The 511,815-nt window shown below is 43.9% G+C and overlaps 10 protein-coding genes and 2 non-coding genes across 35 annotated transcripts; 6 read left to right on the top strand and 6 right to left on the bottom strand.

Annotated features, from left to right (window-relative positions):
* Positions 1 to 3,495: 3,495 nt before the first annotated feature.
* Positions 3,496 to 26,497, top strand: Mapkapk5 (MAPK activated protein kinase 5). Of its 4 annotated transcripts, XM_038345396.2 has the most exons (15): positions 3,553 to 4,095; positions 4,742 to 4,836; positions 8,600 to 8,673; positions 9,754 to 9,829; positions 10,510 to 10,607; positions 11,789 to 11,897; positions 13,155 to 13,244; positions 14,704 to 14,799; positions 19,116 to 19,196; positions 20,810 to 20,997; positions 22,714 to 22,834; positions 23,758 to 23,888; positions 24,103 to 24,224; positions 24,728 to 24,832; positions 26,312 to 26,497. In XM_038345396.2, the coding sequence occupies exons 5-15, from the start codon at positions 10,522 to 10,524 to the stop codon at positions 26,404 to 26,406; spliced, it is 1,224 nt and encodes a 407-aa protein (XP_038201324.1). In that variant the 5' UTR covers positions 3,553 to 4,095; positions 4,742 to 4,836; positions 8,600 to 8,673; positions 9,754 to 9,829; positions 10,510 to 10,521; the 3' UTR covers positions 26,407 to 26,497. The 4 variants fall into 4 exon arrangements, with proteins under 4 accessions (XP_038201325.1, XP_038201323.1, XP_038201322.1 ...); XM_038345395.2 differs by lacking the exon at positions 4,742 to 4,836 and having other exon boundaries at positions 3,505 to 4,095; positions 24,103 to 24,218; XM_038345394.2 differs by lacking the exon at positions 4,742 to 4,836 and having other exon boundaries at positions 3,550 to 4,095.
* Positions 26,498 to 30,778: 4,281 nt separating this feature from the next.
* LOC119825603 (disintegrin and metalloproteinase domain-containing protein 1a-like) lies at positions 30,779 to 33,362 on the top strand. The gene has a single exon (XM_038346586.1). It carries the CDS (start codon positions 30,779 to 30,781, stop codon positions 33,179 to 33,181), a length of 2,403 nt encoding a protein of 800 aa, XP_038202514.1. The 3' UTR covers positions 33,182 to 33,362.
* Positions 33,363 to 56,831: 23,469 nt separating this feature from the next.
* Positions 56,832 to 60,963, top strand: LOC121677329 (disintegrin and metalloproteinase domain-containing protein 1b-like). Its single transcript, XM_042055835.1, has 3 exons — positions 56,832 to 56,867; positions 57,099 to 57,245; positions 58,558 to 60,963. The coding sequence occupies exons 1-3, from the start codon at positions 56,832 to 56,834 to the stop codon at positions 60,961 to 60,963; spliced, it is 2,589 nt and encodes an 862-aa protein (XP_041911769.1).
* Positions 60,964 to 61,374: 411 nt separating this feature from the next.
* On the bottom strand, positions 61,375 to 122,026 carry Tmem116 (transmembrane protein 116). Of its 11 annotated transcripts, XM_038346337.1 has the most exons (13): positions 121,803 to 121,987; positions 109,265 to 109,357; positions 108,222 to 108,268; positions 107,285 to 107,348; positions 104,822 to 104,953; positions 79,032 to 79,136; positions 72,780 to 72,829; positions 70,773 to 70,856; positions 68,352 to 68,490; positions 66,769 to 66,913; positions 66,267 to 66,340; positions 65,420 to 65,665; positions 61,375 to 61,634 (listed from the first exon to the last, which is right to left on the bottom strand). In XM_038346337.1, exons 1-12 carry the CDS (start codon positions 121,899 to 121,901, stop codon positions 65,459 to 65,461), a joined length of 1,239 nt encoding a protein of 412 aa, XP_038202265.1. In that variant the 5' UTR covers positions 121,902 to 121,987; the 3' UTR covers positions 61,375 to 61,634; positions 65,420 to 65,458. The 11 variants fall into 11 exon arrangements, with proteins under 11 accessions (XP_038202265.1, XP_038202270.1, XP_038202264.1 ...); XM_038346342.1 differs by lacking the exons at positions 61,375 to 61,634; positions 109,265 to 109,357 and adding an exon at positions 107,003 to 107,072 and having other exon boundaries at positions 65,181 to 65,665; positions 121,939 to 122,026; XM_038346336.1 differs by lacking the exon at positions 61,375 to 61,634 and having other exon boundaries at positions 65,181 to 65,665.
* Positions 122,027 to 122,087: 61 nt separating this feature from the next.
* On the top strand, positions 122,088 to 128,809 carry Erp29 (endoplasmic reticulum protein 29). Its single transcript, XM_038344824.1, has 3 exons — positions 122,088 to 122,348; positions 126,274 to 126,412; positions 128,051 to 128,809. The coding sequence occupies exons 1-3, from the start codon at positions 122,205 to 122,207 to the stop codon at positions 128,548 to 128,550; spliced, it is 783 nt and encodes a 260-aa protein (XP_038200752.1). The 5' UTR covers positions 122,088 to 122,204; the 3' UTR covers positions 128,551 to 128,809.
* Positions 128,810 to 133,615: 4,806 nt separating this feature from the next.
* On the bottom strand, positions 133,616 to 184,670 carry Naa25 (N-alpha-acetyltransferase 25, NatB auxiliary subunit). Its single transcript, XM_038344823.1, has 24 exons — positions 184,575 to 184,670; positions 175,250 to 175,335; positions 173,301 to 173,439; positions 170,725 to 170,843; positions 166,228 to 166,302; positions 164,689 to 164,796; positions 164,343 to 164,421; positions 162,556 to 162,667; positions 161,859 to 161,948; positions 159,439 to 159,608; positions 158,229 to 158,341; positions 156,839 to 157,046; positions 155,689 to 155,778; positions 154,176 to 154,356; positions 153,571 to 153,670; positions 149,668 to 149,819; positions 148,784 to 148,909; positions 144,836 to 145,079; positions 144,065 to 144,188; positions 142,872 to 142,937; positions 140,977 to 141,074; positions 139,498 to 139,608; positions 135,917 to 136,063; positions 133,616 to 134,018 (listed from the first exon to the last, which is right to left on the bottom strand). Exons 1-24 carry the CDS (start codon positions 184,630 to 184,632, stop codon positions 133,896 to 133,898), a joined length of 2,919 nt encoding a protein of 972 aa, XP_038200751.1. The 5' UTR covers positions 184,633 to 184,670; the 3' UTR covers positions 133,616 to 133,895.
* Positions 184,671 to 197,510: 12,840 nt separating this feature from the next.
* Positions 197,511 to 213,414, top strand: Trafd1 (TRAF-type zinc finger domain containing 1). Of its 2 annotated transcripts, none has more exons than XM_038345398.1 (12): positions 197,511 to 197,606; positions 198,984 to 199,041; positions 204,822 to 204,957; positions 205,035 to 205,088; positions 205,610 to 206,015; positions 206,560 to 206,766; positions 209,208 to 209,284; positions 209,845 to 210,075; positions 210,850 to 210,970; positions 211,479 to 211,812; positions 212,501 to 212,573; positions 212,737 to 213,414. In XM_038345398.1, the coding sequence occupies exons 2-12, from the start codon at positions 198,995 to 198,997 to the stop codon at positions 212,788 to 212,790; spliced, it is 1,740 nt and encodes a 579-aa protein (XP_038201326.1). In that variant the 5' UTR covers positions 197,511 to 197,606; positions 198,984 to 198,994; the 3' UTR covers positions 212,791 to 213,414. The 2 variants fall into 2 exon arrangements, with proteins under 2 accessions (XP_038201326.1, XP_038201327.1); XM_038345399.1 differs by lacking the exon at positions 197,511 to 197,606 and adding an exon at positions 197,680 to 197,817.
* A 3,499-nt stretch (positions 213,415 to 216,913) lies between these two features.
* Hectd4 (HECT domain E3 ubiquitin protein ligase 4) lies at positions 216,914 to 405,584 on the bottom strand. Of its 9 annotated transcripts, none has more exons than XM_038345151.2 (76): positions 405,198 to 405,584; positions 366,615 to 367,132; positions 361,778 to 361,867; positions 360,611 to 360,741; positions 355,604 to 355,712; positions 353,809 to 353,947; positions 346,467 to 346,637; positions 335,872 to 336,064; positions 332,092 to 332,250; positions 328,146 to 328,259; positions 326,928 to 327,068; positions 320,197 to 320,429; positions 319,701 to 319,846; positions 317,512 to 317,582; positions 315,543 to 315,648; positions 314,440 to 314,560; positions 313,821 to 313,949; positions 311,716 to 311,840; positions 309,347 to 309,500; positions 308,808 to 308,908; positions 307,363 to 307,561; positions 304,806 to 304,952; positions 303,715 to 303,819; positions 302,800 to 302,963; positions 302,034 to 302,267; positions 300,924 to 301,116; positions 300,632 to 300,736; positions 299,688 to 299,776; positions 299,201 to 299,376; positions 294,854 to 294,989; positions 294,602 to 294,758; positions 294,347 to 294,513; positions 290,285 to 290,431; positions 289,130 to 289,314; positions 283,467 to 283,620; positions 281,969 to 282,249; positions 281,586 to 281,775; positions 280,042 to 280,123; positions 278,301 to 278,503; positions 277,205 to 277,340; positions 275,850 to 276,032; positions 275,248 to 275,412; positions 274,816 to 274,985; positions 273,354 to 273,469; positions 272,122 to 272,225; positions 269,377 to 269,538; positions 269,109 to 269,257; positions 268,424 to 268,503; positions 267,967 to 268,130; positions 266,130 to 266,367; positions 264,992 to 265,128; positions 264,447 to 264,573; positions 262,689 to 262,826; positions 257,053 to 257,189; positions 254,648 to 254,808; positions 251,284 to 251,465; positions 249,509 to 249,714; positions 249,111 to 249,241; positions 248,662 to 248,867; positions 246,775 to 246,954; positions 240,897 to 242,203; positions 240,043 to 240,250; positions 236,186 to 236,409; positions 235,941 to 236,092; positions 234,344 to 234,450; positions 233,560 to 233,683; positions 231,154 to 231,344; positions 229,797 to 229,943; positions 228,994 to 229,113; positions 228,363 to 228,518; positions 226,512 to 226,615; positions 226,081 to 226,302; positions 221,897 to 222,060; positions 221,220 to 221,418; positions 220,864 to 221,086; positions 216,914 to 219,072 (listed from the first exon to the last, which is right to left on the bottom strand). In XM_038345151.2, exons 1-76 carry the CDS (start codon positions 405,378 to 405,380, stop codon positions 218,936 to 218,938), a joined length of 13,305 nt encoding a protein of 4,434 aa, XP_038201079.1. In that variant the 5' UTR covers positions 405,381 to 405,584; the 3' UTR covers positions 216,914 to 218,935. The 9 variants fall into 9 exon arrangements, with proteins under 9 accessions (XP_038201079.1, XP_038201080.1, XP_038201081.1 ...); XM_038345152.2 differs by having other exon boundaries at positions 221,220 to 221,415; XM_038345153.2 differs by having other exon boundaries at positions 234,344 to 234,447.
* LOC119825858 lies at positions 232,053 to 232,213 on the bottom strand. Its single transcript, XR_005287319.1, has one exon. It is a non-coding gene; the product is annotated as a U1 spliceosomal RNA (small nuclear RNA).
* A 12,967-nt stretch (positions 405,585 to 418,551) lies between the features above and the next one.
* Positions 418,552 to 423,524, bottom strand: Rpl6 (ribosomal protein L6). The gene is made up of 7 exons (XM_038345248.2): positions 423,453 to 423,524; positions 422,422 to 422,670; positions 422,237 to 422,338; positions 420,986 to 421,129; positions 420,478 to 420,526; positions 419,096 to 419,280; positions 418,552 to 418,738 (listed from the first exon to the last, which is right to left on the bottom strand). The coding sequence occupies exons 2-7, from the start codon at positions 422,668 to 422,670 to the stop codon at positions 418,586 to 418,588; spliced, it is 882 nt and encodes a 293-aa protein (XP_038201176.1). The 5' UTR covers positions 423,453 to 423,524; the 3' UTR covers positions 418,552 to 418,585.
* Positions 422,880 to 423,013, bottom strand: LOC119825824. The gene has a single exon (XR_005287291.1). It is a non-coding gene; the product is annotated as a small nucleolar RNA SNORA42/SNORA80 family (small nucleolar RNA).
* Positions 423,525 to 434,257: 10,733 nt separating the features above from the next.
* Ptpn11 (protein tyrosine phosphatase non-receptor type 11) lies at positions 434,258 to 503,016 on the top strand. 2 transcript variants are annotated; one of them, XM_038345283.1, is made up of 16 exons: positions 434,258 to 434,467; positions 456,627 to 456,749; positions 460,092 to 460,286; positions 462,969 to 463,161; positions 464,643 to 464,759; positions 467,027 to 467,140; positions 476,620 to 476,716; positions 479,126 to 479,205; positions 479,307 to 479,465; positions 481,864 to 481,995; positions 486,331 to 486,485; positions 487,339 to 487,406; positions 487,867 to 488,018; positions 495,880 to 495,992; positions 498,588 to 498,680; positions 499,265 to 503,016. In XM_038345283.1, the coding sequence occupies exons 1-15, from the start codon at positions 434,454 to 434,456 to the stop codon at positions 498,655 to 498,657; spliced, it is 1,782 nt and encodes a 593-aa protein (XP_038201211.1). In that variant the 5' UTR covers positions 434,258 to 434,453; the 3' UTR covers positions 498,658 to 498,680; positions 499,265 to 503,016. The 2 variants fall into 2 exon arrangements, with proteins under 2 accessions (XP_038201211.1, XP_038201210.1); XM_038345282.1 differs by having other exon boundaries at positions 486,319 to 486,485.
* The last annotated feature ends 8,799 nt before the right edge of the window (positions 503,017 to 511,815 follow it).

Below are 511,815 nucleotides of genomic sequence, written 5' to 3'. Positions count from 1 at the left end.
GGAGCATGGGGACATTGGAGGAGGATTGATGGGGGAAGGGTAGAGGCAGGGAGGGGAGCAGAGAAAAATGTTGTGAAAAGACCCTCGTTTTCAAGGGTGGTAGTTCCCCCAACTCAATAAACCGAACCAATAGATGCAATCAGCAAGAGGTTTCTTTATTGATTACACAGGCGTCTGTGGGTGCATCAGTAGGGCTCGCCAACTGATCACATGAATCAAACTTTTTATTCAGCTTTTATGGGTTTTTCTTTTTACAGGTTACATGGGGGGGCATAGTAACAGTAATTCTATTGGTGGGGTCATCTTGGGGCCAGTCCCGTTTGTCTGTTCCCAGGTTTCTTGCAAGGCATACTTCATCAATTTGACAGCTGTGATAAGGTAGCCTAGGGGGGCTTAGTCCGGTCAGCTAATCTTTTGACCAGATGTAGCCCATAAATATCCTGCTGTGGTGCCAGTTGTCCATAAGGGAGACAGTATCTGACCCAAAATGTCACCTATCTCTGTCTCCTAAAGGTTAGCTCAGCTTACATCTGTCGTTTATCAGAACTCAGGACTGGCCAGGACACCATTCTCAATTTATAGGGGGATGTTCTGGTCTTGTAAATGAAACAGTCAGTCGTAAAATGACCTAAGCTTCCCAAACATCTGAGAAAACAGCTCCCTGTGAGTGAATGATCTGCTGTGATCCTTGATCTGCTGGGAAAGCTGCTGATGGTCTGTTCTCATTCTCGCAGACTTGTAACTACATATATTTTCCTCATTTTTGGAATATATATATATATATATATATATATATATATATCTTGGACTCTTCAGTAGAGCTCAATAAATACCAATAAAATAAAAAAATAAAAAAAGATACTTTTTTATTTTGCTCATTACATGTGGTCAGTCTAAAGTCTGAGGGATGCCTCTGGGTGGTTCGATTTAATCTGTTTTTACCTTGGTTCCACACCTACCATGGGTTCCAAACTGTCCCTTCCAAAGGACACACCCTTAGCCTGCCTGCCGGTTAATATAAAGAGCTCCATTTGGAAGACCTCAGGAGGCCACACTTACTGCACCTCTTGGTTTCTCAATACATAATACACACTGAGCAAAGGCCACTGCTGGCCCAAATTCAAATTTTCCTACTTTTTTTTGTTGTTATGAAAGACCTGGATAAAACCAGGTCTCCCCAAAGAAAGCCCTGGATAAATCCAGGTTCCCCTCCTCACCCCCAGCAGGAAAACAGCCAAAAATCTAAGCAGGGAGAGAAAAATCAGGAATCTAGGATTAGCTGGTTCAACTAGCTGAAGATAAAGTTAGATTGTAATCTTGAGAATAATCTTGAGAAAGGAACTAGCTGATTATGACTTTGGGAGTGGTCTTGAGAGGCAGGGAGTTGCCCTCTTGTGATCATCACTGGTATTCTCGGAATTTTCTACACCCTCCCTGCCCCTTTCCGATCACTGGGCAATGGTTTCTTCCCTTAAAAGCCCCTTCTCCCGGTCACTCGGGGTCGAACTCTTCCCCTGCGTGCGTTATGAGTCTCTGCCCCAGTGCACTGGTTCCCGTCTCATCTCACCATTAAACCTCGTGTGATTGCAGCAAGGACGGTCTCTCATGAGTTACTGGGAGGGTCGTATTATCCCGAGACTTGAGTGGGAGTCTCCCCACACTGGGGGTCTTTCAGTTGCTGTTCAAGAGAGGGTTTCTTTGTGTAGCCCTGGCTTGTAACACCTGTGTCTGCGTTTCTCTCACACCACTGTACCCTACGCGAGCTGGGCAAGGGCCTGGAGATCGAAGGAACACACAAGAGGCCTGGGTCATTTGAAAGATCAGTGGAATGCCTTTATTCAAATTTATGGAAAACCTTAAATACCTAGCTGCTGCACAATGGAATACCCCCCAGGCAGGTGAGAAATTACCCCGTGTCCAAGGTGGAGTAAACAATGGCCCTATAGCTAACCACCAGGGGCACAGTGGGAGCACAGGAACAAACAGGAAACGCTGGCTGGCCAGAGACTGTCCTCAGAATGAACCCCAGGAGCAGGGGTGGATCCATGGGCCCTACACTGGCTGTCCTGGAACTCACCTTGTAGACCAGGCTGGCCTGGAACTCACAGAGATCCACCTGCCTCTGCCTCCCAAGTGCTGGGATTAAAGGCGTGAGCCACCACGCTCGATCTGGAGGAAACTTTTGATTTTAATATCTAAATTGACTTAGGTAACTTCATAAAATAAAACGGATGGTGGATTGAGGCTTCTCCCCCACATTTCTTGCATTCTTTTTTTTTTTTTTTTTTAAAAAAAAAAACATTTACAGATGGTTGTGAGCCACCATGTGGTTGCTGGGAACTGAACTCAGGACCTTTGGAAGAGCAGGCTATGTTCTTAACCTCTGAGCCATCTCTCCAGCCCCCCACTCCTTGCCTTCTTAAGACTCTCACTAAAAAGGTTTGAAACCATCTTTTCCTCTGGCAGACCATTTTCAACTTTCTGGAGTCTGCCCCCTGCTGTGCGAAACAATAAACACAGTCCTGACCACCCAAGGTCAGGCTCCCCATCTCTTTTCTGCCTCCTGACTGTCCCTTTGAATGGCCTCAGACATTTTATAGAACATGTACTAGATTCCTGGTCTAACTCTCGTGGCTCCTGGTTTCATTTTATTAACTAATGATTTCATGCAAAGCATCTCCAGAGGCAGTTCATATGTCTTCTATCAAAAGAGCGGCGGGGTTGGCGTGGGGGGTAAGGAATTTCTTCAGCAAACCTCCTTCCCAGTCTTTGAGACAAGCGTCTCCATGTAACCTGGCCTGGAAGTCGGAGATCCACCTGCCTCTGATGAATTAATGGCATTTGCCACCAGGCCTGGCTTCTAGCAACCTGAGCCACCAAAATAGTACAGTTAACAACCCTCCACGATTGGGTACTCCTTGCTTTCCCTAAATTTACTCTTGGGAAGCACATACTCCCATTTCTATGTCTTTTAACTCTCTCACATGTAAATAATCTTTAATAAAACTTTCCACTCCGCTTCATAAACTGACTTGTCCTAACACTCGCAGCGTGGAAGGCACGAACTCGTTTGGCCCCGAGAAGTCTAGGCGAACTCCGCGGGATATCGAGGTGACAGCAGGCAGCTGCATCTCTGAGCCGTCACAGGTGACAGGACAAGAACAATCCAGTGGTTCCCACATAGCGAGGTAAGTCCCAAGTTCCCGTTCCGCTCCCTAGCCAGCCTCCACGGCCCTCTCCACGAACTTTATCCAGCACACGCGTACAACACGCACCCCACTGCTCCCCTGTCCTGACTGGCCACCGTACCGTCTTACGTCATTACCACAGCGCCACCACGGCGGAAGGCCCGGGGTCCTCTGCTGCGTGCGGCGCACCCCGGGGATGACCCGGCGGACGCCTGCACATCAGCCGCGCGTCCCCGGAGAGCCTCGGAAAGCCCAGAGGACGCCGGCGAGGCGTGCGTGGGGCTCGAGGGTCGCGGAGCTGGGCAGCAGCATGGATGGCGTGAGACTGCAGAGGGTTCGGCGCGGCCGTGCGGCCGGCAAGGCTGCCCGGCGCGGGCGTCCCGGCGATGTGTGGCGCTGAAGCGGCAGTGGGAGCGGCGGCGGCGGCGGGCTTGGCTTTGGCTTCGCGGCGGTGCGGGCGGCGGCGGTGGCGGGGCAAGCCTCTCCTCAGGAACTGGCGAGCCCGGGCCTAAGCGGCGGCCCCGTAAAACCCCCGCACGGCGCAACAGGCCGGGCTCCTCCTCGTTTCGCCCTGCCCCGGGAGCCTGCCTCCCCGGCCGGGGATGAGGCCGGGAAGCGGCTGCGCGGGGCCCAGCACAAAGGCTTGTCCCCAGGGGCCACCGCCGCTGCCGCCGCCGCCGCCCCCACCAGCCTAGAGCCGCCTGTGGAAGCCGAGCCGGCTCCCGGGCCCTCATCCCCTCCGGTCCCCAGTGGCGGGCACTATCCGTGTCCCCGAGGCCCAGGAACCCGCGCTCCAAGTCCTTTGCTTCCTCGGCTGCCAGGGGATCAGACAGCCGCGCAGCCTCCGCCGCTCCGGACTGTGGGAGCCCTGCGGAGCATGTCAGAGGATATGGAGAAAGCCATCAAGGTAAGAGAGAGACGCCACCCACTTCTTCCCAGCTTTGTCCTGTGATTTCCCCGCAGCCCCAGCCTCGGATAATCAAGAGAACTTGGACGGGAGTTAGTGGTTTAAGTCACTAGAATCTAGTGAATCCGGGTTTCGGCCTCCCCCGGATCCTTGGACCGTGTTGAGTTGTGGAGAGTGGGGTGTCCAACTCTCTTCAACTTCCTTGGCTGAGATAGTTTCTGTTCAGCTAGAACGAAGGTGAGTAGAGTGGGGATACTTGATATGTGTGGAACTAGTAGGACTTCTATAGGACTCTGAGGTTTCCATCGCCCCCAAGTGCCTCCATTTGCTTCTCGGTGTTCCTCTGTGACACTTGGCAGTGGCTCTAATGGACCTCTCCTGATAGGTCTGAAACAAGCCTGTTTGAGAGCTTGAGCTTCAGGAGTGGGTTCGTCTTCATTCAAAACCTGTTCTTCGGATTTTCCCTCCTTATCTGTGTGTTCATTTCCTGCCGTTCTCTTGCCTGCTCTCCTAGAAATCAAGATTTTATTCCTGAGGAGCCAGCAGCATCCTATGTGCTAAAATGACCCCAAATGGGACTGGGAGTGTAGCCGGGTTGGTAGAGTACCTTACTTACCATGCATGAATTCCTGGGTTTGATCCCTAGAACCCCAGAAAACTGGCACAGTGGTGCAAGTCTTGTCATCCCAGCGCACAGGAGGATCAGAACTCAGAACCAGTGCCATTCCAAGGTTTTGGTGGGTAAGGGCACCTGAGCTCAGGCCTGATGCCCTGAGTAATCTATCTATCTATCTTTCTTTCTTTCTTTCTTTCTTTCTTTCTTTCTTTCTTTCTTTCCCTTTTCTTTTTCTTTTTTTTCCTTCTCTCTCCTTTTCCCTCCCTCCCTCCGTCCATCTGTCCCTCCCTTCCTCCTTCCTTTCTTCCCTCCTTCCCTCTTTCCTTTCTTTCTTTTTTGAGACTGGGTTTCTCTGAGTAGCCCTGGCTGTTCTGGAACTTGCTCTGTAGACCAGCAGAGCTCATCTGCTTCTGCTTCCCAAGTGCTGGGATTAAAGGTGTGTACCACCTCTGCCTTTGGAGAACTGGCTCTTGTAGGTTGTCTTCTGGTCTCAGAGGACACACATGCACACACACAAAATGAAATAATAATAAGTTTAGGGTTGTCTTTGGCCATGTAGCCTGGAGCTACAAACTCTGTGTATAAATAAATAAGTACATAAATTAGAATGACCCAAGTAAAATGACTGTTTTTCTTTGGTTTTTCAAGATAGGGTTTATCTGTGTTGCTCTGGCTGTCCTAGAACTTGCTCTATAAATCAGGCTGGCCTTGAACTCACAGACATCCGCACACCTCTGCCTTTGAGTAGATATTAAAGTTCTATGCTACCCAGGATTTATCCCTACTGCTTGTACTGGCTTTTTGGGTACCCATTCTCTTTGGATGGATACTTTGCTCAGCCTAGATATAATAGGGAGGACCTTGGACCTTCCCCCAAGCAATGTTCTTTACCCTCTGAAAAATGGATGGGGTGGTGGTGGGGAGGTGAAGGGAATAGGAGGAGGGGAGGGAGGGAGATCTGGGATTGGTATGTAAAAAAAATTAGTATGTTAAAAGAAATAAAAAAAAAAAAAAGACCTGTGCCAGCACTGCCCGGCCAGAATAGACTTTCATTTGTTTGTTTAGATTTTTCTATTTGGAGCGACAGCTTTGTTATGGCTGACGCTGGTTATGGTTTATTCTCCATTGCTTCTGTTCCACCACTGGCGGTATTTACAGTCACTGGTTATGGTGGCCGTGGTTGGCCCGGCAGCACAGTGAGATGTCATATTAAAAACAGAAACAAAACAAAAAAGAGATGGAAAGAGTTCTTAGTTTGACTCAGTATCAATATTATTATCTTTTAGTCTTTGAATGTATCAAAAAATTTAAAAACATTTTAAATGTGTGCTTGTGTATGTCAGTGTGTGTGTATGTGTGTGTGTGTGTGTGTGTGTGTGTATGCAAGTGTGCACATGAAATTTGGTTCTCCTATCATTTGGGTTCCAGGGATTCAGCTTAGGCTTGGTGGCAAGAGCCTTTCCTGCTGAGCTCTCTTTAGGCATATTAAAAAAATAAATAAATAAAATAAAAAGTAAAACACAACTTTTTCTGGGGAGGTCTGGAAAGATAGTTTAGTGATTAAGAACATGTACTACTTTTGTAGAAGACTCCAGTTTGGTTCCTAGCAGCCACACTGGGTGGCCCACAACCACTCATAACAGTCTGTAACTCTAGTTCCAAGGGATCTGACAACCTCCTCTGGTTCCAGGGCACTTATACACGTATGCAGGTACCCACACATAAAAACAAACAAACAAACAAAAACAGGCAGGGTGTGGTGAAACATACCTTAATCCAAGCACTTGGAAGGCAGAGGCTAGTGAACTCTGAATTCAAGGTCAGCCTTTATTACACTTAGTAATAAAGGCTCTTGTCTTACTTAAAACAGTCTCTGGGGAAATGTCTCAGCAGTTAAGAGCACTGACTGCTCTTCAGAAAGACCTGGGTACATTATTCACAGCACCTACATGACAGCTCACAACTGTCTGTAACTCCAGTTCTAGGGGATGACATCTATCTCACACAGACCTGAATGCTGGCAAAATAATACATATAAAATAAAAATAAAATTGATTCAAAACAAAATAAACTATTAAATCTATGCAGAGCCTATCTATTTGTGTACAGTACTCAGAGATAGTTGCTATTATGTTTTCTCTTCTCGCATTCAGTGATAATTTCCTGGGTTTTATATAGCTAGTGATTTTTGTTGAAAGTCGGACACTTGGTAACATTGTAACAACTCTGGACTCTGATCCCTTCCCCAGCTTGTTACATTTGTAGCTGCCTAGAATTAAGGTAGAATTTCTCTTTGTCTGCTCAGGGATGCAGGTCTTTGTTTTTCAGCCTGTGTGTGGTTCTGCTTAGTTAGCTATGTCAGCCTGATGTGGGCAGAAACTGCAGTGTTTTTGAACTCCTGAGACCTGCGCCTCCTGCCACTCTACCCTGTGGTTTCGAGTCCTTTCAGAGTGGAGCTGACTGCAAAAGTCACTGAGGCTGTGTGTTCCCTTGCTCAGTCTCCCCGTCCATTAACCAGAGTGTTGTGGAGCTCACTTCAGCCTTATTCTATGGCTCTGTGTAGTGGTTTGCCCTCTAAGCCTACATATTCTGCACTCCTGGCCAGGACCATTGTCTTGGAGCTTAACACAGCTGTCCCTTGTCACCCACATTTTCCTGCTCTTGCCTGCACAGCCCAGCATTTTCTCCCCTGACCAGGAGAGCAGCAGCACCTGCTTACTTTCCATAGCTCCATGCTGGGAGCAAGCAACACACTGACTGCTTTGGGCAGGGAGGCCAGAGGCTAGGAACTGCAGGAGCCAGACTGCATGCTGCTTTGACCTCACTCTAGTGGGTTAGAAAAGACAGTTCTCTGTGTAGCTTACACTCCTCTGAAATAATTAGTTTTGACAACTGACAGAATCTGACTGTGCAGCTCTGGCTGGCCTGGAACTCAATGTAGGACCAGGCTGACCTGCCTCTGCCTCCAGGTGCTGGAGGTAAAGGTGAGAGCAGTTTTGTTGTTTTTGCTTTGACAATTTTGTCTAGCTGTAAACATGTTTATGGAAAGCAGTTGCCTGCCTTTCACACTGTATGAGAATCTGAGCTCCAGAGAGTGTTGATGGTCTACCCAAATAAAGATGAGTGGAGGATAAAACTAGAACATGTCATCTGCTCCATCCCAGACCAGTTGTACTAGAATCTCAAGTGAGGGGCCTGGTTATTGGGTTTTGAATTTAAATATTCTCAGGTGGTTGTGGTTACTGAGGATCAGCAGTCTGGAGTGGGTCTGTCTGCAAGTGCCTTTTTTCCTTCTGTAAAAGCAGGTGTCTGAACTCCAGGCTTTAATGTATAGTCCTTTCAGCTTTCTGTCAAGTAGACTCTCACCTTCACATGGTGGAAGATTAGACCTGATATCCACTCTCCTAACCGCACAAGTTGGGCAGTTTGCTCAAGGATGTAAACCTCTACAGATACCTGACACAGTTTTCTGGGATCTCAGAAGTACACTATTGTTGTAGTGAAGATGCGCAGGTTACTGTGCTGTGTGTGTGATGTGCATGAGCATGGAGGTGCAGTGCTGGGAGGGATACAGGCCTCATATGCTAAGTATTCTGCACCCATCGAAAGTCCTAACTTTGTAGTACTTTGACATCCTCCATAAAGCATCATTTGTCTACTTAAATAGACCATGTAGGCGGATTGCACAGTTTCCTTTTATTCTGGAGCCTGTACGATTAGGAGGTAGTGATTGGGAGGTAGCGGCAATCACATAGGCAAGTGCGATTATAAAGCCCATGATGGCTTAGGATGTGAGGTGCTGGACCATGGCTGTCCAACCTCTCCTCAATTATCTAGCTTAACAGTGGAATCCTTTCTTCCCCCGCCCCCTTTTCTTCTTTTTAATAGGAAACCTCCATTTTAGAAGAATATAGTATCAACTGGACTCAGAAGCTGGGAGCAGGAATTAGTGGTCCAGTTAGGTAAGACACCCACGTGGAGAACAGGGTGCATTGCTCTGGGAGGAGACACACAAGTTGAGCCCCGAGCTACAGGCATCAGATGTACTTTGAGAATTAGCCTGAGTTTAAATCGAGTTTCTGTTTGGTTTGGATTTGTAGTGTCTTGCTTAGTGTATATAAAGAACATGGACCATTGAGCTATACCTCCAGCTCCTAGTAGAGGATATTTATTTGATTATGTTTTTTACATTTTTATGAGTGAACGTGTGTGCATGCCGTGTGCACATGTATGCCATAGCACATGTGGAGGTCGAAGGATGACTTTCAGGAGTTGGTTCTCCTTTCTTCTATGTGGGTCCTGACCCCTTAGTAAAGGCTTCTTATTAGTTTTTTTTGCATCTAGACCCAGCTAGGTAGCAAGGCCACATGGTCTATAGTATTATAGGTTGGTTTTAAGATGTCAAGTTATTTGGGCCAGTAAGATGGGCTGTTGGGTAGAGGAGTTTGCTTACAGTTCTGATGGCCTGGATTCAGTCTCTGGGACCAACAATAATACTGGAAGGAGAGAACTGATCCCTGCAGGTTCCCCATGTTCTCCACATGTACACACACATGTACATACCACATGTACACACCCACACACTAAGAATTTTAAAGTGCAACTAAAAATGTAAAAGGTGGGGCAGGAGAGATGGTCAGAGCACCGGCTGCTCTTACAGAGGATCTGGGTTTGATTTCTAGTATCCATGAAGTAGCTTACAGCCATCTATAACTCCTGTTCCAGGGGATCTGATGCCCTCTTCTGACCTTCACAGGGGCCTGGTGGTGAACAGACTTACATGCAGGCAAAATATTCATACAAAACAAAAAACAAAAAACCAAAGATATGACATTTTTAACAAATGTAAAAGAAGCCTGGGTCTCTCAGAGAGGCTGTCATTTCTGTATCTGGGCTGAGACCCAAGAGACCCTTGCCACCTGCTGCTCTAGGGCAAGTTGTCTTTTTTTGTATTTGTGTGAGACAGAGTCTATATAGGCCATGCTGTCCTGGTATTTGCTATGTAGATCCTAACTGCCACCATGATTCCCCTCTACACCTAGAGTCTGTGTGAAGAAATCGTCTCAAGAACGATTTGCACTGAAAATCCTTCTCGATCGTCCAAAAGCTAGAAATGAGGTATGTTCCTTTATTACTTTGACTTGCTTACATACACACACGCACACGCACACACGCACACTCACACACAGGGAGGAGTGAGGGAGAGTGTGCAGATGTCTTGGTGCTATAGTTATAGGCAGTGTGAGCCACTCAGCTTGGGTACTGGAAACTAAATTTGGAAGTACAGGAAGCACTTGCAACTACTTGGCCACCTCTCCAGCCCATTTAGATGTTTTTAGGGCCTAAGAATATGTACATGTTTACAACTAAGGCAGGCGACTTCTTGGAAAATACAGAGATGCATAAAACATCTATATCCCTACTGCACTTCTGTTCTCTGTTCACATTCTCATTGTCAAGTGTTCTGTATCAGCATGGAATGCTAGCTAGCATACAGCCTTTTCCCCTTCCAGCCACCTCAAATTCTTTTTAAAATGAGTAGCAGTAATCTTGAAATTAAGTGAGTAAAAAGAGGGTGTAGACAGCAAATATGTCGGTGAAGTTTTATTTGTGGCGAGAACACGGGGGAGACGGTCTGCCTAGGGCGGCACTGGGTGTTTTGTATTAGGCGAGGTAGTAAGGGTTTGACAGAAGTAGATATCCTTTGGACTTAGTGTGGCTAGCTTTTGATGGACATTTGGGGGAAACGATGGCATTCATTTCCTTCGCACACAGACATGTCCTGTGTTCTCTTTAAGGTGCGTCTGCACATGATGTGTGCCACACACCCCAATATAGTGCAGATTATTGAAGTCTTTGCTAACAGTGTACAGTTTCCTCACGAGTCCAGTCCCAGGTAAGACTAAACAGGGCTGTCACCTCTGGCTATGTGGAGGCCTTGTTGTAGCAGAATCATCCTCTTCTATGTCCTCTTCCCATTTCCTTCCCACTTCCTCTCTCCTTTTCCTGCCTCTTTCTCTTTGTGTTTAAAAACTTGGAGACAGTTGTGAAAGTGAAATTATGTAATGAATGCCCAAGTTCTCATTACTGAGTTTTACCAGCTGCCTGTGGGAAATCTTGTTTCATCTGCTACCTCTCCTCCATCATTGTTTTGATATTTTCTCTTTAAAAAAAAACTTTTAAGGGTTGGGGATTATAAGTTAGTGGTAGAGTGTTTGCCAAGCTTACCCAAGGCCCTGGATTCAATCTCTAGCACTGGTATGTGTGCTTATGCGTATGCGTGTGCATGTGTGTATGGGTGTGCGCGTGTGTTAAAAGCAAAATAAAACAATATAGAGCCAGGTATAGTGTTGCATGCCTTTAATCTAGCACTGAGAAGCAGGAACATCATACATTCCAGTCTAGCCTGGTCCACATAGTAAGGCAGTTTATAAATAAATTGTAATTGAAGTAGATTCTATTCCAAATCGATGGGAGGGGCCCAGATGTTCTTCTAGGTTAAGGCCCCATTGCTTGAAGGAAGAAACCCTCATTATTCTTTCAGCTGCACATTTGGGAAGTGTCTTAGGTGAAGACCAGGTTGTGAACCCTGTCATTGCAGTGTGGTAGGTGTCAAGCAAGGAGCCTCTTCCTTGCATTCTGAACCTTACAAAGCAGCAGTAGTGTAAGTGCAGCCTGGGAGGCAGCGTCTCACACAGGCTGTGGGAAGTGGGCGTTGTAGAGCTGGTGAAAGAGATGGAGTATTGAAAGCCAGTGGGAAGTTGATTGTTTCTCACAAGTAGTGCTCTGTTGTTGAAAGCATTTGGATGAAAGCAGAAGCATTTATATGAAGGAATAGGAACCAAAATTCACATTTTGTTTTTTCTTTCTTTTTTTTTTGTTGAGAATGAGGATCATTGCACTTAATTAGTGACTAAATAACCCTGAATATAGAAAGTGGTTTACATATTTTGTTGATGAGTTCACTTCATGTCAGTTTTTTGATGCTTCCAGGTTTTTTTTTCCTTTCCTTTGTTTTTTTTTTAATAATGTTAACTTTTTTTTTTTTAACTTAACAAATCAAATGCTTTCAAACAGGGCTCGACTCTTAATTGTAATGGAGATGATGGAAGGGGGCGAGCTATTTCACAGGATCAGCCAGCACCGGCACTTTACAGAGAAGCAAGCCAGCCAAGTAACAAAGCAGGCAAGTCAACGGAGGGGTGGGGGTTTGGGGCACTGACACTCTGGCTAAGCAGTCCAATTGCGCCAGGGAAGAAAGCTGAAAGAAAAGCTCTGTTTGACCTCTCATTGCCTGCTTTGTTATAATCAGAAAGACCGCCTTCACAGGGGAAGCACAGCCGCTTTTCTACTTTGGGAGGGAAGACTGTATTCTTAATTGCTTGTCATATGTGTCCCAGGGCTGCTGTGAGAGTTTCCTCCACTGACTGTCTGAGGACAGCTGTGCACAGGTAGACCCTTTAGTATAAACTTGTTCTCAGGCATTCATACCTGAGATGTTTCTTGCACAAATCATCGATCATTTCTGCAGATTACAATGCTATTCTTGGATTTTTATGATACTGAATGATTCTTAGTCATAGCCTATCTATTTTATTGTATAAATTTATGGCCCATTTGATACCCTGATTCCAACTAGCACTGAACACTCATAGAGGTGACACACTGAACCTCAGGCTTGTCTTCAGAATAAGCAAACAGACCGTAGACCAGCATATGGCACAGCAGTTAGCTTTGTGAGAAAGCACTTAAACATTTTTCACCCTTAGTTTTCAAGTCTTTCAGTGCCTCCTTTCCTGTTGACTACGTGGCAATCAGTATTTGAAATGCTGAGAAGAATCACTGAGTTGAGGAACCACAGAATCTCTGGTTTAACTTTCAAATTACACCATTCATTTATCAGATATTGAGACAAAAGAATGTGATCTGATCATTCATTTGTTTAAAAAAAAAAAACCAAAACGGTTGCAGTCTACAGGGACAGATGCATGGTCATTTAAGTAAGATGTACAAATTGCAACATTAGGTAGAACATCAAGGCTGGAAGGCAGTGCCTGTCACTCAGCTCCCTGGAGTGCAGTTGTCTCCCAGACGCAGTCCTGTCGCCCACTGGGCCAGCTCCTGCCTCCTGGAGATGCTGCCGGTGGGTTCCCCTGTGGCGTCTGTCACAGCACAGGTAAAGGGACGGTGGGCATCTTACAGGATGGATCCACTGCTGTATTCTGACAAAGGATCATTTGCAGTCATGTTTGTTTAGTAAATATAGGTTATAGTTAAAATAAGGCTAATTCATTTCTGTTTCTTGGTGTCCTGAGTCTTAGCTTCTGTTTAGAAAGCAACACTGGCCACAGTTGTAATTGACTTAACTCCTGAAGTTTCACACGAGGTGTGTGAGAGATGGTGCTTTTCTAAGAAGTGTCTGGTCCACTGTGCCCTTTTCCAGATAGCCCTGGCTCTACAGCACTGTCATTTGCTAAACATTGCGCACAGAGACCTCAAGCCTGAAAATCTGCTTTTCAAGGATAACTCTTTGGTGAGAAAACTTGCTTTTCCTCGTTTGATGCTGTAACTTTGGTTTGTTGTTGTTGCTGTTTGTTTTGTTTCTCTCTCTCCCTCTCCCTTGAGTGCAGTTGTCTCCCAGACGCAGCCTCTCTCTCAGGTAGAGTCTGTGTATTCCAGGCTGGTCTTGAACTTCCTGTGTAGCTGAAGATGACCTTGAACTTCTGATCCTCCTGCCTCTGCCTCCTCAGTGTTGGGATTCCAGGTATGCATCTCCACACTTGGTTTATGTAACTGGGGGTTGAACGCAGGACTCTGTGCATAGTAGGCAAGCACTGCCAACTGAGGTCTATCCCTCCTCTTGATACAGAGATCAGGCTGCCCTGGAACTCATGGAGACTAGGTTGGCTGAAAACTCAAAAGTTCTGTCTTTGCTGCCCCGAGTTCACGTGCAGGAGATTTTAGGCCACAGTGCTTCTAGCACTTTAGTTTCCCCCACTTGTTTCCATGTTAGGGCTCAGAAAAGTTGCGACACCTATGGCATTGGTGATTTGGATGTGGGACTTAGGAATCTGGATGATATTTGGAGTGCCTTTGGGGAGAGGCAGGAAGTGACATGCTTTTTTTTTTTTTAAAGATTTTATTTATTTATTATATATACAATATTCTGACTGCATGTGTGCCTGCAGGCCAGAAGAGGGCGCCTGACCTCATTACGGATGGTTGTGAGCCACCATGTGGTTGCTGGGAATTAAACTCAGGTCCTCTGGAAGAACAGTCAGTGCTCTTAACCGCTGAGCCATCTCTCCAGCCCAGTGACGTGCTTTTTTATATTACCTTGGAAGTTAAGTTTGATTTGCTGTCAGCTCTGTTGTGTTTTTCCCCGTGTTCTTATTCCCTGCCCTATATTCTACCAGTCCCTTGCTCTAGTTGCTGTGACGCTCATGGCTAATGTTCAGAATGAAGCAGTGCTCTGGGTTGATGAGGGAGGGCCAGTAGGGCTAAGACACTGCGGGCAAAGCTCACAGCTGTGAATCAAGGCTGACTTTCTTCTGTATTACTTTTAGATTACTGATTGACTGCTTTTTATATGTATGAGTGTTTTGCTGCAGGCTCATGCAGTGCCTGTGAAAGCCACACTGGGACTGGAGTTAACAGGTGATTGTGAGCTGCCACATGGGTGCTGGGACCCAAAGCCAGGCATTCAGCAAGAGTAGGAAGTGCTCATAAATTCTGGGCCCTCTGTAGCTCCTTTGTACTAAGATCCATATCCCCTTCATAGGCTCAAGTCTCAGCTAGAAACTGACAAGAGCCTCATGTCTATGTTGTCCCCCCCGCCCCCAAATCTATCTGTCTGTCTATGGTTTTATCCTGGAGACAGGCTGGCCTCAGTGTCCACAGTGTTGGAATTGCAGGCATGAGCAACCCCACCTGGCTTCCCTAAGTGTTTACTGACAACCACGAAGAACTGACCCCAGTTTGTTTTCTTTCAGGATGCGCCTGTGAAATTATGTGACTTTGGATTTGCTAAAGTTGACCAAGGGGATTTGATGACACCCCAGTTTACCCCTTATTATGTAGCACCTCAGGTAAGCATGTTTTCTTTCTTATGGTGTATTGTCAAATTGCCTGTAGACTCTTGTTCTACTTTTTCTTTTCTTTTTTTTTTTTTAAGATTTAACTATATGTATGAGAGTATATTTTGTTGTTTCTTTTTTCTTTCTTTCTTTCTTTTTTTTTTTTTTTTTTTTTTTTTTGAGACAGGGTTTCTTTTCATCTTTGGTGCCTGTCCTGGAACTTGGTCTATAGATCAGGCTGGCCTCGAACTCACTGAGATCCACCTGCCTCTTCCTCCTGAGTGCAAGGATTAAAGGTGTGCACCACTTTCACCTGGCATGAGTGTATTTTTGTATAAGAATGTTACCGTAGGTGCTCATGCAGGCCCTGAGAGGGTGTTGGACTTCCTGGAACTGGAGTTACAGGTAATTGTGGATATTGGGAATGGAATGGATCCTCTGTAAGAGCAACACATACTTGTAGTTGCTGAGCCATCTCTGCAGTTCCAACTCTTGTTCCTTCTGTTCTAGGCTTTATCAAGATGGGGAGCAGGAACTCAATTTCAGAAACCTATACATTGCTTCATTTGGTGTACAATTTTGCTTTTAAAATCATTTTTTAGACTCTACGTAAAATATTTCCCTCACAAGCCTGAGGAACTGAGTTTGAGTCTCTAGAGCCTGTATAAGGCTGATATATTTATAATCCCATGTTCTGTGTGAGGTGTGCATTTATAGTCCCGTGCTCTGTGTGAGGCAGGAGTTGGAGACAGGAAAGTCCCCGGAAGCTCATATGCCAGCTAACCTGGATGTACGCAGTGGAGAAGCAAGAAACTTTGCCTCAAACATGGTGGAAAGAAAGGACCTATCTCCATGTGAGGTCATCTTCTGACCTCCATGCATGTGTGTCATAGCATGCACAAACCTATACTGACACAAAAACATGTAATTATATGTTCATACGTACACACAATGGGCTGTGCCTTACTGATCCCATCATGCATCTGTAGTGCTGTTACCCGAAATTGCATTCAGTATATTCAGTCTGCTGTGCATCATAGTGTATGCTTAAACTAGCTTGCTTGTTTGTTTTTTGGTTGTTTTTTTTCTATACAGCATAATCTTTTTTTTTTCAAAGATTTATTTATTCATTTATTATGTATACAGTGTTCTGTCTGCATGTGCATCTGCAGGCCAGTAGAGGGCACCAGATCTCATTACAGATGGTTGTGAGCCACCATGTGGTTGCTGGGAATTGAACTCAGAACCTCTGGAAGGACAGCCAATGCTCTTAACCGCTGAGCCATCTCTCCAGCCCCCCAGCATAATCTTTATAAGGGACAGAAGACCACATTGTATTCAGTTTAGTAGAGCCCGGGTTCAGGTGCTCTTGCTCACAATCCTTAGTAGAGACACTTCAGGCTTTGCCACTTAGCACATTCTCCAGGGCCTGGCTACCTCATCAGCACTCAGAGACACATTCTTCTCTTGGCCAAAAGTGTACAGGGCCCAGAGCTTGGGCTGTACTTCTGAACATTCGTGGATTAGAAGGGGTATGCCTTCTTCAGCTCCACATAATGGAGATGGGTGAAATCCCTGACACCCTGGCTGCCCAGTGAACACTGACTGGTTGAAATGAATGTAAATATCATTCAGTCTCAGCTTTGTGCTGATGAAGGGAAGAAAAACCACATATAGGAAAGGGTCGTAATGCATTGTATAGTTAGTTGTTCTTCCTCTACCTTATTCTCTCTCTCTCTCTCTCCCCCCCTCTCCCTCTCTCTCCCTCTCTCTGTCTCTCCCCCTATCCCTTTCTCTCTCTTTCCCTCTCCCCCCTCCCTCTCCCTCTGTGTGTGTGTGTGTGTGTGTTTTGTAGTTGTTGGTTGTTTTGGGAGTTTGTTTGTTTGACACAGGTCCCGCTTCTCTCTCCCAGGTGCTGGAATTAAAGACATACATCACCATGACTGTTGCTGCCTTCTTTTTTTTTCTCTCTTGCTCCTTCCTTCCTTTCTTTTTCTTTTTTTTTTGGGGGGTGGTTTTTGGAAATAGGGTTTCTCTGTGTAGCCTTGGCTGTCTTGGAACTCATTCTGTAGACCAGGCTGAACTCAAACTCACAGAGATCCACCTGCCTTTGCCTCCTGAGTGCTGGGATTAAAGGCATGCGCCACCACTGCCCAGTTGCTGCTGCTTTTTTAAGACAAGGGTCTTACTATGTGGCACAGGGTGACCTCGAACTCTTGATCCTCCTGCCTCTCTTTCTAGTGTACTGGGATTACAGGCATACACTATAATGCCCAGCTAAAAACATTTAGGGGATGAGGTGATGCTCAGTTCATGAAGTGTTTACTGGGCTAGAAGGACCTGAGTGTGATCTCTAGTGCTCATGTAAAAGCTGGGTCCATACCAACCAGGCGTTAGAGCACATACTTGCAGTTCCTGTACTGGGGAGGCAGACAGGAGGGTCCTGAGCTTGTTCTTCACTTCTTTGAGAGAGAGCTTTGTTCATCAATAAGGTGGAAAACAATGAAAACACCCACAGTTGATTTCTCCACCTACACACACGCACCTTCACACATGGACAGATACACACACATATACCTACATATACACTGTTTGTGTTTTGTGACATGATTCATGTATCCTGGGCTTTCCTGAAACTGCTTATGTTGCTGACTGACCTTGAACTCATCCTCCTCCTGATTCTACTGCCTCTATTCCCTATACGCTCATCTTTTAAAAAAAAAGTCATTATGCCAGATATTGGTGGTGCATGCTTTTAATCCTAGCACTTGGGAGGCAGAGGTAGCCAGATATCTGTGAGTTCAGGGCCAGCCTGGTCTACAGAGTGAGTTCTAGGACAGGAACAAAAGCTACGGAGAAACCCTGTCTCGAAAAACAAAACAAAACAAGTCATTGCAAGGATTTTATGTGGGTTTAGGTTTTATACCTATTTTATAAAACCCATTTGAGTAAATTTTTACATATATATTAGCTATAGATGCCAGCTCAGCTCTTAGCATTTGAATTTACACTTGGTCCAGGACATTTGTTCTGAAGTCTTTTATGTTGTGTTGGAGTCAGAAACAGCAGTTGAACATGTGTGTGTGAGGTTACGTGCAGGCTGAGTTCTAGTCATGCCAGTGCTCCATGGTGTTCTTTAGAACAGCTCTCAACATTGGCTGAGTGTCAGGCGCCGTAGTGGGTTGATGTTAAGTTCTCTGGCCTTGAATTGCCCTGTGGTCTTCGGGACCTCTTGATTTCCTCCATAAAAGCCTGAGATCTGACTGTGGTTGTTGGAGAGCTGTCATGGTCTACCATCACTGACCTCTAAACAACACTGGTGATTACTATCTCTTTTGCTTCTGAGAAAGCCTCATACATACACACACACAGCTACACAAATATATATTTTGCATATAATTTGTATAAATATATACACATATATTTGTATATCTCAAGGGTGTCTCAACCTTGTAATCCTTCATTCTGGACCATACCCCTTTGAACATGCCTGATCTCAAATTCCATCTGCCTTCCCTAGCCACTGGGAATTATAGGCATTTTCTGTGATGCCTAGCTTCCATTTCTTTGAATGATATTTTTGTTTGCTATTACTTGTATAGTTTTCATTGTTCAGGTTATTTTTTATACTTTTGTAGACTTATTCTTAGCATTTAGTACTTTTATGCTGTTATAAATAGCATTTTATTTTTAAGTTTAATTAATTTACTTTAATTACTTACTAATTTATTTATTTGTTATTTTTGGTTTTTTGGCCTGGAACTTGCTCTGTAGACCAGACTGGCCTGGAAGTCACAGAGATCTGCCTGCCTCTGCCTCCCAAGTGCTGAGATTAAAGGTGTGCACCACCACTGCCTGGCAACTGGACACACCTTTAATTTACAGGTAAATTACTAGTTGTGAGAAAGAAGCTTGGAAGTGTTTTGGTTTTTGAGGCAGGGTATCACTGTGTCCTGAAACTCACTGTGTAGATGAGGATATCCTTGGGACTAAAGTATGTGCCAACATGCCTGGCTGAAAGTTATAATGATGCTTTTTGAAGTTTTTGTTTGTTGGTTGGTTTGGATTTTTGAGACAGGCTTTCTCTGTAGCTTTGGAGCCTGTTCTGGAACTAGCTCTTGTAGTCCAGGCTGGCCTCAAACTCACAGAGATCCGCCTGTCTCTGCCTCCTGAGTGCTGGGATTAAAGGCGTGCGCCACCACCGCCCAGCCTGATATTACTTTTGATTGTTGATTGTCAGTTCATTTTTAGCCTTCTTGTTGGTTCTGAGCTGTGGGACACTGGTGATGTGATTCTAACAAGCTGTCTCATTGATTTGCCTTTGACAGGTACTAGAAGCACAGAGGAGGCACCAGAAGGAGAAGTCTGGCATCATACCTACCTCGCCAACGCCCTACACTTATAACAAGGTAAGGGGGCAAGTAGTCTCCTTCACGCCGTGGACTTCGTGACTCTGGGAGGTGTTGTGATGCAGCAGCAGCTGGCACACAGGACCCCAAGTGTCTGCTTTGATGAGATCATGAAGGAAGCTCTCACTTGTTTAGTGCGTGTGGCAGGAGCCAGAGCTGTAGCCCCGCACAGTCACTGACGACAGTGAGGTGCTGTACGGTTAACTTTCATTTTAGGAGGAAAGGCCATTTTTGAAAAACTGAAACTCAAGAGCACTGTGGTCATTTATGTATGGCACTATGCCTTGGTGCTTCATAAAATAACAGCTTGATTAAAACAGTTGCCTAATTTGAACAGGGTCTTCTGTGCAGAGCAAGTGCTTGGTTCCTTGGAGCTGTTTTTAACTACAGCCACATACCAGACATGGCTCTGTGGAGCTCATGAGACCAGCGCTTCTTGAATGGGTTGCTGAGTAGATTTTTAAAAGTGTGCTTTTTGGGCACTTGAAACTAGCTACGGGTGACAGGGGAGTCTAGGATAACTGCTGTGGATCCACACACTCCAGCTTTGTGGCTTCATATAGGCCACTAAGCTGCACTCTGAGCAGGAGCTTTCAGGACTAGAGTTTGCAGTCCACTAGCCTAGCCAGAAAACGACAGGTTCAGTGAGATACCTTTCTCAAGGGAATAATGCCAAACAGGATGGAGAAGGACCCTGGGTATCCTCTGGTTTCACATGCATAAGGCATAGGCATGCGCATCCTCCTACAGTTGCATACAAGCATGCTTTATACAGACTTCAGCAAAGCGCTGATGCTGAATGCTTGCTGGCAGATCCCTTGACCTGTACATTTTGCCTGATGGAGCTTGCATGGTGTGTGACTGCAGGACAGGACAGGACAGGTGACTGCAGACCCAGATCCACCCGAGCCAGTGCAGAGCGCTGACAGTGGCCCCAAACTGACTGCCTGTGCAGCCTTCCACCAAGAGGCTTTCCAGAGTCATTTTAGAAATAAATTTGGCTCCTAGGATTGTTACAGCCTCCATATCTCTGAAGAGTAAGTAGTGAGGAATTCAAGGAAATGTGAAACATGCCTTCAGATCTCATACCTGACTACTGAGTGTTAAGAGAGAAACTTCTCATTTGGGCTTTTTATTTGGCTGGAGAACTTTCTCTGCTTTCTCATTGCTTACCATTGTCTCATTTGCATAGTATTTTTTTTTCAATTCAAATAGAAATTCCTTATGAGACTAGAGTAGAACACAGTTGTCATGTGTGACTAACAGCAAATGCTTTTAGGCCTCCAAATTTTGTGACACTGCTTTGGCTTATGCGCATGCGCCTTAGCCGCTGTGGTCAGCACTCTCCTGCCCCGTCTGGATTGAACACAGTACATGGTCCAGTGTGAGCTGGCTTTTAGCTCTCTGCTTCTCTGCTCTAGGCTGTCTCATGTGCATGTGATACATGCAATGTTGGCTCTCAGAGACATCAAGAGACGCTTAGTCTTCTAATATGTCCTCAGCTGCCACTGGCCTTAGTTATATTAGCTTGTATATGTTGCGTCTGCATACAACTGGACTGTAGTTGGAGGCTCTTCTCTGATTGGAGTGATTCCTTTCTATTTTGCTTTCAGAGCTGTGACTTGTGGTCCCTAGGGGTGATCATCTATGTGATGCTATGTGGATATCCTCCTTTTTATTCCAAACACCACAGTCGGACTATCCCAAAGGATATGCGGAGAAAGATCATGACAGGAAGTTTTGAGTTTCCAGAAGAAGAGTGGAGCCAGATCTCAGAGATGGCCAAAGATGTTGTGAGGAAGTGAGTCCCTGGGCTGCTAAAAGGGTGGTTAGGGAGCCCTGGGGGGATGTTCCATGGGGCTTAGTGCTCTCTCTGGCCTACTCAGCACTGCACATATGACACGTGTGTACAGATAACATGCAGGCAGACACTCAAATATAACATAAAAATAAATATTGAAAAGAATTAGGTGGGCAGCAATTGGTGGCTCATGCCTTTTATTCCCAGCACTCAGGAGGCAGAGACAGGAGGATTTCTGTGAGTTCAAGGCCAGCCTGGTCTACCAATTGAGTTCCAGAACAGCCAGGGCTACATAAACACTGTCTTGGAAAACCAAACAGAAGAAAAGAATACTACGGGTAGTGACAGGTGCACGAGAAGGAGCAGTGCAGGCCGCGGTAGCAGAGCTGAGCTAAACTTACGAGTACTTTTCCTGCTACCCGTGTGGAAAATGCAGTTCTACCCACCTGATCGGTTTCTTCATGGGTTAAGAGAAAGGGATGCATGAAAGGGGACATGCTTGAGGATTGTCCTACTGAAAACAGTCTCTTCCAAAAGTGAGCTTGTGCCAGGCATGCTGATGCCTGCATGTAAGACCAACACTTGGAAGCCTGAGGCAGAAGAATCATGAATTCAGTGCCAACCTGGCCTATGTAGACCATGTAGTGGTTTAGGGAGTCTGCTGCAAAGAGGGACTAGTTCCTAAAATGCATAAAGGACTTTTTATGATGTTGAAGGCAGGGTTTGACTTCTCACCTGTCTTATATGCTGCTTTCCTGCTGTATGCCCAGCTTTGTAGTAAACCTTGGTGTCTTCTTGATGGCTCTCTGCCTCTTGTGTGTGTAGGCATACATGCATGTAGAGGTCAGAGGTCAGTCTTTAGTGTCATTTTTCAGGCCTTCATCCATATTTTTGACAAGGAATGTAAGCTTGTCCTGACTCAGACATGGGAATGAGGACTATGTAGTTAGAAGAGGTGATAATGCTGCAGAGAGCCCAGGGCTGTGCTAGGTGTTGTGTTGTATTAGCTTGGATGAGTGGGAGGTCATGAAGTATGACCTAACACGGGAGAGAGTGCTGGGTGATGGTCTGTTGGAGTTGTTGACTATCTCTAAATAAAGAAAGGTCCAGGTCCAATGTCTACCAATGATGGGATCTCCTTTTATCTTAGATAATAGCCTGTTGTTTCAAAACTGCATGGCCCTCGGCTAATTTACAGCCACTGCCAGCCAAAAGTAGTTGAAGCATTGTCCTGGAGACCTCAGAGTGGGGATTAAATACAGCAGGATGTATAGGCATGTTGGTTTATCTACTGAGTCTTGTGATATGGACTGTCTGAAGGGTGGTTTTTTGGGGGGGGTTGTTTGTTTGTTTTTTGGAGACAGGGTTTCTCTGTGTGGCTTTGGAGACTGTCCTGGCTGGCCTTGAACTCACAGAGATCCACCTGCCTCTGCCTCTCTAGTGCTGGGATTAAAGGCATGCACCACCACACCTGGTTTTGAAGTATTTTTGAATAAAACTTCTGGTGTTCCTTTCAATCTGTTGCCCAGGAGAGTAAACCATAGCAAGTACATGGGACTAGAATCCCATCCTGCCTTGCTGCTAGCTGTCCCAGGCCTGCAGGAGTTGATAGAAAGTCAAAAGAAAACAAGGTTATTTGGAGTCCAGCCCAAGAACTTCCTTTGTTTCTTTTGAGGATATCTATGCATGTTGTGTGTTGGTATGTTTTCTCTACAGGCTCCTAAAGGTCAAACCGGAGGAAAGACTCACCATTGAGGGAGTGCTGGACCATCCCTGGCTCAACTCCACAGAGGCCCTGGATAATGTCCTGCCCTCTGCTCAGCTGATGATGGATAAGGTTCTGAGTGATACTTATTTTGTTGTCTGAAAAGACAGTGTGAGAAAGGGCTGACTGAATATAGGACTTAAAGGGAAATGGGAAAGCTGTTTTCTCCTATTTCCTGAAATTAGGAGGACAGGCCCCAAGAACTGCCCTTTGCACTTGCTGTGTGGGTTTGATGGCACAGGACATAAAAGGTCCTTTCCCCCAAAGTGTTCATGTCAGGTCGCTGGGAAGGCAAGCAAATGAAATTGAGTATTTTAGAAACAGACCTTCCATGCTGTGGGAATTCAGAAATTGGCATCTCTGAGGGTGTGTGCTGCCTAGGATGAAGGCAAAGAGCCTCACATTTACTGGCTGCCTTCTGTCTTGAGGAACATTAAAATTTATTGTATTTATCTGTGTGTGCCACCATGTGCATCCAGGTGCCTCTGGAGGCCAGAAGAGAGCGTGAGATCTTGAGCTGCAGCCATAGGTTGTTGTGAGCCACCTGCTGTGAGTGCCGGGAACTGAACTTGAGTCCTCTGTAAGAACGTGTGTTTATAACTGCTGAGCCATCTCTCTAGCACCATTAGTACTTCTTACTGAAGAAGGCTAGCTGGTAGGTGGTCTATGTGTGGTCTGCTGGTCCCTGCTGATCCAGGGGGAGGGAGAATCCTCTGCCTGATTAAAAAAAAAAAAATTATATGGATCTCCTTTGTCTTAAATTGGCTTTTAAGTTGTCAAGTAACAAATGTGGAAACAAGCAGACAAAGCCAGGCACAGCAGCACAAGCACTCCTGGCACACACTCAGGAGCTTAGGTTGACAAATCACATGAATTCGAGAGTTCAAGATGAACTTGGGCAACAAAGCAAAAAACAAAACAAAACAAAACAAAAAAAAAACCATTTTTTTAAAATCCAGAAGGTCAGGGTAACTGATGATAGAATTTACGTGCAGGCAGTGGTTGCAGGAATCCAGCAGGCTCATGCTGAGCAGCTGGCCAACATGAGGATCCAAGACCTCAAAGTTAGCCTCAAGCCCCTACACTCCGTGAACAACCCCATCCTGAGAAAGAGGAAGTTACTTGGGTAAGTGAGCTTATTTCTTTGATCTTCTGTATGGTAGGCATGGTTGAGGCTGGGAACTCAGCCAGGGGTCTGCTCTCGTTCTGCAGAGGTAGACAGTGTAAGTGGCCTCAGAAGCTGGACATACTCTTTATTAGTTGCTTTTTTCAGGTATCTTGAGTTTGGAGCTGGGTTCTGAGGTCTTACCTTGCTATTATCTTTCCCCACACTTGTAAAGCACCAAGCCAAAGGATGGTATTTATATACACGACCATGAGAATGGAGCTGAGGATTCAAATGTTGCCTTGGAAAAGCTTCGAGATGTCATTGCCCAGTGTATCCTCCCCCAGGCTGGTAAAGGTCATGCCACTTACTAATGTTCTGCATGTGTGTGTTTGTGTGTCTGAACACACATAGGTGTGTTTGGTTGGTTGGTTGGTTGGTTTTTCGAGACAGGGTTTCTCTGTAGCTTTGGAGCCAGTCCTAAACCAAACTAGCCTTGAACTCACAGAGATCCACCTATCTCTGCCTCCGGAGGGCTGGGATTAAGGGTTGTGCCACCACTCCCTGACTTTCTGGAGGTAGAGGAGGGCTAGATGTTTTTGTTCAGAAACGTCTCTCGCATTTCTCTGACTCCCAACACAGCCTTGGGTTGTCAGCACGTGTGTGAAGATACACACTTAGAAGAGCTCAGAGACAAAGGGTCAGCCTGGCACACCAGGACCCACAGGAAACCAGCAGATTATACATCAAATTTGTGTCTTACTTTTCTCACCTAGTTGGGCATCATGCCCTTCCATTTATGACACTAAAACCCATGATGCTACATAAAATTGAAACTTCCTCTCCACTCTTGCCCATAGGAGAGAATGAAGACGAGAGACTGAATGAAGTAATGCAGGAAGCCTGGAAGTACAACCGCGAGTGCAAGCTCCTGAGGGACGCTCTGCAGAGCTTCAGCTGGAACGGTAAGCAGCCCCCGGCATTTAGACACAGACAGGCTCTCTGAGGCCAGAGCCAGGTGAGGAGGATGTGTGAAGAGAAGGGGCTCTGGGGGGCAGGCTCTCCTTTACCTGCCCAGGCAGATCTGGTGTCTGCTCTGCATTTGTTTTCCAAAGTGCAAGTGCATTGTGTGTTATAAAATGAATACTGGAGAGCTCTGTCAAATATTTCTTGAGGAGGGAAAAAAAAAGACAAAAACGAAAGCAGAGTCTTACCACACATTCCTGGGCTGTTCACTAGGTGATCAAGGAACAGCAGCACACAGTTGGGGAATACCAGAAAGTTCCCCTAACTGGCTGTTAAGCTCAGAGTCATTTGACCGAGGAGAAAGGTTGGCAGGTCTGCCACTGGGCAAACTTCTTCCCAGTAAAACAAGGTGGAAAGGAGAGGTGCCTTTTTCCTACTCGGCTCAGCTCTCGGCAGCTTGTGGTGACATCACCACTCCAGCTGAGAAGACTGTCAAGAGCTGCCACAGTGTCGTAGGAAAGGGAGGCATGTGCTTTGACTCTGTTCCTCTGCCTGTGTCCTCAGTGGGCCTGGCCGCTCCACACCTGAAGAGAGTCCCTTCACAGGGGATTGGTTCTAAGACAGTGACCTGTACAGAGTGTGCGCTGGGTGCCAGCAGCAGCCCAGGAGAACTGCGGTGCTCTCCATCCAGCCTCTAGTCAAAGGCTATTCCAACCCTGATGCTTAGTTCTATAGGCTGTGTGTGTAGGGGGGTTGTTTTGATTTTATGTGTATGGATGTGTACATTCGCGCTAGTGTCTGCACAATTCACAAGGGGAAGTCAGAGTGCCTGGAGCTGGAGTTATGGGTGATGGTGAAGCCACATGTGGGTGCTGGAAACTGAACCTGTGTCCTCTGCAAGAACAGCAAGTGCTCTTAACCTCCTGCCCCAAGTTTTGTATTTTATGTAAACAAAATCAGACAGGTCTATGTTCTTTTGTCTCTGGCTTCTTTTTTGTTAGTATTGTTTTTGTGTGTCCACTCACCACTGAGTGGACATTTCATTTGTTTGGAGGTTCTAATAAACAAGGAAAGGGTTGTTGGGAACACTCTTCTATGTCCTGATGAACAGCTTGGCTTTGTTTGTTTTGTTTTTCAAAACAGGGTTTCTCTGTGTAACAGCCCTGGCTGTTCTGGAACTTGTTCTGTAGAACTCACAGAAATCTGTCTGCCTCTGCCTTCCCAAGTGCTGGGATTAAAGGCGTGCACCACCCCACCCAGCTTCTAGGTGGTTTTCTATGCTTGGGTATGAGTGCCTTGTTGGATGTCATCAGTGATCTCTGGTTTTGTGGCATGTGAAACTGCTCGCTTGCTGCTTGAAAGCAGAGGCTTCGAGCTGCTTTTGAACAGTGAACTCTGGCTGGTGAGGTTGTTTGTGCATGCTGGCTCTGGCCATATGTGGAGTTGGAAAACTGACCTCATTCTTTCTTGAGTTTCAGGTCGTGGATTCACAGATAAAGTAGACCGACTGAAGCTGGCAGAGGTTGTGAAGCAAGTGATTGAAGAGCAGACTATTCCCCATGAGCCCCAATAGTAAAACTTCAAACTGTTTTAACAATTTGGAAAATTATTCCTTAATGTAAAAAGTAATTTTTATGTAAATTAATAAATCATAATTTCATTTCCTTGTTGCTTACTGTTGCTGTTTGGATTTAGTGTCAGAGTTTCCTAACAGTTAACTGTTTTCCTTTAAGACAAAAAACTCAGTTCCTATACTATTGACATAGGATAGTTGAGTCTTTAAGACGACACTGTCAAGAAAGATGGGTATAGTTACAATAAAGTATTAGCAACCGTTTGTCAGAGGCAGGTAGAGGAGCTGCGCCAGGCTCTGCTCAGTAACTGTTGCTTCAAGCACCGTGGAGCCTTGCTCCATTTGCTTTGACTGTTGCTCCCTGGTCTTAGGTAGATTAGTTCTAGTGCTGACCTGTTTCTATGAATCAAGTATTTCCATCTTCCTGCTGTGGCTCCCAGGATGTATACTCCTTGGTTTGGAGCAACTCACAGCAGGAGAGTGGAGTTGTGGCCTTTGCATTTCTTGTCTCAGACCCCAGAAAAAAACAGCTATTTCCTTTCTGTCGCACCTGACCAGGGTGTTTGTTGGGTGCGTCCCTCCAGCTTACTGGGACTCCTCATGGTTTTAAGTGGAGTTTTCCTTCCCCGTCCCTGGCACTCATTCTGTCCTCTGTCTCTGTCACAGCTTCACTGCCTCCCCTGCTCCCCTGGCCTCTCTCTGGCATGATTTTACTGAAAAACGTCAGAGGATCCAATTTTGTTTGGTTGTTTTTCTCTTGTGGCTTTCCATAAGTAGTTGTTCTGCCTAGATTTACTTGCATCCTCCTGGCTGTGTTTATTTTCTTCAGTATCCTTTGATCTCAGGTGGCATAATTATACAGCTTTGGTTTGTTACTTATTGTGTATGTAGGCACAGCCAGCCCCTCAGGCAGTGGTTGGTTTTAGAGCTGTCTGTGGTGGCGACCTTCACTGGCTCAGAAGAGCTCACAGGCAGGACGAGTCTTCTGTCTCAGTTGTTCAGTTTTGTTTCGTCCTCTTCAGTCAAAGTGGATTTCATGGAATTTGTTACTTTCTAGTTCCTGAGTGTTGTCAACTGTTCTCGGGGGCTTTGTGATAAAAATCACAGTGTCCTCAGAGCCTGCCGTGGGAGGAAAGGCTCAGTGCTCTTGGGTGAGCAGAGGTGCTGTGGTGAGAAGTGGGGGTGCTGTCAAGAATAGCAAGACCTCGGGGCTAGGCAACAGAGAAAAGCCATTTTAAGCAAAATTTCTGGCCAGAAAGATGTAGCTGAGAATTGACATAGGGGCCTGTTCTCCAGTGAACCTGTTCTAGATCAGCGGGGAGACTGCTTGCTCTCCAGCACACCTGTCCTGGGGCAGGAATCCAGTGTGCCCGTGGGGGTAGAAGTGGTTGCTCTTGTCTTTAGAGGAACTTGTTGGCACACCAACTCTGCCATTCATCTTAGAAATTTACCAACTGGTTATCTTCTCAAAGCTTAGGGTGTTTTCCCCCTTCAGTGTGGTGAACTGGAGACATGATTGGAAAGGACAGACCAGTGTTACAGCAGCTTCAGGCTGAACTCACCTTGTGCGGTAATGAAATCCGTACCTATGTTTGTCCAAATGAGAACCACATTGGATGTCTGTAAAAACCATGAAGATGCCCCTGCTGTCACTCAAAAGTAGGTCCAACCCTGTACAAAATTCTCCCAAACACTCGGCATCAGAGCTGAGTTTTCTTTGTATATTCTTAGGCCAATAGTAAATTATGTTTTAACATGAGTCAGTCTTGCTAATAATACAAATCTACACCTAGCTGGAAGTTAAACTTTATTTTCCTGGTAATTTACTGCCTGCCTACTACTGATGTCTTTGGAAACAATAGCTCCTGCCAGGCGATGGGCTGTTGTCTCCAGTTTGCTACATGGCCACTGAGCCTGCTCATTAAGGCCATTGCTTGTCACTCAGATGGAGAGTGTCTTCCCCCAGTTACTTCTGCTCACTGGACAGAAGTGTCTCTCTGGCTCACAAAGTGTGGCCTTAGGAACATGCTTCTCTGAGATGTGTTCATTTACTTATTTTGGGTTTTTCAAGACAAGGTTTCTCTATGTAACGGTCTAAGCTATCCTAGAACTCACTTTGTAGACCAGGCTGACCTAGAACTAATAGTTATTTGCCTGCCTCTGCCTTGTGAATGTTGGGATTATAGGTGCGCACCACCACTACCCAGCAGAAATTTTTTGAAACAGCTACTGGCTGAATGATGTCACCATAAGGATTCCTTTTATTTTAAAGGGTTATTTTTTTTAAGATTTATTTATTATGTATACAGTTTTTTGCTTGTATATATTGTATATTCTGCCTGCAGGTAAGAAGAGGGCACCAGATCTCATTATAGATGGTTATGAGTGGTTGCTGGGAATTGAACTCACAGGACTTCTGTAAGAACAGCCAGTGCTCTTAACCTCTGAGCTATCTCTCCAGCCAGATTGTTATGTTCTTTATACATTTGAGAATGAACACGTTGAAAGAATAGACTATCATTGCTAAAGAAGTCAAAAGATTTTATTCAGATCTTGTGCATCAGATGTGTATATTGTATGTATTGTATGTATGTATGTATATATGTATGTATGTGTATATTGTATATATTGTATTGTATGTATGTATTGTATGTGTATATTGTATGTATGTGTATATTGAAGAAAACGTGTTTCAATTTGAGAACTGGAAAATTGGATATTTAATTATAATTTCATATTTTTAAATTTAAAAAGACTGTTCCATTATTGATCCTTGGTTTACCTTTGAGCTACCCTAACCTTTCTTATGTTTGTTAGTTATGCACAGGGAAGCAGTGAAGGACTTTGGCATTTCCAGGACAGTACTCTGAAGAGGCTTTGAGTCCCATAGTCGAGAAGACAGTCCACACAGCTGAGGACCCACTTACTTTCCTGTCAGTTCTCAGACGCATACATAGAGCTAGTGCGGCTCCCTGCTGGAGCCTGAGGCCACCTGACAGGAGCCAAGCATCCCTGGCCAATTACATGCTCAGCTGTTTTTTTGTTTTTGTTTTTGTTTTGTTCAGACAAGGTCTTGGTTTGTATTCTTGGTGCCATGCCTTTACTCCCAGCACTCAGGCAGAGGCAGGCGGATCTCTGTGAGTTCGAGGCCAGCCTGGTCTACAAGAGCTAGTTCCAGGACAGGCGCCAAAGCTGCAGAGAAACCCTGTCTCAAAAAACAACAACAACAACAAAAAAAAAAAAACCCCAACTCATGCAGAGACCAGGCTGGCCTTAAACTTGTGATCTTCCTGTCTCTGCTTCTTAAGTGTTGAGATTATTGGAGTGCACCACCTTGCTGAAGAAACAAGCAGGGCATTTCTCCATTTCCAAGTGTTACATAGTTATTCCTTGTATGTTTTATGTTGTAAATATCTGACTTCTAATTTAAAATTATTTTTATGCCATGTAGAAGATGTAGTTTTATTCTAATCTTAGAATATGCAGGAGAAATGGGGGCAGGAACGGTATACATAGCTTCTGTTTTCTTCTAAACATATAGTGTTAAATATACCAAGAGCATTAACATGAAAGTAAAGCCTGGAATTGGCGGGTAGTCAGAGACAAGTGTGGGAATCTAAGGTTCTCCAGAGCTGGCCTCCATTCTCGTTGTTGTTGGAACCAGTGTCACCAGTCTGTTTGCCATCTTATTTCTACGGTGAGGTCACTGGGGTATTAGCTTAGGTTCCGGCTCTAATGTACCTTTGTGGTAAACATCGAACACTTAATGCCTTAGAAGTACTCCATAGAGAAGGAGCGTGTTTGATGTAGATATAAAATGTCAGAACTCACTGGGTACACAGAAAAGATGAGGGGAAGTAGAACACCCAAATACTGTTCCCTTGAATGAAAGGAGTAAAGGAGGACCAGCCCTGAGTAAGCATGATCACCATGAGAATGAAAACAGAGACAGGACAGCAGAGAACTCTGCATTGTTCAGAGAACCCCGAGAAGCTTTGTCCCCTCCCCCACAGCATTACCAGAATGTTGGGCCCAAAAGAAGGAGCAGGTTAACAGATGTGTCCACAGCCTGGGGAGGAGAAAGATGATCTGACTTAGAGAACTGGCTGAGTCACTGCTCTATAGGGCTCACCTCCATGAACGACAAAGGAACGTAAGCAACACGAAGGAGTCCCTGTGCTGTCCAGAACCACGGAGGCCCAAGAGAGAAGGAAACAGAGAGACAGCCTGAAGGCTGCAGGATTCAAGATGGACAGAACCCCATGAGGGACAAGCACAGATGTGGATTGCTAAATCAGTGAGAAACCTGCCTATTAGGAAGGGCTGCTGCTGATGGACATAGATCCTACAGTATCAACGGTTTCTTTGGGCCATGTCAGTGGCAGCATCAGTGAGAGGGATTGCCTCCGTTCTGTCTTCTCAGATAACACAAGTGGCCTTAGAGACAGCTAAGATAACATCCCACATTTGGGCTGCCCATCAGCTGAACTTGGCTGTGAGACTAGTGCCAGGACACCCGTCTGTCAAAGCAGGGCTCCTGGTGCTGTTAATTTTTCTTCCAAGTACGTTCTGTGACATAGGATCCGTATATTACTCTTCCTATGAAACGGTCATCCCCAAGAGACTGCCAGTCAAGGGGAGTGAAGATCCCAGAGGAAGGGTGTCCTACATGCTGTTGATGCAGGGCCGGCAGCAGCTGCTTCACCTGGAGGTAAAGGGAGACCACTCTGTGAGGAACTTCCCAGTCTACAGTTACCACAATGGCGTCCTGGGGCAAGAAATGCCTCTTCTCTCACAGGACTGCCACTATGAAGGTTACATGGAAGGGGTGCCAGGCTCCTTTGCCTCTGTCAACATCTGCTCAGGCCTCAGGGGCATCCTGATCAAGGAGGAAACATCCTACAGCATCGAGCCTATGCTCTCCTCCAAAGGGTTCGAACACATCCTGTACACTGTGGCACATCAGTCTCGAGTCTCCTGCAATGTCATTCCCAGAGACAGCCCAGGGGACACTAGCCAGCAACAGAGGAGCAGGAAACCCGATGACCTGCAGGAACTCTCTGACTTGTGGTCACATACCAAGTATGTGGAGATGTTTGTTGTGGTCAACCATCAGCGGTTCCAGATGTGGGGCAGCAACGTCACCGAGACGGTCCGGGCAGTAGTGGACATCATTGCTCTGGCCAACAGCTTCACTAGGGGACTAAACACAGAGGTGGTGCTGGTGGGCATGGAAGTCTGGACAGAGGGAGACCTGATAGAGGCCCCGGTGGACCTGCAGGCTACACTGAGGAATTTCAATCGCTGGAGACGGGAGGAGCTTCTAGGCCGTGTCAGACATGATGTGGCACACTTGATTGTCGGGCATCACCCAGGAGAGAACGAGGGCCAGGCGTTTCTCGATGGCGCCTGTTCTGGTGGGTTTGCAGCAGCTGTGGAGGCCTTCCATCATGAAGATGTCCTGCTGTTTGCGGCACTCGTGGCCCACGAGCTGGGGCACAACCTGGGAATCCAGCACGACCACCCAGCCTGTGCCTGTGACCCTAAGCACTTTTGCCTCATGCACGAGGATATCGCCAAGGACAGTGGCTTCAGCAACTGCAGCTCTAACGACTTCTACCGTTTCCTCCATGACCACAGAGGGGCCTGCCTGCTTGACAAGCCTTGGCACCAAAGCCGCAAGCGCAGAGCTGCCCGTTGTGGAAACGGTGTGGTGGAGGAGTCAGAGGAGTGTGACTGTGGTTCTGCTTGTGATAGTCACCCATGCTGTGAGCCAACGTGTACACTGAAGGACGGTGCAGAGTGCAGTGATGGGCTCTGCTGCTCCAATTGTAACTTCAGAAAGAAAGGGGCCTTGTGTCGTCCTGTTGAGGATGTGTGTGACCTCCCCGAGTTCTGTGATGGCCGTTCCCAAGAATGCCCTGTAAACAGCTACAAGCAGGATGGCACGCTATGTGATAGGATTTATTACTGCTCTGGGGGTTGGTGTAGGAATCCTGATAAGCAATGCACAAAGATATATGGGTATCCTGCAAGATCTGCCCCGGATGACTGTTATATTTTAATGAACACCAAAGGGAACCGGTTTGGAAACTGTGGCCATCCCAGCACAGCTAACTCAGGATACGAAGCGTGTTCTGATGAGGATATATTTTGTGGCAAACTGGTATGTACTGATGTTAGTTACTTGCCACAAGTCAGACCCCTCCACACACTCCTCCAGGTCCCCTATGGGGATGACTGGTGCTGGAGCATGGACGCCTATAACACTACTGATGTTCCAGATTTTGGAGATGTGCAGGGTGGTACTTACTGTGCCCCAAACAAAGTCTGCCTGGAGTCCTTCTGCACTGATCACATGGTGCTCCAGTATGACTGTGAACCAGAGGAAATGTGTCACGGAAAAGGAGTGTGCAACAATCTCAGGCACTGTCATTGTGATGATGGTTTTGCTCCTCCTGACTGCAGCAGCCCAGGAAATGGGGGGAGTGTGGACAGTGGGCCTGTTGGTAAGCCGGATGATCGAAACTTGAGTTTATTTGTATTTTTCGGACAGGAGAAGCCTAAGATGGATGATGATGAAGATGTAAACATGGAAGTGGTGCTGCTTGTGGTCCCTATATTTCTTGTCCTTTTACTGTGTTGTCTAATGCTGATCGCCTACCTGTGGTCTGAAGTACTAGAAGTCGTATCTCCAGAGAGTTCATCACTGTCTTCAACAGAATCTTCAGAAGCCCATCAGGGGGCTCCACCCTCTTCCATGAGGTATTATTGAAGATCTTCTCATGGATCGCTGCTATCCACGTCTTTTATCTTCAGGGCAATTCTGACTGACTGGTTTTCAGGGCATCTGCATCTGCACTGTTCAGTGTAATGTGTTATCTGTACTTGTGTTGCTCACCTCAGTAACAACTGCAATTACATCATGAGTGCTTTCATGGGAACTGAATGTTATAACTTGCCCTGTCAGCTACTGTTGATAAAGTAGAGGTGGTTTTAAATAAATATAAATAATAAGGTCTTTTCCCCCTTCAGACTAGTCATCCTCATACTTCGGGATCTTCAGCTTTAAGGCTTTTTGGACAAGGCCAGACCTCAGGTGCCTAGTAAGTGCTTGGCACGGTAGTCGGCCTCAGCACAATCTGAGCTCATAATAGCAACATTTAATTTTTCTATTTGATTTCTCAGTTTTTCTATTGAATTTGATTTTTAAAAGATTAGCTGTGTAGTAGTGGAGCACACCTTTAATCCCAGCACTTGGGAGGAAGAGGCAGGTGGATCTCTGTGAGTTTGCGGCCACCCTGGTCTACAAAATGAGTTCCAGAACAGCTAGGGCTACACACAGAAACTCTGTCTCGAAAAACAAAACAAAACAATGCCTGCATATGAGTATGTGTGCAAGTTGTGTGCCTAGTACCCAAGGAGGCCAGAAGAAGATAGTGTTGGTTCCTGTGGAACTGGAGTCAGACAGTGTGAGCTGTCATGTAAGTATTAGGGTCCTCTGCAAGGCCAGCAGGTTCTGTAACTCCTGGCATCTAATGTCCTGTGACATCTGACGACACTCGGCCGGTCTTCAGTATGGAGGTGGTCTCCTCTTAGACAGAGCCAGCAGAAAAGCTCAGCTCATTCCTATGACATGACAGTCACTGCTGTCATCTCCCCAGCTCCCAGGAAACAGGCATGAAGAGCAAGCAGTGAGTACTGCACACTCAAGTTTAACCCAGCAGCCACATTCAATGTCCCACAAGCCTTCACATGAGTGAAAAGGAAGAACAATGGGGTCTGTAAGTGTCCACACCATCCCTTCTTTCTCACACAGAACCTCGTGCACAGTGCAGTCAGTATGCAGCTATCTAGACTATCCGCTATAAACCAATAGTATTCTTGCCTAGCACATGCAGTGCCCTAGGTTCAGTCCTCAATCAACTATGGTATCTCTTGACTGTAACCTCAGCACTAGGAGGCTGAAGCAGAAGAATTGCCATAAATGCAAGCCCAGCCTGGACTATAGAATAAAATCCTTATAATAAACGTTTCTAATTCATTGTGTAGTTCTAGAATTACATCAAGTCTTGCTTTGTTTTGTAAGTGTAAGATGCTGGCCCTCAGGATGACAGCAGTTAGATGCTAGAATCTAGGTCCTAGCAGCCATATTCAACCTGGGGGGTCATGTGACCCTGTCACATGTTATATATTCTGCATATCAGATATTTACATTATGATTCATGAAGTAGCAACAAAATAATTTTAAGGTGACCTTGTTCTTCAGGCCACACCCTCTGCCTGAGCCATCATGCGATGAGCTGGCACAGAAGAAAGCTATGGGGTTGTGTCCGTGGGACAACCCAGCAGTCTTTGGAGGCCACATTTCCCCTTTCCCAACTGTCCCTAGCTCACCACCTCTCCATTCCTTTCCTCAGCTCTTGTCAGAGCAGTGGTGACACCAGAGCAGGTGGGTTTGGAGAGGAGGGGCCTGCTATGTGCAGCATCAGTGCTGGAGCGGGAGGTGGGCTGGGGGCTAGGGCAGGCCAGCTGTGCTTGCCAAGGGGATGTTAGAGTTAGGACACCCCAACTCTCCAGACAGCAGGAGACAGTCCTGTCATAGCTATGAGCTATGCTAGAATCTGGTCTCAGGGTCTCTGTCTCTCCCTCTGTCTGTCTGTCTCTCTGTCTCCCTCACCCCTACCTCCCTCTCAGAATATAAAATAATGTCTTCGCTATTATACTTTCATGCAAACACTGTTGCACAGCCCCTCACTGCCTTGTCAAGTCTGTGTGAATCCCCAAGTGCCTCCGAGGTTCAGATCGGTGGCCTCTGACTAATATATAATTTTACTGCTGAGATCCAGTCCACCTGCACATGCTATCAGCTACACATCCAGAATGTGGTGTCTTTTCAGCACCCCGGGCCTTCCAGTGCTGGATAGCTCAGCATCAGCACCCACGGGCAGTTGCAGAGGACATGAATTGATCACTGCGTCTGCCTTGTAGTCTGCACCCAGCATTCAGTGTGGCTCTTAAATGGAAATGAGATCACCAATGAACTTTTTGATGTCACTGATGGATCCATAAAGAGGCCTAGATTGCCTGTGTGACCTGCCATGTGCTTGTCTGCTTCAGTGGAGTGACCTGGCTTAGGGGAAGCCATATAAGCCCATGGGGGAGCTTTTTTCATGACTTTTTAAAAAAATGTTAATGGGTGTTTTGCCTGCATATCTGTGCATCACATCTGCCTGATGTCTGCAGAGGCCAGAAGAGGGGGTTAGATTCCTTGGAATTGGGGTTAAAAACAGTTGTGAGCCACCCTGTGGGTGCTGAGAATTGAACCTGGATCCTCTGCAAGAGCAATCAGTGCTCTTAACCACCCAGCCATCTTTCTAGCCCTCAATGACAACTTTTTAATTTTTTTGTTTGTTTCTTGAAACAAGGTCTCTTATGCAGCCCCAGCTGTTCTGAAACTCACCACTAATAGACCAGGCTGGCCTCGAATTCTTAGAAATCCACCTGCCTCTGGTCTCCTAAGTGCCAGGACTAAAGGTGTGCACCACCATGCCAGGCTTGCTTTTTGAGACAATGTTTCATGTAACCTAGGATCACCTTGGACTTGGAATAGAGATGAGACTGGCCTAGAACTTCTGACTCATCTCTTGAATGCTGGGAATACAGATGTGCACCACCACCCAGTTAAATAAGTGTTCTTAAAGATGTCTATCCTCTGCACGCCTTTAATCCCACTGCACTCAGGAGGCAAAGGCAGGCAGATCTCTGTGAGTTTGAGGCCACCTTGGTCTTCGGAGGGAGTTCCAGGACAGCCAAAAACCAACAACAAAGGGTGCCTATAAACATTAGTCTTCAGAGAGATGTAGAGAAAATCACATATCTCAAAAAGTAAGGCTGATAACCAATACTGAGAATTAGAAATACTCATAATGTTTGCAGAGTATGGGGTATCAGGTTGAAATAGTTTATCACAGTCTAGTAAGCTTTACACTTTGCCTATCTCACAAGCTAGGATTTCCCTCCCAGATATATGTATCTTCCAGAGACCATGTACATTTGTAATATCCATAACATTGCTTATAGTATTGCCCAGACTAGAAGGAGTCGCCAGGGAGTGAGTTGTAAGGGACTACTATAGAGAGATATTAGCACAGAGGGAGGACAGAAATGAGCCAGGGTTTCATGTGGTAACAGGATGACAACTTAGAATGTGAATAAAAGAAGCTAAATGTAGAGTTTAATTACATGTACTTGTATAAAATCCAGAACGGCAAATGAAATGATGTTCTAATTATATATCTAGAAAGCAAAATTACCAATGTGGAAAAAAACTATACAAAGAGCATGGTTGTGTATAGGTTCATGGTTGTGAAGGTTCAGACATTCAGATGTGTATGGGTATGGTTCTGAAGACCTTACAATGGTAATTATTGAGTGAAACTGGTGGCTATATAGTTCTATCTTATTCCTTCCCTCAAATCTACACATCTTCAAAATGTGCTGTACCATTTGGGAAACACTAAGGCAGAAGACTGCCCAAACCAGCACCCTGCAGATTGAGGACCACTGCTGTCATGGCTAGCACCCTTGGGTCCCATCTGCTTTCTTTTTTTTTTTTTTTTTTTTTTTTCGAGACAGGGTTTCTCTGTGGCTTTGGAGCCTGTCCTGGAACTAGCTCTTGTAGACCAGGCTGGTCTCGAACTCACAGAGATCCGCCTGCCTCTGCCTCCCGAGTGCTGGGATTAAAGGCGTGCGCCACCACCGCCCGGCTCCCATCTGCTTTCTTATTTGAACTTCTCTAACCCACAGCCTTGAGACCTCAGCTACGAGAAAGTGAAGCCAGGCTTCACACACTTCCATCCTTCCTCATTGGTCCCTAAGGAAGTCCCAGGTACATCCTGCAGCTCTAGGGCTGTGGCTACTTGTGGTGCCAGCCTCTGAAGAACCTGTTTCACCAAGGGAACTAAGGGAATCTCTCCAACCTGACATTAGGACTGTGGCTGCTGATGCCACTTGTCATACAACATGCCCAATGTTACCTGTGCTTGTCCTCAAGGTGGTACCAAGTACATCCTGCTACTGTAGTGCCATTTGCATATAGCTTGTGTACACTAGGGAAGGGCTTCCTGAGACTAACTGCTCATGCAAAAAATTCCAATCCCAGCCTAGCTTGTCTCTCAGGATAAGAAGGTTCCAATCTGCATCCTGTAGCCTCAGGATCATGAATACCAATGACACAAGCCTTAGTCACCTCAGTACTGTTCTGTGTAACTGAGGCACATTGCTGTCTATGTCTTACAGCTCCAAGACTTCAATTACTAAGGTTATATGCTTCAATACTACATGCACTCAGAGGACAGGAGAGATTTTCACAGATTTGAGACCCAGACTTTGGTACCAAAACTCTAAGTATGTAAGATTTTCCCTTGGGAACAGCCAGCAGCTTTAGCACTACAACCCCAATCTTGGGCTTCTGCCAAATTAGGTAGCTGCCTTGAAATCCAATCAGGCTTTTACTGTTCTATGCAGCAGCAATAAGCCTCACATCTTCATCATCATTGGCAGCACATTTGGGGAGAAAACTGGGAATTCTTTAAAGGGGGAACTTAGTTAAAATGGAGTTTTCCCCCACATAAAATTGGGAACACAATTTGACAGAGAAAGTTATGTCTTTGAAGCTGGGCGGTGGTGGTGCACACCTTTAATCCCAGCACTCGGGAGGCAGAGGCAGGTGGATCTCTGTGAGTTCAAGGCCAGCCTGGTCTACAAGAGCTAGATCTAAGACAGGCTCCAAAGCCACAGAGAAACCCTGTCGAAAGAAAGAAAGAAAGAAAGAAAGAAAGAAAGAAAGAAAGAAAGAAAGAAAGAGAAAAAAGAAAGAAAGAGAGAGAGAGAAAGAGAGAGAGAGAGAGAAAGAAAGAAAGAAAGAAAGAAAGAGAGAGAAAGAAAGAAAGAAAGAAGAGAGAGGGAGAGAGAGAGAGAGAGAGAGAGAGAGAGAGAGAGAGAGAGAGAGAGAGAGAGAAAGAAAAGAGAAAAGTTAGGTCTTTGTATGATTATATAATGTATAATTTAAAAATGGAACATCTACATGAAGAGAGATAATCAACTTAACCAGGAGTGTTGATTATCATTTTGATAATCCTTGTTGTTGTTTTGATAATTCTTTGTTTATCTCTTAAAAAGTTGTTTGGTTCGACTGCCAAGATACAAGCCTTAGAAAAACTTTATAAAACAGATCATAGAGATATTCAGATCCAAGACAGGAATTTAATGGAGAACCAATTTCAGCATTGCATTATAAGGTTAGGAAGGAAAAGCCTAAGGTTTTCAAACAACCAACTTTAACATATTCAGTAACCTTACAGGAATTGCCAAATGATAAAGGTTCTATAAGAGCTGATTGGACTCTTATGGCAATGTTAGATTTAAGGAGTTTCAAGGAAACAATAGTCTCATATGATATGCATTCACCTTTTGTGAAGCAAATATTAAACTCATGGTCACTTTGTAATAAAATTATCCCTAAAGACTGGATAGATTTGATTAAAGCTGTTTTAGAACCTAGCCCATAATTACAAAGGAGTACCTGGTTCAAAGAAGAGGCTAAGATTATTGAACAACAGAGTAAAGCTAGAGGTAGGAAAACCTCCCAAAATCAAATTCTTGGAGAAGGAAACTTTGCTACTGTAGAAAGGCAATCCCTATATGATGACCATGCCCTGGCTTTATGCCATGTAGCAACTTTGAATGCTTGTGACAGAATTGGAGAAATAGGAAAGAAAATTGAGTATTTACTAAAGTTATACAAGGCCCAAAGGAAGCCTTCATGGATTTCTTAAAAAGATTGACTTCAGCAGTAAATAGAATGATACCAGATTCAGAAGCAAGATAAATAATTGAATCTCTGGCTTTTGAAAATGCTAATTCTCTATGCAAAAGTATAATTTGGCCTTTAAAGACAAGGACAATATCCTTGGAGGAATGAATCTGAGATACAATCAGTATTGATTTTCATGACCATGATGATGCTTAGACAGGAGAAGGGATTTCCAGAGGTTTGAGGAAAAACTGAAATGTTAAGAGTCATAATTGAGACAAGCAAAGTCACCTTAAAAGGGATTGTAGACAGGGTGTTCCTATAGACAATGTTTTTTTCTAAGCATAATTCAAACAGAATGCCTCTTCCCTCTGGATTATGCAGAAGGTGTGGCAAAGGCAGGCATTGGACTTATGAATGTAGGTCAACAACAGACAGGCAAGATAGCCCTTTGCTACTGGGAAACTCTTTGAGGGGCCTCTCGCGGGCCCCCATGCCAAATTTGGTTCAGTCATTTCCTGTAACCGTGGAGGAAATTCCTTCCCAGAACAATTAAGGAACCTAATGCTTATAATAAGAAACCATACTGCTCTGGATTATAGAACAGATATAGACGAGAGAACAAAAAATTCAGAAGAAACCATAAAGCAAGTATTTTGGCAAACTTCTATAAATGAACAAAGACCAAAATTAAAACTATGAATAAATGACATTGTCATTGAAGATCTTGTAGACACATGTGTAGATGTAACAATAATTTCACCAGAATCTTGGCATCCAAATTGGCCTCTTCAGGATGTAAATCTTCAGTTTTTAGGGACTAGAACTTAATCTCAGGTAAAACAGAGCATGAGATGGGTCGAATGTATAGGGATGGAAGGACAGAGAGAAAAATTAAAGCCATATATGGCTAACATATCAATGAATCTGTGGGGAAGTGATTTGTTACAGCAATGGAACACTCAGATTAATATTCCCCCAATATTAGAAACAAAGCATACATTAATATATGTTTCTGGGGAAAATATTAGGTATTATAAAGAACAATCACCAACCAATCAGGTTGTACAAGGAACAGGGTACAACAACTATTGATCTTCCAAAGGCACCAACAACACTACCTTTAAAATGGTTGACAGACAAACCTCTATGGGTTAAGCAATGGCCATTAACAATAAAGAAACTGCAGGCCTTAGAACAGCTGACACCGAAGCAACTAAATGCTCAGCATATTTAAAAATCAACCAGCCCTTAAAATTCTTATGTATTTGTTATTAACAAGAAATTTGGAAAATGGAGACTAGTAACAGATTAAGAGCTGTTAATAAGGCGATTCAGCCAATGGGTTTTATACAGTCTGCCATTCCTTTGCCTTCTCTGTTACTTAAGGGATGGCCTCTTCTAGTTATTTAAAAGATTGTTTCTTCACTATGTAGTGATGGAGGCTGCATGTTTGTTTCCTGGTCACCTAGACCCGAAATAATCACACAAAAACTGTATTATTACAACAACTGCTTGACCTGTTAGTTCACACTTCTTATTGGCTAGCTCTTATATCTTAAATTAACCCATTTCTACTAATCTGTGTATCATCATATGGTTGTTGCCTACTGGTAATGTGGTGTCCAGCATGTCTCCTGTGGCGGCTACATAGCTTCCCTTTTACTCCACCAATTTTCTCCAAGCATTCAGCTTAGTTTTCCCCACATAGCTCTATTATGCCCTGCCACAGGACAAAGTAGCTTTTTTTTAACAAATGGTAATAAAATATATTCACAGCACACTGAAGGGAATCCACATAAACTATACCTTTACAAGAAAAAGGCAGAAAAATTTGCCTTCACAGTGCCTACTTATAATAATTCTCAACCTGCTAAGAGATATCAACAGAATATTCTCCCACAGGGAAGGTTAAATAGCCCTACCTTGTGCCAATATTTTGTAGAGCAGTTATTGGAAATGATACATAACAATTTCCTCAATCTATAGTTTACCATTACATGGATGACATTTTATTATCTGATTCAAACATTGATACTTTAGAAAGAATGTGTAGTGATGAGACGAGCAGGCCTGCTTTTCATCCCGCCCAGCTCCCACATAGCTAGCTTAGCCCCGGAAATAACAACACACAAACTGTATTCATTTAAACACTGCCTGGCCCATTTTTCAGCCTCTTATTAGCTAATTCTCACATCTTGCTTTAACCCATATTTAGTAATATGTGTAGCACCACAATGTGGTGGTTTACTGGGAAAGATTCAGCATGTATGACCTGGTGGCTGGCTCCACGGTGTCTGTCTCAGAGAGGAGAGGCATGGTGTCTGCCTAACTTCCCTTCTTCCCAGCATTCTGTTTTGTTTATTCCACTTATCTAAATCCTGCCCTATCAAAAAGCCAAGGCAGTTTCTTTATTAACCAGTGAGAGTCCTCCATCAAGAATGTTTGAAGAAGTAAAGAAAATTTTGCTTTGTTGGGGATTATAAATTGCTCTTGAGAAAATACAAAGATTTTATTAATTATTTAGGTTATAAAATAGGCTTACAAAAAGTTAGACCCCAAAAGGTAGATAGCGTTTAGAAGAGATCAATTGAAGACTCTCAATGGCTTTCAAAGATTGCTAGGAGACATTCCCATCTACAGTGCACTTATATGAGTCCACCAAAGAAGGACAGGCCTTTTTTTTGGTTTTTCAAGACAGGGTTTCTCTGTAGTTTTGGAGCCTGTCCTGGAACTAGCTCTTGTAGACCAGGCTGGCCTTGAACTCACAGAGAGCCACCTGCCTCTGCCCCCTGAGTACTAGGATTAAAGGCATGCACCACTACCACCTGGCAGAGGGACAGGACTTTTTATGAACGGAGCACCACTAACAAACATTTGACAAACTCAAGCAAAGCCTGCTTTCGGCCCCCACTTTGGGCCTGCCTGACATGACCACGCCCTTCCACCTATTCATGGATGAGCAAAAAGGAATAGCTAAAGACATTTTGACACAACTTCTGGGTCTCTGGAAACGACCAGTGGCCTATTTGTCAAAAAAGTTAGATCTGGTGGCAGCTGGGTGGCCCCCTGCCTCTGCATAATAGTGACTGTAGCCCTATTAATAAAAGATGCTGACAAATTGACTTTAGGACAAATCTCACCACAACCACCCCCCACTCTCTAGAGGGAGTTCTCAAGCAGCCTCCTGGCAGGTGGTTAAGTAATGCCAGAATGACCCATTATCAGACTCTGCTGCTCAACACTGCCAGAATAATGTTTTGGGTGCCCGCAACCCTCAATCTGACCACCCTACTACCCAACCCAGACCTGGAAGCATCCTTGCATGACTGCTCCACGATCCTGGCTCAGGTACACTGTCTTTGACCTGATCTGAGGTCTGCCTGATGCACCAATGGGAGCAGCTTTGTGCAGAATGGACAGAGGTATAGTGCAGTCACTGTCTAGGGCTGAACCAGTGCCCACTGGCATCTCTGCTCAAAGAGCAGAATTAGTGGCCCTAACAAAGGTCCTGGAACTGGGACAGGGATGGAAGGTTATCATATACACTGATAGCTGCTATGTATTTGCTGTCACCCATATACATGGGTGAAGGGGGCTGTTGACAGAGGAGAGAAAGACTATCAAAAATAAAGAAGAAGCTGGGCAGTGGTGGCACACACTTTTGATCCCAGCACTTGGGAGGCAGAGGCAGGTGGATCTCTGTGAGTTCAAGGCCAGCCTGGTCTACAAGAACAAGTTCCAGGACAGGCCCCAAAGCTACAGAGAAACCGTGTCTCGAAAAAAAGAAGAAATTCTGGTCCTTCTCAAAGCCTTATGGAAACCCAAGAAAGTGGTCATAATACATTATCTGGGACACCAAACGGATGATGGGCCTGTCCTCAGGGGCAACAATTTAGCAGACAAAACTGCCTTGGAGAGAGCGGTACAGACTAGCCCAATCCTGGTTCTAGTCCTGGTAGACCCAAGACTCCTGGTTTTACCTGAGATTCCCAAATACACCCAGGAAGACCAGGCCTGAATAAAATCCTTCCCCGTGGTGCAATGCCTGGGGGGACTGGTGGTGAACAGTGGACCTGAACATTTGGGGCACAAGCTGTTCCAAAAGATCTACCGCTCCTCTCACACAGGGACCCACAGAATGCAAGATATGTTATGGCAAACTGAAGTTGAAATTAAAGATGGACATCAGAAGGTTATGGACATAGTCTCTAAATGCAAAGCCTGCCAACTTACCAATGCTGTTACAAACCCCAGGAATCATAGGACCCAACTCAGAGGGAAACAGCCTGGCACGTACTGGAAGGTAGATTTTTCTGAAATTAAACCCACCAAGTATTTATATAAATATTTATTAGTATTTATAGATACTTTCTCAGGCTGGACAGAAGCATTCCCTACCAAACATGAGGCAGCACAGGTGGTGGCAAAAAAGCTCCTGGAAAGTGTCCTGCACAGGTACAGGTTTCCTTCTATGTTGTGTCCCAGGTGAGTCAGAATTTAGCCCCTGTCCTGGAGAGTGATTGGAAATTGCATTGTGCTTATAGACCCTAGAGTTCAGTACAGGTATAACTTATGAACAGAACTCTGAAAGAGACCCTTACCAAATTAGCCCTGGAAATTAGCATAAACTGGGTGGCCTTGTCCCCCTTTTTCTTGGTCAGAATTAGAAACTCTCCCTACCAAATGAGATTGACTTCCTTTAAGATTATGTTTGGCGCTATTTGGCCTCGGCAGCAGAAGCAAGACAATGAAAGGAACATCATCCTTTGGAAAGCGTCATCCTTTGGAAAGCGTTGCAACAAGACGCGCACACGTTGTGCCGCCGCTGTGGCTCTAAGGCCTACCACCTTCAGAAGTCTCCCTGTGGCATATGTGGCCACTCTGCCAAGCGCAAGAGAAAGTATAACTGGAGTGCCAAGGCTAAGAGATGAAACACTACCGGGACCGGGCGGAGGAGGCACCTAAAGATTGTCGACCAAAGATTAAGACAAGGATTCCGTGAAGGGACAACCCCTAAACCCAAGAGGGCAGCTGTTGCAGCATCCAGTTCATCTTGAGGATTTCAATCTGTCATAAAATAAATGTTCTGGTTTCCAAAATTTAAAAAAAAGTTATGTTTGGCATCCCACCCCGTCATTCCCAGCCTACAGACAGACCTTCTGTTGGAGCTGGAGGACCAAGAGCTCCTTGACACTGTACGAGGAGTCCAATGGGCACACACGCATGTGTGGCCAAAACTTAGGCCTTTATGAGTCTGGTGTCCCTCCTGAACCCCACAGTTTCCAGCCAGAGGACTGGGTCTACATCAAAAGACATCGCCAAAGAATGCTAGAACCCAGATGGAAGGGGCCCCTTATCATCCTGTTGACTACACCTACTGCCATTAAGGTTGACAGTGTAACATCCTGGATACATTAAACCCACACCAAACAGGCTGATCTGTTCGCGCCCGAGGACTACAGAGAAGGACAGACAGCTTCCAGAGACTCAGCCAACCCACTCAAGCTCAAAATAAGGCAAGGATCCAGACAACGGGAATGATAGTCTTAGCAATCCTACTAACTGTATATACTGACCCCATCAAAGGAGCCTCAAATCCACACGACCCCCTGAATTTGACCTGGCAACTTATTAGTCTTCAGGGCAGGGAAGTGCTAGCCCAGTTGTCTCAGATGGCCCCATTGGGTACTTGGTTCCCCAGTCTCACTACAGACCTCTGCCAGATGTATCGCTGAGATCCAGATTCATTTTGCTATACTCTCATGTACTACTCTGCTTGAGATTTGCAGACCACTGAAAAGCACTTCTATGTGTGACCAGAACATGCGGTTGGTAGAACTTGGAAAGACTGCCTAAAATGTGGGAAACCAGATGTCTACTACTGTGCCAGCTGGTCTTGTGTGTCCACAGGACACTTACGGTGGGACCCCCGATTTAAAATGGATTCCATTGCCCTAAAGTGCTTCCCCCACTGGCATGTAATGAAAGCCAGCAGACAAAGAAGGCTGCAGAGAGCACTGGTACAAATCTGTGTATATAACTTCCACCCTTGTGGGACAACAGAAGGGAGGCAACTGGACCACAGGGAAAATGTGGGGAATTGGGCGTCACAACAGAGGTGGTTTTTCTGGATGGTCATCTGACCCAGGAGCTTCATTCACCATAAGGTTGCTTGTTGCAGCCCCTAAAGCCAGCACAGCAGTGGGCCCTAATCATGCTATCAAAGTTATTAAGAGGTCACCCCAGCCAAAAGAAACTAAGAAACCCAAGCCCACCCCATCCAAAAGAACAACCCCAAGTACCACTCCCACAGGCTCAATGGCAGACTTGATCCCAACAACTCCTGAGACGAGTAAGGGATATCCATTAATAGATCTCCTACAGAGATCTTTCCTAGTCCTAAACTCAACCAAGCCAGACATAACCACCTCCTGTTGGCTACGCTATGACACTGCATCCCCTTATTATGAAGGCATTGCTGTAGCGGGGAATTAAGCCTTAGTGACGGGGCACAATCAGTTCTGCACAGGTATAGTACCCAAACAACAACAGGCACTATGTAGTCAGACCCTAGCTTCTCCAACCTCCCAAGGATTCTTATACCCTCACAATGATACTTGGTGGGCATGCTCCTCTGGATTAACACCATGTGTGCGCACTGAAGTCCTCAAATACCACAAGGAATTCTGTATCATGGTTCTGTATCATGGTGCGATTAGTCCCCAGGCTGACCTATCACACTGAGGAGGAACTATTTAACAAATTAGAAACCCCATTCTTAGAGTGGGTTAAAAGAGAGCTGATGACCACTCTCACCTTAAAATGTTTTATTGGGGGCCAGCCTGGCTGGACTGGGAATGGGGACAGCTGCTCTAGTTACCCAGAACCAACATTACTCTGGCCTATGTACCACCACAGTATAGACACAGAGCAGTTAGAAAACTCTGTTCCCACCTGCAGCAGTCCCTAGCATCATTGGCAGAGGTTATTCTGAAAAACAGAAGGGGTTCAGACCTGATTTTTCTTCAGCAAGGAGAGCTCTGCACCACCTTAGGGGAAGAATGTTGCTTTTATACAGATCATTCGGGAATGGTAAAGGAATTGATGTTCAAAGTCAAGGGAGGGGCTACCAAAGCATAAAAGGGAGCAGAAGCCAACCAAGGATGGTTTGAATCTGACTGACTCCCTCATCTCCACCTTACTGGGTCCTAACTTCATACTAACTCTACTCATATTGAACAGGCTAGCACAATTTATAAAAGACAGACTTGGAGCTTTTTAGCTAATGGTTGCCAGGTCTAGCTACCAACCAATGGCAACAACTGCTATGGGAAAGGCCTTGTCTGAGAAGACTCCTCCACCTGCTGTATCTGTGGTCTGAGCTAAAGCTTGTAATCAATAAATACTCCTGTATGTTTGTGCCAGATACTGGCTCTGTGGTAGTCTTGTTTGGGGGTTTTGTGACATGGGCACTATAGTGGCAAAAGTAAGCCAATGGGCAGAAAATGCCCTTGCCTCAACTGCTGACAGTATGCAGTCCTAATTAGACAAGCAGGACACAAAAAAGAGTGACTATAAAACCTTGCCAAGATAAGGTAAGGCAGTTCTTCAAAAATCATGTTTCACAAAAGTCTGTCAAATATTTGAGGCCTTTAGGTTGAAGATGGATGCCCCAACGTCACAGAGGAATGTTGGGTGATCCAGGCAGCAAGCTGTTTCTGTTATTTCTCACATTTTTGGGGAATCACTTCCTTGTACTTCCTGCTTACTCAGTTAATATTATTTCCTTCTTGGGTCTCTGAGAGAGTTGAAGACTAGACAGTTATAATTTTCCTTGTTTACAAGACTCAGAAAAAAATTCACACACACTCATACACAAACACACACACAGGAAGACAGAATAAAAAGCTGGAGGGTGGTGGTGCGAGCCTTTAATCCCAGCAACCAGCAGGTGTCTTTTGAGTTCAAGGCCAGCCTGGTCTACAGAGTGAGTGGATAACCAGGGCTTCACATGGAGACCCCATCTTGAAAAACCAATTTAAAAAAAAAGAAAAAAGAAATTCACTAAAGAAATATAAAGTATATGAAGTTGAGAGATATCAAAGCATAGGTTTGGATGGTAATGCAAGTTATGATAGGAAGCAAATTAGTTATAAGACTTTGGACTCACCAAGAAAGGATAGATATGGAGTATTTTTAACTGAATTTGTCAAATGCAAATGGACTAGACATTGTTGATGTACCTATTGCCTGAATATATTATATTGTATATAGTTATTGTACTTATTGTATATAGTTTTTCTTATATTATAGCCTTCATTTTTATTTTAGACAAAAAAGGGGAAATATAGTAGCACTTTATTTATGTTTTTATAAAGCTTGCCTAAATATCAGAGTGTAGAGCTAAGACACTAGGGTCTAGGAAGTGGTGGCACACACCTTTAATCCCAGGACTCAAGGCCACCCTGGGCTATGCGAGATTGAGTCTGTCTAAAAGAAAAATAGAATTCACACAAAGGTGCTCCCAGTACTTGGTAGTCACATGCCTTTAATCCCAACAGCACTAGGGAGGTGGAGACAGGAGGGATATGGCTGGGCAGAGAGAGGAATATAAAGCAGGAGGAGACAAGGGCTCTTTGCAGTTTGAGGTTTGGTGGAGAGCATTGCAGTCTGCAGTCACACTGAAGACAGGACTGCCCCTTCATTTGTCTGAACCTTGGTAGAGGTAAGAACTCTCCAGTGGCTTGGCTGCTTTGCTTTGCTTTTCTGATCTTCAACTTGAACCCCAATATCTGTCTCTGGGTTTTTGTTAGTTGTGGTCCACCTGACAATGACCAAATCTGAAGAACCTCAGTCAACACTGTGGAAGTCAAAGCCCCTGACACCGTCTACCTCATCGTTACATCACACACACACCAGTGTAGGGCATGATTACAAGAAAGGAACTACGATACCTCTTACAGGAGTAACACTGCTCCAGAAAAATACCAGTTTGAAAGAGATTTAGCAAATTCATGGAGGATAATTCAAAATAACAATCCTAAGGAAACTTAGATACAGGAGAATACAGGCAGATGATGTAAAGAAACAAGAAAAGCAAGTGAGGATGTAAACATTATTAATGACGTAACAGTCCAATGTCAAAATCATAATATAGCATCCTAAACAGTAGGGTGAAACCACACATAAGAGAGCTGCCTGCCCTGCAGCCAACTGTTCAGCAAAAACCACAGTCTAGCAAGATCTGCCAACAAAACTACCATGCCCTTATGGAAACTCTTTAGATGGAAAGACAGCTTATTCAATAAAGAGGCTGCTCCTACTGAGGACCCAGGTTCAGATCCCAGTACCTGCATATACATAAACACTCATGTATATAAAATGAAAATGAGTCTTAAAAAGTCACCACGCCCTGCATAAATACCCTTCAGAACTGTGAAAGAGGAAGGTTTTCACAGGTGAGCAGAAGCTGAGGAAACTCATCCCTGGTTGGTCACTCCTATAAAAATCTGTAAAGTAACAGCCATGAAGCTCAACACTTGACAAAAAGATCATCAGCACAGAAAACTCACAAGCACTAGAGGCATGACTCAGTTTGAACAGTGCTTGCCTAGGGTTCAATCCCAGCCCCATACAATTTAGACATGGTAGTACATGCACATCTATAATCCCAGCTTTTGCCAGGAGGTATTGGTGCTCACCTTTAATCCCAGCACTCGGGAGGCAGAGGCAGGTGGATCTCTGTGAGTTCGAGGCCAGCCTGGTCTACAAGAGCTAGTTCCAGGACAGGCTCCAAAGCTACAGAGAAACCCTGTCTCGAAAAAAAAAGAAAGAAAAGAAAAAAAAGAATCCCAGCCTTTTGGCTATAAAAGAGGGAGTATCAGAAATTCAAGGTTGTCCTTGGCTACATAGTTTGAGGCCAGACTAAATTCATATAGGAAATATAGGAATTATAAATACATATGTGCCTATTATGGAACCACTCAACAACAAAGAAACATCTGTTTAACTACATTGTAGGAAAAATGTCCTGGAAGACACTACAGAATAATTCCTCCAACATCAAACGGGCATACATTATTTCTAATGGCATATGGAACATTCTCTAAGATAAATGTTAGATTAAAAATCAAGTCTCAGGGGCTGTTGAGTTGGTTTAGTTGTTAAGTATGCACATCACACTCATAAAGGACCCGAGTTCACTACGCAGCACCCAAGTCAAGGCAGCTCACAACTGCTTGTAATTGCTCTTCCAGGGACACAGACACCCTTCTGGCCTCTGTGGACATGTGCACTCACAGACACATACACACACAGACATAATTAAAACATTTTAAAATCAAGTCTCAAGAAATCATTTTACTTGTTTGTTTTTGGAGACAGGGTTTCTCTGTGTAGCCTTGGCTGTCCTGGTACTCACTCTGAAGACCTTGAACTCAGAGAGCTGTTTCCCTCAGCTTCCCAAGTGCTGGGATTAAAATCATGTGCAACCATCACCATCAAGTTTCAAGAAATCTTAAAAAGCGAATGAGATGGCCCAATGAGTAAAAAGCCTTGTCACACAAGCCTGAAGACCCGAGTCTGATCCACAGAACGCACATTAGAAAACTAGATGTACTGGCTACGTCTGTAAGATGGGTGGTAGCGACTCAGAAGCAGAGCCAGCTGGCTTGGGGCAGTCAGCAAGATAGGAAAAAACAGGGACCATGCCTCAACCAGTTGAAAGGAAAGAACCTCAAATAAAAGAAAAATACTTTTAAAAGTTTTAAAAATCTGAAATCATTGCCAGGTGATGGTAGCACACGCCTTTAATCCCAGTACTCAGGAGGCAGAGGCAGGCGGAGGCAGGCGGATCTCTGTGAGCTCAAGGGCAGGCTGGTCACAGAGTGAGTTCCAGGACAACCAGTGCTACACAGAGAAACCCTGTCTTGAAGAGCCAAAGCATGCTAGGCAGTGGTGGCTGATGCCCTTAATCCCAGCACTTAGGAGGCAGAGGCAGGTGGACCTCTGTGAGTTTAAGACCATTCTGCTCTACAAAGTGAGTTCCTAGGACAGGCTCCAAAGCTACAGAGAAACCGTCTTAAAAAACAAAACAAAAAACAAAAAAGAAAAGCCAAACTATACTCATCATGCTCCTCAGATGCTGAAAGGGCAAACTGCAAATCAACAAAATGGACGGCACACGAGCACCTGGGACAGCAAGATGCACCTAAGGGCCAGCTAAGTAAAGAAATCAAGATAGTTTATAAAAAAACCAAATGCAAGACAGCACTGTTGGACCCTGGAGTCCAACTACTAGGAGGAGTCGCCCCAAGAGACCATCTCTCACACCACAGTTGATGTAAAAGCATGAGGATTTTATTATTTCTGTCGTGACAGGGTCTTTCAGCATTCGAGAAGCCAGAAAGACCCCAAATGGCTGGTACAGGCTATTTTAAAAAAAAAAGGCCATAGAAACAAGGGGAGTGTCTGGGAGTTGTTCTTTAACTATTATGATTGGCTTGTTCAAAAGGGCTACTACCAATAATTGGCTGGAGAGCGGTTGTCAGATCAGATGAGGTAAGGGGGAACATCTGAGGGTCACTTTGACCCTTTCCCAGGGACTGAGTCAAAACACCAGGAACTGAGTCAACACCTAAGGGTTATCTTGCCCCTATTCCAAAAACTGAGTTCTATTTGGAGAACATTCACAAGGACTCAGGGAGATGGAAAGTTCCCAACATTTCAGTACGTGCGTGTATCGTTGTTAGATTCCCAGCGAGGGGGTGGGGAAGCACTAAGGCACTGAGACTGAGAGGGCCCAGAATTGTCTTAAAGTTTTATAGCACCACATATGGGAATCTACAGCTAAAACAAGGCAATGCTGAGAAGGTAGCCTACAGCAATCAATTCCCACATAAAGAGGGTTCTAACCTTAACAGCTCCTACACTCGGATTTGGAAAAGCAAAAAGAAGCCAAACCCAAAACTGGTAGAAGGAATAATAGAGATCAGAACATAATAAGTTAAGATCAGAAGAAAACAATGTAAAAGAGAAATGGGAGGAAGGGCTGGGTTTCTGAACATGTAAAGGGCCTGACAAAGCATTAGTTTTTTATAACGGACACCATGGAACTGCAGGAGCGCATCCTGGCCTTGTGCACTGGTGTGGCCCAACAGCAAGTGGCACTTGAACCTCTCTACTTCTGTGATTGGAAGAAAGATGAGGGCTTCTAAAGACCTGCATGTCCGGAGAGCTAAGGGGCAAGAGCTCACAGTTATTCCTTCTGTGGAGCAGCCTAAAGGTGTGCCCTGATGATCACCACTGACATGGATGAAGGAAAGAGGCCCTTGAGTTTCCCATGGCCTAGCTTTGCTTGCATCTCAGCACCTAGAAACCATACTTCATTTCCATGAGTAGGTTCTCCACTGACTCCCAGGACTCTGGTGTCTGGTGCTATCTAGAAGACACAATCCATCTTCTGAGAGCAGCATTCTGCAAGGGCTCCAAATACCCAGCATTGACTCTGCTTCCCACAACACACTGGCCACAGGACTCCTAGGTGTGTGCACGTCCTAGACCCAGCTTAGGCCTCTACTTTCCACCACCACCTCCGTCTCCTCATCCTGGCTGTACAGATAGATCACTTGGCATCCCTGTGGCCACCCACCACTTCCATGTCCTTTCTGACCTTCTGGTCCCATCCATGTTCACTTCCCAAGGCAGTTACAGACCCATGTTTCATCCCCTTAACCCAAATTATCTTAAATGTTTTTCATTGCTGTGCCAGAGCCCCACATGATGCAGCTGTTTCCCTGCTCTCTGGACCCCTGTGGGTCTCCTATGTACTCACACTCTTCTATGATTCATAACTTACCCTAGGTGGGAGGAAAGGACCAAAGGCAATGAGGGTCACTGCTGCTGCCCGCAAGCCTGCCACTGGGGCCCATCCTGAGTCCTCCCAAGCACTGCAGCAGCGTATGAGGAGCCAGGCAAAAGCTGTGACTTGCAGCCCTCTCTGCATATCTGAATCCTTCTGATGTGAACCACATGGCCACTTCACCGTCTTCCTTTCACAAACACTGAAGAGAAGGCTTGCTCTGCACCTGTCCCTGAGTGCTAAAGGAGGCATCACTCTCAGATTAGCCTGAGAACAGAGGGGTCCTAATGTGGTGTACATATACATGCAGGCAAAATGCTCATCCAGATAAAAATTTTAAAATCTAAAAAATGATCTATAAATGTAATGCAATTTCTAAAAAAAGTCATTGACTTTCCTTCTAAAGTACAAAAATTTACAAAATTCATATAGATTGGCACACACTGAGAAAAATGTGTCCCACACAAATAAACAAGAAAAAACATAGGATATCCAAAACCAATACTGAACCAAAGCAATAACAGAAAAGTACATTATTCAACTGTCATAGTAATCAAAGTAGCAGACTAGGAATGTAGCTCAGTTGGCAGAATGGTTACTTAGCATGCAGGAAGCTCTAGGTTCAATCCTACAATAGAATAACAACCTCTCTTTAGGAATGCTGGCTATGAAGTTCCCAGAGACCCCAAACCATACAGGTCATGCTATTGCTATGGGTTACCACCAGGACCAGAGAATAAGACCCTATAACAGAAGACACCACACATCTTGGTTTCGTGATAGAGAAAAACTATGCTCCAGTTTAGCTAGAGACTTCCTTTCTAACTACAGTTGTAAGCTGCTCTGCAGGCAGCTGCAGGACTGTTGTGTCTTGGATGCAATGTCCCTCTCTAGTTTGGGTATTTGAACCTTGTATTCTAGTTGATGGCTGGACTCGCCGGAGGAAGTATGCCACTGGAGGCAGGGTTTGATGTTTATTATTATCATTATTATTATTATTATTATTATTTTGTTGTTGTTGAGACAGACAGGGTCTCTATGGGTAACAGCCCTGGCTGTCCTGGCACTTGCTCTGTAGAGCAGGCTGGCCTCAAACTTACAGAGATCTGCCTGCCTCTGCCTCCTGAGAGCTGGGATTAAAGGTGTGCACCACCACCTAGCTTGGCTTTGATGTTTTAAAAGACTCCTGCCATTTCTAATTTGCTCCCTCTCTTTTTTTCCTGCTTATAGTTTGAGATGCGAGTCCTCAGTTTTTTATGTTGCCATGCTGGCAGCATTTCCCCATTGTCACGTGATGGCTAGTACTACAATCTCCAAATAAACCCTTCCTTCTGTAAATTGCCTCAATCATGGAGTTTTATCATAGTAACTAAAACAAAGAGAAAGTCAGCAGTCTGCTCCCCAGCTTCAGACTGTTCCCGGCGTAGTAACAACTCAACAAGCTCCCTGGTACAACAGCGGCAGAACTCTTTGGGGTAACCAGCTGATGTGGGATTAGATCTGATGCATGCCCTGAAGGAGTAAGATCATGCCAGTTCTGTGGACCTGGTCAAAAGCCATTGGATGGGGAGGTCACAGGACCTAAGGACACCTCTTATACTTAATTTTATTAAATGGACATGTTGTAAACTGTCTGACAAACTTGTTTACACTCATAGGCTCATGCTGTCCTCAGCCTTGATCAAAGCAGCTGCTCTCTGCAGCATGGTGACAGCAGGAGAGACACTGTCAGGGTGCTGAGGATTGATGGGTGCTGGTGTCACTCCCTCCAGGGGTCCTAGCATATCACAGAAGGGCCTGAAAGAATGGAAGAGCCCAAATGGACGGCAATAACATGGTTGAAGTGCTCAGAACTCAAACTAGCTGCAGTTACCCAAAGAGAGTTTGACCAAGTGTGAGCTAGTTAACATTCAATTATAGATGGGGGAGGTACTTATGTGGCCCATCCCACTCAGAGAAGCTCATGACTGTGGGAGGAGAGGAAGCCATTGTCTTCAGTGATGCAGTCACTGGTGAGTTCCCTACGCTCCAGTGGATAGCATTTCATGCGTGCTCACGTGACAGGCCCTGCTTAAACCTAGTGGGTCTGAGTCACAAAACAAATACAAAACAATAAGACATGAACTGGGGATGAGGACCTGATGGAGGAAGGACTGGCAGGGTAGGAAGAGGGAAAGAGGATGGAGGGTGAGTGTGACCAGAATATTATATTCATACATAAAGCTGTCAAAGAATTAGTTGAAAAGCTAACAAAGAAAACTGGGTGTGGTGATGTGTGTCTGATTCCAGCTCTTAGGTTGTGAAGAAAAAAAGATAATCCTGAGCTACAAGAGACCTGGTTTCAATAAAAGGGTGTGTGTGTGGCTGGAGAGATGGCTCAGAGGTTAAGAGCACTGGTTGTTCTTCCAGAGGTCCTGAGTTCAATTCACAGCAACCACATGGTGGCTCACACCATGTAATGAGATCTGGTGCCCTCTTCTGGCCTGGAGGTATACATGCATACAAAACACTGTATAGACAATAAATAAATAAATCTTGGGGCTGGAGAGATGGCTCAGAGGTTAAGAGCATTGCCTGCTCTTCCAAAGGTCCTGAGTTCAATTCCCAGCAACCACATGGTGGCTCATAACCATCTGTAGTGAGATCTGGTGCCCCCTACTGGTCTTCAGACATACACACAGACAGAATATTGTATACATAATAAATAAGTAAATAAATAAAATTTAAAATAAATAAATAAATAAATAAATCTTTAAAAAAAGGCAAGGAACCAGTATAAAAATAGATACAGAGACAAATTAAATGGACAGAGAAGCACACACAAAGTTAACACACATGGTTAAGACACCACAAGATTCCTTCTTTGAGGCTTTGTTATGGTAAGCACATTACAAAGAACAGCAGGCTGACCAGTCATAAAAATACTGCTTTCAGGCCACCAGCATGACATCTGACAAAGGTGCCAAGAACAACCAGCAGAAAAGACAGTCCCATCAATAAACACTGCTGGCAAAATTGGATAAACTTATGTGAGATAATTATGCTGAATTATACCCTCTCAACATATGTAGAAATCAACTCAAAATGAGCCAAAAAAGACTAAATAGGGCCTGATGTGTGGCTCAGGCGGCACAGTGCTCACCTAGCATGCATGCACGAAGCTCAAGGTTTGATCTCTGGCACCAAATAAACTGGTTGTGGTGGTGCACACCCATGACCCTAACACTTGGAAGACAGAGGTACAAAGACTACAAGCTCCTAGTAGATTATAGGCCGGTCTGGGATACAGGAGTTCCTGTGAAGAAAGAAAAAGAAAGAGAGGGAGAATGGAAGAAAAAGAAGGGCAAGGTGAAATGTAAAGCCTGAAACCTGCCAGGTTACTGGTGGCGCACACCTTTAATCCCACTCGGGAGGCAGAGGCAGGCAGATCTCTGTGAGTTCCAGGCCAGCCTGGTCTACAGAGTGAGTTCCAGGACAAATTCCAAAGCTACAGAGAAACCCTGTCTCAAAAAACAAAAACAAAAACAAAACAACAACAACAGAATCCCTGAAACACAGCAGCGGGACGACATAGGGAAACACTTCAAGGCATTGGCATGGAGCGGCAGGTCTCGGCCAGTGGGTCAGGAACCCTTTGGGGGGGTCAAATTATCCTTTCACAGGGTTGCATTTTATCCTCAGTAAAATTACAAAATTACAGTTATGAAGTACCAATGAAATAATTTTATGGTTGGGGTCACCACAACATGAGGAACTGTATTAAAGGGTCACAGCATTCAGAAGGTTGAGAACCACTGCTCTAGACAATGATTTCTTTCCTAAGAATTCTTTCCAAAGACTTGGGCAAGTAAAAATAGAGTAAGTGTCTATCAAACTACAGAGGCAAGACAAAGACTGTGGAACCTGAAAAAAAGACCTGTAAACCATTCATCTGATAAGGGCTTAAATTTTGAAAACATATGATCATACAACGTTGAACACTAAAATCAAATTAATACAAATTTTACAATGGGTTAAGGAATCCAAGAGACACTTCTCCAGAGAACACACAGTTGTGTGTGTAGCTCTGAGGCAGTGTTTGCACAGCACATACAAAACATACATTTGATTTCCAGTATGAAGAATCTGGAGGAGTAAAAGAAGGAGCTAGGGCACATGGTAATGGGCCAGAGACGGTAGTGCCTGAAACCCCATCACTTGAAACACAAGCAGGGGGCCAGGGAGCTTTTTTTCCTCTTTCTTTCTTTCTCTTTCTTTCTTTCTTTCTTTCTTTCTTTCTTTCTTTCTTTCTTTCTTTCTTTCTTTCTTTCTTTCCTTTTCTTCCTTCCTTCTTTTTTTCCTTCCTTCCCTCCCTTCCTTCTGCCTTTCTTTTCTTTTTCTTTTTTTGTTGCTTTTCAAGACAGGGTTTCTCTGTGTAGCCCTGGCTGTCTTGGAACTCACTTACTCTGTAGAGCAAACTGGCCCCAACTTACAGGGATGCACCAGTCTGTGCCTCCTGAGGGCTGGGATTAAAGGAATGTGCCACCACCCCTGACTGAAGCAAGGGGATTTCTAATTGGAAGACACCCTGGGCTACAATGGTTATTTCCACACTAACCTGTGATTCATCCTGAGATATCTCAAAAGATAAACATTCTACCCAACAAAACCTTCAATCACCAACAAATGTATGAAACAGTGCCCAACCACAGTGGTTACTGAGGCGTTAGAAATCAAATCAGGAGACCAAAACCAAACACTCATGCAATGGGAAGGGAATTTGTACACCTTGTTGAAGGGGATGTGAATAGCACCGCTATTACAGAAAACCCTATGTAGAGTCCTCACAATACACAAGGATAGGATCTATAAGATCTAGCAACTCCACAATTGGTTGTATTTCTGAAGGTGGACAATTATACCAGAGATATACAGCCAGCTTACTCACTTGCTATAATGTAGAGGGAACTGGAGGTCACACCAAATGAAGTAAGTCAGACAGCAAGAGAAATAACGTGTGTTAATCCTCTGCAGAAACTGAAACGTTTAATCTTGCTAAAGAGCAGAGTGAGTGGTGGTCACCTGAGGCTGGGTGATCACCTGAGGCTGGGTGGTGGTCACCTGAGGCTGGGTGGTGGTCACCTGAGGCTGGGTGGAGGAAAGGGAGTAGAAAACAGTTCTGTAAGATTCACAAACACAGAGAATTGCTTCTAGGTTTAGTTCCAGTTTTTGGCAGCACTGTGGGTAAACTGTTAAAACAATGTAATACTCTTCAAAGTTAGTCAAGAAGTATGATATCCCCAACATATAATGGCAATTAATACTTGAAGAGCTAGAAATACTCCCCACTTTAATTATTGTGCATTGTTTACACACACAGAATTAATGCAATGCATCCCCCAGGGATACACAAATATATCTTGTGAGAACTTAATGTGTGTCTGCACGCATACCTGCGTGAGTTTATGGGACTCTTGTGCATGGAGGCCAGAAGAAAGGCTCACACAGGTAATCCCATCAAATGTCAGGACTAGGAGGAAGATTAAGAGTTTCAGGATAGCTGGGGCTACACAGCAAAACCCTGCCACATAAACAAAGAAACACATACAATCCACACATAACCCTAGAGGATCAATGTGTCAGGTGACTATCAAGAGGGGGACGCCTTAGAGATGCCAGCCACTGTGGACACAAACACACATATGGGGAGGGTACCCAGCCATCATCCACAGCATCTGAGAAGCCAAATCTAGAGACAGAGTGACTAGTGTCTTCCCCACAGGCTGAAACACAGTTTAGGGAGTTAGCTCACTGGCCTGATCTAACAGCCTGGTCTCCCCTCTCTGAGTGCGTTAGGATGCTCCTGTCTATTGAACAAGGGCTTTAGAGGTCAGGACACAAATAACAGAGTGTGTGCACCTAAGGTACCTCCAGGATACCTGATCTGGAACATCTGGGGTTAGCTGAGCAACTGACAACAGGAAGAGTGGGAGAGCCGTGGGGGAGGGGTGTTCTATATGGCCCTGCTGAGTGAGCCGTGGAGATGTTATATCCTCTTTCAAGGTGGTCTCACGTTATAGAGTTCAGAGTCTGTCACCGTACATCCTCTCCATCTTGTCAAAGGAACTGATCGATGGAGCACTAGAGCTGACTCTGAAAGAAGCCACCAATAATGGAGGCGATCTGAAAGGGCACAGAGGTCAGAGACACCAGGACGAGACCCAGTTAGCAAGCTAAGTTCACAGAGGTGGGAAGTAACCACTACTTAGCTACCCAGTATAGCTAGGAGGGTAATACCAGGGGCTCAGTGTCGGGGAGAGTGGCTGCCACCACTGCTGCTTAATACACAGGCCCATAGCATCAAAATATTCAGGAGGGCCATGGTAGACAGGGTCACAGTGATACACTCAGCCTCCTCTTTCACTTCCAAGGAAACCCTATGTGGCTCTGTATAAAGGTTGCAGGAGCACTTTAGACTTGGGCTTCCCAGAAGGAGAGGCTAAGGCTGGGGCAAATGTCAGAACATTCGTGTGTCAGGCTGGTGGCCATGTTGCTCCTGGTGCTGTTAATTTTTCTTCCAAGTACGTTCTGTGACATAGGATCCGTATATTACTCTTCCTATGAAACGGTCATCCCCAAGAGACTGCCAGTCAAGGGGAGTGAAGATCCCAGAGGAAGGGTGTCCTACATGCTGTTGATGCAGGGCCGGCAGCAGCTGCTTCACCTGGAGGTAAAGGGAGACCACTCTGTGAGGAACTTCCCAGTCTACAGTTACCACAATGGCGTCCTGGGGCAAGAAATGCCTCTTCTCTCACAGGACTGCCACTATGAAGGTTACATGGAAGGGGTGCCAGGCTCCTTTGCCTCTGTCAACATCTGCTCAGGCCTCAGGGGCATCCTGATCAAGGAGGAAACATCCTACAGCATCGAGCCTATGCTCTCCTCCAAAGGGTTCGAACACATCCTGTACACTGTGGCACATCAGTCTCGAGTCTCCTGCAATGTCATTCCCAGAGACAGCCCAGGGGACACTAGCCAGCAACAGAGGAGCAGGAAACCCGATGACCTGCAGGAACTCTCTGACTTGTGGTCACATACCAAGTATGTGGAGATGTTTGTTGTGGTCAACCATCAGCGGTTCCAGATGTGGGGCAGCAACGTCACCGAGACGGTCCGGGCAGTAGTGGACATCATTGCTCTGGCCAACAGCTTCACTAGGGGACTAAACACAGAGGTGGTGCTGGTGGGCATGGAAGTCTGGACAGAGGGAGACCTGATAGAGGCCCCGGTGGACCTGCAGGCTACACTGAGGAATTTCAATCGCTGGAGACGGGAGGAGCTTCTAGGCCGTGTCAGACATGATGTGGCACACTTGATTGTCGGGCATCACCCAGGAGAGAACGAGGGCCAGGCGTTTCTCGATGGCGCCTGTTCTGGTGGGTTTGCAGCAGCTGTGGAGGCCTTCCATCATGAAGATGTCCTGCTGTTTGCGGCACTCGTGGCCCACGAGCTGGGGCACAACCTGGGAATCCAGCACGACCACCCAGCCTGTGCCTGTGACCCTAAGCACTTTTGCCTCATGCACGAGGATATCGCCAAGGACAGTGGCTTCAGCAACTGCAGCTCTAACGACTTCTACCGTTTCCTCCATGACCACAGAGGGGCCTGCCTGCTTGACAAGCCTTGGCACCAAAGCCGCAAGAGCAGAGATGTCAGTTGTGGAAACGGTGTGGTGGAGGAGTCAGAGGAGTGTGACTGTGGTAACAGCTGTGCCAGTAACCAATGTTGTGATGAAAACTGTAAATTTAAGCAGGGTGCAGAGTGTAATAATGAACTTTGCTGTTTTCAATGTAAATTTAAAAAGAAGGGACAGGTTTGTCGTCCTGCTGATGGAATTTGTGATCTCGAAGAATACTGTAATGGGACCTCTGCAGTGTGTCCTGAGAACAGGGTAGTGAGAGATGGCTCTGTATGTCATGAAGTTTACTTCTGCTTTGAGGGTCAGTGCCTGGACCCTAGCTCTCAATGCTCACGTATTTTTGGGTATGGTGCAAAATCTGCCTCTGATGAATGCTACAGTTCCCTAAACAGCAGAGGGAACCGATTTGGAAATTGTGGGCCTTCTTCTGAGTCTCCAGGAACATATATTAATTGTTCAGATCAAAACAGTCTATGTGGGAAACTTATATGTACAGAATTACGCTTCTTACCACCAATCAAACACAAACACACACTGATCCAAGTCCCTCACAAAGTGAACTGGTGCTGGAGCATGGATGCTCCTGGTGATGAAACAGACATCCCTGACAAAGGCTATGTGAAGAACCTGACCAACTGTGGCTCATATAAGGTGTGTCAGAATTTCATCTGTGAAGACAACGACACGTTCTCCACCTACCCTTCCTGCAGTAAGGAACTGTGTAGTGAACATGGAGTTTGCAATGATTTAGGGCACTGCCATTGTTCATATGGCTTTGCACCCCCTGACTGCAGACATAAAGGAACTGGAGGCAGTGTGGACAGTGGTCCCACTCCCGAACTGTCAGATGAAAATCCTTCAGAAGCTGAGAGTCAAAAACCTGAAGATGAAGGTAAAGACTTGGTACTTAACTTAAAACTGATAGTTCTTTCTGCTATTTTGATACTCACAATACTCTTTATAATTGTATGCATCATGATTGCGTACAGTAAGTCAGAGACTCCTTATGAAAGAGAGCCTTCAGAGTTAGAAAAGGTTCCAGAAGAGGCTGAGGAAGGGGAAGAGAAGGAAGAGGAAGAGGAAGAAGAAGAAGAAGAAGAAGAAGAAGAAGAAGAAAAAGAAGAAGAGGAAGAAGAGGAAGAAGAGGAAGAGGAGGAGAAAGAAACAGAAGAGGAAGAAGAGGATGAGGGAGAGGAATAACTAGGGGAACATAAAGCCAACAGCCAAGCCTCTTGCAGCCCTGAGAATGAGAGGCTCAGTAAAGCAAAGGCTGCACAAACTGCCAGCTGTGATCCCTCCCCGGGACTCCAGGGCCTACGGATACACTTGCAAGCGAGGCAGGAGGCTCTGTCCTTACCATTTGGTTGATGGGTGTTTCCATAGTCAGTATTTCAGTACTCTAGTTTTCATGTTTCATTTGAACTTGTCACATGTATCTTTGGACATCAGGTTCTTGTATCTTTGGGCTAATTCTTTTGGTCACCAGAAGCTGTATTTTAGGACATGCTTTCTTCCACATTGATTGTCTGGTGCTCCTGAATTTATCACCATCTCCAGGATTTTTATTCCAAGTAACAACTACCTATTATGTAAGGGTAATTTCCACAAGATTCAGTGTTCTGGCTTGCCCAAAAATATATTCAAGGGATGAGTCTTTAAATAAAACTCTTAACATTAGATATGCCTTCGGGTTCCTTGTAATGTATTTATTACGTTCAGTTCTGTAGCTGTGTGGTAAAGGCTGTACCTCATAAGGAAGAAGGCCTAACTTTGAATCTTGAGTTAAGAAGTCAGCATTACAGACATGAGCGACATCTCTAGGACAAAGAGTGCTTGCTGTACAGTCATGAAGTTCAGATTCCCGCACTCACCTGACAAGAGACAAGACAGGTATCTTGTACATGCCCATAATCCAAACTGGCAAGATCAGGAGGTTCACTGGAGTTAGATGGTTTCTAGCCCAGAGAATGCAAGCTCTAGGTTTAGGGAAAGAATAGACCAAGAATAGACCAAAGGAATAGGCCAAGAATCATAGAGGAGGACACTGAACACCTCTTCTACCCTGTATGCAGATGCGTAGGCACCCCCATCTGCACATACATGAGCACTAAACAATAAACAAACAATCACATATTGAAGAGGAAGCAGCAGCAGGCAGCACTAAGTAAGTATTGATGGTGCTGTTTGCCATAGTACCAGCTTTCTTCAGAAGGCTTAGCAAGGAGACTGAAAGTGTAAGGCCAGCCTGGGTTACTTAGCAAGACTTATCCGAAAAACAAAATGAAGCTGAACAGAATTACTTTATGTTCTGACTGTAGAAAGGACAGCCTTTCTCATAAGTCATCCTGCCATGTGTTTGCAGCATCATGAGGAAGAAGTTCAGTAATTGACGTGTTGATGCCACTATAGGACCACACTCCCCAACAGAGTGGCCACACCCTGCCACCTCCTCCCTGCCTTCTCTGGGCGCCTCTGGCCAGCCAAGTCCCCAGCACTTTCCTTAGTTTCCTAAAGCCAATTCCAGATTCTAGATGTGTCTTCAGACTTGAGAGGAACAAAGGGAAGGTACAGTGTGGAACAGATGCTGCAGACAGTGATGCTCGTGCCCAGGGGTCATGTTGTCCTTGGGGGTCCAGGAGCAGACCCGTCTCTCCTTGGCCTGACCTCACATCTTTTCTCATCCCATTAGTCAAATTGAACTACCTTGCTTGGAGTTCAGTTGAAAAAAATAAATAAAAGAAGGTAACCCCAAATTGATACAATTCTGTATTTGATGAAAACAAAGTGTTACTTTTGTTTGTTTTTGATATAGTGTTTCGCACATGTAGCCAAGGGACTGACTTCCAACTACATAGCCCAGGTCAGCCTCAACCTCAAAGTAATCTTTCTAACTCAGCCTCTGGAGTCCTGAGATTACAGGTGTAAGATATCACATGGAGATAAAAGTGTTACTTTTATTTGAAAAGGAAAATGGCTTACTGTTTCTCCAGATTTCTTCTGAAATGGAATTTTGTCATTATGATTAAGTGGAGAACAGCTTAGTCAAGTGTTTTTTCAAAGGGGAAAAACAGTTCTTTTTCCACCAATAGAAAAGAAGTAAAAATAAGCTTTAACCCTCCTTTGAGAGCCAGCTTCAAAATTCCCATATCATACCAATCATGCCTTCCCTGTGTGTGGGGAAAGGAGTCTTCCACTTCTCTATCCCATAAGCACATGCCCTGCACCATCTAGCATGTTATTCTAGAAGATGTCACCACTTTTGCAGGGGAAGCACTCCAACACCAGCCTTGATTCTGGGTCTTTGAAGTTTATGGACATAATGAAAGGATGAACTGTAATTAGAGGCATTTCAAAGGCTTATTTGTTTAATCAGAGCTACAGGCAAAAATTGTTTTTAAATATGAGAAAATCTTTTTTGTGATTTCACTTCATATGAAGGCAAATCTCAACTTCACTTTCTTAGAATGGTGTAAAGACAGGATTTATAGACTTGACTCAGATTACAGCTGAACTGTTTTTAATGTGGATAGGTAAAATCCATACTTGAGGTTGTTATGATGTTTACCATCATAAAAAAAAGGATTTTAAGCTGGGTGGTCGTGGTGCATGCCTTTAATCCCAACACTTGGGAGGCAGACACAGGCAGGTCTCAGTGAGTTCAAGGCCATCCTGGTTTATAAAGTGAGTTCTAGGACAGCCAAGGCTACACAAAGAAACCCTGTCTTTAAAAAAAAAAAAGAAAAGAAGGAAAGAAAAGAAAGGATTTTAATGTCACAAAAGTTGGGAAGACAATGAGGGAAAAAGAATGTGGTTTAAGAATGCTGGAAGGCAACCTCATCTGGAGGGACATGGCCTAGGAAGTGTGCTCAGATGCCAACCGTGAGCATGCCTTGTTAAGCCTGCACTGAGAATGCACACTCTTACAACGCTGGTCTCACCTCTGTGAATTCGTTGGATTCTGGATGCTCCTTCCTTTAACAAAAGATGTCTTCATTTCTCTTGCTCACCATGCCCTGTCTTCCCTTCTGTATTGGCTATAGGTCTCAGAACCCTTGTTCTGCAAATCTCTGTGAACCTATTTCCACATTTTACAAATCCTTTCCATGTTCATATAAATATATATTTGAGGACCATATTTTATAAATAAGCCTATTATTTTTTCTAAAGTGGGCAACTCACTAAGCCTTACATAGCAATGATTTTTTTTCTTGTTTTGTTTTTTGAGACAGGGTTTCTTTGTAGCTTTGGAGCCTGTCCTGAAACTAGCTCTTGTAGACCAGGCTGGTCTCAAACTCAGAGAGACCTGCCTGTCTATGCCTCCTGAGTGCTGAATTAAAGGCTTGTGCCACCACTGCCCAGATGATGTTTTTCTTAAATTATTCTTTATTACTAGAGTTCCAAGGCATATTAGTATATCCATAGTTATTTACACCATGTTCTTATAAATAGATATGCATTCTGTTTTGACTTTAACTATTATAGACTGAATGCAGACAAAACCCTCAAGTCAAGGCAAAGGGCTTTCTTTTGGGTTCTGTCAGCTAGTACATTTCCCACCACTCCCTGTGGCAGAATTTTTGACCTGGGTGTGCTCAGGAAACTCACTTTAGGTCACTTCTGTTCATTATATAAGGCTGTTTCTTCTGACCTAAATCCTGGAGACCTTCTGATCTCACTGTTACCTGGAAACACCACCAGTATTTCTGTGAAAGAAGTGCTCGGGAACTGTCTAGATACTGGGCTGACAGCCAATGTTGTGGAGAAAGCAGAAAGCTGCCTTGAGCTTGGTAGGGCTCAAGGAATATGATGTTGGGAACACTAAGAATACTAGGGCTGGCTGAGCTGTGGTGACTACTGCCTTACTACTGTCCTGGGAGCCATGGCTCTAACTATGGGACCTCTGTGGTTTTCATAGCAACTGTGACCAATTCCTCTCACCATGTATAGGACATACAATTCTGCCACCATAGCTCTACTGGTCACTAAGGAAGCTTTGCTTAGTCATAAATATTTCAGATGGATACAGCCACCAAATCTACTTATATTTTTAGATAAAGTTTTAAAAAATCAAGCTGGGCGGTGGTGGCTCATGCCTTTAATCCCAGTACTCAGGAGGCAGAGGCAGGCAGATCTCTGAGTTCGAGGCCAGCCTGGTCTACAAGAGCTAGTTCCAGGACAGGCTCCAAAGCCACAGGTGTTGAAAACAAAAAAAAAGTTTAAAAAATTCTATATAAAATTGTTGAAAAAACACTAAAATCCTACAAATGAGGTATATGGCCGAGAATTCTGGCTGTGTGGGCATTCCCAGGTCTCCATGCAGCCTCACTGCAACAGCCCCAACTGCACACCTGCAACTTGTTGCACGGCTTCCTACTTCCCTTGTTTTTGTGGAGCAGAATTTGCAAATGACACACATATATGTGAACCTGAAATTTATTTTTTTCTTGAAGAGATGTAAATAAATCTAGTATTTGAAAAAGTAATGAATCTCTTAGATAGAAAGTAGCTATATCTCCCTGAATGAGCAACTGGAGAGATCCTTCCTAATTCACCCAGAATTGTTACTGACCATAGCTTACATTCCCTTTTAGTTCTTCAGTCTGGGGTATGCCAGAAAAGATGGAGTGTTCCCTGCAGACCTGCAGAATCCACTCACATGAAACATTCACTTCCGGGATGTTCCAGTTCCATAGTTTCAAAGAATAGTGGAAGAGCTGGAAGCAAAAGCAAGAGAAAACTCCAGTGGGTCTAGGTTCCTGTTATAGAGTCTCTTCTGTGAGCACAGCAATGGAGTCTGAGTATCTGCATCACGGCGAGGTTCACGCTTTAGCTGCTGGAACTTGCACTGTGTCCAGCCATATATGATGCAGTTGATCAGACCCTGGGATGCTGCTGTGAGAGCCTGGAAGAGAGAAGAATGGTGGAGCTCAACCCTCTGTGCAGCGTCGTCACTGGAGCTGCTGCACTGTGCACGAGCTCATCTAAACTCTTCACACTGCGTCCTGCTGCGGACAGCTGAAGGCTGTCACACTTTTTAGTATTTATATGAGGACAAGAAAATGGCTTCAACTGCCAACTGTTCTAAAAAGTTTTCTTCTGATAATGGAGGAAAGAGGAAAAGCAAAAAATTCCTCTCCTGTTTTCACTCACTACACACAGGTAATTTGTGCCATGTGATTCACTCTGGATGGGAGAGCATCACCATCAGTGCCTCACAAGAATGTATACCCTGGGAGAGCTTATTCTACCAACCATATCTTCAATATATCAAAACAAAGTTGCCCAGAGATAAATGTGCTCCAAACTATACCCAGAAACACTTAGACTAGCCTTTCAGGAAATGGTTATATTCTTCATTAGTAACCATAAACATTAGATGTTCTCTTTTGCAATGCACAAATGAATATACTGAAGGAAAAAACCTGTGTGCCCTCTAAATGGCAGTGTGAGAGAACCAGGCACAAAGGTGCAAGACAAAAGATTCTGGCTTTGGAAGAGGTTACCTGGAGCACAGAGAAAGCCATGTGCAGGGAGGTGTCCTGTGGTTTGGTCAGCTCTATGATCAACAGTGCGGCAGCTGCAAATACACAATGTGTGAACTGCTGTCAGCTCTCAGTGCACACGCCTGCACATCCCATCAACAGAAGCTACAGGGAACTGAAGATCAGCACTGAGATTAACCAGTTATGTAAACCACTGAGACTTTGGCCTTGATTTCTGGTCTGTACTGATTAAAACTTGCAAATTAATGCCAGGTGGACTCGTACAGGTCTTTAATCCTAGCATTGAGACAGAGACTGTAGGTGTACCTCTGGTGAGTTTGAGGCCATTGCCACTGGGGTCTACATAATGAGACCTTGTCTCAAAAAATAAAGCAATAAGTAAATAAATAAAATTTACATACTGGTTAGGAATATACAGTCATGATTTTAGTGAGATCATTTTGTTTGATGAAACCCATACCCACTTCCTTCACCTCCCAATTCCTTTTACTAAGATACCAACCTGGGCCCCAGGAGCATACAAAGGCCACCGGGAAGAAGCGCACTCGCTGGCCCACAATGTAAATCACTGTCCACTGCTCACTCTCCAGAAAGCCTGTCGATTTCACAAGCTTCTTATACAATGACTGGGCATGGATGAGCAAGACCTAAACATGAGTGTAGCTGTGAGTAAGTAGGCCTGTGGCTTAGTCAAATTTCCCAACATCTTCGAAGGCTCACTCTGCAAGGAGTTCCTGCCAGGAAAAGTCACTCTCCTTCTTTACCATGAGAACAGACTTTGGAGAATTACCCAGTGGGAATTTTCATGTAGACAAACAGATACTAACCAAACTTTTAATTATGTTCAGTGTGTGAACATCATCAACCTCTGGCTTTCCCAACCTTAAACAAATCACAATATATATGGGAAGGCGTGTTGTTTTCTTGTAGAGGTGGGAATCAAATCCACAGACTTGTATATAATAGGCAAGCATTGTACTCATAACTTGCATTCCCATCCAGGAAGTTAAAGTGAGTTCTAACTAGTCCATCTCTTAAAATATCTTATTAGTGATTCTTTGAGACTATGTTTTATACTTCATGCCCTGAAGTTTATCAGTACAAAGGCTAATACTAAATTCTCAACTCTGAGTAAAAAGGAGTTTTAAAAAAATCTCTTCTCGCTCGGCAGTAGCAGCGCACGCCTTTAATCCCAGCACTCAGGAGGCAGAGGCAGGCAGATCTCTGTGAGTTCGAGGCCAACCTGGTCTACAAGAGCTAGTTCCAGGTCAGGCTCCAAAGCCACAGAGAAACCCTGTCTTGAAAAACCAAAAGAGAGAGGGGGGAGAGACAGACAGAGAGAGAGAGAGAGAGAGAGAGAGAGAGAGAGAGAGAGAGAGAGAGAGAATCTCTTCTCAGTCAACCAATGGTGGCGCACACCTTTAACTTGGAGATAGAGGCGGGAGGATCTCTGAGTCTGAGGCCAGCCTGGTCTACAGAGTGAGTTCCAGGACAGCCAGGACTAAAGAAATTGTCTCTGAGGTTAAAAAAAAAAAAGAAAGAAAAGAAAGAAAAAAGAAAAACCCGTGCTTTCATTATCTGGGAAATTAAATCAAAGCACAGGTTCTATGTCACAGAATGTCACTTACATAAAGGATACATCCATGTTGTGTGATCTTTCTACTCTGGGTCCTCATGGGAATCAAAGAAACACATTAATTCTAGAGTGAACATGATTGTCACCTAACTAATATAAGCTTTTTTTTTCCTGCTTATCATATGATTTGGGGAAGTCTAAAAAACAAGGGCAGTAATTACACTGTCAACAAATCCTTGTCACTTCCTTTCTTCCTTTTTTTTTGGAGAAAGAATTTCATACACAGCCCAGACTGGCTATATGAAGCTAAGGATGACTTTGAACTTCTGATTCCCATGCTCTCACGCACTCTAGGGAAGTGTTCTACTAGCTGAACTACACCCTCACAGCCACGGTCACTTCCCTGGTGCTGGACCATGGGAAAGGCCTCTTGTAGTGTTCCAGTCTTGGAACACGGCCTATCTCTCTCTGTCCATCCTTGAAGCAGTAACAAACAGGTGGTACCATACCATGATGAGGAGGAGGCTGAAGAAAAAGCTGGCCAGGAAAACAGTGACACCATAAAAATAGAGCATACTGCAGACAGATGTGTTGGTGGAAGGCAGGGGTTCGATCATGGCTGACGGAGGCGAGTGCATTAGGAGACACCTGGGAAGAGATGATGTGACAAAGACAAGAGAAACAAAACCAAACCTGAATGTCTCAGTGAGGTCACTACTGCTGTGATAAACACATGACCATAAGCAAGCAGGGGATGAAAGGCTTTATTTGGTCTACTCTTCCACATCTTAGTCCATCACTAAAGTAAGTCAGGGCAGCAACCTGGAGGCAGAGCTGATGCAGAGGCCATGGAAAGGTGCTGCTTACCAGCTTGTTCCTCATGGCTTGCTCAGCCTGATTTGTTATAGAACCACAGACCACCAGCTCAGGGGTGGCACCACTCACAATTGACTAGTCCCCCCAACATCAATAACTAATGAAGAAAATGTCCTATAGGCTTGCCTGCAGCCCAATCTTATGGGGGCCCTTTCTCAATTGAGGCTCCCTCCAATCTGAGGCCATTAGCTTGTGTCAGGATGACAGGAAACTACCCAGCACAGTGAGTAACGGGCTCTTACCTATCACTATAACACCCTGTTCCTTCCCACAAATAAAATACCTTGAGTCACTCTAGACTGTCTATTTCCTTGTGTTTCTTCAGCCTGACTACATCATATTATAATATCTAGAAACCATTTCCAAAACAAGCAATTTTTTTGAGACAGGGTCTGATGTAGTCCAGGCTAGCCTCAAACTAGTAAGTAGTTCAGGTTGGCCTCGAAACTCTGACCTCCTGTCTCCATCTCCTATGTGCTGAGGTCAGGTGTGCACCACCACACACACTATATGCAGCTCTGGGGATCCAACTCAAGACTTTGTGTAAGTTCAGCAAACATTCTACTGCCTGAGCTAGCTACATCCACAAGTAAAAGAAACAGTTATGGCTAAAGAAGCTCCATTTTATGCTAGGTAACCATTTTGGTACCCACCAGTTGTCTGTTGATGACTCCAGTCCCTGGAAGATAAGTTCCCAGTATAAGAAGGAACCAAATTGAAGCCATTTTGAATAAAAATTTCATCTTGAAAAGCAAACTGAAATAAAGTTTAAGTTCCCAAGACCTCCCTGGGTAACTGACATCACTAGCATCCTGGCTGGCAAGGTGAGACAGGAATGGTGGGCATGCTGCCCCGCTACAGTTGAGTAGAACAACCAGTGAGAGCAGGCAATGGACCCCAGAGCAGTGTCCCTAGGAAAGTCCCTAATCTTTCATCCAGGGTGGCGGAAATACAAGTGCAACTCGGTACAGACATTTGTGGTTTCTCTGTTTAAATACTTGATCACATAGCAGAGACAGTGCAAAAAAAATCAATCGTGTCACAAGGACATGTGCTCAACTATATTCACAGCAGCTTTGTTTGTCATAGCCAGAACCTGGAAACAACCTAAATGCCCCTCGACCAAAGAATGGATAAGGAAAATGTACATTTACACAATGGAGTACTAACACAGCAGAAAAAATAACGACAGCTTGAATTTTGCAGGAAAATGGATGGAGCTAGAAAACATTATTTTGAGTGAGGTAACCCAGACACAGAAAGACAATTATCACATGTACTCACTCATAGGTGGTTTCTAAACATAAAGCAAAGAAAACAAACCACAATCCCAGAGAACTTAGACAACAATGTGGACACTAAGAGAGACTTACATAGATCTAATCTACATGGGAAGTAGAAAGTAGAAAAAGACAAGATCTCCTGAGTAAATTGGGAGCGTGGGGACCTTGGGGGAGGGTTGAAGGGGGAAGGGGAGAGGCAGGGAGGGGAACAGATAAAAATGTAGAGCTCAATAAATATCAATGAAAAAACAAAATTAAAAACAATATTTGCTGAAATGAATGCTCAGTGACACAGTCAGCTCCCAGGTCTGTACTGTTGGATCTTGCTTTGCATGAGTTATTGTGTATTTTGGGTTGTTTGGGTCTTCTTGGACCCTACCAGTACCCCTAACTCAGTGATACCTACCCAAAAATGTACAGTCATTGCTTTTGTTGTTGTTGTTTCTGTAACTTACTTATGCAGACACGCAAAGATTGTTCTGAGGTGCTTTAACCACTTAACTTGGCAGAACAAAACATTTTTATTTGCTTACATAGATATTGAAGGTCTTCATGTGGTTTCCTCTTTAATCATCTTTCCCATAGCCCTCCTGCATAGCAACCTAAAATTTGCTTCAGAGATTGTTCACCCTGCTAGCAATTAAACAATACATATTTTAATTATAATGGTATTGAATCTATGGTCTTTTCCCAGAAGTCATAAACACCAAAACAAAACATCTTGGCTAGAAAGTATGCAGAACATAAAAACCCGAGTTAGTCCTTCCTTACCTGTGGCTCTGGCTAAAGTTGTGGAAACATTCATACACATTGCCCAGACAAAATACAGGTGTCATCAACAGCAGAGGTATCAGGCTGAGAGGAGAAAATGTATTATGCAATTATCCAGAAATGTTCATTCCCTTCTCCCTTTTGTAAAATAGTCTCCTCCTCTGACTAGATTACCCCGCCAATTCCCCATACCTGACCTACATGAAGAAAAACATCTCAAATACCATAGCTATCCTTATTTTCTATTTCCCAAAGAACTTCATTGTAAAGTGGACTTTATATCTAACTTGACCTCTTAATAGTTTCTTGAGAATCTTTGGAATTATAGCCAGATAAAAATCTGCTAGGTCAGGCAGTGGTGGCACACACTACTTGGGAGGCAGAGGCAGGCAGATCTCAGTGAATTCAAAGCCAGTCTGAGTTAATTCCAGGACAGCCAGGACTGTTTCACAGAGAAACCCTGTCTCCAAACCCAAAAGGAAACAAGAAAGAAAGGGAGGGAAGGTGGGAGGGAGGTAGGAAGAAATCTAAGGGATGGCAAGGTGGTTAGGTAGTTGGCTCACTAAGTGTTTTCTATGAGAGCATGAGAATCTCAGTTTGATCTCCACCACCCGTGAAAACTCAGGGCATGGTAGTGCACCTGTATGCCTGGGCTAGTGATGGGGCAGGGACAGACGGATCCCTGGCGCTCACTGGCTAGCTAGTGTAGTCAACTGGTGAACTCCACGTTCAGTGAGAGACACTGTCTCAAAAAACAAGGAGCAAAGTGAAGACTAAGATTCCCAACACCTGCTTCCATGTACGCATACTCCCCACATGCAAATACACATAAAATCTAAGTGGGAGTAAAGAAAACAAATCAGAATCTAAGCGATGTTGGGTGTGGTGGTGTAGGCTTGTAATCTTAGCATGTAGGAAATTGAGGCAGGAGGATCTTGATTTTGAGGCCAGTCTGAGCTACTTAGCAAAACTTTGTCACAAAAAAGCAAAACTAAACAAAATTTACATGAAAAAATCTACATGAAAGAAAACAATGGAACTGCCATGAGGTGGTGGTGCACACCTTCAATCCTAGCACTCAGGAGGCAAGAAGTAGGATCTCTGTGAGTTTGAGAGGCCGCCTGGTCTACAGATTGAGTTCCAGGAGAGCCAGGGCTACACAGAGAAACCGTCTCGAAAAACAAACAAACAAAACTATAGTAGACCAGCTCTGCATGGTCTACTTCACTCTGCAGTGGCCAGATTAATTCCTGTCCTTACCTTTCCTGTGTGCTTACTCTTTAAACAGACAATTGTTTATCCACTTAAAATACAGCCACTGACCTAGAAGGGACTTGGGAGCAAAGTTATAAAGTCTAAAACCAATGTGACCATTTCTTTGTGTGGATCTGGATTCTTTCTGGACTAGGATTCTCACACAAAGGAGGACTGATCTTGAGAGGGGCTCAGCAGGTAAAGCTAGAGGACTGGAGTGGGGTACAGTGGGATGCCCAGGACCCACATAAAAAACTGATAGCTCTTGAGGTCAGCCTGTTTTCCAGCACACTGGAAACAGAGATGTGAATCACCAGGATAAGATAGCTTGATCCAACGAGCAGGTATGCTGACAAGCTTTCTTGGTGTATAAGAGAGAGTGATAAATGAAAGGAGCTGACATCAAGTTTCCTTCACATGCAAGCATAGAAGTATTCACCCGAAACATAAGCATATATATATATATATATATACACACATACATAATATATATATATATACATACATACTCACATATATACAAATGCAAGAAAGAGGTTCGTTCAAAGCCACAAAGAATTGGTGTTATAGAGTTGGAGCTAAAACCCAGCTCTCTAATATCAAACTAGGGAAAGGAAGAAAGTAATCAATAATTATGTTTGTTGCTTCCTATCATTTAATGCTCTATAAAGACACAGGAGTGACAGTGGAAATGAAGAGTAACAGGGCATTTGTTCCTCTGTCACCTTACCAGGAAGAAAAAAAAAATCTTACCTTGACAAGATGAACACTATGTGACTACTTTGACAAGTATGACTCATCACCTATGAAAAGACAAGAAGTGAAAAATGTCAGGACCAGCGCCAATCACCAGTAAACACACACACACTTCCAGTAGCCCTGCTGCTTTGTCAGTCATATTGTTTATAGAATCCATCAAAGTCAGTTCCTTTAGTATAGATAAAACACTGTCATGTTTTATCTCTATTACTATGCTAAAGAGAAACAACAACAATAATAAGCCCAGAAGACTACAGAAAGTAATTTAATCCAAAGCTTGAGTGCTGAAACAAATTCTTTTAGGAATGAAGGCATATTTGAAATCGTAGGATGTTTTATTCTTTTAGCCCAGAAAGGCACGGATGAATGAAGCCATGTGTAAGTTGGCCAGCACAAAGTATTAATAGGATAGTATGGACATGAGAGAGTCAGAGGAGCCCTTGGATATAAGACTATGCTAGAGTACGGAACATTTAAAATCTGGAGACTTAGGAGACAGTTCAGTAGATAAAGTGGTTTTTGAGCAAGCATAGGAACCTAAGTTCAGACCCTAGCACCCACACAAGAAACCATAAGCAGTACTTGTCTGCAACCCTAACACTGTAGAGGAGGCAAGGGAAGACAGACAGACCCTAGGGGCTTCACAGACTAGCACAAATGGCAAATACCAGGTTCAGTAAGAAATATCTCAAAAACAAAAAAGGTGGAGAACGTTAAGTGGTGGTGGCACGCACCTTTAATTCCAGCACTCAGGAGGCAGAGGCAGGCCGGATCTCTTTGAGTTCAAGGCCAGCCTTGTCTACAGAGCAAGTTCCAGGATAATCAAGACTGTTTTTTTTGGGTTTTTGTTTGTTTGTTTGTTTGTTTTTTGGTTTCTTGAGACGGTTTCTCTGTGGCTTTGGAGCCTGGCCTGGAACTAGCTCTTGTAGACCAGGCTGGTCTCGAACTCACAGAGATCCGTCTGCCTCTGCCTCCCGAGAGCTGGGATTAAAGGTGTGCGCCACCACCGCCCTGCTTAGTCAAGACTGTTATATAGAGAAACCTTGTCTTGAAAAACAAAACAAAACAAAAAAGGTGAAGATCAACAGAGGAAAGCAGCTGGTATTGACTACTGATCTCTACACACTGATGCACAGGCACACACACTACACATACACCACACACAGAGTATGCTGCATTACATAGGGTGATGGAATATGTATTTATCATAGATAAGTCTTGGGTTCAAATCCATAACACTCCCAGACAGACAGATGAATACTCCCCACTTGCATCAGAGACTAAACAATTTGCAGCAGCATAACTGCTATCATCATAAGCATAACTTGGTATCATGATGGAAACTTCATGGCCTATGGCTTTGCTTTTCACAATTGGCCAGTGGAGCCCCAACTCAAGCCCTGGGCTTTGAGTGAAGTCATGGGCAAAGCTCTGGGAGCTGCTGTGCTTTGAGGCACTTATCACCCAAAAAGAAGAAAGCAAACTCCCAGCTCTTTGCTTCCCTACAAACAAGCATAGAAAGGGGTAAGTAGCCACAGGCCCTTCCTAACTGGAGAGATCATGCAAGGTTAAGGTGCAGAAGACACCTATGCCTGTGGAATGCCCAGAGTGGGCAAGATAAAATAGCAGCAGAGTGGAGTTTTTGTTGTACACAGCAGCTACTATCCGCACATAGCTACTTACACTAAAACTAAATAAAATGAAAATGTCAATTCCTGTCAGGCATGATGGCATATGCCTCCAAGACCAGAATTTGAAAGGCAGAGGCAGTAGGATGGCTGCAAGTTAGAAGCCAGCCTAAAGTACATGGCAAGTTCTAATACTGCCCCAGCCAGGGCTACAGAGTAAGAGACTCTGGTTCAAAGCCTGAGTTCCCCCATTTCAGTTCCTTCATTTTGCAGTTACATTTCAAGCGCTCAGTGGCCACTTGTGGCTAGTAGCTACTGATACAAACATACTTGTTACCAGTTGTGGTGGTATACTCTGTTAGTCCCAGAGAGAGGGAGGACAGTGGCAAGCAGCTCCCTGTGAGTTCAAGGCCAGGCTGGTCTATATAGTAAAATCCTGCCTCCAAGAAGTTTCACTGAATGCTTTTGTAGAGACTGTAGTATCTTGTTTGTGATGCTGCTTATGGGTACTTTTCATGTTTCATTTTCATTTATTTTTTTACCCTGTTTTCTGGGAAGTGAGGACCAGAGAAAAAAAGAGAGAACATTATTTGTTCCTACCCTTTCTTACCAGTGACTGTCTTAAACAAAGCTAAAAAAAAAGGAAAATCCGGGTGGTGGTGGTGCGTGCCTTCAGTCCTAGCAGAGGCAGGTGGATCTCTGTGAGTTCAAGGCCATCCTAGTGTACAAGAGCGAGTTCTAGGACAGTCTCCAGAGCTACAGAGAAAGAAAAAAAGAAAGAAGGAAAGAAAGAAAGAAAGAAAGAAAGAAAGAAAGAAAGAAAGAAAGAAAGAAAGAAGGAAAGGGAGAAAGGGAAAGAAAGAAAAAGAAAGAAAGAAAGAAAGAAAGAAAGAAAGAAGGAAGGAAGGAAGGAAGGAAGGAAGGAAGGAAAGAAAGAAAGAAAGAAAGGGAGGAAGGGAAAGAAAGAAAGAAAGAAAGAAAGAAAGAAAGAAAGAAAGAAAGAAAGAAAGAGAGAGAGAAAGGGAAAGAAAGATGACATTTTCATGATCACAGGATTTTGGTGTTGAAGAGGCAGCATGGATTATAGAGATTAATACTGAACTTTATGATGAAAACTTGATGCCTAACTGTCTCGGCTACATAATGAGCTGTGGGCCAGCATGGGCTACATAGCAAGAGCCTTTTCAACAAACAAAACATGAGAGATGATGTACCCATGGCTATAAATCAGACAGTGACCCAGCCAGGCAGTAGTGGCATGCTCCTTTAATTCCAGCACTCGGGAGGCAGAGGTGGGTGGACCTCTGTGAGTTCAAGGATAGCCTGGTCTACAAGAGTGAATTCCAGGACAGGTTCCAAAGTTATACAGAGAAACCTTGTCTAAAAAAAAAAAACAAAAAAACCCCAAAAACAACAACAACAACAAGAAAAACAGACAAGTGACCCAGAACAATGCATATACATCATTTTGTGAAAACAAAATATATAGAAATTAGAAGCAACCTTCTAAAATTAATATCCACCATAAATATTGAACTCAATATTTGAATATTAGTTGATAATGAATAATGTTTGTGGGACTAGGGAGATTGCTCAGTGAATAAGAACATTGACTACTCTTCCAGAGGACCCTGGTTCAATTTCCAGCACCCACATGGCAGCTCCCAACTGTAACTCCAGTTCCAGGGGATCAACACCCTCGTACAGTTAGACATGCAGGCAAAACACCAATGTACATGAAATACAAAAAAGTAAAGAATGATGATGTTTGTTATCTGGGTCAGTTGGAGACAGTGACTTCATCCCTTGTAAAGTTCTATTTAAGATCTTATAACATTCCTACCCTGCCTCCTTAGGTGATACTTTTGTGCTATTAGATAAGAATATAGCACAGAAGACTTAGAAAGCCCTAATGGAGGGACAGACAGACACAGGGCCAGAGTTACAAGACAGCCTTAGGCAGGCACAAATTCAGACTCATACAACAGACAGGACAAAAGACACAGAAATCATGAAGTAGAGAATTCAAATCTGGACTCACTCTTGTTTTAAATGACTCTAAAGGGAAGTGCTTTTGTTTCTACCCTTAATGCAACACTGACGCATTACTGATGACTCTGAGTCACTGACACTAACACATTTAATCCACATGCTCTTTCACTTACTCAAACAACAAATAGTTACTGGGCTACTCCCTGTATTCACTGAGAAGCAATCTGCAGGTCCTAGAAAAGGGTGGAGCAGCTTTCCAGATTGTTTATCATGCTCTTAGCAGAATTTTACTTTAAAAAAACATAAAGTGATAAATATTACAGAAGTTAAGGTTAGAATATTTAGGACAATGTGTAAGATGAAAGCGGGCCTGCGCTTTGTAGTACAGTTGGTGGAATGTTTCCTAGCACTCTAGAGGGCCTGGGTCTAATCCCAGCACCACATAAACCGGGTTTAGTGGGTCCACACCTGGAATCCCAGCACTTAGGAAGTAGAAGAAAGAAGATCAGAAGTTCAAGATCATCCTCGATTATGTAATCTGAGGCAGCCTGGGCTACATGGGACCCTTTTTCAAAAGCAAACCAACAACAATAACAAAAATATTAAGTCTAATGTGGTGGTGCACGCTTTTAACCCCAGTACTCGGGAGGCAGAGGCAGGTGGATCTTTTGAGTTCAAAGCCAACCTGGTCTACAGAGTAAATTCCAGGACAGCCAGGGCTATACAGAGAAATCCTGTCTCAGAAAAAAAATAAAACAAAACAAACGAAAAATGTTTAGAAAACAAAATAAAGACTGAGAAATCACTAATATATTACCCATCAGAATCAGTGATGTTCTCAAAGCATCAGAAACATGAAACTCACTAGTCTATTGAGCACACATACATAATCTCAGCACTTGGGAGGTACAGGCACAAGGGCCAGAAGTTGAAAGCCAGCTGCAGCTGGTTCAAAGCCAGCCTAAGTGCCTAAGCTACATGGGACACAGTCTCAAAAAGAAAAAAGAACTAGAGTAAAAAAGTAAGACACTCGGAGACTGGAGAGAGGGCTCAGAGGGTAGAGCACTGGCTGCTCTTCCAGAGGTCCTGAGTTCAATTCCGAGCAACCACATGGTGGCTCACAACCATCTGTAATGAGATCTGGTGCCCTCTTCTGCCCTGCAGTGATACATGCAGACAGAACACTGTATACATAATAAACAAACAAATCTTTAAAAAAAAATAAGACACTCAATTTACTACACAATGAAGTGCTACTTATTCAGCAGTAAAAAGAATGAGTGGTTTGCACATGTGAAAACAATGACCTTTAAAAGCACTGTGCTGCTCTTTGCTTTCTTCGTCCTTTGGTCTCCTTCCCGCTCCTTGTACTCACTCTCCTATTCATGTTCAGTCTACTACTTTCCCTGCTCTGGACTCTTCCAGTTGTCTTTGGCTGTTTTCTCTCTCATATCTATAATAAAATCTTTCCCTTCAACTATAGTAAAAATCATAGCATAAAAATAAAAGCACTGTTATAAATAAAAGCAAACATATATACATGTACACACATACAGTATTACTGTTATATGAAGTATCCTGAAAAGCAGGTCTATAGAAAGGCACATACAGCCAGGCGGTGGTGGCGCACGCCTTTAATCCCAGCACTCGGGAGGCAGAAACAGGAGGATCTCTGTGAGTTTGAGGCCAGCTTGGTCTACAAAGCGAGTTCCAGGAATAAAGAAGAAAGGCACATATATTTGAATGCATAGAGCAGAGAATGTAAAGGACTTAATGGCAAATAGCACGAGAGATACCATTGGGGAAAGAAAACATCCTGAAATGGATATGCTGATTGCACAACTTGACAGATTACTAAAATGTGGATCCAAATACTCAGAACAGATGGTCTGTGTGCTGTGTGGAATACACACACACACACACACACACACACACACACACACACACACACTAAGAACCCAGAAACACCGTAGGTTTGGCATTCTCTCTTTTACTGTAATGCTGTGCAGTGAAAAGTGTTCTCTGGATGCTTCCTGGCTTCTGACTGTCACATAAGCATCCTTTTGCCCTTCTGCAAAACAATAGCTCCCACTCACACATACTGAAGCACAGCAGAGAACATTCTCCCTTGACACCTGTCACTCTAAAACTCATGTCAGCAGACACAGAACCTTCCCTAACTCTTCTTCATGACCTGTATTTTACTAACAGTGATGGGTGACACGGAGCCAAAGCTTTCCGTTTGGCTGAATCAAGCTAAGCAAGAATGGCAGTAGCATCAACAATATTCCTACATTAAAAACATCTTGTGTGACAGGGCAGTGATGACATATGCCTTTAATCGCAGCACTCAGGAGGCAGAGACAGGCAGATCTCTGTGAGTTCAAGACCAGCCTGATCTACAGAGCGAGTTCCACAACAGCCAGCGCTACACTGAGAAACCCTGAATTGAAAAACAAAATAGCAACCAACCAACCAAACCTTTTATGTGTCAAGAGAGGAGAGGAAGTGATAAAAACAGATGGAAACTATGAGAACATTATTCCCATCAGCTTCCACACACACACTTGGTCAGTGTTAAGAGCTTGCATGGCTTACTGAGAACCTCCAGGAGTTCTCTGCTTACCTGTGCACTTGTGCTCCGTCCACTCTGGCTGTCTTTCATCCTCAGCTCTGTGTACAGATACCAGATGTAACTGACGGTGCAGAAGAGTGAGGCGATGAATAGTATCTAGGTGAAAGTCAAGACAGCCCATCAAATCTGTCCCATTCCCATTTCCTTAAATTTACTCCATTATTCTCAAGATGCAATCTAGCTTACCTAAACCACCCATCTTCATTTTACCCTTTGGACTGTTCAGAACCACAGATATCCACCTCCTCTACCTAACTGATCCACTTTTCTGAATATTTTTCTATTATATTTTGAATTTATCATCATCATCATCATGGCATGTGTGTGTGTGCATCACAGCTCACATGTGGTCAGAGGACAGCTGTGGGTTAGGCTCTCTCCCTCACCTTGACTTGGGTTCTCGGGATGGAACTACTCAGGTCACCAGGTTTATGTGGAAAATGCTTTCACCTTCTGAACCATTTCATGGGCTCTGTGCTCTTTTTGAAACCAAAAAGGTAGTTAGAATTTCAACTTTCAATAATAGTTATTATTCCTTTTTTCATTACTGTAACAAAAGATTAGAGGCAGGTTACTTTTGAGAAAAAGGGTATTGGCTCAAAGTTCTGGAGGTACAGGGTTTAGGAGTCTCGTCTTGTGATGCGGTCTTGATGTTAGAATCCTGGGGTGGTGTTGATTACCTCAGCAGAAGAAGAACATGTATGCTCATCTGTACCTGTGTGTCTTTCATGATAAAGGCCCCAGGACCAGCTCATGTGCTTTAATAGTCTTACAGTTCTCACCATCACCTGAAGATCCCCTACTAAACAGAAGAGTAAGTCTCCAGCCTTTCAATGCCATACTTATGAATGTATGTATGTAACATGGAAAAGTCAGTATCTATGCGTGTGTTCACACATACATATCTGCAAGATTTGAGTAATTAAAACTCTACACAAATTTGATGTGGACAGAATGTATTCAAGACACAGAAATGGCCTATGTTATTTTAACTAAACCTTTCATTCAAAACTTGGACTATACAGACAAGATCATTTTAAAAAGAAAAAAAGGGACCTCAGGTATCCCATGTTGGACTTGAACTTGCTATGTAATTAAAAATGGACCTTTATTTGGTTTTCTTGAGGAAGGGTATCTCTATGTAGTTCTGGCTGTCCTAGAGCTCACTATATAGACCAGGTAGGCCTCTTGATTTCACACAGATCCTCCTGCCTCTGCCTCTTAAGAGCTGAGATTAAAGATGTGTGCCACCACATCTTTAATGATCTTCAAAAATAATCTTAAAACTCTTGATTCTCTTGGCTCCACCTCTCAGGTTTATAGAGTGTTGTGACTGAAGCCAGGGCGTCAGACATACAAAAGCAAGTGTTCTATCAACTGATGCATCCCCAGCACTGATGTTTAAAAGAGCTTTCAGAGAAGCAGGTGCTAGACGTGCTCAGCAGGGAAAGTATTTACTGCCAACCCTGGTACTGGAGGTGAATTTGATCTACAGGACCCATAAAGCAGAGAGAATAGATTCTTGAAATTGTTCTATGACCTCCACACACACACACACACCATGGCACATAAACCCACATAGGTAAAATAAGCAAATAAATATAATGATATTTAGGGGAAAAAAGTGCTTATGGGAACTGGAGAGATGGCTTAGTAGTTAAAAGCAGTTGCTGCTTTTGTAGAGGGCTTTGTGTTTCAGGGAGCCTCTTGTTCGTCCCGGCCACCCAGAACCAAAATAATCACACAGAAACTGTATTAATTAAATCACTGATTGGCCCATTAGCTCTAGCTTCTTATTTCCTAACTCTTACATATTAATTTCTATTAATCTGTGTATTGACACATGGCTGTGGCTTACTGGCTAAAGTTCTGACCAGCAACTGTCTCCAGTGGCTCCATGTTGTCTCTCTGACTCCACCATTCTTTCTCCCAGCATTCAGTCCAGTCCTCCCCACCTACCTAAGTTCTGCCCTATCAACAGGCCAAGGAAGTTTCTTTATTCATTAATCACAGCACACAGAAGGGACTACCACATCACTTCCCCTTTTTCTGTTTAAATAAAAAAAGGCTTTAACTTTAACATAGTAAAATTACATATATCAAAACAGTTATCAAGCAAGAATTACAGTTATAATATTTATATCTACTTTATCTGTTATCATAACTAAGGAAAACTATAACTACAAATTCTTCAACTCCATCAAAGACTCCAGAAAGATATAATATTACCTAAGTAAACCGGAAGTACATTGTAAGCAACTTCCAAACTCTAGAATTGACAGAGACATCTCGCTGCCTGGACAGTCACCCAAAGTTCTTCTGTACCATTGGGGCATCCATCTTCAGCCTACAGGCCTATAGTATCCAGCAGACTTTTTCACAAAGCAGGAAATTTCAAAGACAATTCCACCTATACTGGCAGTTTGTTTGTCACATTTTTCTGTGTCCTGCAGAATACCTAGCAGACTCTTTTATGAAACAGGAACCCCGAAGGATCATCTCACCTTTAGACAAATTTAGCAGTCATTTCTCTGTGGGTCTTGCATGTACAATTAAGCAGTCCAGGCAAGAGAAGTTTCTTGCCCAAATGGCTAAGGAGCCTCTTCAATGCCCATCTTCCTCTTGAAGTAATTGATGCTGCCAGGAGCAGATGTGTCTCATTGTCATGAAAAGTCCTAATTTATTAAAACATTTTAAATACCATATTCTGAAGGTCTCTGAATTATTTGAAGAATACCTATCTAACTGAAATGCATCTCTGTACATCTAGAAAATCTAACTAACATGAATATAAGCTTGACTATTATAGATGATTATCTATTAACTCATATTACTTAATTATACCTTACATTTGAAAATGAGCTACACAAACACAATACCTTAATCAAGAACAGAAATACATATACATATAACAAAATTGACTTTAAATTCATATTAATAAACCAAGATTCATACCAATTCACGTTACTCATATCTATATCATATCCCCCTTTAACATAAACAAACATTTATAGACAATATTTGGGAATATGGGCATAGTTTTGTCTCTCCAAACTGCTTCTTGCTGTTTTTTAGGCGAAGGAATTTTTTGAGGGCATTTTTGAGGTGTTCACGGCAACCTTTTAGGGCATCTTATTCCATCAAACCATATTAGCCTGGAATGAATCCACAGGTTCTCATCCTCTGTGGAAACAAAAGAAAAACCTCTTTTCCAAAGCACCATATCCTCAGACCCAAATTCTTAAGTCAAGGTACCTTTATAATATACATGCTGGTTTAGCTTAGCAGCCCATACAATGAAATGTCTCTCTGTACTTGGCTCCTTCACAGTCAAAACTTTCAAAGAAAACACAATAATATACATAATCCAGACTCTCTGTATGTAGTCCATCTTTACGTGGCTTATTTTTCTTTACTCCCTTTAATCTATGACTGTCTGTTCTCTGTCTCTGTCTCTCTTTCTGGTTTTTCGAGACAGGCTTTCTCTGAAGCTTTGGATCCTGTCCTGGAGCTAGCTCTTGGAGACCAGCTGGTTTCGCACCCAGAGAGATCCACCTGCCTCTGCCTCCCAAGTGCTGGGATTAAAGGTGTGCGCCACCACCACCCGGCTTGTACTTGGTCTCTTTAAAGACTTTTTTTAAGGTACCTGAAGGGACAGCTGTGGGTGCTGGGAACCAAGCTCTTATATTTTTGGTTGTGAGTCTAGCCTTTAATGGCTGAGCCATCCCTCCAAGTCTAAAAACTTTTTTTAAAAACAGTTTACTTCTTTTCCAACTCTCTAGACTCTTTTTCTTTTCTCTCCCAAACCTATGTACATTTATCTAACACAGTGACCCATTTATACATCCTTTTTATCTGGATTTGTCTTTATTGCATATCTATAATTATTTACTGTCCAGGAGTGCTTTTTAAAATGCTAAGCACTTCTTAAAGCTTAAGCTGCGCCATTATTATGATATATACGGACAGTACTTCCTGCTTGCTCAGCACAGTTGCTCAGCACAGTCAAGCATGGTGGAGCTGCTCACCACCTCTGAGAGAAATGCACAGTGCCCCATTTCTAGGCACACAGCCTGTCCATGCCATCATTAAGCAAGCTGCAGCAGTCTGCTCACAAGCCCCACTCAAATGCTCCATCTCCCGAAAGAGCCAGAAGTGGCGCTGGCAGCAAAGCCCAGAAAGCCGGCATTTTAAAATGGCTGTGGCTTTTTTCCTGCTATGGCTGAATCAGGAAAATCTCTCTTAAAGGAGCTGCAGCACACTGCCAGCAAACAGCAAGAAGCTGTGTTAAACTCTGTATTTTTGTGTCTAGAATTCCTTTTCAAACTCCCTCAGGTTTTAAGTGGATTTAGCTGGCCATGTGAGCTTTGGTTCAGTTCCCAGCACCCGCAGCAGACTACTCAAAATTGCCTGTAGCTCCAGCTCTAAGGAGATCTGATTCCTCTTCTGGATTGCATAAGCACCCTCATTCATATGTACATACACACATATACATAAATAAAATAAAATAGTTTTCCTTTAAAGGAACCAAAGAGATAACTCATACAATAAAAAAGAAACCACATAATATCATGTAAGGGATGAATTCCTATTCCTACACAGTTAAGGTAACAGGATTTACTCTTCATCCTCATGTAAGCAAAAGCTGGAGCTGGGCAGACAGCTCACTGGATGAAACACTTACCACACCAATGAGGGAAATTCAAATCCCCAGCACCCACAGATAAAAGCCAGGCATAGGCCAGCAAGATGGTTCAGCAGACAGAGGCACTGGTTGCCAAACTTGAAAATCTGAGTTCAATCCTTGAATCCTTAGGATTCTCCCTCCTTCTCTCTCTCTCTCTCTCGCTCTCTCTCTCTCTCTCTCTCTCTCATACACACACTATATATATATAATTGTGCATATATATTTATACAATATGTTCATAATTATATAAAGATATTTATAATTGTATAAATATAAGTATTTTATATGCACAGTTATATATTACATATGAATATATTGTGCATATGTTTATAATTATATATAAATTATTTTATATATATACACAAAAAAGAAGTCAGGCTCTGCTGCATGTGTTTGTGCTTCCAACACTGGAGGGCAAGGACAGGTGAATCCTAGAACCTATTGTCCAGTCTGCCTATTCAAAGTGATGAGCTTCAGAAAAAATGAGAAACCCTGTCTCATGAAATATGGCATAAAGTTATAAAGAAAGACAGCCATCATCTTCTTCTAGCCTCCACATACATGAGCATGAATGCATGCACATCCCATATGTGCATATGAACACACACACACACACGTGCGCACACAGATGTAATTAACCTAAGTGATTTTTGGGAAACAGTATTTTGTCCATATATTAAAAGGCAAAAAGGGACTGGAGAGATGGCTCAGTGGTTAAGAGCACTGACTGCTCTTCCAGAGGACCCAGGTTCAATTCCCAGCACCCAGATGGCAGCTCACATCTGTCTGTAATTCCAGTTCCAAGGAATCTGACACCTTCACACCAATACACATAAAATAAATTTCTTTTTTTAAAAAAGGCAAAAAGAACTGTAACAACACAAAAAGACAATTACTATATAGAGAGCTTAGAGAGCCAGACCCGAGTGTGGTCTAGAGGAGTGGTTGGTGGGGGCAAGGGGGAAGGGAGTATCTGTCCTCCAATTCACTTTGGAGAGTGATGGGATGGGCTGCACAGGATTTGGGTGATTGTAATGTCTAAAATTAATTGGGGGTAGTGTGTACTTGGGGTCTATCCTTATGAAAAGGTTAGTTGATGACAACCAAAAGAAGGGATGAAAATAGAGTTCTATTGCAGTAGGATGGTGCTATTTGATGAGTCAAACCCACAGAAATAAAGGTTAAAATGTATCCCCCACCACCAAAAAAAAGAGATAAACTTAATATACTATAAACATGCTGTGTCTTTCATTATTTTCTTAGTTTCTTTAAAAACACATTATAAGCCAGGTTGTGGTGGCACACACCTTTTTTCAAAAAATTTCTTTCTTTCTTTCTTTCTTTCTTTCTTTCTTTCTTTCTTTCTTTCTTTCTTTCTTTCTTCCTTCCTTCCTTTCTTTATTTATTTTGTGTACAATATTCTGTCTGTGTGTGTGCCTGCAGGCCAGAAGAGGGCACCTCATTACAGATGGTTGTGAGCCACCATGTGGTTGCTGGGAATTGAACTCAGGATCTTTGGAAGAGCAGGCAATGCTCTTAACCTCTGAGCCATCTCTCCAGCCCGTGGCACACACCTTTAATTCCAGCACTTGGGGACCAGAACTCACTCTGTAGACCAGGCTGGCTTCAAACTCACAGAGATCTACCTACCTCTGCCCAGTTACCACTTTTTAAAAAAAATGTCTGTGGTTATATTTTGTTTGTGCTATAACAAATAAAGCTTGCCTGAAGATCAAAGCGAAGAACTAAGCCATAGGGCCGGGCAGTGGTGGCACATACCTTTAATCCTAGCACTACAGAGGTTATGGCTGGGAGGAGAGGGGAGCACATACAGCATTCAGTCTGAGGATTCATGGAGACAGAATCTTGTCCACTTTGGTCTGAGGATTCGGTAGAGATAAAAGGTCTCTCCTTTACTTCTCTGATCTTTCAGCATCTATCCCAATATCTGACTCAGGGTTTTTATTATTTAGAACAATTGGAATTCATGCTACACATGTCTACAGTAAAATGTGCAATATGCTCTAGTCAACTGTTTTTCCCTTCTGCTGACCTAGAGAATGTTTTCTGTGATAAAAAAATAAATAAACAACAAAACAGACTGCCAAAGGTTACCAGGCGTCATGCCTGTTACCCCAGCACTTGGAAAGACAGGACAATCATGAGTTTAAAGTCATCCTAGGCTGTACCGTGAGGAAACACTGCACACACTTAGAGATTAACAAAGGAAACAGCCTTCACAATAGTACATAACCACTGTTCTGCTGGAACCTCCTGCTCATTCCTGCTAGATCCCTCCCTCCCTCTCTCTTTCTCTTTAAATCCCACCCTCTCAGAGAAACTGCAAGAAAGAAAAGGTGCCAAAAACACAGTTCCACATTCTTGATGGTTAGGGCAGCTCCTCCCCTAAAGTTGCCAGCAGTCCAAGTTCCCGCCCAAGCATTCCAGCTTTTGACCAGACTTGGGCACAAACCTCTCACCTACAGGCCATATAAGCTCCCTGTTTTAGTTCTGGCATGTAACTTCTGCCTTGATTTCTAGAGTTGCTTTGCTCAAATAAACCTGTTCTTTTACTTTTTCAGTTCGGCTTAATCTGGCTTACTGCGTGGATGGGGAAACCTTTATCAGGGTATGGAAAACCCATTAACTACTAGTTTTGGCTAACACACAAGGAGAAACAATCTCAGACAGAGAACTGTGCCATCCTACACAGGCCTAAGGGTTATAGCTCCACATACACCTTACCCTTAAATCTCTTACAGGTCTTGGCCTCAGATCACACTTTGAACAATTTAAACAAAGACAGTAGACTCCAAGTCAGGCCACTTAAGCAGATGTGAGACTTACACAGCAAAGATATTGTCAGGGTTACTTAAGTATACCAAGAAGTGTTGTTCTTTTCAAATAGTTATTACCCAGGGTCATCTTGCCTGCAGGAACTATGCTTCTCCTGTTAAAGACTTAATGACAATAATAACCTTGCACTGGCCCTCTGAGCTGCCTATTGGAAGCCTGTTCTTTGTTATAAAAGGGCCTAATGGGATGGCTGTAAATCAGGGCTATTTCCTTTTGTTACAGAAATGGTACCTAATCAGAGGTCAACCTTGGTAAATAAACATTAGCAGAAACTTTCTCAAGTTCAGTGAGAGAACTAGTCTCAAAAGAATGGAGTGGAGAAGACATGAAGACACTGGATGCCCCTTTCTATATATACACACTCTCCCAATAGTACACACACACACACACACACACACGCGCACACATGAGCATGCATGCACACACACCACACACACACTCACACACGCCATGATTGTGCACACATAAACTTACACTCATGCATGCACACTTATGCAAACACACACACCACACACATAGGCAAACACACATCCAAAAGTGGGAAGAGGATGAGGAGGAAAATAAACAGGATGAAGAAGAAGACAGGTAAGCCAATATGGTGGTTTATGCCTGTAATCCCAGCACTTGAGAGGTTGAGGCAGGAGGATTACTGTGAGTGCAAAAAATCACCTTCCTGGACCTGGAGGGAGTTGGGAGGACCTTGGACTCAACATAGTGTAGAGAACCCTGATGGCTCTTTGGCCTGGAGAGGGAGGGAGTGGGGGTATGGGTGGAGGGGAGGGGAGGGAAGGGGGAGGAGGAGGGGAGGAGATGGCAATTTTTAATAAAAAATAAATAAACTGGAAAAAATTACCTGGGATAAATACTGAGTTTCATTCTAACTTGTGTTAGAGTGAGAAAATATAAAGAATAGGTAATTTCACCTAAGGCCAGTAGAGGGAGCCAGGATATCATGAAACAGATTCCTGAATAGACTCAGGCACAATAAACCATTTTCTTTCATGTTCTTATAAATAAAAGGAGAGGAATCTGATCAGGCTTGGGGGGAAAATTATTGATTAATTTTAAAAAATTAAAAACTTAGCTGGGCGGCGGTGATGCACACCTTTAATCCCAGCACTTGGGAGGCAGTGGCAGGCAGATCTCTGAGTTCGAGGTCAGCCAGGAGAAACCCTATTTTGAAAAAAAAAAATAATAAAGTTAAAAACCTAAAAAAAAATCTTCTAAAAGTCTGAAAGGCAGTGTCATATTGTATACTATTAACATTATTGTAGTTAATCTTTTTCTTGTTTTGGTTGTTGCTGCTGTTTGTTTATTTGAAACAGTGTTTCTTGGACTCAAGTGAGATTCTCCTGACTTTGCCTGAGTGCTGAGATTAAAGGCATGTGACACCCCTCCCACCCCCAGCAATGTTTACATTTTCGACATCAAAGAGAAGTAATACAACTCTATTATTCTACTTTGTCTTTTCTTAAGAGACTCAGAAATCATCAAACCCATCATCTCTATTCTTCTGAATCAGGCAAGTGCCCATTTAATTACTATCACTTGGGGAAGGAAAGCAGGAGAGCCTCCTGCTCAAATCTGCATTTGGACTTTAAGTCCTTCAAGTTAAACAGAGTGTAGGCTAACATTTCTCTGGATCTTATAAGAAAAGTAAAGCTGGGCTGGAGAGATGGCTCAGAGGTTAAGAGCACTGACTGCTCTTCCCAAGGTCCTGAGTTCAATTCCCAGCAACCACATGGTGGCTCACAACCATCTGTAATGGAGTCTGGTGCCCTCTTCTGGGCTGCAGGCATACAGACAGACAGAATATTGTATTCATAATAAATAAATATTTAAAAATAAGAGTAAAGCTTTTTATTTCTTTTCATTTTATGTGCACTGGTGTTTCGCCCACACCCATGTCACTTTGAGCTGCATCCACAGACAGTTGTGAGCTGACAGTTAGGTGCCGGGAACTGAACCTGGTCCCCTGAAAGAACAGCCAGGTCCCAACCACTGAGCCATTTCTACAGTCCCAGTAAAGCTTTTTAAATGGCTCTTAAAAAGGCTCATTAAGCGGCAGATGCTACTTTCCACTTACTATTAAATAAATGAACATGTTAGACTAAGGTGATGAGGGATGAGCTATTACCCATATCTTCCTCCACAACCAATACAGTATGTCCAAACAGCAAATCCCAGAGTCTTGGTTTTCTTTATCTTTTGTTGGTTTTGTTTTTGAGGCAGGGTCTCCTGTCACTTAGGCTGGCCTTACGATCACTATATGGGTGAGCATGACCTTGAACTATTACTCCTCCTGCCTCTACCTCCACAGTGCTGGCTACATAAAGGACCCATAAAACCCAGTTCATAACCCTGATATTCAGTCAGAACTAAAAGATCTGAAATGTCATGTTGGTGGCACAGACCTGAAATCCTCGCCCCTGAAAGCTGAGACGGAGGACTGCCACACCTTTGAGGCTAGTCTGAGTCTCACAGTAAGTTCCATGTCAGCAAGGTAATGAGGTCCTGTCAAACAAATCTTGATATTCTTACTAGCTTATTTACAAGATGAATGCACCTAAAATTAATTCTTAGTAAAAATAAATAAATAAAAAGGTCAAGGTTATTATAGGGAATAGTTTCCAATTAAGAATAAATTTATTCTTAAATTTTTGTTAGTTATTTCAATAATCTGAGTATCATGTTTTCAATATTGAAAAGATTATTTGTAACCCTTGATATTTAAACAATTGGAGGATCAAACAGTCATGTTACCCAATGATCATGTTACCTAACCCCTCACAGGTAGAGGGCATAAGGTCCTTATATTCACAATCACTGGAGAAATTAGGAATGTTAAACACACAGGGTTATCTTCTCAATAGAGGCAATGGATACCTGATTTCCACCCAGAAGGCTGGATCTGGATGTAGTTCATAGTTTGGTGACCCCTGCTGATTGTAGGGCCAGGTCACATCTGAATCCCCCCCAGACTATTATGTTTATCCCAGACTCTTCTTAGACCTTTCTTTATCTTGAGCATTGTTTCAAGTCAATAAAAACCAATCTATATGGGAGATGTCACTTATACTTTATAACAACTTAGGTAACATCTATGTTTTCTGTAGGACCAGGCCCCTCCCAACTCCCAGTCTTTCTCCTAGACCCTTATCTTGAGCATTGCTGTGGTGATTTGAACATAACTGGCCTCCATAATCTCATAAGGAATGGCACTCAGGAGGTGTGGATTTGTTGGAATGGGTATGCCCTTGTTAGAGGAAGTGTGTCATTGTGAGGGTGGGCTTTGGGTTTCCTATGCTCAGGATACTGCCCAGTGTCTCCGTTGACTTCCTGTTGCCCACAAGATGTAGGGCTCTCAGCTACTAGCACCATGTCTGCCTGCAGGCTGTCACATCTCACCATGGTGATAACGGACTGAACCTCTGAAACTGTGAGCAAATCACCCAAATTAAATGAATTCCTTTATAAAAATTGCCATGGTTAAAAGGAGAGATGGCTCAGCAGTTGAAAGCATTGGCTGCTCTTCAAGAGAACTGAGGTTCAATTCCCAGTACACACATGGCAGCTCAGAAGTATCTCTAAAACCAGTATCCAACACCCTCACATAGAAATACACGCAGGCAAAACGTTAACAAAATAAAATAAAAACAGATAAATAAAAAAAAAGAGTTGCCATGGCCACGGTGTTTCTTCACAACAATAAAAACCCTAAGTTTCTGAGTCAGAGAACCTGTCTTTTAAGAGGTCATATGGACTCTGTAAAAGAATTTCAGTGTAAATATGTCTTAAGCTTAGTTGAACACATAGGATTGAGTTAATTATCATTAGAAAACTTTTTTTCAAGATGGTGCCATGCTTAAACATGGCTGAAATAAACTGCCCGGGATGAGGCTGCAGACGTTTGAAGCAGCACTGTTACTGGGGCATGCTGAAGAGGATTACCTTCTTGCCTGTCAGGGAGCAGCACTCTGCTGGCCCTGCTATTTGCAGAGACCTGCACACAAACTATTCTAAATTATAGGGCTTAGAGTTAGGAGAGGTAAGCCCAAGGGGTCAGACAGGCGCTAGAACAAGCAAAGATCATTAACTCTTCAGCTTTTGTCTAACGTCACTGCTACCCTAAAAATCTATCATTTCTCCTCTTGTAAGTAAGAAAACTATGACTCAGAGATTTTAGGATGACTATAAAGTGCATGGCTACTTGTCATCATGAAGTTTTTTTTTTTCCTTTTTTGGTTTTTTGAGACAGGGTTTCCCTGTAGTTTCTAGAGCCTGTCCTGGAACTAGCTCTTATAGACCACACTGGCCTCGAACTCACAGAGATCCGCCTGCCTCTGCCTCCCGAGTGCTGGGATTAAAGGCGTGTGCCACTACCGCCCGGCATGAAGATTTAAAAAAAAAAACAAAAACTTAATTTCTGCTGTTTTGAGATGGGGCTTCTCCATGTAGCTATAGCTGTCCTGGACCTCACTCTGTAGACCAGGGTGGCCTCAACCTCAGAGGCTGCCTGCATCTGCCTCTCCAGGCTATGTAGCTGAAGACTCTAAACCTTAACTGTAACCAACAAAGATTATGTCATCTGCAACCCAAACTGACATCATCTCTACAGTATGTGACAGGCATGCTCTTTCAGGAAACAGAAACTGGACATTTCAGTCCAGTATACCCAAGAATAAAGGCACGCTGGAAGGCATTTCTAATGTTCCCTGCTCTTGTTTCTAACGGCAGCTGTTTCTGCTAAACAGAAATCTGAGCAGAGCAGCACTCTGAGGCCCTTTGGGAAAAGGCACAGAATTTGTTCCTGACTCCAGCTTGAACAAGCAGGCAGCTATCTAGTGAGAACCCTTCAGTATTACAGACCATAAAACAGAGGAGACGCTGCAGGTAAGGACAAGGACTCACGCATATGTGACTTTGGCACGATAAAACCTGTTTACTGATTGGCTAGGCTGACAAAAGAAATAACCCTTTAAAAACCCCAAATATTCTATTAAGCAAAAACAAAGATTATTACTGATGGCTTGGTTATCTGAGCCACTTTGCTTCCTGGTAAGATCTGGAACAGAAGCCCAGGTCTGAGTAAATGTTAACTTCTTCTATTGCAGCTCGGGTGAAGTGGCCTCAGGTGCTCCAGCTTGGCCAACCATGTTCCCTAACAGCTCTGAGCCCCTACAGCCTCCAGTACGGGAATCAAGTTCAGGAACAGCAGTCACATGATTGAGCTATGCAAACACAAGATGAACAAGTATATTTATTTTTCTTTTTTCTTTCCTTTATTTTTTTATAAAAAGAAAACAAACTATCTTTTTTTCATTTACATACCAATCCAAGTTCCCACTCCCTCTCCTCTTCCCATTTCCTCCACATACCCTTCCACCCCACCCCCATCCAATCACAAAGAGGGTAAGGCACATTGCTTTGTGGAAGGCCCAAAACCCTCCCTACTATATCTAGGCTGAGCAAGGTATCCATCCAAAGAGAATAGGTACTCGAAAAGCCAGTACAAGCAGTAGGGATAAATCCTGGTGCTGCTGCCAGTGGCCCCTCAGTCTGTCCCAGCCATGCAACTGACAACCACATTCAGAAGGACTAGTTGGGTCCTATGCTTGTTCCTTCCCAGTTTGGCTGGTGTTGATGAGCTCCAATTAGCTCAGGCAAACTGTTTCAGTGCATGTACACATCATGGTCTTGACCTCTTTGCTCATGTTTTCACTCCTCCCACTCTTCAGTTGGACTTTGGGAGCTTAGCCCAGTGCTCTGATACAGGTCTCAACCCTTGTTCATCCAGGCAGAGAAAAAAAAACCAAGGAAGAAACTTCTTGAAGCTTCAGCAGCCTAGCCCAAGAACAACATTCATTGGCTGATAATGAAGCCAGTCTAAAAACACACAGAAAGGCGTCCACAATAATGGTTTCTGATAGGGCTAAGTTTACAATTTATCTTTTAGAGATTTATTTTTACTTTTTGTGTATATGTGTTTTTTGCCTTCACTCTGTATGCACCACATTTGTGCTTGATCCCTGAGAAGCCAAAACAGAGTGTCAACCCCCCTGGAGCAGGAGTTACAGGTTTAGAGTCACCACGTGTTGAGAATGGAACCTGGTCCTCTGCAAGAATAAGTGCTCTTCCCACTGAGCTGTCTCTCCAGCATCAAGAACTACTATCTTTTTTTTAAAGGGTTTATTTATTCATTATGCGTACAGTGTCCTGCTGCCTATGAATCTGGATGTAGAACTCTCAGCTACTTCTCCAGCACCATGTCTGCCTGCACACCACCATGTCCTGCCATGCTGATAATGGACTGAACCTCTAAACTGTGAGCCACCCCAGTTGAACACTTTCTTTTAGAGGTATTCTTGTTGTCTCTTCACAGCAATGGGCAAAAATGGAAGGAGAAAGGAAAGGAAGAAATCCAGGTAAATGCAACATTATATCTCCCTGGCATTATGAGAACAAGCTGTCTTCGAGCTCACGTTGCTAATGCAACCATGTTCTTTTAAGAAACCTATCAAGGTAGAAAAGACCCAACTCCTGAATATGGTTCTCTGACTTCTACATATACACCACTGCATATGCATATGAGAGCATTGCACACATGCACACACACATAGAACATGATCTAGAAATATTATAAAAAATGAAGACCAGAAGGTGGATTGTGGATGGAAAGCAGAGATGGAGAAGTGAACTGTCCAAAAGTTCACCGTCTCATCAAGTGTGTGCCTTGATGTAATAAGTAATGTTGTTAACTTGTTGGATGTAGAATCATATAGGAGCTGGTGAGGTGTACTTATCTGAGTGGGGAAGACTCATCCTGCATGTGTGTGTCACTGTCCCATGGGCAGGGATGAAAGAAGGAGGGGAAGGGAGAAAGCCAGTATTGAGTAGCAGCATTGTCCCACCCTGACATGGTGTCATCTAGATCATGTTCCTGCTGCCATCACATTCTGCATGAATGTATGGAGCCAATGTTGCACATCAGGACTGTTTATAATGAGCTAGTGTGGGCCACAGCACAATTATAACTTATAGCAATGGATAATTCAGATGTCAACCCACCTGAGAAATTACTCTCAGATGGAGGAACCCTGCCTGGTAAAGCCAGCAGGGCCACTGACTCAGAAAACTGTTGCTTTCATCTGTAATTTTGCTTTTGCAATAACAGCTGTGATATCTCCCCATTACCATACATTTTCATATAATATGTACATGTAGACCTAGGACAGAGAGGGCCTGAGGAAACAAGCTCCATCAGGAGCAGAAGAAATAAGCAAATCCAGTCCCGGGAACCAACCCAGTCCCAGAACACTGGCAGATCAGGACAGAGACAGCAACCAGATCTAGAGTCAGTGATCTCCACAAGAACAGGTCCAACTCCAAGCCAGGGACTTCTGCAGGAGGAGATCCAGACCAGGATTTACAGAAACAGATCAAAGCCAGCGGCCTAGGCCAAAGTAGGCTAGAGACAGCAAACTCCAAGGGAGCAGACCAAGTAAAGGAACACTGAGCAATCTCCAGGAACAGGAGTAACCAATGGGGTAACTAGAACGGTGACCCTGACTGTACTATGAGGAACAACCATCTGAGCTTTGGGATCACTGGCACCTAGAAGATTATTCAACAGAATCTCAGACAGCCCCAACCACACCTATTAGAGGAAAAGATGAGTAGAAAAGGTAAGATCACATGCTACACCACAAAGAGCAACACAATACCAGTAAAACCTAAAGACCCTACAACAGCAAGACCTGAACAACCAAATATGGATGAACCAGAAGAAAATGACCTAAAAAATAACTTCAAGAGAATGTTTAAAATTATTAAAGATGAAATGAGAAATTCCCTTAAAGAAATTGAGGAAAAGACAAACAAAAAATTGGAAGACATCAACAAATCACTTAAAGAACACCAAGAAAAAGAAATCAATCATATAAAAGAAACTATCCAGGACTGGAAAACTGAAATAGAAACAATAAAGAAAACACAAGCCGAAGGAATTACAGAAACAGAAATCATGAAAAAAAGATCAGGAACCAGAAACACAAGCATGAACAGCAGAATACAATAAATGGAAGAGAGAATCTCAAGTGCTGAAGATACAATAAAGAAAACAGACTCATCAGTTAAAGAAAACATTAAATCTAACAAAAGCTTAACCCAAAACATCTATGAAATATGTGACACCATGAAAAGTCCAAATCTTAGAATAGGTATAGAAGAAGAAGTTCAACTCAAAGGCACAGAAAATTGATTTAACAAAATCATAGAAGAAAACTTTCCCTACCTAAATAAAGATATGTCTATGAAGATAAGAGAAGCTTACAGAACATCAAATAGACTAGCTGCAAAAAAAGTCCTCTCACCACATAATAATGAAAACACTAAACATACAGAGTAAAGAAAGAATATTAAGAGCTGCAAAGGAAAAAGGCCAAGTAACATATAAAGGTAGACCTATCAGAATTATACCCGACTTCTCATTGGAGACAATGAAAGCTAAAAGGTCATGGTCAAGCATTACACAGACATTAAGAGACCACAGATGCCAGCAAAACTGTCAATCACCATAGAAGGACAAAACAAGATATTCCATGACAAATCTAGATTTCACTAATACCTAGCAACAAACCCAGCCCTACACAAAATACTGGAAGGAAAACTCCAACCCAAGGAAGACGGCTACACCAATAAAAACACAGACAATTGATGATCTCATAACAGCAAACCTCAAAGAAGAAAAAATGCACAAATTAACATCACTGACAATGAAAACTAAATTAACAGGAGATAGCAATCAGTGGTCATTAATATCCCTTAATGTAAATGGACTCAACTCACCTATAAAAAGCCACAGGCTAACAGATTGGATATGAAAACAGAATCCATCCTTCTTCTGCATACAAGAAACACATCCCAATCTCAAAGACAGACATCGTCTCAGAAAAAATATACCAATCAAATGGACCCAAGAAACAAGTGGGTGTAGCTATCTTAATATCTAACGAAATAGACTTCAAGCTAAAATCAGTCAAAAGAGACAAAGAAGGTCATTTCATATTAGTCACAGGAAAAATCCATCAAGAGGAAATTTCAATACTAAACATCTATGCCCCAAGTACAAGGGCACCCTCATATGTCAAAGAAACACTTCTAAAGCTTGAATCATACATTAAACCTAATAGTGGGAGACTTCAACACTCCCCTCTCACCACTGGACAGGTCAATAAGACAAAAAATGAACAGAGAAATAAGAGAACTAGCCAATGTTATGACTCGAATGGCCTTAACAGACATCTATAAAATATTCCATCCAATCAGAAAAGAATATACCTTCTCAGCACCTCATGGAACCTTCTCAAAAATTGACCATACTCGGTAACAAAACAAACCTCAACAAATACAAAAAAATTGGAATAACCCAATGTACCTTATCAGATCACCATGCTTTAAAACTAGAAGTCAACAGCAATACCAATTCCAGAAAACCCACAAACACATGGAAATTAAACAATGCTCACCTGAATCATTAATGGGTCAAGGAAGAAAGGGGGAAATTAAAGACTTCCTAAAAGTCAATGAAAATGACCACACAACATACCCAAATTTATGGGACACAATAAAAGCCATGTTAAGAGGCAAGTTCATAGCACTAAACACCTACATAAAGAAGCTGGAAAATCCCACACAAGTGAATTAACAGAACATTTGAAAACTTTAGAACAAAAAGAAGCAAGCTCACCTAAGAGAACTAGATGGCAGGAAATAATCAAATTGAGGGCTGAAATCAACAAAATAGAAACAAAGAAAACAATACATAGAATCAATGAGACAAAGAGTTGGTTCTTCGAGAAAATCAACAAAATAGACAAACCTTTATCCAAACTAACCAAAAGGCAGAGAGAGAATATCCAAATTAACAAAATCAGAAATGAAAGGGGGGACATAACAGACACGGAGGAAATACAGAGAATCATCAGGTCACATTTTGAAAACCTGTCCTCCACAAAATTGGAAAACTTAAAGGAAATGGACAACTTTCTGGATAAATATCACTTACCAAAATTAAATCAAGACCAGATAAGCAAATTACACAGACCTATAACTGCTGAAGAAATAGAAACAGTCATCAAAAGTCTCCCAACCAAAAAAAGCCCAGGACCAGATGGTTTCATCTCAAAATTCTACAAGACTTCCAAAGAACTAATAACAATACTCCTCAAATTATTCCACACAATAGAAACAGAAGGAACATTGCCGAATTCTTTTTATGAGGCTACAATTACCCTGATGCCCAAACCACAGAAAGACATCACTAAGAAAGAGAACTACAGAGCAGTCTCACTCGTGAACACTGATGTAAAATACTGGCAGATCCAAGAGCTCATCGGAACCATCGTCCACCATGATCACGTCGGCTTCATCCCCACCACATAATCAAGCTGAAAAATAAAAACCACACACATGATCATCTCATTAGATGCCGAAAAAGCTTTCGACAAAATACAACATCCCTTCATGATAAAGGTCTTGGAGAGAGCAGGGATACAAGGAACATATCTAAGCATAATTAAGGCAATATACAGCAAGCCAACAGCCAACATCAAACTAAATGGAGAGAAACTCCCAGTGATTCCACTGAAATCAGGAACAAGACAAGTTTGTCCACTCTCTCCATATCTATTCAATATACTTCTTGAGGTCCTAGCTGAGCAATAAGACACCAAAGAGAGATCAAGGGGATACAAATTGGAAAAGAAAAAGTCAAACTCTCACTGTTTGCTGATGATATGATAGTTTACAGAAGTGATCCCAAAAATTCTACCAAGGAAATTCTACAACTCGTAAACACTTTCAGCAATGTATCAGGATACTAACTTAACTCAAAAAAAAATCAGTAGCCCTCCTGTACACAGATGATAAAAAGGCTGGGGAAGCTAGGTGGTAGTGGCACACGTCTTTAATCCCATCAATCGGGAGGCAGAGGCAGGCAGATCTTTGTGAGTTTGAGACCAGCCTGGTCTACAAGAGCTAGTTCCAGGACAGGCTCCTAAGCTACTGAGAAACCCTGTCTCAAAAAAATCAAAAAAGGGGGGTGGCTGGGGAAGAAATCAGAGACTCAACACCCTTCACAATAGCCACAAATAGCATAAAATATCTCAGAGTAACTCTAACCAAACAAGTAGAAGACTTGTATGACAAGAACTTTAAATCTTTGAAGACAGAAATTAAAGAAGACACCAGAAATTGGAAAGATAACCCAAGCCCTTGGGTAGGCAGAATTAACATAGTAAAAATGGCAGTCTTACCAAAAGCAATCTACAGATTCAATGCAATACCCATCAAAATCCCAGAAAAATTCTTCAAAGACCTTGAAAGAACGGTACTCAACTTCATATGGAAAAGCAAAAAACCCAGGATAGCCAAAACAATCCTGGGCAATAAAATAACTTCTGGAGGCATCACAATCCCTGACTTCAAACTCTACTACAGAGCTACAATTCAAATAAATTAATACAATTAATAAATGGGACTCCTGAAACTGAAAAGCTTCTATAAAGAAAAGGATATGGTCAACAAGACAAAATGACAGCCTACAGAATGGGAAAAGATCTTCACTAACCCCACATCAAACAGAGGGGTTTGATCTCCAAAATATACAAAGAACTCAAGAAATTGGTCACAGAGAACTCTCAACAGAGGAATCTAAAACGGCTGAAAGACACTTAAAGAAATGTTCAACATCTTTAGTCATCAGAGAAATGCAAATCAAAACAACTCTGAGATTCTATCTTACACCTGTAAGAATGGCCAAGATCAAAAACACTGATGACAACTTATGCTGGAGAGGTTGTGGGGAAAATGGAACACTTCTGCATTGCTGGTGGGAATGCAAACTGGTACAACCCCTTTGAATGTCAGTGTGGATATTTCTCAGAAAATTAGGAACCAACCTTCCTCAAGACCCAGTAATACCACTTTTGGGTATATATCCAAAGGATGCTCAACCGTGCCACAAGGACATGTGCTCAACTATGTTCATAGCAGCTTTGTCTGTCATAGCCAAAACCTGGAAACAACCTAAATGCCCCTTGATCAAAGAATGGATAAGGAAAATGTGGTACATTTACACAATGGAGTACTACACAGCAGAAAAAAATAACAACATCTTGAATTTTGCAGGAAAGTGGATGGAACTAGAAAACATTATTTTGAGTGCGGTAACCCAGATACAGAAAGACAATTATCACATGTACTCACTCATAGGTGGTTTTTAAAACATAAAGCAAAGAAAACAAACCACAATCCCAGAGAACTTAGACAACAATGCGGACACTAAGAGAGACTTACATAGATCTAATCTACATGGGAAGCAGAAAGTAGAAAATGATAAGATCTCCTGAGTAAATTGGGAGTATGGGGACTTTGGGGGAGGATTGAAGGGGGAAGGGAAGAGGCAGGGAGGGGAGCAAAGAAACATGTAAAGCTCAATAAGTATCAATTAAAAATGTATAAAAAAGAATTTTTAAAAAATGGTTGACAGACAAACCTCTATGGGTTAAACAATGACCTTTAACAATAGAGAAAATGCAGAGTTTAAAATAGCTGGTGGAGGAGCAACTAGATGCTCAGCATACTGAAGAATCAACTAGCTCTTGGAATTAGCCCATATTTGGTATTAAAAAGAAACCTGGAAAATGGAGAATGGTAACAGATCTAAGAGATGTTAATAAGGTGATTTAGCCAATGGGCTCTCTACAGTCTGGCATTACTTTGCCTTCTCTATTGCCTAAAGGATGGCCCTTATATTAACTGATTTAAAAGACTGCTTATTCACTATACCTTTACAAAATAAGACAAAAATTTGCCTTCACAGTGCCTACTTGTAATAATTCTCAGCTTGCTAAATGATATCAATGGGAGGTTCTCCCACAGGGAATGTTAAATAGCCCCACCCTGTGCCAATATTTTGTAAGTCAGTCATTTGAAATGATATGTAAGCAATTTTCTGAATCTATAGTTTACCATTACATGAATGCCATTTTGATAACTGATTAAAATGTAAATACTACATAAAGAATGTTTGAAGAAGTAAAAACAATTTGCCTTGCTGGGGATTACAAATTGCTTTTGAAAAATACCAAGAAGAGATTCTATTCAATATGTAGACTATAAAATAGGTTTATAAAAAATTAGACTCTGAAAGGTGAAAATTAGGAGAGATTGACTGCAGACTCTTAATGACTTCGAAACATTGCTAAGAGACATTTCACATCTACAGTGCACTATTGGGATAGATCTTAATGACCTGATTAATTTAAACAAAACCTTAGATGGTGACAATGTCTTAAAGAGACCCAGAGAATTATCAACTGAAGTTCAGAGAGAGAACTGATTTTGATCAAAGAGAAATTACAGAAAGCACATGTGGATCATGTGAAACCAAATCTTAACTGCATTCTGGTCATATTACCCTCCAAACATTCTCTTATATGAATTTTAATGCAAAGGAAAGATATTATCTTAGAAGGATCCTTTTACCACATAAACCAAGTGAAACTTATAAAGGTATTTAGAAAATGTCTGAGTTAAATATAAAAGGAAAATTGAGACTTTGTCAATTAACAGGAATAGACCTAACAGAAATCATAGTACCTTTTACTAGTGATGAAATTGACAAATTATGGGAAGAAAGTGAACACTGACAGAGAGCTTGTAGTAACTTTTTGGGAGACATCGACAACAACTATCCCAAGAGTGAGAGAATTTGACTTATTAAGAGAACTAATTGGACCCTTTCTCACATTTTACAGGACACACCAATAACTGGAGCCCCTACATTCTATACTAATGCAAATAAATCAGGAAAGGCAGGTTACAAATCAGAAAATTTAAGTAAAGTGGAAAAAGGCCCTTATGATTCTGTCCAAAAGTCAGAATTATATGCTATTCTCATGGTACTAAGGGATTTTAAAGAATCTCTCAACATAGTTACTGATATGCAATATGAAGAAAGAGTTGTTTAGCATATTGAGACTGCTGAATTTATACCAGGTGATACAGAATTGACTGCATTTCATTCAGGTACAAGATATAATCAGGAATAGGCATCAATCTATATACGTAACACACATCTGATCCCATAGGGGTCTGCCAGGTACTCTAGCACAAGGTAATGCAGAAATCAATCAATTATTGATTGGAAATGTGATGAAGGCCTCAGAATTTCATAAAAACATCATGTCAATAGCAAAGTTTTGTTTTTTTTTTAAAAAGACTTCTCCGTCACATGGAAACAAGACAAGGAAATTATAACAAAATGTCCTAGTTGTTCTTTATACAACCAGATACCATTACTTGCAGGAAGTAACCCAAAGGGTATTCAGAGAAATAAACTCTGACAGATGGATGCATTCCATTTTGTAGAATTTGGAAAATTAAAATATGTACACTACACCACTGATACCAATTTAGGTTTTCAATGGGCAACTGCTTTGAGTTTGGAAAAGGCTGATTCGGTAATCACATATTTGCTAGAAGTTATGGTCATCATGAGTATACCTGTACAAATAAAGACAGACAATGCTCCAGCATATGTCTTTAAGAAAATGAAACATTTTTTTGCTCATTATATTATAAAGCATATTACAGCTATAGCACATAATACTACAGAGTAGGCAGTTTTAGAAAGACCAAATCAAACTCTAAAGGACATGTCAAACAGAAAAGGATGATAAAGACCCCAGAAATAGATTGTATAATGCTTTGTTACCTTTGAATTTTCTTTCTTTTTTTAGATTTATTTATTTATTTATATATTTATTTATTTATACAGTATCCTGCCTGTAGGCCAGAAGAGGGCACCAGATCTCATTATAGGTGGTTGTGAGCCACCATGTGGTTGCTGGGAATTGAACTCAGGACCTCTGGAAGAACAATCAGTGCTCTTACCCACTGAGCCATCTCTCCAGCCCCCCCTTTGAATTTTCTAACTGCTAATGAGAAAGGAACAACAGCTGCGGAGAGACATTGGATAGTAGTGAAAACTATGGAATTAAATAATCTGATATACTTGAAAGATGTATTGACCTCAGAATGGAAACCAGGACATGTGTATGTTGGCGAAGGGATTTTACTTTAGTTTCTCTAGTAGAAAAAAAGTTATTGATACCACCAAACGTAAACATTTGAACAAGAGATACTGCTTACATAGAAGAGATGATAGTTCATCAAACATCTTGGCCTTTCAGTCTGTACTATCCTTTAAAACTAGCAAATGGTTTTCATTTTATCAGATATAACTTGCTGAAAGAGAATCTCCCCAAAGTTAGGGTTGGGGAAGGGTTTTGTTTCTGTCTTTTCAGGAGAATAAAAGTATCCAGCTAAGGAATCTGAAGACTACTGGACAAACCAGACATCTGAAGAAAAGGTACAAATCATCGAGAAAAAAATGTTTCAAGAAAAAGAGTAAATTGGCCTATTGGTATATCACATTTCCAACAGGATAAAACTTTGTAAATCTTCCCAAATGTTTGTTTCTGCTCTTCTCTACAAACATATAATACAAATGGTCTTTTTGTAGTCCCAATCTAGTTAAAGATTAAAGCTGGCTTTGGAGTTGGATTGTGGCTCTCCCCTTCTCCAAAACCATGTATGCTTATTAAAGTGAAACCTAAAATCTCCATCTCATATCAGAAGAGCCACCTGATATGGGACAGAAGAAAAGCAAAATTTTAAGGACTATTTTATTGCTACTAATTTCATAATCCTTTGGTTTTATATTGACTCTTTAACAGCTTTTCTTAAGATATAAGATTATATATACATACATATATACATATATATATATTTGTTATGACATTAATGGTCATATAGAATACTACCTAATTCTAGAAGAAGATTTCATCTACCTTCCTGTACATGATTATTTCGGGCTTCAGTCTCTATCAGTTTTCTGCAGTGAAGCATGAGCATGCCTAACCATGACCTTTGACTTCTCTAGGAGTATGTTAACACCACTAAGCTGAAAAACACCACCATCAGCTTTTGGAATACAAACTGGTCAGAACAATTTCAAGGTGGCTAGCTAAAATGATTGAGATTAACTGACTATTCTAGCCAGGACTAGGCAAGTCCTGCACTTTCCCATTATGCAGAGACTGGAGAACAAATAATAAAGCTACCTCTCTTAGAGTTTTACAATTAACCAAAAATTTTCAGGATCCCCTAAAGATGCTGTCACCCCCAGACAGCAGGAAGTAAATTTAAGAATATGGTACCACATTCCCAAGAGGTGGGGTGGGTGTTTTTGGTCATTCATTGGGTTATGAATATTTGTCATTGTTTAGGGGGGTTGGTTACCAGTTGTTACTGTTTTTATTGTTTATGGTCAGGAGGAAATTTGAACAAAGGAGATTAGATGCAGAGTTCATGTTTTGAAAAGAAAAACAGGATAAAGATATGATAGAATAAAAGGGTAGAATCTACTTTGAAAAGAAAAAATGGGTAATAAAGATAAGATAAAAAGATGGATTACTGAATCTACTTTTAGAAAGCAACTACTAGTTTTAAATGTTTTATATTGGATTGAACTTGATATACTGATTACTAATTTTGTATATTGATAGAAATTTGAGATTAATTTTGTTAAAACAGACTGCACATATGCTTCTAACTCAAGGTATTATACCTATACAGCCCATTTAACAATGTAATGCAATTTTCTAGTCCTTGGAAGTTATTATTACCAACTATTTAGGATAATAAGAAATGCAGGTTAGTAATTAGTCACCTGTTACAATCAAACTTATAGTCATATTAAGTATGCTTTCAGGGTCAAACAAAGATATATATTAAATAGACAGGTCATCTTCAAACATTTCACAGATCTACAGAATATGGCATTTAAAATATTTTAATAACACTGATTATTTTTTCTTTTTTTAAGACAATGAGACATGTCTGCTCCTGGCAGCACCAATCTACTTCAGAGAAGATGATGGATATCGAAGAAACTCCACATGGAGTTTACTTTCTTTGTGGCAAAAATAAGCCACTGGGCAAGAAAATGTCCTTTCCTCAATTGCTGACAGTATGCTATCCTAATGGGACAAGCAGAACACAAAAGAGAGTGACTGCCAAACCTTGCCCAGACAAGCTGGTCCTTCAAAAACCCTGTTTCATAGAAAAGTCTGTCAGATATTCTAGGCCTGTAGGCCAAAGATGGATGTCCCATCATTGCAGAGAAACACTGGGTGACTGTTCAGGCAGCCAGATGTTTCTGTCATTTCTCACATTTTTTAGAAGTCACTTGCTTACACTTCCTGCTTACTCAATTAATATTATTTCCTTCTTGGGTCTCTGAGGGAGTAGAAGACTAGATAGTTAAAGCTTTAATTGTTTACGAGTCTCAGAAAAGAAATTCGCTAAAGAAATATAAAGTATATAAAATTGAGAGATATCAAAAGATAATTTGGGATGGTAATGCAAGTTGTGATACAAAGTAAATTAGGTACAAGATTTTGGACTCACCAAGATAGGATAGATATGGAGTATTTTCTCTGAATTTGTCAAATGCCATTGTTAATGTATTTATTGCCTGTATATATTGTATACAAATATTGTACCTACTGTATATAGTTTTTCTTATATTAGTTATAGCCTTCTTATTGTATAGAAAAAGTGGATATACAGTTGATATTTTGTTTATGTTCTTTTATAAATAGAGCTTGGATGAAGACCAGAATGTAAAACTAAGACACTAGAGCCAGGCAATGGTGGCGCACACATTTAATCACAGGATTTGAGAGACAGAGGCAGATGAACCTCTGTGATTTCAAAGCTACCCTGAGCTACACAAGAACAATGCAGAAACAGATCCAGGTGGTGGTGGCTCACACCTTTAATCCCAGTATTAGGGAGTCACATGCCTTTAATTCCAGCACTAGAGAGGAATATAAGGCAGGATGAGGCAGAAACTCGCTCTCTTTTCAGTTAGATTTCTTAGAGGTAGGAGCTATCTACCTCTCTTTGGCTTGGCTGCTTTGCTTTTTCTGATCTTTGGGTTGAACCCCAATCATCTTTCTCTGGGTTTTTATTATTTGTGATACATATCAAAGTGTAACAGTGGATGATGTGTCTGTATTTCCATAATAGATCATCTCTGATCTGAATGGCACTTATCTGAATCCACCATCCTTGCACAGTTTTGGTGGAGTCTAAGAATGCTCACCTCCCCGATAGTCTGTAGGTTATAGCAGATGCTGTCCTTGTGGGGTGCTGAAGTTCCATAGAGAAGTGCTTTTATAAGCCAGCAAATTCCCAGGAGCAGGTCAGAAAAGCTCAGATAAAGGAGTAGTTTTATCTGTCAAAAAATCACAAAATCTTAATTCAGTAAGTGATGTAGTTAGGAAAAAAAAATATAAGTTACCTTTACATTTTATGCTTTTAGTTGAAAATTGGTATCATTCTGCCAGGGCCTCTGCAACTGTTTGACTATTGATAATGTAAAGAAAGATTCCCGACAGGAAGGGATCTCTAACCAGATCTTCAAAGTCCTGGAGTAAGAGTTTGTGAATAGCTCAGCACTCTCACTCAGAGGGACACTCCTTCCTCAGCCATAGGGGCCAAAGTTAGAATGGAGAGATGAAAGATTTACAGTAGAGCTGTAACAAAAGCACTATGGATGCACAGCTGTCGTATTCTAAAGTTAGATAATGATGTCATGAGCTACACGTTTATGTAGTTGAGGACTTAAAAGTGAGAGAAATCCAGTATGATAGATATACTTTCTTCTGCCTTCTGACTATATTGATGAAGTCTCCATATTTTCTTGGTTTTGTATGTATCTGTGTGAGTGTGGCATGTATCACATGTGCTCCTGTGCATGGGCATGAAGACAGAAGAGGAGGGCTGCTCTACCACTCTCCATGTTGTTCTTCTGAGACAGGGTCTTCCACTGAATCCATGAAAGACTGATAGCCAACAACTCCAGTGGTCCTCGTCTCCACCTACACAGCATTGTGCACAGGCATGCACATGGCCAAGCACACCCTTTACCTGAGTGCTAGGATCTGAACTCAGGGCTTCATTCTTGCATGTTCTCTTATTCACTGAGCCCCTGACTGCTTATGTTTTGGTATCTTTGTGCCTCCATGGTCCCAATTAGTTTTTTTTACCACTCTATTTTATTATTTAGTTAATTTTTGAGACAGGGTCTCACTCTGTAGACCAGGCTGGCTTCCACCTGCCTCTGCCTCCTGAGTGCGGGGATTAAAGGCGTGCACCACCACATCCAGTTCTTTTCTGATTGTTCTACAGAAAAAAATATGTTTATTGAGATACACCAGAGAAAATCTAAGAAATATGTAGTAATCATGGATGTAAGATACTATAAAATGGCAGTTCTCTCTAAATGGATGTATAAATTAAATGCATCTTATTCCACTGATTTCCCCGTGGAACTTAACAAGCTGACTTAAAATCTGAAAAATGTATTAACCAAGTATGGCAGAACAGGCTGGTGATCATGGTGCTCAGCAGACAGAGGCAGAGAACCAAGAATTTGAAGCTACCTGGACTACAACAAGACTACTTGGGATTCATAACAAGATTATCAAAGAAATATTTAGGGTTTAAAGCACTGAGAGAATATACCTAGACTATAAAAAGTATTGTATTTGCTTACTTCGGAGAGACTTGGTCTTCTGAAAAGCCTGGCTCTGCTACTTGGTGTGTAACTTAATCTTGGGCCTCTGCAGTTTCCTCAAGTGTTAAATGTGCCAAAAACCACAATCTTCATGGTTTTCCAGATCCAGCAGCTCTCCAGCATACACATTAAACCACACTGTGGCTAATTCTGAGCCATTCAGTCTGATTACAGCAATAATTTCTCCCTGTCCTTTAAAGTCTTTATTGAGCTGGCAAGTAGACCACTCTTGCTAGCACTTCATGAGTGCAGGTGGGGGGAGGGGGAGGCACCAGTGCACATGTTGGCATGTATGTGTCTTATTAGTGAGATGGAGTCTCACTGTGTCCAGCAGGAAGGTCTTAAACTTTTGGTGTGATTATTTTTATAAAGGATATATTTTTTTCCAAAATGAAACTATAATTGCTGAGGAGGATGGGACCAGCAAACAACTATGTTTCAAGCAAACAAGACTTGGAACTGCCTCTTGGCCACTCCAGTGTTCTCACAAGTCATGATCAGAAAGCTCACCTAACCTGGCCGTGGTGGTGCACACCTTTAATCCCAGCACTGGGGAGGTAGAAGCAGGTGGCTCTGAGTTTGAGGACAGCCTGATTTATAGAGTGAGTTCCAGAACATGTAGGGCTATATAGAGAGACCCTATCTTGAAAAAAAATAAGGAAAAAAAGAATCATAAAAAAGGAAAAGAAAAAGAAAGTTGCTCACCTGGAAGGAGGGCCTTACCACACTTAGCATCAAGACAGGCCGCCAGGCTTCAGACAGCAGCTTCCTTAACCTTAACAATTCACAGTACAAAGAGGGTCAAACTTACCTCTAGAAACTGAAGGCTACAGCTTACAGTCCTGCCCAGAGGACTGCCCATCTATTATAATTAGGAACGTATTAGTAAATCATAGAATTCTTCCACTGTGCACAGTTGGTGCTTTCCTGGCACTTACTTTAGAGGCTAAATCACCAGCAGTTCAAACTTAATGGAAAGACACTCACCTCTGCAGACATCTGTGGGTTCTGGAACACAGCATAAGTGATAAGCGAACTTGAACCTATAACACTGAGAGACACAGACAATTTTGCTATTACAATACAGTGATAAGATTCTGGTTTTATTATTTATTTGCATAACTGATATAAAATATACCACACATATTTTTAAATTTAGAGTATTTCATGAATTTTCATGCCCTCCTTGTCTAGAGGCATGCCAATATTTTCATTATCATTCCAATTTCTCTCACTATGTAGCCTCTGATGGCCTGGAACCCACTCTGTACACCAGGCTGGCCTCAACTTCACAGTGATCCTCCCTGCCTCAGTCCCCTAAGTGCTGGGATTAGATGTGAGCAGCCATGTTCACTTTCCTCACAGCATTTAACACATGCAGTGCTGAGGTGTGTGCTGGTGCTGGTCTGCACCAGTCCTGCTGACAGGCTGCCCACTCATTCAGATGAGTGCCTCCCTCTTTCTTGTTACTCGAATTCTTGCTTCCACTGGGAATGGGGGTAGGTGTGGTGACCCAGCAGAGGAGGGCGGCCAGAGGTCAATGTCAGTGTCTTCCTCTATCACTCTCCACCTTATTTTTTGAGACATGCTCTCTCACTGAACCTGGAGCTCCCAGATTCTGCTGGACCAGCTAGCCAGCAGCCCCCCAAGAACTTCTGTCTCTTGTCTCTCACGTCTGAGACAACAGGTAGGTAACAACACAGCTGGCTTTTCATGAGAGTGCTGGGGATTCCAACTCAGCTTCTCATGCTTAGGAAGCAAGAACTTTATTTACTAAGCCATCTTCCTAGCCCCTGGACCTTTTACTAGTGAGAAAATATCAACATAGGAAAGAATTTCTAACTAAAAAGTCAAATGTTTTGCACAGCTCTCTAGTCTGCCAATGCAATTTCAAGTCATGTGATATGAGACTCAAAAAACATACCTCAGAGTAGCTGTGACAAACTGTATCCACTGTATTACAGGAAAAAACTAAACAAGAGAGAGAGGAGAGAGAGAGAGAGAAAGAGAGAGGTCAATATCCTACATTTAATGTTCAACCTGACTTCCGTTCCAGTGTTTATTAACCACTCCAGGTCTGGGAAAGAGTGAAATCTGAGCAGACCTGTGGGAAGGCAGGACCTTGTTGCTCCCAACCCAACTCCTTATAAAACAGTAAAATTTTAAAAGAAACAGAGCAATGAACAGGAAGTGACTGACTGAGAAAGCAAAGTTGAGAAAACTACAAGAACAAGATGACAGAGAGAGAGGGAAGGCTAACGTCTAAGGGAGACAAACAGATGGCAGGAAGAGAATGCTGGCTGAAGCTGACTGACAAAGTTAAAGAGAGACCAGGAGGAAATGATGACGAGGGAAAAGGTTATTAGTATGGAGAGAGCCACTATGAATAAGACATGGAGCAGACTGGAAGAAAGGAGCAAAAAGCCGGGGAGGACAACCAGTTTTGACCTTACAGGGTCCCATCTGCCTTCCAGACGGCCAGTCTCCAGTGGAAGGTCCATAAGGGCTTCTGGCCCTTCTCAGCCAGGCTCCAAACAAGTAGCTCCACCCCGTCTCGGCCGGTCTCCACCCCATCTAATCCTGCCCTGAACCTTAAGGGCAGGAGGTGGAAGGGCCAAGGAGAAGGACAAAAAAAGAAAAAGCAGGTGACAGAAGAAACCAGGTTGTAAGAAACATTAGAAATTTTAAGAAGGAGCAAGAAGCAGGAGCAATACAAAGCAGAGAGAGTATATTTCATAGTAAAAAGATAAAATTTCAAAAAAGAAATAGAATAGGAAAAAAGAAAAAAGGGGAAAAAATGGAGTAAAACAGAGGCCTGTTAAAACATACCATTTAGGGACAGAATGACGAAAAAGGTGGCACACTTGATTAACAAAGTTTTAGTAATAGTGAAAATCAAGAAGAGAATATTTTTTTTTTCTTGGAGACAGGATCTCTCTATATAAAACTGGCTGTCACTGAACTCACTCTAAAGAGTAGGCTGTCCTCGAACTCACAGAGATCCTCCTGTCTGTGCCTCTTGAGTGCTGGGATTAAAGGTGTGTGCCACCGCCACCACCACTGTCCAGTGAGAGAAGACATTGTATTTGTTATATTCAATATTAACCTATTAAATACTATTTTATATCACGCCATTTACTTAGCATGTGTAATCAATTCTGTATAAATCAATGTGTTATAGGAGACACAAAGATAAAAAAATCTAGAACTTTCCAGGAGCTTATAACACAGTGGGGAAATGTTTGAGCACCAAGAAAGTCTGAACAGGGCAACGATATATAGAACAGCACGTGGACAGTATTTGGGAGGATTCTGACAGAGTCTGGGGGAGAGAAATCACAAGAACGCTCACTGCTTTAACTATATTTTCATGTGCTCAGCAAACATCTCTTGTGTCTAAGGGCTGGGGACTGAGCCTAAAGCCTGCCAAATGTCACACAAGCATGTTGTCCACTGAGCTACATCCTAGCTCCTGCATATTGTAACAAACACTTGCATGGCTGAAACTATTTAAATATATGGTGTTCATATTAGAGTGAGTATATTCTACCATGGAAAACCAGACATTTTCAGTGGAAGATTTCACAGAATAACTTGTCTTAAACAAGTAAAGATTGGTAGTGAAGAGTCTTGGGAACATTTGGAGGTCTTTGATCATGTCTCCCTATTGCGGGTGAAGAGACTAATGGCAGTGTCACCGAGTGATAAGAAAATGCTCTTGGACAAAAGACTCTTCTGTTCCTCAAGACAAATCTCAGATTGTTCAGAGAACTTTTCCCTTTGGCATATTGCTAAAGCATCTATGCCACCTTCCTGCACACAAGCCTGTGTGCCTGTGTGTGCTTCTATGTGTGCATGAACACTTTCTCCTTGGAGTTCCTTTGTAAATAGAACTATGCCTTCTTTTGCTACAAGGCCAACCCAAACTCAATGATATCAGTCATATTTAGTTTTTGCCTCTGTATTTAAGTTCTGCTGTTGATTTGTGTTTATCTTCATGTGTGGTTCTGAGACTGAACCCAGGAGTTAGTACATGACAGACAGCTGCCCCACCCAAGCCCCATTCTTTTTTCTAAAAAGCTCTATAACAAGTTCAGGTGCATGTATGTTTAATGACCATGATGGGTACTGCATGTTACATACATAGCAGGAAGTCACTAAACTAACAAGTATCCATGATGTTTTGTTGCTGTTGGTGTTTTGTCCTTGTTTTGAAATAGGATCTCATTGTGACTGCAGTCCTGCCTTGCCTGAATTTGCTATGTAGCCTAGGATGACCTTGAATTTGTAACAATCCTGCCTCCAGAGTGCTGAAACTACACATTTGAGCCACAATACCTAGCCTGAAAGCTTTACAGTGGTAATGATGGCCAACTTTTAAGTGATTTCTATGTATAAACATCTATGCTATGGTAATTTGAATGTAACTGGTTCCCATAATCTTATAGAATGCAGAATGTGGTGGTTTGAAAGAAAATGGTCCCCCAAGGTAGTAGTACTATTAGGAGGTTTGGCCTTGCTGAAGTAGTTGTGGCCTTGCTGGAGGAAGTGTGTCACTGTGGGGGTGGGCTTTGAGTTCTCCTATGCTCAAGCTACTCCTAGTGTCACAGACAACTTCCTGATGCCTTCTGATCAAGATGTAGCTAGCACGTCTGCCTGCATGCTCCATGTCCTGCCACTATCATAATAGATGAAACCTCTGAACTGTGAGTCAGCACCTCAATTAAATGTTTCCTTTATAGAAACTGTGGTCATGGTGTCTCTTCACAGCAACAGAAGCCCTAACAAACACGTATGTTAACATTTTAGTCCTTTCCACACTTTTTTGTTTTTGTTTTTCAAGACAAGGTTTCTCTGTATAGTTCTGGCTTTCCTGAAACTCACTCTGTAAACCAGGCTGGCCTTGAACTTACAGAGATCTGCCTGTTTCTGTCTTCTGAGTGCTGGGATTAAAGGTATGTGTTACCACTGCCCAGGGAGGTATTTAAATAAGTCATTCCAGGCTAACATGTTCTTTTTGGACAGAATAACTATACCGAGTGTATCTGGGATTTGGGCAGAGTAGCCTGTGAGAAATTTCATGATATAAAAATAACAACCTTTGCCAGGCATGGTGACATACACCTTAAACCCAGCACTCTGGAGGCAAAGGCAGGCAGGTATCTGTGAGTTCAAAGCTAGCCTGGTATACACAGTGAGTTCCAGAACAGCCAGGGCTACGTATAAAGACCCTGTCTCAAAAAACACTTTAAACTAAATTATATTACAATTAAGGACGTTTCTTGCGCAAATAAACTCTGGCCAGCATCTACATTCATGCTCTTCAGTAACACTGGTGAGAAGTTGAATTCTTCAGCCACCTCCTTTCCACAGGCTAAAGCAGGCTTGTTTCCAAGAGCTTCTACCACTAGTGAAAACGGCGTGATCTGTTTGTGTCCTTGACATGGTGTATAGACAAGTCAGTCTCTAGGCCTGGTTATAGCTTAGTGCTTTCCTAGAAGACATCAGCCTAACCAGGATCCATTCAATTTGGTCAGCCCATGATTTGTGATTCTTGTAGAATTCACTGGGGTCACATGAATCTTTACAGTATGGAGATTCTGGGTACAACTGACCTGTGGGCAAAACTAAAGTATCTATCTGTGTGCATTTTCACTTCCTGGTTCTGAATCAGATAAATGAGGCCCAGGCAGTGAACATGACTCTCATCCTTGCCAGTAGATATATTATTTTGCATCAGGACCCTTCCCACAGTCACTTTCAGAACTTCAACAAGTAGAAACCTTCAAAAGACAAAACAAACCACCACTGTCTTAGTTAGGTTTCTATTGTCTTTTTTTTTTTTTTTTTTTTTTTGATTTTTCGAGACAGGGTTCTCTGTGGCTTTGGAGCCTGTCCTGGAACTAACTCTTGTAGACCAGGCTGGCCTCGAACTCACAGAGATCCACCTGTTTCTGCCTTCTGAGTGCTGGGATTAAAGGCATGCACCACCACTGCCTGGCTAGGTTTCTATTGTCATAATGGTGGGAAGCATGGCGGCACTCAGGCATATATGGTTCTAGAGAGGGAGCTTAGATTTCTACATCTGGATCCCAAGGCATCAGGAAGACACTAAAACATACTCCCTCCAACAATGCCACACCACCTAATAATGCTACTCCCTATGAGCCCATGGGGTCTATTTTTATTCAAAACACCACCAATAAAAACTCAAACATTAGCAATGACTGCAATTATTCCCATTTCAAACTCATTTGTTTCCACAGTCACATAGCTACTAAGAAAGTCCAAGGAAAAAACACTGCAAAACCCAAACTTCAGTAGAACCACAAAACTACATCCACAACCTCCCCAGAAAATAAAACCTTATACCATTATGGGACTCCACCGTCTGCATTTGGACTTAGTTATTACAGCATCCATTAGCATGGCCCCTCCTTTTAACCTCCATAGAATAGCCAGGGTGAGCCTTTAGATTTTCCACATCAGGGCAACATTCAAAGCAGTTACAGCAATTACTTTTTTTTTTTTTTTTTTTTTTGGTTTTTCGAGACAGGGTTTCCCTGTAGTTTCTAGAGCCTGTCCTGGAACTAGCTCTTGTAGACCAGGCTGGCCTTGAACTCAGAGATCCACCTGCCTCTGCCTCCCGAGTGCTGGGATTAAAGGCGTGCGCCACCACCGCCCGGCAGCAATTACTTTTGCAATGCAAGTCATAATAAAGGTGTCAATATACCACCTCCAACCAATCTACTTCCTTCTCTTCTTCAAAAATCTAATTCTATCAGAGTATAGTGGTACATGTCATTAATTTCAGAACTTGGGAGATAGAGAAAGGCAGATCTCTGGGTTCTCTGTGAGTTTGAGCCAGCCTGGTCTACATAATGAGTTCTAAGGATATCCAGAGGTACACAATGAGACTCTGTCCCGTGGGGGGAAAAAATCTACTTTTTTTTTTTTGTTGTTTTTCGAGACAAGGTTTCTCTGTAGCTTTGGAGCCTGTCCTGGAACTAGCTCTTGTAGACCAGGCTGGCCTCGAACTCACAGAGATCCGCAGTGCACTTTTATAGCTAAGGAGGCTCAGTAAGTAAAGAGCACACTGCACAAGTCTTAATAACCAATATTCAGACTCCCAGAACCCACCTAAATGCCAGGTGTGCATGTCAGCTTGCCTATAGTTCCAGCATATGGACACAGGGAATCCTCAGAGCAAACTGGTTAACAAGATTGGCCTTATCAACGAGCCCTAGGTTAGAGTGAGAGACCCTGCTTCAGTGAATAGGATAGAGATGGAAAATGACTGCTGATGTCAACATCAGGCCTCTGCATGCACACCCACATGTGCCACATAAATATGAATACACCCCTCTCTCTCTCTCTCTCTCTCTCTCTCTCTCTCTCTCTCTCTCTCTCTCTCTCTCTCTCTCTCTCTCTCTGTCTCTCTCTCTCTCTCTCTCTCTCTCTCACCCCCCCCACACACAGACACAGACACACACTTATGAAAATGGAAAAAATGTTAAGCCTTCCATACTAACCACAACCAGAAAAGCACTTTTGGATAGCCATTCTAATGGGGCATACCCAGAGTATTCATATACTCAGAAATGAGCAATCTCAAAAATGTCAATGTTTTGCTGGGCAGTGGTGGTGCATACCATTAATCCCAGCACTTGGGAGGCAAAGGCAGGATGAAAAGCAGGCCCATAGCTCCTCACTACATCTATATATCTATGTTCAAATTTCCTGCCTGGCTTTACTTTGCTAAGCCATTGACCAAAACAGTTTCTTATTAACCACTGGTAATAAAACTTATTCATAGTATACAGAGGGGAAATCCCCCATCATCTCACCTTTTCTGTCTAAATAAAAAGGGATGTTTTAACTTTAACATAGTAAAATTACATATAACAAAATAGGTATCAAGCAAGAATTACAGTTATAATATTTCTTTGTGAATCTAAAGTTTCATATCTAATTTATCTTTTATCATAACTAAGGAAAACTATAACTATCTTCACTCTTCAAAGACCCCAGAAGGATATAATATTACCTAGGTAAATAGGAGGTGCACTGTAAGCAACTTCCAAAACTCAAGAACTAGCCGGGCGGTGGTGGCGCACGCCTTTTAATCCCAGCACTCGGGAGGCAGAGGCAGGCAGATCTCTGTGAGTTCGAGACCAGTCTGGTCTACAAGAGCTAGTTCCAGGACAGGCTCTAAAGCTGCAGAGAAACCCTGTCTTGAAAAACCAAAAAAAAAAAAAAAAAAACCCTCAAGAACTGACAGAGACATCTTGCTGCCTGGACAGTCACTCAAAGTTCTTCTGTAACACTGGGACATCCATCTTCAACCTGCAGGCCTATAATACCTGATAGACTTTCCAGTGAAGAAGGAAATTTGAAGATTTGTTTCACTTTGTACTGGCAAAGTTTGTCAGTTGCTTTCTTCTGTGTCCTTCAGAATGTCTGGCAGCTTCTTCGGTAAAGCAGGAACCCTGAAGGATCATCACATCTTTTGGAAAATTCAGTAGTCATTTTTCTGTGGGTCCTGCATGTTTAATTCATACAGCATACCATCAAGTAGTCCAGGCAAGAGCAGTTTCTTGCCCAATTGGCTAGCCTTGTCACACTGAAGGCAAATTCCATAACGAGTTTCTTCAATGTCCATCAACCTCTCTGAATCGGTTGTGCCAGAAGCAGATATGTCTCACTACTGAGAAGTCTAAGTTCTTAAAACATTTTAAATGCCATATTTGTAGGTCTTTGAAGTGTTGAAGATTATCTAACTTAAATATATCTCTATGTATCTAAAAAATCTAACTATCATGACTAAAAGTTTGGTTATTATAGGATGACCACCTGGTAATCTGTATTTCTTAACTATACATTACATTTTTTTAAATGAGCTGCATAAACACAATACCTTAAACAAGAGCAGAAATATATATATAGAGAGAGAGCATAACAAATATATATATATATATATATATATATACAGAGCATAACAAAATCGACCTTAAATTTCTATCAATAGACCAAGATCCATACCAATGCAAAGTATTCGTATCTATATCATATTCCCTTTTAAATGAAAACATTTATAAACAATAATTTTTGGAATTTGGGGATAGTTTTCTACAAACATAGCTTTCTCCTGTTGTTTGGTGGACAAAGTATTTTTAGGGCTCACGGAAACCTTTTGGGGAGATCTTGCTTCATTAAACCACATTAGACTAGAAGGAATCTACAGGTTCTAATCTGTAGAAACAAAAGCAGAACCTCTTTTCCAAAGCAACATATCCTTAGACCCAAATATTGAAGTCAAGATACCTTTATGTTGGTTTAACGTAGCAGCCCCCAGAATCAAATGTCTCTCTGTAGTCAAAAAATTCAAAAAAAACACGATATACATAATCCAGACTCTGTATATAGTCCATCTTTACATGGCTTATTTTTCTTTACTCCTTTAATCTATGACTGCCTGTACTCTTTTATATTACTTTTACTATCTCTCTAAAGACTTTCTTTTATGTTTAAAAACTGTTTCTTTTTATAACTGTCTATATTCTTTTTCTTCTCTCTCCCAAGCCCATGTACATTTTTTAAACACACTATGACCCATTCAGAGGTTTATTTTTGTCTGAATCTGTCTTTATTGAGTGTCTAATCATTTTCTGACCAAGAGCACCTTTTTTTTTTCTAAATGTTAAGTGGGCATGACTAGGACCAACTCCATGCCTCTGCCTGTTGCCTCTGCCCTGTCCAACATGGCAGAGGCATGTTCGCCTCCTCTGGGCTATGCTCACCACACCAGCTCTAGGGACACAGCAGGTCTATATTGCCATTAAGCAACTAGTAGCAGGCTCCTTACAACCCCACTTAAATGCAGGACCTCCTGAAAGAGCCAGAGTTCATGCTGTCAGCATGAGCCAGGAACCCCGCTCTTAAAGAAGCCACACAAGTTTTGGTGCTAATGCTGAATCAGGAAGCCTTTTCTTAAAGGGATTGTACCTCTGCTTGCTTCTAGCAAATAGAGCCCACCCAAGAAGATGCTGCTACCAAGAAGCCACACTTAGCTCTCGTTTTTTTTTGTTGTTGTTGTTGGTCTAGAAGTCCTCTTTTTTTTTCTTAAGCTTCTTTGAGGTCTTATGTGGATCCATGCCTGAGATGGTGGGTGACATTTTGTAATAAAACTTATTCATAGCATACAGAAGGAAATCCCATATCAGATCTCTGAATTTGAGCTCAGCTTGGTGTACAGAGTTCCAGGACAGCCAAGACTGTTACATGGAGAAACTCTATCTCGAACCCCTCCCCCGCCCCAAAAAAGAAAACAGAAAAAAGGTAAATGTTTTATAAAGAGTCTTCAATTTTTTTTTTCTTTCTTCCTCAAAGAGATGGGGTTTCTCTGTGTAGCTGTAGCTGACTTACAGAGCCGTGGCGTTGAACTTACGGAGATCCACTTCTCTCTCCCTCCTTCCCTTCCTCCCTACAGAATTCTCATCCTAGGGTTGGGGGAAGTCTTAAACAATGTCTTACCCCTTCCTCATAAGGTCCAAATGACAAAGTTTGATTCCATCAAAGTCTACCCTGGCTAACTAAGGAGTTTATTAGGGTTACTTACAAAGCATGAATGAAGGGTTAAAAGCAGGAGCCTTGGTGACCCTAAAATAGCCACACTGGGAGGTCTGTACCCAGCATGGATGAAAAATAGCCCACAGCTGCATGGATAGTGCTTCCTTCCTAGTCCTTCAGAGCCTGAATACTCTACCTCCTCCCTAAATCATGCACAGTTAGGGCAGAATTGCATATAGTCAGTTGGGAGGAGTGGCTGGATTCTCAGATGAGGGTTCTTTAGCCCTCTCATCCCTCCTAGGAGGGAATGTTAACAGTCAACAAGCTTAGCTGTGATGATCTTTTGGAAATGGGCACATCTGATCTGAAGATGGTGGCAGTTAGGCGTGGAAGATAACCCTATATAATATACACATTGAGTTCTTTTTCTCCAATTTACCAAACATTAGATCCTGCTATCTTATGACATACATTTATTAGATATATACAATAATTGTAGTGCTAAATTCTTTTTTGTTGTTGTTTTTTTGTTTTGTTTTTTGAGACAGGGTCTCTGTGTGTAGCTTTAGAGCCTGTCCTGGCTCTGTAGACCAGGCTGATCTTGAACTCGCAGAGATCCACCTGCCTTTGCCTCCTGAGTACTGGGATTTAATGGTGTGAGCCACCAACACCTGGCTCCAAAGTCTCTTAATGGTAGGTATATGTCTTTTTTTCACTATCACGAGCTTATTATGCCAGAAAGAAACATATCTGTGTCTTTTCACATCAGAATTTATTGACTAACAATCCATTCACAAAGTTATTTGTTAGATTTGCTGCAACTTACCAAGTAATCCTGAATTCAAGTGTGTGGATCCTAGCAGTCATAGGTCCTTTTATTCCAGAATTAGTTACTGCCATTAACTCTTAGCTCATACATTACCCTGTCATATGTTTACACAGATTACAGAATGGCCATAAGAGAGTAACATGTTGCAGAGTTCTGAGAGGCTGTCCTGAAGTCGAACTGGTACAATCTTAATTCAAATCCTGCAGGGGCCATAAAAAGAGTCATACTAGGCACAGGTTCAGGGTTGTCAACACAGGCCCAGGTGTCTGGCCATTTCAAATGCTGAAGTGGAGAGAGCATCATAAGATGAAGAAGCTGGAGGCTTTCACTTTAGCCAGTGTCTTACATGAGGCTCACGACAAGTGCTGGGTCAAATGGAGGAACTCTATACAGTTCCCTGTAAGGGTGTATCTGGTGCAACATATGTAGAGTTCATACATAGAGTCTCGGCTTTGATTTGATATAGTCACAGGCAGTGCTGTTTATTCACACAAATCAAATAATTTGTCAGTTGGTAGAAGCTGGTGCCCTGACAGACAACAGTATTGACTTGTGTGAACACAACATAGAGTCATTTTTCCTTGGCACTTAGCTTCAAAATATGGTCTATGTGTTGCACAGCCTGAGATCAGCAACTGTACACAACAGAGTAAGCCAGGGCAGGCTCAGATGGCTCTTATTTATACTTAAATCTATTGGTTTAATCAAAGTCTTACAAATTCCTTTTCCCCCCTGAAACAGGGTTTCTCTGTGTAGTCCTAGCTGTCCTGGAATTCACTCTGTAGACCAGGCTGGCCTTGAACTCACAGAGATCTGCCTGCCTCTGCCTCCTGAGTGCTGGGATTAAAGGTGCGTGCCATCACAGCAGCCACAACCCAGAATTCGATCCTGCGAAAAAATCTTTTTGTTCGGAACAGGATTTCACAGTGTGGCCCTGGCTGGCCTAAAACTTGCTTTAGAGACCAGGTTGATCTTGAACTCACAGAGATCTTTCTGCTTCTGCCTTCTGAGTACTAGGAGATTAAAGGGGTGTGCCACCATGCCCAAGCTTTCTGCAAAAGCTTCTTGATTTCACTTTTCTTCAAGAACACACTTGGGGGGGGGGGAGTGGAACATTAAAGTGTGCACATGCCCTACTACTCAGCTACCATCCAGACCCAACTAACTTATTCTGTTTTTCTAAAAAAGTAGTTTTTAGTTGTTTGAGAATTTCACATAACATGTTTTGATGATATTTACCCTCCTTGTCCAACTCTTTCTAGATTCATACCCCATTTCTTTCCTACCCAACTTTGTAAAACTAAGTAGACCAGGCTGGTTTCCCATTCAAAGAGATCCACCTGTCCCAGCCAGAGCGCTGTAGCTATTAAGCCTGTCCTGGAACTAGCTCTTGTAGACCAGGCCTGCCTCTGCCTCCCAAGTGCTGGGATTAAAGGTGTGCGCCTCCACTGCCCGGTTTGTAATCTCTTTTTCTTAAAGGAACATCAGGCCCCATGGGTTGGGGCCCACCTGTATAATTTCATTTAGCTTTAATTATTTCTGTAATTATTATAATAACTACCTCTCCAAATGCAATCAGACTGCACATGAGGCACACAACTTAATCCATGACTAAGACACTGCTTAGTCCAAACTCTTCCTGAGATTTTCTCCAGTCTCCATTGCTCTCCTTCCCAGGATGATTAAGCCAGAAGATTAGGGTTAAAGGTGTGTCCTCCATGCCCAGTTTTCCCTCCATGCTTGGGTGATATTTTCACACACAAATCTGACAACATTCCAGTTAAAATCTCTGGTGGCTCTAAACCCTTTAGATTAATTAGTGAGTCTTTATTTTGCTTCCTAGTTTGCCATTTCACAGATTCCTGGCCACTGACTGGTCACTGCTTAACCAATGCTTCCTCCTTTTCAAGGTCATGCTCTAAATCATCTCCGGGATACGATTCTGACACTTCTAAGCAGGATTGACTTTTAATACAGGATATTTTAAGGTGTACAAATACCTTTGCAGTGATTAGGAAAGAGATGAAATAGGATTAAAGATTTTAATATGGACTGGGGAGATGGCAGCCCTGGAAACCTCACACAGAATTCAAGATGTGTAAGCGAGGAAGACATAGGTCTTTCTTAGGACACAGCAACGTCCAAATATGTTTCCTGGGGAGAGTTTTCATTGGTAGGCTTAGAGTAAGTAGGCATGAATCCCAGCAAGTCACACTGTGACTGGGCCTTCAGTATGTAATACCTGCACTGCCTGTGGATGGCCAGTCAAATGGAGGGCAGCTAGCTGTCTTTTGCAGGGGTGGGCATTGGGCAGCAAGTGTACAACACCATACTGAAAACCAGAACTATAATAGACTACTGAGTGGCTGGAAAGATGGTTCAGGGGGGGTAAGAGCATTAGCTGCTCTTCCAGAGGACCTGGGTTCGATTACCAGCACCCACATAGCAGCTCACAAGTGTCTGTAACTCCAGTCCCAGGGGATATGATGGCCTTTTCTGGCGTCCTCGGTATATACATGGTACTCACATAGTACATTGACAAATACACAAACAAAAATCCATACACATAAAAATAAGTAACTGGAGATCAAGAGTGGGAGAGGAAGACGGACTACTGAAAGAGGGCTGCAGCGCTGGCTCAGCGGTGAAGAGCACTTGGCTGGTGTGGGTCCATGGTCTATATTCTGTCAATTAGATTGTAAATAAATGCTGATTGGCCAGTAGCCAGGCAGGAATTATAGGCGGGACAACCAGACAGGAAGTAGAGGCAGGTCAAGGAGAACAGAATGCTGGAAAGAAGGAAGCCTATTCCTCCGCAGTCCTGACCTGACCACAGAAGAAGCAAGATGTGACTTCCTCACTGAATAAGATACTGAGCCACATGGCTAACAAAGATAAGAATAATGGGCTAATAATGGGCTATATAAGTTATAAGAGTTAATAAGAAGCCTGAGCTAATGGGTCAATCAGTTTATAACTAATGTAGACCTCTGTGTGATTTCTTTGGGACTTAACAATTGTGGGAACTCCTAGAAGACCAGGGCTTAATTCCCAGCATCCACATGGAGGCTTAAAACCATACCTAACTGTGGTTTCACAACCAACACACCCTTTTGGCCTTCTCTGGCACCAGACACATACACAGTACATATACATACAGTCAAATAGAACATTCATGTGCATAAAATAAACAAAACTTTTTAGTAGTGACTACTGAACCCTATTTCAAGCATGAGAAAGTTCAATTTATGGTCAACACAGATGCCAAGCAACATACAATTGTAAAGACTTATTACATTAGCTAGGTGTGGTGATGCACACAGTATGTGGGAGGCCACGGTAGGAGGATTCTCAACTGGTATTCAGCACAGGCTACACAGAGACCTTGCCTCAAAAATGGGGGTACAGCTGGTAATATGGTTCATTCCTCATACTTAAGCACTTGCTGAGCTGAATTCCCAGGAATATATGGGGTGTGTGTGTGTGTGTGTGTGTGTGTGTGTGAATGTCCATGTATATATGTAGAGGCCAGTGGCCAACCTCTCTGTCTTCCTCAATGATACAACCATCTTTTTTGAAAAGCTCTCTTAATCTGGAACTCACTGATTCAACTAGGCTTGATTTGGGAACCTTCCTGTCTCTGCCTACCCAGTACTGCAAAGTGTGCCACAGCTTTTTTGTTTTGCTTTGTTTTTTAAAACAGGATCTCACTAGGTTTACTGTGGATGGCCTAGAACTCGGCACGTGGCCCAGGCTGACCTTGAATTCAGGTTCACCAGCCTTGGTCTCAGGAGTGGTGTGATTGAAGATGCGCGCCAACACACCAGGCCCAGATCCGGCTTTTTCCTTGAGTGCTGAGGATGGAACTTTGGGGAGGTGGGGCATAAGATAGCCACTCAAAACAATTGCTTGTTTTCTCACTATACATCCAAGCCCGCTCTTCCCACACCTGACCACAAGCAGGATACCAAGAGGCCTTTCCCAGAGCTTCCGGGGTAGGGAAGGCCACAGCACCTAAGTACCCCGTGGGCCTGACCAGGGTTGCAGCCTAAGGGGCCTGCGGCCTACACGGGGAGGACAACTACCAGAGGCAGACAGGTGACTAACCAAGAGAGACGGCGGGTCCCAACAGACAGCATGACGCCCCAGCACAGGCAAGGTGTGGAAAGCCGCCTCATCTTCTTCCAAGGCGACAGAAGGCAGCATGGGAATTGTTGAAGCTTCGCTTCGCGCCTCTCCTCACCTGAGAAGAGCCAGCCTACCTAGGCTCACGTCATTTTCTCTCCCGTCACGTGACCGCGTCCATGCGCTTCGCGGGCCACGCATGCGCAGCTGTCTCGTTGCCCCGCCCCTCAAGCGGCCCATCCCTTCCACCCTAAGGGAGCTCTAGCCGCCTGGAGTGGCCACGTGTGCGCCTGCGCGCTCTGAGACCGCCCTCCAAGTGACGTGAGAGACCCCTCGGAGCGCTTCGGCCGCGTCTCTCATCTCCGGCTCCCGTAATCTGCTGTGATGGCTGCCGCGGTCCCTGGCGCCGTTTCCCTCTCCCCACTGCTGTCTATTCTCCTGGGCCTGTTGCTCCTCTCTGCTCCTCATGGCGGCAGCGGCCTGCACACGAAGGGCGCCCTTCCCTTGGACACAGTCACTTTCTACAAGGTAATGAGGACTGGGGGAGTCGTGCGCAGGTGCAGCTAGACTCCCGTGAGCGCGTGCGCTCATGAGGACGTTGGTCCCCGAGGGGTGGCAAGCAGGCACTCTATAGGGACCATCCCTAGATATCTCATCATCCTACAGGCCCAATGTTGGCAGAATAGGGGCGCACGCTAATCACTCGGCACCCTTGCCTTTGCTTTGCTACCTCCTTCTACAAAAGAGCTATGCTGTCAAGGGAACTAAATGTTCCTTCCCTTTATAGGGAAAAGACAATGCCGGAAAGATCCAATCCACGAGTCCCAAGTGGAAGATCGAAGGGCGGGGCGAGGTCGACGCTCTTCGGCTCCTTGATGGGTGGGGGTGGCGAAGAAAATTAAGCACGTTAACATGCAAGTGTGCTCCCCCTCTTCTCTGACTGAGGATGGATGCCTGCTTGACAATGTGCAAACCATATGATAGAACGCGGACCTCTACAAAGTGCAAGGGTTAAAAAGGTGCACTTCTGACACCTGTAGAAAGCATGTTCCGGCAGAGAAAGAAATGAACAAAAACCAGGTCAAAGCACGGAAGAAGCGCCACTAGCCCTAGGGTTTTGTTTGTTTGTTTGTTTTCCCCAAAATGTGGTATACAGGTCTGGGTAAATGGATGGTGGCAGTGTTGGCGGCTGAATGCAGTGGACTGTGTGGACCCAACCTTTTCCTCTCGCATCTGTCCCAGCCCCCAGCAGTTCTCACTTCCTCTACTGGACAATCTAAGTATGGAGAGTAGTCATTTTCTTATTTTGTTTTCATAGTGAGGAACTGAAAATCAAAAGGGAACTAAATGAGCCTGTCTCGAGTGTTTGGACACGTCCGTTTTGGACAGGGTTGCTGTTTGAAAAGGATCCTGCACATGTAGCCCATTCAATGTTGTCCTTTGGAATTAAAAAAAAAAATGTCTGCCATATTATTAATCACCTATTCAACCCTATATAGCAATCTACTCTCGATACAGCAGTCCAAGTGTGGATAAGGCATTTAGGACGTCAGTGTTTACCATCTTTACCAACCGCCTCCTGCTCTCACCACTGGAACCCCAATGGCCCCTGACTACACCTTGAGATCCCCTTCTTACCTCTCACTTCCTAGCCATTTGCTCCCTTGTCCAATCTCTCCAGCCAGCTCTCAGCTGTTAGGACTTCGGCACTGTTCCTTGTGACTGGAACACTCCTTGCCCAGTCTTTGAAACATGTTACTTCACATTACTCTGTCTTAGATTAAATATTACCCCCTTGGGGCCTTGCCTTGCTTTCTTGGGCCCCCAGGCTTAAATTCATTCCTGTTGCTGTCACTATTTTTTTAAAACTTGTCAGTTTCAAATCTCCCATAGAATATTACAAGCATATGAAGTAGCTGATCTGTTTCTCTGGCTCTCTACACCAGATTATTCATTGAGCATCTAATATGACAGTGGATCTGGTATGTTGTGTTCACATCAATGAACAGATGCCTCCTCTATTGCTTCCAAATTTTTGCCAGGATTCTTGTTACATGTTTTGCCTTTCAGTGATTTCCAACTAGAATGGGTTTTCTTCAGTGTTATTTTTGACCATCACTAAAAGGATGAGAGCCCCTATGCTGTTCATTGCTGTGTCATTTAGAATGATGTCTGGGACATGATGGGCTTTTAACAGCTTCTTATATAGTGAACAAATAAATAAAGTCAGCCAGGCAAAGGTGTTAACACAGAGAACTGATGATGCAGAAGCAGAAAGGTCATGAGTTCAAGGCCAGTATAGGTAACTTGATGAGATCTTGTTTTAAAAATCCCAGTGGAGGGGCCATAAGATGACTCAGCACGAAGGCACTTCCACCAAGCCTTACCACTAGAGTTGGGAAAGAAGAGAACTGACTCCCACACACATAACAGCACTACTGCATGCTAAAAGCTAAATCTCCTTTTTACTCCAGTGTCCAGCCACCCTATGATTACTGGTATTCAGTATTCTAAATGAGGTCCCTGGTAGGGAGCCTGTGTTGTGCTTTTGAAACACTGCGATCCGGCTTCTACTCACCTTGACTCACAGCCACGAAGCATCAGCTCCCCAAGCCTGTGAGAGCTCTCTTCGGAACATTTTTCAGTGTGTCTGCCATAAGTCAAACACTGGGACTCAAGGAGTGTACAAGAACAGGGACATGGTCCTTATCCTTAGAAATCCAAGTGGGAAGGACAGAAAATGAGCAAATAATAAAGTTTCAGAGTGCGATGGGAGAGGGTTAAGGAAATGAAGTAATAGGAGATTGGATCTTCCTCTTCACTAGAAGGGGACATTTAAACTGAACCTGGAATGACAGAGCCAGATGAAGAGGCTTCTAGGCAGCAGAGTGGGGCTCGTGTTGAGCAGAAACAAGGGCAGCTGGGCCACGGGGATATGAGCCGATTTATATTTTCAGTCTTTCCTGCTGCTGGGCCCTTGGAGCTCTGACTTTTTAGTGTCAGTGACCTGTTCCCGATGGCTTCTGTCTTTGATGTCCCTAGGCAGTTTTAATATTCTTAAATAGGTAAAACAAAGTGAATGTTAAAAATAATAAGGCCTTTTCACCACCAGTGATTGCCTGCGATGAAAACATGACAGTTGGGACTGCGTGAAAGCTGATGGAGGAGGTTGGGGGCTTAGTGCTTAAGAACAAATACTGCTCCCGCACCCATGTCAGGAGCTTGCAGCTGTCAGTCATCCTTTTCTGGCCTTCTCGGGTACCTGTGCTCAGATGCACATAGCCACACAAACATAACTAAAAATAATAAAAGCAAGTTGTTTTTTAATTTGAAGATGGGTAGGCAGTATTATTGACCAAAGGTAATTAGAGAAAATGTATACCTTGAAAGAAGCCACCAAAAGGAAGTCTTGGGCTCATCAGTAAGTTAAATGTAGACTGACCATTATCATTCCCTAAGCTCCATTCCTAGTAAACCAAAGGAATGGAATTTTGTGTGTTCAAACATAACATGTATGTGAACATTTAGGGCAGTACTGTCTACGGTGACCAAAAGTGAGCAACAACTTGTCTGTCAGCTGATGTGTGGTTTACTTGGAGGGAAAAATGTCCAAAGTACTAAGCTAGGATATGGTGATGTATGCCTGTACCCTCAGCATTTGGGAAGCTAAGACAGGAGGATCAGTGTGAGCCAGCCTGGGCTACATAGACGCTGTCTCCAGAATAAGGGGAAAAATAAAAGGCATGATATACTGGCATGTGCTAGAACAAGTTTTAAAAACATGGTAGGCAGCCAGGCTTTTATTCCCAGCACTCAGGAGGCAGAGACAGACAGATCTTTGTGAGTTTGAGGCCAGCCTGGTTTACAGAGTTCCAAGACAGCCAGGTCTTGGAACCAAACCAAAACCAAACCAAAAACAAACAAACAAAAAAACCCACTGAGAGACACTTTATTAACTTTACCACAATTAAAATTCTGGCTTTGACAGTCTAAGACATGTAGCTGAAGGGAATGCTGGTCTAAGGAGATGGCATTGACTCAAGTCTGGCCTCTTCATCAACCTTCTACCTGACCTGAAATTGCTCAGTTCAGTTCAAACTCTGGCCTCTATGGCCAAAGCATCCTGAGTGTTTGGTGTTTACTGACAAAGACCCCCTGAGATGTCAGGACAGCAGTGGATGCTAAGGTTTCCTTGGCATTGTTCAAAAACACAGGAAGGGAAGGCCTCAGCTGTTTATGCACTATTCTTTTGTGGGTGCGAACACATGCACACCTAGTGTGATACCCACAAAGGGATCATATTCTAATCTTTAGGGGAATCAGTGAATTCACACAGCTTGTCTCCTGTGTAGGCTCGTTTCCACTCTGTTTCTTGAACAGGGGTCCCTTGGGAAGGGGAATTAGCCCTAAAAGTCCCTGAACACCCGACTTGCTCAGCTCTATGCGCCCTCAGGTCATCCCCAAAAGCAAGTTTGTCTTGGTGAAGTTCGACACCCAGTACCCCTACGGTGAGAAGCAGGACGAATTCAAACGGCTGGCTGAGAATTCGGCCTCCAGCGATGATCTTTTGGTGGCAGAGGTGGGGATCTCAGGTATGGACAAGTCCAGGATGACTGGGGAGGGGCCTGGGATGAAGGAAGGTGGGGCTCATTTCCCTGGTGGGTGGGGGAGTAATGCCCCTGAGCCATTCACTTGGAGAAATTGGTTGTGCAGTCTGTCAGGACCTAGTGCTGGCAGCAAGCTTAAGGGAGCAGGTGCTGCCCATGGAACCAGAGATGATCCTATAGCTGCCTGAAGGAACAACCCCTCTTCCCAAACCTTCACCTCTCTGACTTCCCTTAAGAACTGAACACCTCCTGAAATGAGCCAGTGCCAGCACTAATCGATGGGCAGTCTCTAAGGCCATGGTCACCAGCATCTAGTGGTTATAGTCCAGAGGTCTGTAGGCACTGAATCTCAGCCCTATCTTAAATGTGGTATCATCACCTTAGTTGGGAAGACCCGCACTTCCACCTGGGAGGCCCTAGGGAATTTCCTGCAGTCTGGTAGCAGTAGAGCTGACTAGAACACTTCTCCAGGGCAATTAGTGGTGAGTTTACTCAATTTCCAGTCAGTTCCCTCAGAGCTTGGTGAATAATAACTGCAGCAGAGCCAGCTTTCATCCTGTATCTACTATGTGCCAGGCCACTTTGCTGCTTTCCACAAGTTCTGTCCTGATACCTCTCTGAAAGAAGTACTATGTAACTATCACCTGTGTCTCAGACCAGTGGACTGGTGCGCAAGACTTAATGATGCAGTTAAATGCCAGACCTAGGGGGCTGGAGAGGTGGCTCAGCAATTAAAGAGTACTGACTGCTCATCCAGAGTACCTGGATTCAATTTCAGGCACCCACATGGCAGCTCCCAACTGTCTGTAATTCAGCTCCAAGTGATTTGACACCTGAGATCTGTGTGTGTGTGTGTATATATATATATATATATAGTCAAAAGACCCATGCACATAAAGGAAAAATAAGTCTTTTTAAAGACTAGGAGGAGCTCCTGGCAGCCATCACCACCTTTTAGCCTTGGAGACCGCTATGCCCATTGGCAGTGTCAGAGCTACCACATAGTGAGCACTTGATTCCTCCACATGACGTTTTTCCTCACTGGTCTTCCAGTTTTGGTGAGGCAGGGTCTGCATTCACTAAATGCTCTCCTTTTCTATAATGCTGCAGTCAGGGTGGCTGTATGTAGCTCATGAACTCCCAGGTTCAGTCCCTGCCCAGATCTTTGTCCTCTACCCCCAGATCTTCATGTAGCTGATCCCAGTTGTGTTCATAGTGTGGATCATAGGCTTCCTCACCCCCAAACTGTGCTATCACCCTATTTTTGTTAAGATACAAGTTATTTTATTAAGATACTTGTAAAGATACTGTGAATGCAGCGTCAGAGCATGACATCTGAACTGTGGCTAGGCCCTCACACACATAACAGGTTCTAGCAGATAGTGGATACAATATTCAGATCACTGTTTGCCCAAAAACAAAAATAAAACCCCCCAAAATAAGAGTCAGTGAATGACACAGTAAAGCTACAAAGCTAAGGCGTGTTGGGAAAAAAATTAGACACAGGACTCTGGTGAAACTTCACATTAGACTATGTACAGCCAATCTTTTAATTTCTCCGTCTGCTCAGCAGGCCCAGTGGCAATGTTCTGCTAGTTCCTCATGTTTGCTTTCTATCCACAGACTACGGTGATAAGCTGAACATGGAGCTGAGTGAGAAATACAAGCTGGACAAAGAGAAATACCCAGTCTTCTACCTCTTTCGGGATGGGGACTTTGAGAACCCTGTCCCATACAGTGGGGCAATTAAGGTTGGCGCTATCCAGCGCTGGCTAAAGGGTCAGGGGGTCTACCTGGGCATGCCTGGTTGCCTGCCTGCCTACGATGCCCTGGCCAGTGAGTTCATCAAGGCTTCCAGCATAGAGGCCCGCCAGGCCATCTTGAAAAAGGGGCAGGATGGCCTCTCAGGTGTGAAGGAGACAGAGAAGAAGTGGGCCAGCCAGTACCTGAAGATCATGGGGAAAATCTTGGACCAAGGTGAAGACTTCCCAGACTCAGAAATGACTCGGATCAGCAAGCTGATTGAGAACAAGATGAGCGACAGCAAGAAAGAAGAGCTGCACAAGAGCTTAAACATCCTGACTGCCTTCCGGAAGAAGGGGGCTGACAAGGAGGAGCTGTGACAGGGTTTGCTGGGGTGGGGAAAGGGAGGGCCATCTGCTGGCTGTGAGGCCCCTGTGGAGTACAGGTTGTGGAACAAAGCAGTCCTGAGCCAGAAACCTGAACCCTGAGTATGTATGGACATTCATGTTGCTGAGATCATACTTAGGACATCCCTAGAAGCCAGTGTGTGGAGAGCCTGTCAAGGCTGGTGAGCTGCCCCTGCAGAGGAATTGGTGCTACAGAGTTAATGCTGAACAAATAAAAGTCTTGTTTTGGTTAGATGGTTTTCTTTTCAGATTGCACATTTTTGGCCTATAAATTGAGTCTCGGCTATTATGGATTTCTATCAGGAACTCTTCCCTGCACAAGGCATTACCCTCTGGAGAATCATGAATGGTGAGGTAGAGGATGCTGTCTGCCCTCTGACTTTATGCCCTCTATAATCTATCATGCTTTCTTTATATAGAGCAAGTTCTTAGTTGTACTAATGCATTCTTTTTGGAATTTATACAATCAAAGCCATCTGTGGTGACACACATCTGTAATCTGAGCACTGAGTAGAGGTACAAGGATCACCTTCAGCTATATAATGAATTTGAGGACCGGCCTGGGGTACATGAGACTATTAAAAAAAAAAAAAAAGTACACAACCAGATGAACAATCACTCCAATTCGAAGATTTAAATGATAAATTACTTTGAACAATATCACTTGCTGTAAGTTACTCAGTCAACACTAAATTTTTATGGTTTGGGCTTTTGAGTCAGGGTTTCTTTGTCTTACAGCTCTGGCCTTGAACTCAGACAGTTCTGCCTGCCCCTGCCTCCTGAATGCTGGGATTACAGGTGTGCGCCACCACTGTCTGGCAAAACCAGCTTTTAATAAACAAACTGTGGAAACAAACTGACTCCACTCCACCCAGTGTTCAGGTGGATCAAGCAAAACATCAAGCTGCTTTAGACTTGGGTGTGAACCAACCCCACACCCTAAGTGCCCTTGCTCACAGTGCATAGCTGACATTCTCAGCAATGAATGTGAGATCTAAAGGATCTAGTATTTTTTATTTTCAATGATTTTTCTAATTTTATATTTCTGAGTGCTTGCCTGCATGTATATATGTGCACAATGTGCACGCAATGACCTCAAAGGCCAGAAGAGGGTGTTGGGTTTTCTGGAACTAAAATGGTAGATGGTTGTGACTATCTTTATAGGTTCTGGGAACCAAGCACAGGTCTCTGAGGGCTCTTAACTAATGAGCAAGCCATCTCTCTAACTGCTAATATCATTTTTATCAAAATCCTTTCTAATCTCCTTGGGTGCTTCTGAAATACTTGCCTGAGGTGTTCTAGTTTATGCCCTTATCTAGGCCAGGCCAACTCCAAAAGAGAAAATATTAGCCATTTTATAGAAAGCAGAGCACTCGGTCTCTTCAGCCTTTGTGAAAGAAGTGGGACAGTGGCAGTCTACCCTGGGTCCTCCCAGGATGGACTCAGCAGCTTGATTGCTATGGTTTCTAACCTTAGGAGCTCTGGAGGGGGACTAAATTGCCATGTCTATTTCAAGTTGAATCTGCTTAAGAGATATGCCACAGAAATGCAGTCTCCCCTCATACTGCCAGATGACTCCTTCCAGCAACACTGGCCCAGGGCAGTAAGCATGCTCTAATGATGGTTACCTAAGAGTCTGGTGTCTTAGGGTTGGTCACACAGCTGCATTCTGTTTCTGTTTATGGGAATTAATTCTTCAATAATCTGATGCAGTAAACAATAGATCCAACATAACAAACTTTATTCTAAAGAACCTGCACATTTTCTCAAATAGTGTCAAGAGGAACTTTAATTAAGGAGCATTTCTTAGTAATGAATGCCATTAAAAAGGGTGGAGTGAGACAACACAAGAATGTCCATGGGTGTATAGAGAAGCACTGTCTCACAAAGAATCTAGCTTTTAACTCTTATGCATGTCCCTGGCATCTACAGAATCTACAAGTTGTACCCCTCAAGCATGAACTACAATGGCAAGCCCAAAATAATGTTGTGTGATTACAGGACTCGCTCTGTACTCAGCACTGTAAGGTTAGCATCAATCAGTAATAGCATCTGCAAAGTTGAATCATGTTGGAAAAGAGGTTCAGCAAGCATTCTTTTTGTTAAAGAAAAAATATTCAGATAAAGTTAATTCCTCCCTGAAGAAACAGGCAAGACCTGCTAAGGGCATCCGTTATCAGGAATAAGAGGAAATAAAACAGCCCCTGCTTACACTGCATGGTTAGTGTGCCTTTGAGCAAGCAGCATCTCCAGACAGCCTGAAGCAGCCTGAAGCCTTCCAGTGACTGTCCTAGGTGGGTGGGGCCATTGCACTCTGACTCATTCAGGTCTCCAGACACACTGATAACAAACAACTTCCATCACACAAGATGGATCTTCTACACCACACATAGCCTCCAACTAGGACTTAAGAGTCTCAGTCACTAACAGATGTAGCACACCAGCTCAAGACGCACCTGTTAGCTAATAAATGGAATTGTGTAAGGCATTATTGTTAAGCCACAAAGATTAGTTTTGACCTTTTGGTTTTTGTTTATTTTCATTTGTTTGTTTTTAAGACAGTGTCTTGTAGCTGCACAAAGTTTTAACCTGGTCCTCCTGCCTCCAGCCCGGGCTAGCCCATAGTCGGGATAACATTCAGCACTAAATCGAGATGAGGTACACTTGCTTAGGAATCTCTAATCTTTTTAAGACTGAACAAAAATGAACCAGGCAAAAGTGCCAACTAAAAATAAAAACATTTATGTAAATTAACCTGTACAGTTAAAGCCAATTTGCTGCCTTCACTTAATTCTCAAGAGCAGATTTCCCACACCAATAAATCACATCAAAAAGTAGGAAGAGTTTCAACAAGCCTGCAGATAAGTTGAACCCTTTTTATATTGAAAAAGTTGAAAGACAAATACAGATTGAACGTGGTGATTGCAAAATATAATGCAATTTTGAACAATTAAAATTATGAAAATATACAAAATCGATGGCAGCACACCTAGATTTGTGTACACTCTCCATTATGTGGAGACACTACAGGACTCTCAGTCCACATCGGAGAAGTAACTTGAACCCAACGCCTGCTTTGGAAAGTCTTGACTTAGGATCTCAGTAGTATAAAAAGCAGTGATTTTTCAGTCTGTAAACAGTAGTCGTGGTTATTTTTTGTTGTTGTTTTTGTTTTTTAAATATCAATTTACCACACAAAAACAAAACAGAACAAAACCCATATAAACCAGAACAGCAGCAGCAACGGGTTCACTGAGCATTCTCCTCAGGTTATTAAGACATACAACTGTGGGGAGAGGGTGCTTTTTACTCAGTAAGAATATATATATATATACTTTAACTGTACACAATTTATAGGCATGACAACTTCCAAAAGAACAAACTGATAAAAGATATTGGCCATTTCTTCATAATTTCATTCTTTTTACAATTATCTCCAAATGTAAGAATTTGATCTAATTGAAATGCTACATTTAGTAGGAAAATCAGCAAGTAACAAAGGAAGCACAGCTCCAACTTGACATTATTGTCAGTAAAACCAGTGGAGATCCCAGATGTCCCGGGCAGAAGACTGCATAGACCACTAGAGGGAAGAGCTATGTCCTGAGAACCAGAGCCAGTGTGCAGTCCATACCTAACTGATCATGGTCAGCTGACAGAGCTGTTTTAAAGAGCATCTATATCTACAGACATACAACAATTTGAATATCCCAAGAAACATTATTTCAGGAGCAACACTACAGGCAAAAGCCCACCCAGCCCATAAGACACAGGCCACAGCTACAGAAAATGACCACATGTTGATGTTCAAGGAGTCGGAATCAGAGTCTTCATCTTACTCAGCAGGCCCTTTCTTTTGGGATGGAGCATGTGATATTATAGCAAGTTATAAAAATGTTCTGGTGTTACTATGTGGTCTAGGCTTTCCAGCACATTTTACAAGTAAGAAAGTGGTTTCTACAGATTCCCTTAGACGTTTAAACTATTATTACCCACTATGCTGATTTGTGTAAGAATGTCAAGATAAATGATAAAATGCAAACCTCACACCCAAGATTTTGCCAGCTCTCCTTAGCTGGAGCAGTGAGGGGGAAAGACCAATACTCAGCAGATCCATTTCTTCACCTTAGAGTTAACTGACAAGTCAAGTGACAGGCAATGAGAACAGAGAGGGTGATTCAAACACCAGCAGTTACTAAAGGAGTCGTTAAGAGCTCAGCACAACATACAAGAGCAGTCTTCATCCTCTCAGAGCAGCCTCTCAAGCTGCAGGCTTGGGGACCAGACCTCCAACCTCCAGGTGAACAAAGGAAATAAATCCTGGTACATTTGCCAAGTGTCAAAGTAGACTGATATCAGGCCCATGGAAACACTTACCTTTTATCAAGCTAAAACTTAAAACCTAGGCTAAATCCATAGCACACAACTTCTTCCGTCCCAAACTCCCCACTTGCAAACACTAAAGTAGTAAATCTTTGTTTTGTAGCACCTTTATGCCTATGTATATATCTCTGTGTGTGACTCATGAATCGGCTGCAGAATGGGACTCCAAACAACGGAAACAAGTATCAGACAAGACAGCTTGGCCCACACAAGTCCTGAACATTGCTCTTTAAACAGCTCTTCCCACTTTTCCCAGAGGCCCAGTGGACAAGTCTCAGCAGCTGAGGAAGTGCGAGGTGGACTGTACTCAGGCTAAGCTCTCCCAGGAGCGGGGCTAGGGACGTTTTGGCTCTCAGGACTATGAAGCCAAAACTGAGCACCTGTGGTCATGTGTGGTGCCCTGCAGCAGCATGTTCTAACATTACATCTCAGCTGACCCTCTGTGAATCCACCCTGGTTCTGTGGAAGCCTCATATGGAACCTGCTACCACGGAAAGAGTCCTGCTTTTATGTCTGTTCCTGCATCTGCTTTTTGCCTCCTGTGACTCAGGACCAAATCCAAACTCCCACTGCATAACAGAGAGAATTTGAGGTCAATGCTTTGTACTTATTTCTATTGCTGCTTGTATAGAAACCCCACCAAAAACATTTCTGGTGATGGAAAGGAAGTAGGGTTCTCTTGTTGCTGTCCTGTATACATGAACAGGTATAAAGAGTGGTAAACCCAGATGTGGGTCCTGCTTCTGGTTTATATACAATAATTTATAATCAGTTGTATATATTTAATACCTCAAAAATTAATTCACGATCAAAGTCCTTCATGCATGTGAGGAAGATCTGGATGAAAACAATGGCCAGCAGATGTTGCTGTTGCTGGGGAAGGTGGTGTGTCATCTTCTGCTGTAGCGTCTTCAGTGCCCGTGGTTCATACTTTCTTAAATTTTTAGTTTCTTTGTGGTCTCAAGTCTTTTTCTCAGCAGCTCCCCAATTTCCAGAAGTGAGTGCAGGTAACTGCTCTGCACTTTCCCCTGCACAGTCTTTGAAAATTTTCTTTCTTCCTACAACAGAAACCATAACTCGTGTTACTCAAAATCATTCACTTGGTTTCTAGTGACCTCACCCAGAACACCAGGTCATTTTCAGTTCACAAAATGTAAAGAAGGGGAAAGCCATTTCGGGCATTAGGTGACTCATATGGACATGTAACCCAGGCTGGTATGACAAATGTATGTCCCTGGCCAACAAACATGGTATTCTGAGTAGCTGTAGCTCAGACACAGTACTGTTAGTATTTTATGACAAGCTGGGCAAGGGATAAAATCCAAAACTTTTGTCTTCAGATGAAGTAGAACTGTATCACTAATCTGACATCACAGCCACTCTGAACAGCACCTACTTTATACCAACTCCTTCTTTACCTATTAGAATACTGGCGAGGCCATCCCTGTCCCATCCATTGTGCTCCATCTCATCTCCCCGGCTCCCCTAATGAATCCCACCCTGGATGGTAGTCCACAGCTCGTGACAGTCCCCAGGTTTGAGAGACAAAAATGTACTGCAGTAGGGAATACCAGAAAGTGGGTTTGCTCCAACACAAAGAGGGCCAGGAAGTTGGGAGGGCTATATGAGGGTGAAGCCCAGAGTCTCAACAAAAACCAGATACAAACCTCCTGATGAACAATGCTATATATAATGTTTTTTGTTCAAGACAATGCATACAAATGTTTTGTTTTGTTTTTTTGAGATTTAAGAGCACTGGCTGCTTTTTATAGAGGACCTATGTTCAGTTCCCAGCACCGTCATGGTGGCTCAAAACCATCTCTAACTCCAGTTCCAGAGCATACAGAATGACTCAGACACCAGGTCCACAGATGTACATACAGGCAAAATACCCAAACATTAAATGGAGATATGTTTTTAAAAGTTAAACAAACAAAACACTAAAAGATGAAGACCATCCCAGGCATGGCATTTCACCCCTAAGACCCTCACACTAGGAATGCTGGAGCAGGATAGTACACAGTAAAGCTGTGCTCTACAAAGGGAAAACCAGACAGACACACGCTGGTATCCACGCAGACTAGCCCAGTAAACTCTGTGGATCTTGACTAGTTAAAGGAGGCCATAACTGGCCAACTACTGCTGTGCTCCATCCCATCAGGCAGGTGTTCCTCTCTATTTAGGTAAAGGGAAACTTCCTCAGAGTACTATACAATGAGGGGCAATGTCTAGCCTGTGATCACTCTCTGTGACCAGGCTAAGCTACAAGAGGAAAAGGAAAAGGGGGATTCCACAATACTGATCCACACATTGTTCCTTATTTGGAGGCAAGCGAATTAGCAGCCCATTGTGCCATACCACCCCTTCCCACAGCTTGTCTCCTATCTCTCTCCCTGCTTAGTAAAAAATTGCTAATCTTCAAATGTCTCCATAAGACTTTCCAAATTTCATTTCAATGTGAAGGATTCTAGGATTTTGTGAGACATCCTTACTCCCCTTGACAGAGTCTTAACCCTTCCTTCCTGGCCTGGAAAACACTGTAGATAATACTGGACTGTAGTAATCCTCCCGCTCCAGTCCTGAGTGCCAGATATGTGCATCACTATGCCCGGCCTCCCTGAATGCTAGGCAAGTGCTCTCTACCAACTAAGCCACATCCCCAGCCCTCAGTATTAGTCCTTTTAGGAAAGGAACAGCCACAAAAAATTGGGGTGAGGGACGGAAGAGGAGAAAATACCTATCACCTTAATGTAATTTCTCAACAATGTAATTTTAAAAACCACCACCACCACCACCAGCACCACCAGCACCAGCACCAGCACCACCACCAAGCGACATCCAAAGTACCTTGTTGTTCTGTCTTACAAAGAGAGAATGAGGAACTGAACATTAACTAGCCCTCCTGCTAACGTTTCAAAATGTACAGAAAGCATGCTGCTTGCCAATCATCTCTTACCGGAGAGATAGAAGTATCTTCTAATGTGAGTTCCTCAAGTTTAAGTGCAATTAGATTTGTTTCAAGTCCTTTAATATGATCCACAACATTGGAAATTAAAGTCTGAAGTCCAGTAACATAGTCTTGGAAACTGGTGAACACTGGAGGCTGGGGTGAAGATGATTAAAAAGTGTTACAATCTCTCTGAGCAGTTGTGTTTCCAGCACAGTTAGCTACCTTCCACCACCCAGTGTTTGATGCTGTGACTACAGGTATGGAACAATGGGATAGTAACCAATTAGCTGCTAAAACACAGCCTTTGAAAGGAAAGAAAATACTGGTGGTTAACCTAAGAAATATTTAGGTTTAGGCTTTTTTCTTTCTGAAACGAATTTTTATTTCCTATTCTCCAGTATAGCTGGAGAAGAACTAGTAGAAAGTATGTTAGTTGTTTATGACTTCTGAGGGTAAGAAATGTAAAAGAACAGTACAGGATGGAGAGGGGAAACAAGGCTTTATTTTCAGGACTAGGCAGGCAGCTCAGTGGGTAAAAAACTTACAAGGGTAGGATCCAGCAACCACATAAATGCTGGCCGTAATCCTAGCACTGTGGAGGCAGAGACAGGCACAAACTGGCTATCTAGACTAACCAAACTGGTGTGTTCTGGGTTTGAGTGAAAGACCCTGCCTATATATGTAATGTGGAGGAGAGCAACCAAGGATGGTATCTGACTCAACGTCTACCTCTTGCTTACATACTTGCATACTCACATGCACATATGCCATATATACATATGAATGGAAAACCAAAGCAAAACATTTTATTTTCCTTTCCTTCTTTACATATGAAATTTCTAATATTAATGGAAGATAGGAGAATAATATTCTGGATTTCTATTTTGTTTCTCTTTCTCCCCCTCCCCCTTTTTTTTAAAATAAGATCTCGCTATGTAGCCCCGGCTACCCTAGAATGAGTAAAAGAAAGGAGAAAAAGAGAGCCAGGCATGGTGGCTCATACCTGTAATATTAGCACCCCTGAGGTGGAGACAGAAAAATCAGGAGTTCAAATTGTCTTAATTACATATGCAATTCAAAGCCAGATCCTGATGCAACAAAAATAAGTACCAGAAAAAAGCTTAAGTAGCAATTTGTTTAAACATGAAAAGGCCTTTTTAGCATGACACGTAGCTAGAAACCATTAAAAAGACTATCCTCTCCACTCTCCAAAAACAGAAACCATTCACTGAATAAAAAAGACAGAGGGCTGGAGAGATGACTCATAAACCAAGAGCACAAGGTGCTCTTGCAGAGGACCCAGGTTAGAGATTTCTAGTGGCTCTCAACTCTAGTTAACTAGACTCTGTGGGGACCAGGTATCAAGTGGTGTACAGATAATACATGCAGACAAAACAACCACACACTGAAAAAAACCTTTTTTAGAATCACTTGTAAAAATAACAAACTGGAAAACTTGTGCCCCTATAATAAAGTTGACACTAACAGTGTTATGAAGAAAGAGCTGTTCTCTAAAGACACCATACAGACTTGAGAACACACAAACCATATGGCCAGTGCTGGGGGCAGGGTTATAAGGACACACTCGGTTCACTTTGGATCTAAGTCTAGATTCTAATAATAGCTCTACTTATAGTCAAGATATTATAAACCAACTACATATTCATCAAAAAATAAACTGTAGCTTATTAAATATGATGGAGAAATGACCAAAAAAAGAGATAAATCTATACTTATTGACATAAAGATAGCCTAATATCCTAATCAAATACAAAAACAAAACAGTCAAGTTACAGATTTTTATTTTTATTTATTCATTTTTTTATTTTGTGTACAATATTCTGTCTGCATGTATGCCTGCAGGCCAGAAGAGGGCACCAGACCTCATTACAGATGGTTGTGAGCCACCATGTGGTTGCTGGGAATTGAACTCAGGACCTTTGGAAGAGCAGGCAATGCTCTTAACCTCTGAGCCATCTCTCCAGCCCCCAGATTTTTATTTTTAAAAGTCTCATACAGCACAGCCTCTAACTCTCTATGTAGCAAAGAATGGCCTTGAATTCTTTCTTGCCCTCTCTGCCCCCACCTGCTGACTGCTATGCTCAATCCCGACCGTCTGCATAGCATGATCCTGACTTGCATTATCACTAACTTGTCGGCCGTGTTGTCACACAACTGAGAATATGGGTGATCTCTAGTCATATCTTCATGGGTTACTGTAATAATCAGAAAAACATCAATCCAGGTTTAGTGTCTCACACCTTTAATCCCAACACTTAGGAGGCGGAGGCAGACAAACCACTTTGAGTTTGAGGCCAGCCTGGCCCATACAGTGAATTCAAGGAAAGCCAGGGCTATGGAGAGACCCTGCCACAAACAAACAAACAAATGAGTTTGAGAACGAATACACAAATAAAAACAACACACCTCAAAAGTCATAAGGCTACTGGATGTATTCTAGGATTGTACATGATTATGGGGTTTACTTTATATGGGGTTTGTTTGGGGTCTTCTATGTAGCTTTGGCTGCTACTAACTCTATGTAAACTAAACGGACCTCAGACTTGCTGGGGAAATCCTGATTTCAAGCATGTGCTGGCACAACAGTTCTGTAGGATGCCTGTGTGTGTACAGACATGAGTATGTGAGCTACATGTCTGGGTGTCCATGGACGCCAGAAGATGCTGTCTGATGCCCTAGAGCTAGACATAAAGAGGTTGTAAGCCATTTGGCGTAGGTGCTGAGAATCAAATTCAGGTTCTGTGGAAGCGCGGCAAGCTCTCCTAACCATTGAGCCAGCTCCCAAGCCCCAGATCTATTTTTTAATCACAAAAGGAAAGAACCATCTCTGCAATGAACCAGGGAGACACTTCCTTCATCCAATACTAAAATCTCAAAAACGGGACACAAACATTTAATGATTTAATGAACTAAAAAGGCAGTGCTCATGTCTAACCTAAATTTCTGCATGTATCTAAGAAAATACTAAGTCTCAATAGTATGAATGTTGCCACACACATGCATTGATTCTTCAAACACAGACAAAAGAATAAGCACTATTCAGATTCAAGGAAGGTAGAGAGATAGCAACTAACAGCAGCATCACAGGAATCCAGCACTTTGAAAAGGAATAGCAAGGTCATAGTTGGGAAGAATGGGCACTCTCAACTCTCAAGCCTTCGAAGAACATGCATAGGTTTGCTTTGAGCACCTTGGGTACACAGCTCAGTGTCCTGAGCTTGTCGTATTCTTTCAGATGGATCAACTGACAAAACAGCAAAGGTGGACAAAGACCAGGAAGTGGTGACCTAGAGAAGGACCTTCACGGAGACATTAGCCTGTCCCTGTTACTGTGAGGATGTAACTGGGGAAAGAGCTCTCAGGAGGCTGAGGCAGGAAAGACTGTCTCAAAACCAACAAACACTTATAGTCCCAAGTACTGGGAAGACTGATAATCCAAAGTCAAGACAAGGTTAGGCAACAGAGTAAGGTCCTTTCAGAAAAGGCTTGGGAGAAAAGATGCCTCCAGAGCCCTGAACTCGCACAGCATGCAGACAAAGGGGAAGGAAAGGCAGCAGAGTTATTACCATGATGATGCTGGTCTCTTTTTTCTTCTTTTTCTTTTTCTGTATATTTAATTTGTATGGTCGCAGGACACTCTCACAGTAACTGGATACCCAAAGGATGATAGAGATTGTCTGAAAGAGGAAATGTGCAAATTAGTCAGTATGGATTACACTGAAGTATGGAAACAGCAGCTAGAGACAGACATGGCAACTGACAATTCTACAGAAGACCACCAGACACCATGGAGATGAGAAAAGCCAACCAGGACTGAAAACTGTGCCTGTGAGCCAGAATGAACCTTTCTTCTTTTGAAGATGTGCCCTAATGCTGCCTAGCCTCCTTATCCTTCCTGCCAGTTCTCATCTGCTAGAGTCCATTGCACTTTTGCTAAGTGTGAAGTCTACATACTCCCCATGACATGGGACCCAAGGACTCTACACAAGCAGTCACTGGGACTCAACAGCAAACCTGGGAGTCCTCAGCTGGAAACACAGCCTTGAGCATTCAGTTAGCTTCTGGTCCACAGTGTGGGACCATGTGTGCTCAGTAACCACTCAGCACTGGCTGAGCAGCTCCTAGGCTCCCACCAGTCACCAGAGCAGAGAGTACAGCCTTCAGGAAGCTGCAGGCCACAGGAAAAAGAAGGGAGAGATGGATTAAAAAAAATGGGTACTGGATTCAGGAACACTCTACAGTTAAAAGTGCTGGCTGTCTTGCAGAAGACCAGGGATCAATGCCCAGCACCCACAAGGCAGTTCATCACTGCCTGTGACTCCAGTTCCAAGGGATTCCATGTCCGCTGCAGGTACCTGTGCACAAGGTACACATAAACTCATGCAGGCACACACATATACACATAAACAACAACAACAACAAAAAAAAGAATCTGGTTAAAAATAAGAGTTTTGCTTCCAGGTATGTTGGCATGTGTCTATGACTCTAGCACTTGGGAAGTTGAAGCAAGAGGACTCAGAGTTTGAGATCAAGGTCAGTCTTGAACTAATACCCAGTTTCAAAAAAGCAAAATGGGGCCAGGCGGTGGTGGCGCACGCCTTTAATCCCAGCACTTGGGAGGCAGAGGCAGGCGGATCTCTGTGAGTTCGAGGCCAGCCTGGTCTACAAGAGCTAGTTCCAGGACAGGCTCTAAAACTACAATGAAACCCTGTCTCAAAAAAAAAAAAAAAAAAAAAAAAAAAAAAAAAAAAAAGCAAATGGGAAGAAAGTTATATTTTATCAACCTCCAGACTCCAGAATGTTAGGTAATTAGTACAACAGCTGGCGGAATGAACTAAAGTAAAGAGCCAGAGGAAATGGGACAAAAATGACTTTGGGGGAGTCTCAGAGAAGACTGCCACTCAGAAGCTGTCCCTAAGCACAAGCAATGAACCAGTTTAGAAAATAATGTGAAACTGTTTCTAGTGTCCCAAACAATCAAGTGAGAAAGGGTAAGCGGCAGGTGTAAAGCCCTGCCTATGCCCCTCAGGAAGACGGAGACACACCTCGACAAAGAAGACCAGATTCTCTAGGACAGCAGGCTGTGTCTTCACATTGCCATCTTTAACTTCTAAGAGTTCGCCTTTACATGTGCTGAAGACACCTGAGGGAGGAAAAGGTTTTCTGCTTTTATTCTCCTTAACTTGCCATACATTTAGACACATAATGCAGAATCTGAAAATAAGTGGTATAAAAACCGAAGCTAGACATGGTGCCACACCTTTGATCTCATCATGGGAGGAAAAGGTATAAAGCCAGACTCATACATACCAAGTTCCAAGCTGCCCTATCCAAACTGCCCAAAGCTAGAAAGACCCTCTCTCAAAAATCAAAAACAAAAATAAAAAATAAAAGCTACAATGGAATGGGAGTGTAGCCAGCTTACCTGGCCTACTCGAGGTCCCAGAATCCATCCCTAGTACCACCACCACCAAAACAAATAAACAAACAAATAAAAAACTCCCCCACCCCCAAAAAACAAAAACAAATAAAGCACCCAAACAAAAAGTCCCAATGCATATGAAAAAAATGTCTTAACGATGACTTGTTCTGGGCTGGAGAGATGGCTCAGTGGTTGAGAGCACTGGCTGCTCTTCCAGAGGTCCTGAGTTCAATTCCCAGCAACCACATGGTGGCTCACAACCTCTGTAATGAGATCTGGCACTCTTCTCTGGTGTGTGGGCTTACATGGAGGCAGAATGTTGTATACAAAATAAATAAATAAATAAATCTTTTAAAAAGAAAAAAAAATGACTTATTCTGTAGTCTCCAAAATATAAAAAGTAGTCTTAAAAATGATACATGCTAGGCATCTAGCCATCAGCTAAGAGATGTGGAATATAGGTTACCATAATGTGAAAACTCAGTGAATGGTTTGGAAGAACATCCTGACCTGAAAGGGTAAGCATCCTGAAAAGGAGAGCATCTACATGGGGCTGGAGAGATTAATAAAGTGCTTGGATCACTCAGCAACCATATGAAAGTGAGGCACAGTAGTGCGCGCACATAAGAGTCTCTGGGGCTCACTGGCAGCTAGTCTAGCCAAATTTGTAAGCTCAAGTAAGTGGCCTTGCCTCAGAGAGCAAGGTAGAGCATGTTAAGATGGATACTCAACTTTTAACCCCCACACACCCAGACACCATTAACACACATAAGTCACCCTTAAATCTTTATCATCAATAGTCTGGTCAACCGGGTCTAGGAAAGACCATATGCACTTGCAACCCAACTTCTAACAGTTTTCAAGTACTTCTGCTGTAAATTTAACTTTAAGGCATGGTACTGTTGCATGCCTGTAATCCCAGCACTCACAAAGGGAAAACGCAAGAGGATCACAAAGCCAAAACCATCCTGAACTGCACAGTGAGTGTGAGACAAGACTGGAATATACGTGATGACCATCTCAAACACTTAAAAACAAACAACTCTTAGTTTTAAATAGTGAAAATTTAGTTTTTAAGGTTCCAAAAATATGAGCCGGGCAGTGGTAGCACAAGCCTTTAATCCCAGCACTTGGGAGGCAGAGGCAGGCGGATCTCCGTGAGTTCGAGGCCAGCCTGATCTACAAGAGCTAGTTCCAGGACAGCTAGAACTGTTAAACAGAGAAACTCTGTCTTGAAAAAACAAAACAAAACAAAACAAAAAAGATTCCAAAAATATGTCAGGCAGTGGTGGTGCATGCCTTTAATCCCAGCAGAGGCAGGTGAATCTTTGAGTTCAGTCTGGTCTCAGAGTGAGTTCCAGGACAGCCAGGGCTACACAGAGAAACCTCAACTCAAAAAAAAAATTTTAAAAAAAAGCTTATTATTTCCAAATCTTTCCATGTGTTTATATTATTTTTAAACACTGAGCTACTTTCAGACATGCAGGACCAATTCAGGAATCTGCAGTCAGAACTTACCTTTCAATAGTTCTAGTAAAGCTGCAAGACTATTTTCTATTCGTTCCTGTATATCCAGTGTACCCTCTAAAATTGAAAAACAAACAACAATCAACATTCGTTTTTGTAGAAAGATAAAGAAGCAGATTGGGCATGACTGCACATAGCTGTGATCTCAGCACCCAAGACACTGAGGCAGCAGAACTGAGTTCAAGGCCAGCCAACAAGCCATGCTGAAAACACCAGTGGGCTGGAAAAGGTATTTGTTATCAAGCTTCAGGACCTGAATCTGACTCCTGAGACCCACATGGTAGGAGAAAATGGACTCATAGGAGTTGTCCTGTGACCTCTCAGTGAACGCTGCAGAACAGCCATATATGCACACTCACACACAATAAACAAAGAAAACTGCAATAGCTGGTCTGGAGAGAGGGCTTAGGGCTGAGAGTAGTCCACACAATCTCTTACAGAGAACCTGAGTTCAGTTCCTGGCACTCATTTCAGGAGGCTCCCAACAGCTGTAACTCCAACTCCAGAGAAACTGATAACTCTGGTTTCTACAGGCACCTGCCATAATGTACATACCCCAACACACATAATTAAAAGCTGGGGCTGAAAAGATGATTCAGTAGTCAAGAGTACTGGCTGCTCTTGCAGAGCCAGGTTCAATCCCCAGCATGCACTTAGTGACTCACAACTGTTACTTCAGTTTCAGGAAATCTGACAAGCCCCTCCTCCCCCAACACACACTTCTGGTGTCTGAGGGCACGAGACACACATATGATGCATAGAAATGCACACAAGCAAAACACCCATATGCATAATATAATAAAATAAAAAAATTAAAGTAATAAGAATTCTAAAAAGCAATAGCAAACTCAGTATCAACAACCAAGTCATGGTAAGGGCCTTTTCCTCCTGAAAACAACATGCATGTAAGACAGACATGGCCAAGGGGCTGGCAGAACAGTGAAGGGAAGAGGGTCAATGATTGTTCCTCTAAGAACTATCTCAGGCTCTCTAGTAGGACTGGTCAGTTGTGTCCCAAACACTGAAGATCTATCAGCTCTGAAGGAAGCCTAAGGGTGGGACTCAGCCTATGGTTATTTTTGATCCTCCATAAATTTAGAATCTCAGTAACATTTCAATATTTATTCACTTATTATAATTTTTAATGATAAAGGTCTAATAAACACATGCCTGTGCACACTTACCTAAACCACTGGTATCAAGCTCATAGACATCATTGACAAGATGAAAGGAGCGGACGAGGCACTGACAGCAGCCAGAACTGAAGAACCTGCCCATCCTGGTGGGGACAGGCCCAAGGAAAGGATACTGGAAAAAGAGGGAAAATTATACCCTTAATTCACAAAAAGTGTGAAAACAGAACTTGTTTGGATAAAACGTAATAAAAATTCACTAATAAGAAAACTAGTAACCAACTCCCACAATTAACAGCAAAAGGGCCATGTGTATTAGTGGAGCACGGTGGTGTGTGCCTGTAGTCCCAACACTGAGGCAGGAAGACTTGAAATTAAAGGCCACCTGGAACTATACACCAAAACCCCATCTCAAAAAAAGAAAAACAAAAAAACTTCAAAATGTTATTTTGCTTTTCCTGACTGATGAGTCTAGACAGAGCAAAATCCTGAAATGGCTCAAGACCATCAAATTCTTCTTTCTCACAGTGCCACAAATTAGAACAAAATGTGTTCTTCATTATGCACTAAAAGACAGTTGCCATGGGGCTGGAGAGATGACTCAGTGGTTAAGAGCACTGCCTGTTCTTCCAAAGGTCCTGAGTTCAATTCCCAGCAACCACATGGTGGCTCACAACCATCTGTAATGAGTTCTAGTGCCCTATTCTGGCCTGCAGACACACAGACAGAATATTGTATACATAATAAATAAATATTTAAGAAAAAAAAAAGACAGTTGCCAAAATAATTATTGAGCCTCTGACAGCAAATACTTGTTGATACCTGAATTTCCTTCTCAATAAACTGCTTCCCCGTCTCCACGGCCACTTCTAGCTGTTGGAGGAGCAAACGAAGAATGTCAATCCGGGAGGATACACCGTTCTCCGAGGTCTTCTCTGAGTTCTTTGGCTCCACAGGGTGGGGAAGATTTGGAAGTCCACTGATCAGTCTCAACGTTAAGGTGCGAATTCTTAACCACATGGTCTCCTCCTCCAAGGAGAGTTTCTTATGCTCTTCAGAAACATTCCTTAAACAAAAACATCCCCAGACCATCCATTTTACTCAGCCTGTTGCCTTCAAAACTTTTGAGCATTTGCTTTCACCCATCAAGAAACCTCAGTATAGTTTCTGCCTCAGGCCAAACATCTTATTGCTGCCTGCTCCACCAGGTAAGCTGGCCACGGCAACCTTACCAACAGGCCATCTCTCCACTCGGAGTATCTGTTCTGATTAAAACACTAGTGACACAAAAAAGCTGAAATGCCAGAAAAATAAGTTGGTAATAAAGAACCCAGCTACCCAAACACTCAAGAGTTTACAAACTCACACAAACCCCTTCAGGCTTCTCTATACTATATAAGCATATAAACTGTACTGGGGCTCAATTTGTTGGCATAGAACATCGTTACCATTTGCAAGTTGCATTCCAAATAGCACCAAAAAATTACACATATGCAAACATATATATTATACATGTATTTGGTGCATATTTTAAATATATATATATATATGTGTATATATATATATACATATATATATATATATATGAGAGGCAGGGTCTCGCTATAAAAATACACCTGTCTGTCTTCCTATGTGCTGGGATTAAAAGCATAGACGGCCAACCCAACTGATTTGTACTACTTTTGTACTGTATTTATTTAATGGCAGAGGACCTATTTGCAAGAATAGCATCCAGCTGATGCCTGACAGCTTGTACTCCAATCATCACTTAACAAGAGTAGCTCCAGTGGCCAGACTATAAGAACACACCACTTGTGTATGGTGAACATCTTTTCTGCTGGAAGCCTGGAACCTTGGAGCATGTTGAACAGTGTATGATGTAGCCAGCTGCTAAAAACCTTTGACACTGAGCATCCAGCTGCCCTAAGCAGAAACAGCACAAACTATGTGATGGCACCGTTTCTGTCCTAGATGATGCTCCCCCACCCCCTCAGTGGAGGGAGGAGAATCAGTGTCCCAGGTTGGGCCTATCCTACCATGTAGCTTTTGCTGGGATGAACCCTAGTGCTGCAGTATAGCAACTACACAGTCTTTCTGCCAGTTTACTCGGTGAGTCGTGGCAACCTACAAATCAGTATTCAAAGCCCTCTCACACAGGGCTTACATGCCTATGCACTAGCTTCCTACTGCAGACCCTAAAGTAAATATGCTGCATTTTTTTTTTTTTTTTTTTTTGGTTTTTCGAGACAGGGTTTCCCTGTAGTTTCTAGAGCCTGTCCTGGAACTAGCTCTTGTAGACCAGGCTGGCCTCGAACTCAGAGATCCGCCTGCCTCTGCCTCCCGAGTGCTGGGATTAAAGGCGTGCACCACCACCGCCCGGCAATATGCTGCATTTTAAGTAATGAAATAGATTACCAATTCCGTATAAATTTTACATGTCAATTAAAAAAAGACAATAACCATGTTCCCACACAGCCATACTGACCACAGATGTTCATCCCTAGAAAAAAAGTCCTAGCTGTAGTAAGCCTCACCTAAGTAGTTCCTAGTTACTGATTTTGCTCACTATGAACTCTTTATAAAGGAGGTCACTAAAAATGAAGAAATGTGTACTTAATATTTAATTTTTTTGAGTTAGGGTCTCTTACAGCCAAACTTGATATATAGTCAAAGATAACCTTGCACTTCTGATCCTTCTACATCCCTGCCTCTCAAGTGCTAGGATCCAACAGTATGCCACCACATCAGGATCTATGCCTTACTATCGTCTAGTGAATCCCATTCCAACCTCTTCAGAACTTTTGTGGGCACAACTCCTTATATTCCTTTAAAAAAAAAAAAAAAAAAAAAAACTTTTATTTTCCATGCCTATACTGGAGAGGGCAGTGTGTTCCCTGTACTACTACAACCACCCTTTATATTATGTCTTCTTGGACTGTCACCCTTTGAGCTGCCTTGCTTATCTTATGCCCCAGCTCCAATTCCAGGGCCCAATGTGGTAGGCACATTGTGTTTGTGGAATTGAGAGCACTGCCTGTGGCTTCTGTCACTATTTACCCTTCCTCTTTACATACTTTATGCATGCACATGGAGGCCAGAAAATGGTTTTCTTCTTCCACCAGGAAGGTCCCAAGAATTGAACTCAGGTTGATGGCAAGTCACTTTAACCACCGAGCTATCTTGCTGGCCCCCTAGCCCCTCTAAAGACAGGACATAAAGGCTAACAATCTGAAGTACGCTCAAGAGTATGGCAAATGTAACTCTTCTGCTGGCTGAGAAGTTGCTTTTCAAAGAATCACAGGATGGTCTTGTGACTATCTCACTGATATAGGGCTTCATGTAGCACAGGCCTAGAACATGCTGTGTAGCTGGGGATGACCTTGAACTCCTGATTCACCTACCTCTTAAGAGCTGGAATCATAGGTGTACACCAGCAAGCCAGGCTCTCAGGAAGATTTTAAACCAAACTGATGGTTATTCAGCAGATAAACTGGACCCAGAGAGTTTACTGTCCAGGCCACAATTAGTCACAAAGGGAGCACAGTTCTCACCCCACTGCTCTGGACTACCAACAATTTTTGGCACACCAAAACACAGGACGTTCATTTGACCTCTTCACAGGGATATAACCAGAGAGATACTGAGAAGCCATCTGAGAGAGGTAACAGGACATGAAGCCTGGCAGAATTAAGTTAGGGGACAGCAAAGGTGACAGTAAATAGACACTATGGTACATTCACTAATCCTTCTCTGTCTGGGGTTCTCCCTTTTTCCACTCACTATTGCCAGTGAGAAACTCGAGTGCCCAAGTACACACCAGAAGTCTGCATCTTCACCTTCACCTCAGTAGCCACAAGTCCAGAGTAAGCTGTCAGCTCTAAAACGTACATGGGAAATAGGCAGAGCAGAGGGCTGGCTCAACTACATGTTGCTGAGTGGGCAGAGGGCAGCACATGACTTTTCCTTCAGTTTTTTGACTTGCCAGGGCTATTCATGTTTGCATGTGGCTTAGAACAGAACACCAATTAAGTATTTTTAAATTATTTTTTTCCTGAAACAAAATCATACTGTGGCCAGGTGGTGGTGGCGCACGCCTTTAATCCCAGCACTCGGGAGGCAGAGGCAGGAGGCCAGCCTGGTCTACAAGAGCTAGTTCCAGGACAGGCTCTAGAAACTACAGGGAAACCCTGTCTCGAAAAACAAACAAACAAATAAATAAATAAATAATAAAAATAAATCATACTGTGTAGCCCTGACTGTCCTAAAACTGATTGACCTCAGAGTTCTGCCTACCTCTGCCTCCAGGTGTAAACAACCACACCTGGCTAATAAACACTGATATGATTACAACCTTTTGTACTGTTAAAAAGAAATGAGTAATTCTGTATACAAATACCACATACATGCACAAACACATGCACGTGTGCATGTGCGCACAGACACACCCCTGTCAATGTGCCATAACCCTTTAGAACCTAAGGGAGATTACAAGCCTCTATAAAGTGCTAGGAAAAGCCAGTATCACATAAAAATATTTTCTACCTTCCTCTCAGATGACTAGGGAACTGCATCCTGTACCTTGAATCACCTGGAAGTCATACATGTCATGGACAGACCTGAACTTAGCAGGCCCAGCACTGGGGTGGGATGTGCTGTACACTTGTGCTCTACAATGAACATGTTCCAACAATAAACATGTATATTTGTGTAAAAGAAATTTTTAAAAAGTTTTAGATGCACACTGACTCTTCAGAGCTGAGCTCCTCATACCTGTCCTTTGGATCCCAACTAAAGAAAACATCCAAGTCTCTGTTGTCTCGCAAATCTTCCCATGGAACATCATCTTCCTCTGGCCTCAGGTTCATCGATTTGATACTTTCTGCCAAGCTAGTTGATCTGTAATACAGAAAGTTTGCTTTGACTGTACCTGTGCGTATGTGCATGCATGTGTTATATGTTGCACATGCAAGAAGACTGCATGACTGTGTATGCCTGGGAGGTCAGAGGTTTACATCAGATGTCCTGCTCTGTTTGTCTCTATTTTGTTTTGGAAGATAGATATCTCACCAAACCTGAACTTCACTGATTGCCTGGCTGGCCAGTGAATCTCAAGGATCCTTCTGCCAGCACTGGGCCTCCTGGCTGGGATTACAGGCATGCACGGCCATGCTAGACTTTTTACTTGGGTGTTGGGGATCAGAACTCCAGAACTATCTATCTCCCCAGCCCTAAGGTCTTATTTCTATAACAATTTAATTATGACAACATTAGCTAGGACTTTCTTTTACTGGAAAGAGAGAAAGGTTTTACATTAGAAAACAAGGTCATATATAAGGTCAAATAGAACTGAGACAAGTTATGACAGCAAGCAAAAGCTTTTTGGAGTTGGCAGCAGAATACAGTGGACAAGCACCTGCCCTGTTCCTGAAGCCTATCTAGAGAAGGGGCCTCGAAAGCACTATAGAGAGGAAGAGGGGGCTGCTCTACTGGATCTGAGATAGTCTCAGCCCTCCAGCATTCTCCATGACAGGGTCAAGGCTCTGTGTCTCCATTTGCAGCTTGTTCTCTTCTCATCCTCCATTTACCCTTAACTCAGCTACTGACAACTAAGATCTGGCCCCTTGGTCCCACTTGGCCTCTCATCACATACTTACATGTTTGCTTCAAGAAGAAGGTCTAAGAGCATCCGTTCAGTGCGCACTTGTGCAAAGTGGAGAGAATTATTCAGCCTGTTCCTAAACGCGATAAACTCTGGAATCTTCTCAAATGCACCGTATTTATAAGCTTGAATAATGTATTCTGAGGTCTGAGAAGGAAAGACACCACCTTGGTATAAATACTCCACAGGTCAGGCAATGTAAGCAAAGCTTGCCAGCCAACTAAATAGTCAAACTACAACAAAGGCTCTGGTCCAGGCTCAGAAGGTCTGGCCACACAGCACAGTCCCAGCCATGAATGAATAACTTCTGCAGATGAGTCAAATGTCTCCTCCACTACACTGCTAGCCTGAGGCGGCTACAGCCATCTCCAGCCAAGTCTTAGCACTCGTGTCATTCATGACAGCAGGACTTGGAGGGTGTTCTATCACAACAGCCAAAAATTTGGCAAATGCCATTCTGGAATGGAGCTTATGTATCCTACAATCCTAACACAAACTATGCTCTGTAGAAAGCATTCAAAGATGCCATAACTATACAGGCATACCCCATGGGCCCCAAATGAAACCCTCTCCTTCAGAAAGAGACTGCTCCTTGGGTGGTTCTTTCTCAATATGGTACCAGACACAAGGCAGATAAGCTTCTCAGAAGGACAGAAGACACCAAACAACGAGACCCATCAACAGGAATGCCATCTACTCTGAGGAAGATGTCAAGAACCAAGTTTCCTGAGCACACAAAACTGCTAGAAATCACCGTACACAACTGAGGGAAGGAAGCGCTCATACGTGTATTTTAGTTACAGATTAAAATCATCAGATGAAATGCTGCAGAACAGAGGCAAGACAAAGAACTCTTCATTAAGTACTGGTGCAACAGAAGCAAATCTCAGGAAGAACATTTCACAAAGTGGGTCGAAGCCACCAGGATCAGAAAAGAGATCAGCCCTGTGGGCCAAGGAAGTGTTTAGCTCAATGCTGATGTCTGCCCCAAGACACTTTCTGGAAAGCCAGTCTTTTGCCTAGCCTTAGTTTGTTTGCTCGGCCCCCATTTCCACTATGCCTGAGTAATTTGCCCGGTAGGAAAATAGGCCAATAGTCAACAACATACCCTCTGATACACAGCCTCGCAGGGTTCATTTCAGGCCGTGGGGTTGCACCACGGGCGCTAATTCAACTGCTTTCGATGCGGCTTTTAAACCCCCAGGGGACACCTCGGCCAGCTGTTTGCCTGCAGTATCTGGAGAGATTAAAGACGGACGGACACAAGAAAATTAAAAAGATTACGTGTGATCCTGTGGGTTTAGGACTACCTGCCAGCTTGACTGAGGACAACAGTATGCCCCATCAAGAGGCCCACACTTATCACATTCTTCTCTCCTACAGTCCCCAACTTAGAAGACACAGCAGAGTTGGCTGCTGACCCTTGAAATGGGAACCTACAGCTTGACAACACTTCCAACTACTCAGGATAGAAATAGGACTTGGGGTGGTTCTAGACAGAATGTAGTTCCAACATGAGACCCAGCCTTCCCTCAGTGGGAGCCTCAGTGTCTTAAGTGGCCCATGGAACTTTACTTGTGAAAAAAAGACAACAGCTTTTCAAAGAGAGAAACAAGGGGCAACCAGAAGATAAGTACAGTATGTATAACAAGCCAGGAACAGCTGCAGTCTGTCCATCTGCCTGAGATAGTCCTTAAACGCCACAGTAAAGTGACTCTGCAGAGCTAGCCAAGGCCCAGGGAGTAGCACCAGGAGGTTGAGAGCATCACTGATGAGGCCTGTGCCTCGTGGAATGCACTCAAACCAGAAGCCACAGGCACACCAAAGACTACTGACCGAAGTGTGCATCCATACCTACTCCCATTCATTTGTGCACCAATGAGGCTAATTAGATGCCGAAAGGACCCCTGAAATGAACCCGAGTTGCTGTGATAATTAGTAAAATACATGGATACCAGACCTTTAAAAATGACCTTTATAAATACCTAAATCAGAGACTTCAAAAAGAACTTTAAAAAGATTTTGATTATTTTTATTTCTGTGATATGTGTTTGAGCAGATCCCCTGGACCTAGAGTTACAAATGGTCGCGATCTGCCTGATGTAGACTCAGGCCCACTGCAAGTCCAGCAAGTTCTTCACCACTGTGCCATGTCTCTGTCACCAAGAAGAAAACTTTTAAAACCATGAACATTTAAGTGACTTTTGACAATGAGGAAACCTAACACTGATTCCCAAATAAGATGACAACAGACAGACATCCAAAGATAATTTTCATTCCACAGCACAAAGCCCCTGTACAACAGTGGGTTTGCTATTGAAGAAGTGCTAAGTTAAAGAACTAATTAGAAATGAAATACCTTAGCCGCCTAAGAGAAAAAGCACTTGGGACATTCCCAAAACCAAAGAATGAAAGCTGCAAAACATGGCGTTAGGGTTTTGCAGAGAGATAACAGGTGCAGGGTTCCATTTCCTTACTGGGGACACAGGCACCTCTGCCTCGGGTCATTATAGATGGGTTTCTTTAGAATGGTTAAAAGTGGCACTGGTATAAACTCAAGGAGGGGACTGTTAATCCCTGATCAATAAGATGCTAACAATTTATCAGACTCAATATCATGCACATTTAGCTGCATAAATCAGCTATTCAATGATTCATAATCAACTATTAGCAAAACACTGACCCCTCTGAGAACAGGCAAGAAGATAGAGAGGAGTTTAGAGCCAGCCTCACTTACACTGCAAGGCCCTGTCTCAAATTTTAAGTCTTCAGTAAATGAAATGTCTTTAACCTCTTCCTTATAAATATAGAAAGAAGAGATAAAATAATGAGACGTGAGGAAACAGTTTTCAAAAACTGTAAATTCCTCCAAAAAAAGAGGCGGGTAATCACAGATTCACTCAACTGATAGTTACAGCGGGCATTTAACCCAGTGTCTGAGACAAGGTTTCTGCTTCTATGCCAAGCTGGCACCTTGGAAGCAACAGGCTTAGATACAGATACCCTCTTTTCTCTCATCAGGAAGAAAGTCTGCACAGATACCAATCCCTTCCGTTGATGGTGAGGGCTGAGACAGAGGGGTTAGCCTTCTCCGGGATTGGAGTTGCCCTCTGCTACAGCACACCTACAACTCAAAGCACACATTACTCAGAAGCGCCTTTACCCTGCTTCTCTAGTCTCCAAAACACCTCTCAAGAAACAAGTGAAAGACAGGAGTGACTTTAAAGCAAAGGACTCAAGAGTATTGCCAAGATAAATCTCAGATGGTGACTTCCTCAAAAATCTCAATATCAAGAGACCAGAAAAATGGAAAGCTACAGGCTGAGGCTGGCATGGCCAAACTCCAGGAAGTAAGGCTTAGCCACCACACAGGAAGGACAGCAGCAGGGGCCACTCTAACAACACACCTTCTCTGAATACAAGCTCCCGGACAGTTTTGCAAACCATCAACTGAGAGCACCTGGATGCCCTGAGACCTTCTTTAACCCAATGAGCGCAAGTGAGCAGCAGGGTGAGTGCATGTAGTCCACCCTCACCTCCAGGGCAGCTCTAACTCACTGGTCCTTAAATGTAGTAGGGGTGGCTGTTGGTTGGTATCTCTTGCTTCTAATCTTAAAAAGTCTCTGAATAGCATTTGAAACAAAGCAGGCAGACAAAAGACTTCTTAGTCTGTTAATGCCCAGTTAGAAATGTAAACTTCCAAGGATTCAATTATATGCATGCACACTGAACAAATGCAAATAGCTATACATATGATCTAGGATGATTAAACTCAGCTTAAGGGCACCTGCCAGCAACAGAGCAAGGTGTCATGTGATATGCATGTTGTGACCCTAGGGAATGCACTCTGAACCATGTCAATAAGCAGTAAATTACAACACCAATGGGTTTCACTTACATCTTTCTGGTTGGAGTGGAAAAACCTGAGTGCGAAGTTACAGGACTGGGAGGCAGCAGCGTACTGACCCAAGGATGCAGCGTATCGGGTCAGAAGATAGCTAGGTAGGAAGGAAAGAAAAAAACATGTCACAGTTACCTCCTTCTACTGTCAAAATATTAAGTGCCAAGAAAGAGCAGGGCATAAAAGAAATCAAACAAAAAACACTGCCAGTGGAATGATCTAGTTCACAGGATCAAATTAAAAGAAAATGAACCGAATTCTTTCTTTACAACTGACAATAAGAGAAACATAAAGCTGGTCAGAGAACATGATGTTCTCTTCCTAAATGTGTACAGAAAATGCTCATTAGTAATTGCATAGCATAGCCTAAACTCAAACTCAAAGGGATACTTTGGGTCAGTGCCAACAGCAGGGAGAAGTAGTAACTTCAAAATATAGTGTGCATGATTGAAGCTGTAAACTCTGTAATGCCTGGAGATAGAAGTCCCTCGTGCTTTGCAGAGGGTCACAGTAGTGACTGGTGTCTAGAGTGCTGTTTTGTTATCACCTATAAGTGAGCTTTCTAGGCTGTCTGCATAGTATTCAGAGTATATACTACCAACCCAATGGTGTCGTGCTGGATATGCTTAGCATCAAGGCTGGAGTAAAGATCCACCACTGGCTCAAATGCACCCAGCATGCAGTAGATTCGAACAAGCAGCAATTTGAACTGAGCATTGGATGGGCTATGGGTTAAGCCTTCTTCTAGCAGAGTCAGGGCCTGCCACACAGCAGTCTCCTCACCTAGAATCAAAACACATCATTTATCCACTCGTCTTTAGAGAACCTGCCGAAATCAATCACCTGCCTTGACTAGTCTTTGAATAATTTTGGATGCATACAAATTTTAGATGCAGACCTGCAATCAAAACAGGGAATTCCCTTGATTACAAATAGTTATATCAGTAATTAAATACAGTTGTGCAAGAAGCTAGGGAGGGAAATCATGGAACCTCACAGAATCTTAGATTATGAGAAGAGAGGGACTTTGAAGAATCTGCTAGCTGCCCCCACCCCTGCAGCATTGTCCCAAGACCCTACAAGATGTCATTTTTATTCCATACACAATCCTACTAAAAATATTACATTAGAGGGGGATGGAGAGATGGCTCAGTGGTTAAGAGCACTGACTGCTCTTCTAGAGGTCCTGAGTTCAATTCCCAGCAACCACATGGCGGCTCACAACCATCTGTAATGAGATCTGGCACCCTCCTCTGGCATGCAGGCATACATGGAGGCAGAATGTTATATATATAATAAATAAATAAATATTACATTTGATACTGTAAAAAAACAAAACAAAAAATTGCTATTAGGACCAGAGAGATGGCTCAGCAAATAAAAGTGCTTGCTGCCAAAGCCTGCAGCTGAGATCAATCCCTAGGTCCTGTAGGGTAGAAAGAGACTCTGGCAAGTTGTCTTCTGACACATGACCCATGGAACATTTGTGTCCACATGTCACACATAAACACACGGAATTTATTTAAAAAAATAAAGAAGCTTATGTGGTGGAATACACCTTTAATCCTAGCACATGAGAGGCAGAAGCAGGCGGCTCTCAGCTCTAGGGACAGTCTGGTCTATATATTGAGTTCCAGGCCCTGTCTCAAAAAAACGAGAGAGAGAGAGAGAGAGAGAGAGAGAGAGAGAGAGAGAGAGAGAGAGAGAGAGAGATCTTTTGTGTGTGTGGTTTTTGGAGACAGGCTTTAGCCCTGGCTGTCCTAGAACTGACTTTGTAGACCAAGTTGGCCTCAAACTCACTTGCCTCTGCCTCACAAATGCTGGGATTAAAAGCATGCACCGCTGCCGCCACCACCATTTGGCAGAAAAATCATTTTTTAAACATTGGTAAATAAAAAGGGGTTTTGTGTTCTGTGGGTTTGCCCATCTGCCTTTAAATCAGTGTGGTTATATCTTAACTCTAGTTTTAAATCAGAGTGATCGTTCATTATGCATATAAATTTAGAAACCAATGAGACAGCTGATGAGTTGGGCCCAAGGTTCAGTGGTAAGAGTTTTCACGGTGTGGCCTCCATCTCCAGCAAACTCCCGTGGAGGTGACACCGGTGTCCTTACCTGATTCTCTCCATATATCAGTGAGCACATGGACAGCGAGGAGGCAGTAATAATCAGAGAACTGCAACTCTGTCTTCAAACAAGAGCGCCCTAGGGAAAGGATTAAAAAAAACACCTATTTTTAATAATTACTCATAAAGTGCTGCAACAGGAGACTTTTGTTTACTTTTTAAGGAAGAAAAATGATAGGCAGAAAAAGAGGAAAAGAAAAAAAAGTAAGAATAGGATGAGTAAGCTGGGCAGTGGTGGTGCACGTCTTTAATTCTGCTCAGGATGTAGAGGCAGACAATCTCTGGAGTTTGAGGCTGACCTGGTCTGGTCTACAGAGTAAGTTCCAAGACAGCTAGGGCTAGACAGAGAAACCCTGCCTCGAAAAACAACACAAAAACAAATAAAAAAAAAAAAAAATAGGGCCTGTACTGAAGAAAAATATAAGCCATAAAAACGGGATGTAGCATGAACATAAACACTTGCTTAGCTAGCATGCTTGAGCAACTGGCTTCAATCCCTGGCACCACAAAAGGGGGGCAAGAAAAAAATGGATGTATAGAAGAAGGGAGGTGAGAACACAAACCAAATGGCTTACAAGTCACACTCAGCTGGAACAGAACATTCCAGGGGAGAAGGTGCATATACCAGTCTTTGCAAAGGGAAAGATCTAAGAAGTCTGAGGTGAAGAAAAGAACCAGAGCTTCAGCCTAACTAATGCTATATCAACCCTCCTACCAAATGCTTCTTAAAGCACAGTGGTGCTCAAGCGACACCTCTACTAAGTAGCTTACAGCCAGCCAGTCAGAGTCCCTGCTTCTGCACTGAACATTACCTTACAATGCACACTACACTACTCTGCTTCCTGCAGCGTTAGGAAGACATAAGGCCACAGCTCCCAAACACAAAAATCCTCACAAATCATACAACTTATATAAGAACCATGGAATAGTCCGGCTGCTCAGGAGGAGCAGACAACACCTGTTAGCCTAACTAGGTTTCTGAGAATTACTCAGATTGGGGGAGCATTTAATAAAATGCCCAGTATGTGCACTAGAGGAGTGTGCTCTAGGTACTTTACATACTGACTTCTCGGTCTTAGCAGAACTGGCAGCGGGGTGGAGAGGACACGGGAAACACACACATCTGAATGGCTACTCACCAAACTCCAGTCCATGTTGGTACCTTAACATCAACTCTCTGACCACACCCAGCTTCTGGTTCTTATCCATGATGTGGTACAAGCCAAGGAGCCTTGTCAGCTGCACGACACACAGATGCTGCTGCAGGGCACGGATGTCACCTGGTAGGGCAAGTTTGTCCTCTGTTGGTGTTGACAAGGGAACAACTCCAAGAAGCTGATTAATAAACTGCAGAGAGGAAGAACAAAGGCCACACAATGTAGATGTGTTTGGGACACCTGAGATGTTCTCTAGAATTCCTGTACCAGCTAATTCTACCCCCACCCCCCACGGCTATTGTCTAACTTCTAGCTCACACAGAACAGGTATGGTGCTGCACGCCTAGATCATGCAAACACCACAAGAACAGCTCCACTTAGACAAGAATGAAGAGTCTTTCAGAACTCAATTGAGACTAATGGATCCTTATTAGCTAGGGAGCTGGGATTAAAGGCATGTACCACACGTGTGTCCTAGATGAGTCACCTAAGTCTGTCAAAGTACTAAGTCCTGGTGGAGTGAAGATACAGTCATTCCACTGTGCTCGGTCCACTTCACTCCTCATGGGCACAGAAGGCTTTGTGGTAGGCCACGTGGCAGCAGCCCTGGCAAATAAGACTTCCTGTCATTAGCTTTGCCACAGGGTTACTAGTAAGCCAGTCGATGGCAGATACGGGTTTATTCATGCCTTTATCTCTGCACATAGTGTCCTATCCTACCTCAGTCACATTGCTCCCCAGTAGATAAAGGACTCCAACTGCCTATGACCAAGGTCAGCTCTGGAAGATGTACCAAATACTTCTGAGTATGAAACAGTCTAGGGAAGTGGTTCTCAACCCCTTTGGGGGTCGCATATCACATATATACTGACGATTCATAACAGTAGCAAAATTGCAGTTATGAAGTAGCAATGAAATAATTTTATGTATGGGAGTCACCACAACATGAGGAACTGTATTAAAAGGTCACTGTGTTAGAAGGTTGAAAACCACTGGTCTAGGGAAATCCTATGTATGGCTCTCCAATGTGTAAAGTCAGCAAGATGTACATGCCACACAAGTGCCAGAGTAGCTTGACTTGAGACTGCTCAGCCTCTAGATGAGATCAGTCAGGTGTAATGGCTCACACCTGATCCCAATGTTTGACGATAGAGGAAGGAAGACCTTAGGCCACGTGATCCTTTGCAGAAAAATTAAGATCCTATTGACAGGTGAGAAACCTGAGCCAGGTGAGATGCCCAAGTGTGATTTTCCACTGGTTCTAGACCTCACCAAGCACTGTGGCTGCAAGGCAGTTACCATATTGCCTTTCCTGTACTAGTATACATGCACAGATACGCTGGACACTAACAGAACTCTGAGAGACACGTACTTGTGTGCATTGGGTAGCAGGCAAGAGGTCAACAAACACCTTCAGGTCTGTGAAGCAACATGGCTTATCCCCAAATTTCTTGAAATACTGGAACATTAACTCTTCTGGGTCACCTTCAAGAGAGGACACTACATTACTCATTACTCACAGACTGGTCTGTTTCCTTCAAATTAACTTTGCCTGAAGCCAGTCACAGTGGCACACACCTTTAAGACCAGCACTCTCTGTCTCAAAATATAAAAGACAAAGCATAATAAAAGATAAAAAAGAAATAAGAGTTAAGTATGGTGTTGCTAGGCGGTGGTGGCACACACCTTTAATCCCAGCATTCAGGAGGCAAAGGCAGAAGAATCTCTGTGAGTTTGAGGACAGCCTGGTCTATACAGCGAATTCCAAGATAGCCAGGTATACACAGAGAAACTTGGTCCCAAAAAAACAAGAATTATGTATGGTGGGCACACCTGTAATCCCAGCATTTGGGAGGCTGAGGCAGGAGGGTCACTTTAAGGTTATTCTCAATTATACAGCAAGCTCCAGGCCACCCTTCCCACATTCAAAAATAAATAAATAAATAAATAAATGAAAGGTAGGCTCACACTGGGAGGCTGAGTTCCAGGTAAGTTTGGGCTACTGAATGAGATCCATTCACAAAAAACGCAAATCAGAAAGAATACTCATATACTCTGAGAAATATTGAGAAGGGCAAGACTGGAAATTTCTCTTTAAGCTGGGTCAGCAAAGACCAGATGGACTAAACAAATACACTAATATAAAAAGCTAAGTCGAGGGGCTGGAGAGATGGCTCAGAGGTTAAGAGTACTGCCTGCTCTTCCAGAGGTCCTGAGTTCAATTCCCAGCAACCACATGGTGGCTCACAACCATCTATAATGAGATCTGGTGCCCTCTTCTGGTCTGGTGGCATACATGCAGACAGAACACTGTATACATAATAAATAAATAAATCTTAAAAAAAAAAAAAAGCTAAGTCGATGGGGGGAGGGAATGGGAAAAGAGGAGGGAAGGGCGACAATAGTTGGTATATAAAATAAATAAAATAAAGCCAAACGGAATATGTGTGGAAGATGGATTTTTTTTGTAAATAAGCCATTTTTAGTAATTATTTTCAGATAATAAGCGCACTGATAATGAGGAAGATCTGAAGCATATCCCTCATCTTCTCTAGTGCTCCCCAAAGTCCAATGATTCTTACCCAGCTTGTACTCGTCATTACAACCTTGGCTCCGCAGGCGCCTGATGAGCTCCAACTTAGCAAGGTGTGGGCCTCGGACATGCCGGGCACTTTGTGATGCCTCCATTATTCGATCCTCTATAAACTTCACAGCGTCTTCTGCAGAGCAGTGTACTTCCCCTTCTAAGGAGCTGAAGGAAACACAAGGCACCATTACTGCCTCCAACAGGCTCCACAAAGTTGAAGCCAAGAGAGACTGATCTTAAGAAACCGTAGTTTGCTATCTATAAACAACAAAAACAGCAATAAAAGAACAGTGACAGAGTGTGGTAGGTGCCACAGCTACAACCCATGCCTCTAGCAGATAGCAGGAGACTAAGCAAATGGCTTAGCAGTGTGGATTAGTGAGAAATCACTTGCTTCACATGATTAGAGGGCTGGGCAGTCCAGTCCCTAGCAAGGCAGTGAAGGGGTGCAACCCACACGAGGTCAAGCAGGTATGAGAAAGCCATGAGCCTGATCTACCAGGTAACAAGCTATAAAATTCTTCTTCACTCTGACTTCTGAATACTGTAGATTAGCAAATCACCCTCACCTCTTTTTTTTTTTTTAAAGAACTAAGTGCAGATTCCACCTGGTGAATTTTTTATTTTTATTTTTTTAAATATTTATTTATTTATTATGTATACAATATTCTGTCTGTGTGTATGTCTGCAGGCCAGAAGAGGGCACCAGACCTCATTACAGATGGTTGTGAGCCACCATGTGGTTGCTGGGTATTGAACTCAGGACCTTTGGAAGAGCAGGCAATGCTCTTAACCTCTGAGCCATCTCTCCAGCCCCCTCACCCTCACCTCTTTAAAGGTGGCAAGACGGCTCAGCAGTCAAATTGCCTCTATGAATGAGGACCCACACAATAGCGTACTCACTCCCACAAGGTGTCCTCTGACCTTTGGGGTGGCACACAAGTACACACACAAATAAAGCTTTTGTTGTTGTTGTTTTGGTTTTCTATTTCCTGTTTGTTGTTTCAAGACAGGGTTTCTCTATGTTGCCCTGGCTGTCCTAGAACTCATTCTGCAGACCAAGCCAGCCTTGGACTCAGAGATCCACCCGCTTCTGCCTTCTCAGTGCCCCAAGTACTGAGACTAAGGGTGTCGACCAATATGCCTGGCTAAATGAAGCTTTTACAAAATTTGGTTTTTAGCCAGGAGGTGGTGGACCCTACTTTTAATGTCAGCACGGAGGAAGCAGGTGGTTCTCTGAGTTCAAGGCCAACCTGGTCTACCGAGTGAGTTCCAAGACAGCCCGGGATACTCAAGAGAAACCCAGTCTCAAAAATGCAAAGCAAAACAAAACAAAAAACAAACAAACAAACAAAAAACCGTTTTTTAAAGATTCAATATTTTTCTTCATATCAGCTATAAAAGGGGGGAAGAAATATTTCTGCTAATAACCTAACTGCAATCAACAGCAGAGACATTAATGGATCAAGAAACATCTCTCAAAGATAACTCTTGAGCCACTCAAAAAAAGTTAAACAGACTTACATCTACCATGTATGAAAGACCCTACACATATTTAGGGAGGAAGACACCACAACAACCAGCTTGTCTGATCTAATCCCACTCTCAGTACACAGCACTGTGTTAACAAAGGATAGAAGCCAGTGGGGAGGCAAGGGGCTGTGAGGATTTATTTTTACATTGACAGGTTAAGTGGGACTAAATACCATATGGGGACTAAAATGAGTCTTACAGGGCACATGTCTTTATTACAGTAAAACAAAAGGACTGTTTAAAAAGAATGGGTTTGTGGAAAGATAAAGCATAACTGATGCACAATAAAGTCCTTTTGCTCCATCACACTCAAAAGTACCACTGTAGACCAGACATGCTGAACATAGGCCTGTAATCCCAGCACTCAGGCTAAGGCAAAATAGAAGTCACTATCCTGGAAATAAAGTTCAGTGCTAAGAAGCCTTGCATACCAATGTAAGCCCTAGGGTCAACTACCTGTCCACAGAAAGTGAACCTGTACCTCAAAGATGACAACCATTTGGGGTCACAGACTAATAATTCCCAGAGTGTCACTTAATGCAAGCTGCCCAAACAAAACCGCTTAAAGTATAACCTAAAGGCTAGAGAGATGGTACATCAGTTACGAACACTATTGTTCTTCCAGGCGTTCAATTCCCAGTACCCTCCTGTTCCAAGAGATTCAATGCCCTCTTCTGCCCCCCTGCGCACTAAGTAGAAACACAGTAAATATATATACAAACATACATACATACATACACACACACATACACACATATACATACATGCAGGCAAATTAATGTTAAATAAAATGAAATTCTTGGAAACATCTTACAATTACGTCACATATCACTCCTTATTTTTAAAAAAATTGTTAAGAAAGTAAAAAAGATGACAACTTACTGTTCCCCTTCAGCAGGAGGCGTCCAGGCCTCTTCAATCAGTCGAAAGACAGAATCGAAATAAGTCAGATAGAACTGCCAGTCATCTGAGCTAAAATCAGAATGAATGATGCACACAGGATTAAACTCAAGTTGTGATAAGGTTCCTTAGGTACTATGACTTCAACCAATTTTCTGAGTCATGCCCACATATACCAGGACCCCTCAAGATGGCACTGCAGAGACTGTCAGAGCCTGGGGCTTTCTGGATACTCAAAGACTAACTTCCCAACATACAATCACCCAATGAGCTCTCCCTAACTAGGAACTGGCATGGAGAGGGAAGCCTCTTTAAGGCTAGTGTCAAATATGACACAGAAACTTGCTAGGTGGTGGCGGCACATGCCTATTATCACAGCACTCAGGAGGCAGAGGCAGCCTGGTCTACAAAGCTAGTTCCAGGACAGCCAGAGCTACACAGAGAAACCTTGTTTCAAAAAACAAAAACAAACAAAAAGTAATACGGTAACTCCACGCTAATTCTTAAGACATAACTCATCCACCACTTCCCAGGCCCCATTAGGACTTACTTTCAAAATATAAAGCTCATTGGAAACTTCTAACATACCCAGAACTCTCACAACACAGACCATCATCAGTCTTGGGGGCCTGGAAACCTTCCAAGGCTCTCAGCTCACAAGCAGTGGCCATCTACTCACTTTTTCAACAGGAGGCGTCGGGAAAGGGCGTTGCACTCTGGCCACCTGCTCAGCTTCTTGTACATGGCCATGCATTTGTTTTCCCGACTCTGAATCTCACTTGTCAACTTATCTACAACAAAAAGTATAAAAGTTTGGCTAGTTTCATGTCTACCAGAATAAAATCCAATCATGGGGCAGGGGGGTCATATTTGTTGGCTCCCTCAAGAAAATAAACTTCTAGCACTCGGGAGGCAGAGGCAGACCTGTGAGTTCGAGGTCAGCCTAGTCTACACAGCTAGTTCTAGGACAGAGTTACAGAAAGAAAACTTGTCTCAAAAAACAAAAACAAAAAACACAAAAGAAAAGAAACTCACTCTTAAAATAATACACTCTACTATCTTACAAAGATCCTTTTCCTAAACAGAAACATTTCCTACAATAAATTTAGATAATCGTTGAAGACCCACACTGAGCTGTGACAGATACATGTAAAATACAACATATGCGGACTTAGAAAACTCAACTGACACACTTCTGAAAAATGGCTACTGCAGACATGCAGTCAGGCAAAACACCCATACCTATAAAATAAAAATAAAATGGCCAGGCAGTGGTGTCATACACCTCTAATCTCAGCACTTAGGAGACAGACATGGTAGATCTCTGAGTTTGAGACCAGCCTGATCTACAGAGTGAGTTCCAGGACAACCAGGGCTACACAGAAAAACCCTGTCTTGAGAATTCATAAACAAACAAACAAATAAATAAATAAAATAAAAGTGGGGGGTTGTTTAACCTGAGCTGGGCATGGTGGTGCCCACCTTTAGTCCCAGCATTTGGGAGGCAGAAGCTGGAGGATCTCTGAGAGTTTGGGTCTACAGAGGACACCATTCCCAGGATAACCAGGGCTACACAGAAAAATCCTGTCTTGAAAAACAAAACAAAACAAAAAAAAGTTAAACCCAGGAGTTTATGGGAAGCACAAACTAGGCTCAACGGAAGAAACTGGGGCAGGAAGGTGGTGGTAGGGAGAAAATGAGGTGGGGAAGCCCTAGGGAAAGTTGGGAGAGGGTGGGAAATGAATACAATCAAAATTACCTTGTATGAAATTATCAAAGAATTCATTTAAAAAAAGTGTTATTGTTTGGTCTCTCTACACAGCCCTGGCAGTCCTAGAACTCACTATGTAGACCAAGCCTGCCTCTGGCTCCTAAGTACTTGGGATGAAAATACTGTTAATAGTTTAATCACAAGTTTAGAAACGAGCCTACAGGGCTGGAGAGATAGCTCAGAGGTTAAGAGCACTGGCTCCTCTTCTAGAGGTCCTGAGTTCAATTCCCAGCAACCACATAGTGGCTCACAACCATCCATAAAGGATCCGCCTTCTGGCTTGTAAGCATACATGCAGGCAGAACACTGTAAAAGTACTAAATAAATATAAAACTTTAAAACAAAACCAAACCGCTTACAGTCCACACAGTTCACAACCCCAGAGAACAACAAAGAGAACCTTAAGAGGGATATACATAGATCTACAAAGAAAGGAGAAAAGGACAAGATCTTCTGAGTAAATTGGGAGCGTGGGGGTCACGGGATAGGGTAGAAGGGGAAAGAGGAGGAGAAAAGGAAGGGAGGGGTGCAGACAAAAATGTACAGCTCAATAAAAACAATACAAAAAACCCCATATTTAGAACACATTAGTATATAGCAAAGTCATAGGACTTTTATGATTGTATGGGAATTTTTTCACCACAAGTAAGTTTCATCTTCAAATTAAAAACAAAGCAGGAAACTTTTTAAATTACCTCCTAATTTCCCTCTAATGACATCCAGGGCTTCCTGGTACTTCCCCAAGCGTTCCAGGATCATATAATAAAGTTCAACCTTGTAGAAGACACAAACAATTATAGCATTGAGAAGTGAGCAGGAATGCAAGCATCTGTGTACTCATTACAATTATTTAACAGAACTGTGTCGACGACTTTTCCTTTCCACACACATCTTAATTAACAGAGAGCACTTTCCAGAGATACCTCGGTTTCATGATCCCTCGCTGAGTCAGGCAAGTCTTTTTTACCCAAGGCCCAGATAGGGTCACCAGCTATAAACATTGTTGTCACAATTGGGAAAATGGAGGAAGGGCATACTCACTTCAGCTTCAGCTTCTATCTTGTCCTCTTTCACCATTTTTTCTACCATCCTCTCTGCCAGGGGCAGAAACATGGTTTTTGAGAGATTTTCATCTCGTGCGGATATAGACTGCAAGAGGAATGATAAATGTTTTGCTGTGATCTCTCTCCTGCTTGTTCTGTTCACATCACCATGCAGAATACCACTATGACCTGTGACTCTGGCCCCCAGTCCATTGTGTACATACAGGCCTAATCTGAATCTACCACGTGGACACATGGAATCATAGCTGCTTTAGCATCCCATTCATTCCTACAACCCCCGGCTTCTACGTGACTTAGTGCTTTGACAGGCTGATCTGATAGTTACCTAGAAGTACTCAAAAAGGGGTGTGCCTCTGTTTGGTATTACATCACCAGGGTGCCAAGAAGCTGTGTACACTGTGCCTTGATATGCTAACACAGCTACAAAAGGACACATCCCAATTCTAGTTACACAGCTCTTGTTATTAGCTAATTGCCATATAGCCACCATTTTTAAACCAGGACTACTGTTAACTGAACAGTGCAGAGATTCTGTTCAAGGCTCACTTATCCAGAGGACACAACCTTTCAAAGTAGATATATACTCACCTTACAGTATAGAAACTAGAGAAAGGATTCCCTCAGTAGTTTGACAATTTCTAGTAAAGCCCCACACACTTGAAGATAGAGGGCTTGGTTTATTGTGATAATTTTTTTCTATCTTCTCGAACAAGGTCTCACTTGCACCCTGATTCAGCCTCAAACTCCAGATCATCTTGCTGTGCTTGGGGTTCCAGGTGTGTATCACCATACCTAGTCTATGTGTCTTCTCAGCATGACCTCCCAGCCCCTTCTCCCCAGAGGGTCTCAGTGTGATTCTTACAGGAGTTCTGGGAGATAAGCATCTCCATTCCACAAAACAAGAAGTTGAAGCTTGATAAGAACAAACACCAGCTAGGTGTGGTGATGCACATCTGTAATCCCAATACTCAAGTCCTCTGTAGCCACATACTGTTGGGAGCCGGCCTGGGATAAACTAATAGGACAACTGAGAAACTACCAAGCAGTCAAGCACGATAGCCACCTCACCTGTAACCCCCAAATTCAAGTGGTAGAGGCAGCAGGATCTTGAGTTTGAGGTCTAGGTTACATAGTAAGTTCAAGGTGATACCCCATCTCAAAACAAAACAAAAAACACTAAATAAGAAAGGTGGAAAACTGTCTCACTGGCTATTCTTTCAGAAGAATCGAGTTTGATTCCCAGCACCCACATGGTGGCTCAAAACTGTAACTCCTGTTCCAAGGCACCAGACACCCTCTTCTGGCCTCAGCAGCCACCAGTACATGGTTCACAGACATACATACAGGCAAAACACCAATATACATAAAATAAAATTTAATTAAACAAGACTACCAAGTATTCCCAACTTGAAAAGGAAGGGGTGATCTGTCAAGACCCTCCTGACACAGTTCAAAGCTCATTAGAGACAAAGATGGTAAAGGCAGGCTTCAATCCAATCCTGAGCAACATACTTACTTGCATGATTAAGCTCATCACAGACCAAAAGTAGTAAGGGTTTTTGGGGACAATCTTATACAGAGCCATGCCAGCCTGAAAGAGAGCATAATTTAGAGAATATCAAATAGACAACAATTAATAAACTAGAAATGAAAACAAATGTAAGTCTGAGTGTGTCGCACATTCCCGAGGAGACCAGTAACACAGTTACATACTGTAGGTGATGGCAGTGCCTGATAACCTCATCACTATGACAACAACAAATAATCATAAATGCCAAGTTTTACATCCTAAGTGACAGTTCAACTTTTGAACCATTTAAGACCAAACTCAGAAAATGGATGTGATGCAGTGCAATTCTAAGAGGACTACCAAAACTCACAAAATTTGACTATGAATGTTTATCAGTGTGATCTTCAGACTTGGATAAAGTTCAGTTGGTGGAGTGCGTGCCTACCATGCCCAAAGCCATAGGAATGCACACCACTGCCCAGGCACAGGATGCATGCTCATAGTCTCAGGCACTTGGGAGACAAAGGAGGTTCAATCATCCTCAGCTGCACAGGGAGCTTGAAGTCAACTTGGGCTGAGACCCTGTCCAAACAAACAAGCCACAGCAGCAGTCCTCACTGAAGACCCTGAAACAACTACAGCAAGCAGGGTCACCAGACAGGAGGTAGACTTGGTGGGAAACATTTGGTTCTTCCAGGAGGGGTCAAAAAAAAAATTTGGTTCTTCCAAGCTATCAATAATTACAACTAACCCCACCAGCCAGGCACAATGGAACATGCCTATAATGAACATGACCTCCTGTGTGTCACTCCCCCTGACTGACAGCTCAACTTCCTTGTGGTCTGTAATTGACAAGGATGTTTGTGTTCTTTCTGGCTGGTGGGTCTCCACAGAAAGAGTAGAGGTATAAAAGGTTGCTGGGCAAAATAAAGGTTGCTGTTCTTCCACCTGAAAAGACGCCTCCGTGTCTCAATCCTCCCCCCCCCCACCACCAGTCTCAGCTATCCAGGCTGCACTGGCTGCAGCAGCCTCCCAGAACTTGAGGTAGAGACAGAAGATCAAGAGTACATTCTTAGTGATATAGTGAGCAACATGAGACATTGTCTCAAAAATACAAGCCGGGCGGTGGTGGCGCACGCCTTTAATCCCAGCACTCGGGAGGCAGAGGCAGGCGGATCTCTGAGTTCGAGGCCAGCCTGGTCTACAAGAGCTAGCTCCAGGACAGGCTCTAGAAACTACAGGGAAACCCTGTCTCGAAAAACCAAAAAAAAAAAAAAAAAAAAAAAAAAAACCAGAAAAAATGACTACCCCTTTTACATAATATGCCCACACTTAGAGCAGATGTAGACAAACAGAGCTAACTAGAATTACTTGACCATACTGAATTGCTGTCCCCAAATCCCTTTGACTCAAAAAAGGAACCTGTTCTAGGCATCTAGGCAAAATCTACCACAAGCAAGAAAGAGATAAGGCAAATGTAAACCACACAATTCATTAGAAGTGGTGTGTGTTTATACATTATACTATGGATTCACATGTGTGCACATGCCTATGAAGGCCAGAGGACCTCAGGGGTTGTTCCTCAGGAGCTGTCCACTTTGCTTTCTGAGATAGGGTCTCCTCTGGGATCTGAGGCTTGTCAATTAAGCTAAACTGGCTGGCCAGAAAACGGCCTCCTTAGCACTGGAATTACAAGAAAGCCATATTTAATGTATGGGTACTGGGTACTGGGAATCAAACTCTAGCCTTATGTTTACATGGCAAGCATTTTACCAACTGAGTTTTCTCTCAATATCTTGATTATTTTTGTTTTGGTTTTTTTTTCTGTGTAGTTTTGTAGCTTGTCCTGGAACACATTCTTTAGACCAGGCTGGCCTCAAACTCACAGAGTTCCACCTGCCTTTGCCTCCACCTCCCCAAGTGCTGAGATCAAAGGTGTGCACCACTACCACCCAGCTCAAGTCCTTGATTCTTTTCTGGGCACAGGTAAACATGCAGCTGAAGCCGCCTCAGGCTTGCTATGTAGCTGAAAATGGCTCTAAATTCTCAATCTTCCTATACCCATCTCACAAATGCATAACACAGATCTAACAAATTAAAATTTACCTAACAATAGAAATTTATATAAAAACACCATACTAGCCAGGTGGTGATGGTACATGCCTTTAATCCCAGCAGTTGGGGAGATCTCTGAGATCAAGGTCAACATGGTCTACAGAGCAAGTTCCAGGACAGGCTACAGAGAAACCATCTTGAACGCCCCTCCCCCAACCAAAAAAAAAAAAAAAACCCACCATACTACAGGCTGGCAAGTTAGGAGCACTGGCTGCTCTTCCAGAGATCCAGATTCAGTTTCTAGCACCCACAAAGCTGTTCAAAACTGTCTTTAACTATAGACCCAGGAGATCTAGTTACCCACTTCTATCCTCCTCAGATACTGTACACAAACATACAAGTAGCAAAACACACACACACTAAAAATAAATTAAACAGAATCACATGCTAGGTGATTCCAAGAAAGGTGAAATCACACACGTTCTTTCCTCCTTATGAAAAAATGGGGAAGTATCATTATGAAATCCCCTGAAATATAGCATTTCAGATGGATCTCAAAGGACAAGTGAGGCGCTAGGCTAAACTGAAGATATTAGGATATACAAACATTTGAGGTCATCAATTCTCAGGAGGGAAATGAGTCTGAACAAAATCAAAGAGAGTGAGTCATGGGGTGGAAAAATGGCTCAGCTGTTAAGAGAGCCTGCTGTCCTTCCAAAGGACCCGAGTTCCATACACACACAAGAAAAATCAAGAGGGCTGGGCCAGTTTAGTGGGAGGACGCTGGCCTATCAACAGAAAGCCCTGGGTCCAATCTCTAACACTAACAAAAAACTAAAGGAGTCAAAGGCTGGTCTTTACATGAAGGGTAGACATCCAGTACATGTAGGGCCCTAGGTCAGTCTCCAGCACCAAAAACCATAGAGGAAGGAAAACAAGTTCATGAGAGACACAAGAAGTACTACTTTGAAAACTTACATAAGAGGATATAAACGTTGATTCTGAAGAAGGATTTGTATTACCCTGTCTGATTTCCTATTGCTACGGTGGGATACTGCAGGCAAAGAACAAGTTAAACAAAAACTCAAATTTATTTTTAAGATTTATTTTTTTTTCATTATGTATAGTGTTTGCCTGCATGTATGCCTGCAAGCCAGAAGAGGGCACCAAATCTCATTATGGATGGTTGTGAGCCACCATGTGGTTGCTGGGAATTGAACTCAGGACCTCTGGAAGAGCAGCCAATGTTCTTAACCTCTGAGGGATCTCTCCAGCCCCCCAAAAACTCAAATTATAAAAAAAGTGTGTTATACACACTGGCAATCTCAGCACTCAAGAGGCAGAAACTGAAACTCAAGCCTTGCTAAATACTGCTTATTAAGTTTAAAGTCAAGCAGGGTTCCAGGAGAGGCTTTGCCAACACAAAATTCAGCTACAAGCAGATTTTGTTGTTGTTTTCTTTTTGAAGCAAGATCTTGAATTCACTCCAGGGCCTTGTACTTGAACTTATGCAGCTAACTTTCAATTCTTGACCCTCCCACCATATACCCAGGTACTTCGATGATAGGCACATGCCACTATGACAGGTTTATCCTACAATGCGGTTAAAGACACAAAACACTACACTGAGCTGGATGTAGTGACACACTTCTACAATCCCAGCTACTCAGGAAGCTGAAGACAGAATGACATCAAGTTGAGGGCTATTCCGGGCAAAAGTCTTTCATGGTGCCCAGGCTGACCACATATCATCATATAACTAAGAATGGCCTCGAACCTCTGATTTTTTTTTTTTTTTTTGCCTTGACTTCCAGAGTGTTGGGATTAAAGGCATGTGCCACTACGTCCAGCTCACATTAATGTTGGGGGTAAACCCAGAAATTGTGCACTCCTGGCAAACATTCCGACTGAGCTACAGCCCCAGACTCAATGCAACTTCTAAAGGGCTAAAAATACAGCCAGCAGTAACATCTGCCTACCCTGGGTTTCACCCACCATGCCACAAAAAAAGAAAAAAAAAAAAAACAGTTAATATTTGTATAACATTCTTCAAATGTACACAAAGAACCCCTAAAATCCGATCAAATAAGCCACCTCTGGAGAGCAAATTCTAAGAATTCAGCCATAGGGACTTTCCCCCTGGTGAATTTATCTAACTCTCAGAAGGCTAAAGCAGCTCAATTAACTGGATGTAAACTTAAGAGCAGCTCTGTTTTGTGCTCTGTGATTTCTGCCTATCCACTTTCTGAAACCTGAACAGGCATGTCACTCTAGAGCAATCTGAAGCTGACAGCAAACCAAAGCAAACACATGAGCAGCCAGCCAACTTCCCCAAGTAAAGCATTTCAAATCCCTGAGTACTACATAACTGGCTGATCACCACACACACAGCAGCTCAATCATATCAGAGACTTTGCGCCCTACCCAGAAGGCTGTGAATTTGGTTACCTGCTGCATCTTCTTGTACTCGCCCACTCTGGCGTAGGCCATGAAGAGGTGAGAGTGATACTCCTCGCTGTTGGGAACTTTCTTCACAGCCGCCTCATAAAGCTTTGTGACTAACTCCGCTAAGAGGAAGAGAAGCAAGATTGGGTTTTGCTTCCATAAGATAAAATCCTAATGCTCTTTTCTGTTTGGTTAAAGCAGGTGTTCTCAGTCTTTCTAATGCTGAGACCCTTGAGTTTCTCATGCTGTGGTGACCCCCCCAACCATATTATTTTTGTTGCTACTCCATAACTGTAGTTTTGTCACTGTTATGAAATGTAATACAAGTATCTGATATGCAGGATATCTGGCTTGACCTATGTGAAAGGGTCCTTTGACCCCCAAAAAGTCTTGACCCACAGGATGAAAGGGTTAAATGGTTCCTCCTGGTGCTAAAGGACATGGAGATATTGTTCCCGTCTTCTGCTTAAGTATTGTTGAGGGTATTTTTTGCTGTTTTTTTCAAGACAGGGTTTCTCTGTTTAACAGACCTGGCTGTCCTGAAACTTACTCTGTAGACCAGATCCTGCCTCTGCCTCCCAAGTGCTGGGACTAAAGGTGTGTGCCATCACTTCTAGCTTTAAGTGCTGTTTTGATGAAGCATCGATTAGGTCACATCTCTTCATGGTATATGTGCCATGAACTCAATCTGTCTCCTTTCAACTCTCTCTTTTAGCCCTCCACTGTGTAGTGACATTAACTTTAGTTCTTCAGGGTCCCCTATGTCATATCCTGGCCTAATATGCTATTCCCACTGCATAACTTCTTCTGTTCCCTTGTCTACTCAGTAAACCCCATGCACGTACCAGTTCCAGCAAGAACACAATCCCAATCCTCTCTGCAGGCCCCACCCTGAAGAGTCTGCCTGTCCTCCCCAATTTGATCGCCGTCTCTGCTCTATGTTAAACTCTGACTAAAAGAGAAGATCTCTAGTATAGCATTAACTGATACCCAATGCAGCTAGGTATGGCAGTGCATGCCTGTGATCCCAGTTTTTGGAAGGTTGGAATTTGGAAGACAGCAAGTTAAAGGTCTTGTCTATAGACTAAGTTCAAGGCCACTCTGACATAGTTAGTAAAAGTCAGCTCAAAATAAAAAATATATTAAGGAGTGCAGCTTAGGGGCTGAGCATTTGCCTAGCATGTGTGTAAGGTCCTGTATTTGATCTCCAGTATCACAGAAATAGTCAATATTATCTTTCTTCATCATCAAGCAAAACAAACTCTTCTCTGATACAACAATTCTATTCCTAACTGTGGTGGCATCATGGAATGAATAATCCCTGGCAATGAACATGGATTCACCAAAGCCACATGGGTATCAGACCAGAAGTGCATTACACAGAAGCACATAGCACAGACCCAGCATAAATGAAACCCAAGATAAACTAAAGGGGCATTGTCACACTGAAACAAGACAGAGAACTAAAGCCAGCAGAGGGCCTTGGATGTGATTCATTGGCAGAGGGACTGTCCAGCTCAGGCAAAGAATGGAAGAGACAGAGGGGATAGGGCAGCAAACAAGTCAATCAAAGTAATTCAGGAGAGGAAATACTCCCCAAGGAAACTGAGACTCAGTTGGAATGTGGGAGGCTTTCCCAGCATCAACACTGTTCTAATCCATTCTGCCTTTCACTTACTGCTTAGTGTGAGAACGTGGGTACACCAGACGTGTGGGCGAGGAGAATATGGCACAACAGACGTGTGGGCGAGGAGAACATAGGCACAGCAAACATGGGCGAGGAGAACATGAGCACGGCAGACATACAGGCAAGGAGAGTGTGGACAGAGCAGACACGGTGGCTTGAGGACAACTCTTAGAAGTTTCTTCCTCCTTCCATTGTGGGCTCAATGGACTAAAGTCAGGTGTCAGTCTGCATGGCAGTCTTTTACCTCTGAGCCATCTTACCAGCCCAACAGGTTCTACTTCTTAATTATAGGGTAGCTTCATGACTCACCAAATTTACTAGCACATTGCATAAAACAATATATTTCATAATAAAATATTTAAGAAATTCAAATGAGGGCTGGAGAGATGGCTCAGAGGTTAAGAGCACTGGCTGATCTTCCAGAGGGACTGAGTTCAATTCCCAGGAACCACATGGTGGCTCACAACCATCTACAATAAGATCAGGTGCCCTTTTCTGGCCTAGTCATTAAATGAAGGCAGAACACTATATACATAATAAATAACTTATAAAAAGAAAAAGAAAGAAATTCAAATGAGGCTGGGGTTTGGAAGTATACAACATTAATCCCAGCTAGAGGGAGCCAGAAATAGGCAGATCTCTGTGAGTTCCAGGCCAGCCAGAGCTACATAGTAAGATCCTGCCTCAAAAAAAAAAAAAAAAAAAAAAGAAAAAAAAAAAAAGAAAGAAAGAAAAAGGAAAAGAAAGAAAGGAACTCATTTTGACTTTCATTTCAAGTTAAGCTAATGCATTTAACTATCCTGGTGAAGCTCTCCAAAGGCCATGCCACGACCAATACATTCATCTCTCTACTGTTATCCACACAGGTGGGGGGACAAGGAAAGTCACATACGACGGTGCATCTCCCGGTAGAGGATCGTCAGGGCTTGCAGAGAGTTGTCATCTGTGGGTTCAAGGGCAGCCACCTCCTGTGCCAAGGTGAACGCTTCTTCCTGTTTTCCAGTTCTCTGTAAACCAATTGCTTTGAGAACCTGATAGCAAGAAAAGAAAAATCAGCTTCCACGGGAAAAGAAAAGCTAAGGCAGAATGGAGAGAGTTCCAAGTAAAAGCAAGGAGAGAGGTGAGGGCAGGACTGGTAAAGTTCTCCTTGAAAGCACTATAGCTGAGCCTGATGCCCAAAGGTTACCACTTGCTCCTAATCCCAGTGCTAGGAATGCAGAGGCAAGTGATCTGAAGGCACGGTGGCCAGCTAGCCTAGCTTACTTGGCAAATCCCATACCAATGCAACTCTGTCTCAAAATAAATAAATTAATAGGTGGGGGATGGAGAATTGGATCAGTGGTTAAGAGCACTTGCTGGTCAATAATGAAAACTAAGCTAATGATCCCAGCATTCATGTCAGGTAGCTTACACACCTGTAACTCCAGTTTTAGGTGACTTATTCTAGTCTCCACAGGCATGGAGAAGGGGGTGTATACACAGACAATTAAAGAATAAAACCTTTTTGAGGGGGGGGGTTTCTCTGTGTAGCCCTGACTGTCCTGAAACTTGCTCTGTAGACCAGGCTGTTCTTGAGCTCACAAAGATCCTCCTGCCTCTGCCTCATGAGTGCTGGAATTAAAGGAATGGGCCACCATAATCGGTTATAAAACCTTGAAAATGTCACCTTTACCTCCACATGTACTCACATGTGCACTAAAATCCATGAGTGGCCATATGCATACCCCAAGACAAGAAAATGAGAACCAAGAGCAAAGGCAAAAGCAGAAGCTGCAGTCAATGCTAAGCTGTGATCAACTACAACTCTTCTCACAAAAAATAAAACAACAACTCAAAATTCCTTCTTAGCCTAGCCACAATGCAAGTACCTAATACTGTTTTTTGTTTGTTGGTTCTTTGTTTTGTGGTTTTTCTCTGTAGCTTTGGGACCTCTTCCGGAACCAGCTGGACTTGAACTCACAGAGATCTGCCTGCCTCTGCTTCTCTAGTGCAGAGGATTAAAGGCATACACCAACAGCACCTGGCTCTAGTATTGTTTTTAAAGATTATGAAAATAACCCGGGTATGGTAACACATGCCTATAATCCCAGAAGGCTGAGGTAGGCGGATCTCTTTCAGTCTGAGGCCAACCTGTCTACAAAGCTAGTTCCAGGACAGTCAGAGATACACAGTGAAGCCTTGTCTCAGACAAAAATGACTATGAAAATAAAGTTAAGTAGTATCCCAAAATATACAGTTAAGCTTTAATTAAGTACTATCAATGCAATATAAAGTGCTCAGGACAGTAATACACAGGGGAGGAAAGAGAGCTGACAAGCAAGAAAGCTGGGGAGCCGGCTTGGTGAGTAGAGGCTCCTGCAAACAAGTCTGGTGACCTGACTTCAGTTCCTGGAACTGACAGGATAGACGGAGAGAATCTCCTCTGACTTCTACAAGCTCTGCACTGTGGAATCTGTACAGCCACAGGGAAGAAAGGGAGGAAGGGAGAGAGGGAGGGGAAAGGGAGGGAAAAAGAAATGGTCCTGGGAGGGCAAAACGAGAGAATCAGAACTTCAAAGTCATCCTCAGTTACATTAAGACCATGTCTCAAAAATACAATATAATATAGAAAAGTACAAAATGAAAATGAGGAAGAATTATAAGTACAACTCACAACCCAGCATGATGGTGCAGGCCTTTCATTCCAACATTTGGGAAGCAGAAGCAGGTGGATCTCTGAGTCTGAAGTCAGTTTGGTCTACATACCAAGTTTCAGGCCAGCCTAGGCTACAGAGAGACGCTGACTCAAAAAATATACATATATATTACCCACAAATATAAGTAAAGGACAAATGGAATTACCTTCGCACAGTGAAGATCTTTGTGTTTCTTCAACAGTTTATCAGCTTGCTGAATTGCCATTTTATTATTCCCATTATCAAGATAATCTATTAAAAAAATAAGAGGTATCATAATATTTTACCAGCAAACATGAGAAATACAGTTGCCTTTAAGACTTTAGAAATATCCTGATTTTTTATTTAAAACATCATGGACCAGGTGGTGTTTGTTTGCACGGGTGGCAGAAGATCAGACTAGCTTCAAACTCACTAAGTAATCTAGGCTGGCCTTCAACTCATTGGGATCTTCTTGCCTCAGACTCCTAAGTACTGAGATTACAGTGCAACACCCCACCTCCACCCTTTTATACCAGTCCCCAGTTTAGGATTGTGAATTGAGTAGTTGAAGCCAGCCTGGGCTACATGCATAGCAAGGCCACCATTTTGTTGTTGTTGTTTTTTGGTTTTTTTTAAAATAGACTTTCTCTTAGATTAGTCATCTTTTTTAATCATTTATTTTATGTGCACTGGTGTTTGGCTTGTATGTGTGTCTGTGTGAGGATGTTAGATCCCCTAGAACTTGAGTTACAGGCAGTTGTGAGCTGCCATTATGGGTGCTGGAAATTGAACCCGGGTCCTCTGGAAGAACAGCCAGTGCTCTTAACTGCTGAGTCATTTCCCCAGCCCCTATTTTTGTTTTTTTAGATTAGCCATCTTTGATGAGCTCAAACTGTTAGGGTGATTATTTGATAAATAATCAAAGCTGGGGTCAGGACTAAGAACATTTCCCTATTGGCTCTGGAGGTGACAAGGCTGAGAAGGGGCTCCACTAGGGCTGGGAACATGGTAAGACCATATCTAAACCACAGAACTGCAGCCCACCCCAAGGGGAACATTTTTTAAAAGATTTATTTATGAATGCTTTGCTAGAATGCAGGTATGTGCACTATGTGTGTGTGCTTGTTGGATCCCCTGGAATTGGGGTTCCAGATGGTTGTGAGCCATTATGTGGGTTCTGGGAGTTGAACTCAGGTCCTATGTAAGAAAAACAAGTGCTCTTAACCACTGAACCATCTCTCCAGTTCCTTGATGGTTTCTTCCTGGTAACCATTAGCTACAACACTAGAAGTCTACATCAGAAAGCCATGGGCAACCCCATGGAAAAGCCTGAACATACGGAGTCTACGGATATCAGTGACCGCTCTAGAATTTCCACAGGACATAAGCAGGATGAGGATAAAGAAAATGTCACCTTCAGGCTCTGTTCATGTAAGAAAGAAAATCCAAAACAGGAAAAAAAGGGGGGAAAACTCCCTTTATCCAAGATCCCTTGTAAGTGGGGCTGGAATAATGCCTGCTCTTGCACAGGACCAGCATTGTTCCCGCACCAACATGGCAACTCACAATTACCTTTAACTGCCACTCCAGAGCATTCAATAGCCCCTTCTGGCCTCTTTGGGCACTACACACATGGGGTATAAACCCACACAAACACATACGTACATACACATAAATATACTTTTTTAAAAAATACAAAACTTAGAAGGAAGGGGCCACCTTGATGAAGTCTGTCTGTGGGATGAGGCTAAGGGACTCTCCTGCCTCTAGCCACAACTTAGTAGGGCTACAAAGCCAACAAGGTCTGCCCTGAAGAACATAATGAGCAAAAGAAAATCAAGTCTGATACCAACAGTGGTGGTATACACCTTTAATCACAGCACTCGGGAGGCAGAGGCAGGAGGACCTGAGAGTTTGAGGCCAGCCTGGTCTACAGAGTGAGTCCTAGGACAGCCAGGGCTACCCAGTGAAACCTTAGAGGGGTGGAGCTGAGGCTGACTTTCAACTTACATCACTGAGTCTCTAATATAAATCGCATAGCTCTCGAACAAACAGGTCAGTAAATATGATATCCAAAGTTAGTAAATCTTTTAAAAACTAATTCAAAGGCAATTGTAATTTGGCTAGGGACTGCTGCTACCCAGTAGTAAAAGGAGTCTGACAAATGAGCCTGCAGGAAGCCACAGAGGCAGAAACGGCACTGGCTACAGTGCAGCTTCACAGGGTATGTATGGTAAGCACCAGCCCAAAGGAAAGCATTCTTTTGGGTGCATCGTCCTCACAGACAGAACTAGAGAATCCCACAGCAAGATCCCAGAGGACTAGAACCCACGAGTCAGCTTTTCTGCAGCCAGTTTGACCCCACCTTGCCTTCTCTCACCTAGTTATCTTTACTAGTGTCTTTTTGTTTCTTCTTTTTAATTTCTTTTCCTTTTTTTAAAAGTTTTTTTTTAATTTATTATATTTAGAGCATTCTGCCTGTATATATGCCTACACACCAAAAGAGGGCACCAGATCTCATTATAGAGGGTTGTGAGCCACCATGTGGTTACTGGGAATTGAACTCCAGACCTCTGGAAGAGCAACCAGTGCTCTTAACCTCTGAGCCATCTTTCCAGCCCCTTTTGTTTCTTTTAAAGAAGTAGGGTGCATTTTATTTTTATTGTTTTCTCCCAGCAAGATACAAGTTTCCATTACTAATAAGAATATATATTATAATTATTGGAGTAGGGTGACATATTCTTTTTTAGGATCTCATGTATCTTGGCCAGAACTATATAGACAAGAATGACCTACAACTTTTTTTTTCTGGTTTGTTTATCTTTTGCTTTTCTCTTTCTTTTCTTTTAGGGACACGGTCTCCATGTAGCCTTGGCTAGGTGAAATTTGCTATGTACACCAAGCTGGCCTTGAACTCATAGAGGTCCACCTACCTCTTCCCACCTAACACTGGGATTAAAGAAGGGAAAAAATGTTACATTTGAGTATTTATCTATGTATGTGTGGCGTACACATGTGCCACAGTGAGTTCAAAGCCTGTCTGAAGAAAAAAAAAAAAAAAAAAAAGCCTGTCTGGTCTACATAGTAAGTTCCAGGCCAGCCAGGGCCACACAGTGAGACCCTGTCTACAAGAGAAAAAGAAACTGGCTGCCTGGGCTGGAGAGATGGCTCAGTGGTTAAGAGCATTGCCTGCTCTTCCAAAGGTCCTGAGTTCAATTCCCAGCAACTACATGGTGGCTCACATACATCTGTAATGAGGTTTGGTGCCTCTTCTAGCCTACAGACATACACACAGACAGAATGTTGTATACATCAGAAAGAAAGAAAGAAAGAAAGAAAGAAAGAAAGAAAGAAAGAAAGAAAGAAAGAAAGAAAGAAAGAAAGAAAGAAAGAAAGACAGACAGACAGACAGACAGACAGACAGACAGACAGACACTGCCTACCTGACATGGTGGTGCATGTCTGCCATCCCAGCAATCAGGAAGATGAACCAAGAGGATCAGGAGTTTGAGGCCAGTCTGGGCTATATAACAAGATTGCCTCAACAGTTCAAAAGTGTATCTATCTCCACATTGCCCTGTTCACCATTGTCCCCTTTTAAACCATTCCCAATACCTTGTCCACTTTGATGGACTATATCCACTCACACTGAGCCTAACTAAGAGCCTTTCCATCTTTCAAAAGGGAGCAGAGGGGCTGGGGAAATACTCAGTGCATAAGAGCATTGGCTGCTCACAAAGAGCTGGAATCTGACCCCCCTTCTTGCTTCCAGTCACCAGGTATGCATGAGATGCACAGACATACACACAGGCAAAACATCCAACACATTCAATAATAACTAAAATAATAAAAATAACACATTTTAAAATCTAACCCTAATTGCCACCCAATATTCACTAGCCTGATGAATGGTTGACTCCCTCAGTGCTTCCTGTTTCCTTTTAAACTAGAACAAGAGCTCAGCCTCCTATAACCCCAGCATCCAGAGAGGTAGAGGCAGGAATGTCAGCAGTTGAATGAAGGTCTTCCCTAGTAACAAAGCTAGTCTGTGGGCAACCTGGGCTACATGAAACTCAATCTCAAAAAAATAAATGAGCCGGGCAGTGGTGGCACATGCCTTTAATCCCAGCACTTGGGAGGCAGAGGCAGGCGGATCTCTGTGAGTTCGAGGCCAGCCTGGTCTACAAGAGCTAGCTCCAGGACAGGCTCCAACACTATAGAGAAACCCTGTCTCAAACAAAATAAATACATACATACATACATACATACATACATACATAAATGAAAGGGGCTGGAGAGATGGCTCAGAGGTTAAGAGCACTGGCTGCTCTTCCAGAATTCCTGAGTTCAATTCTTAGCAACCACATGGTGACTCACAACCATCTGTTATGAGATCTGGTGCCCTCTCCTTGACTGTAGGCATATAAGCAGACAGAATATTGTATATATAATAAATCTTTTAAAAAAATAATAAATGAAAAAGGCAAACCTCTCAAAGAAAAACCAAAACAAGCTTCCTAGCATCCTTACAGGACCGGAGTCCTTGTCCACTGCCATCTGGGCCTGCTTCCACTCTAGCCACTGTAACTCCCACCACAGAAGTCTTCTGCTTGTGTCCTCAGCGGACCATACTCTAGGGGTGTTCACTGCTATTTCCCTCATTCCACATTCAAAGTAGAACATTACATCTACAAGGCTGTTTTGAGACCTGCTCTTAACAGCCCAGATGCCCACACTTCAACACTTCATGATCAGCTCTCAGCACAAAAACAGCTATTAAATGTCTGGGCTGTCAATGGAGCTCAGTGGACCCCAACACTGCATGTGGTGTGCCGGGCAGTGGTGGCACATGCCTTTAATCCCAGCACTCGGGAGGCAGAGGCAGGCAAATCCCTGTGAGTTTGAGGCCTGGTCTACAAAAGCTAGTTCCAGGACATCTAGGACCCTGTCTTGAAAAACCAAAAAAGACTGCGTGTGGTGACAGAGCCTGTGATCCCAGCACACAGTTGAGGCAAAAGGATCTGAAGTTCAGGGTTATCCTTAGCTATACAGTCAAGTTCTAGTGTCACCCTGAGCTTTGTGAGACACTCCATCAAAAAAAATCATATGTGTGCGTTATGTACACACACATTATAGTAGTAATACACATTACGATAAAAATCACTTACAAGGGTTAACAAGTAGGTCACTCATGACCATGAAATTCCATTACACTCTATCCCACACAGAAATTTTTGAAGAAGTGTTTTCTTTTTCCCCCTGCCCCAGTACTGAGGGCTGAACCTGTGGCCTATACACACTAGTCAGACACTATCACTGAGCTACATCCCCATCTAGACACAGCTTTTAAGTAATTGTGTTTTCACTACAGAAGAAAGGATCTTGTACCAAGTGAAATTTCTACAGAAGTCAAAATGGGCTGGAAAGATAGCTCAGGAGGTAAAATGTTCATCATGCAAAATGAGGACTAGGTTTGATCCCTTGATCAAGTAAAAAGGAGAGCTACAGTAGCATACATTTGTAATCCCAGTGCTGGAGAGCAGAGACAGGACAGACCCCCCCCCCCGGGAGGGTCTCAGTCAGCCTCAACTACCTAGCAAGTGCCAGGCCATAAAGAGACCCAGAGTCCAAAAACAAGGTAGATGGTGCCTGAGGAATGACAGCCAAGGTTGACTTCTGGCTCCACATATATACACACTCATATGTACACCAACACACAAAAATGACACCTTGTCACTTCTAAGACTCACATAGTTAATACTTCCCAACAAAAGACTCGGAATAAATATTATCCTTGACTGAACACTTCATGTTTTAATGACCTGCCCTAATATTTGACCAGACACCCAAGGGAAACAGCCCAAATCATAAAAGAAGTGACTATCACTGGAGAGCCTACTGAAATCATGCCACACCTGACTGTATAAGACTGGAGGTACAACAGATTTGAACAATGGGTCATGTGTGAGCATGTGTGTGTTCACAGGTTGGTGCTGTACCTGAAGCTCTCTCCTAACACCATGAGGGTCCCCAGGATGAACCTTGCTCGGTGCCTTTACCTGCTGACCCTTCTCACAGCCCCAGCATCAGAATAATGGCAGTAATGAAAAGCACTGTGCTGCCCACCCACACCAAAGTGCCCACTGGTGAGAACTACCCAGCAAGAGGTCATTTCAAGAAGGCAGGAGGATGGGGTGGTACTAGCCTTTAATGGGAACACTCATGTGACTGAGACAGGAGGGTCTCAAGTTTGAGGCCAGCATGAGCAATTTAGGGAGCTCTAGTATGGACTACAGAAGCCTGTGTTTAACCCCAGCCCTACAACTCACTTCTTACAACCCTGAGCCTGCTATCTGTCCAGCCTTCAGTTCCCTGCAGTGACCAGCTCTCAGTTAATGCAGTTACTGAACATCAGGCCCTGCTGAGTTCCATAATGATGAACTTGGTCACGGGTTAGCTAGTTCAGCCTGGATTTGAGGATTAGAAGTTGTTTAGGAGCATTAATGTGTCTGACAACAAAGTTCAGGAGCTCTACAGTCTGAAAGCTGTGCAAGGCCCAGTTCTGCCACTTTATAGTAGCCCCTCAGAAGCCCTCCTCTACTCTCCCCACTAGCTGAAACAAAAGCTACATAATTCAGACTTTAGGTCTCAGAATATGACCTGTCACTTCTGGTTAATAAATACATCCTGATGTTTGGCAATGTGAAATGGTTTCTTACTGAACAATTCAAAACACTATTCCTCGTAACTGAATGTAAGACCAATAGTATTCTCCTTGGTCTTCAAGAACAAAGTTATGAATCTAATTGTTCTTTTTTTAAAATATTTATTTATTCTGTATACAATATTCTGTCTGTGTGTATGCCTGCAGGCCAGAAGAGGGCACTAGATCTCATTAAAGATGGTTGTGAGCCACCATGTGGTTGCTGGGAATTGAACTCAGGACCTTTGGAAGAGCAGACAATGCTCTTAACCACTGAGCCATCTCTCCAGCCCCCAAATCTAATTATTCTTGAGTCTTTTGTAAAAGTTCAGAAAAATGAGAAGTTTTGCAGGTGGTGTCTGTGTAAGGATGATTCATAAACCATGAACCCTAAATTTAGGTTTTACTTTCTATTACCCAGAAGTAGAAGGGCAGCTACAAGCCAGAGGTTAGCCTGATCTACACAGGGACTTCTCTGCCTTATGCAAAGGCAGGAGGATGTTTAGCAATGGGGAAATCTGAGTAGGCAAATCAAAGTGATGCAATTTCTAATACAGTGGTTAAGACAGTGTGCCTGAGCTGGGCCATGGTAGCCCATGCCTTTAATCCCAGCACTCAGAAGGCAAAAGTAGGCGGATCTCTGTGAGTATGAAGCTAACTTAGTCTACACAGTGAGTTCCAGGACAGCCAGGGCTACACAGTGAAACCCAGTCTGGAAAACAAAGAAACAAACCAGTGTGCTTCAAGTTCAAACTCAAGTTCAAGAAGCATTAGCTTTAGATAAATTACATAAGAGCAATAAAACTTGCTTCTCCAGCTGTTTCGGGGGGGGGGGGTCTGAAGAAATGCGTAAGGTTAACTGAGACACCCCAGGTAAAAAAGCTCAAGGGCACTGACTGACTTAAGATCCTTCTTAGACTGACTGTTCTGAACTTTATTATTATCATTATCCACCACACAGGGCCAGCAGTGCTAGGAACAGGTAATGTGAAGGTAAGCCACCACACAGCACAGCACCTAAGAGCCAGTGAGATGGCTCAGCGGCTGAGGGCACCTGCTGCCATTACTGACGGCCGGAATTTAATTCCCAGAATTCACATGATAGGAGAGGACCAACTCCCTCTTGCAAGGTGTCCTCTGAACTCCAGAAGTGTTGGGTGTGTGACCACACCCAACGACACACACCCAAAAATATTTCAACAAGTATAATTTTAAAAATGTACCAAATATATATGCATATATAAAATTATGACCACTAGACATAAACCCACATGCTTGTAATCCCAACAGATGGAAAGCAGAGGTACAGCTGAAAGTTTGAGTCCAGCCAGGAAACTTAATGAAACCTCCTTGTCTTAAAAAAAAGAGCAGTCAAGCCGGGTGGTGGTGGCACACCCCTTTAATCCCAGCATTCAGGAAAAAAGCAGGTGAGGTGATCTCTATGAGTTCCAGGCCAGCCAAGGGCTACACAGTGTGATCCTCTCACGGGGGGGGGAAAAAAGAGGGAAAAAAACCACCAACAACAATAGGGGCTGGGAAAACGGCTCGGTTTTTAAGAGCACTGGCTACCTGGCTACTCTTCCATAAAATCCCAGTTCAGGTCCCAGCACCCACAAAGTGGCTTACAAGTCTGTAACTCTAGTTCTAGGGGATCCTAATGCCCTCTTTGGCCACCAGGAACGCACGTGGTGCACAGACATCATGAAAACAAAATACCCATAGGCGTACAACAGTGGGGGGAAAAACAAGTAAAGAAAGGACAAAGAAAAAGCCAGGACCATTTGTACCAACTTGAGAGAAACACAAGCATCCCCTCTGCCAAGAAAAAAATAAATAAAAACATTTAAAAAGCCAAAACGCAGTCACACTGAAAATGTGAGGTCGACTTTAGCAAGAAACCACTGACCTTGAATCTTCCTCAACCAGTGTACCTGAGACAAGACCATACAACCATCAATGAGGAAAAGGCAACGCAAAAAGGAAGCACTTCCAATAACAGACCACTCAATTATTGCAAAGTGTTCCTCTCCGACTCAATTCTGGGATTCTTTTATTCCACCAGGGAAGGAAGATGACATCAAGATTCATCTGAAAGCCTGTGGGTTTGGGACGAGGGCCGTGGAGAGGGATCTACTAAGCACGCGGAAGGAAAGCTGCAGAGAAAAACCAGACGCGGTGCAGAAAGGAAAATCCCTCCAGCAGTCAGGCCCGCACCTCCGACACCAGTTACCGCCATCTCTTCCCCGCTATTCTAGGGACCCCCCTCCCCCCCGCCTCCCACGTGTGCCCAGAGCAGCTGTTCCTGCACTGAGTAGCATCAGGATGGGGCTCGATCTGGGTGACCTTGCATCAGTCCCTTCCTTTCTCTGGGCCTCAGTTTCTCCGCGTGCACCAGACCTCATCAGTCTGACAAATCCCGGGCATTCATCCTCGTTAACAAAATCACTACCACTGGGACATCCTTCCCTCAGGAAGGCGCTCCCACCTCATACCGGAGCCGGTTGTCACCAGCAAGAAAGACCACGGCCTCCCAGGGAGCCGCTGGAATAAAGCGACCTAGTGGTCTCGCAGGAAGGGCGCGTCCCGCGCGTCCTGACAGCTGCGTGCACCCGCCGGTGCCACTCAGGGACGAGCTTCGCCGGCCGGCGCCTACGCGAGGCCGAGGCTGCGGCCTAGCGGCCCGCGCGGCCCGCCCCCTCCGCTCCCCACGCTGCGCGCGCCCCCGGCGGCCCTCTTGGGCCTTTGCTCCAGGCAGGGCAGGCCTCGGCTTGCTCCACTGGCCAGCAGGCCGGCTCCAGGTACTCACCGTAAATGGGCCGGAGGCGCCGGTCGTTAGGGTCCTGCACATGGCCCCGCGTCGCCATGATGACAAGCGCAGAACCGCAGTGCGCACGCGCTGGGCAAGCCCCCGGGAAGGGACCGTTAAAGGGCCAGCGTCGATCTCGTTGGTGTATCGCGATAGTGAAGGGTCGCTGCGACGGAGTGCGCCTGCGCCGAAAGGGACGTTCACCTCCCCTTTAATTGGAGCTGTGGTTAGATTTTTGCCGGTTTAATAATCTGGACCCCAGCCGGGCGGTGGTGGCGCACGCCTTTAATCCCAGCACTCGGGAGGCAGAGGCAGGCGGATCTCTGAGTTCGAGGCCAGCCTGGTCTACAAGAGCTAGTTCCAGGACAGGCTCTAGAAACTACAGGGAAACCCTGTCTCGAAAAACCAAAAAAAATAAAAAATAAAAAATAAAATAAATAAAAAAAAAAATAATCTGGACCCCAGGGGCGGTTGTTGCTGTTGGTGGCTTTTGCCCTTGAGAGGAAGAGGCGTGGAAAGCGAAAATGCGATTTAATCCCATTGACTTTACTTCAAGAAGAACCAGTTGGTCTTGGCTTTGGTCATGGAGTCGCCGGGAAGTCCTGGGTGAGCCTTGGGAAAGAGAGCTTGCCCTACAGAGAAACTACAAAAAGTTTACAAGTCCCTTCCTTGGACTCACAATTCCGTGTGTGTCCAGACACTAGTGAAGTTGTTTTGATTAGTTTAATTTTCATAATGCACTAGACGTTATCATGATCTTTCCTCTTTACAGATTTGTTACACCACACAAGGTTATGAATGCTAATTATTTCCAAAGTCATTTTAGGCGTCAAGATCTACAAGGAGTTTAAGGTGCACACCTTTAATCCCAGTACTTGGGAGGCCGAGGCAGGCTGATCTCGGAAAATTCGAGGCTAACCTGGTCTACAGAGTGAGTTCCAAGACAGCCAAGGCTATATAGAGATCCTGTCTCAAATAAATAAATAAATAAATAGAAATAAGTAAATACATTTTCCTACCAGGTGGTTGCCTGCCATTTTGTCTGCGGACATTCCAAATAAATCTTCCTCTTTGCACCAACAATTTTACCTCAATTCATAGAGCCTCTTCTCCAGCAGCATGTTGTGACTTGGCTGTCCTAACACTTGCACAGAAAGGTGAATCTAGTCGCTTTTTTCAATGACACTAAGTAGTGATATGTAGGATGTATATAATCCTAGCCCTGGAAGAACTAAGGAAAGAGGATAGAGTCAAAGTGAGTCTGAACTAGCTACATAGTAAGACCCTGTCTCAAGAGAGGGAGAGAGAAGAAATGATTCATGTTGAAGTTGCTTTGGTTTAGGGATTTAAAACATGACACAATGCATACTTGTGTCACGACAATACATAGTGCCCTATACATAAGTATAACTATTAATGAATTGATTTTAAGTTTTGAAGGCTTAACATTGGTTATTTCATGCTTGTGTTTGGGCATTCTGGTACTATTGCAAATGTGGGGGGCAGGGTGAGAGAACAATTGAAGAGTCAGTTCTTGCCGGGTGGTGGTGGCGCACGCCTTTAATCCCAGCACTCTGGAGGCAGAGGCAGACAATCTGTGTGAGTTAAAGGCCAGCCTGGTCTACAGAGCGAGTTCCAGAACTGGCTCCATAGCTAAAAAGAGTCAGTTCTCTCCCTTTACCATGTGGATGTTGGTTAGGTCTTCAGGCTTGGTGAAAAGTACCTTTACCTTCTAAGCCATCTTGCTGCCTGTCATTTAGAAACAGTAGAAAAAACAGGTTCTGGAGACACATGCCTTTAATCCAGCACTCAAGAGGCAGAGGCAGGAGGATCTCTATGTTTGAGGCTAGCCTTGTCTACCAAGTGAGTTCCAGGACAGCCAGGGCTACATAGAGAAATTAAAAAAAAAAGATGACCTGGGTTCAGTTCCCAGCACCACAATTGTCTGTCATTCTAGTTCCAGGGGGTCAGAGCCCTCTTCTGACCTCTGGGCACTGCATGCAGGTGGTGCACAGACATACATGCAGACAAAACACTCATACACATAAATAAATAAATACTTTAATTTTTAAAGAATGTTTGCATCCAAATTAAACGCACACACCAGAATCAACACCCACACACAGGACTTGGCCTAGACTTGGAGTCTTTAATTCCAAGGCTGGGGTAGTACACAGAATTATGTAAAGATCTGTGTGTGCACAGCACGTGTGTACCTGACTAGCCAAGAGGAAGATGTCAGCTGTCCCGCTCTATCCTTCTCCATCTTATTCACTTGAGACAGGGTTTCTCATCCTAACTTGGAGCTGGCTATTTTTCAACTACGTTGGCAGCCAGCAAGCCCCTGCCATCCCCCTGTCAGCTCACAGCCCCACCCCAAACACTAGGGTTAAGATACACTAAGCCAAGCCTGGCCTTTCCATGGGTGCTAAAGATCAAAGCTAGGTCCTCATGCTTGTTCACCAAGCTCCTACCCAGTGAACCAGCACCCTGACTTACTGTTTCTTTTTCTACTGGGGGGCAGGGTCAGAGATCCGCCTGCCTCTGTTTTCCAAGTTCTGGGATTAAAGGCTAGCACCACCAGTGCCCGACTATGTTTTTTTTTTTTCTTTCATATGTATGGGTGCTTGCTTACATGTATGCCGTGTACTACATACGTGTGCCTGATGCTATCAAAGGGTAGAAGAGTGTTGGATCCCCTGGAACTAGAGTTACAGCAGGTTTCTGAGCCACAGTGTGGGTCCTGGGAACCAAACTCTGGTCCACAGGAGTGAAAACAGTGCTCTTGCCTGCTGGGCTATCTCTGCAGCTTCTAATTTTGGATTTTTGAGACAGGGTCTCATGTAGCCTAGGCTAGCTTAAAGTCCTGACTTCCTGCCTCGACTTCAATTCTTTTTTTTCCTTTGGTTTTTTTGAGACAGGGTTTCTCTGTGTTGCTTTGGAGCCAGTCCTGGAACTAGCTCTTGTAGACCAGGCGGGCCTCGAACTCACAGAAATTCACCTGCCTCAGCCTCCCAAGGGCTGGGATTAAAGGCGTGCACCACCACTGCCCGGCAACTTCCTCAGTTCTTGAACTACAGTTGTATGCCACCACACTAGCTTGGGGTTCTGTTATTGTTGTTTGGTTTGGTGGTTTGGGAAATTGGCTCTGAATCGTCATGCATGCTGGGTGAACACTCTGCCACTAAACCACATCCCTAGCACTCTTTGCTTTTTGTTTTTAGACAGAGGGCTCCATTGAGTTGTCCAGGCTGGCCTTACTTGAACTTGCTTTGCAGTCTGGGCTAGTCTCTTCCTTGGCTTTCCAGAAAGCTGGGACTACAGATCTGCCACACCATGCCAGCCTGAATCACACGGAAGTTTGTGACCCAAATACTCTGCAAACTGTTGGCCAAATTGAACTAAGAATGGTGTTTTTATTTGTAAATTGGTAAAAAACAAAAGTCATGCTTGCTGGGTATGCTGGTGTACATCTTTAATCCCAGCACTCTGGAGGCAGAAGCAGGCAGATATCTGTGAGTTGAAGGCCAGCCTGGTCTATGTAGCAAGTTCCTGGACAGTCAGAACTCTATAGAAAGACCTTGTCTCAAAATATTTCTTTTAGTTTAAATTGTATGTATGTGTGGTATCTCTGTATGGGTTTGTACAGATGATCACTGGAGCCCAAGGAGGCCAGCGGCATCACATTTTCTCTGGAGCTGCAGTGGTGGTTGTCAGCTGCCCAATATGGATGTTGGGAAACAAAAATCCGGTGCTCTTACCTGCTGAACCATCTCTCTAGCATTGAAAATTTCTCACATCTTGTTTATTTTTTATTTTAAAACTTTTATTATTTAACTAGGCAGTGGTGGTGCATGCCTTTAATTCCAGCACTGGGCGGGGGAGAGGGTGGGCAGAGGCAGGAGGATCTCTGTGAGTTTGAGGCCAGCCTGGTCTACAAGAGAGTTCCAGGACTGGCTCCAAAGCTACAGAGAAACCCTGTCTCGAAAAACCAAAATCTTTTATTATTGATGTATGTGTGTGCAGGAGTGTATGCACAGGAGTGTGCCCAAGCACACAAGACACCAAGAAGAGGCATCAGGTCTGTTGTCTTCTGGCACACATCTGATAACAGACATACATACGAGCAAGCATTTATGCATACACATAAAATAAAGATAACAAATAAATGGATAATGACAGCTGCAGTTGACTTCTAACCTCCACACACGCACACACAATTAAAATAAATTTTGCTGAGCCCTGCTCTAGATTGTTGAACAGTATTTAAACAAATAAATAACCCAAAGACAGAGTTCCCTGAGTCAAGCACCATGACACTTGGCTGTAATCCCATCCTTTGAAGATGGACAGTTCCAGGGAAGCCTGGGCTCATGAGACCTTGTCTAAAACAAAACTCTACTATCCCTAGCAGATGGCGGTCTACACTTTTAATCCTAACTAACTCAGGTGGCAGGGGCAGGCAGATGGATCTTTGTGAGTTCTAGGCTAGTCAGGGCTTCATAGAGAGATCCTGATTCAAAATAATAATAACAATAATAATAATAATAATAAATCACTACTAAGATAAGATTTTTTCAGGCAAAATATAATTAGAGCATGTGTAGCCAATTCACTGTGTCTGAAAGTCAGGTTCTACTGGGTGTCCTATACTACACTTGCTAAACAGGAGCAGAACAACCTTAAGGGGAAATCCCATGATTCTGTGCTTCCAATATCCTGCTGCAGAGCCAGGCTTGGAGGCACAAGTCTGTAACCCATTACAGGCAGAGGCAGGTAGATGTCTAAGTTTGAGGCCAGTCTGGTCTACAGAGTGAGTTCTAGGACAGCCAGGGCTGTTAACACAGAGAAACCCTGTCTCAAAAAAAATTTTAAAAAAATTGTAGAGTGTAAAAAACAAACCACTTTTGGGTGTAGGGAGAGAAAGGATGGAGCTGAGATGGCTCTTGGCCAGGTCTGTGGCCACTCGGCTCTGTCCTTACTGTTGCCTCTGTTGTTAGTGCAGCATGGAAACATGGACTGGCCTAGCAGCTATCTCCCTGGTCTTGGCAAGGCTCGGGGTGCCAAGGACCTCCTAAGAGGAGCTTCTAGCCCTTACTGGCTATATTTCCTTGTACGCTGAAAGTCTGCTTGGGATCTAAGCATGATGAATCATCCCTTCTGCCTTTCCCGTTCCCATCCTTTGTCTTCAGAGCCTAAAGGGAACCCAGGTGCCAACTGGGGGCCTGTCCTTACCTGCTCCGCAGAAGGCTGCTTCCACACCCTTTCAAAGAAAGGCCTAAGTCATCTTGGGGCCTAAAGGGACTCTCTAGGAGGGTAAATACCCCGTTGTTCTACTGTTGAGAACCTAGACCATCCATAGACCACACTACAAACATTAAAAGTTTGGCATACAGCAGGTGCTCATTAAATGGTGCCTTCAACTTCCTTCCCCACCTAGACCAGAGGAGTTGCGGCATTTGGAGCAGCGTTGAGCATTGCTCTTGAGAGAGGCCGTCTTTGAAATGGATAGAGAAGTCGATGGGTGCACTGCTCTGTGTATCACAAGCTGGGGATACAGGAAGTGACATCGATGCAGGACTTGGAGGTGGTGGCTCTGGGTATCTTGTCCAATGAACTCTGATAGTTTTTCTCTTTGGTCTTGACCTCCTGGTACCTACCTCCTGCAAACCTTTCACCCCTCACAGAATAAATAGAAAAGTGTTGTATATGTCTGCACAGGCCAAAGGATGGTGGTGTCAGATCCCCTGAAGCTGGAGTTACAGACCGTTGTGAGCCAAGATCTAGGTGCTAGGAATTGAACCTTGGTACTCTGCAAGGGCAGCCAGTATGCACTCCTCAGCTAACTCTCCAGTCCCCCCCCCCAAAAAAAAAAACTTAAAGAAGAAGAGTTGAGATAAGGTGGTTATGGTCTTGCTCTGCAAATATATGAGGAGTGAATTTTCCTCACCAAAATGGAGAAGGTAGCTTTCTAGTTAATCCGGAGCCGAAGTTGTTTGTTGCAATTCTAACTGTATCCACCAGGTGGCACACGAGCACGAAATTGCCTCTGCTATTTTCAAGATTAGAAAGGAGTTTTAATTTTTCTTCTTTAAAAAAATAGCAAATGTAATGGGGGTAGGGGGTCAGATGTATATCGCCTTTGTATTTGTGTGTTAAGGAGCATGTTTGCGTGGGTACACGTGTGTGCGTGTTCCTGACTTTATCCTCCAGGCACCACCTTTACTGTGTTTTGAGACATGATCTTTCACAAGACCATGGGCTTACTGGGCAGAGATCCCCAAGGGTCTGCTTGTGGCTTCCTCCCCAGCATCAGAATATCAAGCCTGTGTCTTCCTTCATACAGGGCTTTCTACATGGGTTCGAGGGTTCCAAGTAGGGTCCTTACATTTGCTCTGCAAGCACTCGACCCACTTAGCCATTTTTCTAGCCCTATTTCTGGACTTTTGGAGACTTTCTCACTATGTAGCCAAGGCGGACCTCAAATTTACAGCAGTAATCCTGCCTCAGCTACTTAGAGTGCTGAAATTAAAGTTGTGAGTCCCTTTGTTAGGTTTTTTTTTTTTTTTTTTTTTTTTTTTTTTTTTTTGTTTTTCGAGACAGAGTTTATAGCTTTGGAGCCTGTCCTGGAACTATCTCTTGTAGACCAGGCTGGCCTCAAACTCACAAAGATCCTCCTGCCTCTGCCTCCCGAGTGCTGGGATTAAAGGTGTGAGCCACCATGTCCGGGTTCTTTTTAAAAGTAAGGTCTTGTGTAGCCCAGGGTGGTCTTGAATTCCCTATGTATCTGAGAAATTCTTAAACTCCTCCTAAATACTGAGCTTACACATGTGTGCCATCATGTTGGGCAGTGGAATGTACTTCCTTAGATAGGGCTAGGAGAGAAAAGAGTTTTCTAGAAAAAAAGAAAAAAGAAACAGAATCTTAATACATGTGTATGAAGCTGTCAAGGTCAGGGATGGAACCACAGCTCCTAGGAACTCTGCCTAGCAACCAGGCAGCCTGGAAAGAGTCCCTACATGCTCTGAGGACTATGGTCCAATCCCTGTCGTCCTCATGAATATGTATGAGTCCCCAGATGTCAGCTGAACCCCCTCCTTCCTGCTCAAACACCACAAAATCCCCCCCCCCTCTTTCTCTCTCTGCCTTGTTCTTACCCCCAGTAGCTGGCATTATCTTCAGCATTCTTCTTTGGAACTGGAAAAATTATGTGCACTTTGCATTTCAGGGTCCAAGGATACACCCACAGAATGTTCCAGAGCCTGGCACTTCCAATAGGAAACTGACTTGTAGTAGTGGTTTTGCAACTATGTCCCCAGCGATGATGGGTATTCTCATGACTATGGAAAAAAATAAAACAAAACACACAAAGGCTGAGGCAGGCACTGTGCACAGCACAGCACAGCACAGCTCAGCACAGCACAGCACAGCACAGCACAGCTCGTGACCTCCAGGAGAGGAAAGGGAGGAAGGAAAAGAGGCTGCACATGCAGCATAGTGGATAGAGGGTTTGCCTAGAAGAACCCGGTTCAAGTCCCAGGACTATGTAAGATGTGGTGGCACACACCTGTTCCTCCAGCACTTGTGAGGCAAGGCAGAGGGCTTTCTACAAGTTTACACCTACATCGTGATTGCCAGGTCAGCTAAGGCTATATAGGGAAGCATGGCAGGAGAGATGAAAGAGAGGGAGAGAGAGAGGGAGATTTAACTTATCCAAAGGTTACCACCACCTGATAGATGAGTGCAATGTGATATATCGATATGATGAAGTATTCAGTCTGAGCATGGCACCTCACACTTGGAAGCTCAGGGTTTAGAAGGCTGAGTCAGGAAGACTGCCTTGAGTTTGAGGCCAGCCTGGGGTACAGATTGAGACCCGTTTAAAAAAAAATAACTGGGCAGTGGTGGTGCACACCTTTAATCCCAGCATTCGGGAGGCAGAGGCAGGAGGATCTCCGTGAGCCTAGTCTATAAAGAGTCCAAAAATAAGAATGTAAAAATAAAGTTATAAATCTAGGAGAATGAGAACAGATTATCAGCAGCTTTTTTTTTAGCAGATTAAGGATCATTTATTTACAGTGAGCTATTTTTTTAGATGTTTGGGAAGCTTAGGTTATTGTATAACTAGCTGTTTTATTTACAAGGACAGAGCTTTTCCATGTAAATTGAGAGTAGTGTCCTGGCCATCCTTGATAAACGACAGATGTGAACTGAGTTAACCTTTAGGAGACAGAGATACTGACCTCTGGGTTAGACACTGTCTCTGTTGTGGAAAACTGGCGCCACCAAAGGGGAGGCCTGGGGCTCCAGGTTACACCTGGAGTACTGGAGACAGTGGACAAATACAATGGTTTAATTGATGAGCTCTGATAATGGAGGTTGTAAAGTATCTGAGTTTTACCTTGAGATAGTGTGAAAAGCTTTCTGCTATCTTCTAAATTCTTAGCCCAAGAACCAGTTAATCCTAATTTATTAACCTTCTAGTATTACTAGCAGTCCCTTTTCTGACTAATTGCTAAAGACATCTGTTCTCACAATTAGTGATTTTCGTTGTAATCTCCTCTGAAACATATTTCATGATGGCTGCCTAGTTACCCATTGACTCACTCCCCTCTTTAGGGTCTCCGCTGACCAACCCAAGGGTCAGGGCAAGGTTGTAAAAATTCCTTTGTTCAGAGCTAATGCTTGGTGCCCCTACTATAAAAAGTGGGTTCAGAAACTGGCCTTTTGTCTCAGCCTACCAAACCCCATCTCTGGTTGTGTCTCAGCTAGCTGATAAGCTTCTGTGCCCTGCGGTGTTTTATTTTTATTTTTTTATTTTTAAGTTTGCTTCTGGTTTTCCTAAGATCTAGTTTCTGAAATAAAGTTTGCTCCTGGTTTATTAGACTTGGTGGTGTTCTCATCTTTGCGCGACCCCCCTGGACTCAATAGTCTACAGAGCTAGTTCCAGGACAGGCTCCAAAAGCTACAGAGAAACCATGTCTCAAATAAATAAATAAATAAATAAATAAATAAATAAATAAATGCAAACAAAACCACAAAGAGCCCGTAAAAAGTTTTTGTTTTGCTTTTTGAAATGAAGAGTAAAGGCATGTATGCATACAAACATACAATCACACACACCACACACACTCATACACATGCTCACACATATTTATACACACACACTCACAAGTAATAAATACACACATACAATCACACAGACACACAAACATTTATGCACATACACACACACATACAAGAATTAATTAATAAATCCAGCCACAGAGCTGGGCTGATTTTATGCTTCTTTTCACAAGAAACGCCCAGGCAAGGCCAGGGGAACAAGTTAAAGGCAATAAATGGTGAAGGACGCAGTGCTGTTTCTTTGGGAGCCAGGAATGGTTTGATCACATTTCTCTTTGTAGCCCTGGCCATCCTGGAACTCGCCCTGTAGACCAGGGTGACCTCGAACTTACAGAGATCTGCCTGTCTCTGCTTCCCAAGCACTGAGAATAAAGGTGTGTCCTACCACACCCTGCCCCAGCTAACAGGTTTCTTAAAAAACGTTTTCAAGGCCAGGCGGTGGTGGCGCATGCCTTTAATACCAGCACTGGGGAGGCAGAGGCAGGCGGATCTCTGAGTTCGAGGCCAGCCTGGTCTACAAGAGCTAGTTCCAGGACAGGCTCTAGAAACTACAGGGAAACCCTGTCTCGAAAAACAAAAAAAAAAAAAACAAAAAAAAAAAACAACAAAAAACAAAAAACAAAACAAAAAAAAAAAACGTTTTCAAGTATGGCACAGTAAAAATGGGTGAAATTATATGGTATGAATATGGCTCAATGGAGCCATTAGGTAATTTGGCATTGGGTAATACACTAAAGATTTATATACTGTAAGGGGCTAACAAAATGGCTCAGTAGATAAATGGGCTTTCCAGTGGACCCTGGGTTTGATCCCTGGATCCCATTTGGTGGAGGGAAAAAAAACTCTGGCAGCTGTCTTCTGGCCTCCAGACATACCAGGGACTTGTCCCTGCAAAGTAAGTAAATACATGTAATAAAATGTTTATGAACTTTATTGTATGCAATTATACTCCAATAAAATGTGGAATAACTCAAAGCTACTCTTACCTTTGTCCCAGGAGTGTTGGAGAAGGTGGGTGGAAGAAGAGAGGTGTTGCCAGGGATCTACAGAGTCACTCCCTGCTTCAGAATACAAAGTGAGATGGCTCTAAGGGTACAGGTGCTTGCTGCCAAGCCTGATGACCAGGGTTCAATTCTGGAGTCCCCCAGGGTGGAAGGAGAGAACTAATTCATGAAAGATGTCCTCTGACCTCCACATTCATGCCCAAGTCCACACCAACATCATCCTCCTTACAACACCAGCATTAATGAGTAAAACACATTTCATTTTTTTAATTTTTTTATCATGTGCGTATTCGTGTGAGGGTGTTGGATTCCCTGGATGTGGAGTTACAGGCAGTTGTGAGCTGTGGGAAATAGAACTCAGATCCTCTGGAAGGCAGTCAGTGCTCTTAACCACTGAACCATCTCCCCATCCCCTAAAATACCTTTGAAAAGGGAATTCAATAACAAATTTGGAACCTGGTGTGGTGGTGCATGTCTTTAACCCCAGCATTTAGGCAGAACTTTGTGGGACTGGGGCTAGCCTGGTCTATACAGGGAGTTTCACGACAGCCAGGGTTACACAGTGAGATCCTGGCTCAAAAGAAAACAAATCTGTAGCTTGGTGACGGTGGTGCACACCTTTTACCTAGCACTTAGGAGGCAAAGGAAGGTGGATTTCTGAGTTCGAGGCCAGCCTGGTCTACATAATGAGTTCCAGGACAGCCAGGACTATTTCACAGAGAAGTTCTGTCCCGAAAACCCAAAACCCAAACCAAACCAAACCAAACAATAAATTTAGTGCTTGTCAGCGACGAGAGTAACTTTTAATGTCTATCACTAAGCAGCAAAAACAAAACTACCAATTTGAAGAAACGAGTTAAATAAACCCGTGAGCACCTGCCTATAACTCAGCGAGTATGGAGACTTTTCCCAAGTGAGTCCCAGTCCAAGCTGGGCATCTGGCCAGGGGTCTGAGAATCTCAGCAGCTGCTGGGAAGTCAGAGGGAGAAAGTGAAGGGGCAGGCAGCAAGGACCAGGTGCCTAAGCTTCCTATCAAGGAGAGCCTGGAGCCAAAGTGGGGGTTGGGGGCTGGGGGTAGAAGTAGTGACAGCCTTGGCTAGGGCGGGGCTCCCTCTTAGTCTGGCAGAGCCTTGAGCCCGGCTGGGCTGAGAAGGGCAGCACACACCTCCCCTGGGGCTTTATCCAAGTTCCACACAGTCAGTACCAAAGCTGGCAGAGCCCAGACAGATGTTTAGACTATGACATTCAGAGTCAGATAATTTGCCACACATGTGGAGACAGAGGGCTATCCACGTTCAAATATTATTAATTTGAAATACTTTTAGTAGCATACGTTTCCTTATGACATTTTCACACATGCTACCCTCACCCTGTTGTGACCCCCATTCTCCTGATCTCTTTTCTCCGTTAGCCCCCTTCTCCATTCATGTCTTTGTTTTAGACAGAGTCTCTCTATGTAGCCCTGACTGTCCTGGAACTCCCTGAAATCTATCTGCCTCTGCCTCCTGAGTGCTGGGAACAAGGTGGGCGTCTCCAAACTGGACTGTTTACTTTTTTGGACAGAGGGACTCACCATGTAGATCAGGCTAGCCTAGAACTACAGAGCTCTTCCTGCCTCAGCCTCCCAAGTGCTGGAATTAAATGTGTTCGCTTTCACAGTGAGCTCCAAACTTTCATTTTTAACAAAGACAAACGGTTATCAGCCTTCCCACATCACTTCTGACCATCCCTTGGAAACTGAATCCGAGGGAGCCTCTGAGTCACCTTCCAGTGAGGACAGTGATTGTTTCCAGGAGACAGGACTGCCATTCTCTTGTTTATTTCTTCTGAATGTATTTATATGTCGTTGGGAACATGTGGGGCATCTGGATCCTCCACTCCCGATGGGAATGTAAAATGGGGCGGTCACTTTCAGAAACAGTTTGTCAGTTAAAAACAAAAAACAGAAACACGGGGTAACCAACAGCAGCAGAGCCAACAGCAAACCCACAATTCTAATTTCAAATATTTGAGAGAAATAGAAACATATGGCAATCAGCTGGCTGAGGTAGCACAAGCCTGCAAACCCAGCACTTGGGAGATGGAGGCAGGAGGATATTGAGTGAGGTCATCCTTGGAGCATAGGCAGTTGAGGCCAGAGTGCTGGGATTAAAGGTGTGTGTCTCTGGGTTTTGCTTCTGTGTGTGTCGGTCTGTCTGTCTGCCTGCAGAGGACCGAATCATTGGATATCCTGGAGCAGTACATAATGGAGGTTGTGGACCACCTGTTGTGGTTGCTGAGATCCGTACTCGGGTCCTCTGTCAGAGCAGCAAGCCCTGTTAACCAGGTAGCGATTCTCCCTCCACACAGCTCAAGTATGCTCTTTACAGTTTACACGCCAGGTCAGACTTCGAATTTTCACCTCTCTATCCATGAGATATGAGATGCTCAGGTGAGGTTTTCCACCTAGGCCTGAGGAGGCTTTGGCTGTCGCATCCGAGTCTCCAGCGCCTCCAAGAGGTCTGGCACGAGGAAGCGTTAATGACGAGTGGATGGCAAGTAGGTATTAACGGCCCATGACAAGGCACAAACGCCACCCACCGTCTTACTGGGCACATCGGGAATGTTGGCTCAGTATCATTCAATCAGTGCCTGAGTCAACAGAGGCCTCCGCTTTCCGAGGTGGGGGGGGGGGTCGAGGAACGTACAGACCACGCCCCCTGGTTTCCGCGAGCCAATGGGGGCGAGGAGGTGGGCCAGAGGGAGCGGCAGCGCTGCTGCCCAATGGGCGTCCGGCATTGCCCCGCAGCCGTCCAATGGGCGCGCCTCTCGGTGACGGTGGGAAGCAGCCGGGTGGCTGGGCCGTTGTTGGCGCGGGGCGGCCGAGGTGTCAGTGGCGGCGGCGTTCCTGCTGGGCTCCGAGGTGAACGTGGGCGGCGGGGTGGGGCGGGGCGGGTGGCAGCGGCCGAGGCCGAGGCTCGCGGCGGGAGGTGGAGGTCGAGCCGGCGCCAACCGCTCCGACCCGCGGAGAGCAGAACGGCTGCTCCCCGAGGCGCGGTCGTGGCGTGTGGCCGGGCCTTGCCTTCGCCTCCCCGGGCCTCCCGCCCGCAGAGCCTTCCCTGCCGTCGCTAGAGGTCCGTCCGCCCCGCAGCCCGCTTTGTCTGCGAGCTTTCCCTTAGACACTCACCTTAGGTTCCCTAGTTTCATTTGCTTGTTTTCTGGGCTCTGCGACATTGGACTCTTTAATTCGTTAATAGCCTCAGTTGCCAGGCCACCGAGAATGGCCCCTGTTAGCAGTCAGTACCTAAATCTATTTCTGTGTCATGGGGAGGAGTAATGTAAACATTGACGCTGCAGTTGACAGCGCTTCGCCCTCTGTATGGAAAACGAGAGAAAGGACTTTGCCTGGCGTGCCCGGGTGGGAGGGCCTCAAACTTGACAGAGAAAAACCATGATAGGCCCCATCTCAGTTATGTAGTCATCTTGTTCCTTTTGATGTGATGTACCAACATGAGTTCTCTGCTGCCTTTTTTTTTTTTTTTCGGTTGTATTTTCTATGAAATAGGGTCTAATGCATCCCAGGTTGACTTTGAACTTACTATGTTGCCAAGAAGGTTTTGAACTTCTGATTCTTTTGCCTCCATGTCCCTAGTGGTAATATTACAGGCATGTACCATCATGCCCAGATTTATGGCTGGTCAGGGAACACAGGGCCCTCTCTGTACCACCTGAGCCCCAGCCGAGGCTCATCACATCAATGATACTCCTGCCAAAAGTGTATAGCATTTACATTTAGTCCCAAGAAAACATCAGACAAACCCAGATTGAAGGATTTTCTACAAAATAACTAGCCGGTAGCTAGAAACTACTCTTAACTGCTAGTGTCTAGCAAGCTGTGATTCAGGTACTAATTAGCTGAATAAGCCATGAGAGAAAACTAGAGGGCTTTCAAATCAAGCGAGGAGCAACATCCAAGTGCTTTATGTGTTTCAGGGCTGAACCAGAAAAGGAGATTGATGGTCTCACTGACATTTGAATAAAATCTATAGATTAGTTACAGTTGTTTTTAAAATTAATATTAGGACTTAAGAATGTTAACTTTTACTGCAATTGGGTGAAGGCCATAAGAGAGTTCTTTGTATTTTAAGCTTTTTTTTTTGCAACATTTTGTAAGTCATTTTTTTAAATTGGAAATTTAAAAACCAGTAGAAAGGAATGCCCCGAGTGTTTATTCTTTTGCATGTCATCCCTGAAGCAGAAATGAAACAGAAAGTGACATCTCTTCCTTTGCATTTTCCAGGAAGAGCTAAGATGGCTGAGTTTCCAGATGACCAGGCTGCTCGGCTGTGTGACAACTGGTAAGACATGGAGTCTAAAGGTTGGACATGAGGCCATGCCAGCTCTGTAAAGACTTGGGTGTTTTATTTGCAGGTTGTGACTCGGGGGGCGGGGGTGTGTGTGACTGTAAACTGTGCAAGTCATTGGAACTAGAGCCTTTTAACCATTTGGGAAAATTGCTTGTTTAGAACTTGATAGGAAGGTTTCCTGGGTAGAATAAGGATTGGAATGGATCAAGCTGGGGCTTGGGACTCTGTCCTGCCTTTAATGGATGACTTAGCAAGAAAAGACTAGGGCTGGAGAGATGGCTAAGTGGTTAGAGCACTGTTTGCTCTTCCAGAGGACCTGGGTTTGGTTTCCAGAGCCCAGTGGTGGCTCACAACCATCTGAAACTCCAGTCAGAGAAGATCCAATGACTCTGGCCTCTTTGGACACCAGGCACATATGTGTACAGACATGCAGGCAGGCAAAACACCCATACATAGAATAAAATAAATTTTAAAAAAAAGATACTGGAGAAGGGTGGGGTGGCACATACCTAATTTCAGCACTCTGGAGGCAGAGGCAGGAAAATCTTTGTGAGTTCGAGGCCAGCCTGATCTATCGTGTGCTATATAGGGAGACCCTTCTCCAAAAAACAAAACAAAAAAACAACAATAAAAATCCTTACTCACTCTTCACCTTTTTTGGAGGTGGTGGTAGGTAGTGGTAGGAATTGTATGCAGCCTTGTGTGTGGTAGGCAGGCTCTGCCACTGAGCTACCTTCCTTCCCTGCAGTCTTTATTCACATATAAGAAGCAAACTTGATTTTTTTTATGTTTACAAAAGTAGATATTTTGTTTCTATTTATTTATTTTTGAGATGGTCTCACTGGCTGGTCTGGAACTTTTTGCAGAACAGATGGCATTGAACTCAGAGATCCACCTGCCTCTCCCAGTGTGAAAGGAAAAGAAGGAGTTCCCAGAGTGGTCCCAGGGTTGTCTTCAGGTGCTTGGGACAGTCGTTGTGAACTGGCTCTATGTGTAGTGATGGAAAAGTTAGCTAAGCAGCTCAGTTGTGGGATGTTTGGAGGCAGGGTCTTGGTATTTACCCTGGCTGGCCTGGTATTGGATATGTAACCTTCAGAGCTTTGGGATGACAAGTATGAGTTACACGCTGGGCTTTTCTTTTTGAGATGATTCATGTAGCTCAGGCTAGTTTCAAAAACAGTGAATAGTCAAAAATGACCTAAATCACAGACCTTCAATCTTTACTTTTCAAGCGCTGGGTCTGGAGGTGTGAACTCCCTACTGTTCGTAGCTACAGCATGAACTTGTCCAGTACTGGGAGAAGACTCAGGGCTTCTCAGGAAGCAGCGCACCCGAGGACTGGGATTAAAGGATAAGCCACCATGCCTCCTCACCACCACCTCCTTTTCCCCCACTTTGAGTGCAGGGGATTAAACCTGGGGCATGTGCTAGCATGGTGGCAGGAAACCAATTCCTAAGGCAGCCATGCTTAATTGTTATCATGTCATGGTTGGAAGACTGCTAGTGAGGTGTGCGCAGCACAGTCTTGAATGCTAAGCTTAGGATTTTCATGTTTTAATTCAAGTGTTGAAAGAGAAACCTAAAAAAAAAAAAAAACCCATAGATTTGTTGGGTGATACTGATGCATGCTTTTAATTCCAGCACTTGGGAGCCAGAGACAGGTGGATCTCTGAGTTCAAAGTCAGCCTAGTCTACAGAGTGAGTTCCAGGGCAGTCAAGACTGTTACACAGTAAAATCTTGTCTCACCTCCCACCCCCCCAAAAGAGAATTTGCAGTGTCAAGCCAAGTGGTGACAGTGCACATCTTTATCCCAGCACTTGAGAGGCAAAGGCAGGTGGATCTCTGAGTTCGAGGCCAGCCTGGTCTACAGAGTGAGTTCCAGGACAGCCAAGGTTACACAGAGAAACACTATCTTGAAAAGTTATTCAACAACAACAAAACAAAACAAAAACCCCAATCAACCAAACAAAACCCCCCAAACCATATATTTTGTATGTGGTATGAAGGTATATGAGTGCTGCTGCTTTCTGTGGTTCAGAGGACATCTTGCTGGACTCGGTTCTTGATTTCCATCATGTAGTACCTTTCTTTGCCTGTTGGAATGAGAACTACGCAGGGAGGTGAGAGTAGCTGCTTCCTTGTGTGGTTTTCTCAAGAATTTTCCTTCTTCCTTTGAGATAAGGTTTGTTTTGTTGTGTGGCCCCAGACTAGCTTTGTTTGACTTTGGTTTGTAGCCTACTAGTTCCAACTCCTGATCTTGCCTTAGCTCCTCAGTGCTGGGTTATGGGCATGCATCACTGCTCCTGACTCCATTAATATACACACTTAAGATTTGTTTATGTGTGTGAGTGGTTTGTCTGCATATATGTATGTGCACCATGTGTGTGCTTTGTGCCTATGGTGACCAGAAGAGGGCGCGTGGTCCCCTGAGGCTGGAGTTACAGGTGGTAGTGAGCCACCTTGTAGTTCTGGGAACTGACTCCAGATTCTCTGTAAGAGCAGTGAGTGCTCTTCCCACACTTTGCACTAATACTCTTACTGAAAACTAATGAAGAAAGAACTTTTTATTCTTTTTGTGTACATGTATAGTGGGTGTCTTGCCATTTCACAAGCCCCAAATCTGACTGTCTCTGCCATGACACCTGGCTTTTACATGTGTCTGGGAATCTAAAGTCAGGTGTGCTGGCACAGCAAGCATTTTATCCACTGAGTGGAACTGCAGTGTGGTATGCCTGTTCACTTACTACATGGCGGTGGAGGGAGGTGCTGGTAGAGGAGTCTGCTCTGCTGCTGGCCCTGCCCTCATGGGTGAAGGACGCATTTTAGAGAGTGGCTTTCTACTGGTGTTCCCTATTTGCCACATTAGACTCTCCAGGCATCATTTGCATGTCTGTGTAAGTCAGTGGCTTTGTCATCATTGCCATGGGTAAAATAAGAAAATGTGACTTGAGAAGCAAAATGACATTTGGCTGAGACATCCTGATTTTCAGTCTGTTCTAATTTGAAGGAGTCTAAGGCCTGGGACAGTATATAAATAACTGTGCTAAGGGAGTTCAAACAGCACAAGGGAGAAGCTAGTGAAAACAAGGTTACCCAGAGCAGAGCAACTTAAAGATGAAAAGCAGCTTAGCATGGCAGACTGACTTAGCCCACGCCTGCTGGCCAGCCTGAGGAACTGTTTACATTGCGGCTTTTGAAAGCTGTAGAGATGGCGCAGTGGTTAGAGCACGCACCACTCCAGCAGAGGACCTGAGTTCAGTTCACAACACTGACATCTTGTGGTTTACAATCACCTATAACTCCAGCTCTAGGGGAATCAGATGCCTCTGTCCACATGGACACCTGCCTTCATGTGCACATACCCATACATACGTGCATGTCAAAAATAATGAAGCTAAATCTTTTTTTAAAAGTTGGTTTTCAAATACAAAGCTGGGTGTGGTGGCATATGCTTTTAACCCCACCATTCCATAGGCAGAGGTCAGAGGATCTCTGTGAGTTTGAGCCCAGCATGGTCTACAGAGCAAGTTCCGGGACAGCCAGGACTGTTAGACAGAGGAACTCTACTTTGAAAAACAAACCAAAAAACCAACCAAACAAAAAAAAGGTTGGGCCGGGCGGTGGTGGCGCACGCCTTTAATCCCAGCACTCGGGAGGCAGAGGCAGGAGGATCTCTGTGAGTTCGAGACCAGCCTGGTCTACAAGAGCTAGCTCCAGGACAGGCTCTAAAGCTGCAGAGAAACCCTGTCTTGAAAAAACCAAAAAAAAAAAAAAAAAAAAAAAAAAAAGGTTGGTTTTGGTTTTAGGCTGGGTAGATGGTTGAATGATTAATAGTGCTCTTTTTTGTCTGTTTGTTTGCTTGTTTATTTTCGAGACAGGTTTCTCTGTAACTTTGGAGCCTGTTCTGGCACTAGCTCTTGTAGACCAGGCTGGCCTCGAACTCATAGAGATCCGCCTGCCTCTGCCTCCCAAGTGCTGGGATTAAAGGCCTGCACAACCCACCCAGTGATTAATAGTAGTGCTCTTACAGAGGATCTAGATTCAGTTCCCATATTGTGGCTCACAAGCTGTCTGTTCCAAGGGATCTGATGCCATCTTCTGGCTTCTATGGGCACCAGACATGTACATGGAACACATACATACATGCAGGCATAATACCCATATACACAAACTAAATATACCAAATATAAAACCATGTTGGTCTTTTGCCAGGCATGGTGGCATATACCTTTGATTCCAGCACCTGTACCTTTGATTCCAGCACCTGGAAGGCAGAGGCCGGTGGATCTCTTGTATGTTAGAGGCTAACCTGATCTACATAGAGAGACCCTGTTTTCAAAACAAAACCAACCTTCCAATCAAACAAGAAAACAGTTGGTCTTTGAAGTTTTCTGTCATCTCTTTCTGACCTCCATTCCCCACCCTTTTCATTTTCAACATAGGGTTTCTCTGTGTGGCCCTGGCTATCCTGAATCTAAGTCATTCTCTAGACAATGCTGGCCTCAAACTCAAATCTACCTGTCTGGCTTCCATATTGTATGCCACCATGCCTGTCTTTCTGTCATCCCAGCACATGTTCTGAGCAAGGAGATATCTGAGTATGAGGTCAGCCTGGTCTACAAAGCAAGTTTCAGGACTTCCAGGGCCACACAGAGAAACCCTATCTCGAAATACCAAAAATAAATGAGTAACTCACTAAAGGAAAGGATAAGGTATTCCTCAGCATCATTGGACACATTGGACACAACTAGACAATTAGTAGAAAAGTTTGTTGTGATTGGAAATACTTTCTTCCTAAATGCTGTCTAGTATATTTTTTTAAAATATATTTATTTATTTATTTATTTATTTATTTATTTATTTATTTGTTATGTATACAATATTCTGTCTGTGTGTATGCCTGAAGGCCAGAAGAGGGCACCAGACCTCTTTACAGATGGTCGTGAGCCGCCATGTGGTTGCTGGGAATTGAACTCAGGACCTTTGGAAGAGCAGGCAATGCTCTTAACCACTGAGCCATCTCTCCAGCCCCCTTGTTTTTATTTTGTATGTGTGCACATGCACACGCATGCCACACTGTGCAGTGAAGGCCAAAGGACAGCCTTTTGGAATCAGTCCTCTCACCACCTCCCATCCCTTTAGGATTACATTTAGGTTGCTAGGCTTGGCAACAAGTACTTTGGTTCACTGAACCATCTCACCAGCCCCTGAAATTGTCTGTGGTTACCTCTTTTCTTATGGTATCTGATATTCCAGGACATGGGAGTATCAGGGTTCGAAGGCTCCCTGAACCTAAGAGGCTAAAGAAGGAGGTCCAGGCCAACCAGAGCTACAGTAGCAACACCCTGTCTTAAAAGGAAAACAGCAAATAAGCAAACAAGACAGAAATAAAAAATTGTTAGTCAGGCAAGGTAGTTAACATCTTCATTCCAGCAATCAGTAAGCTAGGGCAGGAAGATTGCTACGAATTTGAGGACGTCTGTGTTCCAGTGTGAGAATCTGTCTGAAAACCAAGTGGGGCCTGGTGATCCACACCTATAGTCTATAGTCTATAGTCTCAGCTGGGAGGTAGAGAAAGGAAGATCAAGGTCTTTCCTGCATAGTGACTTGAGGCCAGCCTGGGCTACATGAGATCCTGTGTGAAAAGACAAGCATAAAACCAAAATGTTAGTGGAGACGAAGACCTATAGGATGGGTGTCCATGTGATAATCACTCTTTGAGAAAAGTCACTGATCAGTAATGTTTGCCTTTTTTTTCTTATTTCTGCAGCAAAAAGGAAATTCCTGTGTTTAATTTTACCATCCATGAAATCCACTGTCAAAGGAACATTGGTGTGTGCCCTGTCTGCAAGGAACCATTCCCCAAATCTGACATGGACATTCACATGGCCACAGAGCACTGTCAGGTGAACTGCCCATTCCCTGATACGTAATAGGAAAATATGTTGTTACAGAGACACTTGATTGACTCTTTTTATCCTAGGTGACATGCAAATGTAACAAGAAGTTGGAGAAGAGGTACTTAAAGCAGCATACGGTTAGTCTCACCCTGGGAAGAGGGACTTCTGGGGCCAAGAAAGCCAATACACAGCCTGTTTTCCACCCACTCTCGTGCAGACCCAGGCTCAAGGCCCATTTGAAGCTTTGGCTGACTCCTGCCAGATGGGACTACCTAGCTCTTGTACTCCCTTCCTTTGGAATTTTGTTCTTTCTCCTTTGGAACCAAGTCTGTCTGTTCAATGAGGTTGATGCCTTCCTGGGACATATGAAACCAAGTCTGTGACTTATTCTATATGTTGAAAGCTACTTTTAGTTAGTGTGTGTATGTGCTGTCTGTGCGCCACAGTGCAAATGTGGAGGTCAGGACAACTTGTAAGAGTCAGTTCTTCTTCCACCATGTAGATCCTGAACTTCAATCTCAGGCTGTCAGCTTTGGAGGAACAGGCCCCACAGGTCATAATTCTTAGAAAGCATAGCATTCTAGCCAGAGTCATTTTCTTGCTCTGTGCTGAACTCCAGCCTCTCTGTGTATAAGCACCTTTCTGCCTTGCCTTGCAGGAAACTGAGTGTCCTCTGCGACTTGCTGTCTGCCAGCACTGTGATCTGGAGCTTTCTGTTCTCAAGCTAAAGGAGCATGAAGATTACTGTGGCGCCAGGACAGAGCTGTGTGGCAGCTGTGGGCGCAATGTGCTTGTGAAAGAGCTGAAGACTCACCCTGAAGTCTGTGGGAGAGTGGAGGAGGAGAAGAGGAATGAGGCTGCCGTCCCTCCTGACGCCTCTGATGAGTCTTGGAGTCAGGATGGAATCTGGATTGCATCCCAGCTCCTCAGACAAATTGAGGCCCTGGACCCTCCCCTGAGACTCCCTGGAAGGCCCCTGAGAGCCTTTGAGTTGGACCCTTTCCACAGTAGGACTGTCAGCCAGAGGAACACAACAGCTCATTTTCCAGTTCAGAATAATCTGGGTGAGTTGTAGGAAAATGGGAGTAAGGCTACAACCCTAGGACAAAAGGGCAACCAGGACTTTGGAGCCAGTAGATCTTGATACTAGAAACAGAGGACACTCACTGGGAAGGACGCTAGACTTGCTGTAGAGCAGGAATGATGGAACCTTGTGGTATGCTGTTGCTGTTAGAATTGATGGTGCTAGGCCTGACAGTGTCCATAGTCCCCCAGGCACCTGCAGCATGCTCTCAGATTCTTAATGGCTCACAGGCACAGGGAAAGGTCAGACTCAGGTTGTCCACACAGCCTGAGTCTGCTTACTCATAGCACAGATAAGACGTGAGCAGTGTTCAGCATGGTGTCTGTCTTATAGTGACAGTAATACTGTTGACTAGTCATTTGTTTATGATTCCAATGGACTGTTGTCTCCCCGCAGGTCCAAAGTCCCTGACAGCAGAGGGTTCAGGTTGCTAGTGAGGTTGGCAAGTTTCTCTTAATCTTGACAGCTTGTCAGACATGGATGGTGGCAATCTCTAATGTGCTAATGAGTTGTTTTCTTCCCAGTTGAAGAACAAGAAAGGCAGGAAAGGAATCGAAGCCAGCAGTTGCCAAGAGAGAGTGCAGAAAATAATGCACACTTGGACTTCATGTTGGCACTGAGTCTGCAGAATGAGGGACAGGCCTCCAGCATGGCAGAACAGGGCTTCTGGGGGTCTGTGCCTGAGGCAGATCCAGCACATGGTGGGTCCATTTCTCTGGGTGATATAAAGGGTAAGTTTGCTTATTTTGCATAGGCTCTACAATATTTTAGTTTTTTTAAATTTTTATGAGTGTTTTGCCTGTTTGTATATATATGTACCATCTGCACTTAGTGCCTCAGGAAGCAGAAGCACCTAGAGCTGGAGCTGCAGTGGTGGTGAACCACCACTCAGGTGCCAGGAAGAACCAGGTCTCTGCAGGAACAGCAAGGGCTCTCAGCCACTGGGCTGTCTCTCCAGCCCCTCCTGTCACCACAACTTTTGTTAATCTTATATTTTATATAACTCATGAATAATTGAAATACTGGGCTGTGAGATGGCTCATTGGTTAGAGGTACTTGTTACCAAGACCAGCAATTCGAGTTTGGAACCAACTCCCATAGTTGCTCTTTGATGCTACATGAGCCCCATGACATAATTGTGCCATCTCCCACTACAAACAAAAATTTTAAATAAATAAAGGTTTATTAGTATACACTCTTAATCCCAGTACTTGGGAGGTAGAGTAGGCAGATCTCTGTGAATTCCAAGCCTGGGCTGTATCATAAGAATCTGCCTCAAAAATATAGATTGTATTTGTTGTTGTTTTTGTTTGTTTTTTTAGTTTTTCAAGACAGGGTTTCTCTGTGTAGTCTGGCTGTCCTCGAACTCACAGACATCTGCCTGCCTCTGCTTCCTGGGTGCTGGGATTAAAGGTGTGCACCACCACCACCTGGCTGAAAATACAAGTGTTTAATGAGATAGACTTTATATTATTTTTGCTTCCCTACCCCTCTTTTTTTGTTTTTGTATTTGGGTGTTTTTTGGTTTTTCGAGACAGGGTTTCTCTGTAGCTTTGGAGCCTGACCTGGCACTAGCTCTTGTAGACCAGGCTGGCCTTGAACTCACAGAGATCTATCTGCCTCTGCCTCCCAAGAGCCACCTTTATTCTGAACCATTCTCAGAACAGTACAGTGAACCCCAAAGGCTCATCATCTGTGCTCTGTTCTCTTCTCTACACTTACCTCAATACATTCTCCTTGAGCTCTTTTATCCAAACGTGTACTTCTTAACAAGAGCACCCGCCGGTGTAAACAAGACCAAAAGTTTCTCACTTTTTTGGTGTGTGTGTGTGGGGGGGGTTGTTTGTTTTTTTGAGACAGTTTTCCTATGTAGTGTTGGGATCAAAGATATGCACTACCACCTGGCCACGGCTCTTACTGTTCCTTAGCACTTGTTTTTGTTCCAAGAGTTTATGCATTAGCACTTTTGGTTTGGTTTATTATTATTATTGTCATTTTGAGACTGGGTCTCATTATGCAATCTTGGCTGACCTGGAAATCATAGAGCGCCACCTGACTCTGCCTCTGAGTGCTGGAATTAAAGGCGTGTACCACCACCGCCCGGCCACACTGGTACTTTGAAAAGTCCATGGTAGCTATCTGTGCAGAGCATTCTTCCTCTGTGTCTGGCTGTTTTCCATGTCTAGTGTCTCGATGTGCAGTTCTGTCAGGACTGTCTATAGCCTTTTCACCTTTTTTTTTTTTGAGACAAGCTATCTTTGTAGCTCTACCTCATCCTCCCAAGTGCTAAGGCTATATAGAGTGTGCCATCATACCAGGATTCTTTTTTTTTTAAAGATTTATTTATTCATTATGTATACAGTGTTCTTCATGCCAGAAGAGGGTACCAGATCTTACTACAGATGGCTGTGAGCCACCATGTAGTTGCTGGGAATTGAACTCACGACTTCTGGAATAGCAGGAGTGGTTTTAACTGCTGAGTCATCTCTCCAGCCCATACTAGGATTCTTGCTTGGTAGTAAGACTGTACAGCAAGCAATGGGGGGGTGGGGGGGGAAGAAGAGCCAAGTGTGCTGGTGCAAGCCTTTAATCCCAGCACTGGGGAGGCAGAAGCAGGTGAATCTACAGAGTGAATTCCAGGACAGCCAGGACTGTCTTGAAAACAAAGAAGAAAACAAAACAAAATGTACACCAATATGTCTATGCTTTCTGACCCTTTATGATGGGGTTCTTCCTTCATTATGTTTAGCTCATTCCATCTTTTTTTTTTGTTGTTGTTTTTTTTTATTTATTTATTATGTATACAACATTCTGCCTCGATGTATGCCTGCACGCCAGAGGAGGGCGCCAGATCTCAGTATAGATGGTTGTGAGCCACCATGTGGTTGCTGGGACTTGAACTCAGGACCTCTGGAAGAGCAGTCAGTGCTCTTAACCTCTGAGCCATCTCTCCAGCCCCATTCCATCTTTACCTAATTGTTTCTTTTCAAGTGTCCTGTTTCCAAACAGTCTTTCTCAAATTTTCTTTTCTTGTGAAACCTCCCCTTGAACCAGATTGTTTATTTGTGTCCATTCACGGTAGTCCAGCACCTGCCCTGCCCCAAGTCAGACTTGTGTGTCAGATCCTCTACGGGTGAAAGGCTGACTGCAGGTCTTGTTCCTGTGGCCCCAGGTGCGGCTGACGAGACTCTGCTGCCCTGTGAGTTCTGTGAGGAGCTGTACCCAGAGGAACTGCTCATTGACCATCAGGTGTGTATTACTTGACAGCTTCTGACAGGAACATGAGCAGGCGATGGTCAGTGTGAGAAGCCACAAGAGCCTTAATGAATGCAGTGCCTGTGGTGAGGTGTAACTGTTTCACTGTATGGCTGCAGCGCTCAGCCTCATCCCCTCTTAGACTTAAATGACATTTCTGCTTCAGTGTCCCAAGCAACCGGGACCATGAGCATGTAGCCCTGTGCCTGGTTATTAGGGAGCCATGTTTTCCTTTGTACCGTGTATAGTGAGGCTGAGTCCAGCATTTACAAGGTACCAAGTACTCTCAGCTTTGGGTAACCATTTCTGCTCTCAGAAATGTTGCTGAAAATTTTGACTACATCTAGTGTTTGGTCCTTTAACAAGGATAAAAAGACTGTTTGGCCTCTATTTTATCGTATCGTCGTGGGCGGTACATAATGGTGCAGGTGCTGTGGTGCTCTCTGGCCTCCAGCTCTGCACTCGGGGTCGAAGCAGTTTCTTGGAAAAAATGTTTTAGCAGTATAATTTTTTCCTTAACCTCTTTATTTTTTAACATGTTTTTTGAATGACAGACAAGCTGCAACCCTTCACATGCCTTACGTTCACTCAATACTGGCAGCTCTTCCGTCAGGGGGACAGAGGATCCTAGTGTCATCTTCCAGAACTTTCTACAGCAGGCAACAAGTAACCAGTTAGACACTTTAATGGGCCTGAGCAACACAGCTGCTGTGGAAGACAGCATTATCATCCCCTGTGAGTTCTGTGGGGTACAGCTGGAAGAGGAGGTGCTGTTCCATCATCAGGTGAGAATCCCTAGAGGCTGCCCACTGGTCCCCGTGTGGGTCATCTGGGAGTGCAGGTGATGCCATCCAGCCTCCAGCTGCATCCTGTCCTCAGAGCCCTGCTTTCTAGTAGCTGAGTCCATGGTATCTGCATTTGACACTGCAGAGGGCTGAGGATCACCTTCCTGAGAGCAGAGGCATCTTGCATTTGATAGGCAGGCTCTTCTCTCTGCTATTTGAGAGTTATGTCCATGAGAACTGGGCTCCAGCTCTGGCTTTTCCATGTAGTGGCCTGGTTCTATACTCCTCATGGTAGCATCTAGAAGGAAGGGTGGTACATTACATACTCCAAAGTTCTTTTCCAATTTTCTAGTCTGGGATCACAGGTTGTTCGCAGAATATACTTTTTTTTTTTAAATGAAGATCCAGCAGTACAGGCCTCATTTCTTTCTTTGCTCTTTATACATCTCAAATTTCAAGGACAAGCCTGCTGTTTGTCACCTAGGAGAGACTGGACTAAGCCACCACTCCAATACTCCAGCCAGATTACCTTTCTGACTTTTCCACACCAGCCCTTGCAGCATCCCTGCCCAGAGCCTCAGGAGCCCATGATAACTGTCCATTCTCAGGATCTGGCTTCCTCTTAGCTTCCAGATTTTCTTAATGTTTCTCAGTGTCCCCTGTGGGGATGGATGATCACCCAGTCTACTCTTGCTCTTCTCTCCAACACCCTAAGCACTAACAGTACTCACTTTTTTTCTTTTCCCTTTTTTTTTTTTTTTTTTTTTTGTTTAGGAGCAGTGTGACCAACGCCCAGCCACAGCAAACTACCATGCAATGGAGGGCATCCCTACACAGGATTCCCAGCCTGAAAACACTTCACCAGAGCTGCCCAGGAGGAGGATCAAACACCAGGGTATCGGCTGGGGCTGAGCTAGGCCACAGCACTGCTGGCTCAGGCCTGCTTCCTACTTCTCACTTCTCCAAGAGGCTTAACTCACCACTCATTGGCATGCATGAGGGTCTCCTGGGGAACTGCTGAGGTTAAGTGGTCCCCACATGGCCCCTAGCTGTCATCAGTGCAGATTTTGTAGGGTACGACTGTCAGAAACAGCTGTGAATCACAGGCTGTGCGGAGCCATGGCTCTTGACTGCCTTATTATCTTCTGACTGGGCATGTGAACTGTTGCTGAAACTTCCCACCACAAAGCCAATCACAGACTACTTCAAGTTTGCCAGCATCCGTTCGCTGCTAAGTTAGGAGATAGTCTCTGAGGGTCAGAAAGTCAGCATGCAGAGTAGGGAAGAGAGCATCTGACTCCTCTGGAGCTCAGTGGGAAGCAGCTGTCTGTTGTCTGCCCTGCATCCATCACTAACAGCTAAGTAGCCTTTTCCCTAAAGCCATCACCACCTTCTCTTCCTAGGAGAACTGTCTTCAGGCTACATGAATGATGTCAAGCAGGAAGCAGCAAAAGGCTCCACCTACTCACTGTCTCCCAGCAGAACCATGAACAACGTGACTCCCTGCAACCCACTGCTGAACTCAGCATCAGGCTCCAGGTCTGAGTGCCAGCCTAGCCCTCCTCATGTGCTGAAGCTCAACAACTCAGACAGCCAGGACATTCGAGGGCGGAATCGAGGCAGCCAGAATGGGCCTGTAACATCTCGGCATGCCCCAGTCCACTCTATTCGAAATCTCTATCCAGAAAACCTTGCGCCCTCTTTTCCTCAGGGGCCCCCTGGGAGATATGGAGCCAGGTAAGCAGCAGCCCCAGAGTGGATGGAGCTGATAGTGGCTGAAGAGAACATGGGCAGGCAGTCTGGGACTGGCAAGATGGCTCAGTAGATAAAAGCACTGATTGAGTTCTATCCCACCTAGAAGCAGAACAGGAAAACCAGGTCACAGAGTTATCCTGTGACCACCGCATACATTGCACACACGCAGAATAATTAAAATGCAGTGAGTTTAAAAAAAAAGAGTCGGGGGCGGGGGGGGAGCGCACACCTTTAATCCCAGCACTCGGGAGGCAGAGGCAGGCGGATCTCTGCGAGTTTAAGGCGAGCCTAGTCTACTAGAGCTAGTTCCAGGACAGCTAGGACTGTTACACGCAGAGAAACCCTGTCTTGAAAAACCAAAAGAGAGAGAGAGGGAAAGGGAGAGAGGGAGAGAGAGAGAGAGAGAGAGAGAGAGAGAGAGAGAGAGAGAGAGAGAGAGAGAGAGAGAGAGAGTTCTGTTCACACTGGTCCATCATGGTCCATGGTGCCGGTGTGGAGTCCTGGACTGCAATACTTGCTCAGCTCATGCTTTTAACTAGTTGCCCCCCCCCATTTTCATTGAGTCTGGATTTTGCCTGTGTTGCCACCATATCTGCTGTGCATAGGGGTTTGCTGTGTTGGTGTCCCCTCCTCTAGCCCACAACACTTGGTTCTTGTTCTTCTTTTGCAGTGGGAGGAGTGAAGGTGGTCAGAGCTCTCGGGTCGCCCCTGCAGCTGCCAGCTACCACAGCAGATCCCCAAAGGTAACTGGGGTTCCAGAGTTATGCTTAGAGCAGATGCAGACATGGCTGGGCTGGTGGGTTGTGAGATGAGAGGTCTTGCTGGGCAGACTCCCAGTGGCTTTTTGTGAGGAGAGCTGTCTGAGAATTGTTTCCCTACTTAGTCTCCCCTTGTGTTATTCAACAGGCAAAGCCTCCGAAGCAACAGGAAGCAGGGGATGCAGAGGAGGAAGAGGAGTAATGGTGACTATGGGGGGCTCTTACTGTCCACCCCTATGCATAGCAGCACGTGCTGGTGCAGTGTCCAACTGCCTCTCCGGCTCATCAAACAGGAGAGACTCCAGATTTTAATTTTTTCCAGGTTACGGCTACTTTGTGTATTTGAGATTGTGCTGTGGGTGTTTGGGTTGGAAGGAGGGCTAGCTGGGAGACCCTTGCTGCTACTGTTGGGCAGCAGTGAGATGAGGGCATCTGTGCCCTCTTGGCCCATAAGGGCTCCATCCATAGACATACCATCACCACTGCTTCTTGGTGCTTTGTGGTCCTGGTGGACAGAGAGGAGGGTTCTGGGAATCTCAGAGCTACCAGTGAAGCAATTCTCTCTTTGTGAGGGCCTAAGCTTGGGTTTACAGCATGTTAGGAACAAGTTGAGCTACAGGTACATGGACAAGAGGCCATCTTGGTACTTCTGGGTCACTCACTACCCTCTGTTCCTGATGGGGAATGTAATGCTTTGTTCTCAATGTCCCTACCAGGGCCACGCCTGCCCTCATGAGGACTGAGGTTCCAGCCCCTTCCCTTTTTATTTTACTGTTCTAATTATCTATTTCCTTGTAATAGAAATAAACTTTGTATTCAGAGCTCAGCTGAGGCTTGTGGTTCTTTCTACAGAGATGGTGGAGTGTGCACAGTCACTGTATAGCCTAGACTGACTGTGAACTTAAAGTCTTCCTGCTTCAGCCTATAGACTGCAGGCACAGTTGAGGAACTGGGTGGGCTCTTTGTTGGATCTCCAGCACAGGTCCTTCTTAGAGTGCCCAGAATCAAGGGGTTTCTTAAGATGGTCCCATGTAGACCAGGCTGGCCTCACCTTAAGTGTTGGCAGTTTCCTCCAGAATTTGTTCTTTGGAGGACACTCAGAGGTTCACTGTAGGTGTGTAGGTATATGGGGCCTAGAAGAGAAAAAGGAGGCTTCTTAGGAGCCTCAATCCTGGGCCAGCCACACTGCTGCACACTTGGAACCATTGGAAGGCTGAGGAAGATAGATTGCTCAGGATTTGTCTCAAAACAAAATATATAAAATTGTGAATCCCAAAGGGAGCCATGCCTTTGAAAGACAACCACTTCTGCTTCAGCACTCCTGTGAGCCACAAGGATTGAGTAGATAGATGGAAAAACCATCACTTCCATGGATGGAGCATTGAAACTGTGACCTACAGAAGTAATATGCATAGCAGACACCAAAGAGAATTCTGTCCCCAGTGAAACATACTGTAGGTAGATACATCACTCAAAGACACCAGACTCACAAAGGGTGATTAGCTCACAAAAGCCATCTTCAGTGTCACTGTCGTCCTCTTGGGACTTGAAAGAGGTGGTAGGAAGGGTCTGGGGCAACTTGGCCTCTCCCTGGTGAGACTGGAACACAGGCGTGCCAGGAAGTAGAGCTCTTACCCCAGGATGCTGTGTGGGTGAGACATGGCATCGGCTTGGCTCATTTGTGATCTGCTGTCCTGAATGGCTTGTGAGTACACTTTTAAAAATATACATGCAGCTAAAGTAAGCTGAGGATAGCAAAAAGATTTCCCTGTATTCTCAGGAATCTGCATGTTGTCTCAGCCATCCTGCTGTTCACAGCCATGATTTGAAGCCATTACTTTGACATTTTTTGCTCAAACTGTCATATATCCTTAGTGTCAGTAATTCCCTCTGAATTCTCAGTTGCAGGTATTGTATACCCTTGCTTAGTTTTTTAAATTAGTATATATTAGTTGTAATTTCAATATGACTTTCTTATACTTAAAAAGTCAATGTCTCACAGTGTAATCCTCCTTGGCCTGGAATTCACTACATAGACCAGACTGGCCTTGAACCTGTGACAATCCTTGCCCTCCTGAGTGCTGGTACAACTAATGCCTATGTCCTCCCATATAATGAACTCTGATCATACTTACATCCTTGTTATTTTCCTTACTCTGGGGGGCGGGGGGTGTGGTTTGAGAGACAGGGCCTCCTGTAAGCCAGGCTGACCTTGAGTTTTCCCTTTTCCATCTGTCCCCCAGTTGTCTGTGTGTCCCAGTTGTTTGATGTAGAGGGTGACTTTGGCTTGGCTAGGGTTAGAAGGTATTTGTCATTTTCTAGGTTACAAAGTCTCCACATCAGATACAAGGTTGATTTTGTCCTTTGAAGCTCTACACGCTCCTAGAATTGGAAGTCTACCTTGTATGTGTGGCCTGTGCCGCTTCCATGTACAGAGTGCCCTCTACTGGAGGCATGTGTCCCTTACCTCTTTAGAGCTTTTTGGACTCAATGTAGGCAGTATTGGCATTTCTTCATAGAACCCCAACGACCACTGCACTCCTGGACTGATCCTAACAATTTTTAAACATCTCTGTCTTTTGGTTCTCCACAAACTAACTTCTATTCATCTTTAAACCACTTTAATGCTAACCTTCAAAGCCTGTCTTTTGTCCCCTCAGGTTGTTTGTGTCTGTTGTCTACTTCCTGCTTAGACTCACTCACCAAGTCAGGATAGGCAATCAGCTGGCACTTCCCCAGGTCTTTCTTTTAGGACAGCTGAAAGCCCCTACGCCCCTCCCCCCCCCCGCCAATCTGCTTGAGATTCTGTTCACAGCCCCCACCCTTTTCTTTCTTTCTTTTCTTTCTTTCTTTCTTTCTTTCTTTCTTTCTTTCTTTCTTTCTTTCTTTCTTTCTCTTCTCCTCTTCCTCCTCCTCCTCCTCTCCTCTCTCTCTCTCTCCCCCCCCTCTCCTCTTTGTCTCTCTCTCTCTGTCTCTCTCTCTTTCTTTCTTTCCTTTTTTGAAGACAGGGTCTTTACATAGCCCTGGCTATCTGGGAACTCAAGAGGGATCCACCTGCCTCTGCCTGGGATTAAAGGTGTGTGCCACTTTGCCATGTTGCTTTTTAAAATTGAAACGGGAAACAGCCTGAGTTCTAAGAATGTTTCCTTCAACTCAGTCATTTTACATGGGCTGGCCTTGTTCAGAAATCTTGACCTAAGATCAAGCACCTCACAGATGTTTCATTGTTCTGTACAGCAGATGTGCGCCCCTGGTCCCATTGTCTTCCAGTCCTCATCAGAGACCTTCATAGTGGAGCCTCCCAGCAGAAAGGCCTGTGCACACCCAGGGGAGTTGCTCTCCCAGTCACTACTGTCCTGGCTTCTTTCTGGGACCAATGCCTCAGATGCTTGAGGTGTTACAGGTGGATGCTTCATTCTGCTCTTGCAGACCTCACCTTGCTGGCTGGGTTGGGGCTGTCTTTGATGTCTCTCATGTGGGTCCTGATGAACAAGCATCCTTTTCTACTGGTTTTTCACCCAGTATAGCTGCCGTGGATACATGGTGCAGAAAACCAAAAAACTTCAGGGTCACACTGCATGACCCAGATTACATGAGTGTCTCTGCCCTAGGGTGCTGTAGAACACCTCCCTGTGTCCCAGACGTATTCTCCATCTGAGGGCATCTCCAGCACTGGGTGAGAAGCCTTCTGAATGTGCTTTGTAAGGAGATGATACTGCAGAGTGGGGAGTCCTTGCTGTGCCCGAGTGTGAGCAGAGCGGTGAGTGAGTGCTGGCTTGTGCTATTTCCAGTGACAGGATTAGGAGAGACAAAGCTGCTTGGTTGGCACCCACATGGGTCCTTTCTGTCCCTGTGATGAAGATGTATTTAGGAATCTGAGGATGACCATGGAGCGGTAGGAGGAGACAAGCAGGTTACAACAGAATTGGGGTTCCTGGGATGGGTGGTCGCTGTTCAAGAAGCTCTAGATTCACTGCCACTCCAAGAAGGACTGTTTAGAAACAGCCAAATGCTTCCAGAGTAATAGTTGGCTCTGGAAAAGCCCCATGCCAGGCTCCAGAGCAGATGAGCTGTCAGGACAGAGTGGGGAGCATATGCAAGGATAGGCTGAGCTCTGACCGTGACTCTACCATTCCACGTGGACCAGGAAGGGGGTGTTCATAAGCTAATGGAATGAGGATCACATCAAGTGCAGAGAGACTCTGCTAACTACAAATGTTAATTCCTAGCCACTTGTGACATTAGGGATCAGAGCCATCTAGCAGTGCCAACCTGTGAGCTTACTCAGCAAGAGGACATGATCACACACTCTTAGGGTCAATCAGTTAGATGAAGGTTATTTATTGGTGTGACTTTTTCCTGTAGTGAGCTTCCTTTACACAGCATAGTGTAAATGGCATCAGACTGAATGGGAGTCTGTTAACGCAATCATAAATAATTATAATAAATATACATCAAGTAACTTTACAGCACACATTGTTCAGGGCCAAAGTTGGGATCTGTCTGAACCTCAGTGTGCTCTCTAGGAGAAGCAGCTGAGTTAGCAGCAGATATCTCACTCACAGCTGTCATTTAATCAAGGAATGGGCCAAATAAGCTTCCAGAACCCTCCTGAGGAGGTAGCTGACAGAATCCCAAGTCCATTCGTGGGAAGAGGATTGAAGGGAACCAAGAATTTGAGGGTACAGGGATAAAAACCCACTTTAGTAAATTCAGAGGCTCCTTCCTTCTGTAGAATGCAGTCAGGATCCTTAAGGTCGCTGGGGTGGTCCCAAGCAGCGACCACTATCTTCATTATGAGCAGGACTTACTTGGGTACTCCCCTTCAAGTGAGTGCTGCAGCCCAGTGACTGGTGTGGCAGTCACACTGAGCTGGGTGTATCTCTTCCTCGGATGGGGTTGGGTGGGGGTCTTTTCTGTAATGGTCCTCAACACATTTCCTAAGTGTAACAGGGAGGAGATGGATGCTGGCATGCCAACCCTAAAGCTTGCACACTTTCCAGCAGGCCAGATGCTGTGGAGAGGAGTGTACTCTCCTTACCCTCCTCAGGACTTCTGTGTGCACAGTATCATACAATAGCTACAGCACTGCCATTCTGTGATGACTGGCAAGGCCTAAATGACTGTCCAACAGGTGGCATGTACTGTTCTTGAACAAAGTACCATTGGACAAAGACTTATTTAGGGCACAGATGCACTGGGGTAGTAGATGAACCTGCAGGCAGCTCTGCCCTGGCACACACACACACATACTTGGGGTGTGAAGGGTGCTGGGCAGATCAGTCAGGGCACAGAGGAATCCCCTGCAGTCTCCGTCTGGGTCACTGATACAGCCCTTACTGGGCAGAGGCACCTCAGTATTTAAAGACGGGTTGTAACCCTTCCCTGGGTTCCTTCCAGCACTGTGCTGAGGAAGGGCCGTCTTTGAGCACAGAGTGGGGCAGGCTTGAATCATATGCTTTCCTGTGCAGTCAGTGTAGAAAAGACCCATTCAGCACCATCCTTCCAGCTTGCTGTCTTTTCAACTCCAACCACCAGGAGGTACCCAACCTGTCTCTATGAACTAAGGCCTGGAGTAGCCCCTGGGTGTCTGCTCCTGAGGAGTCATCAGAGGAAACTCAGCCCAGGGGCCCTGAAGAGACAGGTGGCAGATAGGGCTGTCTGAATTGGGAGGAAACAAGGGGCTTCTGTGGGCTTTTACAAAAAAAAAAAAAAAAAAAAAAAGGAAAAAGGAAAAAAGAAAAACAAACAAACAAAAAGCTACGGCCAGGAATACATGGTAAAGCAGGAAGGTGAACACATGAGCTCCCTGTATGTCTCTTGCATGTTTGAGCACTAGCTCAACCATTTCAAGATGGAAGAAGGGAGGTCTGCAGAAGGTGCCTCTGGGAGAGATGCCAGCTCAGAGCAGGAGGGCAGGACTGGCCACACACATTTGTGGAGATACTCTGTAGAGAGAACAGAACACTTCATGTGGCTGAGGTCATCTCACCCCCAGCTTTCCACTGGTGACTCTGTGATGAGGAACCAGCTGGAACCTTGTGGCATCAGAATCTGATAGCCACCAAGGACAGTGTCCAGGAAGATCAAATTAGACACAAACTGTCTGCAAACTAAACTATCCTACAAATGTACCACAAATAGGCAGCAAAGGAACAGACCCTCACAAAACGGACACATACAAAAGATGTCTTCCAGGTGGCTCTGGGACACTGACGAAAGTTCAGAAAAGCAAAATGTCGCCAGCTTCTCACTCAGAACCCTGGAGGGATGTGCCTGCACTGGCAAGCTTCCCAAGTCGGCAGAATGGTGCCTTGGTGATAGCCTAACCTTCCGGTTCACTCCCATCAGCCACTTAGGGGGTCTTCTCGGTAGTGAATGGCACAGCGCAGCTTCTCCAGCATGATCTCCAGGGAGGAGTACTGGGGAAGCTTGATCATAAACATGCAGGTCTCCACTCGGATGTAGCGGGAGTCGGGGGGACCTAGAGAAGATACAACACCCACTTTAGAGGGCTGGAGACAGGCTGGCCTTTTTGTTTTTTTTTTTTTTTTTTTTTTTTCTTTTATTCCAAGTTTCTCATGTCAGCAAACAAACTTTTTTTTTTTTTTTTTTTTTTTTGGATATTCAGAAATTTTTTTTTTTTTTCTCATGGTTTATTTTTTTTTTATATTTAAAAATTTCCATCTCCTTCCCTCCTCCTCCCCCCCTCCCTCCCCTCCTTCTCCCCTTTCTCTCCCCTCCATCTCCCCCTTCCCTCCCCTCCCCTCCACCCATACCTCCCCTCCCTCCCTCTCAAGGCCAAGGAGCCATCAGGGTTCCCCACTCTATGCTAAGACCAAGGTCCTCCCAACTCCCCCCAGGTCCAGGAAGGTGATCGACCAAGCTGAGAAGGCTCCCACAGAGCTCGTCCATGAAGAAGACAGGCTGGCCTTTTTGGCACCCATTTGTTTATTTGACAAATGCTCTGTGTGTGCATGTGCGTGCAGGCACACTGTGTGTGTCTCTGTGTCCCTGTGCATGTGTGCTTGCATGTCTGGAGGACAGAGGATAACTCTGGGTTATTCCCAAGGAGCAGGCTGGATTGGTTACAGTGAGCCTGTCTCTGTTTCTCCAGAGCTGGGACCACAAGTATGCCACCGTGCCTGGCTTCAAAAAAAAAAAAATTTTTTTTTTTTTTTTTGTGTGTGTGTGTGTTGTGTTCCACATGTCATCAGAAGACAACTTATAGGAGTCAGCTTTCTCCACCACATGGGTCCCAGGGATAGAATTCAAGTCAGGCTTGAACCATCTTGCTGGCGGCCCCTAACCAGCCTGTCTTCCTTCCTTTCAAAATGTGAGTTCCATAGGTTAAACTCCTACTGTCTTACAAGTACAGTAGTAAAAATCCCCACCTGTCACACTACAGTTTGATTCCCCAACAGGAGGCAAAGTTATCCTTTTGACTGGGAATGGTGGTATACTAGTTTACACCTATAATCCTAGCACTTGGGAGGTAGGGGCAGGAGGATCAGAAGTTCAAGGTCATTTTCAACTACATAGTGAATCTGAGGCCAGACTCAAACAAAAGATGCTGTCAAAAAAATCAAAACAGAAATTATCAGTTTCTGCATTTGAAAGTTTAGAAACTAGGCATGTGCCTCAGAGGTATCTAGTCTCCCTAGCTCATGGGGGTTTAATTTCTAGTAGAACTAAAAATAAAATAATGGTAAGAAATTTAGCCTGGCGGTGGTGGTGCACGCCTTTAATCCCAGCACTCAGAAAACAGGCGGATGGATTTCTGTGAGTTCGAGGCCAGCCTGGTCTACAAGAGCTAGTTCCAGGACAGGCTCCAAAGCCACAGAGAAACTCTGTCTCGAAAAACCAAAAAAAAAAAAAAAAAAAAAAAAAGTGAGTTCCAGGACAGCCAAGGCTATAGAGAAACCATGTCTTGGAAAACAAAAACAAAACAAAACAAATTTAAAAGGAAGGAAGCGAGGGAGGAAGGAAGGAAGGGAAATGAAAGGAAAGGAGGGAGGGAGGGAAGGAGGGAGGGAGGGAGGGAGGGAGGGAGGGAGGGAGGGAGGGAGGGAGGGAGGGAGGGATGGAGAAAGGAATTTAAAGCTATGGCTCCTTGGCTTTCTTTAAAATGCTGGATGCTATGCAGCATCAGGGCTGGATGGCAACAGGACTCACCAAGCCTCCCCCTTCACATATAAATCATGGTGTGTGGGGTCACTGTTTTCCACAAGGACCTAAAGGTCCCACCTAGAACAGGAGCTGGGAAGGGCAATACCTGCTGTGCCATCTGGAGGGGCAATCTTCATGGGGTATGGTGGCACATGGGCTGTGTCAGGGCCCCCATCCTTGCAAGGGCAGGTGAAGGGGATGCGTTCCTGGTTGCAGGCAAACTTGATGAACTTGCACAGCTCCTCCTGAGTGAATGTCTCCAGAGCCCCCCAGAAGAGCTCTATGTGCTGGTCTGTCTCCATCAGCCCCACCTGGTACATGGTGTGAGCCTGGGGAAGAAAGGCCAAGGTGTGAGCAGGCCTGGCCCAATCCCAGGCGGAGGGGTAGGACTTGTGTGTGAGCCAGAACACAGAGCAACTGTGGCAAAGGCAGAGTGCTGAGACAGGCCTGAAGGCTGCCTACCTTTAGGAACTCTAAGTTAATGTATGGGAGGCCACAGGTCCGCAATTCCATCTCCAGTGGGCTGAGGGTGGTGAGCAACTGCAGGGGGATGATGGAGCCTAGGCCAGCACGCACAGCTGTCACACACTCCACATTCTGTAGCTCACGCAACCGCAGACTCCGGATGGCTGCCGCGTAGATATCCTTGTTCTCCCAACTGCTGGGTTGAGGACCAACAGTGAGGGGTGGGGAGAGTGGTGGCACAGCTCTTGGGCCTAAGGACCACACCTACATAGGCGGTTAAGCCCTGGCTTCAGTGGCTCACCTCTCTCCTTCAGAGCTGTGTGGTTTCTCTATCATCCTAACATTGCGACCCTTTAACACAGTTCCTCATATTGTGGTGATCTCCAACTATAAAATTATTTCTGTTGCTATCCAGTAACTCTAATTTCCCTGTTATGAATTATAATGTAAATATTTGATATGTAGGATAGCTCATATATGACCCCAGTGAAAGAGTCATTTGACTCTCAAAGGGGTCATGACCCACAGGTTGAGAACTACCACCTTAAGGAAAGTCTTTAAATTGAAGATCATCTTTTCTTTGTGCCTAGTGTCCTTCCTCCTATCTTATGCCCTCCCCTACGGACACCCACCTCTTACTGGTGTGGTTCACCCCCACCATGTCACACACTCACGCCACAGGGATGTGCCGGCCACGGCTGCACAGCTCCACCTCCTCGCCAGTCATGGTCAGGTAGGTAAACCGGCAGCAGGGTTTGGGACCTTCAGGGCTCTCAGTGGCCAGATGCTGGGAGGCAATCTCGGCACACAAGGCCTCCAGCTCACTCTCGTCGTTGATCTGCAGGGCACAGGCAGGGTGAGGCTGACTGATGCACTGCTGCCAAGCCCCTTACCAATGGCAAACATTGGCATAGTCAAAGGCCCATGAGAGGTCTTTTGCCAGTTTCCACTAGTTCAGGGCTGTGCCTATATTGCGGGGCAGGCTCATGGAACTCAAAGTGAGGCTGTCTGGAGGGCAGCCCTCTTCCCCGAGTGCATCTCTTGATCCTTCCATCCACTTCCAGGGACTGCTGCCACTTTCTAGCAGTCTGAGGCAAGAGCTTGCTAAGCTGCCTTATTTGATGTGTAGCCCAGACAGACCATGAACTCTTAATCCTCCCAAAAGTCTCCCAAGTAACTAGGATTAAACACCTGCTCTAGACACCTGGCCTAAGACTGACTTTATTTTTTTGGTCTGGTTTATTTTGTTTGGGACCAGGTCTCATTATGGCCTTGAACCACCCCACCCCCCACCCCCCGCCCCCGAAGCTGGAGATGATCTCTTGAGTTTCATGCTTCCTCCTCCAAAGTACCAGGGTTCTGGTGTGTGCTTCTGAGACTGATTTTTTTTTATTGTGTATGGGTGTTTTGCATGCATCTATGTCTGTACATAACATGCATGTACTGCCCAGAGGGAAGGGCATGCAGGCAGGAAGATGGAATCGGATCCCTGAGACTGGAGTTACTGATGGTTGTGAGCTGGCAAATGAACCCAGCTCCTCTGGAGGAGCAGCCAGTGCTCTTACCCACTTAGCCATCTCCCCAGCCTTTAAAAAGCTGGTCATGAACTCAGAGATCCAACTGCCTCTGAGTACTGGGAATAAAGGTGTTTGATGTGAGACTGAGACTTGATGACATCAGTTGAACTCCTTGATTCCGTCCTGCCTAAAGTCAAGTCATTATGTTTTTTCCCCATGATTAAAATGTTTATTTTTATTTATTTATTTATTTATTTATTTATTTATTTATTTATTTTGGTTTTTCGAGACAGGGTTTCCCTGTAGTTTCTAGAGTCTGTCCTGGAACTAACTCTTGTAGACCAGGCTGGCCTCGAACTCAGAGATCCGCCTGCCTCTGCCTCCCGAGTGCTGGGATTAAAGGCGAGCGCCACCACCGCCCGGCTGATTAAAATGTTTTGATGTGTACGAGTGTTTTGCCTGCATGTGTCTGTACCACGTGCTTGCAGGAACCTGCAGAAATTGGAAGAGGGCACTGAATCTCCTAAAACTGAAGTTACAGCTGACACGTGGTACCAGGAATCATGTCCTCTGGAAGAACAGTCAATGTTCTCAACCCCAGAGTCATCTCCCTAGCCCCTTTCTGAGAATTTCAAAATCAGATTTATTTATGGAGGGGGAAGGCACCTGGTGGCAAGCACCTTTACCTTTTAAGCCATCTTGCCAGCCATTAAGTATATACATGACTCCACACGTCCACACCCCATCCCTTGGCCCCAAGACAAGGTTTCTTTGTGTAGCCCTGGCTGTCCTGGAATTTACTCTGTAGACCAGGCTGGCCTCAAATTGATGTTCCTGCTTCTTGTCTCCTGATTGCTGGGATTAAAGGCATACCACCACTGTCTGACATCTATGACTTTTGAGAGTGAACATTTTTGTTTTTGTAATGTTCTTTAGTTGGTTGGAGCTGGGCTTTCTGTCACTTGCTACCAAAGAGTTATGACTTAATTCTCTCCCAAGAAGATGTACATACTGGGCTACAAGGGACATGACAAGATTTGACCTGGGGAACCAGCCTACAGCTGAAGGCAGTGACAGTGGGGTCAGGGTCAGAGTCTATCATCCATCCCCAGCAGTGAGCACCCACTTAACAACCTGTGAGCATGGTTCTCTCTCTACCACCTTGCTTCTGGAGATCAAACACAGATGGTGAGGCTTGGTGAAAAGTGCCTTATCCACTGTGCCATCTCACAAGCCCAAGAGTACTTGTTCATTAGAGGCATTAGTATTTCTATAGGTCCTGCCTAGCTTGTATACCACTGCTTGTTCCGGCCCCTTGCTCCCACTTAGAACTTTAGGATGCCTTCAGTAAGCACTGTCTAGTAGTCACATTGTGGTGGTTTGAATAAGAATGGAACCCTTATACAGCCTGGGGGTGGTAGTGTACACCTTTAATCCCAGGACTCAGGCAGAGGCAGGTGGATCTCTGAGTTTGAGGCCATTCTGGTCCACAGAGTTAGTTCCAGGACAGCTACAGCTACACAGAGAAACCCTGTTTCAATAAACAAAACAAAACAAAAGAGAGAGAAAAGAATGGTCTCCATAGGTTCATGTATTTGAATGCTTAGTCATCAGAGAGTGGTACCATTTGAGATGGACTAGGAGGTTTGGACTTGTTGGAGGATGGGGAAACTTTAGGGTTTCAAAAGTTCAGATTAGGACCAGTTCCCTCTCTGCCTGTGGATCAGGATGTAACTCTTAACTACCTCTCCAATGCCATATGCCTGTCTGATTCCTGCCATGATAATAATGAACTAAGTCTCCAATTAAATGCGTAGTCTCATAGTCTCATAAGGAGTGGCACTATTAAGAGGTGTGGCTTTGTTGGAGTGGGTATGGCTTTGCTGGAGGAAGTGTGTCACCGTGGGGGCAGGCTTTGAAGTTTTCTATGTTCAGGATACTGCCCAGTGTCTTAGTCAACTTCCTGTTGCCTGCAAGATGTAGTATTCTCACGTACAGTTCCAGCACCATGTATGCCTGCATGTCGTCATGCTTCCTGCCAAGATGATAATGGACTGAACCTCTGAAACTGTAAGTGAGCCACATTAATTAAACGTTTTTTTTCCAAGAATTTCCATCATCATGATGCCTCCTCACAGTGATAGAAACCTTAATTAAGTCAGTGTTTCTTTACAATGACTAAGACACACACATTCCCAGCCCACAGTGGGTGTATTCCTGGGACCCTTCAGATAATTTCAGTGTTCCTGTTTTCTATTCTTTTTCTTTATTTTGTTTTGTTTTTACCTTTTTTTATTTTTATTTTTCAAGACAAGGTTTCTTTGTGTAGCCCTGTCTGTTCTTGAACTCAGAGATCCATCTGCCTCTGCCTCTGTGTTGGGATTAAATCTTGCACCACAACCATCCCCACTGTTCAGCCAGTGGTTCTGTTTTTATGCAGATGAAAAGCCAGTGCTTTGTGGCTAAGGGGAACAATAAACCAATTGTTCTTGAGGTACCTCACAGGCTGACAAGGTGACAGAGGCAAAACCAGAATCAGCCCAAACTCCCTCAGTCAAGGTCCTGTAGAGCACAGCCTTGCCAGGCCTCAGACACACAGCTCATCCTATGTCAGCAAGGCAGAGGACCTGGAGGGAGAAGTAGCTGGATGCCCCTTTCCCAACTCTCTCTCAAATCTTGAAGGTGAGGAAAGCATGAGTTCCCTGACAGCTTTGTGCCTTACCCTGTCACCTCTTCCAGACACTCTTCCCATGGTGCTGAAAGAGTGAAAGAAAGTTCTCAGTGTGGTGTGTATACAGGGAAGGGTAATCTGGAGCTCCTGAGGACACAGCCTGGCCTATACAGGGACACAGTGGCTCTGCAAAACCAATGAGACGCTCTAGTGGCTCCACAGGCTCAGCTACAAGGCAAGCACTGGGCACCTCCTCCTGGAGGAGGGCTATAGCCTGACCATCTACACGTGTTCCTAGAGGGCAAAAAAAAAAAGATAGGAATGCCATCTTCATAAGTCTCTGCTGTCTGCATGGGTCCCACACTCACTTCTTACTCCCTTTTGGAAGCCCTAACCTGGTGTGTATGCATGCACATACACAAACCTGGTCTTTCAGCTGCTGGAATACTCCATTGTATCCTTGGTTACAGACATGGTAAATACACCCCATAGAGCAGCAGAACATCCATCTGCTTCTGTCAGTTGCATGGGATGCCTGAGGCTCTGGTCCCAAAACAAGCCTTCTGTGGAGGATCCCAATTCCCTTTCCCTGGAAGCTTAGGTCCTTATGGAGTGCTAGCCCAGGTTACCCTGAGGCCCTGTTGCCCCAAAATAGTGTGCCTTCACTCACACTCTCAAACTTCTTGACGTAATTATAAGTGAGGATGTCTGCTTCTTGCAGGTCCTGGTCGGGGTCGAGGGGTTCGCCAACCAGCGTCTTCCAGAAGGAGGGCAGCAGGTCTAGGGGGAGAGGCACATCTGCACGAATGGCAATCCCCAGCAGCTGGCCTAAGAAGTGCAGCAGCTGCTCCTCCCCGTAGGTGATGGGGCTTGGCGTCAGGATGTACTTGCCCTGCAAGAGTAAGGTCGGGGGGGGGGGGGGAGGGAGGAGAGGAGATGGAAATTTTTAATAAAAAAATGAGGAAAAAAAAAAAGAGTAAGGTCAGGTCCCTTCTGAGCATGTGTCCATGCTCAGTCAGCTGGCCATCAAAGCTACCCCATCTGGGCCAGGAAATTTTGTGGAGAGGGTCTGGACCACAAGGATACTTGCCCCTGCCTCACCTTGTTCTTGTTGACAGCAGAGCTGGGGCACAGCAGGAGCAGTGACAGTGAGGAACTCTGCAACTCCTTACACACCTGCCACAAGAAGTGACGGAAGGAGCCACCTGCAGAGTAGACAGACCATTAGGTCTCAGCATTGGCTGAGAGTTCCCTGGATAGCACTTCCTCCATACAACCATCTGCCAGGCCGGCAAGGCCAACTTATTGCCAACTCCTATAGTGTGTGGAAAGAAGCCTTGCCTGTTTGAGCATGGAGGCCTGAGGTTGAGTCTGCTGAGCTGTTGGCCCCAGCTCTCCATAAAGGTACCTGTGCCCAGGCTTAGTTGTCTCCTGTCATATAGGGGAAGAAATGGAACCTGAAGCTTGAGGAGTAAATGAAGCCAGTGCCAGAACCAGGCTTGGCTTAACTGTGTCAGCATCCCCAGCAGAATGGGTTGCTATTGTTCAGTGCTGCCTCCCACCATCTCTCAGAGCTGCCCTGACTCAGTGAATACAGATGAGAATGACCAGAAGAGGCAGCCATGCAGACAGCTGGGGCCCCTCTGTCTCCTCTCACTCAGAATGTTCCTGCTGGCACTCATGGGTCAGGAGGCTGAAGGCAGTTCAGGACACTGTAGGCTAGATGTGGGCCTTGGGGAAGCCCAATCTGGGGCAAGTTGTCAAGGCCTGAGAGGCAGGAGCCTGGTTCAGGCTGGAGTCCATGGTCAGCAGTGCCTCAGCTTGGAGTTGCAGCTGCCTAGCGGGCTGTGGGGATGCTGCAAAACTTTCTGGAGTTCAGGTCCCCATCTGTGTGATGGTAAGATGCTGGTCTTGCAGAAAGACACGGAGCCTGCACCTGGCACTCATGGATGCAGCTGCTCACTGAATCATGGGACTGTTCAAAAGTTTCCCTGACTGAGGCTGTTTGTGTTATCCATGGGGCAGAATAAAGGGAAAGGGAGGCAGAGTGGGTTCTTCACTCACTTACAACGGGTAAAAGTTCCAAACATGACACCAAGTGTCACTTTAATGGAGGGACCCCAATGTGTATGGATCATGGGCAACTCAAGCTTTGGGCTCAAGCAGCTGCTTAGCTGTGACTCCCACTAGGAAAGGTGTGTGGGTAGGACTGGTGTGCTAAGAAGGGTGTGGTCCCCCCACATCTGGAGAGACTGACCAAGGTCTCAAACAAGTGCAGGCACTAGTTCCCATGTGGTTGGTGACAGGAGAGGTCAACGGATGCTAGCCTGATTTTGGTAGTCCAGTATGAGGACATGACATTTACTTTTGCCACTTTGCATTGAGAATTGAGCCTAAGAGCTCATAAAAGTGCCCTACAACTGAGCATACTTCCAGTCCCCTCCACTCCACCCCTCTGTTCCCCCAGTCCCCTCCACTCCACCCCTCTGTTTCCCCAGTTCCCTTCACACCACCCCTCTGTTCTCCCAGTCCCTTCCACTCCACCCCTCTGTTCCCCTAGCCCTCCCCCATCCCTTTGAGCCTCTAGCCCTGTACACCTCCAGTCCTGCTATATCCCTAGTCATCTATACTGCCAGTTCCCTATACACCTGGCTCTTTCCACCTAAGTCCTCTCCACCCCAGCTCTCCTTTCCCCCTTTTTATATTTGGAGAAAGGTATCACAAAATTGCCCCGGTTGCCCTTGAACTCACTCTATAATCCCAAAATGATCTTCAACTTGTGATGCTCCTTCCTGTCTTAGTCCCCCAAATGACTGGTATGACAGGATTGTGCCACCAGACCTGTTTGTCTGTGGCATTTCTTCTCACCAGCAGGGCACTCCTTGGATTTCAGTCTCTCCCCCCGCCCCCGCCCCAGTCTGTGCATTTGCACCCAGCCCAAAAGCCACTTACTGGTGCCATGAACCTCCTCCCCAGTGAAGCGGATGTTGAAGGCATATGTGGGGTCACCACCACTGGCCAGCTTGACGCAGAGCTGAGAGGATGGCACGGAGGACAGTTGTCGGGCAGCCTGGCAGAAGTAGGAGTTTTCTGAGGCTCTGATTTCCCCTGGAAGTGGAAGGTAGATGATAAGCTCAGCAGTCACACCTTGCCTGTTAACCAGGAGACTCAAGCCTGGTCAGCACAGGCCGGCTTTTCTTCCCACTGTGCATATGTGGTGCTCTGGTAGCTAACCTAGAGGCTCTCAGAGGCTTTTCCTCAAAATTCACACCTGGCTCCTCCCTTGAGTCCTTCATGTTTGCTTCAGGCCTATAACAAGTCTGTCTGTAACTACAGGACTAGGGCATGTTCCCAGGTAGAATGGCTTCTGCACCCTCCTACAGCCAGAAAGGAAAGGTGCTGAGGTAGGGAAGGCTAAGTGCCTCTTCTTCCCCTCCTTGGAGCTGGAAGGTCCCACCAGGAGCCTAATACACAGACAAAGGCAGCCCGATGATTAAGGGGTGGGACTGCCCCACCACTCTCCACGCCTCCCTGGTGGTTTCACGGCCAGGCCAGTTTGTCTAAGGACTGAAGCCTGCCCTACCTCCCACAATTTCTAGTGGGTCCAAGGTGATCTCCGGAGCTGCATGGTCAGCTGTCCTCTGCACAGTGGCATTGAGCACTCGATTCATCACAGTCACCTTGGTGTCGTAGAAGATCAGTCCTGAAGAGAAATGTGGGAGAGAGGCAGGCTGTAGTTACTTCTCCTTCCCAGTCACCCCTGCAACCCAGGGAAGACCATGTTCACCCCTCAACCCTTTGGAAGGTCTTCTAGTCAGGCTCCTAGGTATTCCAGAAAGACAGACAAGCTGGGAGATAAAAACACACCATGTAAAATGCCATCTATTTTATGTGTGTGGTACAGGAACACATGTGTGCCTATGCAGAGGACAGAGGTCAACATAAGATACTTTATCTCTGCCCGTCTTATTCTTTGGTGTGTGTGTCTGCATTTCCCTGTGTGGGTGTGTATGATGCAGAAAGGCCTGGGGGATGCTGGTGTTCTTCTGTCACTGTCTGTCTTATTCCTTTGAGACAGTCCTTCACCGAACCTGGAGTTCACTGATTCAGCTAAGCTGCCTGGCCAGCAAGCTCCCTGAGCCCACCTGTCTCTGCCCCAGTTCACTGTGTGTAAACAGAGAACTGGAAAGACAGTCTTGCACTAACTAATTCCTAAGGGCACCTTGGGCAAATGGCACCAACCTTATTTCTGAATGCTTTGAACTTTTACAGTTTTCTTTTTTTCAGAGATCTACTTTTAATTAGCTTCTCTTAGGGAAGCTGCTGCTTGACAGAAGAAGGGTATGCCTTCCTGCTCGCCAGCTCTGACAGAGGTCCAGCACTGACCTTTTGCCTCCTTCAGCAGGGCAGCGATGCTGTGTGTGTACATGGGTGTCTGGCGCAGCTCCACTAGGGGCAAGAAGAAGGTCTCCAGTGTGGTGTTGAGAGACTGGAGAAGTGCGAAGCGTAGGCGCAAGCTCTCGATAGGCACGTCTGCAGGGAGAAGGTGGTCAGGCTGAGTGCCGGCCAAGGCAGACAGTCTATTCCCAGGAGAACACCTGGATCAGGGGCTCTCCTCTGTGGCTTTATCCCTGGGAACCCAGAAGAGCTGAGTGAGGGGCTCCCCAGGAACACAAGTCAGTACATAGCAGATCCAGGAGGGAGGCCCTGGGAATTCAAGTCGTACCCCTATCCTTCCCTTGGGCCACGCCAGGGCTACATATGATCTTATTATTTTTGTGGAGACAGAACCCAGAGCCTTATGCATACCAGGCAAGCACTCTGCTCCTGGGTTACACTTTCTACCCTACATGTATTTTTTTTGTGTGTGTGTTTTGTAAAAAGTTTATTTATTTTACATCCTGAACACAGTTTCCCCTCCCTCCTCTCCTCCCATTCATTCTTCTTACTTCTGCCCCCTACTCCCCCAAATCCACTCCTCTGTTTCTGTTCAGAAAGGGGTAGGCCTCCCATGGGTATCAACAAAGCATGGCATATCAAGTTGCAGTAGAACTAAGCACCCGTCCCTTATTTTAAGGGTAGGCAAGGCAACCCAGTACAAGACTAAAGTTCCAAGAGTCAGCCCCTAAATGGGTTTTAAACATTGAAATAATGACAGATTATAAGAAGTGGCAAATGCAGGGTGCAGCCTGGCATGCTCTTTGCCTTTGGCAGTGACAAAACAGGGCCACTGGCACACTGCCTTTTAGCTCATTCCCTTTCATAGCTGTGTCCTTTCCCCTGTGAGAGACTAGCATCATGGACAACTTGCCCATCTTTGTCTCCCACATCCAGAAGAACAAGGGTCCTGCCCTTGCTGCCAGACAAGGCAGTGGCCCTGTGGCACCTGTGTGCAGCCTTGCATGGGCTCTGCCAGGGTGATGCCTGGTGGAGTGGTAACTAACTAGTGCTTTATTGCTGTTCATTTCTTGTTTTTAAGGAAAATGTACTGCCCACCCCATGGACAATCCCTCTACAGCAGATCAGCAGTGATCTGACCCTCTTACCTCACAGCAGCCTGACCTCAGTGGGTGTGGTGGCAGGAATCTCTGTCTACTCTGAGCTCATTACCCAGCCTTGGCTTTGTTTTAATGAGCATTAAACAAAGGCCAGCGTAAGAGCTTCCTCTGCCCTTTTGGTTGATGCACATGGAGAGCCCTAAGTATTCCTGCAGCATACGTGAATACCCCTAGAGGCAACATACTTGAGAGACAGGCCATCCTGGGGTCCGTGGCATCAGCTGGGTCAAGATACACCTCGTGAGGATGAAGCCGTGCTGGCGTGATAGCAAGATGGCGGCACAGCCTGTTGATGTATTGTACAAGAGCCACATCCATCTCCAGAGTCCACTTCCTGGAGGCTTTCTGTGCATGTCGGACATCAATGCAGGCACACCTGAGGCAGGACAGTTTCTTGGTAAGACACTGTTAGAGCCACACCTAACCCCTGTCTTTCAGGGATTTTGGGGGAGGACCAGATTGCTCCTCATGAGGGAAAGCTTTTCAGAGTACAAATGATAGGGTGTGGGCACAGAGAAGCCTTGTGGGAAGTCTGGAAACCCACATGCACAAGTGTTTCCCTCTTATTAGGTTGAGGGATGGGGTCATCAGGAGATACGGGTACCACGCAGTGACCTGGGGTAAAGCACACCCATTTCTGAGCCTGGGTTTAATTTTCCATAACATGAGCTCAGAATGGCATTGGTGTACTCTTCACAAGAATTCAATGAGAGGTTGCCTGTGAAGCACATGGCATGGTGCCTAAGTGCCCATCACATCCATTTTACAGGGTAGCTGCTGCTGGTATCAACATGATTCCCTCAGCTAGGTGACCCTATTCCAGCATTTATCTACACAGCTGTCAGGACAGAAAGACCAAGGTGTTCTTGAAGGGTTTTACTGCAAGGCTATATTGTTGCAGTAACACTGGGTGCAACCTGCATGTCCATCCCTGGAAATTGCTGCCTAAACTGTGCTATACCTAGCAATGGAACTCTGGACAACCATGGGAATGATTGCATGGAACCCCATAACAGCAACTGTGTGAAAAACTGAAAAACTAAACCTAATTAATGTCTTCAATAGTAAGCAGATTCGCAAATCAGAGTAGAGTATAAACATAGTCCCCCAAGGCTACAAATGATGGGGCTGGGTTTCCCACATTTGGCAAAATTACAGGGGCCAGCATGTTCAGAGTGTAATGGGTAAGATACACCCCGGGAAAAGCACTCTGTGATCATGGGATCACCTCTGCCAAGTAAGTCTCTGAAGTCTCATGTCTCAGAATGTCTATATTGGACAGCCCCTCCTTTTTGGCTCAGCATGTCCACCTATGGACAAGGCTGAGAGACTCTGTGTGATTAAGAGTGCTGGCAGTTCTGCAGGTTCCTTGTTTGCTCCATATTCACCTGTGGACAGGAATGAGCCCTGCTCATTCAGTCCATTGAACCTGAAGGCTTGGCCCATGCCTTGCTGCCTTCATGGGAAGGGGAACAATGGAAACCCAAGGAAATCTGAGGAAGACTTTAGAATAAGCAATGTTCTTATCACGGGACTAAATTGTGTGCCCCAAATACAGTGTGATAGCACTTGGAGAGATAACTATGATAATTATAAAATTAAAGCTAAATAAAATCATGTAAGTGGGTGCTGTGGGACAATGGTATTTTATCTTGCCACTTGCATTATTTTTAATAAAACATTGATTGGCCAGTAGCCAGGCAGGAAGTAGGGGCAGGGCAATGAGAACAGAATTCTGGGAAGAGGAAAGCTCAGTCTGCAGTCATCACCCAGACAGAGAGGAAGCAAGATGAGAATGCCTCGCTGATGAAAGTTACCAAGACATGTGGCTAACACAAACAAGAAAAATAGGCTAATATAAGATGTAAGAAAGTGTTAATAAAAAGCCTGAGCTAATAGGTCAATCAGTTTATGAATAACGCAGACCTCTGTGTGTTTCTTTGGGACTGAATGACTGTGTGACAGGGTGGGACAAAAACCTCAGCCAACAAGTGGGCCCCAACTCAACAGGGTTGATGTTACTTTAAGAAAAATGAGATTAAAGCCAGGCATAGTGGCCAATGCCTTTAATCCCAGCACTTAGGAGGCAGAGGTAGATGGATCTCTATGCCTTCAAGGTTAGTATGGTCTATATAGGGAGCTCTAGGACAGCCAGGGTTACATAGTGAGACATTGTCTTTAAAAGAAAGAAATAAATAAAAAGAAACAAAGAGGGAGGGAAGGAAAAGAAAAGCAAGCAAGCAGAGATTAGGTCATACAAGGACAGACAAAGGTTGAGTGAGATGAAATGAGCAGGGTACCATGTGCTGGTCACTGGAGACCCCAGGTACCTTCCAGAACTGCATAGGGATGTGTCTGATATTTCAGGCATGTGTGTAATGGCACCAAGAGTCAAGATTTGAAGGAAAAGAACAGTTTGTCTTCAAGCATATCCAAAAAAGTCACTTGAAAATCATGTAAACTCAGGGAGTAGCTTCAAAGGCTAAGGCATCACAGACAGAGCAGACCCTCAGCAGGATGACAGCTGAGATATCCACCTGTCAAAACCAGTTCTATCCCAGACTCAACCTAGAGGAAGGCCCATTTCTCACCTCTCAAAATGAAGGTCATAACCACAGGATAAGATTGCCCTCCAGACACTGCGGATATCTTGCTTGGCTCGGTCAATGACGAATTTGTGAAAGCCTTCTAGGGTCAGGTATTTTTCCTCAGGAACTGATGGTACAGCACGTGCATGCCGTCAGAGGTGGGAACAAGAGTGTACACAGTCAGGGGTGGAAAGCCTGCACACTATGGCCCTTCACTGTCTGTCACTGCTCCTCTTGTCCATGGCCTCCTCTGCCTAGCTCCCCTCCTCTATTTTCCCCAGCCCTGTCACAGTGTGATATAGCATTCACACACTCCACCTCTCACCCAGGCTTTGCCATGGCTTACCGTCTCCCTTATTTCTTTAAGTCTCAGAAGCACAAGGCTAACAAAGGAGTCTGTACACAGTGAACAGATTTCTCTGCCTGTGCTTAAGACATCAGATGGCTGATGTCTTAAGCCCCTCCCTTATTAGCTCACTGGTTCAGGCAAGTGCCTTCTAGAAACCCCAAGCAAATTTCCACACTTTTACTTTTCAGTTAAAACTATCTATTCTTCACCTTATATTTATTCCTTAAGCTGACGGCCACAAAGCTGGCAGTCAGGAATACATCCCACTGTCCGCATAAACATTGTCTCACCTCAACTACAACTTAAAAGAGCTTGGAGCATAAAGAGCTGGGCTATCCTAGTGGGTGGAGCCATCCAGGCAGGCCTTGGCCAACAGGCCTGTCCTGGAGTGGGCTGTTGTCCCCAAGATGAAAGCAGGTTCTCCAGACACTAATGTACCTTCTTGCTTTTTGGTGGGTGACTTTTCTGGATCTTTTTCATCTGGTTTGCTTTTCTCAGGTGACTTTGCCTTCACGGTTGGCTTCTTCTCACTTAATGCAGTCCTGCTACAAACCAAAGCACTGCAGTTAGGGTGTGCACGTCTGCACTACCTCCCAATATGAAACAGAACTTTACACACCCCAACTATGGAACAGGAGTACCTAGGGCTGAGTTTAAGGCTTTGTTCTGAGAAGATTACAAAGACAAACCAATGCTTTAAGACATGAGAACTCCTGAAACTCTTTTCAGACATTTTCTATATATTTAGAGTGGCACTGCTCAATGAAGTAGCCAGTAGCAAGATTAGCTACCTAAGGTTAAATTAGGCAAAACTGAGTAATTCACAAGCTCAGTTTCTCAGCTGCGCTCACATTTTCAATGCTACCGAGAGACCACAGGGTATCACCGAGTGTTGTCAGCACTGGGGATTCTGTAGGACAGGGCCATTTCCACACAGCAGGTTAATGGAAGGGAATAGGGTATCTCTGGTCACTCACATAATTTTTCTAGATATACTTGCAGTGCAAGGCTATCAGAACAGTGAGGATTTGAGTCATAAACTAAAGCTCGGCATGACAAGGAGTGCCAGAGATTCCTGAGCTGATACAGGAGGATCACTGGCAACTGAACTCAGAGCCTAAGGCATACTAAGCAACTGCTCTACCACTAAGCTATATCCCTAGCCCTGTTTATTTACTTACTCATTTATTTGAGATGACAGGGTTTCAATATATAGCCTTAGCTGTCCTGGGGCTTGCTATGTGTAACAGGCTAGCCTCAAACTCACAGAGGTACCACTGCTTCAGCCTACTGAGTGCTGGGATTAAAGGTGTGTGCCACCATGCCTGGCTATCCTCAGTCTTTTGGCTTTTTGTTTTGAGACAGGCAATTTAGGAACTCACCCTCTGGCCAAATAGGCCTTGAGTCTGTGATCTTTTTGCCACAGCCTTTTCTGAATTTTGTGTCAGTTAAGAAAATGATACATACTGTAGGGCAGTGGTGCCTCACGCCTTTAATCCCAGCAGGAAGACAGAGGCAAGTGGATCTTTGTGAGTTTGAGGTCAGCCTGGTCTACAGAGCAAGTTCCAGGATAGCTAGGGCTGTTACACAAAGAAACCTTGTCTCGAAAAACCAAAAACAAAAAAAGAAAAAGAAAATGATACATGCATATAAATAAAAGGCCCTGGGTCCTGCACATGCTGAATGGACACTCTGCTGCTGAGGTATGTACCCAGCCCCAGTCAGTCTTTCCCTACAAGCTTTTAGGAGCTCTCTAAAACGACTGCTTTATGTGTATGGATAAAATCTGATTTATTTCAAAGTATACACGTGTGATGTTTTCTCAAGGCACACTGTCTGCCTGACAGTTCACATGGCCCATGAGGTGAGGTAAAATGTTAACTTGCAGTAGATGAGGCTGAGGACTGATAGAACCTCAGCAGCAGAGCAGAAGATAGATGGCATGCCTGGCAGCCCCAGGGTGCCACAGTCTCTCAGACGCCTGCTGGAAGGTCACACCATAGCCACCCTCCTCCCAAGCTCTTTGGGTGTGCACCTAAGATTGCTGAGCACAGCTTTGTCCTTGGCAGGTGGCTTGGTGACAGGCCGCTTGGTGCTCACCACCTTCACAGGGTGCTGCTCCTTCCCTGCTTTGCTGTACTTGCTCTTATCCAGCTTGGGCTTGGGAACGCCATATTTCCTCAGGATCTGCAGAGCACACAAGTAGAGAGGGGTATTCTCAGGCCAGCCCAGGAGAGGAACCCAGGCTCAGCACAGAGACTATGTGGAAAGAGTGCCTACCTGTGTGAGCTGGTCCTCCAGCACCTTCTTCGGAGGCCGGACGTTGGTGAAGAAGAGGTGTAGGAGGTTGCCTGGACTCTGGGAGTTGATTTGCTCTTTGCTAAGATAGATGTCAGAGACCCTAATTGGTTTCGCTGGTGTTAGGCTCAGTGTCTGCTCTGAGTGGGCACAGCTTTTAAATATTTCTGTCAGGACCTCTCTGGCCCCAGGCACCAATTTCTCACCTGTTACAAAATAAAAGGTCAAATAATTTTCATAAACATACTATGCCAGGATACACCCTAGAAAAGCATCTTTTCTAGCAACTGTGGGTTTTGTTTTCAGAGACAAGGTCCCATGTAGGAGAGACTAGTTTTCAATTTCTGTTTTTTTTTTTTTTTTTTTTTTTTTGGTTTTTCGAGACAGGGTTTCTCTGAAGCTTTGGAGCCTGTCCTGGAACTAGCTCTTGTAGCCCAGGCTGGTCTCGAACTCACAGAGATACACCTGTCTCTGCCTCCCGAGTGCTGGGATTAAAGGCCTGCATCATCACTGCCCAGCAATTTCTGATTCTTTTGCCTGGCTAGCAACCACACATTTAAAAATGATTAGGTATGTGTGTGTGTGTGTATCACGGAGATTTGTGTATCACATCATATGTGTTGAGAACAGCTCTGTAGAGTAAGTCTCCTCTCTTCAACATTATATGGGCTTCAGGTTGGACTTGGGTAGCGAGGATTTTTTAAAAAATATATTTATTATTTATTTATTATATATACAGTATTCTATCTGTGTGTATGCCTGCAGGCCAGAAGAGGGCACCAGACCCCATTACAGATGGTTGTGAGCCACCATGTGGTTGCTGGGTATTGAACTCAGGACCTTTGGAAGAGCAGGCAATGCTCTTAACCGCTGAGCCATCTCTCCAGCGCCCCCCCCCCTTTTTATTTACAGTGGAAGAGTTAGTCAGGGTAGCGAGGTTTTTACAGCAAATTCCTTCACTCACTGAGTCATCTCTGCCCACAATCACATTTTTTGTAGGTAGATAATAGACTAAATTAGGGGAAGTAGTTGCTTGGGTCCTCATCCTCAGGCATTCACCTTAATTACATACCTAGACTTCCTTGCAGTGAGGTGTAACCCTCTGAGCATGTCTTCTGGGTCAGGTTGCTGTCCTCTCTACAGTTGCTAGGAAGCGATAAGCTTCCTTGCTCGCTCTGGACTCTTAAATCAGTAGCTGTGCGCTCAGGCCTACTTGTCCCACTGCTTAGCTAATTTTTATTATTATTTTTTAAAGGTATGCACCACCATTTGGCCTGATTCTATTTTTAGATTTATTTTTATTTTATGTACATGAATGTTTTGCCCACATTTAAGTATGTGTACCACATGAATGCCTGGTGTCAGAGGAAGTAAGAAAAGAGCATGAGATCCCCTGATACTGGAGTTATGGACGGTTGTGAATTTCCAGGCAAGCACTGGGAACCAAACCCAGATCCTTTGCAAGAGTAACAAGTGTTCTTAATCATCAAGCCGTCTCTCTAGCCGCAGCTCATATTAATTTAAACAGCACAAATGTACTAGACAATCCAAATTAGTAAGATAACACATAGGCAGTTAGGGCTTGCAGTATGACAGAGCAAGGAAATTAATCTTTGTGCTGTAAGAGAGCATGTGAAACTGGCAGGGTGGACAGGAAGAGAAGCAGGGTCTCTGAGGCTGTGCATGGTGCCACACACCTGTAATCTCACCACTTGTAAGGGTGAAGCAGGAGGACCAGGAATTCAAAATCAATGTTGGCTACATGCAGAGTCTGAAGCCAGTCTGGACTACATGAGATCATTGTGTGTGTGTTGGGGGCGAGGGGGGGCATATGGCAAAATGAGGCCCTAGTCTGCATTAACAGAGCCTTGAGCACTGTCAACAGAAGGGTTGACTGCAATAAAATCAGAAGCTAAGAGTGCATCTGGATTCAAAGTGGGGGAGACTAGGAAGCAATAACAGCAAGAAGCCCTTGAGCATCCTATAAATAAATCCTCCACTGTTCATCTTCTAAGGGGACAGCCAAGGTGAGGTGTGAAATACAGCCTCATCTAGGACAGGCTCCAAAGCTACAGAGAAACCCTGTCTCAAAAAACAAACAAACGAAAGAAAGAAAGAAAGGAAAAAGAAAAAGAAAAAGAAAAAAAAGAAATACAGCCTCAAAGAAACAGTGCAGGACCTTGGGGGCACCAGGCAGCTGCTCAAGCACAAAATTTAAAGTACCTCCCTCCAAACAAAATACTACCAGATCAACAGTGCTGCTTTAAATTTGCTGGGGCCTGGATGAAGAATCACTATTATTTTATTCATTCATTATTTATTTCTGAGTGTGTACTTGCACCGACACAAGTGTGTAAGCCAGAAGACAACTATTTGTGTATGTTGGTTCTCTCCTTATACTGTGTGGGTATTGGGGGATCAAACAGATCATCAGTTCTGATGGCAGGCATACTTATCTGCTGAGCCACCTTGGTAGCCGTCCTCTCTGCCTGTTTCAGAGATGGGGTATTATAGGCTGGAATTGAACTCTTGAGATTAAGCAATCCTTCTGCCCTAGCCTCCCAAATACTGGGACTGCAAGATGCTGGACTATTTCTTCCTGGTCAGATTTTTTCATTTTTAAAAGATTTTACTATTTTATGTATATGAATATTTTGCCTGTATGTATGTATGGGTGCCACATGAGTGCCTGGTGCCCACAGAAGTCAAGAGAGGGCATTAGGCCCTCTGGAACTGGAGTTACAGACTGCTGTGAACCTCCATGTGGGTGCTGGGACCTGAACTCAGGTCCTTTAGAAGAACAGCAATACTTTTTTTTTTTTTTTTTTGGTTTTTCGAGACAGGGTTTCTCTGTAGCTTTGGAGCCTGTCCTGGAACTACCTCCTGTAGACCAGGCTGGCCTCAAACTCACAGAGATCTGCCTGCTTCTGCCTCCCAAGTGCTGGGATTAAAGGTGTGCGCCACTGCCGCCCGGCAACAGCAATACTCTTAAGCACTGACTGAGCCAATGCTCCAACCCCTGGCTAATTGGGTTTTAATTTTTTTATTTTTTGAGACCTGGTTTCTCCAATTAAGTCCTAGCTGTCCTGGGAACTAGCTCTGTAAACCAGGCTGGCCTTGAACTCACAAAGATCCACCTACCTCTGCCTCCTGGAATGTTAGGATTAAAGGCACCACTACCTGGCCGTAGCCCCTGGCTAGATGTAAAAGTGAGACACGACATGAAGTAGTCCTTTCCGTGGCTACATAGGACAGTGCACCACAATACACTGTGACAAGGAAGGCCACAGTGGGGCTTAGAGTAGGAGGGCCCTTTTCAGGGTCTCTAGCTGGAACATGGGTTGTGGCTCCCCGCCAACCATCATCACAAAGCCCATTGCACCAGGCTGAATTCTAGTGCTTATTACAGAGATGCACAGACTTGGCCACAATCAGCCAGCAGACAATTCAAAAGTTTCTCTACACTTAAAACTGTTCATCAAAGAAGTAAATAAAATTGAAATTAAATAAGAATATAGCTCAAGCCTATAATAGTAGTACTTGAAGGGTAGAGGCACACTGGGAATTCAAGGCCAACCTGGGTTATATGAGACTCTATTTCAAAACCCAAAATCTGGGCCTGTGAGACAGCTCAGTAGTTAAGGGTGCTTGCCTCTAAGGTTGATGACCCGAGTTTGATCCCTGGGTCCCACATGGTGGAAGGAGAAGAAGGAACACCACAGTTTTCCTCTGACCTCTACATAGGTACCATAATGAGTATGCACACTCACACACAAATATATACACAGGATTAAAAAATAAAAACTACAAACACTAAGCACATACACCCTGCAGCCCACCTTTAATGGACTTGTCATTGAAGTAGTCTTCTAGTCCCGGGCTCCCCTGAGTGTCAAACAGACTCTGGTTCACCACAGACACTGTCAGAATCTCCTCTGTGGACATCTCCATCAACTCATCCTCACCGTCGAGACTTGACAAGCCAATCAAATCATTATTGTTAAATAAACTTGCTCGAATTTTCTCAATTTTGGCTCGGGACCTTATCTGTATGAACAAAGAGAAAGGTTGGGTTCTGAATGGATCTGCCCTGACAGAACATGGGCACTGCTGGCCTGCCTTCTTGAGACACTCCCTCCCAATGTCAACATGGCCATTATAGAACAGCTCACCTGGGAAGTTCTGGAGCCTAAAGACTGGCCAGTCCCCAGGAAGGCAGCCCGGTTGTGAGGGCAACTGATAGAAGTTCTTGCCCTTGGGCTTTATGTAGCCAAAAGAGAGGGCATTTACTCTTATGTGGTTCTGGGTCATGCGCCTGGTTCAGGGCTTTGTGCACACTAAGCAAATGCTGCACCCCACTGCTGGATTTTACCTTTGAGTCTAACTCTTGCAAAAGTGCAGGAAGTCACAGTGTACATGATTCTCACACTGCCAACACAGTGCCTCTCAAAACACTGCCATGGTCCTCCAGTGTACCTGCCAGAGACTCTCACATCAATGAACTGCCTATGCCTTATAACACAAGTTTGGATGTCCCTCTTAATAGTTGACCTCAAGAAAAGCAGTTGCTGAGAGGTGCCCAGGAGCTCCCCAGAACCCCATGTTGCCTACTAGCTAACTCCTTAGAAGTAGCTTGGAGAAGCCATGCTGGCCAGGTCAAGGTTGAGTGACTTTCAAGGCTGAGAGATATTACCTCCACCACTGCAAAGCCTTTGATAGGGCGCGCTGTGAGGGGCTGGGTATCCAGGGAAGTGACTGTGTACATGGAGCCCACGTCTGAAACAGATGCTGTCTCTGCATTGTCCATAGGTTCCCCTAGGCTACCCAGGCTACCCAGGCTGCCAGTGCTGCACAAGGAAATGTCCAGGCTCTCCTGGCTGGACACCACGTGGGGTTCCAACAGGACAGGAGGAACAGGCAGCTCCAGGCCTGAGGGAAGTTGGTCCACTGAGAGGTCACTAGCAGTCTGTGAAACACCCTGGGAGCTACAGACTGAGGCCTGGCTGGTAGAAGCTGAGGCGCTGATGCTCATGGCAGGGGCTAAACTGCTGGATGTGCTCCCCTCCAAGCTGTCCACACTGGCAAATCCCAGCAATTTCTCAGACTCAACCTTGCTTTCACCACCCTCGGCTTTGTCTTTTGGCTTCTTGGGGTCTTCCTCCTGCAGTGGGATGTAGATCTCATCTTTGAAGACACCGCCATGGGCATTGCAGGCCTTGCGGATAGCACCTCTGACAACAGCTTCATCCAGGTGTGTAGGAATGCCTGAGATTACTAGCAGGCGACTGTGGGCAGTGGGGCCCACCAGGGCCTGGCAGGCATCGGCAATGGCATCACTCGTCACACCCAGGCCTTGTGGATCCTTTCTGGTAAGGTGCCGAAGGATGATGAGCAAGGTGAGGGCACGGTGGAACCACAGCATGTCCTCAGGTTTGCTCCCCCCAATGCTGAGCATGGTGGAATCTGCATCTGTGGCACGGGAGGACTGGCGCTTGCTAGAGGATGAGGCCTTCTCCCGCTTCATCTTGACTTTCTTCCTCTTGGACAGGAGACTAGGGCTCTGTGGGGTCTGTCCCGGGGAGGAGGAGGAGGAGGAGGATGAGTCGCTGAGGTTTGGGGTGGTCGTTGAGGTCACCCCACTAGCTGTGACACTGATATTGGTAGGCAGGGTTACTTCAGCAACTGCCAGGCAGCCTTCCATGAGAGCATGGAAGTAGGTGGAAAACCTGCCCTGGTCACCCACAGCTACTACTCCAGAGCTGCCACAAGCAGTGCCTGAGACCCAGCTCTGGGTCTCCTCGTCGTACAGTTTATGCAGCTCTGACTGTAAGGCCATCAGCATGGCCAGGCAAGGGTTGAGTTGGAGGGCAATAGAGGAGGACAGGCCAGCGGGGTGTTTCCGTTGCTCCAGGGTGTGTACTGTACGCAAGAGCTCAGCCAAGAGGTGGAAGACCAACTCCTTCACACAGGCCGCCATGTCTGTGGTCCACAGAAAGTTTCCTGAGACAAAGAGAAAACAAAGTAACCATGTCACTGCTCCGTCATTTCCCAGGAGCAGCTCTGAGCGCTGTGGTGGAGCCTGGACATGGAGAGGTCAGTATAGTCTGGCCGGCTGGCCGTGGCCATTAGCCTATGACTCTGACAGCATGCCACCTTCTGGATCTTAGGCCACATATCTCTGCATAGGACTAGTCAGAAGCCATTAGACTGCTTTCCAATAGAGATGATGCCTGCCACTGGGGATGAATAACTCAGTCGACTCAAAAACACACACTGAATGAGATTTAAAGCTGACCCAACCGAGTCAACAAGAAAGCCTTACCCTAAACCCTGGTTTAGGGTATAGCTCAGGGGCAGAGCATTTGCCCAGCATACTCTAGGCCCTAGATTTCACCCCAGTACTGCCAAGGGCAGGAAAGGGAGGAAGAAAGGAATGAATAGAGGGGACCGAGGTAGGGGAGGGGAGGAAGAGAAAGTTGGAAGAAGGGGAGTAGGGGGAAGGAAGAGAAGGGAAGAGAAAGGAAAAAGGAAGGACTCTGAGATAATGTTTTTAAAGATTGGTTTTTATTTTTTAAAAATAAGATTTATTGAATTTTAATTTATGTGTATATGTACCCCTGTATAGCTTTATAGGGTACCCACATGTACCCACTCAGAAGGTGTAGGTCTGGAACTGGAGTTACATATGGGTGTGAGCCATTTGATGTGGATGCTGGGAACTGAACCCAGGTCCTCTGAAAGAGCAGTAATTGCTCTTAACAACTGACCATCTCTCCAGCTCAGTTTTTATTTTTATGTATTTGAATGTGTTGTGTCTGTGTGTCCACCTGCCAAGGTGTGTAGGTATCCACGAAGACCAGAAGATAATTTCAGATCCCTTGGAGCTGGAGTTACAGGCAGTTGTAAACTACTACACATGGAAGCTGAGAACTGAATCCAGGTCCTCTGGGAGACCAGCAACTGCTCTTAACTGCTCAGCCGCCCTCCCACCCTCATGTATCTGTTTTTAACATAGTAGCCTTTAATAGACTACAACAATAGCTTCACAACAGCCTTTATTTTCCTTGTGTTTCTCTTATACTTACATTTTACAGCTATGACAAGGTATACTAACTTTCCACATACAGCAAGGGTGCAAAAAACTCCTTGAAAATTAAGTTTAAGGTGGGCAGTGGTGGCATACACCTTTAATCTCAGCGGTTGGGAGGCAGAGACAAGCAGATCTCTGTGAATTCAAGGCCAGCCTGGTCTACAGAGCGAGCTCTAGGACAGGCTCCAAAGCTACAGAGAAACCCTGTCTTAAAAAAAAAAAAAAAAAAAGAAAAAATATTAAGTTTAGAAGAAGAAAGTGGCTGGGGAGGCAGCTCAGCCAGTAAATGCAGCTGTATAAGCATGAAGCCCTGAGTATGATTCTTTTCCACATATAAGCTGGGTACAGTATAACGTCACTTCTGGGATGGCAGACAATTGACTCCCAGGAGCTTGTTGGCCAGCCAGCCTAGCAAAACCAGTGAGTCTCAGATTCAGTAAAAATAGAATGGAGAAAAACTGAGGAAGACACCTAACAGTGACCTTGGGTCTCTATACACATGCACACACACACACACACACACTCGCACATACATGCACACAAGGAAAGGAATCAAGTATGGGTGCACACACCTATAATTCCAGCATTCAAAAGGTAGAGGCAGAAAGAGCAGAAATTCAAGTCATCCTCGGCTATACAATAAGTTCAAGAGCAGGCTGGCTAAACTGAGATGCAATCTTCAAAAAAAAAAAAAATCAAATAACAAACAAGAAACAATCAAGCAACAAGAAAACGAAACAAAATCCAATGGACCAAACAAACCAGGAAGGAGCTGAACTGAATAAAAGTATTACATTCGGGGGCTGGAGAGATGGCTCAGCGGTTAAGAGCACTCACTGCCTGCTCTTCCAAAGGTCCTGAGTTCAATTCCCAGCAACCATATGGTGGCTCATAACCATCTGTAATGAGAATTGGTACCCTCTTCTGGGCTGCAGACATGCGCACAGACAGAATATTGTATACATAATAAACAAACAAACAAACAAATAAACAAGTATTTTTAAAAAGTATTACATTCTCCAAGCATACACACCCGAAATAAGACATACATGGTACTCCACACATGTAATCTCAGCACAAGAAGTGGAGGCAGGAGAATCAGAAATTTGAAATTTGAAATCATCCTTGCATAGGCAAGTTCCAGGCTAGCCTGGGTTACATAAGATCTTGAATTAAAGAAAATTGATGGGTGTGATAGTGTGAATGTAATTGCCCCCCATAAGCTCATAGAGAGTGGCACTATTAGCACATGTGGCATTGTTGGAAGAAGTATGTCTCAGTTCACTTCCTGATGCCTGAGGATCAAGATACAGAACTTTCAGCTCCTTCTCCAGCACCATGTCTGCATGCACACCACCATGTCCCACCATGGTGATAAGGGACTAAATCTCTGAAACAATAATTAAATGTTTGCCTTTGTAAGAGTTGTAGTAGTCATGGTGTCTCTTCACAGCAAAAGAAACCCTGGCTAAGACAATGAGAAAAAGGATTTGTGGGAAAGGGAAGGAATAAGAGATGATATGGGGAGCTGAGTGCATGGTTTAAGAAATGTATACAGTGTATGAAACTGAATGATTAAAGAAAAAAAAAATCCAACGAAATGATGCCCCGATATCTCTTCACATCAGATGCACCCCTGGGTTATGCAGTGTTAGGGATTGAACTCAGGGCTTTGTACATGCTAGGCAGGTGCTTTTCTAGCTGTGCCATAGCCCCAGCTCCCAAATGCTTCTATTCATGTTGGCTTGGACAGGATGGATGTCATGAAAACTCAGGTATTTGAGCAACTGAGGATGGTGAACATTTTGGTCCAGTCCCAAGGAGGCAGTTGAGTCCAGAGCTGCAGCTGCTTCCATCCAGATGGGGTTTGCACTGGGTGGAGTACTTCCTGGGGCTCCTACGTCTTCTGCTTAGGTACAACACCTTCCAGAAAATGCATTGAGCTTCCTGCTCTCTCAGGAGGAGGCTGCTTGGAAGTTCTTACTGAAAATAAGTTCACTGGTTCTCATGAAGCCTTCTAAGGCCAAGGTTAAAGTTCCCCTGTCCCTAGCCTCAAGGCTTATGTTACCCACACCAAGTCTTTCCTTTACCATAGGACACTTATGTAAGAGGACAGACATCCTCAAACAGAATTCTTCACCAAACCCGAACAAGGTAACACACACATCTGTTCCTGCACCACCTAGAGTGTCTTAAATGTTTGACTGAGTTGCCAATGTCTAAAAATTGGGAGGATCACAAAAAAATTTACTTTTCTATCTTTTATTGAAATGAAAATAAAAATTCTGGGGCTGGAGAGATGGCTTGGTGGTTAAGAGCAATGACTGCTCTTCCAGAGGACCCGGGTTCAATTCCCAGCACCTACATGGCAGCTCACAAATGTCTGAAAATGCAGTCCCACGAGATCTGACGAAAATGCAGTCCCACGAGATCTGACACCTTCACACCAATGCACATAAAATAAAGATAAATAAATTTTAAAAATGTACCAAAAAAATGAAGAAGAAAATAAAAATTCTGGCTTGGCATGTTGTCATATGCCTTTAATCACAGTATGAACCATCTGGTTTCTACAGGAAGTTCCAGGCCAGTCAGGGCTACAAAGTGAACCACTGTCTACTTAAAAGAAGGAAGAAAGAGAGAAAGAAAGAAAAAAAAGAAACAAAACAAAACAACAAAACCACACACCTCTAGCCAGATGTCATCTGACAGTGAACAGTCAGGATGTGGTCACTGCCAGGTGGACATATGTCAACACTCCTTTTCCTCTGGCTATTTGTGCCAGTGACATATGTAGCCCCTGAGGCATCTGGGATTGCGACCTGGTTTGTTTTATTTTTCATCAGGGTTTATTTCTCTAAGTCCATCAGAGTCCACCATTAACAAGTCACTCATCTGTGCCTCTAGCCATCCAGCCTGTCTGGATTAATATGAAGACTTACTTCTAAACTGTGAGCAGGCACATTGTGAATTAAAGTTCAATATTTACTTCAAATATTTTAGAGGTAAGTTTCTTTTAGTTAAAAATCTGACATCTCAGTTGACCATTTTGTGAGAGTTATATGCTTGAAGTCTGTCAGTAGCTCTATGGTTGTAGTATTCCATTGGCAGCTATTCCAACCTTCACCATCAGTTATAAAAAAACAGCATATGAGGCAAACATTTACATTTTGTTGTTGTTTATAGACAGGGTCTCACAGTTTAGTCCTAGCTGGCCTAAAACTCACTATGTAGACCAGGTTGGCCTCAAACTCACAGAGATCAACCTGTTTCTGCCTCCATTAATGGCAAACATTTAACACTTTAAAGCATGACATTGCTGTTCTTCACTTCATAGGCAGCTGCTACCAGATGGTTCAGTGGCGATACCCTGCAGACCACTGACTAGAGTCAGGACTCCCAAGCCTACTTTCAGAGGAAGTGCTCTGACAGGTTGCAGCTGCCTGGGCTACCAAACTCGATCTACCGGATACTTGCTTACCCAGCAGTTCCACCACATGGAGGAGGACCGCAGTAGGAATGGCATCAGGCTCGTCCTCTGACTTCCCTTCACTGTCCTCTGATTTCCAGGACAGCAGCTGTTCTGCAAAGGCCATAGCCAAGGGGAACTCCAGGGGCAGAGAGTGCAAGACCAGCACAGCTCCAGGAGGTGGAGACACTCCTAAGAGAAGGGCCCAGAAAGAACATGTGTGACTGGCAGCATCTGACCCAGATACATTTGAGAAAGCACCCTGCTGCCAGTGTCTCCAGACAGTTATCTATAGGTATGGCAGTCAGAAGCCAGCTGCACCATACCTGCTGGTGTGGAAATGGGATAAAGCAACATCTAGGGAGGTGTCACTGGGCAGGCCAGGTATAGTGGCATAGTGGCTCACATTTGTCACCCTACAACTTGCTAGGCTAAGGCAGGAATATTTTGAGTTTGAAGCCAGTCTGGCTACATAGCAAAACAATTAAAGATAAACTAAGTGAAGAAAGAAGACGATACCAAGTGCCTGAAGTCCAGAATTAGAGATGGTCATAAGGCCTATGCTAAAAGGGGCTTTCCTGAAGCCTGCCCAGCTTGAAGACACGGCCCTTTTGCATGGTCACAACTCACTAAGATCTTAAACCTCCATAAGATGGCCTTAAGTCCCAAGTACACTCAGTACCCAGGCTGGGAAGGTTTCTGTGCTCTTTGTAGTGATGGCAAATGCGCTCAGGGCTCTGCACAGACTTCACCTCCAACTTTGACAATTATTACCTGCTTTCACTGCCACAGCCCAAGTCTGACCAAAGTGACCTCCTGTGAGAAGCAAAGTCTCAAACCTCCTACCCTGTACTGCAATCCATCCCCTCTGTGAGCACCAGGGATGGAAAGTGAGTCTTGGGGGACTTTGGGCTTTTCCCTCACCTGTACCTTGAGGTAGATGTCTGTATGCCAAAAATGTGGATGACAGAAAACCTCTGTTTTAGGTTGTTATGCTGGAAGTGCACCACAGGGCCTGGCACATGGTAAATCCTTGCAATGAACTTCATTTCTAGCAAGACCCTGTGTAGGTTTTTGTTTGTTTGTTTGTTTGGTTTGTTTTTTAGTTTTTCAAGACATGGTTTCTCTCTGTAGACTAGGCTGGCCTTGAACTCATAGAGATCTACCTGCTTCTGCCTCCCAAGTGCTGTGATTAAAGGCGTGCACCATCACTGCCCAGTTGAGATTCTGATTTTAATGTAAAGCTTAAATAACAGGAGGTGAAGACAAAAGACTATGGGGGAAAAAGATTAAGAAAAGAGTGTAGGTTGCTGGGCAGTGTAGGGAACACCTTTAATCCCAGCACTTGGGAGGCAGAAGCAGGTGAATCTCTGTGAAGTTCAGCTGGAGCAAATGACTGTCTTGGGCAAATACAGGCTGCTCTTTTCTGGTTAAAAAAGGTTGAGCAAGAGTGGAAGTCTGGAATGAAGATTTCTTTCCTTTCAGTTGGCTTTGTCAAGGACAGGCATTGACAGCTTCATTAAGACCCTAATCCTTGAGGCTTACTGGGGATGCCAGAAATAAGCACAGCAGATGCTCACAGGTCACATCAGAACCAGGGCATTGTCATAAAAAAAAAAAAAAAAACTCCAGGAACATTTGGCAACTAAGATTGCTACAGCCTGTGATAGTTGCAAGAATGTGACTGCCGTTCTTTGCAGTTGGCTCCCTGTAGCTTGAGGAGGAAGGCAATCCCTCTGTGCCTGGGTGGCCTCTAACCTGTGTTAATCTACTGTCTCTCAAACACTGCTCTGAGCAGTCTTTCTTCACTCCTAGCAATGGGACTAGGAGCTCCCAAAAGAAGGCCAGCAGAGCACAGCTGCTCACCATCTGCATCACTGTGAGCTGAGAAAGACTTACCTAGTTTGATGTGGACCTTGTCCGTGGAGAGAACCACGGAAGGGTACTGGTCAGCTGTGGGTGGAGGAGCGAGCCCAGTGTTGGCTGGGGAGGCATCTCGGGGGTAGCAGGCAGCTTCAATGAGGTTCAGTTGGCCGGTGCGCTTCACTTTGTGGCCAAGCCCATAGACGAGAATACGCGCCCACGGGGCCTTGTACAGAGAGGAGCTGAGAGGAAGTAGGGGTTAAGACAGACTTGGCCAGGCCATGCACTGGGCATATGTCATCTCCACCACCTTTAGAAGGTCGTTTTCTATAAAGCCTAGTTCCCCACCGAAGGAGATACAGGAAGAACTGCAAGTTAGCTTTAAAGATAGTGTGCACTCGAGGGCAAGGATAGCTGGAGACATGTTCCTGGGGCAGTGCTGCTTTCTCTCCCCAGCGCTGACTTCTGGAGAAAGGACAACTTACTCTTTGCGGAATCCAGACTGACTTTCTTTGCAAGACACAACAACAAAAGCTGCTCCAGGGAAATTCACATCCATATTGACTTTGGACTCAGAAATTGGGAATTCTTCAGAGGGAAACTGCTCCGGTGCTGTCTGAAAAGAGACATGCAATAAGCAAGCATGGGAAAGACACAGGCAACACATTCCATCTCCTCATATCACAAGGAAGACAAATCATCCAGGACATGCTGAAATAGGTGCAAGTGGCTGATGGCCTCTGGAGGAGAAGACCACCAAAGGCAGAAGAGTCTTCAAAAGAATGGCTGCCCAGCAGCTCAAGGGACAGCACTATTCAGCAAGTCAATGAAACTCCTGTTTCAATGGTGTCCACAGTTGGGATCCATGAGCTCAAGCCTATACCTGCAGGAAAGCGCAGATCTGCTTTGTCAGTTCCAGAAGGCTGTCCTCGCCCTGGTGCAGGGTGCGGGTGATGGCCACGCTGAGCCACTCCCTCAGCGTCTGGGAGCTGCCCTGGTAGAAGAGGTCGGTGGCAGAGCAGCTCTGTGAGTGGATACAGTGCTGCAGAGACTGTGCCAGGAGGATGGAGCTGGAGCTGATGGTGCCATCTATGGATAGGGAAAGAAAGGGACATTGACAGAACTGCAGTCTTCAGTGCCTGTGAGAGCCTGCAAAACAGACAAATAAGCAATGACCTACCGGAAAGGATGGCACGGATGGGAAATGGTAGATGGAAAGTCCCGGACCATCAGGACAGTGTGAAGAAGTCAAGAGCTTGTGACCTTTAAACGTATGTTTTCTTTTTAGCAGTAACACAGTGCTTCAAATAACACCTTCAGTGAAAGCCCAAGCTTCTTGTTCTGTGTACATGTACATGTATGCTAACTGTATGCAGGTGTACATGAATGCATGGAGGCTGGAGGTTGACATTAGGTGTCTTCCTGAGTAGCTCTTTACCTTATTTTGTGAGATAGGGTTTTTCCCTGAAGCTAACCTGGCTAGCCTCTCCCTAACAGTGAGGTTACAGATGCACACCACTGTATCCAGATAGGATTTCTCTGTGTAGCCCTGGCTATCCTGAAATTTGCATTGTAGGGCAGGCTAACCTCAAACTCACAGAGATTCTCTTGCCTCTGCCTCCCACATATTAGGATTAAAGGTATGCACCCAGCTTGTGTCCAACTTTTTATATGGATGCTGGCAACCTGAATTTGGGTCCTTATGCTTATAGTAAGTATTTTATTGATGTCATTTCCCCTGCTAAGTTTCTTTCTTTCTTTCTTTTTTTTTTTTTTTTTTGGTTTTTCGAGACAGGGTTTCCTTGTAGTTTCTAGAGCCTGTCCTGGAACTAGCTCTTGTAGACCAGGCTGGCCTCGAACTCAGAGATCCGCCTGTCTCTGCCTCCCGAGTGCTGGGATTAAAGGCGTGCGCCACCACCACCCGGCCCTGCTAAATTTCTTAAAGACCAACATGGGGTGGCCCATCTAGCTGTTCTGGGCCAGCCTAGCTTCACTAAGGTGTTGAGGTGGCCAGTGTGATTACTCAGTTGTCATGGCAAAGCTCCTCATATGGTGTGTTCCTTGAAGAAGGCTGATAAATGCTGGTGCTTTTTTTTTTTTTCAGGCTAGAGGAGAGACGGTTTGTATATGCTGGCTGGGATCCTGTGGGCTGTCTAAAATGCCATGGGCTCACAGTGCCCTTGCAACAGAGTCTGTGGGTGGGGGTGTTGGCCTGTGCCTCCCTTACCACTCGCTCCTATCTTAAGTGCCCAGAAGAAAAAGGGAGGGTGAGGTGCTAGAGGCAGACAGAGGAGCCCCTCAGTCATGAGTAGACCAAGGAATGATTCCCTCACTTAGCACTGCCCAAATGGACACAAAGAACCCTTGCTGAAGTATTCCAAGCTTAGCTGATTCACATGAGCAGCTTAGGAGCAGGTCCCGCCATGGGAACCTATGTCTGTTTCCAGGGTCAAGCAGAACATCTGTGACAGCAGCTCCATGTTTAGTAAGCACAAGACAGATGACTAAAGGACTAGGGTGAAAGTGCACTCACAGTTGTCTAAGAGCAGACAGAATGCTGTCTCAGGTTCCCTGACCCCACCATGGAGAACTAGCATGCTAGGCAGCCTATGTGACCTGCCTCAACCTTGGGGCTCTTTTCCTCTGGCCAAGTCTTACCTGGGAGGGGAGGCGCAAGGAGCTGATTGGACAGGAGCTGCAGGTGTTCTAATGTAATGTCTCGGATGGCGGGGATGTGGAAGAGGCGAGTGAATAAGTGAGGTAGCTTGGGAGCGAAGATGTTGAGCAGGGCCATGCGACAGTACAGCCTAGCCAGTGCAGCCTCACACCGCAGCAGCTCTCTGAGGGACAAGAAAGGTGAGACATACTGACTGTTGAGCAGAGCTCAAGGGTGGAGTGGGGATAATGACAGACGATATTACATCTCAGGCTTCTCTTCTGGCCCGATCTTCTGTTTCAAGTAATTCACTTGAGTTTTAAATAAAAGCCACAATAGTTCGCTTTGTGATTTGTTTTTCCCCCCACACCCTTGAAGCAGGGCAGTGGTGGCACACACCTTTAATTCCAGCACCTGGGAGGCAGAGGCAGGCAGATCTCAGTGAGTTTGAGACCAGCCTGGTCTACAGAGTGAGTTCCAGGACAAGCTCCAAAGCTACACAGAGAAAACCTGTCACAAAAACAAAAGCAAAAATCAAAACAAACCAAACCAAAACAAAAAACACCCTTAAAAAGGAAATTAAAACGTACGTCCACACAAAAACTTGTAAACACAAATACATAGTAAGTGTTTCTAAGGGCCAAATAGTGGAAACAGTCTTAAAGTTTATTAATTTAGTGGTAAGTTCAAACAACTGAATGTGACTAGGTAAGATAAAGGGATAATATATCAATGTTTTGAAGGGAGACCTTCTGAAGAGGTTCATGGAAATTAGCATAATTAGAGTGAGATGGCCACACAGATGCCAGAGGCAGAACTGAGTCCAGTATGCAGAGAACAGAAAACCCAGCATGGCCTAAGGAGGGAAGATGCCTCCGAGGCTCATAGGGATGTAACGAGAGGCACAGTTTGGAGCCCTCTATATGGGAAGGTCTGGTTAGAGGCACAAGCATTGACTTCAACCTGACCCCAACCATTCTTTCCAGAGTGCTCGCACCAGCTGCCTGTGCAGAGAGACTAAAGAGGAGGGTTATTGGTCTAGATCAGTTTTCAATTCAGTTGTCTAAGAGCAGATGGCATGGCTATGTCAGGCCCCAACCATTGAAAACTAGCATGCTAGGCAGCCTGGCTCAACCTTGGGGCTCTTTTCCTCTGGCCAAATCTTACCCAACCATAAAATTATTTTTTGCTACTTCATAACTGCAATTTTGCTACTGTTATGAATTGTAATGGAAATATCGGATTACAGACCCCAAAGGGTCTAGAAGTCTGTGGACAGCTGTGGTGTGGAGGCTGAAAGGCCACAGCACAGGAAAGGTGATTGCTCATTTGATCTCCAGATTGACGGGACCAGAGACAGAAGGAAAGGTGATTGCTCATTTGATCTCCAGATTGACGGGACCAGAGACAGAAGGAAAGGTGATTGCTCATTTGATCTCCAGATTGACGGGACCAGAGACAGAAGGAAAGGTGATTGCTCATTTGATCTCCAGATTGAGGGGACCAGAGACAGAAGGAAGTTTGAGGTGAAATCTAACTCCACCCCACATGCCACATTCAGGTCAGCCAAACCCTTTCCTCGACTCCACCAAAATGGCCTCAGTCAGTCCAGCTCTCCTTTGGGTTCTGGAAGTCTGACAGCAGCTCATCCCAAGAGGCACTGCAGGTGATGAAGAGGAATCACACTGGCAGCAGCATGCAAACATTCCTGACTGTCACTAGGCCCTGCCCTCTGTGAGTGACAGTGAGGACTTCTGTTGAAGTGACAGCTGTTAGCAGGCCATTCTTCCTGCCCTGCTGTCTTGCTTCAGTGTCACAAACCATGGCCTGTTTGTTTTTTTATTTTTTTTTCCAGACAGTGCCTCATCATTTAACTGGCTGCCCTTTAACTCTCTATATAGACCAGGTTGGCTTGAACTCAGAGATCCATCTTCTTCTGCCTCCTGAGTGCTAGAATTAAAGGTATATGGCCTGTTTTGATCTAGTGACTAACTGAGCTTCAGACAACCCATGGAATAATGTAATATCCCAGTGGACAGCAAGGTGGAAGCTGAGTTTAGATGGAAGCCTGGAGTTGCCAAATACAGTCAAGACAGGCATGGTGGCTTGCCCCTATAATCTTAGCACTTGGGAGGCGAGGCAAGAGGACTGACAACATGAGTTTGAGACCAGCCAGAATGATATAGTTTTAAAAAACGAGAAGGCAGTTAGAGACATAATTAACTTAGGTCCAAATTGACACCCTAGAGAGAAATTGTTGCTGTTGCTATTTGGCTGCTTTTTGGCTAGGGTCTCAATGTATCAAGCTCAGGTGATCCTCCTGCCTCAGCTTCCCAGGTGTTGGAAGAACAGACATAGACAGCATGGGTTTGCCTAAGGAGGAACTAGGATGTTAAAGGACAGATGCCATGGAATACAGTCTGTAGAGACTTTTAGTAGAGAACTGCACTTGTTACACTGCCTTCCTCTCAATTACAGCAAGGATTTCTTTTCTTTCTTTTTCTCTTTTTATAAATGATTTATTTATTACATTGGTGTTTGACTACATGTGTGTCTGTATAAGAGGGTTGGATCCTCTGGAATTGGAGTTACAGACAGTTGTGAGTTGCCATATGGGTGCTGGGAATTGAACCCAGGGCCTCTGGAAGAAAACCAGAGTCCTTTAACTACTGAGCTACCTCTTCAGTCCCACAGCAGGAATTTCCATGATGAGAAGGAACAAGCCATAAAAATTTATTTATTTATTTATTTATTTACTTTTAATAAATGTAATCCTTGGCTGGCCTGGAATTCATTATGCAGACCAGACTGGCCTCCAAGCCACAGAGATTTTCTTGCCAGTGCTCTTAAGCTATGAGCCATCTCTCAAACCCCATAGGGGGGCATTATTTAACAGTGCATGGCAAAGAATGGTGACTGATTTATCATTAGATTTTCATCTGTAGAGGGCTGGCATGTCTCCACTGTAGCTCTATCCCTTTCAGAATCCTGCGCTGTACCGTGCACAGAGCCAGTGTTCAGTGTACGCTTGGTTAGCCAAGACAGAGACAGCTGACTGTTTTTACATGGATGAACTGGATGTCGTACCTGTTCCCTCCTGACTTCTTTCCTCTGCATGTCTTCATATTGCCTTTCTAGTTGGCTCCAGCCCCAAGTATACAATCGAGTGCATGTGACATAGGCCATGTGCTTTTAGACCCATCTTTTCTTCCCAATTCCTGCAAGTGTGCAACTGTTTTCCCTCCTTCCAACTCTTAGCTTTGAAGGAGAGCTTTGAAAAGCTTTCTAGACAGGTATAAATGGGACACATGGAAAAACACAGTAAATAGATCTCTATTCCCCAAAGAAAGAAAGGCTCAGTTTTACCTGTGAATTTGAAGGTTGGTATTGTCCAATGTGACCAGTCCATTAGTGGCGGTCCTTCGGTAGCCTGCAGGGGGCCGTTCCAACATATCGATGGGATACCAGTAGCGCACTAGCACCCCTTCACTCCGGAGGTACGTCTCCACCTGCACCAGTTCATTAACCTGCAGTGGAAAAGCAAATATCCAATCTGCTTTTCTGAGACTTTATTTTTTTTTTAAATATTTATTTATTTATTATGTATACAGCTAGCCAGAAGAGGGCACCAGACCTCATTACAGATGGTTGTGAATTGAACTCAGGACCTTTGGAAGACCAGGCAATGCTCTTAACCACTAAGACATCTCTCTAGCCCCTGAGACTTTATTTTTTAAGTTCATGCAAAGATATGTACATATGAAACCTTTAGATTTATAATTTGTATCTAGTTGCTATTTTATAAACAAAATTAATGAACCCAAAGAGAATTTACAAAACATATGCTTATTTAATTTTTCCCCAAAAAGTATTTAAGGCAGGGTCTCACTGTGTGACCTGGAACTCACAGAGATCCACCTGCCTCTGCTGCCTCCAGAGAGTTGGAATTACTAAAAGATTCAATTTTTATTATTTTTAATTACATTTATATCTGTGTATATTTATGTGTATGTATGCACACTGACGGCAGTTGACCATAGAAGACAGAATAAGGTATCAGTTTCCTGGAACTGGAGTTACAGACAACACACAGTTGTGAGTTGCCAAACCCAAGTCCCCTGCAGGAATAGCAAGTGCTTACCTATTGAGTTATTTCTTCAGTATTCTCCCCCAAATAAATTCTTTTTTTAAATTAGATTTATTTATTTATTATGTATACAACATTCTGCCTTGATGTATGCCCGTACGCCAGACGAGAGTGCCAGATCTCAGTACAGATGGCTGTGAGCCACCATGTGGTTGCTGGGAATTGAACTCAGGACCTCTGGAAGAGCAGCTAGTGCTCTTAACCACTGAGCCATCTCTCCAGCCCCCCAATAAATTCTTAATTATAAATTAACACATAATAGAAAACATTAAAAAAATTTTAAAAAATTAAATTAAATTAAAAAAATTAAAAAAAAATCCTTATGGGTAGGTGGGGCTGAAGAGATGGCTCAGGGGTTGAAAGAACTGACTGTTCTTCCAGAGGACCCTAGTTCAATTCCCAGCACCCACATGGCAGCTCAAGACTGTCTGTAACTCTAGTTTCAGGGAATCCAACACCCTCACACAGATATGCATGCAATCAAAACACCAATGCAAATAAAACAGAAATAAAATATTTTTAAAAAGCAATTGGGAAAAACAGGAAAAAACTTCAAATCAAATAAAAATTAGAAAGAACAAATTTTGTTAAAATAGCCCTTGTATTATTTTGTAATTTTTAAATTGCTTTTATTTTAAGTAAATCTTTAATAATCCCTAGGTAAAAATTATATTGATATTTGAATCCAGAATGTATATGTATCAGCTTACTTTCAATTTTCACAAATAAAATAAAGCTATCAGACAGATTCCCTGCTTTGAAAAAGTTATTAGCATAGGGGCTGGAAACAAGGCTCGGGCAGCTTTCAAACCTCTGGCCTCCTATATCCCTTCTCTTGTTCTCTCCTTAGCGCCTACCCCTTCAAATCCTTTTGAGCTTCAGGAGAGAACTTTGCAAAATGGAGGCAAGTACTGATGAGCACAAGACACTTGCTTGGCAGAGGGGAGATCGATACTGGAACAGTCCATGCAATGATGTGATCGGAACAATTTCTTTCTCTTCCACCATCTCCAGAATCAGAGGCCCAGCCTAAATTTTTAACTTCTGTCTGTGTAACAGTCCTGATGTTGTCCACAAGGATAATGGCCCATTTTGCTCCACACTGAAGAGATGTGAGGCAGTGACAGTTTAGCAGGGGCGCCCAGTGCAGCTTCATTCCCATAAGTATGAGATGTTCTCACTGAGTCCTTCCACACAGCTGCACTTCCATTTGGTTTCCTTTATTTCTTTATATGATTTATTTTATGCTTATTTATATATATTTATCTATGTGACTATATGCACATGTATGTTTGGGTGCCCACAGAGGCCAGAAGACCCTTCTGATCCATTGGAGTGAAGGTATCTGACATGGGTGCTGGGATCTGAACTCTGTTCCTAATGATAGAATGAGTGCCTTTAACCATTGAGTCATCTCTCTAGTCCAGTTTCTTTGTTTCTAACTTGAAATCTCAAAGCACAATCCCCTTTTCATGTGTCTGTGTGGAGCTGAGGACAGAACCCCAAGGGTCTTGCACATTTGCACACGTTAAGCATCCCTGCCTATAGTCCCTTTGAATGGTACGTGGCATATAAGCCTCTCGACACATACAGGACTGAATAACCAGAGTGGCTGTTCACTTACTGAATCAACATCTAGGACGACTCCATGAAGGCCAAAAGTTTTTAGCATCCCTCGGATAGCAAATTTTGGCAAGGCTGTTCCCACAGTACTGCTGGCTACATTGCTGCTATCTGGAGAGCGGGTTACAACTGTGAGACCTAGGAGGTAAAAGAAGTACCATGTCACCGGGGAAGGCTACACTTACTATAGGGACTATAATAGCTCTGCAGCATGTGACAGTAAAAAGGAACACACCTCAGCCTGTAAAGTAATTAGAAAATGATAAACTCTTCCAATTCTGAGTTAAGAAGACAAGTAAACCATTTAAAAATGGGCAGAGGACTTGGAAAAATACTTTCTCCAAAAGAAATAAAAAAGGTAACACTTGAAACGATGTTCATTATTACTGATCAATCACCAGGGAGATGTATGTCAGAGCCACAGTGAGACCTCTCATACTAACAGCAATGGCTGAGGTAAAAAGACAGATGGAACATAGAACACATTGCCACACATGTACAGAAACTGGAACACTCAGGCATAGCTAGCTGGTAAGCTGCTGGGAATGTAGGATGGTCTAGTTGCTTTATAAAGTATTTTGGCAGTTTCTCAAAAGGTTAAACATAAAGTTATCATATCACCCAACAATTCTACTCATGCTTATAGATTCCAATTTACTATAATACCTATGTATTTCTCCTAGAGAAATGAAGATATATGTCCATACAAGAATGTGTATACAAAAACAACTCTGAGATTCCATCTTATACCTGTAAGAATGGCCAAGATCAAAAACACTAATGACAACTTATGCTGAAGAGGATGTGGGGTAAAGGGAACACTTCTGCATTGCTGGTGGGAATGCAAGCTGGTACAACCCCTTTAGATGTCAGTGTGGCAATTAGGAAACAACCTTCCTCAAGACCCAGCAATACCACTTTTGGGTATATATCCAAAGGATGATCAAACGTGCCACAAGGACATGTGCTCAACTATGTTCACAGCAGCTTTGTTTGTCATAGCCAGAACCTGGAAAAAACCTAAATGCTCCTTGATGGAAGAATGGATAAAAAAAATTGTGGTACATTTAAATAACAGAGTACTACACAGCAGAAAAAAAAGACATCTTGAAATTTGCAGGCAAATGGATGGATCTAGAAAACATCATATTGAATGAGGTAACCCAGGCTCAGAAAGATAATTATCACATGTACTCACTCATAAGTGTACAATTCACAATCCCAGAGAACCTAGACAACAAAGAGGACCCTAAGAGAGACATACCTGGATCTAATCTACATGGGAAGTAGAAAAACAAGATCTCCTGAGTAAATTGGGAGCGTGGGGATCATGGGAGAGGGTTGAAGGGGAGGGGAGAGAAAGGGAGGAGAGAGGAGAAAAATGCAGAGCTCAATAAAATCAATTTTAAAAAAATAATGTATATACAAATGCTTATAGTATTCCTAATAGCCAAAAAGTAGGATCAATTCAATCGTACATCAACAATGAATGAAAGTAAATAAGAGTTATATCTATACAATGGAGTATTGCTTAACAAACAATAAAGAGAATGAAGTATGGATGAGTGTTGTGGAATATTTAACTGTGTAAAGGTGTGTTACATTTGTTTATGCTGCATTTGTTTAACTAGGCAAAGATGTGTTACATTTGTCTAAGCTGCATTTAATTATGTAAAGATGTGTTGCTGTTTCATCTTGTCTGCCTAAGGTGCCTGATTGGTCTAATGAAAAGATGAATGGCAAACAGCGAGGCAGTAGAGGGATAGTTGGGGCTGGTGAGCAGAGAAAATAAGAAGGAATCTAGGCTCAGGTAAAGAGAATGAGAGAGGTGAGAACAAGGGAGAAAGAAAGGGAGACAACTGGGGTCATCCAGCCAGCTGAGCCCCCAGCTAGCCAGACATGGAGTAAGACATACAGAAGCGGGGTGGTGGTGGTGGTGGTGGTGGTGGTGGTGGTGGTGGTGGTGGTAGATGGATGGGGAGTAAAAAGCCCCAAGGCAAAACATAAATAAAGAAACAGACTAAAACAAGAGTTAAGATAAGGTTGAATGTTAATAACTAATAATAAGTCTTCATGCCATGAATTGGGAGCTGGTTGGTGGCCCAAAAGAAAAAGCCTGTTACATTTAGTGCCCAAAATGGGGCCAACATTTCCACATAGGGCCTGAGACAGCTAGAAAAAAAGAACAGAAAAAAAAAAAAAGAAAAAAGCCAGCACACTAAGTAGAAATAGCAAGCTAAGTAAAAATGGCTTGCCCTGATACAGCCACCAACTTCCTAGAGGTGGGGTGGATGAATCCAGTTTCCAGTCAAGTTAGAGTCTGGCTCATACATCAGAGAATGCCATAAGTGTGCAGATGCAGGCACTGGTAGAGAAAGTTCAGAAAGAAAAAAACCTCTAAACAGGTTACAGTGCACTTAAAAATGTGTGTAGGCTTAAGAAAGAAAAGGCATAGACAGTCATAGAAAATATAGTCTAAAAATAATAAAATCTTTAAAGAAAAAAGTAATATAAAAGGAATAAGCCACATCAAGATGGTAAATACACAGGGAGTGTGGATCCTATATGGTGCCTTGTTGATTTTGAAATTTTTGATTGCTGATAAGCAAAGGACAGCTGCTGAGAGACATGGGATTGTAAGAGGGACTGCTGAATTAAACCTTCCTAAATACTTTAGGAATGCCTTAACTTTAAAATGGAAGTCAAAATATGTATTGAGTTGGGGAAGAGATTATGCTTTTTCCACAAGAAATGAAAGGCTGTGGATTCATGCAATGTGTTTTTTTGTTGTTGGTTTTTGTTTGTTTGTTTTTCAAGACAGGGTTTCTCTGTAGCTTTGGTGCCTGTCCTGGAACTAGCTTTTGTAGACCAGGCTGGCCTCAAACTCACTCTGCCTGCCTCTGCCTCCTGAGTGCTGGGATTAAAGGTGTGCATCACCACCGCCTGACAAGGATTCATGCAATGTTAATATAGATAATGTTTGATCAGGGAGACCTGAAAATCTTGGCTACAGATATAAAGAAATAAACTTAGAAAAACTACAAGGCAGGTAACATACCTACTCAAACATGAAAGAAAAAATTATCTTTGGCTGTCTGTGTACAACACACAGCCCACACTTGTGTTAATGCAGATATGTATGTTAGAAAGTTTGTGTGTTTTCAGAACAAGGGGACCAGACACCAGTGAAATGGGTGACCCAGGTGATCCAGACTCTCAAGAGTGACTTTGGCAGTTTCCTCAGAGTTCTGCATCCAGAACATCTTCAAGGCTGCTGGCTCACAGACTATTCTAGCCAAGACGTCAGATAAGTCTTGTGCTTTCCCACTGCACAGAGACTGTACAACAATGTACAGTCTAGCTTTATCAGGACTTGACCATTATCTCAATTTTTTCAGGATTCCTAAAGAAGCTGTTGCACACAGACAACAGGAAGCAGTCTGGAGAACACAATGTCCACATTCCAAGAAGTAGAGTGGGTGGTTTTTGGTCATTCGGTGGGTTTTAGATGTTTGTCATCATTTGGGGGGACATAGGATAAAAAGACAACTATTAACCTCAAAAGTTCTATATAGGTATGGACTTTGATATATTGATACAAATTTAAAGATATTTTTGTTATCCTGAATACATGCTTCTACTCTTGGCTGGGGTATTGTGCTTATGCAGTTCATTTAAAAGTGCAATATATAATTAAGAAATGAAGGTTAGTAGTTAGTCATCTATAATAATAAAACCGTAGTCATATTAGATATGTTTTCAAGGTTAGATATAGATGTTCTTCAAAAACTTCAGAGACCTACAGAATATGACATTTTAAATGTTTTGTTAACATAGGACTTTTCATTGACAGTGAGATGCATTTGCCCCTGACAGCATCAATTTACGTCAGAAAGGCTGATGAGCATTGAAGAACCTCCCTACAGAGCTTGCTTTCAATGTGGCAAAGTTAGCCATTTGGGCAACAAGCTGCTCTTGTCTTGACTGCTGACAGTATACCATTTAAACTGAACATGTAGGACACAAAGGAACGCAACTGTCAAACTTTGCCAAAACAAGGCAGGACAGTCCTTGAAATTCCTGCTTCATAGAAAAGTCTGCCAGATATTCTGGCAGGAAAGTGACTGCTGAACTTTGTCAAAATAAGGTGGGACAATTCTTCAATATTCCTTTAATATTCCATAGAAAAGTCTGCCATATATTCTAGGCCTGTAGGCCAAAGACGGATGTCCCAATGTTGTAGAGGAACCCTGGGTGACTGTCCAGACAGCCAGATGACTCTCATTTTGGACTCAGGTAATATTATATCCTTCTGGGGTCTTTAATAGAGTTGAAGACTAGATAGTTATAGTTACAGTTTTCCTTAACTATGATAGGTAATTTAGGCACAGAGCTTTGGACTCATCAAGATAGGACAGATAATATAATGATTTCTCTAAATTTGTCAAGTGCAAAGGGAGTGGATATTCTACATGCAATTTTTTCAAAGATTTATTTATTATGTATAGACAGTGTTCTGTCTGCACTCCAGAAGAGAGCACCAATTCCCAATCCAGATGGTTCTGAATCACAATGTGGTTGCTGGGAATTGAATTTAGGACCTCTGGAAGAGCAGTCAGTGCTCTCAACCACTCTCCAGCCTTACCTGTAATTCTTGATAACTGTTCTTACTGTATATAATCTTACTACGTTAAAGTTAAAACCTTTCTTTTTATTTAGTTAAAATGGGAAATATGAGCCTGGAAAGAGAAGTCCAACCTGAAAGATCACATGTTAAATGATTCCATTTGTAACAAATGTCCAGAATAGGTAAACCCACAGACAAGAAGCAGAGACACAGTTCAAAGTCTAGGGAGAGGGAAGGATGGGCAGATGGAGAGTACAAAATTTCTCTGGGGATATGAATATTCTAAAGAATTAGATAGAGGAAATAGTTTGGTGGATCCCATGGAACTGGAATTCTTGGTGGTTGTGAGCTACCATGTGGATGCTGGGAGCCAAACTCAAGTCCTCTATAAGAACAGCCAGCACCCTTAACTGCTGAGTCACTTCTCCAGCCCCAGCTATCATGTATTAAGTTAAAAAAAGTAAAATTAAAATTCTTTGTGTGTTTTTCTGTTGTTTCTTCAAAATGCGTAACAGATTATTTTTGTGAAAAGCATATTTAAATTCTAAAAGCTCTATAAACCATGGTCATATAGTTTTGGTGTTTTATGTGTTTTGTTGTTTGTTTGTTTGTTTTTGAGACAGGGTTTCACATAACCTAGGATGTTCTCAAGCTGTAGCCAACGCTGACCTTGAACAATCTCATTAACTCCAAGAGAGTGCCACCATGGCCAGCTAAACTTGTGGCTTATTAATTTAGAGTCCATGCCTGTGCCAGGAAACCTACCTGAAGCCCCACTTCCTTCCTTTACTCTCAGCCCTGCTACAGCTGCTTATGCCTAGTGACGTTTGGGCACATGGGGGAGACTACCAGAGGCCACATGACTTTTTGTGACCTCCCAGGACACTTGAAGGCTTCACATGAGAATCTGGAGGTCAAGTGACTCAGAGAAAGATCACTCTAGGCAACCAACAGCTGCTCCTTTCAGAGAAACTGCCACACACAGAGCAAGGAGGAAGCAAAAGCAAAACCTTTTCGAACTTTGTCAATTGTGAACTTGTTTGCTTCATCTTTAATGTCCTCAATGGTGGGAAGATAAAGGTCTCTTGGGATGCCGCCGTTCTCCTCATAGAGAAATTCAACTGTCTGCCGGGCGATATCCACCATGCCTGCAAACATAGCACACCGAGTAACTCCTCAGGAAACATAATCTTCAGACCAACAGGGCACTTACTCGTGCCTGGAACGAAACAATGGAGAATGTTTCCGTGCCCATGCTGGGAGGACAGTTTGTACTCAGTTTAAATACTAAAGATATCACTTCTAGGAGCATTAGATCTATCTTGCCAAGTGTGCCAAGGAGTGAGAGCACCCGAGTTAGCACTGCTGATGTGCAAGAATTGAGAGCACCTGAGTTAGCACTGCCAGTATGCATCAGCAGAGCAGGAAGAGCTGGAGCCCCAGGCCAGGATGGTTATCAAGGCATACAACTATGCTGTATTTAACTCAGGCTAACTGAAGAACAAATGGGGCAAACAAGGAGGAGGAGAACATAAGAGCAGTGTTTGCTTCTGACTTTGCACGCTGTTTAGAAGGCCGAGAGGGCACTAAGAATCTTCTACTCACTACTGAGATGTGCTGTGGGATTTTTGTTTGTTTTGAGAGGATCTCACTATGTGGCCCAGGATGGTCTTGAACTTGTCACTTTGTATCACAGGACTGCACCACTATATTAAGCTGCTTTGTTTTTCCTTTCCATGGAAGAGGATATGATTATACTTATTAGCGAAAATGGCATTATCATATTAATTATATTAATAAGCCAAGTAAAGAGATGTTCAAACAGTAACAAAACAAAAGGCACTGTGGGGAGTTCAGCAAGGTGTTTCCTTTTGCTGTAGCTCTTTCAGACCCACAATCCTTAGCCACCGCAGACAAGACAATATGGGTTGACAGGAGACTGTTTTTAAACAGCCCAGCTATCATACAGCTACAAGTCTTCCAGTCACTGGCTTTTCTATAATGAAAAGGGGTAGCAATGTGAGCATACTCTAAAGGAAGGTGCAATTACAGAAGGACACCATGGAAAGCAGCAGTCACCAGGGTGGACAAGAAGCTGGGCTCAGCATTACAAGATTACAGAACAGTAATCTTTGTATCTTTTTCAAGAGGAATAGTACAGAGGAGGAAAATCTACTGTTTAAAGAACAAGTCACGGGACACAGGAAAATTCCATGTTAAACCTTCCAGGTCTTGTGTGGCCCATTAGCCTTCCCCATAGTACTGGGTGACAGCAGCTGTCCTCTTGGTGCTGGAGCTATCCCCCAACCTCCTTCTCACCTTTGTCACCGCTCTGTTGGAGGGGAAACAACACCACCACCATTATTGCTGCTATGACACTGAGGACTGTATTGAGAACACTACTATACACCAGGATGTACTCTTAGGAACATTCATTGATTTCACACATGCTCATGAGGTAGAGACTCCATTCAAGATGGGGAAGCCCAAGCTCCATCAGCTGATAAACAGCCCATCTATGTTTACAGATGTGAACACTCTTCACCAGGCCACATAGCCTCCCAGGACAACTATTCTAGCTCCACAAGTCACACTGACAAGGAAGATGAAGTATAGCAATGAGGGCAAAGGACCCTGAGTTCACTGACATACATGGGGTAAGATACCATCAAGCCAGATATGCCATCTGAGGAGCACTTCTCCTCAACTCTATCTCCCTCATCCCTCAAGCCTCTGAGTGACTCTTCAGGTAACAGAACACAGCAGACCTAGTTGTAAAGCACCCTTGATCTGGTCCAGACCCGACTTTCGCTCAGCTTCATTGCGGAAGCGTCTTCGGATGGTAGGAAAAACCTTGGTCTCCCATGCTTTCACCAACAGGGCGTAATGGTCCTCCTGCGGGGAGAGGAAGCCCGTGACCTGAGGAAGAGCTTCATGCCGGCACCTGTAGGACCTGCCCTGCTCAAGCCTGGCCTAAACACAAACATTTAGATACCCCGCCCCCAAGAAGGCCTCATCCTCCACCACAGCAAGCCCCACCCCCAGCAAGCCCTTCCTCCTCAGCAAGTGCCTCTTTCCCTTCAAACCCACCAAAGGGTTCTCAGTATAGTCTAGAATACCTGCTGAGCTACCAACAAGGTACTTCACCCTTCAACAGGTAGAACTCTCTAGGGCAGCCCAGCCTAGTAGACATGGCTGCTCATGGGTGGTTCAGAGTAATGCATTTGCCAAGGTAACACAAGGACACAGCTGAAAACTAACATCATAGTTTTATTCCCAAGAGTCCTGTCCTATAAGAGCTGTGGGCTCTTACCTGTGGGATGTCATCATCATCATCATCATCACTTTCATCATCTGCAATGGGAGGTGGATGGGGGTCTGGGCCAGAGGTGATGAAATTCTCATAGCTGAGTTCGACTTTATAATGGCAGGAGGTATCACTGTCATATTCTGTAACAAAACACAGTTAGACCCTTTCCCTTTCTTTACCTTCTATCTTCTTTCACAGGTCTAGGGATGGGATCTTATCTAGTCTACATATGGCTTCTACCACTAAGATACATGCCTAGCTTCTGTCAATGTATGTATGTATGTATGTATGTATGTATGTATGCATCTATCTATCTATCTATCTATCTATCTATCTATCTATCTATCTATCTATCTAAATCAATCAATCTATCTAAATCAATCAATCAATCTATCTATCTATCTATCTATCTATCTATCTATCTATCTATCTATCTATCTAAATGTTGAAATAAGGTCATGCCAAGTTGCTCAGGCTGGCCTTGAACATACTCTATAGCACACACAGGCCTTGAATTTATTATCCTCCTGCTTAAGCCTCCTGAACACCTAGGTATATAAGCCTGAATCACCTGACCAGGCTTAATATGATTTTTAAAAAATGATCAGGAAACACTGCAGCACACAGTTTTCTATCTATGTCCTTAATTCTACCGATTTATTATTGATGATCTCAGTTTAAAGATATTTTTAAAAAACGAGTAACACTATCAAGTGAAGTAAGTGATTTCACACAAATGTCAGGGTTCTTAGCTTCCTACACATACTTCCTATACCTACACTTTTTTTAAAAATATTTATTTATTTATTATGAATACAATATTCTGTCTGCGTGTATGCCTGCTGGCCAGAAGAGGGCACCAGATCCCATTACAGATGGTTGTGAGCCACCATGTGGTTGCTGGGAATTGAACTCAGGACCTTTGGAAGAGCAGGCAATGCTCTTAACCTCTGAGCCATCTCTCCAGCCCCTATACCTACACTTTTATGTAGTGGGAACACTCCCAGTTTGAAACCTTCTCCTGTGTCTTTTTTAAGGAAAACCTCTCACTGCACTTCAGATGTCCACCCTAAGTGGACTTGTGAAATTCACAGCACTCCTGATAGCACCAGCAGCAGGGCTAAAAGATGATGTGACTTACGTTGCTGGGCTGTGGCCACTGCAGCAATTCGGCATGGTGGCCCATGAGTGCCTGGGTCTGATGCAATACTGGTGCCAGCATCGTTGTCACTGTCAGATGCCATGGCAAATGGCAGAGCCTCAAAGTTAGCACTGATCTCCTCTGCCAGATCAGTGCACAGGTCCGCAGCATTACGATGGGCCTGTCCTTCAGCATATGCAAATGGATGGGAGCCAAAATTGGCTCGAGTTTTTGTGTTCTAGAAAAAGCAAATAAAAGATTTAGAATTATTTAGATTTTCTTTCTTTCTTTCTTTTTAAACAACAACGTGCACTTCAGTGAAAATTAAGCCTAAAGAATGGCCCAGAAGTGGGAAGCAGGAGAAATAGGAAAGGAGCAGGCATGTGTGTGCTATGCCTGGAGTGCTGCAAAATCCACCACACACACTCAGGTTCCTTGCCATTCACTGTTTCTAAGGCTCTTACCCTCTCCTGGTTACCAGTATTTTACTACATAGCCCAGGCTCACCTCAAACTTTCAATAATCATCTTCTTTCAAAATTTATTTTATGCACACAAGAATTTTGCCTACATGTATGTCTCTGTATCTCATGTGTGTCTGGTATCCGAAGATGCTAGAAGAGAGCGTTGGGTCTCTCAGAACTGCAGTTATAGGTGGCTGAGCATCTCCAGCTCCAACAATCTTCTTAACTCATCTCTCAAGAGCAGGATCACAAGTGTGCACACCACACCTGGCCAATGGCTCTGTACCCAGCACTACTCACATGTTGCTCATCTCTCTTTGTCTGTAACACTCCTCCCATTAACTTTCCAAGACTAGCTAATGTCCAGGCCTGGCTTAACCATCATGTCTTCAGAGGGCAGGGATATGCTTGATACTCAGAGACTAGTTCCCACTCTAAGTACTTATTAGTTTGTGATTATATACATATGTTTCTGTGGTTATCTGATTAATTTCCAATTCCTCCAATTGATTATAGTGTGAGAGAGACAGACAGCATCAACACTTTGTTCTCTGCTCAATTCAAAACATGATGTAGTTGCTCACACACAGACGCTGGGTATATATTTATTGAATGAATGAAAGCAAGAGACAGGGTGAGACAGGAAGACCAGGGAAGCAGTTCATCTTGAACATGGTTTCTGCTGCTGCCTAGCTGCTGAGTACATGAGGATGGGTATCTGACTACGGACTGGGAAGTGGACACACATTAGGGGTTGCAGCATGGCATCAGTAATAATGTCCCATAGAACAGCAGGTGTTCCTGGGTGCTCCTTCAAGGTCAACAGAATCTCTTGGGGAGGGAGGGAGGCAGGGAGCGAGGGAGATGGAGAGAGAGGGAGAGAGAGAGGGGGAGGGGGGGAGGGGAGAGAGAGAGAGAGAGAGAGAGAGAGAGAGAGAGAGAGAGAGAGAGAGAGAGAGAGAGAGAGAGAGAGAGAGAGAGAGAGAGAGAGAGAGAGAGAGCGCTCTGGGGGAAGAGGAGTATTGAACTTTTGAGTCTTTACCAGAGGACAACTGTCCAGATTTCTGCCATACTACATGACTTAGAAGGTCATTATAACAAGCTTTTTTTCAGAGACATTTCACTGCCATTTCTTTCCTTGTTAAGGAAGGATGGCTAAGAGGCGGTCACAGCAGATTCGTACTAAATTCTGGACACAGCATCATTTGAACTAACACTGCAGGGTCCACCAGGGGAAAGGAAGCACTTGTCCAGGCTTGCCATGTCCTATCACTGTGCAAAGGATGGCTAGACAAAAGCTTTTCTCATGTCCCTTCTGGTCAGGAAGACATTTCCTTAAAGAATTTATTCTTCTTTCCGATCATTGTGACTTGCCTTTTTCTGAATGTGCACCACAGGCCACATTCCCCCAGAGACATCTTCCAGATATGGTGTGAGCCGCTGCCCGCAGTATGTGAAGTACACCCGGCCTTTGGCTGGCTGCCCTGGAGGAGGCGGGGTCCCCTCGGTCCTTTCCCAACCAATTCCTGCCACATCACCTACAGCAGAGAGCAGGAAGGGCACACATTTTCCCATTTTACTATCAAGTGAACTACTAATTTTCAAGCACGTGACTGAAGGACTAAGTTATAAGACAGTGGCTCTAAGGGTAACGGCTTCAGACTGTGAGAGCTGTGGTATAACTAGCAGACAACAAGGGCAGGTGTTTGGTTGTCACTCAGAGACAAATGGCCTATTTCCAACTGCCAAGATTATTATAACTTTAACCCATATAGCTCTAAGGCTGGTCCCCACAGAAGCATGCAGAGTCAGAAGGCCCCACTGCACTCACCAGGAGAGAGTGTGACATCTAGGCGGACACTCTTCCACTGTAGCAGACTGGAGCCATTATAGTGTACAGCTCGGCCATTGCTGGGAGGAGAACAAGGGGTCAAAGCTGAGACTCACTAGCCATATGGAGGGACAGAGAGAAGAAAGGAGGGAAAGAAGGGGCAGGCAAGGAGGAAACCCCATAGTTGTAAGCAATGGCTTTCCTAAACACAGATATCCAACTGGCACTATCTACATATGGCTTAGGGATATTATACTGTGCCTTTAGTATTACAAGAGCCTAGCAAATCCCAAGCCTGCATCAGAGCACCATGGTATATGGGTTCAAATATGTTTGGGAAATGAAGAAAAACAAGTATCTTGTTGCAGAATAACTAGGAAGGAATGGTATTGAGGAACCATAAACAACCAAAGAGGAAAACAACACTTTGCTGTCCCCACTTCCTCAGACACACAACCACACTTTGGCTCCCTGAATATCCATAAACACCTATAGGAAGTCACTTTCCCGAGAATACTGACCCACTTGTAAGACAAGGTTTCACTATGAAGCCCTGGCTGGCCTAGAACTCATTATATAGACCAGGTTGCCCTCAAACTCACATAGATTTGCTGGGATTAAAAGCAAGACCAACCATGTCCAGCAGCATTTTTTCTCTTTAGCTGTAGCAGGAACAGTCACTTACTTATGGAAAAGGCAAGTGCCGACTGGATTGGTCCATGCCCCATCACGTTTCTCAGCTTCTGTAGCAAAGCCAAATGAGACGATTGGTCCAGTGTCATCATCAGTATCTCCATAGGAAACAATCTCAATCTCCCAGTAAAAAGATGGGGCCTAAAGAGACACCAGAAGAGGGTGAGACTCAGAAGGCAACAATAGACAAGGGCATACCACCTACCTCTTCTTACCAGTCTGAAGTATGGGAAGAGGCAGGGTTGCCATGAGCCTCTCACCTGAACTGGCAGTGGGGAGGTGGCATAGATAAATGTGCCCCGGGGAAGACCTCCACCAGCGCTGGGGTCAGCCAGGAAGGTGACAGAGGTGAGGTGAGATGAGAACATGCAGGCACGAACTGGAGGGAATACTCGAGAAGGGCTCCAGGTGATCTCTTTGGGCTGCAGGAGGAAGAATTTCACTCAACAAAGCAGGCAAATCTCCTTACTCTCTCTCTCTCAGAGAAGAAAATCATTTTTATCTGTTATGATTAAAATATTGTTTCTCTGCTCTTTCTGTTTTAATTTTTTGTTATATGGCTGGGAAGGGAATCCAAAGTTTTATACCTGCTAGGCAAGGATTCCCATTCAACTACACCATCCCTGTACACCCCTAAATATAAATTATATTAAAAATGTATCTTTGAGGGGCTGGAGAGATGGCTCAGAGGTTAAGAGCATTGCCTGCTCTTCCAAAGGTCCTGAGTTCAATTCCCAGCAACCACATGGAGGCTCACAACCATCTGTAATGGGGTCTGGTACCTTCTTCTGGCCTGCAGGTATACACACAGACAGAATATTGTATACATAATAAATAAATAAATATTAAAAAATATATCTTTGAGCTACAGAGATAGTTTAGAGGTTAACCACATTGGCTGCTCTTGCAGAGGATCTGAATTTACTTCCCAGCACTCAATTCTAGGGGTCTGATGCCCCTCTTCTGGTCTCCTCAGGTACTGTGGTGTATACACAGGTAGGCAAAACAACCACACACAAATAAGTCTTTAGAAGAGGAAAGCCTTATTTCTATTTTATTTTATTAAATCTAGCTTTTCCCTCAACATAAACTTAATTTTTTATTTTGTTTATACACACACACACACACACACACACACACACACACACAGGGTTTCTCTATGTTGTCCTTGCTGTCCTGGACCTTGCTCTGTAGACCAGGCTGGCCTTGATCACTTTCCCTGTGTCTAGTCCTACTGAAATTACTCTCCTGAATCCTATCTGCTTATCTTCATACTCAGCTTTCCATTTCTCCTTCTTGTGCTTGTAATGATATATTTTTTTTGGTTTTCCCCTTAAATGACATTTTTCTCTCATCATGCTCATCCTCACATTGTTCAATGTACACATAAGACAATCTTAGTTCAGTGCATAAAGAGAAGCTGTATTCCAAGGACACTGCTCAGATGGGTAACAGTGTGTGTGTAGGTCAGTTGCTTGTCTCCTCATGTTTCTAATTCTTCACTCAAGTGCCAGGCTTCCCTATAAGACACAGCTCCTCCCACCCACCAATTTCAACACATCCTACACAAACAACTGTAGCCATGAGAGGACAAGGCTGCAATCGCAGGCCTGCATATAGCAGCCCAAGGAGAAGTGTGTACAGCATATGGATGGTGGACACTGCTGTTGATGGCCAGTACAGAAAGGAACTCACCAGGGAAAAGCCAGATGAGAACACACCACACCTCACTGTTTTCACCATGGTAACTGAAGATGCTGAGATGCCAAGTGATGTTTGTGCATGCTTTTATTAAATGCAGCAATTTACTTACATAATACAAAATCTGTCCCTCTCAAGTTAAAAGTCTGTGTCTTTTGGTATGTTTGTGTAGCCATGTAGTCATTACCATTTTCTGGTCTAGAGCATTTGTTTTCTAACTGTAAGCAATCCCACACTCATCAGAAGTCAAGCCCTAGTCTTTCACTTGCTTCTCTCCTCCCCAAGCCCCTGTTGACATCAATCTGCTGCTTCATCTTTTCTGTGTACCCAAACAGAATCAGGAAATCTATGGTACTGTGTAGGTGGCCTTAATGCAGTTATGCCATAGTTTGTTGCTTGAATATTATATTTTACTAACTCATTCAACATTTGATGGGCATTTCAGGTCATTTTCACTTTTGACCATTGTGAATAAAGCTGCTACAAACATAAAAAAATGCAGCAAATTTTCATATTTGCTATTTTTATGTTTTAATTACTATCAGTCATGTTCTAATACAGTGGTTCTCAACCTTCCTAATGCTGAAACCTTTTAATACAGTTCTTTGTGTTGTAGTTACTGCAAATCATAAAATTATTTTCATTGCTACTTTGTATCTATAATTTTGCTACTGTTATGAATCGTAATGTAAATATTTTTAGAGATAGAGGGTCACGACTTACAGGTTAAGAACTGCTCTAATACAAAGCACATAACTTTTTAGTTTTGTGGGTTTATTTATTTTGCATACATGCAATGTAGATGCACTGGGTGTCTCCTTCAGTTTATTTTTTGAGATAGGATCTTTCACTCATTTGGTTAGACTGGCTGGCCAGGAAACCCCAGAGGTACTTCTGTTTCTGGTACCCCGGTACGGAGATTACAGGTGCATGTCTCCATGTCTGGCTTTTACAAGAGTGCTGGGAAACCAAACTCAGGTCTTCAAGTTTGCACAGCAAGTACTTTACCATCTCGCCAGTTCCGTAATTTTTTAACAAGTTTTCTTTGTTATTCATAATTCAAATAAATTAATAAATTCTGTTCCCTAGTATAATGCTCCAACATTCAGAATGTCAGTTCAGTAATCTTTGACATCCAAAGGTGACAGTACAGCTGCAAAAAGACTCGACAGGCTCATTTTAGGCAAGAGTTCCTCCTCTATGCTATACTCTCAGTCCCACATGCTCATTCTAATGCCGCACTCTACTGCCTGTCCTTCTTTAATGACAGAGTCACAGTCTGAAAGGAGGCATTTAGGTCTTACCTGTCTCCGATCAGCCTGCAGTGGAGGTGGAGGGGGTCGAGCACAGTCCCGGTAGAGCATCCTAAGCCGTTCACACTGCACCTCAACAACTGCAAGCCTCTCTCCTGTGGAGGGACACAGAAAATGAAACCTGCGAAACAGCTCCAAGAGTAGCACTGAAACAGCAATATTCACCTACAAAGACCATCTGCATCCTTACAAAAGAGAAAATGCCCTGCGCCATTTGTCTCCTCACAAAGTTCAGCAGCAAGGCACACTGGGTGCAGGCCTGGCCCTGGAGTAGAGCAGCCTAGATTTGGAGCATCAGCAAGGATAAGGTACCCATGTCTTTCAACTGCAACCCAGGAGAGTGAGGGCACCCACGCCTACAGGGTGGCTTTTAGGCAAGCCTCAGACATTGGATAAACACTCAGCAAATGACAACTATGATTCTTATCATCTGAAAAATGGAGCCCACCTCTTTATTTTATGTTTTTAAAATAGGGCCTTTGTATATAGCTAAGGTTGACCTAAAACTGTTTAGCTCTAATTGACCTGGAAGTTCTGATCCTCTTGCCCCAATCTCCAAAGTTATAGAAATATAGGATTACCCAACTCATGCCAGGTGAAGGCCAGTACACTTAAAATTCAAGTTGATTTTAAATATCAATGTTGGCTGGGCATAGTATTGCATGCCTTTAATCCTAGCATCCAGGCTGGAGGATCTGAGTTTGAAGCCATCCTGGTCTACATCAAAGTTTCACATATTGGAGAGGTGGCTCAGCAATTAAGAGCACTGGTTGCTCTTCAGAGGACCCTGGTTCAATTCCCAGCACCGACATGACAGTTCACAACTGTCTATAACTCCAGTTCCAAGGGAATCCAACACCCTCACAAAGACACATATGCAGATGAAACACATAAAATACAAACAAATTCTTAAAAATTAATTAATAAAAAAAGTTCCAAACCTGTCAGGGCTACATAGTGAGAAAAAAACAAAACAAAAACCCTGTAATTCTTAAATGCAGGCTATCCTGAGGAAAGATGTCACCACAGACTCTTCATATTAATGTAAATGTAGAAGAGAAAATACGAAAACACTCAGGCATGGGCCTGGTGCTCACTGAAGAGTACTGCTTTCCTGGCTAGCAGGGGCTGAAGGGAGCCCTGTCTTTGGAGCTCAGCGAATGTGGACTGTGGTACTCTCATCATTCCACAGGACATGGCACCGACACTCATTTGGCACTCACCAGCACTACACTCCTGGGCTACGAGGTTCAGAACTTCCACGGCTGCTGGACACTGCTGTATGAATTCCTCACAAAACAGGCTGTCTTCTAAAAGCTGCGCCATGACCAGGCATGCTCTTAATGTTAAAAGATTCACAACATTTTAAAGTCATCAATGTTCATTCTTTAAGATATCAACTGTGAAACATTTCAGTCAATTTTGTCATTTTTACATCTTATTTTTCCACAGCAGACTGGCTTGGCAATATATAGTTGGTCCTCCATATCCATGAGGGTCTGGACCTATGGATCTGACCATCCAAACTGAAAATACGTGGAAAAAGCTTCCCCTGAAGGAATGTATATGAACATTCTTTTCTGGTCACCATCCCAGAACCACACTAACTAGCACCACAATCCTTCCACAGCATTGGCACTACACAGGGAGTCCAAGAAATCCAGAGACTCCTTACAGTACATGGAGGATATATGGGTCCCAAGCTTGTGTATTCCGTCCCATTCTACACGAAGGTGTGAGAACCCACAGGTTTGGCATTTGAGGATGGCTCTGTAACCAGTTCCTCAAAGACACCATGAAGTGGCTGTCTAAGAAGCCTTTTTCCCAGTCATTGCTACGATGCAGTTTCCACTAGGAGATACAAACTGCTGGGTGGCTACTTGCCAAAGCTCCGCCTCACTGTGCCTTGTGAGCAATGGCAGAGCTCCAGAAATAAGAGGGAAACAGAGGTGGAAAATCTATATGCTGATCTCTCTCAGTTGAGCCACCAGACATTTGAAAAGTTTCTGAGATGTTTACTGTCAAGAGAACTGTGTTACTTTTGTTTAGCAGAGAGTCATATTTGTAGGCAGAGATATCCCCTTTCTGACATAGAACTAAAAGCATTCTCTCATTTTCCTGTCACCAGGTTGGAAAGTAATGGACCTGAGTCATTTAAGAAAAGTAGCTGGCGGTGGTGGCGCATGCCTTTAATCCCAGCACTTGGGAGGCAGAGGCAGGCAGATCTCTGTGAGTTCGAGGCCAGCCTGGTCTACAAGAGAAACCCTGTCTCGAAAAAACAAAAAAGAAAGAAAGAAAGAAAGAAAGAAAGAAAGAAAGAAAGAAAGAAAGAAAGAAAAATGGCTTGAGGGGAAGGAGGGGCACGACTGGGAGGAGAGGAGGGAGGGGAAACTGTGGTCGGCATGTAAAATAAATGAAATAATTTTTAAAAAAGAAAGAAAAGTGGCGAACCAGGTTCTTTAAGCACAGAAGTCAGTGCAGTATCAAGTGTAAGTCACACAGCACACTACAGCAGCAAGTCCTCTGGGGGAATGGCTCAGCCTTCTGAGGCACAGTAACTTGGGAGGCAATCGGAGTTGCAGGAACTGAGACATGAGCTTTGGTTTTTGGTGTGTGACAATGATGCCTGTTACCTAGCTGACATGAGCTTCAGTCTATGAACCCTCTAAGGCCAGGCCAACTTACCTTGTTCGAATTTCAGCCAGGAGCCGGACAACTGCCATGACAGGTGCTGAGCCATCTCCTGTTGCAGGCAGTGAGGTGTGGATAGAGAGGCTTCCCTCCTGAGGGAGCAGCATGGATTGAACCGCCTGGACTACCTTCTCAGTAATCGACAGCTTATGAAGAGGCAGCGCCTATGGTGGGAGTGAAGGCCCCACAAAGGGGAACAGGGAACAAAGGTGTTATGAGTATGTGGCTATCAAAATCACTGCAGAAAATCATAAACTGGGCCAAAGCAACCAAAAATAACATAATCTATGAACTTTCTCACTAATGATGAAATATTTACAATCAGTATGTAAACACATATCACAGGTGAATGTGAATCCCTTCTCTATAGTGTTTGCATGCCCCACAGCAACACAGTATTGACAAAGCAGGTAAGCATCGCCTTACCTCTGACCTTGGAACACAAAGTCTAGACAAGGGAATAGTCAGTGTGTCTGCTGCTTGAGACGTCCTTCGGCAGTCTACAGGAGGGAATCTGACTGTAGCTATACCTTCCTGTTCATTGATAGAAGCCACAACTCCAATGCTTCCTGATATTCCTCTACCTAAAACCTAAAGATGGAGATTATTAACACTGCCTGCCATGGTCAAGTGGGAGCAGCTATCTAGAAGGACAAAAAGGAAGGACTATACAATTGTTACTGTCAGTGCTATAATAAACCACTGATTCTGATGGCGATCCAAGCCCCAAGACATGATCAAAATAGCAGGGCCACAACCTCACAGCAACATGAGACATGCTATCATCTCAAACTTTCATCATCAATGCTACCCTAGGATATGAATACCATAGTTAACATCATACAGTTCTGCATTAGCATTTGAATAAAGTACAGAAGGATGTTGGAGAGAACCCAGGACTCTCTCAGATTTGTTCCTTAGCATCAAGGAACAAGGTTTGCTGTCCTTCTGGGTAAATGATAGCTATCTAAGGTCACTGGTTAATGGAGGAGGAGTAATAATGCCTGGGGAAAGCAATGGTGGGTTACCTGGACCTCGGAGCCTATCTTGATTGTCTCTTTAAAGCCTCCAAGTGCACAGAGTGCAGCAACAGCCTGGCGTGCGATCCTCTGAAGTTTGGCAAGTTTCCTGCCACTGCTGCTGCCATTTTCCAGGATACTTTCTGCATATTTCCCCAGTTGCGGAATGTACATCAGTGCTCTGGACAGAACCTGTGTGTAACAAGGAGGATGACAGGGCCTGGAGAGACAGCTCCATAGTTAAGAGCATTGGCTGCTCTTGCAGAGAACCTGGGTTTGGTTACCAGCACCCACATGGTGGTTCACAACTATCTTTAACTCTAGTTCCAGGGGATCTGATGACGATCTCTTTTGACTTCCACAAACACCAGTCATGCATGTGGTACACAAATGTAGGCAATACACTCACACTAAGATAAAATAAATGAATCTTTTTTTGTTTACTTTGTTTTATTTTTGAGACAGGTTTCTCTGTGTGGCCTTGGCTGCTCTGGAACTCACTCTGTACACCACACCACACTGGCCTCAAGTTCAGAGATATGTCTGCCCTTGCATCTTGAGTACTGGGATTAAAGGTGTCTGGCCTTTAATTGCCTGGCCAATAAATAAATAATAAGGGGGAAAAAGGAGGCCAGGCACTGGGAAGAAAATATTGGCTACTAGTCCCAAGAATGGTGGAATGACTAACAGTGCCCTGGGGTCCAGCTACCACATGAACTCTGGATATAGAAGAGACCAAAAATACTATACTAGGTGTGACCAGCGACATTATGCCCACAGGTACCTTTGTATAATCAGACAGATCTAGAAATATATAACTTCATAATATGGGAGAATCTAACACTGTATTACAAACCCACTAAAATCAAGCAGTCATTCATCTGAGGGGGCACCACCCCAAGGCCTGTATCTCAACATTCAGCTCTAGTGCATGTTTCAGGCTCTGGCCTGAAGAGTGGCAGTGGAAAGGGAAACTGGTTATAGAGCTTCAGTTCAGGCAACTAGACTACCGTTGTGATGGAGCAGTGCAAGACAGAGCACTTGGCAGTGCAATCACACACAAAGGCTTCCTTAGGACTGCAGGTATGCTGAACATGGCTAATAAATCAAGGATACATGACACCATAATGTCAGTACCATGCTGATGCAAGCAAAAGGAAACAAGAATTGCCACTGTCTCCCTGACCACTGTCCTGACTTCTGCAAGTCTGCAAAGTCAGAACCAGCAGAGGCAGGGGAAACTCCAGGAGAGCAGGAGTGTCTGATTAATTGGGAACACTCTCTCCTGGTTAGACCCCTGCTATGTATGACTATAATGCTGCTTCATTCTTGCTCCCTTGGCTGAGCAGAAGCCCCATGCTAACCTTTTCTGCCGTTGTGGTCCAAATCTGAGCAGCATTTGATTCAGGTGCCATTAGCAGGCTATGAAGCAAGGCAATCACTTCTGCAGCCATGCTGTTTGCCACATGCCCACTGATGAAGGGTCGCACAGGGTCAGTCCTACAAGTGCCAACATGAATAACTTTCAATGCTCAGTGATGTTTAAAAGTACAGAAAAGCAATTTCAGAGTGAATGAGGATAAAAAGATTTCCTTTATACATGGCAAAGGGCTTACATTTGACTGGGAGTTTATTGACTTGACAAGTCAAGCAAAATCAACACTAAGAAGAAACTACTTCTTGAACTTTCTTTGTGCTATGTGAAGAATCTGAGTATCGTCTGTCTCCCAAGGGTTCACAGTAATTAAAAGTGGTAGGGATGGTAGGCAGTGAAACCTATGGGAGGTTCTTAGATCACTAGGGACTTGACTTTGCAAGGCTTATTCCAGCTAGGGCTGTATAAAATAAAAGCCTGAGTTTGGCTCATTCAGTGCTCCTTTAGCTCCTAACTTGAAATGTAAAACAGTTGCTTCCGACAGGATCTGTCACCATATGACACAACCAAGAACTGGGACAATACCAGTACCATGCCCCAGAACCTCTAAATCAGATATAACCAGTATCTCAAGTTAGGAAGTGCTGACTAGTACACTCTGCAACAATGGACCCTAAGCTGTTTTTCTGTTTTTTGTTTTGTTTTGTTTTTTTAACCACAGAAACCTTGGGAATCAAAGACAGGCACAGGCTGCAGCTATTCCTCAGCTATGAGTGCACAACACCATGATAAGCTCCTTGACTCTAACCCTAGAAAGAGGTGTGTGGTCAGTTGGGACAGTGAGGAAGCACTGTGTGCAAAGCAGCTCACTAACACTCAGAGGACTCCTGAGCTGTCATGTCACTTGGCTCTCATGGCAGCCTCAGCACTGCCTCTGTGGTTCTCCCCTGGAGCAGTCCTACAACCACGAGTGGTTCTGGCCCTCCTTCTTATTCTCAGCAGGTTAAGGGATAGTATACAATTAAAATCATTATGCAGCATGTCTGGAAGAATCCCAACACGTGGCACCTCCTTGAGAGGCCTACCTGGCGAGTTCAGAGTTCCTCTCTCGGCAGATGGAGGTTTGGGCAGTTTTCTTTTTGTCCCCCGTAGACAGCCCGCTCACAGTCTCTGGGTTGATGGATTCCACTGGTGGTCCGACACTGACAATGAGGCCTGACTGTGCCCACTTGGTTGCTTTCCGGAGGGCAGCTGAGGCCTCCTCTGTGATCACTTCACAGCAGCCACCCTGGGTTTGGGTTGAAGACAGCACACTGTTCATTTCATTCTTCCTAACTTATGTTCTCTCAGATCTCCTCCCCGTCACCATATACAGCGTGAAACATATATCACAGGACAGACATTTCCATAAACTCAGAATCCTTTAGATTTTGCTTTGTAAATGGTGATTTTGTGATTCTTGGGTTCTGCTCTAAACACATCTTATAATCTGGTTGATTGGTTTTGAGTTAGGTTTGTTTCTAGATGCGCTAATGAATTTAGCCATCTCTTATTTATAGATACAGAAATTCTATTCTATTTGGTTTTCAAATAAAACAGAAGAATATGCTCTTGTCTTATGATGTACTCCTGGCTAACCTGGAACTTTTTTTCTTTTTTCTTTTTGGTTTCTGGAGACAGGATTTCTCTGTAGTTTTTTGGGGGGAGCCTGTCCTGGAACCAGCTCTTGTAGACCAGGCTGGCCTCGAACTCACAGAGATCCACCTGCCTCTGCCTCCTGAACTAGCCTGGAACTCTTGAATTGCCTATTCACCTATTCTTGACACTAATGAGTATTAACACATCTCATAACAATACCTGTTTTAAACAAGTTGTTCACCACTGTTGCTTTTATTCCTTTAATGAGTTGTGAATGTGAGCATGTTTTATATCTTTATGATCTTTTTGTCTACAATTCTCTTTTGTCTGTCTTTTTGAGATAGGGGCTCATATATCACAGATTAGCTTCAAACTTGTGATATGAAATGGGAAACCTTAAATTTCTGATCCTCCTGCCTCTTCCACATCTTGAGCACTGGAATTACAGGTGTGTGTCACCACTCCTGGTAAAACAAAGTGCTGGGGATCAAACCCAGGGCATTCTAGGCAAACGCTCTACCAGCTGAGTTGCATCCTCAGTCTTTTACCTCTCTTCAATTTCATAACTATTTTATACTATAAAACTTTCTTAAAAGGGCTAAGAAAAATATATAGGTCAAAATTAAGTTATTTTCCTAGAAATGTAGTTCAGTTGGTAGAGTGCTTATCAAGCATCTATGAGACTCTGGGTTTAATCTTCAGCCCTGCAAAACCAGACATGGTGTCGTACATCTGCAATCCCAGCACTTGGGAAGTGGGGGAAGTAGAAAGTTACTCCTGGCTAATTTAGTAAATTTGAGCTGACATCTCATATGTCTTATTTATGTTGCTCAGGTTAGCCTTAAACTGAGCTTCAGCTGGGAATACAGGCCATGTCACCACACCCAACTGAATTAACTTTTTTTTAATTTTGATTTTTTTTATTAAGTTATATAATTTTACAAATTTTCACCTCCTCCCCTCCTCCCATTTCCCTTCCCTTCCCCTCATCCCCCCTCCCCTTCCCTCTCCAGTCCAAGGAACAGTCAGGGTTCCCTGCCCTGTGGGGGAGCACTGGACTGAGCTCCCAAGGTTCAAATGAGGAGCAGAAGGAGGGAGAACATGAATTAACTCTTAAAATAATGACTTCTTTCAAAAGCCCAAAGTGTGACAAATGAGTTCTTCCATCAGTTTTCCTCATGAGGTTACCTTGGTCATGTCTCGGTCCATCTTAACAACTTTTTCCATGTTGGCACCAGTACCAAGTCGAAAGGGTCGTCCTTCTGAGCTACTGCAAAAAGGAAGGCAGAGAGGCCTTTTACTTTACAGAGAGTGTCAGAACGAGCGTGTGTACTCAGCAAACAGTGCCTAGGCCCTGTTTAGATGCCAACACTGGCTTCATATTATGTGTGTGTGTGTGAGAGAGAGAGGGGGGGGGGAAGGAGAGGGAGAGGGAGAGGGAGAGAGAGAGAGAGAGAGAGAGAGAGAGAGAGAGAGAGAGAGAGAGAATACATGCTCCACAGCATGGGTGTAGACATGTAGACATCATAGGACAATTTATAGGAGTCTGTTCTTGCCTTCCATCAAGTGGCTTCTGGAGACAAACTCGGGTCACCAGGCTTAGTTGCAGTGGGTTTTATCTGCTGAGTCACCTTACTGAATTTAAAATTAGCTCTTAAAAATCCATAGACTCTTTTTCGAAAAATAACTTTCATAATTATAGATATTTTAGGACCCAAAACAAAGTCTGTTTTTAAGAATTCAGTTAAACATGGCAGTTTTTTGGTTTTTTTTTTTTTTACTTTTTTTATTTATTTAACTTTATTTTATGTACATTAGTGTGAAGGTGTCCGGTCTTGTGGAACTGCATTTTCAGACAGTTGTGAGCTGCCATGTGGGTGCTGGGAATTGAACCCGGGTCCACTGGAAGAGCAGTCAGTGCTCTTAACCGCTGAGCCATCTCTCCAGCCCCAACATGGCAGTTTAAAGGGGTTATAAGACAGTTATAAGGAGGTAGCCTGGTACACAGGAGGCACTTTGAACACCACAGTCTGCCAGGAGGCTCAAAAGCAGTATGAATGCAGTGCCTGAGGGAAGGCCTGCCTTTTGCTCCTAATAATCTAGCACCCTCTCCTCCAGAATGGGCCTCACTATATCAGTTTTGTGATGGCTATGCAGCCACATGTTCTTGGAGAGTTCTTCACCTCAGCACTTATTATGACCATGCTCAGATGAGGTCACTTGCTTTCATATGCTATCCTGGCAAACAAGGGACCCAAACCACAAGGATGACTTTACAGATCACTCATATGAAGAGAGTCACTTGTCTATGTTCCCCAGAAAGCATCCCTACTGCCTTGTAAGGACAATTACATGTTTTTGTTTCCTTGTTGAGTCATTGTATTATTTATACTTTATTCAATTAATGTTTTAAAAACTTTCTTCTTTTCTGCCTTAGCTGAAGAGTGCCAACATCTGAAGCACTGTCTTTCTCACAGCCAGAGTCACTGCAGACCCCACAGGAGTGACACAGTGACTGGCTCACCACATGCTTGAGTTCTTTGCTGGCTTAGACAGGAAGCACAAGTCACAGCTCACAGTGGAGTTCTGGAGGCCTAGGCCTGTGTTCAGGGGTGGCAGTGACAGTGTGTGCCTACTTGGGTTGTCAAGAGGGCTGAAGTAGTCACCATATGCACAGTGCCTGTGACATGGGTGGTCTCTGGTGGCATTGCTACTATAGTCATTGCAGTCACCTCAGCAATGGCTGGAGGACTTCATGGGAGGACTGATCTTCCCGCTTGTGGATGAATATGGAAAGCTTGCCGTCCACTGCTTCACTCTCTTCTCCAGGATCTTTATCTCCTTTTAAGGGATTCTTAGGACTGGTTTTTGTCAATGTGGTGTCAGGTTCAGAAGCAGTTGGAGAAAGAACCGTCTGACATCCTTAAAGCAAAAATCAAGGTCCACTCAGAAACACTGCAACGCTTTTGTGCAGTTCCCCATACATTAAAAGCTTCTCACCTCTCCCACTCCCAATATCTCTCTCTTTATCATGGAACACACAGGTACATTTGGGGCCTGGCCACAAGCAGGAGCTGAGCTCCCAGCACCATCTTCCTTTTCAGGCACTCCTCACCTGGGACCACATAGTCTGCTAGCTTGGCTAAGAGCAGAGAGGCGATCTTGGAGGCTGGGTCACTAGGGTCCTCCTGCTCACTGTTCAGGGAGGGGACAGAGTAGCTCCAGGGTGGGAGCTCCACGTTCCCACAGTCCTCTACACTCATCAGAGGCAAAGCTGCACGGCACAACTGAAGAATGATCAGCACTAGCTTTGGGGATGGACGCTGGTCCAGCAGTAGGGAAAGGAGCTTGGATACACAGGCTGGCTGGCTCAAGATGGCTTTCCCTATGTGGCTCCTGCAAGACAGGGAGAAAGAGTGCTATGCTGAAAAGGCATCATCCACAGATATCAGAAATGGGTGTTCCCTAGGTGAAGCTAGACAAACCAGTGAGCTCAGACCACAGGAAGAAGGCATGGACTTGATATTATGTGTGCAGAGAACGGCAGTCAAGAGCAAGCAAATAATAAGCGTTTATAAAACTAACCAATAACACCTGAAAAGGGTGATTTCCCCATCTTTTCTGGAGCCTCGAGCTCATGTGTCCAGAGGGTTCAAGGAGCACCAAGGCTAGAAGCCCAAACTAGGAGCTATGCAGTTCAGCACTCATGCCTTCAGAAAGCGTGTGCCAGAAGCAAAGCTGTCACAGTACTCCAGTCCCTAACACCAGTGACTTGCAACAGCTAAACCTAGTGGGCCAGCAAAAGCCAAAGAACCCACTATGGGAACACCCATGGAGTGATGTGGGATGACCCTCTGTATACTGTAAATATGTCTTATAACCACTGGTTAATAAAGAACCTGATTTGGCCAATAGCCACTCAGTATAGTGAGGTGGGAAATCCAAGCAAAAATATAGGGAAAAAGAAGGCAGAGTCAGAGAGATGCCAGCAGTCATTGGAGAAAATGTCAGAGCAATACTGATAAATCATGGGGCACATGGCAATACATAGATTAATAGAAACAGGTTAATTTAAGAGTCAGTTAATAATAAGCCTGAGCTAATAGGCCAAACAGTTTATAGTTAATTTTTAAGCCTCAGAGTGGTTATTCAGGAACTAGTAGATGGGAGAGAAACCTCCAGTTAGAAATCACTCCTGTTTAAAGATATAGTGTAAAAGAACACAGTAATTACAAGCACTGACTGATTCGATGAGTGTGTGGTGCAGAGAATGGAACCTGGCTGGGGTCTTGTACACATCAGACACCATCAAGCTACCCACCAGCCTGGACTGATCCTTTACATTACTTTGAGATAACCAAAATTTGGGTTTGAAATGCAAGTGCACATGCCTGCAAGGCCATGAGCTGGTGCCATCAAGTCATAAAGCAAACAACAGTGTATTACACTTCTAGATAATCCTCACATGTTGAGACAAAATACTACATCTAGATGGCTTTTTCCTCAAAGCACCAGTATATCAAAAAGGTCTGGGAACTTGGATATTCCAACAACAGAAGCAAAAGTTACTCCAGCCACTGAAGGGGAACAGGTTGCTCCAGGGCCTTCCATACCTGGAGAGGTCATTGAGAAGACTCAGGACATCTTGCAGGGCATCATTTCCAGCAGCCTGGTTGCCACAGCACTCAGTGGCTCGAGCAAGGTGGTTGGTGAGGAGACTGGACACCTGACGGGCCAGCCCTGAGTGCACAGCCTCTGTGGAGCCACCTTCAGAGGTAGAAAGAAGGGAAGGAAGAGCAGTGAGCACTGAAGGAGAACATACCAGCCTGTAGGTATAGTGAGTGCTTCTTCTTGGTCTCCCTGCATGGTTGAGTCCTCACTCTCCATCTCCCTGCATGGTGAGTTGTTCCTGTTCTCCCTGCATGGTGAGTCCTCCCTCTCCATTTCCCTACATTAAAGCATCCGTTAGACTCATTTTATCTTTTTCAATGGTCCATTAACTAGTCAGAGTCTCATTAAACAATATCTATGCATAACAGTAAATACTGAGGGAAGACCTACTCATGAGAATAAAATACAATTAATTCATGCCTGTCTGTTCCATAGAACTATGTAAGTACATCCACTGGGCCTCTGTTCCTGTCATATTATCATTATTTGTTCACCAATTTCTTTTGCCAGGCCACAGTTCTCTTTTTAAGATTTATTGTTTTAATATGCGTGTGTCTGCATACTGTCTGCACACGTATGTGCAGATGCCAAACAGGCGAGAGAAAGACTAAGGTCCCTGGAGCTGGAGTCACAGGTGGCTGTGAGCTGCCCAAGGTGGGTGCTGGGAACATAAGAATTAACCAATAAGAGGCTGAAACTATGGGCCAGGCAGTGTTTAAAAGAATACAGTTTCCGTGTAATTATTTCGGGTGTAAAGCTAGCCGGTGGCCGGGTGGTGGGACGCAGCCCCGCCGCTTCACACTACAGATTGGCGCTCCAACGTGGTGACTAAATCCACTTAAAAACCTTGCCCGCTTGGGATCGGAAAGAAAGTACTCTGAGACCATGCCAATGGCTCACTGCTCCCTTCCTGCACCTGGGCAGATGGCGGAATCAGGCTTAGGGGAGCGGGACAGCATTTGCGGATTCCTGCCGCCATAGAGAGAGAGGTGTTTTCAGACTGCGCGGTGCTCTGCGCGTCAGATTCGGCTGTGACTTGGATTAAAAGAGTTTCTGTGCTGCACGCTCAGTATCAAAATTAAACTGCTGAGTGAAGCTCCAATGTGGACTGCTGTGTACCTGTAACTGTGTGCAGCTCAGGGACACCAAATGACTGAGGCAGTAGCAGCTCTGGCTCTGCTCCGCCATGCTGAATTGTGCTGAGCTCAGACAGGTCTATCGCAATTACCATAATAACAGCGCAGTTAAGGTTTAGACTTGGCTGTAAACAGGCGGTATATTATTACCTCTACCTAGCGCAACTTAAGATTTTAAGAAGTGGTCAAACTTTTAAGAAGTGCTCCTGGATAGTAAAAAATTACAGATTCACAATAGAAAAGATTCAGACATAGAAGGCCTTTAAATGGTTCACGTAGGCTTAAAAGAGAGAAAAAGAAAATATAGAGAATAAAGTTAATGCCTTAAAAAAAAAGGTTAAAGTCTTTAAAGAGACAGAGTACAGATAGTTATAGATTAAAAGAAGTAAAGTGATAGAGTAAAAATAAGCCACGTAAAAATGGAAAATTCACAGAGAGTCTGGATTATGTATTTTGTTGTGTTTTCTTTGATTTTTTTGACTGTAAAGGAGCTAAGTACAGAGAGACATTTCATTATATGGGCTGCCAGGCTAGACCAGAATGGACATTTTAATGGTATGACTTCAGGATTTGGATCTAAGAACATGATGCTTTGGAAAAGAGTTTCTTCTTTTGTTTTCACAGAGGACGAGACTCTGTGGATTGCTTCTATCCCAATATGGTATGATAGACCACGCCCTCCTGAAAGGTTGCTATGAACATCTTCAAAAAATTACTTCGCTCAACTGCCGACTGAGATGAACCTGGCAGACAGGTTATACCATGAAAGACCTAAATAACAACGCCCCCATTCAGCAGGAAGCAGTTTGGAGAGAAATAACTGCGCCCATTTTCCCGAATATTGTTTATAAATGTTCTTTACATTTAAAGGGGGGGATGATATAGATATGAATAATTTGCATTGGTATAGATTTTAAGGTCAATTTTGTTATATGTATATGTATTTCTGATCTTGATTAAGCTATTGTGATTGTAGTTCATTTTAAAAACTGTAATGTATAATTAGGAAATATAGTTTGTTAATGGATAATCATCAATAATAGTTAAGCTTGTAGTCATGTTATTAGATTTTCTAGATATGTAGAGATATATTTCAGTTAGATAGACATTCTTCATATCTTTCAAAGACTGCAGAATATGGCATTTAATGTTTTAATAACTTAGGGTTTTTCATGACAATGAGACACGTCTGCTCCTGGCAGCACCAATCTGCTTCAAGAGGAAGATGGGCATCGAAGAGGCTACTTATGGAGTTTGTTAGCCATTTGGGCAAGAAACTGCTCTTGGCTGGACTGTTCCATAAACTGGACACAAAGAACCCGCAGAGAGAGGACTTCTGAACTTGCCTAAAGGTGAGATGGTCTTTCGGGGTTCCTGATTCATGAAAGAGTCTGCGAGACGTTCTGCAGGACACAGCAGAAAGTGACTGAACTGTCTTTGGAATTTCCTGCTTCATGAAAAAGTCTGCTGGACACTATGGGCCTGAAGGCTGAAGATGGATGCCCCAACGGTACAGAGGAACTTTGGGTGACTGTCTAGGCAGCGAGTTGTCTCTGTCATTTCTAGAGTTTGAAAGTTACAAATGACTTGTTTACTTAGGTAATATTATATCCTTCTGGAGTCTTTGATGGAGTTGAAGAATAAATAGATAGTTATAGATTTCCTTAGTTATGATAAAAGATAAAATAGATTTAAATATTGTAACTGTAATACTTGCTTGATAACTGTTTTGTTATATGTAATTTTGCTATGTTAAAGTTGAAGCCTTTCTTTTTTGTTTAAACAGAAAAAGGGGAAATGATGGAGGAGAGTTATCTATGTTTCTTTCATTGGTTAATTAATAAAGAAAACTGCCTTGGCCCTTTAAGAACAGAAAATTAGGTAGGTGGAGTAGACAGAACAGAATTGTGGGAACAAGGAAGTAGAGTTGGGGGGACGCTTCAGGCAGTCTCCATAGGGAGTCTCCATGCTGCTCCTCTCCGAGATGGACGCAGGTTAAGATCTCTCCTGGTAAGCCACACCTCGTGGTGCTACCCAGATTACTAAATATGGGTTAAAGGAAGATGTAAGAATTAACCAATAAGAGGCTGAAACTATGGGCCAGGCAGTGTTTAAAAGAATACAGTTTCCATGTAATTATTTCGGGTGTAAAGCTAGCCGGTGGCCGGGTGGTGGGACGCAGCCCCGCCGCTTCACACTACAAGAACAGCAAGCATTTTCGAGCTGAACCAATTTTCCAGCCCAAGACCACAGTTCTTAAGGGAACAATAACTTAACTCCTTTTCTATCTACTCTATAGTATAAAAGGCTTTTAAGTAATAGAATACAGCCAGGTACACAACTTTAATCTCAGTACTTGGGAGGCAGAGGCAGTTAGATCTCTGAATTCAAGGCCAGCCTGGTCTACATAGTTAGTTCCAGGGTAGCCAGGACTACACAGAGAAACCCTGTCTCAAAAAACTATGAAAATTAGAAAAAAAGAAAAAAAGGGAAACATTAGAATACAAAGTGAGGGTTGGCAAATTGGCTCAGTGGATAATCACACTTATTGCCAAGCCAAACAACCAGAGTTTAAGAGTCCTCCATCATGGGACACATGATGAAAGGAAAGAACGAACTCCCACAAGTTGTCTTTTGGACTCCACATGCATACCCACATACACATGTATGAACACAAATTAAAAAAAACAACTCACATACAAATATATGTAACAAAAAAATAGGATATGGTAGCATACACATTTAATCCCAGCACTCAAGAGGCAGAAGAAGCAAGTGAATCTCTATAAGTTAGTTTGGTCTACACAGTGAGTTCCAGGATAGGCAGGACTATATAAACCCCACAAAAATCAAAAACACAGTGGTGAACGCACCCCTCACGGTCCTGACTTTCTTGCTCATGTTCTCCCTCCTTTGCTGGGGGGAGTTGGGAGGACCTTGGATCTAACACAGTGTAGGGAACACTGATGGCTCTTTGGCCTGGAGAGGGAGGGAGTGGGGGTATGGGTAGAGGGGAGGGGAGGGAAGGGGGAGGAGGGGAGGAGATGGAAATTTTTAATAATATTAAAAATATTAAATAAAAAAATCAAAAACACAAACAGAAAAGAAAACAGAAATTCTTTTTAAAAAAGTACAGTGAGCCAGGCAGTGGTGGCACACGCTAAGCACTTAATCCCAGCACTCAAGAGGCAGAGGTAGGTGGATCTCTGTGAATTTGAGGCCAGCTTGGTCTAGAGCTAGCTCCAGGACAGGCTCCAAAGCTACAGAAAAACCCTGTTTTTGAAAAAATTGTATAGCGAATAAATAGGCAGATAGACAGACAAGATAGATACACAGACCTTGGACACTGAGGAAAACTGCTCTTTAGTTAACTTTTAAAAAATTAAGGCCAGTGGAAGTAGAAAAAGACAAGATCTCCTGAGTAAATTGGGAGCATGGGGACCTTGGTAAGGACTGAAGGGGAGGGGAGAGGCAGGGAGAGGAGCAGAGAAAAATGTAGAGCTCAATAAAATTCAATTAAAAAAATCAGCAAAAGAGTAAACTACAAAAGAAGCAATTCAAAAATATCTTTTAATAAAAGTTTAAAGTCTTCAAAAAAAATTAAGACCGGGAGGTGGTGGTGCATGCCTTTAACCTGAGGCAGAGGCAGGCAGATCTCTGTGAGTTCAAGGTCAGCCTCCTCTACAGGAGATAGTTCCAGGATAGCTAGGTTGTTACACAGAGAAACCCTGTCTCAAAAAACAAACAGACAAACAATATTAAATGTAGCTGGGTGGTGGTAGCACACATCTTCGATCCCAGCTCTTGGGAGGCAGAGACAGGTGGATTTCTGAGTTCAAGGCCAGGCTGATCTACAGTGTGAATTCCAGGACAGTCAGGGCTACACAGCGAAATTGTGCCTCGAAAAACGAAAAAAGAGTAAGTAAGTAAGTAAATAAATAAATAAATAAAATAATTAAGCGTACAAGTGTTTTTCCTGCATGTATGTATGTGCACATACCCCCAAGGTGAGAACAAGATGTCAGGTACCCGTGGACTGGAGTTACCTATCGTTGTGAGTAAACATGCAGGTGCTGGAAATTGAACACAGGTCATCTGCAAAAGCAACAAGTACTCCCAACCACTAAGTCAACTCTTCAGCCCTTTAGAGTTAACTTTTAAAGTTGGACTGCACACCAAAAGTAGAATATGAAGATATCCTCTTTAAAATACAGTGGCACAATCATTTCACAGAAATATGGAGACTGTTAGTACTATATAAACAATTTCAGAGAAATTATCTCAGTTTGGGGGCTATCATCTTCCTTACTGGGCAGGATGTTACCTGGTGTGCCACAGGACAGCTGTGAGCTTCTACAGAACCACACCCATGTGAAGCTTTGTGAACTCATCAGTTGGTGAGGACCACCTGATTACTACTGACTTCTCCTATGCTACCCACAGGGATAGAGAGGAGAACCACTGCTCACCTTCTTCTTTCTCCCACTCCACACAGCGGTTAGCCAACACCTGGAAGGCAGCCCAGGCCATGGTAGCCACCTTCTGCTTCTTTGTCTGCTTCTCACTAGAGCTGGACTCAGTCTGACTGCTCAAGCTACAGAGTCGGTCCATGAGCTGCACAAGGCCACTGCGGACCAGGCACTTCTCTTCACTCCTGGGGAAGGGCAGAAATGGAATGAACCACACAACTGACAAGCCTTTGTGGAGATCTCAGGAAGGTTCGGTTATTAGAGAGGGGTAGAATGTATTGGTACCTTGTTTGTACCATTAGGTGCTACGATGTATATTCACCCAGGAAACTTTTCCTATTGTGGTGATCCCTTAGAGAAGGGCTTTCAAAAATCAGGTTTGTTCATATAGAATGTCAACTTAATAATAGATAAAATAATTATCTGTTTTCAAAAAAGATTATTCGTGGGTTGTGTCTCCACATTTATCCATGCATAGTGTGTGTCTGGTACCATTGGAGGCCGAGGAACTGGGGTTGTAGACAGTTGTGAGCCGCCATGTGGGTACTTGGAACTGAGCCAGGGTTCTCTGGAAGAGCAGCCAGAACTTCTAACTGATGAGTATCTCTCCAGCCTCCCCCAACAAGTAACTACCTTATTATAGGGTATTCAAATGAGTCCGTGAACAGTTAACAGCTCCAAGATACTAATTAAGTGACCCAAAAAGAAAATAATTGTACAAAGACAAAAAGATCCTTGCCAGATATGTCTTTTTTAAACCTCCATATCTGCACAGAAATATAATCCTGATGGCAACATTTGGTTACACAGCAACTCAACTAAGGAACTTTAGACACATGCCAGTAGGACAAAATCTTTAGAAGATATTAGATAACCAAAACAAAAACAAATCCAATTACAAGATTTTATTTTTACTTATGTGTATGCATTTGTGTCTAGTGTGATGAATATCGTGTGTGCAGGTGGCTGTACACATCAGAAAAAGGTTGTGGATCCCCTGGGACTCATATCCTCAGCAAGAGGCATCTTTCTAGCTCCCCAAATACAATTTTATAAATTAAAAAACAGGATAAAACAAAACAAAAAAATTGCCTTCTGCTTAGTTGAATACATTGAGTATAATCTACACTTAGCAAATGGCATGTCCGCACTCACCTAGTGTAAGGTATGGTACACAGGAGTCCAATGCTGTTTGCACAAGCAATAGGGTAACGAGCACACAGAGACACCACAGAAGTCATGGTCTCACCAAAGGCTTCCTGGACCTGCTCCACCATCCCACCACAGGTGAGCTCTTCAATTCTATGAGACAAGAACCAATGCGTAATGAGGGAAGCACAAGAGCCCTTCCAAGAACCCAGTGCTAAGAATCCAGAGCTAAAAAAATCTTGGAGATCACCAAGCTCAGTGTCAAAAGCTGCAGAGCCATAGAAAAATGTTGGGAAGGATTCCCAAGGGTCCCTTAATAAGACGTTCCACATGTAGGAGGACCCAAGGCAATCTTGGCTTAGGGAAAGTTACAGAGGGCGCTCTATTACAGGGTTCTTCAGACCCTGTGATAATGCTAAACACACAGCAGTTGTAAGAGCAGGGATTGTATGTAATAATAAGCATTAGACATGTCTGTCATATCCTGGGCAGCACTGAGGACTGGAAAGGTAGTGACACTAATGCAAAAGCAAAGAGCTAGACAGGTAGACAGCATCTCCTTAAAGTTCATGCTCCAATTACTAGCAGAGGACAAGAGCCTGGGAAATGAAAAATAATCCTTTTCCAATAAAAAAAACACAACATGGGGCTGATTCTATTTTAATTAATATTAACTGAGAACTGAAGTTATAGTTTTACTTACAAAGATTTGCAATGTAACACTTTCTATGATAACAAAAATAAACATAAATAATGTAGAGTTTAAAAATAGGGAACTGGGCCAAGAGACAGTTCAGTGGGTAAAGGCCTTGTATGCACAAGTCAGAATTAGCTTTCTGAAACATAGCTGGATGTGGTGGCACCTTTAATACCACACTCCTATGGGGGTGAGGGTAGGGAGCAGAGGCAGGACCAGCCTGAAGCCCATGGGTTGGCAAATCTGGGGGATGCACTGCTGTGACAGAAAATAGACCCTGCCTCATCAAGGTGGAATGAAAGAAGTGAGTCTCAGAATTCTCCTATGACTGCCACACATAAACCATGGTTTTTGAGTGCCTGCCTGTACACATGCATGTCCACGCATACACACACACGCATACACACACATACACACACACACACACACACACACACACACGGAACAGGGTTGTTGTGTATGATGTAGTCCCTACTGTGGAAGCAGCATAGTGGAGACCCACAATTAAATAAGAACAAACACTACTGGAAGGTTTGTTGAAGATGCATTTGCACCTCAGATGGTGGGTGTACTGGACAATTGGTTGGTGAGAAACACATGAATCATTGCTGAAATGGCAGTAAAGTAAAGCCATACAAAAAAAACAAAACAAAACAAAAAAAAACAAAACAAAAAAAAAAAAAAAAGAACAAACACTAAAATGTTATGAGGTTGTACATTAGAATATTACTCTTTGGAATTTTCTTCATATTTTCAAAATTTTAATAAATGATATTTAAGACTGTGTAAAAATGGGGAAATGGTTATCAAAGTAGGGGTGGCTGGTTTCTGAACATTTTGTTTCAGGCACCCTGGAAATGTAGTCATAGGCTTTGTCACAGGGATTGCTAACATGGTGGTCTCTGACCAACAACCAGGGAGGCCCAATGGACTGAAGCAAGACCTAACATCCAGTTTTTTAAGCCTCTACCATGCTAACACTGTTTCTTAAAAAAGGCACGAGCTTTTCTGGCTGACAGAACCTTCTCCAGACATTCACTTGAGCAGTCACGGACCCTCTGTTTGCTGGCTATTGCATCAAACAACACCAGAAAGCACAAGGCCCCAGTGGCAGCTCCAACCTTTCCTGTTCTGCTGAGGGCCTCAGACCCCTAGCACAAAAAACTCCCCAAACATATGCCAAAGCCTTCTGAGTTAGAATCTATAATGATGATTTGAGAAATTGATCAAATAAAAATTATCACTAAAGTGTATAAAAGCATGGAGACTGTATCACTGCAGTTAATGCAAAACAAAAGAAAATAATGACCTATGTGTCCATGAGCAGACACAAGTTAAGTATAAAAGCCAAAGTATTGTGGGGGCTTTTAACAATGAAGAAGCAGATCCCTAAGAATGGGCTGAAAAGACCATGATAATCAAGATGTACTGAGAAAACCAATCATAATTATAGGGACGGACAACATAACATAAACTCATCTATGTGAAACATCACACATGACTTAAGGTCATGCTCAACTCCCTTAGCAATCAGGGAAATGCAAATCAAAACAACTTTGAGATACCATCTTACACCTGTCAGATTGGCTAAAATCAAAAACACCAATGATAGCCTTTGCTGGAGAGGTTGTGGAGTAAGGGGTACACTCATCCATTGATGGTGGGAATGCACACTTGTACAATCAGTTTGGAAAGCAGTGTGGCGGTTTCTCAGGAAATTCGGGATCAACCTACCTCAGGACCCAGCAATTCCACTCTTGGGAATATACCTAAGAGATGCCCTATCATATTACAAAAGCATTTGTTCAACTATGTTCATAGCAGCATTATTTGTAATAGCCAGAACCTGGAAACAACCTAGATGCCCTTCAGTGGAAGAATGGATGAAGAAACTGTGGAATATATACATATTAGAGTACTACTCAGCGGTAAAAAACAATGACATCTTGAATTTTGCATGCAAATGGATGAAAATTGAAAACACCATCCTGAGTGAGGTAACTCAGGCCCAAAAAGATGAACATGGGATGACTCACTCATAATTGGTTTTTAGCCATAAATAAAGGACATCGAGCCTATAATTCGTGATCCTAGAGAAGCTAAATAAGAAGGTGAATCCAAAGAAAAACATACAGTTATCCTCCTGGATATTGGAAGTAGACAAGATTGCCGGGCAAAAATTGGGAACTTGAGGGTGGGGTGGGATGGGGGGATGGGGGAATGGGGAGAGAAAAGTTTGAAGGGGAGATGGGGAGAGCTTGGGGGAATGGGATGGTTGGGATATAGGAAGGGTGGATGTAGGAACAAGGAAATATATATCTTAATTAAGGGAGCCATTCTAGGGTTGGCAGAGACTTGACTCTAGAGGAGTTCCCAGGTGTCCAGGAAGATGTCCCCAGCTAGTTCCTTAGGCAGCTGAGGAGAGGGAGCCAGAAACGGCCAGATCCTATTGCCATACTAACGAATACCTTGCATATCACCATAGAACCTTCATCTGGCGATGGATGGAGATAGAGACAGAGCACCGGACTGAGCTCCCAAGGTCCAAATGAGGAGCAAAAGGAGGGAGATCATGAGCAAGGAAATCAGGACCACGAGGGGTGCACCCACCCACCGAGATGATGGGGCTGATCTAATCGGAGCTCACCAAGGCCAGCTGGACTGGGACTGAAAAAGCACGGGATAAAACCGGACTCCCTGAACATGGCAGACATTGAGGGCAGCTGAGAAGCCAAGGACAATGGCACTGGATTCTTATCCTACTACATATACTGGCTTTGGGGAGGCCTAGCCTGTTTGGATGCTCACCTTCCTAGACCTGGATGGAGAGGGGAGGACCTTGGACTTCCCACAGGGCAAGGAACCCTTACTGCTCTTGGGACAGGAGAGGAAGGGGGAGTAGAGGTGGGGAGGGGGAGATAAATGGTAGGCGGGAGGAGGCAGAAATTTAAAAAAATAAAAATAAATAAAATTAAAAAAAGAAAGAGAACGAAGGAGTTGTGTATGTGTATATATATGGTTGATACAACAAACTCAAAAAGAACAGGGCAATTTACGATGGAAGGTGTGAAAGAGACCTTTATGTTCTGTTTGTATCCTGAGATATTTTCCAAAATCATATACCACTATAAATATTTGAGAACAGTCGGGCAGTGGTGGTTCATACCTTCAATCACAGCACTAAGGAGACAGAGGCAGGTGGACCTCTGAGTTCGAGACCATCTTGGTCTACAAAGCGAGTTCTAGCACAGCCAGGGAAACACAGAGAAACTTTTTTTTGGGGGGGGGGGGGAAGGCAACATTAGCAAATGCCCCTGTGTGCTTTGGCCCATGGTGGATGGAATAGTGTGAATTAAAGAGAAACCACTGACCTGGGTCCTCCCTGAAGGACCATTGTCACTGGCCCCACCAGGTGTGTCACTCCCCCAACTCGCACAGCAGCAGTCAGCAACTCCCGCATGTGCACCAGGGCCTGCTTCCGAGTGTTTCCCCGCCGCCACCTTGTCTGTGCAGCCAAAAGGAAGCTGCTACTGGACACCTGAAATGCACAAGAACATGGACACTGACTTTCACAATCATATATGTTTCAGCTGCCAAAAGCCATTCATTTGCATGTTGTGACCTACCGCTTGGTCAGGATTGGTGCCAATGAAAGCAAAGAGCTGCCCCAGAAGGACGCTGTAAGTGGGCTTATCCCTGCTGTCCTCGATGGCCAGCGACTGCAAGAGTGTAAAGGAGCTACTGCGGTGACTGGTCACGTGGCGACGTCTACAGAAAACAAAACTGTAATAAATGAGCAAACAACCACGTTCAGGGAGGCTGTCTGAACACTGTGTGCTCTAAATATTGGGATCCTGCCTTGGCCAAAAACTGTTTACCTCTGATTTGCTCTAGTAAATTCCAAGTCTTCATTACCAATCATTTCCAGGTCAGAAGGAGCAGACATGCTTCGAAGGAAAACTGGCTGCCGGACAGCGTGAGATGCCACCTTTGTTTCGGAAGCTGACTTACATGCTGCAAGAAGAAGGAAAAATGCTTAACACTTCTGTCTCGTCTGCAGAGAGGTACAGCACAGCTAAGTGTAATGGAAGCACCACACTAAGTGCATCTTCACTTTATGTCAGGGATCAGCCAGTGATCAAGCTAGCAGACAATACCCAACAAAGTGGTAACTTTAAAAACCTAAATACATCACTAAACTTTATCTTAGCTTGAAAATTTAGTCTTTTGTTTTTATTATTAAATTAGATTTCCAAAGAAAGGACAAAGATTCATTTAATAACTATCAGTGTTCATTTCATTTAAGTATTCTTTTAGTTGTTTTGAGACAGGGTTTCTCTGTGTAACCTTGTCTGTGCTTGAACTCGCTCTGTAGACCAGGCTGGTTTCAAACTCAAGAGATCCTCCTGCCTCTGTCTCCCGAGTGCTGGGATTAAAGGTGTGTGCCACTATGCCAAGCTTCAATATAAGCATTCTCAAAAGGAAGGCAGCCAGGACTACAGCTCAGTGGTACATCATTTTCTTAGCATGCAGAAGGTCTTAGGTTCAGTATACAAGACTGAAAAGATGAAAAAGGTAAGAAGGTGCAAAATGGAAACACCAATTCCTTTCCCTCCTAATTTTTTTTTTTTTTTGTATTGGGATTGACCGTGGCTACTGCATATTAATTAGGCATTCAGGCACTGACCCACTGTGCTGTATCCCTACATCTTTACAGGGCCTTGGCACTTCTAGATTGGCTTTTGTTCTCTAGTTGCACAATTTGGAACCTGAATTTTTTTTTGCCAGCCTCCAAACTTCTTCATTAAAATAAATGCAGAATCATTTATTTCAGAGACTGCCTTTGACTGTGTGTACATTTAGGAATATTAAGCTGACTTTGGGCTATTTGAATGACAGCTCTACCTTGATTATAGTTGTTGGAGAAAATATTACACTTGAGCTAGACCATGACTGCATTTTCCTGTTAGATAACCCATTAACAACAAGACAATGATTGTTTTATTTTTAACTTTTTAAAAGATTTATTTCATTCTTAAATGTGTATGCATGTGTATATGTATACACATATACGAGTGTCAGTTTCTATGGAGGCCAAAGGAGAATCCCATCTCCAGAAGCTAGAGTTGCAGGTGATTGTGAACCTCCTAACATGGGTGCTGGGGACTGAACTGGTATTCTGCAAGAGCAGGAAGGATTCTTAACAACTGAATTATCTCTCTAGTCCCATAGTTGTTTTATTTTACTTTTTAAATTTTTTTTTCTTTTTTTTTTGGTTTTTCGAGACAGGGTTTCCCTGTAGTTTCTAGAGCCTGTCCTGGAGCTAGCTCTTGTAGACCAGGCTGGCCTCGAACTCAGAGATCCGCCTGCCTCTGCCTCCCGAGTGCTGGGATTAAAGGCGTGCGCCACCACCGCCCGGCCTACTTTTTAAATTTTTAAAAATACTTATTTATTTAAATTCTTTTAAAATGTGTGTTGGTATTTGGCCTGCATGTATGTCTGTGTAAGGGAGTTAGATCCGCTAGAACTTGAGTTACAGACAGTTGTGAGCTGCTATGTGGGTGCTGGGAAATGATCCCTGATCCTTTGGAAGAGCAGCCAGTGCTCTTAACTGCTGAGCCATCTCTCCAGCCCCAAGTTGTTTTATTTAAAATAAATAACTAAATTGAGGGATTGGGGAGATGACTCAAACATTAAAAAAGCTTGTCATAGCATCCTGAGAACCAGTATTCAGACCCCCAGAACCCATGTAAATGTCAGGTTGGTATGGTGGCCCCAGAGTAGGCTGGCTAGCAAGAAAGACTAGCCATATGGGTGAGCTCTTGGTTTAAGCCAGAGGCCTTGCACAAGGATTAAGATGAAAGAGCAATTAAGGATAATTCCCAACCTTGGGCCTCAAAGGCACAAAACCACGTGTACCCCCATACACACATATGAAAAGGGGGGAAAACTGAAATAAAATAAGTCAAAATTGTAGGGGAAAGTCCTTTCACATCTTTAGAGTAGGCAGCTTAAATTTAAAATATGGTAAACCTGTTTCTCAACTGCTACCAGCTTGTTATCTATGATTGCGAGTCCCCCTGGAAAGTATCATCAACATTATAGAGTGACTGAAGTTTCCATTAAAAATAGGCTGTTTTACAGAAATGTCCAGATCCTATTGCCATACTCATGAATATCTTGCATATCACCATAGAACCTTCACCTGGTGATGGATGGAGAAAATGACAGAGCCCCACATTGGAGCACCGGACTGAGCCCCCAAGGTCCTGATGAGGAGCAAAAGGAGGGAGATCATGAGCAAGGAAGTCAGGACCGTGAGGGGTGCGTTCACCCATTGAGACAGTGGGACAGAACTAACGGGAGATAACCAAGTCCAGTTGGAATGGGACTGATGGAACAGGCGACCAAACCAGACTCTCTGAATGTGGCTGACGGTGGAGGAGGACTGAGAAACCAAGGACAATGGCGATGGGCTTGAACTCTACAGCATGGACGGGCTCACTGTGAGCCTTGTCAGTTTGGTTGCTCACCTTCCTGGACCTGGGGGGAGTTGGGAGGACCTTGGACTCAACATAGTGAAGGGAACCCTGATGGCTCTTTGGCCTGGAGAGGGAGTGAGTGGGGGTATGGGTGGAAGGGAGGGGAGGGAAGGGGGAGGAGGAGGGGAGGAGATGGAAATTTTTAATAAAAAAAATGAGTGAAAAAAAAGAAAACCATAAAAAAAAATCAAAAAAAAAAATCAAGCCAGGCGGTGGTGGCACACGCCTTTAATCCCAGCACTCGGGAGGCAGAGGCAGGAGGATCTCTGTGAGTTCGAGACCAGCCTGGTCTACAAGAGCTAGCTCCAGGACAGGCTCTAAAGCTGCAGAGAAACCCTGTCTCGAAAAACAAACAAACAAAAAAATAAATAAATAAATAAAAATAAAAAAATTAAAAAAATAGGCTGTTTTAGCTAAACAAAGGCAATAGTGACTAGGAATGCATATAGTGGACTACGTGGGTAACTATTTCCATGGGAGACACATTTTCAAACCAAGAATTAAAATGTGGAAGAGGGGTCTGGAGAGGTAGCTCAAAGGTTAAGAGTACTTGCTGTTCTTCAAGAAGACCTGGGCTGCTTCCCAACATTCACATGGTGGCTTACAATCATTTGTAACTCCAGTTCCAGAGGATCCAATGCCCTCTTCTAAACTGCCAGCACCAGACACAGAAATACATTTTGGTAAAGCACTCATATACATAAAATAATTGTTTAAAAAAAAAAAACCTTTTAAACTTTAAAAAACTGTGATCTGGGGGCTGGAGAGATGGCTTGGGGTAAAAGCACCAGCTGCTCTTTCAGAGGTCCTAAGTTCAATTCCCAGCAACTACATTGTGGCTCATAATCATCTATAATGAGATCTGGTATCCTCTTCTGGTGTGTGTATACATAATAAACAAATAAAAATCTCAAAAAAACCTGTCATCTGGGGATTTCCAGTAATAATCAATTCACGGCAAGTCCTGCCAGAAGATCCTATATAATGAAAACCCAGTTTTGAGTAAAGAAAAAAGACTCAGTTTGGTGGTAGTGGTATACACACCTTTGACAGCAGCAATTGGGAGGCAGAGGTAAGGGAATCTCTGTGAGTGCAAGGCCAGCCTGGTCTACAAAGCAAGTTCCAGGACAGCCAGGGCTGTTACACAGAGAAACTCCATCACTCTCTCTTGAAAAAACAAAAACAACAGAGATACACAAGGAAAGAAGGAAGGAAGGAAGGAAGGAAGGAAGGAAGGAAGGAAGGAAGGAAGGAGGGAGGGAGGGAGGGAGGGAGGGAGGGAGGGAGGGAGGGAGAGAGGGAGGGAGGAAGGGAGGAAGGAAGGAAGGAAGGAAAGAAAAAGACTGCCACATAAAAGACTCACAACGCTGATTAAATGCTTGTTACTCTGAAAAATAATAGCATGTGTAACTATGAAAACCATAAACTTAAAACAGGGAGCATGGAAGCACTGGTTACATAAACACACACCATTGCACTCCTCAGATGCCCCAGGAGGAACCTTCAAAGCCAAAGGGGATCCATTCAGGATGACTCCATAGGGATTAAAGTCTTAGAGACTTAAAAAATAAGAGGCAAGAAGGAAACTGCTTATATTTCCTTTTTTGTTGTTCTAGAAAAACCCAGGAGTGGATTATTTAACAATAGTTGATGTCTATTTATGAACAGAGCCTGGAGCAGTACCAGGTGTCTCTGCTGGTGTCCCTGAGATGCTCCTGGTGAGGCCTGACTGGGCTGCAATGGTGACGTGCAGCAGCAGCTCGGCTCGGTTCATCAGACTCTTCACCAACGTCTTTGTTTTGGCCAGGGGGTGAGAGGGCTTCTGAGTGAGAGAATTCACTTCTTGGAGGAACTTCTCCCTAGAGAAAAAGACTAGGGTGGGTTTAGTTGTTCTTCAGCTCACCCCACTCATCCTTCAGGGATGAGGACAGGAACTAAGCAGTTACCTAGTGAACACTGCTCATCTGCCCCTTCTCCATCCAACGGTTCTGTTTTTTTGTTTCAAAGGTCTGTATTACTTTCTGAGCATTCAAAGAAGAGCTGCAGATTTACCAGTAAGTAACTGAGTATCTGGTGAACATGCAACACAAAAAAACTAGCAAGAACTGGACCTGAAGGGTTCTGAGCACCAAGGTGAGAAGTCAGTGTGAGAGTGAGTAACGGCACTAACCTCAGCGAGAGAACCATGTTTTCAAGATCATTTCCATCAAAGGAGACTTCCTTCATTGAACACAAAAGTTCTAGTTCTTTCATTTTGTTCTAAAGAAGGAAAAATCAAGAAAAGATGGTACACATGATCTGCAAGAACCATGTTTACTACCTATCCATTTCTTAGCAGAACAGAAAGAAGTTAGGGTCCAACCACCACCTTTGGTCTGTGCACTCTGCTGCTGTTAGAAGTGATCCCTGCTTTTGTTTCCACTTTCCAGGCTGCAGGAATTAAATCAGTGCCTTGGACAGGCTGCTCTACTGCAGGGCTATAGCCTCAGACCTAACTTTTTTTGACACAGTGTCACCGTTTGTAGCAAAGGCTGACACCAAATTCACAGTCTTCCTGCCTTGACTTCTTGAGTGCTGGAATTATATACTTCTATTTGATAAAATTTAAAAATTGCATGGCCTATTTTCTGAGGACTTACGACTCAAAGTGTATTTTTAAATTTTTGTTTTCATTTTTAAGATTTGAAAGCAAAATTTGATAATAATGGGACTATCTTTTCCTTCTATTTGCTTTTTTGCTTACTTATTACTGTGGGAGTGTGGGAGTATGTGCATGTATGCCACAATGCCTGTGTGGAGGTTAGAGGACAACTCCTCTCAAGGCTGGGACTCTGATTAGTTATTAGGCCTGGTGGCAAGCACCTCAACCAACTGAGAATCTCACCAGCCTGATAACGGTAATTTCTTTAGCCTTCTTCAAAGCTATTCAACCAGTTTAAAATCAAAGACTTATATACTAACATGCTAATCTAGCTATTTTCATTTAACCTTTTAGAGAATGGGTATGTCACGCAATGTATAAGGTTCCGGAAGAAACACTACTTTCTCTGCATGCATGAGTGTGGAACCTTTGCTCTATAAGTGGTCCCCAGTGGGGACTCACAGTGCACTCACCTCATTAAAATGGTAATCATAGAAGAAAGGTATGTTGTTCTCCAGCTTGCCCTGCATGGCATCCTCAACCTCACTTTGCCACTTCTGCTCCAGTTCAGCCACACTCTAGGAGGGTTGAAAAACAACATAAACAACATTTATACAGATGAAAAAAAAAAAAAAAAACCAGGACAATCTCAAAGTTTGCAATCTGGGGTAACAGCTATTGAAAATGTATTTAACTTGCCAAAAAAAAAAAAAAAAAAAAAAACACCTGTTTCCAATAGTTGATACATTCCTCCTTTTCGCTTACCTGCAGCTGTCTCTCCATGGCATTGAGTTTCTTAAAGGTCTCTCCCATAATTTTACACAATAAATCATATTCCTCAGCATGTTCTTCCTGATATTGGAAATTGATCAGGGACTGCAGTGCATCAACCAAGTTCAAGTGCTTAATAACGCAGGACACTACCATTTCCTCCATGACGTCAGGCTGAATCACTTCTCTGTGGTGACAATGGAAACCAGTCAGGTGTATGGTAAACTTAATTTAACAGCACCATATACAACCGGATAGAAATCATAGGCTTTGACTCAAACCCTTATTTACCATAACCCTTGTATTATACTAGAGGAAGAGATAGTGGCACTGCAGATGGTATGTGGTAGCAATTAGCTTAGCATAGGTCATACAGAATACTGTTTATGGATCTGAGTGGGCTCAGTGGAAAAAGGGACTTGTTGTCAAGTCTAAGAAACCAAGTTTGAACCCGTGGACACACATGGTAGGAGAGAACCAACTCCTACAAGCTGTCTCTTGACCTCCACACACGTGCCATTGTGTGCATAGGAAAGGGGAGACCATTGAAGATGACTTTAGCTGAGAATAGCACAAGCACATTTGTGACTCTTAACACTTGAGTCTGTCTCTTCCTTGGGAATCAGAAGTAAAAAGACATTTTTCTATACTGTATGGAAATCAAAAGATGCTGAGGTCAGATGGAAGGTCAAACTGTCAGAGGAAAATTTAGAGCTTGCCAAGTTTTACCAGGCATTGGAATTCCACAGGAAACATTTTAAGACACAGCTAACAGCCCCACCATTAGACACCTCAGTTTCAACAAGGGTGAAGTGGGGCTGCACACCAGGGCTGCTTGGCTGTGACTGGAGAACCACAGAATGAGAGCCACTGGCTGCAATGCTACCTGGTTGGCTCACTACTCAGCTCCTGTCCACCACTAAACAAAAGGTTTCTACATAACTGAACTAATTTTTTTATGGTGTCGGGGCTCAAACCCAGAGACTTACGCATGATAGGAAAGCACTCTTCCACTGAGCTAACACCAAGCCCAAGTAAACTTAAAGTTCAAGGCTCACTAGCTAGACATAAGATGAAACATGGTCCCCCATGATCTGAACATACTTTATACTTGGTCTAAACTGAGGTCGTGCACGCCCAGAAATTTCCCTGAGCTTTATCATGATTCCTGGAGGCAGCCTGATCCGAGGCAAGTCAAAGTAGTTCCCAACAGGAGGCACAAGGACGTCTGAAGGGTAGGTAAATTCTCTGTCTTCTTCTATGGTCAGAGGCAGTGGAGAGGGACTCGGAGTAAGGGCAGGGGAGATAACACCATTGGCCTCAACCTGCCATTGGCACCTGGAAAGAGAGAAACGAGGCTCTTCACTCTTTCTTAACAAAGATTATAGAAAGCCATTTGAGTGGTTGTAGCTACATCAGATACAAGAAAGCTCATATGCTATGTTCAGTATGTATTCAGCAAACCTTCTCCAAAGGCTACTGAGCACTTTGTGGAAGCTACCTCCTTTTTTTCCCCTGGGAATCTACATCCTTTCCAGCATATACTTAAGAAACCCTGGGGCTTCATAGTAAAAGCTGAAAGTATCACACGGTTACAACCCCCCCATTATGTCTCATTTGCTCATCGTACATCTACCCTACCTGTATAGTCTTTGAGCTGGAGAAAAACTCATGCAGTTCCAAGAAAAGTTAGCAAAGTAAGACTGAGAAGGCAGAAGGTGTCATTTTTATCCCATTCCTCAGATACTAAGACACCAATGAGAGGGTCCCAGGTAGTGGCACAATTAACTGAGAAATGCACTGGGTGCTGTTTACCAGATGAAGTCTACTGTTTGTGGGCAAAAGTCTCTCTATGAAGACTTTTTGTTACCTTTGTAAAAGTTTGGAACGCAATAGTTCCTGACAGGCTTCCTCTTCTTTGGTAATTTCTGGTCCGTTGTATAGGATTCTTAACATGGAACAAGCTAACACAGACAGACCTAAGGCCAGGTCTACCAGGAAGGGCAAGCCTCCCGAGACATCCTCCGAGGACTCCTACAATGCACACAGGGGCAAACCACATGCACAGTCAGTGGACACTAGCAGAGCACTGCAAGCTGAACTGCACCACACTGGACCATCCCCACTGGGTTTCACAGAGCAGCACTGGGTACAGTATCCAACATCAGAAACAAAGGGTGGCACTGGAATGACCATTGAATGAGGTCTCAACACAGTTCTGGGGAGTGAACTTCACCTTAGAAACAAGCACAAACCACGTGCAGAAAGGTAGAATGCTTGCTTTACTAGGTTATGTCTAGTCAAAGAAGAGTTATTCTGTCATTGAGTGCACTAAGGATACAGGGAAACACCTGCATACCTCCTGGGTAGCAGTCCTTTTTGATAAACAGAGGACAGAGACCCCTGTTCTCATAGTGTGTACATGCTAGCTGGCAGCTCGGCCTGAGAGGTGGAGGCTCTGTGCTGGGTCAAGTCTATAGTATAACCCAAGGGGGAAGTCCAACTGCTTATGCCAATTGAGTGTTCCAGCTGCCTTTGCCCTGTGGGAACATGCTAGAGCCAGGTCACCTCTTCAGGCCTCAAGGAATCCTAGCCACAGGTTTCTGTGCTGCTGAACTGACTTTAGGTCCCATCTCCTTTAATTCCACAGAACGACCACTCACTCCTGCTAGGTTCCTATTTGTTGATGAGGAGACAAATGAAAGAGTGGCTCATATTTTGCCCTGTTTCCAGGGCAAATATGATCTATGTCACCAAGGCACACAGGACAGATTAGGTTCAGTACCTGAGCGCGAACTGTGCAAGCAAAGCCCCACATGGCTTTGTCAGGAGTGTTGTGCTCACGGCCACTTCTCATCTCAAAGGAGAAGGTGACTGTATCGCCTTCAACCTTAAGATTTAAGGGGGAAAATGAACTTTAAGAAAGACAAATAATTTTCAAGAGAGCGATGTATTTCAGAGATTGATTTTTGAAAAAAAAATTTTGATATACAGTCTTACTCTGAATTCATGATCCTCCTGTCTCATCCTCTAGAGTATTGGAACACAGGAGTTTACCACCAAATCTCTGGCTTAGAGATTTATTTTATCAATTCATTTTTTTTTTTAAAAGATAGGGTCTCTCTATGCAGCTCTGGCTAGCTGGAACTCACTATGTAGACCAGGCTGGCCTCAAACTCACTGAGATCCACCTGTGTTCTGTTCTCTCCCCTCATTTCTTCTGAGCCTGACTTGTGTCAAAGAGGAGGCAAAGAGCAGATCAAGATTTAGCTCACCCAGACATCTGGGCAGACCACTGTCACTGGCTAATTAAAGTATGCAATGTGCTAATTGTGTGTGCAACATACAAGCTCAGGAAACGTGCTAAGCATATTTGGGGCAGTGGGTTTCTGATCCCTATTTGTGCTCTGGGCAAACACTAGTGAGTAGCTCAAAGGCCCAGATTATAAAACATGACCCTACTCATATCAGTTTAAGAACTAACTGATTGTTATTTTTCTTCAAAGAACAAATTCATTTGAAAACATTAACTCAAAAGTTTTAAATTGCAGCATAGTGTGATCCTTGTCCACAGCAGGACCCTGGGAAGGACTAGCAGCCCAACCCCCAAGAGAAGAACTAGCTATGATAGCTGCTGACCACAAAGAACCCTATGGATGGATTCAATCTCTAGCATGGACAAGGATCTGATGCTCTGAAAGCAAAAGGAGGGTAATTCTGAAGAGAAATGGGAAAGTCGTAGGTCTAACAACCTGGAACCACCCTAACTAACTAAAGTCCCCACAGCAAAAGCTTTCTGGGGTTACAGTTAGTCCATGGCCCATGAAGTATGGTCACCTTTCTTTTCTAGAAAGAGGTTGTGACTTGATACCATACCTTCACCAAGTCCTTCGGCCAACCAGTTCCTAAGACACTACGGCTGCCATATCCCAGAGTGTTGCCTCCATACTCAGCAACCTTCCTACTGTTTGTGTTAGGACCCGCGTATATCACCAACTTCAAAACAGAAAATAGACTGTTAGACTGTAAAAGAAAAACAAAAACAACATCTACAAATAAAGAGGCTGCAAAAAATATTTGTAAAAAAACATATACATAACCAGATAACGGTGTCATTATAACATAACTAATAGATCTTCATATTTAAGGTCTAACTGATACAAGTTTGGAAGTAATTAGCTATTGGTGTTTATAATATAGCCAGAGAAAAATAATGACTAAAATTACTAATAGGATTCTTTCTTTTCCTTCCTTCCTTCCTTCTTTCCTTCCTTCCTTCCTTCCTTCCTTCCTTCCTTCCTTCCTTCCTTCCTTCCTTCCTTCCTTCCTTTCTTTCTTTCTTTCTTTCTTTCTTTCTTTCTTTCTTTCTTTCTTTCTTTCTTCTTTTTTCCATGACAGGGTTTCTCTGTGTATCCCTGGCTGTCCAGGAACTCATTCTGTAGATCAGGCTTACCTCAAACTTAGAGATAGATCCACCTGCCTCTGCCTCCCGAGAGCTGGGATTGAAGGCGTGCACCACTACAACCTGGCAACAGGTATATTTCTTATATTTTCAAATCTCTACTATAGGGACATGAAGGCTTAAATAGTTATGCCTGGCTATTGTGCATTTCTTAAATAGCTATTTTCATCAGAGTTATCTGAACTCATTAACAAAAGGTACAGTCTGGACCCTGAAGTTCTCCCCAAAATCAATAAAGTGAGCTAATATAGGCAGGTTCTAATACCTAATACAAAATAAAAGCACCCCCCCCAAAAAAATCAATCAATAAATAAGGATTTAAAAAATGCAACAAAGTGAAAACAAGCCACACATTCTTAGAATGTTGCTTAATAGCATAAAAAGAAATAACATAGTATGGGTCAGGAAGGTGATTGCTGCTTGTAGGGACAATTTTCATCTGTTAATACTATTCTCCTATCACCCATTTACATCCAGTTGGCTGATGCTCTTTGTTATTAAAGTTGTATCTGCATGATATGTATGCATGGGGCATGAGTGCCACAGCCCATGTGGGAAGATGAGAGGACAACTTTGTGAAGTTAGTTCCCTCTTTCTACTTGTGAGTGAGTTTTAGGGATCTATATGAGGTCAATAGGCTTCTGCTGCATGAGCCTTATCTACTGAGCCCTCTGGCCATCACTGGATGCTTTTCTAACGTAAAAGAAAGAGAGCAACAGCTCACTTGGCATTCAAGTATGTCCAGAGAAAAGAGCACTCTGGCTTCCATAACTACCAAGTCCAAGGGCTTCCGTGCACTCTGTCATACCTGGTAGCTAAGCTCGGTTGTGAAAGCTGCATCTTTAACACTGGATGTATGTTGTTAGCTAGTGAGCTCTTATCTTTTAGACTGCTTGCTGACAGCACACAGGGACCATAGGGAGAGAAAATATGTTTGTCTACATAGTAAGCCTCCTTGTGAATCATAATTCTAATGTACAGGGCAGGAACTAGTTAGTATACACTGGAAGATGCAAATTATCATTTTTAAAGGAAAAACAAGATGATACCAACTAAAGTGGTAACTTCTTTTGCACATGAGGCACTGCAGGTACAACACTTGAACTGAGGAGACAAGGCTCTACAAAGCATCTTAGCTGCAGGCAAAGGCGAGTTTTGAGGACACATTTTCAATTCCTCCATACATCTAGGATTCTTGACTCTCCTAAAATCTAACGGGGAAGAGGATTTTACATCTCTTGGTCATGTGTCTCACCTTCTCAAGGCAGATGTGGCTAAGTTCTTTACCTTTACCGTAAAAGCCTCCTGAGATGGGATTAAGATCAGTTGCCCTTACTGTTCACAAAGGCAGAGATGACATGTAGCTGACCAATGACATGAAGACGGCAAATGCAGTGCTACTCTGTGCTCTTTCACTAGCCTTTCCTCATGAGTCCAATGTGGTTGTTTACAATTCAACATCAGCAGATGCAAACCCTGACTTTTCTAAATGGCCATTAAGCCACCAGTTGGGAACTGCTCTTCCTCAAAATCTGTAGGCGCCTGAGACAATGACAAAGAAGAAAACACAAACCAGACTAAGGCACATCTGAACTGTCTAAAAGCCACCTTCTTCCATAGGACACATGAGAAGCCCCAAGAACTGAACAGGGAGACCCTTTCAGATGAACAGTCATCACACATCTACATGACTCCCAAGAGGGAAAAAAGGAGGCAGCAGAGTCACAGGAAGTCCTCTGTCCAAGCTCATGGGCACTTACAAAGACAGTGTCTACATGCCCTAACAGTCCTGCTCTCAGACACAGAGCTGTGGCTCTTCAAATCCCTCAGTCACTATATTCCAAAGCACTAGCTGAGGGTAGTCTCCTGAGAGAGACCTATAGGCAGAAATTAGTCAAGAATGGCAGCCAGTGCAAAGGAAAATAAGAAGCAGCTAAGTTAAGGCAGCAGTGACAACCCATTCCTGCTTACTTTGTCATAGTCGTATTGCGACGAGCATCTGCTATCAAATCGTAGATACAGGCAGCGAGCTCCTGGGATATGAACAGTCTCTTTAAATTTATAGTTATCTCTGACAGGGTGTACTGTTTCCACAGTCTTCCCAGCAGCCCATGGGGCAGGGATCTTTAAGCCAGTGAGAAAGCCTGGCTCTTCCTTTTCTTCTAGCATTCTAAAACCAGAGAAAGAGAAAGTGGTGTAGCTTAACAAGGAAACAAAACAAAAACAAGCATAAAGTGCAGAACACAGGTTAAGAAACTGTTTTAAGTTTCCCAGAACACACAGTATGACAAACACCCTACCACATAAGTACTGAGCAGCAATGGAAAACATTTGAGAATGCTCTATACTCATGTCTTTATCTTCCTGTTGGTAGGCAATATATTACTGCTCACACACAAGCTTAGAGCACTGCACATGCATTCAGAAAAAGACCTTTGATAATTCTCCTCAGAAGTCCTGGGGGTGGGATGAAGACAGTCACTTTCCCAACCCCACAGTCTCAGTGCTCATGAAACTGTGGCAACCCCACAAGTCTCCAGCTACTTTCCCTTGCAGTTTTACTCAGGAAAGGTGCCTGTGAAACCCCCTTCTCCATTCTCATCCAACCTGCAAGAACTCCATGGAGCCTGAGGCTATCCAACACAAACTTAAACTCTGAACTTGGCTGCATGAAGTCACTTTCTTTGCTTCAGCTTCACCACAGAGCTGTGCTGATGCCAGTCACTCAATGCTAAGTAAAAAAGTTAGGCCCAGCATTGAGGAGGCACAAGCTGGAGAGTCAGGTGTTCAAAGACAGCCTGAGCTACAGTGAGTGTTTAGCCAGCCTGGGACACTGGAGAATGTCTCAAAAAAGACAGAAGGGGTTGGGAGGGAGAGAAGGAAGGAAAACCGCCAACCACATGGGGAAGCTTCTGCCTTATAGTCCCAACTCCATGATTATCGAGATGGGAGGACCACTTGAACCTCTGCCCCTTTAAAAACAAGCCAGGTATGGTACACACCTTCAAATCCAGCACTCAGGAGACAGAGGCAGGTAGAACTCTTGAGTTTGAAATCAAAGTGAGTTTCAGGCCACCCAAGACTACATAATAAGACCCTGTCTAATAACTAAACAACAATAAAACCACACACCAAAAAAAAAATAATAACAATATAAATAAATCTGCCAAATTCAATGTTTCTCGCATGTTTATTACTATGAGAGTTTCAAATCAATCTTAAATGTTCCCCTTCTCATAAGGGAATATAATCTAACTTGTCCCTATAAATTGAAAACAATTCTATAGCTACCTGTGAAATTCTGGCCCTGAGGTATTTTCTTTTCCAGTTAAATAATCCTAGCTAAAAGTAACTGTTGCAAAAGGAGTACAAGGCTTTCACCAGAAGAAAGTAAAGGAGCCGCGTGCACATGTTACCTCTCCTCAGGGAACAGCCTGCACTTCTGGTCTGAGGTGCCACACGGGGAACAGCGCACCTCAGCAAAAACCGGACACTGGGTTTTAAGCAGCAAGGCCGTCTGAAACACAAAACCATCTGATGTCTTAACTGGGGTGGCTCCCGACATAGAATTACAAGTCACACTTGCAGCCTTACAGTCCTAGCTGCCCTCCTTCTCTTGGAAGGAAACACACACACATACACACACACACACACACACACACACACACACACACACACACACCTTGCGTGTACTTTACTCTCAGCTAGTTGAGGACTCAGAACACTAGATGTGAAGCAGGCTGTCCAATTCTGCACATTAGCACCTATAAATTGGTCAGCACCCAACTCTTGCTAGACCAGAGCTAGTCATGAAGTCACACAAACAAATAAAATCTGTCCCATAACATGCTTGTTTGTTGTTTAGGACTTGGAGGTTTTCTTGGCAAAAACTGGCTGCAGTGTTATCATGTCTTCTGTGGCAAAGTGAGGTGTGCAGAGAGCAGGTCAGGCCCACCTGGCTGGTGTAGAGCACGAGCTGCACCAACTGAGGCATCAAGGCATCAGCCATGGTCAAGGTCTGCAAATTGGGGTGCATCAGGGAGGTCAGCAACACTGGGAGAAGGTGACCAAGCATAGTGGCCTTGGTAACTTGTTCCAAGCCTTTTAACCTACAAGTCCAGTAAAAAACACAGCCTAAGCAATTTCATACATGGAGAAGAACAACCACCACATTCCATGTCTAAGAATTCCCTCAAACATACCTCTTTAAACCCGTCAATTCCATCCATTTCTCAAACCCCTACCGCTTTTCATTCCAGGTCATACAGCTCTGGCCCCCCACAGTACTTCATTAACAGATCCTGAAATGCTGTGACTCTCTAAGCACTCAGTGCCTGCCCTTCCAGGTCTCTGGACTCTGGTCTGCAGGTTCTCTACTATGCTAAGACTGTAAGGAGGGATGGAGGGCTACAAAGTGGATTTACCAGCTCACAGTCCAAGACCTCCACCTGGGGAGTAGCAATTGAGGCTCATGTGCATTTTAGAAGCAGGCAAAAAAAATTGTTTTAATAATTGTAATGGTGGCAAATTTTACATAATATAATTTATTATCCTGATTATTTTGAAGCATACATTTTGGGGTTAGAATAATGTTCAACCATTACACTGCCCATCACTCTAACTCTATCCTACAAACCCAAACCCTATACCTATTTGGGAAGAACTCTCCTCCTCCAGCCCTAGTAACTACCACTCATCTTCCTTCATGTATGGTTTTGACTACTAAGTAGACAGGTTTAAAATCTGTCTTTAAAGTCGCGCTCTCTTAGTATCTCATTTCCCTACTAGAAGGATCAAAGCCTGACCGTCTCTCTAAGAAAGAAGGGAGCCATGAGTCCTCCAAGGTTACTGAGGTATTAGAGTTGAAAGAGAAGTAGGTGCCCCATTTCAGCATCCCCCATTACACTCCGCCCATGCTGCAAGTGGAGATCAAATGTGTTCATAAGCCTTGGTGCAAAGCCTACCTGAGTTATAGTGTTCTCAGCCTAAATTCCCATCTACCATCTTTAAATGAGCAACAGCCAACATATGGGAGAGACACACTGAAGCAAAGACCACTGCAAGGTCACATTAGGTCAATATATCATAAAAATACAGTGTGTAACTCATTTTGAAAAGCAAGCATGGAAGAGATTTTGTGAGGGCCTCATATCTGGAAAAGTCAAAGACAGGAGGTCTGTTGGAGGGAGGGAACCACTTGTTCTTCCTGGCTGCCCTGCTAGCTTTCACCTGGAATAATCACACAGAAAACTGTATTAATTAAAACACTGCTTGGGCCGGGCGGCGGTGGCGCACGCCTTTAATCCCAGCACTCGGGAGGCAGAGGCAGGCGGATCTCTGAGTTCGAGGCCAGCCTGGTCTACAAGAGCTAGTTCCAGGACAGGTTCTAGAAACTACAAGGAAACCCTGTCTCGAAAAACCAAAAAAAAAAAAAAAAAAAAAAAAAAAAAAAAAAAAAAAAAAAAAAAAAAACACTGCTTGGCCCATTAGCTCTAGCTCCTTATTGGCTAATTCTTACATCTTAATTTAACCCATTTCTAGTAATCTGTGTATCGCCATGTGGTAGTGGCTTACTGGCAAAGATTCGGCATGTCTGACTCTGGCGACTCCATGGTGTCTCTACCCGCCTCTTCTTCCCAGCATTCTGTTTAGTTTTCCCTGCCTAGCTCTGCTCCCCTATAGCTCTGCTCTAGGCCCAAAGCAGTTCCTTTATTAACCAATGAAAGCAAGACATAGACAGAAGGTCCTCCTACACCAGTGATCTGAGGCACTGTGTCAGTGACACCTGTGCAGCACACATTTATCTGTACCACTATGTCACTTTACCCTAAAGGAACCATGCACAACACTGGTTAAAAGCAAATTTGAGCTGGATATGGTGTGCACATCTTTGATCCCACCACTTCAGAGGATCTGTGTTAGTTCAAATCTGGTCTTATCCAGACCAAATATATAGTGAGTTACAGAATAGTCAGGGTTATGTAGAGAGACCTTGTCTCAGAAATGAATGAATGAATGAATAAATGAATGAAGGAATGAAGGAATGAAGGAATAAAATAAAAAAAAGAAAAAGAGTAAGAAGAAAAGAAAAGCAAGCAAGGCCAACTTGAGGGCAATGGCAGTATCGGAGGCCAGGCTGCCCAACAGAACCTTGCCAACATTAGGTCACAGTGCAAGCGTAGGTTCAGTCTCACCTAAAAGCATATTAAAATGTATGAGTACCCTTGGTGTTACAGCACCATTTCAGCCTTTCTCACATGCATGTTTGTATACTTTCTAAAAAGTCTCATTTGATAAGCTGCAGCTGGTAATCCCCATGCTCACCTTTGCTCTCGGTCAGCTATGTCACTGTTTATGAGGGCAGTGGTGACCTGCTGCAGCATTTCCAGTACTTCATCACATCCAGTTAGGATCTGGGTGGCAAGAGCCAAAATACTGGCTTTTAACTCCTAGGTAGAAAAGACCATGAGGTTAGTTTCCAGCATTGTGATGAATAATGCACGCTCACAATGACAACATGACATGATGTGTTTATTCAACAACACATTTCCAGGTGAAATGATGTGGCCAGATGCCCAATGCAGTGAGCTCCTCTTGGGTGGCAGGTAGGAATTTGACTTGGGAGGCCAGAGTCTGGAGTGCAGCTAGAAATATGCAGTATTTCACAGGGAAGGCACTGTGTATCTAGCAGCAAGGCCTAGCTCCCGTCCCATTCAGCACAAGAGCACTCCTGGAGGCCCAGACACTGTCCGGGTGGAGGACTGCCTTGGGTGGTATGAGCACAGCTAAAGAGAAAAACACAACAGTAAAAAGCACATGTACAGGCAGTGAGTAAAATGAGACAAACCACAGCATGCTGAAATAGAACAAGTGGCCTTGTCCTAAAGTCTTGGCCCAGCACATTTAAAATGCAGCACACTGAAAAGCCCAGTTAAAGCAGTAGCGATGGGCTACTGAACATGAAAGAACAGGACAGTCTGGGAATGCAAACTGTTAAGAAATACAAGGCAAGAGCAAAGAACAGTTCAGTTCACAACTAGTTTCTCATTTAAAAAAAAAAAAGAGTATTAAGGTTCAAGAAGCTTACAGAACACCAAATAGACTGGATCAAAAAAAAAAAAAAAAGAGAACTAACTCTACACAGCATCTGTGCCTTGTTTCTACTTGGAGGTGCTACACCACCTAGCTCATTCTGCTCTTGACAAGAGTCTTTCTACATCTCTGTAATATTTAATTAAGAATTTATAAAATTCGCTGGGCAGTGGTGGCACACGCCTTTAATCCTAGCACTTGGGAGGCAGAGACAGGCAGATCCCTGTGAGTTTGAGGCCAACCTGGTCTACAGAGTGAGTCACAGGACAACTAGAGCTGTTACACAGAGAAACCCTGTCTGGGGGGGGGGGGTGTTTTGTTTTGCTTTGTTTTGTTTTAAATAAGGGTCTCACCATGTAATGTAGTCCTGGTAGGTCTGGAACTCACTGAAAGCTGAGCCTCAAACTGAAAAAGATCCATCTGGCTGGGATTAAAGGCATATGGCACCATGCACAGCTCCAATTTTTTTTATTTATTATGTGTATGTATGTGAGACTACATGAGTTTATGGGTACCATATGTGTGCAGGTACCTATGGAGGCCACCAGAAGGAATTAGATGGTTACCAGGAACAGGACTGATTCCCTCAGGCTTGCAGCAAGCACTTTACCTGCTCAGCCATTTCACTTTGTATTGAGGCATGATCTCACACTGCAGTTCAGGCTAGCCTAGAATACACTATGTAGTCCAGGCTGACCTTTGATTTTCCATAATCCTTATGGCTCAGCCTCTAAAGTCCTGGGATTTGGGGTGTGTGCCAACCGATCAAACTCTCAAAAATGAAATTTTCAATAGCAATGCAAAAAGGTCCCTGACTGTCTGTCAGAATGACAACAACCACTGCTATAAAAACATCTGTGCACTGCCATATTATCATATGCAAACAAAAGGCTGAGTTTACGAAGATGCTCATTTAACAACAGTAACAGAAAACTAAATGGACTATATGGTTAGAAACTATTCAAAGATCAAAATTTACTGTCTTAAGTTATTTAAATAAAAAGAATATAAAACCATGCAAATATTAGAAGTGGTTAGAATGTAATACTCTCAAATTGACTTTAAAGTGTAGTGAGATCATTTGTGGATCAAAATTTAACAATTCTTCCAAAACAAAAAGAAACAAAGGCACAAAGAGACCACCCAGAGCAAATGAATAACACATTATGAGAGTGTCACAAACATGGTGTAAGCACTGGGCAATGACAGAGAGACCTATGAAATGAGTGGCTGAAGCCCTCCCACAGAAATATAAACAACACTGTGAATCTGATATCTTCTACACAGAAATTCAGCAACTGTGAAGGAAGCATCGTTGAAATAGAGCTTGTGTTTACCTGTACCTTCAATGTCTCTCCCTGCAAGGAGCTGTCACTGTCATCATTCTCATCAGGTTTAATCAAAATAGTGTTACTGAGAAGGTGATTCTGAACTGCCATCAGATAGCGCAGGCAGGAAGATGCAGCCTTTAATACAAATAACGACATTAAGTGACCTCCCTGAGAGTTCGTGTACCCTCATGTTTTTAAAAGATCTCCACAAGAGAAACAAAAAGAGGAAGCACATAGATAAGAGAACACAATTTCTCAAGGAAACTGCAGGCACGTGGCTTTCACTGTAGGCGCTGATACACTTACTAGCCTTCTTGCCTTCCACCATGTGGCCCTCAACATTCTCCCCTGCCTCTCACTCACATCTCTACAGCAGACTCCACCCAAACCCTTCAGGAACTTACTGATTCCAAGCAGTCTCTGAAATGCACTGAGTTAGGAAACAGGACTAAATCATAAGACAGAGCTCCACATGTAGTAAACCATAAGGCATCTCAGGAAGCAGTGCCTCTGTCTGTCTTTTCTCCCTTTCTTGGGAAAGTGCTCCTAGGGATTTGCCTACGTGCACATTTCCCAGGTAAGCTCAGTCCACCTACAGACTCTCCTGAGAGGAGACAACACTTACAGGTACAGTTGAAAGGAGCTTCTGAAAATCATCTTTGGAGACGGTTTGGCACTTGGTGATTAGGATACAGGACTCTCGCACAACAATCTTCAGGATATAGTGTAAGAGCTCATCATTGAGTCTTTAAAACAAGGAAACATAAATAGCACACTTGGTAAGAGATAATGAAGCAGCTAATTCACTCTGCCATAAAGTCATTAAACCAACAGGACACACCACAAAGCAAATTTATTTTCACAAAATGTTGCCCTACCTCCTAATTCAAGTATTTTAGAAGTAACTATAACAGAAAAACAAAGTCATCACCTCCTAGCTCCAACATGCAGCTTCTTTTTGTTTTTTCGAGATAGGGTTTCTCTGTGTAACAGCCCTAGATGTCCCAGAACTCACTTTATAGACTAGACTGGCCTCGAACTCAGTGAGATCCGCCTGCCTCTGCCTCCCAAGTGCTGGGATTAAAGGCACATGCCACCACTGCCCAGCACATGCAGCTTCTTTCACAGAGAGCAAGCCAGCTGCCCATAAGATTCCTCTCACCCATCGCTTCTGCTAAGGACTTCCCAGACCCCACTGATAATATTGACCATACTGAGATTTCAACTCCTAAGACAACTGCAGGATTTACTATCTTTCAGTGGGCCCAGAATTTAGGCTCAACATGCTAGTTATCTTATTAGCTATAACGGAAGATTAAAAATCAAGCACATTTAAATGTAAATTATCACTTATAAAGAAGGCTAGTAGTGACTAACATAGAGAACATGCTGTGGTCTGCATGAGACTGTACCCCTAGGCTCAGGCATTTGAACACATGGTCCCAAGCTGCTGGTGCTATTTGGAGAGAGAAGTCTTAGGGGTGTAGCCTTGCTAGAGGAAGTGTGTCACTGGGAACAGGCTTTGGGAATTTAAAACCTTGTGCCACTTCTAATTTACACTTTATGCTTCCTGCTTCTGTCATCACACCAGCTGCTTGCAGCCATGCCTTCTCATCATGATGCACCCTTATCCTTCTGAAATAGCAAAACCCAAATAAACCCTTTCTTCCACAAGTTGCTCATGGTCGTGGTATTTAATCACAGCAACAGAGAAGTGGTGGGTGTCACCTGTAGTGATCGTCCTCATCACTGCCGAACCGGTTGTTCTGAAGCTGCTCGGCTAGGTTGGTTAGGATCACGTCTCGCAGCTGGGCAAGTCCGCTGTTTCTCTCTCCTGATACAGGACAAAACTCCATGAATGACCCTGTTAACAACACTTAGAAAACCAACTGGGTTGCAGTTCCAGTATCTGGGAGGCTGGGGCAGGAGGACTGCTCAAGTTTAAGAAGACTGGGACAATATCTTAACAAACTGCACCTCCCACCCAAAGAAAACTGATGTTATTTTTTAGGAGCACAGCATTTAGACTCATGCAAATAGCAGCAAAAGAGCATCACAACCAGAGCACAGCTAGAGGCAGGACATTCAAATCAAGTGTGATTTGTCTTCCTAATATATTATAAAGTGTGGTTTTGTTACTTCCTTAGGTTAATGCTGCTTTTAAATGCTGACTGTCTTTATCATGTCATTTGTTGTTGCTGCTGCTGCTGTTGTTTAAATTAAGTGTATGAAAAACAAACAAAAATCTAGGGTTAGAAATCATCAAGACAACTGGATGGTGATGGTGCACACTTTTAGTCCCAGCACTCAGGAGGCAGAGGCAGGCAGACCTCTGTAAGTTTGAGGTCAGCCTGGTCTACAGAGCAAGTTCCAGGACATCCAGAGCTACACATAGAAACCGTGTTAGGAAAAAAAAAAATAATTCATCTTAAAAAGAGGAAAGAAAAAAGAAAAGATATTGGTTTGGTTTTGGTTCTTGTTTGTTTAAAACAGGGTCTCACATATCCCAGGGTAGCCTGAACTCTCTACAAAGCTGAGGATGACACTGAATTCCACATCATCCTGCTTCTACCTCCCACATACTGGAATTGCAGGCGCACTGCCATCCTAAAATAGGAAGTCATTTATTTTTAGATGTGCTAAACATCCAGAGTCAAGACATAGGAAGAGGTATAAAACTTCATCTTTGAATTGTGGCTTCTGCATTCAACTGCAGTGCTGGTCTCTATGCATACACATTTTGCTGTCTGTGTTGGGTACCAGGAGGAAACTAGAGACTCTGTTTTTTGAGACAGGGTTTCTCTGTGTAGCTTTGGAGTCTATCCTGGAACTTACTCTATAGATCAGGCTGGTCTCAAACTCACAAACATTCCCCCTGCCTCTGCTTCCCAAGTGCTGGGGTTAAAGGCATATACCACCACAACCCAGCAAACTAGAGACTCTTTGCATGCTAAGCAAAATTTCACCCATGAATGTATTTTACCTAGATACAAGTATACCATATACAAGTGATGGCACATGTCAGAATTGGGCATCAGATCCCCTGGAGTAGGAGTTACAGATGTTTGTGAGCCACCATGTAGATGATGAGAACCAAATCCAGGTCTTCTGAAGAAATAGCCAGTGTACTTAAGTACTGACCCATCTCTCCAGCCCCAAATACACTTTCTCAAGTATGTTGACTAACAGGAAGAAAAAAAGAACCCTCTCTATCAGTCAGTGCCCAGCTGTTACCTTGGGAACAAAAAAAACCTAGCAAAGTCTAGCTATTCAGCTGAAAGTTCAAGGTCAGCCTGAGAAACTTAGTGATACACACTCTTAAAAAGTAAAAAGAGGGAACAGGAGAAAGAGATGGCTCAGTGGTTCCTGGCCCCTACATGGCATCTCAAGATCATCTTTAACTCCAGTTTTAGGGCATCTGACACCTGGCATTCCACAGGACTGAAGCTATGTGGTGCCGAACATTACATGCAGATAAACAATCAAAATACAGAATAAAAATAAATGTTTTTCAAGTAAATAGAAGGTTTTGAAATATAATTAATGGCAGAGTACATGCTTAACACATTCAAAGTCCTAGGTTCAATTCTTAGTAAAACACGCACACACACAGACACACACGCACACAGGCAGACAGACAGACAGACACACACACACACACACAGTTGTTCAAGGATAATTTCAAGATAATTCTCACCTTCTGTTAAGACCAGCTTAAGTAAGTTATTGATTTCAGTTTCACCTGGGTATAAGATATTTAAACCAGAGCTGAAACAACAGAAAAGTCAAAAAGTTTTTTCTTAAACATTTCAGAAAATATATGCTCTATTTAAATTTTTGTTAGAGAGGTCAGCCTGGACAGATAAGTGACAAAGAGAATTTCTGATCTCAGCTTTTCATGAAGTCTGGAAGATCAGGGCGGAAAATGGTATCAGAGGTTTGTTTCTTTGTTTTTTGTTTTTTGTTTTTTTGTTTTTGTTTTTGTTTTGCTTTTTCCTCGTCCCTCTCTGTCAAGCTGTGGCATACAATCAAGTGTGCAGTTTAGCAAACAGCCTGAGGCACTAAAGAAACTGTCACAAAGACAGGACAGTGCCTATACCCTGTCCAGGAGTTTCTGCCTCGCACCACATTTGTTCTGTTGAGGAAGCAACTCAAAATATTAACATGGTGAAAAGAAACAGAAAAAAATAAACTTTGACCTCTATGTCATTCTTGCCAGAAAAGCCTTCCAGACCAACCATTCAAGTCTCCATCAGCCTCTATACTACATTTGCTCATGTTATAATGCTACTTCTATGAAAGTTGATTGAAATAAAATAAACTAATAAATTAAAAAATAATATTGAGGCTATTTGAGGTACATATGAATTTGAGGCCAATGTGATCTACACAGTGAGTTCCAGCCAGTCATTGCAATGTAGTGAGATCCTGTCTCAAAATTTAATTAATTCACAATAATTAATAGCTGGGAATGAGGGCTCTGGCCTGTAACTCCAGAATTTGAGAGACAGAGATAGGAAGACCTAAAGTTCAAGGTCAGTCTGGGCTATCTCAAAACACCCAGTCTCAACTAAGAAAAAAAACAAAACAAAAGAAAAATACCCAAAAAATACATAAACAAAACAACAAAACAAAATTCTCACTGGACTATGGTCCATAAATTCACTAGCAAAGAGACTGAGAAGATGCTAGTGGAGTGAAATGCTTGCTATAAAAGAACAAAGAGCTGGAGGACCTTGGTCTTGGCATGGAGTGGGGAACTCTGATGGCTCCTTGGCCTTGAGGGGGAGGGAGGGGAGGTGTGGGTGGAGGGGAGGGGAGGGAAGGGGGAGAAGGGAGGGAGGGAAGGGGGAGGAGGAGGGGAGGGAAGGGGGAGGAGGAGGGAAGGAGATGGAAATTTTTAAATGTGAAAAAAATAAAAAAAAAAAAATTTAAAAAAAAAAAAAAAGAACAAAGAGCTGACTCCACCTCTAGCGCTCATGGAGAAAAGCTGGACATCAGCTCATACCTGATTCCAGTGCAAGAGCCAGACAGAACTCCTGGGCCTTACTGGCCAGCTAATCTAGTCAACTGGCAAGGTCCTGGTTCCATGAGAGGGACCTGTTCTTTTTAGACAGGGTCGCACTGTATAGCTCTGGCTGGTTTGGAACTCACTATGTAGACCAAGTTGGCCTTGAACTCACAGAGATAGGCCTGCCTCTGCGTCTAGAGGACTGATATTAAAGGTGTGTGCTGGTATCCCCATCTCAACAGGATTTTTAAAAAAATCATTACTATTATTATTTGTATGTACATGTGTTTATGTGTGTGTGTGACGTGCATGCAGGCACGTTCACGCCACAGAGTACATCTGGAGGTCAGAGGACAACAATCAGGAGTTGGTTCTTTCCTTCTATGGTGAGTTTTGGGGATTCAACTCAGGTCATCATTCTTGGGTGGCAATGAGTCATTTCAGCAGCTCTCCAACAGGATTTTGAGCAGGTTAATAACCATTAGCACAACTAAGCCCTACACTACATCAGCTACCACATAAGCCAAACTCACGAACCTACATGGTAGATGTCCTTTTTATTCCATCCTCAGCTGAGGAAACAGAAGCATCAAACTATGGCCACAGCCAATGTGAGTGGCAGAGCAGACTCTAGACACCAGGGCAGTTCCACGCCAGAGCATGCTCCACACTCACGCTTGAGAACATCCTAGCTGCCTGCAACTGTTCACTCACAACCCTTACAAGAGTTTTGTTCTCTTCGCAAAGAAAATGTTCTTCCATTGGTGAGGTCCAGATTCTGGAGGGCTGAGCTATCTAGGCTACAGCATGCACAGAGGCTTCCAGTGCACTGCTTATTTTGCAGAAATCACTAAGAGAACCCATTTGCTGTTTACCTGATGGCAAGACAGACCTCCTTCTGAATTTCAGAGCAAATTTGGTCTTTCGGTGCCATCAACAACTGCCAAAGAAGCAATCCTGACCGCCGAATGATGTCTCGGTTCCTTTCAGTTTGTGGGCTGAAGAAAAATTTAAACACCACCTACAGAAACATAAGAGGCAGAGCTAAGTATGCTCATTCCACCAGGGATAAAATTAGGTCTCTAGAAGAAAGCACAAGGTAGCTGTTCTTGTGAAAAGATAACCAGGTGCATTTTTAACTCCACTCTCTTCTACACAATGGGATACAGTAAATATCTTACACACATTAACAGCAATGAGACAACATTCACTCGACTAATTGAGGTGCAATGTACATGATAGATGACAACCCTAGTCATAGGACTGCCAGGAGGTAAGAACCTCTGTAAAAACTGAGGCTGCTGAAGGTGTTTCTTCTGGGAGGAGGTGGCTGCTGTCTGTCATCTTGCTAAACTCACACTGAATGTGTACCTGAAAGACAACGAGGATGCAGCGTACGATACAGGTGTCTCCATTAACCATGGCCTTCTCCATGATGTCACAAATGCTGCTCAGATGGCGTGCCTCAATAGGGTGCTGCTTGCCCAGGACACTAGTGATGGGAAGATTGGGGTTCGTGGCCAAAAGATTGAGCTGGTGAATGCACATGGCGCCAACATGGTGCAGTAATTGGTTTATGACCTCATTCGTGCTGATGGCCTCTTCTGGAAGATGCAAAGGAAGCATGGTGAGGAAAGACATGACAAGTGTCCCAGAGGAGTAACTCTCCAATGTACAAAAGCTATGCACACTTAAGGACAGACTCGTGGTACCCCTTGATAGCACTGTTGCTTCAGAACCTTTCCTGCCATGGTGTGGAATGTAACACAGGTAGCTACCACTTACTAAACTTGTTATGTGGGCTTAACAATGGGATAAAGTTTGACATGCATGGTTACAAATTTAAATTCTTTTAGCCCTATTTTATAGAGCAGTAAACGAAGAGTGAGAGAGGTTAAGTTACCCTAAAACATCCAACTATGAAGTGACAAAGCTAGGGTTTGAACTCAGGCCATCTCAGCCCATGCTGGCAACCATTCTAGAAGACTTAGAGCCATCTTCCTTGGCTGCCCTATGGAAGAACCCCTGTCCACAAACAACCCCCTTGCACCAAACTTAGCATGTCTATTCAGTTGGATAGATGTTTATCAATTAAACCTGAAAATTAATAAGCATTTTCTTATATAATTACTTTATGGCTCATGGATGGTTTCAGGCATTCAGAGGATGGAGGTGAAGAATAATCTACATAGGCAAAGTACAAGAAAGACTGCTTTGGGAGCTAGAGAGACAGCTTAAAGGTTAAAAGCAATGGTTGCTCTTCCAAAGGAGCTGAGTTTAAGTCTTAGCAGGTACAAGGCAGCTTAAAAGACCATAAAAGGATGCAAGCATGGGCAGAAATGAAGACAGGGCTCTTGGAAACTCCCATGACTAAAAAGAAACTTCCTGCTCATCTGTTACCCTGAGGGTCCCACTAGATCCCACTTGTTCCTGTCTTGGGAGTCTTAAGATTTTGAACAAAGACTGTTCATCTTTACCGAGGACTTCTGACAAGTTGAGGACCTATAGAATAAATGAGGTCTGATTTTAAGTTAGATACGTGATTGGGCAGGAGTAAGGATTCTCAGTGTAAAGTTTATGAAAGACTCTGGTTGATGAGAGGACATGAGAATAAAGGGGTAGAGGCAGACTGGTTAGCAAGAGGAAGCTATGACTGTGAATGGGAAGACAGTAAAAGCTCAGGCAGAAGCAGTCGTTGCAGACTGGTGGGAAAAAGGCAGGGTTGGGATATATTTTGAAGGTAGGAGCCAAAAGGATTTGGTTCATTGAGATTCAAAGATAAACTAGGTTTGGGAATGTAGTTCAGCTGATACAAAATGATTGTCTAAGGGGCTAGAGAGATGGCTCAGAGGTTAAGAGCACTGCCTGCTCTTCCAAAGGTTCTGAGTTCAATTCCCAGCAACCACATGGTGGCTCACAACCATCTGTAGTAAGATCTGGTGCCCTCTTCTGATGTGTAGGCATACATGCAGGCAGAACACTGTGTATATAATAAATAATCTTTAAAAAAATGACTGTCTTTCTTCCATTGTGTACTTTTGGCTCCTTTATCAAAAATCAGGTGTTCATAGATTTGTGGGTTAAGATCCAGGTCTTCTATTCAATTCCATTGGTCAACTTCTGTTTTTATGCCAATACCAAGCTGTTTTCAATACTGTAGCTCTGTAATAAGAGTTTGAAGTCAGGGATGGTAATGCCTCCAGAAGTTCCTTTATTGTATAAGATTGTTTTGGCTATCCTGGGTTTCTTGTTCTTCCATATAAAGTTGATTATTGTCCTCTCAAGATCTGTGAAGAATTTTGTTGGGACCTTGATGGGGATTGCATTGAATCTATAGATTGCTTTTGGCAGAATTGCCATTTTTACTATGTTGATCCTCCCAATCCACGAGCAAGGGAGATCTTTCCATTTTCTGGTATCCTCTTCAATTTCTTTCTTCAAAGACTTAAAGTTCTTGTCAAATAAATACTTCACTTCCTTGGTTAGAGTTACCCCAAGATACTTTATGCTATTTGTGGCTATTGTGAAAGGTGATACTTCTCTGATTTGCCTCTCTGCTTCCTTATCCTTTGTGTATAGGAGGATGGAGATAGAGACAGAGCCCCACATTGGAGCACCAGACTGAGCTCCCAAGGTCCTGATGAGGAGCAAAAGGAGGGAGAACATGAGAAAGAAAGTCAGGACCGTGAGGGGTGCGTTCACCCATTGAGACAGTGGGACAGAACTAACAGGAGACCACCAAGGCCAGTTGGAATGGGAATGATGGAACAGGCGACCAAACCGAACTCTCTGAATGTGGCTGACGGTGGAGGCTGACTGAGAAGCCAAAGACAATGACAATGGGCTTAGACTCTACGACAAGGATGGGCTCTGTGTGAGCCTTGTCAGTTTGGTTGCTCACCTTCCTGGACCTGGGGGGAGTTGGGAGGACCTTGGACTTAACATAGTGTAGGGAACCCTGATGGCTCTTTGGCCTGGAGAGGGAAGGAGTGGGGGTTTGGGTGGAGGGGAGGGGAGGGACGGGGGAGGAAGAGGGGAAGAGATGGAAATTTTTAATTAAAAAAATGAAAAAAAAAATGATTGTCTAATATGAACACAGCCTGGATGCCCTCATATAAACCTGGCATGCTGGTTCATACCTGCAATCCTAGCACACAGAGGGAAGGGGGCTTGAAGCAGGAAGATCAGAAGTTCAACGTCATTCTTGGCTATGTGATAACTTTGAGTCTAGCCTGTACTACATGACCCTAGCAGAGACTGCTTTTAATCTCAACACTTGGGAGGCAGAGGCAGTCATGTCTATGTGAGTTCAATGCCAGCCTGGTCTACAAAGCAAGTTCCAGGACAGCCAGGGTTCCACAGAGAAACTGTGTCCCTAGTAATACATTAATTAATTAATTAGTTAATTAATTAGTAAATAAAGCCTAAATTATTCAGTTTGATAATGTGAAAGAATGGAAATCCATATACAGAGATTAGAAGGGCAGATTAACATGTACAAATTTGTAAAGGAAAATAAGAGGTGCTTTTTGCCATGTAAAGCCCCACATGCCCACTGTATAAGCAAGTGGAGGTGTGTTCAGAGTCTGGAGAACACCAAGGACTTGGCAGTACCAACATAGCACAATCTCTTTTTTCTTGATGCTGGTTTAAAAGCAACTTAAACCTCAGGATATGATTCAAATACCTTATGAGCTCTAAGGTATTATACCTGGGCTGGGGAAGCTCAGCTGTCAAAGCACTTGCCTCCCACTGATGACCCTAGTTCCAACCTCCAAAACATGAAACAAGACATAACAAAAAAATTCACTCCCATTTTATGGGTACAAAGCAAGTCAATCATTTTTTAACAAGTTTATACAAATATGATTAGGAATCCCAGGCAGCGGTGGCTCATGTCTTTAATCCCAGCACTTGGGAGGCAGAGGCAGGCAAATCTCTGTGAGTTCGAGGCCAGTCTGGTCTATAGAGTGAGTTCCAGGACAGGCTCCAAAAGCTACAGAGAAATCCTGTCTTGAAAAACAAAACAAAACAACAACAAAATAGAAAATTAGGAATGAAAGCATAGAAATTACTATTGACTATACAGACATTAAAATAATTGCAGGGGATGGCAAGATGGTTCAGCAGGTAAAGATGCCTGATAACTAAGCCTAATTCCCAGAATCCACTTGGTGGAGGGACATATACACACATGAACTTAATCCCCAGAATCCACCTGATGGAGAGACACATACATACATGAGCCTAATCCCCAGAATCCACATGATAGAAAGACATGTATACACATGAGCCTAATTCCCAGAATCAACATGATGGAGAGACACATACACACATGAGCCTAATACACAGAATCCACATGGTGGAGAAACATATACACACATGCGCACTCAAGCCTAATCCCCAGAATCCACATGGAGGAGGGACACATACACAATAAATGGAAATGTACTAATACCGTGGTAACTAATACATGCTTACTCTCTTTCCAGGGGTTTCACTAAATGCCCTTCCCTTTAGGTATGGTCTGTGCCTGTTCTAGCCAATGGACAAAAACTGGCAGGCACTACTAAAAACAGCGTGTCAGTTTCAGCATCCCTCCCAACAAGACAGGTTGATATAAATCCTAGAATAGAGTGTGAAGCAAAGGGGACAAATCTCTGTGCTATTCTTATTTCCATCCATAACTCAAGTTTAGGCACAGTATCATGAAACCCAGGTTAGCTTCAGATTCACTGGGTAGCCAAAGAGGACCTTGAACTCCTGATCCTCCTGCCTTGGCTGGATATTCACCTACAGTACAGCTTTGGTTTTAGTAATTTCTTGGGGTGGGAGATGTAGCTCAGCTGGTAGAGAGTTTTTCCAGCATGTATGAAGCATAACATAAACTGGGTATGTGATCCCAGCACTAAGGAGGTGGAGGCAGGAGGATCAGAAGTTGAAGATCATCCTTGGCTAAGTATTGAATTTGATGTCAGCCTGGAATACATGAGACTCTGTCTCAAATTCAATTACTTAATTACTCCTTTATTAAAATTCAATTAACTACTTCTGTATAAGTGTTTTCAATTCATAGTCATCAAATCTTCCTTTAATTTTTTTCAATATATTTCACTTAGTTTTTTTTTAACATGTCTACAATGACTACTTTAAAACTGTCATCTACTAAGTCCAACATCTGACTTCATCTATGTGTGCAGTTGGGCTGAGTTTCTTCTTTTAATCCCTTGTTTCCTTATTGTTATTATTATTGTATTTGGTGTTAGGGATGGAAGCCAGGGCCTTGCCCCTACAAATCATCTATCATACATTGAGCGACACTCTCAATTCTGGGTTTTATTTCAAGACATGGTGGCTGTTAACCAACAGTCATAGGTGGCACCCAACATGCTGAGCTACTAATGCTCAATTCTATAAGGGTCTACTTGCAAGGAGGCTCCCCAGCTGGGCACTTATAAACTCTGCCCTGATAAGTAACTTCTGTATGTCCTTCTGACGATGTATTCGCTTTACATTTACCCAGACATGAACATAAAGCAGAAATCTTTCAGGCACTCTATTGAGGCCCCAAAATTCATCAAATCTCCATCTACTTTGCTGTTCTGTTGAGCCCCCTGGTCTCTCTTTGGCACCAAAGGAAATGCTGCTGCTGCTGCTGCTGCTGCTGCTGCTGCTGCTGCTGCTGCTGCTGCTGCTGCTGCTGCTGCTGCTGCTGCTGCTGCTGCTGCTGCTGCTGCTGCTGCTGCTGCTGCTGCTGCTGCTGCTGCTGCTGCTGCTGCTGCTGCTGCTGCTGCTGCTGCTGCTGCTGGGAAAGAAGCTCAGCCCCAAATCCTGTCAGCCCTTAGGAAGCAAAGCTGTTGATTTCCACAGTGGGCCCAGCTCTGGCATAATCAGCTAAAAATGCCACAGGCTTCCACTGTTTTTACCCAAAACGTTGAGGGTAGTATGATAGTGGTTATTGTTGGTTGGTTTTATTTGTTTGTTTGGGTTTGGTTTGGTTTTGGCTTTTTAAAACAGGGTCTCTCTGTGTAGCCCTGGCTGTCCTGGAACTCACTCTATAGACCAGGCTGGCCTCGAACTCAAGAGCCCCCTGCCTCTGCCTCCCAAGTGCTGGAATTAAATTTGTGTGCCCCACCACTTGACTGTTGTTGCTTGGCTTTTTGAGAAAAGAGCTCAATATGCAGTCCTGGCTGTCCTTTGTAGAGCAGGCTGGCCTTGAACTCACAACAATCTATCTACCTCTGCCTCCTTGAGTGCTGTTGTTTTTTTTTTTTAATATAGTAATTGTGTTAACCAGTTTCCAAAATACAGATAAAGATGGGTTTGCTGTTGTAGATAATGTCTGTTTTAATGATATTTTACAAAGAGAGTATTTGCTGAGTTAATCTCTCTGCTGTAGCAAGACAGTTGATCTCAATGATGTCAATATTGCTGGGCATGGAGGTGCACACCTTTAAACCTAGAGCTCAAAAGGCAGGGGCATGTGGATCTCTGAGAGTTTGAGATCAACCTGGTCTATACAGTGAGTTCAAGGACAGTCTGGCTCTGTAGGGACTCTGTCTCAAAAACAAACAAACAAACAAACAAACAAAAAGTCAATATTAAGAAAGATAATATAAATTTGGGTATAACTAAGCCATTGTCAATATAAAACATTAACATAGCATAGAATTCCAGTCCAACAACCAATAATCAATGTTGTGTTTTGGATTTTACTTTGAGGCAGGATCATAGTCAGGCCCAGTTTGAACTGGAACTCACTCTGTAGCCTGAGCCTTCTATGTGCTAAGATTACATGGGTTTCTCCTCAGCACCAATAATCAAATTTTATATCTACGTTTAGATTTTGGGAGGGACATAGAGATCTTCCTTTTAGAAACCTACAAGTTCTTCAAGGCCTCCACATTTACATGCTTTCTGATTTACGTGATTTACATGCTTTCTCCTTCCCAATAGACAGTCATCCCCATCGTGGACAACAGTGGGTTTTAGCTTGTAAGTTCCAAGAATGAAGCTGTGGCTACAATCTGTTGCTAGCCCACATTCCCACCTAATGCTGCCACCCTAGTTTGTTATATTTGTGAGCTGACAGTGTTGCTCACCTTTGGGCTCGGTGATGATATGACTGACCCCCAGCCTCTGGCACACATAATGAAAGGCCTGGTTCCCAGGATTGCACCACTGATCGATATAATCATTTGAGCAGGTCCATAGCATGTTGTTCACGGTATCATAACAGGCACCTGCAAACAACACAGTTCACTTCAGCAGCTATGCCACACATCTGTACATATATTTCCCACAGAATTGCCAAAGAACAAAGAGCGAGAATTTCCCCCAGTGCTGACAGTCACAGCTCTACTCCCAAAGAACTATGTAACAACACACTAAATTGGAACTGGAAAAGAAAAGCTTAAATTTAATTTGCAGTTTTGCTCAGTTCCTATGCGAGAAGGAACAAGTCATAAAATACATGGTTTGCAGCAACAGGTTCTTATGAACTACTTCCAAAAAAGGATTCAGATGGCTTCCATGAAAAATTCAGGACACGAGGAACAAGTAACACTGTTGAGTCCACAGAAGTGGATCCATTCCACCTTGACTAAAGGTCAGAGACTTTAAGCTTATTCTTGATCCTTCAAGGTTACTGACAAGAGATTTGAGATATGGTGTGGCTACTACCAAAGATATCTTGACCTAGGTATAGTTACCTGGTGAGACGGTAATCATTTTGTTCCTTGTAAATAAACACAGGCCTTCAGTATTCACTGGATTGCCCTCCTGGTACTATCTTATGTGTCTGTACTTCTTCTTATCTCTGTTTATTCTGCCTAATATTTCTAATCCACACGTTCCTGCCCCGAAACATATGAACCTGTTGAGGCTGGACCCCAACAGATGTTGCCCCAACATGTAGTTATACCATAACACCAACACACAATAAAAAGCTCTGGAGAGTCCCAAACTTCTGTATGTACCCGTAGTAGCCAGGACAAAGAGCAAGTCCAATGTATAGGATTGGATCCATTTTCCAATGTGTGTTCTTCAGCAGAATAAACCTCTGTTTGGCATAAACCCTGGAGATTGTGATGAGCAACGTCTTACAACATAATGTGAGCGTTAATGGCAGTTCATCTGAGAATCTGACACGTGGCAGCTTCCACACTAAGTCCCTGAATGAAGGAGTATTAACATGTATCTCTTTTAAGGAAAGTGGAATGCCATAGAGAATTGGCAAGATTTTCAAGAGTACTTGAAATGCTCTTGAAATAATCACTCAAGATTAATCTTCCAAGGAAACAGGTGTATTTGTGTCTTACCCAATCCTGGTACAAGAGCACCACGCCCCAGTGAGCTTCCAGCAGCATCTATGAGATCTGCACGACTTGTGAATTGGCCATCTGAAATGTTATATACCAAACTGGAGGCCAGGACTGTGGAAACAGACAGCTCTTTAATGATCCTGAAGACACTCTTTAAAACTTCCATTTTAGGCTCCTAACCAGACTTCTTTTGAAAATTCCTTTTTTGTTATTATCTACTGGTAGATAATAACAAAACAACAAAGATAGACAATAAACACAGAAGATCCCTGGGGAAAAAATGCTGACCAAATGTCTTCATAATATTTTTGAAAGTGAATTTAAAACAGCAACGTTGATATGAAGGTGTTTTTCTACTTTAAAGGATCAAAAGAGAAAATGGAAAAGGGACAGGAAGACTCAAATTACAAGATGGCAGTGTGTTAGGAAATGTTTCAGTTGGGTCTTATACGTGCTGGTATGAGGCTGTTCTCCTCCCCAGCTCTCATTGTCACTCAGACACTTGGACTTTTCCCTCAACATAGGAAAGTGGAGCAGTGAAAAGGAAGAGCTTTGGGTGTCTAGGTCTGAATTCGGCTCTACCGCATCTGGATGGCACAGGAAAGTCATTAGCCTCTCAAGCTCTTCACTTGCAAAACAGAGATCATATAAGGTGCTGTGCTGGATAGCTTTATGTCAACTTAACACATGCTATAGCCTCACAAGAGAAGGGAACCTCAACTGAGAAAATGTCTCCATAAGATTGGGATATAGCTCAGTCTATAGAGCATTTTATTAATTAGTGATTGGTGGGGAAAAACATAGCACAAGTGGTCCTGGGTTCTATTGTTGGAGGAGAGAGGAGGCCATTTGTTTGGTTCCTGGCTGCCCGGCAAGCTTAGACATGAAATAATCACACAGAAACTATATTATTTAAAACACTGCTTGGCCCATTAGCTCTAGCTTCTTATTGGCTAACTCTTACATCTTAATTTAACCCATTTCTAATAATATGTGTGTCACCACATGGCAGTGGCTTACCAGCTAAAATTCCCAGCATCTGTCTCTGGTGGCTCCACGGCTTCTCTCTGACTCTGCCTTCTTCCTCCCATGCTATAGGCCAAGCCAGTTCTTTATTCAATAACCAATAAAAGCAACATTCTATAAGAAAAAAAGCTGAACAAGGCAAAAGAGGAAAGCCAGTAAGCAGCACCTCTCCATGGCCTCTGCATCAGCTCCTGCCTCCAGGTTCTTGCCCTGTTTGAGTTCCTGCCCTGACTTCCTTCAGAGATGTGGAAATGTATGCTAAATAAACCCTTTCCTCTCCAGCTTGCTTTTGGTCATGTTGTTTCATCATAGCAATAGACTCTGACTAGGACAGGAAACCTACCTCATAGCTGCCACGCAGAAGAGGTGAGTTAAAATGTCAAGCACATACACGTTAGTTGCTATTGCTGACATCACACCCACACCAACAACTGTTTTTGCATATGTACAGAGTTTTAACATGATGTCCAGGCTAGACTTAAACTCCTAATTTCCTACTTTAACTTCCCCTATGCTGGAACTACAGGTTCCTGCAGCATCTTGCCTATACTTATCTACTTACATTCTTTTCTTGTCTATTTATTGTATTTTTTTGCCTTCATAGTCTGGCCTTAAATATAGCTCATGCTCCCCCCTGCACCAAGGGTTTTTCTCTATTTGTTTGTTTATTATGTATACCCACTCCAGAAGGGGGTACCAGATCTCATTATGGATGGTTATGAGCCACTATGTGGTTGTTGGGAATTAAACTCAGGACCTCTGGAAGAACAGTCAGTGCTCTTAATCTCTGAGCCATCTCTCCAGCCTGCGACAGAGTTTCTTTGTACAGCTTTGGAGACTGTCCTGGAACTCGCTCTGTAAACCAGGGTGGCCTTGAACTCACAGAAATCCACCTGTCTCTGTCTCCCAAATGCTGGGATTAAAGGTGTGTGACATCACTACCCAGCGTAGCCCATGCTCTTGATCCTCCCAACTACTAAAGCAGTAGTTCTCAGCCTGTGGGTTGTGACCCCTTTGGGGGTCAATCGCCTACCAAATATCCTGCACATCAGATACATCCATAACAGCAGCAAAATTATAGCTACGAAGTAGCAATGAAATAATTTTTTGGTTTGGGGGAACATCACCACAACATGAGGAATTGCATTAAAGGGCTGTAGCATTAGAAGGTTGAGGACCACTATATTAAGGTCTTATGGGTATATTCCAACATTCCTGGCTCCTTTCCCCCTCAACACAATCTCAGTACTTTAACTCTTACATTTTTCTTTTCTTACTCCACCATCACAATAGTGGTAACTATACTACTTTTAGACTAAACTATACTGTCTATTTCTCCCCCTGCCCCTGAGGATGAAACTCAGGACCTTGACCATACTAGATAAATACTCTCCTGAGCTATACCCCCCAGCCCTTTTTTTTTGTTTCATACTGTTCCAACCCACAAAACAATCTTACCTAAGTTTCTTCTCCAGTGTACTTCCTATCATAGAAGCCCTTACTCTACTTGCACACATAGATGAATTACACTTATTTCTCACGGCCAGGCATGGTGGTGCACACCTTTGATCTCACAGGATCTCTGTGAGTTTGAGGTCAGCCTGGTCTACCGAGTTAGTTCTAGGACAGCCAGGGATACTCAGAGAGATACTTGTCTCAAAAAAACAAGACAAAACAAAAAATACCGATTTCTTACCATTCCAACTTGAGACCCCAAGAATTCTCTCCTTTCTAACTCCACAATGACCTCTACTCCCACAATCTGCAACATGCACACCTGGCCCCTCTTTCCAACAATGGCCATTTCTCATTGTCACTCCTCGGAGCTCCTAAAGGTAAGCTCGGACCAACTACCTAGCAGCCCCATGGTCTGAAGGGAAGGACTGGTGTCTCCTTGTGCTGAAACTATGGTGACCAATCTGTAACAGGCCACAGAAGGAAGTATTTCCTGGGCTGATATGAAACCATGGTATCAATTGTGTCCTCAAGGAAAATGGTCCACAAAGACCATTCTAATCAATGGACCTAAATTCCAGTAAGTGAAAAAGCTATGCTAGGGATATTAAAAACCCAAGAGACCTTTAATCCCAGAATAAGGAGGCAGAGACAGGTGGATTTCTGTAGTTCTAGACCAGATAGGGTTACAAGGAAAGACCCTACATGAAAAAATAAAACAAGTTTAAAAAGTTATATTTTGAGGGCTGGGTATAGCTCAGGGGTAAGAACATACACAGGCCCTGGGTGGCATCCCCAGCACCAGACAAATCCTCAGTCTGCAACTCACTGACCATTATTGTTTTGTATCATCAGAGAGTAACAATGTTAACAGAGCAAGTTTACAACAATAAATAAAAGTGCTTTAAATCTCAGAGTTACAGACTGTGGTAGTTTAAGAAACATTCCGTATTGACTCAGGAATCTGAACACAATCCTCTATTGGTGATGCTGTTTGGAGAAGTTATGAGGAGGTACAGCCTTCAGGAGGAAATATGTCACTGGGGACAGGCTTTGAGATTGCAAAGCCTCGCACCTTCGAGATCATTCTCTCTCCTTCAAGCTTGTGAAGAAAGATGTAATTTCTGACTGGGTGTGGTGGTGCATGCCTTCAATCCCAGCACTCAAAGGCAGGCAGATATCTGTGAGTTCAAGAACAACCTGGTCTACATAGCCCTGAGATAGTCAGAGCTATGTAGAGAGACTTTGTCTCAAAAAAGAAAAAAGAAAAAAAGTTGATTTCTCAGCTTCTTGCTCTGCTGTTATGCCTCCCTTCTATGACAGACCCTTATTCCTCTGGAACAGTATCAAAATTAAATCTTTTTCCTTAAGTTGCCTTTGGTCATGGTGTGTTATCAGAGCAACAAAAAATAACTAATACAAAGCTACATCAGGAAGAGCATTCCAAATAAAATGTACTTACTTTTTAAAGATGACAAGCCACTGGTTCCACCAAAAAGAGAGCGGGTGGCAGAGCTGCCAGACCCCCCTGGAGGTGGGACCAGCATCACCAAGTATGTGCCACAAGTATACATGGGTGTCTTCCGCAGCATTTTCAGAGGAAGGCCACAGCTAGTATTTGCTGGAGAAGGGAATGAATGAAAATGTTTAGTAAAAGTATTTTGCATAGATTTAGATATAATGAAGGAGTCCAAACTGAAACAAAGTTAGGCCATGATTAGAAACGGGGAATTGGAGATGGCTCAGTGATTATGAACACAGGCTGTAATTCCCAACTCCTATGGAGCAGCTCACAACTGTCTGTGATTCTAGTTCCAAGGGATCTGAATTCCTCTTCTAGCTTCTGAGGGTACTTGGCACACAAGTGGTGGTGAACAGACATGCGTGTAGGGGAAACAAACACCCATCACATGGAACACTGTCCCAAAGGTGTTACCAATGTCCAGTATGCCTTATGACTCTAAAAATCTAAGAATGAATGTTTACATGGAATAAGTCTCAAAACAGAATTCCTGTTGTCATTTAACTGGGAATTGATACTTTCTCCTCTCTGTCTCTCTGTCTCTGTCTCTCCCTCTCTCCCCCTCTCCTTTCCCCCTCTCTTTTCTCCCTTCTCTCCCCCTCTCCCCCTCTCCCTCTCCCCCTCCTCCCCCCCCCCTCTCTGTGTAACACTCCTGGCATCCTGAAAATTACTTTGTAGACCAGGCTGGCCTAGAACTCAGAGATCTGTCTGCCTCTGCCTATGGGATTAAAAGCACACCGGGCTCCTATTGTTTTTAATTTTATAGAAAACAGTTTTTGAAACAATGTATCATTGGGTGGCCTGGAACTCAAATATAATCACTTGACTCTGATCCCTGAGTGCCCAGTTTAAAACAAAACCTTCCTAAGTCTGTGATGTCACATTCATTGCAAACAGCTATGGATACAACATCAACCAAAACCTCTAGCTACTCAGGGCCTTCAGAACATTTCTCACATAATAATTTTAAACCTGCATGGCTTATATAGTATCCATTATATATACATTTCTTACTCTTTTGGGGGCGGGGGGGGGGGAGTCACTGACATAAGATACCATCAACAGAATAATTATTGTTTCTAGTCAGGAGATATGGAATGCACATCATCTCCCCAGCATCCAGGCACTAGTAGAGTGACTTAAGGACTATAGCTGAGCTCAGTGAAGAACAATGACATCAGCAAGAAGTACACTAGAGCTTTGGGAAGCTGTCAGGCTACAAAACACAACTAATTATTCATAGTCTCAACAGAGAGAAAATCATTCTTGGGGTTTAGATTAGAAGAATATGTAAAATGAAACCTATTCTTTCTCTTTTTTAACTCTTATATTTTAATTTGCCCAGAAAGAAAAGACAGTGGATGTCCTGGCGATGGAGTGACAGGTGACAGTGTGGGTGCTAGGAACCTAACTCTAGTTTTCTCAAAGTGCAGCAAGGAAACCTAATCTTTCTGATATTTTGAATACTTCTGGTTCAAACAGCTCCATTTTTAAAAAGAACATAAGCTCTCAACAAATATATTCTTTATTTAGAACAATTTCTGTGGTAATGAAAATACAAAAATGTAATGAGTGGAAAACTTCAGAGACTTTGCAGCTTACTAAGTTTGCCGAAGTGTTTTCACAGACTTACTGACAGAAAATATGTTTTGGCTTGTCACAGAAAAAAACTCCACATTTTAAAAATTATTTTTACTTTCATTATTTGATGAGTGGGGTAATATGCATACTTGCATGTGTGTGTGTTAAGTCTGTATATCCACGAATATGGAGGCCTGAAGTCAACTTCAGGTGATATAACTAAGGAGTTGTCAACTTTGTTTTTGTTGTTTCTGTTTTGAGGCAAGGTCTCATTTATTGCCTTGGCTGGCCTGGAACTAACTATGTAGAACAAGCTAGCCTTGAACTCACAGAAATCTGCATCCCTAGTCCTGGAAATACAAGAGTGTACCTCTATAATCAGATTTTTTTTTAAATGCTAGGAGCAAATTCAGGTCCTCACGCATGCTTTGCATAAACTTTACTAACTAAACTACCACTCTAGCTCCAAAGCTAGATTTTGTGAATGTTCAATTAATCACAGACCCATAGGAACTAGAACTAGTAGATTTTCAGTGTAGTAGCACGTTAATGAACACAAAAACTTATATAAAGGTACAAAAACCACATTTTGAGTAAAGAGCAGTTTTCAGAAAAAATCTAAATGTTTGTTGTTGAGGTTTTTTTATTTTGTGTGTGTGGTTTTCAGACAGGATTTCTCTGTAGCTGAGGCGGCCTCATTTTCCCAAGTGCCGGGACAACAGGGATGAGCAGTCACACCCTACTAACAATTCTAAATATAGTACTGCCTTCTGAGGTCTAGATGGTTCTGCGATTAAGAGTCATTGTTGCTCTTCCAAAAGATCCAGGTTCAATTCTAGTATCCTCATGATGGATTACAACAATCTGTAACATCTGTAACTCCAGGTCCTGGAGATCCAATACTCTCTTCTGGTATTCATGGGCCAGAAGACACAAGTGTAGTACACAGAAATACATGCAAGCAAAACATACATACACATAAAATAAATACATACACCCAACAGCTGGGTATGGTAGTGTGGAAGAGAGAGGGAATCGGGTGCTAGAGGCGGCCTTGGCACATGAAATCACAGTGGAGCACTTGCAAAGCTGGAAAGTAGCTTTTTTTTTTTTTTTCGTTAAACAAAGAAAACAGATTCACTAAGTATACTGAAAAGAATTTGGTAGGCAGTGAGGTAGGAATAAATACATCAAGATTTTAGCCTGTCATGAAAGTGCCTACTTTTTGGGTGTCTTCTTTACATTTATTTACTATGTGCATGTATGTGTACATATGGTGGTCAGAATACAATTCTGTGGAGTCGTTTCTCTGTTTTCACCTTTTACATGCAATCCAGGGACCAATCTCAGGTCGTCAGCCTTGACCACAAATACCTTTACCCAATGAGCCATCTTGCAACCCCCAAAACATTTACTTAGGAAAAAGAACTGTTTTGTGCAAAGCATCTCCTTTAATTAAAATGGTTTAACCCATGATAAAGCAAGCATTAACAGAATACTCACATTGATACCACAGAGGCCTTGGCAACAAGATATTGTCCTTACAGTCTAATATGAACAATGAAGTATTTACTGAGCAGCCTCATACTTTTTTTTAATAAAAGCTTTTTGGTTTTTTAAGACAGAGTCTCTCTGTGTAGCCCTGGCTGTCCTAGAACTTGCTCTGTAGCCCAGGCTGGCCTAGAACTCACAGAGATTCACCTGCCTCTGCCTCCTAAGTAATGGGAGTAAAGGAGTGCACCACCATCGCCCAGCTTTTCTTTCCAGTATTTCAAACAATGAAAGGATTAAAGCAGAGACTCAAAATTCATTTTAGCTCAAATTCGGATACTCTTTTTTGGGGGGGTACAGTGAGGTAATCTCACATAGCCCAAGCTTGCCTCCCACTCATGACTCCCCTGCCTTAATTTCCTAAGGGCTAAGGCTGCAGGTGTGTACTGATGAGGCTAGCTGCATTTACAAATCTTTCCTGACCGTGATGGTGGAGAGACAACTACAGGCGAGGCAGAACTGTTACAGGGCTCACACCCTATACACAGCCCAGACCCACTGGTCACTGCAGGGGAGACGCAGAGAAGGTGGGCTCTGTGTGCTGCACTGAGGAGCTGCAGGCAGGTGGTCAGGAAGAGGCAAACACACCTGCTTGATCCTCCTTCAGGGTGTTGGAGATGGTGGAGCCAGTCAGGGCCGCCAGTGTTGCCGACGGGGAAGCTCTGTACCGAGACAGTCTGCTCAGGAGCATCTCATTAATGCTTTTGGCAGATTCACCCTCTTTTCTCATTAGGATTGTACGTTCCTGAAGCGGGCTGGCTACAAATACTCCATTTTCCACCTAATATTTAAAGAAAAAAAGAGAGAACCTGAAATGATGTTTCCATCCAGTTAGCAGATATCTTCTGAGACTACTTCTGTGACCAGAATGCTTACAAAGCATTTTCCAGCCACCTGAGCAAAGGCATCTTTCTATGCAAACCACTTCCATGCTCCAGAGGAGCTGCTTCAGACAGGGAAGGCTAAGCTCATTCTCAGAACTGTCATTTTTCATGGCAGCTCATATTCAAAGTGAAATCAGACAACATTAATATATTCTGCAAATTATTGTTGATTATAACCCTTATATTGAATTCCATAGGCAGCTGCTCACTAATTATGAGTCTTCTGGCAGGTATAAATGAAAGAGGAAAACAAATCAACTAGCCCTTGATCTGTTGCTGAGGACAACTGTGAAGTTAACATGGTTTGAAAATGTAACTGGTTGTTAAGACCTAACCACTCTTCCCACAGAGCCAGTTGCCTGGACATGGCAGAGCAATCCTGTAGCAAGCCAGCCACTCTGGCTAAAACACACAGCAAGCTTCAAGCGCACCTTGGCTGGCCTTCCAGTTCCCTAACTCAGCACGGACTTTTCCCCAGCAAAGTCCCTCAACAATGAGAATCTGACTCGCAACAAACCACCTACCTGCTTTCCTTCCCTCAATCTTTTCTTTTTTGAGACAGGATCTCATGTAGCCCAGGCTGGCCTCAAGTTCATATGCAGCCAAAGCTGGCCTTGGACTCTTGACGCTCTGTCTCTCAGTGCTGGGGTTACAGATCTAAATATCATGTCTCTGCCTTCTTTCTTTTTCAAAAATTTTCCTAGCTTTTCTCGTTGCTGAAGACTTAGATCACTTCCCAGGAACTTCTCTTCCTCCATTCTTCTCTAATTCAAGACCCTGGGTTCTCCCCTTGCTGACTTCCCAGGGAGAAGGATCTCTCTGAAGCCATTTGAGATTGCTCCCAGGTCCTGGCTTCTCTCTTCCCTCTCTCTTGCCTTTCTCCTGTCTTCTCTGTTTTCAAACACAGAACATTCCATTTGGATTCACTGTTGAATGACTCGGATCTGGGCAGTGAAATGGCTAGGAGGGAAAGGCCCTTGCTGCCATACCTGATGACATGAGAGCAATTTCTGGAAAACACACAGTAGAAGGAAAGAACCAATTTCTACAAGTTGTCCTGACTGCCACACACACACCACAGTATGTGTTACCTGAGTGGGTTTATGTGTGCATGTGTGTGTTTGAAAGAATGTGGGTTTTATTGCTCTTGTTTTGTTTGGTTTCCTAGATAGGCTGTCCTGGAACTCACCTGGCAGACCAGGCTGGCCTCAAACTCACAGAAATCCACCTGCCTCTCCTCCCAAATGCTGGGATTAAAGGTGTGCACCACCACCACCCAGCTTTAAAGAATGTGTCTTTAAAACAGACTTTGATCCATCTCAGGAGGCCTGTGTTAACCAATGCCCCTTGCAAACCCAGTCTCCTAGATATGAAGAGCCTCAGAAACCCATTCCACCTGGGAAGACTGCAAGCCTGGCCTGCTGCTGCAACGCCTGAAGACAAGAATGAGGGTACCAGGGCCAAGTCTTTAAAAGTCCACAGAAAGCCAAGCCAGGATCCAGAGGGTAAGGCTGACAACAAATGGCAGAGAAAGCACACAACTGTGAGGTGCTGTCCACAGACTCCAGGGCAGCTGCACACATGGTCACAGAGGGTAAGGGAAGGCTTTCTGGGGAGCCCCGGAATGCGGCTCCCTTTGCTTCCTGCTCCTCCTAGGTTTGGCCTCTTAACTTTGTACCATCTCATGAGTACCACTCTGGACAGACCACTGTAACCTAAGGACTGAATCACTCACCTTCCCCCTAACTCCCTTGCAGGTAGCCTTGGCCAGAGACCTTTGGAGTTTCTATTTTTTTTTTCTTTCTCATGGTTTATTTTTTTTTATATTTAAAAATTTCCATCTCCTTCCCTCCTCCTCCCCCTCCCTCCGCTCCTCCTCCCCCTTCCCGCCCCTCCTTCTCCCCCTTCCCTCCCCTTCCCTCCACCCATACCTCCCCTCCCTCCCTCTCAAGGCCAAGGAGCCATCAGGGTTCCCCACTCTATGCTAAGTCCAAGGTCCTCCCAACTCCCCCCAGGTCCAGGAAGGTGATCGGCCAAGCTGAGAAGGCTCCCAACAGAGCCCGTCCATGCAGAAGAATCAGAGCCCAGCGCCAATGTCCTTTGCTTCTCAGTCAGCCCCCGCTGTTGGCCACATTCAGAGAGACGGGTTTGGTCGCATGATCCATCAGTCCCATTCCAACTGGAGTTGGTGATCTCCCTTTAGTTCTGTCCCACCGTCTCCATGAGTGAACGCACCCCTCACGTTCATCAGGACCGTGAGGGAACCTCCAGCTGGCGACAGATGGGGAAGGTGACTGAGCCCCACATTGGAGCACTGGACTGAGCTCCCAAGGTCCTGATGAGGAGCAGAAGGAGCGAGTTTCTATTTTTATAGTCTCCATGGCATAGCCCTTCCCTGAACTGCTACTGTAAGCACTTACTTTGTATAAATAAGTAGAACCAAGAAGGACCCTGCCGGCTACTCTCCTGCCTCCTAGCTCTACATTTCTATTTATGGAAACCATTGCCTTTGGTATCTAAGACCTCAGCTGGAACACTGTACCCAAATTTCCCAGGGCTGACTCAATCCCATCATTCAGATCTCAGATAGCAATCAACTCACAGAAGCCTTCCCTGCTTGCCCATCAGTGTGCCCACCACCCACAACTGAGCACATTCCACTGTTCTGCTCCTGCACATGCTCATCTCTCTGAAATGACACAGTTACTCATTCGTGGCTTGTCCTAGAATGCCAGCTGCCTGGGAGAAAGTGGTTACCACAACCTCCTCAGTGCTGGGGAAACATTCCCCATAGGCCCTCCCTCACATGCAGCTCCAGTCTCTGTGGGAACACCTCACTTTCTCTACTGCTTCTGTCTTAAGCTATGTTCCCCTTATCTCACTGCTCCCACCCCTGCCTCTAGCATTTCTACTTAAATCGCCTTTTGTCCCCTAAAATTTAACACATCTACTTCTTACTGCATTATTTTACCCCCACGCTCATGCTCTATTTATTTATGCTACACAACTCTAAATATAACCCTGTAAAAGCATTCAAGACAAAAATCGATCTCATTAAGCCTGGCATTCAAAAGCATTACCCATCTGGTCCTATGAGGAAATCAATAGCTAATGTAAAACAGTCTCTTACTGCACTCAGTGCTCTGCAAACTGAGATGACAAAGCACCAGAGCAGTAGGAGGAACAGGTTTAGGGCATGAGTACTAAATCTGTATAACCTCAGTGATGGGGTGACTATACTCTGAATCAAGAAACCACCTTCTTGTGGACTTCAGCTGCACCCCCTTGCAAAAGGGTTATCCCTTGAGTATGTTAACAGTTTATAATCCCTCATGGAGGAGTAGGGAGTATCAGAGGACCCTCACTTGAAATTCCAGCCACTCCCTACCACCTGTTGTATGCATCTCTGTATCAACTACACATGGCCTTGGGGAAGGGCTACAGTATATATAGACCAGGGAAGAGTTGGAAAGAGAGTTGCCCTCTCTGGAGTTGCAAGGAAAGTCCTGGTGGGAGCTCTCCCGTCCCCATAAATTAACAGCTCATTTATAAGTCTGTAAGGAACCCTAATAAACTCACTGCTTCTGAAGTTTGGCAACACCATGCAGTTCAGAGAGGTGCATGACTACTAACCTCAAAAGGAGAGTACAGCTGGGAGCAGTGAGTAGTAGCACAGTTAGCAGTGACAAGGGGCTTCTCTCCCAGTCCAGGCCTCTGGCCAGCTCTAGCCAGTCTTTTACTGCTACTTAGTAAATTTGCCAAACACCAAAAGTCACTTTAAAACAAACATAAACCCTGGACTTGAGAGATGCCTCAGTCGTTAAAAGCACTTGGTTCCCACCATCTACTTAGGGCGGCTCACAACTGTAATTCTAGCTCCAGGAGATCTAATGCCCCTGGCCTCTGTGGGCACTGGCACTCATGTACACAGACACGTAATTAAATATAAAATCTTTTTTTTTGTTTTTTTTTTTGTTTGTTTTGTTTTGTTTTGTTTTTCGAGACAGGGTTTCTCTGCAGCTTTTTTAGAGCCTGTCCTGGAACTAGCTCTTGTAGACCAGGCTGGTCTCGAACTCACAGAGATCCACCTGCCTCTGCCTCCCGAGTGCTGGGATTAAAGGCGTGCGCCACCACCGCCCGGCTAAAATCTTTTTTAAAGTACCATAAATTCACATCCTGTCCTGTTTAAGCCCTTTGTTGACTTCCCAGCTACACTCATGATACTGAAATGGCCCAGTCAGTAAAGACGTTTGGTGTCAAGCCTGAGGAATGCAACTCCCAAAAGCTGTCTTCTGACCTCTATATTCATGCCATGGCAAGTGCTTCCCCTAACATGCAAACAAATGAAGGTATTTAAACAATCCAGGCTGCTTCAGCCTGGCCCTCTATCACCATGTTCCCAGTGACCATGGCCTGTCCCCTCTTGGATGCTACACTGGCCTTCTACTGCAGGCCTTGTATACTTGCTGTCCCCTCCTTGCAGACTGTCCATCATCAAGGTGCCAAGTCCCAAAAAATCCTTTGGTCCCAAGCAAACTGCTCACCTTGCCTATTAGAAAGGGCCCTACCAGGCACCTAAGACACAGGAGGCCATGTCCTCTCCCACTGCCCTACTTTCTTTCCTCCCAGCATTTAACAGCAGCTGTGTTTATGTTTTTTCTTCCCCTTTTCTTAATTAACTCCCATGCTCCTACACAAGCCAGTGAAGACAAAATTTCACCAACCAGCTACCCAGACAAAGCAATATAGTAATTACTCATTGGCAAATGCTTTTAATCCAGCACCCTCGGAGCAGAGGCAAGCTTGGTCTACATAGAAAGACCCTGCCTTAAAGAGGAAAACAACCACAAAAGGCTCGGGTGAATAAAGATGGGTAGCTCACTTATCCAGATCACAGTTGTAGGAACTCTCTCTTAGGGAGAAGGGAGAGAGACCCAGGACTTGAGGAGAGAGAACAAGAGGGGTAAGGTGCCACTGAGTCAGACCACGAGAAGCAGCAGCAGCATATGGTTACAGGAACAAGAGACCTCCAGGACAAAACAAGCAGGACCTAAAAAGAGTGTTCTGAGAGGTACAGAGTGACAGGAGTCCCCAGCAGGAGCTCAAGGCAGGCTGCTGTGCGGGCAGTTCTGTAGCCTCAAAGGTTGAAATTCTAAGGATCTGGAGTTTGAGGAGGCCTGTATCCCCTGAGCATAATGATGTATCCTGTATGCCCACACAATTGAGTTCCCCCACTCCGAACTTGACTATATTACTGTTGCACATAACATGAGGTTCAGGAGCATGATGAGTATTCAGCTACCTAAAGAACTCCTTCCTGTAAATCAGCCACCATGAGACCCTGCTTCAGTTGGAACTACTGCATAATGGTGAGGGACCCTAGGGATGAGTGGCCACCTTCAATGTCACAATCCAGTCAGGCTCCCGGCCGAGTGAAGCTGACTTTACTGGTATAATGGCTGCTGTGCCACAGGCAGAAGAAGAGCCGCACATTGCCACTGCAGGAAGTCGCTTGAGATGGCCAGTTATGTAGGATGCCCTTTTCACTCCCTCCCACTTCTCTCCACTTACTCCTTCCTTTTATTCTTTCTTTTTTCTTTCTTTTTTTTTTGTTTTTTTTTGTTTTTTTGTTTTTGTTTTTCGAGACAGGGTTTCTCTGCAGCTTTGGAGCCTGTCCTGGAACTAGCTCTTGTAGACCAGGCTGGCCTCGAACTCACAGAGATCCGCCTGCCTCTGCCTCCCGAGTGCTGGGATTAAAGGCGTGCGCCACCACCACCCGGCTTTCTCTTTTTTTCTTTCGGAGTGAGCTGGTTAGTTTTTTGTCAACCTGACATAGGTAGGTAGTCTTGGAGGAGAGCTCCTCAAACTAAGAAAATGCCCCTATAAGATTGGCCTGTAGGCATTTTCTTTCTTTCCTTCTTTTTTTTTTTTTTGTTTGTTTTGTGTTTCTGGTTTTGGGGGTTTGTTTTGTTTTTTGTTTTTGAGACAGGGTCTCTCTCTCTCTCTCTCTATATATATATATATATATATATATACATATATATATGTGTGTATATATATATATATATATATATATATATAGTCCTTGCTATCTTGGAACTCACTATTAGACCAGGCTGGCCTTGAATTGACAGAGATCACCTGCCTTTGCTTCCTGGAGTGCTGGAATTAAAGGTGAGTGCAAATTTCCTGGATTAATTATTGGTGGGGGAGGGTTCAGCCTACTGTGAGTGGTGCTACCATGGGTCCTGGGCTGTATAGGAAAGCAGACTGAGCAAGCCATGGAGAGCAAGAAAGTAAGCAGCTTCCTCCATGAGCTCTCTTTCAGTTCCTGCCTCCAGACTCCTGCCCTGACCTCCCTGAATAGTAAACTATATCCTTAAGCTAAAATAAAGTCTCTCCTCTACAAACTGTTTTTGATCATGATGTTTATCACAGCAATAGGACCTAACTAATACAATGTGTTTCTATGGGTATGTATGTGTGTGTCATGACACTTGCTGGGAGGTCAGAGGACAACTTGTGGAAGTCATTCTCTCCTTCTACCATATGGGTCCTGGAGATTGAACTCAAGTGTTCAGGCTTGGTGGCAGGTTCCCTGACTTACTGAGCCGTCTCACTTATATTCCATCTCTTACATCATACACCTGTCTTCCTATAATGGTTAATCATTGTAAAAGGCATTTCATTACAAGTCATTTTAAAAGACAAGCCATTTAGTTAAATCCTACTGACAGTTTATCTACTTGAGTTATGAACCTCCAGTTTCTGGAACAGGTTCTGGTTGGGAAGCCAGCTTGAGCACCTGAAGCAGAGAGTCATATACCAAATGAGGAAGAAGAGCAGCTAGAACAGAAGGAAGAGGTCTTGGAAACAAGTTGTTGCTCATGATTGCTTGGAGGATGGGCATACAAGGTCAGGAAGGGACGGTCGGTGAGAAGATGTGCTCTGCATTTCCACAGGAAGGTGAGCAGTTTCTGCCACAGTGTATAGATTAATTACGTCACACACAACTACAAGCTTGAGTAAAGTGAAGGCTGTTAGACCACTAACAACAAAAGTAAGCAGCTGCTAGACTAGGAAAGAGCCGTGCGGTGGTGTGATGTGTGCACCTCAAGAAGATTCAAGGGAGAATGGAAAGCCTGGCATGGTGGCATACCTCTTGAATTCCAGTACACAGGAGGCAAAGGCAGAAATATCTACGTAAGTTTGAGGACAGCCAGGGCTACACAGTGAGACCCCATCTCAAAGACAAAATAGAAATAAAAGAAAGAAGGAACAAGCCAAGCATGGTGGCTCAGCTACGAATCCCAGCACTCAAGTCAGGAAGATTGCGAATCTTAAAACAGGACCTGTAAGATGCCTCAACAGGTACAGGTGTTGTCAACTCAAGTCAGTGGAAGGAGAACTGACAACACAAAGCACAAAGCTTACTTCTTTGAGTCAGATCTCCCCCAAATGATTCAAAGGTCTCTTTCAGCCTAAAGCAGACTCCCCTCCCCAGTATTTGCTTTCTGCTATAAACAGCAAGGCTGTTTCAGCTGTCCCAGCACTTCCAGCAGGTGTGGTCTTTTACTGCATAACCAGATACAAAACACAGCTTTGTGTTGTCTTCACAGTCGGTTTATACTTTGGGAATCAGTTTCCCATGGGTTGTGAAAATATGTCTCTACTTTTGCATCGAGAAACCTACTGACTAAGCCTAGTCTTTTCCAAATTCCTCATCATTTAATATATATGTGTGTTTTATTTCTAGAAACTTCAAAATTCTCACTTTATTTTGAATAATCTAAAATTTTACAATAATGTACCATGGTGTAGGCATTTTCCATTCTTGTATCAGATATCTATTAATCTAACAATCCATACCATTCATTATGAAATCTCTCTTTTAGTTTTTTTAAGCCATATGATAGTGGCATATGCCTTTAATTCCAGTACTACAGAGGCAAAGACAGGCGCCCTGGCCTCCAGAGTGAGTTCCAGGACAGCCAGGAACACACAAAGAAACCCTGTCACGAAAAACAAAACAAAAGCAAAATTATTCTTGCATGTATATATATACTACATCTGTGCAGTGCCCAAGGAGGCCAGAAGAGGGCATTGGATCCCCAGAAACTGGAGTTTAAATGATTGTGAGCTACCATGTAGGTACTGGGAACTGGAGGTGACCATGTGGGAGGAACTGCAGTTGGCAATAGAGCTTATGGAGTACAGCTCACCAGTTAGCACAACTAAACCCTGTCCGGGTGGGGACGGGGGGTTGACTCCAGTGTGGTTGTTGAGTGGAAGAATCCCACTGTATCAAGTATAGTGTGATTGTTTCATGAGAAAATCCCATTCCTCACTGGGTAATTTACTTGTAGATCATAACGATGATTTTTATAGAACAATGACGCTTAGTTGGATCAATGATTTAAAGATACAAGTGCTTAAGACAGTTAGTGAAGATGATTAGGGAATTGGTTTAGGTTGCTGACAATTGCTTCAATGAGAGAGATATAAAAAAGAAATAAGATTAGAAAACACTACCCTTTTGCTATGTGAGACTTGATGAGAATAAAAAAATGAGATCAAGAAAGTTTCACACATTATAGATAGATCCACAGATTCTGCCTGTGGAAAAACAGGCTTATGATCCAAAAAGGCAATTATGTCCTATACCCAAGGTTAGGTATTAGTTCCTAGGTCATATAGCTTACAGATTTAATCACAGGATTCAGAGTGCCCTCTGAAAAAACAAAGTTGTGAAAGGAAATTAAATGATTCTATTGTGTGTAAAGAAAAAGGGAAGGGCTGGAGAGATGGCTCAGTGGTTAAGAGCACTGCCTGCTTTTCCAAAGTCCAAAGTTCCAAAGTCCAAAAGTCCCAGCAACCACATGGTGGTTTACAACCACCTGGAATGAGATCTGGTGCCCTCTTCTGGCCTTCGGGCATACATGCAGGCAAACTACTGTGGAAGGAAGGAAGGAAGGAAGGAAGGAAGGAAGGAAGGAAGGAAGGAAGGAAGGAAGGAAGAAAAAACAGATTGGTTAGCTAGACCACTATGTGTATGGTTTTGTAGAGTAGAACAGGGTAAGAATTTGCTATACTGTAACTCAAACTGCTGCCCGCCAGTACAAAGGAATTGGCTAAAATATACTTGGCTTGCTTTAAACTTTCTTAATCAATAATAAAAGAATCATTTCCTTCCGATGAAGATGTTATGGTGGGAAAAAAAAACACAAGGGAAAATTAACTACATGTGGGCCTCTAAGAAAAATATGTAATGTGATCATAGTGTGATTTCCTCTTTTGTAAAGATTTTAATTTGTTTTTAGAAAATTAGCAATTTGTGATTGTGAGGTGATCTTTTTGTGTAGAAATTTCTGTCTTAGATGGTATAAAAAATAGGAGAAAATTAAGACAAGTAATTAAGTTTTGCTTCCTTGAATAACTCTCCTGTGTGTTCAATTGCCAACTCCATATCTCCTCTCCAGCTTCTCTGACCCGCTGGAGCTGGACTCCAGAAAGAAACCAAACTCTACTGCCCTCGAAGAACAGTCAGTGCTCTTAACCACTGAGCTATCTATCCAGTCCCCTCTTCGTTCTTCCTTTTTTACACATGGCCTTGCTGTGTAGCACAAATTACCCTTAAGCTCATTATGTAGCACAGGCTGGCCTCAAGTACATGATCCTCTTTGTTCCAGTCTTCCCAGTCACCTGGCTTTCCCAAGTTTCACACCTGGCAAGCTACACTGGTTTTCTCACTGCTTAAAATCATCACTTATTTTCTTAGTTGATTATGAGTAATCCTTTATTTCCCCACTACTATCACCTGAATCTACTTAACTGCCCTGCAGCCAGAACTCAAGCTCCACTTGATCAGGAGGAGCCCTGTGTACCTTGACCATTTTCCCACCCACATGTAGAATACTATTGGCTCACAGTGAGTATTCAGTTGACATCCAATACCTTCTCATAGCTTCAACTATGACACCCCAGGTGTTTATTTCTGCCCATAGAGCTGTTCTTGCTATTTCTTGCATAAGCCTACAAGTATTTCTGCTAAGACTCTCTTGCAATGCATACAGTAATGATACCTCCTCTCGTGGCCAGATTACTCTGCAGAAAGCAATGATCCACTGACCCCATATAACCCTAAACCACAAGTGTCCAAGGACATGCAGTAAGAAGACCAGTGCTGGCGAAACTGACACACTTTAGGTGCTAGAAGGGTTGCAAGCTCTTTGTATATGAACCTGAAATAAAAGCAAAATATATTTTTCTGAAATGATACAAAATGGGAGTTAAACTCACCACAAGTTCAAAAGTGTCCATGAAGACAGAATGTCCCTTTGGGGTTTTCTCATTCAGACTGGCAGGAGACCAGATCCAGTAGAAGTAAGTACCATCCGAGGAGAGGTGCACAGTGCTCATGGTACTGCCTGTGGGGAGGGGACTGGCTGGCATGGGCACGGTCTGGCACACCTGGACAGGAAAGAAGGCCCTTCATTAGAGGGATGCAAAGATTCTGTTTGTTTGCTTGTTTTTAAGATTTATTTATTTATTATGTATACAATGTTAGGTCTGCATGTATGCCTGCTGGCCAGAAGAGGGCACCAGATCTCATTATAGATGGTTGGGAGCCACCATGTGGTGCTGACAATTGAACTCAGGACCTCTGGAAGAGCAGCCAGTGCTCTTAACCTCTGAGCCATCTCTTCAGCCTCATGCTGGCCACTTCTATGGACTGCAGTCTCCACTGGACCAAGTACACCTAGCGTTTAACACTGGAAAGGACTGAACAGTCCTTGTTTTGTTTTTCAAGACAGAGTCTCACTATGTAGCTCTAATTGTCTGGGAACTCACTCTGTAGACCAGGCTGGGTTTTGAAATCACAAAAGATTTGCCTGCCTCTGCCCAAGTGCTGGGATTAAAAGTGTGAGCCACCACACCTAACATAGGATGAAGAAATTGTAATCTGACGTGACAGCTCATTGCCACTTTGTACTCCAAAAGGAAAATTCATTAGGTTTCTCATCAGAACAAAACTGTTATTTATACCCATGAATAACAAATAAATTAGTAAGAGCGTAAAAGTTCATAAAACAGACCATAAAATAAATATGAACAGTCAAGCAACAAATGAAAACAGACTTTAATTCAAGTCACATTTTGATAGAAACATATTTCCTAAATCTTTTGAATCTGCTATGCATGTATGTTGTAACATTGAAAACAAAATATAAAAAGCAGGCATGCTTATAATCCCAGAATCACCTGAAGGTAGGGTTAGGAATTTAAGGTTATCTGTAGCTACCCAGTGAATTCAAGACCAGCTTGGGTTACATGAGATTGTTTTGGGGCGTGAGGGGAAATGTCTTTAAGCAACATATGATGGCACACTCCTATTAATCCAGCAATTCAGAAGCTGAAGCAGGAAGACTCTACCATGAAACAGACACACACATGCACACATATTCACATGGGGATGGGGTGAAGTAAGTCAGCATGAAGTTCTAAATAAGTAATATCTTGAAAAATCCTCTTAGTATATAAATTTCAAAACATAAGCCATATCTAACAGCTAGGAACCACACACTTATGTCCAAAGCATCTAAGAGCCTACTTAAAAGTGACTTAATAAATACGAAGGGGGTATGGGGAAGACAGCAGAAGGAAGTTAAAAGGAAAAGCAGAGAAAGGGTAGAAAGGAAATGGAGAAAAGAAAAAAGAAAGCCCCTGGTACTAATGGACAACACTGGTTCCAGACACATTATTATTATTGCTGCCAGAAAGTAAGTAGCGCTTAAAATGAGAGGAAATGATAGCCAATAAAGATGTCTAGGTTTTAAAAAAAAATCCAAACCAGGCCGGGTGGTGTACGCTTTTAATTCCAGCACTCAGGAGGCAAAGGCAGGAGGATCTCTGAGTTCAAGGCCAGCCTGATCTACAGAGTGAGTTCCAGGTCAGCCAGGGCTACACAGAAACCCTGTCTTAGGGAGGAAAAATAAACAAACAAATAAGTAAATAAACAAACCTAAGAAAGAAAATTCAAAAATAGAAGAACTGAAAACTCAAATAAAAGCCACTAGAGCTATTACAAATAATGCTGCTATGAAGATAGATGAGCATATGCTTTTGTTGTATGATTGGGCATCTCTTGGGTAGATTCCCAAGAGTGGAATTGCTGGGTCCTGGGGTAGGTTGATCCCGAATTTCCTGAGAAACCGCCACACTGCTTTCCAAAGTGGTTGCACAAGTTTGCATTCCCACCAGCAATGGATGAGTGTACCCCTTACCCCACAACCTCTCCAGCAAAGGTTATTATTGGTGTTTTGGATTTTAGCCAATCTGACAGGTGTAAGATGATATCTCAAAGTTGTTTTGATTTGCATTTCCCTGATAGCTAGGGAGGTTGAGCATGACCTTAAGTGTCTTTTGGCCATTCGAACTTCTTCTGTTGAGAATTCTCTGTTCAATTCAGCACCCCATTTTTTAATTGGGTTAATTGGCATTTTGCCGTCTAGACTCTTGAGTTCCTTATATATTTTAGAGATCAGACCTTTGTCAGTTGCAGGGTTGGTGAAGATCTTTTCCCAGTCAGTAGGCTGCCTTTGTGTCTTAGTGACAATGTCCTTTGCTTTACAGAAGCTGCTCAACTTCAGGAGGTCCCATTTATTCAATGTTGCCCTTAAAGTCTGTGCAGCTGGGGTTATGCGTAGGAAACGGTTCCCTGTGCCCATTTGTTGTAGAGTACTTCCCACTTTCTCCTCTATCAAGCTCAATGTGTTCAAATTAATATTGAGGTCTTTAATCCATTTGGACTTGAGTTTTGTGCATGGTGATAGATATGGATCTACTTTCATTCTTCTACAGGTTGACATCCAGTTATGCCAGCACCATTTGTTGAAGATGCCCTCTTTCTTCCATTGTGTACTTTTGGCTCCTTTATCAAAAATCAGGTGTTCATAGGTTTGTGGTTTAAGATCCGGGTCTTCTATACGATTCCATTGGTCAACTTCTCTGTTTTTATGCCAATACCAAGCTGTTTTCAATACTGTAGCTTTGTAATAGAGTTTGAAGTCAGGGATGGTAATGCCTCCAGAAGAACCTTTATTGTATAAGATTTTTTTGGCTATCCTGGGTTTCTTGTTTTTCCATATAAAGTTGATTATTGTCCTCTCAATCTCTGTGAAGAATTTTAATGGGACCTTGATTGGGATTGCATTGAATCTATAGATTGCTTTTGGCAGAATTGCCATTTTTACTATGTTGATCCTCCCAATCCACGAGCAGGGGAGATCCTTCCATTTTCTGGTATCCTCTTCAATTTCTTTCTTCAAAGACTTAAAGTTCTTGTCAAATAAATCCTTCACTTCCTTGGTTAGAGATACTCCCAGATATCTTATGCTATTTGTGGCTATTGTGAAAGGTGATACTTCTCTGATTTCCCTCTCTGCTTCCTTATCCTTTGTGTATAAAAGGGCGACTGATTTTTTGGAGTTGATCTTGTAACCTGCCACGTTACTGAAGGAGTTTATCAGCTGTAGGAGTTCTTTGGTGGAGTTTTTGGGGTCGCTTATGTATACTATCATATCATCTGCAAATAATGAAAGTTTAACTTCTTCCTTTCCAAATTGAATCCCCTTGATTCCCTTATGTTGTCTTATTGCTATTGCTAGAACTTCAAGCACTATATTGAAGAGATAAGGAGAGAGTGGACAGCCTTGTCGTGTTCCTGAATTTAGTGGGATAGCCTTGAGTTTCTCTCCATTTAATTTGATGTTAGCTGTCGGCTTGCTGTAAATAGCTTTTATTATATTTAGGAATGACCCTTGTATCCCTAATCTCTCCAAGACCTTTATCATAAAAGGGTGCTGAATTTTGTCAAATGCTTTTTCAGCATCTAATGAGATGACCATATGGTTTTTTTCCTTCAGATTATTTATATGATGGATTACATTGATAGATTTTCGTATGTTGAACCAACCCTGCATCTCTGGGATGAAGCCTACTTGATCGTAATGGATAATTTTTCTAATGTGTTCTTGGATTCGGTTTGCCAGTATTTTATTGAGAATTTTTGCATCAATGTTCATGAGTGAGATTGGCCTGTAATTCTCTTTCTTGGTTGAGTCTTTGTGTGGTTTAGGTATCAGGGTAACTGTAGCTTCATAGAAGGAATTTGGCAGTGACTCTTGCGTTTCTATATTATGAAATACCTTAAGGAGTATAGGTATTAGGTCTTCTTGGAAGTTCTGGTAGAATTCCGCATTGAAACCATCTGGTCCTGGGCTCTTTTTGGTAGGGAGGTTTCTGATAACAGTTTCTAATTCTTCGCGACTTACAGGACGATTTAGAGCATTTACCTGGTCCTGGTTTAACTTTGGTATTTATCTAAAAAACTGTCCATTTCTTTTACATTTTCCAATTTTGTGGCATACAGGCTTTTGTAGTAAGATCTAATGATTCTCTGAATTTCCTCTGTGTCTGTGGTTATGTCCCCCTTTTCATTTCTGATCTTATTAATTTGCGTGTTCTCCCTCTGCTGTTTGATTAGTTTGGCTAAGGGTTTGTCAATCTTGTTGATTTTCTCCAAGCATATGCTCATCTATCTTCATAGCAGCATTATTTGTAATAGCCAGATCCTGGAAACAACCTAGATGCCCTTCAGTGGAAGAATGGATGAAGAAACTGTGGAATATATACATGCTAGAATACTACTCAGCGGTAAAAAACAATGACATCTTGAATTTTGCAGGCAAATGGATGGAAATAGAAAACACTATTCTGAGTAAGGTAACCCAGACCCATAAAGATGAACATGGGATGTACTCACTCATAGTCGGTTTCTAGCCATAATTAAAGGACATTGAGCCTATAAATTTGGGATCCTTGAGAGGATAATAAGAAGGTGAACTCCCAAAAAAAGATATAGTAATCCTCCTGGATATTGGAGGTAGACACGATCGCCCGGCAAAATTGGGAACTTGAGGGTTGGGCAAGACTGGGCCAAGGGAAGATGGGGAGAGAAAAGTGTGAAGGGGAGAACGGGGGGAGCTCGGAGGAATGGGGTGCTTGGGATATAGGAAGGGTGGATATGGGAGCAGGGAAGCATATATCTTAATTTAAGGAGCTACCTGAGGGTTGTCAAGAGACTTGACCCTAGAGGGGTTCCCAGGTTTTCAGGGAGACGCCCCCAGTTAGTTCCTTGGGCAGCTGAGGAGAGGGAGCCTGAAAAGGCCAGTTCCTATAGCCATACTGATGAATTTCTTGCATATCACCATAGAACCTCCATCTGACGATAGATGAAGAAAATGACAGAGCCCCACATTGGAGCACCGGACTGAGCCCCCAAGGTCCGGATGAGGAGCAGAAGGAGAGAGAACATGAGAAAGAAAGTCAGGACCGTGAGGGAACCTCCATCTGGCGACAGATGGGGAAGGTGACTGAGCCCCACATTGGCGCACTGGACTGAGCTCCCAAGGTCCTGATGAGGAGCAGAAGGAGCGAGAACATGAGGGAGAAAGTCAGGAACGAGAGGGGAAAGAAGAAGAAGCAATGAAGCCAACGAGATTTCACTTGGCTATTGGAAGGTTGAGAATGTTGCTGAATTTCCCAGGAGTCTGTGCACACGACCAAGTTGCCAGTGTCTTAACTACTGGAATTGTCAGGTTCACCCCAGTCGTGTTCATTGTGAAGGCACCAGGCTATTGGTGAATATCAGCATCAGCATCATTTGTTGACAGAGTTCCTACTGATTGTGCCACGTATTTGAAGAACCTCCACCTGATGATAGATGAAGAAAATGACAGAGCCCCACACTGGAGCACTGAACTGAGCTCCCAAGGTCCTGATGAGGAGCAGAAGGAGAGAGAACATGAGAAAGAAAGTCAGGACCGTGAGGGGTGCGTTCACTCATGGAGACGGTGGGACAGAACTAATGGGAGATCACCAACTCCAGTTGGAATGGGACTGATGGATCATGCAACCAAACCCGTCTCTCTGAATGTGGCCAACAGCGGGGGCTGACTGAGAAGCAAAGGACAACGGCTCTGGGCTCTGATTCTTCTGCATGGACGGGCTCTGTGGGAGCCTTCTCAGCTTGGCCGATCACCTTCCTGGACCTGGGGGGAGTTGGGAGGACCTTGGTCTTAGCATAGAGTGGGGAACCCTGATGGCTCCTTGGCCTTGAGAGGGAGGGAGGGGAGGTATGGGTGGAGGGGAGGGGAGGGAAGGGGGAGAAGGAGGGGAGGGAAGGGGGAGGAGGAGGGGAGGGAAGGGGGAGGAGGAGATGGAAATTTTTAAATATAAAAAAAATAAACCATGAGGAAAAAAAAAAAACAAAAAAAAAAAAAAAAGAAAAAAAAAAAAAAGCCACTAGAGCAAAAGCAAACCATGCTTGCTGACTGGTGTGGTGCACATGTCTGTGCTCCCAGGATGGTTCAGGAATCATCCTCAGCTACACAGGGAGTTTAAGACCAGCTGAGGCTAAAAAACAAGTCTGGGCATGTGGGTGTTATGCCAAAATCCGCAAAGTCCCCGCAAAAGTCAACAAGGAGACCGAGTCCCGTATGTAAAAGCAAAGAGCCTTTATTATAATCAAGTTTGCAAATTTGGTCCCTCTGCATGTCCAACGTATTGGAGTAAATGGAGAGCCCCGAGCTCAGCTAGAGTTGGATTTTTATAGTAGTAAAGGTGGAGGTTTCTGAGGGGTTTCTGAGGTTCAGGACCTCTGATTGGCTGACATTTGTGTAAGGGTGTCCTGGTGAGTGTGTACTGGGAGGAGGTCACATCTACAGCAGTTGGAACGTTAGGCATTTCCTTTGGATGGTCTGTTTTGGGGTGGTGCTAGGTTCCTCCCGCTACCAGGCATTGCCTCAGGGTAAACTACTGAGACTCAGGCCTCCTTTTAGGCAGGTGATAATGGTTGGAAGTAAAGAACTTCCTTTGGGTGATCTGTCCACACTTAGCTTATCGTGGCTGACCCCAACAATGGACAGGTGGTTCAGAGAGCACAGTGCAAATGTGACCACCTGAGCTGGAGCTTCAGGACCCAGAGAAAACCAACCCCTCTAGTCTGAGAGATAACTGTGGCATGAATACACCACACACACAGCTGCCATGCTGGGCAACTCCAGCTCCAGGGGTATGATGTCCTCTTTAGGCCTCCATTGGCACCTGTACTCACAGGGTACATTCACACAGACACAACAGACACATACAAATAATAATTTTAAACAAAAAAATTAAAAATCATAAGGACACATCCATGGGCAAGATGGCAAGCTGGTCCAGTGACTAAAGCCACTTGGTACCAAGTCTGACTACCTGAGTTCCATCCCTAGTACGCACAGGATGGAAGGAAAAGATGGACTCCCAGAAACAAGTGTCTTCCCCCCAAAAATGAATAATTAAATGCAATGATACAGATAAAAATAGCTATAAAATTGTTTAAATAAAAACATTCATTCAAATAGAAATAAATAACGAACAAATAAATGTGAAGACAAAAAGCGTATTCAGTCAAATCACCAAAAAAAGCCCAGAGGATAACAACAGACAGGGGCTGTGCAGGGTGTGTTTGTGCCTGTGTATACTGGCTGATATTACTTCTGCTTCCAAGACACAGACAGCACGGTGCTCTGCTACTCACCTGGAGGGTATTCTGGTCTAGGACCTGAAAAAGGGAGTGGGGTTTATTGTCAAAAGACACAGGGCGATGGAGGAGGTGGCCACTGCCATATGCCACCCATCCTGGTTCCAGCTCCTCATTGCGGCAGTACACAAACCCTCTGGAAGACAAGAGATACGGTGAAATCACAGGCTCCATCTACAGCCCTACATGGACTACTTGGGTCTACACAAATACAAACATTTCTGACCTAATTCTTTTAAATGACTAGGCAAATAGCTAAGAGAAAATGAGCACATTTTTGCTTTGTTTTGTTGTTGCTTTGGTGGTTTTTTTATTCTTGTTTTTGTTTTTTTTGTTTTTGTTTTTTCGAGACAGGCAATCTCTGTAGCTTTTGACAAGGCTGGCCTTGAACTCACAGAGAGATCTGCCTGCCTATGCCTTCCAAAGGCTAGGATTAAAGGCGGGCACCACCACTTGTTAAGGAGCAAGTTTTATATTAACATCAGAACTAACAAATTACAACAAACATTTAATTTCCCATAATTATGAAGGAAGGAGAAAAAAAATCAGAGAATCTGACTGACTAAATATATCTCAATTAAAAACATCTCAACCATAGTTAGACAGAAGTCACAAAACTTATATCTCAAATGAAAGTCACCTTTAACTAATGTCAAATCCAAATACAAAAAATTATTTAACCAGGCTGGAGAGATGGCTCAGAGGTTAAGAGCATTGCCTGCTCTACCAAAGGTCCTGAGTTCAATGCCCAGCAAACACATGGTGGCTCACAACCATCTGTGGTGGGGTCTGGTGCCCTCTTCTGGCTTGCAAGCATACACACATATGGAATATTGTATACATAATAAATGAATATTTTTTAAAAAATTATTTAACCATAAACATGTCCATTTATCAACAAGAAGTCATGGCATCGCTGTATTAAAAAAAAAAAAAACCTTGAGGCTGTAAGCAGAGAAATCAGGAAGTGAGCATGAGTTTAGTGTTAACCTTGGCTACATAGACAGTTTGAGGTCACCCTGTGCTATAATGATACTATATCTCAAAAAAAAAAAAAAAAAAAAAAGAATAGGTAAAAGAAAAAATCAGGTAGTGGTGGTGCTGCACATCTTTAATCCCAGCACCCAGTAGGGAGAGTCAGAAGGATAACTGAGTTCAAGGCCAGCCTGTGGCTTGGCAGTTAAGAGTGCTTCTTGCCCTTGCAAAGACCTGAACTCGGTTCCCAGCACCCATATGGCAGCTAATAACTACCTGTAACTAACTCCAGGAACCCCACAATATCAAAAGTAAGAATCTTGTGCTACAGAGATGGCTTGACAGAAAAGAGTACTTCTTGCCCTTGCTGAGAACCTGGGTTCAAGTCCCAGCACACACATGGCAGCTTACAACCATTCCAGGGGATTTGACAATGTCTTCTGACCTCCACAAGCACCAGGCTCACACATGTGCACTATACACACACACGTGCACTATACACACACACACACACACACTTAGATGCAGGCAAAAACATTCACGTACATAAAATGAAGTAAGTCTTTATTAAAAATAATGCAACTAAAATAATTTTTTAAAATGCTGCTACCCAAGAGGACTTTCTGGCTAGGTAGCCAAGCACCTAAGTCAGAAAAAAGCTGGAGTATTCTTATAGAGCAAGAGCTGGGGAGACAGGGCCTGTTTGTAAACTCAGACTTGCTAATTGGTCATTATAGGAGAATCAGGACCCTGGCTGCTGTCTCTTTCAAGACTTGAGTGAGAGTTACAGTCACACAGGGCAAGGCTCACAACTGACCTGAGAGTGCCATGCAGTCCAGAGCCCAACTTGCTTACTCCTCTTCCAGCTGAGTTGGTGGTATATAGGTAATGTCCGTCTGCGGTGAGACAGCGCCCCAAGTCAGCATCTGAAATCAGTTCCACACACAATAAGGCTATAAAAATGCTTTTCTAATTAAAAAAGAAAAAGTCTTAGGAAATTTACTGACATGAATCCCCAATTCAAATAACAATTTCAATGTTACCTCAACAGTAGATTAGACGGCTTGAGCCCCCAAATTGAACATAGAAGAAGCAGGTAGAAATTGGAACTAGTTTCAGGGAGTGGCAGCATATGGTTATTAGCAGGCCACTCAACCCACCTGCCATATGATTGTTCTTTTCTTTTTCAAAAAGCAAAGACCTGAGTCAATTTTGACATCTCTAACTGATCTGCAATGACTGAGAACGAGTGCTTAGTAAGAATGGCTCTTCGGAACCAGGATTTCATTAGGAGACCATGGCCACTTCATCAGTAATATAGGGGTAATAATATGTACCTAAAGGGCTGCGCTACAGCTAGAGGAGACACCTAAGTAGTAGCTCTCTGGTTCCAAACCAATATTCCCTGATGATAATGGAATTATATTGTTATAGTAATGGCAAATGTGGAATTAAATAAAATCATCTTCTTTGGATTTGCCTTTTGGATATCCTAATTTTATCTGGAAAGAATAACATGAAAGCATGACCTCCTTTTATAAAAAAAAAAAAAGTCTTATAATATTTACTTATCTATTAGTAAGTGTGTGTGTGTGTGTGTGTGTGTGTGTGTGTGTGTGTGTGTAGAAGAAAATCCACATCAAGGAGCAGATTCAGATGTCAGACTTGTCAGCAAGGGCCTGCGCCTGATGAGCCATCTCCCCAGTCGGCTTCTCTTCTTGTAGTTCCCACCTGGCTATGGGTTCCCCATTCTTAAAAACAGTTTCTCTATGTAGTAGTTAAATGATTTACTAAATTATTTTCCCAAGAATTTGTCTTAAAATGAGGCTATAGGTAAAACTTTAAGTGTTCATTTTTATAATCTTTCCCTCATTGTATTTTAAGGGAGTTTGCCTGCCTGAAGCATGTCACACTAGAGGAAATTCAATGTCACATCACTCAAACCAGCACTGGATTTAGTATTATCATAATGTTCAGTCTACTAATCTAAGAGAATAGAGATCTACTAATTCCTCCCCTCCTCCCCCAAAGGAAGAAAAACAGTGAGAGCACTGCCTGCAGAGGGAATCAAACCCAAGTCTCTGGAAGAGCAATCAGCTCTCTCTCTCTCTCTCTCTCTCTCTCTCTCTCTCTCTCTCTCTCTCTCTCTCTCTCTCTTGTTCTCTCTCTCTGTCTCTGTCTCTGTCTCTCTCTCTCTCTCTCTCTCTCTCTCTCACACACACACACACACACACACACACACACACATTTTGTTTTTCAGGGTTTCTTCATGTAGCTCTGGCTGTCCTGGAAGTCGCTCTCTAAACCAGGCTACCACCATCAGACTGCAACCAATACTTTTGCTTTATTTTAAAATTTATTTGTTTGTTTGATGTGCACTGGTGTTTTGCCTGCATATACTCTGTGTGAGGGTGTCAATCACCTGGAACTGGAGTTACAGACAGTTATGAGCTGCCACATGGGTGCTGGGAATTGAACCCTGGTTCTCTGGAAGAGCAGCCAATGCTCTTAACCATTGAGTCATCTATCTGTGGATTGCTTCTATCCCAGTATGGTATGATAGACCACGCCCTCCTGAAAGGTTGCAGCAGTGAACACCTTCAGAAAATCACTTCACTCAACTGCCAACTGAGATGAACCTGATACCATGAAAGACCTAAATAACAGCGCCCCCATTCAGCATGAAGCAGTTTGGAGAGAAAAAACTGCGCCCATATTCCCAAATATTGTTTATAAATGTTCTTTTACATTTAAAGGGGGATATTATATAGATATGAATAATTTGCATTGGTATGGATTTTAAGGTCAATTTTGTTATATGTATACGTATTTCTGATATTGATTAAGGTATTGTGATTATGTAGTTCATTTAAAATACAATGTATAATTAGGAAAGATAAGTTGTTAATGGATAATCATCAATAATAGTCAAGCTTGTAGTCATGTTAGATTTTCTAGATATATAGAGATATATTTCAGTTAGATAGGCATTCTTCATATCTTTCAAAGACTACATAACATGGCATTTAAGATGTTTTAATAACTTAGGGCTTTTCATGACAATGAGACACGCCTGCTCCTCGCAGCACCAATCTACTTCAAGATAAAGATGGGCATCGAAGAGGCTCCTTATGGAGTTTGATAGCCATTTGGGCAAGAAACTGCTCTTGCCTGGACTGTTGCATAAACTGGAAACAGAGAACCCGCATAGAGAGAACTGCTGAACTTGCCTAAAGGTGAGATGGTCTTTCGGGGTTCCTGATTCATGAAAGAGTCTGTGAGACATTCTGCAGGACACAGAAAAAAGTGACTAAACTGTCTTTAAATTTTCCTGCTTCATGGAAATGTCTACTGGATACTATGGACCTGTAGGCCAAAGATGGATGCCCCAACAATACAGAGGAACTTTGGGTGACTGTCCAGGCAGCGAGATGTCTCTGTCATTTCTAGAGTTTTAAAAGTTGCTTATTTCTTGTTTACTTAGGTAATATTATATCCTTCTGGAGTCTTTAATGGAGATGAAAAATGGATAGTTATAGTTTTCCTTAGTTATGATAAAATAGATATAAATATTGTAACTTAATTCTTGCTTGATAAATGTTTTGTTATATGTAATTTTTCTATGTTAAAGTTAAAGCCTTTCTTTTTTGTTTAAACAGAAAAAGGGGAAATGATGGAGGAGTGTCTATGTGTTACTTTCATTGGTTAATAAAGAAACTGCCTTGGCCCTTTGATAGGACAGAAAATTACGTAGGCTGAATAAACAGAACAAAATTCTGGAAAGAAGGCAGTGAGGCAGACACTTCAGGCAGTTGCCATGACTCTCCTCTCCGTGACAGACACAGGTTAAGATCTTTCCTGGTAAGACACCACCTTGTGGTGCTACATAGATTACTAAATATGGGTTAAAACAAGATGTAAAAATTAGCCAAGAAGAGGCTGAAACTAATGGGCCAGGCAGTGTTTTAAAGAATACAGTTTCCATGTAATTATTTCGGGTAAAGCTAGCCGGAGGCCAGAGCCAGGTGGCGGAAAGCAGCCTGCCGCTCCCATTTACAAGCCCTGAAACCAGTACTCTTAACTTTTACCTTTGGGCCATCTTTTTAGCTCCCCTTAATTAATTGGTTGATTGATTGATTTAGAGGCAGGGTCACACTGTAAAGCCCTGACTGTCCTCCAATTCACAGAGATCCCTGCCTCTGCCACTAGAGTGCTGGAATTAATAGTATGTGCCAACCACACCCTGTGACATCTTAAATATTTTCACTTGAAACTATTCAATTACATTTACTTGCCCATCTTTAGATCATAGTCCAAGTCCTTTAGTGTGTGTGTCTGACAAGAGACAAAAGTGAAGGGGACCAACTACACAAAACTGGCCAGGAATTGATATTCTATCTAGATAGTCTGGGACAAAGGGACTCCTTAAGTACTGGAGTTTGAAAGCAGCCTGGGCCATACAGAAAGAATGTGTCGCCAAATCAAAGGGAAAGGAAAGGAAAAAAAGGAGTGGGTGGAGAAGAGGAAGGAAGAAAATTAGAGGGAAAGAAGGAAGAGCGGAAAGAGGAAAAGGAGCAGAAGAAAGAATTACTCTACAAGTACTCTAAGAAACACATCCTTCACCTGAACACAAAAGCAAACACATCAGCCTGATGCTGTCCCCTCAGAAACCCTCCCCTAGGGAACAGCAGGTGGTATGAGAAAGAATAAAAAGGCTTTAGCTCAAAGCAGAGGTTGGAGCCCATTCCAGTGAGTGCAGCCTGGGCACAGCAGGTAGTCTGCTTCTCTGGCAACTCTATGGCCAATGCCTTCCTTGCCCCTCCTCTCAGCCCTCTCCAGAAGAAAGGATTATAAGAGAATGGCTCCAGGCTGTGAGAGCTAAGCAGCCATTGCTCACACTGATGGGGAGGAGTGTGTGCCTTAGACTTAATGGGGAGGAGTCTCAGAAAGGGCTGCGAATGAAGGAGTGTGCTAGACAGGCTCTCAGCTCAATCTATACACATCTATCCTGCACCAATCTCTCAGAGGCACAGGGTTTTTTCTTTTCTTATTCTATTTCATCAGTTATCTAACAGCTAATGACATACTATGATATAATGTTACAGTAAGTAATGTCATTATAATAACTGGTGGTCAACTACAATGACAAATCAGTTTGGAAACAAATCCTACTTTTGGCAAGCTATACTGCCCAGTGGGAGGGCAGTGCACAGTGTAGAGCAGTACGGATGACCTGGGTGCTGTCTAAACAGTTACAGAGCCAATGCTGAGGCCCCAGTCACTCAAAGAGTCTGGCAAGTAGGTTACTTAAGAGAGCCTCTGTCATTTTTGCTGAGGTCATGTAATAACCTGGCAGGTAACCCTATAAAACTGTGTAAAAATATCTCAACACTTTCTACTTTATGTAAGGGACTTAACAGTTCAGGTTTTCTTCCGTCTTCTTTTGTTTTTAGTACAGGAGGGACCATAATGAGCAGAGTAAACTATTAGAAGAAATGGCATCATGGGGCGTGTCTGACCATCTTACAAATATGCACTGCAGCTTCAGCACCTGAGAAGCAGGAGACAAGTGAAGTAACACATGCCACCTGCTAGGGTTATGGCATGGCCCTTGGCTAGAGCAGTAAAGCCTGTCCATCTGCTCACCTGTCCTTGAGCATCAGCCTTCAGACTTGCACTGATAAAGCAAACAATGTACAAGAATCTTCAGCTCTAAATTAAAACCAACTCAGGGCTCCAGCCGAAGCATTTACCACAGTAATCTAAAACCACTCTTCTCATATTTTACTGTTAACCCCAGGACACTAGCCCTTGCATTCATTACCTTTGTTCTCAGAACTGGAGCCAGTGTTGCTGTCTGGTGCAGGCAGCATGTCTTCATACCCCCAGGATACTATGTGTTTTCCCCCGAGTAAACAGGATGGGGATCCAGGTCCCCCTTCCAAAAGTAGCAGCCTGTGGGGTGAAGAATTGCAAAGACCTAAGTGTGCCCATTCCAGCAAACCAGAAGTCTACTTACCAGCTCAAAAGCAAATGCAAATGGTTTAAAGAAATATACATCTGAATACTATTCACAGTATATTTTAATAAAAAATTACAAAGCAATGTTTACAAAACTTTGGGCCAGGTAGATGGCTTGATGGTCAGAAAGCACCAAGGTCATGCAAGGTGATGGCCTGAGCTCAACCCCTGGGAAGATGTAAAAGACCATGCATGATAGTACACACCTCTAATTCCCAGCACTCCCACATTGATATGGAGTGGACAGTGGCCCAGAAGCTCACAAGCCAGGTAACCTGGAGTGTGTGATGAGGAAACAGGAAAGAACCTGTCTCCATCAGGCCGAAGGGGTAATCCCAGCAAGTGGCTTTCTTCCACAGACATACCACATACCTTGGTGTGGTATCAACATCCTCAAAAAATTTTAATTTATCTGTATATAAAATATACTCATTCTATTTTTATTTATTTATTTATTTGGAGGGGGGCTTTAGATTTTATTAATGTTGCCTCATGTAACCCAGGCTAGCCTTGAACTCCCTGATCCTTCTGCTTCTACCTCCCAAGTGCTGGAATTAATAAACATGCACCACTACACCTGGTTTTACATCCCCAGCCTAAATGTATGTTTATTAAGTGGACAAATATGTATGAGGGAAAAAGAAACAGGTAAAGAGGGCCATGTGTAGGAATCACAGCTACCAAAATGATACAAGTGGGATTACTGGATAATAAAATTGAGAAAGATTTCAGTTTCTTCTTTACACCTGAACACACTGTCATCTCATATCACAGTAAAAATTCATCACAGACTAGAACTTGTTTTTAAATTAAAAAATACATTCTAAGAACACTTTGACATTCTTAAGCAGTTAGCTATGAGTCTATATTTATTCAAAATTATCAATTAGCAAGGTTTAGTAATCTGTCCCTAAGAGCATCCATGCACAAATCTTATTTAGAAGGACAAGGATGTAAAGGGACAACTCACCTATATAAAACATCAGCGACAGGCAGGGAGCCCAGCTCAGTCTGTCTCTGTAGCAGATGGACTGTGTGGACAAAAGTCTTCAATGATCCCCTAGAGAGAAAAGGAAGGAATGGAAAAGCCACCCACACTGAAAATCAAGCAACTTGGGCAGCTAGTGCTCATCTTATTAACCACAGGAGAAGGCGCCAAGATGCTTCTATAGTTCAGAAAATATACAAACTTCAGCCATCTTACCCACAGCCACTGGCTCTGGTAGGACGTGAGTAGGGGGCCAACATAATTTCAGCTATGGAGATGTTTGCTTGCATTCCCGCTGACACAAAAATCAAAACCACAAAGCTCAAGTACCAAGCACCTGGGGATATCGTGTATGAACAGGTTCCATCACCATACCACCTGATCCTCAGGAAAGGTATCACAGGGTGAGTGAATCTCAAGTCTAACAGTGTTTCCAAACTTGACCTTAAAGGCTTTGTTAAGTAAGTTCATCCACTTCACACAGCATTTCACTTGCAGGACTCACTATGCACTGACTAGAGGCTCTGGGAAATCTGGGGTGTCAGCAGGACTGCAAAGAAGGTGCTTTCAAAAAGCACAAGGCCCACCTGGCAGCACTCCAGATATAGATCACCAGAACCTGCCCAGACTAACAGCCGCCTGGACCTTGCTTGTCACCCTCTTCTCTTAAGCAAGCCTTAATTGGCAGGTATTCTGTGCCTAACCTCAACAAACAGAGTGCCTATCACAAGACCTAGCAGACTCAGGCTTCCTTTTAATTTGATCCTTCCACTATCTCACACGTTCAAAAGACAGGTTAAGGAAGGGAGGCAGTGTAATATAAAGGCACTGCCTGTAGCCTGGAGACACAGACATTGAAACTGGGCACTGCCACGACTGCACAATCTGTCCTGTCCCCTAAGTCCTGTGGCTTCTGCCTCCATCTGCTCAATAGGCACAACTCCCTGGGAGACACTGAATTACACAGAGCGACAAAGCACAACATTTGGACAATGAAGAGCCACTAACTCTACATCATTCCAGCCTGCTGGCTTTAGTCACATTTTAAGAGAAATATGTAAAGTCTTTCCATGGCTCACAACCCCTATGTGATCTAGGTTAGACCAATCTCACCTCCTTTCCCTTCCAGTCTTTCATGACAGTCCAATGACCCTTCTTTACCGCCTGCTGCCCCTCTTCTATAGAGCTCTCTGCTGCTGGCTCTTATGCTAGCTTTTTCTCATCACCCAATCTTCAGTTCAAATACCAGGTAGCCAGTCAGTTCTGCCTCTGCCCCACCTCCACTTAGCTATCCTCCACCAAAACATCCTGGTTTTGGCCTGGAAAGATGGCTCAGCAGTTAAAAGCAATTGCTGCTCTTTCAGATGACCTGGGTTAAGTACCTACATGATGGCTTACAAGCATTTGACAACTCCAGTCCTAGGGAATCCAATGATACCTTCGGGCCTCTGCAGGCACCAAACACATAAGTGATATACAGACATAAAATAAATCTAAAAACAATTTTAAAAAAAAACACCAGTCCTGGGATTGGAGAGATAGCTCAAGTGATTAAGAGCACTGACTGCTCTTCCAGAGGACCCAGGTTCAACTCCCAGCACCCACATGGCAGTTCACAACTGTCTGTAACTCCAGTTCCAGGGGATCCGACACCCTCATACAGACATACATGCAGGCAAAACCCCAATGTACATTAAATAAATAAATCTTGAAAAAAAACACACAATCCTGCCTTCTTTTTCTCCGGCGATATCACTCTCTGAAATTACCTGATACATGTACGTGGCTGCCATGCCTCATGTTCATATAAATTCTGAAATTTTAGGGACTCTGACTGTTCACCACTGTTTCTTTTTTTTTTTTTTTTTTTTTTTTTTTTTGGTTTTTCGAGACAGGGTTTCTCTGCAGCTTTTTTAGAGCCTGTCCTGGAACTAGCTCTTGTAGACCAGGCTGGCCTCGAACTCACAGAGATCCGCCTGCCTATGCCTCCCGAGTGCTGGGATTAAAGGCATGCGCCACCACCGCCCGGCTTCACCACTGTTTCTTAATCACAGAAAAGAGTTCCTGACATAAAAGCAGTGAGTATGTAGGTTTTGCAAAATGAATCATCCCTGGACCACTGAACTGCCAACTCTATAAAATTAGAGGCCTGAATCTCTATGGCCTAGGAGTTAGCAAGAGTCCTACATGCCAGAGAGATGTTAGACTAGTATTACTTGTAAGCCAGGTTTGTAGCTAATGCCTGTGAACACAGCTAAGAAGGGAGAATCATGATCTCCCTAACAGCCCCCCCCCCAAAAAAAAGCCTCACAGCTCCCACCTCCAAATGCAGGAGAAACTGGAAACTTCCTCTCTGATGGTTAGCTTTCAAAGTTATCAGGTGGGCTGCTGGAGGAGAAAAGCTATCAGTCTCACTCAGCAATAAAGATTTAAAAGACTAAGCAACATACCCTACTGACCTTCCAGGCAATAATGGCATGACTGCTGGAGGGAGAGGGAGTCCACTCAGGGAATTCCCACTTGGGACAGTAAAACTAGACAAAAAGTCTGTGACAGGCCGGGCGGTGGTGGCGCACGCCTTTAATCCCAGCACTCGGGAGGCAGAGGCAGGCGGATCTCTGTGAGTTCGAGGCCAGCCTGGTCTACAAGAGCTAGTTCCAGGACAGGCTCTAAAAAAGCTGCAGAGAAACCCTGTCTCGAAAAACTAAAAAAAGAAAAAAAAAGTCTGTGGCAGGAAGATGACAGGTCCTTGTAGAAAAGCTACTATAGTTGTTCTGTTATGGACAAGTTGTGCCATCAAACTGTCTTCTAAATAGTTATGCTTATGCTGCTCATAGCTTAATGCTGCTGCCAACTTTGGTCAGAAGTGTCATTCTGCAGTAGGTGTCAGTTAAATACTATACCTAGCTATAGTATTGAGCATAAGTGACTGTTGTATGCTCAGCCCTAAATGGGGCATGAACATTAGCCCTCCAGGGCTCAGGGAACTTCTTGGTAGAGGTATACAAAGACAAAGCTGGGAAGGAATGGAGTGCTCTGAAATGAGGTCTTCTGGGTGACATGACTGTGTGGTCATAGTCACAGCAGCTGTTCACTACCTGTATGAGACCTACATAAGGCTGAGCCATCCACATTTGTGATGGAGTGGAGAAGGGGGCTCAGGAAGTTTCACCCCTTCTGAGGCAGTTAATGGTTGCTATGGGAGGAAGAAGCATTTTCATAGTGATTTAGTCATTGGTAAGGTACTTATGCTCCTATAAATAACCCCTAACCCATGCTCTTGTAAGCAAACTTAATTAAAAAAGAAGAGGGGGAAGAGGGAGAGAAGGGAAAAATGTTGGAGGAGGAGGAATATTCATTTCATATTTGTGCCAAATAGAATTTGGAATCTTAAACACATAATTTTAATAAGTATTGTGATTAGAATGAATCATAATTAAAAATAATTAAAAAGTAAGTTTAGTGATCCAATGTTCAATAACGAAATACTCAAAACTAAAATATTATTCCCAGCATCCTTGCTAAAGATAGTAATGTCTAAGTGGGAATTTTCTCAAAATGGAACTTTCACATTGATAATAAATCTATTCAAGCCTCAAAATTGTTTTTTTGCGTATGCAGAAAAATCAATCAACCCTAATCTAAAGCCTTTACAGAGAATCTTATTTCTGTATCATTCAATATCTCCCGAATGAAACTCATGTCAGAGTTTGTGAAATCAGCTCCTGTCTTCAGGAACTGAAGCCAACCTGTGACAGTTTGCTCCAGGCAAGGAAGCAGACAGTATAGAATGATGTTACCCTGCCTTTAAAAATGACTGGAGATTCAGTCAATTGCAGATCAATTTTGAAGCCATAAAGAAAAATCCTCTGCCAAGAGAGTTTCCCCACATAAACCTGGGTTAAAAAAGGATGATCACACCCTGCTCCTTCCCCCCAAAAAACATTCTGAGGAGGAAAGATAAGTGATTGACACTAGACAGGCAGGCCATGGTTGTTATGGGTCCCTGACAATATACTCTGAGAGGAACAAGGGCAGTGAGCTTCCTCACACGAGATCATACATGCTGTTAGGCAGGAGAATTATAAGCTGTAGACCAGCCTGGGCACTGCAGCAAGACCCTATGGGAGGGGAGAGGAAGGGACAAATACAAATCTGTTTCCTAGCGACAGCATGTCAAGCACATCAGTAGAGAGGACAGCATGCTACTACATCTTGACATAAACCGAGATATCTATCAGTTAAAGCAGGGCCCAGGACAAGTGAGGCGGCTCAGCAGGCAACGGCACTCACTACCATCCTGATGACCTGAATTCTATTCCAAAACCTCCATGGTGGAAGAAGAGAACTGATTCCTGCAAGTTGTCCTCTGATCTCCATACTCACACTATGTCATATGCATGTACCCCACATACACAATAAGTAATGCAAAATACTTAAAATATATAAATGGGAGTCCAGAAATACAATCTATGACTTAGTCTTGTGACAAGGTGAGATCCAGTAATTTGCTGAGACCCCTTTATTGACATTTAAAAAAATAATTAACATTTCCATAACATTTTGCCTTTCCTTAAAAGAGAAACACAGACATAGTACCCTCTGCTCTGTGGAAGATAGACCCCAAAAGTGATCAGCTGCAGTCAAGGCTGCTGCTCCTAGCTGTCACTAAAAGAGAGCTGGACTCATGATGTATGACTGAAGCTGTGACATTCAACACTAAAAACAGAAACACATGCTGAGATGCCCATGAAATAAACCTGGTGCAAGTGCACGAGGCAGAGAGTAAACAAGTGGCACATTGTGTCATTTTCCTTACCTGGCACATGCCAAAGCCACCAGGGCAGCGGCAGCATTCTCCTTCTGTTTGTGTGGGATGTGTCGGCCTGTGTCCGAGGTCTCCTCTAGCCAAGAGCACAGCAAGGTTTCTATCCCATTGAGACAGTCAGCAGGCTCCTTGGTCAAGCTCAGAGGCTGACAGTCACGCAGGCAGTTCAATAGCACCTCAGCAGTTATGTTACAGAGGGAGGGGTCTGTTCTACTCTGGGACTGAATAAGGGGGAAGACCAATAGGAGGCCCACCCGGGATGTGAAGGGCGCTTGCTCGGGTTGCTGCACCAAGCCCTGGCGCTTGAGTAGGGCCAAGGTTTCTTCATCACCAGAGCCTTCCCTTTCATGCTGTTCCTCCAGGGCCAGCTGGCGCTGGGCATTCCACAGTCCACGCAAGGCATTCAGGCGGTATTCCAGCAAGCGGGCATAGGCATTGCTCTGATTCCCACAAACAGAGCGCAAACGTTCTGCTAACTCGGTTGGGTTCTTGGTCTCAAATGTTAAAATCTAAAGAAAAATACAATAGAGAAGTGAGTATGTATTGCCTTTACCAAAGTCATTATGGAAGCAAATATGCCCAGTAAGTTCTACAGAGTCCACAGTACCAGGCACGGTGGCTCATAACTTTAATTCCAGCTCTCAGAAATTATATTAGATTCACAGCCTGGGCTGCAGAGTGATACCCTTCTCTAAAAAGCAAAACAAGTGGATAAAATGCTTGCCTATATATGTGAGAGTTTGGACCTCCACCATATATGTAAATGCAAGGCAGTCATGGTAGCCCACCTGCAATCTTAGAGCACTTAGGGATACAAATACAGAGGAACCCCTGGAGCAAACTGGCTAGCTAAACTAGCAAAACAAGTAACTTCTGGATTCAACTAAGATCCCTGCCTCAATATATAAGGTTAAGAGCAATCATGAAAGATACTTGATGCCAACCTCTGTCCCCAGACACACATAAAGAAAAACAAGGGGGGGCTGGAGAGATGGCTCAGAGGTTAAGAGCACTGGCTGCTCTTCCAGAGGTCCTGAGTTCAATTCCCAGCAACCACATGGTGGCTCACAACCATCTGTACTGAGATCTGATGCCCTCCTCTGGCGTGTGGGCATACATGGAGGCAGAATGTTGTATACATAATAAATAAATCAATCTTTAAAAAAAGAAAAACAAAGGAAAAAATAATTCTAAAAAGTAAAAATAGTTCACATCAAAACTTATTTCCATTCCAACCAAACAGAAAACATGACCTATAAAGTTGGTTCTTCACTGATGGATATCCCCGAACCAGTTTTTTCTGGTCAAGTTCCTTTTAAAATCCAGAATAGAACACCCAGGATGATGGCTCACCAATAGAGCACATGTTTAACCTGTTTTGGTACAATCCTCAGCACCAAATATATATATGTACACACACACACATACTTATATATACACATGTGCACACACACACACACACGTATACATGCATGCATGCATAAACAGAGGTTAGACTTACTGAAAAGTCCTCAAGATAGTCAGCAGTGCTAACCAATAATCCCAGCACTCAGGAGGCAGAGGTAGGCAGATAATCTGCTCGAGCCATCCTGGTCTACAGAGCGAGTTCCAGGACAGCCAGAACTATTACATAGAGAAAACCTGTCTCAGAAAACCAAAAAAAGAAGAAAAAAGAGAAAAGTCCCACAAGGGACTGGAGAGATGGCTCAGAGGTTAAGGGCACTAGCTGCTCTTCCAGAGGTCTTAAGTTCAATTCCCAGCAATCATATAGTGGCTCACAACCATCTATAATAGAATCTGAGGAGGAGGAGGAGGAAGAGGAGGAGAAGGAGGAGGAAAGGAAGGAGGGGAGGGAAGGGGAGGGGAAAGGAGGGGAGGGGAGGGGAGGGGAGGGGAGGGGAGGGGAGGGGAGGGGAGGGGAGGGAGAGTCCCTAAGACAGTCAACAATGTTGGCTAATAATTCTGGCACTCAGAGCAGGATCTGAGTTCAAGGCTGGTCCCAAGGAAGAAAGAGAGGGTTAGGGAGTACTCAAATCATAAAGGCAAGGCATGGTACAGAGTTTCCAGGATGCAGGAAGTTTTTTTGCTTTTCTCCAAGTCTCTCCAATTTGACTTTCCCCAAGGACAGGCCCAACCACTCCTGAATGCTGCGTGAGATCTACATCCTGAACTCCTTTGCTTCGCTGTCTTGAGAGCACTGGCTCTTTCTTAATTGAAATTCTAAGTAGATGAAAATTTAAATGACACCTCCTGAGAACCATTCATTTTGGCAAAAAAAAAAAAAAAAAAAAAAAAAAAAAAAAAAAAAATGGTGAATCCTGAACACATAAGAACTGGATGAATCTTTATCACAACACAGACAAGTAAAGGGTAGACGACAGTAAAAACAGTGTACCTCAAGACCAAACAATGGTAAACATCCCACATTTATTAGTGATCATTCTAGGCTTGAAGAATAAAGATCATATTTGTTTTTGACAATCCACTTAGTAACAGGCGTTAGTTAGAGACTTTTTGTTTTGTTTGGGTTTGGCTTATTTATTTATTTATTTATTTTGAGACAGGGTTTCTCTGTAGCTTTGGAGCCTGTCCTGGAACTTACTCTATGGCCAGGCTGGTCTTGAACTCACCTAGTGAGATCCACCTGTCTCTGCCCCCGAGTGCTGGGATTAAGCGTGTGTGCCACCACCACCTGGCGAGGAGTTAGAGACTTAATACTTATAACAATTCAGGGTCATAACTCATAGTTTAATTTTCTTCCTTCCTTTATCCTTCCTTCTTTTCTTTCTGTAGACCAGGCTGGCCTTGAACTCATAGAGACCTGCCCACCTCTGCCTCCAGAATGTTGGGATTAGAGGCGTGAGCCACCACCACCTGGGTCTAGAATAGTTCTTTCAAGTCGGTGATAACAATGTAACTAGAGCACTTGTAATAAAAATATACATATTATATACAGTTTTATTATATTCATTGCTTATATTAGAATTATATTTTCGGCTTATATTGCTATTTATTGTTTATATAAAATATATTTATAGTTTAGAGTTAACTATAGACTATTTTGTGCTTATCAGTGTATTTCAATGTTGGAGATTTCTAATAAGAATAAATTGTTATGGGGGCTGGAGAGATGGCTCAGAGGTTAAGAGCACTACCTGCTCTTCCAAAGGTCCTGAGTTCAATTCCCAGCAACCACATGATGGCTCATAACCATCTGTAATGGGGTCTGGTGCCCTCTTCTGGCCTGCAGGTATACACACAGACAGAATATTGTATACATAATAAATAAATAAATATTTTTTAAAAAATAAGTTGTTATTTAGTGGTACTGAGTTGCTTTTATATTTATAATTCATGAGTTCAGAAAACACTTATATTGAACTTTATACTAGCTACTTCAGATACCCTAAGTGGATGATCAGTGTATGAAACTAAAAGTGTACACACATGTATTGTATATCCAGGAGTAAGACTGGGTAGAAGAAATCACAAAATCTGAGTTATAATTAATCAAGTATTACCTGACCTATGCACTTTAATGATAGTTGTGTTTATTGACTTGGCAGCATCCGAAGTTACCTGTTAGATTATAGCATCTCCTTGGCAGCAACAGTCCACTTCAGATCCTCCAATTTGAAGGTCATAGTCATGGCCCAAAGCCATTTCCTGCAGATGTCCTACCTTTGGGTTTTAGTAAATCAGCTTCAGGGACACTCTATTCTTGTACTTATGAATACTGAATGACTTGTTTCAGGTCCTTATGTAAAATCACTGCTCTCCGTAACTGCTCCTAACCAAAATGCCATTAGAAAATTAATGTTTTTCTCTTTAAAACAAGGGAATGCTATTTAAAGAAAAGGGAAGCTCCCTGTCACCCTTAATCATAATGGCCACTGAGTAGTACCTTAGTGGCAAATGCTGAAGTCACCCCTTAAGACTTACAAAGTAACTCACAACCTTAAGGCAATTTTATTTTTTTTATGTGTATGGATTTTTAAACTAACAGTCATTCTGGAAAGTCTAATAGAAGGGAGGAAAATATTCACTGCAGGCTAAATCTAATTTTGACCAAGACTCAATAGTTAAAATAAGACAAATTGCATTTCTGAGTGTAGTAATACACACCTATTACTGGAGTACAAAAGAAAGCAAGATCAGGAATTCAAGGTACTTCTTGGTTACATACTGAGATTATGGCCAACCAAGGCTACATAAGACCCTTTCTCAAAAACAAACAAACAAACAAACTGGGCTGGAGATATGGCTCAGCAGTAAAGCGTGCTTACTGCTCTTGGTAAAGACACAACTCTCAAGGTCCTGATGAGGAGCAAAAGGAGGGAGATCATGAGCAAGGAAGCCAGGACCACGAGGAGTGCTTTTACCCATTGAGACGGTGGGACAGATCTAACGGGAGACTACCAAGTCCAGTCGGAATGGGACTGATGGAACAGGGGACCAAACCGGACTCTCTGAATGTGGCTGACGGAGGAGGACTGAGAAACCAAGGACAATGGCAATGAACATGAACTCTACAGCATGGATGGGCTCACTGTGAGCCTTGTCAGTTTGGTTGCTCACCTTCCTGGACTTAGGGGGAGCTGGGAGGACCTTGGACTTAACATAGTGAAGGGAACCCTGATGGCTCTTTGTCTTTGGAGAGGGGTGGAGTGGGGGTATGGGTGGAAGGGAGGGGAGGGAAGGGGGAGGAGGAGGGGAGGAGATGGAAATCTTGAATAAAAAAATGAGGAAAAAAATAAAGAATTTAAAAAAAAGAAAAAAAGAAAAAAGACACAGGTTTGGAGTCCTGTCCCAGCCACAGAAGAAGCAAGATGTGACTGCCCTGCCGAATAAGGTACCGAGCTATGTAGTTAACATAGACAAGAATAATGGGCTAATATAAGTTATGAGTTAATAAAAAGTCTGAGCTACTAGGCCAATTAGTTTATAATTAATATAGACCTCTGTGTGATTTCTTTGGACTTAATGATTGCAGGAACAGGACAGGACAGAAAATTCAGTCAACAAATGGTGCCCACATGGACAACTGCATCCACATAAAGCCTGAGAGAGCTTGGGAAGTAATTCTAGACAAAAAAATAGAGTTAAGCACAGCTTATTGACAGCAGCATTTTCTATTTGCTAGAGGCAAATGCATCTCATTTAAGAGAGGCTTCCTGACACAAAACACTTAAATGATATTGATGAAAAGCTGACAGCATGCTTTTTGGTTTTCAGCTATAGCAGGAAAAAAGCCGTGCCATTTTAAAATGCTGGATTTCTGGACTGTCCTGCCAGCGAAAACTCTGACTCTTTTCAGCAGGAGGTCCGGCTACAGAGCATTTGAATGTGGTTTGTGAGTAGACTGCTGCAGCTTGCTTGGTGGCAGGAATCTTGAAACGCCATAAAGTTGTGGCAATAAACATGGCTACAGCTGGTACCTCGCCACGAGACTGGAATCTCAGAAAGCTAAAGAATGGGCTGGAGGGCTGGAGAGATAGCTCAGTGGTTAAAAGCACTGACTGTTCTTCCAGAGGACCAGGGTTCAATTCCCAGCACCCACATAGCAGCTCACAACTGTCTGAAAATGCAGTTCCACGAGATCTGACACCTTCACACCAATGAACATAAAGTTAAATAAATCATTAAAAAATTTTTTAAAGAAAGAATGGGCTGGATTTAGCTGTCAAAGCCACAGCTTTATTCCTACACATATTGCTTAGCAAATTAAAGACTCAAGTAAATTTATTCCTACACATATTGCTTAGCAAATTAAAGACTCAACTAAAAAGCAAAACAAGTGGATAAAATGCTTGCCTATATATGTGAGAGTTTGGACCTCCACCATATATGTAAATGCAAGGCAGTCATGGTAGCCCACCTGCAATCTTAGAGCACTTAGGGATACAAATACAGAGGAACCCCTGGAGCAAACTGGCTAGCTAAACTAGCAAAACAAGTAACTTCTGGGTTCAACTAAGATCCCTGCCTCAATATATAAGGTTAAGAGCAATCATGAAAGATACTTGATGCCAACCTCTGTCCCCAGACACACATAAAGAAAAACAAGGGGGGGCTGGAGAGATGGCTCAGAGGTTAAGAGCATTGCCTGCTCTTCCAAAGGTCCTGAGTTCGATTCCCAGCAACCACATGGTGGCTCACAACCATCTCTAATGGGGTCTGGTGCCCTCTTCTGGCCTGCAGGCATACACACAGACAGAATATTGTATACATAATAAACAAACAAATAAATAAATAAATAAATAAATAAATATTTTTTTTAAAAAAAGAAAAACAAGGGGGCTGGAGAGATGGCTCAGAGGTTAAGAGCACTGGCTGCTCTTCCAGAGGTCCTGAGTTCAATTCCCAGCAACCACATGGTGGCTCACAACCATCTGTACTGAGATCTGATGCCCTCCTCTGGCGTGTGGGCATACATGGAGGCAGAATGTTGTATACATAATAAATAAATCAATCTTTAAAAAAAATGACTCATGTAATCAGAAAAAGAGAGAGAGATAAAGATAGATTCAAAGACAAAAAACTCTAAATGGTTTACTATGTGTTTAAAAATATATGTAGGCCTGGAAGAAAAAGAGAAAAAAGAAAAAAGAGTAGTTGGGTGTGATGGCACACACCTTTAATCCCAACACTTGGGAGGCAGAGGCAGGCAGATTTCTGTGAGTTCAAGGTCTACAGAGTGAGTTCCAGGACAACCAAAGATACACAGAGAACCCATCTCAAAAAGCCAAAAATTAAATGTAAAAGTAAAAGAAACAGAGGTTAAAATAAAGCTACGTAATGATGAAAAATACACAGTGTCTGGATACTGTATGTTATTATGTTCTCTTTGAATTGTTTGAATGCTGAGGAAGGAGCAACAGCTGCTATAAGATATTTGTTTATAAATGCTGCTGAATTAATCCAAGATAGGTATTTTGAAAATACCTTAACTTCAAAATTGAAGTCAAATGATATATTAGTTACTTTAGAGAAGAGGTTTTGCTTTTGTTTCAAAAAAAAAAATGAGAGGCTATGGATTTATTCTTAGTTAAGAAAATCAGGTTTGGCCGGGTGGTGGTGGCACATGCCTTTAATCCCAGCACTCAGGAGGCAGAGGCAGGGGGAATCTCTGTTGAGTTCAAGGCCGGCCTGGTCTACAAGAACTAGTTCCAGGACAGCCTCCAAACTACAGAGAAACCCTGTCTCAAAAGAAATAAAAAAAAAAAAAAAAAAAAAAGAGTGGATCACTTGATCAACTAAATTCAACTCTCAAGCTAAATAACTCTACCCGTCTTGGAAACATGTTCATTCAAACTCACTTTCAAAAACTCCTATTTTTCAAAAGGGTCTTTACATAACTGGTATCTGTGATATTAAGTTCCACTTTACTTCATTAATTTAGTCTTTAGTTGGTGCCAAAGCTGGAATGAACCTGACTTGCTACTTGATCATTTGGCTTTGGCTTTTGGATAAAGCTTTCTCTGGAACCTGATTTTCCCATAACTTCTTATGAATAACTGCTCCTGATAGAAGGACTTAGTCACATTAAGGGATCCCGGCCACAGCAGACATTGTGGCTCATGCCTATAATCACAGCACTGGAGAGATAGAAGCAGCAGGATCATTGGGTCAAAATGAGGTCTAGCTACAGAGTGAGTTCAAGGGCTACTAGAGAGACCCTATTTCAAAACAATCCTCTAGCCTTCAAAAAAAGCAAATATTATCTTCAAATGCATCAGAATTTCAATGTTTAATCTGCAGCTGGACTATCTTGTTTCAAACATTACATTTTAATGTGAATATACTAAAAGCCATGGGGAGGCAGTAAAGGGACAAATTTTATGATAAGTGAATTAGTTATATTACAATGAGTCTTTAATAAAGGTTGTGTTAATTTAAAAAAAGACTGCGTAGAATTACATAGGGAACCGTCTTTTTAATTTTTAAAAGAAATTTATCAATTTATTGTGCATACTTTATGTATTTAAATGTATTTTGTACATTTTAAGATGCCCTTAAGAAACTACAGAGAGTGTAAAGGGGATGATCCGACTATTATGGAGAACATGTCACAGGACAAATGATTAGAATTTGGGGTGCATAGCCTGCAAAACAAATGAGATGAGAAGGCCACCTTCCTGAAATGGAAAGGTTATCTATCATGTGGAAGAGGAAGACAGTCTCTACTGGCCCTGAATCAGGAACAGTTAGTTAGTAAGGTGCATAGCACAATAAAAATCTTGGCTAAGAATTTACAGAAAGCCTCCAAGTCCTTGTATGGACCTGCTTTACAAAAGCCCCTTGTACAAAAAGATCTGTTTCTTACATCAGCTTGAAAGGTCTAGTCAAGTACCCTGGAATCTGCATTTAAGAAGACTCTCTAGAGGCTGGAGAGATGGCTCAGAGACCTCTGGCTGCTCTTCCGGAGGTCCTGAGTCCAATTCCCAGGAACAACTCTGTGGTGAGATCTGGTGCCCTCTTCTCGTATGTGGGTATGCATTCAGGCAGAACACTATGTACATAATAAATAGATAAATCTTTTTAAAGATTTTTTTTAAAGTTTCCCTAAGTAATTCTACGTAGTTTTTTTTTAAATAACACAACCTTTATTAAAGACTCATTGTAATATAACTCACTTATCATAAAATTCGTCCCTTTACCTCCCCCCTCGCATAGCTTTTAGTATCACATTTTAGAATATTTTCATCAACCCCCTCAAGAGACAATGCATCTAATATAATCACTCCCCATTTTCCAAATGATCCAGCACTGGAAAAACCTATTTTACTCTCTAACTACAGAGTTGTTAGTCCCTCACATCTTATCTGAATGGAATCATATTTTGTATGGTATTTTGTGGCTGGCCTGTCTCCCTTAGCACCTATTTTCAAGGTTCATGCTATTGCAGTGTATCATTCCTTTATCCTGTACTGACCCATGTCTATTTACTCTTTCATCAGGAGATGGCCGTGTTAGTGCTAATGAAAAATGCTGCTATCAACACCCATGTGCCAGTTGTATAGACACGCTTTCATTCACCATGTTATAACCCCAGGACTAGGACTGATCAAGTCACCATCTGAGGGACTGTCATCTAAGATGGCTGTGTCATCTCACAATGCACTGCAGTACATGAGGATTCCAACTTCCCCATCCAGTTGCTAACTTTTGTTACCTCCACATCTTTTCACCAGAGCCATGCTATCGATGTGCAATGACATTTCCCTTGGTTTGAGCTACATTTCTCTGGTCACTAATGATGTTGAACATCTTTTCACAGATGAATTTGGGAAAAGACTAGTACAGGTTTGGGAGTATTACTCAATGACAGAGCACTTGGCTAGAGCAAGGCCCTGTGTTCCATCCTTAGCAACAAAGAAAGAATTAAAGAATAGACCATTTGAAGAAAGAATATTTTTGCCAAAACAATAAGTACAATAACTGCAATGACAAGAAACATACCAAGTTTAAACCTGTCATGGTGTCGTGTCTCAGGACAGCTTGGTCTACACATTAAGTCACCAACCCAAAAATCCAATACCAACAATGATGGTGAGTTTCACAGAATAGTTTAGTGAAATATTCTACTGATAAAATATAAAACCTTTTGGGCTGGGGGGTGGTACACTCCTGGGAGGCAGACAGGCAGGCAGATCTCTATGAGTTCAAGCTCAGCCTGGTCTATAGAGTGACTTCCAGGACAGTCAGGGTTACACAGAAAAATCCTGTCTTATAAAACAAACAAAAAGCTGTAGCACTTGGGAGGCAGAAGGCAAGTGGATTCCCGAGGGTCTAAGGCCAGTGTGTTCTACATAGCAAGTACAAGGCCAGCAAGGGTTACTTATTAAGACCCTGTTACAAAAATTTTAAAAGGAAAGAAAATGCCCCTTATTGACTTCTTATAGCTGTTGTAACAAGTCACCACAAATATGTTTTAGTTTTTGGGTTTTTTGTTTGTTTTTTTTGAGACAGGGTTTCTTTATGTAGCCCTGACTGTCCTGGAACTCACTCTGTAGACCAGACTGGCCTCAAACTCACAGAGATCCACCTGCCCCTGCCTCCGAGTGCTGGGATTAAAGGTGTGTGCTACCACTACCTGACTACAAATGTGGTTTAAGAGAACAGATATTCTTGTATAATTCTGGAGAACAGAGTGCCAATTCACTTTTTTTTGTCTTGTTTTTATTTTTGTTTTTTTCTAGACAGGGTTTCTCTGTAGCTTTGGAGCCTGACCTGGAACTAGCTCTTGTAGATCAGGTTGGCCTCAAACTCACAGAGATCTATCTGCCTGCCTCTGCCTCCCAAGTGCTGGGACTAAAGGCATGTGCCACCACCACCCGGCTCCTGTTCACTATTCTGGGTCTAAAATCTACAGTAACACCAGAAGCTCTTGTAGTTTCTGTTAGCAGCCAGCAACACTGGGCTGGTGGCTGTACTCCTTCAATCTCTGCCTCACTTCTGGAAGGTAATCTCCCCTACCTCTCTTTATGTGCCTGACTGTATCTTAGCCTCCCAAAGCTGCAAAGACTCCTTTTCCTTAAAAAGAAACAGTTAAAAGTTCCCAGGACAAGATCTTTCCCACTAGTACTCAGGAACTCAAGGTCTGGGTTACCTCAGTTATTTATTTTATGTGAGTTTGTCTGCATATTTTTCTGTGCACCACTAGCATGTAGTGCTCACACAGGAAAGAAAAGGATATCAGGCCCCCTAGAACTGAAGTTATAGACAGCTGTGAGTCATTCTAAGGGTGCAGGAAGTTCAACCTGGTCCTCTATAAGAGCAACAAGTGATCTTAACCACCGAGCCTGGTCTCCAGACCCAACAATTTATGTATTTCTATTTTTTATGTATATGGGTATTTTATGTATATGGGTATGTGTACCATGAGCATATATCTGCTGCCTCCAGAGGCCAGAAGAAGGCATCAGACCCCCATGGAGCTATAGTAAAGCTAGCAGTTAGCTGTCATCTAGGTGATAGGAATCAAACCTAAGTGCTCTGCAAGAACAGCAAGAGCTCTTAACCACTGAACCATATATGTATGTGTACCACCTGTATGGAGTGCCTACAGAAGCAAGAAAAGGGCACTAGATTCCCTGGAACTGGAGTGACAGAGGCCATTAGCCATGTGGGTGCTAGTAACCAAATACAGGTCCCCTGCAAGAGCAGGAAGCAAGTACTCTTAATTTCTGAAACAGCTCCACTTCTTTATGTGTGCTGTATGTGTGTGTGTATACATGCATGTGTGTAGGTGTGTGTGGGTATGTGTGTATCTTACCCTCTGAATCATCACTCTCGCCAAAATATACCTTCTTGATGCTGCTTTTAACTTCACTTCTGAGTTACAAACTATCAAGAAATGATACAGGATGAATACATCAAATATTCATCTAGACATAATGGGGCACTTTTAATTTTTAATCCGAGCACTTGGGAAGGCAGATCTCTGTGAATTCAAGGTCAACCTGAAATAGCAAGTTCCAGGCAAGCCAAGGCTAAATAGTATAAGTTTCTATGTTCAAAAAAAAAAAAATGTTTTCAATAAAAAAGGGAGAACTGGAGAGTTGACTCAAATGGTAAAAAGCACTTGTTCTTGCAGAAGACCAGATTCTGTTCCCATGATGACTCATAAATATCTGTAACTTTAGTTCCAGGGATCTGATGCCCTCTTCTGACCTGTGTGAGCATCAGACATGCATGTGATGCACAGACATACAGACAAAACTCATACACAGAAATAAACATGTTTTAATTAAGAAAGAAAGAAAGAAAGAAAGGAAGGAAGGAAGGAAGGAAGGAAGGAAGAAACCAACCAACCAAGCTGGGCAGAGGTATTCTGCCTGTGTGTATGTATGAGAGTGTTGGATCTTCTGGAACTGGAGTTACAGACAGGTATGAGCCACCATGTAGGTAGTGGGAACTAAACCCAGGTCCTCTGCAAGAGCAGCCAGTGCTCTTAACTGCTATGTCATTTCTTCAGCCCCCACAAAGTATTTTTTAAAGAGGGAGTTCACAGAAAGCATGGTAATGATGGAGAGAACAATCTTCACCAGTGACTAGAAGCCCAAAGCTACAGAAAGAAGTCGCCACAAGCCAGGTCTTCACCTGGAAAAACATAACATGAGGTGGGTAATGGGGAGCTGTCCTACTTTACAGATGGATGCTAGTTTAGGTCAAACTAAAGCCCAGTCTCTGAGCTCAGAGCCCATATTCTAAACCAACCCACATATTTCCTACATGAGCTTCATAAGCAGCATTCAGAGAACTAGTTGCAAGGCTGCATCCCTAATGGCTTTCACCAGAGGCCCGGAGGCACTGCTTGTCACATCATAGTAATTCTCACAGATACAACCTGAGACACCTGCCCACATGCTACCCAAACTTTATTTAGAATTAAACCTATTACTGCATATAAAATAGTCATTGTTAGCCAGGTGTGGTGGTACACACTATATAGTGACATTTTATTTGTATTTTAATACATAAATCTTGCCTGAAGACCAGAGGCAACGCTAAAGCTACTAGAAAGTCAGGTAATGGTGACACACAACTTTAATCCCAGGTTTTGGGAGACGAAGGCAGGTGGAGCTCTGTGAATTCAAGGCCCCCCTGGGCTACACAAGATCAATGCACAAACAAATCCAGGTGGTAATGGCTCACACTTTTAATTAAGGAGTCATACCTTTAATCCCAGCACTAGAGAGGATATAAAATGGGAGAAGAGGCTTAGTCTTAGTTTGTGATCACCCAGCCTTGGTAGAGGTAAGATTTCTCTAGTGGCTCGGCTGCTTTGCTTTTCTGGTTTTCTGGTTGAATCCCAATTTCTGTCTCTGTGTTTTTATTATTTGTGCTACATTTGCTGCCCAATGTAATATACCACTACAACACATCTTTAATCCCAGCACTCAGGAGGCAGAGGCAGGCAGACCTCTAGTTCCAGGACAACTTGGATTACAAACAAATGTGTGTGTGTGTGTGTGTGTGTGTGTGTGTGTGAGTGTGAGTGTGTGTGTAGTGTATGCACGTGTATTGTGTGTATGGACACTAATACTGAATTATAACTTCATATTGTTTCTTTTTCCACAAATACATAAATTTATTGTAGAAAATATATATTTCTGAGTTTGCCATGGTGGTGTATGCCTGTGATCCCAGAACTCAGAATGCTGAGACAGGATCAAGAGATTCAGGATAACCCGGACTACATAGTAAGATCCTGCAGGACTCAAAGGAAAAAAAAAAAACCAAAAGAATAAAGAAAACCAAGAGAAGCCAGGCAGTGGTGGTACATACCTTTAATGCCAGTACTCAGGAGGATCTCTGAGTTCAAGGACAGCCTGGTCTATAGAGTGAGTTCCAGGACAGCCAGGGCTACACAGAAAAACCCTGTCTCAAAAAACCAAAAAGAAAAGAAAACCAAGAGAGCTGGGTATTTTATTGTACACCTTTAGTACTAGTACTTGGGAGGCAGAGAGGCAGATGGATCTTTGTGAATGAGACTAGCCTGGTCTACATAGTGAGACCTAGGGTAACAGGTTGTACAACAGAGACACATACCTCAAAAAATAAATTAGATAGATGGATGGATGGATGGAAAAACACATACATAAATACATAACTAAGTATTTTTTTAAAGGAATACCAAGAGTCTGGAATGAGGAATAAAGTTAAGTGAACTTCAGGAACTACCTTCCATTTCCATTCCCTCCTGCTAACCATCAATGTTCATGGAGCACACGCTGTACTCTTAGTGTGGAGCTATGCTTCACAAGCTTCCTTACACTCCAGTGATCCGAGGAGAAAGACATCACTCTGGTCCATAAAGCAGTGAAGCTCAGCAGAGCCCATGGCAGGTGGTGAGAACTGCTGACTTACAACATAAGGACAGTATGTTGTCCCAAGCTGTGTTTGCTCTTGTGCCAATTGCATGCCAGATGAACCTATAAACACATTCCATTTATATGAGTGATGTGTGATAGGCCAATACATATAATGCTGTGTTTGAGCCCCACCCCCAGAAATAGCTCTCTTATTAGTTTATCAGGCCATAGAGATGATAGGCCATGAAATAAATGCTGAGATATGGTGAATTTGTATAAAAAGCTGAACATTTTAAAGATCAAGAATTTGAACTGAAGGTGGAAAAACTCTTTTTAAATTTTATATTTAGGAGACTGGAGAAATAGTTCAGTAGTTAAGAGCACTGACAGCTCTTCCACATCTGGGTTCAATTCCCAGCATCCATATGGCAATTCACAACTGTCTGTAATTTCCTGTTCCAGGTTATCCGACACCCTCTCCTAGCCTTCACAGATACTTAGGTATACACATACTGTACAGACATACATGTAGGCAAAACACTCATACACATTAAAGTAAATAGATCTATCACTGGCACTGGCGGCACATACCTTTAATCCCAGCAGTTGGGAGGCAGAGGCAGGAGAATGTCTGACTTCAAGACCAGCCTGGTCTACAGAGCAAGTTCCTGAACAGTCAGGGCTATTACTAAGAGAAATCCTATTTCAAAAAACAAAAACAAACAAAAAAGTAAACATATTTTTAAAAATAATAAATTTTATATTTAGTCAAATCACTATAGTACAGAAAAAAATGATCAGAACAAACTTGTTTAACTCAAGAGCTGTTCTACAAAGAATCCATATTAGGAAGTCCTGTGCTTCACTGAGGTGACCCAGCATCTCTATTTGTATAAGGAAGTGTAGAGGCAGAATAAAGCACTGGCCACTTTTGTTTGTTTGGTTTGGTTTTTAGTTTTGGTTTTGAGACAAGATTTCTCTGTGTAGCCCTGGCAATCCTGGAACTCCCTCTGTAGACCAGGCTGGCCTCAAACTTGATATGGGAGTCCCCTCTGTGTGCTGTGATTATCTCATTAATGAATTTAAAAAAACGCTTTGGACCTGTAGCAGGTCAGAACTTAGCTAGGTGGGGAAAACTAAACTAAATGCTGGGAGAAAGAGTTAGAGAGAAGCCATGGAGCCCTGCTGGAGACAGATGCCAGAACTTTAAATAGTAAGCCACAGCCATGTGGCAAAACACAGATTAACAGAAATGGATTAAATTAATATGTAAGAGTTAGCCAATAAGAAGCTAGAGCTAATAGGCCAAGTAATAATTTAATTAATACAGTTTCTGTGTGATTATTTCGGTTTCTGGGCAGCCAGGAAACAAACAAGCGGCCTCCTCCAACACAAAGTCATAGAAATCTTCTTGCTTCTGCTTCCTAAGAGCTGGGATTAAAGGTATGTACCACCACCACCTGGCTAAGCACTGACCATATTCTGGCTGAGAGAAACATATCTCACCAAGCTGACTTTAATATGCCCTTAGTCTGGACTCTGTGAGGTACCTGATGTGTTCAACAGAACTACAGGCCAAAAACTTAGACTCACTGAACACTATGTAAAGCAAACTCCTGTTTCTATCAAAAATATGAACATATATGTTTATATAAATGTGTACATGTGGATATATATGTGTGTGTATATATATATATATATCGTGTGTGTGTGTGTGTGTGTGTGTGTGTGTGTGTGGTAAAGAAAAGAAACAGGGTAAAAACTGCCAACAGTAGAAAGATTATGGCTGGCTTTTAATCTCCATTTTCATGTATACAATAAGCACAGATTATCTATGACTAGGAATGGAGAGAACACTGTCATAGGAAAATCACTAGACTATGACATCTAGCAAGTAAGGTACGCTATGAAACAAAATAAAATTTCTGTTTCTTTAAAAATTACAGAGAAACACAGAAACGCTTCAAAAAATAATATTAAAGTCCTGCTCATGACATCAAGTCAATCTCTAGTCTAACTAGCAAACAGAAGCCTTGCTTCTAGGAACAAGTCGGAGGAAAACACACAGCTTTGCTTCACTTGTTGATGTATGAGTCTCAACTTATCCATGCTGAGAACAGATGCCAAAATAAATTGGCCTAGGATGTCACTATAACTGTACAAATATGGTGGTCATCAGGAAATACATTGTTCTTCATTTCAACCTTTTCCTAGAAACAATGCCTGGATGTTGTGGAGTGAAAACAGGTGAGCAGGTGTGGGAGGATTTTATTTCTGGCAGCACTGATGGCAAAGAAGAACACTGAATGTGCTGCTTTCTACTTAATTCCAAAGATGCAATATGGAAGGTTAGAAATACCTTGAATAATTTTATATCTCTAAAAGTCACTGTATTTTACAAAGGTTACTGGTAGTAAGAATATAGTACTTTTATTTTTGTATAAAATGTCTTCTCAAAATTCAAAGCCTAAGCCGGGTGGTGGGGGTGCATGCCTTTAATTCCAGCACTTGGAAGAGACAGATGATCTCTGAATTCAAAGCCAGCCTGGTCTACAGAGTGAGACACCTTGGGAGAAGGGTTGAGGGGGGACCTAAAATAAACATGATATACTTATAGTATACTCAAACAATAAAGATGATAAGAATTTCTGTAGAAATAGCAAGTTATTAAAAAAAATTTTTCAGTGTCGGTGAGATAGCCCAGTAGGTAAAGGCACTCACTCACCATCAGGCCTGATGATCTGAGTCTTAGTCCCCTGGACCTACAAGGCAGGAGGAGAGAACTGAGTCCTGAAAGTTGTCCTTTGACCTCCACACACATGACATAGCATGTGTGTACACATACACCACACATAGCAAATAAACAATAAGAGAAAACATTATTTCGTATAGTTCCTCCAGCTTTGGCTTTGCAGAATTTTACAGCAGAGCTGTTGTGTTCTCTTATGTCTACACAGACTCAAGGATTTGCTTCTGGAGTTTCAAAGCATCTATTTTGGTTTTTTTTCTCAATATGCAGGCTAACCAGAAGCCCACCAGTGAAACAAAACCACCTTAATCTATTATGTCCTTCTAAGCATTACATGTTAGCATTCTTAGATGAATCCATTCTTTAAGACACACTCTTGACACTCACTGTGCACACCCAGGCTGTTCTGCCATGATGCTAACCCACATGCCCCTTACAGCAGATTGTCCTTTGTTTCAGGTCACTAGATCTCTTAATAAGTTACTGGTCAGTTCTTCTGGTTAACTGGTTAACATGACTAGTTTGGTAAATCAAACCAAATAGTAAGTATGGCTCAGTAGACATTTATGACCTAAGAAAGAGTGCTTTCATGGTAGCGATCCAGGAGAGGAAATGGCAAAGAAGTCATCTCCCCCATGCAAAATGTGCAGTCGGCTGGGGCAAAGAAGTCATCTCCCCCATGCAAAAATGTGCAGTCGGCTGGGTCGCTGGGTACCTTGTTTCCTAGTCTATAGGAAGAGCAATACACCTGGCTTGTTTTCTTTGATACTGATATGTAAACTATATCAACAGAAGAATTTACTTTTTATTTGACATGAGATCTCATATAGGCCAGGCTAGTCTCCAGTTTGAACTTCTAACCTTCTGAGTGCTTAGATTACAATCATATGGCACCCCATGCCTCACTTTAGAACAGGAGTTCTACAAAGGGATGGAGCCCCTCCACCTCAGTGGGGTAACATTGTCATTTTTCCATTTGTGTAAGCAACTCTCAAGGCAGAGTAAAGGAAAAGGTTAGTCTTGGTGGTAAGGGAATGAATCTGATAGAAAACCTGAAGCAGGCACCTGTCTGTCTATGTAGGAGTATCAGATGGCCAGACCTTGAAGCCCTGCCCAATTTGCCATTATCAAGTTTCAGAGAGAATTCAAATTTCCTTTTTCCAAAGTAATTGGAGTGTAAGCAAGAAGAAAGCTCCTGGTGTAGGAAGGAGAGAGGGCTCCAGGGCTAGTTAGCCAGTCAGAAGTGTGGCTGGACAATATCAGGCTCTCCAAACATGAAGGGAGGAGTAAGGTTACAAGGTTTGCATCTGCTGCCTGCCAGGACACAGATAAGGAAAAGGGTACAACTGGCTTCCTCCTGCTATCTCCATAACATGACTCACAACATGAACAACTTCCTAGCTAAGCAATTTAAAAATCTTTTAATGTTGAAAACCCAAATGAGTGCTTTAGGAAAGAAGACTACTTAAGCAGATACACCAAAAACTATTTTAGAAAACTCTACATCTGTCTATAAACCATTGCTAGTGGCTATAGATACAAAGAATTTCACTTTAGTAAACAGAAAAGGATGGCTTGAGGTAGCTCAGCTGGTAGAGTGTTTGCCTAGCATGCGCAGAGCCCTGGGTTTCATCCCCAGCACCACACAAATGGGGCAATTGTGGTGTAAACCTATATTCAGTACTTGGGAGGTAGAGGAAGGGCACAAATTCAAGGTCATCCTCAGCTAAGTGGTGAATTTGAGGCTAGTCTGGGCAACAGAAGAGCCTGTCTTAATCAATCATTCAACTGGTAGAAAAGACAAGGGGTAAAAACAAAAGGTGTTAGTTAACTTTTTGTGTTTGTACCCACACCATTGAACAAATCATGAAATATCATAACATTCCTGGGAATAATATGCTGATGGACACAAGTTTCCACTTGCTAAGGATGTCAGCACACCTACTTAGTAACAACACGAGTAAACACTGCTTATGGACACTTAGAAGGCAAAATTCTACAAGTGCCTCCCAAGTGTTGGGATTAAAGGCATGTATCACCCACCCAGCAACACTGGATTATTTTGAAAAATTCCAGTCGGGCAGTCTACAGAATGAGTTCCAGGACAGGTTCCAAAGCTATCCAGACAAACTCTATCTCGAAAAACAAAACAAAACAAACAAACAAAAAATACTTTCACACACCAAAGCAAAACCCAATATAGGACCAACAGGATGGTTCAGTGGGGATAGGGTGTGTGTAATTGAGGACTTGCAGCCAAGCCTGACCACCTGGGTTCCATCCCTGAAACACACAGTAGAATAAGAAAACAGACTCTTGCAGGTTGTCCAATGACCTCCATGTGTATGCTCACGCATATGCATAGGTACGCACACACACACACACACACACACACACACACACACACACACACACACACTAAAAAATAGAAACGTATATATACAAATAACTTCTAAACTTTAACTTGAGAAGTTAGGCTAAAAGAGCCTTCATTTCCTATCCTAAGCTCTACCTGCTTGCTAATGTTATTTCAAAGATGCACCTTTTTAAATGTGGAGGATAGTCCTGGACAGCATTTAGACAATAGAATATGTGTTCAACAAGATTAACAATTGTGGTTTTTTTATATACTGGGTTCCTAGAGAGACAATAAGAGGGAAAAACCAAGGTGTGCACCAAAGAAAGCCCTGTGAGAATGAGAGAGCCACACTTTAAATCTCAGAGCATTCTGGGTCCTCACTACAAAATTATATTCTTAACAATAATCTCTGCTAGCTGTTTCAAACTCTAGTTCAACTGCAAGTAGCATGTACTACTAAGAGACTAAAGCTGGGGCAGATGAAACGGGCTCAGCAGCTAAGAGCATTTTCTGCTCTTGCAGAGGACCTGGGTTTGGTTCCCAGCAGCCATGTAAGTAAGGTGGCTTACAATCCTCTCCAGTTCCAGGATTCTCGAGCCTCTGTGAGCATCTGCATTCACATGTACATATACTCATACACAGACATACGCACATACACATAAAAAAATCAAAAATAATGAAAGAAAAAATGGCACTGTATAATAAAAAACTTAAAAAAAAGAAGATGAGGGCCAGGTGATAGTGGCACACACCTTTAATTTCAGCACTCGGGAGACAAAGGCAGGCAGATCTGAGAGTTTGAGGGCAGCCTTGTCTACAAGAGCTAGTTCCAGGACAACTTCCAAAGCAGCAGAGAAACCCTGTCTCAAAAAACAAAAAACAAAAAATGAATAGTGGTCTTCAATGACTTTTTAGAAATATGCTATTCCATTTCATTATATGGGCAGATTTACCTGACCACATTCTAAAGTTCCTACATAGACATGGGTATTGGCCATTACCAAGCAAAAATATAATTCTTTAGGTTTCTTAACATTCAAACAATTTTTTTTGATTTTTTTTTTGAGACGGGACAGAAAGGGTTTCTCCATGTAGCTTTAGAACCTGAAACCAGGCTGGCCTTGAACTCACAGAGACCTGCCTCTCTGAGTGCTGGGATTAAAGGCGCACACAATTTTTTTGTTGTTTTGAGACAGCTTCTCGCGTAGCCCCCTTCTGACCTCCAACGTAGTATAGTCAAGGAAGACCTTGAACTCCTGGTCCTCTCCCCTGCACTTTCCCAAGTGCTAGGATTACCAATCTTATCCACCACACTCAGTTTATGCAGACATGGGGACTGAACCTAGAGCCTCCTGCACACTAAGCAAGAATTCGACCAAATGAAACACATCCCTAACCATCAAATAAGTGTTGATGTTTATTTATTTGTTTCTTTGATTTGGTTTTTCAAGACAGGGTTTCTCTGTATATCTCTGTGTGTCCTGGAACTAGCTGGCAGACAAAGCTGACCTCGAACTCACAGAGATTCACCTGCCTCTGCCTCCCTAGTGCTGAGATTAAAAGCATGGGCCACCACCAACCAGCCAAGTAAGTATTTTTGTTTGTTTGTTAATTTACAAAGATGAAACATAGTAAGCAAAAGGCACTGCACCCCTAACTGCTTCTCAAGGAGTTGGTTAGGAGGTCACCTGGCTTAGTCACTGACATCTCCAGAGACCCTGAGGAAAATAAAGTCTACCCCTCCACCGGTCTGCACCACAGTCTATATTTATTGTCACAGATAAACTCAGCTGCAATTTGATTGACTAAAATGCAAGGACAAGAAAACTCCAATCCCAAAGAACATCAAAGAACTGCTAAAAGGGACATCTCGACTGGATGAACACTGCATCCACACAGAGCTGAGCCCCAACCATATTGCAGCTATCATCACACTGCAGCTACCAGCTTTCCAAAGACCTGCCAGGATATACACAATACTCATGGATAAAGTTAGCTGCTGCAAATCTTGCTAAGAAGAATACAACAGCATACTAAATGCTATAATTAACAAGAATCAAAATATAATATGAAAAAATCATAATATGCATTATATTTCCTCTTTTTAAAAGGCTTATTATGGTATGGTTAACTCATTCCTTTGATCCCAGCTTTCAGGAGGCAGAGGCAGGTGGATCTCATTGAGCTCAAACCAGCTTGATCTATACAGGCTAGCCAGGACTACAAGGCTCTAAAAAAAAGTTGAGGGAGGGGCTAGGTTGTGGCTTAGTGATTAAGAACACTGGATGCTCTCCCAAAGGACCTGGGTTCTATTTCTAGAACACACATGGCAGCTCACAACCATCTGTAACTCCAGTTTCAGGGGATCTTCATAGCATCAGGGATGCATGTGGTACACAGATATATATTCAGGCAAGACACCAATACACATAAAATACTAAAAAAATATTTTTTAAAAAGATTTATGTCACCCAGTGGTGGTGCACAACTTTAATCCTGACACTCAGGAGGCAGAGGCAGGCATATCTGGGAGTTCAAGGGCTAGCTAGCCTGATCTACAGAGTTTCAGGACAGGCTCCAAAACTACACAGAGAAACCCTGTCTCAAAAAACAAAAACAAAAAAAGTCTTAATTTGCTTTAATATTGCTATGATAAGACACAATGACCAAAAGCAATTTGTGTTTATTTAGCTTACAAGACAAAGCAAGAACTCAAGCAGAGCAGGAACCTAGTAGCAGTAATTAAAGCAGAAACCATGGAGGAATGCTACTTACTGACTTGCTCCTCCCTCTTTCTCCCTCCCTCACTCCTTTCTTGGTTCTATTATGGATGTTTTGTCCATATGTCTGTCTATGCACCATATGAATGCCTGGTGCTTGTGGAAGTCAGAAGGTGTTGAATCCCCTAAGACAAAAGTTACAAACAGTCGTGAACCACCATGTGGGTGCTGGGAATCAAACCCCAGTCCTCTGGAAAAGTAATCAGAGCTCTTAGCACATTTGCACTCTGCAGTCCACTCAGCTTTCTTTCTCATATAACCCAGGATCACCTGCCAGGAGGTAGCATTTCCTGTAGTGAGCTGGGCCATCCCACATCATTCATTAATCAAAAAGAAAAGATCTCTATAGACTTGCCTATAGGCACAATCTGGTGGAGGCTTTTGTTTTGTTTTGTTTCATCTTTTTGTTTGTCTGTCTGTCTGTTTTTCCCAGGCAGGGTTTCTCTGTGTAGCTTTGGAGCCTGTCAAGGAACTTGCTCTGTAGGCCAGGTTGGCCTAGAACCCTGCTCTTCCCGGATAATTCTAACTTAATTTAAAAAAAAAAAAAAAAAACAGCCAGGATAATTTCTTTTTTTAATTAGGTATATGTGTGCATGTTTGAGTATGGGTATGTGAACATGAGTGTGGGTACACTTGGAGACCAGAGGAGAGACAAATCTGGAGCTGGAATTACAGGCAGTTGTTAGCCACTCCACATGAGTGATAACAGAATTTGAGTCCTCGGCAAGAGCTCTTAATCTATGCTGTCTCTCTAGCCCACTATATATTTCTGTGTATATCTTTTTCTTCAACATGAAGGTAAATTCATATTTTGTTTATTATTGCCCCTGTGTGTGTGTGTGTGTGTAGGCATACACATGCCACTGTACACGTATGGCAGTCAAGAAAACTCTGTGGAATTGGTTCAGCCGTTTGGCCTTTACAGGTGTTTCAGGAATCAAACTCACGTCACCAGACTTATACAACAATCCCTCTAGGTAACAAGCATCTTTCCCACTGACACCACAGTGGGGAAAATTTTTAAGAAGTTATTTGTGTTTGAAAACAAAGCAGAGTTGAGCTAAGGGATGTAGTTCTGTTAAACGTTTTCTATCACCAAAGAATTTGTGTTTGAAGCATCATCAGCCCCAAATGATGATCCCGAGGGGCAATTCTCAGTAACTAAGTATCTTGAGTAGCCTGATATGTCAACACAGAAAAAAAAAAAAACAATGGAGAGAAAGGAAAATATTAGACTATATAAGAGACTATATAAGAGATCTCTTTATAAAAATTCTTGAAGTTAAGCCTGCAGGAATAAATTATACTTTGTCCCATGAGTTTATAGTAAAAATAACCAACACTATTATTCCTGTTGAAGACAAGACCAAAGCAGTATATACTAATTTAACTATCAATAAAAACAATACCTTAATTTTTCAGAGTTTTAAAGAAATTGAGGGATAGCTATTCATCCATGCTAATGCATGATTTTAGAAGGTACCATGTCACCTGGACAGTAGTGGTGCACATCTTTAATCCCAGCACTCGGGAAACAGAAGCAGAAGGATGGATCTCTGTGAGTTCAAGGCCAGCCTGGTCTAATGAGTGAGTTCTAGGTGAGGCTCCAAACTATACAAAGAAACCCTGACTCAGGGGAAAAAAGAATGTACCATGCCAGTTAAAGAATCCAGTATTTCAATTATAATGGGTGCTTCATTATCAAAGCTTGCACCCCACATATGGTGTCACGAGCTAGTTGCTATTCTGGGTAAGTTCCCTCATTCATTTCATTCATTTATTTCATTTATAACTATCATTTACCTTCACAGAAGAATAGTTCATAAACAAAAAGTGGAAGATTTTAGTTTTGTTTTTGAGGTAATGTCTCATGTAACCCAGGCTGATCTCAAACTTACTTTATAGCCAATGATAATTTTTTTTGTTTTTGTTTTATTTCATTTTTTTTTGAGAAAGGGTTTTTCTGTGTAGTCATGAATGTCCTGGAACTTGCTCTGTAGACCAGGCTGGCCTTGAACTCAGAGATTCATCTGTCTTTGCCTCTTGAGTACTGGAATTAAGGGCATGTGCCACCACCACTTGGCGCCAAGGATAATTTTTTTTTTTTTTTGATTTTTCAAGACAGGGTTTCTCTGTGGCTTTGGAGCCTGTCCTGGAACTAGCTCTGTAGACCAGGCTGGCCTCGAACTCACAGAGATCCACCTGTCTCTGCCTCCTGAGTGCTGGGATTAAAGGCGTGCGCCACCATCGCCCGGCCAAGGATAATTTTTAAAGTCTTATCCTCATGCTTCCACTTCCCAAGTGCTCAAATTACAGGTATAACAATAACATATCCAACATATCCAATTTTATGTGATGCTGGAAATGGAACCCAGGACCTCATACATGCTAGGCAAGCATTTTACCAAATGAGCTACATGACAGCTCCAAGGAGTAGAAGTTCTGATAAGTGGCAGTGCTGGGCTAAAAGTCATGCTGTTGGTAGTTATACCTAGCTTCTTCCATGTCCACACACAACCCAGAAGATTCCTAGGGTCTGAAGTTCCAGGTTGACACTAAGTACATCATCATCCTTTAAATCCTTGGGAATGAGAGTCTGTACAGCTCATTAGTATGAACTCCAAAAATGACAGGCAGGGAGGGAGAGCAGCTCAGTGCTACATCTAGCTGGGTTGAGCAAGGCCCTGGGAACTACCAAGGGTAGAGAGAAAAAAAAGCACCTAGTCTAAATGACGTTCAAAGCAAACCGGTTATATGACAGAACATTTGTGTCAAGCAGTGATGGTGCCCACCTTTAACCCTAGCACTTGGGAGGCAGAAGGAGGATCTCTGTGAATTCAAGGTCAGCCAGGTCTACAGAGTGCGTTCCAGAATAGTCAAGACTACACAAAGAAACCATCTCGGGGTTGAAGAACATTTGCTGTGCTGTGCATGAAGATGCCAGTGCTGCACCAGATACATACTTATCTCTTAGCTCCAGAGCAGGAAGGGGGAGGTGTGGGCACCAAATAGAAAGACTTAGAGAGGCTGGACATAGTGGTGCACACCTGTAATTTCAGCACTAGTGATGCCAAGAACTCCAGGATAGTCAGGGCCACACAGTGAAACCATGTCTTGAAAAACAAAAACAAAACAACTACAACAACAACAAAAAGTGCTTCCTGAGCCAGACAGATGTCTCAGCAGTCAAGAGCACTGGCTGCTCTTACAGAGGACCAAGATTAGAATCCCAGCGCCCACATGGCCACTCAAAAACATCTCTTCAGCTTCAGGAGATCTCCTTCCCTCCTCTGGCCTCCAAGGACACCAGGCACAGAGATGGTGCACAAATATACATGCAGGCAAAGCAACCTTAAACATAAAATAAAAAAAAAAAACTTGAAAAAAACAAACAGCGCCAGGCAGTGATGTATATACCTTTAATCCCAGCACTCAGGAGGCAGAGGCAGGCAGATCTCTGTGAGTTCGAGGCCAGCCAGGACTATACCTTGTCTTAAAAAAAAAACAACCAAACAAACGAAAGCACACATAGCAGGGTCTGGAGACACACACTCATAAAATAAGGCTGAAAGAGGAGGATCATGAGTTAGTTGATGGTTGGTCTAGTTTACATAAGCAAGGCTTTATCTCAGAAAGAAAAAAGACACATAGGAATGAAGGATGGAAGAGAGGGTTAGAGGGAGGGAAGGAGAGAGACCAGGGAGGAGAGGGGAGGGGAAATGAGGGAAGACAGGAGACAGGAGGAAAACAAAGCAAATATATCAACAGTCACAAGACGTAAGAGGTCCTGGCTTTTCTATGCCATCCAATAAATAACTACATGTGTTGCATTAGACTTTGTGTATCTGCAATCAGTAATGCAAACTACAAATACATACCAAGCACATACAGAACACAAGACACCCATTATAAATATAAACCAAATGTCAACATTTTGTTAGCATAAACCACTATTTGAATGTGACATCTACAGTTGTTAGAGTTCCTAAACCTATAATTTGCATGAAATAGTTTGCAAATTATGCATTTCCTTATTGCTAACCTAAAATTGCCACACACATGCTTTGACCTAGTAATGCAAAATGTTGGGGTGAAACACTGGGAATTCAGATGCATGTACTCCAAAGTTTCCCATCATGGAACATGAACTTCAAAGTTCTACATAAATAGTCAACACTACCAGGAGAGAAATCATATGGCACAATTAATATGCCTTTATGTTATAACCTGTCTGAATGAAAATGAAAAAAAGAAATAAGAAAGGAAGGATATGACTGATCCTGGGTTTTAGCACCAGATAAATGAAGAAAAATAATAATAATAATAGAAAGGAGATGACTACTCCTAAGTATGGTGGAGGAGAAAGTTTATTAAAGACAAAAAGGAGAACACAGTCAGAGACAGGGACATCTGGGAGAGTCCAGAGGGAACATGGATAGACTGAGCCAGGCCATGTGAGAAGATGGAGAGAAGAGAGCTAGGAGGAGACCAAGAGGCCAGGAAGGTAAAAGGGTAGACCAAAAGAATGTAGATAACCAAAATGGCTGGCTTATGGTGGGGGTGGGGTATGCCAGCCATACCCTGTAACAGGTAAAGGACCAAGGAATGCAGGGAGAACCTGGTGGCCAGGTTAACTTTGATATGTTAAAAAGGCACCTCAGCCTTTTGTCATTTGTCCTGGGTTTAAGACCTAACGGGATATTTTGCCATACCTTAACAATCACAATGAACTTCTAATTCAAACAAATAAATACTAAAACTTTAACTTCAGTTCCAGGGCATTTGTTTGTTTGTTTTTCAAGATAAGGTTTCTCTGTGTAGCTTTGGAGCCTATCCTGAAACTAGCTCTTGTAGCCCAGGCTGGCCTCGAACTCTCAAGAGATCCTTCTGTGTCTGCCTCCCGAGTGCTGGGATTAAAGGTGTACGCCACTACTGACCGGCTAAATTCCAGGGCTTCTAAAACCCTCACACAGACATACATGCAGGCAAAGCATCAATAATCATAATTTTAAAAAAAATCATTCAATCTCAGCAATTGGAAGTTAGAAGTAGATGGACCTTTGTGAGTTCCAGGCCAGTCAGGGCTACATAGTGCCACATAGTGAAATCCTGTCTTTAAAAAAAAAAAAAGAAAAAGAAAAGGCAATTAAAGGCCAATAAGATAGTGGATGGGTAAAAGCACTTGCCAGGAAAGCCTGACACCCCAAATTTGATCAGGGAACACAACAAAGGTGGAAGAAAGCCAACTCCACAAAGTTGTCCTCTGACCTCCATGCATGCCTCTATCTCCTCACACAAATTCCACATAACACACACAGTAACAACAAATTTATTTATTTATCTTACTTATTTTGGCTTTCCAAAACAGAGTTTTCCTGGGTAGCTCTGGCCGTCCTGGAACTCACTCTGTAGACCAGGCTGACCTTGAACTCAGTAATCCATCTGCCTCTGTGTCCAAGTGCTGGGATTAAAGGCATGCACCACCACTGCCCAGCCAACAAAAGATTTTTTTCTTTTATTTTTTTCCTTTTTGGCTTTTCAAAACAGGGTTTCTGTCCTGAAACTTGCTCTGTAGACCAGGTTGGATCACAATCCGCCTGCCTCTGCCTCTTCAGAGCCGGAATTAAAGGCATGTGCTACCACCCATTCAGCAACAAAAATTTTTAAATCCTCTGAATTCCTATAAATTTGTATTTTAAAATAACAGCTTTGAAGACATTTCAGTAATGTCACAATTACAGTACATTCATAAATTACCATGCAACCATGAAAGTTGTGTTTTAAATCTATTTCAACAAAATGTACACAATACATTAGTAAAGAACACAAAAGAGCCTGTCCTGGTGGTGCACTCCTTTAATTGCAGCACTGGGGAGGCAGGGCTGTCAGATCTCTAAATTTTAAGCTAAGCTTGGTCTATATAATAAGTTCCAGGTCAGCCAGGGCTACAAACAAAATTTTAAATACAGAATTACAGGTAGCATATAATCATTGTTTTCTATATATAAAAATGAGCTGAAGAAGAAAATAATAGTAAAAATAAACCTAATTTTTCTCTAATTGGTATGATTCCAGGCTACTTATTGTCTCTCTCATACACCCCATATTTTCTGTTTCTACAGTATCTCCATATTAATTCTTTAAGGCCAAAAGGTACACACCACAAATACAACCCACTTAATATCAGCCTCCTTAACACTCCAAAGTATGCAGACTAACATTTACATTAACATTTTAGAAGACAAATTAAATTTTTTTTTAAGTTTTTGAGACTGTGTAGCCCTGCCTGTCCTGGAACTAGCTCTGTAAACCAGGCTGGCCTCAAACTCACAGAGATCTGCCTGCCTCTAGCTCCCAAGTGCTGGGATTAGAGTCATGTGCCCTCATTGCCCAGCTTAAAAAATTATTAGATTATTTATTGGGAATGGGGGTGGGGGTATGCACTTGGTACAGTGTACCTGTTGAGATTAGAGCACCATTAGAGTCGTTTCTCTCTTTCCACCTAGAAATCTAACTCAGATCATCAGGGTTGGCATCAAGCGCAGTCCATAAAAATGGAACTTTTTAATGGAATCTAGTTTTACTAAACCCCTTCAACATCCCTAGCCCATCACAAACTACAAAATATTCCTTCTTTTACATATGGGCATAGATTTATTATTTAGATTACTGACCAAAATAAATATATGCCAGAAGGTGAATAAGACCAAGCACAAGCAAGGTACTCTGAAGCAAAGTGATAAAAGCAGAAGGCACCCACAGATAGCTATGGTTTCCTGGAGTTGACAGGCACTGCACACATTTCCAGGTACCAGTTCCATGAGAGTCAGTAGCTTGAGTATATGGGAAATTTAAGCAAACCATTGTGTTCTAAAATAGTCATCACAGTGAGCAAGAAGAGAGGTCCTAGCAAACTGGTGACTGAATATAAACTGGTATAGACACTTGGGAAATTGATTTGGCAGTATCCATTAAAATGAACAACGAGCACCTTGATGTGATGTCTCAAATCTACCCTAGAGAAACACTCACACATTCAAACATGCAGAAAGAGGCTCCAAAGAACTGGTTTTGATAGTGAGAAACACCAAAACACCCACTGTGTTGAGCTGGAAAACAGTACCTTCTGAGATGTCCTAGTCCTGACTTCTAGAGGTGTGGACATGGCAAAGGAGACTCTGCACATGAGGTTATGAGAAGAATGTGAGATGGCAAGCTTTTGATCATCTAGGGATCAAAAATGTCAGTTATGTGCCAGGCATGGTGGCACATGCCTTCAATCACAGCAGTGGGGAAGCAGAGGCAGGCAGATCTCTGTGAGTTCAAGACTAGCCTGGTCTACAAAGCGAGTTCTACTGACAGTCAGGGCTACACAGTGAAACCCTGTCTCAAAAAACAACAACCACAAAAAAAAGTAGCAGTTATGCAATTCTTACAGCCTCCTCCTCTCCTTTTGAAATAACTGCATTTGTCCCATAGTTGGTCATGTGCTGTTTTTTACATTTGTCAGGCAGGGACTCCTGACTAAACATCTTGTGAAGCAGACTACACTCCTTGTGTTCACCCCACAACCATTGCTGTAAAGGAAGATGGGAGCAGGGAAGGGAAGAGAAAGCAGAATGATTTGGGAACTGAGAGTCTTTGCATAACTGACACACAGGCACTTATGGCCTTGAGAAGAACAGGTACAGGACACCCACCCAGGAGCCAAAAGGGACAGTCAATTTGAAAGCCAAGAATACAGATAATAAAGAGTTGATTTACTTAGAAAGACTTTGACCACACAATAGGAGAAATACTAAAGTGAAGATCAGTTATAATCTCATGCACATCACCATACTGCAAATAAGTTGTGAGGCAAGAAAACTGTAGGAGGAAAAAAAAAAAACTCTATCTCTCTGAGGCTGGAGAGATAGCTCAGTGGTCAAGAGCACTGACTGTTCTTCCAGAGGACTCGGGTTCAATTCCCAGCACCCACATGGCAGCTTACAACTGTCTGGAACTCCAAGATCTGACACCCTCACACAGACATACATATACATACAGGTAAAACACCAATGCACATAAAATAAAAATAAATTTTAAAAAACTATCTCTGCTGCTAGAAAAAGAAATCTATAGACAAGATGGTTTGACTTTCTGTGACCACCTAATTGATATTCATAAAAAAAAACTTTCAAGAAACAGCAACATAGCCTTTTACCAAAATATAATAATAATAATCCTGCCTCAGCTTCCCAAGTACTAGGATTGTAAGTATGCACTGTCATGCCCAGCTTGTCTTGCTATGTAGCCCATACAGGCCTCTGACTCATAGCAATTCTCTTGTCTCAGTCTCCTGGGTACAGGGTTGTGGTCATGTATCACCACACCTAACCAATATTCAATTTTTTTAATTAATTTATTTATTTTTGGAGAGACTCTCATGTAGCCCAGGCTAGCTTTAAACTTGATGTGCAGCCAAGATCGTAAACTTCTGATCCTTCTGATCTACATCCTGAATGCTAGGATTAAAGAAGAGTGCCACTATGCTAGTTTATGCAGCACCAGGAATAAAACCCAGGGGTCTGTACATGTGAGGCAATCCCTCTACCAACTGAGCTACATTCCTAGCCCCTACATTTCTAAGACAATGACTATCTAATGTGTTAAGAACATGAACCCGCCGGGCGGTGGTGGCGCACGCCTTTAATCCCAGCACTCGGGAGGCAGAGGCAGACGGATCTCTGAGTTCGAGGCCAGCCTGGTCTACAAGAGCTAGTTCCAGGAGAAAGAAAAAAAAGAACATGAATCCCAGGCTGGAACCAGACAGATTCCTGCCTCTACTTTGTCACTGTGAACTCTGTCAGATTACTTAATTTTGCCTACACCACAGTTTCTGCAACCAACCTCAGAAGGCTTTTGTGGGGATTAAATGGGACAAAAGTCATGAAGCATTTCACAAAAGCCTGGCTGAAGTACAATGTGCTGTTGCCATAGTGGTGGTAGAAGTGTTGACAATGCTGACAAAGATGTTATACCAAGCAGATTGGTAGTGCACACCTGTAATCCCAATGCCAGAACTCTAGAGAGGCAGAAAGGTCATCCTTACCTCCTATCAAATTCAAGGCCAGCTGGGACTAACTATGTAAGACCCCATCTCAAAACAAGGTGTGACTTTCAATCCCTAACCATACTGCCCCTGACAATCCTCATATCTTCATCCCTACTTCATACACTGGCTTGCTCAGCCTTTCATCCAAGCTCACAGAACACTAGTGACTTGCATCAGTGCTTGATGGCTGCATGCCAAGAAAAAAAACACTGGTGAACAAGGACAGTTTTTTGAGTCATTATCTCCCCATTCTAAAATCTGGAATTCTAGCTCAGCTCTGAACTTCTCCACAGCAATCACAGAACAGACCAAATGAAGCCCAAACCTTGTCCGGAAGGTTCTATGTGCATGTCACGACATACAAAGCCTTGGCTGCTTCAGCTGAGCAGCTCCAAACCCAAATGTTCTTCTCTTAAACTATAAAACAAACAACACACAAAACCCTGTTACCTTTCACTTCCCAAACAGTACCCAGAACACACTCTGGGCATGCAGAGATTGTGTTTGCTTTCTGAAATGTAACTGGCATACAATAAACTGCACATATTTAAACCGTAGGATCTGAGTTGTTTTGACACATATACATATGAACATGAAACGATACCATAACCAAAACACCCATCACTCAGAAGTCTGGTGCTCCTCTACCATTTTCCCTATCCTCCCCAGCCCTCCTCTTTCTCTCCACGCAGTCATCACACACTACTTTGTATTTTCTAGAATCTCATATAAATGGAATCTTATAGGGTACGCTGTGTCTGGCTTCTAGCACCCAGCATAAACCCATACACTAACAACAGTGCATGACTTTTTATTGCTCTTATTTCATCGTATGGATATTCCACACTTGTTTATCTGATGACCTGTTGGACATATGGAGTGTTTCCAGCTTGACGTAGTCACAAAATTTACATATAGTTTTATGCTTAAATCTTTGTATGAGAAGCCTTTAACCCCAGCACTTGGGAGGCAGAGGCAGGCGGATCTCTGTGAGTTTGAGGCCAGCCTGGACTACAGAACAAGTTCCAAGACAGGCTCCAAAAGCTACACAGAAAACCTTTCTCAAAAAAAAAAAAAATAGAAAAGCTTTGTATGGGGGCTGGAGAGACGGCTCAGTGGTAAGAGTTCTTGTTCTTTCAAACGACCTGGGTTCAGTTCCTAACACCCACATGGAGACTTACAATCATCTGTAACCCCAGTTCTAGGAAATCCGATGCCTTCTCCTGAGTTCCCCAGGCAATGCACACACAGGCAAAACTCATACACATAAAATAAAGAAATCTTGGGGCTGGAGAGATGGCTCAGTGGTTAAGAGCACTGACTACTTTTCCGGAGGACCTGGGTTCAATTCCCAGCACCCACATGTTAGCTCACAACTGTCTGTCACTCCAGTTCCAAGGGATCTGACACCTTCACACCAATGCACATAAAATAAATCTAAATAAATTATTTTAAAAAATAAAAAATAAAGAAATCTTTAAAATAATTTTAATTAAATAATTTTTTTCTAAATCAAGTCAGGTGGTGGTGGCGTACACCTTTAATCCCAAGAGGCAAAGGCAGGCAGATCTCCATGAGTTCAAGGCCAGTCTGGTCTACAGAGCAAGTTCCAGGACTGTCTCCAAAGCTACAGAAAACCCTGTCTTGAAAAACTAAAGTGGGGAAGGAATAAGTCTTTGCGAGTAGTGTGTTAATGACTGAGGGAGGAGAGGAAGTCCTCACAATCATGAACAACGAGAAGCAGGATTCAAGAAGAAGCTTAGGAGAGAGTGCTTACATTCCACGAGCAGTTATAGAAAACAGATTTGATCCCCAGTGACACATAAAAATAAAGAAAAGAAAAACGAGAACCATTCATTTTGAAAATGTTTGAATTAAAAAAAAAAGAAAATATTTTAATTTAAAAGAAGTCTATACCTAAACCAGTAAAATGGCTCTATGGGTCAGGGTATTTGCTGCCAAGCCTGACAACTTGAGTTCAATCCCCAGGACCAACCAGTCAGAAAAACAGCTGATTCGCAAAAGTTGACATTTGACATCCACACAAACACCCTGGTGTTCCAAGACCACAAACACACACACACACACACACACACACACACACAATCAATCAATCAATCAATGCAATAAAATTTAAAATTATCAAATAAACTTTAAGGTAAAAAAATATTTTGGACACATTAAGAAATTAGCTTCTCTATCGGTGTATATGTGTGCGTGTGTACACATGTGCATATGTGTGTGTGTGTGAATACATGTTTGAGAATGAGAGAGACAGAGAGAGAGACTTGTCTCCAGGTAGAGTTTGTAAAATAAATACAAAACAGTAAATAGCAAGCTTTTGAAACTTCAACCAATTGATTACCTTTATTTAAAACACTAATGTTCAGCCGGGCTGTGGTGGCACACTCCTTTAATCTCAGCACTTGGGAGGAAGAGGTAGGTGGATCTCTGTAAATTCAAGACCACCCTTGGGCTGGAGAGATGGCTCAGAGGTTAAGAGTATTGCCTGCTCTTCCTAAGGTCCTGAGTTCAATTCCCAGCAACCACATGGTGGCTCACAACCATCTGTAATGGGGTCTGGTGCCCTCTTCTGGCCTGCAGACATACACACAGACAGAATATTGTATACATAATAAATAAATAAATAAATAAATAACCACCCTGAACTACAAATCGAGTTCCAGAACAGCTAGGACTGTTACACGAGAAACCCTGTCTCAAAAAAAAAAAAAAACCACTAATGTTCAATGAAATGGAATTTAAGGTTCAATGTATTTGAGTTGTGTATGTATGTGTGGTAGGCAGCACTAAACCTGGGGCTTTGTGATTGCCAGGTAAATGATTCTCCCACTGAGCTATAAGCCCAGCCCCATGAGTTATCACTTCTGAGCTGCATCCTTTTTTCTTTAAGTTTATATTTATTTCAATGCTTAAATAATAATTTTCTAGCAGGGAAAGGGAAGGGAGAGGAGTGAAGAAGGGGAGGGTACGAGGAGTGAATACGGTAAAAGCATGGAACATTTATAAGCGATCTTTACAAAGCTCACCACTATGACAATAGACATGCACACTAATCCCCTGTATAGCACAGGCTGGCCTCAATTTCTCTATCCTCCTGCTTCAGCTTCCCAAATGCTAGGATTACAATGTGTACCACAAAGATAGAAGGCAGCTATTTCAAAGGACAAAAAAAGGGGAGGGGGAGATAAGCAAAATACATGTATGAAATATCACAATGACATCTATTATCTTGCTTACTAATTTTAAAATTAACATAAAAAGAATAAGCCTCACTCTGCATTCTTAATTCAATTCACTGTGAGGTTCAAAGCCCTTACTGCCAAGGCCCCATCTGATCAGCATTCCTAACTGCCATCACTCCTTTCCCCCTCTGCTTTCTGAAAAGGGCTCAGAGCTCCAATCAAGCCAAGGATAGTGTCCTCTCAGACAGTGGCTCTGGATGTCCTCTCTGTATAGGATGCTCTTTGCTCCAGTCATGTCACACTCTCACTTCTTTCAAGACTGCTCAAAAGCCAGCTTGTACTTTCATCTGCCTGCACTCTCCTTTCCAGTCCACTGGAAATGAAGTAAAATCCCATCTCTTTACCTGGTTCATCTTCTCCACAACACTTATACTTATTATCACATACATGTGCACTAGCACGCGCGCGCACACACACACACACACACACAGAGGCATATACAGAAGCACATACACGAACACACACAAGTTGTTCCTCCACATTAGTGGGCTCCATATCTTCACATTCAATCAACTGTGGATTGAAAATATTCAGGAAAGGGGGCTGGAGAGACAGCTCAGCAGTTAAGAGCACTGGCTGTTTTTCTAGAAGACCCAGGTTCAAATCTCAGCACCCACATGGCAGCTCACAACTGTCTGTAACTCCAGTTCCAGGAGATCTGATACCTTCATACCAAAACATATAAAATAAAGTTAAATAAATTATTTTAAAAAAATTAAGAAAGAAAATATTCAGGAAAATGTTGGGCAGTGATGCATGCCTTTAAAACCTACACTGGGCAGGCAAAAGGATCTCTGTGAGTTCAAGGCCATCCTGGTCTACAGCCTGGTCTACATACTGAGACCCTGTCTCAAAAGAAGAGGAGAAATTTCCAAAAAGTAAACCTCACTGGGCAATGGTGGCATTCACCTTTAACCACAGTACTTGGGAGGCAGAGGCAGGTAGATCTCTGTGAGTTCAAGGCCAGCCTGGTCTACAGAATGAGAGTTCTAGGACAGGCACCAAAACTATACAGAGAAACCCTATCTCAAAAAAAAAAAGTAAACCTCAGATTTGCTTTGTAGCAAGTACTACACAGAATCCACACAAACACATGAAGTGATGTGGAAGCAGCATCACCTTTGTCATTGTTAGAACATGTCATCTAGCCCTGGCTGTGTGCAATATGACCAGGCATACAACACATATACAATAGTATTTCTAATCATTATCTCCTAAGCAATATAATGACCACTTGCCTACCTTGTACTACTACACATAGAGATGACTTATATATAGCTGTAAAAGTCTATGTGCTAAGCTAAAAGCTTCAGCATTGGTGGGTTTGGGTATCCAACTGCTCCTGGGTCCAATTCAAGGACATTGTGGGGCTATGATGCAGGATACTTATTATTGCTGTAGTTTACATCTTCAAGCTGAAATATAAGTTTTTTAGAGAAGGAAGCTTTCATTTCATCCACTGCCATGCCCTCAACACCCAAAACAGTAGACCTCACTTACTGCTAAATCCACAAGATAGTACTTGCACTAATTAGTTGAAAACACTATTATGTGGTGGGCTCTTTTTTTGTTATTTTTCCTTCAAAAACAAATCTATAATTTACTAGGAAGAAAATTTACTCCAGATGCTCTGCTCAGGTCGATTTTGATCTCCTTAGATACTTATTTTTTAAATGACATCTAACCTCAAACAGCACTGAGAGTAAAAAGAACACTGGAACGCAGAAGCAGAAGGCCCATCTTACTGACATAGCTAGACATGCTACACCCATCACAGCAGAATCCTTTCTGATCAATTTCTAAAATGAAGGAATCAATCATATCTCCAAGGGGCATCATCTCCAAGGTTCCTTCTGTGGCCTAAAATTCTGTGACTCTATAGTCTTATCTATTATGGTTGTCCTTCATAAATTATTCAACTGAGTTCAGTCCTTTTTTTGTTTTTGTTTTGTTTTTGTTTTGGTTTTGGTTTTTCAAGACAGGGTTTCTCTATAGTTTTGGAGCCTGTCCTGAAACTAGCTCTTGTAGACCAGGTTGGCCTCGAACTCACAGTGATCCACCTGCCTCTGTCTCCCAAGTGCTAGGATTAAAGATGTGTGCCACCACTGCCTGGCTCTGAGTTCCAGTCTTATTTATAATTCAAAATCATTAGTGGAAGAAGTCTATAATTATAAAACCCTATGAATAATCCCAGCACTGGGAAGGCAGGGGCAGATGGATCTTTGTGAGTTCAAGGCCCGCCTGGTCTATAGAGGAAGCTCCAGGACAACCAGAGATACACAGAGAAACCCTGTCTCAAAAAATAAAACTATACAGATCACTGCTATTCCCTCAGAGTAGACTAGAGAGAACTGGGAGACACTATTTCACAGGCTGTTAACATCCCAAAAGATACCTTTTAAACTATGCTAAACTTTAATCATCCTGAAATATGAAAAAGAAACAGTTGCTGGACAGGAAACAAAGTGGGGTTAGGAAAGCAGCTCTGTGGATAAAGAGCTTGCTCTGCAAAATGAGGGTCTGAGTTTAGGGCTGGAGAAACTGCTTGGTGGTTAACAAGATCTGAGTTTAGATCCCCAGCATCCCTATAAATCAATCCCTAAGTATTAAAAAATATTTAAGGCTATGTGCGGTGTGTACACCTTTAATCTTAGGACTTGGGAAGCAGAGACAGGCAGATCTCTGTGTGTTCTATAACAGCCTGGTCTACACAGAGCTCTAGGACAGACAGAATTATGAAGTGACACCCTGTCTCTAAAATAAAAATGAAGATCTTGAGTAAATTGCACACTTGCTCTGCTCTTTACTTGCTATATCCACACAATAGATACAACAGTTGCAATGAGTAACAAGATTTAGCTCCTAGAGTCCTTTGAGAATCTAACAGGACAGCACCCAACACAAGGGATACAGTTAAGGAATATTATTAAATAGTTAGGTGTGTGAATAGCAGACTACTTGCTTCTCCAGATACTGCACTCTGGAAAGGAATGAAAACAGAACAGTTCTCCATTACTGCCAAACCCAGCGTGTATCACTCATTCACATATTCCTTTAGGAAAAGAATTAATCTAGTTGGTCAGTCTTTCCTTTAAAATGAATCCAGAAATAGCTGGCAAATTCACTCAGGGCACATACAGTAAATAACTCATTTGTTAAAATAATTCTATTCCTTCTAATCGGAAAACTCAATTGCATATACATCAAACAGTCTGGGCTAGAGAGAATTTAGGTTAGCCTTCAAAAAACAAAGAGCACCTTCCACCTTTACACAGCAGTGTCCATTAAATAAAGGGTCCACCATCATACCAATCAGAGCCCTGGGGTTTTCAGGCAGTTTAATCAGAAACCCCTTGCTTTTTATAGAATTGGCGCAAATAAAACATAATCGTATTAAGATTTCACGGTAGGAATTCTCTATCAACTTATATATCGCCCATGTTATCATGGCTATACTGTAAAATATGTCAATTAAGAGTCATAAACGGAAATTCTGAAGCAACCTCAAAGTCAGACACACACAAACACAGCGGACCGCATTCGCATCTCAAGCACGTCCCAGAGTCTCGCTGAACGCGATCGGATCTCTGCCGTTTCCAAAAACACACATTACTGAGATTTTAATCCATTTCTATAAATGTCGGTGGTACTGAATGCCAAAGCGCATGGAAAACCGCAAAACACAAAAGATTCTGCACACAGGTTCTCCTGTCTGCGGCGTACCCCAGGGAACCCTCCATGCGACAATACGAATTTCATCACACTCTATGCTTCCTGCACACCAAAATGTCACCCCACAAAGTGGAGGGGAAGCAGGGTCAACAGCCATCTGACCTGAATAAAAACACGACGGCCAACAGTCCCACCTCTAAGCAAATACGAAACCGAGCTTACTCGGTGGAAAGTTCCCATATGCACATCTGGGATTTTTGGGGTGGATGGGGGCGGGGGACCATCACAACTAGCTGATGCACCTGCCACCGCTACTGAGACTGGGCTTCTTAGCGACCCCGCAACGCGCGCGCGCACACACACACGCACAAACACACGCACGAACACACACACACACACACACACACACACTGACATCCGCCCATGACCCTTCCCAGGCCGCGGTGCAGCATCCCTTTCTCGCTGTCCACACTGCCGGCTTCCCTGACAAAGGCCCGGGTGTCAATCCTAGGCACCGCACAGACAGGTTGCAGGATTGCTTACGGTGGAGGAAGCCCGGCAGCTGTCACCTGGTTTCCCCAACACACACGCGTGCACTCGCGCGCCCACGAAATCAACACAGGGCTGGGGCTAAAAAGAAGCAGAGCGTGTGCAACCGTTCAAAATACAAAAGGTCTCCGGAGCGCAGGCACCTGGGCGCGCCCGCCCAGGGACTCCCGGCGCGTGGGGGAGGGGAGCGGCGGGGCGGCGGCTGCCCGGGCTCCAGGCCGCGGCCCGAAGATGCTCTCAAGAGTCGCACACACACCTGCCGCGGCCTGCGGGGGCCTCGCTCACCTCGAGGTCGGTGTCGGCGGCCTCCGGGGCGCCGAGGATCTCGCTGGGCAGCTCGGCCAGGTCGGTGACCCGGATAAGCCCGTCGTGCAGAAAGATGGTCTCCTCCTTCACCGACAGCCACTGTGCCGAGTCCGCCGCCGCTGCTGCCGCTGCCGCCGCAGCCGCGGCAGCCGATGAACCCATGGCTAAGGGAAGGCGCTGTAGGGACGCCGCTGCCTCAGCAGCCCATGGCCATCCGCCGCGCCAGCCTTGCCCACGCGGCACCGCCCTAGGCGTTCCGCGCCGCCATCCCTTCCACACGCCAACCCCGGCCCGGGAGACCCCAGCCCCGCCGCCGCCCTGACTTAGCAGGATCCGCCTCTGCCGCTCCGCAGCCAACTGTCAGTAAGACGCCATCTTGGGGGCGGGGTTCCCGGCATGCCCCGCGGGGCGGACAATGCAGGCCCCGCCCTCCCTCCGGTCTGGTCCCGCCTACCTCCCTGCCGGGCTCTAAACCCACCTGCAGAGTCAGAAGCCTGACTTCTTAGACTCCCCTTCAACTGCGCAGGTCTGTGGACTCGGGCGAAGACGACCCGGGGTTCTCTTCCCTCCTCCTTGCTCAGCTCAGGTGTGCACCCGTTGCTCGGGCCAGAGCCTCTTTCGGGGAGGATCGTGGAGGGTCAACACTTTTATCATTTAAATGATATGCTTTCAGAAGGCTCTCATGAAATATTGGGTGCAATCCAGTGTTAGAGGGCCAGCCTAGCATAGCTGAGGTCCTGGGTTCTTTCAACAACATAATAAATAAAATTCATAGCCGGGCGGTGGTGGCGCACGCCTTTAATCCCAGCACTCGGGAGGCAGAGGCAGGCGGATCTCTGTGAGTTCGAGACCAGCCTGGTCTACAAGAGCTAGTTCCAGGACAGGCTCCAAAGCCACAGAGAAACCCTGTCTCGAAAAACCAAAAAAAAATAAAAAATAAAAAATAAAAAAATAAAATTCATGTCTGGTGGTGCACACCAGTTCTCCCAAGCGCTTGGGAGACAAAAGCATGAGGACCACTGAAAGTTGCAGGCTAGCCTGGTCATATAGCATGTTTCAGGTCAGCCTGGGCTATGTAGGTCCTGTATCCAAAAAATAAATAAATAAGATAATTCGGTAATTAAATAATAATACTAAAGACTGGTATATAATAGGCATTACACACTGAGTCATGAGAACTCCTCAGTAAAACTCACAGTAGTTGGTTAGTATTACTGAAAAGGAGGGTTAAAAAAGCATTGACATCTGATAAAAATAAACCACCTATCAACGATGATTGCCTTCAGACTAGAGAGATGGTTGACTGGTTTAAGAACACTGACTGCCTGCTGGAGAGATGTTTCAGTGGCTAAGAGCATTACCTACTCTTCCAAAGTTCCTGAATCCAATTCCCAGCAACCTTGTTCTTAGTTTTACAGAGGCAAGAAAGTCCTCTCTTATGGAATGCACAGCATGATAGGGGAAACAGACAAAAGCAAGAAAAAAAAAAAAGAACAGTACAGTGGGTGGTTCAGAAGAGGTCAGTGCCATGAAACCACTAAGAGACAAGTGTGATGGAATGCAGCAGGCATGTACCTAAAAAACATGATGAATGCTTAGCATGCACGTGGCTCCAAGTTGCACACCATCACCCCCAAAAGGAGTCCTAAAGTATGCCTGTAATGTTAGCGCTCTGAAGATTCAGGATCCAGGATCCAGAGTTCAGGGTCATCCTTTGAAACATAGCAAAATCAAGGTCATTTGTAGAAAGAAGTTTCTGTCCTGCCTGATCCCACAGCTGTTCAGTCCCAAAGAAACATTCAGAGGCTTATATTAATTATAAATTGTCTGCCCTATTAGCTCATGCTTATTATTAGCTAGCTCTTACGATTTAAATAAGCCCATATCTTGTCTATTAGCCTGTGAATGGTATATTTTCTCAGTAAGGCATTCTCATCTTGCTTCCTCTGCATCTAGCTGGTGACTGGATCTCTACCTTTCCTCTTCCCAGAATTCTCTTAGTCTGGTCATGCCATCTGTATACTTCCTGCCTGGCTACTGACCAATCAGAGTTTTATTAAACTGATATGAGTGACAAATCTTTACAAGAGCATTATTCCACAGCAGGATCCTCCGAAACACAGCAAAATCAAGGTCAACCTGAGCTATGTGAAACCCTGTCTTAAAGCAGCAACAACAATAACGATAGTATGGAGCCAAGATTACTCTACCTGTAATCTCAGCATCCAGGAGGCCAAGACAGAAGGACAACTATTGGTTTGAGGCCAGCCTGGGCTACATAGTGAAACTTGCCTCAGAAAACAAAGCAAGGAGATAGCTCAGTGGGTAAAGTACTTGCTTTACCGGGTTTACATCCCCAGGATCATGTAAACGCTGGGCATGGCTGTGTGTGGCCCCTAGCACACACAGGTGTGTTCCCTTCATGTGGCAACAGGAGGACCCCTGCGGCCCACTGGCCAGCCAGTCTAGCCTAAATTATGAGTTCCAAATTCATTAAGAGACCATGTCCCAAAGAGGTAGGACTGGAGAGAGGGCTCAGTTCTTAAGAACACTTCCTGCAGCCGGGCAGTGGTGGCACAAGCCTTTAATCCCAGTACTCAGGAGACAGAGGCAGGCGGATCTCTGTGAGTTCCAGTCGAGGCCAGCCTGGTCTACAAAGTGAATTCCAAGATTGAACTGTTACACAGAGAAACTCTGACAAAAAGGAAGAAAGAAAGAAAGAAAGAAAGAAAGAAAGAAAGAAAGAAAGAAAGAAAGAAAGAAAAAGCAAGCACTTCCTCACTTCCTGCTCTTACAGAGAATCTGATTTCAGTACCCAGCACCCATGTTGGCAGCTCACCTGTTACCAAAACTCCATGGCCACCTGTATTTATGTACACATTTTCACATACACCCCACATATACATAATTTAGAAAATATTAATATACCCAGCATGGTTGCACACACTTTCAATCCTGGCACTTGGGAGGCAGAGGCAAGCAGATCTCTGGGTTTAAGGCCAGCCTGGTGTACAAGTAGATGCCAGGTCAGCTACACTATGAGACCTTGTTCCAAATAAATGAATAAAGTAATAATAAAATGAAGAACAATAGAGGAAGACAGCTGACATCAGTGTCCTGCCTCCACAGTGACTATTTCATCAAATCACCAGACAGTCTCCCCTGACAGATAATATATTGTGTTATAGTTTGGTTCTGAAGCATTCCCCCTAAGGCACATGTGTTGAAAGCCTGGGGCTGGAAGCAGTTGTGTTTGGAGGTGGAGTCTGAGGAGGTGTTTGGGTCAGGAGAGCTCTGACCTCACAGGGGTTTAACCCATTGACGCCTTCAGCATTGAAGAATTGGTTGTTGAGGAGGTCCTAGTGGGAGATTTGGCAGTAGAAAGCTTTATCTTCGTCCAGTCCTTCCTTCCACCTCGCTCTGTGCCAGCCACTGTGAGGCAAGGGTATTTCTCTGCCACCATCTCCCATCACCATGGAGTCCTGCCCCACCACAGGGCTGAAAGCAATGGAGCCAATCGGCCAGGGGCTGAAACCTCGCTCATCTGTAAGCAGATCTTCTCAGGCATTTGGTCAGAGCTAAGATAGTCTCACCTTCGGTTGGCAAAGCAAGCTTCAGTCCCATTCTCCCCTCAATGGCACAAAACAAGTCAACATCAAGACTTAGATTCCTCCTCATTCCTCCACACCCCAGATTCCTTATTGTAGATTAAGTTGGCCTCAAACTCTCTAAGATCCACCTGCCTCTGCCTTCTAAGTGCTGGAATTAAAGGCGTGCATCACTTCCACTCAGCTCACTCATATCTTCTAAACAGGTAAAGTGTACAGGTTTTAAACTCTTGGTGCCCATCTTAGGTGACTCAGAGATTTTTCTCTTCATGTTTATATTTTAAGATCGGCAGTCAAGAGGCCCAAGAAACTATTGGCCCCCTTTCCAATAAGTGAAGAGTCCATGCTTAGACTTGAAAGTCCTTTAGACTGAATAATGAATATTTTGACAGCAGTAATTAATCAGTCAGCAATATGAGGTGGCTCAAGAATTAATATTTATAGATCCTCCTCTAGACACAAAGCCATCTGTGGGAATTTTTAGAATGGATATTTTTCCTATAGTTTGAAGCAGAACAAAAGTCACTGCTCAAAAGAACTTCAGCTCCAGGCCGGGAAGAGAACCCTACTGAGTCATGACGGGGGAGGGGAAGGGGGATCCCTTATAAACAAAGAAGATGTATGACCTTTTTGCATTAAAAATTTACGGAGGGCCAGATGGTGGTGATGCAGGCCTTTAATCTCAGCTCTCAGGAGGCAGAGGTAAGAGGATCAATGTGAGTTCAAGGCCAGCCTGGTCTGCAGAGTGAGTTCCAGGACAGCCAGGGCTGTACAGAAAAACCCTGTTTGGAAAAGCAAAAAAACAAAAACAAGAAAATTATCTATTTTGTTTTACGTGTATGAGTGTTTTTGTCCCCATGCATATCTGTGCACCACATGTAAGCCTGGTAACGTGGAGGTTGGAAGAGCACTAAGTTCTACCAATTGAGCTACATTCCCAGCCCCAATGCATGATTTATGACTTCTTTTTAAAAAATTGTCCCTTCCTTCTTCCTTCTCTTTTTAAATTTTTTATTAAATTTATTAATTTTACTTTTATGTGTATGAGTCTTTGCTTGTATGTATTATGTATATATGTACATATGTGTACCACAGGTGTGCCTAGTAATCACAGAGTTCTAGTAATCTAATCTAGGGCATTAGATTGCCTAGAACTGCAGTTACAGGCAGTTGTAAACGATCAGGTTGGCCCTGGGTCCTGAACCTTGGTCCTCTGTGAGAGAAACAAGTGCTCTTAACTACTGAGCCATCTCTCCAGCCTTTTCTTTCTTTCTTCTTTCTTTCTTTCTCTTTCTCTCTCTTTTTTTTTTTTGGTTTTTCGAGACAGGGTTTCCCTGTAGTTTCTAGAGCCTGTCCTGGAACTAGCTCTTGTAGACCAGGCTGGCCTCGAACTCAGAGATCCGCCTGCCTCTGCCTCCCGAGTGCTGGGATTAAAGGCGTGCGCCACCACTGCCCGGTTGATCTTAAACTTCTTGATCCTTCTAACTCCACCACCAGAATGCTGGGCTTACCGTTGCACACCACATATCCAGCTGAAATCAACCTCTGTAGCCTTTCTTTGGAGAAAAAAAGAATCAAGAGGGAGAAAGGAGCAAGGGGCATGTTGACTGGGTAGCCCCTAGTCAAGAGCTCAGAGAAAGATGGGTCAAGTAGGAAGAACGTGTATGAGTGACCCACCCCCGTAGGAGAGCCACTTCCTTGAGAGGGAGTGAGTTTGTGGGTGGACAGATAGTGCCCTGGCTGTTAATGCAATGTTTGGTGGCCTTGGCTCTAGCTGGGGCTCCTCGGGGATTTTGTAATGTCTCTTGCTTCTGTTAACATTTCTGTTCTAGCTGATTGTCTGAACTAAGCTCATAATCCTTACTGGGTGTTCAGATATGCAAGTGTGGCGTGGAGATAAACGGTCTCTAAGGAGCTAACTGATGGCTTAAAGACAGTTCTGGAAAGAGCTGCCAAGCAAAGACAGAAAAACGCTTATAAACACATCCATCAAACACACACGAACATGCAGCAGAGATGATTTTCATCTCACTAGTTGCAGTATCAAAGAGGAAACACAGATACCTGCACTAGAAATCTCCTTTTGAAGGGGTCCAGTAGGCCACATTCATTTCAGAGTCTCATCATTTTCTGCTCTTGGGTGGATGTGCAAGCAGAAGGCAAGGAAATCCCATGAAAGAAATTCTAGAAAGTCTTCTTGGAGCCCCACCAAATTAGCAGAACTAAGGGACAGCCTCCACCTTGATGAAAACCCCAAGATGAAGCGACTTTAGCTGCTTATGCCTTCCTTTGAGATGGCCCCACTGTGGACATCTGAACTATACTGTGTGCCCGCCCCCTGGCGGGCCTCTGAGTCATTGTTGCCTTAAATTACATATTCCAGCTTGGGAATTTGTAAAAGTATTCATTCAAGCTACAAAATCCTTAGATTGCACCACCACCACCACCACAGGGGCCGAATCTTAATAATAAAATAAAATAAAAAAGAATCTTTTTTACTTTTTTATGTGTTTGAATGTTTGTTCTGCATGCATGTCTGTGTACCATCATGCATGCAGTACCCATGGAAGCCAGAAGATGGCGTCAGATTCCCTTAGACTGGAGTTACAAATAACTATGAACTGTCAAGTGGGTGCTGGGAATTGAACCCTGGTCCTCTGAAAGAGCAGCCAGTGCTCTTAACCACCAAGTCATGTCTCCAGAAACTTGCTGCTTATCAATAGTCTTATCTTGAAAAGCTCAAATATCACGTAATGTACTTGTTTCTTCCTTTCTCTTCATGATTTTATGATAGTTCCAGGCTGCTTTCTGGAACATACTTAATTTCACATCTCTTTGTTTTGTTTTTAAATTTTAAACAAGATTTATTTATTTTACTTTACTTGATAGCATGGTTTGACTGCATACATCTACATCATGTGTATGTCCAGTACCCTCAGAGGTCAGAAGAAGGTATTGGATCTCCTGAGACTGGGGTTGCAGATGATTGTGAGCTGTGGGTGCTGGCAATTGACACGAATTCTCTGCAAGAGCAACAAGAGCTCTAAAGTGCTGAGCCACTTCTCCCTCCCCTGGTTATTATTGTTGTTGTTTAAATAATAATTAAAAATTTACGGGCTGGAGAGATGGCTCAGAGGTTAAGAGCACTGACTGCTCTTCCAGAGGTCCTGAGTTCAATTCCCAGCAACCACATGGTGGCTCACAACCATCTGTAATGAGATCTGGTGCCCTCTTCTGGCCTGCAAGTATACATGCAAGCAGAACATTGTATATGTAAAAAATAAATAAATCTTTAAAAAAAATTTACATCAAAAAGCCAGGCAGTGGTGGCACATACCTTTAAATCCCAGCACTTGGAGTCAAATCTTTTTGAGTTCGAGCCCAGCCTGGTTAACAGAGTGAGTTCCAGGATAGCCAGGGCTACACAGAGAAACCCTGTCTTGAAAATCTAAAACCAGCCAGGTGATGGTAGCACACACCTTTAATCCCAGCAGTCAGGAGGCAGAGGCAGGCAGATCTATGTGAGTTCGAGGCCACGCTGTTCTACAGAGCTAGCTCCAGGACAGCTAGGGCTGTTACACAGAGAAACCCCGTCTCGAAAAAAGCAATCAAACAAAAAGAGAAAAGCCAAAACAAAAACAAAAAAAGACAAACAAACAAAAAATTTACATCAGAGATCTGTCTGCGTGTGAGGGGAGGTGTACATTCCCATGACTGCCAGCTCACTGGGGATTCTAGTGTAAGGCACTGAGGATGCAGCTGAGTGATAGAGTTTGCTAGCATATCCAAGTCCAGGATTCCCTCACTAGCACAAGAAAGTAACAGTAAGGGCTGGAGAGATGGCTCAGAGGTTAGGAGCACTGGCCGCTCTTCCAGAGGTCCTGAGTTCAATTCCCAGCAACCACATGGTGGCTCACAACCATCTGTAATGAGGTCTGGTGCCCTCTTCTACCCTGCAGGCATACATGCAGAGTATTGTATACATAAAAAATATTAAAAAAATAAATAAAAGTGTAATTTATAAATAAGAAATACAGGTTAATAGATAATCATCTATAATAGTTGAGCTTGTAGTCATGTTAGGTTTTCTATATGGACAGAGATATATTTCAGATGGATAGGTATTCCTCAAACCTTTCAAAGACTAACAGAATATGGCATTTAAAATGTTTTAAGAACTTAAGACTTTTCATGACAATGAGACTCATCTGTTCCTGGCAGCACTAATCTACTTCATGAGGATGATGGGCATCAAAGAGGCTCCTTTTGGAGTTTGTTAGGCAAGAAACTGCTTTTTTCTGAATTGCTTGATGGCACACTGTATGAAATGGACATGCAGGACCTACAGAAAAGTGACTGCTGAGCTTGCCTAAAGATGAAACATTACTTCGGGTTCCTGCTTCATGAAGAAGTATGCTGGATACTATGAGCCTATAGGCTGAAGATGGATACCCCAATGTTACAGAAGTACTTTGTGTGATTGTTCAGGCAGCAAAATGTCACTGTCAATTCTAAAGCTTTGGAAGTTGCTTACGATGTACTTCCTGTTAACAGGTAATTTTATACTTCTGGGGTCTTTGATGGAGTTGAAGAATAGTTATAGTTTTCCTTGTTTATGATAAAAGATAAAGTAGATATCAATATTGTAACTGTAATTCTTGCTTGATATCTGTTTTGTTAAATGTAATTTTACTACGTTAAAGTTAAAACCTTCCTTTTGATTTAGACAGAAAAGGAAGATGATGTGGGATTCTCCTCTGTATACTATGAATATGTTTTATTACCATTGGTTATTAAAGAATCTTTTTTGGCCAATGGCTTAGTAAAGTAAAACCAGGTGGCAAATCTGAACAGAAATATAGAAAGTAGGTGGAGTCAGGGAGACACCACGTAGCTGCCAAAAGAGAAAGACACTAGCTGCCAGCCAGAACCTTACCAGTAGGCCACAATCTTGTGGTAATTCATAGATTAATAGAAATGGTTTAACTTAACATGTAAGAGTTAGTTAGAAATATGTATAAGCTATTGGCTAAATAGTGTTGTAATTAATATAGTTTCTGTGTTTTTATTTGGGTCTGGGCAGATGGAAAACGAACGAGCAGCCTCCGCCTATACCAGTTCTTTCATGTTCAGTTCATATCTGGGCTGCAGTCAAGAATGACCATCTGATGCTAGAGAGATGACTCAGGTTAAGGGGACTGGCTGCTCTTCCAGAGCACCTGGGTTCAATTCCCAGCACCCACATGGCAGCTCACTCCTGCCTGTTAACTTCAGTTTCAGGAGATCCAATACCTTTACACAGATTATATATGCAGGCTAAACACATGAAATAAAAATTAAAAAAAGAATGCTATTTATTATCTACCTTTGTTTCCTGGTTTCCCCAGTCTCTCCTAACCTAAACTCTACACACAGTGATCATTAAAAAAAATATATAACATTGCTAGTCTACCTTTAAATCTGTAGTGCACCTGCCTAGTTCCCAAAATCCCCAGGGTCATCTTCTGACTCAGCTATAGTATCATTTCCCATAGTTCCTTGTGGTTCACAGCCTGTTTAACTTCATCTGTGTCTTACACAAGCTCTGGCTGAGTCTCTGCTAGATTAGAAACATAATTCTTGGGGTAGTTTGAATAAGAATAAAACCCTAGGTGCATATATTTGAATACTTGGTTCCTGTTTGCTGGTATTCCTTGGGAAGGATTTTGAAATGTGGCCTTGTTAGAAAGGTTGTGTCACTAGGGATTGGCTTTGAGGTTTTCAAAAGCTAATACCAGGCCCAGTCAGTGCTCTCTGCCTTGTAGTTATTGACCAGATGTAAGCTCTTAGCTATGGCTTCAGCACCATCCCTGCCTGTCTGCTGCCATGCTCCCTGCCATGATGTTCATGGACTCACCTGAAACCATCAACCCCAATAAAACTCTTCTATAAGCTGCTTTGGTCATGGTGTCTCTTCACAGCAATAGAAAACAAAATTCTCAATTCTCCACCTCCCCATTTATTTAAACATTAAAACTGTTACTGAGGATCTGGTCATTCTGTTTTTCGAGACAGGATTTTTCTGTGTAGCCCTGGCTATCCTGATGTCCTGGATCTCACTCTGTAGACCAGGTGGCCTAAAACTCAAGAGATCTGCCTGCCTCTGCCTCTGCCTCCAGGTTTTAAACTACCTGGTTGTTCATCTCTTCTTAACCTGTTCCTCAAGGTCCCACAATGGCTACTATGTTTAGGAGAAATCAAAAAGCAGTTGCTGACCAGTGACCTGCCCTACCCATCCTCCTGCATACTCATCCTTGATGTCAACCCAAGCTCCCACTGCTTATGGCTCAGGTGGCATCCACAGCCACAGGCATAGTGGTAGGCTCAGCTATGGGACACAGCTGTGGTCCAGCAGGCTCTCTCGTGTCCTGCCATCCATGCCTAGCAGGTGGGGACCCTGCTCCTCTGAGATTAAGCAGTACCTAGATTGTTTAACCTATCATCTATCCCTCTGTGAGAACTTCAGTTAGGCCCTGAAACAGTGTAATACAATCAAGGCCTGGACTCCCTGCCATGAGGAGTATTAGGTTATGACCCTGTTCTTACCCCACATTGACAGCTGGACCATGATGCGATTATACCTGGGACAGGGATTAAGAAGAGGACTTTTCATCCCACAGATTAATAAAAGACATAAATGTTCAATTAAAAAGTTTACTTTAAAACAATTCATCCATGGCTTTATAAAAAAATTATTTTTTTCACTTTCAAAGTTCTACATCATAACAATTTTAGACATTTTAGAAATTTTACATCAACAATATGTTGAGCCTAGCTAAAAGTTCTGTAACTCACCCCATACTACGGTTTTTAAAGCTATATAGAGGACTTTTTAAATAATATATATATATATATATATATATATATATATATATATATATATATATATATCCTGGGTTAGTTTTTTTCTGAATTTGTATCCACCAGAAAGTTGTGAATACCTTATCTGAAAACAAGGCCTAAGCAAAGGGCTACAGTAGATTAGGTTTGCTGCAATCTGGTTATTAGTTTCCTTGCTTACTACATTTGTGTTTCTGTGTGCATGTGCCTGCGTTAGTCTTTGTATATACATGTTTATATGAGTATACACGCATATGCACGTCTATATGTGTATATATTTGCTTATATGTATACATGGGTGTAAATCTGTATGTGCTGCTGAAGTTTGAACACACTGGAAGCTTGCTGTTTTGCCTAGGCTGGCTGGCCAATGAGCCCCTTGTCCCTGACCTCTAATCCTGAAGCTGCAGGCACCTGAAGCCATATATAGTTTATATAGGTGCTGAGGATTTGAACTCGTGTGTGCAGGGCAAGTGTTCTCAAAGCTGAAGCAACAGCTTACACATTTGTTTTCTTCCTTTTTGAGCACCTGATGGAACCCTTATGCTTCAGAGATTTGTGCATGTTCCTGAGAGGTCAATATCCAGTAAAAATAAAGCCTTTTTATGCTCACACAGCACATCTATCAAGACAAATGAAACTTTTAAAGAGGGTAACAAATGTCAGGTACAATGGGTCTTACATTGACTTAAAACAGTTTTCTTGCTCCTGGGAAGTGGAATTTAAGTTTGATCAATATAGACCTGGCCTAACTTTTTTTAAAATGATTTATTTATTTAGTATGCATAGTGTTCTGCCTGCATGTGTGCCTATACGCCAGAAGAGGGCACTAGATCTCATTTTAGGTGGTTGTGAGCCAGCATGTGGTTGCTGGGAATTGAACTCAAAAGAAAGCCAAAACAACTCAACAGTTAATAGCATGGGCTACTCTTCCAAAGGCCTCAGGTTTGTTCCCAACAATAACTTAAATTCCAGGGATATGTTTCTATCCTCCACGGGCACCAGGAGCACACATGAAACAGACATACACACTTTAAAAAAAAAAAAAGACCAAAAAAGGCAAGCCAATATACAATATATAGTAGGATCAGTTGGTTAAAGCACTTGATTTATATTCATATTCAGTGTCCTCTGACCTCTACAACCATATCCTGGCACACAGGTGCCCACAAGAATTCAATAATTACCTTTCAATTTTAAAAAAAGTTGCCAGGCAGTGGTGGTCAGACTTTTAATCCCAGCATTCGGACGCAGAGGAAGGCAAATCTGAGTTCCAGGACAACCAAAGCTGTTTAACAGAGAAGCCCTAACTCAAAAAAACAAAAAGAAAAAACAGACACTCTGGTGCTTATTGGGCACAAAAACAGGTATGTCACCTAGTATAATATAGGTCCCAACTAGTTACAATCCCATTAACCCAGCAAAATAACAAGACCTCACTAATACAAAACTATTCACAAGACAATTTGTTATAACTTAGATGCTCCAGTTAAGGACACTTGTTACTCTGGTCACAACCATCCAATTCTTTGTCCGGGAAATCCAATGGCCTCTTTTGACCTCTGTGCACCAGGTATACACGTGGTACATGCATCCACACACTTAAAAAGTTGTGTTAAAAAGATGGCTCTTGCAGTGGGCTGGGGTCATGTTGCCAGCTGAGTTGATGATTTACACCATTCATAACAGATTAGGCTGTCTTCTGACCTTATGATACCAGGAACACATATACACATGCATTTACTACCATGCCTAGCTCTTTATAAACTGGATGGCATAAGACCACTTTGCACTATCATACAAATCACACGTCTTCAAAGAGCTGGGGTGGGATGAATGTAGCCTGCCTGTATACTGAGACTCAAATCCACAACTGCAATGATTGGAAGATGAGCAGAAATTTTAATATTATATACACAATATCCTGTCTACATGTATGCCTGCATGCCAGAAGAGGGCACCAGACCCCATTACAGATGGTTGTGAGCCACCATATGGTTGCTGGGAATTGAACTCAAGACCTTTGGAAGAGCAGGCAGTGCTCTTAACCACTGAGCCATCTCTCCAGCCCCCAGAAATGGTTTTTAACTGAAAGGAGAACCAAACCCTTTTTCTCTTCCACATAATTAAGCTTTGATTTGTTCACAGCAGGACAATTCTACTTTTTGTGTTTGACACTTTCTGCCTAGCCCTATCTTAGATGTACCTGTCTCTCTGGAATTAATGCCATGTGCCACCACAGCCCGTCTCACTCCATTTTTTAAAAAATATGTACACAATATTCTGTGTGCATGTCTGCATGCAAGAGGGCACCAGATCCCATTACAAATGGTTGCGAGCCACCATGTGATTGCTGGCAATTGAACTCAGGACCTTTGGAAGAGCAGGCAATGCTCTTAACCTCTGAGCCATCTCTCCAGCCCCTCACCCCACTATTCATCTGTTCAGCATGCAAGAAACTGAGAGCAGGGCAGTAGTAGTGGACACCTGTTAATTCCAGCACTCACAAGTGAGCTCGAGGTCAGTTGGGTCTATAACTGAGTATAACCCTAATTTATTTCCCCCCAAATGAGCCAAATCTGAGGCCCACAGCACAACTCTCCTGCAATCCTACTTGGTAGGAAGCAAAAATATACCTACAGTTAAAGCTAGCTAGCACTGGCCGTGTGTGTACCCCAAATCCAACAACAGATGGGGAGAGGGGCAGAGACAGCAGGATCCTGAAACTCTTTGGTTGACCATCCTAGCATGTGGATTTCAGAACAAGCAGAAAGGGCCAGAGGAAGACACTGGAACACCTACAAAGCACTCATCCAACATTCCAACACAAAAAGAGACACGAAGAGACACATGAAGCTGTTTAATTAGGTTGTCAGCAATTTAGAAAACCAGTTTGTGAGGATACATCCCGTTTGTCAGACAGAACTGAGAACGCAGGTAGCCCTGCAGCTGAGGAACAGCTTTGATCTTTGGCAGAATCTGTGAGTCCACCGTTTTCTGATCAGCCTTGCGCTGCTCTGTAATCTCATATTTCTAAACAGAGAAAAGAAAACATTTAAAACCATCACTCCCCTAGAAAAAGACCTACTTGACAAGAACTGATAAAGCAAATCATACCCTCCCCCAAGGGCTATTTACTCTTTTTTTTTTTTTTTTGGTTTGTCGAGACAGGGTTTCTCTGTGGCTTTGGAGCCTGTCCTGGAACTAGCTCTTGTAGACCAGGCTGGTCTCGAACTCACAGAGATCCGCCTGCCTCTGCCTCCCGAGTGCTGGGATTAAAGGCGTGCGCCACCACCGCCCAGCGCTATTTACTCTTAAGAGTAGACTAACGACAACTGAGGTCACACTGACCATCTAGAGCAATCTCAAGTCAGAATGTTACTTCCTCACCTCCTTTTCTGTGTCAAAAATCTCACCCTCCTGGTGCCTGGGCTTACGCAGTTGCTTTTTCTTGAAGTAAGCATCAGTCAGGTGTTTGGGGATTTTAACTGTGCTGATATCAACCTTTGTAGAGGTGGCGATGACAAACTTCTGATGTGTTCTTCTCAGAGGGACTCTGTTGAGGGCAAGAGGTCCTGGGGAAAAATTTTAAATCAAAGTTTGAAAAATAAGAATTAACACTCAGCAATCAAGATTTAGTCTGTGCATGGTGACACATGTCTTTAACTTCAGGAGAGAGAAAGGAAGGCAGATCTCTTGCGTTTAAGGCTAGATTGGTCTACATAGTGAGACCCTGTGTCAAACAAGAAAAAGGTTAACTGGGGTCTGGGAACAGGGATCCAAGAGATGGCTCAATGGTTAGATGTTATGTCCACTCTTGCTAAAGACCCTTAAATTCCCAGCACACACAGAGGGTCCAAAACTTCCTAATTTGAAAAAGTGTTACCTGCTCCAAAATCTGCCCATCCAAGGCCTTTTTCTCACCCTGCCTTTTCAAGGGACCAGGTAAGAAGATAGTCATCTTTTACACAGATTGGCTGAAATCATGGAATACCCTTGTGGGGAACCACTGACTCTCTCCCTTCTGCCTGCCTCTGCCCGAGTGCTCCAACCCCACCCAGCAACCATTCATTTTTTATCTGTCTACAAACTCCTCTTACAAGTGTGCAAGGCTATAAGAATTATGATGGGGAAAAAGTTACCTTGCTATCAAAACTTGCAGCACTTAAAATCCCCCTTCTCCTTATATTATGTAGGTCCAGGAATCAAACTCAAGCTCTTAAGCAAACACATTTATAAGCCACTGTGACAGGCAAAGAATATATTCTTGCTCTAATTAAGCCTGATTGCTATAGAAAAATAGGCAGCGGTGGCGCACGCCTTTAATCCCAGCACTCGGGAGGCAGAGGCAGGCGGATCTCTGTGAGTTCGAGACCAGCCTGGTCTACAAGAGCTAGTTCCAGGATAGGCTTCAAAGCTACAGAGAAACCCTGTCTCGAAAAACCAAAAAAAAAAAAAAAAAAGAAAGAAAAATAAATAGGAGCTGGTGAGACCATAGCAAGACAGGAAGGCCTTGGTTGTCTCTGACCTTCACATGGGCTATGTGTACCTCCTGACACAAAAATATAAGTGTGTGTCTCAATTTCACAGCAGGAAACCTGAAGCCGGGGGAGTGCTGTAAGTTTGTAGCTTGATTCTGGAACAAGCATGTCTCAAGTCAAGAACAGTGATTGGTACCTAGCAATCTCAACTGTCAGAAAGCAGGATTAGGAAAGGCCATCCTGGGTTCTATGACATCCTGCTAAAAGCAAATATACTAAGGATTTTCTTACCTGTTACAAGCAGTAAACCACTGCCCAGTTGCTTCAGGAAAACCACTCTCTGGATATCAAACAGAAAATGACATTTAGCAATTGTATCCTGACTTCTGACCCCCCAACATAAAATTAATGTTACTGTAATTTTGCTACTGTTATAAATTCTAAGTATCTGATAATCAGATGGTCTTAAAGTGATCCCAATGAGGTCAAGACCCACAGGTTGAGAACCACTGGTCTAAAGGCAGGCATGTGAGTACACACACATAACCTGATACTGTAGAAGCAGGAGAATCATGGGTTAAAGCCCGACTGGGTTACAGAAGTCTTGTCAAAGTTTTTAGAAAAAACAAAGAACCCCAAACCACCACCATCAAAAGGCAATTTCTAAATTCTACCCACACACAGTGCAGCTAGTCTCTTAAGCAAGCAAATCACATACATAATTCACAACACCAAAAACAGCATATATAAATATTAATGGTAAAATATTATGATCCAGCCTCTATGGGACACTGCTTACCTTGCCCCTGTGGCGTCCGGTGAGGATGATGAGGACAGTCCCAGGAGTGATGCTGGCACGCAGGCGTCTCACGTGCTGACTGAAGGGCTTTTTGCCATGGCTCAGCAGCTTCCGAGGCACATCTTCGGTAGGATAATACCTGGGCTGAAGAGAGTGCATGTACCACACTTAAAGCTGTTCAGGGACTGGAGAGATGGCTCAGAGGTTAAGAGCACTGCCTGCTCTTCCAGAGGTCCTGAGTTCAATTCCCAGCAACCACATGGTGGCTCACAACCATCTGTACTGAGATCTGGTGCCCTCCTCTGGTGTGCGGGCATACATCGAGGCAGAATGTATACATAATAAATAAATCTTTAAAAAAAAAAAAAAGAAAGCTGTTCAGATACGAACTGAGACAGCCTCTGGGTAAACCCCAGAAACAACCAGGAAAGGAAATTTCCTAATCCTGGGATGATAGCCCCTCTTAAGCCCCCCTTCTGCCCCTCCTAAATCCTGGGATTAAAGGTGTGTCCTGCCACACCTGGCTTACTTTAACCAGAGCCAGTTCTCCAATCCCTCAAACTTTCTTTTTCTTTGGTTTTTTTTTTTTCGAGACAAGGTTTCTCTGTAGCTGCCTGGAACTCAAGAGTTCACCTGCCTCTGCATCCCCTCCCTAGTGCTGGAATTAAAGGCAAAAGATACCACCCCTGGCAAGAAAAGGTTTCCCCAACAGCCTTGGCTGTCCTTAAACTCAGAGATTCCTCTGCCTCCAGGTGGCTGGGATTCAAGGCCTGTGAGGCCACAGCCTGGCTCCAAATTCTAATGTGGCCCAGGTTGAGACCCCTTCTCAAGTACAATTATAATGGGGAGGGAGAGACACAGTGTGTTGTCTCATTAAGGTAAAGTATGTTTGACATACTTTAACTCCTACCTCATCAGACTCCCAGCTGTAGAAGCACAACTTCCACCCATTTACCCAAAAAGGACAAAAAATGGCACAAAGTAGTCACTGGTACAAGTTAGTTAAATTAACTCACACAATCCCCACTTTGCAGTGCTGGCAATGGAAAAGCCAGAACTTTGGGTGTGCTTTACTCACACTGAGCTACACCCCAGCCTAACAACTCATTCCTAAGTACACCAAGCCGCTTTCAACACAACCCAGTACTTAAGAGCCCAGAATCATTTCTCTTCAGGCCATCTGGCCCCGAAAAATCAACATCTCCACATCATTCAAATTTAAACTCACTGCCTACCTCCTCCAGATCTTACCATTTTTCGAAGCTTAACCACCCGGGTACCACCATTCTTGTCACCACCAACAGGCTTTGTGACAGTGGCAAGAACCTTTTCCTTTTTCTTCTTCTTTTCAACCTACAAAGACAAACCCATCAAGGACTGCGGCAGACAGGACAACCGTAGCTAAGGTGTAACGGTGGGGCATTTCCTCCTCTTACCTTGGTTTTCGCAGCTGTGTATTTCCTTTTGTACATGGCCTTTCTGGAATACATAGCAGATCGGGAGTACCTGCCAATTCCTCTAACAAGGACTGGATTTCTGCTGCAATGGGGCTTCCCCTTCTTGAGCTTTTTAGCCTTAGGGTCACCCTTTTTGGCTGCAGCAGCGGCAGGGGCATCACCGCCAGCCTTCTTGGCTGCAGGTTTCTTCTCTTTTGTATCAGGTTTCTCGGCTTTTTCACCCGCCATCTTGTGATGTAAAGAAAAAATAATGAAGGCATTTCGTCAACCGTCTGCAACAAGTCAATATCGAAGTCAACCCTCTGCTGCTTGCAACAGGTCTCCCACGCATAGCTAGGAACATTAAGTTTTCTTTTTTTTACTCAAAACTTAGCAAACTTATTCTCCCAAGTCTACACAGCAAGGAAGCCGCTGCTTTCAAGCCTGTTTTCCCTTCTTACTGTGCGACCCACTTCAGTGCCAGCAGCCTACAGGCAGAGGCCAGGCAATGGTTCGGGGCCGCAAGTTGCTCTAGCACGGGACACTATGACAGGCCCAGGGAAAAGGGCCTGCCATAAATCCAAACCCATGCACCTACTCGTATCTTTAAGACCACTCTCTCTGGGGCCGCCCTCGGCTCCCGGTGCCACTACGTTCACAACTCGACCAAAAGGCAACAAGCGGCACTCTCGGACTTCCGGAGGTGCCGGGGAAGCCGACGTGGCCGAGGCGAGCTCTGCGGAGAGTTCTGGAACCCCGACACCGGCTTAGAGGGCGCACGCCACCGTACAGGTCCTCTAAGACTCTCCAGGCTACGGCAGCTGGCAAGGCCCGGCGGCCGTCTCGGGCGCTACGCTCGCTCTTCGGCCTCCTCCAACCCACGCCAACAGAAATGACGCTCCAGAGAGACCTGGTGAGTGACCTCGACCATAGCGGGCCCTGGGCGGTGGCCCTCGGATGTCCCCTGACTTCGGATGGACCAGGATAGGGGTCCTGAGAGTGGCTCTCGCAGAAACGCCCGCCATTCCTACCTTGCAAGATGGGAAAGAGAACTAAGGTCCCGGCTTCCGGTCTATAAGCAATGACGGGAGGAGTCCAAGATCACTTCCTTCCTGTGTGGGACATCATGGGAAATGTAGTTTTTTCGTATACCATAGCCGATGCAACGTGTTTTGACTAGGGAATCATTTTCCTTAAGCGGCAAGGGTGGATGAGAGGCTCAGCGAGTAAATACGCTTTCTACCAAATTATGATCAGAGTTTGATCCTCTATCCTGTAAAGTAGAGGACGGACTTTACAGAGATGTCCTCTGACCTACATGAACGCACACATACTAAACGATAAAAAAATAAAATTTCAAAGTAATAAGTTTTTGTTCATATTTAAAGTTAACCTAAACTAATATTCTTTGAAAAATAAACAATAGAGTATATGTGACGGTTTCTTTTTTATTATTATATTTTTATTTATTTTATGTGCATGTTTATTTTTTTTTTAAGGTTTATTTATTATGTATACAGCATTCTGCCTCCATGTATGCTTACACGCCAGAAGAGGGCGCCAGACCTCATTACAGATGGTTGTGACCTCTGGAAGAACAGCCAGTGCTCTTAACCACTGAGCAATCTCTCCAGCCCTTATGTGCATCTTTATGTGAGTATGTTTGTAAGTAAGTATGTGGAGTGGGTGCATACCAACATCACATAGGTGAAGGTCAGAGGACACCTTGGGGGAGTCAGTGCTCTCCTTCCAATACATGAGTCCTAGGGACCCGACTCAGGTCATCACATCGGCCCCACACATAACAATTCTCTCCCACTTCACAGTGCTTAGATCAACAAGTACACAGTGTGGTACTTCCTGACTTCTATTTGTCTGTTGCCTATTGCTAGAAGTAGGAACTTTTCACTTGGATAGTTATGTGTTTGTGTGCACAAGTGTGTTTATGTGTGTGCATGTGGAGGTCAGAGGCCCACTTACAGGAATCAGTTCTGTAATTCCACCCTGTGGGTCTCAGGGATGGAACTCAGAGCTTTGTGACAAGCACTTTTACCCACTGAGTCATGTCCTTTGCCCTTCACTGTGATTTCTTCTGCTCCAAATGATCTGCTTCCTGACTGAGTCTCCAGGACTCTCTTAGGCTTTCTCTGGTTCTGGCTAACTGAGGTGGACATGATAGTGATGAGATGCTCCTCAAGACCAAGAGGACTGCAAAGGAGAGCTGTGAAGGATAGATACCTTAGAACAGGAGCCAACCTGATACTCTCTTTCTCCCCTCACCACGTTTTGTTTTATTCAAGACAGCGTCTGTGTAAACCAGGTGGGCTCTAATGCACAGAGATCTGCCTGCCTCTGCCTGTCAAGTACTGGGATCAAAGGCATGCAGTACCATGCCCGGCTCCAATCTAATTATCAACGATTGTATTTTATGGCAATTGAGGGTCATTTGCTGTCCAGGTACAGTATCAAGGAGAAGCTTTGACACTTCTCTCTCTTTTGAGAATGGGGATGTTAGCATCTTTTTAAAAATTCCATTATTTTGCTAGTTAGTTAGTTAGTGTGTGCATGTGTGTGCATGTATGTGATTATGCACTTGTATGCAGGTGCATGTGAGGTGTGCAGGGAACCATGCATGAATGTTTGGAGGGCAGAAGAGTGAGTGCCCAGCCCTAGCACTCTCTGCCTTGTTTTCTTGAGGTAGAATCTTTTTTTTTTTTTATCTTGAAGCTCATTATTTTTTGGAGGGAGTTGGTTAGGAGGCCAGGAAGCTCCAGGGATCCTCGTGTGGTATATGACTGCTGAGAATCAAAACTCCAGGGCCTCATGCTTGCTCTTGACCACTAAAACCTCTTCTCAGCCACTCAGCATCTGTATTTGTTCATTTTCTGGAGGGAAGTACTTCTCAGCAGCTGTTGCTACAGAAAATGTCATGGCGGAGTACGGAGTTGCTCACTTGAGCTCCTTCGAAGCTTGGGACAAGAGGCTCAGTAAGTGACCCATGCTAGAACAGTTGTCTAGTATCTCAGGGTCTGTAGTTCCTTTCCCCCTCACACAGAAAAGGACGGAAGGATGGAAGGCAGGGAGGGAGGGAGGGAGGGAGGGAGGGAGGGAGGGAGGGAGGGAGGGAGGGAAGGAGGGAAGGAGGGAGGGAAGAAGGAAAAGTCTGATAATGTCAGAGTCTCTCTCTTATCTTGCTAAGTACCAAACCCGTTAAATGATCTGATACTGAAGTAAAAGCATAACTGTGCTCCCTCTTGTGTTTGGCTGTAGTATTGCGAAACATACAACTACAAGGTTAAAAATTATTAAATTCCTTTCTAACTTTTTGAGACAGGATCTTACTGTGTAGCCCTGGCTGCCTCAGATTCCTCTATAGGAACCAGACTGGCCTCAAACTCCCAAATACACTCATGCCTCTGTCTCCTAAATGTTGGAATTCAACATGTGAAGCACCACAAGCAGTAGGTGTTTTTTTGTTTTATTTTTTAAAATTTTCTATTTTGCAGGCAGCGGTGGCGCATGCCTTTAATCCCAGCACTTGGGAGGCAGTAGCAGGCGGATCTCTGTGAGTTCGAGGCCAGCATGGTCTACAGGAGCTAGTTCCAGTACAGGCTCCAATGCTACAGAAAAAAACCTGTCTAGAAAAACAAACAAACAAACAAACAGTTTATTTTAATGTGACCATTTCAAATAATAGTAATAGTAACAATAATAAATAAAATAGAAAAAAATCTTAATAGGTTATACATTTTAGGTGTAGGTGAGAATGTTTGTTTATTATATGTTATACATTTTCGGAGTAGGTGGAGATTGTGTGTTTATATAGGTAAAGAGAAAACTATGGCAGAGTACACAACAAACCATTAACACTGGTGGACACCTGAGCCTAGGGTTGGGAGGCTACTTGGGAGGATTAGGTAGGAGACTCAGAGAGAGGTTCAAGACCAGCCGGGCTACAGAGTGAGTCCAAGACCAATCTGGGCAACTTAGTGAGACCTGGTCTCAAAAAACATAAAAGGAAGATGGAAAGTGGTGGCACACACCTCCGATCCCAGCAGTAGGGAGGCAGAAACAGTTGGATCTCTATGAGTCAGAGGCCAGCCCAGTCTACAAAATGAGTTTCAGGATAGTCAGGGTTGCACAGAGAAACCTTGTCTCAGAAAAAAAAAGGAAGGAAGGAATAAAGGAAGAAAGAAAGAAAGAAAGAGAGAGAGAGAGAGAGAGAGAGAGAGAGAGAGACTGGAGAGATGGCTCAGTGGTTAAAAGCACTGGCTGTTCTTCCCAAGGACCCAGGTTCAATTGCCAGCACCCACATGACAGCTCAGAACTGTCTGTGATTTCCTGCTTCCTGTTGAAAAACACTCATGCACATAAAATAAAATAAAATAAAATAAAATAAAATGCCACAGAGATGCCTATCAAAATCCCAGCAAAATTCTTCAAAGACCTCGAAAGAACAACTTCATTTAGAAAAACAAAAAACCCAGGATAGCCAAAACAATCCTATACAATAAAAGAACTGAAGGCATCACTGACTTCAAACTCTACTACAGAGTTACAGTACTGAAAACAGCCTGGTATTGAGATAAGGACAGACAGGAGGACCGATGGAACCGAATAGAAGACCTGGATATCAATCCACACATCTTCGAACACCTGATCTTTGACAAGGAAGCAAAAAATATCAAATGGAAAAAATAAAGCATATTTAACAAGTGATTCTGGCATAACTGGATATCAACATGAAAATAGACCCATATCTGTTACAGTGAACAAAATTCAAGTCCAAATGGATCAAAGCCAGCCACCTTATAGTAGAGAAAGTAGGAAGTACACTTGAACGCATTGGCACAGGGAACCACTTTCTAAATATAACCCCAGCAGCACAGACACTGAGAGAAACAATTAATAAATGGGACCTCCTGAAACTGAAAAGCTTCTGTAAGGCAAAGGACACGGTCAACAAGACAAAACAACAGCCTAGAAAATGGGAAAAGATCTTCACTAACCCCACATCAGACAGAGGTCTGATCTCCAAAATATACAAAGAACTCAAGAAATGGAACACCAAAAGATCACATAATCCAATTAAAAAAATGGAGTACAGACCTAAACAGAGAACTCTCAACAGAGGAATCTAAAATGGCTGAAAGACACTTAAGGAAATGTTCAACATCCTTAATCATCAGAGAAATGCAAGTCAAAGCAACTCTGAGATTCCATCTTACACCTGTAAGAATGGTCAAGATCAAAAACACTGATGACAATTTATGCTGGAGAGGTTGTGGGGAAAAGGGAACACTTCTGCATTGCTGGTGGGAATGCAAGCTGGTACAACCCCTTTGGACGTCAGTGTGGTGATTTCTCAGAAAATTAGGAAACTACCTTCCTCAAGACCAAGTAATACCACTTTTGGGTATATATCCAAGGGATGCCCAATCGTGCCACAAGGACATGTGCTCAACTATGTTCATAGCAGCTTTGTTTGTCATAGTCAGAACCTGGAAACAACCTAAATGCCCCTCGATTGAAGACTGGATAAGAAAAATGTGATACATTTACACAATGGAGTACTACACAGCAGAAAAAAAATAACGACAGCTTGAATTTTGCAAGAAAATGGATGGAGCTAGAAAACATTATTTTTTTCTATGGCTGGAGAGATGGTTCAGAGGTCCTGAGTTCAATTTAGCAACCACGTGGTGGCTCACAACCATCTATAATGAGATCTGGTGCCCTCTTCTGGTCTGGTGGCATACAAGCAGACAGAACACTGTATACACAATAAATAAATAAATCTTTGGAAAAAAAACATTATTTTGAGTGAAGTAATCCAGACACAGGAAGACAATTATCATATGTACTCACTCATAGGTGGTTTTTAAACATGAAGTAAAGAAAGCCAGTCTAGAAACCACAATCCCAGAGAATTTAGACAACAATGCGGACAGTAAGAGAGACTTACATAGATCTAATCTACATGGGAAGTAGAAAGTATAAAAAGACAAGATCTCCTGAGTAAATTGGGAGCGTGGGGACCTTGGGGAGGATTGAAGAGGGGAGGGGAGAGGCGGGGAGGGGAGCAGAGAAAAATGTAGAGCTCAATAAATAGCAATAAAATTTTTTTTAAAAAAAGATGTGGCCCAGATTGAAGGCATGTCTTTGCATTTCTTTCTTTTTTTTTTAATTTTTTGAGACAGGGTTTCTCTGTAGTTTTTGGTGCTTGCCCTGAAACTAGCTCTATAGAGCCATCTCAGAGCCATCTCCCAGACCCTGGTTTTCTTTGTTTTTTGAGACAGGATTTTGTTATGTAACCTCAGCTAGACTGGTGCTTGCTAAATAGCCCAGGCTGGGCTCAGACTCTTAGCAATCTTCCTGCCTCAGCTCCCAAATATTGGGATCTCGGGTAGGTAGGTGTTGCATATCTGTCTTAAAAGAATTTGGCTTAATGCCAGGAAGATCTGTTGCTTTCTGAGTTAAGTAAGAATCCAGGTAAGATTCTCTCATTAAGCAACTGAAGCTGACCCGGAAGTTTATGTGACATCCACTTTGGCCTCAAGGGCTGGGATTTGAAGCGTGTATCGTCATTCCCAGTGAATAAAGTATCTTTATTTATTTAATCTTATGGAACCTAAGTATATGTTTGATGATGTTTGAGGGTATGTATGCATGTTCCTGTTTGTTCATGTGGGGGTTGCAGACACATGTGTGCTGTTGTGTGTGTGTGATGTGTAGGTTAGAGGTCAGAGATCCTCCCTTGCCACCTAGATTGAGACAGGGCATCTTTGCCATTGCATATTCCAGGCTGGCTGATGCAAGGATTTTTGGAGATTCTCTTGTCTCTGTCTCCCATTTGTGACTTGCTGGGGTTACAGACCCTGTGCTGCTATGTCCAGATTGTTCCGGGTCCTAGGGATCCAAACCTGACACTGTCAGGTTTGCTGGAAAGTATATTTACCCATTGCACCACCTCCCCTGAATCGCTTTTATTTATTTATTGATTGATTGATTGTTTGTTTGTTTGAGGCAGGGTTTCTCTGTGTATCTCTGGCTGTCCTGGAATTTGCCTGCCTCTGCCTCCTGAGTGCTGGAATTAAGGCGTGTTCTGCCACACCCCCGCTAAGCCTATTTACCAAATTTTTTATTTTTTTTATTTTATTTTTTTCCCACAAGACGCGGCGTGGATGATACACATGCGCGCGCCAGGTCGGCACAAGCAGCACACGACACACACAACACACGGGATTCGAACTCGCGGACACGCGCACGCACCCGCACGCGCCCTACACGCTGAGCCACCACTTACCAAATTTTTTAAAAGATCTTATTTTTTTATTTCTATTTCTGTGTGTATGTGTGTGTATATATATATGTGAATGAGTGTAGGTATGAATGTGTGTGAGAGAGTATATGAGTGTGTGTGCATATGTGTGCATGTTTGTATGATTGTGTGTCAGTTTGTACAGGGCAACAGAGAGGCCAGAGGTGTCAGATCCCCTGGAGCTATACTTACTGGCACTTGTGAGTTGACTGAAGTGGGAACTGGGGATTGAACTTGAAGTTCTATGCAAGAGCAGTGCTTACTTTTAGCCACTGAGCCATCTCTCCAGCAACACTTATGTATTTTTGAGTGAGTCTTACACAGATCAGGCTAGCCTCTAACTTTCTAAGTAGATGGGGTAACCTTGAACTTCTGATTCTCCTGTCTCAATCTTTTGATTTCTAGGATTACAGGAGTGTGCCACCACGTCTGGTATACAGGGTAATGGGATCAAACCCAGGACTTCATAAATGTTGCAAGCACTCTGCTCACTGAGCTGTATCCTCAGCCCCTAGTAAACTATGTTGGGTTTGTGTGTGTGTTTTGTTTGTTTTGTTTTTGTTTTGAGAAAAGTTCTATGTAGCCATGGTTGTCCTGGAACACAATATGAAGCTCGGACTTACCTCAAATTGATAGAGATTCATCTGCTGCTATACCTTTCAAGTTCGAGAATCAAAGGCATGTGCTACCATACCCAGTTTTTTTTTTTGTTTTTTTTTTTTTTTGGTTTTTTTGAGACAGGGTTTCTCTGTGGCTTTGGAGCCTGTCCTGGAACTAGCTCTTGTAGACCAGGCTGGTCTCGAACTCACAGAGATCCGCCTGCCTCTGCCTCCCGAGTGCTGGGATTAAAGGCGTGCGCCACCACCGCCCGGCCCATACCCAGTTTTTAAAAAAATTTAAAGACATGATGGTGCATACCTTTAATCCTAACACTCAGGAGGTGGAGGCAGGCGAATCTCTGTGAGTTTGAGGCCAGCCTGGTCTACAGAGTGAGTTCCAGGACAGGCTCCAAAGCTACAGAGAAACCTGTCTCATATATATATATATATATATATATATATATATATATATATATACATATATACACACACATATATATACACACATACACACACACACACACACACACACACACACACACATATATATATATATATAGCCAAGCTAAAAATTTAAAAATCCTTTTTGACCAGGAGGTGGATCCTTTATTACATTTATTTAGTGTGTGTGTGTGTGTGTGTGTGTGTGTGTGTGTGTGTGGTACTTATGCCAGGGTACATGTGGCAGTCAAAGGACAAATTGCAGGAGTCAGTTCTTTTCCTACAGCCATCTTGCTGATCTCCAATAAAGTATCTTTAAATGAATATATTTGAACTTGTTATCAGCCAGTCACTGTGCTAGACTCTAGGCACATGTAGTGGAAGGAAACAATGACCTCGTCATTTAAGGAGCTTGCGGTCTGAATGGAAGACACAGAAAGTTTAGTCCTAGTGATGCTGAAGTGTGTTAGGGACTGATAGAGTCATGAGCAAGCATAGTCGGACCCACAGGAAGAGGCATTTACTTATTTTGGAAAGTGGTTAAGGGGTTTGCCAGAGTGTTATCCCCACTTAAACTGGAGTTTAATATTGCCTGGCATTTAGTTTCTAATGGGTCAAAGGTTTGAAGACTATTCCAGACCTTGGCTGGTAATGGAACCCAGTTGTTAGAATACTTTCCTGGTATAGGTGTGGTTCCCAGCACTGTATGAATCTTGTGTGGTCTAATTATAGGATTATATGCCTGTAATCCCAGAACTTGAAGGTAGAGGCAGGAGGATTGAAGTTCAAGGTCATTCTCAACTAGTTGTGAGCTCAAGGCCATTTGGGACACCAGTCTCAAACAAAAGGAGGTGGGTGATTGCCTGCACTTGCTGATCTTCCACATCTTCCAGGGTTTGTTTCCCAGCAACCACCTGGTGGCTCACAACCACCTGTAACTCCAGTTCTAGAGGATCCTATACTCCTTTGGAATTTCTGCAGGCACTGCACCCCCCCACACATATACACATAACTCAAAATAAAAGAAACTTGTATTTTTTTTGGGGGGGGTAGGGTTTCTCTAGCTTTGGAGTCTGTTTTGGAACTAGCTCTTGAAGACTTGGCTGGCTTTGAACTCACAGAGATCTGCCTGCTTCTGCCAGCCAAGTGCTGGGATTATAGGATGAGCCACCACTTCCCAACACAAATATGCATTTTTAAAAGAATATTCCACTGAGTTTGGTGGAATATAATCCTAGCAATTTGGAAGGCTGGGACTAGCCTGGTGGGTTGCAGGTTACCCTGTGTGACTGTGGTCCTTGACAAATGGAGGTCCTCCTCTAAAAATAAATGAATTTTTAGTTGGACAGTGGTGCACACCTTTAATCCCAGCACTAAGAAGGCAGAGACAGGCAGATCTCTGTTAGTTCAAGGCCAGCATGATCTACAGATCAATTTACAGACAGCCAGATACACATAAAAAACCAAACCAAAAACCAAAAAACTCAAAAAACCAAAAATAAATATCAATTAAAAATTAAAAATGAAAGGAATATTCCAGACATGCAGAACTAACCTTTGAAAAGCAACTATGCCAGAAACACGAAGAACAATGCCTTTGGCAACTGTTGGGTTCTGTGGCATCAGCTATATTTGGAAGGGTCTGGTGTTAATGGAACGATTACAGCTTAATCTTCAAGGCCTTGGGCCTCCTTCCCAGAACAAAAGAGTGATACAATTCCATTGGAGTTCTAGATAGCTCTGGACAGAGTATGCCTAGGGTGTTTTCCATACTTAAATGCTCCAAGTCTCCTTTGGAAAGGAGCTAATGAGAAATGGTGTTCACCAAGAACTCTATCAGGCACCCTTCTAAGCACTTCACAAACTCACCCTGGAGGGCAGAGAGGGAAACTGAAGTAAGGGAGGTCCTTTGGCTTGCCTGTGACATTCATGTGGGCAGATGCAGGACTCCTGTGACCTTTCCTCTTAGATTCCTGAGAAAGAGCCCGGAAGGAGTCCTAAGCAAGGGCAGCTGTCTTTGCACCACGAAGATAGGAGAGGCTTCTTATCCCAAAGGAAGTTGCCTCCAGTCTGAGGTTAAAGGCAGAAACCTGGGTCCTTGGTTGGGGGGAACCCTCCAGGGACAGGAAGTAGATTGTTTCCCAGCATGTGGGGGTGGGGACTGAAGTCACTCTGTCAGAGAGAAAGAGGTGAGTGGTGGGGAGATAAGGGAGTGGAGAAGCGAGCTGGGATTATTAAACCATGTATTTATTCCAGAAATTTAGAGTATACCCTAAAGGCAGTGAGAAGCCATGGAAGGACTCAGTGTGAAAAGTACTGGGGCTGCACTGTAGATGAGATCACACTCTCCTCAGGGTGCATGGAGACGAGCTCGGGGACCCCAGCACAAGACTGAATCCCAAAGGTGTTTATAACCTTTATGTAAAATGGCACAGGTGTAGAACCTGTACACATCTCTCATATACTTTGATTCTTATTTGAATGATGTATGGTGTCTGATCCAATGAATATAGTTGTCACCCTGTATTGTTTAAGGAATTATAAGAAGAAACTGAAGCCGGGGTTGTAATGTTGGACTCTAGCGTCCAAACACCGAGGAGGAGTCACCCCCAGAGACCACCTCTCACACCACAGCCGATGCAAAAGCATGAGGATTTTATTAATTCTGTCATGACAGGGTCCCTCAGCATTCGGGAAGCCGAGAGACCCTGACTAGCTGGTACAGGCTACTTTTAAAGGAGAAGACCAAAGAAGCAAAGGGGGTTGTGATTGGCTTATTCGAAAGGGCTATTACCAGTAATTGGCTGGAGAGCTCTTGCCAGATCAGATGAGGTAAGAGGTCATTTTGACCCCGTTTCCCAGGGGACTGAATCAAAACACGTATATGGGTAATTGTTCAGGTACTGAGTACGTGCATGTGTAGCTGTTAGGTCCTTGGTTCCCAGGGGAAGAGGGGAAGCACTATGGCACAGAAGCTGAGAGGGTTCAGAATTGTCAGAAATGGCTTCAGAATTGTCTTCAAGTCTTACAGTAACTCAGTGGTAGAGTGCTTGACTAGTGTGTGACAGGCTCTGGGATCCATCCTCAACATCACAGCAGAGGGTCGACTTTATATGTACGAGTATGTGCATGTTGAGTGTAGTGTCTGCGGAGCTAGGAGGGGATGGTGGAGATACTGGAGCCGCTCACTATAGGAATGGGGAACGGCATTCCGGTCCTCTGCAGGAGAGGCAGCAATCGCTCTTGACCGCTGAGCTGCCTCCTTATCCCTGATCGCCTGCACTGGAAGCACATGGTGTACTCCCATTGGCGTGCGGCGTCCTAGGTTTAGAGGAGGAATGGCCTCCCATGAACCGGTGGACCGCCCTACAAGTTTAGAGGAGGAAGCCCCCGAGCAGGGCAAACCGGAAGCAGGAAGTGGAGGTGGCGCGGTGCTGACGTCAATCAAGCGCCAGCGGCAAGGGGCGGGGCGAAGGCGGAGCGAGCCGGGCGGCGGGTCTGCCGCGCAGTGTCCGGGATCCAGGCCTGGCGGGGTAGTGAGCGCGGCTGGCTGGCTCTGCCCCACCGTTGTCGGCTCCCCAGCGGGGCCTCGGTCGGGTCCCTCCATATGACGGCGCCCCGCGGAGCCTGAGCGAGCAGCGGGTCCGTGCGGAGCCAGAGGCGGGAGGAACATGACATCGCGGAGGTGAGCTGCTCGCAGGGGCAGGGCCGCGGCCTGGGTCGCCGCCGCCTCCCGTCTGTACGGCCGTAGGGAGGTACACCCGGTCTCCCGGTCGGTCCAGCGTCCCCGCTGCCCCACTGCCCGGCCCGCGGGTCCCCATTCATTTCCTGCCGCCCCAAGTTCCTGCTCCCGCGGCCCGGGATGCCCGTGGGGATACCCGCGGCTCGGCCGGCCGCCGCATTCCTGACCCATTGCCTCATGAGCGGGGTCTCCTGGGGATTCCGAAATAACCCCGTGCACTCGAGGAGGCGCTTGGACCACCGGGGGGCCTTCACGCGGGACCCATTAGGTGCCCCCTTTTCGCGTCTTCGCCCTCGCCCCTAAGTGCCAGAAGTGGGAAAACGGCTTTTGTCTGCCGCTTATGAGAGTATTCCCTACCCCTGTGATCTTCTCTTTGAAAGGTGGGAGGGAGGGAACCTTATCTGGTCGTGGAATCCTTCTCTCCGGTAACTAGTGTGTTCCCGTTTTTCGGATGTGGAAACTGAGGCTCCCTAGTAACATGCTCGTGACAGGACAGGATTTGAAGCTAAGGTCAGGAGGAGGATTAGTGAGTTAATGGGCCCCTTTGAAACTTAAAGGTAACAAAACTCAATTGCTGACATTGACTTGGCTCTTACTAGAAGCCAGCCTAATACGTTTTGGTACCGCAGTCCTAAGAGGTCAGCGGTGATCTCCCGTTCTAAAGATGAACAAATTGCTGGGCGGTGGTGGCGCACGCCTTTAATACCAGCTCTTGGGAGGCAGAGTCAGTATTATCTTTGTGAGTTCGAGGGCAGCCTGGTCTACAAGAACTTGTTCCAGGACAGCTAGGGCTATTACATAGAGAAACCCTGTCTCAAAAAACAAAAACGACAACAACAAAAAAGATGAACAGATTGAGTTTTTAGAATTAAGTACATTGTCGAATGTCACCCTCGGAAGTGGTGAGGACAGAATCTAGATGTTAATTACTACGTAGCCGTTATTGTTCTGTAACTGTTGCTAATTATTTGGAAGCTATAATTTTGTTGCTAAACACTGGTGTGACCTCTGGTTTTTAAATAAGGATGGAGCTGTTTCTGTGTGTCTCTAGACCATTCTCACTCACGACCCATTGTCTATTTTCCATGAAGCTTCAGTTTTATGGCCACCAACTGAGACATTTGAAAAATGGTTTCAGGCTGTTGGTGTGTACCTGAAAAAGAGACCTTTCAAAATATTAGCTCCTCAGAAATACAGCTGAATGCTATTCCTTCGTGGTTCAAAAACCAAAAACGTCGGAAAAAAAAAAAAAGAAAATTGAAAACTTGAGGGAAATGAGTGACTTGAACAGGTCTCTTGGCGTGTGCTTGCAGATCCGGGTAATAGCTAATTCCATTTCAACAGAACAGTGTATAGAACTCAAATGTTCTAATTCTTCGGGAGCTTTTAAATAAAACAGTTGTCTATTCTTTAATCTGTCAAATAGTCATTGAGTCTTTTGTCCCCCTTGTCTGCTCTTCCAGACTAGTAAGAATCTGCTGCTTTGGGAGACAAAAAGACGGCCCTGGGGGTAGGGAGAGGGGCGAGGAGTAATAGACCCTACATTTTCCAGCTTCATAGTGTAGAAGCAAGGCAGTGTGGGCACAATGTAAGCAGCAAGTGGTCTGGATGACAGTTTGGAATAGAGTTGTCTCTTCTCCTCACTTCTTGCACCTATTATAGAAAAGTGCTTCCTGAAGGTAACGTTCTGGAACCTAACACACACAAAGTGCCCTTGTGTATTATTTTTAAGTTGTGAGGTTGATGGATTGAGAAGGGCCTCTCTCACTGTGTTTTCCAGGTTACCCTCCAACCACATTCCTTTGACCTCAGCGTCCTGGGTGCTGGCATCACAGACTGGATCACTGTGGGAGCTTGTTTTATTTAGTTTTAAAATCAGTTTTATTAGATAAGTTGCTTCTAATTCAGCGTACAATTTGGTAAACCTTGACTTTTGTGCACACTTGGGAGACTGTTACGGCAGTCAAGATAATAAACGTATCTACTGCTGAGATTTCCGCAGCTCACTCTTACCAGTCCTTTGTTTTCCCTGACCACTATTCTGCTGTGACCATTATTAGTTTGCATTTCTTAGGATTTCATATAAATGGAACTAGACAAGCCGGGTGGCGGTGACGCACGCCTTTAAGAGGAGGCAGAGGCAGGCGGATCTCTCTGAGTTCGAGGCCAGCCTGGTCTACAAGAGCTAGTTCCAGGACAGGCTCCAAAGCTACAGAGAAACCCTGTCTCGAAAAACAAAAAAAAAACCAAAACAACAACAACAAAAAAATAAATGGAACTAGACAATATGGACTCTTTTTTGGGAGGGGAGTCCTTATAGTCCTTATAGTTTAGTTTATTATTGAAAATTGTTTTTTTTTTTTTTTTTTTTTTTTAACCACCTTTACTAATTGTGTGTGTCCCCCATGTCATGGCTTGGTAGCAAGTGCCTCTGTTGCCAAGCCATCTTGCCAGCCCTGTCTCACCCTTTTTAAAAAAAAAAAAAAAAAACCAAACATTTATTGGTGTGCTCATGCAGTTTTTCAAGTATATGAAGACCAGAGGTCTGTGCTTGCCCAGATTGTCCTGGGGGTTGAACTCAGATTGTCAGGGTGGTCAACAGGTGCCTTTACCCACTGAGCCACCACAAGGCTGTGCTTTTTTTTTTAAAAAAAATATTAATTAATTTATTATGTATACAATATTCTGTGTGTAAGCCTGCAGGCCAGAAGAGGGCACCAAACCCCATTACAGATGGTTGTGAGCCACGATGTGGTTGCTGGGACTTGAACTCAGGACCTTTGGAAGAGCAGGCAATGCTCTTAACCTCTGAGCCATCTCTCCAGCCCAAGGCTGTGCTTTTTATATGCAGCATACATATTCCTTTTTTCCAGGCTTTACTGTGGAGCTCTGACTGTCCTGGAACTCCCTCTGTAGACCAGGCTGGCCTCAAACTCACAGAGCTCCACCTGCCTCTGTGACCCAAGTGTTGGGATTAAAGGTGTTCACCACACTCAAACATAACATACCAGTTCTGAGATCTATCCACACTGTCTTAGAGTTCAGTTACTTGTTACTGCTTGGTTGTGCAGCATCCTGTTATAGAACTGCTTGCTTGCTTCTTGATGGACCTTTGGCAGTTTCTAGAATCTCACTCACGTGCTGTTGTGAACACTCCTGCGAAGGTGTCAGCACGGTTTGTTTCAGCTCTCTTCAGTAGCCATCTACAAGTTGAATGACTGTATTTACTTTTTACAGACACTTGCAATCTGTGTGCAAGAGTGCTTCCTCCACTGTCTGTTTTCCAGCCATACTCTGAGATTACATACAGCTTGTTCATATCTTCGCCGAATTTAGTACTGTCAGTCCTTTTAATCTGAGCCATTTTTGTGTGCAATGTCATATGTCAATTCAGTTCTGATTTCTTCTTTTCTTTTCTGTTTTTTTTTTTTTCTTTTTGTCGAGACACGGTTTCCCTGAGTAATAGCTCTGGGTGTTCTGGAACTCACTTTGTAGACCAACTGGCCTTGAAGTCACAGAGGCACCTGCCTCTGCCTCCTGAGTGCTGGGATTAAAAAAAGGCAGGTGTCATCACTGCCCCACCTTTTTTTTTTTTTTTTTTTTTTTTTTTTTTGGTTTTTTGAGACAGGGTTTCCCTGTAGTTTCTAGAGCCTGTTCTGGCCTCGAACTCAGAGATCCGCCTGCCTCTGCCTCCCGAGTGCTGGGATTAAAGGCGTGCGCCACCACCGCCCGGCCCCACCTTTTTTTTTTTTTTTAAAGAGATTTATTTATTTTTATTTTGTATGTTTCAGTTGCCCCAGTACTACTGCTGGGGAGCCTGTCTCCATGGTAGAGGTTGCTCTATTGTTGAATAACACTTGACCTTCATGTGGATTTGTTTCTCGACTGTATTCTCTTCCACAGATGTTTCTTTGTCTTCATGCCAGTTCTGAGTGGTCTTGGTTCTTTTTTTAAAGACAGATTTTTCTATTTAATTATGTCGTGTGAGAGATGAGGGTGTATATGTTCACATGGGGAAGTCAGGAAACAACTTTTTGGAGTCACGTCTCATTTCCACCTTTATAAGCATTCTAGGGATCAACTCAGGTCCTTAGGCAAGTGTGTGTGTGTGTGTGTGTGTGTGTGTGTGTGTGTCCCCGCAACCCAGCCCTCTTACTGCCTGAGGATCTGAGAACACACTGAGTTTAGATGGGGATTCAGGGAAGGTCTTTGGGGAAGTGATCATAGGAACTGACACTTGAATGTCAAGCACCAAACTGACATTTGCTTTACTTAATTATCACAATAATCCCCCCCCTTTTTTTTTGTTTTTTTTTTTTTTTTTGTTTTTTCGAGACAGGGTTTCTCTGTAGCTTTGCAGGAGCCTGTCCTGGAACTAGCTCTTGTAGACCAGGCTGGCCTCGAACTCACAGAGATCCGCCTGCCTCTGCCTCCCGAGTGCTGGGATTAAAGGCATGCGCCACCACCGCCCGCCCCCCCCCCTTTTTTTTAAAGGCAGTGTCTCACAGTGTCACACTGGGTTGTCTAGAACTTGCTACTTAGTGCAGGCTGACCTTGAGCTCACAGAGATCCACCTTCTGCCTCTTGAATGCTGGAATTCAAAGTGTGTGCAACCACCCCCAGCCCTAAAATAGTTCATTCTGATTAGTGTCTGCAGGCTTTAGTAGATTTTATTTATTTACTTATTTTTTTGGTTTTTTGAGACAGGGTTTCTCTGTAGCTTTGGAGCCTACCCTGGAAAGCTCTTGCAGACCAACTGGCCTCGAACTCATAGATATCTGCCTGCCTCTACCTCTTGAGTGCTGGTATTAAAGGTGTGTGTCAGCACTGCCTGGCTTGCAGGCTTTAAATTTTTGTGAGCATTCAATAACCAGCATGTTGGTCTATTGAGTGTGTTGACTTCTCAACCTTGAAGTTAGGGAAACTAAAACATGGAATAATTAGATGACTGGTCCTGGGGAATCCAGCTGAGAATAATGAACTTGGGTGTAAAAAATTCATATATACCCTACCTTGCCCTCACCCAGCTGACAAAACTGCCTGTCTTTTCAAGCCTTCTTTCTTCAGTCTGCTTTTGTTCCTCCAAAAGATACATGTGATGACTTGAGCTGAGGGTAGAATGCTGAGCTGTCCTCACTGGAGGGTTCTGGTTTGTCATCACAGGTCAGGTACATTTTGTTCCAGGTGCTCTCTGGCAGCCACATTGGTTTATCTCCTGGGGGAGTAAGTAACATCATGCTGCTGAAAACCAACAGTCCCTGTGCCTCTCCAGTGGCATCTCACTGCCTTTATTCATGTTATGGCCTCACAGAAAGTCCAGGTTTGGGCTGGAATTGCCCAAGAGCATGGGCTGTACCTATTGCTTTCCATTCTTACTCATGCTCAGTGTGCACACAGTTAGGAGATACACATGATCTTAGAATGGCAGAGCCAAGTCATGTTTGCAATTGTCAGTAGCAGACCCTGGTGGACATAGTTATGTCCACAGAATGATAGGGACAATGATAGGATAGCTGATTATTTTTTGCTGTAGAAAACAGGTGGTACTTGCCATCTGAGGCTGACATTTTTAGGGGAAGGCCAAACACTGCTGTTTGACAGGTGCCAGAGGAGTTTTGGATTGTACCAGTTCTTGATACCCCCTCAAATAGGTTCAAATGCTCTAAAGTGCAATCCGATTCATTATCGTGACTTTGAGAGTGTCTTGTGCATTTAGCAAAGGTGCCATTGGTACTTGACAGAGCTGACATGGGAAAGGCTCTGTGGATTTTTTTTTAAACATTTTATTATTTATTTATTATGTATACAATATTTTGTCTACATGTATTACTGCAGGCCAGAAGAGGGCACCAGACCTCATTATAGATGGTTGTGAGCCACCATGTGGTTGCTGGGAATTGAACTCAGGACCTTTGGAAGAGCAGGCAACACTCTTAACCACTGAGCCATCTCTCCAGCCCCGGCTCTGTGGATTTTGCATCTTTGCAAGGAGCATTGAGTTTATGGAGGAGCCTGACTTTTTACCAGCACCAGATGAATTGGATAAAACCAGTTCCAAGTTGAGATCTACAGTTGATCAGTGTGTGATACACTGTTTAGAATACATTTGTTTGTATACATTCTGATGTATACATTTGTGCAACTGTGTATAAGTAATGTGTGTGTCTGTACACACACAGTCTGTTTTAATTAGTGTAGAGACAAGGTGTCTCTATGTAGTTCAGGCTGGTATCAAACTGAGAACTCTCCTGCCTCAGCCTCTCCTGCATGCTGGCATTACAAGCATGTGCTACCACATTCCAATTCAATTTTTGTAGTGCTAGAATTGAATGTTGAGCCTCTTGCATTCTAGGGAAACACTCAAATCCACATAGTCTACTTTTTAGAATTATCTAAAGATACTTTTGGGTTTGGTGCACACCAGTAATCCCAGCACCCAGAAAGCTGAGGCAGAGTTGCTGCTGTGAACTTGAGGTCAGCCTGGGTATAGGAAGACATGGACTTAAAAAGCAAACCAGAAACAAATGCTATACCAAATTTATCAGCTCACAGTGGTGAAATTGTCCATTCACTGACGTTTATTTTGTTCACTATGACAGGTCTTATGTAGCCTGGCTGGTCTAAAACTTTACATGTAGCTGAGGATGTTTTCGAACTTGTGATCTCCCTGCCTCTGCCTCCATAGTGCTGCGGTTATAGGTATGTGCCACCATGCCTGGCTTATTCATTTAGAGACAGGGTCTCACTTAACCTGGGCTCATTGGGACTCAAGACCCTCCTGCTTTCAGCCTCCTGAGTGACTGTAGGCATGCTCTACTCATGGTTCACTGAACACAGGGTGAGATTACTGGTCCAAGGAAACAGTGCTGAGCTGGGGGAAGTCCTAGGGGTGTTTGTGATCAGGAGGGAGCATGTGCAGGGCCTGTAAGACTGGGGGTGCATGTGTGGTAGGGATTGGACCATAAAAAATCCATCCCCCCCTTCCTTGTGCTGGGGATGGAGCCTAGAGTCTCATCGTGTGTGCTCAGCCTGTGCTCCTTCACTGAGCTACATACACCCCCAGCCCTGTGGGGACTCCTAAGGTCTTCAGTGTCATTTGCACCTTAGAGCAAATGAAAACCATAGAAAGCTGTGATGGGGAATGGCATGAGCTGATCTGTTTAAAAATATCCTTCTGACTCCTGGGAATGTAGGCTCACAGGAGGGTTTCAGTGAGATCAGACAGAGCGAAGCTTTGAAGTGGGGGAGAAGCACTCTGGAAAGAGGCTTTTGGAGACATTTTCTTTTATTGCCTTGTAGAGATGCTGACTAGTGAGACTTCAGGAGAAGACAGATATGTATGACAGAGTGTCTGCTACCCCACAGTGATTTATACGGACAAAGTGCCTGTTGTCCCAGAAGAGCTGTTCTTGGTGACTTTTTTGTAGCATCTTGCTTAGATTGCTGTCCTTAATGACTACCTTTCTTTGTGACTTAGCCATTTCCTGTAGAATACTCACATTTAAGGAAGAGGACTGTTATCACCTGCACAGTGCTTTTTCTATAAGACGTGATTTTTCTGGGCCAGAGGTGAGAAGGGTAAAACAGGGTCACTTATTTGCTGGCAAGAAGCTGAAAGGAGACTACAGACCTCCAATTTTAACCCCTTCTTCACTGCAGCTGCTCTTTCTGTATCCCTGGGGGCAGGAGGCTCTCAGGAAACAAATATCAGCACTGTCATGTTTCATCGGCATTTGTTTTATTAAGTTTTATCTGTTATTGCTGTGTGGTGGCACCCACCTTTAATCCCATCACATAGAAGGTAGAGGCAGGAGAATCTCTGAGTTTGAGGCCAGTCTGTTCTACATAGCAAACTACAGGACAGCCATAGAGAGATCCTGTCTCAAAAACAAACAAACAAAAAAAACCAAAACATTTTTTTCCCCACTTGACACAGGTTCCTATCCCCAAAGAGCAGAGCTTTGGATTTTTGCTTGTCTTTTTTTTTTTTTTTTTGGTTTTTCGAGACAGGGTTTCCCTGTAGTTTCTAGAGCCTGTCCTGGAACTAGCTCTTGTAGACCAGGCTGGCCTCGAACTCAGAGATCCGCCTGCCTCTGCCTCTCGAGTGCTGGGATTAAAGGCGTGCGCCACCACCGCCCGGCTGTTTGTTTTTTTGAGACAGGGTTTCTCTGTGGCTTTTGAGCCTGGCTGGCCTTGAACTCAGAGAGATCCGCCTGCTTCTGCCTCCGGAGTGCTGGAGTTAAATGCGTGCGCCACCACTGCCAGGCTGAGTTTTGTTTTGTTTTGTTTTTTTAAGATTTATTTATTTATTAGGTATACAATGTTCTGTCTGCATGTTTGCCTGGAGGCCAGAAGAGGGCACCAGATCTCATTACAGATGGCTGTGAGCAACCATGTGGTTGCTGAGAATTGAACTCAGGACCTCTGGAAAAGCAGCCAGTGCTCTTAGCCACTGAGCCATCTCTCCAGCCCCAAGCTTTGGATTTTAATTAATTAATCAATACAGTACTGAGGATTGAACCCAGGGCCTTCTGCATGTTAGACATGTGCTCTACCACTGAAGCACTAATCATTTAGATTCTCTTTGAATTCCCTTTAAATAGGTTTTTTTTTTTTTTTTTTGAGCCTGTTCTGGAACTTGCTCTATCTCTGCCTCCCAAGCGCTGGGATTAAAGGCATGTGCCACCATTGTACCCCCCCTTTTTTTTTAAATTTTGAGGCAGGATCTCATATAACTCAAACTAGCCCAGTCCCTCTGTGTACTGAGGTGACCTTGAACTTCTTATTCTCTTCCCTCCACTTTATGAATTCTGGGATTATAGATGTGTATTACCATGCCAGATTTTGTGTGTTTGGTGTTTTGAGATGTAAGACGGTCGTATGCACCCCAGGCTGGCCTCCAGAACTTGCTGTGTAGTAGAGCTGGCTTTGAATTTACAGTCCTGATATCTGGGCTTCCACTTGGCTTGAGTTTATAGCTCTTGCAGGATTATGACTTCTTTTTTCAGTCTCACTCAGCAGAGGGCTTCTGTGTAGTAAGTTCTAAAGCCTGTTCAGATGCTGACTTGCTCTTTTTTGTGAGACTGGGTTTTTCTGTGTAGCCCTGGCTGTCCTGGAACTAGCTCTGTAGACCAGGCAGGCCTCTTCCTCTGCCTCCTGTGTGCTGGGATTAAAGACCAGCAGCAGCACTGAGGCTCTTTCTCATAGGTACTTCTGCTGGGGATGCTCGGGTGCTCGTGCATCTTTCTGTGAAATGGCTGGGATCCACCTGAGACATTATAAGCAGAGATCCTTCTTTGTTTTTGAGATAGGGACTCACTATGTAGTCATGGCTGGCCCAGGACTCACAGGCTGTTTTTTTTTTTTTTTTTTTTTTTTTTTTTTTGGTTTTTTCGAGACAGGGTTTCCCTATAGTTTCTAGAGCCTGTCCTGGAACTAGCTCTTGTAGACCAGGCTGGCCTCGAACTCACAAAGATCCTCCTGCCTCTGCCTTCCGAGTGCTGGGATTAAAGGCGTGCGCCACCACCGCCCGGCTCACAGGCTGGTTTTGAACTTGTGGTGATCCTTCTGTCTGCTTTCCAGGTGCTGTGATTACAGGCATCTACTACTTCCATGGCATGTGTGATCCTTAAATATAGGTGGTTACCAGAGGTTGGCATGAGTGACAAGTCTCAGAATGACCAAGAGAAAAGCACTCACTTCTTCTCTCCCTCCAGTGTCTTTGAAATTTATTTTATGTCATGGCGCTGCACAGGCTACACATGTTCTTTCACTGAACCACACCCCAGTTGTCCTGTGTCATCTTGGTCACTAAGTATCAGTCACTTCATTGGTAAGCTCTTTGAGTCATTCCATGTGCCTTCTTTTGATAATACAGACACAGCTCCATGGTGGTGCAGGTGTCACTGGTTTGTGGACTAGTCCCTACTGTAGTGAATTCTGCTAGGTAGAAGGTGGGAGGAAGAGCTATTTGGAGACTTTTGTTTGTTTCAGTACCTAATGTCCAAAGTAGTTGAGCCAGAGTCTGGGGTGGTGCAGGCTTATAATCATAACATTTGGGTGATAGAGGCAGGAGGATCAGTTTGAAGCTAACTAGCTTGGGCTACTCAAAACCAAACTAAACCAAACCAGAAACAACCCCCCCAGAACAAAAACAAGTGCTGGGCCTGGTAGAAGACTGCATATGCCTGATCAACCGAATACAGTCCAGGCTCTTGCTGTGAAGGAGAACACTGACTCCCATGATTTGCCCTCTGGCCACTAGCACACTGTGGCATGCAGCTACACTCATATACACACATCATACACACATAATAATAAACCAAATACTAAAAAGAAACGAAAAAATCTCTGTAAGTGCATAGAGCCCCAAAGGCCAGTCCTGTGAGTCCTGTCATTTCTCTGTGTCTTCTCAGTGGGATTCTCAGCAGCTGGAGTCACTGCTTCTCATTAGTCAGCATGCTGCTAACCACAAAACTATTTTATTGTCCATATAGTTGAAGGAAAGACTTTGGTCATCAGAAATGCTTTTGGAAAAATTAGCTAAGAGCAGGGTTTAATGTATATTCAAGCTCAAGAGGATGGCTTATGGCATGGAAACTTCGATTAGTAAAGATCTATTTGAAATACCATAGGGACAGCCCCAGAGCCACACAGAAGCGAAGTGTCTGGAAAGACAGCGGAACTGAAATGACACACTAAACAGCTTGTGGGAAACGATCATAATTAAGCATAAGAGCTCTGTCCCTCGGGACATCCACCAGTAACAACAGCGGAAAACTAATGCTTATTAACCCTTTCTCTGTTGGTCCTCTGCACTAAATACTGGTTTCTGTGGTTCCCCTGGAAACAGCCCTCTCATTTGCTCCCTTAATAACAGGACTGGCCTAATTACAAGTTGTAAATGAAATGCTGCAGTCTATTTAATAGAAGGGTAAGCAAAGGGCCACCTGCCTTATCGCCTGCTTCTGATACTGCTGAGGGGTAAGGGGATGTTTACTGGATCTCACCTGAGACACTGCAGCAGTTCTGCCAGGACCTCCCACACCTACCTTCGGGGGGTTCGTAGTGATGTTCTAGGGAAGAGAGGAGACTGAGATAGCCAGGGTGAGGACCTACCGAGCCCCGAGTGAGAAATAAGCAGTAGACTAATAATGATTAACTTTGATTTCAGGCTGTATGTGGTTGTTCACTATAGTACTAGCATTTGGAGGCTGAGGCAGGTGGATTGCCAGTTGGAGGTCAGCCTGGGTTACACACAGTGAGACTGTCTCGAAACAAACAAAAAGGAAAAAAGTTATTTTTATAGTTTTTTTTTTTTGTTTGTGTATTTAACAGGGTTTTTCTGTGTAACAGCCCTGGCTGTCTTGGAACTCACAGACCAGGCTGACCTTGAACTCACAGAGATCCTGCCTCTGTCTCCTGGGTGCTGGTGTTAAAGATGTGTGCCACCATTGCCTGGCTTAATGTTTTTAAAAATATACAAACCTTTTACAGTTTATAATTTATATTATAATTTAGAAGTTTTATTTTTTTTTTAAAAATATTTATTTATTTATTATTATGTATACAATATTCTGTCTGTGTGTATGCCTGCACGCCAGAAGAGGGCACCAGACCCCATTACAGATGGTTGTGAGCCACCATGTGGTTGCTGGGAATCGAACTCAGGACCTTTGGAAGAACAGGCAATGCTCTTAACCTCTGAGCCATCTCTCCAGCCCCAATTTAGAAGTTTTAAAAATGCACTTTTTCTTTTGAGTTTATTTTGAACTTAAAATCTTTATTTTGTTAAAAAAAAACTTGTGGGTCTTTAGTGTGGGGCTATGAATGTGAGCACAGCTGCTCCAGAGGCCAGAGGTGATGAGTCCCCTGAAATTAGAGTTACAGTTGGCTTCAAGCTGCCTGCTGAGGCTGCTGGAAACTGAACCCAGGTTCTCTGAAAGTTTAGCAAGTGCTCTTAATAATCTGTCCAGCCCTCACTAGTATTAATATTTTAATTCCATTTTGTTTTATCATTTTGTCTCTTTTCTCACTCCATGCACATATGCATATCTGCAGATATATAGTATTTTGTAATACTTTTCTGAACATTTAGGGTAAGTTACATAGCTCATAACTCTTTATTGCTAAAAGTACTTAAGAATATGTTTCCTTTCTTCAGTTTTGGTGCTTAAACCCAGACCTTTATGCATACTTGGCAAGCTTTCTACCATTTATCTACCTCGCCTTTGAAAGATTTAAAAATTTTTATTTATGTGTACATGTGTGTGTTCTACATGTCTTTTTTTTTTTTTTTTTCGAGACAGGGTTTCCCTGTAGTTTCTAGAGCCTGTTCTGGAACTAGCTCTTGTAGACCAGGCTGGCCTCAAACTCAGAGATCCGCCTGCCTCTGCCTCCTGAGTGCTGGGATTAAAGGCGTGCGCCACCACCGCCCAGCTCTACATATCTTTTTATACACATTTGTACGGTTGTCTTGGGAGACCAGAAGAGGACATTGGTTCCCCTGGAACTGGAGTGACAGGTGGTTGTAAGCTGCCCGATGTGGGTGCAGAGAACTGAACTCCAGTCTTCTGCAAGAGCAGCAAGTGGTCTAACTGTGGAGCCATTTCTCTAGCCTCTTGTGACAACAAGCTTTTTGAAAACACAACCTTTGTGAAAACGGTTTTTATTCAGCTGTATGTATATATGTCCTGGAGACAGTATCTCTCTATGTAGCCCTGACTGGCTCTGCTGTGTAGTCCAGCCTGGCCCCAAGCTGTGGGCACTTCCACCTTTTCCTTCTGAGAGCCAGGGTTACAGGTGCTCACCACCATGCTTGGCTCCAAATTTCAGCAATTTTTACAAAATTTTATTTATTTTTATGTGTATGAATGCAATGTCTGTGTGTATGTCTCTGTACCATGTGACTATGGAAGCCAGAAGAGGGCATTGGATCTCCTGGAACTGGCATCACATACGGGTATGTTGTCTCCAAATTTTAATTGGAGTCAGGATCTTACCATGTTGCTCAGGCTGGCCTGGAATAGTTTATGAAGCCTCTGGGGGCTATCCTTGAACTGTCTGTGTAGTCCAGATTGAACTGTAACTTTGTGTAGCCCAAGATGGTCTTGAACTTGCAGTTCTCTCTTGCCTTGACTTCCCTCAACCTTGTAATAGCTGGGATTATAGGAATATGTCATGTACTTGGCTTCTACTGTACATTTCTTACATTTCTTTTTTCTTTTCTTTTTTTTTTTTTTTTGATGTAGCTCTAGCTTTCTGGGAATAAACAACTCATGAAATTATTAGCACTTTTATACACAATGAAATACCTTTTTCCCAGTTAAATTGCATATTGAGAAAACCTGGGGGCTGGAGAGACAGCTCAGTGGTTTAAAAGCACTGGCTGCTCTTGCAGAGGACTGAGGTTCAATTCCTAGTACCCACATGGTGGCTCTCAACTTTCTGAACCTCCAGTTGTAGGTAATTAGCATTCTCTTTTGGCTTTCCCAGGCACTGCAGGCAAAATACCCTGTATATAAAATAAAAATAAAATCTTGTAAACAAAAATAAATCCTTCAGGGGGCTGGAAAGATGGCTCAGAGGGTAGGAACACTGACTGCTCCTCCAGAGGACCTGAATTCAATTCCCAGCAATCACATGGTGGCTCACAACCATCTATAATAGGATCTGATGCCCTCTTCTGGTATGCAGGTATACATGTAGAACACTCGTACATAAAGTATAAATAAATAAAATTAAAAAAATAGTCCCGTGGCTGGAGAGATGGCTCAGTGGTTAAGAGCACTGTCTGCTCTTCCAAAAGTCCTGAGTTCAATTCCCGGCAACCACATGGTGGCTCACAACCGACTGTAATGAGGTCTGGTGCCCTCTTCTGGCCTGCAGAATATTGTATACATAACAAACAAACAAACAAATAAATAAAATAGTCCCCAAAACAGAAACAACCCAAACTCCAGAACTGCCCTCTCTCCTGCCCCCGGTATTTTTTTTTTTTTTTTTTGAGACAGGGTCTCTATCTAGTCTTGGCTGTTCTGAAACTCACTCTTTAGACCAGGCTGGCCTTGAACTCACAGAGATCCACCTGCCTCTGCCTCCTTAATGCTGGGATTAAAGGCGTGTGCCACCACTGTCCTACCAGAACTCTCTTAACTATTAACTCTCTTTCTCATTAGGTCCGGAAGAATCATCTAGTATTACAGCCTTATTTTGTATATTTAATGCTTATAAAAGTACAACTTGTGTTAATAAATGAAAATGCATGTATTTTTTTTAAATACATGTCCTTACTGATTTTACGAGAGGGAATTCCAAAATGTGTAAATTTTAAAAAATTGTTAAATGCAGCTAATAGAAAAATAATGGCTGTTGGGGCTGGAGAGATGACTCAGTGGTTAAGAGCTCTGGCTCTTCTTCCCAGAGGACCTGAGTTCAGTTCTCAGCACCCACGTGACAACTCCCAACTGTCTGTGACTTCAGTTCCAGGGGATCTGATTACCTTCACACCAATGCACATAAAATAAAGTTAAATTAAAAAAAAAAAAGAAAATGGTTGTCTTTTCATACTTCAAGGCCAAAGGTGAAGTTTGTCTCTGTGTCTGTACTGACCTTTGGAGAGCTGTTTGACACTGGGTCATTTCCTGTACTGCTGAGCATTGTAGACCTCCCTGGTTATGTCAGAGGAGCTTCCATGCCTTTGCTGTGGAATATGTTTGGTGCTCTTCACCATGGGGTCTACTTCAGCTGTTGGTTGTGTTGAAAGACTCTTGGCCCCTGTTGTTTTAAATTTGTATTGGTTACCAATAGATACTACACTGCTTTATAAGTGATGAACTTGGGACAAAACTGGGTGAGGTGATGCTAGGATACCAGTGCAGCAGTGGCAAGAAACGGCAGAATTCTCTCCACCAGTGATTAGCTTGTGAACATACGGAAATTTGGTATTTCTCATGAGAGAGGCTTTGGAGCAAGCTTTTAGCTTAGGCCGATTCCTTAGATAATCACCTTTATTTCACTTTATTTATTTATTTTTATTGAGACAGGGTTTCTTTGTGTAGCCATGGTTGTCCTGGAACTTTTTCTGTAGACCAGATTGTTCTGGAACTCACAGAAATCCGTCTGTCTCTGCCTCTTGAGTGCTGGGATTAAAGGCATGTGCTACCACTGCCTAGCTGAATCCAAATTATTACTTTTTTAAATACTTTGTTTACTTTTCTTTCATTTGCATTGGTATTTTGCCTGCATGTATGTCTGTGAAGGTATCAGACGTTGGAGTTAGAGACAATTGTTAGCTTCCATGTGGGTGCTGGGGATTGAGTCCTGGTCCTCTGGAGGAGCAGTTAGTGCTCTTAAACACTGAGCGATCTCTCCAGCCCTGAGTCCAAATTCTTAACGTTTCTGCAGTAGCCTGTAGTAGCTGCTTCATCAGCTGCGTGTGTCCAGTATAAGGGAATATACTGGAGTCAATAGCCATTCTATGTCATCAAGTGGAGCCGCTTCTCCACTGAGTATTGCATTTCTGTATCAAAACTGGGGAGACTGAGCCAGGAAGACTGGGGCTCCAGAGTCTCTCCTGGGCTGCAGAGTGAGATTCTGATTCCAGATTACATTGCTGCATGTTAGCCCTTTGCAGGAGTTTGGGGTCCACTGAGAAAGAGACACATCTACCTCCAAGGGATTGCTGGTCCAGCCTTGAGTATAGCAGTTGTGGAGCTCTGTGATTAGACACTGAGCTGTGCATCACCCAGGGGAAGTATGGGACTCATCAGGAAGGTGAGATGGGGTATCTGACTGTAGAGCTGCAGAGGGCCACATAGGGTCGCCACAGAGGCTACCAGAGCACAAGAGGCAGTAGGGACCCATTAAAGTCTGTGACTTTACTGTGTTTTCTTTTAAAATTATTTCATTAAAATTTTTTATTACTTTTATTTAGTTTAAAATTTTGCTTTCTTATTTATGAGTGTGTGTGTGTGTGTGTGTGTGTGTGTGTGTCTGCCCCTCAGTGTGGTTAGGAGACAGCACTGGAGATTCCAGGGGTCTGACTCTGGCTGCCATGATTGGCAGTAAGCGCTTTACCCACTGTGCTGTCTCACTGGCCCATTCATTCATTCATTCATTCATTCATTCATTTATTGTGTGTGTGTGTGTGTGTGTGTGTGTGTACACTTTAGGGGGAGGGCACATGGGTGCCATGACACACGTGAAAGTCAGATGGTCAGTCATGATGGTGAGTGCCTTTAACCCACTGAGCCATCTTGCCAGCTTTTCTTTTCAGTACAGTCAGTGCTCTGCTTCCAGAGCACTGAGCTGGCCTGAGCATGACACTGTCTTCGTATTAACTTACGTCCATTGCATGACAGTGCCCACTCAGTTTCATCTCTTAGCGTGGCAGGAAACTCAGAACCCACAATGGAAAAATCTCACAAATTTAACTCCATCAAGAGGAACTTCTGTAGGAAAAAAACAACCAAGGAAGAGGGGACAAAAGCAAGAAATACCTGCCATACTTGTAGTTAAGGATAATTATCTGGCTATGTCATAAGCTTCTACATACTAATAAGAGGAAATTTCAAAAGAGGGGAAGAGTCCCAGCACTTGGGTGAGGCAAACAAACAAACAAAAACAAAAAACGGACTGACACCTCTGGAAATTGGTAGAAAGTTATCAAAGAAATGCAAATTGAGTTAAAGCCACTTTGCTCTGGTCAGAGGCGCAGACAGCTTGCTAATTATGCAGTGTTGGTAAAGATGAGGGATGCAATGTCTGGAAGGTATGCCTTGTTAGGGTAGTCGGCAGTATTTTTCACCATAGAAATTGGGCCGGGGATACAGTTTAGTGTTTAGTGTGTACCACATATGTCCAAACAAAAGAATCCCTTAAAGTGGGCCTAATGGCGTGTGCTGTAACCTCAGCACTTGGAAGATCTTTTGAGCTCTTTGTTGCCTGGCAACAGAACAGCCCTGTCTCAAGACAAAACACAAGTGAAAAATTACTTCTGTAGATTAAACATTTTATTGCTACATTAGTTGTTACTGTTGTGGAGGGAGCATGCTTGCCATGTGCATGTGGAGGGTAGCACTGCTTCTCTTCCACTTTTACCTGGGTTCCAGGGACCAAACTTGGCTGCTGAGTCATCTCACTTACTTAATTTCTAAAAATCTGATTTACCTATGTGAATGTGTCCAAAGATGTGTGAGTGCAGCATTATCATGGGTGCCCGCCCCTCTCTCCCTCCCTCCCTCCCTCCCTCCCTCCCTCCTCCCATCTTCCTGCCTGCCTTTCTTTATTTCTGATAAGGTCTGGCTATGTAGCCTGGGATAGCCTGGAATGTGTTGGGACAAGGCTGATTGTACTCTGCCTTGTGAATGCTGGGATTGCACAGGAGCTGTGTTGGCTAGGTTGGCTCTGTCACTCAAAAGATCTACCTGCCTCAGCCTCCTGAGCACTGATATTACAGATGGGAGTAACCAAAGCAACTGCATAAACTTCTTATATAAGGGATATAACTGGTTACACATTCATACAATAGAATATTCTGTACTCACAAAAAAAAACGTATTCCCACAGGAAGACCTTCAAGTTGTAGGTTAAAATTTGGGTTCCTGCTTGTGTGTGTAGTGCTGAGTTTCTCACAGGTGACTTTATTTTTTATTTTTGGTTTTTCGAGACAGGGTTTCTCTGTGTAGCTTTGGAGCCTGTCCTGGAACTTATTTTGTAGACCAGGCTGGCCTTGAACCCACTGAGATCCGCCTGCCTCTGCCTCCCAAATGTTGGAATTAAAGGCCTGCGCCACCACTGCCCAGCTGTGACTTTAGTTTTGCGAGAGGGTTTCTCACTGAATCCAGAGCCCATATAAAAGTGGAAAAACCATCTCCACAAGGTTTTGGCTAGAGTGTCTGGCCAGCAAGCTCTAAGGGCTCTTCTGTCCTCACCTCTCTGGTACTAGAGTTATACAAGCCACCACACCCAACTTCTACATGGGTGCTGGGGATCTGAACTCAGAGAATCCTATGCTTGCATGGTAGGCACTTTACTGACTGAGCCATCTCCCTAGCCCTGATGTACTGGTAAAACACCCACACATCAAGGATACAAAGTCTTAAAAACAACCCTTGGGGATGGAGAGATGGCTCAGAGGTTAAGAGCACTGGCTGTTCTTCCAGAGGACTTGAGTTCAATTCCAAGCAACCACATGGTGACTCACAACTATCTGTAATGAGATCATCTGGTGCCTCTTCTGAACATTGTATACATAATAAATAAATTCATACAAACACTAAGATTTTTGTTTTTAAAATAGAAGGAAGAGAGGACAGTGGGGACAGAGAATAGGCCAGCAGGTAAATGTTAGGCCCAGGCTGGATAACTAACTGCACAGTGAAGTGATCGCTGAACCTGCCATGCTCAACTCAGGAGTACTGATAGTAGGCCATGACTCCAGAGAGGAAGGCTGGGATTGCTTCACTGTCTATCCAGAAGAAGCACCATTTTCCCTATTAGCGTCCTGGTAATTTGAGGCTGGAAAGAGCCTCGTGGCTAAGAGCACTTGTTGCTCTTCTAGAGGACCTGGGTTCAGTTCCCAGCACCCATGTAGCAGCTCGCAACTGTCTGACTTTAGAAGATCTGATGTCCTTTTTGGCTTCTGCGTACACGGTACACATTTGATGCACGAGTAAAACACTCCTATACATAAAAATATAAATAAATCTCGTAACTCTGATTGTTGTAGACTTATGGGTAATTTTCCAACACTACAAGATATCCAGCATCATGATTTAAAATAATTAAGAGTCAGCGAGATGTCTCAGTGGATAAAGGCACTTGCCCTTGGTCCTTACCACCTGAGTTCCATCCCTAGGACCATATGGTGGAAGGATAGAACCTACCCCAAATTGTCCTCTTATCTGCACATGAGTGCCATGGCATGAACACACCCATACAGAAAATTAGAATCTTAGTAGAAACAGGAAAATTCTGCAGATTACTAAAGAGTTAAAGTGAAAGTTGACAATGATGGATAGAGCCAGGCACTGGCCTGGAACCCCAGCAAACTGTGTCCCCACCCAATGACTGATTTGAACAGAACTTTGCAACCTAAACTCTGCTTAGAAAATAAATTGGCTAAATCACACAGACACAAGCAGAGATGGTCGGTTCCTGAGAACAGCAGGGCTGTCTCAGAAGAACACTGAACCAAAACACCTAGTCACCTGTAGGTATAGCTGGGGCAGGTGTGTGACTCCTTTTGGTGCCTTGACCATTTGTCCTCTAGACCTGTGAGAGGCAGGCATTCTGTCACCACATCACACAGGTGAAGAGAGCAGAGGCACAAGACATAAGCTTGCCCAGGATGACCTTGAACTTCTGATTCTCCTGCTTCTACCTCCTAAGGATCAAGGTACACACCACTGTCTGTCTCAGAGACGTCTAGGCACTATTCTAGGCAGTTCTGTGCTTTATGAGCTACATTAATTCATCCTCTCAACCCCCTGTGCCATAGGGGGTTCTTCCTGCTTCATAGATGGCTTAAGAGGGGTTAATTAACTAGCAAGGGTCATTGAGCTAGAATTTGAACCAAGACAGGCTGGCACTAGGTTTAGGGTTTCTACCTTTGAAACCGTACTATCAAATGATTTTTCATCCACTGGAGGGTGCTTTTAGCACTAAAACCATAAATCTGGTACTCTGATGAATTGATTCTGTCTCTGACCTGTATTAAGAAATAATTTTTTTAAAGTTCCCCTCCCCCTCCAGACAGGCCCTTACTGTGTAGCCCTGGCTTGGTCTAGAACTCTGTAGGCTTTGAACTCACAGAAATCTACTTGCCTCCACCTCTTAAGTGCTAGGACTGATTTAAGTCATGCAACACCACACCCGCCTGTTTTTTGTTGTGATGAATAGAAGGTGTTCATGTCTCTCAGCTTTAGACTGTCATGCCAGAGTGAACACTTTTAGAGGTTTTGCAGATGGAGTAGAAGAGACTTGGTGTGGGTAAGGCAAGAGTACTGAAGAGCTGGAAACCCACCACTAATTTGCATTTTGACTCCTGATGGGACTCTTTGAGCTCCTAGATGGGAGCCACAGTTCAGAAGCTGCAGCAAAGACTTTTTGTTTTGTTTTTCAAGAAAGAGTTTCATCTTGGAACTCACTCTGTAGACCAGGCTGTCCTAGAACTCAGAGATCCACCTGCTTCTTGAATATTGGAATTAAAAGTATGGGCAGCCACTTCCTGGCTTTTTTTTCTTTTAAAAACAAGACAAAAAAAATAATGGATGGCTCAAATTATCCTGAATGCCAGAGTATTGGATGTTGAGTTAATGGGTTTCATAAACCGGGGTCATTGTGTCCCTGGGTGAAATTCTTTCTTGCTCTTTTGACCAGCTCTCAGAGGAAGAAATAGACAGTCAACTCCTATTTTATTCTTGAGCCTTTTCTCAGATGTGAGGTCAAACAGAATGGTGTTCTAGGCCTCTGCAACTGGTAAGATGTAGCGATGTCCATGCGGGACTGCTGTGGGTTTGTCAGTCCCAGCTTGCATGTTGTTAGAACAGAATGTACTTATGAGTTTAAAGACCATCTCCTAAGATTGCTGCTTACTGAGGACCGGCACTCAGTGACTAGCAGGCAACTCAGACTGCAATGGCTCTGCCTTACCCTTCACCCTTCCTAGGTTGCTGCCCAGTTGTTACCTTTGGAACTGGGCATGTAGCTCAGTGGGAGAGCACATGTGTAGTGTGTGTAGAGTCCTCAGTCCTATTCTCAGTAGCGTACAAAAAGCTCTTTTTTTTTTTTTAAATGACAGGGTCTCATGTAGCTTAGACTGTAGCTGAGGATGGCCTCCACATCTCAAGTACTGAGATTTGGGTGTGTACCCCACTCCCTGTTTTTTTGTGGTATGGCTAATGCAGTACTGAAGTGGAACTCTGGGTCCCATGCATGCTAAGCAAGGACTCTGTCAATGGGATGCAGCCCCAGCCCTTGGATCCTAACATTTAATATTGACTCTTATTTTCTGGGGTTATTTAGATATTTAGAAATAACAGCCGCTAAAAACACAGGATCTTAACATTAATTCACCTAACATGAATCTTGGTGATTTGAAGTCCATAAAGGAGATCTTAAATATTTTATTTAAGTAGTGTGTGTTTGTGTGTGTGCATGTGCACACTCTTGGATGAGTAGGGGTGCCCTTGGAGGTCAGAAGAGGGAATCACATTTTCTGGAGCTAAGTTACAGATTGTTGTTAGCCACCATGTAGGTGCTAAAGGAAGCAAAAAGGAGAAGTTGCTGGAATTGGGGGGAAATCTTTTGAAGCAAATGCTATCCACAATGGTCACTTTTGTCTTCTAAAGTACTTTGTATTTAAAGTGCCCAGTGTGGGATCTGGAGGCACGCAGTCTGCTATTTGTAACAGGTGACACTGCCAGTTGAGTAGGGTAGTGTCTGCTGTGGGCATGGTGTGGGAGAGTTCAAATTCTAGGCTAGCCTTGGGTACCTAGTGACCCCTGTTTCAAAAACAGAAAAGAAAAGAGAAAAAGAAAGAAAACAACTCTGTTACTGTGATGTTCGTCAGTTTTTTTTTTTTAACAAGTATTTTATGGGGAGGCAGCTTATGTTTAGTTCTGGAAATACCTTGTTCTGCTCTTATGTCTGTATATTTGTCTCTACATGTGTATGTTAAGTTTTCATGGATGTCTCCCTTTGCAGTCTGGTACCCTGTGAGTGTTCTGGTTCTTCAGCAGTGTGAACCTGGCTCTTGTGAGCCTCAGAACCTGTCCTGATTCATGAGGTAGTTTATGTTTGTCTGGTTTCATTGCTTTCAGACAATTTTCTGATCGTATGGATAACCTTTTGGGGCAGACAAACCCGCAAGTTCATTGTGTGAATAGCCCTGCCCTACTGGCCGTGCCTCTTTCCCACCTCCAGTACCTGCAGGATGGCAGGATCTCAGTGTTCCACCCAGGAAGGGGACTAAGGAAAGGGGAAGGTCTAGCCTGGAAACTAGCTGTCAGCTGCTGCTCACAGGCCTCCACCATGATGGTGTGATGGTTCTCAGCTGTGGTGGTGTGGGTGTTACTGAGGTTATTTTTCTTCCTTCCAGATGGTTTCACCCCAACATCACTGGTGTGGAGGCAGAGAATCTCCTGCTGACCAGAGGAGTCGATGGCAGTTTTTTGGCAAGGCCCAGTAAGAGTAACCCTGGAGACTTCACTCTGTCCGTTAGGTAAGTTGGAAGGTAAAGAGAGACACTCAGGGTGTTTTCAGAGAAAGGGCGAGGCCACATTTGACTGTCTCACACTTTCCTGCAGAGCTTGAGGGCCTGTTGCCTTGTGGAGCCACTCAGGGCATTGGCCTGCTCCTATGCTTTTTTTTTTTTTTTTTAATGATTTTATTTTATGTGTATGAATGTTCTGCTTGTATGTATGTGTGTGTGTCCTGTGTATGCTTGGTGCCCACAGAGGCTAGAAGAGGGCATCATGATCCCCTGGAACTGGAGTAACAGATACTTGTGAGCCACCATGTGGGTGCTGGGAACTGAACCTGACTCCTTAGGAAGAGCAGCCAGTGTTCCTAACCGATGAACCAACTCTCCAGCCCCAGTTCCCATGCCTTTTGTGGTCACCCAGAGTCACAGCTTTGGGAAGCAGTGGAAAGGTTATTGGGCTTCTGCTTACAGCAGTAACCAAGCATACCTTGGGCAGAGAGATACACCTGGAGTCTCTAGGGCTGAGTCCTGCCTCCTGGGTTTTTCTTTTCGGCTATGGATTTTGTTGGGGAATGGGCTCTGTTAAGGTTCTTCACATCACTTTCCTTGGTCAAGACTGAAAACCTCTGTGAGGAAGTTGTGGTCCCCTTGAGTCCCCTGCCCTGTCCTGTTTCCATCCTCCTTTCCCAGAGGAAGCCATTGTTTGCATGGATCCTCTTGATGTGTTGCATACTTGACTGCCTCATGAGCTCTGTGTTCCCAGCATATTAATCATTCTGTAGTTTGTGTATCCATTGAAGTGCTGATTGAGTTGCATGCTGGGACATCTAGCTGTTCATTGTAATGGCTACTCGGTGGTCAAATGATGCAGACATACTAACTTCTCCATTCTTCTAGTGATGGACATTGGGAGGCTTTGGTTTGTCTTAAATCCTTGGGGACAGTGTGGTGCATCTTCACAGTCCCTTTGAGCAGGCATGGGGAAGTTTTCTAGATGATGATTTCTATATGCTTTTTCTAGCTATTTAAACTGAAGTGTATGGATTTGATTTTATAGACATTACTTCCACATAGGGATGAGTAATTCATGTCCTTGAGAATTTATTTAGAATCTCACTGAGACTTAGGAAGTGCCCATCTAATTAATTCATCCATCTATCCATCCATCCATCCATCCATCCATCCATCCATTTTTATTTATGACACAGGGTCTCACTAGATAGCACTGGCTGGCCTGGAACTTGATATACAGACCAGGTTGGCCTTGAATTCATAGAGATTTACTTGCCTACCTGTTAGGATTACAGGCATACTTCACACCACGCCAGATTCTTGAGCCTTTTGAAAGAAAGGGGATCTGTAGGAACTCAGCCTGAGTCTTACATGAAGAGATGTTAGCGCCGACTGGACTGGACAGTGCCACCCACTAGGGAGTACATGCTAGACTTCTGTATTATTCATCAGGTTTTAGATATACTTGTTCCTTATGTGTGTGATGTGCTTCTGCCACGGTCCCCTCCTCCTACCACAGCTCCTTTTCTATGGTTCCATGGATCAGGCTTAGGTTGTCAGGCTTTCCCTGCAGAGCCAGCTAACCATCCTTAGATTTTGTTTTTTCTTTTTTAACATTTAAATTTTATGTACTTTTTTTTTAACATTCATTTTATTTGTGTGTGTGTGTGTGTGTATGCGTATGTGAAAGTGTCATGGCATGAATGTAGTGAATTTATAGGTCAGAGGACAGCTTTGGGAGTTGGTTTTCTCCTTCTACCATGTGCATCCTGGGAATCAAACTTGATTTGTCAGGTCATCTTTACTAGCAAGCCCCCTTTCCCACTAAGCCATCTCACTGGGCCCTGTTGATTTTGGTTGTTGTTGGTTCTTTTTGTTTTGTGTTTTTGAGTCATGGTCTCATGTATTAATGGTTGGCCTTAAACTTCTGATCCTCCTGCCTCAGCCTTGCAGGTGCTGGGTCTATAAGTGTATATCACCATACTTTTTAGGCAATATTTATATATTTAAAAGCAAACCTTTAAAATTTGTTACTTATTTTAAACATTGTCTTGCTCTGTAGCCCAATGTTTTCCTGTCTCAGCCTTCCAGATGCCTGGCTGTTAGTATATTTTTTTGATAAATAGTTTGAGTTTCTATCTTTTATTTGTCTACTTTTGAAAGTCTTTTTGGTACCTATTAATTTTTATTGCCTTTAGACAAAATGATTAGGAATGGATTTGCTGGACTACAGGGTAAGTGGGCGTTTCATATTTATATTTATTTAGGTTTTTTGAGACAGGGTTTCTGTTTGTATCTTTGACTGTCCTGGAACTAGCCCAGTAGACCAGGCTTGTCTTGAACTCAAAGTGATCTGTCTGTCTCTGCCTTCCAAGTGCTGGGATTAAAGGTGTGTGCCACCACTGCCTGGCTGGGTGTTTGATTTTAACCTTAGCTGTGTGTCCTTCATTTTTTTTTTTTGAAACAATCTTTTTATTTTAAATTATCAATCCCAGTTCCCCCTTGTAGTAGGAGGAATGAGCTGTGTCCCGCCGCCCAGCTAGCTTAACCCCCCAAATAATCACACAGAAACTATATTCATTTAAACACTGCCTGGCCCATTATTTTTAGCCTCTTGTTGGCTAACTCTTACATCTTGATTAACTCATCTCCATTAATGTGTATTGCCACTTGACTGTGGCTTACTGGCATGAGTCTAACCAGCGTCTGTCTCAGGCAGGAGAGCCATGGCGTCTGCCTGACTTTGCTCTTCTTCCCAGAATTCTGTTCTGTCTTCTCTGCCTACCTGAGTTCCGCCCTATCAACTAGGCCAAGGCATTTTCTTTAATGACCAATAAAAGCAACAGAAATACAGAAGGACCTCCTATATCACCCCCCCTTCCTCCTGCTCCCCTTACCTTCTCCCCATCCCACCTTCCATCCACTCTGCAGAGAGGATAAGACCTCCCATGGGGAGTCAACAGAGTCGGTCACATCACATTGAGGCGCAGGACCAAGGCCCTTCTCCCTGTATCTAGGCCGAGCAAGGTATCCCTCCATAGGAAATGGGCTCCAAAGAGCCAGTTCGTGTATTAGGTGCCCTTGATTGTTAAGAACAGTAAATTGTTGTCATTTAACCTATCCTGTAAAATAGGCCACTTGTTCAAAATGGAAGCTACACAGGGCATAGGTGCAGACACAGTGCTGTGGGTGGGCATAGTTGAGGGGGTTCCTTGACCTTCAGTTCCTGGGATAGGGTAGATCTTTTCATTGGGTTTGTTCCAGTGTTTGGGTGAAATCTACCAAATGTGAGGTCTTTTTTTCCAAGTATTGCTCTTTGACATCTCTCCTCCCAATGGACTATTTTAGAAGAAATGGAGCTGTTACCCACATCAAGATTCAGAACACTGGGGACTACTATGACCTCTATGGTGGGGAGAAGTTTGCCACCTTGGCTGAACTGGTCCAGTATTACATGGAGCATCATGGGCAGCTGAAAGAGAAGAACGGAGATGTTATTGAGCTTAAGTACCCACTGAACTGTGCAGACCCAACCTCTGAAAGGTCAGTGCCATCTTAGTGAGCAGAAATCTGTACTCTAAGGCTGTGTGCTGTGTGCCCGCCTTATGGGACACATAGGATCTGTGTGACTTCAAAGGCTGGTGTCTGTCTTTCATACTGTTACAACATTGTTTTGTTTTGTTTTGTTTTGTTTTGTTTGTGACAGGGTCTAGTATAGTTCAAGGTGACCTGGAACTCATTGTGTAGCTGAGGATGACTGAATTCCTGATCCTCTTGCCTCTACCTCCCGAGTGCTAGGGCTACAGACATGCCCTACCATGCCTGACTTATGTGGTACTGGAGATTGAGCACAAGTTTGGCCATGCCAGGGAGGCTCTCTACACACTGAGCTACATGCCCAGCCCTGCAGTATATTAAAGTAAGAATGATGGCGTCAGTTTATGCAGAATGCCCTTTTCTTGCAGCAGCTGCTGTCAGTGTTCCTTACAGACTCCACAGCGCTCTCACATTGTCCCCGAGTAGATTTAGATGTACTTGAATCGTAAGGTCTATCAACAGCTGCTGATAGAGATGCTGAAACAGCTGCAGTGCTCCATGGTGGCTCAGAGCAGTTGTTCAGCAGTACCACCAACAGAGGTCAGGCTAAGCCCATGGCTTTTCATCCTCTTTATAATGTTATCTCCCAAATGCGTGAGCGTGACTGTAGAGAACTGCCACTGTGTGCATTGGGAACTGTCATGTTGTGGAGCTCCTGCTGTGTGTTTGAAGTTGAGAACTGGTACTTGCTTTATTTGCCCTGACATTGGCTTCTGACTGCAGATTCTGGGTCTGTATATCTTGTCTTTCTCCAGTTTCTGTATTATATGCTAGTAGTTTGTCTCTCTGGCTACTGTAGCCTCATGCTGTCTCCACCTCTAGTTCTACATGTACTTTTCCAGCAGTGTGTAGCTGGTCAAGGCTTCGGGGATGAGTGTTACCACTAGGGTGTGCTTGTTTTCTTACCTAAAGCCATGGCATTCCTGTGGCTCTGTTAGGATGTTTCTGTGGTGACTTAAGAGCTGAGTTGTCTCAAAATCTGCCATTTGATGGCCCTAGACAGCCTGCATCAATACTCTTCAGCATAATAGTTAAAGTACGGCCTTCTGGGTTCCATGTAGACATTGCTCTCTCTGCTTGTGCGAGCTCACACTCTTAGGGAAATCTCTGTCCTTGCTCCAAGATGTACATACCATTAAAGCTTGACTGGTAACCCAATGTACTTGAAGAACTGGACAGCAGCTCTCCGGAGGCAGAGGCAGGTGGATCTTTGTGAGTTTGAGGCCAGCCTGGCCTACAAGAGCAAGTTCCAGGGCAGGCTCCAAAACTGCAGAGAAACCCTGTCTCGAGAAACCAAAAAAGAAAAAAAAAAAGATTCATTCTTATGTAATGTCAACAAACACAGATTCATGATCATTTTGTCTCTTTCATAACTTGTTTATTTGTTGCTTGAGTTCAGGTCTCCTGCGGGCTGGTTTTGCCTCCTGAAGGCTGTGTAGCTGAAGATGACCTTGAGCTCCTCATTTTTTGCCTCCACTCTCCAGTGTATGATGTCTCAGTCAGGGTTTCTATTACTATGATAAACACCATGACTAAAAACAGCTTGGGGAAGAAAGTGCTTATTTCATTTTACAGCTTATAGTCCATCATTTAGGGAAGTCAGGGCAGAAACTCAAGGCAGAACCTGAAGGCAAAAACTGATGTAGAGGCCATGAGGGGATACTGTTTACTGGCCTGTCCTCTTGGTTTGCTCAGCCTCCTTTCTTACAGCACCCAGAACCACCAGTGAAAGGATGGCATGACCAACAGTGGCTGTGCCCTCCCACATCAATATTCTATTAAGGAAATGCACCACATACCCATCTGGAAGGAATATTTTCTCTATTGAGACTCTGTCTTCCCAAGTGATTCTAGCTTGTGTGAAGTTGACAGAAAACTAGTAAGCACCCATGAATTCTAGGCATATGCCACCATGCCCTGGCTGGTAACCTTTTCTTATCTTTTCACTAAATGACTGCAACTCAACAATTGATTCTTTTAGGGTTAGGCACTTAAAAAAAAGTCAAGTACATTTTTAAAAGATGGGAAGTTTAAAAGAAAATAGGAAGCATTGAAGGTATTGTTTTCCTCCCTCCCTCCCTCCCTTCTTCCCTCCCTCCCTCCCTCCCTCCCTCCCTCCCTCCCTTTTTTTGAGACAAAGTTTCTCTGTGTAGCCCTGGTTGTCCCAGAACTCACTCTACTCTATAGACCAGGCTGGCCTCGAACTCAGAGATCCATCTGCCTCTGTCTCCTGAGTGCTGAGATAAAAGGTGTGCACCACCATCATCTGGCAAATACTGTTTTCAAATGATCCTGGGCTCCTTTTTAAAATTTAGTGGAGGCTAGGTGTGGTGGTATTGCCTGTGATCTTAGCACTCAGGAGCCTGAGGCAGGAAGATCCATGGCTCAAGACCAACCTGGGCCACACAGTGAGAATTGTCTCAAAAAAGAAAAACAAACTTTAGTTGTCGTTTTTAACATATCTTTGTCATTTTTCCTATCTGTTTGGGATGCAAAATCTGTCTAGTCAGACCCTCTGCCCCTTGGAGGAAGTTGTCTGTTTGGAATCTGTGTTGAGGAGTGCTGGCTCAGTGAAAGAATACTGCATACCCCAGCTGAACTCAGCTTGTTTCCTTTTCGAACACTTAGGTGGTTCCATGGTCACTTATCTGGAAAAGAAGCAGAGAAACTGCTAACAGAGAAGGGTAAGCATGGCAGCTTTCTTGTCCGAGAGAGCCAGAGCCACCCTGGAGACTTTGTTCTCTCCGTCCGCACCGGTGATGACAAAGGGGAGAGCAATGATGGCAAGTCCAAAGTGACCCACGTCATGATCCGATGTCAGGTAGAGCACCAAGGGGACTGTGGGTCTGGTGCAGTGGCATCTTGGGGGCGGGGGGGTGGACAACTGAGTTCTGCTGAGAGAACACTAGACACCCACACGTTGAGATTATCTTATCTTTGTTTACTTGCTCATGGCCGTCTCTCCTGTGTTTGTCTCATTGTTTTGAAGCGCTATTACTTGTTTTTTTTTGTTGTTGTTATATTTTTGTTGGCTTTTTTTGTTTTGTTTTTGTTTTTTGATACAGGATTTCTTTGTGTAGCCCTTGCTCCTGGAGCTTACTCTGTAGACTAGCCTCTAATTCACAGAGATCTGCCTGCCTCTGCCCAGTTGTTTTTGTTTTTCTGAGATAGGATCTCTCTGTGTATCCCTGGCTGTTCTGAAATTCACTATTATGGTTAGCCACGCTTGGAACCTACAGATCTCTGCCTACCTTTGCTTCCCTAGTGCTACCACCATGCCCAATTTTCCCTTCTAGTTTTTCTTTTGTGTCCACCTCTGCACACTGCCTCTGCTCTGTGGGATTGGCTGTCCTAAGGAGTGTCACAGGGGATTGACACTGTCTGTGTATATCCACCCCCTGCGTCAACAGTCTTCAGCATCCTGTTTATTTAAACATGTGCAGGCTTTCTTGTCCCATCTAGCTTCTCAGCTGTGTATGTAACATTACATGAGCACCGATGCCACGCTAGGCATTTTGAAGAGTCTGGAGGTGATGGGAAATGTCTTGCAGCTTGTGAGCTTTTATTTGATTTCGATTTAATTAACTTTTGTATCATTCCTTGTGTTTGATGATGGGATGATGGTGGGACTAGCGCCTGTCCCACCACTGAGTATCCCCCACGCCCCCCCCATGCCCCCCCCCCCCCCCCCCCCCCCCCCCCCCGCGCCCCGCACCAGTGTTGTGCTTCTTTTCCTCCACAGTGCTGGGGACACTGGGAGTCAGTCTCTGGGCTCCAGTTGATAGTGTTTGGTTACCTATCACCTTGTCACACTTCAGTTGTTCTCTTGGCAAGTCTCCAGTGCATGTAACCCTGTCTACTGTTGTCACCATGCTGCGGATTGGGGTTCCTGAGCCTGTTCACCATACAGAGAGGGTCTGTATGTCACCAGTAGCTTCTCCTGTACCCAAGTCCTTCATAACCACCATTTGATCTCTTGTCACTCTGTACTGGATTTTTTTTTTTTTTTTTGGATCTATACATAAATGAGGTGGCACATGTTCCTTTTAGCACTTGGCTTATTTGATTTGTTGGGAGGGCCTCTTGCCTCACCCAGTTGTCACCAGTGACAAGACTTTCTTCTCAAGGCCCAGTGTGGCTCCACTGTGATGACACGGACATGATACATGTATGTCTTGTTCTCATCATGTTGGTTTACAAGTGTAGAGGTTAAGTGTCACTAAGAACACAGTGGCTTCAGTAGAGTGGGAAGACAGTGATCTAGCTTGAGGTAATGAACACCATCTGTTTTGGTTTTGAAAGGAACTGAAATACGACGTTGGTGGAGGAGAGCGCTTTGACTCTTTGACAGACTTGGTGGAGCATTATAAGAAGAATCCCATGGTGGAGACTCTGGGTACTGTCCTGCAGCTCAAGCAGGTTAGGAAACTGAAGCTGCTTCTACTAGGAGAATGTTAGCATGGAATCTCTCACATGTGTATACCAGTCAGCACCCCATCTCTGTGACAAGATGCATGAGGACTGGTTAATAGGGGCAAGAGCTAAAGGAGTCAGCCCACAGTCACTTGGCCCTGCTGCTTTGGGCATCTGGTGACACCTTTACCATGGTGGGGTTGTTTACCACATGGTTGAGAAACAGAGACAGGAAGGGCCCTGATCTGCTTCAGTGACCTGCCCCTGACTGTCTTCCCTAGTCTTCTAGGTAGACCCTACCCTCTAAAGGTCCTGGTACCTCCTGGTAGCACCTATGGTTGGGATCAGACCTTCAATGCGTGGCCCGTTGGATGATATTCAAGATCCATAGTGTAATGCAGAAGCAGATAGAATATCAGCAGTTCCTCATACTGTGCCGTCTTCAGTTGTGGCTGGGCATGCAATCCTAGTTTCTTCACTCACAAATCACCTCCTTTAGTGTTTGGAAACATTAGATGCTGTGTCATTTCCACATCTGTGGAAGACCTCATAGAGTGAACCCAAGGCACACCACACTTGAACTCTGGCATATATGACCTGCCTTCTTTCAGAGGTTTTTGTTTTTTTTTCTTCAGTCCTGGGGAATCAAACCTCAGGGATTTGCATGCTAGGCAAGTGCTCACCACTGAAGTACATACATCCCAGCGCCCACATGTGTAGACTTTATTTTGTCCTTTACTTTTGACAAATAGTCTTGCCATGTAGCCCTGCTAGTCTCATGACCTTCCTGCCTCCATGCTGGGATTATACATATGTACTATTTGTGCCCTTTAAAAGAAATCTTCAGTGGCTGGAGAGATAGCTCAGCGGTTGGGAGCACTGGTTGCTCTTCCATAGGACCCTGATTCAATTCCTAGTACCCACCTGGCAGCTCACAACTGTGTGTAACTCCAGTTCCAGTGATTCTGACTCTTTCCCACAGACATGCAAGCCAAACACCAATGAACATTAAAAAACCAAAACAAAACCAGAAGTGTTTACTGTATATTACTGGGGCACATACTTTCTCAGCTTTGAGTCTTTGCTATTTCACTTTATTTTTTATAAAACTTTTTATTGATTCTTTGTGAATTTCACATTATGCACCCCAACCCCACTTATCTCCCCATCCTACCATGTTCACCGTCTGCTCTTGCAACCTTCCCTCCAAAAGGAAACAAAAAAAAAAACAAACAAAAATAAATATCAGTGGAAGCTGCTGTGTGTCATGGTGTGTCACACAGTAAACCCTTTTGTCCAAACAGCTTCATTTGCAAATGTTCGCTGCAATGAGTCTCTGGACTGGGTTGAGGCCTCTGGCTTCTGATACACTATCAATACCGGATCCTCACCCAGAATCCTCTCCAATAGCTTGTTGTTGCCCTGTGTGTGGAGATGCCACAGCTGTGGTTCTGCAGGACTGGCCACTCCACGTGCTCCAGCAGTTCATGGATGGGGTAGATGTTGGGTTGGGCCAACTCAAAGCCCAGAATGTAGGTTTGGGTGGGAGCTAAGTTGGTCAGCCCTCCTACACCCTCGCAACCAGGGCCAGCTCTCCTGATTTGCCCAGGTGAAGAGGGGCCGGTTCCACCTGTGGCAGCTGGCAAGGGGCAGGACAGACTCTCCTGAGCTCAGCTGTTTCACTTTTATGAGAGTGGTCCCATCTGGAAATCGTGTTGTGATTTAACAATCGAATCTAGAAATCTACGTTTGAAATTGCATCGGCTGAGTTCCTAACATGTTCATTGAGAATGAAGAGACTTTTCCTGATGGAACAGAAGAGAAAGTGAAAGTTCATTTCTAAGTGATCTTGGGGCTCAAGGTGGCTTAGGTAGAGTACTGGTGTTTTTGAGTTCTATCCCTGCAGCCCACCTAAACAAGGAAAAGGAAAACCATCTCCGTACTGCCCCTGATCTCCACACATGTCACTGTCATGCCACGTGCACACACATCGCATGTACCACACACAGACATGCACACACGCACCAGCACACAAGAAATACATATCACTCACAAACATGTGAACACTACACAAACAAACACAACCCATATGCATGCATGAATACATGAATGCACACATGTACACACAGGTGTACACAGGCACGCATAGGCATACACATGAACACATTTGGGATGATGCACATCCTGCCTTTGTTTTTGTGAAGTCTTTTTTGTTCTGTGTTAACACTGTTAAGCATGTTTTCTTCCTTTCCCACCACTGCTGAACACAACAGCCCCTCAATACAACTCGTATTAATGCTGCTGAAATCGAAAGCCGTGTTCGAGAGCTAAGCAAGCTAGCTGAGACCACAGATAAAGTCAAACAGGGCTTTTGGGAAGAATTTGAGGTAAGTCACTGACAGGTTGGTTTTATGTGAGTTATTAAATGCTTTTTTAACAGGTGAGAAGAATGTCTTTGCTGTGGCATGGAGCAGGTCTCTCAGGGGACTTGTTTGAAGCAGAAAGGCATTGTGTTCCTGGGAAGGGGTTGGCAGCTTGTCTCAGATGGATGAGCCAGCAGCTCTATTTGTTGGTTCAGACCACTGGCAGGACCCCAGAAAAACCAAAGGATCAAAGTCCTCTGGCATCCAAGGGGCTCCAGACAAACTGAAGCTTCCTTGCTTTTAGTGAAACCAGGAGAAGGGCCCAGGTTCGTTTAGCTGTGAGTTCACGCTAATAACAGGGAAGTTAAGGGGTTCAGGTGTGAGTCTGCCCTGTGGCCCTGTGTGCTCATAGGCTGCTGACCCATGTATCCTCTGGTCTTTTTCTCTCTGCTTGTGTGTTTGTCTGGAGCCTTGGCCTCTTTCCTTCCACAGTCACATGCCTATGTCACTCATGCCTGCATACAGTTCATTTCATGTTTTGTTTTGTTTTCAAAACAGGGTAGATCTGGCTGTTTTGGAACTCACTGTGTAGACCAGGCTGGCCTTGAATTTACAGAGAACTGCCTGCCTTTGCCTCCTGAGTGCTGGGATTAAAGATGTGTGCCACTATGCCCAGTTTAAAGAATATTTTTAATTTATTCTTTAATAGTTTGGTATACAGCTATCTTGCTGATTCCTACCCTCTTCCATTTCCACTCTCCTCTCTCCACTTTCTGTTTTACAGGAGTGGTTAGGCTGTGCTTTGTATAGGACTTGAGGATTCACTGCTTTGTGTGCCACCATGTGCCAGACAGCTTTCGGAGAGGAGTGCTAGTTCCATTCCACAGAGGAGTGTGAGGTCAAAGAGGTCTAGTAGATTGCTCACCTTCTTTAGCACAGATGCTGATAATCCTAGCCCCGGGGATGGGTCCATTCTAGAACATTACTGGTGCTTGCTCCGTAGTGATGGGTCTGGTCTCATACTAGGCATTGGGGTGGGCTCTTCAAACACCATGGAGAGGCACAACAGACAGGGTCTCCACCATTCAGAAGTTTCTTGTTGGAAGAGAGAAACGACAGGGATGAGGGTGTCAGTGAAAGTGTGATGAAAGCAGAATAAGCCATGAGGTCATCTTTAAATTCTTTAGTTATTGGTCCTGTGGATCAAATGCAGGACTTTGTGCCGGCAGAGCATGTTACTGAGCTGTAACTCATCCGTCTTACCTCTTTTTTTAAAAAGCTTGAATACGTCTATAAAGATGAGCCTTTTGTCACCAGTGCAGCGCCAGTACCTCCATACTTATCAATCAAATACTGCATTCATTTCTTTTTATTCAGTTAAAAAATGTTCTCCAGCATATTAATTACTATAAAATAAAGGGTATCTTAATACAAATTTCAGCATAAACATTAAGAGAGAAAGAGGAGCTGGGGAGATGGCTCAGCTATTGAGAGCTTGTTGCATTTGTAGAGGGCCAGAAGTCTTAACTGCTGAGCCATCTTCCCAGTACTCAGCTCTGCTAACTGTTTTAGTGATGTAGGACAGGTCCTCTCACCCAGTTTTGGCTCGGTCACCTTACAGACGGAGCAGATGATAGGCTACAGCTTGAGGTAGACATGTTCAGGTTTGGCCTCAAACACAGCCTGTACCATTTCAGCCAGAAGCCAGTCCTGCTGTGGGGCAAAAAAAAAAAGGCTGCCATGCCAGGCCCTCATCTCAGGTGAGGGAGAACCTGGGAGTTTGCCACCCTCCATGTCTATCTTGACCCCTTTCCCTGTCTGCGCCTGTCAAGGATCTGCCTTGCTCCTAGTCCTTCACCTCCCTCCCAATGCTGGGATTCCAGTATGTACCACCTGCCCAGCTCACCCTTTGCTGTGGCCATGGAAAACATTGTAGATGCCCCCCTCTAATCAAATTCAGCTCGCATTTTATACATGAAAGTAACATAAAAGGGCAAAAATGAGTTGGCTTTGTGTGTGTGGTATGGAAAACAATGAGAGTCCCATCTGTACTGCCAGGGTTGGACACTGTCAGAGCGTTGAGGAATCCTGCAGATGAAGCTGTCTGTGTAGATGAGGGCCTGCTCATGAGATCTCTTATTACCCCTGCCTGCCTCTCTAGTTCTTTCAGCTTTAAGAAACTGCGACCCCTTCAGACTGGAGTCAGGGGCATGAGACTAAGGACCAAAAGGCCACTGCAGGAGTTGGAAGTGCACCCTCATAATTTCAGTCCCCATGAGACTAAAGTTTGAGCCACATCCGCAGGATGCTGTTATGTTAGTGAGCACATCAGAATTGCTTCCTGGAGGATGATTAATGCAGCATCCTGTCTTCCTGAGGACACTCTAATGGGGGGACCCAGCTTCCTCAGGTGCTCTAATGGGATGAACTCAGTACACTCAGTTGGGGAGTCCCACCTCTTTTAGAACACTTTGTTGGCGGAATCCCACTTTTCTCCATGTGCTCTGATGGTGTTTCAAGGGAGCCCAAATTCTACAACTTGAGTTGCTACAGGGTGCCATTATTAGAAGGATAGGCTGGAGAGAGCAGGCTGTGAAGCCACCAGCTTTTACTTGGGACATGTTAAGAGGGTTTTTGTTTTGTTTTTGTTTTTTGATACCTCTTCAGTCTTTAGCTTTCCCCTCTGGGAGTTTTCTCAGGGGAGCCTTCCCTGTCCCCCATCCCCAGTGTAAGCTGAGTACTTCCTATTGAACGTGTGCATAGGAATTTGTGAGTAATCCATGTTGCTCTTGTTTTAATGCACTACAAATCCATAGAAACAGTAATGTTAGTGAGTCTATTGGGGGAAGGAATGCTTTGCCCAGATGAAGCTGCTGGGGGAACAAAAGGGTTTGTGCCATCTAGGATGGTGACACAATGAGGACCCAGGGCAGAACCTGCTGCTTGTAGCCGACCCTACCCAGTCCAGCAGGCAGAACTCTCACTTCCTCACTTTCAAGCAGGCTTCAGATAAAGTTTTGTGGATGCACTGAGTCTGAACTCTTCAAGCACTGTCTTGTGTTCAGGCCGGGGTCTAGAGTGGGTGGCTTGGAGCAGTGTCTGGGCTTTGTTTTGTTTGTTTGTTTGTTTTTTTCGAGACAGGGTTTCTCTGTAGCTTTGGAGCCTGTCCTGGAACTCATTCTGTAGACTAGGCTGGCCTCGAATTCACCGAGCGAGATCCACCTTTCTTTGCCTCCCGAGTGCTGGGTGTGTATGCCTGCAGGCCAGAAGAGGGCATCAGACCCCATCACAGATGGTTGTGAGCCACCATGTGGTTGCTGGGAATTGAACTCAGGATCTTTGGAAGAGCAGGCAATGCTCTTAACCGCTGAGCCATCTCTCCAGACCCCGAGTGCTGGGATTAAAGGCGTGCACCACCACCGCCTGGCTTGGGCTCTGCTTTGAGATAGTGCACTTGACTGGTATACATCTTGCTTTCATGAGTCCCTGATGGAATCCTGGGGTGTCTGCAGAGAGTGAGATCTCTGAACATACATGCCCAGCTATTCTGATTTAGGCTCACAGGGCTGGGTTACAGAAAGATTTTAGTTTCTAAAATCCGAAATACATGACAAAGGGGAAAAAAATCCAAAAGACGAAAACCCCAAATCCCAAACAGACAAAATTATAGAACATTTGTTTCACTGGAGTTACTTTTCCCATTAAAGTAAACTCCTTTTCCTTAGTAATTTCAATAATCTAGAGTGCAGTCTCTCCTGCCTTCAGAGGTCACCTGGCCTGCAGCTTTGCTGGCCAGAGGCTGGGAGGAACCTGGGGCCTTCACCTGCAATCCCCTCTGATTTCTCCACAGTGATTCTGTCCTGCTTACAGGCACTGTGACTCTCCTCCAGGTGGCTTTACTGAAACAAGCCTTTTAGGTGCACCCCAGGGCTCTGTTTAGAGTTATAATTCTTGCTGGTGATCTCTGGTGGATGTCTTCCCCTGGTGACTAAGCAGTCAACATTGAAGGACAGCCCCCAGTCAGGCTCCAGCTGCAAACTCCAAATGTTCCAGGTCACAGGCTTGTAGCAAACCAGAACCATCCCTAGAGGCCCCAGCTTGAAAAAAGAGCACATCTTGTTTGGCAGAGCAGTTTCAGGGTCTGAGGTTTCTTTCTTTGCTTAATCTAAGCTTGGTACTGTTTCCTACACCATAACTTTCTCTCTGCTGCCCTGTTCCTACACCATAGCTGTCCCTCTGTTCCTGTTCCTACACCATAGCTCTCCCTCTGTTCCTACACCATAGCTCTCCCTCTGTTCCTACACCATAGCTCTCCCTCTGTTCCTGTTCTTACACCATAGCTCTCCCTCTGTCCCTCTGTTCCTACACCATAGCTCTCCCTCTGCTGCCCCATTTCTACACCATAGGTCTCTTTATGCTGCTCCCCTGTCCCTACTCTGATGCCGCCCTGTTTCTGACACCATATTTCTCCTTTGATTCCCTCTCATTCTTTTCTTTTTTTTAAATATTTATTTATTATGTATACAATATTCTGTCTGTGTGTATGCCTGAAGGCCAGAAGAGGGCACCAGACCCCATCACAGATGGTTGTGAGCCACCATGTGGTTGCTGGGAATTGAACTCAGGACCTTTGGAAGAGCAGGCAATGCTTTTAACCTCTGAGCCATCTCTCCAGCCCCCTCTCATTTTTTTCTTTTAGGGTTTTTTGGCTGTGGCTCTGTACTATCCATGCCCATATGCTCTTTCCTTTCTTTTACCCCTTGACATGGATGACCATACTGCTTCCTCTTAGGTCATGAGTGGCCCTGCTGCAGTTTCTGTTTTTTTTAAGCCCTTTACTTCTTGAACCTTATCTATCTATCTATCTATCTATCTATCTATCTATCTATCTATCTATCTATCTATTTTGGTGTCCCCGGTGTACTGAGATGACCCATTGAGAAGAGGTCAATGGGATTTTTTGTTGCCTCCACCTACTAAGTAGCCAGTTTACACAGTGCTGGGGATTGGACCAAGGGACTTGTGTGTACTGGATAAGCCTACTACCAACTGAGGCACACGCTACCAACTGAGGTACATGTTCAGCACCTTTTCCCTTTTTTTTCAGTATTTGGGACAAAGCCTTTGTTGACCTCAAACTAAGTACTGGGTTCACAGACATTCACCAACATGCCTTGCTTTTCAGTTTGAGACAGGCTCTCTCCTTTTCCCTCTTCATCTCCTTCCACTGCCGGCTCCCCATTCCTTCCGGTTTTCTGCCACAGGATCGTACCCCCATTCCTTCTTGCTGACTGTCCTGCGGTTCCTGCATTCTTTTCCTGCCTCCAACTCAGCACGCTACTGAGCCTCATTTAGCCCTAGCACCTGCAAGCTTGTGTTGCTTTGGTGCTCTGATTTCATGGTTTGAGAGTTTCCCACTCTGTTCACCTGTCTTTGCTGCAAACTCATGCTTCCCAAACAGGCCATTTTTCTCTAGAGACCAAAGTTTCTTTTACTTGGTCTTTGGAGGTTCTGCATTACTCTGGAGCTGAAGGCGGGATCCTTGGTGCCCCTTGATGCAGTTTTCTTTTCTTTCTCTCATGACGAGACATTGGAAGTCCTCCTGTTCCCTCCTAATGTGTGTCTGTCTTCCTTGGGAAGGAAGGCATTTTTATCATCTGTGTCCTGTTGAACATTGAGCCAGGTGGGCATCTCTAGTTGTATCCCCAGATGCTTGGAGAGAGATATGTGCCAGTCCAGGATGGCTCAGGTGGGCAGGGGATAGAGACAGGATTCCAGCCTGATGCTCAGGTCTCTGCCTCTGTTCCATCCAGCCTCTGCCTCTGCCCCTGTACATACCCTTTATGATAGTCTCAGCATTCACACCTTTCTTTTCAAGAACTTTCAGTGGCTCCCTGTTTCCTTTTGGAAGCATGACATTTTCATTTTGAAGAACCAAGAATCTGACTCTCAGAAAAGAAACTTATCTCCAGGGATGAGGCTGGTAAATGGTTTAAGCTTGGGGATTTCTGGTTTCATGTCCCATTCCGAGTTGGCTGGGTTGTGCTTCCTTCCTCTAGGCTGAGATTGTTCTGCCTGACCCTCTAGTCCTTTGCCACGTTCCTGACTGCTGTTTCGCCTCACTTCCTTCCACTTCCTGGTATATAGTATCTAGATGTGTTGCCCAGTCTCTTCCCTTGCCTTTCCTGGTGCTGGAATATCCAGTGCTCCCTTCATTTCTGTACGGCCCTGTGACTTCTTCAGGAGAGCTGTCCCAGACCCAGCACAGATGAATGAAGCATTGTCTTTCACAGGAGCTTTTTGAGTGTAGGGGTGTTTCCCCTGTATATATGTCTCTATTCCACATGTATGTAGAACCTATTGAGGTCAGAACAAGATCCCTGAAACTAGAGTTGTAGAATGTTGTGAGCTGCCATGTAGGTGCTGGGAACCAAACCAGGGTCCTCTGATTGAGCAGCCAGTGCTGCTGGGCCATCTCCAGTCCCTCATAAAGCTTTTTAGGGTTGCATACTGGAATGGTGCCTCTCTACCTCTGGCTCTGTTTGAACTTCTGCAGTTGACCTAGCAGTTGCCTCTGCCTCTTTTCTCAGTTCATGGTTTGGTTGTAATTCCTGGGGAAATGGTATTGTCAACCTGTGTCCCAGTTTTGCTTTTTGCTGTTTGCCTCTTCCTTGTCCTTAGCACAGCTACTGAGTGATAGTGCAGGTCCACGGGAGTGAGTGCGGTTTTGCAGAACACAAATCTTTGGGGAGTTGTCTTCCTTTTGGGTAGGACTACTAGATACAATCGGACTCCATTAACCTGCCCCCATTAACCTGATGCCCAGAAGGAAGTGGGTCTTGGTGGAGGCTAGCTGCTAATCTTGGGTAGAGCTGGGGACAGAGGATAAACAATCCTAACTTCTGAGTTCTTATTGGTTGGACAGCTGGCAGCCCTCACTGTAGGAATGAAAAGATCTGGACGGTTTCGGTCCTGGACACGCATAGGAAGAGGCGGTAGAGGTAGAGCAATAGAGAAAAAGCTGAGGTAGGCATTGTTATCCATTTGCCATTCCTGAAGGTTGCTGTCTGCTAGCAGTCCCACTGCCTGGACACAGGGCCTGGGTTTTACCTCTTTGGGGCCTCCAGGGCTCACAGCCCGTCATGACATCCATAGCATGTGCAAGAGGCAGAGCTCCTAATGGGCAATCCAGCACACGCATGGCATTGTGTTGATGAAGGTGCCCTGTCCTGAACTCTAGAGTTTACTCTGGCACCCTAGTTGCAGTAGCTAAGATGAACCAGGGGGCACAGGGCCCCACCTTTTACAGATATTCCCTGGCACCTGCACTTGTGAGTAAATGTCACGTGAGGTTTGGCCCATAGGTGATGGTCAAAGTTACTGCCAAGTTTAAGCAAAGCTGCAGGTCCTCTAGTTCCTCACTCTACTTCTGTTGAAGTGATGGATCTCTCAATACTTGAACTTGTTTTTGAACATCATCCCTATGACCTATCTAAACATCAAGGTCTAGAGTTGCCTTTGTGGGCCAGTTCGAGGTCAGGGAACATCAGCTCCCAGAAGGCAAATAGCTTTAGTTACTTGATCGGAGCTCATTAAGAAAAACTTGAATAAGCATTGCTCTGTCCAAGTTCTGCACACCTTGTTTTCTTTTTGTTCAGGTCCTAGCTAAAGACTTTTGTTACTCCTGACAGAGATCTTCCCAGGTAGCTGCTTTAGCATTGCATTTTTTTCTTTAGCTGCCTTGCCTTTCACTTTCTTTGTCTGTTTTTGTTTTGTTTTTTTTGTTTTTTTTTTTTGTTTTTTTTTTTGTTTTTCGAGACAGGGTTTCTCTGTGGCTTTGGAGCCTGTCCTGGAACTAGCTCTTGTAGACCAGGCTGGTCTCGAACTCACAGAGATCCGCCTGCCTCTGCCTCCCGAGTGCTGGGATTAAAGGCGTGCGCCACCACCGCCCGGCCACTTTCTTTGTCTGTTTCGGGTCTCAGTGGTGAATCACTGACCTAGCATACACCTGAGACCCTGGACTCCATCCTCAGCATCACAGAATCCACAAGCTAGGCATGCTGAGAGATAATGAAGAGAACTTGTCATTCTGAAAATAAAACCTACTCCTGACTGTACCTCAGCCTGTCCTGTCCTTCTCTGGACTGTCCTTGCTACCTTCCCAATTCTGACTGGGTCAGTTAAACTATGGCTGCCTGATTTATCTCTTTCTTTGATGGTGTCCCCAATTCTTTGCCCCCATAGAGCTGTCCGGCACTTTCTTCTGGAGCCCATCTTTACTCCCTGCCCTGTCCTTCTAGGCCTGACTCTCCGCATCTTGTCCAGGTTTCCCAGGGGAAATGAGGGCAACAGCCTTCCGGACACATTTGTCATTGAGATGCTGACTTGGGTTTGACATGAGAGGACTCTGAAGCTGTACTAACAGTTGCCTTCCTCCAGTGGCACCAAGCTGCTTCTGCCTCTTCCAGTGTCCACATCTAAGACTGCCATGGGGGCTTGTCGTGATTGAGCCAATCCTAAACTCCTCAAGTATGTGGCTCATGTGCTGCTTACATACCCCATTCCAGCTCTCCTAGTGCAGCCTTCCATGTCTCAAAAGGCCTTTCTACTACACATATTGGAGAAAGTTTAGGGGCAAAACAGCAAAGGAAACATCAAATCAGTCAATCAAACAAACAACCAAACAAAAGGACAAGAATTTCTGAATTCCGCTTCCCTGCACCCTCCTCGGTGTGTGTGCTGCTGCCCAGGTAAATGTAAGCATGTGGCTCACATCCTACGCTGTGAGAGTCTGACCCACTGTGACCATCTTCCCATATGCTAAATTGTCCCTAGACTGACTCTGTAGAGTCGTGGAGCGACCAAGTTCTTCTGTGTGACTGGGTAGTAGAGTTTTGTTGTTCCGTTCCCTCATTCCTTCCCAAGGTTGTGCTGTGGTCCAGGCTGGCTTCACCCCTGAATCCTTCCTCTTGAGCACTGGATGATATGACATTGTACCTGGGTGGCCCATGATGACTTAGGAAGCCTCCTCTTGCTTGCATAGTTCACTGTGAGTGCTTCTGTCAGGTCATGCTGTGGGGATGGGTGTTGTTGTTTCCATGGGCCTGACTTACATTTTATAGGGTGAACCTTTAAAGCAGAACACGGGCCAGGCTGACTTGCTTCTCTTTTCTTCCTTTTCCTCTCCCCACCTTCTTTTTCTTCTACCCTCTCCTCCCTTCCCCTTTTCTTCAATTTTTTTTCTTTTTTTAAGGGAGTACTTTTTATATCCATGTTTATTTTTCACATTTATTGATTTACTTTTGTGCATGTGCATGGATGTCTCATGCTATACCAACTGTGGAGGTCAGAGGACACCTTTCAGAAGTTCTTGTCTTTCGACATGTGGTTCCCAGGAACTGAACACAGGTCTTCAGATGTATACAAGTGCCCTTACCCACTGAGCCATCTCAGCTCTGTCTTTTGGATACATTTGATACATATTTACTTTTCTTTGCTTCTAGACGCTACAACAACAGGAATGCAAACTTCTCTACAGCCGAAAAGAAGGGCAGAGACAAGAAAATAAAAACAAAAATAGATACAAAAACATCCTGCCCTGTGAGTATCAACCCCCTGCCTCAGTAACAGTCACAGTGCCTGGGGTCACATGTTAGCTAATAGATAACCAGCCATAATGGGGATGGATGTCCTCATAGTACCAGTAAAGCTGTAGTAGGAGGCCCTCTGTGGCCATCTCTTGCTCATTTATTTCTGTTCTACCTACATATTTCTGTTCTACCTACTCCAAGGCTCTTGGTGACTCTGTTAGACTAAGGCATGGGTCTCAGATCTGAGAGTTGTCTCTGCCCCTTGTGACTTGTCTGTAAGTTAGGGGTAGGTACACCTCCCTCTGGGCCTCGGTTTCTCATTTGAAGAAAGGAGAACCTACTGGGCTTATCACCTTCTGCTGGCTCAGCTTCTACAGATAAGGCACCTTGTGAGTGCCACAAAGTTGGGCCTCCCTGTAGCCTGCACCAGTGAGAACCCCATCTTTACACAGTTGGAGCTCATCTCTCCACGGAGGTGACTCTGCTGTTGCACATCCTGATGTGACTTAAGCTGTGACTAATGTGGGCACAGAAAAGGGTGTTCTCTTCTGTTTTGGAGTGCTGGGGATTGAACTCCAGGCCTTCCACACTCAAGGTGAGCATTCTGCCACTGTGCTATATCTCCAGCCCTCTTGGTGCATTTATTCCTCTGTGTGTGTGTTCCACATGGCTATCTATCTGTAGGTGAGGATGTGGTACTGGAGAAGATGGGGGCAGGGGGGTGGACAACAGGGAGGAGGCATTGCTCTCATGAGAAAAGTAAACAGGAGTTTGCAGAGAAGTGTGTGTAGCTAACTGTCTAGAAAGGGGTCCTGGTGGTCTTGGGGAGCCTCTTTGTTTTTTTTTTTTTGTTTTTTTTTTTTTTTTTTTTTTTTTTTTGAGGCAGGGTGTGTAGCCCCCGCTATTCAGGAACTCACTCTGTAGATCAGGCTAGCCTTGAACTCACAGAGATCTGCCTGCCTCTGCCTCTCAAGTGCTGGGATTAAAGGTGTGCACCACTACCACCCAGCTAAAATAAATTTTAAAAAGTTTTGTTTTTAGAGACAGGGTTTCTCTGTGTAGTCTTAGCTATCCTGAAACTTGCTCTGCAGACCAGGCTGGTCTCAAACTCAGAGAAATCCGCCCGTTTCTGTCTCCCAAGTGCTGGGATTAAAGGCGTGCACCACCACAGCCTGACCAGCCTCATTCTTTTTATTTCTTAAGTTTTCTCCTCTCTGAGCTCTGCTGGTTCTCACTGTAAAGTGCAGCTGTAGGAAAGCTGAAGGGAGCAGCTGCTCACAGTTTCTCAGATGACCTACCTACTGCTGTGGTAATAAATGAGCCCATCAGGGCTGGAGAGATATCTCAGCAGTTAAGAGCATTGTCTGCTCTTCCAAAGGTCCTGAGTTCAACTCCCAGCAACCACATGTGGCTCACAACCATCTGTAATGAGATCTGATGCCCTCTTCTGGCCTGCAAGCAGACACACAGACACACAGACAGAATATTGTGTATATAATAAATAAATAAATATTAAAAAAAAATAAATGAGCCCATCAGATGTTTCCACTGAGCCTTTTTTTTTAATGTTGGTAATTGAACCCAGGGCCTTGCCACAACCAGCCCTTAAAATTTTTGTTTTGCGACAGTTTCCCTAAGTTGTCCAGGCCTTGAACGTCTGGTTCTCCTGTTTCATCCTTCTGAGTATCTGGGATTCTAGTCCTGTACCATCCTATGAGCCCTGTTGCTAATTCCCATTGTAAAATATGTTGTTTTTGATAGAGCACTCAGATTTTTATACCAATAATGTATTTTGGTATAGATTAGGACAACTGATACTTCATAAATTCTGTTTTATAGGTTCTATATATTACTCTGCCTCTTTAAGAAACTTTATTATGGGGAATTTGGAATATGTTAACAAATAGAAGCTGAATGTGGTTGTTGCCCAGCTCCAGCAATACCGGCTTGTGTGCAGTCTTGTTTTGTTTGTTCTCTGATCCACTTCTCTTTCCCTGAATGATTTTGAAGAGCTTAGACGTCATTGTTGGTATTTTAATCTTTTTAAAAACAAAAACCATTTGGGGATATAGCTCAGTGCACAGTGTTTGCTTGGCATGCTCCAGGTCCTGGGTTCAATCCCCACCTTTACCACCAAACCCAAACAGGAAGAAAACCAACAGGCATCTTAACCTTTTACTCATGGGAAGTTACAAAAATGACTTAGAAGGTGCTCAGCACACAGTCCTTGCCTCCCTCCCCTTGCTGACTCCTGCACCCACAGCATCACCAGACAGGGAGTTCTGAGAGCGCTGTGCTATGCCTTGTCACGTCTTGGTTGATCTTGTGAAGTACTCACTGTTAGATTGGCTTGGCTTAAGGCCGCCCGGCTTGTGCTGAAGTTCTGAGGACTGACTGACTGTCATCTCTTTCTCCTCAGTTGATCACACCAGGGTTGTCCTGCATGATGGGGATCCTAATGAGCCTGTTTCTGATTACATCAATGCGAATATCATCATGGTAAGCTTGACTTTCACTGTGTTTTCTGGTCTTATGTTGCTAGTGTCTTTATACCTGTGACATCACCTTTCAAAGGTTTGAAGACTTTTCCTAATTTCTAGCCTGAATTTGAAACCAAGTGCAACAATTCAAAACCCAAAAAGAGCTACATTGCTACTCAAGGCTGCCTGCAGAACACGGTGAATGATTTCTGGAGGATGGTGTTCCAGGAGAACTCTCGCGTCATCGTCATGACCACAAAGGAGGTGGAGAGAGGGAAGGTACGCACTATGTCCCCAGCACCTGATAAAATGTTCTTAAAGTATTGGTTGTGTGGTTCTTCTGCACTGGGTTCCACCCCTAGCTTTACTTTCCCGCAGTAGCTCCATTTTGCTTCTTGGTGGTGCTTGTTTGGAAGCGTCTTTCAATATTAGCACACTGTTAGTATACATTGTCCTGTAGTCTTGTGTTTTGTGCTATGGGCAAACCAATCCTCTAGCTGCTGGAGGGTGGTTTTATTCAGCTGAACAGTCTTGTTTTCCCTTCATTTTTATGCAGACTGTTGCCTATGTTTGTCTGGATTAAATGTCAAGAATTGTTGGGTGTCTATGTGTATGTGTTACTTTGGATCAGCCACCTAGCTACCCTCTAGAACTGTCAAACCCTGCTCCCTTCCCCCCCAAACCTCATAGTCGAGCTGAGCTCCCTACACTCTTAGGGTGCTATGTGTTCTAGGAACTGTGGATTCCTAGAAGTCAATGTATCACACCTCCAGGAAAGCAAACATCTTGAAAGTCCGTGTTATTTTTGCATCATCTCAAAGTGAAATCCATTTATAGGTTTTTAATATGGAAGCATCTTGGTTTTTATTTGTGTTCTAGCCAGAGTTTTTGTTTGGATATTCTTTATTGGTTTATAAAAAGATTGAGTGCAATTTTATAGTCACATGTAGAAGCTAACCTGAGACAGATGGGTTCTTGGGAGTTGAGCCTGGCAACTGAGTAGCAAGTGGTTGTGCAAGGTTCTGGTTGGTGCGCTTCTGCATGCCTTCAGCAGTGATGCCAGGTGTCCTGAGTTCCTGGGCAGTTACAAGTCCTCCCAGTTCCACTTATTGCTTGATGCTATGTAAGAGGTCACATTGGGCCTGTAGCTGAAGAATTGGGTCAGCCACTATTGGAAGCACCGTTGGAAATTTCAGAGTAGACAGATTGGGCAGAGATGGGCCTGGTACTGTGGCCTAGCCCTCACTTCCTTGTATTCTCTGTTGAGGTCTCTGTAGTGCCCAGAGCAGTCCTCTGAATTGATTGTCCAGAAAACAGCACTATACATTGAGGATGATGAAATCCTTTTAGATCTGTCAAACATAGACACTCGGTTGGATTTAGATAAGAGACCACACCATTCCATTAGCCTCTTCTCCTTCCTTGAGTGTCCTCTCTGGGTTAATCACTGAGCTCTGTAGATAACTGTGCTCTTGTATCTTGTCACCTGTAAGCTGCTCTGTATTTCTAGTCCTGGGTGCAGATTTCTCTTGCTGATACTGGCATTGTTGGTTTTAGAAAGTGAGTGTTGTAGGTGACTACTTCCAGAAAAAAAGAAACAACATGCTTTGCTTCAGATTCGTCACCTGGTAGATGCAAGTTCATCCCTCAGATGGACAAGACCTCTTTTCTTTACATCATTGTTACTATCTTTCTCCACTGCCTGCTGTTTTTTGTTGTTCTTCTCTTTTTGTTTGTTTGTTTGTTTTGAGACTGGGTTTTGCTCTGTAGTTCTCACTGGCCTGGTATTTACTATGGAGACCAGACAGGGTTTCTTCATGTAGTCCTGGCTGTCCTAGAACTCACTTTTTAGACCAGGGTGACCTCAAACTCATAGAGATCCACCTGTCTCTGTCTCGCAAGTGCTGGGATTAAAAGCATGCACCCTCAACCGCCTGGCTGACCAGGCTGGTCTTAAAAGTGAAGTAATTCTCCTGTCTCTGCCTCTGGAACTACAAGTGTGCACACTCAATTTTCAGTCCATCTGTTCAGGGTCCCCCTATGCAACTCTGGTTGACCTGAAACTTGCTATGTAGAGCAAGTTGGCCCTGAGCTCACAGACACCCACCTGCCTCTGCCTCCCAAGTGCCAGAACTAATAGTGGAGTGTGCGTGTCCCACCTGTTCTTGAAGCCAGCAGCAATTGCAGACTGTCTTCTCAGTTCTGGGAAGCTGGTGTGTATGGGGGAGGGGGGTAGAAGTCTGAATGTAGAGAAAGCAATGGTGGGACAGTGCTAGCATCCTCATTCCCAGATTCCTTCCTTGCTTTCCCCTCAGAATGACTGGTGGAGTGCTGGGATTGGAAATTGTGCTTGCTAGGGACAGTCTTGGATTGGCTGGTCCCTCTCCTTTGCTTCTGTCATCTTCAGAGCTGACTGGGCAGGTGTTGACTCTGCTTTGGCAGGTGGGCATTGGAGTGGGGATAGGGTGGGGACCAGGCTGATTTACCACATCTCCTCTTTTCCCTTTTCACCTGCTTTGCTTATTTGAATTATTCCTTTCTTTTCTTGGTAACCTAAGGGAAGGTGGTAGGCTCCTTTCCTTGATGTCATGAGCAGGACTGGGACACTTGTTTTTTGCTGGTTTGGACTTTCATTCAGGGTTTGGACATTAACCTGTTTTCCTCTGGTCCCTTCCAGAGCAAATGTGTCAAGTACTGGCCTGATGAGTATGCACTCAAAGAATATGGGGTCATGCGTGTTAGAAATGTCAAAGAAAGTGCCGCTCATGACTACACCTTAAGAGAACTCAAGCTCTCCAAGGTTGGACAAGTAAGTATATTGTCGTATTCTAGAGACTGTGACTTCCCGTGGTTCACAGTCATTGTGGTGCTCCTGCCAGCATTAAACCTATGTCCTGTCACTCACTGATTGAATGGCCACATTGGGTGCTTCTTAGATGCTAGGTCCGGTTAAGCACTGCCATGTCTTGTGAATAAGACAGGCACAGGTCCTGCCCTCACAGAGCCTGGAGAGATATGGGTAAATATAGCTACCAGCTGCTGGCCTTCAGCTCCTGTGACAAGTTCTAGAGTGACTGGTAATCCGGGCAGTGGTGGCGCATGCTTTTAATTGCAGCACTTGGAAGGTAGAGATAGGCCCTGTGAGTTTAAGGCCAGGCTGGTCTACAGAGTTCTAGGACAGCCAGGGCTACACAGAGAAACTCTGTCTGGAAAAACAAAACAGAAAGTGACTGGTCCAATGAAGCAGGATGCATAGCGGAGGGCCCCTGAAGGGGTGGTGCTTGCTGAGATGTCAAGTGGAGGAGCCATGCATGAAAGCAGAGGGAGTAGGGAGTACCCTGGGCCTCTCTGTGATCAAGGTCAGTGTGGCAGCTTTTTTTTCCTCCCCCCAAGACAGGGTTTCTTTATATAGTCCTAGCTGTCCTGGAACGAACTCAGTCAGTCCAGGCTGACTTTAAACTCACAGGAATCTGCCTGCCTCTGTCTCTGAGGAGTGCTTTTGTCAGCTGTTTCTCATGGCTCGTGGCTCAGGATTGGTCATGGAGTCGCTAGCTCTAAAACAAAACAGGATTTGGTTTGGAGTCATTTTTATTTCATATTTAGAAGGGCTTATTTTAATATCTTTGGGGACTCCAAGAAACTGTTCTCGTCCAAGAAACCATTCTCGTCCTTGTGGATTACATCCATGCGCAATGAGAAGCCATGCTTCAGGCCGATAAGCTCATTGTGGCTTCCCCAGCTGTCTAATTGAGCCTTCTGGGCTCGGGTATTATTTGCGTCACATACTGAAGTTCTGGCTTCAGGAAAATGGGATATAGGGCAGGAGAGGTGGGAGGGCATTGAGGAAATGCTCTCTGGTTAGGCCATATTGGGAAGAATCTTTAAAAAAAATTAGTTTGACTTATTTATTTATATTTATTATTATATATTATATTATTTTTTATATTATACTATATACCATATAATCTATGCTTTATAATATATATTGTACTATATGATATATCATACATTATACTATATGTTATATTATTATATATTATATATATTATATTTATATTCATTATTATTATTACTATTATTATTATGAGACAGGATTTCACTCTGTATCCCTGGATACAGAACTGGCTATAGAGACAGGTTGACCTCAAATTCACAGAGATCTTCCTGCCTCTGCCTTTCTAGTGCTGGGATTAAAGGTGTGTGCCACCATGATTGGCTGAATTTTGTTTTTTTTTTTTTTTTTTTTTTTTTGGTTTTTCGAGACAGGGTTTCTCTGTGGCTTTGGAGCCTGTCCTGGAACTAGCTCTGTAGACCAGGCTGGTCTCGAACTCACAGAGATCCGCCTGCCTCTGCCTCCCAAGTGCTGGGATTAAAGGCCTGCTCCACCATTGCCTGGCATTTGGCTGAATATTTTTATTATTTTATTTTATTGTGTTTATTTATTTCGTTTGAGACAGTTTCTCATTTTGTAGCCCTGGCTGACTTGGAACTTGGAACAGGCAGGTCTTGAACTCACAGAGATCCACCTGCCTCTTTCCTGTGTGCTGGAATGAAAGGTGTACCACAATGTCTAGACTGCTGTTCTTTTTTTTTTTTTTTTTTTTTTTTGGTTTTTCGAGACAGGGTTTCTCTGTAGCTTTGAAGCCTATCCTGGAACTAGCTCTTGTAGACCAGGCTGGTCTCGAACTCACAGAGATCCGCCTGCCTCTGCCTCCCGAGTGCTGGGATTAAAGGCGTGCGCCACCACCGCCCGGCTTAGACTGCTGTTCTTGGTCCTTTGGTTGGGAGCAGCCTAGGAAAAGAAGCAGTGTCAGGTCACTGGAAAGTCATTTGCAGGACATTGGGATAGTTTAGCTATTGAAGGGGAAAGAGAGACCAAAGTGTCTTCGAATTTAGAAAGTACGATGGACATAGTGTTTTGTCAAATATGAGAAAAACCAAAAGCAGAGCTGCTGTGTGGACATCGACTTCCTTCTGGATGCATTGAGTTGAGCCTTTGAGAGTGTCTGGACAGTTGTGAGTGTAACATTTGTTCCTAGCATTGTGCTGCTTGCTGGAGACAGAGCTGGGGAGTAACACAGGTATTGCCCCACTCTCTCAAGTTACACTCCACTGTACTTTGAACCCAGGAATCACACACCCAAATATGTCACTATAAAGTGTAGTTAGGGCCAAGTCAAAGGATGCAGTGTATTAAGATGGGTCAGGAAGGAGGTTGGTATTTACCCTAGTGATGTAGGTAGCTGGAGCTGGCACTTAAACTCTGCCCTGTAGAACTAGAGGGGCTAAGGCATTTGCAGGTAGAGTTTAGGACCAATTGGAGGCTACTACTTATGGTGGTAAGATGGTGGGGCTTGGCTGGAATGGTAGCAGTGGAGCGGGACAGCAGAGGGCTAGCTTGGGATTCTTATAGAGGAAAATGATGGATTAGGTGGTGGTGAACACAGGATGACCCACACCCTCCAGACTTCCTGGGTGGGCTGAAGGAGGAGCAACAGGAATCCTGTAGAAATGCCTTTGATCCATGGAAATGCAAGTATCAGAGAGGCTGGGCAAAGGACAGTGACCCATGCATTGTGGGTGGACTGTACCCTTATGGTGCTGAGGGAAGGAGGAAAAGCGCCTAGAGCTGGTAATGAACAGAAAGGGATCTGTTTCCTGTACTCTCTGAAGGGTGTGTGCATGGGGTGTACATGCTACAGGAGGTGTGTTCATCATGACACACCTGTGGAGGTCAGAGGACAGCTTTCAGAGGTTGGTTCTCTTCTTCTACCGTGGAGATTCTGAGGATTGAACTTGGGTTGTCAGTTTTGGTGGCAGGTGCCTCTACCCACTGAGCTGCCTTGCCAGCTGCCCTCTTGTGAGGTTTCATGATGAACTGCCAGGCTTGTCAGTGTTTCTGAGTAGCAGGTGGTTTCTTTCCCTTGGTGCTAGTGAGAAGCCATTTGTCTTGGCCCCCCACCCCCACCTCCTGCTCCCCTGCCTTTTCCTTTGAAAGGTGTGACTGTACTGTGTGTCTTCTCTCTGGGTACTGAGATGATGCTGCAGGTCTTGTTCCATCTTGCCTACCAGGAGATTTTGAGAGGAAGATGTGGGAGATGTTGGCACACATGTGCCTTTACAGTGGTCTGGGGGGCTAACATGGATCCCTCTGGCTCCTGCCTTGCTGATGACAGATCACCCACTTGTACAGCTCTGATGTACAGCGATGCCTTGGCTCAGAAAGGTGTTGCTACACAGTGAGTCTGTGCATGCTCCATTTCTCTTGCTGGCCTGTCCGAGTTTCAGGTAACTTAGTAATGACAAGGCAGTTTTCCATGACATCAGCAAATTAAATGTGTGTAGCACACAAGAGTCCTTGGAGGAGGCTCACCAGTGGTGATTGGTATTGTAGCCTTCCTCCTTCTGTCCTCCTGTCTTTCCCTTCCTCTGTCCCTTCCTCCCTTTCTTCTTCCTTTCCTTTTATCTGTGGTCCCAGTGGCCCTGGTGCCTGGTGCCTCTGTTGATCCTTGGCCATTGTCGCTCAGAACAGCCAGGATGTCCTCAGTTCCCAGTTACTTCCTGCTTGCTGGGAGAAGTTCTTTGTTCAGCTCCTTTAATCCCTCTGTGTTAGAAAGATTTCTTTGTGAATGGATGTGAAGGTTTGAGTTATGCAATAGTGACTCTATAGGAAGGGCTCCCTGAGATCCCATATAATTCACAGAGCCCATTTTCCAGCTATGGCAGTGCTGTCATGGGTGTGGGTGCCTGTCTGAGGCACCGAGGGTGAGGATACAAGATGATGGAAGCAAATGCTTGAGGGGAGGCCAGAGTTTGCCAGGCTGCAATCCCTAGAGACCTCAGTAGCCTCTGGAGTTGAGTACCACTTGCCTGAGGAAGAAGGGGAGCATGGCCTAGTGTGATGATTCAGGGCTACGCTTTGGCTATAGTTAGCCAGAGAACAAATTGCCATGCTGGATGTTTTAGATCATCTGACAGGCAGACTCTCCCTCCAGGCTGGTCCATTGATTCTTGGAGAAGCACTCCTGGGAGCCAGAGATTCTGGATTTCCCATTCTTGAAGGTTCTAGGAAAGCTCAGAAGCCACAAATCCTTAACCCTTGATTTATTTAATTCTGTTCTGGCTTTTCTTGGCTCTACTCCAGGGAAATACAGAGAGAACCGTCTGGCAGTACCACTTTCGGACCTGGCCGGACCATGGTGTGCCCAGTGACCCTGGAGGTGTGCTGGACTTCCTGGAAGAGGTCCACCACAAGCAGGAGAGCATCGTGGATGCAGGCCCTGTTGTGGTTCATTGCAGGTGACAGCCCATCTTGGTTTCTTTTAAACTCAGAGGTCTGGGAGTCTGCTCTCTTTGGAGATGTGACCCAGTCTTCCCAGGACTCTGCTCTTCCAGCCTCCAGTCACTTCCCAGGTGGGGCTCTGGAGGCTGCTCCAGGGTCACATGGCAGAGTGTGTGGACTATGGGATTGTATTTAGGATGGTTTGTTTCCTAAACCCTCACTTGAACCAATCTAGAAGGGAGGGAAACTTTCATTGTTCAGAGGTTTGTTTTGTTGTTATTTTGTGATAGGATCTCACAATGGAGGCTAGGTTGACCTCCCCTGCTTCTTCCTTCCAAGTACTGGGGTAGCAGGCCTGTACCACCATGACTGGCCTGTTCAGGGTTTTTCCCCCCCATCCCCCTTTTGTTTTGTTTTGTTTTGTTTTAAAACCACCATTAATGTAGGCTTTGCAGCTGGGTGGCTATTTAGGAAAGAAATGAACACATTTCTTTCTTTGAATGCCTACTATGGCCTTTAAGACAGGAAGCCACGAGTCTGTGGGCAGTTTCTATGCCCAGAAGTGCCATAATTTTCCAATTGTTTTCAAGTAAACTTGGGAGTAGAGAAAAGATATCATGTGCTGCTCAGGGCCTCCATGCTCAGCACTGTGAACCTCATGGTAAGGCTCCATTCCACGGATGAGGAAACAAGGATACCCTAGAGGCCCATATCAGACACAGAAGGAACTGACAGCTTAGGGATGGGGTGGGGAGAAACTGATGTGTAGCTGTGACCAATGTCGTCTAGACCCACAGAGCAGAGCCTGATTCCAATGTGAAACCCCCACAAGTGACTCTAGCCTCCTGCTATTTATTCTTCTACCCACAGTGCTGGAATCGGCCGGACAGGAACATTCATTGTGATTGACATCCTTATTGACATCATTAGAGAGAAAGGTAGGTCATCTGGAGGGCAGGAAGGCACAGTTTCAGTTTCTAGTTTGTGAGAGGGGAGTCCCAGGGAAAGTAGCCTGTGAGGAGAAAGAAGTGGTTGTTTAAATGTGAATGAGGTTTACTTTCAGTGAGTTCCTCTGTTGAGCTGTTGCTATAATACAGTGTCCTAGAGTTCTGCTCCCATCACTGTGTCTTCTGTTACCCATGTTGTAAGCCCCTTCAGCCACTCGTTCCTTGCCTGTGAGGTGAACTGGCATTCTTGGGAACCAAGGGGCTTCGGACCCAAGCACTTTGTCCTAACAGCTCCTGGCATTGTCCATAGCTCAGGAGTCTTGTTGTGTTCCCCATGACTATTGGTGGGGGAAAGACTAGCTCTGTGTCCCTTCCTGCTGTGGAAAGTGGGTGCCCAGCAGCTCTCCCTGGCCTCATGCATTCCTGCAGCTTCAGGGTCTTTGTTTTGCAGGTGTGGACTGTGACATCGATGTTCCTAAAACCATTCAGATGGTGCGGTCCCAGAGGTCAGGGATGGTCCAGACAGAAGCACAGTACCGGTTCATCTATATGGCTGTCCAGCATTACATTGAGACGCTGCAGCGCAGGATCGAGGAGGAGCAGGTATGGAACGAGGGGCTGGCACATGGGCTCAGCTCCAGACCAGGCCGCCTGGACTTGTGCTCTTAGAGTGAGAACATGGGCTTTCTTTATCTAGAAAAGGTTAACACAGATTCCCACCCCTGTGGTCTCTCTGGAAGGTATGGCCATCCACTGCCTTCTAGGTCAGCGAAGTGTGGTGCTATTGTCATGAGCTGAAAGTCCAAGGCTTTGCCATACAGAAAGGAAGGGACTTTTACATGCCAGACTTAGAACTCAGCCTACAGTTTCCAGCTTGCTTCAGCTTTGATTTAGGCTGGTCTATCCTGATTTCATCTTGTAAAATGAATGCCTTGTTCTTAATAGACCATGGCAGTTTGAGCCACTAATTTGGCTGCATTGAAACAGTGAATTTCAGTTTTAATAAGCTGTGCATAATGAACAGTGTGCAGTTGGAGCCTTTCCATGTGAGGCTATTCATAACAGATACAAAGCTGAGTTAATTAGGATGTGATAAGCAGAGGGAGATGAGGAGAGCTGTCCTTTTTGGGGAGCTTTGCTTATTCCTCCTCCCGAACCCCATTGTGCTGCAGCAGATGGATGATATCTGAACACCAGCCACATTTGTCCTTTTTACTGCTATTGCTTTCCAGAAATCACAAGAGAGGGGACTCAGTGTATGTCACAATGTGGCAGGCTGTCTCTTAATGGGTAGTTTTATTTTTTTAAAAGACCATCTCACTGTGTAGCCCTGGCTGGCTTGAAACTCACTATGTAGATAAGGCTGGTTGGTCTTCTACTCATAGAGGTGTGGTTGCCTCTGTCTCCCAAGTGCTGAACAAAGGTATGTGCTTCTTTACCTGGCCTAGAAAAATGGAACCACATCATCAGCCTTGGCAGCCAGAGGGAAGTACCCCTTTCTGAGCTTAGGTACTCACCCAGACACCCATGTTAGGCATTCATTGTGCATACATTGAGAAATAAAGTGTACATAGGTATGTGAAGTCATATGATTGATTGACAACCCACCTATTCTGAACTTCAGTGTTTTAAATCTGAATTCAACATGAGCCATATATATTTATGTGGCTCTAGAGAACAAACTCAGAGCTTCATGCTTTCTAGGCCAGCACTCCACCACTAATTTGTACCCCCTGACCTCTAAATGTAGATGATTACTCTGAAGTTCTTTTATACACGACTTTCAGTTACATTAATTGGGGCTATTAATAGTTTAAGAGGTGCTCAAAGAATAAAGAGGGTGGCACTATGATTGCTCAGTCTGGTCAGGAACAATTCAGGACCACACTGCCATCTTGCCAGGGGTTCTCTGTTTCGCTTGGATTTGTATGCATGTTAGAACTAAGAGGTAGAAACAGGTGGATCAGAAATTCAAGGCTATCTTTGGCTATGTATTAAGTGTCTGGACATTGTGAGCTATGTGGGACTTGGCCACAAAAAAAAAAAAAAAAAATCAAAACAACAACAAAAAGAAACCACTGCTACATGAAAAGAACCAATCTCCACCCCCCCCCCCACTTCTTTTTAAATTTAATTTAAAATATGTACAAGCCTGTGTTCACATGTGGGTGTGTGTCCTCAGATCCCTGGAGCAGGATGTGCACTTGCGTTGTGCAGCACTGCTGTGGGGACCTGTGCTTCCTGCTGCAGGAACACTTTGTTTGCACTCTTTTTTGTTTGTTTGTTCGAGACAGGGTTTCTCTGTGTAGCTTTGGATCCTGTCCTGGAACTTGCTCTGTAGACCAGGCTAGCCTTTAATTCACAGACATCTGCTGCCTCTGCCTCCCAAATGCTGGGATTAAAGGTGTGCGCTGCCACTGCCGACCCATTTTGCACTCCTACCCGCCACCATGGCTCCCTTTTCAGCCAGGCAGATTCTTGAATTAAGGAACAGGACAAAACTCATTCAGGATAATTAATTATTTTGAAATGTAGTAATTTTCCAATTTAGGATGAGTTAAAGCCCTTTGGGAGTAAAAGAATTTGCTAGAGAAGGTTAAATGAAAACAAGAAAGAGACAGTTGGGTGGAGAGCCGTGGGAAAGGAAAGGGAGAGAAAGAGAGACAGAGATAGAACATACACACCTGCCAGCAAGAAAGAAATACATGGGGAAGTGGTGTTAGGGACAGTCATGAGTGTTTATGTATAATAGGCCTCTTTGCAGTTTGAGAGATTGTTTTTAAAAATTTCCATTTATAGTAGTAAATACTTTATTTGCAAAAGCAGTATGTGGTATTTCTTTATCTGACTTATCTGAATGTAAGATGTTAACACAATCATTCGTTCTCTCTTTAAACTTTGAAATGTATGCAATATTTAAAAAGGAACATTTATAAATATTTATATCTCTTTGCTTCTAAGTGCATTGATATGTATTTTCAAAAATATAAGGACATTCTTTTACCCAGTCATGATTCATTTACCAACTTGAGGAAGTGGACACTGACAGGAAGCTCTTTGTAGCCTTAGATCAGGACTGGGGCTGTAGCCTAGTTTGAGAACACTTAACAGGATCCTGAGGTCCATCCCAGTATTATATACAAGCATACCGGGTGGAGCTACACACTTGTGGAATTCCAGTGCTTGGGGGTTCAGGCAGGAGGACTGAAAATTCTAGTCTAGCCTGGGCTACATTAGATCATCTTTTGATAAAACCAAAACCAAGGAAGAAACGAAAAATCTGGCCTGGCTCAAAGGTTAAGGACATGCGCTGCTTTTGTAGAGGGACCTGAGTTCATTTCCTAGCACCCATGTCAGGTCAGATGGCTTAAAACTGTAGGAAACTTCCGCTCCAGGGCATTCAACCCCTGCTTCTAGTTCTGACCTCCTTGGGAACCTGGTCTCATGTGTGCACGCATGCGTGTCCACACACACACACACACCCCAGAAAGCTAAAATAACCCACACACCACTTTCAGATTTTACAAGTTGTCCTGCCTGTGGTCAGGGTCATACCATGTGCGCAACTGTCATGTTTCTTTGCCTGTCTTCTTTCTTCTGAGTGACTTCTCAGTCACACTGTCAGTCTGTCCTCCATAGTTGCGAAGCTGCCTATTGTTTCCTCTCCCAGAGACTCCAGCCATTCTGTGTTGTGCCCATTGCTGAGTTGATTCAAAACAGTCAGGTTAGCTTTGCTCCTTGAAGGTGACAGTCAGGTTTCTTCACTCAGAAGTTATTACAGGAACCACGTGTGCATGCATGTGCATGCACACACACACATACACACACAGAAAGAGATACAAGTACACACAGACACACATTGAGACTCATACATATACATCTCACTTGGGGAAGAAAGATTTGGACACATTTAACTGGGGATGTGGCTCAGTGGCACAGTGCTTAATTAGCATGGCCCGAGCTTTGGGCTTGATGTCCACCATGAGAGGGAGGTGGGTGTTTGAGGAAGTAGCCTATTTCTCACTGTACCTTTTTTGCCTACTAGTTATACATTGATATAATGTGTATGTGTATATGTATTTTTTTTGAGGCAGGGTTTCTCTACATAGCCCAGGCTGTCCTAGAACTCTCTCTGTAGACCAGGCTGGCCTTGAACTCAGAGATCCACCTGCCTCTGCCTCCCAAGTGCTCGGATTGAAGGTGTGCACCACCACCACCTGGCTCTTTTTTTTTTTTTAATGAACGAATGAATTTATTTTTATCTGTCTTGGTGTTTTGCCTGCATGTGTGTTTGTTTAAGGGTGTTGTGTCTCCTGGAACTGGAGTTACAGTTGTGAGCCACCTTGTGGGTGCTGAGAATTGAATCTAGGTCCTCTGGAAGAGCAGCCAGTATTCTTAACCACTGAGCCATCTCTCTAGCCCCAGTAATTCTTGCCTATCAACATTAGCATAGTATTTGACAAATGACGCTTGCTATTTTTTCAGTTGTCTCCCTTTTCTCAGTTTGAGTGGAACAATAAAAATTATGTACATTGCTGGGCATAATGGCACACACCTTTAATTTTCAGCGCTCAGAGGCAGACAGGTGGATCTTTATGAGTTTGAGGCCAGCCTGGCCCTAAATTGCTAGTTCCAGGCTAGTCAGAGCTATATAGCAAGATCTTGTTTCCCACCAAACAAAAGTACTGTATATATGTATTGAGAATGTACAATGTATTTGCTGTGTAGAAACACTGTGGAATGATTGCCATGGTCAGGTGGATCATCGCGCCCAGCACCCTGCAGCCCACTTCTTCCTGTGTGTCCTGAGACCGTGGAGTTGACTCTCGGCAGTTCCAGTTTCCTCTGCGCTGTCCAGTCTAGTGCTGAGTGTGAGGCCTCCAGAGCTTATGATGTTATGTTTGAGGATTTGTACCTGTGACCAGTGTCTTCCCACCACTAGTTCCTGATGACCCCTGCCCCATCACAGTTGCTAGGAATTGATCAGGATCTATGGAGTGCTTGGCTTTCTGTGCCTGGCATCTGTCACTCAGCTTGATGTTGTTTCACTTGTGTTGTTGCAGATGGGTTGCCTTCTTAAGCTGAATGATGTTCCATTGTGTGTGTGTGTGAGTGAGCGAGCTTCCTCCTTTGCCTATCTGCCTCCTTCCTTCTTTCTTTCCCTCCCTTCATCCTTTCCATGACTGGAAACTTGTGACATGGCTTGGTCATGTCTTGGTGTGTAGGAAACAGGGATAAGACCAGAAGCATAGCACCTGGGGACCTACTTTGATCACATATCAAAGGTTCCCCAAACACCATCACCAGCTGGGAGCCAGGTGCTCAAACACGAGGCTGTGGGGACCTTTCCATTCAGGCTGGAGCAGGGCCCTGGGAAGACTGCACACTATTCTATGGAAGCCATTGGGCAGTTGGAAACAGAGGAGTGGTATAAAATGACCTTGATTTAAGAGAGGACCCTGCCTCCCATGGAACAGTGAACACCAAGATTGGGCACTGGAGCCATAACTGATGATGATGTGTATAGGTGGGAGGCTGAATGTGGGAGGGTTAGAGGTGGAGACTCCCTGACAGGGGTGTGGGAGGAGTCAAGTTCTGTGTTCCAGCCAGGGGCACTTGCTCTCCCATCCTGCTCTTGGCCTTTAGAGTTTAGAAAAGGTCAGAATATCTGCCCATGGAAGGTGCTTCACTGCAGATGGTGTTAGCCTGCCTGCCCCTGAGCATCAGTTGGCCATAGACGAATGACAGACATGCAGACCTTTGTCGGGGTTTCCTAGATACTGGAAACACAGAGCCTCCCCTCACCTGGAAGTAAAACAGAACTCCTCATCCCCATGGGGCTGAGACAAGCCCATCTGGCTCATTGATGTTCTTCCTAAATTACTGGAAGAATCTGAGCATCTTGGGCTGCTCTCACCATCCAGATAGTTCTGCTCTGCCGGATCAGTTGCTCCTCCCTAGAAAACACTGGCCACTTCGTGCGGAAATAATTGGTTTTGGCTTTCAAGAAGGTACTGAGTAAGGAAAAAGAAGGTGGTTGCTGTCAGAGGGAATGTCTTCACTCATGCAAGCTGAGAAAGTTTTGTAGATCTGCTGTGCAGCACGAATATACTTGGTACATGCAGATGAAGCTTTGCTAGCTGGAGGAGCTTCTCCCGTTTTTGCTCTAATTCCTTTTGTGACAAGGAATCCTATGCCCTCTCCTCCTCCATCTTCCTTTGCCCTTCCCGTCTTCTTCAGTGTCAGAGATGAGATTTGAGACAAGGTCTCTTTTTTTCTTTTAAAATATTTATTTTATTTATAATTCTGTGTTATGTGTGGGTATGTCTGTGAAGGTCAGAGGTGTCAGACATCCTGGACCTGAAGTTATAGGCAGGTGTGATCTATCTGAGACTTGAACTCTGGTCCTCTGCAGGAGCAGTGTGAACTCTTACCTGTTATGACATCTCTCCAGCCCAGAGTCGAGGTTAGGTTCCTGTTTTTCCTGCCTCCTTCTCTCAAGTGCTGTGATTATGGGTGTGCACAGCCACTGGGCTTGTTTTCCTTCCCAGGGTGTGCTCTCACACTCCTTTGGCTCAGGAGCTCTCCTTGCTGGTCATTTCCCCAGAGTAAAGAGAGAGCGGTCACCAAAAAGTCACGGCTTTGATTGGACTTGTTGTCACAGATCCCTTGTTGCCTTTGCTCTGGGAGCACATCCTTGTGTGGTGTTTAACTCCTTGCCCAGTGTGGCCGTCCCTCAGCATCCAGGGGACACATGTGGCATGCACACAAATAGAGCGTTGTACATTTATCAATTAAACACAAATATAGACATCTTGAAAGTGCATAGACTGCATTGTTCACTAGTTCAGATATTGGCCAGTGGGATCCGGAGTATTATTGTTTCTCAGCTTGTGTCTTTTACTTATCATTTTATTTTTTTATAACTTATTTTTATTATATGTGCATTGGTGTTCTGCCTGTTTTGTCTGCGTGAGGGTGTCAGGTCCCCTGGAACTGGAGTTACAGACAGTTGTGAGCTACCATGTGGGTGCTGGGAATTGAACCCAGGTCCTCTAAAATAGGAGCCAGTGTTCTTAACTGCTGAGCCCATCTCTCCATCCCCCCCCCCCCCCCGGCCAGGGTGATTATATGAATCCGTTTGCACACAGTACTCTTCTCTCCTCTCCTCTGCTGCACACTGTTTTACTATATGAACATATAGTTCTTTTGCTCCATTGGGCATTTCTGAAGAGCATCATGTGCTAGTCACCCTGTAACCCCTGTACAGTTTTTAGGGTTCCATGCAAGGGTTTCCCTGTGAAATACAGATGCAGTTCATCCAATGCATGCTTTTTTATTTTCACTAAAGACTAGCTAGTTAGTGCCACTTTCACTGTTGAGAACCAGATAGCATCTTTTCTTTTCTCCAGTGCCAGGGGTCAATCCCAGAGCCTTGTGCAACCAGGCAGGAAGCACTTATTGCTAATTATGTCCCCAGCCTACCAGTTTAACCTCTCTGAGCAACTGATGGTGGTTCCCGGGAGTATGTCAGTCTTTAGTATGGCTACACTGCCTAGCAGTGCTCCTGCTCCCTTTGGATTCCAAAGATGGATTCCACTTTGAGAACTGACAATCTGCAGGTGAATTTGAAAAAAGGTGACCAGCCAATGGGATGGTACAGTGGTTAGAAACACTTGCTTTTCAAACCTGATGACCCTAAGCCCAATCCTCAGCGACTTGGAGGAAGGAGAGAGCTGACTCTATAGGTTTGTCTTCTGCTCTCTACACATGTGTGGCATGTGTGAGCCCTTCATATCACATACACATATATAGACATTGTGAGATGAGATTGTATTTCCATTGATTTTCTTGTTGGTTTCCTTGCCTTGCCACATCATTAGAGTCAAATAACATTTTAAGGTGCTGTGATCTTTTTTGGTATGTATTAGGAATTAGATTGCAGGGTTGGTGGAATAGTTCAGTGCCAGAGCACATGCTCAGCCTTGTGCAAAGGGCTCTGGGTGCCATCCATCCCCAGTGCTAAATGAATAAAGCACATTATTGTGCCTTCCATCCCTGCATGCATTTCTCCTTGAAGTGAGTGCTTCTGGAGTATATCGCTTTCCTACTGTCATCTAAACATGGTGGAGTGGGCACATGCCCCAGTGGTTAGAGTTCCGTGCAAAGGCAGCAGGAACTCTGCACTTAGGAGCAGGGTCTCTGGCCTGGTTCAGTGGGCAGTTCCTTCATTCCTACGACTCTGGGGACTCTGGGATACTGCGGTCACAGAGCATCCCTCTTGAGGATGCTGGGCCAAGGAGGAGACAAGCTCCTGACAGTGTGGCTAGCATCTCCGTGTTAATATTTTGGCCCGTCCATCTCTCTCTCTTTTTCTTTGATAAAGTAAAAGTTCTTTTGTTTCTGTATTCTTTTAAAAAAACAAACCCACAGTCCTTCTTACCTGTATTTTTCCAACTTTCAGAAAAGCAAAAGGAAAGGACATGAATATACCAATATTAAGTATTCCCTGGTGGATCAGACGAGTGGTGATCAGAGTCCCCTGCCACCTTGCACCCCAACACCACCTTGTGCAGAGTAAGTAGTGATGTGGCAGTTTAGCTCTGGTAAAAGCTAATGCAGTTGTTTGCAGTATTTCCCTTTCACACTTGCTTGCTACCCACTGATGATACATGGGGGTGGTTGGGGTTGAGGCTCTCTAGGAACTGTGTGGACAATGTCTAAACAGAGTTTCAAGGTCCCTAAGCAGTAGGCACATGCAGGCCCTGTGTGGCCTAAGCCTGTTAGGTCAGGGTTCTCAAGGGGAAGTCTAATTTTCCTTCTGCAGGGGAATTATTTCAGTGGAAGGTGCTGTCCCTAACAATGTATTGTGGCTCTTTGACAAGTAAGAGTAGGTAAGTTCTCTATTCATGTGTGAGCATGACTATGATCTGCCAGTCTTCCTGCCAGGCAGCTTTTTTGTTTTTTTGAGACAGGGTTTCTCTGTGTGTAGCCCTGACTGTCCTGGAATTCACTCTGTAGACCAGGTCAGAGAGAGATTTGCCTGCCTCTGCTTCCTGAGTACTGGGATTAAAGACATGTGCCACCACTGTCTGGCCCAATTAAGTTTTTAAGCACAAGGGTCAGAAAGCCAGAGCCCACAAACCTAGCTTTGTTTTTTAAAGGAGTCTTTAAAAAAAGCAAAAGGGCAACTATCCCAGTAGGAAATGATGGGCAATTATGAATAGGCTTGCTGCAGAAGAAGCAATGGGCGGCTTAGGGGGACACACAGGGAGGACTTGCTTTCCTCGGTGGTCAGTGAACAGGAAGGGAAAGCTTGAAGCTCTTTGCACACACCAGGTGAAGTCAGAAGGGCAGTGTCCAGCAGTGATGAGGACAGTTTTATTTTCAAGGAACAGCTGTCTATCCCACAGCAGCAGTTCAGGACCTTGGTTCAGCTCCATGGGACAGCTTGCCTTAGCAACTCCAGTCAGAGCCTTAAGTGTACAGTGACCTTTGACCTTGCACCTTGGAGAGTTCGTCTTATGGAAGCGCTCAGATCCTGGGAATGATTTTCTTCCAGAGGCATCCAGCATGACATCATCTTGATAGTTTAAGAATTTGGAAGGTACTTTAATAGTACACCTGTGACAGGAAGCCATTTGACGCTTCCAGCATGTGAGATGAACTAGAGACACTCCGAAGTGGAGTGCTGAAGGACCCATGTCCTGTCAGTCAGACTCCACATAGCCCTGAACTTTGGATGGAAAAAGGAAATTAGTTCCTGACTTTTACAGTTAAATACTACAGAATCCTTAGTATTCAGCAGCTCTGGAGTTGTCAGGGTTTTGAATATTTAACCAGCAGTGTATTACATCCATCTCTACAGATCTCTGTCTGTGTCTGTTAGATAGATACACTCTTGAACCTGGAGCCACAGGCTGATGCTTACAACTTTCTTGAAGGCAACTAACTGTCTTCAGGGCATTTGCAGGTGAAGTACCCCAGTCTTCTGTGCTAATGCTCTGTAGCCTGTCTTTAAAGACTCAAGAGAGGCAGGTCTCCGACAGAACCCATATTCACATTCTATGAGACCCAGGTCCCTGCATCTTAAATGATAGTTTGCAGGGCTATTGGCACAGGTTAGCACTGCAGTCTGCTGTGATCTCTCTTCCTCATTCTGCTCCTCCTATCACCCTAATGCCTGGTGTCCTAAGGGCCCTGGCTTAGCCACAGTCCCTCAGACCATAACCCTCTGCCCCTCATGTACCATGGCCTGGGAAAGGAAAACCCCAAAGCATAACACACACACTGGTTCTTTCCAGAAGGGCTTTGCCAGTTCCTGGTTTAAAGTAAAATACATGAGGACAGCCTTTGTTAGCCTAGTCATGTGGCTAGCAGCTTTGCCATTTGTACAAAGTCACTGTCCGTCATAACGTTTACTTTCTCTTTCCCCTGACATCTGGCTTGTTTGCCTCTGCTGTGGGCTTTTAAAGCCCCACTGACTTGGCTCTACATGGCTCTGAGAGCAGATAGAGCCCCGTGTTTACATTCTCTCTCTGTTAAACACAGGAATGAAATCCTGTGACAGCGGTGTTCTCTCCTGAGTCACGTTCCCTCTTCCTGTTTCCCTCTCTCCCAGCAGACTGCCTGGGGATGCTGGTGCTTTAAGCCACTGGCTGAAGTAACTTGCTGGGGAGCCAGCCCCTTTCCCACGAAGTCACCTGCTGCTGACAGGCCACTCTGCCTCACTCTTCGTGCTGTCCCCATGTAGGATGCACACCTCAGATCCCTGGGGCTGCTCAGAGTCCCCATCCTCCTGGCCCACACAGACTCCTCTGATACCCTTCTTAACAGAAAGAGGCTGGCACTTGGGATTTTTTTTTAGTTCTTCACCCAAGGCTCTAAAGGTGTCTGGAGCCTGCCTTCCTGTTCTGATGCCTCTGCTGGACATAACCACAATTCCTGTCTTGTGTGCACATGACCCAACTTCTTTGTTATCCTCCAAGCAGCCTTCACTCCATTCACACTCAGAAGGCACAGGACTCAAGGCCCCTGCTGCTTTTCCAACTTCACAATGATACTACACATAAGTGTCTGAGAATTAGCTCCTGGGTGAGAAGGGGGTCTTAGCAAAGCTAGGCCAGACAGCACATGGCAGGAGTTCAGGTGTCTTCCTTCCTTTCTCTGCAGAATGAGGGAGGACAGTGCTCGAGTCTACGAGAATGTGGGCCTCATGCAACAGCAGAGGAGCTTCAGATGAACCCCACTGGTGGCAACACGCAGGTATTTACATCACAACGTTCTCTAGGATTGTGTTTCAGACAGGCAGGTGATTTGTGTATGCTAGAGCAAAACATACCATGATGAAGCTTTGCAAACCAGCCTCTTTCTTCTGGCCTTGTCCCTCTCCAGGCCGTGTTTAAGGTTTACAGTTCACTGAGCATTAAAATCAGATCAGATAACTGCATGGGGTGGGGCTGGCACATAACAGCAAGCAGTTGGCTGTGGCAAAGAGCAGCCATCACTGTTCTGCAGATAGAACTGGGCTTGAGTGGCACAGGCCCTGCTACCTGTGATCTCTTGGCATCAGGAGCAGCCATGCCTCTAAGGGATTTTGATTGGGTCATTTCCTTGTGAGGTGCCTCCCTATCAGTCACCGTTGATCCATATATATGATGCAAGCTTGTATGGTACATTAGAAACACACAGTATAGTATCACAGCTAAAATTCCTGTCAGTAATAGTGTAGTTTAGCAGAGAATGTTTGTCTAGCATATGTGTGTGACACGCTAGTTTTGGTGCCCAGCACCTTCCAGAAAGTATGACGCTTTCCATGCTTATAGATGTGCAATTTCTTTCTACCCCAGATGCGAACTTTCACCCCTTCCCTAAAAATGTCACGAATAGACGAGAAAGTCTCCAGGACCCATGTGTTCAGAAGCTCGCTCACCTGGGTTGTCTAACTGCCTTTTGAGAAGCGAAGTTTGGAACCATTTGAAGAGCACGCATCTAATCGGCACCTCCCTTCCTCAGATAAGGAGAAACCGCTCTGCGTTGTCAACAGTGCTGTTTTTATAGAATTGGCTTTGAATTGTGGAAGCAGCTAAATTGTGCTCTGTATTTTACACATTATGGGACTCAAATTCTAGTTATGGGCAGGATTTTGTTTCTTTTAATGACCTTAACTGATCTGATTCCCCACCCCCACCCCCTGTCTTTGGGGAAATATGGGCCCCTTGTAAGAAGAAAGGATTTGGAGAAATTCAGGAACAGCTTCTCCAAGAAGTCAGCAGTCTGTAAACCACTGCTCATTTTACACTGGCCAGGGGTTGCTTAAGGCCCATCATCACAGACTCACTGTTCAGTTCCAGGGACTGGGAGACCATGCTGTAGGGTTGCACTGGTGAGGGCCTTCTGGCTGTGCCACAGCGGATGGGAAGAGTGAGGGGTGGCCTCACTCTTACAGCAAATCAGTGACTCCACCTTCAAGATCCAGCTGTTCCTGAGCATCCCACCTGTCAACACCATGGCATCCGGGATTCACTGCGCTCCCTGCAGATGCATATTGGGGCACATTCAACACAGAGTGACCCAGTCAAGGACAGTTCACTTTGGTAGCAAAACGATCATTCAACCAGTGATGAGAGTCAGGGGATAAAAAGTCATGACCGAAAGGCCGTGGGAATTGGCAGATGAGAAGCCTTTCCTCTGATGGTGACCCCTTGGCTTCAGGTGGTGACAGACAAGCTGTTTGGGAAAGTGGCTGTTGTCTTTGCACTGTGGTCACCATCTGTATTAGTAAGACCCTGGGTGAGTGACATTTGTTCTTCACTTGTTCCTGACCGGCCCACACCACCCCCATTCTTCGGTCTTATCAGGGCTTGCATGAGCTCATCTGCCCTGTGGGGGTCACTTGGGGAGTTGGCAACATGGCTGAGACCCTTAGCTTCTGTCTCAATGCGCTGTCTTCCAGGTCTCTTCTCCTGGGTGTCTGAAGAGACACTTAGCTTCTGTCTTCCATATCTCTTCTCCTGGGTGTCTGTAACCTCACTAGCAGGGAGGCTGGGCCTTTATGTGTCCCCCAGGGCTTAAAGGCAGAAGTGTCCTTCTTCAGATTCAGGCCTGGAATGACCATGACTTCTTCCATGGTGCCCTGTGTGGGAATCAGACTTATCTTGAGGTGTTTAGTGGAGGTGCCATGCTCTGGGGCCACCAGTCTGTCAGATGGCCTCAGACCGTGCTGTGTGTGAAGCAAGTGGCTGTAGTTAGCAAGAACCCGGGCTGCTTATAGTAGCTGGTGTAAACTGTGGGTCAGATAAGAAATGCACAGAGCCCATTCTAGAAGTTTCTGAGCCAATTTTTCTGGCACCACACATGTGTTGCACTACCCTTACCCGAAGACCTGGTGTGGTAAGGGTGGGTGTGTTTGGGAACGAATGGAAGCTTGTTCCTGAAGCCCTGCAGATGAGTGAAGGTGATGCTTCATTGGGCCTTGCTTGAGCGTGAAGAGTGGCGGTCCTAGCCAGGCCTCTTGTCAGGTCTGGTCAGCCACTTGTGCTCTCACCAAGCAGCAGGATTTGCTCATGTTTTGCCATAAGTGCCTTCTCCAGAGACACCCCATCTGCCTACGTGCTGATCGTTGAGAGCATGTTTCAATGAAAGCATTCAGATATTGATGCTCATGACAGACAGTGGCACAGCCTCTACTCACATTCCTGAAAGGAAGGACTGGACCCTGCCTTGCACTCATTCCTTTCTGAGGCTTCCCATTCCCTGGCAGCCTGAGGTGGTTGGGCAGTACAGGGCCCCCATTTTCTTAGAGCATGTGTGTTGATCCTTGCCCCTTCTCCACTGGACTCATTGCTTCAGAGCACAGCGTGGCCTGGCCGTGTTCCCTCATCAGGGGAACATGGGGACTGCTGCCTTCTCACAAGCCTGTGACGATCAGGATCCCAAATCCTATTTTGTAGCACATTGTCACAATGAATGGTGTTGGGGATGGTGGTAATATCTAGACTCTGGTCTCTGGGGACATCTCTCACCAGCACACACAGGTTGGCTGTCCAGCTGATCTACTGAGTTAATGTCTCTGCCTGCAGCTCAAGATCCCGGAGCAAAAGACTTGTTCTTAGCCCACTGTGTTCAGTACAGCATGTGGTTCCCTTTGGCTCTCAGAAGCCAGCCAGTTGTCACGCCAGTAAGAGAACAGATTCCTATGAGTCCCTGGATCTCCCGGATCTGTCAAGTGTGGTGGGTGCAGTGCCTCAGGAGAGGGTGCTCTGTGTTGGAGGCAGGTGCAGTGTCTGGGAAGGTATTGGAGGTGTGGATTTGAAACAGTGGGAATGAAAGTTGCAGAAGTGGTTCATGGGCAAGTTGGAGAGCAGACTAGATGTGACACACATGGTCCCCTCACTGCTGAGCCTTTTAAATTAGAAACATAGGATTTTATATATGGGGGGAAATTGTCTAGCACATGGTATTGGGGTTTCTAGAAAGCCACACTTAAGTCTTAGTAAGAAGGCTTGCCACACTGGTGTGCGGCCCTAGTGATGCCCCAGGTTGCCTCTGCCATCATAGTCGGTGCCTTTCTGATGGCGAAATTGGGGTTAGAAAAGACTGTTGGGTGTTGTCAGCTATGTTCTTACAGAGCTGGTGGCCTTCAATATCTTTGAAGTGGTCACAGTTATTTCTAGTGTGTTTTCTGGGAATTCAAGAACATAAGCATTGTTTTCCTGTGCCAGGACTGAGGCAGGTGCACTTGTGAGGTGTTCTGTAGATTTGTGATCCTTAGGGAAACAGACTACAGGCAGAAGTGCAAGCCCAGTGCAGGCTTTGCTCTTGTCGGTTGTCAGGGGTCGCTTTACAGCACACAGTCGTCCTGGTTTCAGATGCCTTCCTTAGGGCATCTGTGCTAATCTGCCATTTACTGAACCTTTCCCCCTTTTGGAAAGAAGCTCCTGAGTAGAGTTCATTGTGTCTCCCATCACTAGCAGCCGCTGCTCTTTCTGGGTGGGTCAGACACAAATGAGAGCAAAGAGCAGTTTCTGTCGGTGCTGTAGAACTTGGCTGTGCATCAAACTAATTTTCACAAGTATTTCTCCTAAACCTCAATCATGGGATTAATAATTTGCCTGTTTATTTATGACCTAATTGTGACTCCTATTAATAAAAGCTAATGGGAAAGGCCCCTCCCTGAGGCTGATGACTAGACTCACGTTTAATTTCCCTACAACATTATGAAGCACCAGGCAGAGTATTAAAGAAATATAATATTTTATTGAAAATTCTGTCCTTTAAAAGGAACATGTTTTTGGGTGTCATCATTTTGGTGTGTATCATGTAAATGTTGGCTGTTTGCTGTTTATTACACTATAGTGGCAGGAGATGCACTCAGCTGCCGTTCTGCCCACACACCATGTAGTCTGCGATTCTTTTTTAAGAGACTTTAACAGAATAGTTCATGTAGGGAAACCTCAGAGGTCATCACCTCCCCACCTGTGTGTCATGAGTGTCAGCTGCTTTCTTAGCTGAAGTCATCAGAGTGTATCTGCATACAGAGGCAGTGTATTTGTGAGCTGTCTGGAACTAAAAAATAGAATACAACCATTTTCTTGTAGTACAGTATTTGTCATTTTCTTTGTTGGCATGTCTGGGCGTGGGGTGGGAAGCAGGGGGATGATGGCGTCTCAGGCAGCAGTCCTGCTGGAAGGACTGCAATGCAGAGTAAAGGTCTCATTGCTGGCCTGCCTTTTGTGGCTTCCAGGGACAAGCAGGAATTCTGGCTGCAAGGACTTGGGAGTGATTAAAGATCCCAAACTATGTGACCACTGTGGGACCGACAGGAAACAGGGTTGGGGGAATGATGTTCTGGTATGTGCACCAAGGGACAGCACTGCACTGGAGACATCAGTGCTCCCTGTACAAAGCATGTCCAAGCAAGAGTGGGTGGGGTCTTTATTTTGTAACCCTGGAGGGGTTTACACCTGTTAACCTGGGGCCTCACCTATGTTAGTACTTGAGCCCACCCCAACCCCTCACTGGGTGATTCTAGACAGGCTTTCTACTGCCAAGCCATGATGCCTAGCTCTGGGCCATGTTCTTCCGACCACAGCATGTATTGGACAGGAGGAAATCATTTCATAAATACCCAAGCAGGTGCTTGTTTGTCTTCTATTAGGAAGGGAAGGCACTGGGTTACTTCCACTGGGTTCAGCCCAGGCATGCCATAAAGATGATTGGATCCACTTGGCTCTCCAGAAAACACAGATTACCTTTTAAATGCCAGGCTCTGAGCCATGCCAGATGGGTGAACAATAACCAAACCACCTGACATAGTGCCTGCCAGCTAGGAGGAGCAGCCCCTCTGGCACAGATTAGAAGCAGCTAGTGGATGTTTCCCTGAAGGTGTCTGGCAGGGCTGAGACCAAATTGGGTAAAGGGGATCTGAAGACTGGCTCGATGCACTACTGGCCTCTCCATTCCTTAGTTCATATCCTTCTGAAATCCCAAGCTTTACATGGTGGGCGGTGGTGATGCCGAGAGGCCATGAAAACCTACCAGTGCTGTGCTCTCCAAGATGGGCAGGTGAAATGCAGTTCCTTCCCTGTGGAAGCATAAGCAACACCTGTCCCTTTTTTATACGGTCCCAATGACAAATCCGAGTACAGTTCCATCAGAATTCATTCTGTGCAATTAGTGAATTTATTGAGCACCTTACAGAGTGTGGGTGAATGGTGGCTGGCAATGTGGGTGACCCTAAAACACCACACTGTATAGTCTACACTATATATAGTCTACATCAGTGATGGCTTCCAATAGCTGCATAGATAGAACCCCTTTCAATTAACCTCCTCAGCCTTTAATACTGCTGAAGCCATCTCTTGTTAGCTGGGAACTGCAAGCACAGACTAGGAAGGGTGAAGGCCCTCACACCTTCCCTGAGAGGGTATGTCAATAGTCCATAAGCCACACGGGTGGACTTGCTTGCAAGTGTGGCTGATCTGATGAAGTTATGATGATGGCGGCTCTTTCTCTCGGAGGACCAAATTCTACATCAAGGAGTCCACAATGTTTGGATTAGGTAGGTCGCCTTTCCACAGAGAAGTTCCTGGCCCAAGTACCCTCCGTGTGGTACCATCTCACATCTGCTTGTGTCCTCCCATACTCTGAGGGGGCAGTGAAAGGGGGCTTGGTCTTGACAGCTTTGACTTCAGACACAACCCAAACCCCAGCTAGTTCAGATTCCAAAGTGAGTTTGCACAATACTGAGCAAATCCATAGGCTCATTGGTGATAATAGTTGTCCTTGTCTGCTTTTCTGTTGCTGTGGTACACACCTTCACTGAAAACAACTTGGAGAAGAAAGGGTTTATTTGGCAGACAGTTTTCTTCATCAAAGGAAACCAAGGCAAGAACTCAAGGAACTTGAAACAGAAACCATAGGAATACTGTTTACTGGCTTGCTTAGCTAGTTGCTTTTTAAAAAAAAAAAAAAAAATTTATTATGTATACAGTTAGCCAGAAGAGGGCGCCAGACCTCATTACAGATGGTTGTGAGCCACCATGTGGTTGCTGGGAATTGAACTCAGGACCTTTGGAAGAGCAGGCAATGCTCTTAACTGCTGAGCCATCTCTCCAGCCCTTCCCCCCCCCCCTTTTAAATACAGCCCAGGCCCCACTTGCCTAGGGATGGCACCACCCACAGTGGACTTAGCTTTGCTAGTCGTCTGCCCACAGTTCAATCTGATAGAGCAATTCCTTAGTTGGGGTTCCTCCTTCCAGTTGTGTCAAGCTGACAACCAAGAGCAGCCATCACAGTAGTCCAGTTACCAAAGTTTGTCATTCATGTCACATGAGGCCCAGCTACTTAAGATCCCAAATACCATCATAATCAGAAGTATGGATCATAATCAGAAGAAAATTGATGAATGAGCTCACGGGTGCAGTTTGATAGGATCAAGAAAGCCTAATGTTCTGTAGCACAGGAAGATGATTGGCAGCAATTGTGTATTTCAGAATAGCTAATTGAGAGGATTTTGAGCGCTCCCACTCTTCGTGATATGTTTAATGATAACCGCCATTCCTGACCCGGGAAACTACACTTCCCAGGCGCACAAGCGCGGGTCGCTCGACACTATGTCACCAATGTCTGACACAAGCCCCTGTGCGCGGGCCAGAGCATAGCGTCACCCGCCTGACCCGAGAAACTACAATTCCCAGGTGCTCACCAGTGTCTGATGTAGACACGTCTTTTCCCTCACGCGCATGTGCTGGGACCCCTTTTAAAAGCTAAGGGCGCCTTTCCCGGGCCCTCTTTTCTGTCCCCCCCCCCCTCCACAGTCCGTCACGTTCCTCACTCTCTTCTTAATAAACTTATACACGTGTGTTTATTTGTGCCTTGTGTTCTCTTTCGTCTCCGCAGGAACAACAATAACTATATAATATGATGAATATGCCACATATCCCAATCTGATCACACACACTATATACCGGATTGAAATGTCACTCTAACCCCAGAAATAATTAAGATTATGTCATTTTTTTTAAGTTGAAGAATATAGCTACTGAAATAAGAGTTGAAAGCAAGCAAATTGGATGTGGTGGTACTTGCCTGTAATCCTGGGAGGTAGAGGTAGATGGGAGTTCAAGGTCATCCTTTACTATGTATTGAGACTAGTCTGGACTATATTCAGATTCTATCTCAATAAAACAAAGCAAATTAGGCCGGAGAGATGGCTCAGAGGTTGAGAGAACTGACTTCCAGAGGACCTGGGTTCATTCCCAGCACCCATATGGCAGCTGTGACTTCAAGATTTGACACTCTCACACAGGCAGGAAAACATGCAGATAAAACACTAATGCAATAAAAATAAATTATTTTTTAAAAAAAGCAAGTCAAAAGTTACAAGGAGGCAACCCTGCACTGAGTCTAATGTCTCCTCTCTCTGGGTAGAACATATTTTGCTTTGAAATAGTCTCAGAATGTGGCCCTGGCTGTAGACCAGGCAGGTCTTGTACTCACAGAGATTCATTTGCCTCTGCCTGGGACTGAAGGCATGAGCTACCACAATAGCAGGAACAGCTTTATATATATAATACTTATTCTGAAAATAATTTGGGATCCAAATCCTCTACTTCTTAACAAAGATTCAACCCCGAGGTAGGTTGGTCATTTTCTGCCCAGACACAGTGCAGCTATGAAGATACCAATGTAGATTCTGATTGGAGTGGGCAGTTCCTGGACCAGGTGAGAGACCCTGGCTGGAGCTGTGGGTTTAGAAGGGGTGACAGAAAGGGGAGGAAGAAGTACCTGGTGACTCTTTCCTCCTCTCCCAACTCTAGCTGCATTGTCCTAACCTATTGGCAAGTCAAGAGGACCAAGTGACACAGGCCCTGCAGCTAGAGGGGCTTGGGATCTGCAGGGGCCACAGTCTACCATGACCCACAGGGCTTAGCTTCCCAAAGCAGAGCCAGTTAGAGAATGCTCTTTGGTGAAGCTCATTGGACCTTCCCTTCTAAAGAATGGTCACTCTTCTGGATTTCTGGCAATGTAGTCTCAGGGCCCACTTCTGCCCCACTTGATCAGATTTATCTGCCTGCCAACCTGCTTCCTACCCCTGTTCGTCTGTCTGTCTCTCCCAATCTCCCTTCTTTTCTATCTTTTTGGACCAGGATGATTCTCATGTAGTCTTGGGTGGCCTCAAACTCAAGCTGAGGATGACCTCGAACTCCTGATGTTTCTGCCTCTACTCCCCAAATTCTGGGATTATAGGCATGTAATACTACACCTGTCTCAAAACTTCCTTCTGCAGTGCTGAAGGTGGAACCTAGAACTTTGCAGTTTATACAAGCAAGCACTCTACCCCTGAGCAGTGGCCCCGAATGTGTAGCTTCTCAATGTCACCAGGATACCCATCTGTCCTCCTGTAGTCTGAGAATAGCTGCACAAGCAGATTTCCCTGTGTATCATGGCCAAGTCTATGTCAGTTCCCCTGGTGGTAAGGATCTGAGTTCTTATTTTACCCAATTAAAATTAGCTAATCTTTTGAGAAAGTTCTCAGTATGTAGACCATGCTCTCCAATGCTGCCTGCCTCTGCTTCCCAAGTACTGGGGTTAAAGGCATGCACTTATTTTATTTTTTAAATTTGATTTTCATTTATGTGTATATATGTGTCTGTCACATGTCTGCAGTGCCTGTGGAGGATAGAAGGGGGCGTAGGTCCCCCTGGAGCTGGAGTTACAGGCGATAGAGGGCCACCATGCAGGTTCTTAGAATTGAACTCACATCTTCTGCAAGAGGAACTGCTGCTCTCAACCTCTGAGCCATCTCTGTGACCCTTATTTTGTGTTTTACATTTACTCATTTGTGTGTATGTGTGGGGGAGAATGCATGTATGCCAGCACATGCATGTGGGGGTCAGAGGACAATAAGTGGAACTCTGTTACCTCCTTCTGTCACATGAATCTCAGGGTTCAAACTCAGTTCATCAGGCTTGGTGACATCTTGCTGGCCCTGGGATCTGAAGCCTACTTGGTAGCATTGGCTCACCAAATGTCCAGGCTATAGAACAGACAGGGATCCACTGACAGGAAAAAAAAAAAAAACAACTAAGACAAGCAGTATCCCAGACGTCTGGGAAGCAGCTTCAGATATTCTTAGACATCACACTGATCGCCCTAGCTTGTGGAGCCCCAAAGCACTTGCCAGATCCCTGTAACCATGGGAAGAGAAGGCAACAGAGAACAGGAAGATGCTGAAATTAGTCATCTCCGGATGGAGCTGCAGATGTCTGAGTCTTGACAGATTTCTAGGCTTGAAGGAAGTCATGTGCGTCTTCATTCATGGGGCTTCCGTTGTTGCTTCTGTCACACATGGGTTCCACATGGCGGCTGAGGACCCATCTCCTAGGTACTGGTGTGTGGCAGCACCGCCACCCACCTCCAGCCTCTGCAGCCTGAGTGTTGGCACAAAAGTTCCTTGACTGCATGTTTGTGGTTGTACCCTGAAGGCTAGAATGTGCCTATATTTGGTGACAGTATGTCCTTGTAATACATTCCACCAGCAGATGGTACTGTCCTGGTAGTGATGATGCCCCTCCCCCACTAGGCATGAGCTTTTGACCAGGTTTACAGTACTGGGCATGGGGTCTGGAGAGGTGGCTCAGCAACTAAGAGCATCTGCTGCTCTTCAGAGGACCAGGGTCTTCCCAGCACCTACATGTCCATAACTTCAGGTCTAGGGAATTCAATGCCCCTCTCTTCCGGCCTCCTTGGGCATTGAATGCACATGGTGCACATACACACATGCAGGTAAAACACCTGTAACATATAAAGTCAAATTGAAAAAATCTCCTGTAGAACCAGGCATGAATTGCTTGTGTAAAGTGGGTCTGTCTCTCCCCTCCTCCTTCCCTTCCCTTCCCTTTTCCTTTGCCCTCTTTCCACCCTTCTTTCTCCTCTACGAAAGGTTCCCCTTTCCCCTTCCTCTCTCAATCTGCTTCCTCTCTTTCTGCCTCCCTCCCTTCTCCTTTCGAGACAGGCTTTCACTCTCTCTGAGAGAGAGAGAGAGAGAGAGAGAGAGAGAGATCGATCTCCAGTGCTGGGGTGACAAGCCTGTGCCACCATATCCAACTTCAGTTCTTTTTCCAGGTGAGGAATCCAGACCCTGAGAGAACTAAGTGCCTCACTTTCTGCCAGTTTCTACTGGTTCCATTCCCAAGTCTGGCGTTTTTATTAAGAAGTGTGTGTGTGCGCTCGCGTGTGCACACGTGTGTGTGCATGTGTGTGTGCATGTGTGTATATGCATGTGTGTATATGCATGTGTGTGTATGTGCAAGCATGCGCACGCATGTGTGTGTGCATCAGGTATCATTCTCCAGGAGCCATCCAGCTTGGTTTTTGAGACAGTCTCTCTCACAGGTTTGGAGTAGCTGGTAGGCTAGGCTAGCTGGCTTGCCATCCTGTTTCTGCTTCCCCAGGGCTTGGCTGCGCACGTTCTGAGTGACAGGATGATGCTGAAGGAACTTAAAGTAGGCATCCCTGGCAGCTCCTGGGCTTGAGGATCCTCTGCCTATGTTTTTGAGGTCTTCTTCCTCCTGCATGGTCTTCCCCACCCCCTTCTGGAACAAGTTCACCCCACCGAGAGGACAGTGTTTGCATAATCTGAATAACAATTTGCATAATAGCTGGTACATAAACGGTGCCAAGGGCTCCGACTTTCTCTCCAGATTATTAATCATCCATTTATCCATCCAGTAAGAGCTAAGAGGATGGGACAGAAAACATTTACAAAAGACAGAAAGAATCAAGCAGAGGTTCCCAGCATTTCTAACAAAAGCTTATTTTTGAAAAAGATTCTTTGGCCCTGCCAGATGGTTCAGCAGGTAAAGGTGCTTGCTGCCAAACTAGATGACCCAAGTTTGATTTCCACATGGTGGTGGGGGAGAACTGACCTGAAAGTTGTCCTCTGACTTCCACATGTCAATGTAGTGTGGAGTTGTGGGCCACGTTCCCACCACCCCGCTCCTGGCTGCCTGGGCTAGCTTATGCCCTGAAATAACAACACACAAACTGTATTCATTTAAACACTGCCTGGCCCATTATTTTCAGCCTCTTACTCACATCTTGACTAATCCATATCTAATAATGTATGTAACACCATGAGTGGTGTCTTACCAGGAAAGATTCAGCATATCTGACCTGGTGGCTGGCTCCATTGCATCTGTCTCCCTGAGGAGAGGCACGGAGGTCTGGCCCAGAGAGCAGAGGCATGGCCATCTATCTCACTTAGGAGAGGCGTGGCATCTGACTGAGCCATCTACCTCACTTCCTTCTTCCTGTTCTGTCTACTCCACCCACCTAAGGGCTGGCCAAGGCAGTTTGTTTATTAGCCAATGAGAATCCTCCGTCATGTCAGACACACACACACACACACACACACACACACACACACACAAAATTAATATTAATATGATATGAAACAAGGAAAACATTTATTTACTTTGCTGGGCATGGTGGGGTATGCCTGCAATCCCAGCACTCAGGAGGTAGAGGCAAGTTCAAGGACATCCCAGGGTTTAGAGTAAGTTCAAGGCTAGCCTGGACTATATGAGATCCTGTCTCAGGTTTAAACAACACACACACACACACACACACACACACACACACACACATGTATGTGCACATTCTTGTGCACACATATGTGTGGAGGAAGGTCAGTGGTCCATGTCAGGTGTCTTCTTCCTCTCTATATTAGTTTTTGAGAGACTCACCAAACCTTGAGCTCTCCAATTTAGCTAGATTAGTTGGCTAGTATGCCTCAGGGTTCCTGTGTATCCCCCTCACCTGGTACATGTTGCCACACCCAGTTTTCTACATGGGTGCTGGAGACTGAACTCAGGTCCACATGCTTTCACGGCAAGTGCTTTACTGACTGAGCCATCTTTCAGCCTCCACAGCCTATTCTTTTAATGTGACCCTGGTTCTGGGGATGGCAGGGGGAATAGTGGCTGGGACTGAGTTGGGTCTAGGTGTGAAAGTACTGTTAGGAAGCAATGTGACCACTTCAACCTCAAAAGCTCTTTGGACTTCAGCTAATAGCCATTAGGGAAGACAACAGACAATTACCTATTTCTGTCTCTGTCTCTGTCTCTCCTTCCCTCCCTCCCTCTCTCCCTCCCTCCCTCCCAATTTCACAGGATTGGTATGTGCAAAGGCCCTGGTCTTTTTTGTTTTTTCGAGACAGTGTATCTCTGGCTGTCCTGGAACTCACTGTGTAGACCAGGCTGGCCTTGAACTCATAGAGATCCGCCTGCCTCTCCCAAATGCTGGGATTAAATGCTAGTCTGAGACTTTCTAAGGGAGAGCCAGAGGAGAGCCAGAGGCTGCAGTTAATAGAGTGCAAAGAGAAAGGCTGAGGCTGGACATCAGAAGGAAGGCCAAAGTTGAATCAAGGATGGCCATGAACTGTGATCCACCCTGCTTTCATAGCCTTGGTCTCATCAGCTCCTCAGAGTCCACTTCTTTTTTTTTTTTAAGATTTATTTATTCATTATGTATACAGTGTTCTGCAGGCCAGAAGGGGACACCAGATCTTACTACAGATGGTTGTGAGCCACCATGTGGTTGCTGGGAATTGAACTCAGGACCTCTGGAACAGTAGGCAGTGCTCTTAACCTCTGAGCCATCTCTCCAGCTCCCTCAGAGTCCACTTCTGATCAGACTCAGACCCATTTCTCTTTAGCTCTATGAAGCTATAGGAGTTGGACTCTAACTTCAATATAGCAAGTCATAGAAAGCTTTGACACATGATAGCCACAAGGGAAACAGAGACTCAGGGAGGATTTGTAGTGTGTCCAATATTTGGAATGTATAGGATTTGAACTCAGTCCTATTTGGATTCAACTAATTCTGTTGGTTC

This window comes from Arvicola amphibius, chromosome 10, assembly GCF_903992535.2.
Source record: "Arvicola amphibius chromosome 10, mArvAmp1.2, whole genome shotgun sequence".
Taxonomy (NCBI): domain Eukaryota; kingdom Metazoa; phylum Chordata; class Mammalia; order Rodentia; family Cricetidae; genus Arvicola; species Arvicola amphibius.
This window is presented reverse-complemented; position numbering and strand designations above follow the sequence as displayed.

Bases quoted from the DNA above. Each gene is read 5' to 3' on its own strand.
- Mapkapk5 (XM_038345394.2), top strand. From the start codon at position 4,066: ATGTCAGAGGATATGGAGAAAGCCATCAAG. The intron at 11,898-13,154 runs GCAAGTCAACGG...GCCCTTTTCCAG, and splicing joins CCAGCCAAGTAACAAAGCAG to ATAGCCCTGGCTCTACAGCA. The intron at 22,835-23,757 runs GTTCTGAGTGAT...ATTTACGTGCAG, and splicing joins CTCAGCTGATGATGGATAAG to GCAGTGGTTGCAGGAATCCA.
- LOC119825603 (XM_038346586.1), top strand. From the start codon at position 30,779: ATGTCAGTGGCAGCATCAGTGAGAGGGATTGCCTCCGTTCTGTCTTCT.
- LOC121677329 (XM_042055835.1), top strand. From the start codon at position 56,832: ATGGGAAGGGAATTTGTACACCTTGTTGAAGGGGAT. The intron at 56,868-57,098 runs GTGAATAGCACC...AATCCTCTGCAG, and splicing joins TACACCTTGTTGAAGGGGAT to AAACTGAAACGTTTAATCTT. The intron at 57,246-58,557 runs GTAAGATTCACA...GCTTCCCAGAAG, and splicing joins AGGGAGTAGAAAACAGTTCT to GAGAGGCTAAGGCTGGGGCA.
- Tmem116 (XM_038346337.1), bottom strand. From the start codon at position 121,901: ATGCTGCCTTCTGTCGCCTTGGAAGAAGATGAGGCGGCTTTCCACACC. The intron at 108,269-109,264 runs GTGAGTTCAGTG...TCTCTTGTTTAG, and splicing joins AGGACAGCCTACTCTTTAGA to TTTTTTCCTGTAATACAGTG. The intron at 66,341-66,768 runs GTTGGTATCTTA...GTGTATTTGCAG, and splicing joins TGTATGCTCCTGGGGCCCAG to CTGCCGCACTGTTGATCATA.
- Erp29 (XM_038344824.1), top strand. From the start codon at position 122,205: ATGGCTGCCGCGGTCCCTGGCGCCGTTTCCCTCTCCCCACTGCTGTCT. The intron at 122,349-126,273 runs GTAATGAGGACT...ATGCGCCCTCAG, and splicing joins ACACAGTCACTTTCTACAAG to GTCATCCCCAAAAGCAAGTT. The intron at 126,413-128,050 runs GTATGGACAAGT...TTCTATCCACAG, and splicing joins GGCAGAGGTGGGGATCTCAG to ACTACGGTGATAAGCTGAAC.
- Naa25 (XM_038344823.1), bottom strand. From the start codon at position 184,632: ATGGCGACGCGGGGCCATGTGCAGGACCCTAACGACCGGCGCCTCCGG. The intron at 144,189-144,835 runs GTATCAACAAGT...CTCTTTTTCCAG, and splicing joins TTATTGAGAAGGAAATTCAG to TATCCTTTCCTTGGGCCTGT. The intron at 139,609-140,976 runs GTGTGTCTCCGT...TTCCTCTTTCAG, and splicing joins ATCTGGTCTTCTTTGTCGAG to ACAATCTCTATCATCCTTTG.
- Trafd1 (XM_038345398.1), top strand. From the start codon at position 198,995: ATGGCTGAGTTTCCAGATGACCAGGCTGCTCGGCTGTGTGACAACTG. The intron at 206,016-206,559 runs GTGAGTTGTAGG...TTTTCTTCCCAG, and splicing joins TCCAGTTCAGAATAATCTGG to TTGAAGAACAAGAAAGGCAG. The intron at 212,574-212,736 runs GTAACTGGGGTT...GTTATTCAACAG, and splicing joins ACCACAGCAGATCCCCAAAG to GCAAAGCCTCCGAAGCAACA.
- Hectd4 (XM_038345151.2), bottom strand. From the start codon at position 405,380: ATGGGTTCATCGGCTGCCGCGGCTGCGGCGGCAGCGGCAGCAGCGGCG. The intron at 319,847-320,196 runs GTACACATTCAG...ATGTTTCTGTAG, and splicing joins GCATCCTCGTTGTCTTTCAG to GTGGTGTTTAAATTTTTCTT. The intron at 281,776-281,968 runs GTGAGGAGTGCC...TTTTGCTTTAAG, and splicing joins AGCAGACTATGTGGTCCCAG to GATGTCAGACGGTTCTTTCT.
- Rpl6 (XM_038345248.2), bottom strand. From the start codon at position 422,670: ATGGCGGGTGAAAAAGCCGAGAAACCTGATACAAAAGAGAAGAAACCT. The intron at 420,527-420,985 runs GTAAGCAGTGTC...TTTGATATCCAG, and splicing joins CCGGACGCCACAGGGGCAAG to AGAGTGGTTTTCCTGAAGCA. The intron at 418,739-419,095 runs GTGAGGAAGTAA...TTCTCTGTTTAG, and splicing joins TTTTTGACACAGAAAAGGAG to AAATATGAGATTACAGAGCA.
- Ptpn11 (XM_038345282.1), top strand. The intron at 467,141-476,619 runs GTAAGTCACTGA...CTTTGCTTCTAG, and splicing joins GCTTTTGGGAAGAATTTGAG to ACGCTACAACAACAGGAATG. The intron at 488,019-495,879 runs GTATGGAACGAG...TCCAACTTTCAG, and splicing joins GCAGGATCGAGGAGGAGCAG to AAAAGCAAAAGGAAAGGACA.